The following is a 576716-nucleotide window of genomic DNA, read 5'->3' on the forward strand; positions in this document are numbered from 1 at the left end:
CTTTGTGAGTACAACAAATGCTTAGCACTACCCTCTGATAATCCTAACTTCTCGCCCACACTACCACAAATAGAGCATAAGTCCTATCTTCTTTTGCCTCTGCCATACCAATTAGGGGTCCCCTGCAACTCTTGCCACAGAGTACTTCATTTTAGTGCACTATATAGAGAGCCAGCTTCCTACAACTACCCACCACTAAACTCTAAAAACACCTTCACCAGCCTATTTTCTCACCCACCACTAAACTGTAAAAACACCCTGACTAATCAATACCTCTACAAACCCCTAAGTCCCAAAAAAACCTTACCACACTACCCCCCAACCACCATAAACCCTAAAAACACCCTTACCACCTTATATCCTTACCCATCATTAAACCCTAAAATGCCCTTAACACCCTAAGGCCTTCATTAAGACCCTGGCAGCGGTGTATACCGTCACATTATGAGTGTGGTGGGTTGGCCGCTGCCAACCTGCCACATCTCCACCTATACTACCATGGCGGTATGAACCGAAGGGCCAGAGATGTACATCATCCGACCCAGCAGTCCACAGCAGGCCTCTGACAGCAATATGAGCCGGACTACCACCATGGGAGGTAGCACCGCCACGAAAACCATGGTAGTAGGGCTACCGGTGACAGGGAATTCCTTTCCTGTCACTGGTAGACTGCTCCCCCACCACCCTAGCAAGCACCTGACCCCACCACACACATAGCACCCCCTCACTCCCCCTACACACAGCACCCCCAAACCCCCTACACACATAGCGCCCCACCCCCTTCCCCCATATACACACATCCACACGCACCACACATACACCCATTCACCTCCACTTTCAGACATGCATCCATTCACACTCATCCATAAAGGCATTCACTCACACTCATCCATACATGCATTCACTCACACTCATCCATACACACATTCACTCCCACGCATTCAAGCACGTATCCACACAAACATACTCCCACGCATACTCACACACACTGACAAGCAGACATGCATTCAGTGCAACATTCATACGCGCATTCATTCACACGTATACAACCATGCATGCACGACAACACACACAGACGCATTCACACATACCCACACACATTTCATAAACACAGGCAGACACCGTACACAACACCCCCCACCCTGCCATCCCCCTCCCCTGTCAACTTACCGTGTCTGGCGAGGAGGTCGTCCGGCAGGGAATGGGAAGGGGCACTGCTACCGCCGGCAGCGCCCCACCAGCAGGACACCACCAGGCCGTATTAATGGTCCTAATACGGCTGACGGAGTCCTTCTGGCAGGGCGGTGCAGGTGGTAGCACAGCCCAGGTGCCTCGGACCGCCAGCATGGATACTGATGAATTTCCACCCACAGTGTGGCAGAAATCCGGCAGTACCCATAATATGGCGGGCGAAAGACCACCAGCATTGGCGGTCTTCTGGTGCCCGTGGCTTCGGCAGTCGTAAGAAAAAACTGCTGAAGTCATAATGAGGGCCTATATCTCTTCCCACCCATAAATCCTAAAAAATGCTTTTGCTACCCAATAACCCGACAAACCCAAAACCCTAAAACCACCCTGTGAGTCAGATCCCCATGAACAATGAGTATCCAACGAGTGCGCTGGACAGGAAGAAAAGACAGGGGATAAATCTACCTAACGATCACCACTGGGGACTGGGGGAAAACCCTGTTTCCATCAGGCACTTGAATGTGACACTTCCGTGTTTTGGTGGTAGCTTACCTACCATATTGTAGAACATCATACTTACTGCCCTTTCTTTCCCTGGGGTCAGGGGCAACATCATCCCCTTTGGAAGGACCTGTAAAGAAAGAAAGCACCATCAGTAACAACATTTGCTGTGAAGTTCTATGTGAACATTCATCCCTAGCTATTAATTTCACTTCTGTGTTGAACAATAAATCAGCAAGATTAATATGTTTATTCAGCCTCCGCATCCATATATCCACCCATCCCTCCTACTTTTCATGCAGTCATCTGGTTCCAACCGTGGGGACGATGCTGGACCACCAATCCCAACTGCAGCTGAGCAGTGTAACAAGTTACGACTGTCTGGTTCTAAGGAAAGCCCCCAGTGGGGAAAAGAGGATGGGCTAAAACAGGAAAAATAAGAACCCACGTCACTGAAGGAACTGCTCGGCCGCACTGCACACTGCCTAGAAGGTTGGGGGTCCCCTGGACCTTGATAGCTCCAAGGCAGATGTGATACAGTGCAACCACAAAAAGCAATGTTACCTACAATTCCATACTGAAAACCCAAGCAATTATTCACAATTACAAGCAATGTCATGAACATTACATGAGAGATAGAACAGCAACCAATTCAGGAATAAATATAGAATTTCCAAAACTCCAGATCATACACGAAATGTGAATCTGAACAAATGCAACAATAGTCATTTAGAGACGATTCCAAGGTGCCAGATACAACTTGTCCAGAACACAACAACCATTCTGTTTGGATATGAAGAAATCAGAGCGCTACGAGAGTTCAATTGCTGTGCATCTTGTGGAGGGCTCAATACTCCAACAATATTCAGAGTTCAAAAAACAGGATCTCATCTCAGGAAGAAAGTCTTGAATATCACTAGTCAATCGTTTAGTACACTCTAACTGAGAGTTTTGTACTTAGCCTTAACAACAATGGAACTGGAAGTCAAAATGACAGGAAACTTGGTACCATGATGAGGATGAGGAGGACCAATGCAACCAAGAAAAGGAGGATTTGGAACCGAGGAAGGACTAATGCCAGAAGGCATAAAAGTACCTGCAGCATAAGGAAGACTGGCAGCAGAAGGAGAACAGCTATGCGATTCTATACTACATGTGTAATGATATCCCTTTTGTTAAAATGGTTATTATTGAAGCTTCTATGTGGTAAACCTCCAGAAACTCCCAAACGTTTATGGCTGGTAATATCTGTTGACAAATCAGAGCATGCAAAGTGAATAAAAAGCCAGGACTGTCACACTCTAATCTCTGAGTGAGGGCAGACATTTTCTCATGCGGACACAGTAGTCTAAAGTTTGATCTGAGGGCAGAGGGACTGAAACTTGGAAGAGGGATCTAAAGGTGGATGGGGAAAAAGGAGTGTGCAATATGTTGGAAAGTTCTTTTAATATGTAAAAGAAATGTATAATTGTTTCTGAATTGCAAATAGGAGAGGTCAAGAATGGGGTTTTCCACAACCCTTTCAATTCAGAAAGGAATTCATAGATAGATTCTGACTGCAGTTGCTTTTAAAAACCATTGCTCATCTAACGACCACTGAGTTGGGGTGGTAAATAGTTTGCAAAGGGAAAGAGGTCCCGTTAGAAGCAAGTTGGCACTTGTCTAACGAATTTTAATTCAGCAGCATGTTGTGCAATTCATTGTGATTCTGTGTTTTTTTAACCGACCTAAAATTACACAGGTTGGTTTGTAAAATACTTTTCCATTTTCAAGAAGTATAAATAAAATACTCATATATCAGGACCCTAACATTCATAAGGAGATGGATGCCAATTATGTTCACACCCTGTTTGCAGCTCTACCTGATGGTGGGTCACCTGTGGAAATCTGCATAAGGCACGATAAAACAAGGATTCAACTGTTTAGAGAGCAGTCTGATTTTCTGAAGTTCCTCTGCTATTTGAACAGCTACAGGCCACGTTGTGCAAATGTTCTGCTATTTAGCAAGCCACCAGGTGATTAATTTAGCTTATTTTCTCTTTTCAGGTCCACCATACAAACAGTGCATCATTTCTGCTATTTAGCCAGGCAGGTAAATATTTCAATTGTTTCACTTTTTGGAAACCAAGGGCCAGATTTATGGAACTTTCACACAACACAGCAAGACATCTTGCTGCACTGCATCAAAGAGGGAGGACAGAAACGCGCTATATATATCAAGATATGGCTCATTCCTGTCCTATGCCTGCTCTGGCGTACAATTGCATGGGAATACCCGCACTCCACCCATGCAACACCTCCGTAGGGTAATGCAAGGCAATGATTTGAGATGTCTTGTGTTACTCTAAATTTAATTTAGCCACACAGGGCCACACATGGATGCTCACTGGTGCAAGGGTGACACAAAACCTTAATACATCTGGCCCCTAGTGACTTACAGACTTATGTAAAAATGTACAAATTGGCAGAGCTGTGCATCCACCAAAAAGTGTACTGTCCATTATATTTAGAGTGCTGTTGAATGCACTCTCAAGATACCACTTGTTGAACATGGCTGGTATCTTTCCAACATTTAATAGGGCCCTTAGTCGCTCAAAATTGATGAAAGTCCCTAGAATGTGTAGCTTGAAATTTCCTGATTATCTTGAGATAAGATTAGGATTGTCATCTTCCACTAACCTGAAGAAATATCACTGTTGCTGTGCTCTGAGTTGAATCAGGGAAGAGAGAGATGTGGAAAAGTTAACCTGCTTCCAATCATCTGGGCACAAGAAATCCAAGCATCAGAAAGCAGCTTTCTGGGAATTACGTGAGAGCAATACTGTTTTGGCAAAGTGATGTAGGTAGTAAGTTGAAGTGTGGGGCTATGTGAGAATGTTTAGTAAGACAAAACCCTGACATTATCCTACTGACAGAAACATAGCTGGAAGGTAACAACTGCAGGGCTTTGAATTATGGAAGATGCCGTATGCTCGTATATACTCTCCTGGATCAGGGGAGTGAGAGTATTGGTCCACAAATTCCAGATACTTGATACTCACCCCTTGGTACTTTCCACCAAGGTTACAGACAGTGGGGTTGGACACAATGGGCAAATGGATAGCAGAGGCGCCAAAAGCCCTACTCCTTAAGGGGGGAGATCTTAATTTAACCCTACAGAGTCTTAGATGGGATGACAGCATCCTAGGATATATCTAAAACTTACTAGAACTGCCTGGCTTCCTTCCTCGATTTAATGGGATTGGTGGAGCTGTGGCAGGAAGAACACCCAGGAACATGACAATACACATACAACTTCAACGAAATGCACTTTATGTCTAGGCTCAACTATTTTCTGATGCCAAGTCATCAACTCGGTACATTTGGCTACATTACCATCCTTCCATGGGGTATCTCTGATCACTCCCTGATAACACTCAAGAAGGGAATGGAAAGTTTAGACCCCTGGGACATAATAACTGGACTACCAGAAAACTGATCGCCAAGTTCAAAGACCTCACTTTAAAGAAAACACATGCATAGTGGACTCTGAAACTCACCTCTGGGAGACACATGAGACCATAATGTGGGGACAACTTATTGTACATGTCTCTGGTAAATGGAAGGAGACAGACAGAGGGGTCAGGGAACTTGAAACAAAACTAGCACATCGGAAGGCTGACTATGTGAAAACCTTCATCCCTAGCCCAGCTCTCCTGATAGAAGGGATGAGAGAAGGCTTGAGAACACCAAGAGGCAAGGCTGTGGTATAGAGCAAAACAGGTCAAGCTATATGAGATGGGCAGCAAAGCAAGTAAACTGCTAGCATGGCTAGCCAAGAAGGAGGAAGACCAAAGATGGATTTCCGCCATTGCCACGGAATCAGGTGAGCTCACACTCACCACAGAAGCTCTAATGCACTTGGCTGACCTTTACCAGTCAAGGGGTGCATACACATGTGTAGTCTTGAGGACTTTATTAAATATATACTGGCGCCCAAATTCCAGTAGGAGGCAAGGCGATCTTTGGATGCAGAACTGTTGGAGTAGGAGATTTCTGACACATTGGACCATATGAAAAGTGTGAAATCCCCAGGTCCAAATAACTTCCCACATGACCTCTTCAAATGTTAATATCCTGAATAGTGGGCCTGCTCCAAGCAATGTTTAATAGGGTAAGTAAAGAGGGCACCCTGCCATGGGACCTCAGATGGGTGGTGTTAGTTATGATCCAAAAGCAAGGGAAGCCAAAGGAGGAGTGTGCCTCATACTTCCCACTATCTCTACTAAACCTAGAAACCAAGATCTTTTCAAAAGTACTGCCCAATTGCCTGCTACAACTTGTGTACACATTGATGGCCACCAATCAATCTGGCTTCATGCTATATGATGAAAAGGCACAACCTTCACCGATTACTGGCATGGTGTGACCGGATTGTTAAGCTAGGCATTTTCCTAGCCGTAGATGCCGAAAAGGAGTCTGTCTCTGTGTAACGGGCCAACCTAATGGCGATACCTGGGGGCGCAGCTAAGCCACCGACCACAATGGGTTCATGGGTTTGAATCTCTGTCACACAAAATCCCATTTATTATATTATGGCGGGATTATGTTGCCATCCAGCAACATCTAACCCCTGCAAGTCCCCCTGCACTGACAAATGGAACCACAACTGCAAAAAGAGGAACACTCACACTCCTGACTGAGACCTGGGCCCACAAAGACAATGGCTACTGGTGGCTGGGCTGCGGTGAAGCCTGAGATCACGGTAGCCTGGCCTACATGAGGCCGCTATGTCTAAACAAAAAAGGCCCGAAACCAAGCCTTAAACCTCCCGCTCCAAAAAATACCACAGTTTGGCATTGACATTGACCTGACTTGCAGCAGGAGATGGAAGGGTGGAGGAGTCTACCGACGACAGAGCGGGGGGCGTGAGAGTGGAGGAGTCGACCGACGACAGACATGGGGTCATCATAGCTATTGGTCCCTTACCCAGCTGGCAAGGAGTTTGGAGTTCCAGCAGTGTTGAGGTGTTGCTGCAGCATAAATCAACTGCCAAGAGGTAAGGCTAGCCTGAGATCTCCCTGCAGGTCCCATGGCGATAGGGGCCATGGCTGAGCCCTGAGAGCCAGCTGCTGAGCCCGGTCAGGCTGGCCTAGACGCTCCCTCGCTATGACATTCAGATGGCCCGCGGCAGCCCTCCCCAGCCTGCGTTGATCCTTACCACAAAAGTGACCTATCTGCCCAATCGAGGTGCCCCCAATCCGGGAAAGACTGGACGCTGCAGCACTGTGATGGGGAATAGATGATCGTGTTCATTGCAGCTAATCCTCAATCCACATTCCATGCAGACTTCTTAAAACTCTTGTGCCTTTTCGTACCCCTAGAGTTATTATGCCTGTTGCTGGACCACCTGAGACTGTCTGGATCCCACCGGGTCCTGTCTGAACAGCTTAGACCACCAATGCCTATACTCCACCTCTTTATGCATGTCGTCTGATTCTGGTGTTTGTACACTACTGAGCACAGATTCCACTGATCTGATTCAGGTCCCTGGGCTTTAAGGCACAGAGATTCCCTGAACCTGGATTACTGTTGGCTGGGCCAACTACACTAGGTGCACAGATTCCTCCCGCAGTTGTTGTCTAATAAGATGCTATATTGGCCTCTAGGCTGTCACCTATAATTTACACATGGCATGACATGTATTTTCAGACTCTAGAATACCCATACATGTCCATCTATCATACTCTTAAGATCATCACAGCACTGTGATAACCCCAGGTGGTGCCTCTCCCTGCCTCACTACCCATTTGGTGTAATCAGCCCACACTTTGCTAATTTCTGAGCAGGCCATGGTATATGGGGACCTCAAACAGGGATGCCTCAACTTTAAGAAAAAAAACTACAAATAGCACACAGCCTCCCCCAATGGCAGATGAACAAGGGGCCCGCAATACAGACCCTAATTCACGACCTGGCACTGATGCCATCATGACAGAGCTCTGGTCGGGATTTAGGGCCTTTGATGCCCTGGCACAATTGCTGGACAATATGGGGCATGCATTGACCGCCATGACAACAGACTGGACGCCACTGAAGGGAGGATCTCCAATCTAGAGGATGCAGCCTCATGGACCATGAAGTGACTGGAACAGATGGAGAAATTATTAAAAATCATGGCTATGAAAAATGAGGACTCGAAGGCAAGGAGCATGCGGGAGCTACCGGAATCTACAAATCCAGGCCAACTAGGTCTCTTTATGGAAAAACTCCTGACTGACCTGTTTGGTGCACAACATTTTACCCCAACCTTCGTGGTGGAGCAGGCACACCACTTGTTGGCCCCGTGCCCGAAGCCAGGTTGCCCTCCAAGATTCCTAATTGCTTGTCTACTGAACGTCCGGGACCAAGACACTGCCATACGACTAGCCAGAGAAACTGGCCCTTTGCAGTGGCAGGGCTCTAGTCCAGGAAGCATGTCGCAAGTTTACTCATGTCAAGTCCACCCTCAGGAAGCTGGGCTGGGATTTTGTAACAGAATGCTCTATCCAGCACGCCTCCGAAGAGTTCTGTAAGAGATATTACAAAGTGTTTTTTCATTTCTTGCCACACCACACCAGACAGATCACCGCCAGACATAGATTCAAATGCAAGTAAAGATATGTTACTTACTGGCTGATGTATGTGACCTCCTTAATATCCTGCAAAACCTTGGCATATGCGGCAATAGCCATTAGCCTTATATCTGTTTTGAGGTTCCGTCTCAGCAGCTCATTTTGTATCACAGACTATTGGATCCCACCTGCCACTCCATCCTTTAACTTCTCTCAAATTGGGTGTCCGCTGTGGTGTTGCCACCCCTAAGTGGTATACACATATATGTTGATTGTTTAGTGTTTTTCTGTTCCAAGGGAGGCTCTTCATGGGATGGTACTAGGCTTTTTCATGTCTGCATTGGGTGGTGCTATGTAACTAAAAGACAGGACATGTACTTATGTGTTTCACATTTCCTGGTGTTGAAAAACTCACACATTTGTTTTCTACTACTGCAAGGCCTGCTTCTCTAATAGACTAGCATTAGAACTGTCCTCATACACTTTTAAGTGGTAGATTCTGATCTGAAAGGAGTAGCCTCGTCATGTTTAGTGTGGCCAGAATGGTAATAGAAAATCCTGCTTACTAGTAAAGTTGGAATTAATGTTACTATTTTAGAAATGCCACTTTTAGAAAGTAGGCATTTCTCTGCACTTACTGCTATCTGTACCTTACAATCCACGTCTGGTCTGTGCTGGTTGACAGCTCCCCATGGCAGCCATAAACACAAGACACATCTGCATTCATCTGCATACTGAATGGGTCACCCGGGGAGGAAGGGTGGAAGGGCTCTCTCTTATACTTGAAAGGCTTTTCAGAGGGACGGCCTGGCTGCCCAAGGAATCATCTGGACTGCTTTGCTGAGAAGGACTGCGGCCCTGCTTGTTGCCTTGCTGCCTGCTGGGTCCTGACTCTGCTGGAAGGACTATGCTTTCCCCACAAGTGCGCTGCAGGAGCTTGGATTGAGCTTGCTTCCTGTTCTGAAGTCTCAGGGCCACAAAGACATCACCCCAGAGAAGAATGTCCCTGTGCATTGGAAAATCAACACAACGCCTGCAGAAATCAACGCAGAACCTGCCTGGCAGCTAAAAAATGTGCTGCATTGCCTATCTGGATTGAGGCAGTGCCATCTCCATCTCCTTCTTAACTAGCACATCAAGGATTTTCAATGCATCGTCCTGGGGTGTCAAAATATCCCCACATCGCAGTGAGGAACTAAGGCTGCACTCCTGGAAATCGATGCATCACCTTGCAGCGTGGAAAGTGACGACGCACCGTCTGTGCCGCGCCACAAAATCCAACGCAGTGCCATATTTTTTGATGCATCTCCTCCTCTGCATCCCCTGTGCGTTGGTATTTTTGATGCATCCCAGGTACTGTGTGTTACTAGGATATATACACTGATTCTTAAGTATTGAAACTCTTTTAAACCTTTAAAATGTGATAACTCAACTTTTGCATATTGGATTTTTGTCATTCTTATCTTATTTTATTCAGATAAATATTATCTATTTTTCTAATCCTCTGTGGTTTATTTTTGTGGTGTTTTCACTGTGTTACTGTATGAGTTATTGCACAAATACTTTACACATTGCCTTCTAAGTTAAGCCTGTCTGCTCTGTGCCAAGCTAGTAGAGGGTGAGCACAGGATCATTTGGATTGTGTTGCTACTTACACTGACTAGGACTGCGGTCCCTACTTGGACAAGAGTGTATACCTCTGCCAAATAGAGACCCAATTTCGAACAGTTGGCCTCTACACACCCTCTCTCCCGTACCTTATCCGATTATTCTCGTATTATTATTGGCCTTAACCTTCCCTATGGGGTGGCCAGGAGAGACAATGAAGGTTCTCTTTACTAGTCCTACAGGACGACTTGTTCTGCTCCGAATTGTGCACAGCAACTTTAGAATATTACCGACTTATTGATGGTACGGTAGAAATAGACACCATCCTTTGGTAGGTATTCAAAGCCTATATCAGGGGTATTTGCATCACAAAGCACCCTGGGGTACTCTTAGATATCGGGGGAGTCTCAGAGGCCTTGAAGAGCAAGTGGCTGACTGGTCATGGTTACTTCCTGAACTGTCAACCCAGCAGACACTCGGACTCAGGACGTATTGACTGAATATCGAGACTTAGCCGAGAAAGAAATACTTTACGTGGGAAAATATGCTAGAGTACAACAATATGGTGAAGGCGAATGCCTGAACAAACTTTGGCCCAACCCGAGAGGCAGCTCCTACATCACAGAATTGTTCATTGATGGTGACAAGTGTGTCACCTCTAATCCAGAGGTGCTGATCACCCTACCTTATTATTACACTTTGCCATATTCCTTCTGCTTGGCAAATGATATGACGGCCGACTCAGAATATTTATAAGAAGTAGCAATGATATTGCTCTCTAACTCACAACAACTATTTCTAGATACACCTATCACATGTGAAAAGATCGTTCAGGCCATAGACTCCCTAAATTGATCTAAAGCCCTCGGTCTTGATGGATATACAGGGGAATTCTATAAATGCTTTAAATACATATTGGCACCAAAACGGATTGCGGTTTATGAGGAATCACTCCAAAAAGAAATTCTAGCCCCATCCATGCGCAAGGTGGTAATAACCTAGCAAGGATCCCTTGAATTAAAGTTTTTATAGACTCTTATCACTATTAGATCTAGATAATAACATTTTAGTTAAGGTCCTCTCTTTCCTTGCTAATGGACCACATTATATCTTCGCCACACTCAGGATTAGTCCCCCACCGCTCAACGTCACTAAACCTGCAGGCAGTCTTCTCAGTATAGAATAGGATCTGCTCAGATATATCCGCAGCTATTGTGCTGCTCGATGAAGAAAAGGCATTTGACTACTTGGAGTGGCCTTTCCTCCATGCTGTTATTCGCAAAGTAGGAGTGCCTCTTAGTTTTACTTATCTGCTAAACCTCTTATATACACAACCCACAGCACACATTAAAGGCCAACAAATCTATTACTGACCATTTTCCATAGCATGAGGCGCACCCCCAGGTGTGCTTCTTGTCACCACTTCTTTTCATCATCACATTAGATCGACTGTTCCGGCATCTTACTTTGCGTCACCTGCATCACCCTGGCCCATTACTTATTCCTCTATATGCAGGCAACATCCTACTAATCATCCAAAAACCAGAGGAAAATTTTACCCTTGTACTCCATGAGTTAGCACGTATTGGGACACTGTCTGGACTTAAATGGTCCAAATCTGAGCTCTTTCCTATGAACCCTGTTACTAGGCAAGTGCCAAGTAATTACCCACTGACCTAGTGCGAAGACTCAGTGAAGTATCTGGATATCATACTTCATACAGACAAAAAATTAATCCTACAGCTTAACTACGGTCCTGGTGTAGACACATTATCAACACAAATAGATAGGTGGATCAGACTGCCACTTTCAATGGGTGGCAGGATTGCAATTATTAAAATGGTGGCACTTCCCCGCTTTCTTCACCTATTTCTTAACATCCCTATATACTTCACTAACTCTTTCTTCTGTACTCTCCATGGTTTGCTACTTAAACTTACGTGGGCAGGCCAGAAACCACAAATATGTTGGGAAACATTAGTACTTCCCTACAAAAAAGGCAGATTCGGGGTCCACAATCTTGAACTTTACTATTTAGCCCACAATGCCAATACGTTGATCATTGGTATCATACGGATGCTAGGCTTCTACATGCCAAAGCCAAGATTGACCTCGCTGCCCCTACTCCCCTAGCCTCTCTCCTACCAATAGGGATTCATCTTGACCCCAAAGTAGCATTCAAACGTTTTCTACCAATTGCTTGGCATGGAGGAAACTCCAACGTCTACTGGGCAGTACTTTCCTATGCTCACCGGCCTTGAAGCTAGCTGACAACCCATGGCTTCCTATTACCTGCGAGAACTTACCAAATGTTCTGCACACGTTCAATTGTCTTTTTGCAGATGGCCATGCACTCTATCACTCCACAGACACAGGTTTCAGTGATGCCACACACATGGATTACTTCATTATGCATCGCATCCATGCCAAATTAATGTCCATCGTACCCGCATACCCGATTGCTCCAGACAAATTTCTCCCATTGGCATAGGTCATCACAAAATCAGAGGATATATGGCTGGTGTCCAAAATATACCACTCCTGTATAGCGCTAATACCAACCTGTGATGAAAGACTAAGATCTTATTGGAAACATCACCGAGGGAGGCCTATCACAGATGGGATGTGGGCAGTATGGTGTACCCAGCCCAGATTTATTGTCTCCTAATCATCGACATGAGCTTCTGCTATTCAATTTACTATGACGTCCCTACATTTCTCCCGCTGACCAACATAAATATGATCAAACGTGCATCTCAAACCACCCTAAATGCAATACTCCTGATGCAGATTTTATATATATGGCTTGGTCCTGTGGGGTTCTTTGGCACTATTGGGGTCTTGTCTTCCTAAAATTATACCAAATACTCGAAATAGAGATTGACGTAGACCCACTGCCTACCCTGATGGGCCATACCCTCAACCTCCCTAAAAGCACCAGATGATTCGCCGCCTTTAGGCTTCTGCCATCTAAGAGAGAAGTTGTGATCCATTGCAGAAGACACTTCCCCCCTTCCATGACTAAATGACTCACTAGTATGCATACTGTGACCCAACTAGAGAACTATACGCATCCCTACAGCCCCTGCAGTCCAGGGCCAGAGACACCTGGCACCCGCTATGCTCCTATCTACTGGCCACGGATCCCCAGTCTCAGGGGTCTTACATTGACACAGCGAAATCCCCACCACCTACCTGAGGCACTTCACATTGCCTTTACTAGAAGGAGGCAGCAGTAGGGCAGGCAGCGGTTCATGAGGCTTCAGTGAGAAGCTGGCTTTCGAGTTGTGGTGCTGCGAGTGAGTATACAAATCCTACAATTATGCCTTGACAGACAGACAGAGCGAGAGAGAGTTGACTTCCGGGACCAGGCCGAGTGCTTCCAGGAGAATCAAGGACACGAGGAGGAGGAGGGCGTGGGGGCATGAAGGGGCCCGGAAGAGCACGGAAGAGCAAGAAAGAGCCAAGGATTTTCCCCTGTCTCTGCCGGGTGCTGAGCCATGGATTTGGTGGACGGCTTCTGTCACCTCTTGCGGCCACGGCCCCTCACACCTGGCCTCCACTGCTTTTCCCGGTGGGCCGCAAACCGGGCAGCAAACTAGGCAGAAGACCTACTGGGCCTCGTGCCTGGTGCTTGGTGCTGGTCAACTGTTGGGCCTTGTTGGACAATGGCCTCTGAGCCCTTGGCCCTGGCTGATTTGCTGTTTTGTCGGTGGGCCACAGATTGGGTGGCAGACTTGTTGGACTTGGCTCTGGACAACTCCCCACTGACCAACGGACCCTGAGCCCTTCTTAAGCAAACACTTTCTTCCTGACGGTGAGCCCTGGTTGGGCGATAGTGTGACGACACCTCTGTCTCTGGGAGCTCGGCTAGCGAGGGACTGTGTTGCATACCTGGCAACCTTGGCCACCCTTTGGCTTTTGGTCTACCACCACCACATTGGCCCCTGCCATCACTGCCCTCCATGACTAGTGCCTCCAGAACAGGGGGAGCAGTGCTTTACAGCAGCTGCATGCGGTTGAGCCCCGTGCTTGTGGAAGCAGACCAGCTAGGTCCGGGTGTGCCTTGCGGAGTGAGTGTGCTCCCCCTCCCTGCCACATGCCTTGAAAGAAACATTCAAGGAATATCTGGCATTTGCACTTACCAGTCTGGGTTCTGCATTTTGTTCAATACCAGCACTAGTCAAGAAGGAACGAATGACAAAGTGCGAAACTTGGAAAAGTCCAATTCTCCAATCACCACAACCAGGTGGTGGAGCTTCAGCCTAATTACCCCCTGCCCCATTATTAGCCACGTTCTGCCTTAATAGCTACTAAAGTGTCATCTCTAACCAGCACTGGACCAAATTTACCAGCTGTTTTCTGCAAAATGACTGTGAAAAAATTCAGACCGGTTCGCCTGCTTCAGGGAAGAGCTTGTGCAAAAAACGAAACCTAATCCTCTTCGGAAAAAGGACTCCTCAACCTTGCAGTTGAAAGGAAAAATCGGATCTTCACTCTGTGGGAAAAGGAGTAACTCCAGCAGGAGAGTCCGACTTCTAATTTGAGCCCCAATGCTGGGTTTGTGGAAGTTATGCAAGGGGAAAGTACGGTGAGGTCTGTGGGGACTAGGGTATTGTTAAACTCCAAGTTTGGGGTGTCCGCCTCACAGAAGGATGTCTCAGAGTCTTGGGACATTGTCTTGAGTGGACTTGCGTCTGGCCTCTCCCCCCACCTGTTACCTTTTATTCTAACTTTATAAGTGCCGGTAGTGGAGGTGATGACTCCTTCCCAACCAACTCACATCACAGCAAAAAGTCCCACAGGTGAGAGATGATGATTTTACCCTAACAGACCTAGATTTAGAATCAGGTATGGGATATGGTACCTGGTAGGGGAGTTCTCGCAGTCAGCAGGGATTCCACCCCCCCTCAGGTTTAAAACTTTTCAGTAGTACTCCATCAAATCATCTCTCATTGATTTCAAACTTATCATCAGTTACTCTGAGCTGGTAGTAAGTGGAATACATTTTTGTCAACCTGCCAATCAAGAAATAAAAATGTCAATTATCTTACAGTGTCTGGAAAGACTTTTAACTTCAATTTTACAGTTATTAGAAAAATGTATTGGGGGATCTGACTATATCTTCGATACGGTGATGGCAATATTAAAAGAACTGACTAACCATAAGAAGGACCCAAGGAAACCTGTTGGTTTGGAAAGATCACCACTGATGGGTAGAAAGATCCATCATGCATGTTGTCAAAAAGATTCCAGCTCCAGGGCAGCAAAACCTCACAACAAGAAATGCTCCAAAGAAGCCCCTGTATAGATAGTCCAGTCGACTTTATTCGATTTATCTTCAATAACTCTTCTACTGAAAAGAATCAGAGTGAAAACCCTCAAGCAACCAAGCAGGGTGTTGAACAGTACTTGTTTCCAATTTTTAAACCTCGCCCCAAACAGGTACAATACATTGGTGATTCAAAGCAAGTAAAATCTGGAAAGAGGGAAATATCACATAAAGGAAAGAAAAAATGTTGTCGTAGACTCTCGAAGAAAGGTCGAAGGAAGTTACATTTTGGAGAAATCATGGATAGTTTATCAAACACTGAGGGCCCAGAGCAAATTCCCTCTTTAGCACAGGCAGCAGTTGATCCTAAAAAACTCCAGTAAAGTCATTTGTTGAGAGAACCCCTGAAGTGAAGGAAGATGCTTATAGGATGCAAGCATCTTCTGCGCCTTCTTCCCTAAACCCTATGACTGCTGCTTTTCTAGATTCTGGTACTAGGAAATGTCAACTGGTGCCAAAAGGGACAAAGGCGACAGAGTGTTATATTGACTCCTGCAGGTTGGACTCATTCCACTTTTTGATGGAGATTTAATTTTAAATAGATCTTCTCTACTCAAATGTTTTTCTGAAATCATGAATTTAAGATTCATTGAAAGTAATTATATCAAACTGGTGTCCTTATTGCCCATAGGACCGGGTTTTATATATAGGGTAACCTTTCAATCTAAATTCACAGCAAATATGATGTTAAATAATTCAGAATGTTTGCTATGTAGGGGAATTGAAGATATCCCACTTATGGAAAATGAGGGGAGGCAGATCTTTGTTTCAGCATCCTATGGTTTTAATGCAATGGGCAAAGGGCAGTCCCTCCCCGAGGTCCCCACTCGCAGTAAAGGACCCCCATTAGATTATAAGGGGCTGAAAGTCCAGCTAGGTAATCATGGTAGACAGGTATCCCTTAAGGATGCCTCTAGTTCCTCTTTTCCAGTAATATGTGAAGATGAATTGTCTAGATAGGTTTGGTTACCAGGTACCTTATCCAGTGCCTGCCAGAGTGGGTTCTTGCAAGGCTCTTATAACTAGTAATGAGTTACAAATCTTCCCTGGGAATATAGCCGGTGTACAGAACAGCCAGGAGAAGCTCCAACTTTTGGCATCTTCAAATGCAGATGTAATATGTCTCCAGAAGACATGGAGCGTAGAGGGTCTAGTCTTTCATGATTTCTTTACCTTGGAGTGTGAAGCAAAGCATTCAAGAAGGCAGCATGCAAAGTTAGGGGTGGCGTGTTTGTTGTCTAACAAGCTTAAATGGAGGTATGAGTGCTGTAAAGATCCTAGTAATCTGTTTCTGGCAGCAACTTTGTTTCATTCTGGAAACAAAGAAGGGACTTTACCACTATTGCTGATAAATGCATACATTCCCCCTGAGAGCATCTATGATGAGCTCCTGGGTAAGGTTTTTTCTAATATCAAAAAAGTTGCTGGAAAAGATGAACCTCCACATTCTACTCTGGTAGGAGAATTAAACTGTAAGACATCTAATTCTGCCATATATCAATCTCGGAACGCTGAAAAAGAGGAAGCGTGGCGGATTCCTCCCACTATCTTCCCCTTAAATAAGAGAGGGAGAGCTCTGCTGACTCAGCTAGAAAAATCATCTGACAGTATTATTGTTAATGTTGTTAATGCTGATTCTCCAGCAGCTTTCACTCACAGAGCGCCTGGGGGGAGGTCCATCTTGGATTACATGACAGTAAGTTGTTCCTCGTTTTATCTTTCGGGTGAGCTAAAGGTGGCAGATTCCCTGCTTAGTGATCATAGCCTGCTAGCTTTCTCCGTGAATACCAACTCATACCTACGAATCCTTGGAAAGTGGATAGATCTGCTTTAAGCCTTAACAAGAAGACAGGGCGGACTCATTGACATTTTAGGTCAAGAAAGGGGTTGAAGGTCAAATTAGAAGCCGAGCTTGGCATTTTAGGTAAATGGGTTGGGAATGAAATTGAAAATGTTGATAAGTTTATGAAGCAGATAGTAAATGATGCTAAACAGAAAATCTCATTGAATCACCCTAAGGTGACCCCTGGGAACAATATTTGGCTTTTGATATTGATAGGAAAGTGAAGGTGCAGGTATTAAAGAGGAGAGGGGTGCAAGTGAAAACCCGTTTAAAGAGAGAAGCATGGAATAAACTATGGATTAAATTGAGGGAGGCTGCAGTCAAAGGGAAGACCCAGACTTTTTGGAAGTTAGTTAGAGTTGGCTGTGGTACGAGAGCTAGGTCTTTCCCTTTAATCCATAGAGGAATTGAAATGGGTCTCCTTTATTAAGAGTCTTTATGTGGTGAATAGGGGGAAACTAAACAATTTGTGACAAAGAAGGACCTGCCCCTTTATGACTCCCGACCAAAGTAGAGATCATGACTGCAATTCAAGGAATGCATGCCTCGGCTACAATGGGAGATCCTCATCTCTGTTCTAAAAAAAAAACACTACTCTGGAGTAAAATTCTCTATCTGATTTCTTAAAAATGTTACAAATCCATCAAGATTTCCCCATCCTGGACAGGAAGTTTCTTAGTCCCTCTCTTCAAGAGGGTTGACCGTAATTCAACAGAAAACTATCATCAGATCGCCCTTCTGGATGCAATGGGTAAAGTTTTTCCCAAATGTGTATTGGCCCACATCAATGAATGGGTGGTAGAAAATATAATTCTCCCTATGGAACAAACTGCGTTCAGGAGTAGACATGGAACCCTTGATAATATAACTTCCCTTCAGGCTTTAACAGAAAAATATATGGTAATAAGGGGTGGGGTCCTCTATGCAGCTTTTATTGATTTTTCCACAGGCTTCAACAAAGTAGATTGTCCTCTGCTGTGGAAGAAGCTGCTAAAATTGGATATGCTGGACCCCCTCCTAAATTTAGTGATTGCTCTGCATTCGGATACCTGCTGTTGGCTGCTTATGGGTGGGTATAGGGGCATGTCACAAGTTATCCCCACTCTTAGTGGCCTAAAACAAAGCTGTCTATTTGCCCTGATCCTCTTTTCTCTTTACATCCATGACCTTCCGGACTACCTAACTTAAAGTAAAGGTATTGCCCCTTTACTCAGAGGAAAGGCTATTTATTGTTAGTCTACTTTATGCAGACGACATAAAAAAATTTGATCTAACCCCTAAAGGGTTGAATTGTCACCAGCAGGCCTTACAACAATTTGCAGACACACATTTCATGAAGATAAATGTAGGTAAAAGTAAAAATAAATTGATTCCATGGAAGATAGAAGCCACTTCATAGAAATTATGCATGGTTGTTGGGTCCCCAGAAATTAGAAAATGCTAATTCATATGTTTTCCTGGGAAAGACAGTATGTGGTAACCTAAGTGAGAAGGCCCATATAGGAAAAAATATATCCAAAGCTCTTTTTCAGGCCAACGGTTCAGATACAATCTATAAAGCCACAGGGAGAAGGCACTTTTCACTCTAGAGGTCTATTGTGCTAAACTTCCTAGCTCCCTCTTGTACGGTACAAAACTAATTGATGTTTTGTCTTGAGAAGTGCCTTCGTTCAGGGCCTCGCAAGGGTAGTGCATTGGGATGCATATCTTGTAAACTGTGATGACAACTGTTAGAAATACGGTCTTTGGTTGGCAGTCAGGTTACTCCTGTCCAAGCAAGGACTCTCACTCCAGTCAGGGTAAAGGAGAATCACCCTCAGTTAACCCCCACTCACCCCCTTGGTAGCTTGGCAGAAGCAGGCAGGCTTAACTTCAGAAGGAATGTGTAAAGTATTTGTACCAACACACACAGTAATACAGTGAAAACACTACAAAATGAACACCAGTTTAGAAAAATAGGTAATATTTATCTCTTAAGACAAAAGGAACAAAAATCCAACATACACAAGTCAAGTGATGAATTTTCAAAAGAATAAGAGTCTTAATTCTTAGAAAACAGTGAGAATGCTGTTGTTACACAAAGTACCTGGTTTGCGTAAAAAATAAGGCCGCACGGGCGAGCGGGCACCGGAAAAGGCAGCAATGCGTCAATTCCTTCCTCGCAAGAGAGGCCGTGCGTCATTTTCTTCTCCAGTTGGGCTAGGATGTGTTGTTTCTTCTCCCTCGCAAAAGAGAGATGCGTCAATTTTTGGACCTCGGATCCAAAACAGAATCGGGTTGACTTTGACACTCAGGGCATGGAAAATCCTGTTGCACGGTGTTAGAAATCCGTGCTGCGTGGGATTTACGTTGTTATCAGCAGCCGCAAGCGGGTGTTACACGTCGTTTCTCCAGTCATGATGCGTCGATCTCCCAGCTGCGATGCAGGTGGAGTGTTGATTTTAGCCACAAGGAAGGCAGAACATTGTTCATCAGCTGCGTTGCAGATGGTGCGTCGTTAATTTCCCTGCATTGCTTGGATTTTCAGCTCCTGTCTGCCAACTTCAACTTTCAAGGGGCCAGGGACTGGATAGGGCACCACTTGGCAGAGCAGGAGCCTCAGCAGGGAGTCCAGATGTTAGCAGAGTGTAGGAAAGTACCCTCTTTCATGGCATGCTTACCCCCATTGTCTGCCTGTTGTCAGGGTGCTTGACTGTGTTCACTGGGATCCTGCTAACCAGGACCCCAGTGATTATGCTCTCTCTCCCCTAAATGTGGTTGTTAATTACTGTTAACATAGTATTTCATCCACAATTGGCATACTGGTGCCCCCTTATTAGTCCCTAGTATATGGTACCTAGGTACCCAGGGCATTTGGGTTCCAGGGGATCCCTATGGGCTGTAGCATATATTTTGCCACCCGTAGGGAGCCCATGCAAAGGCTTCTGCAGGACTGCCCTTGCAGCCTGCGTTAAAGGTGCAGGCACCCTTTCACTGCCATTCACACTGCAACAGGTCACCTTTAAGTCACCCTTATAGCAAGCCCTCCAGCCCTGAGGGCAGGGTGCAAAGTACTTGTGTGTGAGGGCACCCCTATACTAGCAGAGGTGCCCCCACGAACTCCAAGACCATTCTCCTGGACTTCGTGAGTGCCGGAGACCATTTTACGCGTGTACTGGACATTGGTCGTTACCATACATAATGGTAACTCCGAATACAGGCTTGTTTGGTATCAAACATGTTAGAATCATACTCCAATGCTTTTGCAAGCATGATTCCATGCACTCTGGGAGCTCCTTAGAGGACCCCCAGTATTGCCATTACAGCCTTCTGAGGTTTTCCAGGCTGGCCAAACTGCTGCCACTTCCCAGACAGGTTTCTGCCCTCCTGTTGTTTGAGAAGCTCAAGCCCAGGAAGGCAGAACAAAGGATTTCCTTTGGGAAAGGGTTGTTGCACCCTCTCCCTTTGGAAGTAGGTGTTACAGGCTGGGGAGGGGTAGGCTCCCCAAGCCACTGGCATTGCTTTGACGGGCACATGTGGTGCCTCCCTTGCCTAAAACCAGTCTACACCGATTCAGGGACTCCCAGTCCCTACTCTGGTGTGAAACTTGGCACGAAAAGGGAAGTGACCACTCCCCTGTCCATCACCACCCCAGGGGTGGTGCTCAGAGGTCCTCCAGAGGGTGCAGTACAGTACCCCCATGCATCATGTCCTTTGCAGTTGCCAAGGCTTGTTGGCATCCTCTCCAAGAGATCTTCAGGCATCTTGAAGCTCCAGCCCCCAGCACTCGATCCTGTGATACTCAACTTCCTGAGTGGTTCCCATGCAGTGTGGGACCCTTTGTCGTAGTGCTGCATGGGCTCCTTCTTTGACTTCTGTGTCCCCATCCTGTGGGACTCCTGTGGGTGCTGCCTGTGCTTCTGTGGGCTCTCTGTGCCACTGAGGGTTCCCTCTGACTCCCCCTCCTGGGTAGAGTCCATCTGGTCCTTCCTGGTCCCCGGCAGCACCACTTTCCTCCAACCGCGAGTTTTGCATGTGCCAAGGCTTGCTGGTGGACTCTGAAGATGCAAACCCAACTGCAATCCTTCTTCCGGCGTGGGCATCACCTGCATTCTCCTGGAACTCAACTCTGTCTTCTTTGGTGAGGGTGCAGATGCTCCTTCATCACTGTAAACTCATCTCTTGCACGTTAAGTCTGGTGGCTAAGGGCTCATGCCCTTCCTGGACTCTGCTGTGCTTTTTGGGCTTGGTCCCCTTCTTCCACAGGTCCTGTGTCCAGGAATCCACTGTTGGTGTCTTGCAGTCTCTTTTGAGCTTTGCGTTCTTCTTCTTCTTTCCTAAGTGGGTGTTCTTGGGAATGTACTGTGATTTACTCCTGCTTTCCTTGTCGCTGGGGGGGGTGGTGTGGTACTTACCGTTGGGCTTTCTTAGTACTCCCAGCTCCCCTCTACACACTCCACTTACCTAGGTGGGGGACCTTCTCTCACATTCCTATTTTTTAGTATCTGGTGTGTGCTCCCCCAGGACCATTTCTCTCTATTGAAATTTTCACTAATTTCACAGGTTTCTCACTGTTTTTATGCCTATTTATGCATATTAGTTGATCAGTATAGGGAAAGGTGCGGAAGACATTGTGACGCAAAGGGTTAATTAGCTTGAGCAGTGTAGATGAGCATGATGCCTGCTGAAACCCGAACAACGTGGAAAAGTTCATAATGTTATTTTCAAGCTTGTTTGTGTAGGAGACTCCGTCTCAACCTTGAGAACGAGAGTACAGGGAGAAGATGGAATGAAAACAATGGCTGGGGAAGGGCAGAGCAGCCAAGAGACAAGTGCTGATAACATAGCTAGAAAATGCCAGAAAGGGATAGAATCCAAGCTTTGAGTTATTTAAGCACTGAAGTGCGGGTGAGGGATTTGAAGCTTGCAGATGGGGTTGTGAAAGCTGCCATCTCCAGGCCCAGCGCTGCCTCCATGTTTGCTGTTCAGAGACCGTGACGCTTGAGGGGGAGAGAGGTCCAAGCGGGCGGTAGAGGGCTTCCCAGCATTTCGTGGACTAAGTTAAGTTCCACACAGGGATGAAAGGCCTTTGTTTCTCTGCTCTATTATTATGATTGATTATTATGCTTGCACTGTGTTCATAATCTGAAGTATTCAGCTCGTTTATATTTTGCTTTCTGAACATCGTGTGTGAGCTTGCTGCAGTAATTGAAACATGCATTTTGGTATGCAGTTACTCAAAGCTTATCTGAAATATTCAGCTACTTTATATTTTGCTTCCTGAACATCGTAGTGTGAGGCATTTTGGTATACAGTTAATCAAAGCTTATATCTGTCAATGAATTCTTTGCTTACATATATATATAGATGCTCTTTGTAGTGTACTCATATATAAATAGATGTTCTTCATTGCTATTTTTATTCTACCATTGTTGATGTGCTAAATGCATACATTTACCTGAAATTCTACTGAAGTTAAATTGTTAAGTTGTATTCATAATTGGCGTGTGGGCCTTCATTGAGCGTCCTTATTGACTTATACCGAACAGGTGTCAACCAGTCACCTGGATAAGACACTAGTGTATATAATTTGTGTATTATGTACCTCCTAAGGGAGTATAGCCTCTATGGTATTTTCTTTCATGTGTGTAAGTACTGAGTGTGACTACAGTGGTATTGCATAAGCTTTGCATTTCTCCTAAATAAGCCTTGGCTGCTCATTCACAGCTACCTCTAGAGAACTGGCTTCTAGACACTAACTACACTACACTTATAAGGTATACCTGGACCTGGTATAAGGTGTAAGTACCTTGGGTACCCACCACACACCAGGCCAGCTTCCTACAGTCACGAAAATGGGACCTGTTGGGAATCTCTAAGGTGGGTGATAACAGACCAGGAAATTAGATATTAATGTTCACTGAACTGAAGTAGAAATATGTGTTGTCCAATGGTCAATACCTTCGAAACTGCAACTGAGTTTTCTTCTGAAAAGACATATAGAGGCCCTACAGGAACCTCCAGATGAGATACCCCTGGAGTACAGGTTTTTAGTCACTCCTGTGACTAGCTACGCAGTGTGCCAACTGTATTCCTCTCTCCTACACAATATCCTCCACCCCAGAAAGCCTTAGGGAAAATTGGGAGATGGACCATTGGCAGACTGGAATATGACGTTTGTGGGGAGGCATCCCAATATGCCTGAGAAGTAGCCACAAGAGCTGGATTCAAACTAATCCAATTGAAAATACTCCACAGAGCCTACTTCACGAGGACAAGATTGATCCACATGGCAAGGACCAGACATCTGCTTAAGAGTTTGCAGACAGAAATGCATTTTGGTACATACAGTCTGGGACTGGCCCAGGATTTAGGAATACTGAGGTAAAATAGGCCAAAGGTTGTCTGCACTGCTTGAATACACACTGAACCTCCCTATGCAGTTGTTGACCCTAGGCATATGCGTACGGGGGGAACAAACCCTGGACTGCTACAAGCTCCTCTTTTGTAATATCACCTTGATGGTATTGAGAAGCAAAATAATTAGACCATGAAGACAGGACAAAATCCCAGAACTGCATGTCTGTTAGTCTAGTCTGGTGATTACGATGTGAAAAGCTAGTATACCAGGCATGGGGATGCCCATGAAGGTTTGAGGAAATATGAGCCCCCTGGAAGAAAGCTGAAGTCACTGATCCCTAGTTGAATTCATGGGTGGGAAGCCTGGGATGGGAGAGGAAACAGCAAACTATAAAACTGACACGGGAAACATCACTGCATATTTAAAGATGTTTGACCTTATACCTACTGGGGGTGTGAGACTGTGGCTCTTCTAGCAATGATAATGGCAATTGTCTGGTATGCCTCAAATTTTGTTTGCGGTTTGGTTTCACTGGCCACCACCTTGAATTAAAAATCAATAAATACATTTTTTTTTTTAAATACAATAATGTGATGTGGCATACACTTAACATTCTTCTGCTAGTCCCAAGTGAGACCCTACTCCATATGCCCTTGAACTTGGATGTCTTTAAGAGTGGAACAGTTTGAAGGGGTGTTCAGAGTGCAGGTGTCATCTAGACAGAATCCTGCCTTCTCAGAAGGATGCATTTTACTAAACACCCAAAAACAGGCAGGAAGGGCTGCATGTCCCATGGAACCACAGACCTCTTTCCAATGATGTCAACTAGCTTGGATGCCTAGAGCACAAGTTTCTTTTTGTTCATAATATCCTTGATAGGCATTAATATATATATATGTCTGCTGCAGCTTAGTGACTTCTGGTGCAATAGAAGGGTAAATCTGCAGAATATTCTAACCTGAGAACACAACAAAAGATATGATTGATTCAGAGAAGTAGAAGTATTCAGGCATTACACTTGTATAGAATATACAGAATTACACTTCTATTGCACCAGAAGCCATGTATTAGGGTTACATGTTCTATTTGTGTTTTCACTGGGAGTCCTCTGTTACGACCACAAACTCCATTTACACAACATATAGGCGGTCAAGCGGGAACCACCAATTGGCCGCTCCGCGGTCAAAAGACCACGGGGGCCATTCTGACTTTCCCGCTGGGCTGGCGGGCGCCCGCCAAGGGAGCGCCCGCCGGCCCAGCGGGAAAGGGCCTGCAACACAGAAGCCGGCTCCGAATGGAGCCGGCGGTGTTGCATGTGTGCGACGGGTGCAGTTGCACCCGTCGCGATTTTCACTGTCTGCTATGCAGACAGTGAAAATCATGCTGGGGCCCTGTTAGGGGGCCCCTGCACTGCCCATGCCAGTGGCATGGGCAGTGCAGGGGCCCCCAGGGGCCCCACGACACCCGTTCCCGCCATCCTGTTCCTGGCGGTAAAAACCGCAAGAAACAGGCTGGTGGGAAGGGGGTCGGAATCCCCATGGCGGCGCTGCTTGCAGCGCCGCCATGGAGGTTTAGCCCAGCCAGGGGAAATCCAGCGGGAAACCGCCGGATCCCCTTTTCTGACCGCGGCTTTAATGCCGCGGTCAGAATGGGCTATGAAGCACTGCCAGCCTGTTGGCGGTGCTTCAGTCGTTCGTGGCCGTCAGAATGACCCTTATAGTTTGTTGATTACAATTAATATATCCACTTTAATTGATGTGCAGCTCATTTTATAATAGAGAGTTGGAAATACAGATTGTCACCCGGTATATCACATAAAAAACATCAGTATTACTAAGGTTTTATGTCAGGTTGCATCACAGCCCCAAAGCAAAATCCTTTTTTGGTATTTGTACAAAGCCACCTTGCATGACTTTGGGTGGTTTAGTAAATACACAGTAACACAAGGCAGTGCAAAGAACTGACTTACTGTTCCCTTGCATCAGGGAGGCATTACATGGGTGGAGCATGGGCAGTCACATGCAACCACCCATGGGTTCTGGTGCATTATCATATTTACAGAGACTTGTGAAGCTGGGAATGTGTTAAAAAGCTATGCCATCCTGAAGCATGCATAACAAGGAGAAATATTTGTATTTCTCCTTTTTACGTACTTGTTAGAAATGGGGTTTCTGGTTGGTTAGGGTATACACCTAAGCCAGGCAGAACCCGTCCACTCTAGTCAGGGCAAGGGAGTAACACCTCCAAGATAACCCCTGCTCACCCCCTTGGTAGCTTGGCACTAGCAGTCAGGCCTAACCCAGAGGCAATGTGTAAAGCGTTTGCACAACACACACAACATGCGTGACATAAAATGTACACCACAAAGTAAACACAACACAGAGCTATGTAAAAATAAACTGTACTGTACAAAACATAATTAGACCAAACATTACACATCAGTAATACCCTGCTAACTTAGCAGTTGTCAGAACATTACAGAAGTTACTAATACTCTGCAAGCCTAAGCAGTTGTCACATTAGAACACGTAAATACTCAGGATTCTGCAACATAAGCAGTAGTCAGGAATTACAATAAAGAAATCCATGTACTTTTTATGAATACCTCGTAAATGTCCATAAAAGGAACATTAGAGAACATATCACAAGTCATAAAATACTTATCAGCATGTCATGCCCGTAAAAGGAACATCAGCAAACATATGTAGCGTCATAAAAGTAGGTAGGTAAAATATAAACCCCCCAAGGTCAATACTAATCCCACAGAGCAAATACATCCCCAAAATAACCTGATTTTATGAAGAAGGGCACTTCCAGTGCCAGGAAGATCCAAATGGGGCCCCCTGCACTCCGTGTGCTCCCTAGGGGGCCATTTAGTTGACTTTATGATGGGCCCCTCCAGAGGCCCATGATCTCTGGGTTCCCCCTGGGCCTCTACTAGCCCTTCCCCAAAGGGGGGCCCACAACAATGCTCGAAAACCAACAAGGGCCCCGGCTGCGCGGGGAGCCCCTGATGAGGCTTCCACCCCGCCCGCCCTTTGAGGAACTGATATCGGCCCCTGCTAGGGCCAAAAGAAAAGAGTCCTAAGGGCAGGGGGGGAGCCTTCGATGAGGCTTCCGATCCCCCCAGCCTGTTTAGCAGCCCATCGAGGGGCCTGGAGGGGGGAGCCTCTGACGAGGTTTCCTTTCCCCACCCGACTTCCAGATAGGCCCGCCCGGGCCACAGTGGTGTGCAGGCACCAAGGTAGGTGCCTGCTTGTGTCCCGGGGGCTCCTCTTCGAGTGCGCTTCACCCCAGGGCCATGATAGGAGCGTGCTCGCTCCTTAACTTGAATTAAAGATGCCCTGGGGGTCCTGGGAGAAGAGTGACTCCGGCGCGCTGAAGGCAGGCAGTCTTCCGGGTCACAGCGGTGATTTTTATCGGCACAGGAGCGCTTTCCAAAGCGCAAAGGCACTTTGATTCAGCCCGGGCCACGGTGGTGATTTTTGGCAATCAAGGGGTGCTTTTCAAAGCACTAGGACCACACTATTAGCCGGGGTTGCGGTGGTGATTTCCTCACAGCATCGGCGTTTTTACACGGCACAGAGGGGCACAGCCAGCAATCTCCAGGTGCTCAGTCATGGGAGCAGCACTCCTCGTGCTGGAGTAGTTTCACAGGGGCCAGGGGACTCAACACCCTGCCCCTGGAGACAAAGATTGAAGAAGGAGCACAGGGCTGGCGAACCCAGCTACATGCCAGCACAAAAGTGGATGCAAGCAGTGGCAGTTCCTCCTAGTGACCAGGCAGGTCACAGGTTAGCACAGCAGCAGCAGTCCAAGGTGGTCCTGGTGAGTCCTCTCAACAGCATCCTGTCCAGTTCCAGGTAAGTTTTCTGGAGTCCCAAGAATGTATAATTTGTGGGGGAAATACTAAGTTTACAGTGTGTTGTACGATGAAGAGGAGAGGGGGTTCCAACCAGTTACAAGTGGTTCTGGGAGTGCCCCTTCTCTCCTCCAGCACAGGCTCCAAACATCAATGGGGGGTAAACGACCCTATTGTGCGAGGCCAGGGTACAGCCTTTACAAATGCAGGTGTGCCCTGCCTCTTCCTTCTCGCAGCCCAGGAAGACTATACAATATTTAGATGCACCTCCGTGACACCTCCACCTCCACCCTCCCTGTGAAAAGTATGCACAAAGCCCCAACTGTCAGTCTGCCCAGACGTGGATTGGAGACAAGCTGCAAAAACACCAGAGTCATAAGCACAGAGAAATGCGCACTTTCTAGAAGTGGCATTTCTGTAATAGTAATAAAAAATACACCTACACCTGTAAGCAGCATTTCTTATCACTATCACAACCATACCAAACATGCCTACACTACCCCTCATAAATCAGACAATATCCTTTACACATAAAGTAGGACATTTCTAATACAATCCTAGGAGAAGGCAGCACTCACAGCAGTGATACACCAAGGTAGGCTGTTTGTCACTACCAGGACAGGCCACGCAACCGGACACATGTCCTGCCTTCTGCATACATGGCACCCTGCCCTTAGGGCTAGTTAGGGCGTACCTTAGGGTGACTTACATGTAGTAAAAGGGGAGTTCTGGGCCTGGCAAGTAAATTTAAATGCCAGTTCCCTGTGGCAGAAAACTGTGCACACAGCCCTGCACTAGGAGGCCTCAGATAGGTTTGAAAGACTACTTCAGTGGGTGGCGCAAGCAGCGCTGCAGACCCACTAGTAGCATTTAAGTTACAGGCCCTGGGTATAGGGATACCACTTTACAAGGGACTTATAGGTACATTAAATATGACAATTAGGTATAAGCCAATCAGACCAATTTTACAAGGGACAGCACATGCACTTTAGCACTGGTTAGCAGTGAAAAAGTGCTCAGACTCATAAAGATAGCCAACAAAGGTCAGAGAAATAAGGAGGGCCAGGTCCAACAGTCCTCTATTGAGGCGTGCTGCATTCTGCAAAGACGTAGACATTCTGCAGCAGGCATAGAAAGAGGAAATGTATTTAAGGATTGTGGTTGTGCAGGAAGGTGTCCCTTCTAGTTTATACATAAATCAGCGTACTTCCTTCCTTTGTTTACTGAATGAGATATAACACCTAGTAACACCAATTAATTAGAAACTGCTGTTCATGCCTTAATCATCTCCAGAATTGTCAGTGAAAATGCCATTGTAACTGTTCTCCTGACATATTCACTGGTTTCTTTCAACAGCAAAATAAAAATCCATTTACATCGTGGCTAGCCTTTGAGAATTTCATTGACTGCCTTTGGAAGCAAGAATGGCATTCAAAATAGGCTGTCTGCCAGATAAAACAATTTACTTACACAAAACTAGCTACCTCGTTAATCTACTTACTGTATCTGGGACTGTGTGATTTTCAAAGAGTAAAGCCAAACTACCTATAAATAACTCCATTTCAGGTAGCTAGTAATCTTAATCTAATCATTTTCTGGTGCATGTCCAGTTGTTTGGACCTCACCCTCAAGTGAACTGGAGACTCTTGTTAAAACTGCACCTGATTACATTCTCATGTTCCACACTCTTCATACCAATCCACACTAATGATCACATCCCTCTCCTTGATATGATCTCTTCTTAGCCTATGTCTCCTTTGAACATCTCTTACCAGGACTCATTGTGCATCCTAAAATGATTTATTCATCCTTCTCGCAGGTCTCCCAATTTCAATTGCACCTGACAAGTATGGATCTTCTATCTCAATAGGAGGGGAGAAGTCTGACACTTCATCTATATGCAATCAATGGAAGCTTCACATATGATATGGCTGCAGTGTTTGGGCACTCAGTCATTTGGTGTCTAGTTACATCTCCTATTCCAAAACACTTCTGAAAAGTAAACACGTGGGGGAGCCCTTGAAGGTGTACCTTGCATAGATCTATGGAAGTGATTTTACCCATATTCCACTGTAAATGTCAAAGTACAGGAAAAATAAAAATAAAATTCTACACATTAATGTGACAAAAAACTCAAGAACATATGCAGGGCTTATTTACAACTCAATGATAAAGGTACCCCCCTGTGTGGACGGACCTATTGCCTGAGACAAGAATAGACCAAACCAGTGTAAATGCAAAGACCCATTGATAGAACATTTACTTCATAGTGTCATAGTTTTCAAAACAGACTAGCGAATACAGGAAATGTGGTGGTAGATGGGCTGATATCAACGATTGACCACTGCGGAGCTGGTGAGAACCCAGGGCTAGTTAGTCATTAGTTAATGCACCTAAATATGGTGTGGGAGGATTACGTTTGGTAGAACATGAACTTACCAAGCAATAAATGACCATATGAGTCTTGATAAGTCCACTATGGGCAAGAAACTCCATTTCCATTAACATACGAAAAACAAATGTAAAAAAGGAGAACCCTCAAAAGGAAACCTGCAACAAGATGTAAGACTATCAGACATGGATCCAGCAGGGCTGGTTCCATGTTACATGTTAAGAATGACCACTGGCTGTGAAATGAGCATGATTTGGACTGGTTGTATCCACACATATCCGTAACGCCTTTTGGGCTGCTAGATTACGAGCCCTCTCTTGCCGTCTGTCACCCTAAGAGAGGTGTTATAAATCAATGTATATGTCATTTCAAGTGCGTAGCTTTTGGCAAAGATCATAGTTTCAGAAGAGAACATTTCTTGGACAAGATCAACTTTAAAGCGTTCTTGACATCCTGGTTTCTTAGGCTGTAGATCAATGGATTTATCATGGATATCACCACTGTGTAGAATACAGACACCACCATATCCTTCTTCAAGGAGTGGCTGTCTGGGGGCTGTAGAAACATAAACAAGCTTGTTCCATAGAAAAGCATCACAACAGTGAAGTGGGAAGAGCAGGTGGATAATGCCCGGAGTGTCACATCTGCTGAACGCATCCTCAAGATGCTTTTAAATATGAAAGCATAAGAGATGAGGATAATTAGGGTGGAGAACATTCCTATCAGGAGTGGTGAGACCTTGATCACGACTCTGTTCATCTGTGTTTCAGTGCAGGATATCTGGAGCAGAGGAGTATAGTCACAAAAGAAATGCTGGATTACAAGAGACCCACAAAAAGAAAGGCCCAACATGAAGCCTACATCCAATGATGCATTCAGGAAACCCCACACATAGCAGGTGGATGCCAACAAAATGCAATATTTCTTAGTCATGATAGAAGTGTATTGCAAGGGAAGACATATGGCAACATAGCGGTCATATCCCATTGCTGCAAGAATGAATGGATCAGTACCTCCAAAGGCTGTATAGAAATAAAGCTGGGCCATACAGCCTCTGTAGGAGATATCATTTTTTTTCACAATAAAACTGGCCACCATCTTTGGGGTGATGGTGGTAGAGTAGCAGAGGTCTACGAAGGACAGATGACTGATAAAGTAATACATGGGTGTCCAAAGTCGAGGGTCATTATGGATCAGGGCAATCATGCCACCGTTGCACACTAGAGTCACTCCATACATGACCACGAAGAGCAGGAAAAGTGGGATTTTAAGACCTGGGCGATCTGTGAGGCACAAGAGAGTAAACTCTGTGGTTTGATTCTGTAGCTTCATTGGCTTGTGATCGATAACCTACACAGGAATGGAAACGAAAGATATGAGCACAGCATTCACTTATAACATTGGAATTTTCAAACAAAAGCTGAGCATAGACACAATATGGTGATTTATGCTTTGAAACAAGATATAATACAATTGAGACAGTTTTTTAAATTGAGGTTCAAATAGAAAAAGAATAACATTAGAAGAGAATTCCATCACCATTACTATTCTTCAGGTTTTTTTCAATAAAAAGCCGGTGGGACTTAAAAAATCTTGAGTGTAATTGAACTAAAGCAAGGAGAACGCCAAGCAAGATTGAACTTTTGAGGGGGAATTAAGCTACTCAAGCAGTTGTCAGAACGTTACACAATAGTTACTCTGCAAAAATCAGCAGCAGTCACACATAACACACAGGTTATTTATTATTCTGCAACATTAGCAGTAGTACTAAAGAAATGCGCTTGTCATAAGAATATCATAAATGCTCATACCAGGAACATTAGAAAACACATGACAAGTCATAAGAATATATCAGCATGTAATGCCTTAAAAGGAACATCAGCACATATATGGCACATCATCAAAGAACCAGGCTTACATTATCGTCCACAATGCCCATACCAGGAACTTCTCAAACCATATGTCCATTAATACAAAGTACCTGTTTATCTGTTGAAGACGGCACCTCTAGTGCCACGAAGCACAACAAGGGGGTCCCCAGCACTCCTTGCACCCAGCGGGTGCCTCGTGGTGATGTTAGGGGGAGAGGGCGGCACACACCCCCCTCCGGTTTCTATAATGGGACCTCCCTGGGGGGAGGGAGCCGACAACAAGAAGGGGGCCCAGCGAGTAGACCTTGTGGTGCGGGGGGCCTTCGGTAAAGCTTCCACCCTGCCTGCACTCTCCACGAACACAGTCAGGGGCTCCGGTGGGGCGGGGAGCCTCTGATGAGGCTTCCTTCCCCGCCTATCTCTGCTGGGCAAACAAGAGGTTCCGGTGGGGCGGGGAGCCTCCGCCTGTCTCTCAAAGTGAAGTGAGAAGAGCCCACCCAGGCCCCAGCGGTGAAACATCCAAAGGAGGTGCCTGTCGGTGCCCCGGGGGCACTTGCTTCAGCTCTCGTCGCCCCATGGGCACTATCAGAAGCATGCTCGCTCATAGCTTCACCTTTGCCAGCTCCCGGGTTTCTCAGATAAGCTGCCCGGGTCATAGTGGTGATTCCTTTAGCATCGGCAAAGCGCTTTTGAGCGCAAATCCTCCAGAGAGCACTCTCGAGGTGCTCCAGATACTTGCAGCAAAGCGCTCTCCAGGCGCTATGGATTTAGGATGGCACACTCTTCATGTGCCTCAGCCCAGAAAGAGCAATTATGAGGCGCTAGGCGTATTGTTGCAGGGAACACCGGGTGGTAGGGCCCAGCAGCAGGCCAGCACGAAGGATTGCAGTCAGCTGGTAGGTCCTCCTAGTGACCCAGCAGGTCACAGGTCAGCACAGCAGCAGCAGTCCAAGGCGGTTCCTGGGGAGTCTCTGCAGCAACATTCTGTGTCCAGGTACAAGTCTGTTTCAGTTCCAAAATGTCTCCCAATTGTGGGGAAAAATCCCCGGTACTTGTATACAGTTTTGCAGTGTTGTAACAAAGAAAGGGAAAGCAGGTTCCAACCAGTTATAACTGGTTCTGGGAGTGCCCTATTGCTCCCCCAGCACAGGCTCCAAACATCAGTTGGGGGTAAATGACCCTTTTGTGTGAGGCCAGGGCACAGCCTCTACAGATGCATGTGTGTCCCGGCCCCCCCTCCTGTCTCTCAACCCAGGAAGACTATTCAAAATGCAGATGCATCTCTGTGACACCTCCACCCTCCCTGTGTACAGGCTGTCTGAAAAGTATGCACAAAGCCCAACTGTCACTCTGCCCAGACGTGGATTGGAGTCAAACTGCAAAACACCAGAGTCATAAGCATGGAGAAATGCTCACTTTCTAGAAGTGGCATTTCTGTGATAGTAATAAAAAATCCACTTACACCAGTAAGCTGCATTTCTCACTACCATTACAACCATACCAAAAATCCCTTCGCTACCCCTCACAAATCGGACAATACCCCCTACACATAAGGTAGGGCTTTCCAATGCAGTCCTATGAGAAGGCAGCACTCACAGTTGTGAGAAACCAAATAGGCTGTTTGTCACTACCAGGATAGACCACAGAACCAGGCACACGTCCTGTCTTCTACATACATAGCACCCTGCCCATAGGGCCAGCTAGGGCCTACCTTAGGTGTGGCTTACATGTAGTAAAAGGGGAGTTCAAGGCCTGGCAAGTAAATTTAGATGCCAGGTCCCTGTGGCAGAAAACCGGGCACACAGGCCTTGGTCTAGCAGGCCTGAGACAGGTTTGAAAGGCTACTTCAGTGGGTGGTGCAAGCAGTGCTGCAAGCCCACTAGTAGCATTTAATTTATGGGCCCTGGGTATAGAGCTACCACTGTACAAGAGACTTACAGGTAAATTAAATATGCCAATTATGTATATGCCAATCATACCAACTTTAGAAGTGAGAGCACCGGCACTTTAGCACTGATCAGCAGTGATAAAGTGCTCAAAGTCTTACCGCCAATAGCAAGAGGTCAGAAAAAATAGGAGGAAGAAAGCAAAAAGTCAGGAGATGTACCTGTAAAAAGGGCCAGGTCCAACAAGTGGCATCATTGGAAATGGGAGCGTCTCTCTTTTACAGTTGTGCCCCTCTGCAAAGGTTTCCTGCTTGGGGATTCTATTTGGGTCCACAATCCCCAAGCAGGAATTCTCCCATAGGCTCTAGGGACCAATTTGATGTAGGGGAACGCCCACCCATCCCCGAGGATAGGGGCAGCCCCACCTTGATGCATATATAATTTCCTATCATTTTCCCCTCTCTGTGTACTTTCTAAGGCTCTGATTATTGTTACTCTGAGGAATTGAGTGCCTAATGCATACCCTCCTTTGGACATATATAATTATCTTTCACTCTTCCACGTTTACTTTCTAAGGGTCTGATTTTTGTTAGTCCACAGAATTGGGACCCAAAATCTGCAAAAGTACTGGATGAAAACCAATTTTTGTTTGTGCATCCAAGAATAAGAAATCACATGCAATTTGTACCTAAAGCAACCTATTGCTGCATGTGCTAAATGGGATGTTGCACACTTTGCTCCCATATTGGTGGCTGGACTTTTCTTCTGCAAATCATGTTCACAAGATCATCCATCTGGTGAAATTTCCTGCAGGAAACACACAGGTTTTTTTTTTTTTTTTTTGCTGATCACAGTCATTATATGTACAAATAGTCTTTTACTTCTTTTTTTAATCTTGTTATTGTAATTGCATTTCAGTTTTCCTTATTCATGTTTGCAAAATGAACCATGTTTTTTTCAAATAAAGGTTGATCTGTAACACTGGGACAACAATTTTCCTGGCTGATTTTGCTTTTGATTTGAATTTATTGGCTATTAGATGTGTATTTTAGCCTGCTTTTGCCAATCACTATATTTGTAATACTTTTGTACCCCACTTGTGCTGCATTGCATTCCCATTGTCTGCTCAAATCACACACTTGAAATCTATCTTAGTACATAGACAGAGCTCTCTGATTCCTACCTTGAACACAATATTTGTGGAAAAAGAGCTCTAGACAGGAAACAGAAACAGCATCTCGTTGGAAAACTGATTCGTAGGAGGCTGGACTGGTGTGTGGTGGGTACCTATGGTACTTACACCTTATACCAGGTATCTCTTATTAGTGTAGTGTAGTCAGTGTCTAGAAGCCAGGCTCTCTAGTGATACCTGTGGATGAGCAGCCAAGGCTTATCTAGGAGACATGCAAAGCTCATGCAATACCACTGTAGTCACACTTGGGCCCATATTTATACTTTTTTTGTGCCACATTTGTGCCGCTTTTTGACACAAAAACCGCACAAACTTACAAAATACAATTGTATTTTGTATGTTTGCGCCACTTTTGCGTCAAAAAATTATGCAAATGTGCGCTAAAAAGGTATAAATATGGGCCTTAGTACTTACACACATGAAAGAAAACATTCAGGGCCATATTTATACCCCGTTTGCGCCAAATTCGCATAATTTTTTTACGCAAATCCGGCACAAAGCTAACTCCATATTTATATTTTGACGTTAGACCCATCTAACGTCAAAATATTGACATTTGCACAATTTTTTAGATGCGTGAACCCACCTTGCAACAATGAGATGCAAGGTAGGGGTTCCATCTAATAAAAATGGTGCTAACCCCATAGTCCCATATTTATCCCCCCATGATAAAATAAGGCATAGGGGGGAAGAGGGACTAAATAATGGTGCAAAGCTTGCTTTGCGTCATTATTTAACGCCTGGGTCAGACCAGGCATTAGGGGACCTGTGGACCTAGTTCCATGGTTAAACACCATGGAATGGGTCCACAGGTGCCCTCCTCAAGCCCCAGGAACACCACCACCCACATCAGAGGGACACCGGAAGATGGGGGATCCCATCCTAGGTAAGTAGGCTAAGAAGAGGTAAGTTTTTTTTTTTTTTTTAAAGTAAAGTGCCTTCGGGCCCAACTTTGGGCCCCCTGCATGGCACAGTTTCCAATGACCATGATCAGGGGACCCTGATCCCCTGTGCTGGCCATTGGGGTGGTGGCTATGACTACTGTCTTTTCTAAAACAGGAATCATGTGGTATGGATGGTTTTGCATCAGAAAATGACGCTAGGGTGGTTAGAGGCATTTTTTTTTGCCTCTAACCAGCCTAACTTCATTTTTTGGTGCAAAACCCCCTTCTCCGATACCACCACCCCCACCCGGCTAACGTCATTTTTTCTAATGCTAGTTCACCCTTTGCACCGGCTTGCACCCTTCCATAAATGTGGTGCCCGGCTGGCACTCAGGAATGGCCCAAGCTGGTGCCAAACGTTTTGATGCAAAACTGCGTTAGTGCAGTTTTGCATCAAAAATTATAAATATGCCCCTCAGTGTTACAAAAATAAAGGTACTTTATTTTGGTAACACAAATACCAAAAATAACATAGAGGCTATACTCCTTTAGGAGGTCAGTGATACACAAGTTAAATACATTAGTATGCAGAAATAGACATAAAAACAGTTAGAAAACAGTGCAATTAGTGAAAATCACACTAGAAAGAAATAGCCCTCGGGGAGCAGAAAGCATATACTAAAAAAGTGGAATGCGAGGTAAGTGGAGTGTGTAGAGGGGAGCTAAAAGTACTAGGAAAGCCCAAAGGTAAGTACCACAACCCACCACAGCGACGAGGAAAGCAGGAGTAAATCAATGTCTATTCCCCAGAGCATCCACTTAGAAGAATAGAAAAATTATGCAAAGCCCAGAAGAGACTGCAAGACACCAACAGTGGAGTCCTGGACCAGAGGACCTTTGGAAGAAGGGGACAAAGTCCAACAAGCACAGCAGAGTCCAGGAAGGGCAGGAGTCCCTACCCACCAGACTGAAGGTGCAAGAAGTGAGTTGAGGATGAAGAAGGAGAGTCAGCACTGCACCCAAGAAGAAGAAGCCAAGTTCCTGGATGATGCAGGTGATGTCCCACGCCTAAAGAAGGATTGCAGTTGGGTTTGTGTCTTGAATATTCCACCAACATGCCTTGGCACACGCAAAACTCGTGGTTGGAGGAAAGTGGAGCTGCAGAGGACCAGGAAGGACTAAGTGGACTCTACCAAGGAGGGTAAGTCGGGTGGGGGGTCTCTCAGCAAAACAGAGAGCCCACAGAAGCACCAACAGCACCCATAGGAGTCCCATAGGACGGGGACACAAAAGTCGAAGAAGAGGCCCATGCAGCACTACGAAAAAGGCTCCCACGCTGCTGGAGAACCACTCAGGGAGCTGTGCATCGCAGAATGGAGTGCTGAGGGCTGGAGCTTCAGGATGCCTGAGGATCTCTTGGAAAATATGCCAACAAGCCTTGGCAGCAGCAAAGGATGCAGTGCATTGGGGTACTTTCCTGCAGGGGCAGGCAAGTGCTTACCTCCACCCACTTTGGACAGCTGGAAGAGAGGACCACTGGGACCACTTCAGTTTATCACCCATGATGCAGGAACCACGCAGCTCAGCTGGAGAGGGCAGCCAGTCGTTGTTTCAGTTGGTGCCTGCAGAAGCAGGGGAGTGACTTTTTCACTCCAAGGTAGATTCCTTCTTCCTTCTGATGCATCCTGAAGATGGGCTGTCCTCAGAGGATTCATGACCGGGGAAATGTTGCAGTTCCTGGAAGGAGCCGTGGATACAATGTTGCAGGACGTCATGCTTCTTTGTTGCAGCTTGTCAGGTCCTGGAGTGTCCAGATGCAGTTTCATCGGTCAGAAGTCAAAGTAGAGGGTGCAGAGGAATCCTGCTGGAGTCTTGCAATCCGAATCTGAGCAACCACCCAAGAGAGAGACTCTAAATAGCCCTGAAAGGGGGATTGGTCACCTAGCTGGTTGACCACCTATCAGGAGGGGGTTCTGACGCCCTCTGCTGGCTCTGGCCACTCAGATGCTCCCAGATTTCCCTCTCAACCTTGAATCCAAGATGGCAAAACCCAGGGACCCTCTGGAGGAGCTCTGACCACCACCGCTGGGGTGATGATGGACAGGGGAATGGTCACTCTCCTTTCCTTTGTCCAGTTTCGCACCAGAGCAGGTGTAGACTGGTGTATGCAAGGAGGGCACCAACTGTGCCCTTCAAAGCATTACCAGTGGCTTGTGGGGGCTACCCCTTCCAAGCCTGTAACACCTACTTCCAAAGGGAGAGGGTGTAACACCCCTCTCCCAAAGGAAATCCTTTGTTCTACCTTCCTGGGCTTGAGCTTCTCAAGCAACAGGAGGGCAGAAACCTGTCTGGTAGGTGGCAGCAGCTTGGACTGCCTGGAAACCCTCAGAAGGCTATAATGGCAATACTGGGGGTCCTCTAAGGAGCCCCCAGAGTGCAAGGGATCATACAACCAATGCTTGAAAAAGCATTGGGGTATGATCCCAACATGTTTGATACCAAACATGCCTATGTTCGGAATAACCATTATGCAGCTGGACATAGGTATTGACCTCCGTCCTATACAAGCATACAATGGTGTCCCCACACTCACGAAGTCCAGGAAAATAGGCCTGGAGTTTGTTGGGGCACCTCTGCTAGTGCAGGGGGTGCCCTCACACAGGTACTTTGCACCATGCCCTCTGGGCTAGGAGGCCTGCCATAGGGGTGATCTATAAGTGACCCAGTGCAGTGAAAAGTGGCAGTGAAAGGGTGCTAGCACCTTTTCACGCAGGCTGCAATGGCAGTCCTGCAGAACCCTTTGCTTGGGCACCCTATGGGTGGCAAAATATATGCTGCAGCCCATAGGGATCCCCTGGAGCCCCAATACCCTGAGTACCTAGGTATCATATACTAGAGACTTATAATGAGGTACCAGTGTGCCAATTGTGGGATGAAATACAGAGTTTTGGGAGAGAAAGCATAATCACTGGGGTCCTGGTTAGCAGGATCCCAGTGAACACAGTCAAACACACTGACATCAGGCAGAAAAATGGGGTAACCATACCAAGAAAGAGGGTACTTTCCCACACAGTTGGTCACCTAGCTGGGTGCCCACCTATCAGGAGGGGGCTCTGACGTCCTCTGCTGGCACTGGCCACTCAGCTGCTCCCAGAGTTCCCTGCCAACCTTGAATCCAAGATGGCAAAACCCAGGGACCCTCTGGAGGAGCTCTGAAGTTCCATCAGCTGATAATTTTCATAAGAGTTACTAGTTACAAAGTATGTGAGTCCTTCACAAGTAATGCATCTGAAACTTACACTTTAGAACCAAGGGGCTTATTTACAAAAATCTGACGCATCGTCATCGACGCATCAGATTTCATGCGCTGCCCTGTGCCTTTAAGGAAAACGGGCTGCATTTAAAAAAAAAAGATTGCTTTATTTAAAAGCAATCACAGACATGGTGGTCTGCTGAGCCCAGCAGGTCACCACCCCTGTGATTGTAGCCATTCCCAATGGCTCGCAAATTGCGACCTACCTCATAAATATTAATGAGGTAGGTCGATATGTGAGCCCCTGCGAATCACGGTATGAAACTCATGGAGTTTCATACATTCCAATAGCGATTACTTAATTGCGATTCGCAAAAAATCACAATTAGGTAATCGCTATCGTGAAAATTGATGCAACTGGCCATAAATGATCCCCGTAGGTTGGAATACAATTTGAAGAGATGGTTTGGCGCCTGGCAGCTCTGCTGGCTGTGAGGAGACCTAGTGCACTATGGAATACACACATTCCATATGGGAGAAAGACATTAAACACACCGGGCGTGATTCAAAAAAGGTAACTTACACCTTTGAGCCATTTACACTTTTGAGTAAGTTTACTACTTTTTGGTTATTCACTGTATGTAAGTTTACATTAAAAGTGTAACCTGTATGTCTTCACCAAATTAAGGGGCCTGGGAGCTAGACACATAGGGGGTCATTCTGACCTCGGCGGTAAAAGGCGCTTACCGCCGGTCAGAAGACCGCCATAACACCGCCGCGGCCGCAGAAAGCCGCCACGGTCATTCTGACCCACAACGGCCAAACCTCCAAAAATCCGACCTCCACTGCAGCCCGCCACATCAGCGGGCAGCGATAAACTGGAGATGACCAAACCTCCACCGTCACGCCAACAGAAATACGCCCATGCCATTACGACCCACGAATCCACGCGGCGGTCTTTCAAACGCGGTATTCCATTGGCGCTACACACCGCCGCGGTCAAAATACACACACAGCACCAAAACACAGCCACATTGGACAAATCGAAATACACACACCTGATACACATACACACACCACTCCCACACAATCAATCAACTATAAAACACACACCCACATCACCCACAAACCCCTGCGACCACAATTACTGAGAGAAGGAGAGAGAGACACAGCAGACAATCCATAGCAAGACACACTGAGGCACACTACACCATCACACACACCACATAGTAGCACAAAGCACCACACACCAACATACTCATCATCAGATACACCACCCCACACCTCACCCACACCACCCCATGGCACCCCAAAGGCACCCACGCTTTTCGGACCAAGAACTCCGGGTCATGGTGGAGGAAATCCTAAGAGTGGAACCCCAGCTCTTCGGCTCGCAGGTGCAGCACACCAGTATAGCTAGGAAGGCGGAGCTATGGCAGCGTATCGTGGACAGGGTCAACGCGGTGGGACAGCATCCCAGGAATAGGGAGGACATCCGCAAAAGATGGAATGACCTACGGGGGAAGGTCCGATCGATGGTCTCCAGGCACAACATCGCGGTCCAGAAGACTGGCGGCGGACCCCCACCCACCCCTCCCGAATTTACATAGTGGGAGCAAGAGGTCTTGAACATCCTGCATCCTCAGGGCCTCGCTGGAGTAGCCGGAGGAATGGACTCTGGTAAGTCCAATCTCAACTACTATATCCCCCCACCCCACCAGCATGCCAACCCACACCCCCACCCTCACCCCCAACCCCCCAGCACACATCCTCCCTGACAATGTCTCACCAGCACAACCCACCCAACCCAACACCAAAACCTGAATGCCAACACAAATCATGGACACCCATCACCTAAGCATGACCACTGCACTAACCCCCCCCCCCACTAACTACCCTCACAACACCTCCCTCAAGGGAATGCCTGCACTGGGGGACAAGGGCACCCATAACACGCACGCTATTGCACACACAGAAACAATAACCAAACTCTCTTACCCCATGCAGGACCCGAACGCCAACACACCAGCCAGGAGGGTCCAGAAATGTCCATCCCACCCCCGGAACAGGCCCACAGTGAGGATAGCAGCTCTGTCGACAGTGAACCTGATGACCAGCCCGGACCATCGGGGACCTCTGGGCAGTCGGTTCCCCTCAGGCAGCCACAGGCCACACCAGACCCGACCCCCTCTGCCAACACCAGCACAGCTCCCACCCAGCGGGCCCATGCCTCTGTCTCTAGGACAGCTCAATCAGCGGTGTGTCTGCCACTACAGGGCACCCAGGCTAACCCAACACCCCAACAACAACAGGGACCTGGGGGCAGTGGTAGCGGGCACACCGTCCAGGGGACAGAGGCCGGGGGAAACCTCGGAGGGCTGCTGTGCGACAGGGGGGGGAGGAGAGGCCCAGGGAACCCACTCTCCAAGAGGCCCTCACCACCCTCATGGGCGCCTACCACCACTCCCAAGAAACGATGGCGACGGTACTGGCCAGGTTCACTGAGATCCAGGCACAGCAGGAGGAACGCTACATGGGGTTCAGGGAGGAGCTGAGAATCATCGGAACCGCAATGGGGACCATCGTCCTGGCCCTCAACAAGATAGAAGACGCGTTGCGGGACCATGTGGCACCACACAGGGCCCCTGTCACTAGCCCAGACCAGGAACAGCCTACCACCTCCGCCGGCGCTAGTGGACAGGAGGCCCCAACACCACGACAGCCCACCAGAACCCCACCTCCTGCTGAAGAACAACCACCCCGTAAGAGGAGCCTGAGATCCAAAAAAACGACAGTAGGATGTCAAGACCCCCGCCAGCAGGACATACCCCCTCAAGTCTTCCCACTGTCCCACATTGCCACCCTGTCCAACCATGAACTGCCTCTGCTCCATCCTTCCACAGGCAAAAGGACAATGCACCTGTGAGACTGAGAACTGGACTCTGCCATGGATATTCCTCCACCCCCACCCATCACCCTTAGAATCACATGTACCGATATCTAGCACTGTAAATAAATCACATATTGCACACAAATCAGTTTGGAGTCATGCTGTATTATTAACAAATGTATTACATATTACTGTTCAATATCTGTTCTGTCAATTAGTCATGACAACATACCAATGTCAATACGGTGTAGTTCATGGGCAAACCAAGCAGAAGTCAGGCACTGAGTCATACAGCACTGAGAAGGGAAGGGAAAGGCAAAAATTAATGAAAAAGATCTGGGGGGAACTACAGAAAGTACAGATGCAGGAGGCTATAAGCAATTGTGAAATGGCGTGGGTGATTCTTACCTGTGTGTTACTGGAAATACTGTTGTATCACTCTGTCCCTATTGTCTGTGTCGTCCTCTTCGTCTTCCTCCTCTTCACTCTCCACAGGCTCCACGGCTTCTACAACACCACCATCTGGACCATCCTCCTGCAGGAAAGGCACCTGGCGTCGCAAAGCCAGGTTGTGAAGCATGCAGCACGCCACGATGATATGGCACACCTTCTTTGGTGAGTACATGGAGGGATCCACCAGTCATATGCAGGCACCTAAATCTGGCCTTCAGGAGCCCAAAGGTTCGCTCAATCACCCTCCTAGTACGCCCATGGGCCTCATTGTACCGTTCCTCTGCCCTTGTCCTGGGATTCCTCACTGGGGTCAGTAGCCACGGCAGGTTGGGGTAACCAGAGTCACCAATTAGCCACACACGCTGTCTCTGTAGCTGTTCCATCACATAGGGAATGCTGCTATTTCGCATAACATACGCATCATGCACTGATCCAGGGAACTTGGCATTTACATGGGAGATGTACTGGTCAGCCAAACAGACCACCTGGATATTCATAGAATGGTAATTCTTCCTGTTCCTGTACACCTGTTCATCGTCATTTGGGGGGACTAAAGCCACATGGGTTCCATCAATTGCACCAATGATGTTGGGGATGTGTCCAAGGGCATAGAAATCAGCTTTCACTGTAGGCAAATCATCCTCCTCTGGGAAAATGATGTAGCTCCGCATGAGTTTCATCAGGGCAGACAACACTCTGGACAAAATCTTAGAAAACATAGGCTGAGACATCCCAGATGACATGGCCACTGTTGTCTGGAATGAGCCAGTTGCAAAAAAATGGAGGACAGACAGAACCTGCACTAGAGGGGGAATTCCTGTGGGTTGGCGGATGGGGGACATCAGGGCTGGCTCCAGCTGGGCACACAGTTCATGGATGGTGGCTCGGTCAAGTCGGTATCGTAGTATTATATGGCGTTCTTCCATTGTCGACAGGTCCACCAGCGGCCGGTACACGCGAGGATTCCTCCTTCTCATCGCAAGTCCCAGCGGACGGTGCCTAGGAAGGAGAATATGGAGTACAGAGTCAATCCACTCACAGGTACGTACAACACATCTTGCACAGTACAGGTAAATGTATGGTTTGATATGTTTGTATGTGTGCCATAGCAAGGCCTAGGCCTGTGTGACGCATTAGAAATTAAGCCATGTGGGCCCTTGAAATGGCCGATGCCTGACCTGTGAAGTGGGACAATGGGATGTGAGGTCACTGCGCTGGCGGGGCACACCGTGGCGGTAGGCGGTCGAAGACCGCTGTGCGAAGACGCATTGGTTAACATTGAAGCCTATGGGTTTCATGAGCCAATGACGATGTGCGCCGGCGGTCGCGGTACGCACCGCCGCGGTACGCACCGCCGCGGGCGTGACCGCCATTTCCTATCTGCTTAATCACTCGAGACCTGATCATCCACAGGAGAGGACCTATACTGCAAGTGCTGCTGTGAACTCGGTCTGGAAGTGACAATGGCTGCTGCTACTGGTGAAAGGGCCCCCGCCTTCAGTTCAGAAGAGTTGGAGAAGCTCGTGGACGGGGTCCTCCCCCAGTATGCGCTACTCTACGGTCCTCCAGACCAACAGGTGAGTACACTGAGTGCACATTGAATGGGTTATGCCTGTGTGGTGTGGGGGGGATGTAGGTTGGTGGGGTGGGGAGGGAATGAGGAGTGCAACGCACGACAGATGAGAGAATGGGACCCATGGCAAGGTTGGGGAGGGGGGGGCATGTACTCCAAACATGCAGATATGTGACATTTTCTCTTTCCCACCCTGTACATGTCAAACAGGTGAGCGCCCATCAGAAAATCGATATTTGGCGTGCCATCGCCAAGGAAGTCCGGAACTTGGGGGTCCACAACAGACGGGGCACCCACTGCCGCAAGAGGTGGGAGGACATCCGCCGCGGAACGAGGAAGACCGCAGAAACACTGCTGGGGATGGCCTCCCGACGTAGGAGGGGTGCCAGTCGCACCATGACCCCCCTGATGTCCCGGATCCTGGCGGTGGCCTACCCTGATTTGGATGGGCGCTTGAGGACAGCACAGCAGACACAAGGGGGTGAGTATCTGCACATTCTCCTATCTGTATGCGCAGTGGAGGCGTCTGGGTGGGGGAGGAGGGCTGTGGGTGACATTAGGCCAGGGCGCTCTCTGTAGTGTAGTCCTCTCCCTTAGGCATGGCCCTGTGCCCCCGCCCCCCACCTCTGTAGGGTGCCAAGTGCAGCTACCCATGCTCCAGCATCACCCATGTGCGCGTCTGTTGTCCCTAGACCTGTTGGCCTAGTCAGAAGTACTGAGTAGTGTACCCCAAGTTCGCGACTTAGTGCATGAGGCACCTGTGTCTGTCCTCTCCGCAAAGGGTATTGATAAGGCATGCACTCTACTTTGTTTAATTTCTCCCCCCACCCTAAATCTTTGTTTTCTTGTGCTTTAGCATCATCAGGCGGAGGAGATTTGGCGTCGGAGCAGGAGGGAGCTGCAGGTCACCAGGCCCCGGTGGGCACTGACACAGACACCGAGGGCACCAGTGATCCGGAGGGCGAGGGGAGCACCACAACGGGGGCCGGTGGAGACACCAGCGACACGGACACGTCCTCGTTTGGGAGCTCCCTAGCGGTGGCGGCAACATCTGTGCCCCCCGCAACAACAGGTACAGCCGCCACCCAGCGCACCAGCACCGCCCTCCCAGCAGACCCTCAGTCTTCGCTCCGTGGCCGCTCGGCCAGGAAGGCACGCGTCTCCTTCGCCCCAGGCACCTCAGCCCCTGCCTCTGTTACCCCTGCTGCCCTCAGTGCGGAGCTCATTGACCTGGTGAGGACGGTTATTGTTGGGCAGACTACCCTTCTGAATGCCATCCAGGGGGTGGAAAGGGAGGTGCATCGGAGCAATGCCTACCTGGAGGGCATTCATTCGGGTCAGGCTGCCCATCAACGAGCGTTCACTTCTCTGGCCTCAGCACTGACGGCAGCCATTGTCCCTGTCTCCAGTCTCCCTCTTCTATCTGCCTCCACCCTTTCTCTGTCTCCTGTACCTCAACCTATCCCATCCACACCATCAGACCAGCCTGCACACACCTCAACACCCAAGGCCAGCTCATCCAAACATAAGCACCACAGAAAACACAAGCATTCATCCAAGCAACACCCAGATGCAGACATATCAACAGTCACTACCACCTCTGTGTCCCCGTCCTCCTCGTCTCCCTCCTCCCTCCCTGTGACGTCTACACTCACACCTGCATGCACACCAACATCAGCCAGTTCTTCCACCACCAGCACAACCTCCACTACAGTCCGCACACCTGCAGTCACCACCCCCACTGGCATTTACACGTCCCCTGTGTCCTCTCCCACTGTGTCTGTCACCCCCTCTTCCAAGACACATAAACGCAGGCAGACACCCAAACAACAGCCAACCACCTCACGACAGCCTACGTCCCAGTCACCTGCACCCAAGGACAGCACACCTGACTCTCATACAACCACATCCTCTTCCTCCACTTCTCTCACCACTACTCCTACCCCTTACCTTGGTCCCAAGAAATATTACCTCTCCAATCTTGACCTCTTTCCCTCCCCTGACCCACCCCCTCCAACTGGGAAAAGTACCAAGGGCACCTCAGCCACCACCAGCCCAGCTTCTAAAGTGCAAGTGGTGCATGGCATGTGGAGTCCACCCTTTGGCGGCAGTGACACTTCGGTGAGCAGCAAGGGGACAGCCAGCCCCCCCCCAGGCAAGAGGACCCGGAAATTGAAGGGCCGCCGTGAGCTGACAGAGACGGCTGCCCCCAAGGAGCTAACTCCGGCCACTTCAACTGCCACAACAGCCAGGGGAGGCAAGGGCCCGAGAGCCCCATCTAAGGAGCGGAAGGACAGCAGGGCGGAGAGGACAACCACCAGGAGCGCGGAGCAGGAGGGCCCCACAAGCCCCATCCCGGCTGCAAGGGACGACACCAAAGGGCCCAGGACTCTGTCCCCGAAGGGGCCTGACACTGCACGGTCGGAGGGCGAGTGAGCAGGGTGTCCAGGCCAGGTCTGACTCCCTTGACATACTGCAAGAGCACCGCTGAACAGGGCCCCGCCGTGAAGACAGGTACCGCTGAACAGGGCCCCGCCGTGCAGAAGAGCACCGCTGAAGAGGGCCCCGCCGTGCAGAAGAGCACCGCTGAAGAGGGCCCCGCCGTGCAGAAGAGCACCGCTGAACAGGGCCCCGCCGTGAAGACAGGTACCGCTGAACAGGGCACCGCCGTGCAGAAGAGCACCGCTGAAGAGGGCCCCGCCGTGAAGACAGGTACCACTGAACAGGGCACCGCCGTGCAGAAGAGCACCGCTGAACAGGGCCCCGCCGTGAAGACAGGTACCGCTGAACAGGGCACCGCCGTGCAGAAGAGCACCGCTGAAGAGGGCCCCGCCGTGCAGAAGAGCACCGCTGAACAGGGCCCCGCCGTGAAGACAGGCACCGCTGAACAGGGCCCCGCCGTGAAGACAGGCACCGCTGAACAGGGCCCCGCCGTGAAGACAGGCACCGCTGAACAGGGCCCCGCCGTGAAGACAGGCACCGCTCCGCTGGGCCCTTCCTGCAAGCACCGCTCCGCTGGGCCCTTCCTGTCAAGCACCGCTCCGCTGGGCCCTTCATCTCAAGCACCGCTCCGCTGGGCCCTTCCTGCAAGCACCGCTCCGCTGGGCCCTTCATCTCAAGCACCGCTCCGCTGGGCCCTTCCTGCAAGCACTGCTCCGCTGGGCCCTTCCTGCAAGCACCGCTCCGCTGGGCCCTTCATCTCAAGCACCGCTCCGCTGGGCCCTTCCTGCAAGCACCGCTCCGCTGGGCCCTTCATCTCAAGCACCACTCCGCTGGGCCCTTCCTGCAAGCACCGCTCCGCTGGGCCCTTCCTGTCAAGCACCGCTCCGCTGGGCCCTTCATCTCAAGCACCGCTCCGCTGGGCATCGCCATGTCATGCACCGCTCCGCTGGGAACCGCCGTCTCAGGCACTGTTTATGGTTCACTGTGCCCACCATGCCTCCTCCTTGACCAGTGGAGACTGTCATCCACCGGATGGACTGTGGCTTTGCACTCCCCAGGATGGTACAGTGGGCAAGCCAGCCACTGTAGAGACATTGAGAGACTGTGGCTTTGCACTCCCCAGGATGGTACAGTGGGCAGCCCACCCACTGTAGAGACATTGAGAGACTGTGGCTTTGCACTCCCCAGGATGGTACAGTGGGCAGCCCACCCACTGTAGAGACATTGAGAGACTGTGGCTTTGCACTCCCCAGGATGGTGCAGTGGGCATGGTGGCTCCTCGTGGATCTGGCGTCGTGGACTCATGTGGCTGTGGTGGCCCCCCCTTCCCTTCCCCCTGAGGTGCCTGTAGTTTTAACATCAGATGCCCCTGCAGTGTTCTCTCCAAAGGACTCAGGTCTCGTGTGTGGGCTTTGCCCTTGTTTCGCTAAACATTGGCCCACGGACATGTTAGATTCGTAGGATGTGCAGGACTTGTTACTTCAGTGATACACTGATGTGTATATATTTTTTATTTTTGTAAATATTTATCACGGTTGGTCAATATTTTCCAGGAGCTTTTTTGGTACATAAATATTTATTCTAAATTTGGTTGTGTCATTGTATTTTTTACGGGTGTTTGGGTGGTGTCACTGTGACTTGTTGCTCTGCATTGGTGTGTACATATTGGGGGGGTCGCATATGTGTGTGCCCGTAACCTTTCGTCCTCCCCCCTCCCCTGTGTCGTAGGTGCAGTACTCACCGTTGACGTCTGCGCCGGAGTTCGTACTCGTGGTAGATGAGCAGGTAGACGAGAGCAGGTATGATGTTCAATTCGGGTTCCATGCTGTCCGGATTCCGCGTAGAGTGTCTCGAGGTGAGCGTTTTCCATTGAAAATGTCTGTTTCCGCCGTGTTTTTATCGGCGGGGCTCCCGCCCCGGAAAAGGTGGCGGATTGGTGGGTCGTTATAGGGTGGGCGGTACATTGTCTGCCGCCTGTCTGTTGGCGGTGATCGCCGCGCTGTTTGTTTGTTCCGCCGTGGCGGTCGGAGTGTTAAAGCGGCGGCCTGTGTTGGCGGTTCCCGCCAGGGTCAGAATTCCATTTTTTGGACCGCCGGCCTGTTGGCGGATTGGCCGCCGCTTTATCACCGAGGGTTAGAATCACCCCCATAGTCTATTCTCGCAGACATACAGAAGGTAATTGACACTTTTGCGTAACTTACAGGTGTAATACACTCTTACAATTTTGAGTAAAATTACTCAAAAACATTTTACACAATGATGGATCCAATGTTAAAGGTTTAGGCATTTTTATGGTAGTTCAAAAGCTAGTCCCCCGTATTTAAACCATTGAAAGATGATTCCACTTTATGGCTTATCTGATTTAAATGGATCCTCCATTCCAGTGAGGAATGAAAAGTCAACCCATAAATCTATATGATTCCACCTATTGAATCTTACTGGAGACAACAGACCAAGGATAGGAACAGTGTTTTGCACGAAAGACTAATATTTTCATCTTATCAATATTTATTGTGAATTGAGGTTTATTACAGCATGAAATTAGTGCTGACAATCTCCTCTGCAATCTTATACAGGTAAACTCTAAAATAAACAAGTCATCTGCATATAACAACCAAGGAATATGCTCTCCTTCAGTTTTCTGAGAAAAATATATAAAAGATTCTAAAATCAAACAGTGATCCGGGGAACAGAGTGCAAAAAGAGTGGGTGCTAACACAGATCCCTGACGTAAGTCATTATTACCTTTGATTTTTTTTGTGTCAAACAACTACAGGGATCAGTTTCTACTTGGGCCCATGTATTTGAGTACAGAGAGCATATTTCCCTTAGCAGACCTATAGATTAATTGGTTTCAACTTCTGACAATATATTACCCTATTGACTAGGTCTAACACCACTCGGAAGTTGACAAAACAACCATATATATATTTTGATTCATCTGTTGACTTAAGAGCCATCATGGACCACAGGGCAAAGCAATGATTTATTGCTGACTGACCCTCCCTAAAATGTACTTACTCCTTCTGCATTAGATTGTCATTTAATACCTGCTGTTTTAGATGGCTTACAATTACCTTTGAATATACTTTAGCCCTGATAAATGTTATGATAATCTATAAATGTTCGCATGAAAGCAATCACCTTTTTTACACTTTTTTAAAGTTGGCAATTATTACTATTTCACAAGTCTAGAATATGCCATAAAATAAAATCCAACAAAGAATATAGAGGTTTGTGGAATCCACTAGACTTGATACACTTTTATTATAATAGAGAGTATATTGGCACCTGCCTCTCTGTTTAGAGTTAATTTGAAGACTGTTCTACAGAGTGATGGGGAAGTAATAAGTCTCATTAATACCTGATCTGGTAAAAATGCATCACAATTTGATAAATGACCTTCTGTGCCATAAAGTTGTTCCAAACCAGTGTGCTTCTGATATTACAGCAGCAAATGAGGGACTGGATCACTAATCTAATACCTCATTGTTGGACACTTTTGGTGTGGTATGCCCCCAGACATTTTTCCTTCCCTACCCTGTTTTTGCTGAACCATTTGTATTCATTAGGACTCTATCCAGAGGTAAAGCACTTGTGATGTCTCCCTTAAACACATTAAAATTGGTCTTCCCACAAATGGCATATTTAATTTACTTATAGGCCCCTAGCATATGGCACTAGGTGTACCCAAGGCTTGCATATTGCATGTTACCAGTGGGCTGGAGGTTTTTCTCTCCTTAGCAGGATGATCTTTAGGTTGTAATCAGCCTTTCCTAAGCTTCAATGGGTTGCTTGAGGGCTGTGCCCACCCTTCCTGACTTCTGAAGCTGCTTGCCTGTCACCAGCAAATGCAGTCCACACTTGGCCTGCCTGCTCTGTTACCCTAGACCGTGGGCACTCGCAAACATTTTCCCAGGGGCCAAAATTTTGGTCTGTGATGGGACCGAGGGCCACATTGATTTGAGCAGGGTGACGGCCAGGGAGAATGATTTCGGTGGTGAGCATTGGTGGTAAGGTTGGTGTAGGGGAAGCAAAGAATATAAATCTAGTTGCTGAATTGGACAATGTGAAACCAGAAACCCCATGATTAATCCCAGTTTCCCATATTACCAAATTGTGTGACCCTAGGCATTTGTTTATTTTCCTTTCCTTTCTATTTCTTCACTATCACATATTAGAGGACCTCATAAAATACATAAATTCAGGATGTGCACTGTCCCGGTCCTATTTTTGGTTTACGGTATATGCTATAATGGTGTTCACTTATAATAGGAACACAGGACACCCAAAGAGCATTTAGCAACTAACTTGCCTCTTAGTTCACTATTGGCACTGTTGTCAGGGTGGTGAGGGGAAGAATGGATGTTTCTACATTTATGTTTCAGAACTATCACTTAACAAAAATACTTCTCAATGAATTGATTTAATCTGGTGTACTAAGGTAAAAAGGTTCTGCATGTTAATGAAATCCACTTTTTGAATTTTGAAGAGACTTTATCAAGTTTTTTATACACTTTTTCTACAGGATTTCTTAAAAAATTATGGTATTTCTAAAATTAGGCAGTGCAGGCCAATCTAGGGGACAATTTAAGAGCCCCTAGTGCCTCCTTTCTACAGATTAACATCATTTTTTTTATACTAATGTGGCCCAATGAGGCCAAAACCGACGCACCAAATTTACAAAGTGGAGCAATGCATGCATTGTGCACTTTGTAACCCTTTGCACTGCATTATTCCTGTGCCAGGCATACAGTATGCAAAGGGGGCGTCCTCCCATTAGAGGGGAACGAAAATGTGGTGCAAAGAAATCTTAGAGATTTCTTTGCATCATTGTTTTCGGCACTTTGAACGCCTGCTCAGAGCAGGCATTAAAAGGAGGAACACCATTGTTTATAGTGGGCTTCAATAGGCTTTGCAGGATAAGCATCAAAATTTTTGACACTAATCCCACAAAGCTTCGAACTAGCATCAAAATGTTTTACGCTAGTTCCCTAACTACCTGGTAAGAAAGTACCTTCTTTTTGGCATGTTACCCCCAATTTCTGCCTAATGTCAGTGTGTTTCACTGTGTCAATAGAGTCCTGATGACCAGTACCCCAGTGGTAATGCTCTCTCTCCTCTCAAATGTGTCACTACATACTGGTAACCCAGTATTTCACTCCAAATTGACATGCTGGTGCACCCGTAAAAGTCCCTAGTATATGGTACTTAGGTACCAAGGGAAGTTGGGTTCCAGGGGATCCCTATGGGCTGCAGCATTACTTTTGCCACGCATAGGGAGCCCATGCAAAGGCTTCTACAGGACTGCCATTGCAGGCTGTGTGAAATGGTGCATGCACCATTTCACAGCCACATGCCCTGCACCAGGTCACTTTTAAGTCACCTATATGTCAGGCCGTCCAACCCTGAAGGCTGGGTGCAAAGTACCTGTGAATGAGGGCATCCCTGCACTAGCAGAGATGCCCCCACATTGTCCAGGAGCATTTTCCCAGACCTCGTGACTGCGGGGACGCCATTTTACGTGTGCACTGGACATAGGTCAATACCTATGTCAAGCTTCACAACAGTAACTCAAAATATGGCTGTGTAAGGTGTGTTACATCTGGGAATTGTACCCCAACATTGATTCTAGTACGGGTTTTACAATTCCATGCACTCTGGGGGCTCCACCCCCAGTACTGCCACACCAGCATTCTGAGGGTTTTTCAGGCAGCCCCAGCTGCTGCCACCTCACAGACAGGTTTGTGCCCTCCTGTTGCTTCAGCAGCTCAAACCCAGGAAGGCAGAACAAAGGGTTTCCTTTGGGAGAGGGGTGTTACACCCTCTCCCTTTGGAAATAGGTGCCACAGGCATAGGAGGGATAGCCTCCCAGAGCCTCTGGAAATAATACAGTTTACACCGGTTCAGGGACCCCCAGTCCCTGCTCTGCCCAGAGCTCCCTTAGAGTGTCCCTGGGTTTCGCCATCTTGGATGTCAAGGTGGTGGAGCACCGTGGGAGCATCTGAGTGGCCAGTGCCAGCAGGTGATGTCAGAGCCCTCCCCTGATAGGTGCTTACCTGTGTAGCTGATCAATCCCACTTTCAGGGCTATTTAGGGTCTCTCTCTTGTGTGGTTCTTCAGATTTGGATTGCAAGACTCCAGCAGGAATCCTCTGCATCCTTTATGTCATCTTCTACTGATGGAACCGCAGCAGAACCCTCCAGGAACTCTACAAACTGCAACAAAGAAGCAAAGATGACTTCTGCAACGTTGCATCTCCAGCTGCTGCCAGCAACTGCAACTTTGTCCAGGTCGTGCATTCTCTGAGGACTGCTTGTCTTCAGCCTGCACCAGAAGAACCGAAGGAATCTCCTGTGGAGTGACGGAGTCACTTCCCTGCTTCAGCAGGCACCTCTCTGTTGCAACAACCGGTGGCGTGGGTCCCCTCTCCTGACAACGAGCATGTACCCAGCAACACGGGTTGTGGACTAAAGTGACCCAGACAGTCCCAAGGTCCAGCTGTCCAACTTTGGTGGGGGTAAGAGCTTGCCTCCCCAGACAAGACAGTATGCCCATGCACCACGTGACTTGCAGTTGCCAAGGCTGGTGTGCAACCTTCTAAGAAGTTCTTCTTATCAGCACAGCTTAGGCCCCCAACACTCCATCCTGTGATGCACAGCTTCCTGAGTGGTTCTCCAGCGGTGTGGGATCCCTTTGTGTCACATGTTCTTCTACTGAAAAACCCCCAAAAGCTATTTTCATTGGCAGGGCTGTAATTGGATCCTAGACATTGGTAAAATATAGATTGATGTTTGACAGGAACTGGCTAAATAGTCATTCCAAGTCTTGTTTTTAATATTTATTAAAAGTTCAATTCATTGGTGAAGTCAGATTTTTAATAACTATTTAGGAAATGTAATTGTAAGAAAGTTCCCTTTTCCCCTGTCTGAACATCATGATGGCTAACTTGCATTACCTCTCTAGCACCATTCCAGCCAGAGCTTGGCATTAATGATATATGAAACCAGCTTCCAGAGCAGGAACAATGGCCTGGGTGTGGGGAGGTGTTTGTTTCCCTTTACAGATGGACCATTAGTGTGGACCCTAGAACTTCATTAACTTGTAAAGGCCTGCCCTTTCACAAGTAAATGTAGGGTGGGACTTGGAGAAAACAGACCTTTGTCCCACTTGTCAGGTTGGCACCAAATCATGTGAGAAGGAATCTACTCCCAGAGCCAGTTTTAAGTGACCATAAACAAGGGAATTGCTCATTTCCCTGACCACCTTTCTGGACAGGCACACAATCTCTACACAAAGGAGAAACGGATTTTCTATTTTGGATTTTTAGAGAGAGGGCCAATGTGGGATTGCTTATAGTAGGACACTGGTACTGCTGAAAACGGAGGTAGGGTTGCCCATTGGTTGTGAAGGATTCAGTAGTCACCCCCATGCACTAGCTAGTGCCAATCATAAATGAAGCACCCTCCTCAGAACACAAAGATCCGAAGTGGGCTGGTCCTGCTGTCTGTGAACTGAGAGGACTAAAAAGTGGACTTCAAGGGCCAGTTGCTGGACTCATGTGTGGCTACAGGGGCACAATAACCTGCAAGAGGTCTTTTTCTTAAAGCTGGCAGAAGTTGGCAATGTCCAATTGGACCTAGAATGGGCTTTTCTGGTGGGCTCAGCTGGTGTGAGTTCCATCTCCCATGTGCTTTCAATGAGGTACTGGGGGCCTTAAAAGTGGTCTAGAGGACCTGTTTCAGAAACCCTAAAAAGTGAACCTTTAAACATTTGTGGACTTCCAAAACCTATGAAGTCTTCAGAGGAGGCTTGAAGCAGATTTATAAGATTTCAATATAGCTTCCTCGGATATGGGTGTCTGGCCAATAACCTGGAGAATGTGTTCATAGAGACGATATTGGAGCCTACTCTCTCCCAACACAACGCCTGATCAAGGAATGTCTTAGGAGGGAAGGGGGTCGGGACAAAATAATAAAAGAGACAAAGACTTGCACCCTCTGAGTGGTGTCTAGCTCGCTATCCTGTTTGGGGACACCCTGAGTGTTTTCTTTCAGGGTGTGCAGGAGAGTCAACTAAAGGGAAGAAACACACACATTATATTAGCATTGGCATGTGTTAACATAGTTACTTCAAATAACATTGGAGCGACGAAAGAACATACACTCAGGGATGCTTATAACAACACAGAAAATATGTACTCCTTTAGTTCTTGGGGGATAGAAATTTCCACTCCTTTCATGAGCTTTGGATAATAGTTCACAGTTTTTTCCCTGGCAGCATATTACCTCACATGCTCTTGTTATGTGACTGTTCTTTAGTTTGAATTCTCTTTTTCTCTTTAGAATTGTCTCTTGCACTTCCAGCAGATAAAGTGGGAGTCTTATGCATGGATTATTCACAAGTCTTGAAGTCTTTTTATTTTTGTAGAATTGTTGTGGACGAGAAACAAAGAAGAGTGCACTAGCCTTGTTTTCTCTTCTTTTGCTTTGTCCTTCCTTTCATTGCAGGTTACGCCCTCTGTTAGAAATGGGGTTTCTGGTTGGCTAGGGTATGCACCTCAGCCAGGCAGAACTTACCCACTCTAGTCAGGGCAAGGGAGTTACACGTCCAAGATAACCCCTGCTCACCCCCTTGGTAGCTTGGCACGAGCAGTCAGGCTTAACCCGGGGCAATGTGTAAAGCGTTTGCACAACACACACACACGTGACGCAATATCCCCACCACAAAGGAAACACAACACCAGTTTATATGAAAATATACTGTATTGTACACAACGTAATTATCAGACCAACATCACATAACAGTACTATCCTGCTACCTTAGCAGTTGTCAGAACGTTACACATTAGTTACTCTGCAAACTAGCAGTAGTCACACATAACCCACAGGTTACTCAGTATTCTGCAACATAAGCAGTAGTCAGGAAACACGTTATCACATTAGAACACTTGTCATAAGAATATCATAAAACGCCCATAGTAGGAACATTAGAAAATCTATGGCAAGTTTAAGCAAACATATTAGCAAGTCATGCCCATAAAAGGAACATTTGCACATATATGTAAAAGCATCATAGAACAGGTAGGCAATATATTATAATTAGTAAAGTCTGTAGAAAGAACTTCAATTATAACTCTATTGGTCCATTTAAAAGTACCTGGTTGATGAGGAGGCACCTCCAGTGCCTAAAATGAATAATGGGCCCCCCGGCGCTCTTCTGCGCAAAACGGGGGCCTCCCTAAACATGGCAGATAGAGAAGGGCGCCACGCACCCTCTCTGACTCCTTGACGGGCCCCTTCTGGGACCCGTGATCACAGGGGGCCCCCCCGGGCCTCCACTGGCCCTCCTGTGGGGGGCCAAGGTCACCCAAGACTTGAGGGAAGGAGGGGGGCGCCACGCACCCCCTCCGATTCCAGTGCGGGCCCCTCCTGGGACCTGCAACCTTTATGGGCCCCCCCCCCGGGCCTTGTCAGGCTCTCCTCGATAGGGGGGGAGCCCAGAGAAATCAGTGTTGGTCCACACATGGGCCAAACTAGAGACCGGCGGTGCGGGCGAGCCTCCGGCGAGGTCTCTGTTCGCCCGTGGCTCACAGGGAGCCCCTCTGGGCTCAGCCGGGCAGGGAGAGGCTTCCTCCTCTCACGGCCGTCCTCGGACTTCGTTCCGGCCCCAGGCAGGGCCTTCCGGCGCCCCGGGGGGACTCACAAGAGCAGTCCTCGCCCCGGGGGCACCCACAGGAGCACGCTTGCTCCTTAAGATCCAAAAGGAGTTTTCCTTCGTGCCCTGGGGGCACAGTGCTGAGCGCAAACCTTGCGCTCAGATGAATGCTCGGCCCGGGTTGCGGCGGTGATTTCTTTTTAGTAGAGACGCGCTCCAGGAAGCGCAAGGGCACAATTTAGAACCCGGGCTGCGGCTGTGATTTCCTTTCAGCAGAGACGCGCTCCAGGAAGCGCGAGGGCACAATTTAAAGCCCGGGCTGCGGCGGTGATTTCCTTCAGTCCAAGAAAAGCGCTTTCAAAGCGCGCTAGCACCTCAGCAGCTTCAACCATTAAAAGAATGCCTTTTTCTCTTCAAGCATCCTGGGCAAAGATGTAAAAGATCGTTGCAGGGGTCAGGGGCCACAGCACCCTGCCCCTGGGAACAACTACACAAGAAGGAGCACAGGGCTGGTGGGCCCAACTACAGGCCAGCACAAGGGGTGCAGATGGGGGCAGTTCCTCCTAGTGACCAGGCAGGTCACAGGTCAGCACAGCAGCAGCAGTCCATGGCGGTTTCCTTGTGAGTCCATTCATCAGCGTTCTGTGTCCAGTTTCAAGTTCCAAGAATGTTCAAATTGTGGGGAAAATTCCCCTGTACTTATAGTCCTGTTTTTACAGTGTTTTACAATGATAGGGAGAGGAGGTTCCAGCCAGTTACAACTGGTTCTGGGAGTGCCCCCTCTCTCCTTTCAGCACAGGCTCCAAACATCAGTGGGGGGTTAACGACCCTATTGTGTGAGGCCAGGGCACAGCCTTTACAAATGTAGGTGTGCCCCGCCTCTCCCTTCTCTCAGCCCAGGAAGACTATTCAGTATGCAGATGCACCTCGGTGACACCTCCACCCTCCCTGTGTACAGGCTGTCTGAAAAGTATGCACAAAGCCCCAACTGTCACTCTGCCCAGACGTGGATTGGAGTCAAGCTGCAAAACACCAGAGTCATAAGCACAGATAAATGCGCACTTTCTAGAAGTGGCATTTCTGTGATAGTAATAACAAATACACCCACACCAGTAAGCAGTATTTATTATCACCATCACAACCATACCAAACACGCCTACGCTACCCCTCATAAATCAGACAATACCCCTTTACACATAAGGCAGGGCATTTCTAATGCAATCCTATGAGAAGGCAGCACTCACAGCAGTGAGACACCAAGTTAGGCTGTTTGTCACTACCAGGACAGGCCATGCAATATGGCACATGTCCTGCCTTTCTACATACATGGCACCCTGCCCAGAGGGCTAGCTAGGGCGTACTTTAGGGGTGACTTAAATGTAGTAAAAGGGGAGTTCTGGGCCTGGCAAGTAAGCTTAGATGCCAGGTCCCTGTGGCAGAAAACTGCGCACACAGGCCCTGCGCTAGCAGGCCTGAGACAGGTTTGAAAGTCTACTTCAGTGGGTGGCGCAAGCAGCGCTGCAGGCCCACTAGTAGCATTTAATTTACAGGCCCTGGGTATAGGGATACCACTGTACAAGGGACTTATAGGTAAATTAAATATGCCAATTATGTATAAGCCAATCATACCAACTTTAGATGGGAGAGCACCTGCACTTTAGCACTGGTCAGCAGTGAAAAAGTGCTCAGAGTCCTAGAGCCAACAGCGAGAGGTCAGAAAAACCAGGAGGAAGGAGGCAAAAAGACTAGGGATGACCATGCGTATGGCCAAAAGTCCAACACCCTCACATATCAGAATGACCAATGGGTTGGTTCCTGAATGGCTGCAGCTACGAAGAGGTTTCCCTGCCATCACTCACGGTAGACCTTTTCTGGAATGTGGGGATTGGAGAAGTCTGGTGAGCTACTAAGAAATATCTGCAGGGGCGCAAATGTCACTGGGTCAGGCTAGGAAGCTTGGATCCAGGATAGTGGGAGAGATAGTAAGGGTTCTTTATCGGGAAATGAAGCCAAGCGCCAGACTGGGGAGTACCTTCTAGAAGGGCACATGAATCACTTTGCAAAGTCCATGACTGGAAAGTCCCTGCATTGGTGGTACATGAATCACTCTGGAAAGCAGCTGACTGTAAAGTCCCTTTCTGCAGTTACTCTGGAATGTCCCTGACTGGAAAGTTCCTGTCTGCAGGCACATGGATAATTATTAATCACTCTGGAAAGTACCTGACTGGAAAGTCGCTGTCTGCAGTCACAAGGATAATTATTAAGCATGTGAATAATTACAATAACAGAAAAAGGTGGTAATTGAAGCGAGCCTTGTACAAACATGTGGAACTAAAACATGAGGTCTTTTAGTCAAACCTGGGGATGATTACAAGCACGTGGAACATTGCAAACACACAGACAAGTTAAAGGTTTGGTATGGGCAACAGTGACACCACACTTAGGGCAAATACTTAATTTAAGTTGTGTGAGATTGAGGAGCAGCTACATGATTTATTAAGGAATCGGTTGCAGAACATAAGGTTCATGCTTGGGTACCTACATGGGAATTAGTGATTGTAACAACAGGCTTGCCTCACTGGAGGATTTTGAGCTCTATAAAAAAGATTAAGGACCTGACTTAGAGTTTGGCAGAGGGGCTATTCTTTCACAACTTGACGGACATCCTGTCGCAATATTTCAAGTTCCATAGGCTACAATGCAATTATAGTATGGCGGATAGGATATCCATCATGTTTGTGATGGAGAAACCCCCACAATCAAACTCTAAATCAGGCCCTAAGTCAAAAGGTAAACTATGACTAGTATGAATCTGCTTGGTGTATCTAACCGGCGCACAAACACAGCCGACCTGAACCCACGCTTACGTAGTGGACTTCCATAGTCACAGCTTTTCATTGATGCTTAGTGCTTTTTTGGCACTATTTGTACTTAAAACCATGAAAAATTAACTCTATAGTTAACCTTTTTGGATTTGTCATTTTGTTCATTACAATTTACACTATTTTTATAATTTGGTTTGGGATTTTTATTTTTTGGTGTATTGACCTTATTACTGTTTTGGTAGTGCATAAATACTTTCCACATTGCCCTAAGTTAAGTCTGTCTGCTCTGTGCCATAGCTACCAGATAGGCTGAGCTTAGGTTAATTTAGTGAATTTAGGCTTTGCTCTGACATGTTACTGTTATTATTACTTACAATGGACGACTACCCACTCCAAATAATAATCCACATTCTTACAGAGTACATGTTGTATTCCAACATTTTCCTCTCCCTGAGTTTGATGAGGGTTTATGTTATTCAGTGGAAAGAAGGAGATCTATTTTTTTTCACAACTCATCTGCCAGACTTGCAAGACCCTATCACCACTGAAGCATCACTTTTAGTGACGCTATGGTAGCGCTATGCACTGTGCCGTATTTACAAGGTGGCGTTAAGCCATTTTTTGTGACTTACCGCTACCTTGTAAATACGGCCCCTTCACATGCAGCAATTTGCGTGGAAGGGGCGTACAATGGTGTTGCTGTGGGTGTGCCACAGCAACACCAATTGCATTTTTACACTGCACCAGATTTGCAAGTTTTCATAGACCTGAGGCAGCGCCAAAATGTAATGCCACCCCAGGAGTAGCATTAGCATTGCACAACAAGGAGAAATGCTTTCATTTCTCCAAATATTTTGCACTCTTTATGTGTGCTGCATTCTGCAGCACACATACACACATAGAGAGAGCAAAAGGCCATTAAAGATTGCTTTTGTGCAGGAAGGTGTCCCATCCTACACAAAAACAATCTCCCCCGCAATGCAGCCACCTTTGCACCTTGTGCAAGGGTGGCTGCATTGGCACTCATCAGCAAATTTAACACCAGTGCAGGGGGAAAAACAGGGGTGTTCTTTATTGTTGTTAATACAACTCATCCCTGCATTTTGAAAATGATGGAGCAGGCACTGCCAAATTTGGCGCAGTGTTGCACTCCGTCATTTTCGTGGAAATCTGGGCCTATGTTTCAAAGAAACAGAAATGGGGTCTATAATTGCTACCATCAATTTTTAAAACAATGAAATCTTTAAAAACATTACAATGCCAAGCTGATACAAAAATATAGAGAGCACAGTACTTGTTTGAGTCCCGGTGGTACGAGACAGGCAATTATGTTCCACTCTTGTCTACAACAACACAGCGTCTAAATTGGACTGCTAAGTGTTCACTTCATAATTTTTCACACAACCACCCTACCCCCGTAGAGACATATACCAGATGGAAACTTACAGTATTCCTATTCCAGTACACCAGCCTAGGCAGTGTTGCACAGTTTGAGATAGGAAGGAACCTATGAGATTACATATGCCTTGGAGCATTTATCTGTACATAATCACTCTATGAACTGGGTGTTTGGATAAAATATTGAGTTCAAAATATCAGGAAACAGAAATATCAGAAAAGCAATACCGTGATAACAAAAATATTCTGATGCAAAAATATTGTTGTCAAGAGCATCATTTCTTTAGGAAAGTAATATTGCTTTTAAGACTATTGTTGTTTCTAATATCATTTTCAGTGATATAGTTGTAAAAAATATAGCTTTTTTAATTATTTTGTTGTGCTTTAGTTCATAAATAAAGTGTGTGTATTACTGTTGTTTTTATAATTATTATATTTTTAAAATATAGTTTATAACTTTAAGTGATTTAGAAATTTGTATTTACTAGTTAATAGTGATTTATACTGTTATACTGTTGTAGGGGCTGTTGGGTTTTTAGGGGATATTGTAATAAATCTGACTTAATTATGTGATTGATATTAATTATGTAAAGTATATAATACTGATTTGTTTTAGTTATTGTAAATGTGTGTTGCTAGGTTTGTATGGGTGGAAAGATAATTAGGTAATATTTAATTTACAATTAATTATCAATTGATAAGTCATTATTTATTTGATTATAAATTTACTAGATTATGTAATACCTATATACTTTAGTATATTTAGATGATGGCTACTGGGTTTGTAGGGGCATAGGGTGGCAAGTAAATTATGCAATAATTAATTGCTAGTAATATTTAATTGTTAAGTAATTATTTAATTGATTATAAGTTATGTAAATTGGGCAATAACTATCTATTTTAGTTATATTTTAGGTGTGGGTTGTAAGATTTTATGAGGTTAATCGTGGGAAATTAAGTCATATATAAATAACAATTATGTACTAATTGATAATTATATAATTGGTTAATAATTATGTAAATTCATTGTTTTTTTAATGTGTAATACATTTTTCATGTTAATAATGCGTATATTAAGAGTTTATATTTTTTCTTCATTAATAAGGTTAGTCATATAAGTAATGTGTTTGAAATGAAGTACTTTCCTTCCTGATGCGCAGTTTGGAGTGAGAATAATAAATGTAACCCTTTTGAAGTCCAACGCTTTACCTACTGTTGCACACACTGGAGTGGGAATAGTAAATCTTACTCTCTAAAGTTCAATGTTTTCCCTATTTTTGAACAGAGTTAAGTGGGAATAGTAAATGTTACCCATCTAAAGTCCAACGTTTTCCCTACTGTTACACATACTAGAGTGGGAATAGAAAATCTCACCCCTTTAAAGTCCAACACTTTCCCTGTTGTTGCGCTGTTTTGAGTGGAAAGTTTCAATTTAACCCCGCCAAAATCCAACACTTTCCCTACTGTTGCACTGTTTGGCGGGGGAATAGTAAATTTAATCCCTCCAAAGTCCAACACTTTCTCTACCTTTGCACTGACTCTAGTAGCAATAGAATATGTAACTGTTAGACCTGACATACTGAAGTGGTGTTTCCCTAAACATTTTTTGCTTTTTTTGGTAGGTTTTGCTGATTTCCCCTAGTGAGTGGCCTTAGGACCCTGGGAACTTTCCCAATGTAAGTACAGTGTGAAAGTGCACACATGCCTTCCCATTTATGTTGGGAAGTGGATCTGGCCCAGGTGTGTGCACTTGCACCTTTGGTGTTTTTAAACATTTGTCCAGCCTGCCAATGCAGGCTTGTATGTGCTCAATGGCATGTACACACAGGAAGTGAAGAATACCCATGTGTGTTTTCACAGCATAGAAGAGCTGCTCTGCCCATAACTTAACAAGGAAGAAGTGTTACAATTACTCCAAGCTGCAACAGTGGATTGCAGCAGAGCAGCCTCATGCTGTTTACTATCATTGGATTTGTCTTGACAAACCCCTTTCTATCGTAAAGGTGGTTTTGTCAATCATCATGGATAAATGAATTTGTGTTTGTTTACTTCTAGGAAGTGGGCATTTCTCTGCCCTTAAACACTTTGTTAGCTTTTTAGTTTGACTCGAGCCCCACTGGGGGATGCAGGAGCACATCTGTGCATTCCTCAGGGACAGCTATAAAACTTGGGCACACAACTGGAATGAGGAACTCTGCCATTTGTGGGCCTGTCTGGATAGTTTGGAGGGAGAGGTTCTAACACTTGGCTGCTTGGGCCGATAATGGCCCCTCAAAAGATTGAGATCTGCATTCCACAGCCCCATGGCAGACAGGCTTGACATTTAGGGGAGACATTTGTGGTACAAAGGAGAACCCTCTGAACACCACTCCCCCCAACTTCAAAGACACAACAAAATATAACTATTGGTGCCCCACTGCAGCAAAGTAGAGATACTCTTGCAGGAACATGGTGCACACTGTCAGAAGAACCTGTTGTGCGCTCTTATTGCATTGTGGCTGACCTGGGCAAACTGGTTGATGTTGTGTGGCACTCTGAAGTCTGCTCTCCAATGGTTTGTTGGCTTGCCTCCTGTTCTTGGTGGCAGTCTCAGGCACATCAAAGACCTCGCGTGAGAGACCTACACTTTCTACCTGTGTAATCTGGAAAGCTGTGCCCTCTTATGTGCCTATATCAACTGCTGGATGTTACCTGATAGTAGTGGTGCAGGCATGGAACCAAGTATTGCCGGATTTGCCTGGTGCGGAGCCTTCAATGTACTGCCCGCATTCAAGAAGTGTAGCCCTTCATCGTGGGCCCATGGTTAGTAGTGAGTCGATTCACCAGTTGCGGGACCCCGCATCACCCATTTTTGTCAAGTGTTCTATTTCTCTTTTGCAAAACCCACCTGCATGCGGTGCGCAAGTCACTGGCTGTGACCCTCAGATATAGGGGCATACTCAGAGCAGTGTCTCTCAGCTTTGCAAATTTCACAGCTAGAAGTTGATAACTACGCTAGACTACTATCAAGTATTTTACAAACAATCTATTTAGGGTAAACTTCACAGTTAGAGCAGATTGTGCCATTAGCAACAGTGTCCACTTTGAACAATTCCCTGAACAACTGTATGCCAATGTAGAAGTTATCTATTTATAAATGGTGACCTTTGTTAAAAAGTCCTTTACTAAGTTCCCACACAATTTTCTCACTAACTCCTAAAGTGGACAGACAACTATGGGGGTCAATATTGGAATCCCTACAAGTGTACATCCTGAAATTCTAGGCATATACAGTAAAACTCTCAGACAGCATATACATCTTAATTCCATAACGTGTTCTACTGCTAGGAATGTACTGCCTATAAACCAAATGGCCCTTGATCAGGACCAAAGAGACTCATCCACAGTTATTTATTTTTTCTGGAACATAGATCCCTGAAACTCAATCTACAAAGTGATTATAGACAGGCCGAATCGTAAAAAGAGGATCACAATCAGGGTGATGTCGTGACAACGCTGAAGCATTATCGACAAAATGCAGCCTCCAAAGCAGCAGGAAATACTGATCATGACTCATGGTTGCAGGAAATATTCAAAGAAAAAAGAGGGAGATAAGAGGAAGAAACTCATCCTCCTACAGATATGCACCAAAAACAAAAGAGCCTGTCTGTTTTTATGTAGACTAACCCTCCACATGACAAAGAAAATGGTTGGTTTTCTTATGTAACCCTCACCCACTAGGGTTGCCCCTCGGTGGCATGCTTCATCATTGGGTCCATCCCATTCTGCTGTGGAACGGGTGTGCTGTGACCTATGAATTACGTAGGAGCACTTATAGAAGTGTTCTAAATGATGATATAGCACCTACTTAGTGTTACTACTTCATAACATAAATAATGCATGTTAGACCTGACAGCCTTAGTGTGGTCACCCCTAACTTTTTGCCTGCCTCCCTCCCCTTTTTAGATACTGTTTTTGCTGGTTTTAAGAATCTGCACACTATACCACGGCTAACCAGTGCTAAAGTGCATATGCTCTCTCCCTTTAAACATGGTAACATTGGATCATACCCAACTGGATTATTTAATTTACTTATAAATCCCTAGTAAAATAAAGTACACTATATGTGCCCAGGGCCTGTAGATTAAATGCTACTAGTGGGCCTGCAGCACTGATTGTGCCACCCACTTAAGTAGCTCCTTAACCTTGTCTCAGGCCTGCCATTTCGACTTGGCATTTAAAAGTACTTGCCAAGCCTAAAACTCCACTTTTTCTACATATAAGACAGGTAGGTAACCCATAGGGAAGGGGGCTGTGTAGGCAAAAGGCAGGACATGTACCTCTGTAGTTTACATGCCCCGGTAATGTAAAACCCCTAAATTCATTTTTACACTGCTGTGAGGCCTGCTCCCTTCATATGCTAACATTGGGGCTACCCTCATATACTGTTTGAGTGGTAGCTGCTGATCTGAAAGGAGTAGGAAGGTCATATTTAGTATGGCCAGAATGGGGATACAGAATCTTGCTGACTGGTGAAGTTGGATTTAATATTACTATTTTAGAAATGCCACTTTTATAAAGTGAGCATTTCTCTGCACTTAAATCTTTCTGTGCCTAACAACCACGCCTGGCTAGGTTCAGTTGACAGCTTTCTTGTGTATTCACTCAGACACACCCCAAACACGGAATACTCAGCCTCACTTGCATACATCTGCATTTTGAATGGGTCTTCCTGGGCTGGGAGGGTGGAGGGCCTGACACTTACATGTCAAAGGACATTAGCCTGCCCTCACACAAAGGACTGCCACACCCCCTACTGGGACCCTGGCAGACAGGATTGAACTGAAAGGGGACTTTGTGCACTTCTAAGCCACTCTTCGAAGTCTCCCCCACTTCAAAGGCACATTTGGGTATTTAAACAGGGCCTCTGCCCCTAACAACTGAGACACTTCCTGGAGAAGAGAACCTGAACCAGAACCTGCATCCTGCCAAGAAGACCTCCCTGGCTGCTCAAAGGACTCACCTGACTGCTTTCTGTGAAGGACTGCTGCCTTGCTGTTGCCCTGCTGCCTTGCTGCTCTCTGGCTGTGGTGAAAAGTGCTTTCCAAGGGCTTGGATAGAGCTTTCCTCCTGTGCCCTGAAGTCTCAGGACCAAAAATCTACAAAAATGACTCCTTGTGCGGTGAAAATCGACACACAGCCTGACAGAAATGATGCACAGCCTGCACTGCGGTGAAGAACTTCACTGCACGCTGACCCAGAACAACGCAGCCCGACTTTGCAACGAGAAGATCGACACAGCCTCAGCGTAGCAATCGGAATTTCGACACACGCCCACTGGATTGATGCACAGCCGAGCCGGAACAATGCAGCCCGACTTCCAGAGAGGAATCGACACAACGCCTCCCGTGCGGTAGGAATTTCCACGCAACGCCCACCAGAACGACGCAGCCCCTGTGACTTTGTCCTATCAGCGCTGGAAATCCACACGTCGTCCCCAGGATGTCCAAAAACCCCGCAACCCGAAGAGGATCCACAACCCAGCGCCGGAAATCGATGCACAGCCATCCTTGCGTAAAAACTAAATGACGCATCGCCATGTGCGGCCCGAGAAATCGACGCACACCCCCTTGTTTTCCATGCATCTCCTCCTCTGGTGATCTCTGCAGAGATTTTGAACACGAACCAGATACTTTGTACTTGAAAGAGACATTTATTGCTTTTAAAAGACTAAAGACACTTTATATCACTTTTACAGTGATATCTAAACATATACTTATTGCATCTTAATCGTTTTGACCTGCATTTTTATCAGATAAATATTATATATTTTTCTAAACACTGTGTGGTATATTTTTGTTGTGCTATACTGTGTTATTGCATGATTTATTGCACAAATACACATTGCCTTCTAAGTTAAGCCTAACTGCTCAGTGCCAAGCTATCAGAGGGTGGGCACAAGATAATTTGGATTGTGTGTGATTTACCCTGAGTAGAGTGAGGGTCCTTGCTTGGACAGGGGGTAACCTGACTGCCAACCAAAGACCCCATTTCTAACAATGCACAACTCTTGGATCATGGGCCCTCTGGTGGAAAGGGATGCTTGTAGTCACACTTACTTCAAAGCATCACCTCTGTACAATGACATATGTGTGCTTACCCCGGGTCCCGAATCTTGCATTTTTTTGTTATCAAGGAGTAACACCAAAAAGCTGCTGTTCATATTTCTGTACTATTAGCATGCAGAGTATCTGCAGCTACACATTACCCATGCCCCATTCAGCAGTGGAACAGGATGGACTCAATGATGAAGCATGCCACCAAAAGGCAACCCTGGTGGATGAGGGTTATGGAAGAAAACCAAGGGGCAAATTTAAGAAAGGGGCAATTTGCGAAAAGTGGCGCTGCACACAGTGCAGCGCCACTTTTCTTGCACCCTTTACCACCCCCCTACAGCCACCATGTGTGTGCTGTATTTAAAATACGGTGCACCATGGCGCAGGGTAAGGGGCAATAGCGTAAGTTTTGGATGTACTCTTTAGGAGTAGCGCCAAGATTTTGGTGCTACTCCTACAGAGTACATGGGGGCTCACTGTAAACAATGATGTGCCCCCTTTTAAAGCCTGCTCTGAGCAGGCGTTAAAAGTGGCAAACAAAATGATGCAAGGAAATCTGTTCGATTTCCTTGCGCCATTTTTTTGGCCTCTCTAATGGGGGAACGCCCCCTTCGCATACATTATGCCTGGCACAGGCATAATTTAGGGCAAAGGGTTACAAAGTTGTGCAATGCAAACATTGCACCTCTTTTTAAATATAGAGCAGGGATTTTGACCTCGTTGGGCCACATTAGCATAAATAAAATGATGCTAATGTGGTGCAAGGAGGTGCTAGGGGCTCTTAAATATGCCCCCAAGTGCTTTCTTTATTGTTTGGAGGGTTAATCTACCTAAAATCAGATGTGTTATTTTGTTTTTTAGTGCAGGAAATATAGCCATTGCCATTAAGTGACTAGTAGACCAAAATGAAGACAGCAAGCCCATCAACAAAGTTAAACCCAAGGACTTTTTCAACTCATCCAGATTTGTAGGAGTCCACCGCATAGCTCTAGAGCTGGGCCTAAGTCTGGTACTGTTTGCCCTCAAACACTGTTCAGCATACAAACTATTCTGGTCCACAATCTAACCCAAAAATACATAGGCCCTCATTATGACATTGGAGTGAGTGATAAAGTGCCGGTAATACAGCCAACAGGCTGGCGGTAATTACCTCCAAATTATGACCATGGTGGTGAGAACTCCCATTGACAGCCAATCTACCACACCAACCACCAGGTCATTAACACCACTAACCATGGAAGTAGCAGTCAACAGCCAGGCAGAAGACAAAGCACCACCCAACATATCATGACCCAGAAAACCGCCACAATTTTCGGGGCGGTACCAACGCCATCAAAAGCCTGGCGGAAACAGAACACAGAAGACCAAAACTCACCATCCGAGACACAGGGAAGAACAACGCTGCCATGGACCCAGAACTGCAAGTCTTCCCAATGCTCATCTACGCCATGCTCCACCTGGAACACCAACGTGGACGAAGATGACAACGGTGAGTACAGCCGCCTAGCACACAAGGGAGGGAGGGAGGAAAAGGAGAGTGACATACACACGCATGACACACACCCGACACACACACACCATACACACAACCAGCTGCAAATGAAAAACAATGGCACACAACACATGGCAGAATAATGCAAGGACAACAAGAATGCAGTAATGAGAATGTATTGATTGTGAACAGCTACCAAATGAACCAACTGTACGAAAAACAGATATGTACAAATGTACACAAAGGGCCAATGCCCAGTCCAATGTACTAAGGGCCCACATGGCCACAAGGCACAGTCCAAGGCCCAACTCAAATCCTGACTTCATCCGGATAGAACTCTGCAGGGGCATCAGTTTGCAAGTGGACAGGCACCTCTGGGGTTGGGGGATGGGGAATGGGGGGCACCTCAGCCGAATACGGGAACAAGCCCACTGGTTTTGGAGAGGGCTCCATGCCCATTTCTCTGTGCTGGGGAGTACAAGACCACAGTCTCTGGAGTGGATGACTTTCCCACAGGTTCTGGAGGAGGCTCTATGCCCATTTATCTGTGTTGGGGAGTGCAAGGTGTAGGAGGCTGGACTGGCTTGTAGTGAGTACCAAGGGGTACTTGCACCTTGCACCAGGCCCAGTTATCCCTTATTAGTGTATAGGGTGTCTAGCAGCATAGGCTGATAGATAATGGTAGCTTAGCAGAGCAGCTTAGGCTGAACTAGGAGACGAGTGAAGCTCCTACAGTACCACTAGTGTCACTTGCACAATATCATAAGAAAACACAATACACAGATATACTAAAAACAAAGGTACTTTATTTTTATGACAATATGCCAAAGTATCTCAGTGAGTACCCTCAGTATGAGGATAGCAATTATACACAAGTTATATGTACACAATACCAAAAATATGCAGTATAGTCTTAGAAAACAGTGCAAACAATGTATAGTTACAATAGGATGCAATGGGGACACATAGGGATAGGGGCAACACAAACCATATACTCCAAAAGTGGAATGCGAACCACGAATGGACCCCAAACCTATGTGACCTTGTAGAGGGTTGCTGGGACTATTAGAAAATAGTAAGGGTTAGAAAAATAGCCCTCCCCAAGACCCTGAAAAGTGAGTGCAAAGTGCACTAAAGTTCCCCAAAGGACAAAGAAGTTGTGATAGGGGAATTCTGCAGGAAAGACACAAACCAGCAATGCAACAACGATGGATTTCCAAACGAGGGTACCTGTGGAACAAGGGGACCAAGTCCAAAAGTCACAAGCAAGTCGGAGATGGGCAGATGCCCAAGAAATGCCAACGGTGGATGCAAAGAAGCTGCTACTGGACAGTAGAAACTTAGGATTCTGCAGGAACGACAAAGGCTAGAAACTTCCCCTTTGGAGGATCGATTGCCCAAGTTGTGGAAAGTTGTGCAGAAGTGTTTTCCTGTGGAAATACAGCCAACAAGCCTTGCTAGCTGCAAATCGTGTGAAAAGGGTTTTTGGACACTGCTGTGGCCCAGGAGGGACCAGGATGTCGCCAATTGCGTCTGGGGACAGAGGGGACGTCGAGCAAGACAAGGAGCCCTCTCAGCAGCAGGTAGCACCCACAGAAGTGCCAGAAACAGGCACTACAAGGATGTGTGAAACGGTGCTCACCCGAAGTTGCACAAAGGAGTCCCACGTCGCCGGAGACCAACTTAGAAAGTCGTGCAATGCAGGTTAGAGTGCCGTGGACCCAGGCTTGGCTGTGCACAAAGTATTTCCGCCGGAAGTGCACAGAAGCCGGAGTAGCTGCAAAAGTCACGGTTCCCAGCAATGCAGTCTGGCGTGGGGAGGCAAGGACTTACCTCCACCAAACTTGGACTGAAGAGTCACTGGACTGTGGGAGTCACTTGGACAGAGTTGCTGGAATCAAGGGACCTCGCTCGTCGTGCTGAGAGGAGACCCAGAGTACCGGTAATGCAGTTCTTTGGTGCCTGCGGTTGCAGGGGGAAGATTCCGTCGACCCACGGGAGATTTCTTCTGAGCTTCTAGTGCAGAGAGGAGGCAGACTACCCCCACAGCATGCACCACCAGGGAAACAGTCGAGAAGGCGGCAGGATCAGCGTTACAGAGTTGCAATAGTCGTCTTTGCTACTTTGTTGCAGTTTTGCAGGCTTCCAGCGCGGTCAGCAGTCGATTCCTTGGCAGAAGGTGAAGAGAGAGATGCAGAGGAACTCTGATGAGCTCTTGCATTCGTTATCTAAGGAATCCCAAGAGACAGAGACCCTAAATAGCCAGAAAATAGGGTTTGGCTACCTAGGAGAGAGGATAGGCTAGCAACACCTGAAGGAGCCTATCAGAAGGAGTCTCTGACGTCACCTGGTGGCACTGGCCACTCAGAGCAGTCCAGTGTGCCAGCAGCACCTCTGTTTCCAAGATGGCAGAGGTCTAGAGCACACTGGAGGAGCTCTGGACACCTCCCAGGGGAGGTGCAGGTCAGGGGAGTGGTCACTCCCCTTTCCTTTGTCCAGTTTCGCGCCAGAGCAGGGCTAAGGGGTCCCTGAACCGGTGTAGACTGGCTTATGCAGAAATGGGCACAAATGTGCCCATGAAAGCATTTCCAGAGGCTGGGGGAGGCTCCTCCTCCCCTGCCTTCACACCATTTTCCAAAGGGAGAGGGTGTAACACCCTCTCTCAGAGGAAGTCCTTTGTTCTGCCATCCTGGGACAAGCCTGGCTTGACCCCAGGAGGGCAGAAACCTGTCTGAGGGGTTGGCAGCAGCAGCAGCTGCAGTGAAACCCCTGAAAAGGCTGTTTGGCAGTACCTGGGTCTGAGCTACAGACCAGTGGGATCATGGGATTGTACCAACAATGCCAGGATGGCATAGAGGGAGCAATTCCATGATCTTAGACATGTTACATGGCCATATTCGGAGTTACCATTGTGAAGCTACACATAGGTAGTGACCTATGTGTAGTGCACTCATGTAATGGTGTCCCCGCACTCACAAAGTCCGGGGAATTGGCCCTGAACAATGTGGGGGCACCTTAGCTAGTGCCAGGTTGACCTCACACTAAGTAACTTTGCACCTAACCTTTACCAGGTAAAGGTTAGACATATAGGTGACTTATAAGTTACTTAAGTGCAGTGGTAAATGGCTGTGAAATAACGTGGACGTTATTTCACTCAGGCTGCAGTGGCAGGCCTGTGTAAGAATTGTCAGAGCTCCCTATGGGTGGCAAAAGAAATGCTGCAGCCCATAGGGATCTCCTGGAACCCCAATACCCTAGGTACCTCAGTACCATATACTAGGGAATTATAAGGGTGTTCCAGTAAGCCAATGTAAATTGGTCAAATTGGCCACTAGCCTGTTAGTGACAATTTGAAAGAAATGAGAGAGCATAACCACTGAGGTTCTGGATAGCAGAGCCTCAGTGAGACAGTTAGTCACTACACAGGTAACACAGTCAGGCACACTTATGAGCACTGGGGCCCTGGCTGGCAGGGTCCCAGTGACACATACAACTAAAACAACATATATACAGTGAAAAATGGGGGTAACATGCCAGGCAAGATGGTACTTTCCTACACAAGGCCACAGTCTCTGGAGTGGGTGACTTGCCCACTGGTTCTGGAGGGGGCTCCATGCCCATTTCTCTGTGCTGGGGAGAGCAAGGTCACAGTTTCTCAGGTGGGTGACTTTCCCACTGGTTCTGGAGGGGGCTCCATGCCCATTTCATTGTGCTGGGAAGTGCAAGGCCACAGTCTTTCAGGTGGGTAACTTTCCCACTGGTTCTGGAGGGGGCTCCATGCCCATTTCTCTATGCTGGGGAGTGCAAGGCCACAGTCTCTCAGGTGGGTGACTTTCCAACTGGTTCTGGAGGGGGCACCATGCCCACTTCTCTGTGCTGGGGAGTGCAAGGCCACAGTCTCTGGAGTGGGTGACTTTCCCACTAGCTCTCGAGGGGGCTCCAAACCCATTACTCTGTGCTGGAAAGAGCAAGCTCACAGTTTCTCAGGTGGGGAACATGACCACTGCTTCTGGAGGGGACCCTTGTACAGCAGTCCCTGGAGGGTGGCCTGCATGGCTTCCGCTGGTGGTGAGGGCTGCACTGTGTCATCAGGAGGTGAGGGCTATACTGTGTCAGCAGGTGAAGGTGCCTCCAGGGCAGCCTCTGCTGGAGGTGAGGGTTGCACCGTCTCAGCAGGTGAAGGTGCCTCCTGGGCAGCCTCTGCAGGTGGAGAAGGCTGCACTTCCTCAGCTGGCGGTAAGGGCTTAGTGAGCACTGGTGGTGGTGTCACCCTGACAGCCTCTGCTGGAGGTGAGGGCTGCACTGTGTCAGAAGGTAAATGTGCCTCCTGGAAGCCTCTCCTGGAGGTGAGGGCTGCACTGTCTCAGAAGGTGAAGGTGCCTCCTGGGCAGCCTCTGCAGGAGGAGTAGGCTGCACTTCCTCAGCTGGTGGTGAGGGCTCTGTGACTACTGATAGTGGTGTCGTCCTGACAGCCTCTGCTGGGGTCGAGATCTTCTTCCCCTTCATAGCAGGATGTGCAGGCTCCTTAGCCTTCCTGGCAGGAGTCGAGGGTTTCTTTCACTTCATGGGAGGAGGTGTGGACTCCTTCCCCTTCATGGCAGGAGGTGTGGGATACTTAACCTTCCTGGCTGGTGGAGTGGGATCCTTTACGGACTTGCCACCACAATTATGCGGTGCCACCACTGTCCGCGTAGACTGTGTGGCTGAGGTGCTGGGCTGGCTTGCTGGGACCCTACTCTTACGGGCAGGACGGGGGGAGAGGGAGGGAAGAGAAGTTTGGCAAGGAAAAGCTTCTTAGCGATGGTGGGGTGGGATAAGGGAGGAGGGATGGGAGTGGAGGTTGAGGGAGTGGTTGTTGGAGGTGTATGTCTGCTGGAATTGGGTACAGGTGCATGGGCAGTGTGCTGATGTGAGGTGGATGGCTGTTGGGTATGTGAGTGCTTGCGTTTGTGTCCTTTACTCGGGGGGACAGACAGGGTGGGAGATGACACAGGGGACGCGTGCATGCATGTTTTAGAGGTGTCTGCTAGTGAGGTGTGTGTGCTGCTTGGTGTGGTGATGCTGGGGGTGGTTATTGATGCAGTGCATGCAGGTGCGAGTGTGGACGTGAGTGTAAGGGAGGTGGAGGAGGAGGAGGAGGGGAGACAGTGGAGGCAGTGGATGTGGTTGTGTCTGCAACTGTCTGGTGTTTGTGTGAGTGCTTGTGGGCTGAAGTGTTGTGCCTGTGTTTGCCTGTGCCACTCTTGGCTGTTGTCTTGTGTGCATGCTCATCTGTATGTGTGCATGGGATGGGTTGGGGTTGAGGAGACAGTGACTGGGAAGTGGTAGTTGGAGGGGTGACGGTAGGAACAAGGACAATGGCTGCCATCAGAGAGGAGGCCAGAGCCTGAATCGATCTCTGTTGGGCCGCCAATCCACTGTAGCTGCCCTCCAGGAATGCACTGCATTGCTGCATCTGGGATGCCAGCCCCTAGATGGCATTCACAATCGTCGACTGCCCCACAGAGATGGATCTCAGGAGGTCAATAGCCTCCTCACTCAGGGCAGCAGGGCTCACTGGGACAGGGCCTGAGACGCCTGAGGCCAAGGAGATGCCCACCATCCTGGGTGAGCGGGAAGGGGCAACTCGCTGAGGGGCTACTGAGAGGGCTGTGCTGGTATGGGAGGTGGCGGCTGTACCTGCAGCTGGGGTGGTCACAGAGGTGTCCGCCACCACCAGGGAGTTTCCATCAGAGGAGGTATCTGAGTCTGTGTTGTTGCCTCCTGTCTCTGCCGTGGTGCTCCCCTTGCTCTCCATCCCACTGGTTCCCTCAGAGTCGGTGGACTCTGCCTCCAGGGTCCTGTGGGATGCAGCTCACTATGTGGCCTGTGCCCCTGCTCCTCAGTCAGCTGATGCTAATGCACACATGGACAGGACGACAGAAGACAAAAGGGGGGTAGAGAGAGAAAGGAAACCCTGGGTCAATTACTGCACCAACACCACAGTTGGCATAAACTGCACAGTCACTCACAGGGATCAGGATTGAGCACTATGCATTGCACTGCCAGTGATTTGGCTAGATGCCACGGCAAGATGAGGGCCACAAACCACCAACTGCACCCCTCCTGGTACCCACAAAGTCCTGACTGACATGGAATGCTAACAAGCTAGGTTACCTGCATTTTTCATATACCCATTACCCTTGAGCTGGTTCATGCTGCAATGTCTGACCTGGCATTAAGGGGCACCTACTAACTCACACCCACCACCCGGATCCCATGCCACTGACCAATTATTTTAGTAATGCCCACTGTACTCTCCCCCTTGTGGCTGCTGTGATTCCCTCAAATGCCCATCCAGCTCTGGCTAGGCCACCACCAGTATTCTGGCCACCAGGGGGGTCAGGTTCCGACGGGCACCCCTTCCTCGTTGGGAGGACATCTCCAGCTAAGCCTCTGTGGTCTTCCATGCCCAACGTCTCAGGTCCTTCCACCGTTTCCGACAGTGGGTGCTCCGCCTGCCATAGACCCCAAAGGTCTGCACGTCCCTGGCGATGGCATGCCATAATCCCTTCTTTTGATTGGCGCTGACCTTCAGAGGTAATACAGACAGGAGGACACCATTACACATACAATCCAGCCTGTCACACATATGGCCCAAAAGTCCCGTTTCTAAATCCATTGGCACACACATCGCCCAGCGCACACCATGTACACCACCACAAGACATCCCCCCCAATGACACAATGCTTGCACACACATCTCCATGTATCGTTCCCACATGCATTGTGCCCAAAGTGTGCTCACCTGTTGGTCAGGAGGCCCATACAGCGGTCCGTACTGGGGTAGGACCCCATCCACCAATCACTCCAACTCCTCCGCAGTGAAGGCAGGGGCCCTTTCCCTGGTCACAAGGGCCATGGTAGGTTCCAGACACAGGTCACAGCAGCACACGCAGTGTAGGTGTTCTCCGGTTGAAGGTCAGGAAACAAGTGAGGAATCAGATAGAAAATGGCGGTCACGTCCACGGCGGTGTCACCACCGGCGCTAGTCCCCTTTGGCCACTGTGCTCCATAGAGCCCCATATTATCCAATGAGGAATTGCGCGGCGGTGCAAGACCGCCTTCCGCCACAACGCCCAACGTTAGCGGAGTTACCTCACTTCCACCTGTCCCTACATACAGGACAGGCAGTCGCCATTTCATGGTGGCGGACAATGATCATATCAACCTTAACTACATCACAGCCTAGATTAGCACATACCTCGCTATTCCCACTATCCCATTACATAAATGCACTATGTACACTGAGGTTGTGGTTCCATTGTTCAAATTGTGACAGTCTACGCGCTCTTGTGTCCCTTAGATACCTACCGCTGTGGAGGAATAGGAGGAGTAGACAACCCCTGTGTACAGACCTCTTGGGGACTTGGCTACACTGGAGGAAAGGCACATTATACTCACCTATAGACTGGACAGGACCACAATCACAGAGCTGTGTGCCCAATTGGAGCCTGATCTGATATCTGATATCTGTCATCCCACTGGGATCCCCCCTCTTGTGCAAGTGCTATTAGTGCTCCATTTCCTGGCAACTTGTTCTTTCCAAGTGACAGTGAGCTTGGCAGCAGGAATGTCACAGCCAATGTTCTCAATCGTGCTGGCAAGAGTTTTGTCTGCCCTGGTGAAACACATGTGCAGCTACATAGCTTTCCCCCAGGTGGAAGATCTGACCACTGGAAAGGCTGGATTTTATGCCATGGGATATATCCCCAATATTGTTGGGGCGATTGACGGGACACATATAGCGTTAGTCCCCCCCCGCCAGAATGAACAGTTGTTCAGGAATCAGAAGTGTTTCCACCCACTGAATGTGCAAATGGTGTGACTGGTGGACCAATATATCTCCCACATCACTGCTAAGTATCCTGGGTCTGTGCATGATGCCTTTGTCCTGAGGAATAGCAGCATCGTAAATTTGATGGTCCAACTACAGAGGCACAGGGTGTGGCAGATAGGTGAGCAATGGTCCCCACCCACTGTATGTTAGTGTATGCCTTCAGGTGTCATCCCCATAGCACTGTGTTCGGCTAAATGTTATCCCTCAATACTTGCAGGTGACTCTGGCTACCCAAACCTATTGTGGCTGCTGACCCCTGTGAGGAATGAGGGTAGGGCGTTATAATGAGGCACATGGGCGAACCAAAAGGATCATCGAGGTGACCCTCGGCCTCCTGAAGGCCAGATTCAGGTGCCTCCATCTGACAGGTGGATCCCTGTGCTATTCAACCGGAAAGGTCTGCCAGATAGTAGTGGCATGCTGCATGTTACACAACCTGGCCCTCAGACGGCATGTACCTTTCTGCAGGAGGAGGAGACTGGAGATGCCCCCGTGGCAGCAGTGGACCCTGAGGACAGAAAGGATGAGGAGGCAGAGGATGATGACAACCGAACATCAGTTAAACATCAATGCTTCCAATAACACACAGGTAGGTGAGACAGTGCAACTGACCATTCCTCTGACTATTGATGTTTTCAGGTTGGCTGTAGCATGATGGCATTAACTTCCATTGCATCTCAACTTACTGTCACTAATGGCTTGTCACTTTATAGATGTTGGTGAGATAACAACTGTGTACTGATTTAATGTCTACAGACAGCTACAGGTCATTATGTCTATGCTCTCACAGTGTTCCGATCATTTGCACTAGATGTGACTGTTTCCATAAATGCACATTTTCAACATATAAAATACTGGTAGTAAAGTTGTGTTCAAGGGTGTTTATTGTAGTGCTATGAAATTGAGGAAAAAGTGCAATGGAATGGGGTGATGGTGGAGGAAAGTCCAGGGCATTGTTCCAGTCTGTTTGTAGCACAGGTCCAGTGTCCAAGTGGCCATAGGAAGGGGAGCAAAGGCAGTTGAAAGTGGACTAGGTGACAGGAAGGGACACAAGGGAGACAATCAGGAGAGTCTCATTTCCTCGCGGTGGTCTTGGCAAGTGTCTCTGGCTTCTGTTTGGGTCGCAGGGCACGTTTGCGGGGTGGTTCACCTTCTGAAGGGGGAGGGGTGCTGGTGGCCTGTGGGTCCTGTGGAGGGGCCTCCTATATTAATTAGACCAATCTGCCCCCGGGGGGGGGGGGGCAGAAGCCATTAGGCACCAGGGATGTTTTTTTTTTTTTCTATATTGATAAGGGGAGCGACCCCTTAGGCAAGAGCCGCTCCCAGGGGGGTAATTTTTTTATTAGGCCTTTCCTGCCCCCCCCGGGGGGGAGATCAGGCTATATTAATTAGGCTGATCTGCCCCCAGGGGGGGGGGCAGAAGCCACTAGACACCAGGGATTCTTTTTCATTTATATTGAAAAGGGGGGTGACCCCCTTAGGCAAGGGTTGCTCCCCCGGGGGGGATTATTTTATTAGGCCTTTTCTGCCCCCCCATGGGGCAGATCAGGCTATATTAATTAGGCTGATCTGCCCCCAGGTAGGGCAGAAGCCATTAGGCACCAGGGATGTTTTTTTGTGTTTTATTTATATTGATAAGGGGAGTGACCCCTTAGGCAAGGGTAGCTCCCCGGGTGCCAATTTTTTTATTAGGCTTTTTCTGCCACCCCAGGGGACAGAAACCACTTAGGCACCAGGGATTGGTGTATGTGTATGTGTGTGTTTTGTTTGGGGGGGGAGCCCCTTGGGCAAGGGTTGCTCCCCATGGGGACACATTACTGTTGGCTATATATGCCCCCCTTGGGGGCAGATCGGCCTATTTTTGGAAGTCTCATCTGCTCCCAAGGGGGGCAGAAAGCCCACCAGAGACCATGGATGATTTTTTTTTCAAAATAAGAGGGTGGGGATATGGACATACCCCTACCCCAAATAAATGGGGCCAAAGTTGTTCTGTCCACCAGTGGGCAGATGGGGCAATTACCCCCGATCCACACCCGGGGGGCAGAGAGTCTACTAGATGCCAGGGAATTAAAAAAAAAATAGTGTAGTGGTGGCTACCAACCAGTATGCCCTCACCCCAACAGACCGGGGTAACAGTCTTTCAGCTCTCCCCTGCACATAAAGCCCTATCACCTCATCTGCACCATCACAATGAATGCATAAGCCATTGATTCACACAGGACATGTAGTCAAAAAAGCTCAGTCACACAACATCCAGGGCAGAGGGCTCACTAGTTTCTTATGACAAAGGTTTTCCCTGTCATACACATTCAAGGCACAAACAAAACAATAATAGGAAAGTTAACCATACTTCACTTCAACTAAAAATTCCAGTGCCCAGGCACAATTACAAACTCCGTCATCACAGCTACACTCATGCACAATATCACATTACTAAATTGCACAGTACATAAGACTCTCACATTTTTCACATCATCCACAAGCATCACACACATCCCCGCAAGGGCAGCACACAGCACCGTCACTCACACACAAAAGAGCAGCCTAGAAGTTCAACATGCCTCACACCCAGTCATACTAACTGGCCAAATCAACATGACCATTTGCCAATTCAAAGAAAGCCCTTAATCTGCACTCAGTACCAGGTCCCCTGAAAACTTCATCAGAAAGCCAGGACATCTTTCAGGCACAATGCTGAAAGCCTCTAGGTGAACAAACTGAAAGTTATTGACACAACACAAAAAACACTAGCACAGTCCAGCAATCTTAACCATTGACTCCAGACCACATCAACGGGTACATAAGTACGTACAAACAACAAACAGTAGCTACATCAATCACTACCATTCAAACACAACACTGACCAACTCCATTACACACAAACCAAATAAAAATGTTGACTAGCACCCACTATAGCTCAGGGTAGTACACTACTTTCCCACATTCTCGCTCTGTGGGTTACTTCACTTTGCCACCTCTCGCACAATGGTACTATTTTTATCCCATCTTCCACCCCATGGAGTACTCTGCCATGCAATTTCCCACAAGAGGGTACTACCCTTCCCCAACTAAGGCCACAGGATTCTCCCCAATGCAAATTCACATCACATGGTACCACACTTCCCCAACTTTGCATACTATAGGGTACTCCCTTTGTACAGCCTCTAGCGACAGGGCACTGCTCCTTTCCCCAGTTTGCACCAACACACATCCTAGTGTACTAAACTCGTACCTCTTGTGATGGGCTAATACCCTTCCCCATATCCAGAACACTAGGACATGCACAAACATATCTTATCTACACAACAACATGCAGATGAGTACTATATCCTCTTTGCCAAAGTGCTATACAGAATCCAGATACAATAACATATGGAGCCAACAATAAATGCTCCCAAAACAACCTACAGGTGCTTATATAAATGTTCAAACCTGTTGTGCAATACAAGAAAATCAGCAAACACAAAGAACAAAAAAACTTAAATTCCGAAAACAACAGAACTCTAACTCACAGAGAAACTTACTAAACCTGACACATGCATTAAAATCATTATGTGTATGAGACATGCAAAAGTGTAAGATTTGCAAACGAACATGTTTCACCATCCAATGAACATCACAGTTGTTGGGAGACAAGCCCTGTTTCTTTCTTTTTTTTAACTATTTGTATTGAGTTTCTACCAACAACAACACAGGTGTGTAACCACACACCATCCAACCCATTCACCCCGGAGTGGAAATGCAGTCGTAATCGGTTTGTAGAGGAATTAAACATCTTCAGATTAACCACAATGAATACAAAGTATTTACGTTTTATGGGGAGACAACCAGAACAAGTAATACATTATTCGGGCAAGGTTGAAGGGGGTGGGGTTCATCTCCATTTGTCAAATCTATACTGTAATAGCTCATCCAAGGACCACATATTTTATGGAACTTCTTCTGGCATCCTTTAACTTTATAGACAGTCTTTTTTGCCGCCATGTAAAGAACAAGGCCCATTTCTTGACAGAAGCACATAGAATAATGCAAACTCATGAATACCAAATAATCCCAGTGATTATTTAACTGAATGTCATATTTTAGCATTGCAATTGGACAAATGTTAAGGAGGCAGTTTTCCTACTTCCTATGAATGCATGACACAGTATACTCTCAAACAGCTCCACCGTCACTGTAAATGTTCCTACTTCCCTTTTTTTAAATTAGCCAGGAGTCCTTGGGTAGTCAATGTGTCCAGACCTGTCTCAATCAAAGACCAGCTTACTACGTTCATTCATAAAATCAAAGTCTACGTATCCAGTGGTTCCACTCTAACATCCACGTCTGAAATCCAAGACATTGCTGAGGCTCCCTCATCAGCAAGTTGAGTTGCTATGCCCCCAAACCACAACACGCTATTTTCCAGTGCTGACTTACTTCCAACAGAGAGGGATGTCCCTATTTAGCTGGTGCTGTAAATTGTCACAAGAACTTTATGTAACACCTTAACCACAGCACGAGGAGGAGCCGCGCCATCTCCTCTGGTCATTCTGCTCTGAACTCCATAAAATATATGTCATGCACAGGCCCCTCCAAAGACATGGATTACCTTATGTCACTGGCAAATTAATTAAGAAATCATACTGCGCACTCAACAACTTTGATCCTTATGTCACCATCATTGTTATTACTGTTTGAGGCTCCATGTGTCATTTCAGAGATATTCTTACTGTAAAGGAGATTTCCTGCCTTCACAGTGTTACCTTCACAGCACTATATCCACATCACTGTCATTGTAACCCTCTCTCCTTTCAATGCCCTTAAGCTCAGCACTATATAATCGGATTGTTGTAGGGATGAACAACCCCACAACAAAAGACACTGAAAGATTCCTGATGTTTTATTCATCAGAGGAAATTCTGTGCCTGACAAGCCAGAAACCAAACCAACAGCTTCTCAACTCTCCGCTCAACAGTCTCAGAACCTTGCTATGTCATAAGACATTACATAGCTACATTCCATTTCTACCATGTGGCCACCACTAATAAATAACATGGCAATGTACATAAAAATTGTGAAACTGAAGTACAATAAAATAGCACATTATATCAGTGACACATTGCCTCAGTTAAAAACTCACCTCAGCTGGCTTCTAGTCCATCTCATAACTTACCAATCTTCCTCACTGAGCTCCTCCTGCCCAACAGCTCAAGTGGACACCATTTGCCTGTGGATTCGAGGGTGGGCAACCTGTAACTAGTACTAGTCTTCTATGGTCACAGAACCATATTCCTTATCACAGCAGGCTTCCTCCTCTTCCAGAGGTGGCTCCTAAAGGCCACCTGAGTCCTGCTGAATCTTCACACAATTTCTTTTAACACCTTGTTGACAAAATGTTGAGGTTGGAGGGCATGGTCTTCATGCAAGTGTCTGGAGACACTCAGCTAAGAGGTAAGTTCTCTATTTCATGTGAGGCCCTTAGGTTAAAGCAACAGTGGATAGGCCTTGTTGGGGCTGCATCCTCCCTTCAACTGCCCTGATTTTCTCATTTGCACTCCATACCACACACCGCAATTCTATTACATCACTCACACTCCCCATTCTGGAGATCTTCTCAAACATACAAGGAATGGGGACACACAGGATACTACACAACTGTATGGTGGATGGATCAGCAAGTCAAGGGTTTCGAACAGCAAGAACAGCTGAGTCACCACCATCAGAAAACCAGTGGTACCTCCACCTCTAAATGAGCAATGAAAGCTTCAAATTTTGGCAGGGCTGGAACTGGTCCATCAAATTCTAAATAAGGCCTTAAGTGTCGGTCCCCATGGTATTTACTGAATTCTCAGCATGCAATGGACTTATGAAAGGTGCTGTAAGACAAGGTTCACAAAGTGGCATATAAAGTGTAAACAATGTTGTTGCTAAGTGGGAGTCAGAAGAGTATGATGCACCTTGGTCATTTTAATAAAGATACGGACGATAAAGGGCTCACAGGAAAGAGGAGACAGTGGGCAAGGTTCTTTGAATTCAAGACCAAATAAAATTACCTTCAGGAGTGTTTTAGATTAACATTTATTTTTACCGCAAGTCTTGCTGGATCATGTTTTTTGTAACTGATGGCTTTCAGTTGTAAATATAACCACTTAAAATTACTAAACATATTTCCAATGAATCAGTGCACCAGTTGTGCATACACCTCATGTCATATTACTCACCAGTGAAGTAGTCCTTAGGTCTGGCTCCAACGAAAACCAACAGAAACCTTACATTAAGAGAAAGTGGGGCTTGAGCCAAAAGCTTCAGATATTGGCTTATTTGGGTCAGCGCTCCTCAGTCACTGATTGTCTGAAGCATTCATAACATTTGGGATCGGTCCACAGCATTTTGGTGATGCTTATATTTTATGTGTTTTCATTTGGCATAGTGATTGGCAACCATGAAACCCCTTTCCATGCTGCACTCACTGAATTCTGCCAGCACTTAGGCCCATATTTATACTTTTTTAGTGCCGCATATGCGTCATTTTGTTACACAAAAGTGGCCCAAACTTACAAAATACAATTATATTTTGTAAGTTTGTGCCGCTTTTTCATAAAAAAATGACGCAGATGCGGCACTAAATAAGTATAAATATGGGCCTTAGTTTGTACAGCAGCTTCAACTGAGGCAAGATCATGGGATTGATTGGGCGCTTGATGCAGTCTAACCTTTAGTAGAGTCCCTCGTGTCACACAGGTCATCAGAATGTGACAGTTTAAGTTTGTGGTAATCGTAGTTTTAATGATTAACTGTAGACAGCTCCCCTGACACTCATTATAAAATGTGCACTTGCTTGTAGTTCAGACTTTGACTTAGGTGGCATTTAAATTAAATTACATGCTACGGGATAAAACTTACGTTATATTGTAAGTTTGACTTTAGACTAACAGTGCACATAGAAACGATTATGAATTTTAATTATTAGCAATTGATTAATGAGTTTAAAGAAATATGTAAAAGTGAGAGAAACGCAATTCTCTGTTGTATCTAATAATATGCAGAAACAAAACTTTCCTGTTTGAAATACGATTAATGCTGAATTTATAAGTTTGCCTATTACATGTTTTACCAAAACGTGTTAATTAAATGCATTTTATATTTTCTCTTGTGTGAGCATGAGTGAAACCTGTGGAAGTTTGTAATTTGTGACCGTGCTAGTAATACTGATTCATTTTCTAATATGAACTTTATTTTAGGCTATGTTCTCATGAGAAGCTTAGTTAGTTGGTAATAGACTCTATTGTTTAAGTATAGAGAGAATATAGTGAGATGTCTTTGATGGAAGAACAGAGTGGCACATGGACTGGTAGCGTATGCAATTGTTTCAAATGTGTGTGGAGTCACACAGATGGAAGATGTTCCCATGACAGACCTGGGAAGGAATTGGAGTGTTTCAATTTGGAGTCAAATTTTAATTTCTATTGGATGATTCCCATTCAACATGACATGAACTGGTACCCTTGACGAATCAGAATGCTTTGGTGCTTTGGGAATTCTAAAATATGGATGGACATTTGAACTTTGAGCAGTCCCGAGCCCTCCCAATCAGTCCTATGCAGTCACTGACAGATCTTTGCAGTCCCCAAATGCTGTCCTGATGCTTGCTGATCCTGATGGTTTACTTATGAAGATTCCCTGACTGCTGTATCCCTTAGAGAGGTATTTCCCTTTCAACCATGGCCCCTTTTAAAATGTCCTTTAGATTCATAAATCTTTTTATCTCCCTTTCCGAAAACTCTTGGCTGAGCTTCTGAGATGCTGACACAAGCACGTCATTTTACAGGCACGTCCATGCTTGGTACAGGTGCCTACCAAATGACTTGACTGGCTGCAAAATAGGCTTTTTAAAACATTTTCACCATGCTGCACCGTATGGCTTAAACCACTCGAAAAGCCAATAGACCCCAAAGGCGAGACCTATGGCTTTGCCAATGTTTTTTTTATGATCTGTGATTAGGCTACCTCAACCCGTGCCTACCAAGTAGGACTGGGCAGTGGGTTGTTGTGGCAGCCATCTTGCAGTGTAGGTGAATTGGTGATGCTCACCAGTGCTGTGCTCTGAAATGAGGCTGGTATTTACGCTTTTATTCCACAACACTTCTGAATGAGCTGCATGCAGAGATTTCCAGGTGAATACCACAGTACTTATATGTGCTTTCATGTGACTATGTTTTCAGTGAAAACCCGATTATCATCATACTATCCAGGGTTCTCTAGTCATTAGCAAATATATGAGCTGTTCAAAGTCCAGTACCTCCGGAATGCATTAGAGACAATTTCCCTTCGGATAATCAGGAGGAAGTGGCAGCGCCTGACTGGAAAGACTGACTGTCCAATCACCATTAAGGGATTCTTAGAAAGCAGCAGGAACCGAATGTCTGTGCTTGCTTGCGGACCAAAACAAAGACTTCACCCACGGAATCGCACTTTTGAAGGCAAATTATATTCAACATTTTAATATTCAGGGCCAGAAATATGAAAAAGTGGCGCGTGCAGGGCAGTAAGTCACTTTGCTGCGCTGCCATACATCACTTGGAAAAGTCAAGAATGCACCATATTTAAGGAATACAGCACATTCCTGTCCTTTCCTCCTGTGCTGGCACACATTGGGCTGCTAAGCGTCAACACAGGCACCCTTGCAAGATGGTGCAAGGGTGTCTGTGTTAAATGCAGGGTTATTTTGGTACAGAAAGGGGTACCTACCTGAACAAAAACAATCCAGAGAGGCTCTTTCCCCTTTCTATGTGTGCTGCAAAGTGCAGCACACATAGAAAGAGGAAACAACAAGGAGAAATAATAATATTTCTCCTTGTTGTGCCTCACCTTGGGAGGTGTAAGGTTTTGGCTTATCCTCAGATTTCCCAGGGTTGGTAAATCTGGGAATGCGTCAAAATCCATGTGTGTTGCGTTGGATCACCCACCGCAATGACCATGGAAGTCTTCTCTTGTGCAGTGTAAGGCAATGCAGCGATTTGCGCTGCCTTGCCTTACTTCATATCTATGAGGCCATTGAAATCCATGCAAAGTGGCACTGCATTGCTTCATAGATATGGTTGCAAGAAATGCACTGATGTTCTATCACAAAACTGACTCAAAAGCAGCACGGGGAGTCATAAATATGTCTCTCAGTTTACAAATGTAGTAAGTTCTTTTGTTGTTTGTTTGTCGGTTTCATGGTCTGGTTAGCCAGATTTTACTATTGATTTCTCTGACATTACCAGAAGCAATGCCTGCAGCAAGGGCAAATGCATTCACTCTCCTATACCTTGCAAAGCTTGTCTCTCAAGCTGAAAACTGTCCTAATTTGCAAATGTGGACCACTTTTTCATCTATCTGATTCACGAAAGGGGACCATTTTAATATGGTGTCCAGGACTATTTTCTGTCCCAGTCCAACCCTGAACCTGCCAATGAATGAAGTGGCACTTTTAATTACTAAGCACGCGCTGGTGGAGCCAATACATCGGGGGCCTCATTTACAAAGTTTTGGCACAGGGAAGCGTACCAAGCCTTTTTCCTATGCTGCCCTGCATCAAAACAAAAGGGCAGGAATGTATTGTATCTAAAAGATGCAGTGCATTCCTGTCCTTGTAACCTGCACTGGTGCACAAATTGCTGCTATGCACCAATGCAGGCACCCTTGCACCATGGTGCAAGGATGCCTGTGTTGCGGGGATGATTGTTTTTGTGCAAGAAGGTACACCTTTCTGCACAAAAACAATCACAAGAGTCATTTGCCTCCTTCTATGTGTGCTGCAGAATGAGCACAAATAGAAAAACAGAGAGAAATAAAGTTACTTCTCACCGTTGCACGACCTTTACGCCACCCCTGGGGTAGTGTAGGAAACTGACACATTCCCAGGTTTACAAAACACCCACAGCAACACCCATGGAATGCCCCTTTCACGCAGAGTAATGCATGAAAGGGGGCTGTATTTACAAGGCCATGAAAAGTCACACAAGGCGGATTTGTGTGGCATTCTAAATATGGCTCTGCAGCCTGCGCTGCCGGTGTTTAAAAAAAGTGACGCACCAGAGGCGCAGGCCCCTTGTGAATGAGGCCCCCAGTTTGTAACATGGTTCTCTTGGGTTCCCCATTCCTCCACCCATTCAGATCTTGGACATCCATTAAGTGAATTTGGCATCTTCATCTTCTCGGTCTTCTGCCCCCACTTTAACATGTATAACCTTTTATGTAGCAATATAGTACAATGTGGCACCGGTTCCTGGGATTTTACTTGCTGTAGAACCAGACAGTGAGTGCACACAAAATACCACCACATATGGGGGAGTATATAGGAGTGCCTCCTTCTCCATCAATACCTCCCTTACACTGCCTGGTCGCTTTACTTGAGCATTGTCACCCATTCTCAATAAATAACAAATGTCCTCTTTCCTACCGTCAGATTCTTCTTCTAACACTACATCCATTGCACAGTGGGGTATAAGGCTCCCATTTGGAGTGATTTTCCAGGACTGTATGAGACATTTATACATTTTAAGCAACTACTTTTCCCTAGGTGATGAGTAATGGCTTTGTTGCATCTTATTTTCGAATATGTTTATACTGCTTGACATATTGCTATTTATGTACCATTTGCTATTATGAATTGCTATTTGTAATTCATTACCTTTGCAGTATGAAACCTTCACTTTCACACAGTGCAAGAGCAATGCTTAGTTTGCAGTCTTGTAGAACCCAATTTCTGTTTCCTGTATTTGTAAATTACTTCTGCTGCAGGATCTGCTAGGGCTGTATCAAGAGGGCTCTGTGGATGTGCAGTGCAGAGCTAAGTGACTTTTATTAGCCTACAATGCATAAAGTGAATTCACTAAACCCATATTTCTCTGTTAGTGATTCAATTACAGACAACACAGCTAAGAAACAAACTGAAAAGATTATCATACTATTGCAATAAAACAAGTGCTTGTCCCTGTCATGTGCCAGCAAAGCCCTTCTAGATATGGTTCATGGGCCATCATTACGAGTGGGCCAATAAATTCTTATATGCGCAGGAACTGCTGTTACCACACATATCAGAATTATACGATTTTTGATAAATATCAGTAAGCCATCTCTGTTGATATCAGGAGGAAATGCCCAGTATGTACCAGAGGTTCCAGATTTTGGTGGAAAAAGCATCGCCTTCTGCATGTTATTCCCCCAAACGTTGTGATAGACAATGATTATCACACCAGGTAAAAACTGAGGCCCATATTTATACTTTTTTGCGCCTCAGTTGCATCATTTTCTGACGCAAAAATGGCACAAACTTAAAAAATACAATCATATTTTGTAAGTTTGCGCCACTTTTGCGTAAAAAAATTAGGCAAATGCAGCGCAAAAAAAGTATAAATATGGGCCTGAATACCAGGATGTTACACCTGAAAATGGCTAACTTGTAATGAGTGCCTAAACAGAATTGTTTGATTCCAGTTCATGAACTTGTAGACCAAATCCCACCATGTTTACAATCATGAGCACAACCCATGATTCGCCTGATTCGCAAAGGTAACCTTACACTTCCAGAGTAGCACTTTGTGCTTGACTATTTTTTTATTTGCGAAGTCTCTGCCATGACTTTGCAGTCGTAAAGAAACTGGCTGTAATATTCCTTTGCGGATTACAAAAAATCATAAACTTACCCAAAAGTGTCCGTTTACCTTTGTGAATCAGGACCTTCAAGGCGCGGTAATTGAGTTCAAAGCCATCCACATGAGTTCTTTTTCTTTGCCCAAGATAATTTACACTTTATCCAAAGAAGAGACTGACGACAATGGTCTACACAATGGAGTGGCTCTGCACAACTATATGTGTATAGTTACAAAACTGCAAGCCAATCAATTCCTGATTTTTATACAGAAGGTGCATAAATCTGATCCATACATCATCGCCCAAGGTGTTTATTTCATCACCAAAAATTGACCCTTCCTTCTAAGGCAGCAGCTTCTCATCAGCCAAGGTGCCCTCCAGGAACTGAGGTCCAGACAGCGTGTTACCGGGATACTTTCAGGCTTCAACAAGGTGGTACTTCGTATAGTCTGACCCAAGTATCCATCCGACGTGCGTTCCACCTTAAACAAAATGCAGGCTTTATTAAGGCTCAATTTTCTAAAATTGTTACACATGAAGGAAAACGCTATTTGGGGAGAATTTCTTTACTAGTAATCATTCTTAAGTAATCAGTCACTGACAGTATGTGGTGGGTGTTTAGCAGAACAACTAGCTGAAGATATACCATTAGCGAGAGGAACATTGAGTTATTGTTTACCACTGTTCAGAACCTAAAATATTTGCTTTAGAGGTGAGCAAAACGTCCACCTTTAAAGTTCAGCAATGTTGGCAAACTTAAAAAAAGTTGGCAAGTTTTTCAACTTCAGGTAATTTTCCTTATTACGAAATGTCATAGAAAACAAATTCAGTGTGTGGGCTTTTTCCCATCCAAAACCTTCCTTTTGTGGGATTTTACAGACTCTATTTTATTTAACACTCGGATACATTTTTTGAATTGACAGCGGTTTGAAACCAACCTCTCAAACTCCAAAACCCCTAAATTAGAAATGATGTACACCTCTTCCATTTGAGGACCCCAAATGTATCCGTTTCAGGCCCCCAAAATTTCAGGAGATCCTTTACATTCACATATGGTACCACATCACACAAGATACCCATCTATACCTTTCCAGATTATACTCCCTAGATCTCTTACTGGGCTCTACACACAATGCCAGCCCTTCCTGAGCAGTGAATCTACTCACCTCAGCATAAAAACGCAGCGTCCACAGTCTACAAATCTCCCCTGCAGTCTCTGGGTTTTATTGAGTTCAGGATGGTACACACCTGATTCCTTGGGGTGGTAGAGGAGCCTCTCTACAGACCTCCAGGGACATACGTTTGGCACTTATCCTGACTGAATAATTAATAAATCAGTGCCATAACTATAGTGAAATAGAAATCAGATGGTATCGTGGTAGAAATGAAAATCAAGGAAAAAATAATAATGTGGGTCTTAATTTAGTGCATCTTTTGTGAAGTGGCTAATTTTCTCACCCACAGAATCTGTAAGTGGGCAAAGAATGTGCTGGAAGTTTTCTCTTCCATTTTCTTAGGCCACCACTTGTTTATGGGGGAAGATTAGTGTAATCTGTTTCATTAAATATTACTGGTGTTTCTGCAAAAAATATGAGGATTACTGATTCACCTGTATCGTGTTTACGTGTGGTAGGCATCAGCACTCATTTCTTGGGACAAGGAGATCTAGGCCCATATTTATACTTTTTGACGCAAAACTGCGCTAACGCAGTTTTGCGTCAAAAAAATTAGCGCCGTCTAACGCCATTTTGAAGCACCATGCGGGCGTCAAATTTATACTTTGACGTACGGCGGCGCAACCAACAGGTGGGAGTCATTATTTCGTGACGCACACAGCGTTGGTCTGTCGTAAAGGAAACCAACGTAAATGCGACGCACATCACTGTGGGTCGATTTACGACAGCGCAATTGTGAAAACGCTGGTTTTTTTCACGCTATTGCGTTAAATTTTTGCGCGAAAACTGCTCTTTCAGCAGAGGAGAGCCAAAATGGATCCCAGATGCCTCAACAGACCCCAGGAGGATGAGAGCAGACCAGGAACCAGCCAGGAGGATCCATACAGGAACCAGGACATTTTTTTTAAAAAAAGAAAGTGTCGCTTCAGTGAAGAGGAGCAGGAAATCCTGGTGAAAGAGGTGACGGAACACCAGCACCAACTTTTCATCTCCTCAAAATTGCCACTCAGTAGGAGAGAGGCCATCTGGAAACAAATAGTGGACAAGATCAACAGTGTGGCTGAAGAACGCCGCACAGTCACTGAGTGTAAGAAACGCTGGCATGACTGCAAACGTAGGACAAAAGAGAAAATGGCCAGGAACAGGAAGGCAGCAATGCAGACTGGAGGGGGGAGTCCAGCACAACAGGAGGCCCTGGACCACATGGAGGAGATGGTCGCAGCTGTCATCCCGGAGGAGATCGTCACAGGGATTCAAGGACTGGACAGCGCAGACTACCACGACACAACGCACATGCAGGGTAAGTCGCATGGGGAATTCAAATGCAATAATGGGGACTGTAAGCAGGGGGGGGATACCTCCTACACAATGCATGTAAGTTAGCACATATATGAAGTGGCATGGGTAAAGGGGCACGGCAGGGGGGCATGTCCAGCACTGACCAAAGCTGGGGCACGACAAAATACAGCAACAACAACAGTCCCATGGGGACATCCTGTAATGACAACAATAGAGCCAAGGGAAAGCAGTGACAGGTGGGAAGGCCACTACCTCAAATCCATATCCAGGCACTTGTATTGCAAAATCTATTCTACATCAACTAGGTCCCTATCTGTAATGCAGTAGCAAAAACAACAACTGCAATGTAACTGCCACAACAGTTGACAATAACACCTCTCATCTCTGTGCAGCTATAGTACCAAATGGCAGGAACACCCCCTGGAACATACATACCTAAATTAGGGGGTGAGGATGACATCCGCAACTACTCCTAGAAATAAGACAAAGGCACCAGTACACTCAAATGCCGAATGTCCATACCTGACACATACATAAGCCTAAGTAACCAGCAATAGGAGCCACACAGCACTAATGACACACACATGCTGCATACGTCAGGGTCCGTCACGTGCCTGGCTAACAAGGCTACATCACTAATGTCATACTGCTCAGACAACAACATTGAGGAGGGGACACAGGCAATTGGTCACTGAAACACACCTGCAAAGTCTGACAAACAAATAGGACATTCATACGATAAACAGGCCAATCCAGTAAGACACACATGACCCAACATCATCTTCAAACATCAGCAATGTTTACATCCATACCACATCCTAACATTGACATGCATAGGTAATGCCACGTAACATGTACAGTTCATGCAATGTGAATAAAAAGTGTATGGGGCAGGGCCTGAGAGGCAAGTGTGCTGGCAGGGCAGTCACAACACCCACAGTCAGTCAAAGTGTATTGTGGCAAGTGAAACGTATACTTTGCGCATTAGCCTCAGGCTGGAGGCCTTTGTGCATCTTACCCTGAATGTACTTATACTCATTTGCTCACATCTAAGAGCCTCAGAGCACTTTGCACTAAATGATTCTCATTGCCCTTCCTATCAGTTAATGTAGCAAATAGCCAGTCCTAAGGTGTTGTCAATTAGTCAAATCACACTGTTTTGCCTACTTCTGCACTGGAGTTTGCCAGAACATATTCACTCTGTGCCCCAGTCAAGGATACAGTCTGGTACGTTGCTGATAGATGTGGTAGGGGTTAAGGTTTGGCATTCCTGCGTAGGGAAACTTTGTCATCACCATGACATATGACTTTTAAAATCACTTCCTTGTCCCAAGACACGCAAGAGGGAGTTTCCAAACAGAGAATCACAACTAGATGCTGCCTGCCTTGCTGCTGATGCACAACCAGATCACAGCCCATTCCTCTGATATGAGGGATGAAGTCTCCCCTGTGATTCAGACAGGCAAGCTCCAAACTTAACATGCTGTGCTATACATAGAACAAGCAGAGGGAGAGTAGAAACTGTTAGGCACCATGATAGCTGTGTACTAATGTATTACTCTCCTGCGGACTATTTCAATTCTAACAGTGTGTATTGTTTGGGTTATTGGGGCTCACACCTAAATTTCTACAAGTCAGTTGTACAATGAAACTTCATATTAAACAAATACTGTCTTTGTCATTTGTGTATGGGAACATACCGGAAAAGACATAATTGTGTAGGATCTGAGTGACCACGACTTCCCTGAGAAGTTCCAAAGATGTCATGCGCTCGGATGTCTAAACATTCCTTTGATGTGGGAGACCAGAGGCACTGCTAGTTAGTCTGAGCAAAATGAAATATCAGGGTGACAGAGTTATTTACAAGTGGGTCAGACTTAGTCCCCCACACCATTAGCTATCCTGCTGCCTAGAAAGCCAAGAATCACATGTAGGATAATGAGAGCCCACCCAACAAAATGTCCCTCCATAACAATAGTTAAACACCGAGGGAGGAGTAGGACAAAAAAACGCCTATTCCTAAACAATTACAAGGCAACACCTAGAGGCGACCTGGCAGACATGTCTGATAGCTCCATATCATACATGTGACACACAGGTGGGCCATAGGCCTACAACAATGCCCTATGACGGACAGCAGATACCAAGACAAACACAGAGTACAAAGTTAAGGCATCCAAAGGCTTGTATCTTAGTGCAAAATTGTCACAACACAGACACACTAATTGTACCCTGTTTCATTGCAGAGGAACACGGATCTCCTGCCGATATGCCTGTCCATGAGTTCCCTGATGACATGGATGACGAGACCATCAACCTCCCACAAGAGACCATTCAAATGGTCCTTGAAAGCCTCCAAACCCCACCTTCAGTCACAAGGAGAAGCACAGAAGAAGCAGCCACCACAGGAGAACCACCCGCCACCCCAATTGTAAGACCTGCCAGCTCCAACACAGCTGAGGACACTGACGACACTGGCACCAGCTTTGAAAGAACAGTCATTGGGGTCCAGCGGGAGCTGGCCAAGGAGGTGCGGTGGGGATGCAAACTATGCCAGGCAGCCTTGAGGGGGTGCTTCGTGCATGTTGTCAACTGCTGATCAGGCAGCTGCAATGCAAGCCCGAACATCGCTCTTGGATGAACTTTTAAAAACACAGAAGGAAATCTGCACAGCTGTCATCCAGTTGACACAACAACTCCAACTGCAAGCCAGTCAACTTGTGCACGAATGCAACATAGAACCCCTCAGGGCCGACCTGGCTGCCTACCATCGTGATGTGGCTGCCATTCTGAAAAACCAGCAGGCCCTCCTTGCTGCAGTACTGCCCTTCATTACTCGACAGGGAGCAGCCCCCGGGATGTCTGCCTCCATGTCTTCTAACACTGAGGTGTGTGTTGCCCCTTCACAACCAACAACAACAAGGACACACCAGGCAACACACACATCAGAAGAAGAAGACATGGAACATATAACATTCACACGCAAGAGTACCCGGAAGCCCTAGTCCCTGCACCATGGCCTACTCTGACCAAGGTCCTACGTTTTGACAAATGCCAGTCTCACTACAACTACACTCAATGACTGTTCGGCAATCCACTGTATGACTTGTCCCCATTGCCAGTGAATGTCTCTCTCCTACTATTTGGCAATTCCTGTTCCTCTGCACTGTCTGTGACATCACCCCAGCATGTCAGGAGCATCATCCACACCCCGTCTGTAGGATCACCATGTAAGAATGCACCAGAACGGACTCAGCTAACATTGTGAATGGACATTTTGCACTACACCACCTAAAAATAAATATCACTTGCACACCTATTGTGTCTCTGTGTTATTTCACACTTCAACTGTGCAGTACATAACTCCAAAGTGGCTGTGTGGCAACCATGTAGATTCTCTATACTACTGTCCTGATTTCATGTATACAGAAACATCTGTGCAGTGGCCAGGATTGCATCATAGCCTTACTATACTGAGGAAAATAACTGATGAAGGGACTAAGCACACACAATCATGCTGTGTTGGACAGAATGATGCACCATCTATAGCTATTCTAGACAACTAATGGTGGCTGAGAAATGTAGGCACCATGCAATACTAAAATTAGAAATAATGCTGTAAAATGTAAGGAATCATAAACAAATTACACTGCATCAATCACCCTTACGGAGTATACTTCCATGAAGGAAAGTCATGCTGAATCAGTACACACATGATGTAGGTCAGCAATGACAGCAACAAGACAAGAGTGTGAACAAATCCTCATCTACAAAGATCTCCCTGAACTTCACACTGCTGTCCGACCTATCTATTTACCTACAATAACAAGTCTGGAAGCACTCTTTGTGAAGTAGGATACAAGCCAACCCAAAACCTTGATGATCAATGCACACTACCAATGGTGGGTCTCCCACAGGGTGGATACTTACCAAGTTAGCACACGGGTAGCTGGCATGTTAAACCTCAATAGCCTGGGGATAGCGAGCATAGGACACAAATGTCATACTAAAACATTCTGCTACACTGATGTCAAGGCCATGATAATGTAGCACCTAACGCATCATGTAAAGGGTTAACTAAATTTTTATTTCAAAGAAGTAATAAAAGAGGCAACTAAGGGAAAGGTAAACCTACACTAATCTAACCTGACTACTACTAACCCACAACTGTCCCTAACTAACCTAAGCTAAACTTACTCTACACATGTAACGAAACGATCTAAACATCAACCCCCCACCCACCATTATGAGACATGACACATGCAGGACAACACTTACTAACCTACACACATACTATACTATCCTAAACAAACATATATTTTTTTGGTGTTTTTTTAAATAATTTTTTTATTTTTTTTTTATTTTTTATTTTTTTAAACAGGAATCCCAACATTGCCCCCCACCCACCCACCCACACAAAAATATAAGATAGAAAGAATAAGGACCCCCCACCCTCTTACCTAACACTAACTAAGCTAATTACCTATACTTATCCTATAACTAACCCCCCAAACCCAACTAACAGTATAAAATAGGAAAGAGGTGAGAGGGGAGGGGTAAAAGTTCAGGAGGGCAAAAGTACTACAGATTTGCCCTCCGTAGTGTGCGCCTGATGGAGCGCACCTTCTTTTTGACATCATTCATGTCCTCCGTCAGGTTGTCCACCTTTCTAATCAACTTGTCCAATTTTCGGGACAATGCCTGGAAGGCCGCTGGGTTGACAGGAGGGTCAGTGCTGGTTTGCGTGCCGGTGGAGGTGGATGTTGTGGCAGGAGTTGTGTGGCCACGGGACAGTCCTGCTACCACCACACGGCTGGGTCCAGGTCTGGAGGAAGATGCTTGGTCCGTTGCTGGGTCCACTTGGGCAGACCTGGTGGATGTAGTGTCGGTGGTTGTTGGTGGCACGGTTGGGGGAGCCTGTGGTGTGGCCCACCACGCCCCGGAGGCCCGATCTGAATGGTACTTGCGGGCCATCCTCCGATACCCACACTGCACCTGCAGGATGTGCCTGTATATCATTGCACGGCGCTCAAAATGGTTGCGATCTGCGGCACTCAGGTTTGCAGCTGTGAAGAGAAAAGGCAAATATTTAGCTTTGGATTTGCAGTGGGTGGAATACCACAATGGGTCATTTGTCCATTACTAGAAATGTATTGGTTGCAGCAATTGTTACAACATAGTTCACGGAAAGGCTCAGAGGAAGTACATGTGAAGCATGCATACATAAGGGCATATCACACCTAGCATATCCATGTCTCTACATGATGGATGACATCACCCTAAACTACTCATCCAAATCATACCTAAGGCATTTGACATTATGGCACCACCTCTTCCGCATACTGACTTCACTACATATGTCATTCTATGTGATAACAATCACACTCCTCACTCAATGGCATTTGGAATTAGTTGTGTGCTAAGATTGAACCCCTGGCCCAGAATCATATGTCCACACTAGGGGCCAGATGTAGGAATTTGGAAAACGCAACTAGCAATTTGCAATGCAGAACGGTGTCTCTGACACCGTCTGCGAGTCGCTATGGGGTCCCTAAGACCCACCTCATGAACATCAATGATGTGGGTTCCAAGTTGCACCACCTTAGCGACTATGGGCACTCACGGGGATGGAGGCCTGCTGGGAACAGCAGACCTCCATGGACGTGACTGCTTTTAAATAAAGCAGGTTATTTTTCACCAAGTGTAGGCCGTTTACCTGAAAGGAAAATGAGCTGCAATTAGTAAAAAATCACAACAAATTCAATCTTGGATTATTTCACGGTAATTAGTGGTCCCTTAGACCACTGGCTGTTTTGTGCAGGATTATTTCGGTCCACTCACAAAGGTGAAGGGTTACAATGGGGACCCCTTCCAGTTAGCAAGTGGGTTACCATCCACTTCAAGTGGATGATAACAGCGACTCACTTTGCAACCACGTACTCGGTTGCAAATGGGATTGCCTACCACTGTGAGTTGCAAGTAGGTCTGGTAAACCCCTTAATATTTTGCAATTTGAAAAGCATTTTGCTAATATGTTCATGACCACCAAATACATTTTGGAATAGGAAACAGACGTTTGCAACTCACAAACAGAAATTTATGCCATTTGCAACGTGTAGACATTTTGCTACATCTGGCCCTAGGTACTCACTCAAGTCACAAAAGGTGTCAAGTACGTGTAACATACTGGTTGCTACAGACCTAGGTACCCTGTTTCACAGTAACATCCCAGTCTTTGTGGGTGGTGTGGGAAGAACAACCAACAATCCCATGTTCAATGCACACCCAGGAGTGTATGAAAAGTTCCACAAGTATGTGCCTTCACACACAACACCTATGAAGGGCTAGCAACACGTTGTAGTCAGCCAAACATTGTCACATCCCAGGTCCACACATGTCAAAATGATATGACTTAGGCCAACATGACATACTATCAGTGAGGCATGTTTTACAACACACACAGAGGAGGTCGAACACCCATTCTCATGATTCAACAGAACACCTAGGCCATTGCACTCAAGTCACACAAACTTCTAGTTCACCTTGTGGAAGTACATGCCCCCGGAAGATCCGACCTACAGTGTACACAGTCCATCCTCAACTAGGAAGAAGCACTTGTCATCAAAGCCATGTGCCTAAGCTATCTGGGAGACTGTCAGTCTGATATGCAGACTCAGTTCATGGCAAGTCCCTGACCAAGTCTAACATTGACCAGTGTATTCCAAATGAGTCATACCATTCCCCATTGCCGCCCAACTGGAATGACCTACAGCCCCTCAAACTGAGAGATGGCTAGGTATTGCTTTACAGAAACAGAAGTCCTATTTGATATCACACTAAAACAACAATGCCAAAGAACGGCCAGCGCATCAAATCATGAATTCTCTTGAACACACAGTAATCCATCATGCTTCATTACCAAACAATGAAAATAGCACTCAGGCGACACTCACTGTAGGTATCGGGGTCGTCAAAATGTGCCACCTCTCCCACGGTGTACGGGGCTGGTCCACCTGTAAAGCATGAAAGGAAGAATATACTCAGACTGGGTGAACTGACAAATAATTTCAGTTACAATTACACTGTGTGAATATGACATGGTAATGATAGACTTTCAGACATGCTCATACTGCATGGATGACATTGTATTCAACATTATCATTGGATGAGTCTCCTGCTACAGTGACACACCCTACTACACACATGCAGTGGCCAGGACAGTCATGTGTCGGCCAAGTTAATCCTCCATTAGTATGCCCCACCAATAATGTTATCCATACATCTCAGCATGTGCATCCCAGAGAGACATTCCAAAACTGGTTCCATGAGGACTGCATGACCACTCACAATCAAACAGGCTAGGTGGACATGTTCAACACACAGCAACCACACACACATGTGACATATGTGTGGACAACATAACTAACTTCATGTGACGTGAAGCCAACACACATGTATAGCATCATCATGTGTTTCTAATTTTCTGTCTAGCTATGGCGTCTACATATGTAGGTATGTTGTTTCTACATGACTTACTCACTGGCCATTATGACCAGTAGAGTACAAATAGAGCCGTTCACGTGTTGCTTTTCTGACACAAATGCAACACTACATTACATACAGCTACAGGCATCTGGTATGTGTTGCAAAAATGAGCCATCGGACTGGTAGCATTGGTCTTCATACACATTCTGCAACAAATACACATTAGGGCACATATGTATACCTTTGTAGCGCATCATTTGCATCATTTTGTTACGCAGAGAGGGGGCTACTTAGCAAAATACAGATAGATGTTGCAATTTTCTGCTGTGATTGCGTGAAAATGTTTTGCAAAAATGGGGATATATGTGTATAACCATGGGCCTAGGTTTCCCTAGCATTACACACAGTCTGCTACTTATTTAGCAGATTGGGTAACAATCATCACATGTTCCCACACAGATTTCTATTATTCCCATGTAATTGATTTGTACTCACCAACATGGCCACCAATCCGGAGTCCCAGGTGGTCCAGCAGGTCCTGTTCCCTGGTGATCAGATCTGCCCAGCGGTGCTTGAGTTGATGGACATTTTGCATGCTCCCGTAGACCCGGACCAGGTGATGGCGCACCTTCTCCCACCGGATTTTCCTAGCCTCCCTGTGATACCCCTGTATCACACGGGCTCCAGCATCAGTGGGAGGAAATGGCTAACTAGCCATATGAATCCCCCCAATTCATCTTCACCCATCCTGGACAGGCAAGGCCTACCTGACATATTGACAGCTCTAAAAATGGACAAATGAAATATGAAAGTAAAAGTGGGAAATGGGGAAAGGTAGAGGTGTGAAAGAAAAAGAAAAAGTAGAAAAATAGCCCAACTAACCCCCCAAACTATGCTACCCACAACAGACTCCCACAGACAATACAAACTATCACAGGAATAGACAAAACAAGACTAAACAGACTGAGACAATGTTATACAACAAGAATAGATTGACAAAAAGACAAAATACAAGGCACACAGGACACTAAAGCAGTAAAACACAGGACAACACCTTTCACACAACCACACAGTCTAGATAAATCTGAGACTGCAAAGTGAAAGTGAAAGTTAACTCCCAGTACAGATTTGGTAAACAGGATATCCTATTACATCACTTCCTGCATAAAATGGCCGCCGTTTTTATTTTCCCGTTATGCGTCATATTTTCACGCATACACAATTGTGCGTAATTTTTTTTGACGCATTACATTGCACATGATGCTGAGTCAAAAAATATGATATGAATATTAATATTTTTTAATGTACATGAGATGACCAACATATTGTCCATATAGCGTCAATTTTACCACGCATACATCATGGGCGTCATTTTTTTTCCACGTACAGTCGTGCACATGATGCTGAGTCAAAAAATATTATATGAATATTAATATTTTTTGATGTACATGAGATGACCAACATATTGTCCATATAGCGTCAATTTTACCACGCATACATCATGGGCGTCATTTTTTTTCCACGTACAGTAGTGCACATGATGCTGAGTCAAAAAATATGATATGAATATTAATATTTTTTAATGTACATGAGATGACCAACATATTGTCCATATAGCGTCAATTTTACCACGCATACATCATGGGCGTCATTTTTTTTCCACGTACAGTAGTGCACATGATGCTGAGTCAAAAAAATTGATGATGTAAATTATACTTTGATGGCTAAATATGTGACACTTTTGGATACATTTCTATTTGACTCTGCATTCTGTGCACTCATGTACGTGAACAAATTATGACGCCCATGCTGTATGCGTAGAATTTGGAGAAAATGTTTCCTTATGTCTTCATGTTTTTACCTTTGGAAAGGTGATTTGTCATGGTCAAACGGTGCGATGTGATACACATTTGTGTTTGGATATGACACATGTCCGTTGTTTTATGTATAGAAGGCATTCACACTGTAATGTTTTGGATACGTTAACTAATGTATTGACCATATTTGTCAACATATTTGGGTTAATTGCTGATGGCCATTTTGAAATGATGGATGGGATACCATGATGTATTCCTTCTCCAAAATGTGTCCACAATTATGATGGTGATGCTTTTATCTGTAGTCCTAACAGGGAGTGGAAGAGTCACTTACAGTTTTTATGGGGCTAACCATGTCCCATTATGATTTTGTGTTTCAGATTTGTGTTGGACTTATGACATGTAGGCCACACATGTGCCTTATGCATGTGTTTAGTTCACAAGTACAAGATTCTTGTATGTTTTGGGGGCGGTAGAGGTGGACTTAGGCCCCCAGCACCCTAGGATTTGACCATCCAGAATAGCTACTGTATCCATGGAGTATATTTATTATATCATGGCAAACCTGCAGCAGCAGGCTAATGTAAGGCCATATGGTATGAATGACTGTTGACCATTCATTCATCTCATTAGCCCATTTGACGTTTGCAGTAATGATGAATTGGAGCAAACTTGCATACCATTTTCCAATGACTCTCAGCGTTCCCGATGTGATAATGAGAATAATTTTGTTGTTGTCTGTGTCCCTTTCTGCATAAACTGGTTTAGTGGCATGTTACAATCTTCCTGCTAGGTTCAAACTGGGACACAACTGTGATGGTATACTTTCAAATATTAGGTTGATTGTATGACATATGTGTACATGTGTGTTGGAATGTGGATCCACTATCACCTGTCTGGGTGTATGTTGTCAATGTGACTTCAAGGTCTCCTCCTGAGTTAGTGGCAGCTGATGTTGTACCAATTGTGTATTGCTCATATCACACACTTGAGAGAAGCCATTGAAGACATGGTCACGTACACATGGATGGTCCCACCCTGTCTCTGAACACGTGTGATGTGACTTTCAAATGATCTCCAATTTTGGGCTGGATGAGAGACTGTTTCAGTTGTTTGGATCCGGCATGTGTAATTGCCACATTTGTACTCCTGTTGGGCTCTGTGTGTGGTAATGTATCATGTCACATCCTACCCTCTGTGCATACATTTGTGATGTTTTTTTTTGGTGTGATGAATGTTATAGCATTCTTGCTCAATGAGACGACATTCTTCTTCAGCAATTTCAAACTAAAGGTGGTCAGAAATGAATAGGCCAAAGCATGATGTGGTGTCTCTTATCTGTGTTTATTTACAAGTGTGGAATACAAGTGATTATAATAAATTAAGAAAAAAAATTATTGACAAGCTGTTGGCGCCTACGCACTCCTGCTGCCGTGTTAGGTTGTTCCCCCTCCTGTTGCAGGCCAGCATCCTCCTCTTCGTCATCCTCAGGCATGTCTGGGTCCAGGTCAAGAAGGGGAATATTCCTTTTTACACAAATATTGTGTAATATGGCACAAGTGAGTATGATCTTACAGACCATCTCTGGGGAATAGAGTAGGCTACCGCCAGTGATGTCAAGGCAGCGGAACCTTGACTTTAGGATCCCAAAGGTCCGCTCCACAATGCTGCGTGTCCTCTTGTGGGCGTCATTGTATGCCCGCTCAGCAGCAGTATTTGGGTTCCCATATGGTGTCATTATCCAAGGCTGGATGCCATACCCCTGATCAGCTGAAAGAGAAACACAGAATGGTATCAATTAGATGTAGGAGGCACTGTTGTACGTATCTTTGATGGCAGTAGTTGTGTTGTGTTGTCTGTGACTATTTTGTGTACTAATGTGACAACCTATGGTTGTTGGTGAAAACTTTGGCATTGTTTTTTTTCCTTGGCTGAGCAAGTGTTTGTTGGCTAACTGTTTGTCAGCAGGATGTATTGGTTTCTCAAATACAGTGTGCCCTCCCTTGCATTGTGACTTGTGATACAGGTGTCCGTGTGTCCTCACTGGGGGTGTGATGATAGTTCCATGCAGAGTTGAAACATGAAAGTGTATTAGAAACGTTCATATGAACATACCCAGGCCATCCCATCCCTTTAAACTTATGCATTGCATTAGTGTACAGGTTATTGTGAGCCTTCAAATTTGCAAGGTGACATTTAGGCAACCACAGTCATTAATGTCTTCACACTAAGCTGTAGAGTAAATTCCAATGTGTGAGAGGTTCAATGGTGACTTGTGAAACGTGGCTAGTGATGTGAGTACCTCAGTGTGTTCCTGTCTAGGTGTTGCTATTGTGGTGTATGTGTTGTTTATCCTAGAGGGTTTCTGAGCAGTGTGTATATGAGTTTGTTTTTTGTCCTTACCAACAAGTAGTCCGTTGCCATACCGTCCATCCTGGAAGTGTTGGTTGATGGTGCAGTGACGGAAGATGAATGCATCATGTACAATCCCAGGATATTTAGCCACAATGTTGCTGATCAGTCCTTGGTGATCGACTATGGCCTGCACATTGATTGAATGTGTGTGCTTCCTGTTGCGGTAGAGGTGTTCAGTTGCAGCAGGTGGCACAAGGCGTACGTGTGTGCAGTCGATTGCACCAAGGACGTGCGGAAAGCCACTGATGGCGTAGAACCCCTGTTTAGTTTCCTGCTGCTTCTGCAGTGTGTTAGGGAAGCAGATGTGGCGGGGTGTCAGGCGAATGATGGCATCCAGTACTTTGGGTAAAAAGGCGGAGAATGATGGTTGTGATATTCCACCAACCAGGGCACCAGTTGTCTGAAACGAGCCACTTGCCAGCATGTGAAGTACGGCAAGCAGCTTTGTTTCTGTTGGGATAGTGCGTGGAGTCACTAAAGTGGAGGCCAATTGCTGTTCAATATTTGTCAGCAGCTGCTGAATGGCCTGCCAGTTCAACCGGTACCTCTGGATGATGTCTCGTTCCCTGAGGCCATGCAGGGTTGTTCTTGGGCGGAATATCCTCTCCTGCCTTCTGCGCTGTCTTTGGGGTCCCTGCTGTTGTTGTTGTAGCTGCTGTTGTTGCTGCAGGGCTCTGCGTCTACGTGCACGCTGAAGAAAAAGCACCTCCATGTCTCCCTGTTGCTGCTCTGCTGCTCTGCTGCTCTGTTGTTTGTTCTGTGTGTTCTGATTAAGTACAGGTGTGTTTGCCCCATTTTAACACCTGCCCTGACCCAGGCGTTAAAATTTCACGATATTCGTGCTTTGCGTAATTTTTTTGCGCCGCCTGCCGCGCGGGAGTGATTTTTGCCCTGAAGCATAAAGACGACGCAACGCTGTGTGCGTCGGTTTTTGGACGGGAACGCCTACCCTGCATGTCATTAACGCAGGGCGGGGTGCCGCTTCCAAAAACTGGCGCACATAGCGCCATTTTCCTTGTGCGCCGGCTCGGACGTCAGGGTTTAAATATGGAGTACGAAGTATAAATATGCCCCCTATTTTTTACCAACACATTTTGACTCTGTTAGAGAAATGCAGAAAAGGGAGCAGAAGAATGAAAACAATAGGAAAAGAGTAACAAGGGAGTTGCAGGGATGAAGCAGACCCTGCATGAATGAGAAAGAGACGGGATGCATAAGTCAGTGAAAGAAAGAAGAACAAGGTGGAATCCAGACTGTGCAGCCTTGATATTCAGCGACCCTGGCTTTCAGTAGCACAAGGGATGGGGTCCACAGAAAACTTTGGTCCCCTGCTCTGATTAGTTTACAAATTAAAAACAGATGAGGATAGAGAGGGTGCAGAGTTATGTGAAGCACTATGGGGCTCATTTACAAGCCTTTTGTGCCACCGTGCAGACATTTTTATTCAAGCTACTGCAGCGCAAAGCAGTCCCCCACCCCGCACCGTATTTACAAACTGGTGTAGTGTCACCATTGCTCCAGTTTGTAAACTCTTGCGCAACATTATACCTGCGTCAGGTGTAATGTATGTAAGGGAGGTGACCCGCTGCAGGGAGGCCCAAAAAAATTGTGCAGTCAAATCTGTAAGATTTTACTGCTCCATTCTAGCATCATCGTTTAGCGCCTGCCCTCGGACACAAGGCTCTTTCCAATGGGCCTCCCTGAGCTTTGCTGGACTACTGTCAACATTTGTTATGCTAGTACAGTAAAGCGCCACAACTGCATCAAAAATGTTGACATTGCTAACAAGCGCCATGATATAATAAATACAGCGCTACCATGGTGCCGTTAGGAGGGCCCAGGGTGATGCAGGGAAACTGGCACAGCGGAGCCGATGCACCAGTTCCTTGTAAATGAGGCCCAATGTTTCAATAAAGAACCATTACTGAAAAGTAATTCAACAGAAGCTTTGAGCATGCTGTTCCGAAGTAGTTTGCAGGTGTGCATTAACGCTCCACTACCTGATCCTTTTTTAGCACATAAATCATCAGACACGTGATGTCAATAATGTAAACCAAAACCAGAACAGCACAAAGGAACCCATAAATAAAAAGAATGCTCACATTCATTAATAGATAGACTATGGGTGGCATATTTCAATAAACAGTTATTCTTATGTTGTTGAAACGTTTGGTGTAGGACATCCACACGGAGCATGAGGACGGTGGTGGAATTTCCAGGAGTCTGAAAACATAATCTTAGAATGCAGCGCTTAATTTGTGAAAAGCATAAGTGTCAGGAGACCACTGCAGCTGGCATCACCCATTGCCTCTGTCCGCTCTACTAAGGATAATTCAGACTTTTTATACATAAAAAATGACCAATAGTAGCCATCTAAAGCTAATCTAATAGCTGTGGGTGGCAGGTATTAGTAGTTTTAATGTATACAGAAGTATTAAACAATTGTTGTTGTGTTCATCACAAAATTGGACAAGCAGCACAACCATGTGGCTGGCTGTCATAAGTGTCAGTGTTGATGATTAAGTTCCAGTGCCCAGCACTGGAAACCACCATCTCAAATTAAGCACTGATATGATCCTCTTGCTTTAACGTTGATGCTTCCCTGTGCTCATGTATCTATTAGGTAACTATATCTGAATGTCATTTTTACAACAATGTCAAATGTTCATTGTCCCTTGGAGTCACAGTTTCATGACTTTAGTAGGCCCAGAAGTCACTTTATTCAGTATTGTAAATTTGAACGTTTTCTTTTCTTATTTGTAGTAAAGGTTAACCTCACTTTGAAAACTGGCAACTAGAAGCTTGATTTTAGAAAATTATGAAAGTCAGTTGGGTGTTCATGCACCTTATATAGGTTCCAAGGAAGTAGTAAGTTATACTTTATTTAGACAATTAAGTCCGTCAAAGTGTGAACCTTATAACACAAATATAATCAAAATTAATACAAGTAAAAACATAAATAAGCCCAATAAATGTACAGATTTACAGACTCCAAAGTACCTAAACATTTTAGAGCTGTGTTTTTACCTGCTATAAGAGCTGGGTCACATTTTAAAGAGATACATGCTATATCTGACCTGGGCCGGTGTTTGTTGGCAATAAAAAGAAGTGGTCTTAGTCTACTGCCAGCTATGACTAGCACAAAAATAAAACATAGGAAAAAAAGATCAAGGTTTAGATTAGAGGCAGCTATAGTCAAGGAGAGAACCATGCATTAAAGTTAAAAACCAGTGGGGCATATTTAAGAAAAGTGACCTCTTGATCTGAGACCTCAGAGACACAAAGGCCCATATTTATACTTTTTAGCACCGCATTTGCGGCGCTTTTTGACGCAAAAACAGTGCAAATACAATTGTATTTTGCAAGTTTCCGCCACTTTTGCATTAAAAAATGACGCAAATGCGGTGCAAAAAAAGTATACATATGTGCCAAAAGGCTTCCAACAACATTGCACCTGCACCTAGACTCTGCCATCTGTCATTTGTTAATCACCCCTGCCAAGGACTTGCCCCTTAGAAGTGGGCCTAAGGTGCGCTGCCAACCTCTATGGATCAACGCATCACAGCTGTTGCACAGCACAAAGCAAAGCAGAAGAAATGCATCACTGCTGTTGTGTGGATCCAAACCATGCACAAACACTTGCATCACATAGCATCCCGTCACTACATCAGACCCACCACCGGACAGTGCATCCTGGTGCAGGCCCTCGCATCAACAGCAGGCTAGATGACAGCACTGGACTCCGCAACTGAGGATTTAAGGTACTTTGTTTAGGCTGCCTAACTGGGTTACCGTATCCAATTCACATTTCATTGCGGTTAGCCTGAGTTTGTGACTTTGTCCCGGTCCTTCACAACCAGATATCCACGGTTTGTGCTTTTTGGTGCTATTTTTACTAGAATCTTTAAAACTGCATATGTCCGTTTCTACTAATTGGATTTTTGTCACGTTGGTCTTGTTTTATTTATTAAAAATTACTCTCTTTTTCTAACTTGGTGTAAAATCCTTTTTGTGTGGTGTTTTCACTTATTTCAAGTTTAAAGTGAGTTGAGCACAGGTTAATTTAGGGCTGGCTTGTGCCTTACCCTCACACTCCCAGTCAACCAACAACTCCCTTTCTTACAGTGTCTTTCCCCCCACTGTCTCCTCCATGAGATACGTTAGAAGAAATATATCAGAGGGAACCCTAACTCATCGTTTGTTCCCTTCTATACCACAGTCAATGGGATGAACTGCAGGCACAAGGCATGCAGACCCCTTTTCTTGTTAGCCCTGTGTAAATGAATAATAAGGAGCTGTGATTGGGCCAGAAAGTCTGAACACAGTGAGCTCCCACTGAAAGGCACTCCTCCCATACTATATACTGAGTACAGTTAAGGCATGTGCAAATAATGACAAGAGAGGGTGGAATTCAGTAACAAAAATGGAAAGCAGTCTTTATCAGAACATGGTACATTTGACATAGAAGGATTAGGAAACTTATAGAAGATGCTGAAGGATCCTAAGAATAATATTGATGCAAAGCAATAGCCACTCTTCTGGCAATGCCACGACTCAGGTATAATAAATACCGAAGAAACTCTACAATACCTGTTAGACCTGACAGCCTTAGGGTAGTCATTCCCCAAATGTTTGCCTGCCTCCCTCCACTTTTCCGATACTGTTTTTGCTGGTCTTAGGACTCTTTGCTCTTTACCACTGCTAACCAGTGCTAAAGTGCATATGCTCTCTCCCTTAAACATGGTAACATTGGTTCATCCCCAATTAGCATATTTGATTTACTTATAAGTCCCTAGTAAAGTGAACTACATGTGCATAGGGCCTGTAAATTAAATGCTACTAGTGGGCCTGCAGCACTGATTGTGCCACCCACATAAGTAGCCCCTTAACCATGTCTCAGGCCTACCATTGCAAGGCTTATATGTGCAGTTCCACTGTGTGAGAAAAGTAGCCTCTTTCCAGCATGGTTACCCCCACTTTTGGCCAGTTTGTGAGTTTGTGTCAGTGTGTTTTTACTGTGTCACTGGGATCCTGCTAGCCAGGACACCAGTACTCATAGATACAAACCTATATGTCAGTGTGTTTTGCCTGCCTCACTGGGATCCTGCTAGCCAGGACCCCAGTACTCATAGTTTGTGGCCTAATGTGTATGTTGTCAGTAGTGCTTAACTGTGACACTGAGGCTCTGCTAACCAGAACCTCAGTGCTTATGCTCTCTCTGCTTTTAAATTTGTCAATATAGGCTAGTGACCTCAATTACCAATTTCAATTGGCACACTGGACCCCCCCTATTAGTCCCTAGAATATGGTACTAGGTACCCAGGGAATTGGGGTTCCAGGAGATCCCAATGGGCTGCAGCATTTATTTTGCCAACCATAAGGAGCTCAGACAAACCCTTCCACAGGCCTGCCACACTATTTCATAGCCATTTTCACTGCTCTTAAGTAACTTATAAGTCACCTATATGTCTAACCTTCATTTGCTGAAGGTTAGGTGCAAAGTTACTAAGTGTGAGGGCATCCTTGCACTAGCAAAGCTGCCCCCACATAGTTCTGGGCCATTTCACGGGACTTTGTGAGTGCGGGGACGCCACTACACGCGTGCACTACATATAGTTCAATACCTATATGTAGCTTCACAGTGGTATCTCCAAATATGGCCATGTAAGGTGTCTAAGATCATGGAACTGTCCCCCCATTCCAAATCTGGTATTGGGGAGCCAATTCCATGCATTCTGGGGGCTCCACCATGGACCGCCAGTACTGCCAAACCAGCTCTCTGAGGTTTGCACTGCAGCTACAGCTGCTGCCACCTCACAGACAGGGTTCTGCCCTCCTGGGGTCTAAGCAGCTCAGTCCCAGGAAGGCAGAACAAAGCATTTCCTCTGAGAGCAGGGTGTTACACCCTCTCCCTTTGGAAATAGGTGTTACAGGCTGGAGAGGGGTAGCCTCCCCCAGCCTCTGGAAATGCTTTGAAGGGCATAGATGGTGCCCTCCTTGCATAAGCATACACCGGTTCAGGGACTCCTTGTCCCCTGCTCTAGCGTGAAACTGGACAGAGGAAAGGGGAGTGACCACTTCCCTGTCCATCAGAGCTCCTCCAGTGTGTCCCAGACTTTAGCCATCTTGCTTTGCAAGGTGTGAGGGCACTCTTGAGGGCTCTGAGTGGCCAGTGCCTGCAGGTGACGTCAGAGACCCCTCCTGATAGGTCCTTACCTGCTAAGGTAGCCTATCCCCCTCTCAGGGCTATTTAGGGTCTCTCCTGTGGGTTCTCCTCAGATTCTACTTGCAAGTTTCCAGCTGGAATCCTCTGCAACTACTACTTCATCTTCTGACCTCGGATCAACCGCAGCCTGCTCCAGGAACCGCTGTAACAGCAACAAAGTGTCCACAAGGGATACTTTTCTTCTGCAACTTCAGCTCCAGCCAGCAACTGCAACAGTTTCCACAGTGTGCACGCTCTGAGGACTCCCTGTCTTCACCCTGTACCAGAAGGACCGAAGAAATCTCCCGTTGGGGTGACCACTCCCCTGCTCATGTAGGCACCTTCTAAGTCGATGACTGGTTCTCTTGGACTCCTCTCACAGTGATGAGCGTGCTCCTTGGAACACAGAGGGTAGACCCCATTGATACAGACTGTCCTGCGGTCCTGCTGACGCAATTTGGAGGAGGTAAGACCTTGCCTTCCCTGAGAGCAACAGTACCCCTGTGCACCACGTCTTCTTCACCTCCTGAGGCCTCTGTGCATTATTTGCAAAATGTCTTCATGCACAGACTGGCGCAGGTCCCCAGCACTCTATCCTGCAATGTTCAACTCGCTGAGTTGACCTCCGGCAGCGTGGGGCCCTTCTTTGCAGTGCTGCTCCAACCGCATTTTGCACCTCCTTTGTCCCTGTGTCCTGGGACTCCCGTGGGTTCTGTCTGGTGCCCTGAGGGCTCTCTAAAGTGCTGAAAGCCCCTCTTCCTCCTCACACAGATTTGAGGTCGCCAGGTCCCTCCTGGGTCCAGCCAGTGCCATTTTGACGCAAAACGCAATTTTGTCGTAACCAAGGCATGTTGGAGACTTCCAACACGAAATCATGTCTGCATGCATCTTCAGCTCGTGGGACACCCATTGCATCATGCAGGAACCCGCAGGCATCTTCCTAGGGTGCATTTCTGTAGTCTTCATCCAATTCTTCAGGTCCAGGAATCCAGCAGTTGTTGTTTGCAGACTTGGTTGGTTACTGCAATAATTTCAATAACGAGGTGTAGTGTGTCCTAAGGAAACTTGCAGTACTTTACTCCTCCTTTTATGGGCTCTGGGGTGGGGTAATTTACCTACCTGTACTGTATTCTTACTCTCCCAGTGATTCTGCATGCACTACACTTGTCTTGGGGGAATTTGTGATTCACATTCCACTTTCATAGTATATGGTTTGTGTTGCCCCTAGACCTATTTTCTCCCATTGCATTCTATAGCATTTCCTATTGTTTGCACTGTCCTATGACTAATTACTTGCCTTATTTTGGTGTCTAGTGTATATATTGTATATAATACTTACCTCCAGAAGGAGTATTGTCTCTAAGACAGTGGTTCCCAACCTGTGGGCCGGGGACCCCTGGGGGTCCGCAAAGCCTCCTCAGGGGGTCCGCGGCTGCTTAAAAAAAGTAATAATATTAGGTCCCAGCTATCAGTAATGACTCCTTAGGGGTCCCCGTGTTCCAATAATGATTCAGTGGGGGTCCCTGGGCTCCAGTATTGATAAAATGGGGGTCCACAGAAGTCAAAAAGGTTGGGAACCACTGCTCTAAGATATTTTTGATACTGTGTCACCCAAATAAATACCTTTATTTTTGTTAACACTGAGTGCTGTCTTTACTTGTGTATAAGTTCTGTGTAACTATAAGTGGTATTGCATGAGCTTTGCATGTCTCCTAGTTCAGCCTAAGCTGTTCTGCTATAGCTACCTCTATCAGCCTAAGCTGCTAGAACACTACTACATTTCACTAATAAGGGATAACTTGACCTGGTATAAGATGTAAGTACCTAAGGTACCCACTACAAACCAGGCCAGCCTCCTACACACTGCCACTTTGACTTCACCTTTAAAAATACTTGCCAACCCTTAAACTCCCCTTTTTCTACTTATAAGTCACCCCTAAGGAAGGCCCTAGGTAAGCCATAGGGCAGGGTGCTATGTAGGTAAAAGGCAGGCCATGCACATATGTGTTTTATATGTCCTGGTAGTGAAAAACTCCTAAATTCGTTTTCCACTACTGTGAGGCCTCCTCCTTCCATAGACAAGCATTAGGACTGCCCTCATAGACTTTTTGAGTGATAGATTCGGATCTGAAAGGGGTAACAAGGTCATATTTAGTGTGGCCAGAATGGTAATAGAAAATACTGCTTATTGGTGAGGTTGGATGTAATATTACTATTTTAGAAATGCCACTTTTAGAAAGTGAGCATTTATCTGCACTTAAAACCATCTGTCCCTTACAGCCTGTCTCCAATCAATGTCTGCTCTGTGCCGATTGATGGCTTCCTTGTGCATTTAACCGAGGCAACCACGAACACAGGACACTCAGCCACATCTGCATTCATCTGCATACTGAATGGGTCCTCCTAGGTTGGAATGGTGGAGGTCCTGACCCTTACATTTCAAAGGCCAGTGGCCTTCCCTCACAGAATGGACTGATAAACCCCCCAATGGGATCCTTGAAGACAGGACTGGGCTGAAAGGGGAACTTGTGCACTTCAAGCCCACTCTTTGAAGTCTCCCCCACTTCAAAGGCATTTTTGGGTGTATAAACTGGGTCTCTGACTCCACCAACTCAGACACTTCTGCACCTGAACCTGCATCCTGTCAGAGGAACTGCCTGGCTGCCCAAAGGACTTATCTGGACTTCTTTGCTGGGAAGGACTGCTGCACTGCTGTTCCCCTGCTGCCCTGTTGGCCTCTGACTTTGCTGAGAAGGACTCTGCCTTCCCCAAAAGTGCTCTCCAAGGGCTTGGATTGAACTTGCCTCCTGTTTTCTGAAGTCTCAGGGCCAAGAAAGACTTCACCTCATCAAGAAATTCCTTGTGCTTTGAAAATTGACGCAACGCTTGCAGAAATTGACATGAGGGCAGCATTGTGGCCAAGAAATCGCTGCACATCCAACCGGAACAACGCAGCCCGACTTCCTGACTGAAAATGTGACGCATCGCCTACCGGCTCAACACAGCACCTGTTCCTTCTTCCAGTGAGTCAAGGATTTTCAAAGCATTGTCCCTGGGCATCAAGTTATCCCCGCATCGGAGTGAGGGACCAAGACTGTGAGCCAAAAAATGACACAAACCCCTTGCAACATGGAAAGAAACAACACATCGTCTGTGCTGTGTCAGAAAATTCCACGCATCTCCTCCTCTGCGGTGTCCGTGCCTCATTATTTTTGATGCATGCCAGGTACTGTGTGTAACAAGGATACAACTGTTTATTCCTAAGGATTAAAAAGTAGTATTTCAACTTGTGCTTTTGGATCTTTGTCGTTTTGACCTTATTTTATTCAGATAAAAAATATCTATTTTTCCAAACCTGTGTGGTGTATTCTTGTTGTGTTTTCACTGTGTTACTGTATGATTTATTGCACAAATACTTTACACGTTGCCTTCTAAGTTAAGCCTCACTGCTCAGAGCCAAGCTACCAGAGGGTGGGCACAGGATAATTTGGAATGTGTGTGACTTACTCTGACTAGGATTGTGGTCCTTACTTGGACAAGGGTGCATACCTCTGCCAACTAGAGACCCCATTTCTAACATTGGTGATCAGCGGTGAGTATAGGACTTTTGTTTGTGCAGTGCCATACAATAGCTATGTGTACACTACCTACCCACAGTTAAAGGTCAATTTGATTTGATTTGTTTTCTTTTTGCTACAATTTCCCTGCTTGACATACTCTAATCTAATCCTATACATCATGGGCCATATTTATACTTTTTGACGCAAAACTGCGCTAACGCAGTTTTGCGTCAAAAAAATTAGCGCCGTCTAACGCCATTTGGATGCGCCATTCGGGCGTCAAATTTATACTTTGACGTACGGCGGCGCAACCAACAGGTGGGAGTCATTATTTCGTGACGCACACAGCGTCGGTCTGTCGTAAGGGAAACCAACGTAAAAGCGACGCAAATCACTGTGGGTCGATTTACAACAGCGCAATCGTGAAAACGCCGTTTTTTTTCACGCTATTGCGTGACATTTTTGCGCGAAAACTGCACTTTCAGGAGAGGAGACCCTAAATGGATCCTAGATGCCCCAACAGACCCCAGGAGGATGAGAGCAGACCAGGAACCAGCCAGGAGGAAGCATACAGGAACCAGGACATTTTAAAGAAAAAAAGAAAGTGTCGCTTCAGTGCAGAGGAGCAGGAAATCCTGGTGAAAGAGGTGAGGGAACACCAGCACCAACTTTTCATATCCTCAAAATTGCCACTCAGTAGGAGAGAGGCCATCTGGAAAGAAATTGTGGACAAGATAAACAGTGTGGCTGAAGAACGCCGGACAGTCACCGAGTGTAAGAAACGCTGGCATGACTGTAAATGTAGGACCAAAGAGAAAACGGCCAGGAACAGGAAGGCAGCAATGCAGACTGGAGGGGGGAGTCCAGCACAACAGGAGGCCCTGGACCACATGGAGGAGATGGTCGCAGCCGTCATCCCGGAGGAGATCGTCACAGGGATTCAAGGACTGGACAGCGCAGACTACCACGACACTACGCACATGCAGGGTAAGTCGCATGGGGAATTACAATGCAATAATGGGGACTGTAAGCAGGGGGGGGATACCTACTACACAATGCATGTAACTTAGCACATATATGAAGTGGCATGGGGAAAGGGGCACGGCAGGGGGGAATGCCCAGTACTGACCATAGCTGGGGCACGACAAAATACTGCAACAACAACAGTCCCACTGGGACATCCTGTAATTACAACAAGAGAGCCAAGGGAAACCAGTGACAGGTGGGAAGGACACTACCCCGAATCCACATCCAGGCACTTGTTTTGCACAAACTATTCCCCATCAACTAGGTCCCTACCTGTAATGCAGTAGCAAATACAACAACTGCAACTTAACTGCCACCACAGTTGACAATAACACCTCTCATCTCTGTGCAGCTATAGTACCAAATGGCAGGAACCCCACCCTGGAACATACATACCTAAATTAGGGGGTGAGGATGACATCTGCAACTACTACTAGAAATAAGACAAAGGTACCAGTACACTCAAATGCCGAATGTCCATAACTGACACATACATAAGCCTAAGTAAACAGCAATAGGAGCCACACAGCACTAATGACACACACATGCTGCATACGTCAGGGTCCCTCACGTGCCTGCCTAACAAGGCTACATCACAAATGTCATACTGCTCAGACAACAACATTGACGAAGGGACACAGGCAACTGGTCAATGAAACACATCTGCACAGTCTAACCAAAAAATAGGACATTCATACGATAAACAGGCCAATCCAGTAAGACACACATGATACCCCATCAGATACAAACATCAACAATGTTTACATCCATACCACATCCTAACATCGACATACATAGGTAATGCCACCTAACATGTACAGATCATGCAATGTGAATAAAAAGTGTATGGGGCAGGGCCTGAGAGGCAAGTGTGCGGGCAGGGCAGTCACAACACCCACAGTCAGTCAAAGTGTAGCGTGGCAAGTGAAACGTATACTTTGCGCAATAGCCTCAGGCTGGAGGCCTTTGTGCATCTTACCCTGAATGTACTTATACTCATTTGCTCACATCTAAGTGCCTCAGAGCACTTTGCACTAAATGATTCTCATTGCCCTTCCTATCAGTTAATGTAGCAAATAGTCAGTCCTAAGGTGTTGGCAATTAGTCAAATCACCCTGTTTAGCCTACTTCTGCACTGGAGTTTGCCAGAACATATTCACTCTGTGCCCCAGTCAAGGATACCGTCTGGTACGTTGATGATAGATGTGGTAGGGGTTAAGGTTTGCCATTCCTGCGTAGGGAAACTTTGTCATCACAATGACATATGTCTTTTAAATTCACTTCCTCGTCCCAAGACACGCATGGGGGAGTTTACAAACAGAAAATCACAACTAGATGCTGCCTGCCTTGCTGCTGATGCACAACCAGATCCCAGCCCATTCCTCTGAAATGAGGGATGATGTCTCCCCTGTGATTCAGACAGCCAAGCTCCAAACTTAACATGCTGTACTATACATAGAACAAGCAGAGGGAGAGTAGAAACGGTTAGGCACCATGATAGCTGTGTACTAATGTATTACTCTCCTGCGGACTATTTCAGTTCTAACTGTGTGTATTGTTTGGGTTATTGGGGCTCACACCTAAATTCCTACAAGTCAGTTGTACAATGAAACTTCATATCAAACAAATACTGTCTGTGTCATTTGTGTATGGGAACATACCGGAAAAGATAGAAATGTGTAGGACCTGAGTGACCACCACTTCCCTGAGAAGTTCCAAAGATGTCATGGGCTCGGATTTCTAAACATTCCTTTGTTGTGGGAGACCAGAGGCACTGCTAGTCTGTCTGAGCTAAATGGAATATCTGGGTGACAGAGTTATTTACAAGTGGGTCAAACTTAGTCCCCCACACCATTAGCTATCCTGCTGCCTAGAAAGCCAAGAATCACATGTAGGATAATGAGAGCCCACCCAAACAAATGTCCCTCCATACCAATAGTGAAACACCGAGGGAGGAGTAGGACAAAAAAATGCATATTCCTAAATAATTACAAAGCAACACCTAGAGATGACCTGGCAGACATGTATGATAGCTCCATATCATACATGTGACACACAGGTGGGCCATAGGCCTACAACAATGCCCTATGACGGACAGCAGATGCCAAGACAAAAACAGAGTACAAAGTTAAGGCATCCAAAGGCTTGTATCTTAGTGCAAAATGATCTCAACACAGACACACTAATTGTACCCTGTTTCTTTGCAGAGGAACACGGATCTCCTGCCGATATGCCTGTCCATGAGTTCCCTGATGACATGGATGACGAGACCATCAACCTCACACAAGAGACCATTGACATGGTCCTTGAAAGCCTCCAAACCCCACCTTCAGTAACAAGGAGGAGCCAAGAAGAAGCAGCCACCACAGTAGAACCACCCGCCACCCCAATTGTAAGACCTGCCAGCTCCAACACAGCTGAGGACTCTGACGACACTGGCACCAGCTTCGAAAGAACAGTCGTTGGGGTCCAGCGGGAGCTGGCCAAGGAGGTGCGGGTGGGGATGCAAACTATGGCAGCCAGCCTTGAGGGGGTGCGTTCGTGCATGTTGTCAACTGCTGATCAGGCAGCTGCAATGCAAGCCAGAACATCGCTGTTGGAGGAACTTTTAATAACACAGAAGGCAATCTGCACAGCTGTCATCCAGTTGACCAAACAACTCCAACAGCAAGCCAGTCAGCGTGTGCACGAATGCAACATAGAACCCCTCAGGGCCGACCTGGCTGCCTACCATCGGGATGTGGCTGCCATTCTGAAAAACCAGCAGGCCCTCCTTGCTGCAGTACTGCCCTTCATAACTCGACAGGGATCAGCCCCCGGGATGTCTGCCTCCATGTCTTCTAACACTGAGGTGTGTGTTGCCCCTTCACAACCAACAACAACAAGGACACACCAGGCAACACACACATCAGAAGAAGAAGACATGGAACAGATAACATTCACTCGCAAGAGTACCCGGAAGCCCTAGTCCCTGCACCATGGCCTACTCTGACCAAGGTCCTACGTTTTGACACATGCCAGCCTCACTCCAACTACCCTCAATGACTGTTCGGCAATCTACTGTATAACTTGTCCACATTGGCTGTGAATGTTTCTCTCCTACCATTTCGCAATTCCTGTTCCTCTGCACCGTCTGTGACATCACCCCAGCATGTCAGGAGCATCATCCACACCCTGTAAATAGGATCACCATTTAAGAATGCACCAGAACGGACTCACCTAACATTGTTAATGGACATTTTGCACTACTCCACCTAAAAATAAATATCACTTGCACACCTATTGTGTCTCTGTGTCATTTCACACTTCAACTGTGCAGTACATAACTCCAAAGTGGCTGTGTGGCAACCATGTCGATTCTTTATACTACTGTCCTGATTTCATGTATACTGAAACATCTGTGCAGTGGCCAGGATTGCATCATAGCTTTACTAGACTGAGGAAAATAACTGATGAAGGGACTAAGCACACACAATCATGCTGTGTTGGACAGAATGATGCACCATCTATAGCTATTCTAGAGAACTAATGGTGGCTGAGAAATGTGGGCACCTTGCAATACTAAAATCAGAAATTATGCTGTAAAATGAAAGGAATGATAACCAAATTACACTGCATCAATCACCCTTACAGCGTATACTACCATGTTGGAAAGTCATGCTCAAGCAGTACACACATGATGTAGGTCAGCAATGACAGCAACAAGACAAGAGTGTGAACAAATACTCATCTACAAAGCTCTCCCTGAACTTCACAATGCTGTCCGACCTATCTATTTACCTACAAAATCAACTCTGGAAGCACTCTTTGTGAAGTAGGATACATACCAACCCCAAATCTTGATGATCAATGCACACTACCAACGGTGGCTCTCCCACATGGTGGATACTTACCAAGTTAGCACACGGGTAGCTGGCATGTTAAACCTCAATAGCCTGGGGATAGCGAGCATAGGACACAAATGTCATACTAAAACGTTCTGCTACACTGATGTCAAGGCCATGAAAAGGTAGCACCAAACGCATCAGGTAAAGGGTTAACAATTTTTTTATTTCCAAGTAGTAATAAAAGAGGCAACTAAGGGAAAGATAAACCTACACTAATCTAACCTGACTACTACTAACCCACAACTGTCCCTAACTAACCTAAGCTAAACTTACTCTACACATGTAACGAAACGATCTAAACATCAACCCCCCACCCACCATTATGAGACAAGACACATGCAGGACAACACTTACTAACCTACACACATACTACACTATCCTAAACAAACATATATTTTTTTGAATTTTTTTAAATATATTTTATATATATATTTTTATTTTTATTTTAAACAGGAATCCCAACATTGCCCCCCACCCACCCACCCACACAAAAATATAAGATAGAAAGAAGAAGGACCCCCCACCCTCTTACCTAACACTAACTAAGCTAATTTCCTACACTTATCCTATAACTAACCCCCCAAACCCAACTAACAGTATGAAATAGGAAAGAGGTGAGAGGGGAGGGGTAAAAGTTCTGGAGGGCAAAATGTCTACAGATTTGCCCTCCGTAGTGTTCGCCGGATGGAGCTCACCTTCTTCTTCACCTCAGCCATGTCCTCCGTCAGGGTGTCAACTTTGCCAATCAACCTGTCCAATTTCCTTGACAATGCGTGGAAGTCCGCTGGGTTGATAGGAGGGTCAGTGCAAGTCTGCGTGCCGGTGGAGGTGGATTGTGTTGGTGGAGTGGTGTGGGCACGGGACAGCCCTGCTCCCACCACACGGCTGGGTCCAGGTCTGGATGAAGATGCCTGGTCCGTTGCTGGGTCCACTTGGCCAGACCTGGTGGATGAAGTGGCGGGGGTTGTTGGTGGCACCGTTGGGGGAGCCTGTGGTGTGGCATACCACGCCCCGGAGGCCCGTTCCGAATTATATCTGCGGGCCATCCTCCGATACCCACACTGCACCTGCAGGATGTGGCTGTACCTCATTGCCCGGCGCTCAAACTAGTTTCGAGCTGCGGCACTCAGGTTTGCAGCTGTGAAGAGAAAAGGGAAATATTGAGCATAGAATTTACAGTGGGTTGAATACCACAATGGGTAATTTGTCCATTACTAGCAATGTATTGGTTGCAGCAATTGTTACAACATAGTTCACGGGAAGGCTCAGAGGAAGTACATGTGAATCATGCATACTGAAGGGCATATCACACATAGCATATCCATGTCTCTACATGATGGATGACATCACCCTAAACTACTCATACAAATCATACCTAAGACATTAGACATTATGGCACCAGCTCGTCCGCATACTGACTTCACTACATATGTCATTCTATGTGATAACAATCACACTCCTCACTCAATGGCATTTCGAAATAGTTGTGTGCTAAGATTGAACCCCTGGCCCTGAATCATATGTCGACACTATGGGCCAGATGTATGAATTGTGGGAAATCAACTAGCAAATTGCAAAGCTGAACGGTGTCTCTGACACTGTCTGCGAGTCACTATGGGGTCCCTAAATCCCACATCATGAACATCAATGATGTGGGTTCCAAGTTATCCCACCTTAGCAACTATGGGCACTCACGGGGATGGAGGCCTGCTGGGAACAGCAGAACTCCATAGACGTGACTGCTTTTAAATGAAGCAAGTTATTTTTCACCAAGTGTAGGCCCTTTATCTGAAAGGAAAATGAGCTGCTATTTGTTTAAATTCACAACAATTGATTTTTTGAAATTTTTGCAATAATTATTGCTCCCTTAGACCACTGGCTGTTTTGCGCAGGATTATTTTGGTCCACTCACAAAGGTGAAGGTTCACAATGAGGACCCCTTCCAGTCAGCAAGTTGGTTAGCATCCACTTCAAGTGGATGATAACAGCTACTCACTTTGCAACCACGTACTCGTTAGCAAATGGGATTGCCTACCACTGTGATTTGCAAGTAGGGCTGGTAAACTCCTTTATTTTTTTCATTTAGAAAAGCATTTTGCTAATATGTACATGACCACCAAAAACATTTAGGATTAGGAAACAGACGTTTGCAACTCACTAACATCAAATTATGCTATTTGCAATGTGTAGACATTTTGCTACATCTGGACCTAGGTACAAACTCAAGTCACAAAAGGTGTTAAGTACGTGTAACATACTGGTTGCTACAGTCCTAGGTACCCTGTTTCACAGTAACATCCCAGTCTTTGTGGGTGGTGTGGGAAGAACAACCAACAATCCCATGATCAATGCACAACCAGGAGTGTACAGAAAGTTCAACAAGCATGTGCCTTCACACACAACACCAATGAAGGGCTAGCAACACGTTGGAGTCAGCCCAACCTTGTCACATCCCAGGTCCACACATGTCAAAATGATATGACTTAGCCCAACATAACATACTATTAGTGAGGCATGTTTTACAACACACACAGAGGAGGTAGAAGACCCATTCACATGATTGAACAGAACACCTAGGCCATTGCACTCAAGTCACACACACTTCGAGGTCACCTTGTGGAAGTACATGCCCCCGGAAGATCCGACCTACAGTGTACACAGTCCATCCTCAACTAGGAAGAAGCACTTGTCATCAAAGCCATGGGCCTAAGCTATCTGGGAGACTGTCAGTCTGATATGCAGACTCAGTTAATGGCAAGTCCCTTACCAAGTCTAACATTGACCAGTGTATTCAAAATGAGTCATGCCATTCCCAATTGTCGCCCTAATTGAATGACCTACTGCCCCTCAATCTGAGAGATGACTAGGTATTGCTTTACAGAAACATTATTCCAATTTGATATCACACCAAAACAACAAAGCCAATGAACGGCCAGCACATCAAATCATGAATTCTCCTGAACACACAGTAATCCATCATGCTTCATTTCCAAACAATGAAAATAGCACTTAGGCGACACTCACTGTAGGTATCGGTGTCGTCAAAATGGGCCACCTCACCAACGGTGTACGGGGCTGGTCCACCTGTAAAGCATGAAAGGAAGAATATACTCAGACTGGGTGAACGGACAAATAATTTCGGTTACAATGACACTGTGTGAATATGACATGGTAATGATACACTTTCACACATGCTCATCCTGCCTGGCTGACTTTGTATTCAACATTATCATTGGATGAGTCTCCTGCTCCAGTGACACACCCTACTACACTCATGCAGTGGCCAGGACAGTCATGTGTCGTCCAAGTTAATCCTCCATTAGTATGCCCCAACAATAATGTGATCCATACATCTCAGCATGTGCATCCCAGAGAGACATTCCACAACTGGTTCCATGAGGACTGCATGACCACTCACAATCAAACAGGCTATGTGGACAGGTTCAACACACAGCAACCACACACACATGTGACATATGTGTGGACAACATGACTAACTTCATGTGACGTGAAGGCAACACACATGTATAGCATCATCATGTGTTTGCAATTTTCGGTCTAGCTATGGTGTCTACATATGTAGGTATGTTGTTTCTACATGACGTACTCACTGGCCATTATGACCAGTAGAGTACAAATAGAGCAGTTCACGTGTTGCTTTTCAGACACAAATGCAACACTACATTACATGCAGCTACAGCCATCTGGTATGTGTAGCAAAAATGAGGCATCGGCCTGGTAGCATAGGTCTTCATACACATCCTGCAACAAATACACATTCGGACACATATGTATACCTTTGTAGCGCAGCATTTGCATCATTTTGTGACGCAGAGAGGGGGCTACTTAGCAAAATACAAATAGATGTTGGATTTTACTGCTGTTATTGCGTGTACATGTGTAGCAAAAATGGGGATTTATGTGTATAACCATGGGCCTAGGTTTCCCTAGCATAACACGCAGTCAGCTACTTATTTTGCAGATTGGCTAACAATCATCACATGTTCACACACACATTCCTATTATTCCCATGTAATTGATTAGTACTCACCAACATAGCCACCAATCCGGAGTCCCAGGTGGTCCAGCAGGTCCTGTTCCCTGCTGATCAGATCTGCCCAGCGGTGCTTGAGTTGATGTATATTTCTCAGACTCCCGTAGACCCGGACCAGGTGATGGCGCACCTTCTCCCACCGGATTTTCCTCGCCTCCGTGTGATACCCCTGTATCACACGGCCCCCAGCCTCCAGCATCAGTGGGAGGAAATGGCTTACGAGCCATATGAACCCCCTCAATTCGTCTTCACCCATCCTGGACAGGCGAGGCCTACCTGACATGATGAGAGGTGTAAAAATGTACTAATAAAAAATGAAAGAAAAAGTGGGAAATGGGGAAAGGTAGAGGTGTGAAAGAAAAAGAAGAAGGAGAAAAATAGCCCAACTAACCCCCCAAACTATGCTACCCACAACAGACTCCCACAGACAATACAAACTATCACAGGTATAGACAAAATAACACTAAACAGACTGAGACAATGTTAGACAACAATATAAGATTGACACTAAGACAAAATACAAGGCACACAGGACACTAAAGCAGTAAAACACAGGACAACACCTTTCACACAACCACACAGTCTAGATAACTCTGAGACTGCAAAGTGAAAGTGAAAGTCAACTCCCAGTACAGATTTGGTAAACAGGATATCCTATTACATCACTTCCTGCATAAAATGGCCGCCGTTTTTATTTTCGCGTAATGCGTCATATTTTCACGCATACACAGATGTGCGTCATTTTTTTTGACGCATTACAGTGCACATGATGCGGAGTGTAAAAATATGATATGAATATTAATATTTTAAATTGTACATGAGATGACCAACATATTGTCCATGTAGCGTCATTTTTACCACGCATACATCATGGGCGTCATTTTTTTTACACGTACAGTAGTGCACATGATGAGGAGTGAAAAAATATGATATGAATATGAATAATTTTTTATGTACATGAGATGACCAACATATTGTCCATGTAGCGTCATTTTTACCACGCATACATCATGGGCGTCATTTTTTTTACACGTACAGTAGTGCACATGATGAGGAGTGAAAAAATATGATATGAATATTAATAATTTTAAATGTACATGAGATGACCAACATATTGTGCATTTAGCGTCATTTTTACCACGCATACATCATGGGTGTCATTTTTTTTACACGTACAGTAGTGCACATGATGAGGAGTGAAAAAATATGATATGAATATTAATAATTTTAAATGTACATGAGATGACCAACATATTGTCCATGTAGCGTCATTTTGACCACGCATACATCATGGGCGTCATTTTTTTTACACGTACAGTACTGCACCTGATGAGGAGTGAAAAAATATGATATGAATATTAATAATTTTAAATGTACATGAGATGACCAACATATTGTCCATGTAGCGTCATTTTGACCACGCATACATCATGGGCGTCATTTTATTGACACGTACAGTAGTGCACATGATGCGGACTCAAAAATATTGTGGATGTAAATTATACTTTGAAGGCAAAATATTAAGACAGTTTTGGATACATTTGTATTTGACTCTGCATTGTGTGCACTCATGTACGTGTACAAATTATGACGCCCATGCTGTATGCGTAGAATTTGGCGCACATTTATCCTTATGTCTTCATGTTTTTACCTTTGGAAAGGTGACTTGTCATGGTCAAACGGTGCGATGTGATACACATTTGTGTTTGGATATGACACATGTCCGTTGTTTTATGTATGGAAGGCATTCACACTGTAATGTTTGGGATACGTTAACTAATGTATTGACCATATTTGACTACATATTTGGTGTATTTGCTGATGGCTATTTTGAAATGATGGATGGGATACCATGATGTATTCCTTCTCCAAATTGTGTCCACATTTATGATGGTGATGCTTTTATCTGTAGTCCTAACAGGGAGTGGAAGAGTCACTTACAGTTTTGATGGGGCTAACCATGTCCCATCATGATTTTGTGTTTCAGATTTGGGTTGGACTTATGACATGGAGGCCACACATGTGCCTTATGCATGTGTTTAGTTCACAAGTACATGATTCTTGTATGTTTTGGGGGCGGTAGAGGTGGACTTAGGCCCCCAGCACCCTAGGATTTGACCATCCAGAATAGCTACTGTATCCATGGAGTATATTTATTATATCATGGCAAACCTGCAGCAGCAGGCTAATGTAAGGCCATATGGTATGAATGACTGTTGACCATTCATTCATCTCATTAGCCCATTTGACATTTGCAGTAATGATGAATTTGAGCTAACTTGCATACCATTTTCCTATGACTATGTTTGCAAGACTCTCAGCGTTCCCAATGTGATAATGAGAATAATTTTTTTGTTGTCTGTGTCCCTTTCTGCATAAACTGGTTTAGTGTCATGTTTCAATCTTCCTGCTAGGTTCATACTGGGACACAACTGTGATGGTCTACTTTCAAATATTAGGTTGATTGTATGACATATGTGTACATGTGTGTGGGAATGTGGATCCACTATCACCTGTCTGGGTGTATGTTGTCACTGTAACTTCAAGGTCTCCTCCTGAGTTACTGGCAGCTGATGTTGTACCAATTGTGTATTGGTCATATCACACACTTGAGAGAAGCCATTGATGACATGGTCACGTACACATGGATGGTTCGACCCTGTCTCTGAACACGTGTGATGTGACTTTCCAAAGATCTCCAATTTTGGTCTGGACGAGAGACTGTTTCAGTTGTTTGTATCCGGCATCTGTACTTGTCACATGTGTACTCTTGTCGGGCTCTGTGTATTGTAATGTATCATGTCACATCCTGCCCTCTGTGCATACATTTTTGATGTTTATTTTTGTTGTGATGAATGTTATAGCATTCTTGCTCAATGAGACGACATTCATCTTCAGCAATTTCAAAGTAAAGATGGTCAGAAATGAATAGGCCAAAGCATGATGTGGTGTTTGTTATCTGTGTTTATTTACAAATGTGGAATACAAGTGAATATAATAACTTAGGTAAAAAAATTGTTGACAAGCTGTTGGCGCCTACGCACTCCTGCTGCCGTGTTAAGTTGTTCCCCCTCCTGTTGCAGGCCAGCATCCTCCTCATCATCATCCTCAGGCATGTCTGGGTCCGGTTCAAGGAGGGGAATGTTCCTTTTCACACAAATATTGTGTAATATGGCACAAGTGAGTATGATCTTGCAGACCATCTCTGGGGAATAGAGTAGGCTACCGCCAGTGATGTCAAGGCAGCGGAACCTTGACTTTAGGATCCCAAAGGTCCGCTCCACAATGCTGCGTGTCCTCTTGTGTGCGTCATTGTATGCCCGCTCAGCAGCAGTATTTGGTTTCCCATATGGTGTCATTATCCAAGGCTGGATGCCATACCCCTGATCAGCTGAAAGAGAAACACAGAATGGTATCAATTAGATGTAGGAAGAACTGTTGTACGTATCTTGGATGGCAGTAGTTGTGTTGTGTTGTCTGTGACTCTTTTGTGTACTAATGTGACAACCTATGGTTGTTGGTGAAAACTTTGGAATTTTTTTTTTTTCCTTGGCTGAGCAAGTGTTTGTTGGCTAACTGTTTGTCAGCAGGATGTATTGGTTTCTCAAGTACAGTGTGCCCTCCCTTGCATTGTGACTTGTGACACAGGTGTCCGTGTGTCCTCACTGGGGGTGTGATGATAGTTCCATGCAGAGTTGAAACATGTAAGTGTATTAGAAACGTTCATATGTACATACCCAGGCCATCCCATCCCTTAAAAAGTATGCATTTTATTAGTGTACAGGTTATTGTGAGCCTTCAAAATTGCAAGGAGACTTTTAGGCAAGCACAGTCATTAATGTCTTCACACTAAGCTGTAGAGTACATTCCAATGTGTGAGAGGTTCAATGGTGACTTGTGAGACATGGCTAGTGATGTGAGTACCTCAGTGTGTTCCTGTCTAGTTGTTGCTATTGTGGTGTATGGGTTGTTTGTCCTAGAGGGTTGCTGTGCAGTGAGTATATAAGTAGAATTTTGTCCTTACCAACAAGTAATCCATTGCCATACCGTCCATCCTGGAAGTGTTGGTTGATGGTGCTGTGACGGAAGATGAATGCGTCATGTACACTTCCAGGATATTTAGCCACAATGTTGCTGATCAATCCTTGGTGATCGACTATGGCCTGCACGTTCATGGAATGTGTGTGCTTCCTGTTGCGGTAGAGGTGTTCCGTCGCAGCAGGTGGCACAAGGCGTACGTGTGTGCAGTCGATTGCACCAAGGACATGCGGGAAGCCACTGATGGCGTAGAACCCCTGTTTGGTTTCCTGCTGCTTCTGCGGTGTGTTAGGGAAGCAGATGTGGCGGGGTGTCAGTCCAATGATGGCATCCAGTACTTTCGGCAGGAATGCGGAAAAAGATGGTTGTGATATTCCCCCAACCAGGGCACCAGTTGTCTGAAAGGAGCCACTTGCCAGCATGTGAAGTACGGCAAGCAGCTTTGTTTCTGTTGGGATAGTACGTGGAGTCACATAAGTGGGGGCCAATTGCTGTTCAATATTTCTGAGCAGCTGCTGAATGGCCTGCCAGTTCAACCGGTACCTCTGGATGAAGTCCCGTTCCCTGAGGCCATGCAGGGTTGTTCTTGTGCGGAATATCCTCTCCTGCCTTCTGCGCTGTCTTTGGGGTCCCTGCTGTTGTTGTTGTAGCTGCTGTTGTTGCTGCAGGGCTCTGCGTCTACGTGCACCCTGAAGAAAAATCACCTCCATGTCTCCCTGTTGCTGCTCTGCTTTTGCCCGGAAGCATAAATCCCACGCACCGCTGTGTGCGTCAGTTTTTGGACGGGAACGCCTACCCTGCATGTCATTAACGCAGGGCGGGGTGCCGCTTCCAAAAACTGGCGCACATAGCGCCATTTTCCTTGTGCGCCGGATCGGGCGTCAAGGTTTAAATATGGGGCAACGTTTGCGCTGAAAGTGCGTCAAATTTTTTGACGCAATTTCGGCGCAAACGAAGTATAAATATGCCCCCATGTTTCTGGCTGGGTCCACAAGGGGAGCTGGGGAGTTTGACCTGGTTAAGCTGGATGGATACACAGTTAACCAGCTGAAGGGCTTTTGCAAGGGGATGAAGGTACCCACCCTTGGAGCCTCCAAGAAGGAGGAGTACCAAAAGGTGATGAGGGCCTGGTCAGAAGCCCACTCACAAGAGCATGATGAGTTAAGGGAGCAAGTGGATGGCTCTCCCGAGGTGCTACCAACAGCAGTGTCTCAAGTCACGGCCTGACCGCAGAGGAAAGGAGGGAGGAGAGAGAATTCCAGCTGCAGTTGGCAAGATAAAAAATAGAGGAGGAGGAGAGGTGAGCAGAGAGAGAGAGGCTAAGAGAGAAGCCAAACAAGCTGAGGCTGAAAGGGCCTTGGCTGAAAAGAAACTCATCCTGGCTCATGAACTGAGTCTGAGAAAGCTGGAGCTCAAGTCTAGCCAGTCTGAGAGAAAAAGGTTCATATACCCAAGGATGAGGTGCCAAGTTATGTGGTGGGAGATGACACTGAAAACTAGTTTGCTGCATATGAAGTTGCACTAAGGGCTCATGGGGTTCCTGAAGAGCAATGAGGGGTGGACTTGTGGAAACACGTGCCAATACTTGGGAGGGACACACTTCTGACATTAGAGGTTGGGGACCAGAACAAGTACATTCTCTTGAAAGCCATTTCGATTGCGAAATTTGGACTGACCCCTGAAAAGTATCGCCAAAGATTGAGTTTACCAAACCTTGGTAACCTTTATTGATTTTTCCAGTAAGGCACTGAATGGCTGGGTGCAGGGCTGTAAAGTCAGTAATTATGTTGGGTTGTACAATTTAATGCTGAGAGAGCATATGCTCAGTATTTGCTTTACAGAGTTGTGCCAGCACCTAGTTCACAGTAAGCTGACTGATCCCAGGAAGCTTGCTGAGGAGGAGGACCTCTGGGCTAAGACCTGAGTGTCCAAAAAGGTATCTGGGGGGGCACCCACAAAGGTGGTCAGGGTCTTCAACAGAAGAAAGAGGGGGTAGAACAACTTAAAAATAAGGAGTTCTCAAAAGACCCCCAAAATAATTCTCAAGGGAAAAGTGGTAACCAGTCCCAGTCTGATTCTAAAAAGAATGGGTTCTTTGAAAATAAGACAGGGAGGTTTGTACACCGATGCATAGAGTGCTCTAAGTATGGTCACTCTAAGGGTGACTCCAGATGTCCAAAACGGGCACATCCCCCCACTGGAGACCAGACACCTGGGTTGGCTAGTGTAGCGCTCGGGGAGGAAGTAATCCCAGTTAGTTTTGGGGAACAGACAGAGGTAACCCTAGTATCCCTGGAGGATGCAGAAATGGTGTCAAAAGCCCACATGCCTGCCAATACCTCCAAGTATAAGCAGTGCTCCAACATTAATGGGCAACTGGTGGAGCCAGCATGACTACTGTCAAGGGTCATCTGGTGTCAGCAGAGCAGGTCCTAACAGTACATTCCACCTAGTCATGGTAGTCGACAATCGTAAGAGCCACCTACTGGTAGCTCTGGCTCCCTTGAGGGGGGAGAGGTCTCTGGTACTCCTAACGTAGCTGTGAGCCCTGCCATGCCTGTAGATTGTCTGTTAGGCAATGATCTAGAGCACACTACCTGGAGGGAAGTAGAGCTAAGGTCTCAATTGGAGATGTTGGGATTGCCTGAGTAGGTCTGCATGACTACAAGGTCCATTGCTGCTCAGGAGGGGAGTCAAGGACTTCTGGAGCCTGGAAGAATGGTTCAGACAGCTGTCAAGGTGGGTGGCAAGGGAACCTGGTGCCAGAAGTTCCCGTGGTGGTTGACGGGGTCCCTGAGGAGGCGGTCCATGAGCCAACCAGGGAGGACATTGCTGCCCTGGGTGACCCACCTGAGCCTGCTGGCTGGCAAGTTGAGGGTGGGCCAACCAGGGAAGAATTCTGCAAGGCACAGAAAGACTGTCCCACTCTTGAGGGGTTGAGGCAAAAGGCCTCAGCCCAAGCATCAGTTGAAGCTTCTGGGGATCACCTTATCTATTGGGAGAATGATCCCCTTTACAGTGAGCCTAAGGTACAGGAGGCTGGGGCAGCAAGCACGTGTGATGGTGGTCCTCCTATGTTACCAGGCCTTTCTACTGGACCTGGCTCACGACATTCCCCTGGCAGGACATTTAGCGCAAGACAAGACCTTTGCCAGGCTTGTCACTCACTTCTATTGGCCTAGAATGTGGTTGGCCTCAAATGCATTCTGTAGGTCCTGTCCTGCCTGCCAGGCAAGTGGGAAGACAGGAAAAAGGCTTAAGGCCCCCCAATCCAACTCCCCGTCGTTGGCACCCCCTTTGAAAGGGTGGGCATCAACATCATTGGTCCACTGGACCCAAAAACTGCCCTAGGCAACATGTTTATCCTAGTTTTGGTGGACCATGCCACCCGCTACCCAGAGGCAATCCCTCTGAGGACGGTGATAGCAGAGGTGGTGACTAGAACTCTGATGGGGATCTTTACCCAAGTGGGATTCCCAAAGGAGATTGTGACTGACAGAGGCACAATCTTCATGCCTGCATACATGAAGTCCCTGTGAGATGCGTGTGGGGTGACCTCCAAGTTCACCACACACTATCATCCTCAATCCAATGGTCTTGTGGAAAGATTCGACAAGACCTTGAAGGGCATGATCACAGACCTCCCTGAGGCCATGAGGCGTAAGTGGGACGTCCTCTTGTCATGCCTTATAGAGAGGTACCCCAGAAGGGGGTAGTGTTCAGTCTCTTTGAGCTTCTCTATGGGTACCCTCTCAGGGACCCCTAAGCATTGTAAAAGAGGGGTGGAAGAAAGCTCCCAAGGCACCCCCTAAGAATGTGGTCAGCTACATGCTGGCCCCCCGCCACCAGATGCACCACTTCAGGAAAAAGGACAAGAGCAACATCAAGGCCAGTCAAGAGGTTATGAAATGCTGGTACGACCAGATGGCTACCCTGATGGAGTTTCAGCCTGGAGACAAAGTATGGGTGATTGTGCCAGTAGAGCCTAGAGCTCTCCAGGACAGCTGGACTGGCCCATGTGAGATAAAGGTGCATAAAGGGGAGGCCACTTACTTAGTGGACCTCTAGTACCCTAGAAACCCCTAAGGGTGCTCCATGTGAATAGTCTGAAGCCTCATTTTGAGAGGACTGAAGTCAAAATGCTTCTGGTGACAGATAAGGATGTGGAGGAGGAGAATATGTATGTATGTATGTATGTATATGTATATATATATAAATAGGTATTTCTAAAGCGCGTTCTGGCCTTGGCATCGAAGCGCTAGAGGGCCTGAAAGGGAGAAGTGCAGCAGACTAACCAGATAGTTAGCGTGGAAACAACCAAGTCTTCACCCGCTTCCTGAACGTCAGGAAGTTTTGTTCCTTCCTGACATCCAAAGGAAGAGAGTTCCAATACCTAGCAGCTGCCACGGTGAAGGCTTTGTCTCCCCATTTAGCTCTGCGTGTTCGACAAACATGGATCAAATGAACATTTTTAGATCTGAGTTCGCGCCCTGGACAATACCACCAAAGTCTAGCTGCAAGGAAGTCTGCTCCCCCTCCATGTACAGCCTTAAAAGTTAAACAAAGAGTTTTAAAGAAAATCCGCTTCCCGACCAGAAGCCAGTGAAAATGTTTAAGACTGTGGCTGGCCGAAGCCAAGCGAGGGCGATCCAGTATCAGACGGGCCGCATTATTTTGGATCAACTGAAGTTTACTCAAGGACATTATGTCTAGATCCATCAACAAGGAGTTGCAGTAGTCCAACCTGGACATGACCAAAGCCAGAATGACCATAACTCTCTCCTCCTGCTTCAAGTATGGCAACATTTTCCTCAAGGTCTTTAAAATCCAATAGCTGGATTTAACTATGGCATTAAGTTGCGGCCTAAAACTCAAAGAGTTGTCAAAGATCACTCCCAAGTTCCTGGTGGCAACACTGGGGGAGGGGAGCTTCCCACACTCTGAAGGCCACCATCGAGGGTTCCACACCTCATTACTGAAACCAAACAGAACAATCTCTGTCTTGTCAGTGTTAAGCTTTAGCCAGTTCTGGCCCATCCAGTGGATGATCTTGTACATACAGTTGCTGAACCTCTCGGCCACTTCTTCCCAGTTGTTCCTGGACACCGGGATGATAAATTGAGTGTCATCCGCATAGGAGGTAGGAGTAAAACCATATGAACGAATCACTTTAGCCAGCGGGGCAACATAAAGATTGAACAAGGTAGGGCTGAGAGCTGAGCCCTGCAGAACCCCACAAGGCAAACAGAAGGCCGGTGCCTTCAAGTCAGCCCAGCTCACCGTAATGGGTCTGTTGCCTAAAAAGGACTCTAAGATCTTAAGATCGGAGTCTCTTATCCCAGCTTGGTGAAGACGCAACACCAGAATTTGCGGGGAGATGGTATCAAATGCTGTGGAGAGATCCAATAGGACCAAGACAGCACCCTGACCCTCATCCAATATTCTCCGGATGGAGTCGGAAGTCGTAAGAAGCGCTGATTCGGTGCTATGGGCCATCCGGAAACCATGTTGCGACTGATCAAGACAACCAGCACGATGAAAGAAGGTGGAAAGTTCATGATTAATATGTTTTTCAATTTTTTTTGCCAATGTGGGAAGTAATGAGATAGGGTGCAGATTGCTCAACTCAAAAGCGGCTTGGTCCGGCTTCTTTTTCAGGGGAATGACGGTAGCCTCCCTCCAAGAGGGGGGGGAACTCCAGAAAATAATACTTACTGAAAAATTGTCACCAATACCGGTACAACAAGTTCAGGAACCATCTGAAGGATATAAGGCAGGCAGGGGTCAGATGGCGAGCCCAACTTTATCTCCATTAACAATTCTTTAATCCTATCTGGCAGTAAAGGAGGGAAGTTTGTAAGCAAAGGAATGTCAAGATGAGAGATGGGGTCTTGGACAGAAGGGGAAGCAGGCATCACAACAGATTGAGGGAAATCCGAATGAATTTGTAAAATTTTTGTTTCAAAGAAAGAAGCAATTTGATTGCAGATTTCCTGAGCATTAACTGTGTCAGAGGAGGGAGGGGGAGTAGTCAAAGATCGGACCGCCTTGAATAATTATCTCGGGGAGTTCAACGCATCTTTGAGTCTTGACGACAAATAAACAGATTTAGGCTCAAAACACGCAGCTTTATACGTTTTTAGAACAGTTCTCAGCTTATCCATTTCCGCTGCAATAGGGGATAGTTTCCATCGTCTTTCTTGTTGACAAAAGTTCCTTTGTAACAGATTCAGATCACTATTAAACCAGGGCCAGCTAGCTTTTTCATTCTCCACCGGAGACCTCTTCACAACTGGGGCAAGTTGGTCCAAAGCCAAATTAAGACCCGAATTAAAGGCATCTAAGGCAGACGTATGAGAGCTCGCCGCCACTTCCCACCCCGCAATTAACGCTGGGCACAACTGATCCTTAGTAATCTTATTCCAATGCCGCAAAGCTTTGCGGCACATCCTCATCTGATGGTCAGGGAGCCAATTTCCACTTTTAAACAGTAAAAGGTGGTGATCAGACCACTCCAGAGGGATGTTGGACAATGTCACTTGATCCTCTGGGCGAGCGAAGATCCCATCTAAACTATGAACGGCCAAATGAGTGGTCATGGTAACTATAATATTCCAATCGAAAGTAGCCATGAAATTGACCAGCTCTTTGATATGAGTGAGTTGACTGTCATCAAAATGGAGATTAAAGTCCCCCAGAATGATGCAATTAGTTGCCGTAGCCAATGATTCGATTAGATTAGGCCTGTCTAATATAAAAGAGGCAACCGGACCACGCGGTCTGTAAATAAGGACCCCCTCAAAGAGCGTACAATAATTCTGCCGGATCTTGAAAAACAGGCCCTTACAGGACTTACGTGAAGGGTTAGCTGGTTGCCACTGACAGGATAAAAGAGACCTACAAATAATCGCAAGCCCCCCCTCTACCCAAGGGCCTATCCAATCTAAAGAAGGAATATCCTACAGGGATGCTTCAATAAAATCAGGGTTGGAATCTGCCTTAGCCCAAGATTCGGTAATAAATAGACAGTGTAATTGATATGAATGAATCAAATCAGCAATTTCTGTCTTATGTTTGGAGGGAATGTGCATTTATCAAAGCACATACCACAGGTTTCTCAACCATAGTCCGCGCTGAGTGGGCCCCCCTTATTTACTCCTAATAAAGGAACACAAAGGGAGGTTTGAGGTGACCATCCACAGCGTTCACATACCCTCTCTCTAGTCCTCCGAGTGTCTGGAAGAAATGGATGTTTACATGATGGAGCTCCCGCCAAGGAGTGAAGAGTATTGGAAGAATAGCAAATGCGCCTTGAGATCTCCTTAAGTGGCGCAGAGTCGCCGGCCCCCGTCCCCGCACGTGCGCGGACGGGCGCAGACAGGCGCAGACGGGCTTGCCTTAGGCGCGCCTTCGGCGCACCAGCGGTGCGCCCACTGCGCGCAGCCGCTGCGGCCACATCCGCCCGATTAATATGTTAACCCCAGCCGACGAATGCCCCCACGTGACAGGCAGCCACTAGACAGCTAACCTGCCACAGACCCTTGAGTCAACACGGAGCGTTAATGGAGGGAGGGTGGTCTCTGACAGACCCGACCCTTCCTCATGCACGCTTCCTCCACCAACACGGCATGCGGCCGGAAAAGTGAAATGCCCTCACAGGTAAGGGATAGTTACCTTACATTAAATACACAGCCCATGAATCAAATTTAGAAAAGCCTAAAAAATGCCTATCAAATGCAGTATCTGACATTTAAAAACACACAGTCTAAAATGCGGAGTAGTTGCATGCAGAGGACTCACTTTAATTCCTCGCTGTGCGGCCGCATCCACTCGATTAATATGTGAACCCCAGCCAACGAATGCCCCCACGTGACAGGCAGCCGCTAGACAGATAACCTGCCACAGACCCTTGAGTCAACACGGAGCGTTAATGGAGGGAGGGCGGGCTCTAACCGACCCTTTCTCAAGCACGCTTCCTCCACCATCACGGCGTGCGGCCGGAAAAGTGAAATGCCCTCACAGGTAAGGGATAGTTACCCTACATTAAATACACAGCCCATGAATCAAATTTAGAAAAGCCTAAAAAAATGCCTATAAAATGTGGTATCTGACATTTAAAAACACACAGTCTAAAATGCGGAGTAGTTGCATGCAGAGGGCTCACTTTCATTCCCCGCTGCGCGGCCGCATCCGCCCGATTAATATGTGAACCCCAGCCAACGAATGCCCCCACGTGACAGGCAGCCGCTAGACCGCTAACCTGCCACAGACCCTTGAGTCAACACTGAGCGTTAATGGAGGGAGGGTGGGCTCTAACAGACGCGACCATTCCTCATGCATGCTTCATCCACCAACACAGTGTGCGGCCGAAAAGTGAAATGCCCTCACAGGTAAGGGATAGTTACCTTACATTAAATACACAGCCCATGAATCAAATCTATCAAAGCCTAAAAAATGCCTATCAAATGCAGTATCTGACATTTAAAAACACACAGTCTAAAATGCGGAGTAGTTGCATGCAGAGGACTCGCTTTCATTCCTCGCTGCGCAGTCGCATCCGCCCGATCAATATGTGAACCCCAGCCGACGAATGCCCCCACGTGACAAGCAGCCGCCAGACAGCTAACCTGCCACAGACCCTTGAGTCAACGGAGCGTTAATGGAGGGAGGGCGGGCTCTAACAGACCCGACCCTTCCTCAAGCACGCTTCCTCCACAACACGGCGTGCGGCCGTAAAAGTGAAATGCCCTCACAGGTAAGGGATAGTTAACTTACATTAAATACACAGCCCATGAATCAAATTTAGAAAAGCCTAAAAAATGCCTGTCAAATGCAGTATCTGACATTTAAAAACACACAGTCTAAAATGCGGAGTAGTTGCATGCAGAGGACTCACTTTCATTCCTCGCTGCGTGTCCGCATCCGCCCGATTAATATGTGAACCCCAGCCAACGAATGCCCCCCATGTGACAGGCAGCCGCTAGACGGTTAACCTGCCACAGACCGTTGAGTCAGCACGGAGCATTAATGGAGGGAGGGCGGGCTCTAACAGACCCGACCCTTCCTCAAACATGCTTCCTCCACCAACACGGCATGAGGCCGGAAAAGTGAAATGCCCTCACAGGTAAGCAATAGATACCTTACATTAAATACACAGCCCAAGAAGGTGATTGGCCAGTGGAGGTTGTCAATCTCTCTCACTCCCTGACCTGGACCAGCGAGGGGACTGCTACCAGCTCTTGGAGCAGTACTCCTCCCTATTTTCCCTCACCCCTGGACTTACACACTTGTGTGTCCATGATATTGACACAGGAGACAGTCCCCCTGTAAAAAATAAAATGTACTGTGTTAGACAGGGTGAAGGCCAGTATCAAGAATGAAGTTGCCAAGATGCTAACTCTAGGGGTAATTGAGAAATCCAGCAGTCCCTGGTCCAGCCCTATGGTGCTGGTTTCAAAGGTTGCCCCACCCGGTGCCAAGCCATAACTCAATCTGTTGTGTTTTTGACCTCTGCGGAATCTTTCCATTTAGTACATCAACAACATCAGGAATATATCAAAGAAAAGAAAATGCGTAAACTAAGTCGGGACGCCAATGACTACGCTGCGGGCAGGTTCTTTACCTTTGCTCACAAATATGACAACATTACCTATGACAATAGGGCAGAAAAGACATCAGTATCGGCAGCGCAAACCACTTCTAGCATTACAACTAGCGATACCGATCTGTCGAGTTGCTCTAGTTTTGCGAGCGATGAGGCTACCGGGTCTATGCAAGAACAGAGAAACATGACTCACAGTAAATCCACTTTTTTATTAGAAATGGAAAGATTCCGCAGAGGTCAAAAACACAACAGATTGACACAGGCAACACATGTAAGAGAACCAGAAGGGGGCAGAGAAAAAGGGGCAGAATCGACAAACAACAAGATCGGCATGACCACAAGATCAGCCATGCGCAACCTGAAAAATTAGTAGTACATACGGCCCACAGTGATGATTTATGTGTCATGAATTTATCGGATAAAGTGCTAGATGATCAACAATTGAGTGTTCTCAAGAAGGGTTTAGGATTTGTACCTATGTCATTTCCTGACTTTACAGAGGTGCATATTGATCTCTTTAAATTTGTACGGAAATGTAAACTGTTAAAATGTTTCCATCACAAACAGCAACCCAACCCTAACAATAGTGATAACACGGACACATGTGATTTCTCTATTGGTGACATAAGGGATATACAGACTCTACTATCCATAGCAGGTGATGTCGATAGCATAGACAGAATCACTTCTGATTACATTTTAGCGGACTTAGGAATCACCAGCTCTGCTACATGTACTGGTGGACTAAAACATCGATCTAGATTCACACCTATTCTCACATCAGACAATCCAATTGATGTTTTTTACAAATTGGTCACCAAAGATCTCCACAATTTGGAGAACCAATACACACTTGGGCGCAAAACGTGGGCACGAAATCTGAGCCCACAAGAACAGAAGGCTCTACGCTCCTTTGATGACATTAAAGAGGTGGTAATCAAAGAAGCAGACAAAGGTGGAAACTTTGTCATAATGACCGTAAGGATTATGTTGGAGAAATTGATAGACAACTCCAGGATCAGACAGCCTATTGCAAGCTTTACCACAACCCTATAGGCAGAATTACCAGAGACATAGAGACCAAATTGAATTTTTGGAGAGATAGAGGTCTCCTAACTGATTCTGAACACAAGCATCTTTTTAATTCTATGCCAATGTTTCCATGCATTTGCACCCTCCCCAAAGTTCACAAAACAGCACTTTTTCCTCCTGGTAGACCCATAATATCCGGTATCAATTCACCGAAGGAAAAACTTTCTGAGTTTATTGATCTTTTTTTTACAACCATTTGTATGTAATCTACCGTCATACATTAAAGACACCACACATCTCCTCAGTCTCATTGCAGATTCCGAACGGACGGAATGTCACATTCTAGCCACATTGGATGTCACTTCACTATACACATACCAAAAAAGGCAGGCATGGCGCTATCCAACATTTTTTGGACAAAAGAGAAGCAACATTTTTGGCACATTCTGATATGCTGATGGACTTGATTAATTTAGTCATGGATAACAATGTCTTCCTGCACGAGGGTACTTGGTATAGACAGAAACAGGGGGTGGCAATGGGGGCCAAATTTTCACCCTCTTTTGCCAACCTATATATGGGTTACTACGAACATCATCACTTGTGGACCAATAGCCCACCAGAGCTCACACAACACATCCTGTATTGGGGCAGGTACATCGATGATGTAATCCTTTTTTGGTCAAGTGATCTAACCACATTAGAGTTGTTCATCAAATACCTTAATGTCAACTAATACAACATACATTTCACTAGCTGTGCTAGCTCAGTGAGCGTCGACTTCTTAGACCTGACATTGTACACTGAAGGCAATCACATTTGCTCTAAGTTATTCAGGAAAGCAACAGCCTCAAACTCTATCTTACATGCTAGCTCTGCACATCCACGTTCCCAAATTCAAGCTATCCCCTACGGGGAAGCTGTGCGAATTAGACGGAATTGCCAAGATGATTTGGAATTCAACAAACAGCTGGATGCACTTGAACACCGTTTCCTTAATAGAGGTTACTCTAAGAAACTGTTGAGTAACACACGTGAAAGGATCCTTAAGATCAACAGAACATCTCTTTTTCACAAGAAACCACGAAAGCAGAGTGATAAAAAGAGGGCTCCAGCATTTATTACTACTTACACTTGTGCCAGTGCTGATATTTTAAAGATTCTTAACAGTAACGGGCACATCCTACTATCTGACGAAACCCTGCAGAAAGATCTTAAAAAAAGACCAGACATGATCCATCGTAGAGGTCGTACGCTGAAGGATAAATTGTGCCACAGTTATCTACCAATGGTTACCAGTGATAGTTGGTTACCCGCGCCACCATTGGGTGTCTACAAATGCGGTCATTGTAATGTGTGTGAATATGCCCTGGATAAGACATAGAGACAGAGACATAGAGACCAAATTAAATTTTTGGAGAGATAGAGGTCTCCTAACTGATTCTGAACACAAGTATCTTTTTAATTCTATGCCAATGTTTCCATGCATTTGCACCCTCCCCAAAGTTCACAAAACAGCACTTTTTCCTCCTGGTAGACCCATAATATCCGGTATCAATTCACCCACGGAAAAACTTTCTGAGTTTATTGATCTTTTTTTACAACCATTTGTATGTAATCTACCGTCATACATTAAAGACACCACACATCTCCTCAGTCTCATTGCAGATTCCGAATGGACGGAAGGTCACATTCTAGCCACAATGGATGTCACTTCACTATACACTTGCATACCAAAAAAGGCAGGCATGGCGCTTATTCACACACATTACAATGACCGCATTTGTAGACACCCAATGGTGGCGCGGGTAACCAACTATCATTGGTAACCATTGGTAGACAAAGGAATTTTGTTATAACACCAAAACAACACATATGATCAAGCAATTCATGAATTGTAATACTAAGTTTACTGTTTATTGTATCATTTGCATCTGCAAAAAAATCTATGTTGGCAGCACAATTAGGCAGTTCAAAGAAAGACTGCAAGAACATATCCGTGCGATTAAAAACAACAACAGTGACTGCCGTTTGCAGTTCATTATAACCTTGCACACCCTCTACACAAGAAATTAGATATACAGACACATGGTATTGCCACCCTGGGAAAGTGTCCTAGAGGAGGTAACAGAACTCTGTTTTTGAGACAACTCGAGAGCAGATGGATTGTCAAATTACGTGCAGTGGAAGCAGGCCTTAATTCTGACAAAGACCTTCATGTATTCCTATAAAGAAATTAACTTGTTAAAGTATACATGTTTTAGAACTTCTCACTGTATATTGTCTTTTCACTGGTACCATTGTGATTTTTTTATCCACTTGCTGATCTATACATTTGGTGCTATCATACTAGGGAGTTTGTTTTGTTTTTTCTCAATGTTGCCTTACTCTGATGTTACCCTATTGTAATCTTTGTATGCCTTAAAATGACCTTTCTTGTTCTCCAATAAGACTCAGTGAATTAGATGTCTTTACATATTCAGATTTATTTTTCTTTTCCGCGGTGGTTTTTGTTCAGTTTTATCATTGTTTTTTTCTATGTCTCCTGATTACACATTTGCATGCCGCGGACTTCTCACTTGGCTCTATCCACTTCGTTTACATTTATGGTTTGGGTTTTCCTTTCTTTTCTCTGTTCGAAATTTCCTTTCCAAGATGGCAGTTTCTGTGTCCTCGGGTCACGTAGTCCGTTTTTTATCTTTATTTTTCAATTTCCAGCTTTCAACCTAGATTTAAGCTCAAACCACGGTCGAGCGTACACCTTTGATGCGACGCCATTCATTAACACGCTAGCCGGGAGGCCGGTAATAGGTAACTGTGCTTCTTGCCCATTGTCTAGTCAAAATATTCTTTATGGTAACATGCTGGTTTTTGGAACAGCGGTTTGCGGCAGCTTGATTTTGCTCTTTTCTTCCATGGCAATGGCCTTAGCGTTGGTGTAGGAATTGTTTTTCCCTTATTTCTTAAATCTATGGTAGACGCGATAGTCGCGCTGATTTCTCCCCGTGCTTTTGGCATTTCATCGTGTCAAAACAGACTGCCACTATAAATTATCACTTTGTGATTTTACTAACAGAATGACTCATTAGTTTCCATTTGTGCAGTGGTAGGCTCATAAATACATAGAGTTGCATTGTCCTTGATTGGTTAGCCCGAATTTGTATCTTGCTAGGGACAATATTGCACACAGAATTTTTATAGAATAATGATAGCAATGGACATGATTTTCACCCTATGATTTTATCCCAATTAAGCACTCTCTCTGTTTTTTCTTTTAACTTATTAAGGAGCTGCTTTTTTTCACGTTACCATGTTTGTGTTTTTTGGCTTTTTAACAATGGGCTCTTTGTTTTTTCCTATTTCTGCAGACTTACTATGGTCTCTGGTTTTCCGTATGACCCATGCCTTACACCTTTTTTTATTGGTTATACATCTTCGAAAATATTTGGAGTTTTTCAATACAAACTTTACTTCTAGATTGTTTGAGGTATGTTCAACCTTTTCTTCCCCTTAATGTTGCTTTTTTCGTCTTTCTGCATGCTGTTCAGATATATACGGAGGGCTTTCTTCACACAATGTGACTCTCATTCACTTTCTGGTTCTCACATGGTGTTCCATCTCTTGGATCTCCTTGGTCGCACTTCACATGGATATTCTTCGTTCCTTTTGGTGATACTTAAGATTTGTTGTGTATTTGTCTCTTATACACATACGGTTTATGGAAGGAGGCTTTCTCCTTTTATGTCAGTTCTTCAATTATACCATGTATTTATGACACATGGCCTCTCGTTTAATTTTCACTAATACGTTTCGGCATGACTTACTAGCCATCTATCAGTGATTTGTGAGATTTACACATCCCATTTGTATATGTTTACAGCCTTGAAAAAGTCAAGGGTGACGAAACACGTGTCGGCTGTTTTCTCTCAACTATGGAATTTGTATTGGCTTTCAAATCAGTTGCTGAGTGTATTCTATTAGATCAGGGCACTTACTTCCCTGACACAGAACTAAGGAATAAAGGACTTTCTACAGGTCCTGAGCTCGCCCCCCACGACCGCAGCACCAACCTGCTGCCTCCTGCCTCTGTCCCCCGTCCACGCCGCTGTTTGCGTGTTCGAGGCCCTCCTCCACCCGCAGGCATCCTCCTGCGCCTCATCCCTGGTGTCTAGTGGGCTCTGTCCAGCTCCACTTGACCCGTGTGCCGCTTCCGCCGTCCTGTAAGTAGTTTTCTCAGTTTTCTCAGCTGTTTTTCTCATTTTTCTGCGCCTCGCCGCCGGCGCTTCTGCCCCCGTTGTGCCCCCCTGATTTCTGTCTCCCCGATCGTGTACTGTGCCATTACTGTATTTCATACTGTGTGTTTCTAATTTGTGACTGCCTTTAATTTTGCTCGTTTTTGTGCTTTTTGCCCCTTGTGCGCTCCCCCAAGCTCTCCGATCCCTGCCGCAGCCTCCTTGCGGCCCCGCCCCCCTCGCGCCCCCATTCGCCGCTCCCTCCCGCCTCCCAGCTGCTCCTCCCTCCCCCCTCCCTTCTTAATGGCTGGCGCTGTGCGTCGCGAGTGAGCGACCTCTGACCTGTTTCAGGTCCTGAGCTCGCCCCCCACGACCGCAGCACCAACCTGCTGCCTCCTGCCTCTGTCCCCCGTCCACGCCGCTGTTTGCGTGTTCGAGGCCCTCCTCCACCCGCAGGCATCCTCCTGCGCCTCATCCCTGGTGTCTAGTGGGCTCTGTCCAGCTCCACTTGACCCGTGTGCCGCTTCCGCCGTCCTGTAAGTAGTTTTCTCAGTTTTCTCAGCTGTTTTTCTCATTTTTCTGCGCCTCGCCACCGGCGCTTCTACCCCCGTTGTGCCCCCCTGATTGCTGTCTCCCCGATCGTGTACTGTGCCATTACTGTATTTCATACTGTGTGTTTCTAATTTGTGACTGCCTTTAATTTTGCTCGTTTTTGTGCTTTTTGCCCCTTGTGCGCTCCCCCAAGCTCTCCGATCCCTGCCGCTGCCTCCCTGCGGCCCGCCCCCCTTGCACCCCCATTCGCCGCTCCCTCCCGCCTCCCAGCTGCTCCTCCCTCCCCCCTCCCTTCCTAATGGCTGGCGCTGCGCGTCGCGAGTGAGCGACCTCTGACCTGTTTCAGGTCCTGAGCTCGCCCCCCACGACCGCAGCACCAACCTGCTGCCTCCTGCCTCTGTCCCCCGTCCACGCCGCTGTTTGCGTGTTCGAGGCCCTCCTCCACCCGCAGGCATCCTCCTGCGCCTCATCCCTGGTGTCTAGTGGGCTCTGTCCAGCTCCACTTGACCCGTGTGCCGCTTCCGCCGTCCTGTAAGTAGTTTTCTCAGTTTTCTCAGCTGTTTTTCTCATTTTTCTGCGCCTCGCCGCCGGCGCTTCTGCCCCCGTTGTACCCCCCTGATTGCTGTCTCCCCGATCGTGTACTGTGTCATTACTGTATTTCATACTGTTTGTTTCTAATTTGTGACTGCCTTTAATTTTGCTCGTTTTTGTGCTTTTTGCCCCTTGTGCGCTCCCCCAAGCTCTCCGATCCCTGCCGCTGCCTCCCTGCGGCCCCGCCCCCCTCGTGCCCCCATTCGCCACTCCCTCCCGCCTCCCAGCTGCTCCTCCCTCCCCCCTCCCTTCTTAATGGCTGGCGCTGCGCGTCTGCGCTGCTGGCGTGCCGGAGGCGCGCCAGGGGCAAGCCCGTCTGCGCCCGTCCGCGCCTGGACCGCGCCCAGCGCCACCCCCCCTGGTCCGCGCGCCCCGCGCATCCCCGGCATCCGCTACTCAGCCAACGCTCTCCGCACACTCAACCCCGGCCCCTCCGCTGAGTGCTTCCTGGCGTCCCCGAAGCACACTAAAGGACCTTTTTCCTGCCGCACCTGCAACTTCTCCTGCGACAGAACGTCAAAACCTACAACTAAAATCTCCAACACTAACCACCTGAACTGCATCCTCATCAACACACGCTCCGCACGAAAACACGCCATCGAGCTCTGGGACCTGCTCGACACCACGGCCCCTGACGTGGCCTTCCTGACCGAAACCTGGTGGAACGACTCTTCGGCCCCGGACATCGCCATCGCCATACCGGACGGATACAAAATCACTAGAAGAGATCGAACCAACGGAATCGGCGGCGGAATAGCCATCGCTCACAAAGCTACCCTCAAAACCGACACGGACGACACCCTCAAGACAGCCGAACACCTCTACTTCCAGATCCACATGGACCCCAACACGACCCTCAGAGGAACCCTCATATACCGACCTCCAGGACCAAGAGCCACCTTCAGAGACACCGTCGCCGACCTCGCAAGCACCCACGCCCTCGCTTCCCCATACTACATCCTCCTGGGAGATCTAAACTACCACCTGGAAAATAACAACGACGCCAACACTGCATCACTGACCTCCAACCTCCTCAACCTCGGACTCCGCCAGCTAGTCAACACTCCCACCCACATCGCCGGACACACTCTTGACCCCCTCTTCACCTCAAGCAACCACATCTCTTTCAGCCACACCTCCGAACTCCACTGGACTGACCATCACTGCGTCCATTTCTCCTATAAGAAAATCACCGAACAACACCGCATCCCTCTACCTCTGCACCGCCGCTGGGGAAAAGTCACCCAAGACCAACTAACCAGCACCCTCGTCAAAAACCCACCACCCGTCGCTACCGACCCGAGCACTGCCGCCATCAACCTCCACCAATGGATCCTCGCAGCGCCAACACCTTAGCCCCACTCAAGAAACCCACCGCCAACCAAGGAAAGAAAAAACCAGCCTGGTTCACAGACGAACTGACCGCCTCCAAAAGCCTCTGCCAGAAGCTCAAGAAGAAATGGATATTAGAGCGCACACCCGACAACCTCGCCTCCCTCAACCGTGAACACCACCAACGGATCCGCATCGCCAAGCGCGCCCACTTCACCGAACGCATCAACAACAACGCCCACGACTGCAAAGAACTCTTCGGCATCGTGAAGGAACTCTCAAATCCCAACGCCAACGCCAACTCCAACGACATCCCACCCTCCCAGAAACTCTGCGACGACCTCTCCACCTTCTTCCACCAGAAAATCAAAACCATCCACGACAGCTTCAACACCGCCCCACCGCCAGGCCCCACCCCTGACATCTCCGCCCACGCCTGCCGCCTCACCGCCTGGACCCACGTGGACGACGCCGAAACCATAACAACCATGAACCCCATCCACTCAGGCTCCCCCACGGACCCATGCCCACATCATGTGTTCAACAAAGCCAACGACACCATCGCCCCCAAACTCCGCGAGATCATCAACCTCTCCTTCAACTCCGCCACCTTCCCGGACAGCTGGAAACACGCAGAAATCCAACCCCTCCTCAAAAAACCCAAGGCTGACCCCAACGATCTCAAAAACTTCCGCCCGATCTCTCTTCTCCCTTTTCCAGCAAAGGTCATCGAAAAAATCGTCAACACACAACTCGCCAACTTCCTCGAAGACAACTCCATCCTGGACCCCTCGCAATCCGGATTCAGACGAAACCACAGCACCGAGACTGCACTCCTCGCCGCCACAGATGACATCAGACATCAAATGGACAACATGAAACCTCGGCCCTCATCCTCCTCGACTTATCAGCCGCTTTTGATACAGTCTGCCACCGCACCCTACTGACCCGCCTCCAGGAAGCCGGCATCCAAGATAAAGCCCTCAACTGGATCTCATCCTTCCTCTCCGACAGAACTCAGAGAGTCCGTCTCTCCCCTTTTCGCTCCAAAGCCACCGACCTCATCTGCGGCGTCCCCCAAGGCTCCTCCCTCAGCCCCACGTTGTTCAACGTCTACATGGCCCCCCTCGCTAAACTGGCCCGCCAACACCACCTCAGCATCATCTCCTACGCCGACGACACCCAGCTCGTCCTCTCCCTGACCAAAGACCCAATCACCGCCAAAATCAACCTCCACGAGGGACTAAAATCCATCGCCGAGTGGATGAACAACAGCCGCCTGAAACTCAACTCCGACAAGACGAAAGTCCTCATCCTCGGGCGCACCCCCTCGGCCTGGAACGACTCCTGGTGGCCCACTGACCTCGGACCCCACCCACCCCAGCCAGCCACGCAAGAAACCTCGGCTTCATCTTGGACTCCGCGCTCACCATGTCCAAACAGGTCAGCGCCGTCTCCTCTTCCTGTTTCAACACCCTTCGAATGCTCCGCAGAATTTTCAAGTGGATCCCAACAGAATCCAGAAAGACGGTGACACAAGCCCTAGTCAGCAGCAGACTTGACTACGGCAACGCACTCTACACAGGCATCCCAACTAAAGACATCAAACAACTCCAGCGTATCCAAAATGCCTCCGCCCGCCTGATCCTCGACATACCCCGCCGATGTCACATCTCCCCTCACCTGAAGGACCTCCACTGGCTCCCCGTGGACAAGAGGATCACCTTTAAACTCCTCACCCACGCTCACAAAGCTCTTCACAACAACGGACCTACCTACCTCAACTCCAGACTCAACTTTTACACTCCCGCACGCCAACTCCGCTCTGCCAATCTCGCCCTCGCCATCATCCCCAGAATCCAGCGCAAGACCTCCGGCGGCAGATCTTTCTCCTTCCTCGCCGCCAAGACCTGGAACTCCCTCCCCACATCACTACGTCAGACCCAGGACCACCTCACCTTCAGGAAACTCCTCAAGACCTGGCTCTTCGACCGCTAAACAGCTCACCCTCCCCCCCCCCTCCTAGCGCCTCGAAACCCTGACGGGTACATAGCGCGCTTTACAAATTCTTTGATTGACTGATTGATTGATTGATAAACCTGAGATGTGCCGTGGTTTTCTTCTTCCTGTATATGGACTGTGACCTAGGAACAGGGGTGGAGTGCTATCGAGAGAGTAGCATTTGCTGTGGTCTGGGCACTGACGAAGCTGAGACCATACCTGTTTGGTTCAGACAGACAACAGGCCCCTCAAATGGATCATGCAGATGAGGGGTGAAAATCCTAAACTCTTGAGGTGGTCCATCTCCCTACAGGGAATGGACTTTACGGTGGAGCATCGCCCGCGGACTGACCACACCAATGCTGATGGTCTCTCCAGATTCTTCTGCCTTAGTGATGAGACCTTCCAAGGGGTTGGGTAGCTCTCCCCACTTTCAGCTAATGGGGACACATGTTAGACCTGACAGCCTTAGGGTGGTCATCCCCCAACTTTTTGCCTGCCTCCCTCACTTTTCTGACACTGCTTTTGCTGGTCTTAGGACTCCGTGCACTTTACCACTGCTAACAAGTGCTAAAGTGCATATGCTCTCTCCCTTAAACATGGTAACATTGGTTCATCCCCAATTGGCATATTTGATTTACTTATAAGTCCCAAATAAAGTGCACTACATGTGCCTAGGTTCTGTAAATTAATTACTACTAGTGGGCCTGCGGCACTGATTATGCCACCGACATAAGTAGCCCCTTAACCATGTCTCAGGCCTGCCATTGCAAGGCCTCTGAGTGCAGTTTTACTGCCACTTCAACTTGGCATTTAAAACTACAAGGGGTTTGTGTAGTTTGAGCTGTTATCAAAATAAGGGTGAATAGACATCTGATCATTTAGAGAGGTTTAGGTATGTGCTTGAGAGGTACTCACATATAGGCCCAAATTATGACCCTGGAGGTGTTGCACCGCCAGGGCCAACGGGGGCGGGAGCACCGCCGACAGGCCAGCGGTGCTCCCTTGGGCATTCTGACCGCGGCGCTTTGGCCGCGGTCAGAAATGGAAAACCGGCGGTCTCCCGCCGGTTTTCCGTTGCCCATTTGAATCCCCCATGGCGGCGCAGCTCGCTGCGCCGCCATGGGGGATTCTGACACCCCCTACCGCCATCCTGTTCCTGGCGGTTCGCCCGCCAGGAACAGGATGGCGGTAGGGGGTGTCGCGGGGCCCCTGGGGGCCCCTGCAGTGCCCATGCCAAAGGCATGGGCACTGCAGGGGCCCCCGTAAGAGGGCCCCGCTAGTATTTCACTGTCTGCATAGCAGACAGTGAAATACGCGACGGGTGCAGTAGCACCCGTCGCACCTTCCCACTCCGCCGGCTCGATTACGAGCCGGCTTCATGGTGGGAAGGTCGTTTTCCCCTGGGCTGGCGGCGGCCGCCCGTCAGCCCAGGGGAAAAGTGAAAATACCCGCCGCGGTCTTGCGACCGCGGTACAGTATTTTGACGGCGGGACTTTGGCGGGCGGCCTCTGCCGCCCGCCAAGGTCCGAATGAGGGCCATAGTCTTCCTGATAAAGATGGCCAGGACTCTGTAGATGCTGGTTGTATAGAAGGGTTTACTGAACCTTAAAGAGACAGTTTGTGACTATTTCATTGGATGGCAGACACAGAAACAAAATGAGTTAGTGACAGTACACAATCATTGTGTAGCCTCATTAGAATGAAAGAAAGAGAATGCTGAATGTTAAATTTCAGAACATGCAAAGGACTATGAAATGAGCCGGAAAGTCACGCAGATAGGGTAAAGAAGGGAGCATGGAAGAGGAGGACAGGGAGGTGGAAGAATAAGGGGAAGTAATAGAAGGGGCAGAGGGAAACCCCAGAAACAAGAAATACATGTTTTGCTTGTGGTCAGTAGGGAACTGGAAACAAAATTGTTCCAACACTGTACCAAATGTGTGGGGCTTTCCCAGTCAGTCTGGGTTTCATCAGATGCTTATTTTGAATTTTAGAACAGCCTTGAACGGTTCTGATTGTGCCATATTTGCCCTAATCACAGTATATCAGAAGGGACCCTGCACAGGTTGTGTCCCGTATGGCAAGCAGAATACCTGTCTCATAGATACTGTTATAAACTCTCTCTAGTTTCCCTGCAGGGCCCTTTCACTTCAATATAAAATGCAAGTTAGTCAAATAATCAAATAAATCAAGAAATTAACAACTATTATTTCATCAAATGCACATTTTTAGTATGTTGTTTTTGTTCTTCAAATTTTTCATACAATATGATAATCAAGCTTATGGAAATTCATTCATGTTGTATTTCAGTATTATAGTCTTACAGCCTACTGCCAGATGCTATACCAGTTGTTTACGGACTCTGAACCTGAGTTACAGGCCCCGAGGCAGAAGGGCTATAAGGCTATTAGAACATTTCACCCAATGAGGGTAGAATGTTCTAAATTAAAAAGGGAGAAACATTGGAATGTTATAACAGAAAGCGTATACCAGCCATTATAAACTCAGAGTTGCTCCATTGTCTTCAATGGAGCTCTCAACATTCCAATGTTCTAATATCCATTGTAAACAAACAGACCTTCTAAAAGTGTAGTGGTTGCAGGTTAAAAAACAATTTATCTGAAAGAACCTTGTGTAATAATTTGAAATAACTGAAAGGGCATTGCATTTTTTTAAATTTGATTGTTTACTCTAACAGTCAATAACATGCCTCTGATTAAGTAATATAAAAGTGAATGTATACATCTAGAAATCATGAGAAGATCATGAGAAGATCTTCGTGCCATCGCTTTTAAGACAGGTCACAATTTCAGCACCCACTTTTATTGAATGTTTCTATAAGGCGAGTCACCTCCACTTGCTGCCCAAGTGCTCAGCTGCCTTGTGACAGAAATAGCAATTGTGCTATTTAGACAGAACACTAGTCCTGTTCTGAATCAGGCACACCTCCTCTGAAACACAAGTAAGTCTTGTAATTTATTAATCTGCTAGAACTAGCACAGGGCCTAGATGTAGTAAATGAGAGTGTTACTGATAGAAATATTAACAATGTTTTAATATTTCTTTCTGTTTACAGTATTCATGTTTTTTCTGCTTTATTGTTTATGTTAGAAATGGGGTCTCTGGTTTGCAGTCAGTTTACACTGTGTCGAAGCAGGGACCCTCACTCTAGTCAGGGCAATCGAGATACACACTTAGACAACCCCTGCTCACCCACTTGGTAGTTTGACACAAGCAGTCAGGCTTATCTCAAAGGCAATGTGTAAAGTATTTGTACCAACACACACAATAAAACAGTGAAAACACTACCAAATATACACCTCACCAGTTTAGACAAATAGGCAATATTTATCTGAATCAAACAAGACCAAAACAACAAAAATCCAACATACAGAAGTCAAGATATGAATTTTCAAAGTAAAAAGAGTCTGACTTCACAGAAAGCAATGGAAACATTGCTTTCACACAAAAAGTACCTCCTTTGCATAAAAAATAAAGCCGCATGGGCAAGCGTGCGTCAGAAAAGTCAGCAATGTGTCAATTCCTTGCTCGCAAGTGATGCCATGTGTCATTTCTTCTCAGGTCGGGTAGGCGATGAGTCATTTTTCTTCACCTTTCAAGGGCCCAGGGACTGGATAGGGCACCAGTCGGCAGGGCAGAAGTCTCAGCAAAGAGTCCAGGTGCTGGCAGAGGAAGCCTTCGATGGCCCTGCGACTTCAAAACAGAAGTCAAGCTCAGTCCAAGCCCTTGGGGATTCTTCACAAGCAAGAATATACCACAAAGTCCAGACTTCATCCTCTTTCCAGCAGAAGCAGCAACTGCAGGCCAACCCACCAAAGCACAGTCACAAGCATCTCTTCAGCTCTTCTCTTTGGCAGAGGTTCCTCTTGGTTCCAGAAGTAATCTGAAAATCTGGGGTTTTAGGTCCACTATTTATACCCATTTCTGCCTTTGGAGTAGGCAAACTTCAAAGGAAAGTCTCTGTTGTTCACAAGATCCTGCTTTGCCCAGGCCTGGCCCCAGACACACACCAGAGGGTTGGAGACTGCATTGTGTGAGGGCAGGCACAGCCCTTTCAGGTGTAAGTGACCACTCCTCCCTCCATTCTAGTCCAGATGGCCCATCAGGATAGGCAGGCTACACCCCATCTCCCTTTGTGTCACGGTCTAGTGAAGATTCACAAACAGCCCAACTGTCAGTCTGACCCAGACAGGGAATACACAAACAGGCAGAGTCACACAATGGTTTAAGCAAGGAAATGGCCACTTTCCTAAAGTGGCATTTTCAAACTGACAACCTAAAAAATAACCTTAACAAAATATGTATTTTTAAATTGTGAGTTCAGAGTCCCCAAACTCCTCATCTCTATCTGCTCCCAAAGGGAAACTGCACTTAAAAGATATTTAAAGGCAGTCCCCATGTTAACCTATGAGCGAGATAGGCTTTGCAACAGTGAAAACTGAATTTGGCAGCATTTCACTGTTAGGACATGTAAAACACATCAGTACATGTCCACCCCGATAACATAAACTGCACCCTGCCCATGGAGCTACCTAGGGCCTACCTTAGGGGTGCCTTACATGTATAAAAAGGGAAGGTTTGAGCCTGGCAAGTGAGTACACTTGCCAGGTCGAACTTGCAGTGCAAGACTGCACACACAGACACTGCAGTGGCAGGTCTGAGCCACGTTTCCAGGGCTACTCGTATGGATGGCACAACCAGTGCTGCAGGCCCACTAGTAGCATTTGATTTAGTAAATCAAATATGCCAATCATGGATGAACTAATTACCAATACAATGTATACAGAGAGCATATACACTTTAGCACTGGTTAGCAGTGGTAAAGTGCTCAGACTCCTAAAGCCAACACAAACTGTCCAGAAAGAATAGGAAGAAGGAGGCAAAAAGTTTGGGGATGACCTTGCAAAAAGGGCCAGGTCCAGCACAACCCCCCATCAGACTAAAGCCAGGGGAGACCAATCAATACCTTGATGGACTTCCCTGATTGGGGCGATAGAACATGGACCCTGGCCTGCAACAGCAGGGGCATGTTCCAGTTCTACACCTTCCTGAATCCAGTTGGATCCCTCTGTCCATACTATCAGGGCCCACTAAGCTAGCCCATGGGGGACCCCTCACCTGCAGATATCATCTGTGCAGCACCTAACCTTACTTTGCCCACAGATGTATCCCAAGGGGCAGACAGTACCACCATGGCCAACACAGTAGTGTGGCCCTCTCCACCCCCGGGGTGTGACTCCTGTCCCCCACACTCCCAGGGCAACTCTTTCCACCAGGAAAGCAAGCCACAGTGGCCACAGACAGCTGTCAGGGATGAGAGCCAGGCCCCAGGCCTTCCAGGACTCTCCAACCACAGTGACTTTGGAGAGTGGGGCAGTAGCCCCAGGTGTTTGGCACCCTTTGTCCACTCTCCCTTCCACCGGGTCAGGGATGGCAGCCTGACACTGGTCCTCCCCTCTGGGGCTCTGTACCCTCCACCTAGGAGCGGCACCCCCAGAGTCCAGAATTGTCAGGGCACTTGTAGGAGCAGTCCTGGACAATCCTCCCACCAGTGCAGGGATGTTAACCTGCAAATGGTCTTCCACCCTGGAGTCTGTACCCTCAGGTTGGACCGGGGTCAGGGGTGAGGCTTCCTTCTCCATACCCCTCCTTCTGTGGTCCCCCACCGCCCCTCCCTCCCCCCACCAGGAGTGCCCTCCACTCCCCCCGAATCCAGAATTGCCAGGGTGCTTGAGAAAGCAGTCCTGCACAATTCTCCCAGCAGTGCAGGGATGGCTCCCTGGCACTGGTCCCCCTGGCCAGGGTCTGCATCCTTAGGCTGGGTAGGAGTCAGGGGCGTGGCAGCCCTCCCCTGCCCCTCTTTCAGGGCTCTGCACCCTCCCACACAGAGTCGAACCCCCAGAAGACAACATGGTAGGGGCACTGTTAGCAGTTGCCCCTCCCTCCAGGTCTGGGGGACACCCTGAACCTGGCCCTTCAACTCAGGGTCTGTACCCTTGGATTGAACCAGGGTCAGAGGCGAGTCTCTCCCTCCCCTACTCCCAATCCCAGGCTTCTGCACCCACCCCCATGTAGGAGGCTGGACTGGCTTGTAGTGAGTACCAAGGGGTACTTACACCTTGCACCAGGCCCAGGTATCCCTTATTAGTGTATAGGGTGTCTAGCAGCTTAGGCTGATAGATAATGGTAGCTTAGCAGAGCAGCTTAGGCTGAACTAGGAGACGAGTGAAGCTCCTACAGTACCACTAGTGTCACTTGCACAATATCATAAGAAAACACAATACACAGATATACTAAAAAAAAAGGTACTTTATTTTTATGACAATATGCCAAAGTATCTCAGAGTGTACCCTCAGTATGAGGATAGCAAATATACACAAGATATATGTACACAATACCAAAAATATGCAGTATAGTCTTAGAAAACAGTGCAAACAATGTATAGTTACAATAGGATGCAATGGGGACACATAGGGATAGGGGCAACACAAACCATATACTCCAAAAGTGGAATGCGAACCACGAATGGACCCCAAACCTATGTGACCTTGTAGAGGGTCGCTGGGACTATTAGAAAATAGTAAGGGTTAGAAAAATAGCCCACCCCAAGACCCTGAAAAGTGAGTGCAAAGTGCACTAAAGTTCCCCAAAGAGCACAGAAGTCGTGATAGGGGAATTCTGCAGGAAAGACACAAACCAGCAATGCAACAATGATGGATTTCCAAACGAGGGTACCTGTGGAACAAGGGGACCAAGTCCAAAAGTCACAAGCAAGTCGGAGATGGGCAGATGCCCAAGAAATGCCAACGGTGGGTGCAAAGAAGTTGCTACTGGACAGTAGAAACTTAGGATTCTGCAGGAACGACAAGGGCTAGAAACTTCCCCTTTGGAGGATGGATCCCTCACACCGTGGAGAGTTGTGCAGAAGTGTTTCCCCGTGGAAATACAGCCAACAAGCCTTGCTAGCTGCAAATCGTGTGGAAAGGGTTTTTGTGTGCTGCTGTGGCCAAGGAAGGACCAGGATGTCACCAATTGCGTCTGGGGACAGAGGGGGTGTCGAGCAAGACAAGGAGCCCTCTCAGAAGCAGAGAGCACACGCAGAAGTGCCAGAACAGGCACTTCGAAGAAGAGTGAAACGGTGCTCACCCGAAGTTGCACAAAGGAGTCCCACGCCGCCGGAGGACAACTTAGAAAGTCGTGCAATGCAGGTTAGAGTGCCGTGGACCCAGGCTTGGCTGTGCACAAAGAATTTCCGCCGGAAGTGCACAGAAGCCGGAGTAGCTGCAAAAGACGCGGTTCCCAGCAATGCAGTCTGGCGTGGGGAGGCAAGGACTTACCTCCACCAAACTTGGACTGAAGAGTCACTGGACTGTGGGAGTCACTTGGACAGAGTTGCTGGAATCAAGGGACCTCGCTTGTTGTGCTGAGAGGAGACCCAGAGTACCGGTAATGCAGTTCTTTGGTGCCTGCGGTTGCAGGGGGAAGATTCCGTCGACCCACGGGAGATTTCTTCAGAGCTTCTAGTGCAGAGAGGAGGCAGACTACCCCCACAGCATGCACCACCAGGAAAACAGTCGAGAAGGCGGCAGGATCAGCGTTACAGAGTTGCAGTAGTCGTCTTTGCTACTTTGTTGCAGTTTTGCAGGCTTCCAGCGCGGTCAGCAGTCGATTCCTTGGCAGAAGGTGAAGAGAGAGATGCAGAGGAACTCTGATGAGCTCTTGCATTCATTATCTAAGGAATTCCCCAAAGCAGAGACCCTAAATAGCCAGAAAAGAGGGTTTGGCTACTTAGGAGAGAGGATAGGCTAGCAACACCTGAAGGAGCCTATCAGAAGGAGTCTCTGACGTCACCTGCTGGCACTGGCCACTCAGAGCAGTCCAGTGTGCCAGCAGCACCTCTGTTTCCAAGATGGCAGAGGTCTGGAGCACACTGGAGGAGCTCTGGACACCTCCCAGGGGAGGTGCAGGTCAGGGGAGTGGTCACTCCCCTTTCCTTTGTCCAGTTTCGCGCCAGAGCAGGGCTAAGGGGTCCCTGAACCGGTGTAGACTGGCTTATGCAGAAATGGGCACCATATGTGCCCATGAAAGCATTTCCAGAGGCTGGGGGAGGCTACTCCTCCCCTGCCTTCACACCTTATTCAAAAGGGAGAGGGTTGTAACACCCTCTCTCTGAGGAAGTCCTTTGTTCTGCCTTCCTGGGCCAAGCCTGGCTGGACCCCAGGAGGGCAGAAACCTGTCTGAGGGGTTGGCAGCAGCAGCAGCTGCAGTGAAACCCCTGAAAAGGCAGTTTGGCAGTACCCGGGTCTGAGCTACAGACCCGTGGGATCATGGGATTGTACCAACAATGCCAGGATGGCATAGAGGGGGCAATTCCATGATCTTAGACATGTTACATGGCCATATTCGGAGTTACCATTGTGAAGCTACACATAGGTAGTGACCTATATGTAGTGCACGCGTGTAATGGTGTCCCCGCACTCACAAAGTCCGGGGAATTTGTCCTGAACGATGTGGGAGCCCTCTGGCTAGTGCCAGGGTGCCCACACACTAAGTAACTTAGCACCCAACCTTTACTAAGTAAAGGTTAGACATATAGGTGACTTATAAGTTACATAAGTGCAGTGAAAATGGCTGTGAAATAAGGTGGACGTTATTTCACTCAGGCTGCAGTGGCAGGCCTGTGTAAGAATTGTCAGAGCTCCCTATGGGTGGCAAAAGAAATGCTGCAGCCCATAGGGATCTCCTGGAAACCCAATACCCTGGGTACCTCAGTACCATATACTAGGGAATTATAAGGGTGTTCCAGTATGCCAATGTGAATTGGTAAAATTGGTCACTAGCCTGTTAGTGACAATTTGGAAAGAAATGAGAGAGCATAACCACTGAGGTTCTGGATAGCAGAGCCTCAGTGAGACAGTTAGTCATATACACAGGTAACACAGTCAGGCACACTTATGAGCACTGGGGCCCTGGCTGGCAGGGTCCCAGTGACACATACAACTAAAACAACATATATACAGTGAAAAATGGGGGTAACATGCCAGGCAAGATGGTACTTTCCTACACCCCCCACCATGGAGAATATACCTAGAAGTCACACGGGGGTGATTGGGCAAACTGCCCCCCCCCATCAGGTCAGTTTACCCCCTACACCTGACCCTCCAGCCTAGGGTCTGTACCCTCAGACTGGGCCACTGCCTGGTATCCAGGACTTCCCGGGGACCACACCTATCCCCAACAAGGGAAACCCCTTCCCTAAGGGCAACTCTAGAGTTTGGCTGGCACTGGTCTCCTGACCTCTGCCAAACTGGCATAGCCTGGATCCCCTCCAGCCCAGAAATGGTATCACCAAGATCATTCCTGGGGGCTCTGACCTTAGAATTGCCCCCTGACCCTCCAGGTTCTCCACTGGGGCCCACAACCCCCTCTCAGCCCCTTGTCTGGACTTCTGTACCCCCTCACTAGGACTGGTACTGCCAGACACCAGTAGTGGTGGGAGGCTGGCGACAGCCGCCGCCCCAAGTTCTCCTGACACTCTAGGGTCCCCCTCAGTGAATAATCCTATAGTACAGGCTAGGCTCCCCTCCTGGCATTCCCTCATGGAACCCTCCAGGCTCAGGGACTGGATCTCGGGCATCCTAGGACTCAGCCCACCCCAGTCCTTCTCCTCTGAGACTGGACATGGGATCCCTCACCCATCACACTACACAGGGACCTACCTGGGACACTGCAAGCCTTCCCCACCTTGCCTGGTTGGGAAATACCTAAGCCACTCCCTTCAGGGGCACCCCCAAATGCCTCTTCAGACCATCTGGTACTCACCCAGAGGTCTGCCTCCAGTGCAAGTTCCCTGGGGTCAGAGAACTCACACTCCACCTGGTGTTGGCGTAGCTGTAGAAAACAAGGAGTGGACATATGCTATTCAGCAATCTCACCACACAGCCCCTCACATGGGTTAACTAAACTACCCTTCACCCAACCATTCAGTGCCTCAACCTTGAAAAAGAAACCCACATCACCCTCCTGAGACTGGTGAGACAGTATCCAACTGTCCCTAACACTCAACCCACACTCTTCTGGGGTGTCTCCACACTCCCTAACCAGGACCTCTACCTGGGGGGAACCCCTCTCCCTGTCACTCTCACCTAGAGCCAGTAGAGTGTCCCTCCCACAGCAAGGAATATGACTCCCCATGCCAGTTCCCCTATCCACCTCAGGGATCCTGGAGCTACCTCATACCCCTAACCTTCCGGAGTATGTAAACCCCCTCCTTGAAGGTGGGCACCAAGTCTCTGGGCCTGTGCACTTCTTTGCTGCCACCATTTGAACTGGACTTAGACCTCATGGCTTCCACTCTTCTCAACCTTAGCTCATGAGCGAAGAGCATCTTTTTCTCATTTAAGGCCAGCCTTCTCTCCTCCATCTTCATCACCATCTTAAGCTTCTCAAGCTCAAATTGATGCACCCTCTCTGCGTGTCTGTCCTGCAACTTCTCCGGAGTCAGACCCTTCGATGATACACTGCTACCTGCCCTGGAGACCCTCCCCACAGGGAGAACAGGTACAACCACTACATTATGAACACTCTGCACCTCCTCACCCTCATCCTCCTCCTCCTCTGTGTGCCTCCCAGCCTCCTTGGCTGCCACCCAGGCCCTCAGAGCCTTTTTCAGCTCCTCTTTCCTAGCGTAACTCTTGATTGGGCAGGGAAGATCCTTACAAAACTGCTTCAGTTGAGCCACTGAGTACTCCTCAAGTTTCTCCAACTCAAAAACAGCTTTTTTAGCCACAGGTGTTGCATCTCCAGATTGAGACATGTTAGTAAGGTTCACTCAAAAATGCAAAGTTCAGAAAAGAACAGAGACTTCCCAAGAGAAGTTCAAAATCACAAAAAATATGGAAGCAGGAAAAGTCTAAACAGAGAAAAAAGCAAAAACAAGTAGTATGTGGTCACGTAATGGTCTGCATTGAAAACAGTAGTGTACACTTAATCACTGTATGCCAAGTACAAATACAAGTTCTATCCTCACCGCTGATCACGAATGTTAGAAATGGGATCTCTGGTTGGCAGTCAGTTTGCACTCTGTCCAAGCAGAGACCCTCACTCTTGTCAGGGCAATCGAGATACACACTTAGATAACCCATGCTCACCCCCTTGGTAGCTTGGCACAAGCAGTCAGGCTTATCTCAAAGGCAATGTGTAAAGTATTTGTACCAACACACACAGTAATACAGTGAAAGCTATCCAAAATGAACACCACACCAGTTTAGAAAAATAGGCAATATTTATCTAAATCAAGCAAGACCAAAACAACAAAAATCCAACATACACAAGCCACAATGTGAATTTTCAAAGTAAAAAGAGCCTTACTCTATAGAAAACAATGGAAACGTTGTTTTTACACAAAGTACCTGGTTTGCATAAAAAATAAAGCCGCACAGGCAAGCGTGTGTCGGAAAAGTCAGCGATGCGTTGATTCCTTTCTCGCAAGTGAGGAAGCACGTAGTTTCTTCTCCAGTTGGGTAGGCAATGCATTTTTTAAATCTCCCACAAGACAGTGATGCATCGATGTCCAGACGAGGCACTTCGGATCCATGCAGATTCATGATAATTTTGATGCACAGCGATGATGAATGTGAAATCCGGCCGCACATTGATGTAAAACCGCGCTGCTTGGGGGTTGCATCGTTTCTCCAGCCGAGATGCAGGTGAGGAGTCGGTTTCCTAGCTGTGATGCAAGTGGAGCGTTGATTTAAGCCGCAAGGTGGTTGCCGCATCATTTGTACAGCCACGTTGCAGGTGGTGCTTGAACCTTTCCCTGTATGGCTTCCTGTGCATGGATTTCAGTACTTGTTCTACCAGCTTCACCTTTCAAGGGCCCAGGGACTGGATAGGGCACCACTTGGTAGGGCAGGAGTCTCAGCAGAGAGTCTAGGTGCTGGCAGAGGAAGCCTTTGATGGCCCGGAGACTTCAAAACAGAAGGCAAGCTCAGTCCAAGCTCTTGGAGATTATTCACAAGCAGGAATATACCACAAAGTCCAGTCTTTGTCCTCCTTCAGGCAGAAGCAGCAACTGCAGGCAAACCCAGCAAAGCACAGTCACAGGCAAAGGGGCAGTACTCGTCTTCAAGCTCTTTAGCTCTTCTCCTTGGCAGAGGGTTCTCTTGGTTCCAGAAGTAATCTGAAAATCTGGGAGTTTGGGTCCACTACTTATACCCCTTTCTGCCTCAGAAGTAGGCAAACTTCAAAGGAAAGTGTCTGTTGTTCACAAGATCCTGCCTTGCCCATGCCTGGCCCGACACAAACCAGGGGCTTGGAGACTGCATTGTGTGAGGGCAGGCACAGCCTTATCAGGTGAAAGTGACCACTACTGTCTCCACTCTAGTCCATATGGTACACCTGGATAGGCAGGCAAGACCCCAGCTCCCTTTATGTCACTGTCTAGTGGAGATTCACAAACAGCCCGACTGTCAGTCTGACCCAGACAGGGAATACACACGCAGGCAGAGTCACAGAATGGTTTAAGCAAGAAAATGACAACTTTCTAAAAGTGGCATTGTCAAACTGACAATCTAAAAACCAACTTTACCAAAAGATGTATTTTTAAATTGTGAGTTCAGAGACCTCAAACTCCTTATCTCTATCTACTGCCAAAGGGAAACTGCACTTAAAAGATATTTAAAGTCAGTCACCATGTTAACCTATGAGAGAGCTAGGCCTTGCAACAATGAAAACCGAATTTGGCAGTATTTCGCTATGGATATGTAAAACACATCAGTACATGTCCTACCTTTAGCATACACTGCACCCTGCCCATGGGGCTACCTAGGGCCTACCTTAGGGGTGCCTTACTTGTATAAAAAGCGAAGGTTTGAACCTGGCAAGTAGGTACACTTGCCAGGTCGAAATGGCACTAGGCAGGTTTGAGACACATGTCTAGGGCAACTCATGTGGGTGGCACAACCTGTGCTGCAGGCCCACTAATAGCATTTGATTTACAGGCCCTGGGCAGCTCTAGTACACTTTACTAGGGACTTACTAGTAAATCAAATATGCCAATCATGGATAAACCAATCAACAATACAATTTATACAGAGAGCATATGGACCTGGCCTAAACGAGAGGTGAGCCTGCTGATCCTCTCAGAGATCATTTTAGACCATTTTAGACTTGTATATTTTTTAAACTGTGTAATTGGTTTTATTTTTACTGTGAGGGGGACTGCTATTTGTGACCCATGTTTAGAGGTCCAGTAGCCCTCACTCCACTCCTTTAATTCCCATTTTGGGGCTGTTCCTTTACTCACAGCAGCCATTTTTCCTTTGCTGCATTGTGCCTTTTGTGGCAGCCATCTTGGAAGGGTTAGCGGTCCACTTTTTCTTTTCTGGATCACTAATTGCCGGTTCCAGGACTATTTTAGGCACGATGTGGCGAGCGTGCTGTGGACCTGGGCTAAACGAGGGGTGAGCCTGCTGATCCTCTCAGAGATCATTTTAGACGATTTTAGACTTGTATATTTGTTAAACTGTGAAATTGTTTTTATTTTTACTGTGAGGGGGACTGCTACTTGGGAACCATGTTTAGAGGTCCAGTAGCCCTCACTCCACTCCTTTAATTCCCATTTTGGAGCTGTTCCTTTACTCGCAGCCACCATTTTTCCTTTGCTGCATTGTGCCCTTTGTGGCAGCCATCTTGGAAGGGTTAGCGGTCCACTTTTTCTTTTCTGGATCACTAATTGCCGGTTCCAGGACTATTTTAGGCACGATGCGGCGAGCGCGCTGTGGACCTGGGCTAAACGAGGGGTGAGTCTGCTGATCCTCTCAGATATAATTTTAGATGATTTTAGACTTGTATATTTTTTAAACTGTGAAATTGGTTTTATTTTTACTGTTGGGGGGACTGCTATTTGGGTCCCATGTTTAGAGGTCCAGTAGCCCTCACTAATTGCCAGTTCCAGGACTATTTTAGGCACGATGCGGCGAGTGCATAGTGGGCGTGCGCATTGGGCGCACCACTGGCATGCCAAAGGCAAGCCCGTCTGCGCCCGTCCGCGCCAGGTCGGGCCCGGGGGTCTGTCCCCTTGATCTTTCTTCGGGGGTTAAAGAGGCCCTACCTATTTACTGTTACTCCTCTAAGGATCTGCATGACTTGAGACCCCTCGGGAATAAGGATTGTATCACATGTAGAGAGTTTACCAGAGATATGTGGCATTGCCCTGCCTGCCACTAGACCTCGGATCCCAAGGGGGTTGAGCTGGATATGGGGCTTAAACCTCCTACCTCCCTTCTCTACACAAACTGCCGCTCATTGGCCACCCACAAACTCGACATTAATCTACTATTAACTTAGGTTTCTCCCACGGCATTGTTTCTAACCGAAACTTGGCTGAATTATGCCTCTGGCCCCTATATTATCCTGGAATTATCTATAGGATATCGAATTGCACATTAGATAGAGGGATGGCAAGAGGAGGGGGAATCGCAGTCACCTACAGGGACCTCCTGAACCTTACCTTTCAGCCTCTTCAATTAATGGAGGGGGAAGGTATGTTTTTCTCCTTAGCTCTTAACCCTCGCTATACCTTTTCAGGGATTCTATTATATAGCCCCCAGGTTCCTCGGAGAAGTTTTTAGATTCCCTGTTAGACTGTACGTCAGATTTTATATGTTCCAGACCTAGTCTTACCATTTTAGGAGATTTTAATATTTATGGTGAGATTTCTGAACAACCTGATTCATAGCCTCTACTTGGCAGTTTGGAAGCAATGGGCTTTACCCAACTTGTTTAAGGCCCCACCATGAAAGGGGACATACTATTGACTTAGTGTTTAGCAATGCTCCCGCCTTGACATGCATGTCCCCTACTCCACTAGCGTGGTCCGATCACTTCTTAATTTCTATTGAATTAGCCACGGGCACAGTGGAAAGGGGTGGTAAGTCTGTTGTTCAGGTTGAGAGATCGTGGAGTAAATTGAACAGGGATCATTTTTTAGCCACTCTGGATTTTCGTAAGTCCAGCTTTATGATCAAGGGGGAATTTGAAGTTGAGGCCCTCAGTGACTGGATCACTGATAGTCTGGATATAGTTCTTCCCTGGAGGAAAAAGTCTGGCCCGTGTAAAACGACCAGCGCCCCATGGTTTACCCCCCAACTACTTCTTCGAAAAAAAGAATGTAAAAAATTAGAAAGAACTTGGAGAAAGTCGTATGATCCAATAGATAGGGAAGCATACAAGGGAGCTATCAGAAGGTATCACTCCGAGATTAAGGTGGCTCAGAGTGATTTCTACCAACAGAAAATTAAGGAAGCTGCAGGTTCTCCCAAAGTAGTTTTCCAGATTCTAAAGGATATTCTTCAAGTTCCGGTGGAAGACAACCCTAAAGAGGCCTCCTTAGAATACAGCAAGAAGCTAGCCGAATCTTTTCATCAAAAAATTTTGGACATCTATGCCACCTTTGAGGATAAAAGTCCCTCACTTGAGAAGGAGGAGTTTTCTACCAGTGACAGAGTGGCTTGCTTATCTCATCTTACTCCTCTTTCGCAAGTTCAAGTACTAACTTCCTTCAGTGCCCTCAAATCAGGATCCCTCCTGGACCCTGCTCCTCCTCATATATTTGTCCAAGGGGCGGAAGCTATAGTTCCTGTGCTGACACAACTACTCAATGATTCTCTAGCTAAAGGATTAGTACACAGCTCATGGAAGCATGCTATAGTGAAACCGCTATCAAAAAAACCTACTCTTGACCCTACAGTGTTGAAGAATTTTAGACCCATTTCCCTTCTGCCCACCCCGCCAACATTTTGGATAAATACATCAATTTACAACTCTCCACCTTTTTATAAGAGAATATGTTGCTCCATCCCACTCAGATGGGCTTTAGAGCGGGTCACAGCACGAAAACTGCATTAATTGCGGTTACGGAAGAGGACAGGAAGAGGGTTGACCAGGGTCGTACCACAGTGATCATTATGCTGGACTTGAGTGCAGCATTTGACACTGTAGACCACCAGGTACTGATTCAGAGAATGAGGGAGATTGGAATCAAGGAACAAGCACTTGCCTGGCTTATTTCCTTCTTACAGGATAGATCCTTTCAAGTCCTAGACCATTCGTTCCTATCATACAAACTACAATGTAGGTGCAGTGTACCTCAGGGCTCGGCCCTTAGTCCGACACTGTTTAACATTTATATGGCTCCCCTGGCCTCCTTGGTGGAATCATTTGGGTTAGCATTGGTGTCTTATGCTGATGACTCCCAACTGGTGGTCTCCTTTTCTGCCAATGAGACTTCAGAAGGAGCCGCTCTTCACACATGCATGCAAGCGGTCTCAAGCTGGATGACCCAGAGTAAATTGCAACTAAATGAGGGGTAAACGGAAGTGATAATATTGGGTCCAGAACCAAGGCCTGGAATCCTTCGCACTTGTCCTTTGGCACTTAGTGAGTTCCCGCCTCCCAAAAAGCAAGTTAAAAGCTTGGGAATCAGTCTGGATCCCCTTTTGATATTAGACCTGTATGCTAGGAATATATCTAAAACTTGCTTCACCTTACTGAGACTTCTCAGGAAAGTTTTTGTCATCCTTCCGGCATTGGCTAGAAGACTTATTGTACAGGCCATCATTCTTTCAAGGCTAGACTATGGGAATGGTCTCTTCCTAGGCTCCCCAGTCTATGTGAAAAAGAAATTACAAAGAGTTCAAAACGCTGCCGCTCGTTTACTACTGAACATCCCTAGAAGATTATCTGTGCAAGCTGGGCTAGTGTCCTTGCACTGGTTGCCGGTTGAGCAACGGATCAAATTTAAGGCCCTATGTCACATCCACAGGTCCTTGCATGACAGAGGACCACCGTTCCTTAAGAACTTGGCTATTTTTTATAAGTCGAACAGAGATTTGAGATCCGCTACAATAGCTTTAGCAACCGTACCGAAAATACAGAAAGTTAGATGGATGGGTCCTCGCTGACGTTTTTAGGAGCCAACCTGTGGAACTCGCTGCCCCTTAAACTTCGGTTGATGGATCAAGAACTGGAGTTTCGAAAGGCCTTGAAAACATGGTTATTTTAGGTCTGCTTTTATTTTGTCTTCTTCATCCTTTCTGTGGTTAGGGTCCATTAGCGCTGGGAAACCCGAGGGTATCTATGCGCTCTATAAACTGTGTAACATAACATAACATAACTTTTGCACTGGTTAGCAGTGGTAAAGTGCCCAGAGTTCTAAAACCAACATAAACTGGTCAGAAAAAATAGGAGGAAAGAGTCAAAAAGTTTGGGGATGACCCTGTAAAAAAAGCCAGGTCCAACAGTTTATATGCTGTGTGCTTATAATTCATATCCGGACTAAGGTTTTGTGTCGCACTTAAGCCAAGCAAGGGGACGCAAGGTGATGCAAAACCTACAAGGAAATGTACCAAGCCACGCAAGGCCACCTTGCATGGCCCAACGTGGTTTGGTATAACTGCAATAACGCAAGGCAGCTTAAGTTGCTGCTTTGCGCTACTCTGTCCTGGGAGGAGTTCTATGGGTGAAGCATGGGTGTTCCCAAACAGCCACTCAAGTGCTCTGAGGCATTCCCACATTTACCAACACTGGTAGACCTGGGAATGCCTCAGAACTGAACTCCTTCCCCACATAAGTTCAACAATGAGAAATATCTTTGTATCTTTTTGTTGTTCCCTCTTTCTAATTTCTCAGTGTACTGCACTGTAATGCAGGCACCCTTGCTCCATGGTACCAGGATACCTGCGTTGATGCTAGGCTGCTAATTGTGCAGCAGCAATCCCAATATGCTGGCACCCAACAACACTGAATAAATTATAGTCCTGTCAGTCATTTTTTTTTACAAAGGAAATGTACATTTATTACACCTACATTCCTAAATAGTACAAATTGCTGAAAATCGCAGTTTACTCTGCCCAAGGGAGGTGTTCCATGCGTGGAGCTTGGGTGTTCCCGTGCATCCACCCATGATGTTTGGCACATTCCAGGACTTACCAACACTGGTAAACCTGGGAATGCGTCAAAATGCTATGCCTTCCCAGGGAAGGTGCAACAAGAGGAAATATCTTTATTTCTCTTCATTGTTTCCTCTTTCTAATGCAACACACTTAGAAAGAGGAAAATGCCTCTGAAGATTGTATTTGGGCAGGAAAGTACCTCTTCCTGCAATAACCCTGCCTGCAACTCCAGCATCCTTGCAACCTTGGTGCAAGGGTGCTTGTGTTAGCACGAGGCAGCACATAGTGCACCAGCAGAAGGAAACAACAGGAATGAGCTGTATCATGTTAAATACTGTGCATTCCTGTCCTTTCCCTCTCACACATCAGAGCACAGCAAGGCAGCTTGCTGCGCTGTGTAAAATAATGAAAAATCTCTCCCTTGGTTTGTTCTGCACCTGGTGGATCTCTCTCTCTTGTTCCCCTCTCTCTCCCACACACTCTCTCTCTCTCCCCCTTCTGCCTCCTCCCGCCTCCTCCTCTCCCTCCCCAGTTGGGTGTTCCTTACTATTCGCATGCAGAATGACTCTGATCTCCTCCTAAACCCTGTACCTATTTATCTTTAATCCACATAATATAACTTAAGCTGAATATTTAGTAAATGCTTTGACAGTGCACACATGAACGTCTGGTTCCATCTCAGCAAACGAGTTAAATTTAAGCTGGGTTAGTTATGCAGACAGTTAAAGAGGAGACTGTGGTCTGTTTAGTTGTGGCTGAGTGTATAAGGGAGTTTGTTGCTTAATTACAAGCCCTGTGCACCACCGGTGATTCACTTTTTGTGACAACCCTGCAGCACATAGTTCAGGCCCATATCTACACGGCCACGCAAAGCCACTTTGCATGGCTTTTCATGGCCTTGTAGATGTGGTGTAAGGCATCACATCACAAGTCACTACGTTGCCTTACACTGCATCAGAGAAGCATTCCATGGGCATTGCAATGGGTTTTCCCACACAACATCAATGGATTTTGGTGAATTTCCAGATTTTACAAGGCATTGTAAACCTGGGAATCTGTCAAAATGTAATGCCTCCCCAGGGGAGGTGCAACGAGAAGAAATTACTCCTCATTTTTTCCACTTTCTATGTGTGATGAATTCTGCAGCACACATAGAAAGAGGAAAAAGCCCCCACAAATTATTTTTGTCCCTTCCTGCACAGAAACAATCCTGCCTGCGAAGCAGGCATCCCTGCACCAGGCAGCCCATTGTGCGCCAGTGCAGGGGGACAGGACAGAAGTGTGCTGTATCTGGTAGATACAGCACATTTCTGCCCTTTCTCTGTGGGGCAGGGCAGCGCAGCAAGGTCATTGTTGTGCTGCCCTGCGCCACAGGAGACTTGCTGCACACCACACGGCTTCTAAATAAGTCCCTTAGGGCCGAATTTAAGAAAAGTGGCGCTTCATTCAAGCAGCACCACTTTTCTTGCACCCCTTTGTGCCCCAAATGCCACCATGTGTGTGCCATATTTAACATACAGTGCACCATGGGGGTAGCTAGGGAACTAGCGTCAAACCTTTTTACACTAGTTTGGCGCTTTGCAGGATTAGCTCCAAAAATGTTGACTCTAATCCTGCAAAGCACATTGAGGCCCATTAAAAACAATGGTGTGCCTTCTTTTAACGCCTGCTCTGTACAGGCATTAAAAATGCCACAGACAATCGTGCAAATAAATATTTTAGATTTAATTGTGCCATTTTTTCAGCCCCCTTAATGGGGGAACGCCCCCTTTGCATACATTATGCCTGGCACAGGCATAATGTGGTGCATGTGATTTTGTAAATATGGCACAGCATTTTTGGCATAATATCGCCACATTAGCGTCAAAACAATTGAGCTAAAGTGGCGATATATGGCATTAGGTCCTCTTAAATCTGGGCCTTTGTTTCTAACCTGTCCAAATCAAATCAAGATAGCCTACACATACAGTGATTGTTCCTTTTCCCACCCACCAACATATATACTTTAACAAATGTTGTTCAGGGGTGCTGGGTCCCGCTTCCTTTGTGTTTTCATAACTCAAGGGCTGGATGCAGTAATCACTTTTTCCTACCTTGTTTTGATTGCCTAGGGGCAAGGGTGACCTTTTTCAGTATCCTTGTGCCACCTTGCACAGTACTGACATGTGAGAGGCAACCAGTTTCACCTAGAATCAGTCCTACAAAGGAAAATACCAAAGGGCTGATTTAAGAGCCCCTAGCGCCTCCTTGCGGCACATTAGCGTTATTTTCTTTTATGCTAATGTTGCCCAATGAGGCCAAAAATGCAGCACTAGATTTACAAAATGGTGCAATGTATGCATTGCGCCACTTTGTAACCCTTTGCCCTACATTATACCTATGTTAGGCATAATGTATGCAAAGGGGGTGTTCCCCCGTTGGTTGGGGGGGGTGAAAAAATGGCACAAAGAAATCTAAGAGAATTCTTTGCGTAATTTGTTTCTGCACTTTTAAAGCCTGCTCAGAGTAGGTGATAAAAGGAGGCACACCATTGTTTTTAATGGGCTTTGCAGGATTAGTATCAACATTTTTGACGCTAGTTTCCCTAACTACGCAATGGTGAGTCGTATGTTAGATATGGCGCACACATGTTGGCGTTAGGGGGGCACTGAGGGGGGCAAGGAAAATGGCGCTGCACTGGGTGCAGCACCACTTTCCTTAAATCAGGCCCCAAATGTCAGAAAGTACTATGTAAGAGGATGGCTTGAAGATTCTTGAAGGAGAAGAAGAAGTAGAGGCGATAAAAAGGCTAGTCGCTGGCCTACACAAAGTGTCAAAGAATAGAACTAAGCACATAGAACTCAGATGGCAGGTCAGTAAAGAGGCTGAAAAGAAGGAAAATATAAAATAGTAGTTGAAGGGGCGATGATTGCAAAAAATAATAATAATAATAACTTTGAATGTTGTGTAACACATCCATTCCTGGTCCTGACTTCCCTATTTATGGAATCCATCCTAATTGCTAGACCCAATAAACTTATGTAAAGGTCGTTGCCATCTTTGATTGGGTAATGTAGAGGGCTGGCCGTGCCTGCATATGCTAGACAATCACAACATAGAGGACTATGGGTGGGAAGATTCCTACTCATTCTTTCCTTGCATTGAGCGTTCTCTGCCACCTAGTAAATATGCTGGAAATTCATCAAAAACCCAATGCACAGAATGAGGCACAATGGGGCATATTATTAAGCCCTTAGTGCCACCTTGCGCCACATTAGCGTTGTTTTTTTACGGTAATGTGGCCCAACGAGGCCAAAACCCTCATGCCATATTTACAAAGTGGAGCAATGCATGTATTGCACCACTTTGTAAGCCTTTGCGTTACATTATGCCTGCGCCAAGCATAATGTATGCAAAGGGGGCGTTTCCCCTTTAGGGGGGCTGAAAAAATGGCACAAGGAAATTTAACAGATTTCCTTGCGTCATTTTTTATGACACTTTGAACGCCTGTTCAGAGCAGACGTTAAAAGGGGGCTTCCATTATTTATAATGGGCCCCAATGTACTCTGCAGGAGTAGTGCCAATATTTTAGCGCTACTCCTGCAGAGTACATCAATAGCGTAAATATAAATTATGCTATTGCCCGCTACCCTGCGCCATCATGCACCGTATCTTAGATACGGCACGGCACACACATGGTGGCGGTAGGAGGGCGCTAAGGGACGTAAAGAATGTGGCGCTGCACTTTCCTTAAATATGCCCCAATGTGTTTACCCAGCCGCTTCAGATAGGAATATGGCAGGTTGTATCAGTGAAGGAATATAGCATAGGTCCTTGGTTTGTAGATGGTAGAGTCCTGTTCCTGTCTGTGTCGAATTGAGTGCCTTTTTGCGATTTTTGTGATTACAACCTGAAGGCTGTTGGGGAGCATTCTGCCTCCTATGTGAAGGTCATATCAGCTCCATGCTTCACTCAATCAGCTACCTCAACTGTCGTTTCTGTGTCTATTGCAGGAGTAACCACCACATCTTCTATTTCCACTACAATCTATATTGGTTGCACCATCTAACGTTGCAGTGGTGTCCAGGATCAGACAGGAAAAATTCATATGGATGTACAATCCTTAGTATTACCCAGGAGGCCCTAAAGGCGCCATGTGCTTCTTGTATTAATTTAAAACCTTCTAAATACCTGAAGATCCCTTACCTGGGCAAGTATCACTCCCTCTTGCGGTTGGTTGCCGCTCCAGAATCCTTGCTCTATTGCATTCTGCTGATCTAACCATGCACCTCCTGCTGTAATGCTTACCCTTAGAAGTTATGTGGCGAGGGTGAAACTGTAGTGCATTAATCAGACCTGCAACATATCCCTTAAAATTTGCAGCTTGGCTTGGATTGTCTCCTGCATGCTAACTGATGCAGGAATAGGATTCTTAGTTAGTAGCCTTCTTGAAGGTGCATCTTGTCTGGATGTGTGCTCTCTTGTAAATTCTTTGTTCCTTTCTTTCTGAGATGTAGTAGGGCGACATTGGATTGCCTGTTGGGTCTATCCAATGCCACCTGCGAGTGAAAGTATTTTGTACAATGTACATTGTGTGTGAGATGGGAGAACAGTGTGTCTTTAAATTCTTGCAGATATTCTTCTAGCATCCATGATGACAGAATCATACCAGGAACCCAATACGTCTTTACAGTATATGGAAAAGTATACATTAGCATCACATTCCATTTGGATCCTGGGGCTAAAGCATCATGTGTAGTTGTAGTAGATGGAAATATGCCTGTGTGACCTCTTAATTAATATCTGTGCACCAATGATGATCCTAATGGAATGGTGAAGTACACATGTCATAAAAGTTTACATGTGCCTGTGTGCCTGCTGTGCTGTCTGTGAACTGATACAAGGGGCCTGGGTGAAATGTTGAATTGGCCATACAACCTAGAAGTGTGTTAGATTTCAAGTGTGTCTCAGGTGACTCTCTGTGGGAGCCAAGTGAGATAACAGCATTCTGGACCAAATAGCTTGATTTTTTTCTTGGATGTGAGGTGGGGTGGAACTAGATGTCAGATTGATTAATGCTTTCCTGCTTCGGAAGACACATCGAAGACAGCTGTCCTCTGATAGATGGGCTTCTGCAATGACTGACCACTGGCTAAACCTTAAAAACCATAAAAAGGCTCCATCAGCAGTCAATCAGTAGTTCCTCCAAATCAGAATGGTAAAGTGAGAGACACAACTGATCACCAGTTCCACCAAACTCTAAAATATCCTCTTCTTCAGAACAAAGGCTTTTAAGTAGGCAAAAGGCAATCACTGCACACTGATGGGTTTGACTCACAACACAGTACAACTAAAATGCACATGCCCTCGTTTTTGGTTCGCCACTCAACTGCTAAAGGCATAGGACCTTAGCACCAGCCCCACCATACGTTAGCTTTTTTGTTTCATATACATTGGAATTCATTTGTATGTATAGACTGTTGAGAGTGTCAGGGAAGGTGTTGTATCAAAAACAGCAAGTAGGAATTTGCTCTCAAGTGAAGGAAACATGTGAAATACTTTCAATTTAATGAAGAAGTAGGGTTAAAGTCAAGTCCAGTGAGTGATCATTGAATATGATTGGCACAGGATACTAATAATTTAGGAAGTGAATGAAGGAGGATTCTTCAAGCCTCTTTGGGTGGGGTTCATATCTATGCTTAGGATTTTGGTAGGATCTTAATAATAGTGAACAACTTAAAGTAGAGCAGTGTCCTAAGAGAAACAGCGCTGTAACAAATAGAGAACCTGGTCCCTTGTGGGTGAGTACGTGAGGCTGACTTTTTGGTCAAACATGTATATTAGGTGCTCAAGGAAAATGGTCTGCACACATTAGGAGAATTATCCTAGATAGATTAGAAAACAAGCGGCAAGTCCACGTGGGAAACTGTCAGGCTACCAGCTGGGTGACTCTAGGAGGTGTGAGGTTGCGAATGAGGATTGAAGTTGCTGAAGGTGACAAATTGAGATTTTTTCCTAGAGTTTGATGTTAATAGTGGCAGAGCAAGTGGTGATATCTTTTCCAGTCGTCTAGATTTTAGAGGTATAAAGTGTTGATAGAGTCTTGCAGACTAATCGCTGAGGTAGCTGTTGAGCTAATGATAGTGGAAAATGTTGTCCTGCTGACAAAATGATCACTAGATTGTGGGATGAATGGGGAGGGAAAAAGGGTTGTAAGGAGATAGGACAAGAACCATTTCTGGGTTCTGTGCACAAGGACAATACAATGATCTCACCCTTAGCAAGGGTAAGCATCAACTTTAGATGGCAGAAAGGCATTTGATTACACAAGTTTGAAGTACATTAATGAAGGACAAGATGATTTAGGTGCCATCATTGAAGAGTTGCTAGGACAAGGAAGCAATGTCGTAAAGAGACTCTGGCCCATATTTATACTTTTTTTACGCAAGCCAGCGCTGGTGCTGGTTTGCGTCAAAAAATCTACCGCCGGCTAACGCCATTCCTACGCACCATGCAGGTGCCGTATTTAAGGACTGACGTTAGCCGGCGCTGCGGGCTGGTCAGAGTAAAAAAAAAAAGACTTAAACCAGGCAGCGTTGGCGCAGGGGAAAATGGGGGTTGTGTGTCAAAAAATGGTGCAAGTCAGGTTTGAGTCAAAAATCATGGCTCACACCGGACTTGCACCATTTTTTGATGCACAACCCCCATTGAAATGACTCCTGTCTTAGCAAAGACAGGAGTCATGCCCCCTTGCCCAATGTCCATGCCCAGGGGACTTCTGTCCCCTGGGCATGACCATTGGGCACAGTGGCATGTAGGGGGGCCCAAATTAGGCCCCCCTATGCCACTTTAAAAAAAAAAAATTATACTTACCTCAACTTACTTGTACTTACCTGGGATGGGTCCCCCCATCCATGGGTGTTCTCCATGGGTGGGCGAGGGTGGCAGGGGGTGTCCCTGGGGGCAGGGAAGGGCACCTCTGGACTGCTTCCATGGTCAGAGGCCATGGAAGTGAGCCCACAGGTCCCTTAACGCCTGCCCTCACCCAAGCGTTAAAAAACAGCGCACATCAGGATGAGCGCCGTTTTTTAAGGCCCGCCCACAATAAGGTGCACAGGCCTTAAAGTCATTTTTTGGGCGGGAACGCCTACCTTGCATGTCATTAACGCAAGGCAGTTTCCCGCATCTAAAAAATGACGCACACAGAGGAATTTTGACATCTGCAGGCTCGGGCGTCAAAGTTTAAATATGGTGCACGGTTTGCGCCGAATGGGAGTCAAAAATGTTGACGCCCATTCGGCGCAAGCAGAGTACAAATATGCCCCTTTGAGTACAAAGAGAAGAAGAAAGGGTCAAAGGGCATCACCTACTGGAATTTCCAGTGGGAGTGCAGTGAGCAAGGAACTTCAATATACCTGAAAGAGTACCTGATATTTTTCTCTGGATCTGAATGATAAATATCATGTCTCTCAAAGAACTGGTGTGATGTGGACGCACACTGCTAGATCAGCAATAACTAATTGCCTTAGTATGAACCATATCTACATTGTTTACTGGCAATGAATTTCAGGATAGGAAATAGTGTCACTCCTACTACCTATGCAAGTGGCCATTATAAGGAGGTCTTTAACGTCAGGAAACTATTGCATATTGAACAGTGACCAAGCACTGCAGAAGGACATTGAGACATTGCACAGTGACCAACACTGCAGAAGGACATTGAGGCATTGCACCTGTGGCGTAACATTAGCCCCCTACTGCCCCCGTGGTGCAGGGGGGCCATGAGCTCCACAGGCCCACCCAGCCAAGTACCCCGGCCTGAGAGCTCCTGATGCAATCTAGGAGGGGGGCCCTCCATGTACTCTGCAGGGGGGCCTCTCAAGTTTCGTTACGCCATAGCACTGCACAGTGACCAAACATTCAGATCTACATCCATTTTACAAATGTCTTGCTTCAACAGAGGTGGCAGCAGGACATGTTATGTAAGACTTGAAAGATTTCCCATCATGATAACGTTGTGCCTCTACATCTTGGAATTAGGTCTTCAAATAGAGCTGTACTCCAAATGTATTATTAGTTTATTTGTGCTTTTTCATAAAGGGGACATTCCCTTCTATACAGAGTCTCTTGGCACTTAATGGATGACACAATGGAAGTAAGTTTACCAGTGAAAACATTTTTGCACAAAAGTGGTGTAGGAGTCTTCTTATCTCTATACAAAGAGCTTGCTAAAACAAGGTTGGCAGTAGGGTTTCTCATTCTGTTCCCGGAAGGTGCCCTGGCTGAGCTGCTTCATGCAGAAGGAGCACACAAAGTGCTCTGGGTGGAAGCGGACACCCATGGCGTTGATGCAGCGCCCTGTGATCGGCATCTGGCAGCCCTTGCAGATAGATCCCTGCCGCCGGTGGTAGTCCAGCTCACAAAATGGACGGCCATTCACCTCATAGAAACTGCCATCGGTGAAGCTGCAGAAGCAATCCTGGGAAGAGAGGAAAAAGATAAGATCAGTGGCAGCTAGCTCCTGGACCACAATTAGTACAAAGAGGAACGTACAGCCAGATGCACTACAAAGACTGAAATTTGTGAAAAGCAGTTGCATATTGAACACTGAATTTTTGAGAATCAAATGTAATTTTGTGAACCTGCCTATACACTAGTAGGTCAATTTGCAAAATATGGAATCCGAAGGGGTCTCTTAAAAATCTGCCTAATGGATGTTCATTGGATAGGTTGCAAATTGAGACTCCCTCTAGTTATGGTTCTTTAAAGTAGCTTGAGTTTTTTAAGGAAAGGGGTTGGTTAAAAAAAGAAAGTGTTTTTATTGTAAAAAACGTAATTGAGTGCATGTAGTCATCTCTTGGACCACTGCTTACTCCTCAGAAGCTGGTAAAGGGCAAGTTCCTTCCCTTTTGTGAAACAGTTACCACCCTAAACTTGGAGTCTGATTTACGACTGGAAGTTGCATTGCAAACTATTAATATGTAGCTTACCAATTTACAATTTGAAGGGACACCCAAAACACACCCATTACAATTTTCGAATGAGTGATCAATTCTAAACCCACTTAGAAATTCAGAATATCTTTTCTGAATGTCCACATGGGTTTAGTACATTGGTAAAAATGTACAATCCGTCACAAACTCGCTGATTTTGCAAGTCAGAGGGTTTGTGACCAGTGAAAACATTTGTACGGCTGGTCCTTAGAGAGACCCAAAATACTGCATTTGATACATAACAGAGCAAAATCTGGTCACAAAGAAACCTTGAGACATAATAACAACCCAACAACAGAGACTGATGGCATGACATGCAGAACATGCAAGGTAGAGAGGTAGTGAGAGTCATGGAGAGACAGGTAGAAGAGACAAGCATAGAGACATAAAGAGAGGGACACAGAAAAAAGAGAGAGTGAGCGTGCATAAAAGAAATGGAGTGGGCATACGTGGGTGTCAAATGCTACAAACTACTGAACAGGAACTACCCCTTCATGGAATATTTACACATTGTGAAGAATCACAAACACACCCAAACAATGACTAAATACAGGGTCCACATAGATAAATTAGAGGTGCAATGTCGTGGACTCAGAAATGTGAGTGTCCAGGGGTTAGAGAGAACAGTGAGGCAAACTGCCCCAGCAACTGGTAGCAGTCACCCCCCTGCTGTGGAGTCAGGGAGTCAGAGAGGTTGACACCCTCCACTGACCCATCACTTTCCTATGTAGAGACGAGGTCAGGGAGAGGTTCACTCTCCTCCTCCACACCCTCATCAGTCACAAGGAGCATGCTCACTTTGGACCTCTCAAAGTGAGGCTTGAGTCTGTTTACATGGAGCACCCTTAGGGAGTTTTTAGGGATCTGGAGGTCCACTAAGTAAGTGGCCTCCCCTTACGCTTCTTTATTTTGGATGGGCCAGTCCAGCAGTACTGCAGAGCTCTGGGCTCTACTGGCTCCATGACCCATACTTTGTTGCCAGGTTGAGCCTCCACCAGAATGGCCTTCTGCTCATACAAGCATTTCATTACATCTTGACTGGCCTCAAGTTTGCTTTTGGGTTTTTTCCAGAAGTGGTGCATCTGGATGCGGAGGGCCACCATGCAGCTGACCACATCCTGAGGGGTTTCCTGGGAGCTTTCTCCCACCCTTACTTGACAATGCATATAGGTCCCCCAACAGGGTGGCAATAGATGAGGTTGATAGGGGGTAGTGAACTTGTAAGTTACACCACACGCATAGCACATGGACTTCAAGTATGCAGACATGAAGTTAGTGCCATGAAGTTAGTGCCTCTGTCGGACACTATCTCTTTGGGGAATCCCAGATGGGTAAAGATCTCCATCAAAGTCCTGGTCACCACAAGTGCAGGCACTGTCCACAGAGGTATTGCCTCTGGGTAGCGTGTGTCATGGTCCACCCAGACCAGGATGAATTGACCAATAACGTCAATGCCCACCCTTTCACAGGGGGTACCAATGATGGTAAGTGGGATCAGGGGAGCTTTTTCCCTGTTTTCCCACTGGCCAGGCAGGTGGGAAAATGTAGCTGAGGACAGCCTTCATTTGGGGCCAATAGAAGTGGGCAAAAATCCTGGCAAAGGTCTTGTCTTGTCCTAAATGTCCTGCCATGGGTATATCATGAGCCAAACCGAGTAGGAAGGCCAAATAACACTGGGGGACTACCAGCACACATGCTGCCCCAGTACCCAGAGCCTTAGGCTCACTATATAGGTGAGCATTCTCCCAGTAAATTAGGCGATCCCCAGAAACTTTACCTGCTGCATGGGCTGAGGCCTGTCATCTCATGCCCTCATGAGTGGGACACTCTTTCTGCGCTTTGCAGAATTCCTCTCTGGTGGACCCACTCTCAAATTGCCAGCCTGCAAGCTCAGGTAGGTCACTAAGGGTGGCAATGTCCTCTCCGGTTGGCTCAGGGGCTTCCTCCTCATGGACCCTGTCAACCTCCACCACGGGAACTTCTGTGACCGGTTTCCCACCCCTCCGTGCCCCTCTCTTTGGCAGTTGTCTGGGCTATTCTTCCAGGCTCCAGATGCCCTTGACTCCCTTCCCGGGCAGCCATGGACCATGTGGCCATGCAGACCCACTCAGGCAATCCCATCATCTCCAAGTGAGACCTGAGCTCTAACTCCCTACAGGTAGTGTGCTCTAGGTCATTGCCTAACAGACAATCTAAAGGTATGGCAGGACTCACAGCTAATTTCAGCGTACCAGAGACCTTCCCCACTCAAAGGGAACTACAGCCACAGGTAGAAGGCTCTCACGAGTATCAACGACTACGATTTGGTGTAATGTGTTCAGTAGGACCTGCTCTGCTGACACCAGCTGACATTTGACAGTTGTCATGCTGGCTCCTGTGTCACACAGAGCCTCCACCCATTGCCCATTAATGGTGACCCACTGCCTATACTTGGAAGTATTGGAAGGCATGTGGGCTTTTGGCACCATATCTGTATCCCCCAGGGACACTAGGGTTACCTATGTCTGTTCCCCAAAAATATTTGGGACTACCTCCTCCCCAAGGGCTACACTAGCCAACTCAGGTGTCTGCCCACCAGCGGGGGCTGTGCACTCTTTGGACATTTGAAGTTGCCCTTAGAGTGGCCATACTTGGAGCACTCTGCACATTGGGGAACCCACCTCCCTGTCTTGTGATCAAAGAACCCTTTCTTCTTAGGATCAGACTGAGACTGGTTACTACTACTCCCTTGGGAATTATTTTGGGGGCCTTTAGAGAACTCCTTATTATTATCTTCCCCCTCTTTCGTCTGTTGGGATCCCTGACCACCTTTGTGGGAGTCCTCCCCATATACCTTTTTGGACACTCTTGTGCTCGCCTCCTCAGCAAGCTTCCTGGGATCAGTCCGCTTACTGTTAACTAGATGTAAAACTCTATAAAACAAATACTGAGCATGTGCTCTCTGGAGTAAACTGTACAACCCAACATAATCACTGACTTTGCTGCCCCACATCCAGCCATTCCGTGCCTTACTGGAGTAATCAATAAAGTCTACCCAGGATTGGTTGGGGAGCTTGTTACTATCCCTGGATCTTTGGCGATTCTTCTCAGGGGTCAGTCCAAATTTGGCAATCAAAATGGCTTTCATGGGAGTGTACTTGTTCTGGTCCCCAATCTCTAATGTTAGAAGTGTGTCCCTCCCAAGTGTTGGCATGTGTTTCCACAGGCCCTCCCCCCAGTGCTCTTCAGGAGCCCCATGTGCCCTCAGTACAAACTTTATAAGCAGAAAACCACTTGTCAATGTCATCTCCCACCACATAACTGGGCACCTCATCCTTGGGTATGAAAACCTTCTTGTCTCCATCAGGTACTGTAAGTATGCTGCCACCATCAGTGCTGGATTCAGACTGCCTAGCCTTGAGCTCCAGCTCTTTCAGACTCAGTTCATGAGCCAAAAGACGTTTCTTCTCAGCTAAGGCTCTTTCAGCCTCAGTCTACCTTTCAGCTCTTCTCTCCTCTGCCTCCATTTTTAATCTTCCGTCCATCATCTGTTCTTTTTGCATTTGTCGCCCCAGGTGGGAAGGGTATGCCCAGACGTGTCTCCTGTGCTCACTGCGCCACTGGATTCAAGCTAGCCTAGCTGAAGAAGGGTGATACCCTGAAACCGGTCCTAGGATGCTTGTTTCCGGTCAAGGGAGGACCTGGCTTGGCAGTTCGGGCTGGACCATTCCCATGAGGAACAGGGTCAAGACTGATTTGCATATGGCTGGGTCCACCCTGGAGTGGCGTGGTGACCCAAAAAATTGATGGATTAAACCCAGATCTTTGTGACTGGGGGTGAATGTTTGATTTGCTCTGCATTCCATCCATCATCTGTTCTTTTTGCATTTGTCGCCCCAAATGGGAAGGGTATGCCCAGACCTGGGTCCCGTGCTCACTGCGCCACTGGACTCAAGCTAGCCTAGCTGAAGAAGGGTGATACCCTGAAACCGGTCCTAGGATGCTTGTTTCCGGTCCAGGGAGGACCTAGCTTGGCAGTTCAGGCTAGACTGTTACCATGAGGAACAGGGTCAAGACTGATTTGCATATGGCTGGGTCCAACCTGGGGTGGCGTGGTGAGCAAAAAAATGATGGATTAAACCCAGATCTTTGTGACTGGGTGTGAATGTTTGATTTGCTCTGCATTCCGTCCATCATCTGTTCTTTTTGCATTTTTTGCCCCAAGTGGGAAGGGTATGCCCAGACGTGGGTCCCGTGCTCACTGCGCCAATGGATTCAAGCTAGCCTAGCTGAAGAAGGGTGATACCCTGAAACCGGTCCTAGGATGCTTGTTTCCGGTCCAGGGAGGATCTGGCTTAGCAGTTTGGGCTGGACTGTTCCCATGAGGAACAGGGTCAAGACTGATTTGCATATGGCTGGGTCCAACCTGGGGTGGTGTGGTGAGCAAAAAAATGATGGATTAAACCCAGATCTTTGTGACTGGGGGCGAATGTTTGATTTGCTCTGCATTCCTTCCATCATGTGTTCTTTTTCCATTTTTAATCTTGCCAACTGCAGCCGGAATGTTCTCTTCTCTCTCCTTTTCTCTGCAGTCAGGCCATGACTGGAGAATTTGCTTCCTGGTTTCACAGGAGGCACAAATCCAGGGTTGTCATCCCCTACTGCTGTTGCAGCTTCTCAGAAGAGCCCTTCTCATGCTCCCTAATTCATCATTCTCTTTGGTGCAGGAGTCTGGCCAGGCCCTCAGTTCCTTTTGAAACCCTCCCTTCTTGGAAGCTCAACAGGCAGGTACCCGCATATACTTGCAAAGGCCCTTCAGATGGGAAACTGCGTAATCATCCAGCTTAGCCAGGTCAAACTCCTCAGCTCCAGTTGTGGACCCAGCCAGAGACATGATGTATAGAAACTATACAAAATGTCAAGCAGGGAAAACTTTCAGAAAGAAAAATTGAAATGGACTTTAAATGTGGGTAGGTAGGGTACACGTAGATATTGTATGGCACTTCACAAACACAAGTCCTATCCTCACCACTGATCACCAATGTTAGAAAATGGGTCTCTAGTTGGCAGAGGTATGCACCCTTGTCCAAGTAGGGACCACAGTCCTAGTCAGGGTAAGACACAACACAATCCAAATTATCCTGTGCTTGGCACAGAGCAGGCAGACTTAACTTAGAAGGCAATGTGTAAAGTATTTGTGCAATAACTCATACATTAACACAGTGAAAACACCATAAAAAGTACTCTACACCAGTTTAGGAAAATAAATAATATTTATTTGAAAAAAATAAGATCCAAACAACAAAAATCTAACATGCAAAAGTTGAGATATCACTTTTGAATGGTTTAAATGAGTCTCAATCGTTAAGAACACACAGTACCTGGGATGCATCAAAAATAACAAGGGAACTGGGGTAGCAGAGAAGGAGATGTGTTGAAAAATAAGGTGCTGTGTTGGATTTTCTGGCGCAGCACAGACAATGTGTTGTTTTTTTCCACGCTGCAAGGTGATGCGTCAATTTCCAGGAGTGCAGGCTTGGTTCCTCACTGTGATGCAGGGATATTGTGATGACTAGGGATGATGCGCTGGAAATCCTTGACGCGCTGGTAAGAAGGAGCAGGTGCTGCATTGATCCGGTAGGCGATGCAGTGAATTTTCAGCCATGAGGCAGGCGCTGTTTTAATTTCTGCAGGCGTTGCATCAATTTTCCGATGCACGGGGATTTTCTCCTCGTTGGTGAAGTCTTTGTGGCCCTGAGACTTCAGAACAGGAGGCAAGCTCAATCCAAGCCCTTGGAGAGCACTTGTGAGGAAGGCAGAGTCCTTCCAGCAGAGTCATGGGCTAGCAGGCAGCAGGACAACAAGCAGGGCAGCAGCCCTTCTCAGCAGAGCAGTCCAGATGAGTTCTTTGGTTAGCCAGGCAGTCCCTCTGACAGAGTCTGGGTGTAGATCCAGAAGCATCTGATTTGGTGGGATAAGAGACCCAGTATACATACCCAAAACATGCCTTTTAAGTGAGGGAAACTTCAAAATGTGGTTTAAAAGTACACAAGTTCCCCTTTCAGCCCAGTTCTGCCAGGATCCCGGTGGGGGGATATCAGACCATTGAGTGAGGGCAGGCCACTGGCCTTTAAAGTGTAAGAGAGAGCCCCTCCCCCTTCCTTCCCAGGGAGACCCATTCAGTATGCAGATGAATGTAGATGTGACTGAGGGTCCTGTATTTTTTGGCTGTCTGGGTAGAATGCACAAGAGGAGCTGTCAACCAGCACATCCCAGACATGAATTGGAGACAGACTGTAAGTCACAGATGGCAGTATGTGCATAGAAATGTCCACTTCCTAAAAGTGGCATTTCTAAAATAGTAATATTCAATCCAACTTCACCAGTAAGCAGGATTTTCTATTACCATTCTGGCCATACTAAACATGACAGGGCTACTCCTTTCAGATCAGAATCTGCCACATAAAAGTATATAGGGGCAGCTCTAAGGCTGGCCTATGACAGTAGCAGGACTCACAGTAGTGAGAAACGAATTTGTGAGTTTGTCATTACCAGGACATGTAAAACACAAGCGTACATGTCCTCCCTTTTACTTACATAGCACCCTGCCCTGTGGGGGTACCTAGGGCCTACCTAAGGAGTGACTTATACGTAACAAAAGGGTCGTTTAAGGCTTGACACGTAGTTGTAAATGCAAGTCAAAGTGGCAGTGAAACTGCACAGATAGGCCTTGCAATGGCAGGCCTCAGACATGGGTTACTTATGTGGGTGGCGCAATCAGTGCTGCAGGCCCACTATTAGCACTTAATTTACAGACTCTGGGCACCTCTAGTGCACTTTACTAGGGACTTACAAGTAAATTAAATATGTCAATTGGGTAGGAGCCAATGTTACCATGTTTAGAGGCGAGAGCACATGCACTTTAGCACTGGTTAGCAGTGGTAAAGTTTGCTGAGTCCTAAAACCACCAAAAACGAGGTCAGAAAAATGGAGGGAGGCAGGCAAAAAGTTGGGGGATGACCACCCCAAGGCTGTCAGGTTTAACAGATACCATATGAGTAATACCACTGACCTGGTCAGTGAACTGCTCTGCCTCCAGTAGCTCCACCTGTTAAGTAGAGCTCTCGTTCCTCTGAACTCCTGACCCCTGTCAGGAGTTTGAGGCCCTCCTCCACCGCAGGCTTCTGCCTGTGCCTCATCCCTGGTGTCTATTGAGAGAGCTCTGCTTTCCTACTAGGCTGCCTTTATCCTCCTTTACTCTCCTTCGCTCTCTGTGTGCTCTCTCTTCAGTGTCTGCCACCTTGTGCCTCTTTTTGCCGTTCGCTCTCCTCTGTGCTCTTTTTGACTGTTGCTTTACTTCTGCACTTTTCCCTCCACTCTCTCTCTCTCACTCTCGCTCTCCCCCATCTCTCTCTCCCCGCTGCTGCTGGCCCCGTGGCCTGCCCCCTTTTTTTGTGCCGTTTTCACCCCCGCTCCCAGCTGTCCTCTCCTCCCCCTCTCTACTTAATGGCGGCCGCGGTGTGGCTGTGCCGCTGGCGTGCCGAAGGTGCACCAAAGGCAAGTCCGTCTGCGCCTGGACCGCGCCCAGCGCCAGAACCCCTGGCTCTCGCCCTCCCCACTACAACCGTCTTTGTTATGATGCCATTACCCTCCATGCCCTCAACACCGGTCGCTCACCCGCCTGCCATCAAGCCACCCCGCAGCTCACCCGCAGACCCTTCTCAGCAGCATTTAAAACATGTTTAAAATAAGTCATTATTGTGAATAAACCATTTCAATGTTAATCAAAAATCACTATCAACAACACATAGCCTACTGAGATTTTAAAATCAACATAACATATGTCTGTGTTTTTTGTTAACATGGTTAAGCCACATAAAATGCAAATATGGACAGAAGGACTAAACATATCGCACTTCAAGCTGTGGAACACAAATTCCAGCCTTAGGAATGCTTTAATAATAATGAAAAAGTCACCCCAGTTCATGCTTCATTTAACCTGAGAGACACTAGGGTTAATTTTAGAATCCGTCTTTCGAAGGGAGGCTAATGCACTGCCTGCAGCCCCCACAGTACTTGAAATTTATGTTGGTGGCACCCCTGCCCTCCTAGGGCCATCATAAGCAAAGAAAAGCACATGCAAAAGCATATGCACAGTAAGCCCTGCAGGGCTTCATGTGGTGCTCCCTTGCTGGAGCAGTGAATGTTTAATAAGCAGCTCTCCCGTCTTCAGGTGAGCCACCGGTCTTATTTTGCTTCTCTTTTTTTTAAGAGGCTGTCTGATCCCACTCGAGACATCCCAAGGTAGGTTTTGCATTACCACAGGGGGAGCCCCAAGGCCCTGTGAACCTGGCCGGCTCCTCACACACAGCTCCTCACACACAGCTCTGTGCTGCTCCCCCCCACACAGGAGCACTTCCCTTGTGTTTACACAGCACAGAGCAGCTTCCTTTTTCTGGGTTTTGGGGTGGTGTTCCAGGACCCAGTATTTGAGGATGGCACCTGAGCCATCTTTAAGTGGATTTTTGCTGGGCTATGGGTCCCTGGCCGAGAAAGGGTCTGGGGTGCCCCACACATACCCCGTGTCTAGGAGAAGATTAATTTGTGTGCTGAACCCTGGCCCACCATGCACTCAATTTCTTGCAAGAGTCAAAGGTCAATCCTGTTTAAAGCACCATAACTAAGAACCTGATGGACCAATTTCAATCATCTTCTGCTAATTTTACTGCTGGTGACGATCTCTAGCCTCCAAGAGCAGTTTCAGCAGGCCATCTGGCCTCAAAAAAGGGTACACTCTGAGGGGAGCTGGTTTCACTTGCTCTCTGCACCTGCTTTCTCCTCTGATGTGCCCTTCAAAGACCCCATGATCTCCAGGTCATCTTGCAGGGCATCTGGGGGGCAGAGGAGTCCAGGTCTTCCTTCAACTGGTACTGAGGGTATGCAAGGGGCCTAACATCACTGGCCCTTTTAAAGACCCACTAGTCCATGGGACAGCTGTAGATAGAGCCCTCCATTAGGGCATCAAGGGGCATGTCCTTCTAGCTGCCTGTGGTGTTGCCGCTGTTTAGTCCAGCTCGAACTTCATGTTCTGGGGTGTCACTTTTACGCCCAGGTCAGCTTGTGGGTAGGGGATTCCCCCTTTTTCTAACTGTCCCCCTTTTTTTAATTTGACTCCAGCTCAGCCAGTGATACAAAATGCTGGAGTCAGGTCTCTTTATGTGTGCTACTTAAAGACCCTTTGAAGTGTAATCGGTACAGTGATGAACGCCTCTTCAGCCATCCTGTCAGGAAGACCCACTTATTTTATGCCCAGGCCTCTTTGTACACTGTCTGTTTCCAATACGCAATTTCCAATAGGAAAGTCATCAAGAGCCCAGGCAGCTGGAAACTCCCAGAAGCATAAGGCAGAAAAATGGCAACTTTCTAAAAGTGGCATTTCTAAAGTATTAATTTAAAATCCAACCTCACCATTACAAAGGTCTTTAAATCACAATGTAAAAGAGCGTAGGAAGAATTTTTGTAGGTACTAGCAATCCGAATTTAACACTTAGTAAATGTACCAATGTAGCCCAATGATTCCCTATTTCAGCAGCCAGCCTTGCTACAATGAACATATTTTTGGGGGATATTTTCTTGTAAGAACATGTTCAACATTAATTAATACATGCCCTACTTTTGTACATCTTCACTCTGCATTTATGGACAATAATGCTTACAGATGGGTGACTTCTTAATATTTAAAAGGAAGATTTAGGCCTGTCAAAGCGGGTATTTTGACAGGTCAAATGTGCAGTTTAAAACTGCCACCAGCAGATTATCTGTGCACATCTACTAGGCTGTGCACAACTGTAGTCACTCACGTGCAGCATGTACCCGTGCACACATGGTCCCATGAAACACGCTTAGTGCCCCTTACTGTAGCTGTGTGACAACAGCTTTATATTAAAAGGCAGAAACTGGTGATTAACGCATGCAGTCTGATTTACTATGAAATTACTGTGAGTGAGACACAGCTAACGAAACTCATCAATAATGAAGTTCCAAAACTTGGTGATCTAAAGGTAAAAAATATGGGCGCACTAAATAGGGGAAACCTATTTGCAACATCAACTAATTGCCCCTGCTCCATTCTTATGCCCAAAAGAGCCCCTGGGTAATGTGCACGTTAATTCAACACCAGTGTGCAGGACCCTATGAACCCTCACCGACCCCCTCCCGGAAGCACTTATCAAACCTTTCAACTCCTAACCCCACCTCAGGTCTCCTACACCCAGTAGGCCTCGCACCCCTAGTGTGAATGGACAGCGATTTACCAGCCTGCTTCCCCACGTACTCTCTTACACATGCCACAGATCTCCCCTTGGGGTTCAATTATTTTAGTGAGGTCAGCTCTCTTACTGGGTCATTCAATACAACAACAGCAAGGAGGAAGCCCTTAAATACTTTATGTTTTCCTCTTGATGATGTCCAGTGCAGGAATGTTCACCCTCAGTAGGACCAGGTCATCAGGCACAAGACTGTTTTCTCTGTCTCCTTCTCAGTGTCAGACACAACATGAAGGACTGAAGCAGGTAGAGAAAAATCCCCACTTTTACCAGAACCTGGGCAGCACCATCAGCTGCAATGCAAGAATCACAGCATTTATCAGATGGATACTATTCAAACTCCAATTTTGTTTCAGGCATTCTTTCATCGGTGTCCTCCAAACTCTCCTGGTTACAAGGGGATGCAAGGATGAAGATGAAAATCTGCACAAGGCCTGCAAGGGTATAGACCCAGGATATCTACGCCCCACTGAGAAACAAGTATGAACCATTGATCACTGACTGCACAAAGTGATTGACTCCATACTTGATCAGTCATTGGACCTAGGAGCACCTGAAACATGAAGACAGATCCTTGGGAGTCCTAGAGCCAAAGTTGAGGAATGCACAGAGACCTGGACTGAAAGCAAATCCGGACTACACACGATTTAGGAAACTCTTGTTTAACTTGCCTTCAATTACACTCTCCACTGAACAAGAGGCATGAATAGAGAATGTTGATTAAGAGCTTAGGCCCATATTTATGAAAACTTTAACGCGAGCTAACACCATTTTCCAAAGCCATCCGTGCACCATATTTAAGAAATGACGAACGATGGTGCTAAACAATGGCTAGCATCTCAAAAAAAGATACTAGCCGGTGATGGATGATGTAGGGGAAATGGAGCTAGTGGGTCAAAAATGATGGTAGGCGGATTAGCGTTAAATTATCTGCCGCTAGTCAGCCTAGCGTCATTCTGTGACGCACAAGCAGTCAAAAAATGACTCCTTTCTAGGTATAGACAGGAGTCATTACCACAACCCCAATGCCCACCACAGGGGACCAGTGTCCCCAGGACAAACCCAACATACCCAGTGCCAGCCAGTGGCACACAAAACGTATGTACATACACTTACCTCCAACTTACCTGGGATAGGCTCCCTCCTCCTGTAGTGCCCCTGTGGTGTGGGTGGTGGTGATGCTGGGGGTTGGAATGGGCATCTTCGTGCCCATTCCATGGTGTTTCCCCTTAGAAATGGGCCTACCTGCGCAACAACGCCTGGTCTGACCAGGCATTAAATAATGCTGCTAATTGGGCTTAGCGCCATTATTTAGGTCCGCCTGCTAGTTGCGCATCGTTTCAGCATCAGGAGTTAAATATGGCGTTGGGGGGGCTAGTGTCATTTTTAGGAAGGGAACGCCTACCTTGCATCTCATTGACGCAAGGTGGGTTAGCTCTTCCTAAAAATTGTGCTAACTCCAATATTTCGATGCTAGATGGGTCTAGCGTCAAAATATAAATATGGAGTTAAGTTAGCGCCTCTCGCCGCTTCAGCATCAAAATAAATGACGCTAAGGCGATGCTAACTTTGCATAAATACAGGCCTTAGAGTCAGAGGTACAAAGCAGTTTTTTGGTCGCAAACACCCTGATTAGGAGTTTGCGACCAAATAACTGCTTTTAGCCATGTACTATACCTGTTTCAGGAGTTGGTGACTTTTTACCAACACCTACAATGGGTTTAGAAATGGATAAGGAACCCCTATTTGAAAGGAGCATGTTATAAGCCTTTATCAGCTCCCAAGTGGAGGTGGTAACCAATTCACAACAGGGAAGGGATTCCCTTGGAACCTCCTCCCTTTTGTGAATGTTATTAAAAGTAGGAAGGTATCCATGGAACCACTAAAAACTCTTAAACAAACTAAAAAAAGGTAACAATGTATTTTTAGATGTAGCCCAATTTCCTTTTAGGAAACAGCCTGCATTTAATTAAAAATAATTCATTTAAAAAAAAGTTTATTGAAATGTACTCACCCAGGAGGCCACCATCCCTGTGATGGCATTCAATCGAAGCTAATCGTAATTTGTGACCTAATTCAATAATATTCATGAGGTAAGTGGGTTTTCGACCCACGACGATTTGGATTTTTAACTATTTACCTATTATTGGTTCTTAGAAACCTTTATTGGTCGTAAAAATACTGGTGTGAGTTTGCGACCAGTATTTTACGATGGGATAGTGATACAGCTATCACATCTACGGCTCAGATTATAGATGGGCGGGGGTAGAAATTCCAATCCCTGTCCAAACTGGTGCATTCAGTAGATCGGTATTACCCAAAACGGGGGTAATTACTGCCCCGATACCATTTTTCTCTGGTGAAAGTCTGCAGATCGAACCTGCTGAAAAACACGCAATAAATTCAGATATATGGTAAATGCGATGTATAGATAACACTTTCCTCGTGTAATTAATTCATATGTTCCAAGAGAAAACTCGATGTAGGATGTATAGAATAAGTTGCTCGTTGTATCCTATGTCACGGCATATAGACAAATACTGCAATTTGTTCCTGTTTACAGATTTTAGAAGGGCCAAGACCAGATACGGAAATATAAGTCCGATGGCAACCCTAGTCACAGGCATTCCATTCCTATACCTTAGTTTTTAGATCACTGTGTGGCAGAAGCGATACTCCAATTGGTTGAGTGGAACTGAAACGAGACTACAAGTTCCAGAGTGCACTGCTGCGGTAACGGCAGGGCTGTAAGTGGACGGGTTCTGCCGTGCTCGGCACCGGCAGTTCTAAAAAGCAGGTGCTGAGACGGGTCCCTATCGGATTCTCAATTTTTACCCTCGGGGAGAAAAAAACAACTATGCAGCAACACCACCCCGCATTGCCGTTGAGGTGGCTTCAAAGAGACTCGTTATAGATCTTACACAGTCTTATCATTATAGAACTGACGCATTTCCTCTCCTATATAATGAAGCCATTGTTGTTGGTTATTTATCTTATGCCGCTAACAACCATAGACAAAGCCCATGGTTGTTAGTGGCACAAGATAAATAAGCAACAACAAGGCACGCCGGGACTAGTGACAAAGCCAATAGTCCTGGGTAATTGAAAGGGGGAGATTAGAAAGAGCTGAGACATAGGGTCATATTCTAAACCTGCTTTGCCGGAACCCGTCGCCTTATCCGCCACCGATTAACTTTCTCCCGCTTTTGAGGCTGCTTGCATGGCAACTACTTAGTTTGTGCAGTTGTCCTGCCATCTAGTGGCTAACCGAGCAAACAGCGTTCTACTCACATTACAGTCATAGCCTGCCCTACCCAGCATCTCATTGCGGCGCGTAGTTATGTCCGGTTGCATATATTAATTAGCTGAGCATCTCGAGACCAGAGAACGTCTTTGGTGGGATTGCAGATTTGCTCAGAGGTGGATGATTACGGTCAAACAGTATCTGGGATAGAAGGTGATGTGTATTAAAAAATTACTTCCTCCCGCAGGGTTTAGGATGAGAAGACCCACCGTCCCTCATCCTGGATTTTTCCCTGACGCGCCTAAAGAGGATCTCACAGTGCAAACATACGCTGTGGCCTTAAATAATTGACTCTTAGGTTTTACAGATTTTACAGACACTAGCTTTTGTGCTGCGGAGATATATTTTATTCGCACTAGTTTGCAGACTCAAAAATAACACAGCAGAGCTATCCTGCATGTCTCAAAGATGATTCAAGCGCACTCATATTTATACTTTTTTAGCGCCGCATTTGCGCCGCTTTTTAACGCAAAGCAGCTCAAACTTGCAAAATACAATTATATTTTGTAAGTTTGTGTCGCTTTTGCGTCAAACAATGACGCAAATGTGCCGTAGGAAAAAGTATAAATATGGGCCTAACATTGCCTGCTGAGGCGCCGCACAATGTTGAATCCATCCCTCCAAGGCCACAGAAGGTACAAACATTGGCCTTAGACAGCAGAGCCATCTCACAGGCATCCTAGACATAATAACATCTCCAGAACTAACCCACAGGTTACATATAATTGATTGAATTTGGCTATAGACTATGGGCCAGATTTGCGAAGATGGAATTCAGTGCAGCGCAGTAAGACAATAAATGCCCTGTGCTGCATCACATGCAGAGGGATGGAATGGACTATATCTACTAACAGACAGCGCATTCCTGCACTCCTCCTGTGCTGGCACACTGTGCAGCCCAATGTTAATGCAGGCACCCTTGCACCACAGTAGACACCTCCCTACACAGAAACAATCCTTAGAGGGGTTTTCTTCTTTCTATGCATGCTGCAGAATACAGCACAGGTAAAAAGATGAAAAAACAAGGAGAATTAAAGTTATTTCTTCTAGTTGTGCATCCCCTGGGATGGCATAGCTTTTTGAAGCATTCCCAGGTTTACTTTTGGCAGTAACTCTGGGAATCACTGCACGCCTCCTGAAAAGACTACAGACAATACAAAAATCAGCAGCAGGACTAATCCTTGACCTCAAGATGCTCCACTGGCTCCCGATCCAGAAGAGGTGCCAGTTCAAGATGCTGAGCCACGCATACAAAGTCCTGCACAATGAAGGACCAGCATACATTAACAAACAACCTTCCACCAACCGACCAGACACCTGCGAACTGCCTCCCTTTTCCACGCAGACTCACCCTGAATTGGGTGATCCAACAGTGCAGGGCGCTCCTTCTCTCACCTGGCAGTCAAAGGCTGGCACGACCTTCCCCTGCACCTCAAGAATGCTGCAACACTCTGGGAGTTCAGAAAAGGACTCAACACGTGGCTGTTCGAATGAACAGAGCACCGCAAAGCAGCTAGCAATGCATGCGCCTTGGGACCCTAATGGATGAATTGCTGCGCTTTATAAATCCTGATTGAATGCGCCAGAATCCCTGGGTGGATGCATGGGAACACACACGCTCCACCCATGCCTTCCCAGGGCAGAGTAACGCCAGAGTAACGCAAGGCATCATTGAATTACTACACATTTAATATGCCATGTAGAGCCACACAAGGTGATTCTTCGTGGCACAGTAGATTTTACTTAAGGCTTGCGTTGCCCTTGCGCCAAATCCTTTCTAAAATCTGGTCTTATATTGGTGCTCCTCGTGATATATGGATCCGATAGGCTTAGATATAGGGCAGCAGAAATACCCTACAGGTTACACAGAATTTAGAGGCTTTGCTTTTAGTGAGCAGAATTGTAGCTCAGATTAAATAACGTTTACAGGTGCAGATAACAAGTAGCATCTTTCAGATTCATGGATGACGGCATCGGACATGAGACATGAGTGTCATAAAAGGATACACTGCCAGTAGTAGTTTTAACGTCCACGTTTAATGTTGTGGAAAAATGCCCCACACTCCAGGAAGAGGGTCCACCAGTATCGGTCCCCTCCCTCAAAAGATGCTTGGCTAACATTCTACATGAGAAGTCCAAGTTCCACCATAACATCCTCCTTACAGAAATAAAACAAGTCCTTAAAAGAAAGCAGGTCAAGTTTAAAACACTAACAATCGAACAAAATATGGAAATGTGAGTAGAGAATTATTTACAGCTACAAAAAGTTATGCATTATAATGATTCACTTTTTATCCCTTAGGGTTGTGCGAAGGAAAACTGACATTCCTCAGCATTTGGGATACTGCCGCTTGCAACTGGTCCTACATTTATCAATATTTCCATTATATTCTCTATCCATAGCCTATATGCATATGTATTTATGCATATAGAATTTCTATAGCATGAACCGGAGCAAAAGGCAGTAGACCGCTTTCTGCTGTTCAATCTCTCTTCTCTTACCTACAGCACTTCTGGAATTTATATTTACCTCATTGTTGAGATCCCAAATGCATTTATTTTCTATTTTGACCTCATTGTCCAAAAGTTTAGATGGTCTTGATAGGCTCTTAGAATCTTGATGCTGATGTCCCACCACTGGTGTCTTTATTTGCACCCAAATCCCACACCTTAATGACTTTTACTGCTTGTCTCTTATTATCATACTTTTTTTCTTGCTTTCACCAGCTCCATTTCCCTTTCCCTCCATGATCCAGAGGATTGGTGTCCTCCACTGTTTTCCCAAGATTAATCCAACCAGAACTGACCATCGTTTTGGGTTTTCTGCTGCTGAACAGCTCAAAAGGAGTTTTTCCAGTATTCTTGTGATGTGTAAGTTGGTACATGTGAAATTTGTGTTCTAACCTCATTCCAATTTTTTACCCACACCATTTTGCTAATTGCTTGGCTTTTTTCATTGGCCCTGTTAAACTGATCAATCATTCCATTCATTTAGGGGACTATATAATGCACACCTTTTGTGTGTGATCCCTCTGTCTGAGTGCTTGTAAAACCTGCCCTATGAAATACTTCATTACAAAACTCAGATAATCCATACTTTGGACAGGTGTATAGTCACCAAAAGGGATGCAAACCGGCACATATTGCTGATTTGTAATTTCCTTTCCAGAGCACTAATTTGCACCACTTTGCACCAAAGAGGCATCCCATGGGCGGTACATGGGTGTTCCCATGCTACCACCCATGGGTTTTGATACAAAGCACTAGATATTAACTATGATAAAATGATAGGTGTTACCATTGTCGGATCGTATGGCTTCCGGGATCCCCCACTGGGGAATCACTTCATGAAGTAGAAACGTGGCTGCTAATTTGGCATCACAATGGACCTATGGTCCTGCCTCAGTTCATCTGGAGAATAGGCAGATCACCACTATGAGTTATTGAACCGGTCATGCATATCCACAATGTCCAAATGAAGAGCCTTAAAGGGACCTTGTGGTCTTTGAATGGTGGATCTTACCACTTTTAGAGTAGAATTAGGGGAATACTGCTGACAAACATTGCAGCTACGTAGATATCTGGTTATTGTGTCATGCAAATTGGGGACAAACCAGTCTTGCAGTATTTGGTTTGCCAAATGGTCCCTGGAAGTGTGAGCTGGTAAATGAATCTGATCTATGGCAATTGCAAGCAAAGCTTATGGCATAACTGCCTTTCCAGTAAATAGCTATACACAAAGTCACTCCTGGACTGGATGCATCCTCTATTTTCCCACCACTGCTTTTAGTGTGGTGACGCAGCTTCCTCTATTTACCTCAGGTGTAACCTTGCTGACTCAGTGTAGCGGCGTGTGTCCTTATTTATGGAAGTCTTTGCTTCGGCCTCCACTGGTGGGACAGTCTGAACCACCAGGACAGGGGCAGGTTGTTGGTCTGATGGTACGTTTGGGGCTGTACGCCTTGCTACATCCTTAGCTGCCCGATCCACCAGTACATTTCCCTGGTACACGAAGTATGGTCTTTATGTGTGCTCCACATTTCACAACTGCCACTGCCTGTGTTAGTAAAGTGCTGCTATTAGGGCTTCTAAGAGTTTTCTATGCATCACAGGACTACCAAGTGATTTAAGGAACCCTCCCCTGCTATAGCTCATGATACTGGAGTGTGCAGTGGTTGTTACATATATGGAGTCTGAGTATATTGTAACTATTTCTCCCACTCCAAACTTAAGGGCTGTTATTAATGTGTCCCTTTTCTGAAGCAACTGTGACGCTGCTGATGAAATATGTGATTGGTCATCACTATCCCCTGAACTCTGCTCTCTGCTTTTCTCCTCTTGGGAAAAGGTAAGGTACCAACTGTGCCTCTAATTGCCCTGAAAATTGTGGATTCCTATCCTGGTTTGTTGTCTACAAGTGCTTGACCTCTTTGGATTTGTGATTCATGGGATCACTTTGGGGGTTGCCTCAGGGGGGTCTTAAGGGGTTTAAATTTCAGGGTTTTCAGTTCCTACTGCAACATCTTGCAGCTGCACTAATGGGTAGATCCTGGGCTCTGTGGGTGTAGTGCTGGTAGGATCTTATAGGGTTGGGGGAACAGAAGGGGTGCTCAAGGTCTCTTCCTGTGAGGAATCTTTTGAGTTTTTACAAAATAATTTCCATAACGCTAAGGTGGCTTCTCTTTTCTTGAATTTGGCTTCTGCATATTTACTTTGAAGATGTATGGCAACATGCTCAATTGCTCTATCACTGAATGCTCCTTCTTTTGTCCAAGGATATGTATGCTTTTGGGTGGCTCTAAGCCACTCCTGGTTAGACTTTTGTAATTTCTGTCTGTCACCCGGGAATAACTTATGCATATGTTGTAAGGGGTTCTTCATCTTCAGGCGTACTTAATCTTTTACCTTTTACCTTTTACCTTTTTCCTCTACTAGGTTTCCGTAAGTTTAGATTGGACACACACAACCTTTCTGGTGGGAAACAATGTTGTCTACTTTTTCTACTGTACCTTTGTTTCCAATAGGTTTTCAATTTGTTTTGTTCTGCCTACCCACTGTTATGGGGCACATTACAGTTCAATTTTCCATTTCATGCAATGTACATTCATAATAACAATTTGCATATTTATCCCACAACAACATCACACTGTGGCCACACTTCATTCTACTGCACGTGGTCGATTTATTTTGGTCAACAAAACAAAACTTCAATAAAAACAGTTTGCAAGCGTTAACTTGCTGATTCACAAGGACATATTTCTGTTGACTGTGCAACACATGCATGCAATCCTTCATCAATAAAAAACACACATCACACACAAATGGCATGTTACCCTTACAGCCTTACTGATTCACAAAGATATATTCCTGTTGACTGTTCAACACATGTACGCAATCCTTTCACAAAAATCACAAATTTCATGCAAGTCGCATGCATTACCCTTATGACTTACTGATTCGCAAAGAAAAAACACAAATTGCATGCAAGTTGCTTGCATTACCCTTATGGCCTTTCTGATTCACAAAGAAAAAAACACAAATCGCATTCAAGTCATATGCGTTACCCTTAAAGCCCATACTGATTCACAAACAAAAAACACAAATTGGGCGCAAATCGAACGTGTCACCATCGGGGCCTTACCGATTCACAAAAAACTCACAAACCGCACACAAGTTGCATGTGTTACCCATATGCCCTTACTGATTTACAAAGAAAAAAAAACCACAAATTGTACACAAGTCGCATGCATTTATCTGTATGTAGGCATGGAGAAGTTACCCGGGACTCGTGCTAATGTTGTAAATACCTGCAGATTGGTCAGGCCTTTAACAGATGACACCTTCATGTTTCTTACTCTATTACATCCTTGAATAAACCTTTCACGTTGCTCGTGTCAGTCTGAGGGTTTGGCCTAAACTGCTTTTTGATTGTGAACAGCGGTGTAGTCTATTGATGCTTTATGTTGCGTGATGTTTTCACATTTCGTATTCCCGGTATTGCATTTGTTTTTTACATTTCCTACAACAACGTCATCCCAACCAGATACAGGGGCTGCACAAACTGATGTTTTTATTGACCCACAGACCAATCAGAAACAAGTTACAAGTGAAGAATTTCAGTCCTGGCCGCAAGGTGGGTGTGTGCAAAAAGAAGAGGGGGCATAGGTAGGCCCTAATGGAAAAATATGTCTGCTTATGCATCCTGTACCGTCAATGGCACAGCTATTCCATGAAACAGTTGAGCTCAGACAATGGCCTGGCCTTTATCTCCCAGGTGAGAGATGTTCTATAGAAAGTATTGGGCATAATGCTAAAATGGCCCAGCCTTTGACTCTCAGATGACAGAGGTTATATGCAAAGTGTTTGGGATAGTGCTGAACTTCCACTGGGCTTACCACCAAACGGCAGCAGGTGCAGTGGAACAGGATATGGGATGCCGAAAAACAAAATGAGAAAAATATGCGCATCTACTGGATTGTCCTGGGTTGACGCACTACCATTGGCACTGATGGTGATAAGAAGCATCCCTGACCGTCAGACTAAATTAAGCGCTTATGGCATTTTTTGAGGACCGCCTATGAATATACCTGTCCATGTGTCTTCTGCCCCTCTGTCAATAACTGATGGCTTCGTACTACAGTACTGCAAATGACTAAAGGAGACACTGTGTTTTCTTTCAGGTGTTGCAAGCGCTTTCAGACCCATTGATAACAGATGGACATTCTCTTCAGCCAGGCGACTTAGTCTATGTAAAGGCCCACACTTGATGTCACTGTCTTCCTTGTTGAAAGGGGCCTTACCTAGTTTTTTGTCAAACAGTGTATGAGTTTTACCTCTTGGATTAACAGCTTTCACACCAATAAAGCAGTACTGCCAGTAACATCATCGCAACAGATCAACAGCACTAAACAAGGGGCACCTGCCCCTTTAACCTCTATAAGGTACTATTTAAGGTCAGGAAGCCTTCTTGTATGCAACCACTGGTTCAGTAAGACTGCAGCAATGGAGCACATAATGGCTGAGACAACCAGAAAAAATACCAGTAAGTGCCCTTGGTTGCTGGCTGTGTCCTGTACATTGAAGCCAGCAATAATAGTAACTGAGTTGCTCATCATCTTCAAGGAACAGGTAAGGAATCCAGATACTGAAGAAAAATAAGGAACTTCCAATGATTCGACTGTAAAGACCATAGCATAAGCTACTGTTGATCTAGCTGAGGATTTGTCTAAATGAAAGCCAATAATATAAAGGAAATTTCTATGTCAATTTGATGACAAGATATGTCTCAGAACTGAACGTTTCAGAGTTTTATGTTTGCACACACCTAATAACTAGTACTCAGGATGACATGGCCTATGGTGGATTACTGACTAAAGCTGTTGAGTGTGCCTTTCTACATGAAATGTTGGGTAACACTGGATTCTATCCATCGTTTATCATGGCATTAGTCCCTGATTAGAAATCAGATAAAGGATAACCAGGTATTTGTACTATTCAGAACATCAAAACAGAAGAACAACTCATTGTCTACTATGACAGAAATATCAGGGTTGACTTTAGGGATTGCACCTTAAACACCTTAAACATGAAGGACAGGAAAGCAATACTGCCTTACTTCAAAATAGAACAGCAAGTAAAAGGCCCTCTTAGTGTTCAAAATGTCCCGATCATTAGACAATAATCACAGCTTAAATCATCTGTTTCTGTACAACAGCACCTGCCATGGATAAACTGATGTGCCACCTCCTAGTACTGAGTATAGATGAACGGTAATGGGCTCTCCAACTATGACAGGTTATAAGGGAATATTCCTCATTTGTGGATGGTGGGCCTATTTCTTTGTACCCTTTCCTTGGTATGGCAGTTGTTATCTGCCCTTTGTGCTGCACCAAATGTTCCATGTGAAACAACTAAAAGAGAAGAAAATAACATTAAAATAGGTGACTACTTGATGACCGTATTTGATGTAATGGCATCACATTTGGGAATTGTGCCACATAACTGTCAGATAAATAAACTTTGAAAAAGAGGACCTGTCAGAAAAGAAAACTACAGATTTGGAAACATTATAGATGAGATGGTGGCCATAAGAAGTGTTGTCATACAAAACAGGATGGCAATAGAAGTCATCCTGGCCAAAATGGGTGGGAAGAAGTCGCGACTGCGAGTCGCAATTAGGAAGGGGTGTTCACTGGTGGTAACCCATTCACAAAAGGGAACCCCTTCCCCTTTGTGAATGGCATGAAAAACATTTTCCCTGTGAGTACCGCCACTCGCAAGGGGGTCGCAAATTGCGACCCACCTCATTAATATTAATGAGGTGGGCCTTTGCGACCTCCTTGCGAGTCACAGAGGGTGTCAGGGACACCATCCTACATTCTGGAGTGCGACTCGCAAATTGTGAGTCGGTCTGACTCGCAATTTGCGAGTCGCAATCCAGATTTTTCCTACATCTGGCCCGTAGTGTTTATTTGTGTCATGGTAACAATGGTTCCCCAATGTTTTCATGCTATTGTTGGCTATCTTTGCCACCTAAAGCAACTTATGTCGACCAGTTCCCACAGATGGGAGTGCATGGGCCAGTAGTAATGCAATAGTAAATGAAGAAGAAAAGGGAAAATGGCTATGGAAGCAGAGTAAATGGCACTGTTAAGTGACCCAGGAGGGAAATGCTGAATTCATTTTGAGTCAGGTTCCATTTTGTAACAGTCAAAAGGGAAGGGTGCAGAATATGTCAAGACCATTGATCTGTTACTGAAGTTCTGTATTTTTGCTATAACCACAAGCACTTGAGAAATGTCCAAGGGCCTGATTTATATATCAGCGGAGAGAGGACACATTGCAATGGTGAAGGAGTTCCCTGCCTGCCAATATAGTGGTCCGCCCACCACATTTACATGCGGACGGACCTTAGGGTTAATCACAGCAGAGACTAATCTGTCTCCACCATTATCAGCCTAACTGGTGAAAAAGAAGACCAAATGTGACATGTTTTGTCCAGTGCAGAACTCTGCAGTCCTATTGCTGCCCTTCCTGTTTGACAATCCACATTAATCGCGCACCACCCCTCTGGGTGTCTGTGACCACAGAAGTAGCAGTGCATTCCAGACTGCAAAGACACCCAGCCACACACCAAACATGTTGCCTGACCGTGTGGTATGTTAACTGATACTCCCAAGATCTGTGTTACTTTTGCCATAAATAAAACTGTCACCCACAGGAGCAACTGGATACTCTAACTGGTGACTAGCATAAAAATACAGATAACATCTAAAAAGACGATAAGAGGAGTGACTTTGTTTGGGCAGAAGCTCTTTATGACTACCAGGTGATCTTTGCTTACATCACCTGTTGCAAAAACAGTTCTCTCCGGCAATTTGCAAATCTGTATATCACCTAAGTGTTCTCTTATGAAGTGTGTCATTGCGTAGCCTCATATTACGTGTTGTTAGGTATAGTTAAGCAGAACAAAATGGAACTTCATGTTCTGCCACTGACACTCTTTCCACAGTAGACCCCCTTCCATATTTAGAAAAGTGATGAAATTAACTCACCCCACATACAAAGCACTCGGGGTGCCAGATGGTGTTAATGGCAGTTAAGTAGTTGTCCAGCACAGGTTCAGCACAGCCACCACACTTTGGGGCAAACAAGGCAAGAAAGTCTTTGCGGCAGTAGGGTTTGCCATTCTTCTCGTGATAACCTGTGTGTTGCAGGAGAAAGACAAGAAGACACATTAGACCTAGAAAGACCTATTTTTTTTAATCTAATAGACATAATAAGAGCCTAACCTGAAAGGAAGTCCATCTGTAAAAAGACAGTGTCAAAACCAGTTACTTTATATAGGACCATCAGATGAAAGGCAGCGTTAAAGATAAACCTGGCATTAGGTCCACCAAAGAAAGGCAGGATTAAATCTAGACCTGAAGGATGTCCACTTGCAGAAAAATAGCATCAAACCCATACACAAGTGGTGTACCATCAGAAATACAACAATAAACCCAAATCTACCAGTCCAACCAGGAGAAGGCAGCTCTAAAAACCAAGACCTTGCATAAAGTCCACCAGGAGAAAAACAGCAAAACATCCAGAGTGTGATGCTACCTCATATTTTCATCCTTCCTAGGTCCATGAAATGAGTACTGGGTTAACAATAATTGCAGTAAAAAGCCTAATGGTATAATTTATTATAGAATTATGTTTGTTAGAAATGGGGTCTTTGGTTGGCAGTCAGACTACCCTTGTCCAAGCAAGAACCCTCACTCTAGTCAGGGTAAAGGAGAATCATCCTCAGTTAACCCCCGCTCACCCCTTTGGTAGCTTGGTACGAGGAGGCAGCCTTAACTTCAGAAGCAATGTGTAAAATATTTGTACCAACACAGGCCTAGAAAAATAGGTTATATTTATCTAAACAAAACAAGACCAAAACAACAAAAATCCAACATACACAAGTCAAGTTGTGAATTTTCAAAAGAATAAGAGTCTTAGGGCCAGATGTACAAAACGTTTTGCACGTCGCAAACAGTGAATTTTGCTGTTTGCGACGTGCGCAAAGCACATTGCGATGCCCAATCCCCATTTTACGAATCGGTAACCTGGTTACCGATTCACAAAACGGGACTGCGAGTCGCAATTAGGAAGGGGTGTTCCCCTTCCAAATTGGGAGTCGCAGCGCAATGTTGTATTGTTTTGTGGCCGCAAAACAATCGCAGTTAGCACCCATTTCAAATGGGTGCTAGCCATTCGCAAAAGGGAAGGGGTCCCCATAGGGCCCCTTCCCCTTTGTGAATGGCATGGAAAACATTTTTTCAGAGCAGGCAGTGGTCCTGTGGACCACTGCCTGCTCTGAAAAAATTAAACGAAAACATTTCATTTTTTAGTTTTGTAATGCATCTCGTTTTCCTTTAAGGAAAACGGACTGCATTACAAAAAATAAAACTGCTTTATTTAAAAGCAGTCACAGACATGGTGGTCTGCTGTCTCCATCCATTAATATTAATGAGGTGGGCCTTTGCGACCCCCTTGCGAGTCGCAGATGGTGTCAGGGACACCATCCTACATTCTGAATTGCGACTCGCAAATTGCGAGTCTCTCTGACTCGCAATTTGCGAGTTGCACTTCAGACTCTACTTACATCTGGCCCTTAATCCTTAGAAAACAGTTAGAACACTTTTATCGCTCAAAGGTACCTGGGTAGATGTCAAAATAAAGCTGCACAGGCGAGTGTGCATCGAAAGAGAGCGAGCCCCAAGAGAGTGATGTGTCGATCCGGACAGGCACCTCGGGTCTGGACAGGCTTTGCGTTGATTTTCCACACCCAGGAAATTGCACTGCGTGGGGTTTGTGCCGTTATCAGCCTCCGTAAGCAGGTGTTGCACGTAGTTTCTCCAGCCGCATTGCGTCGATCTTCTAGCCGTGATGCAGGTGGAGTGTTGATTTCATCTGCAAAGCCGGCAGCGCATTGTTTATCTGCTGCGTCATGGTAGATGCGTAGAAAATTTCCCTGCACGGTCCTTTGTGCGTGGATTCTCAGTTCTTGTCTGCCAACTTCACCTTTCAAGGGCCCCTGAATAGGGCAGGCAAGGGCAGGGCAGGAGTCTCAGCAGAGAGTCCAGGTGCTGACAGGGGGAGTCTTTGATGGCCCTGAGACTTGAACAAAAGGAGGCAAGCTCAGTTCATGCCCTTGGAGATTCTTCTAAAGCTGGAATTCACAACAAAGTCCAGTCTTTGTCCCCTTTTACAGGCAGAAGCAGCAACTGCATGACAACCCAACAATGCACAGTCACAGGCAGAGGCAGCACTTCTCCTCAGCTCTTCAGCTCTTCTCCTTGGCAGAGGTTCCTCTTGATTCTAGAAGTGAACTAATTTTCAGGGGGTTTGGGTCCTCTTCTTAAACTTCTTTCTGCCTTTGAAGTGGGCAAACTTCAAAGGAAAGTCTCTGTTGTTGTCAAAATCCTGCCTTGCCCAGGCCAGGCCCCAGACACACACCAGGGGGTTGGAGACTGCATTGTGTGAGGGCAGGCACAGCACTTTCAGGTGTGAGTGACCACTCCTCCCCTCCCTCCCAGCACAGGCAGAGTCCTAGAATGGTATAAGCAAGACAATCCCTACTTTCTAAAAGTGGCATTTTCAAACACACAATCTCAAAACCATCTTCACTAAAAGATGTATTTTTAAATTGTGAGCTTAGAGACCCTAAACTCCATATTTCTGTCTGCTCCCAAAGGGAATCTGTACTTTATTAATATTTAAAGGCAGCCCACATGTTAGCCTATGAGAAAGATAGGCCTTGCAACAGTAAAAACCAAATTTAGCAGTATTTCATTGTTAGGGCATGTAAAACATATAAGTGCATGTCCCACCTTTTACATACACTGCACCCTGCCCATGCGGCTACCTTGGGCCTACCTTAGGAGAGCCTTACATGTAAAAAGAGGGAAGGTTTAGGCCTGGCAAGTGGGTACACCTGCCAAGTCGAACTGGCAGTGCAAGACTGCACACACAGCCACTGCAGTGGCAGGTCTGAGTCGTGTTTACAGGGCTACTAATGTGGGTGGCACAACCAGTGCCGCAGGCCCACTAGTAGCATTTAATTTACAGGCCCTGGTCACCTATAGTACACTGTACGTGGGACTTACTAGTAAATCAAATATGCCAATCATGGAAAGCCAATTACATATATATTGTACATAAGAGCACTTGCACTTTAGCACTGGATACCAGTGGTAAAGTGCCCAGAGTAACAAAAAAAGCAAAAACAGAGTCCAGCATACATCAACAACCTGGGAAACAGAGACAAAAGGGTAGGGAAGACCACGCCAAGGATGCCAAGTCTATCAAAGTTTCATTCCACATTTTGTTGGAGTTGCTGGTTCAACAGTCATGCATTGCCTTGCCTTTTCAAGCACCCAGATCTATCCCTGAATATCACTGCAGCTCATCCTTTGGTTGGAACATGACTGGAGTATGCAAATCATGTACACTTGGGCATGGTAGTCTCAGAGGGGCAAGGTGGTGGCACTCTCCCCCCCCACTAGATCATCTGAAGCTGAAATGCAACACATCCTTTAATAAGGTCAAAATGTATTGTCTCATGGTTAAAACTTAAAAACATTTCAATGTTCAGGTTCACCCCATTGGCACCAGCATCTTATCTACTGCACATTAATTTCCTCAGCACCCTAAGTCTACTATAAAACGTCTGCTAATGTAACATAACATATATAGAAAATGTTTTTATTATAGTTAATGTTGGAAATGGCCTTTCTGCAGGGTCTCCCACAAACCTTTTGCCTTCCTCCTTCTTTTTTTCTGACCTCATTTATGCTGGTTTTAGGACTCTGTGTACTTTACCACTGCTAACCAGTGCTAAAGTGCATATGCACTCTCCCTTCAAACATAGGGAGGTCATTATGACCCTGGCGGAAGGCGGAGAACCGGCGGTAAGACCGCCAACAGGCTGGCGGTCTTACTTTGTGGAATTATGACCATGGTGTTTACCGCCATGGTCATCCGCTGGTTCTCCGTTCCGCCCACCAGGGCGGAGACGACCACTGGGCTGGAGACCTGGGTCTCCAGCCCGGCGGCCATCACTAGACCGCCGGCTGTATTTTGACCCGGCTTACCGCCGTGGATTTCCAGCGGTTTGAACCACCATGAAATCCATGGCGGTAAGCACTATCAGTGCCAGGGAATTCCTTCCCTGGCACTGATAGGGGTCTCCCCCACCCCAACTCCCTCCCCTACCCCTCCACCACCCCTGCCTCCCCCCAAAGGTGGCAGGTCCCCCCTCCCCACCCCGACCCCCAACATCACAGCACTCACTCACACACGACACGCACGCAGGCACCACCTACACACTTACACACACAAACGCAGACATACATGCCTACATCCACACACACAGTCAGACACGCACACCCACATTCAAACATACATGCACACATCCATACAGACATACCCACAGACATACACGCACTCATTCCCATACACACAACACCCCTGCAAGCACACACGCACTCACACACCCCCTCTACATACACACATGCACACCCCCATGCATGCACACAACACACAACACACCCCCACTCCCCTCCCCTCACGGACGATCGACTTACCTGGTCCGACGATCCTCCGCGAGGGGACGGGAGCCATGGAGGTAGCTCCGCCGACACCACACCGCCAACAGAACACCGCCACGGCGAATCACAGGACGTGATTCGCTGGGCGGTGTTCTGTTGGCGTGGCGGTGGAGCAACCTCCACTTCCCCGCCTCCCGCCAGTATGGCTGTTGGCGGCTCTCCGTCCGTAAAGGGACGGAGAGCTGGCAACAGTCATAATAGGCCAAGCGGCAAACCCCCACCACTGGCGGTCTTCCGCACGGCGGTCCCTCAGCGGTCTTTAAAAAAGCCCGCTAAGGTCAAAATGACCCCCATAGTGACATTGGCTCATACCCAATTGGCTTATTCAGTGGACTTATACGTCCTTAGTAAAGTGCACTACATGTGCCCAGGGCCTGTAGATCAAATGCAACTAATGAGCCTGAAGTACTGATTATGCCCCCCACATAAGTAGCCCTTTAACCATGTCTCAGGCCTGCCTTTGCAAGGCCTGTGTGTGCAGTTTCACTGCCAATTCGACTTGGCATTTAAAAGTACTTGCCAAGCCTTAAAACTCCAATTTTTCTACATATAAGTCATCCCTAAGGTAGGTCCTAGGGCAGGGTGCTATGTAAGTAAAAGACAGGATATGAACATATGTGTTCTATATGTCCTGGTAGTGTAAAACTCCAAAATTCGTTTTAGACTGCGGTGAGGCCTGCTCCTTTCATAGGGTAACATTAAGGCTACCCTCATAAACTGTTTAAGTGGTAGATTCTAATCTGAAAGGAGTAACAATGTCATATTTAGCATGGCCAGAAGGATAACACAAAATCCTGCTGACTGGTGAAGTTGGATTTAATATTACTATTTTAGAAATGCCACTTTCAGAAAGTGATAATTTCTCTGCACTTAAATCCTTCTGTGCCTTACAATCCAGGTCTGGCTAGGTTAGTTGGCAGCTCCCTTGTGCATTTTACTTAGACAACCGCAAACACAGGATGCTCAGTCACACCTGCACACATCTGCATACTGAATGGGTCTTCCTGGGCTGGGAGAGAGGAGGGCCGGAAACATACATGTCAAAGGACAGTGGCCTGCCCTCACACAATGGACTGCCAAACCCCCTACTGGGTCCCTGGTAGACAGAATGGAACTGAAAGGGGACCTTGTGCACTTCTAAGCCACTCTTTAAAGTCTCCCCCACGTCAAAGGCACATTTGGGTATATAAACTGGGTCCCTGACCGTACCAACTCAGACACTTTTTGACAAGATACCTACTGGGAAAGGAACTCTGAACCAGAACCTGCAACCTGCTAAGAGAAGTTGCCTGGCTGTCCAAAGGACTCACTTGACTGCTCTGCTGTAAAGGACTGCTGTCTTGCTGTTGCCCTGCTGCCTTTCTGCCCTCTGCTGAGAAGTGCTCTAAAACGGGCTTGGATTGAGCTTGCCTCCTGTTTCCTGAAGTCCCTGGGCCAAAAAGACTTTATCTCTGCAAAGACCTCCTTGTGTGGTGAAAATCGACGCACAGCCTCCTGGAATCGACGCATAGCCTGCCCTGCAGTGAGAAAATCGCAGCATCACCGAAATAGAACGACGAAGCCTGGCTCCCCGAGTGGAGGTCGACGCAACGCTAGCGTTGCAACAGGAACTTCAACGCACGGCCCACCGGACTGATGCATCGCCCAGCCGGAACGACGCAGCCCGACTTCCTACGAGAGGAATCGACACAGCTCCTGCCATGTGGCAGAAATTTCCCTTCATCGCCCACTAGATCGACGCAGCTCCTGTGAAGTCATCCTGCACACCCAGGATTTCTCCGCATCATCCCTGGAGCGTCCAAATACCCCGCAACCTGAAGAGGATCCAAGTCTGTGTGCCGGAAATCAATGCAAAGCCCTTGCTGCATGGAAAAGCATTGACACATCGTCTGTGTGCGCCCGGAGAAACCCATGCAGACCTCCTCGTTTTCCACGCATCGCCTCCTCTGTGGTCCTATGCGGATAATTTAGACGCAAACCAGGTACTTTGCACTCGCAGAAGACCATTGTTGTTTTAAGAACTAAAAGACTCTATCATCACAAAAATGATATTTCAACTTGTATTTATCAAATCCTGATAGTTTTGACCTTAAGCTACTCAGATAAATATTCCATATTTATCTTAACCTGTGTGGGGTATTTTTGTGGTATTTGCACTGTGTTACTGCATGACTTATTGCACAAATACTTTACACATTTTCTTCTATGTTAAGCCTGACTGCTCAGTGCCAAGTTACCAGAGGGTGGGCACAGGATAATTGGGATTGTGTGTGACTTAACCTGACCAGAGTGAGGGTCCTTGCTATGACAGGGGGTAAACTAACTGCAAACCAAAGACCCCATTTCTAACACGTATGCAATTTTGAATGAACTGTTTTCTCTGTGATGATTGGTTCCAGTGGCATAACAGTAGCCCCCACAACCTCTGCGGTGAGGGATGCCCCAAGCTACAGGGGACCCACTTCTGCTCTGTGCACTGCCGACAAGCCCCTCATCTAAGAGCGCCTGACTGGGTCCGATGTGTGGGGGAGTCCCTCAATGTGTTTTGCGGGGTGCCCCCTCAAGTTTCCTTACGGCTTGCTAGTATCTCTTTAAGAAGTGTCAGAGCACACAAACATCTCCCTCCACTCATTGGAGACATTCTCGCCTCTTGGAGGTCTGAATCCATTGATCACAGAGTAAACTGAGGTAGATCACTCAGAAAGCACGAGTTCTCGAGATGCTTCAGTCCTGTCTGCATCTAATGGGGTTTAGAAAGCACCTGAGGAGGCCATGTTGAAAGCATGTACACTAGCATGCAAGGATTTAGTTTTATTATCTGTCACACAATGAAGAAAAGCGTGGAAAACACACTGAATCGAAGAAAAAAAACAATAGATAAGTGTGCGCTGCCAGATTTACTCACCGGTGACATCATTACTGGTACTTTCAGTAAAAATTGCTGCTTTGCATTATCCATTGTGCTATGATGTCCACGCAAGTTAGCGTTTTCTCGTAACATAGAATTTGAACTCAAACTACACCCACCAGTACAAACTCCTTCAAGAAACAAATATTCAGCAGTGCACCACATAAGATGTGTGCTTTCGCATAGGTATATCAGGCGATGGACCCGTAGCTCTTCACTGGTGTTAAGGTTTGGGCCAGTGGCGTAAAGAAACTCGGGGGGGCCCTGCAAAGTACATGGAGGGGCCCCACTCTGGACTCACTCAGAAGCTTCCAGGGCAGGACACTGTGCTGAGGGGGCTCCCTGGAGATCTGCCCCCCACACTACGGGGGCTCAGAGGGCTTTTGTTACACCACTGATTTGGGCCCAGATAGACTAGGATTTTGCACTGGGGTTACATCACTTTTATAGCACAGCTCCAACTCAAAATCTATCTTGGGAGTCTCACACACACCAAGCCTAATTTGCCTAGCTTGGAAAAAAAAGAAATGCAATGCAGTCCTTATTTACAAAGACTTCTAACCGTGTTTTCTTCAAATTGGTGCATCTGTCTAAGGCCAGTGACTTTTTAAGGCATTAGCGAAGTGGGCTCTGACCCAGGGTCCGAGCCTTTCATGAGGCCCATAATAGAGCCTGCTCTGTTTATTCTGAGAATCGTGCCCTGATGACATTGAATAATTCTTAAACAGATTTATTTAAATACTGTTTTTCTTTCATTTATTTTTAATTTGGGACCCCATTGCGAGTATGGGCACTCACGGGGATGGTGGCCTGCTGGACACAGCAGACCACCATGTCCGTGACTGCTTTTTAATAAAGCAGTTTTTTTTTTCCATCTGCAGCCCGTTTTCCTTAAAGGAAAACGAGCTGCACTTGGAAACAAATACCGAAACCTTTAGTTTCGGTTTTTTTCAGAGCAGGCAGTGGTCCATTGGACCACTGCCTGCTCTGAAAAAATATTTGTATTTCCATTCACAAAGGGGAAGGGGTCCCATGGGGACCCCTTCCCATTTGCGAATGGGTTACCATCCACTTCAAGTGGATGGTAACTGCGATTTCATTTGCGACCGCGAAATTGCATAGCGTTGCGAGTCGCAAATAGGAAGGGAACACCCCTTCCTATTTGCGAGTCGGAAATTCATTTTGCGAGTCGGATCCAACTCGCAAAATGCATTTCTGCATCGCGGAGAGGCTTTTGCTCCTCGCAAACTGCGTTTTTTGCCGTTTGCGAGGTGCAAATCCTTTCCTACATCTGGCCCTAGGTCTGTAATTGTCTTTTTACAGGGAACCAAGTATCCAAATGCAGCAAGGCCTACTCAAGGGGGGGGGGGTGGGCTACTAATCCCAATTCACTGGCAAGCAACAACACGCAATAAATCATTGTCCTATCAGTGCTTTTCCCTTTAAAAAGGAAAATTACTTTTATTGCACAAACACTATTAATGTTATGCATTAAATGACAAATATGTACATCAGGTAGGTGAAAATACATTTAATAAAACTCTCATATCACATTACACCCCGTGGGTCCCCAACCCCATAATCACAATACTCCGTCACCCATACCAGCTGCAACATCACAATAGAAGGGGGCATCATTTTAAATAAGGCAGACCTACCTGACTTTTTCAGGGGGCACCACATCAATAACAATAACCACATTAGGCGTTGTCAATGTACACATTATAAGAGGTCTCAATACATATAAGGCAAACCCAGTGGCTTGGTTAGGGTGTTGCCACATTAATAAAATCAGCCAAATATCCTGTTCCAATATAACACCACTAATAAAATCAATGAATAAAGGATTAATAATCAATAGTACTAATTGGTGTCATAGTCTTTCTTCACTTTTTATAGGCCACATAATGTAGCCAGAGGACCAATCAGCAGGGGTACATGCACTACAGAGTAGAAGAAGAAAAGCTCCAGCTCCAGTTGAGATCTTGAAATGAAAGCAAACCTCTCCCAATGTGCCCTGGGAGACTTATTATAGTAAAAAAATATAAAACACCTTCTATGGGTTAGTGTATATACAAAAAAAACTTTCAGGAGGATAACTGCAACTACTGCAGCCCCCCCATATTACTTATATTCCTTATAGCTTGCTCTAGCCACCAGGAACATTTTCATCAGTCCCCTGGCCTCCAAAGTGGTGCATTTTGTGGGTAGCTGGAATTTCTAGCTCCCTGCATCAGCTTTCTCCTCTGCTGGGCTCCTGATGACATTCTCCTGCTGGTGGGGGGATCTTGAGCAGACCCTCTACCACCAGCCAGCAAAACACTGTACTTTGCCACACTCCTTTAGCCCCTAAAACCCCTGGCATCTTGAAGGGCATGCAAGAGGGAGGTAATGGAGTCAGAGTCCCCTAACTGGTCCTCAAGGGGCATAACGGGGCCAGCGTCACAAGCCCTGAAGAGACTTATCCTAGTCAAAGGATGAGCTGCAGACAAAGTCCTTAGACCATCTTTGCAGGACATCAGACAGCTTCTCTTTCGAGATGTTCATTCCTCTGTTGTTGTTGTCTCGTAGGTCCAATGTCTTCTCAACTGTGTCTCCCTTAAGCAGGGTTTTTTAAGTTGGGGTGTAAACGTTCAGGGGCTAAACACCACTGGCCAATTCTATGATGCCACATCATCGCTCCAGCCCTGTCCTAAACCTCCACAAATTCAAACATGTTGGGCATGTTTACCCCAGTTTGATACCTCGCTAGACTTTGTAGGAATAAGTAGCACTTTCAGGATATTTTGCCCATATGTATAATACAGTGAAAACACCACAAATCTCAGTAAGCACTCTGGGGCAGATTTATGGAAAGTGGCGCTGCACCAAGTGCTGCGCCATTTTCCCTGCACCACTTAGCACCCCCCTACCACCACCATTTGTGTGCCGTATTTAAAATATGGTGCACCATGGCGCAGGGTAGGGAGCAATAGCGTAATTTCTCATGACGCTATTGATCTACTCTGCAGGAGTAGCGAAAAAATATTGGCACTACTCCTGCAGAGTACATAGGGCCCCATTTTAAAGAATGGAAGCCCCTTTTTAACACCTGCTCTTGAGCAGGCGTTAAAAATGCCATAATAAATGGCACAAGGAAATCTCATAGATTTCCTTACGCCATTTTTCTGGCTCCACTTATGGGGGAACACCCACTTTGCATACATTATGCCTGGCACAGGCATATTGTAGCGCAAAGGGTTACAGAGTGGCGGAATGCATGCAATGCGTCACTCTGTAAATAAGGCGCAGGGATTTCAGCTTCGTTGGGCCACACTAACGTAAACAATAATGACGTTAATATGGCAGAAGGTGGGGCTAGGGCATTATAAATTTGCCACTTACAGACCTACACTATGAATGCCCATTCATATTATAAGGCCAACCCCAGGTCACTACCGAACCTTGATGAGTTCCTTCAGAGACAATTTACGTGTGTCTACCAGGCAGCCTGCATATGTGCACAAATGCGCATGCTCAAGTGTTCATGTGTAACAAGCCCCGTGCCTCTTACCCTAGCTGTGGAGCAGCAGCCTTATCCTAAAAGTTAGACACTGGTGACTAACATGCTTACTCCAATTACCGTGAATTTACAATGACTGAGACTAAGGTAGTGAGGCTCACTTACAGTAAGAATCATAAAATAGGGTAGTCAATTGCAAAAACCCAGGTGGACTACATGGGTGGAACCCATTTACTACAATGTGTGAATACCATCTTGCATTAGCTGTATTCACAGTTATTCTTTAACCCTTCCAATATCAATTCCCCAGTGGTCCGTTCACATTGCACCTCAGAATATCTCCTTTCCCTTGTTCTTTAAAACTTAAACTCCAATGGCATGACTACAGTAAAGAAAGTCTTACCATATATTAGGCAATTACAGTGTAACCCAAAGAGCCCTTATGGGATGTATAGTGTGCAGGTCTGAACTACATGTATGCATCTTTTAGGTAGTGTCTGGGCATACACCAGTGATACAACATGGTTCAGTTTGAAGAGGTCATTTTAATGGACTGAGTGTGGCAGAAAGGACAGACTACTTACTGTTACTTCTTTACGCTGATCCCTTTTCTTCCTGTAACACACCTTACAGCCTCTGTCAAAGTTATTCCACCCCTGGGTCAGCTTGCATCTAGAGGAAGTAGTACTGTGAGTAATGAGGACTGGTTCATTACACGGGTGCTTGACTTAGCCACAAATCCTTCTAACTTGACCCAGTTTGTACCGGTGAGGAGTAACAATGGTGCATGGCAGCTTTAGATTATATGAGAGGAATACTAAATACTTCTTAAATACTGCTTAATACTGTAGAGCCTTGTGTAAACGTTTCTGTAGCTTACACCAATGTGCTCGAACGACTTGCAAGAACTCACCAGAGTTCCTCTGCACCTCTCTCTTCGACTTCTGCCAAGGATTGACCACTGACTGCTCCAGGATGCCTGCAAAACTGCAACAAAGTAGCAAGAAGACTACCAGCGACATTGTAGCACCTAATCCTGCCGGCTTTCTCGACTGTCTCCTGGTGGTGCATGCTTTGGGGGCTGTCTGCCTTCATCCTGCACTGGAAGCCACGAAGAAATCTCCCGTGGGTTGACGGAATCTTCCCCCTGCTCCAGCAGGCACCAAACTTCAGCGTCACCAGTACTCTGGAACCCCTATCATCCTGATGAGCGTGACCCCTGGAACACAGGTGGTGGACCCAAGTGACCCAGACTGTCCAGTGGTTCAACTGTCCAAATTTGGAGGAGGTAAGTCCTTGCCTCCCATCTCCAGACAGTAATCCTGTGCACAGCGTGAACTGCAGCTGCTAGGGCTTCTGTGCACTTTTTCAATGAATCTATCATGCACAGCCAAACCCAGGTACCCAGCACTCTGTCCTGCATTGCTCAACTCCCTGAGTTGACCTCTGGCTTTGTGGGACCCTCTATGTAGCATTGAGACAACCGCTGTGCTCAGTGTTCTTGAACCCATGTTCAATTACTTCTGCGGGTGCTGCTTTCTTGTACATGTGCTCTCTGTGTTGCTGAGGGCCCCCTCTGTCTCCTCTCCCAAGTGGTGATATCCTGGTCCTTCCTGGGCCCGGGCAGCACTCTTTTTCTTCAACCGCAACCTTTGCAGCTAGCAAGGCTTGTTTGTGGTCTTTTTCCAAGGAAACACCTCTGCATCCTCCAGCACTCCGTGGGACATCTTCTGCATAAAGGAGAAGTTCCTAGAACCTTTCGTTGTTGCAGAATCTTCAGTTTCTTCTGCCCAGAGGCAGCCATTTTGCACCTTCATCCGGGTTTAGTGGGCTCCTGCCCCTCCTGGACACTTTTATGACTCTTGGACTTGGTCCCCTTTCTTTGCAGGTCCTCAGGTCCAGGAATCCGTCTCCAGTGCTTTGCAGTCTGTTGTGGTCTTTGCAAAATCCTCAACCACGAGTTTAATGGTGGAGAAGCGTGGCACAATGGTTAGAACAGCAGACCCTGATGCAGAGATCTGGCCCAGGACCAGGGTTCAATTCCCACCTCGGCGGGTCTTGGGCTCAATTCCCTTGGACCAGATAATTCTCACCTTGGTGCCTAATCTAATTGATGGGTCCCACTCTGTAACTCTGGGCAATAGCTTGCTTAATCTCCACAACGGCCCTGACAGCGCTTGGATGCCTGGCTTCACCCTGGGGGTTGTCCAGGAGTGGGTGCCTCACAGGGAAAAGCCAGGAGGGGTTCCACAGCGGTATGCGTACAGCGCCTTGAGACCCTAACAGGTGAGTAGTGCGCTATACAAGTGTGAAATTTACAATTTACATTTAGTGTGTTTCTGCGGAAACAGTAGTACTTTACTCCTACTTTTCAGGGTCTTGGGGTGGGGTATCTTGGACACCCTTAGTGTTTTCTTACACTCCCAGCAACCCTCTACATACTACAATAGCCTAGGGGTCCATTCGTGGTTCGCATCCCACTTTCTTAGTATATGGTTTGTGTTGCCCCTAGGCCTATTACATCCTATTGTATTCTACAGTGTTTGCACTACTTTCTGACTGTTTTACTTACCTGATTGTGGTTTGTGTGTATATTTTGTGTATTTTACTCACCTTCTAAGGGAGTATATCCTCTGAGATATGTTTGGCACATTGTCACTAAAATAAAGTACCTTTATGTTTAGTAACTCTGAGTATTGTGTTTCTTATGATGTAGTACTTTATGATATAAGTGGTATAGTAGGAGCTTTGCATGTCTCCTAGTTCATCCTAAGCTGCTCTGCTATAGCTACCTCTATCAGCCTAAGCTGCTAGAACTACTAATCTACTAATAAGGGATAACTGGACCTGGCACAAGGTGTAAGTACCATCAGGTACCCACTATAAGCCAGGCCAGCATCCTCCACCCTTTTGCTCTAATTTAGCACTGGCACACTGTGTACTGTCTAGGTCAAATGCATGCACCCTCACGCCAGGATGCACGGGTGCTTGTGTTAAAGGCAGGATTGTTTTTGTGCAGGAAGGGATATTCTTCATATTTGTGACAGAGTAAGCTATCCACAAACTCCAAATCAGGCCCTAAATTGGAAGATAAAATCCTTGACTGTATACGACCTCGGGGTCCATAGGAGCCAGCCCCAGAGAGCGTCTAGGTCCTGGTCTACTGCGACTATTAGTAATTAATGTTTATTAGTACTATGTTAAATTAAAACTTTTAAAAATCATGTCTCTGATTCCCTTATTGAATTGTTGCCATTTTGGTGACATTTAGTTTATTAAAATGTACTTTATTTTTTCAAATTTGGTTTGAGATGTTTATTGTTTGGTGTTTTTACTTTATCTCTGTTTTGTTCAATACTTCACACATAGCCCTTATATAAGTCTGTTTGGCAAGACTGGACTGGGACTACCAGGCACCAGGTGTTTACCTGGAGGGCTGAAAGGGCGAGGGCCGGTCAACATCACAGTACAGAATCTGCTCTTATTGCTGTTTCAGATGTGATACATAAAAGAGCAGATCAGGGGGAGGCAGCTATTCGGATGCTTCTGGACTTGCCGCCTGCGTTCAACACCATCTCACAGCAGTTGATGGTACAGCGCCTATATCATGTGGTGCTGAGAGATAGAACTCCGAGGCTACTAGAGTCTTTTCTGAAGTCTCATTCTTCCGGACGTCGCCTTCATCACGGAGACCTGGATGAACGCCTCCTCTGCTCCAGACATCGCAACCGCCATCCCCGAAGGCTATAAGATCTCCAGGAAAGACCGCACCAACCAAGTAGGAGGAGGTATCGCCATCGTCTTCAAAGACTCCATCAGCGTCACCACCTCCACCGAAGACACCCCTCTCGCCGCTGAACACCTGCATTTTCAGATTCGCACCGACCCGAGGACCACCCTCAGAGGATCCCTCGTCTACCGTCCTCCCGGACCTCGCGCCCCTTTCAGCGACGCCATCGCCGACTTCATCTCCCCGCACGCCCTCGCCTCACCGGACTACATCCTCCTAGGCGACCTCAACTTCCATCTGGAACAAAACAACGACCCCAACACCACCACCCTGCTCGACAACCTCGCCAACCTCGGCCTCAAACAACTGGTGAACACTGCCACCCACATCGCCGGACACACACTCAACCCTATCTTCTCCGCCAGCAAACACGTCTTCTTCAGCCACGCCTCCGCCCTTCATTGGACCGACCACAGCTGCGTCCACTTCACGTTCCGACGCGAGACCCGCCACCTCCGCACTCAACTCATCCCTCGCTGACAGTGGAACAAGATCCCTGAAGAGCAACTCTTCTCCGCACTCGCCGCCAACCAACCCACCCTCACCACCGACCCCAACGACGCAGCCCTCAACCTCACAAACTGGATCTCCAACTGCGCAGACAACCTTGCTCCCCTCAAACGCACGCATCGACAGAACAACACCAAGAAACCTCTCTGGTTCTCTGACACCCTCAAAGAATCAAAGAAAACTTGTCGCGCACTTGAGAAAGCCTGGCCCAAGGACCACACCGCTGACAACATGACCGCCCTCAAGAACGCTACCCGCGAACACCACCACCTGATCCGCGCTGCCAAAAGGAATTTTTTCACCGACAGACTGGACAAAAACAGCCACAACAGCAGAGAACTCTTCAGCATCGTCAAGGAGTTCTCCAACCCCAGCGCCAACGCCAACACCGTGACGCCCTCACATGATCTATGCGAATCCCTCGCCACTTTCTTCCATCGCAAGATCAGCGACCTCCACGACAGCTTCGGACACCAGACCCAACCAAACACCACCGAACCCACATCCCCGACCATCACCCTCAACAACTGGACCCACATCAGCACGGAAGAAACCAAATCCATCATGAACTCTATCCACTCCGGCGCCCCTTCGGACCCCTGCCCGCACTTCATCTTTAACAAAGCCGACGACATCATCGCCCCGCACCTCCAGACCGTCATCAACTCTTCTTTTTCGTCTGCTACCTTCCCCGAATGCTGGAAACACGCCGAAGTCAACGCCCTACTAAAGAAACCTACGGCTGACCCGAGCGACCTGAAAAACTTCCGCCCCATCTCCCTTCTGCCTTTCCCAGCCAAAGTAATAGAGAAGACCGTCAACAAACAGCTGACCACCTTCCTGGAAGACAACAACCTGCTCGACCCTACACACACAGGATTCCGAACCAACCACAGCACTGAAACCGCCCTCATCTCAGTCACAGACGACATCAGAACCCTGATGGACAACGGTGAAACAGTCGCCCTCATTCTTCTCGACCTCTCGGCTGCCTTTGACACCATCTGTCACCGCACCCTAATCACTCGCCTCCGCTCCACCGGGATCCAAGGCCAGGCCCTGGACTGGATCGCCTCCTTCCTCGCAAACCGCTCCCAAAGAGTTTACCTCCCTCCGTTTCGCTCAGAACCCACTGAGATCATCTGCGGCGTACCTCAAGGCTCATCTCTCAGCCCGACACTCTTCAATGTCTACATGAGCCCCATCGCCAACATTGTACGCAAGCATGACATCATCATCACCTCCTATGCCGACGACACCCAACTCATACTCTCCCTCACCAAGGACCCCGCCAGCGCCAAGACCAACCTACAAGAGGGCATGAAGGACGTCGCAGATTGGATGAGGCTCAGCAGCCTAAAGCTGAACTCTGAAAAAACGGAAGTCCTCATCCTCGGCAATACCCCGTCCGCCTGGGACGACTCCTGGTGGCCCACGGCCCTCGGCACCGCACCGACCCCCACAGACCACGCCCGCAACCTCGGCTTCATATTGGACCCTCATCTCACCATGACGAAACAAGTCAACGCTGTGTCCTCCGCCTGCTTCCTCACCCTCCGCATGCTTCGCAAGATCTTCCGCTGGATCCCCGCCGACACCAGAAAAACCGTGACCCACGCGCTCGTCACGAGCCGCCTGGACTACGGCAACACCCTCTACGCCGGGACCACAGCCAAACTCCAAAATCGCCTGCAACGCATTCTAAACGCCTCGGCCCGCCTCATCCTCGACGTACCCCGCAGCAGCCACATCTCCGCACACCTGAGACACCTGCATTGGCTCCCCGTCAGCAAAAGGATCACCTTCCGACTTCTCACCCACGCACACAAAGCCCTCCACGACAAGGGACCGGAATACCTCAACAGACGCCTCAACTTCTACGTCCCCACCCGCCCCCTCCGCTCATCTGGCCTCGCACTCGCTGCCGTCCCTCGCATCCGACGCTCCACGGCGGGTGGGAGATCTTTCTCCTTCCTGGCGGCCAAGACCTGGAACTCCCTCCCCACCAGCCTCAGGACCACCCAGGACCACTCCGCTTTCCGGAGACTCCTAAAGACCTGGCTGTTCGAGCAGCGATAACCCCCCCCTTTTTCCCTAGCACCTTGAGACCCGCACGGGTGAGTAGCGCGCTTTATAAATGCTAATGATTTGATTTGATTTGATTTGATTTGATTTGAAGGAGCGATCTATTACAGTCACTTGAATCTATAGATCGGAGTCTTTCCAGTTGCCCTGTGGTTTACCCCCGGGTTCCTACGTTAGTCCCAAACTTTTTAACTTGTACGTCTCTCCTTTGGCAAAGCTGGTCTGCTCATGGGTTTCCAGGGCTCCTCATATGCAGATGATACTAAGCGTACTGTGTCCTTCTGCAAGGACTGGGCAAAGGTTGCTGACAGGTTCCAGAACTGTATGACGGAAGTAAGTTGTTGGATGAGCCAGAATTGGCTGAAAATGAATGGGGAAAAGACTGAAAATTTGTTTTTTGAGCAAAGGGGTCAATCTTGAATAACAGCTGGTGGCCTGAAACTTGTGGTACTTTACAATCTCCGCCTCTGCAGTTAGGAATTTATGCATCATGTTTAATGATTCCCTGACTTTTGACCTTCAGGTCAATCCTACTGTGAGCATGTGTTTTTGAATGGTGAAAACTTTGAGGAAAGTTCTGCCATTCCTTAAAATATGTCTTATAATTCCTGTAGTCTTTGTGCTGGTTGCCTCCAGATTAGATTATTGTAATGCTTTGTACCTCAGTATTAACCGGTTCTCTTTGAATAAACTCCAACTTACACAAAATGCTGTTGTTCGGCTTGCGCTAGGTCTTCCTGGTCGGCTTCCGTCAGAGAGGCTCTGAAACAGCTCCACTGGCTGCCTATGAGATAACAGATCTCTTTTAAAGCCCTGGGCCTCCTCATAAGGCCCTTCATTTCCAGGGATCTGGATTTTTCAAACTGTTATCAAATGGTATACTCCAGGCCACCATCTTCGATCAGCCAGACTCCGGAAGGTGCTAGTCCCCCGTAGTAAGAAAGCTAGGTGGGGAGATCTTACCTTCACCGTAGCGGCTTCCAAGCTTTGGAACGGAATGCCAGAATACATGAGGAAGATTGCTGCATATGTACCTTTGTGTAAACAACTAAAAACCTGGTTCTTTTCTCAACAGTGCCTTCCCTTTTCCTCTGGCTATTGGTTTCTGCTCCAGCTGCTTTTGCCTCCACCCGTTGTTTAGTGATTTGATGCCTTTGGCCGGAATACACTTTAAAAATCCCTGAAGTACAAATACAAAGTTCGGCCAGACACACTTCAGCCTGTAATGCTTCTAAATAAAAAATGCAAAAACAAATGGTCTTAAAGCATGCTTCCTACCCTTTACCTTGGACCTAAAAAACTTTTCCTGTCTAATCTTAACCTCTTTCCCTCCGATGACCTACCCCCTCCATCTGCAAAGAGTCCCAAGAGCACCACAGCCACCACCAGCCCAGCTTCGAGTGTCACTGTTGTGCATGGGTACTGGAGTCCACCCTTTGCCAGCAGTGACACTTCGATCAGCAGCAAGGACACATCCAGCCCCCCCCCCCGGCAAGAGGACCCGCAAACACAAGGGCCGCCGTGCGAGGACTGACACGGCTGCCCCCAAGGAGCAATGTGCGCCCACTTCACCAGCCACAACATCTAGGGGAGGCAAGGGCCCGAGAGCCCCATCTAAGGAGCGGAAGGGCAGCAGGAGCGCGGAGCAGGTGGGCCCCACATGTCACATCCCAGCAGCGAAGGAGGACACTAAAGAGCCCAGGACTCCGTCCCCGAAGGGTCCAGAAACGTCACGGTCCGAGGGCGACTGAGCAGGGAGTCCAGCCCAGGTCTGGCTCCCTTGACCTACTGGATGGGTACCGCTGAACAGGGCCCCACCGTGAAGACAGGTACCGCTGAACAGGGCCCGCCGTGCAGAAGAGCACCGCTGAACAGGGCCCGCCGTGCAGAAGAGCACCGCTGAACAGGGCCCGCCGTGCAGAAGAGCACCGCTGAACAGGGCCCCGCCGTGAAGACAGGTACCGCTGAACAGGGCCCCGCCGTGAAGACAGGTACCGCTGAACAGGGCCCGCCGTGTAGAAGAGCACCGCTGAACAGGGCCCGCCGTGAAGACAGGTACCGCTGAACAGGGCCCTGCCGTGCAGAAGAGCACCGCTGAACAGGGCCCGCCGTGAAGACAGGTACCGCTGAACAGGGCCCGCCGTGCAGAAGAGCACCGCTGAACAGGGCCCGCCGTGAAGACAGGTACCGCTGAACAGGGCCCCGCCGTGCAGAAGAGCACCGCTGAACAGGGCCCCGCCGTGAAGACAGGTACCGCTGAACAGGGCCCCGCCGTGAAGACAGGTACCGCTGAACAGGGCCCCGCCGTGCAGAAGAGCACCGCTGAACAGGGCCCGCCGTGCAGAAGAGCACCGCTGAACAGGGCCCGCCGTGAAGACAGGTACCGCTGAACAGGGCCCGCCGTGCAGAAGAGCACCGCTGAACAGGGCCCGCCGTGAAGACAGGTACCGCTGAACAGGGCCCCGCCGTGCAGAAGAGCACCGCTGAACAGGGCCCCGCCGTGAAGACAGGTACCGCTGAACAGGGCCCCGCCGTGAAGACAGGTACCGCTGAACAGGGCCCGCCATGAAGACAGGTACCGCTGAACAGGGCCCCGCCGTGCAGAAGAGCACCGCTGAACAGGGCCCCGCCGTGAAGACAGGTACCGCTGAACAGGGCCCCGCCGTGAAGACAGGTACCGCTGAACAGGGCCCGCCGTGCAGAAGAGCACCGCTGAACAGGGCCCGCCGTGAAGACAGGTACCGCTGAACAGGGCCCGCCGTGCAGAAGAGCACCGCTGAACAGGGCCCGCCGTGAAGACAGGTACCGCTGAACAGGGCCCGCCGTGCAGAAGAGCACCGCTGAACAGGGCCCCGCCGTGAAGACAGGTACCGCTGAACAGGGCCCGCCATGCAGAAGAGCACCGCTCCGCTGGGCCCTTCCTGTCAAGCACCGCTCCGCTGGGCCCTTCATCTCTAGCACCGCTCCGCTGGGCCCTTCATCTCTAGCACCGCTCCGCTGGGCCCTTCATCTCAAGCACCGCTCCGCTGGGCCCTTCCTGTCAAGCACCGCTCCGCTGGGCCCTTCATCTCTAGCACCGCTCCGCTGGGCCCTTCCTGTCAAGCACCGCTCCGCTGGGCCCTTCATCTCTAGCACCGCTCCGCTGGGCCCTTCCTGTCAAGCACCGCTCCGCTGGGCCCTTCCTGTCAAGCACCGCTCCGCTGGGCCCTTCATCTCTAGCACCGCTCTGCTGGGCCCTTCCTGTCAAGCACCGCTCCGCTGGGCCCTTCATCTCTAGCACCGCTCCGCTGGGCCCTTCCTGTCAAGCACCGCTCCGCTGGGCACCGCCGTCTCAAGCACCGCTCCGCTGGGCCCTTCATCTCAAGCACCGCTCCGCTGGGCCCTTCATCTCAAGCACCGCTCCGCTGGGCACCGCCGTCTCAAGCACCGCTCCGCTGGGCCCTTCCTGTCAAGCACCGCTCCGCTGGGCCCTTCATCTCTAGCACCGCTCCGCTGGGCCCTTCCTGTCAAGCACCGCTCCGCTGGGCCCTTCATCTCAAGCACCGCTCCGCTGGGCACCGCCGTCTCAAGCACCGCTCCGCTGGGCCCTTCCTGTCAAGCACCGCTCCGCTCGGCCCTTCATCTCTAGCACCGCTCCGCTGGGCCCTTCATCTCTAGCACCGCTCCGCTGGGCCCTTCATCTCAAGCACCGCTCCGCTGGGCCCTTCCTGTCAAGCACCGCTCCACTGGGCCCTTCATCTCTAGCACCGCTCCGCTGGGCCCTTCCTGTCAAGCACCGCTCCGCTGGGCCCTTCATCTCTAGCACCGCTCCGCTGGGCCCTTCCTGTCAAGCACCGCTCCGCTGGGCCCTTCATCTCTAGCACCACTCCGCTGGGCCCTTCCTGTCAAGCACCGCTCCGCTGGGCACCGCCGTCTCAAGCACTGTTTATGGTTCACTGTGCCCACCATGCCTCCTCCTTGACCAGTGGAGACTGTCATCCACCTGATGGACTGTGGCTTTGCACTCCCCAGGATGGTCCATTGGGCAGCCCACCCACTGTAGAGACATTGAGAGACTGTGGCTTTGCACTCCCCAGGATGGTCCAGTGGGCAGCCCACCCACTGTAGAGACATTGAGAGACTGTGGCTTTGCACTCCCCAGGATGGTACAGTGGGCAGCCCACCCAATGTAGAGACATTGAGAGACTGTGGCTTTGCACTCCCCAGGATGGTACAGTGGGCAGCCCACCCACTGTAGAGACATTGAGAGACTGTGGCTTTGCACTCCCCAGGATGGTCCAATGGGCAGCCTACCCACTGTAGAGACATTGAGAGACTGTGGCTTTGCACTCCCCAGGATGGTCCAGTGGGCAGCCCACCCACTGTAGAGACATTGAGAGACTGTGGCTTTGCACTCCCCAGGATGGTACAGTGGGCAGCCCACCCACTGTAGAGACTTGAGAGACTGTGGCTTTGCACTCCCCAGGATGGTGCAGTGGGCATGGTGGCTCCTCGTGGATCTGGCGTCGTGGACTCATGTGGCTGTGGTGCTCCCCCCTTCCCTTCCCCCTGAGGTGCCTGTAGTTTTTACATCAGATGCCCCTGCAGTGTTCTCTCCAAAGGACTCAGGTCTCCTGTGTGGGCTTTGCCCTTGTTTCGCAAAACTTTGGCCCACGGACATGTTAAATTCGTAGGATGTGCAGGACTTGTTACTTCAGTTATACACTGATGTGTATATATTTATTTTTATTGTAAATATTTTTCACGGTTGGACAATAATTTTCAGTAGCTTTTTTTGTACATAAATATTTATTCCAAATTTGGTTATGTCATTGTATTTTTTACGGGTGTTTGGGTGGTGTCACTGTGACTTGTTGCTCTGCATTGGTGTGTACATATTGGGGGGTGGGGGGGGTCGCATATGTGTGTGCCCGTAACCTTTCGTCCTCCCCCCTCCCGTGTGTCGTAGGTGCAGTACTCACCGTTGACGTCTGCGCCGGAGTTCGTACTCGTGGTAGATGAGCAGGTAGACGAGAGCAGGTATGATGTTCAATTCGGGTTCCATGCTGTCCTCCTTCCTCGTGGAGTGCGTAGAGGTGAGCGTTTTCCCGTTCGTAGTCTGTTTCCGCCGTGTTTTTATCGGCGGTGCTCCCGCCCCGGAAAAGGTGGCGGATTGGTGGGTCGTGATAGTGTGGGCGGTACATTGTCTGCCGCCTGGCTGTTGGCGGTGAACGCCGCGCTGTTTGTTTGTTCCGCCGTGGCGGTCGGAGTGTTAAAGCGGCAGCCTGTGTTGGCGGTTCCCGCCAGGGTCAGAATTGCATTTTTTTGACCGCCGGCCTGTTTGCGGGTTGGCCGCCGCTTTATCACCGACCGCCAGGGTTAGAATGACCCCCATAGACTTTACAGAATGGTCTTTGGCATGAGATGGCCACATTACTTTAGAAAGGTGGTGGCCAGCCAGGTCCTACTAATGAGTTTAATGAATTATCCTGATTCCTTAGTACCATTAAAACTCAAAATATGCCTCCCTATCTCAGTTTGTTATCTAACAGTCTGACGATTGCTTCTTAGCATTGAAGTTTTTTTGGTACTGACAGATTCATCCCTGGCCTTTGCAATGGTTGAAATTTGAAAGAAACTGCGACGGCTTAAACAAAAATGTGTGCGCGGCCATTTTAATGGACCCGCAGTGGAGCAACCATTCTGGAAAAAAAATTAAAGATGGGGATGGGTAGATAGAAAAATCTTTATTTTTCAGAAAAGTGATAGTTTGAGTAGGAAAGACATGCTGTGAGATGACATAGAACAGCCAAGGACTTCCTGTAGAACAACACACTATATCGATGAAGACAATAAGGGGCAGATTGATAAAAAGTGGCAGTGCACCTAGTGCAGCGTCACTTTTCTTGCACCATCCTAACGCCACCATGTGTGCGGCGTATTTAAAATGTGTTGCACCATGGCGGTAGTCAGGGGGACTAGTGTAATAATTGTTTCCGTACATTTTTTTATCGCTAATCCTGCAAAGCACCCACAGGGCCACTGAAAAAAATGGGAGCCTCCCTTTAACGCCTGCTCTAAGCAGGCATTTAAAATGCTGATAAAAATGACGCAAAGAAATCTCTTTGATTTCTTTGAACCATTTTTTCAGCCCTTCCTAGTGCCGGAACGCTCCCCTTGCATGTATTTTGCCTGGCGCAGACATAATGTGGCACAAGGGGTTACAAAGTGGCACAATGCAAGCACTGTGCCACTTTTTAAACATGGCGCAGCGTTTTTGGTCTTCCAACGCCACTTTAGCGTAAGAAAAAATAATGCTAATGTGGCGCTGGAACGGCGCTAGGCCCTCATAAATCTGGGCCTTAGTAACCTCTGCAGCAAACCAGGTGCACTGCCCAAAATGACCATGCTGAGAGGAATGTGAAAGTTTGCACAAAACCCTGCGAGACCACAAAAGTAACAGCATTGGAAATAGATAGTTCAAGCAAGCATCAGAAGATTCCTACATTACATCAAGCAAAATCCCCACAATCTGAAATTGAAACTGAATTAGAGTCACCATTACCATTACTTGTTACTAATTATTCGTCTGGAAGCGTCCAAAGGGAACTATTAATCAAATCAATTTCAGAGCTCTCTATTTCTTTCAAAAGAACCATAACATTCTCATGTACTTTGGGCCCAAGCGTGGTATATTTCCTGGTGCATTCTAAAAAATGCTTTAGGACATCTAAGCACACAATTTATGCTTATCCCATTTATGCACTCTCACTAAAATGCCTAAATTAGTAATTAAGCGCCAGATGTACTAAGATCCCATTTGCAAAACACAGTTGCAAATTGTGCACCATCTTTTTGCAAATCTTATTTTGCGAACTAGCCTTAGGAAGGTTAGCAAAATACCCACTCGCACGGGCTCTCAGAATGACCTGCCTGAGTAATAATCATTAGGCATGCAACAATCTACGATCTCCTATTACTGGCTGGGAACATCACAGTGGCCACCATCAATTTGTTTGCATTCCCAGACAGGATGTTAAAAAAACACATTGCGACTTCCTTAAATAAACTTCCGCTGTTTTTAAAAAAATAAGCGTTCCCCTACACCTCTGCCTACTCCTACTGAGGTTTTCAAGGCTATTCCCTTTGCGAATCACTTACCACCAATTTTGGAAAGTTGATAACTGGACACTTGAGGCTGCAAACCACTGACACATAGGTTATTCACTTGCAATTAGGAAGGAATGCTACTTTGACGCCATTCCAAATTGCCACTCATTATGGGTCACAAAACACATTTTATGCGTCAGAAAACATTTCTATCTCGTAAAATGGGTTTTGTGCCTCACAAAGAGGGATTTTGTAGCTGCAAACCTAGTCACACATCTGGCCTAAGTCCACGATTTGACCAAAATGCTGGACTGTTCGCCAATGCCTCTGAATCGTCCGTCAGTTATCCAGATAACCAACGTGCCGAACAGCTCGTGGACATTTTATGTAAAAGGGGGTCTCCCAATCAGGGCCAGCTTTAGGGTGGTGCAACCAGTGCTGCCACACATGGCGCAGACCTTGGTGGGCCCTTTTTTTCGAAACAATTTATGGGTTTAAAAGCACCTGCTGCAGAGATCCTTGTGTGTCCAGCAGTTTGACAGCAACAATAAAAATATCAAGATAACTCGGGTGAATAATGTTCCTTCTGGACAAAGATGGAGTTGTGTCTAGTGGCAGTTTTCACGCATCATGAAGTAGCGCAGAGTGTTAATGTGCCTGCTGCACATAACTTTCACCAGGCAGATCACAGAACTGAGTGTGAGTAAACTATGAGTAGAGCTATACAAAAAAATGAAATGTATGGGAAACAGGGGATCCGTGGAGGAGGAAGTCGGGTGGGGGCGCCAAAAAAAGTCTTAGCAAGCGCCATTTGCGATAAAGTGGGGCCTGCCCTCCAACTCTGCACCAATGCGGCGCTATGCCCCTGGATGGTATGCCATTTTACATAATACAGCTCTTAGAAATTAATTGCAAAAATGCCAAACGAGGCTTGTGTCAAAATATATAACTTTAAATGGCTCACTGTAATTTTGAGCGGATGTTAACAAACAGATATGATGGTCTAATGTCCCAAGACCGCTTGACTAGGAAGACTTACATGCATTTAAAGTGTGCCGTCGAACCAAATGAATCAGAAAGTGAGATCTGATATCTGGATCTACGTAGTTCAATACAGCTGTGTAGGGAAAGTGCAGACGGAACTGACGCCCTTCTCGGCCTGTCCATGCTCCTAACCTGGGCACTCAGATCGGCCAATCCGCACTCACTACACGGCTGAGCGGCCTCCACTTTGTGAGTCTCCTCTTTAATGATGCATGGAGGACCACACTGGTGATAACCAAACTGTGACACATTATAAGATCCCTTTTGTAAACGTGCACCATGCATGTGTGACCAGCTTGGAACAGCACAGAATTCCATGCGCAGTATAATGTGCTCCTCTAGGGGTAGTGCGCCCATAAATTCACCCACCCCCCCCGCATTAAATACCATATTTTGCCAGGAATGTAGAGACACATATATATCTATACATACATTTATATGTGTGTCATAATTTAGAACGAGTTTAAACTTAACACTTATTTACATACTCATACATATTATGCAACAATGCTCAGTGAGGATACATATGTATACGTGTGTATGTATGTTCAGTGCTTTGTCTATGTTTAGTGCTGGGTGTAGTGTAGTGAATTAAAACATAGAAGTCTATACAATGTATGAGACCCCTGGCATCACATGTCGCTGATGTCCAGGACCCAGGGCACATGCATGCATGCCCTGTCCTAAATGGCACAATTTTTCCTATAATAAAAATCTTTCCCATTGCTTGTTTACCTATACAATGAATTGGTTCAAAGTTTTCAAACAACAGTAATTGGCAATCAACTAATTAAAACAAGATAGACTGCCACAGCTTATTAGAAAGAAGGAAAAAGGAAAGATTTCCTCTAAGGAACCCTTTGCGTTTTCATCTAGGCTCCTGAGGTGATCTGAGCTAAGAGTCATCAAAGGCCCCAATCGGGGAGTTGGGAAAAGTAATTGAAGTAAAAAGTCTCCTGTCTCCTGTGGCTCTGCTCCTCTGAGCAACAACAGTAGCAACTCATACACCGGAGGGTAAGCGCGGCACCGAGGTGCATCAGGAGAAAAACATCAGACGTGGCGCCACTCCCCGCGGGGCACCTTGTTAGATGTAGCCTCCTATTAGCGCCGCAGACTAATGGCTTAATTGGCAATTATTAGAGTAGACATTGTTAGGGGGCTAACAAGAAATGAGAGCATGTCCTTACCTCCCCTCGAGATGTCTATGTCAAACTAAGTTTGCAGAACTCCTCACCAGAGAGCTGACACAGATAATGATTAGGGGACATCATGAAAAAATGGATGCAGAGATTTCACCCTGTAAGCCTCAGGTGTAGGAGGAAACATTACTGGACACACTTGGCATTCACGCAACTTAATGCATATACACGTTTAAGTAAGCAATTACAAACCCAAAAACCATGCATGTCTAGGTATACAAAATGTGCATACTATACATAAACACACAGAATAGCGTGCAACCAACTGCGGCAGCAAGACAGCAATGGGCAAACGTGATGGCTCTAGCTGACCCTACCAGTCTGCACTTTAGGAACTATACACAAATATAAGTTTACTGTTACATTTTAACTCAAAAGTGTGGACTTACATGTACTCATCCCTGAATATAGGGGTCGTGATCTAATTTACAGGTGTAAAGTTGTTACTGGTAACTTTTCACACAGGGTCTCTACCAGTGGAGCAGAGATTTCCCCATGGTAAAGCATACTGAAAAGTTTACAAAAAATGTAAACGTAAAAAATCATAACAATATTGCTATGTTAAATATTAATGTAAGTTAATTTAAAATATTTATTTTAAACTTAGAACAAAATACACAAAAGTTACAAATTAATTTTCATTATTTCATCATTTTAGTATATTAACTTAAATTTCTTAAGATTTCATTAAAAAAAATTGACATTCAGATTTATCAAGTATGTACTCAAATTATTTACAGTTATGCCAGTTAGGTATAGAATTCATTTGAATTTACTGTTAATGATTTTTAAAAGTTTAAAGTTACATTGATATTTACGTTCAACAAAGGTTATTTACATATTGTACAATAAATATTTTTTTGTTTAAAATATTAAAATACACATATACATATATGTGTATATATATATATATTTTTTTAGTAACCTTCATGGATCCGATTCACAAAGGGAAACGTAGACTTTTGGTCTAAGTTTAGACCATAAGTCTAAGGGGCATATTTAAGAAAAGTGGCGCTACACACAGTGCAGCACCACTTTTCTTGCACCCCCTCTAACACCACCATGTGTGCGCTGTAGTTAAAATACGGCACGCCATGGCGGTAGTAAGAAGACTAGCGTCAGAATTTTTTACGCTAGTCCAGCACTTTGCAGGATTAGCGTCACAAATTCTGACGCTAATCCTGCTAAACACCCAGAAGCCTACTGTAACCAATGAAAGCCTTCTTTTAACGCCTGCTCTGATCAGGCATTAAAAGTGAAAAAATAAAAAAACACATTAGGAAAATCCCAATTTATTTATTTTTTAAATAACATTTGACAAACTATGGCCCTCATTATAACCGCCAGGCCTATAGTGGCGTTTGTACCGCCAACAGGCTGGCGGTACTGGACACCATATTTTGACCGCGGCGCGGGACCTGCGGTATAGCGCCATGGTGGTCCTGGCAAGCAGCGCTGTCCTGGGGATTTCGACTCCCCTTACCGCCAGCCTGTCTACCGCCATGGAAAGGCTGGCAGGACGGGGACTTGGGGTGCCCCTGGGGGCCCCTGCGTGGCCCATGCACTTGGCATGGACAGTGCAGGAGCCCCCAGGCATGGCCCCATCGGGCATTTCACTGCCTGAACTTCGGGCAGTGAAATGCGCGATGGGTACTACTGCACCTGCTGCACATCAGCATTGCTGCCGGCTCTATTACAAGCCGGCAGCAATGTTGATGTGACTTTTCCGCTGGGCCAGCGGACGGTAACACTGTTACCGTCAGCTTGCCCAGCAGAACAGTCGCACTAGGGAGCCAGACATACCACCAGCAATGGCGGTATTCTGGCGCCCGCAGCCTCAGGTTGTAATGAGGGCCTATATGTCACCAAAATGGCAAAATTCCAATCAGTAGAACCGGAGTTATGAATTTTTTAAGTGTTTAGTGATAACTAGCACCTAAAAGATTAAAGTGTCAGCAGAGGCACGAGACCAGGTCAAAGTAAAAAAATATGGCCAACCGTCATGGTGTATGGTTCAGATACAGAAAGTGGATTGTGCCCAGTCAGCGCTTGTTGGACTTTTGCTTATGCAGGGTCATCCCGAATCTTTTTGCCTCCTGGCTCCTATTTTTTTCTGACCTGTCGCTGATGGCTTTTGAACTCTGAGCACTTTCCCACTGCTAACCATTGCTAAAGTGCATATGCTCTCCGTGTAAATTGTATGTAATTGGTTTATCCATGATTGGCCTATTTGATTTACTAGTAAGTCCCTAGTAAGGTGCACTAGAGGTGCCAGGGCCTGTAAATCAAATGCTACTAGTGGGCCTGCAGCACTGGTTGTGCCACCCACATAAGTAGCTCTGTGATCATGTCTCAGACCTGCCACTGCAGTGTCTGTGTGTGTATTTTTACACTGTAAATTCGACTTGGCAAGTGTACCCACTTGCCAGGCCTAAACCTTCCCTTTTCTTACATGTAAGGCACCCCTAAGGTAGGCCCTAGGTAGCCCCAAGGGCAGGGTGCAGTGTATGGATAAGGTAGGACATATAGGGGGTCATTCTGACCCTGGCGGTAAATACCGCCAGGGCCGGGGTCGGCGGTAGCACCGCCAACAGGCTGGCGGTGCTCCGCCGGGCATTCTGACCGCGGCAGTACAGCCGCGGCCAGAAGCGGAAAGCCGGCGGTGTACCGCCGACTTTCCGCTGCCCATGGGAATCCGCCATGGCGGCGCAGCTTGCTGCGCCGCCATGGGGATTCTGGCACCCCATACCGCCATCCAGTTCCTGGCGGTTCACCCGCCAGGAACAGGATGGCGGTATGGGGTGTCGTGGGGCCCCTGGGGGCCCCTGAAGTGCCCATGCCAATGGCATGGGCACTGCAGGGGCCCCCGTAAGAGGGCCCCACAAAGAATTTCAGTGTCTGCTTTGCAGACACTGAAATTCGCGATGGGTGCAACTGCACCGGACGCACCTTCCCACTCCGCCGGCTCCATCCTGAGGCGGCTTCCTCGTGGGAAGGGTGTTTCCCGCTGGGCTGGCGGGCGGCCTTTTGGCGGTCGCCCGCCAGCCCAGTGGGAAACCCAGAATGACCGTCGCGGCCTTTTGACCGCGGTACGGTCTTCTGGCGGTTCCCGCTTGGCGGGCGGCTCCCGCCGCCCGCCAAGCTTAGAATCAGGGCCATAGGCCCTCATTCTAACCGCGGCGGGCGGGGGCCCTGTTAGGGGGCCCCTGCACTGCCCATGCCATTCTCATGGGCAGTGCAGGGGCCCCCAGGGGCCCCAGGACACCCGTTCCCGCCATTCTGTTCCTGGCGGTAAAAACCGCCAGAAACAGGGTGGCGGGAAGGGGGTCAGAATCCCCATGGCGGCGCTGCTCGCAGCGCCGCCATGGCGGATTTGGGCAACCGGGGGAAATCTGGCGGGAAACCGCCGGACCCGGTTTTCTGACCGCGGCTTTACCGCCGCGGTCAGAATGGCCCAGGAAGCACCGCCAGCCTGTTGGCGGTGCTTCAGTCACCCGCAGCCCTGGCGGTCTATGACCGCCAGGGTCAGAATGAGGGCCATAGTAATGTGATTTATATGTCCTGACAGTGAAATACTGCCAACTTCATTTTTCACTGTTGCAAGGCCTGTCTCTCTCATAGGATAATATGGGGGCTACCTTTAAATATGATTAAAGTGGAGATTCCCCTAGAGAGTAGATGGACATGTGGAGTTTGGGGTCCCTGAACTCACAATTTAAAAATACATAAAGTTGATTTTAAGATTGTGCGTTTGAAAATGCCACTTTTAGAAAGTGAGCATTTTCTTGCTTAAACCATTCTGTGACTCTGCCGTGTTTGTGGATTCCCTGTCTGGGTCAGTTTGACAGTTGGGTTGTTTTTCACCTCGTACTAGACAGTGACACAAAGGGGGCTGGGGTGTAACCTGCATTCCCTAATTAGCCATCTCTGCTAGGAGGGAGGGGTGGAGTCGTCACTCTCATCTGAAAGGACTGTGCCTGCCTCTGACAATGCCGGCTCCAACCCCCTGGTGTGTGTCTGAGGCCTTGCCTGGGCAAGGCAGGATTTCACAAGTAGGTGTGAGTCCCCTTTGAAGAAAGGTCACTTCAAAGACTAAAATGGGTATAAGAAGGGCACCCAAATCTACAGACTTGAGAAACACTTCTGGAACAAAGAGGAACCTCTGCCTGGAGAAGAGCTGATAGCTGAGGAAGAAGTGCTGCCCTTCCTGTGACTGCGCTTTGTGGAGCTTTCCTGCAGTGCTGCTTCTGCCAGAGTAATAGGGCAAAGACTGAACTTTGTGTGCCTTCCATCTTGTGAAGAAATCTCCAAGGGCTTGAGTTAGAGCTTGTCTCCTGTTGTTTGAAGTCTCAGGGACAGCAAAGACTTCTCTCTGTCAGCACCTGGAGTCTCTGGAGAGACTCTTGCCCTGACAAGTGGTGCACTATCCAGTCCCTGGGCCCTTGAAAGGAAAGCTGGTGGAATCCAAGGAAATCGACTTCGGACGACTTCGGACCGATGCCGCTGCTGAATCCGGTAACGCCGCCTGCACCTGACGCCGTGACCTTCGCTGGAACACGACGCTCTTTGCAGGCCCGACGCCGCAGCAGCCCCGCTGAAGTCCACGACTCCGTGGAAGTCGCCGCACCACGTCGTGACTGACGCCGCTCGAAGTGCACGAATTCAACGTTTCGCCCAGACGCCGCGATCCCAGACTTCGCGCATCGGCTTGTTTTCACTCTTCACCAAAGGTACTGTACTTGGGGGTCTACACGACTCCGTGTCCGGCGCCGCTGGTGTCGGCTTGTTGGGAACGACTCCGTCACGACGCCGTGTTAACATCTCATCGAAGCATTTTTGTTTCTAAGCGCTATTTTTGAGTTTAATCTTTAAAAATTCATAACTTGACTTGTGTATGTGGGATTTTTGTCGTTTTGGTCTTGTTTTGATTAGATAAATATTTCCTATTTTTCTAAACTGGTTTTGTGTCCTTTTGTAGTGTTTTCATTAAGTTACTGTGTGTGTTGGTACAAATACTTTACACCTAGCACTCTGAAGTTAAGCCTACTGCTCTGCCAAGCTACCAAGGGGGTAAGCAGGGGTTAGCTGAGGGTGATTCTCTTTTACCCTGACTAGAGTGAGGGTCCTTGCTTGAACAGGGGGTAACCTGACTGTCAACCAAAGACCCCATTTCTAACAGCGCTTATCTTTGGACTTAGCAGAAATCCTCAGAAAATTGTCTGAGAAGGTAACGTTCAGTGGGGCAAGGCTGCACTGAGGCATATTTAATAAAGAGTTGCACCTCGCTTGCCCCATGCAAGAGAGTGCAACAGCGATGCAACTCTTAAGTTAGATTTATCAAGCCACGCAAGGCCACCTAACTCCTGGGGCAGTTCCCACCTTCCAACAGGGGGTCAGATTCTTCTCTTGGTGGCAGCTGGTGTAGTCAGTCATGGCACAGGAGAGGCTTGGGCAGCCAAATGGGCAACCTCTAAGGTGCATGTCACATTAAATCTGATTGGGGAACAAATCAGTTTTAATGAGCAAGATATATTATATCAAACATGACATATTCCAGTGGGACCATAATAGTGAGGTGCCAAGGTGCAAGCCCCTGTAATCCAATCGCCCCCTGTCCACTTTTATCAGCCCCTAATGGCAGGCTGCTATAGGGATATACAAGCTTGCTCTTATATGTCCACACCTTTAATATAATGTACCCTGGCTCCTAAGCTCAGGAGGCCTACCTTAGGGGTGACTGACATATATTAAAACTAAGGCTTTAGCCTTGCCACTCATGGTGAGGGCACAGTCAAGTTTGAACAGTTTGCACCATTCATTCAGTCTGTAATGGGAGGGCTGATGACATCTGTTTACCTGGGTTACCCAGGGTGGCACAACCAGTGTGTTATGCTCTGGTGCCTGTTAGACTTGGCATCATTGGCATGGTCTCCCCTAACATTTTGACTCTACTTCCCAGGTTGTTTCGGTGTGCTGGATTCTGTTTTTGCTGTTTTGTTTGCTCTGGACACTTTACCACTGCTGACCAGTGCTAAAGTGTAAGTGTTCCCTATATAAATTGAATGTGTACATTGGCTATCCATGATTGGCATATTTGATTTACTAATAAGTCCCTAGTAAAGTGTACTAGAGGTGCCCAGGGCCTGTAAATCAAATACGACTAGTGGGCCTGTAGCACTGATCGTGCTACCCACAGAAGTAGCTCTGTACACATGGCTCAGACCTGCCACTGCAGTGTCTGTGAGTGTGGTTTTAAACTGCCAATTCGACTTGGCAAGTGTACCCATTTGCCAGGCCTAAACCTTCCCTTTGTTATACATGTAAGGCACCCCTAATGTAGGCCCTAAGTAGCCCCACAGGCAGAGTGCAGTGTATGTTAAAGGTGGGACATGTACTTTTGTGTTTTACATGTCCTGACAGTGAAATACTGTCAAATTCGTTTTCCACTGTTGCAAGGCCTATCTCTCTCATAGGTTAACATGAGGTCTGCCTTTAAATATGATTAAAGCTCAGATTCCCTTTGGGAGCAGATAGACATTTGGAGTTTGGGGTCTCTGAACTCACAATTTAAAAATACATCTTTTAGTTAAGCTAGTTTTTAGATTCTGTGGGGCATATTTATACTCTGTTTGCGCCGGAATTGCGTCGTTTTTTTTGACGCAATTCCGACGCAAAACTAACTCCATATTTATACTTTGGCGTTAGACGCCTCTAGCGCCAAAGTCCATGGAGTTTGCGTCATTTTTTAGCGTGGACACCTACTTTGCGTTAATGAGATGCAAGGTAGGCGTTCCCGTCTAAAAAATTGACTCCGAGGCATGTGCGCCGTATTTACACTCCCGGGCAAAATTCATGCCCGGGAGTGGGCGGGTCACAAAAAATGACGGACAGCCGCTTTTGCGCCGTTTTTTAGCGCCTGGACAAGGCAGGCGTTAAGGGACCTGTGGGCTCGGAAGGAGCCCAGAGGTGCCCTCCCATGCCCCCAAGGACACCCCCTGTCACCCTTGCCCACCCCAGGAGGACACCCAAGGCTGGAGGGACCCATCTCAGGGACATTAAGGTAAGTTCCGGTAAGTACTTTAAAAAAAAAAATGGTGGCACAGGGGGGCCTGATTTGTGCCCCCTACATGCCACTATGCCCAATGACCATGCCCAGGGGACAGAACTCCCCTGGGCATGGCCATTGGGCAAGGGGGCATGACTCCTCTCTTTGCTAAGACAGGAGTCATTTCTATGGGGGTTGGGAGTCGAAAAAAATGGCACAAATCGGGTTGAGGCGAAAAATTTGCCTCAGCCTGACTTGCCCCATTTTTTGGCGCCCAAGCTCCATATCTCCCTACGCCGGCGCTGCCTGGTGTACAACGTTTTTTTTCACGCACACCAGGCAGCGCCGGCGGCTAACACCGGCTAACGTCATTGATTAAATACGGCGCCCGCATGGCGCTTCAGAATGGCGTTAGCCGGCGCTAATTTGTTTGCCGCAAAACTGCGTTAGCGCAGTTTTGCGTCAAAAAGTATAAATATGAACCTGTGTTTGAAAATGCCACTTTTAGAAAGTAGGCATTTTCTTGCTTAAACCATTCTGTGGCTCTGCTTGTTTGTGGATTCCCTGTCTGGGTTAGTTTGACAGTTGGGCTGTTTGCACCTCTCCTCTAGACAGTGACACAAAGGGAGCTGGGGTATAGCCTGCATATCCTGATGAGCCATCTGTGCTAGGAGGGAGGGGAGGAGTGGTCACTTACATCTGAAAGGGCTGTGTCTGCCCTCTCACAATGCAGTCTCCAACCCCCTGGTGCGCGTCTGGGGCCTGGCCTGGGCAAGGCAGGATCTTGAAAACAACAGAAACTTTCCTTTGAAGTAGGCCTATTTCAAAGGCAGAAAGGGGTATAAGAAGAGCACCCAAACCCCCTGAAAATCAGATTACGTCTGGAACCAAGAGGAACCTCTGCCAAGAAGAAGAACTGGAGAAGCTGGAGGAGGAGTACTGCCCCTTTGCCCGTGACTGTGCTCTGCTGTATTGGGCTGCAGTAGCTGCTTCTGCCTGAGAGAGGACAAAGACTGACTTTTGTGTGAATTCCCACTGGTGAAGAATCTCTAAGGGCTTGAACTGAGCTTGCCTCCTGTTGTTGAATTCTCAGGGACAACAAAGACTTCTCTCTGCCAGCACTTGGGCTTTCTACTGAGAGTCTTGCCTGCCAAGTGGTGCCCAAACCTGTCTCTGGGCCCTTAGAAAGTGCAGCTGGCGGAAAAGGATAGAAATCCACACAAAGACTGCCGTGCAGGGAACCTTTCGATGCACCACCTGCTTTGCGGCTGAAAAACGACGTGCCGCCGGCCTCCCAACTAAAATCAACGCTCCACCTGCATAGCGGCTGGGGGTTCGACGCAACGTGGCTGGAGAAGTGATGCACATCTGGAGCAGCTGCTGTTAATTACGCAAGCCCCCACGCAGCACGGTTTCTTGGCACTGTGCGACCGGATTTCAATGCAACATCGCTGGGCGTGGAAAATCAACGCAAAGCCTGCCCAGACCCGAGGGGCCCGTCCGGATTGACGCACCGCTCTCTTGCGGGAGAGAAGAAACGACGCACACCGACCCGACTGGAGGGGGAACGACGCACGCTCTCACATGCAAGTGAAAAATGTACGCATCGCTGGGCTTTTTCGATGCACGCTCGCCTGTGCAGCTTTATTTTGATGCTGCCCAGGTACTTTTGTACGCTAACCACGTTCTCACTGTTTTCTAAAGGATTTAAAACTCTTTTGCTTTTCAAATTCATAACTTGACTTGTGTATTTTGGATTTTTGTCATTTTGGTCTTGTTTTGTTTAGATAAATAATATCTATTTTTCTAAACTTGAGGCAAAAGTGTCGAGGTGACCACACAAGAAGGGCACTTTCCTACAATGGGTGAAGAAACCAATCAACAAACTCTGACAATGGTTCTACGATAGAGCCAATCCCTGAGAAAATTGGCCTCCCCAGGGCTAGGATATGTTGTTTGTGTATCTTAGATAGTATGTAGAAATATGAGGTTTTAGGGTTTGGGACCAACAGAAATTCACTCCACCCATTTTCCTTAATTGTTTCAACTAGATTTTTAATCTCTTTTTGTAAAATGGGTGTGGGGTCAGAGCTCAGAACTTTGTAATTATGATCATCTCTTAGACAGACAGACTTTGTGATATTCATTCTTTGTTTGGATCACTAATGTCCCACCTTTATCTGCCTGTTTCATAATGCAATTTGTTCTTGCTTTTAGGCATGTGAGACCTGTCATTTCCTCTTTAGAGAGGTTATAGTAATTGATTTTTCTCAGGTCTAGGGATTCAATATCTTTGATGAACACTTCCTCAAATGTGAGTATCTCTGAAGGTATGGTAGTATTTGGTGGTTGAAAAAAGACTTATGTTTCACCCCATATATCCTGGTTCTATATCCCCAGGTGGGCTATTTTGGAAAAAAGCTTTTAGTCTAAGTTTGTGAAAAAATTCTGCCATCTCAGAGTGTAATCCAAACTCCACTGTGTAAATTGTGGGAATTAAGTCAAGGCCTCTATTCAGAAATTTGATCTCTTCTGCTGTCAATGTTACTGTTGTGAGATTTACCACTAGACTGGCGTTGTGCTCATTCCTGGATGTGGTTCCTTTGTTTTTCTCCTAGTGCTCATTCCCTCTGTTTCTGGTTCTTCCTATTGAACCTCTCGAACTCCTCACTCTACATTCGCTTCTTCCTAAACAAGGTCAGTTGCCCAGAAAGAAAAGCAGAGGTTGTGGGCCCATTGGTGGTGGAGAACCGTATGGATGAGGAGAGAAGTACATATTCTGGACAGGTACTATACTTCCTCCCTCTACAATGTTTGTCTTTACCTCACACTACTTTTAGAGACATCACTGGACCATCCATCTGATTCTGAAATTGATTGCCGAGAATCATCTTCTTGCACATTTGTTTTCCTTGAAGATGGTTGATTTTTGTCAACGTAATCATCCCTAAGGTAGGGGGAAATTTTCTTATGGGAACATTTTTTAACACCTTTTGTAGTGCTTTGAGTCAAAAAGTCCCTATATTCATTGATCTCCTTGTTTGCTTCTTCCAATTTCCTGCTAAATGTCCCGATCTAGTTCTGTGTGTTTAACTTGTCCTCATTTAATTTCATCTGCATAAAAATTGTCAGAAAATCATTCGCCAGTGTTAATGATCAATGTCAGCCAATTGTGTTTGCATCCCCAAGCGAACAATATTTTCTAAATTTTTTAGCTTCCAGGAAAAAGCATGACTCGTTTTTGACGATGAGTCCCATCTGGGCTGCATGAGCTCGAAGGTACGCAGTCATCACTGTCCCATGTAAAATGGTCTTAACTTGCCTCTTTTATGAATTCAAGTCAAGCTATCCCAACCATCTGCTTGTATGAGGGCTCAGGTAAGGTTTGTCTCATTAATTAGAGGTGGAGCCAATTTGATCTCTAATGCCATCTCAACTGAAGGCTTATCCAATTTCTTGAGCCATGGCGTCGTACAATTTTCCACTACAACTATTATTCATTCAAACAAGGGGGTCTGAGGAGTATTACCTCAACTCAGATCCCTGGTGAAGGCAATGTTTGCCTTAGAAAACTACACACAGCTGTGAGTTGCACAACAACAACGCAATGTGATGTCCTGATTATGGCTACAACTTCACTTCACATATGATAGGGATCCTTCATGAGGCTCAGTCAGCACGTGTAGGATACTTTTGGTGGTTTCAACCTTTCAATGACACAGCACCCTGCCCTAAGGGCTACATAGGGCACACATTAGGGGGCGACTTATAAGTAATCAAAGGGGAGTTTAAGGTTTCGCAAGGAGATTTAAATGCCAAGTCGACATTGCAGTTTAAAACTACACTTGGCCTGCAGTGGTAGGCCTAGGACATGTTTTAATGTGCTACTTCAGTGGATGGCAGAAGAAGTGCAACAGGCCCACTAGTAGCCCTTTAATTTACAGACCCTGGGTATTTGGTATACCACTCTACAAGGGACCAACAAGTAAATTTAGTATCCCAATCAGGTGTAAGCCAATCAAAATATCTTTAGAGGAGTGAGCACAAGCAGTTTAGCACTGGGTACCATTGGTAAGGTGCACAGAGCCCTAAGGCCAACAAAACAAATTCAGCAAAAACAGGAGAAGTGAAGGCAAAACATTTGGGGGTGACCTTGCAGAGAGGGCTAGGTCCAACAGATGTAGGTCCAACAGATGGTTAGCTCCATATGCATCATAACTCATGGAATGTGGAAACTGTAGCACTACAGCCTAAAACATTCCATGACTGGACAATTAACTGAGGAAAAAGCATGTTTTTTGGGACTATAGAACAGCCCTTAGTTGAGGTGCATGGTTGCATAGCATGACCCAACACTCACCTTCTACCTGCAGCGAACTAGGATCTGCAAAAGGCCATGCTATATTGGTTTTATTTAATTCATTCTATTTTACAGTTCAGTAGCATGCACAGTTACCACAACTAGGGTGCCCTAGCACTGAGACATTCAGCTAGAAAAAGAGAGGGGTGGTAAGAATCAACTGGTGCTGGAATAGCCAGTGTTGGGCTTAGCCCTTTCTACAGGATAATTCCTAAATCTTTTGCCTCACCCTCCTGTTTTCTGAATGTGTTTTGTTGGCTTTTAAGACTCTGCACAATTTACCGCTGCTAATCAGCAGTTCTTGTGCTCTGTCCTTTTTTTGTGGGGAGGCAGCCTTTGTTCCTACTGCTGGAGAAAATGTAATTACTGGACACAGCAGGGTGACAACAGACCTGGGCTCTGAGCCAGCAAAACATGTAAACTCTGAATGACCCACAAGTTGTACAGATATCTTTTTGGAGGTTACAAATTGTATTTTCTCACACAGGTTACAATCTGATTCAAAATGTCAATAGTCTCTGTAGGCCAAGGAGAAAGGAAACAACACTCTAAGGCATTTCACTCACTCTGTGTATAATGGAGTGTCACTATGGTTAAAACTGACTTTCCCTAATACTGTATACTACCCTCATGATGCCTAGCCCAAGTGAATACCTATCTCTGCAGAGTCCCCATTCCGCCAAGCTACCTGTGTGCTGTTACCGGGCTGCACATGACAGTAGTCTCCCACGTGCAGCCCCTATATGTGTGCACACTAATGTTCACACATGTTCATGGGTAACGCAGCGGCCTTATCTTAAAAGGCGGACACTAGCAGTAAATATGCGCAGTCTGCTTACCATGCAATTACTGTGGGCGAGACACTAGTAATGAAGCTCACACACAGTAAAAAGTCCAAGAAACAGGTGATCAAAAACACAAACAAATCTGGACATACTGCTGGGGCAGAACCCAGTGCTGCAGGTACCATATTACATTTAATAAGCAGTAACTTTCAGTTGGGAGCAAGTAGGAATGTCAAGTCTGTTGTCTAAAGAATTGTAATTTAAAACTCTCTTTAAGTCATATTTTAAGTCACAATTCTGACAATGCCACTTTAGAAGTTGTCATTTTCGTGCCCCAACCACTTGGTCCCTACAGCCTATATCCTGGGTCACATGACTAGGATCAGCTGGCAGTTGGTCTTTGTATATTATTCCCAGACAGTGAGACAAAGGGGGAATAGGTGTTGGCAGGATAGGCCATCTCTGACTTGATGGGGAGGCAAAGCTGTCACCTATCACTCTAGCATATCACAAAGGCTCTGCCTCAGCACACGCACAAAGGGTTTCACACCAGTCTTTTGTGACCCAGACAAGCTGGAGCCAGGGCAGGGAGGCAGGATATTGCAAGCACTTCTGGGAATGCAAACCTCTAGAAACATCTTCTACTTCAAAGCTGGCATCAGGTACAAATATTAGACACTCAGACCCATCTCTTCAGTGCACATCTGGACCTGTGAAAGATTGAAGACAGACGGGAAGTCTCTGCTGCAAGAAGGATTGCTACTCTGCTGCCCTGCTACTCCATTGCCTGAGTGAAAAGGAATGGTCTTGCATCTTGAACCCATGGCCACCAGAGTGACTCGAAGGCCTAGTAACCTGGCATCCTAATCAGAGCCTCAGAGACAAAAAATGTTCCAACTCTCTTAAACCCTACACCTGGACTCTGGTGTGATCTTCACCAAATCAGCATGAAACAACACAAAGCCCCACAAAGCCTCCCTGTACAGCTACAAGCTTCATTGGAACCGATGCTGAGCAATGTGGAGACGAACAGAGCTTCGCTGAGCGACACAAGTCCTCGCCAATCCTTGCTGGCCAGCTTTATCGGAGAAGACGCAACAAAAAGCCTTGTAAATCCTCTCTGCACAGTTTCATCCGAACCAACGAAGCACAATGTAACCTAATGCAGGACCTCGCATTGTAGTCCTCACAACCCCTCATGACTACTGCCAGAGGACGCCAAGTTTTGCAAAGCAATGTCATGCACCAGGATTTTGGTAATTTGTTCAGCAGGCCTAACTTGGTCCCTGTATCTGGCCCACACTCCTTCGTGCAAGGCCTAAACTTTTGGCTTTGTCCCAGCACGACCAGATAACCACAAATGGTGCATTGTGATTCTAAGCATTGTTTTCAATTAAATCTTTATAATTGCATGTCTCCGTTCTACTACCTACATTTCTGTTGTTTTGGTCTTAAAAAATGTATTACATTTTACTCTATTTTTTATAATTGGTGTGGGAGTTATCTTGTGTTGCGTTTTCACTTTATTATTGTTTGACGCTCTACATAAGTACTTCACACATTGCCTCTAAGTCAAGCCTGACTGATTTTGTGCTGAGCTACCAGAGGGTTACACACATGTTAATATGGGATTTACTTATGTTTCACCCTGACAGGGTAGCAAGTATTGTGGTTGCTACTTGACTAGGGTTTGACCCCTTTAAACTAGTAAACCAATTTCCCACAGCCAAGTTTTCAATTGCTTCCTGAAAGTAGAGTAAGAGGATCTGATGTGTGTGTCTAGGGGTAGACTCTACCAGATAGCTAAAGGATCGACCACCCTGTCTAAATAGTTTAATGCAAGGAAAACATTGAAGATGGTAGGCTGTAGAACAGAGTTTTTGAGTAGGACTACATATCATAAATGCATAGGGCTTCTATGAGCAAAATCCTTGTAAATAAAGCACAAAGATTTAAAGATAGTATGCTTGGCAACAGGAAGCCAAAGAAGAGCCTAAAGTATGATGGAGACATGTTGATGGTGGGGAATGGCAGGAAGAGCAGTATTTTAATCACCTGCAATTGTTGTGTAATTGTTGTGCAATTGTTGTGAAAGAGATTTGGAGAGGGCAAGAGAGAGAGTTTCCATAGTGTAGGAGTGATATAATTTGTGGCTGGAATATGGATTTATGAGTGAGCAGTGGTAGTAAAGGAAAGATCTTCTTACAAGTTTGCAGAGAGCCAAAGCATATGGCTGATACCTTTGTGATGTTGCAGGAAGGACAGATGTTTGGAATTTAACTATATTATAAAGGTTTTTATTGCTGCTGCATGCACTGGTGGTTGTCCAAGTTCAGTGAGTCACCATTTAGGAGACCAAATATCCTTCTGGATACCAATAAGCAAGACCTCGATTTCTGTCTCCATTAAGTTTTAACAGTTGGAACACATACATTTGGTGACTGTAGACATGCCACCCTGGAACTATCCAGAGACAGAATTCGATCAGAAACAGATACAATGATGTGTGTGTCATCAGCATATGAGAACATGGTAAAATCAAAAGACAGAATAAGAGCAGCAAGTGGCAAGAAATATACATTAAATAAAGGCGGCTTTGGAAAGATCCATGAGGAAGGCCACAAGCCAGAGCATAAGGTGTAGAGTGAAAATATTTCAGCACAGCTGTTTCCAATATGTATGAGATTAAAGAGACTAGGCACTTAAGGCTTATGTACATGTTGATATGCATAAAAACAATGTCAATTTAAGTCATGATATCTGTTAGCATCCCACCGAACTTGCTTTGCTATTGTTGATTCCACCCAACATGACCTCCCCGTCAACCCCAAGCCTGAAGTACATGGTCAAGTAGGCCCTGTGGCCAAGGCCTGAAGCAACTGACTGACAGATCACAGGTGGGGTGGCACGTAGCCCATAGACAACAACAGCAAACAGGAAAGACCCACATCGATAACCAAGATCTGCACACTTTATCAGATTTATGGTCTTGTGACTAGGCCTGGATTCCTTTTTTCAAAGAATGTACTATTGCACCTTAAGACAAGATATAAAATGACACTCAAAACTCTGTAACCTTGAGAGGCAGTCATCAGACACCGACTCTCTACTGTGCTATCCCGGTCATTACATTTAATTAGACAGACTGTTCCTGTTCTGCCAGATGCCTCTTGTCTTTCATTTATTTAAGGTAAATCCACATTCGAGCAACATACGGAACCTGAGACCGTGAAGGCGATTGAGCAGACTGCATGAGATATAGCATCAAACACTGCTGAGATGTATAAAAGTCTCAAGCCAGCTGTGCCTCCTTGATCATGGGTGGCACATAGATGTTCAGTTACTGCCAAACTGTGTTGTATTGTGGTGGTAAACCAGATTGGGAGGGTTCTAAGAGATGTTATTGCTTCTTTGACATCACAGTAATCATCTATATGTGACTATCTTTGCATTTTGTTATTTGGAATGCTAATAGATTAACTATGAATTGGTGCATTGAAAGCCTATGTTAATGTGCATTCACTGAAGAATAGAGATTTTGAGTAATGTCGTACAGCCCTAAAAATTCATCTATAACCAATGAATTAAATTCCATGTGATTCTTTAGCATAGTAATAGTCTGTACTAAAACAACAATGCTTTTCTATAAAGAAATTATTTAAATGTTACATGGGAATGACAAAAATGCAGTTCTGCATTTTCGTCAATGAAATGTAACAGTTATTTTGTTTTAAATGTACTGCAACATGAACACTGGCAAAGCTTATTAGTGATTAATTCATAATTTTGAATGTTATATGTGCTCTAATGCGCTGTTTTATTTCACTTTAGTTAGCCTAAGTGAGGCCTTCCAGGACCTATTGCCTGACTGTGTAGAAAAAGGTTTAGTCATTGTTGCTAAAGTGTCATTATTTTCAGACTTCGTTCCTATGAAATGTTAGCTTGGAAATAGGTGGCATAGTGAGCCTGAGAAAGTAACCTTAAACCCAATACATTGTGTAACTGTGGAAATGGACTATATACATTTGCTTCAACCTGTAAAGACGAGCTAATATGGATGCATACCTCATGTTGGTACTAAGGATCTTCCCCTATGTTGAAGTTCTATGTCATGCGATGAACTTTGATTGAACAGGGAAATCATCTGATTGATGTCTTACAACTGATAGATGAATGATCAGTGACTTTGGACTTTAATATACTGTTCCCCTGTTGGATTAGCAGCATTCTTCTTGCCCTTCCCTTCATGAGCAGAACCCTTGGACTCTGAGAGGTACAGAACTCTCTACCCTTACCCTTGCACTTTTTCAATGCTTTGCTGAGACTTAGAATTTTTCCTCTGACCCGAGAAGACTCTTGACAGAGCTTCTGAAATGCTGACTACTTCCCTTTTTCGCTAACTTTGGTGAGTCACCTTTTGCCCAAGATGTCATTTTTCCAAATTCCTTTTGTCCTTTTTACTTTTTGTCCTCATGTGTTTTAGCCCAATACATGTTAAACTGTGAGTTGATAATCTGTAGGGATTTCCTTTGCCCTAGCTAGCAAACTTAGGTGATTTTAAATTGCCTTTATGCTTAAAAGAACTGAACTTCACTTGTTTTCTACCTATCAGATTATCCTTTTGATTTTTTGTATTGCCATTGTTATATGTTTAGTCCTTTCGATGTTAGTTCGCTTGCATCTTTTCCATCACCTTGGTCGACCCATGGTAATTCTGTCTTCTTACAAACTTGTTTAGAGAACTATTTACAGAAATAATTTGAGCTTAAATCTATAATAAAACCCTTAATTTTATTTCAGATTGGAGTTTTCATTGTGTGGCTAAATTGGTCTTACTGCCAATTTTAATTGTTGCTGTTTGACATTTTGGTGCCTTATTTCTCCACCCCTTCATACATTTAATTTACATGTACGCCCCTTGTAGAGTGGTATACCATATATCCAGGGTCTATAAATTAAATGCTACTAGTGTGCCTGCAGCACGTATTGCACCACCCACTTAAGTGGCACCTTAAAACTTGTTCCAGGCCTGCCATTGCAGTCTGAAAGTAGTGTCCCACTGCCATGTCAACTTGACATTTAAAACCCCTAACCAAGACTTAAACTCCCCTTTTATTACATATGTAACCCCTAGGATAGGCTCTAAGAAACAAATAGGGAAGGGTGATATGTAATTAAAAGGTAGTGCATGTACAGTACATTTTAGTTTTACATGTCCTAATAGTTGAAAACTCCCAAATATGTTTTTCTCACTACTGAGAGGCCTATCCCTCCTATAGGGTAACATTGGGGATTCCTTATTAAAATTAATACTTTGTCATTTCTAAACCAGAGGTGGTAGGTATGTCATGTTTAATACCTATGAACTTGTAATGATAAACCCTTTTAGTGGTAAAGTTGAGTTATCACAAGCTTGAAAATGCCACTTTTAAAAAGTTGGCATTTTCCTGCCCCTAGCCCTTGTATCTGTAACCTGCCTTAGGTCTTGTGATTGGTTGTAACTGACAGTTGGGACTTTGTAAATTCACCCCAGACAGTCATACAATAGGGGGATTAGCAGAGCCCGAATGGGCCATTAACTGACTTGATGGGGGCGGAGCTAAGCACAGCCCCATTTTCCACTGAATAGGCTGGGTTCTGCAGCCACACAATAGGCTTAACCACCCTGCATTGTCAGTGCATCCAGCTAGTGGCCAGGGCAGGGGAGGCAGGAGATTCCTGGAACTTCAGAGAACACTTCTGGAAACTTCTCCCATCTTCTAGGAGCAGGACACCAAGGTATAAAAAGAGCGCTCTCAGACCTGCTCCTCAGTTCACTACTGGACCTGTGGCAGGACTCTGAGAGGACTGCCTGCTGCTGTGATCTGCTGTGCACTCTGCCAGACTGCTGCTGTACCTGGAAGGATTGCTTTGCTACCTGGAGCCTGCTTGGGACCTTCAGAGACCAACCTGCTGCAGAGCCCTGCATCACCACCTACACCTAGGACTCCAGAAGTGACTCAAAGGGCTTGTTCAGCTTGTCTCCTGTTTTGAGCCACAAGGACATAACAGGCTTCCACCATCTAAAACCTGCACATGGACCCAGCCTGAGTGAGTCTTACAATCCCAAGGGATCACCCTTATGAGTACTGAAGGATTGCCGCCACAATTTGGGCAGAAATCCGTCAGCAGTCGTGCTGGCAGTTAGCGGCGCAGATGCGGTTCCACAGCCATCACCGCCACGCCAAAAGGACTCCGCCCGCCATATTACAAGCAGCAATACGGCGTGACAGTGTCCTGATGGTGGGGACTGCCGGCGGTGTAAGTGCCGGGCTCCGTTCCCTGGTGGACGACCTCCTCGCCGGACAAGGTAAGTCGATCATCCAACAGGGGAAGGGATAGGAGGGTGGGGGTATTGTGTGTGCGTGTGTAAGTGGGTGTAGGTCTCCGTGTGTGAATGTAAGTGTGTATGTGTATGAGTGTGTGTATGCATGTGTGAATGTAAGTGTGTATGCGTGTCTGAATGTAAGTGTGTATGTGTGTGAATGTAAGTGTGAATGTGTGTGTATACATGTGTGAATGTAAGTGTGCATGTGTGTGTGATTGTTGAAGGGAGTGCGTGTTGGTATGTTTGTGTGAATGCATGACTGTTGGTGTGACTGAATGAGTGCATGTATGCATGTTGGTGAATGAGTGTATGTAAGTGTTGGTGAATTAGTGTATGTATGCATGTTGGTTAATGCGTGTATGTAAGTGTTGGTGAATGCGTGTATGCGGGGAGCGTGTGGGTGGGTGTGTATGCATGTATGCAGAGAGGGTGGTGCTGTCATGGAAGGTGGGTGTGGAGGTCATGGAATTGAAGGAGGGGGTTGGGGGAGTCATCTGCCGGTGACAGGAAAGGAATTTCTTGTCACCAGCAGCCTTTCCGCCAGAGTTTTCATAGAAGTGGTATCGCCGCGGAAACCCTGGAGGAAAGGCAACTCGTGGTCTTCAGTGGACAGAGGCCCAGCTGTCCTACTGCCCTGGTGGTAGCAGTGGAGATGTGGCAGTTTGGGAGAGGCCATACCCCCACACTCGTAATGTGGGCCTGTCGGTCGTAATGAGGGTCTTGGTTGTGGTGCTAAAGGTGCCCTCAGGACTTGCTATTTTGAACCTTAAAATTTTAAAAATCATGTTTTGGCATCAAATAATTTATTAAAATTTTCTCTGTTTTTTTCAAATTGGTTTACTATATTTATTGTGTAGTGTTTTCACTGTGTTGATGTTTGAGTACTTTATAAATACTTAACACATTGCCTCTAAGTTTAACCTGACTGCTTTTTGTGCCTAGCTAACCAGGGTTAAGCACAGGTTAATTTAGTGACTTTTTGTGGTTTAACCTGCAGGGAACTGTGGCTGTTGTTTGACCAGCGTTTACACCCCAGTCAACCAACAACCTAATTTCTCACACAAGTGCTAAGAAATATACATTAAATAGAGTGGGCTTTGGGGGGGATCCATGAGGAACCCCACACGTCAGAGCATAAGGTGTAGAGTGAAAAGAGTTCCGCACAGCTGTTTGCAATCTGTGTGAAATTAAAGAGGATAGCCACTTAATGCTTATTTGCAAAACCTGAGATTGTAGAGGTAATTGAGCAGAATGTATGAGATATGGTATCAAACGTGCCAAAGTGTCTAAAAGTGTAATTGTATCTGAGCCTCCTTCATCACGGGTGGTACACAGATGTTCAGTTACTGTCAAACTGTGTTGTATTGTGGTGGTAAACCAGACAATGAGGGATCTAAGAGATGATTATCTTCTAGATACTGTGAAAGCTGAGAGTTCACTTGCTTTTCCATGATTTCAGTAGAGATCAGTAGACACGTGATGGGCCTGTAGTGGACTAAAGAAGTTGGATCTGGGAGGATATGTTGAGACAAGGAACAGGTGTGGAATGTTTCCAGGTTGATGGGACCATAGCAGAAGGTAAGGCAAGATTGGACAGATCCGTTAGTACTGGGGTAAACATAGGGATTCCAAATGGCAAAATTTGGAAGCAAAGAGACCTACATCCAGAACCTTCTGGGCAGGGTCAAACCTTATTCCCCCTGCCAAACCTTATTCCCAGTTGGTTCTGTAGAAAAGGGAGGTTTCATAGTCAGGCGGCCATACAAAGTAAAAGAGTCCTACAAGTTGGTTACAAATGATTTCCTTTATGATGCTATTTGTTGTATCATCTGTGATATCATGCATCCGTTCATGTGTATTGTATAGGAGAAATTATGGTTGTATAGTTCAGCATAACTTTTTCTTTAAGACTTTTTTAGTTTTAGACTGTAGCTATAATGTTCCTTTTAACTACTTAGATTTTTTAACTGAAGTTTAGTGCTTTTAGTGATCTTATTGCTTACTTATAATGTCTATTAACCCCTTGGGTGCCCTGGACATAACGGTTACGTCCTGGGCAGCACCGCTCGGCTGCCCAGGACGTAACCGCTACGTCCAGACAGGGGACTACAGGGGAAGCGCTAGCGCTCCCCCCGGGGACCTGGCACCCCCCTCCCCTGGGCAGGGATGGTAGGGGAATCACTTCCGATTCCACCCGCCTGATCACCCCGTGGCGTCTGATGATATCAGCGGGTGATCGCGCTCTGACCTCATCAAAGGCTGCCCAAAGCATTTCTCCTCTGATCACGTGGAGGGGGCAAATGAGGCATGAAAGGAGAGGAAAGGCCTCTAGACACCAGGGATTTTTTGTTGTTTATATCATAAGGGGAGCGGACCCTGGGCAAGGGCCACTCCCCAGGGGGACAATTTATTTTTAGGCTATTTTTGCCCCCCCCAGGGGGCAGATCGGCCTATTATAATTAGGCCGATCTGCCCCCAGGGGTGGCAGAAACCGCTAGACACCAGGGATAATTTTTTGTTTTTTTGGTGTTATGTATGTGGGGAGTGACCCCTTAGGCAAGGGTCCCTCCCCAGGGGGGCAAATTTAATTTTAGGTCATTTCTGCCCCCTTTGGGGGCATATCAGCCTATTTTCATTAGGCCAATCTGCCCCCAAGGGGGGCAGAAACCACTAGACACTTGGATTTTTCTATTTTTTTGTTATTGACATGAGGGGATCGGCCCCTTGGGCAAGGGCTGCTCCCCAGGGGGCTAAATTATGTTTAGGCCATTTCTGCCCCCCTGGGGGCACATCAGCCTATTTTTATACCACTAGACACCAGGGATTTTTTTAAATATTATTGATTGAGCTGTGCGGCCCCATGGGCAAGGGCTGCTCCGAGAGGGGTGGAGGGGGGAATATTATAATTAGGCCGGTGGGCTCCCCGGGGGGGGGGGCAGAAACCCCTAGACATCAGGGATATATTTTCTTTATGTTTACTTTTGTTTTTTTGTACATGGAGAGTGACCCCTGAGGCAAGGGTCACTCCCCTGGGGGGCAAATTCTATTTAGGCCATTTCTGCTCTCCTTGGGGGCAGATCTGCCTATTTTTGTTAGACCAATCTGCCCACAAGGGGGGCAGAAACCCCTAGACACCAGGGATTTTTATTTGTTTGGATCAATTTCACGCAAGGGGAGCAACTCCTCAAGCAAGGGTCATTCCCCTGGGAGGGCAAATTTATTTTAGGCCACTTCTGCTCCCCTTGGGGGCAGATCAGCCTATTTCTATTAGGCCGATCTTCCCCCCACTTAGGCACCAGGGATTGGTGCGTGTTTATGTGTGTGTTTTGTTTGGGGAGGGGCAGCCCCTTGGGCAAGGGTCGCTCCACAAGGGGGCACATTACTGTTGGCCATATATGCCTCCCTTGGGGGCAGGTCGGCCTATTTTTGGAAGGCCCATATGCCCCCAATGGGGACAGAAAGTCCACCAGAGACCAGGGAAGATTTTTTTCCAAAATAAGAGGGTGGGGGTATGTCCATACCCCCACCCCAAAATAAATGGGGCCAGAGTTGTTCTGCCCAGCAGATGGGACAATTATCCCCGATCCACACCCCGAGGGGGGGGGGGGCAGAAAGTCTACTAGATGCCAGGGAGTTAAAAAAAATAAAACAATAGTGGGGTGGTGGCTCCCAACCAGTATGGGCGTGGTTATACCCCCACCCCAACTGAAGGGGGTAACAGTCTTTCAGCTCTCCCCCTGCACACTAAAACATCTTATCCCACGGAAAGAAAGAGAGCATTTGATTACTTTGGGTTTTGGTTTTACAGATGGGCCATGAGAGCTTGGCTAACTCTCAAAATCGTCCGACTTGGAATGGTGAAGGCTGCACTTTTTGGACTTTGGGATGCTGCCATGTAGAAAAATTCATGAGACCTAGACACATCTGAAAACTAAACATCTGGGTGATTCCAAGGTGGTGTGCTTCATTTTCTTACCCACAATGCTTTGCACACCTCAAACTTTGTTGGAAATAACCCATTTTTCCCACATTTTTGTGATGGAACCTCCCGGAATCTGCAGGAATCTACAAAATTCCTACCACCCAGCATTGTCTCATCTATAACGATAAAAATTCTGCTGCATTTGTCAGCCTAATAATGGTTTTTTTTCAAAACTGCCCTTTTGGACCCACTTTGGTTCCCCATCAATTTTTACATGTTTTTGGCTCTTACCGGTCACGGACACTTGGCCCACCTACACAAGAGACTGAGGGGAACGTTGGGTGGTAGGAAATGTGTCCCGGTGCAGTGATCCCACACAGATATGTGGGAAAATTTTGATTTTTTTGTGCTAAATTTGAGGTTTGCTGAGAATTCTGGGTAAGAAAACATTGGGGGATCCACGCAAGTCACACCTCCCTTGACTCCCTCAGGTGTCTAGTTTTCAGAAATGTCTAGGTTTGGCAGGTTTCCCTAGATGGCTGCTGAGCCCAGGACCAAAAAACACAGGTTACCCCCGCAAAAACAGGTAGTTTTGTGTTTGATAATTTTGATGTGTCCAGATAGTGTTTTTGGGCCTTTCCATTTGCGGGCACTGGGTTTACCCACACAAGTGAGGTACAATTTTTATCAGGAGACTTGGGGGAGCGCTGGGTGGAAGAAAATTAGTGGCTCCTCTCAGATTCCAGAACTTTCTGTCACTGAAATGTGAGGAAAAAGTGTTATTTTGGCCACATTTTGAGGTTTGCAAATGATTCTGGGTAACAGAACCTGGTGAGAGCCCCACAAGTCACCCCATCTTGGTCTCCCCTACGTGTCTAGTTTTCAGAAATGCACAGGTTTAGTAGGTTTCCCTAGGTGCCGGCTGAGATGAGGCCAAAATGCACAGCTAGGCACTTTGCAAAAAAAAAGGTCAGTTTTCTTTGGGGAAATGTGATGTGTCCACTTTGTGTTTTGGGGCATTTCCTGTCTTGGGTGCTAGGCCTACCCACACAAGTGAGGTACCATTTTTTATCGGGAGACTTGGGGTAACGCTGGGTGGAAGGAAATTTGTGGCTCCTCTCAGATTCCAGAACTTTCTGTCACCGAAATGTGAGGAAAAGTGTTTTTTGGCCAAATTTTGAGGTTTGCAAAGGATTCGGGGTAACAGAACCTGGTGAGAGCCCCACAAGTCACCCCATCTTGCATTCCCCTAGGTCTAGTTTTCAAAAATGCACAGGTTTGGTAGGTTTCCCTAGGTGCCGGCTAAGCTACAGGCCAAAATCCACAGCTAGGCACTTTGCAAAAAACAGGTCTGTTTTCTCTGGGAAAATGTGATGTGTCCATGTTGTGTTTTGGGGCATTTCCTGTCGCGGGCGCTAGGCCTACCCACACAAGTGAGGTACCATTTTTATCTGGAGACTAGGGGGAACGGTGGGTGGAAGGAAATTTGTGGCTCCTCTCAGATTCCAGAACTTTCTGTCACCGAAATGTGAGGAAAAATAGTTTTTTTGGCCACATTTTGAGGTTTGCAAAGGATTCTGGGTAACTGAACCTGGTGAGAGTCCCACAATTCACCCCATCGTGGATTCCCCTAGGTGTCTAGTTTTAAAAAACGCACAAGTTTGGTAGGTTTCCCTAGTTGCCGGCTGAGTTAGAGGCCAAAATCTACAGCTAGGCACTTTGCAAAAAACATGTCAGATTTCAGTGTAAAAATGTGATTGTCCATGTAGCGTTTCCTGTCGAGAACATTAGGCCTACCCACGCAAGTGAGGTACCATTTGTATTGGGAGACATGGGGAACACAGAATAGCAAAACAAGTGTTATTGCCCCTTGTCTTTCTCTATATTTTTTCCTTCCAAATGTAAGACAGTGTGTAAAAAAGACGTCTATTTGAGAAATGCCCTGTAATTCACATGCTAGTATGGGCACCCCGGAATTCAGCGATGTGCAAATAACCACTGCTTCTCAATACCTTATCTTGTGCCCATTTTGGAAATACAAAGGTTTTCTTGATACCTATTTTTCACTCTTCATATTTCAGCAAATGAATTGCTGTATACCTGATACAGAATGAAAACCCATTGCAAGATGCAGCTCATTTATTGGCTCTGGGTACCTATGGTCCTTGATGAACCTACAAGCCTTATATATCCACGCAACCAGAAGAGTACAGCAGGCGTAACGGTATATTGCTTTCAAAATTCTGACATCGCAGGAAAAAGTTACAGAGTAAAACTTGGAGACAAATTGCTGTTTTTCACCTCAATTTCAATATTTTTTATTTCAGCTGTTATTTTCTGTAGGAAACCCTTGTAGGACCTACACAAATTACCCCTTTCTGAATTCAGAATTCTGTCTACTTTTCAGGAATGTCTAGCTTTCTGGGATCCAGAATTGGTTTCACACCCATTTCTGTCACTAACTGGAAGTAGGCTGAAAGCACAAAAAATTGTAAAAATTGGGTATGTCCCAGTAAAATGCCAAACTTGTGTTGAAAAATGTGGCTTTCTGATTCAAGTCTGCCTGTTCCTGAAAGCTGGGAAGGTGGTGATTGTAGCACCACAAACCCTTTGTTGATGCCATTTTCAGGGAAAATACCACAAGCCTTCTTCTGCAGCCCTTTTTTCTCATTTTTTTGAAAAAAAATTAATTTCCACTGTATTTTGGCTAATTTCTAGGTCTTCTTCAGGGGAACCCTCAAAATCTGGGTACCTCTAGAATCCCTAGGATGTTGGAAAAAAAGGATGCAAATTTAGCGTGGGTGGCTTATGTGACTAAAATGTTATGAGGGCCAAAGTACGAACTGCCTCAAATAGTCAAAAAAAGGCCTGGCACCTGAGGGAAAAAGGCCTGGCAGCGAAGGGGTTAATGTATGGATTTTACAGCCAAATGGAAACATTTTGGCCCTCATTACAACTTCGGCGGTCTTCACAGAAGACCGCCGAAGCTGCGGGCACCCGAATACCGCCATTGCTGGCAGTATTTCTGGCTTCCGATTTGGACTTTTCCGCTGGGCCAGCGAACGGTAACAGTGTTACCGTCCGCTGGCCCAGCGGAAAAGTCACATCAACATTGCCGCCGGCTCATAATAGAGCTGGCAGCAATGCTGATGTGCAGCTGGTGCAGTAGCACCCGTAGCGCATTTCACTACCCAAAATTCAGGCAGTGAAATGCGCGATGGGGCTGTTCCTGGGGGCCCTTGTATTGCCCATGCCAAGTGCATGGGCAGTGCAGGTACCCCCAGAGGCACCCCAAATCCCCCTTATTGCCAGCCTTTCCATGACGGTGTTTACCTCCGTGTCCAGGCTGGTGGTCGGGGACTCATAATCCCCAGGGCAGTGGTGCAGGCGGTATGTTGGAGAGGCTGGCAGTACGGCCGTGGCTATAGCTCCATGGTCATAATAGCTGGTGGAATACCGCCAGCCTACTGGCGGTGTTACCGCCAGCTTACCGCCGGCCGCCAGGGTCGTAATGAGGCCCTTTGTGTCTAGTTATTAAATACATGTGTATTGAAAGTTATGGGTTCATTTGCTCAATCAAGCAAAACGTTATGTTTAAAATATTTTCAGAAATCGTTTGAAAAAACAACAGTTATTGAGAGTTATGGTCGCAAAACTAATCTTAAACGAATGTGGACTGTGATATGCAGCTACACAAACCATAACTTATGTCCTCCATGCACCTCTTTACAATACACAAGACATAACTGACACCATTTCAAGTGACATCATCAAGGACACCACTGATGACATGATAATGACAACATTGGTGACTGATGCGATCCTGCACCTTTTGTACTTTTCACACAATAGCAAATGTGAGAGGCTTGCAGTCTAGGCATTAATGTGGCATACTTTTCAATGCAGGGTGAAGTGCTTGATTTCCTGTGACCAAGTGCTTGCACCACGAACACTGGGAGTTTTCCTTTGTTTTTGCTAGCCTCTTCATGGACAATGTAATTCTTCACTGTCAAATGCAGAGGGAGAGTTTTTGTCCCCAAAGACTATTCTTCCATATATTAATGACACATTTATTGCTCACAAAACTTGCAGAATTCTTTCAAGTATTGATTTGTCCTCTTAGAGAACATGAGTGAAATACTCCCAAAACAATGACTTCTTCCTTCCTTTTAAATCTTCTTTGAAGCCAGAGATTTGCAATGCACCTGCAATAGCCTCCTACTGAGTAACCAGAATCTCTTCTAAAGAAATGGAAGCCATTCTGGTGTTGATTTGTGGCAGAGGTATGGCAGTGTCACCTCAGGGAAGCAGAACAATAGGAATACAAAAAGGTCAGGGCCTTTTCCTTCCTCGAATAGATAGATTTCTCTTATAGTGGAAGAGCATTAATGAGTTATTGTCATGCATTCAGTACTGTACACAGGAAGATGTAATGGAAAGGGTTTATTCAAGTGTACAGGAAGGATGACATAACATCATGTCTTGTAACTATCTCCATTAGTCTTTCATCTCTTCCATAACAAAGGCATTAAAATGTTCTTGTATGCATGATTTAATCTTGGTCCACATAAGAGTTGTAAATTTGCCTCTGAGGAAAACATACAAATTGCTCTTTAGTAACAAAATGTTATCCTCCTTTGCACCCTAGTTTTCCGTAGCCTTGAGTATTTGGTTTGCCTGCCCTTAACCAACCCTCTCACCCTGTATCCGGATACTGTGAAAGAAGCGGAAGCACTATCCTTTCTAAGGACTACTCCATGGCTCCCTCAAAAGGATGGATAATGCTGAGGCTGCCTCCTCCCCAATCCCTCCCATGACTGTTTGTTCCTGTAGCTAGGTGATCAGTGGAGGTGTGCCAGGATTCCATGGTCTCCCATGTAAGGATTGGAGTATCCTGCTCTCAAAATATGTGTGTGGAGGTTCGGCTTGATAGCCCTCCATACCCATCTTCTGTCCACCCGAGGTGACGAAGTGAAATGCAAAGTTCCTACTAACTTTGGGAAGTATTTGGCGGTTTTAGGAATGTGGGCAGTGACGGATAATTCTGCTATTTTGCCATTAACTGAAGTTACTCCCTGCAGTGGGGCTTGAGTCTAGAGATGGGATGGAGGATTGACTGCTTAACCCTCCTTGATGTGCCACTCTCCAATCTGAAGGAGCTGACAAACATGGAGACATTCTTTGGGAAAAGAACACCCGGTGTGGCTGAAGGTCAGGAGGTCCACAGAAGGAATTTGTTTACTTACAAGCATGAGATGGTGGTTGTTGCCTCCCTTATGTCCCATGACTGGGATTCTGTGGAAGTCTGGCCCTAAGAAGATTTAGGGGTGTTCTCCCTGACAGTTATATGCAGGTTGTCTATAATTATTCATGCTTGTCACTCCAGAACCAGTAATCCATGGGCCTACACAATGACATATTCAGAACAGACATCCTGCTTCAGCTCACGAGTTTCAGGTTCTGCGGCCAGCAAACTCAGCACATTAGAAACAAATCTGAGTTTACCAAACATATACACTATGATCTCATTCCAAAAATCACTGAGGTATCTCCCCATCATTTCCCTTAGTTTCTTCCCCCACATTCTGTTCATATTTTCTAGAACGTGCATGTGAGAAAGTAGCCTCTTTCTAGCCTTGTTACCCCCACTTTTGGCCTGTTTGTGAGTGTATGTCAGGGTGTTTTCACTGTCTCACTGGGATCCTGCTAGCCAGGGCCCAGTGCTCATAGTGAAAACCCTATGTTTTCAGTATGTTTGTTATGTGTCACTGGGACCCTGCTAGTCAGGACCCCAGTGCTCATAAGTTTGTGGCCTATATGTATGTGTTCCCTGTGTGGTGCCTAACTGTCTCACTGAGGCTCTGCTAACCAGAACCTCAGTGGTTATGCTCTCTCATTTCTTTCCAAATTGTCACTAACAGGCTAGTGACCAATTTTACCAATTTACATTGGCATACTGGAACACCCTTATAATTCCCTTGTATATGGTACTGAGGTACCCAGGGTATTGGGGTTCCAGGAGATCCCTATGGGCTGCAGCATTTCTTTTGCCACCCATAGGGAGCTCTGACAATTCTTACACAGGCCTGCCACTGCAGCCTGAGTGAAATAACGTCCACGTTATTTCACAGCCATTTACCACTGCACTTAAGTAACTTATAAGTCACCTATATGTCTAACCTTTACCTGGTAAAGGTTAGGTGCAAAGTTACTTAGTGTGTGGGCACCCTGGCACTAGCCAAGGTGCCCCCACATTGTTCCGGGCATTGTTCAGGGCAATTTGTGAGTGCGGGACACCATTACACGCGTGCACTACACATAGGTCACTACCTATGTGTATCTTCACAATGGTAACTCCGAATATGGCCATGTAACATGTCTAAGATCATGGAATTGCCCCCTCTATGCCATCCTGGCATTGTTGGCACAATCCCATGATCCCACGGGTCTGTAGCACAAACCCTGGTACTGCCAAACTGCCTTTTCAGGGGTTTCACTGCAGCTGCTGCCAACCCCTCAGACAGGTTTCTGCCGTCCTGGGGTCCAGCCAGGCTTGGCCCAGGATGGCAGAACAAAGGACTTCCTCAGAGAGAGGGTGTTACACCCTCTCCCTTTGGAAAAAGGTGTTCAGGCAGGGGAGGAGTAGCCTCCCCCAGCCTCTGGAAATGCTTTCATGGGCACAGATGGTGCCCATTTCTGCATAAGCCAGTCTACACCGGTTCAGGGACCCCTCAGCCCTGCTCTGGCGTGAAACTGGACAAAGGAAATGGGAGTGACCACTCCCCTGACCTGCACCTCCCCTGGGAGGTGCCCAGAGCTCCTCCAGTGTGCTCCAGACCTCTGCCATCTTGGAAACAGAGGTGCTGCTGGCACACTGGACTGCTCTGAGTGGCCAGGGCCAGCAGGTGACGTCAGAGACTCCTTCTGATAGGCTCCTTCAGGTGTTGCTAGCCTATCCTCTCTCCTAAGTAGCCAAACCCTCTTTTCTGGCTATTTAGGGTCTCTGCTTTGGGGAATTCCTTAGATAACGAATGCAAGAGCTCATCAGAGTTCCTCTGCATCTCTCTCTTCACCTTCTGCCAAGGAATCGACTGCTGACCGCGCTGGAAGCCTGCAAAACTGCAACATAGTAGCAAAGACGACTACTGCAACTCTGTAACGCTGATCCTGCCGCCTTCTCGACTGTTTTCCTGATGGTGCATGCTGTGGGGGTAGTCTGCCTCCCCTCTGCACTAGAAGCTCCGAAGAAATCTCCCGTGGGTCGACGGAATCGTCCCCCTGCAACCGCAGGCACCAAAGAACTGCATCACCGGTCCCCTGGGTCTCCTCTCAGCACGACGAGCGAGGTCCCTTGAATCCAGCAACTCTGTCCAAGTGACTCCCACAGTCCAGTGACTCTTCAGTCCAAGTTTGGTGGAGGTAAGTCCTTGCCTTCCCACGCCAGACTGCATTGCTGGGAACCGCGACTTTTGCAGCTACTCCGGCCTCCGTGCACTTCCGGCGGAAATCCTTTGTGCACAGTCCAGCCTGGGTCCACGGCACTCTAACCTGCATTGCACGACCTCCCAAGTTGTTCTCCGGCGACCTGGGACTCCTTTGTGCGACTTCGGGTGAGCACCGTTTCATGCATCCTCGTAGTGCCTGTTTCGGGCACTTCTGCGGGTGCTGCCTGCTGCTGAGAGGGCTCCTTGTCTTGCTCGACGTCCCCTCTGTCCCCTGACGCAATTGGCGACATCCTGGTCCCTCCTGGGCCACAGCAGCATCCAAAAACCCTTACCGCACGATTTGCAGCTAGCAAGGCTTGTTGGCGGTCTTTCGGCGGGAAAACACTTCTGAACGACTCTCCACGGCGTGAGGGATCCGTCCTCCAAAGGGGAAGTCTCTAGCCCTTGTCGTTCCTGCAGAAACCTAAGCTTCTACTGTCCAGTAGCAGCTTCTTTGCACCCACAGCTGGCATTTCCTGGGCATCTGCCCATCTCCGACTTGCTTGTGACTTTTGGACTTGGTCCCCTTGTTCCACAGGTACCCACGACTGGAAATCCATCGTTGTTGCATTGTTGGTTTGTGTCTTTCCTGCAGAATTCCCCTATCACGACTTCTATGTCCTTTGGGGAACTTTAGTGCACTTTGCACTCACTTTTCAGGGTCTTGGGGTGGGCTATTTTTCTAACCCTTACTATTTTCTAATAGTCCCAGCGACCCTCTACAAGGTCACATAGGTTTGGGGTCCATTCGTGGTTCGCATTCCACTTTTGGAGTATATCGTTTGTGTTGTCCCTATCCCTATGTGTCCCCATTGCATCCTATTGTAACTATACATTGTTTGCACTGTTTTCTAATACTATTACTGCATATTTTGGTATTGTGTACATATATCTTGTGTATATTTGCTATCCTCATACTGAGGGTACACTCTGAGATACTTTGGCATATTGTCATAAAAATAAAGTACCTTTATTTTGAGTATATCTGTGTAATGTGTTTTCTTATGATATTGTGCATATGACACTAAGTGGTACTGTAGGAGCTTCACTCCTCTCTTAGTTCAGCCTAAGCTGCTCTGCTAAGCTACCATTATCTACCAGCCTATGCTGCTAGACACCCTATACACTAATAAGGGATAACTGGGCCTGGTGCAAGGTGCAAGTACCCCTTGGTACTCACTACAAGCCAGTCCAGCCTCCTACATTGGTTGTGCAGCGGTGGGATAAGTGCTTTGAGACTACTTACCACTCTTGTCATTGTACTTTTCATAAGAGAAAAATATACAAAACAAGTTCAGTGTATGTACACCTAACCAAAAAGTTTTGCATTTCTTTTCTCACTCTGTTTCTAAAGTGCTGAAAAGTACTTCTAAACTTTCAAAAAGTTCTTAAAAAGTTTTAAAAGTTTTTTTTCTGTCTTTCTAAAAGTTCTGAAAACTTTTTTCTCTTTTTCTATCACTTTTAACTCTCTCTAAAAATGTCTGGCACAGGCCAAAATGTTGATCTGTCCAAACTTGCATATGATCACCTTAGCTGGAAAGGAGCAAGGAGTCTCTGCATAGAAAGAGGTTTGAGTGTAGGGAAGAATCCTTCTTTGGAATTGTTGCTTAACATGCTTAGAGAACAAGATAAGGCCAAAGGGGCCACATCTGTTGAAAAAGTAGCTAATGGTTCCCAATCTGATCCAGGTACTCCCCCAGGAAAAGATTCAGGAAAGAAACTTCCAAGCCTGACCATTACTAGACAGTCTAGCATAGTTGGTACTGATGTGGAGGTACACCATACAGATAGTATTATCTCACATCATAGCAAGAGCATTGCTTCTCACCACAGTAGAATTGATGTGTCTGTTAGCCAAGCTGTTAGGGTGCCCTCTGTAAGGGACAGGTCTCCTTCTGTCCATTCTCATCATACTTCTGTTTCAAGACATGTCCCTCCCACCCACCCTGATGACAGATTGTTAGAAAGGGAGCTCAATAGATTGAGAGTGGAACAAACCAGACTGAAGCTCAAGAAGCAACAGCTGGATTTGGAGAGACAGACTTTAGAAGTAGAGAAGGAGAGACAGAAACTGGGTTTAGAAACCCATGGTGGCAGCAGCAGTATTCCCCATAGTCATCCTGCAAAAGAGCATGATTCCAGGAATCTGCACAAGATAGTTCCCCCTTATAAGGAGGGGGATGACATTAACAAGTGGTTTGCTGCACTTGAGAGGGCCTGTGCTGTACAGGATGTCCCTCAAAGGCAGTGGGCTGCTATCCTATGGCTATCATTTAGTGGAAAAGGTAGGGATAGGCTCCTTACTGTGAAAGAAAATGAAGCCAATGATTACAAAGTTCTTAAGAATTCACTCCTGGATGGTTATGGCTTAACCACTGAACAATACAGGATAAAGTTCAGAGAGACCAAAAAGGAGTCTTCACAAGACTGGGTTGATTTCATTGACCATTCAGTGAAGGCCTTGGAGGGGTGGTTACATGGCAGTAAAGTTACTGATTATGACAGCCTGTATAACTTGATCCTGAGAGAGCATATTCTTAATAATTGTGTGTCTGATTTGTTGCACCAGTACTTGGTGGACTCTGATCTGACCTCTCCCCAAGAATTGGGAAAGAAGGCAGATAAATGGGTCAGAACAAAGGTGAACAGAAAAGTTCATACAGGTGGTGACAAAGAGAACAATAAGAAGAAAGATGGTAAAAAATCTCAAGATAAGCATGGGGATAAGGGTAAAACCAAAGATCCCACTTCAAATCTTAAACACTCTTCAGGGGGTGGGGATAAAACAAATTCTTCCTCTTCTTCTCAACCTACACAATTTAAAAAGCCTTGGTGCTTTGTGTGTAAAAACAGAGGCCATAGGCCAGGGGATAAGTCCTGTCCAGGTAAACCCCCTGAGCCTACCACCACTAATACATCAAGCTCTAGTGCCCCTAGCAGTAGTGGTACTAGTGGTGGGACTGCTGGCAACAGTCAAGTTAAGGGTGTAGTTGGGTTCACTTATGGGTCCATAGTAGAAACTGGGGTAGTCACTCCCAAGAGAGTTTCTGTCACACCTAGTGGCATTGGCCTTGCCAAACTGGCTGCTTATCCCCTTACAATGGATAAGTACAGGCAGACAGTTTCAATAAATGGTGTTGAGGCCTTGGCCTACAGGGACACAGGTGCCAGTATCACTTTGGTGACTGAAAACCTAGTGCACCCTGATCAACACATCATCGGACAACAGTATAAGATTATTGATGTCCATAACTCCACTAAGTTTCTTCCCTTAGCTATAATTCAGTTTAGTTGGGGTGGAGTTACTGGCCCTAAGCAGGTGGTGGTATCACCTAGCTTACCTGTAGACTGTCTCTTAGGTAATGACCTAGCTCCTCAGGTTGGGCTGATGTAGAGTTTTATGCCCATGTAGCCATGCTGGGCATCCCTGAGGAATTGTTCCCTCTCATTTCTACTGAAATGAAAAAGCAAAGGAGAGAAGGCCTGAAAACTCAGGATCCCTCTCCATCAACAGGTAAAAAGGGTATCACAGTATCCCCTAACCACCCTACCATTCAGGATACCATTCCTGTGGTGGGAGAAACCTCTCCTGGGATGGCACCTGTTCCAAGGGAATCATCAGTTGGCAAAACTGTACTCCCTGAGGTAGAAGTACCTCTCTGTGGGATAACTAACATTGGTGAGAAAAAGAGCACCATTTTAGTTAACATGGAGCATCCCTCCAACCCTCCCAGAGAAACTTTAGTGCAGAAAACCTGCACTGCCTCACAACACTTAGGACAGCATCCCTGCCCTAGTGTGGAGCTCATAGGACAGCATCCCTGCCCTGCTCCAACTCAAAAGAACCAGCATCCCTGTTCTCTCTTCCAGCCATATGGACAAAGTTTTTGCCCAGCTATGGCTTTATTGAGACAGCATCCCTGTCTGGCATTTCCATCATTACAAATAGGTTCAGTGGATAATTCCACTGCTCTAAACTAAAACTTACTGATAAAAACTCTGAAAATACATCTTCACATTGTTGCTTAGCTAAAAAACTTCAAACAGGGTGGTTTACATCCCCACAGGGAAGTAACCACATAGTGGATGATAAAGGGAGTAACCAGTCTTTTGCAGAGCTACTCTCTACTTATCACCACTTAGACAATAAAGTCTCAACTGGCCAAGGTTAGCCTTATTGTCCTTCGTTTGGGGGGTGGGGGGGTTGTGTGAGAAAGTAGCCTCTTTCTAGCCTTGTTACCCCCACTTTTGGCCTGTTTGTGAGTGTATGTCAGGGTGTTTTCACTGTCTCACTGGGATCCTGCTAGCCAGGGCCCAGTGCTCATAGTGAAAACCCTATGTTTTCAGTATGTTTGTTATGTGTCACTGGGACCCTGCTAGTCAGGACCCCAGTGCTCATAAGTTTGTGGCCTATATGTATGTGTTCCCTGTGTGGTGCCTACCTGTCTCACTGAGGCTCTGCTAACCAGAACCTCAGTGGTTATGCTCTCTCATTTCTTTCCAAATTGTCACTAACAGGCTAGTGACCAATTTTACCAATTTACATTGGCTTACTGGAACACCCTTATAATTCCCTAGTATATGGTACTGAGGTACCCAGGGTATTGGGGTTCCAGGAGATCCCTATGGGCTGCAGCATTTCTTTTGCCACCCATAGGGAGCTCTGACAATTCTTACACAGGCCTGCCACTGCAGCCTGAGTAAAATAACGTCCACGTTATTTCACAGCCATTTTACACTGCACTTAAGTAACTTATAAGTCACCTATATGTCTAACCTTTACCTGGTAAAGGTTAGGTGCAAAGTTACTTAGTGTGAGGGCACCCTGGCACTAGCCAAGGTGCCCCCACATTGTTCAGGGCCAATTCCCCGGACTTTGTGAGTGCGGGGACACCATTACACGCGTGCACTACATATAGGTCACTACCTATATGTAGCTTCACAATTGTAACTCCAAATATGGCCATGTAACATGTCTATGATCATGGAATTGCCCCCTCTATGCCATCCTGGCATAGTTGGCACAATCCCATGATCCCAGTGGTCTGTAGCACAGACCCTGGTACTGCCAAACTGCCTTTCCTGGGGTTTCTCTGCAGCTGCTGCCAACCCCTCAGACAGGTTTCTGCCCTCCTGGGGTCAAGCCAGGCTTGTCCCAGGATGGCAGAACAAAGGACTTCCTCTGAGAGAGGGTGTTACACCCTCTCCCTTTGGAAAATGGTGTGAAGGCAGGGGAGGAGTAGCCTCCCCCAGCCTCTGGAAATGCTTTCATGGGCACATTTGGTGCCCATTTCTGCATAAGCCAGTCTACACCGGTTCAGGGACCCCTTAGCCCTGCTCTGGCACGAAACTGGACAAAGGAAAGGGGAGTGACCACTCCCCTGACCTGCACCTCCCCTGGGAGGTTTCCAGAGCTCCTCCAGTGTGCTCCAGACCTCTGCCATCTTGGAAACAGAGGTGCTGCTGGCACACTGGACTGCACTGAGTGGCCAGTGCCACCAGGTGACGTCAGAGACTCCTTCTGATAGGCTCCTTCAGGTGTTGCTAGCCTATCCTCTCTCCTAGGTAGCCAAACCCTCTTTTCTGGCTATTTAGGGTCTCTGTCTCTGGGGAAACTACAGATAACGAATGCAAGAGCTCATCCGAGTTCCTCTGCATCTCTCTCTTCACCTTCTGCCAAGGAATCGACTGCTGACCGAGCTGGAAGCCTGCAAAACTGCAACATAGTAGCAAAGACGACTACTGCAACTCTGTAACGCTGATCCTGCCGCCTTCTCGACTGTTTTCCTGGTGGTGCATGCTGTGGGGGTAGTCTGCCTCCTCTCTGCACTAGAAGCTCCGAACAAATCTCCCGTGGGTCGACGGAATCGTCCCCCTGCAACCGCAGGCACCAAAGAACTGCATCACCGGTCCCCTGGGTCTCCTCTCAGCACGACGAGCGAGGTCCCTTGAATCCATCAACTCTGTCCAAGTGACTCCCACAGTCCAGTGACTCTTCAGTCCAAGTTTGGTGGAGGTAAGTCCTTGCCTCCCCACGCCAGACTGCATTGCTGGGAACCGCGACTTTTGCAGCTACTCCGGCCTCCGTGCACTTCCGGCGGAAATCCTTTGTGCACAATCCAGCCTGGGTCCACGGCACTCTAACCTGCATTGCACGACCTCCCAAGTTGTTCTCCGGCGACGTGGGACTCCTTTGTGCGACTTCGGGTGAGCACTGTTTCACGCATCCTCGTAGTGCCTGTTTTGGGCACTTCTGCGGATGCTGCCTGCTGCTGAGAGGGCTCCTTGTCTTGCTCGACGTCCCCTCTGTCCCCTGACGCAATTGGCGACATCCTGGTCCCTCCTGGGCCACAGCAGCATCCAAAAACCCTTACCGCACGATTTGCAGCTAGCAAGGCTTGTTGGCGGTCTTTCGGCGGGAAAACACTTTTGAACAACTCTCCACGGCGTGAGGGATCCGTCCTCCAAAGGGGAAGTCTCTAGCCCTTGTCGTTCCTGCAGAAACCTAAGCTTCTACTGTCCAGTAGCAGCTTCTTTGCACCCACAGCTGGCATTTCCTGGGCATCTGCCCATCTCCGACTTGCTTGTGACTTTTGGACTTGGTCCCCTTGTTCCACAGGTACCCACGACTGGAAATCCATCGTTGTTGCATTGTTGGTTTGTGTCTTTCCTGCAGAATTCCCCTATCACGACTTCTATGTCCTTTGGGGAACTTTAGTGCACTTTGCACTCACTTTTCAGGGTCTTGGGGTGGGCTATTTTTCTAACCCTTACTATTTTCTAATAGTACCAGCGACCCTCTACAAGGTCACATAGGTTTGGGGTCCATTCGTGGTTCGCATTCCACTTTTGGAGTATATGGTTTGTGTTGCCCCTATCCCTATGTGTCCCCATTGCATCCTATTGTAACTATACATTGTTTGCACTGTTTTCTAATACTATTACTGCATATTTTGGTATTGTGTACATATATCTTGTGTATATTTGCTATCTTCATACTGAGGGTACACTCTGAGATACTTTGGCATATTGTCATAAAAATAAAGTACCTTTATTTTTAGTATATCTGTGTATTGTGTTTTCTTATGATATTGTGCATATGACACTAAGTGGTACTGTAGGAGCTTCACTCGTCTCCTAGTTCAGCCTAAGCTGCTCTGCTAAGCTACCATTATCTATCAGCCTATGCTGCTAGACACCCTATACACTAATAAGGGATAACTGGGCCTGGTGCAAGGTGCAGGTACCCCTTGGTACTCACTACAAGCCAGTCCAGCCTCCTACAGTGCAGAACTAGAATGTGGGTTAAAATATTGTCTAATTATTCAAGACTTCACAATCACCTAAGTATTAGGTGTAGTTAGTAAGGCATACATTTTCACAGTTTTATGTTTTTTACCATATTAGCCCAGAAAACATAAGTAAGAGAATTCAAATCAGAGTGTCTCGCCTACATCAAGACTGAATTTACGGTAAATGCATAATGTAATAAACAACTTGCCTCTAGCCATCGCTTGAACAGGCCCAGTGAGTCTAAGGACCAAATTTAGAGTTCCTCGCCCTTTAGTCCAGCTTCAATGCAGCAGCTACCTTGAAAGCACTGAAAAATGTTGAATATTTCATGTGTGTTTCATCTGCTGCAAAAAGTTATTTTTTGTTTTTAAGAAATAAATTCCCAAACAAGAGTTTGTTTCTTGTAAACAAACAAGCAATGATCCTGGCATGCAGAGAGCTGTTTCCTGACGTACCAAATTAATACCTGATGTGTAAGGGACCACAGTAGTTCTATGAACTGGCACCCAAGTTTTGAATGGATCACCAGGTCAGAGATTTACAAAAGTGGAACGTGCTCAACCAGTCTATACCTGAAACTTGCCCACCTCCAAATGGGGACGTGGACAAGGAATTTGGCACCAGGCAGAACTGTGCACCCTTTTTTGGGATACATGGATCAGTTAGGTCCCCTGAACAACAGTACCTTAAATCCTAATTTGCAAAACGTTGTGAGAATCTGCGTCGAGGATATGTTGCACAGCGGCAGTTCTGAGGAACTGTGATGCAGAGTCCTGTGTCTTCATCAAGGATGCCATAGACGAGGGGCTTGCAATGTGAAGTCCTGTGTTGAAGATGCGTTGTACCCCAGTAGTTCTGAAGAAGAGGTGAGGCTGCAATGCAGAGTTCTGTGTCATTGTCGAGGATGCTGTCAACAAGGGGCTTGCAATGCCAAGGCCTGCGTCAAGACTCTGGGCTGCGATGTAAAGTTCAGTGTCAGGGATGTATCGCACTGCAGCAGTTCCAAAGTGGGCTGTGAGGAGTTGCATCACACTCTGTTGGTTCCGGCCTCAGCTGTGTTGGCAGAACCTCTTCTGGTCAAGGGTCCACAACTGGATTGGCACCACTTTGGGAGGTAAGACTCACAGCAGCAGACGGAGCCTTTTCTATCCTTGAGACTCTGATCAAGAAGCCAGCTAACTAGTGTTAGAAATGGGGTCTTTGGTTGACAGTCAGGTTACCCCCTGTTCAAGCAAGGACCCTCACTCTAGTCAGGGTAAAAGAGAATCACCCTCAGCAAACCCCTGCTTACCCCCTTGGTAGCTTGGCAGAGCAGTAGGCTTAACTTCAGAGTGCTAGGTGTAAAGTATTTGTACCAACACACACAGTAACTCAATGAAAACACTATAAAATGACACAACACCAGTTTAGAAAAATAGGAGATATTTATCTAAACAAAACAAGACCAAAACGACAAAAATCCAACATACACAAGTCAAGTTATGAATTTTTAAAGATTAAACTCAAAAATATCGCTTAGAAACAAAAATGCTTCGATGAGATGTTAACACGGCATCGTGACTGAGACGTTCCCAACAAGCCGACACCAGCGGCGCCGGGCATGGAGTCGTGTGGAACCCCAAGTACAGTACCTTTGGTGAAGAGTGAAAACAAGCCGATGCGCGAAGTCGGGGATCGCAGCGTCTGTGCGAAACGTTGAATCTGTGCACTTCGAGCGGCGTCGTTCATGACGTGGTGCGGCGACTTCCACGGAGTCGCGGACTTCAGCGGGGCTGCTGCGACATCGGGCCTGCGAAGAGCGTCGCGTTCCAGCGAAGGTCACGGCGTCTGGTGCAGGCGGCGTTACCGGATTCAGCAGCGGCGTCGGTCCGGAGTCGTCCGAAGTCGATTTCCTTGGATTTCCACCAGCTTTCCTTTCAAGGGCCCAGGGACTGGATAGGGCACCACTTGTCAGAGCAGGAGTCTCTCCAGAGACTCCAGGTGCTGGCAGAGAGAAGTCTTTGCTGTCCCTGAGTCTTCAAACAACAGGAGGCAAGCTCTAACTCAAGCCCTTGGAGATTTCTTCACAAGATGGAAGGCACACAAAGTCCAGTCTTTGCCCTCTTACTCTGGCAGAAGCAGCACTGCAGGAAAGCTCCACAAAGCACAGTCACAGGCAGGGCAGCACTTCTTCCCCAGCTATCAGCTCTTCTCCAGGCATAGGTTCCTCTTGGTTCCAGAAGTGTTTCTAAAGTCTGTAGATTTGGGTGCCCTTCTTATACCCATTTTAGTCTTTGAAGTCACCTTTCTTCAAAGGGGACTCACACCTACTTGTGAAATCCTGCCTTGCGCAGGCAAGGCCTCAGACACACACCAGGGGGTTGGAGCCGGCATTGTCAGAGGCAGGCACAGTCCTTTCAGATGAGAGTGACCACTCCACCCCTCCCTCCTAGCAGAGATGGCTAATCAGGAAATGCAGGTTACACCCCAGCTCCCTTTGTGTCACTGTCTAGTGTGAGGTGGAAAACAACCCAACTGTCAAACTGACCCAGACAGGGAATCCACAAACAAGGCAGAGTCACAGAATGGTTTAAGCAAGAAAATGCTCACTTTCTAAAAGTGGCATTTTCAAACGCACAATCTTAAAATCAACTTTACTAACAGATGTTTTTTTTTTATTGTGAGTGCAGGGACCCCAAACTCCACATGTCCATCTACTCTCTAGGGGAATCTACACTTTAATCATATTTAAAGGTAGCCCCCATATTATCCTATGAGAGAGACAGGCCTTGCAACAGTGAAAAACGAAATTGGCAGTATTTCACTGTCAGGACATATAAACCACATTACTATATGTCCTACCTTATCCATACACTGCACCCTGCCTTTGGGGCTACCTAGAGCCTACCTTAGGGGTGCCTTACATGTAAGAAAAGGGAAGGTTTAGGCCTGGCAAGTGGGTACACTTGCCAAGTCGAATTTACAGTGTAAAAATACACTTACAGACACTGCAGTGGCAGGTCTGAGACATGATTACAGGGTTACTTGTGTGGGTGGCACAACCAGTGCTGCAGGCCCACTAGTAACATTTGATGTACAGGCCCTGGGCACCTCTAGTGCACTTTACTAGGGACTTAACAGTAAAACAAATATGTCAATCATGGAGAACCAATTACGTACACATTTTAAACAGGAGCACTTGCACTTTAGCACTGGTTAGCAGTGGTAAAGTGCCCAGAGTAATAAAACAGTAAAATCAGAGTCCAGCACACATCAACAACCTGGGGAACAGAGGCAAAAAGTTAAGGGAGACCACACCAAGGATGAAAAGTCTAACACGTGTCCCTCCCAGCTAAAAGTGGGGAGCAACTACCCAACCTCATGGGAGTTCTCATCACTAAGGCGGAAGAACCTGGACAGACCATCAGCATTGGCGTGTTCTGTACCCGGACGATGTTCCACCCTAAAGTCCATCCCCTGTAGGGAAATGGACCACCTCAACAGTTTTAGATTCTCACCCCTCATCTGCATTAACCATCTGAGGGGCCTGTGGTCGGTCTGAACTTGGAAGTGAGTCCCAAACAAGTAGGCTCTTAGCTTCTTCAGTGCCCAGACCACAGCAAACGCTTCACGTTCTATGGCACTCCACCTACGTTCCCTGGGTAGTAACCTCCTGCTAATGAAGGCTACGGGTTGATCTAGGCCCTCTTCATTAAGCTGTGAGAGTACTGCTCCAATACCATGCTCTGAGGCGACTGTTTGCACAACAAACTCCTTGGAGTAGTCAGGTGCCTGCAGCACAGGTGCTGTGCACATGGCAGCCTTCAGGGCATCAAAAGCGTTCTGGCAAGCCTCTGTCCAGATCACTTTCTTGGGTTGCTTCTTAGAAGTCAACTCAGTTAAGGGGGTAACAATGGTACCATATACCTTAACGAACCTCCGGTAATATCCTGTGAGACCTAAAAAGGCTCTCACTTCAGTCTGGGTCTTGGGAGGCTCCTAAGCCAGAATCGTGTCAATCTTAGGCTGTAGGGGTGCCACCTGGCCACTCCCCACCTGGTGTCCTAAGTACACCACAGAACCCTGCCCTTGGCACTTGCTCGCCTTAATAGTGAGGCCTGCCTTCTGCAGGGCCTCTAACACTCTCCAGAGGTGTTGCAGGTGTTCCTCCCATGTGGAACTAAACACAGCAATGTCATCCAGGTAGGCGGCACTGAACTCATCCAGTCCTGCCAACACCTGGTTGACCAACCTCTGAAAGGTGGCAGGGGCGTTCTTCATCCCAAAGGGCATCACATTGAAGTGGAAGTGCCCATCTGGGGTAGAGAATGCTGACCTCTCCTTTGCCCCCTCAGTTAAGGCAATCTGCCAGTACCCAGATGTTAAATCAAACGTACTGAGGTACTTGGCAGCTCCTAACCGATCAATGAGCTCATCAGCTCGGGGGATGGGGTGTGCGTCAGTCTTGCTGACCGCATTGGGACCCCGGTAGTCCACAAAGAACCTAAGTTCTGGAGTGGCACCAGGAGCTGCAGCCTTTGGGACCAAGACCACTGGGCTGGCCCAAGGACTGCTGGAGTGCTCAATAACCCCTAGGGTTAACATTTTGGAGACTTCCTCCTTAATGCAAGCCCTTACCCTGTCAGTCACCCTGTAAACCTTATGTTTAACAGGTGTACTGTCCCCAGTGTCCACATCATGTGTGCACAGGTGTGTGACTCCTCGGATCAGGGAAAACAGCGAGGCGAACTGTCCCAACACGTGGCGACAGTCCCTATGCTGTTCCTCAGTCAGGGAGGGGGAGAGGATCACTCCCTCCACAGACCCATCTTTCTCTCCTGCAGACAGGAGGTCATGAAGAGGCTCACTCTCTTCCTCCACCCCGCCATCTGTCGCTAGGAGCATGGAAAGCTCAGTTCGCTCAAAGTGTGGTTTGAGGCAGTTGACATGTAGGACCCTCAAAGGGTTCCTGGGGATTGCAAGTCTACCAGATAGGTGACCTTGCTCTTTCTTTCCACCACCTCAAAAGGCCCAGTCCACTTATCTTGGAGAGCCCTAGGCTCCACTGGTGCCATGACCCACACTTTTTGTCCAGGCTGAAACTCAACCAGAGTGGCATTCTGGTCGTACCACCGTTTCATATCCTCCTGGCTTGCTTCCAGGTTCTCCTGAGCGAGACTCCTGAAGCGGCCAGTCTGGTTTCTTAGTGCCAGCATGTAGCTAAATACATCCTGGGGTGGTTTACTAGAAGCTTTCTCCAAAGCCTCCTTCACCAGACTGAGCGGTCTCCTCACAGGGTGGCCATAGATGAGCTCAAAGGGGCTAAAGCCAAGTCCCTTTTGAGGCACCTCCCTGTAAGCGAACAGAAGGCATGGCAAGAGGACGTCCCACTTATGCCTCAAGGGCTCTGACAGGCCCTGAATCATGCCTTTCAAGGTGCGGTTGAATCTCTCAACCAGACCATTACTTTGGGGGTGGTAAGGGGTGGTGAACTTGTAGGTTACCACACACACCTTCCACAGAGACTTCATATAAGTGGATATGAAGTTTGTACCTCTATCAGATACCACTTCCTTGGGGAACCCCATGCGGGTAAAAACTCCCATCAAGGCACGTCCCACCACGTGGGCAGTGACCGTCCTTAGAGGAATGGCTTCTGGGTACCAGGTGGCATGGTCCACCAAGACCAGGATGAACCTGTTGCCCATGGCTGTCTTGGGGTCCAGAGGCCCCACAATGTCAATTCCTACCCGTTCAAAGGGAGTACTGACTACAGGTAAAGGTTAAAGGGGAGCTTTGCATTTCTCCCCACTCTTGCCACTTGCCTGACAAGTCTGACAAGACCTACAATAAGCAGCGGACTGCTTGTGCATCAAGGGCCAGTAAAAGTGGGAGACAAGCCTCTTATAGGTCTTGTCCTGCCCTAGATATCCTGCCAAAGGCACATCATGAGCCAAACCCAGTAGGAAGGCCCTGAAGCACTGGGGTACCACCAGCATACGAGCTGACCCAGGCTCAGGAACCCTAGGCTCACTATACAGGAGGCCATCCTCCCAATATATCAGGTGAGTACCTGGCGCCTCGCCAGCCGCCTGGGCTGCAGCCTGCTGCCGCAGTCCCTCAAGAGTAGGGCACTCCTTCTGCGCTGTGCAGAATGCTTCCCTGGTGCGTCCCCCTTCCTGCTGCCACTGTGACAGCTCAGGGACCTCCCCCAGTTCAGCCACCTGCTCCCCTGTAGGTTCCGGGGCGTCACCCTCAGGGTCCGCCTCCTCCCGGAGCGTGTGAACTTCGGGGGCCAGTTTCCCGCGCCCCCTGCCCTTCCTCTTCTTGGCGGTCCCCTGGGCCACTGTTTCAGGCTCCAGGGGCTCTTGACTACCCTGATTGGCTGCCATAGACCGGGTGGATACGCATACCCACCCAGGCAGACCCAACATCTCCAAGTGAGACCTGTGTTCCACCTCCTTCCAAGGGGAATCCTCCAGGTCGTTACCTAGCAAACAATCAACAGGCATGGTTGGACTCACAGCTACTTTCCAGGAACCTGAGACGCCCCCCCCGATTCAAAGGGAACTTGCGCCACTCTGCAGAGGCGCTCAGAGTTGTCTACCGCAACTACTTGGTGAAGTACCCGGGGATCAATCTGCTCTTCAGACACCAGGTGACTCCTCACTGTAGTCACACTGGCACCTCTGTCTCTCAGAGCCTCCACCCTCTGTCCATTGATGGTCACCCATTGCCTGTACTTCTTAGTGCTATCATGCACTAGGTTTCTCTGGACCATCTCACTGTCCCCTAGTGAGACAAGGGTCATTTCTGCTGGTTCCCACCCACCTGAAACCAACTCCTCCCCAAGCGCTATACTGGCCAAACCCTGGGACAGTGCACCAGTGGGTGCCGGTGTACTTTTGGGGCATTTGGGGTCCCCCCTCACATGACCCACCTGGTCACATGCATAGCACTTACGTGTGGGAGCACCTGCCACTGGCTTCCCTTTGGACAACCATGGCTTCTTTTCACTGGGGGGTTGGGAACCCTTACCCTGGGAATCAGTTTGGGGCCCTTTAGAGAACTCCCCCTGTTTGCCCTTACCCCCCCTTTCTTCTGAGAGGGACCCTGCCCACCCTTGGTGTGGTCTCCCCCATACCTCCTTTGAACCCTGGTGCTCTGCCAGCGGTCCGCTTCCTGTGCAAGCTTCCTGGGGTCAGTCAGCTTGCTGTCAATGAGGTGCTGGCGCAGCTCTGGAAAACATAATCTGTACAAGTGCTCCCAAGCAATTAAATTGTAAAGCCCCTCATACGTGTTTACCTTACTACCCTTCACCCAACCATCCAGTGACCTGCAAAAAGAATCAACACATTCCAACCATGTTTGGGATTCCTTTCTCTTGTAGGATCTAAACTTCTCCTTGTACTGCTCAGGAGTGAGACCATACCTGGTGAGTAAGGCCTCCTTCATGACAGGGTAGGTGAGACTCTGAGCATCCCCTAAGGCCGTCAGTGTGTCCCTCCCCTCTGCCTCAAAATGCTTACACAGGGCTGCCCCCCAATGAGCTTCAGGGACCAGGTTCATGTGGAGCGCTGACTCATAACCCTTGAACCCTAAGTAGATATCATCCTCCCTCTTATAATCCCTCACAAGGTCTTTTGGGATGTGTACCCTTCTCTCCGGCTGCACTGTAGGATTGCTGCTACCATCCCTACTGGACTGGCTCCTCTGATCTAACTCCTTTAAGTTAAGCTCGTGAGCCAGCTGCATCTTCCTTTCCTCAAAAACTGCTCTTCTCTCATCTCTTTCTTTCTCCAGATTGAGCTTCTGCAGCTCCAATTGGTATGCCCTCTCTGCCTGTCTATCCTGCAACTCCTCAGGTTTCAGACCCTTGGATGAGACACTGCTACCTGCCCTGGAGACCTTCTCCCTGGACATAACAGGCCCGCCCACAATACCATTGTGTACTGAACACTCTTCCTCATCCTCCTCATCTCCCTCATCTCTGTGTGCCCTTCAGTGCTCTTGGCTGTCACCCAGGCCCTCAGCGCCTTTTGCAGCTCCTCCTTCCTGGATGAGCTCTTAATGGGACAGTCAAAACTTTTACAGAGCTTTGGTGTAACTCTCCAATTTCTCAAGGTCAAAGTCAGCTCCAACTGATGCATCTCCAAGTAGAGACATGATGAAAGGTAAAAAGAGTGCAAAGTTCCAAATGCAGAAACAAGTTCCCAAATGAAGTTCAAAGTCAATCAAGGATCAGCGGAAAAAAAACAAAGTGGACGTAGGGAAAAATCCACAAACAGAGAAAAAGCAAAAATCTCAAGACAAGCAGTATGTGGCCACATAGTGGTCTGAACTCAAACAGTAGTATACACTTAATTACTGTATGTCAAGTACAAATACAAGTCCAAATCCCAACCGCTGATCACCAATGTTAGAAATGGGGTCTTTGGTTGACAGTCAGGTTACCCCCAGTTCAAGCAAGGACCCTCACTCTAGTCAGGGTAAAAGAGAATCACCCTCAGCTAACCTCTGCTTACCCCCTTGGTAGCTTGGCAGAGCAGTAGGCTTAACTTCAGAGTGCTAGGTGTAAAGTATTTGTACCAACACACACAGTAACTCAATGAAGACACTATAAAATGATAAAACACCAGTTTAGAAAAATAGGAAATATTTATCTAAACAAAACAAGACCAAAACGACAAACATCCAACATACACAAGTCAAGTTATGAATTTTTAAAGATTAAACTAAAAAATAGCGCTTAGAAACAAAAATGCTTCGATGAGATGTTAACACGGCGTCGTGACTGAGACGTTCCCAACAAGCCGACACCAGCGGCGCCGGACACGGAGTCGTGTGGACCCCCAAGTACAGTACCTTTGGTGAAGAGTGAAAACAAGCCGATGCGCAAAGTCGGGGATCGCAGCGTCTGTGCGAAACGTTGAATCTGTGCACTTCGAGCGGCGTCGGTCACGACGTGGTGCGTCGACTTCCACGGAGTCGCAGACTTCAGCGGGGCTGCTGCTGCGTCGGGCCTGCGAAGAGAGTCGCGTTCCAGCGAAGGTCACGGCGTCTGGTGCAGGCGGCGTTACCAGATTCAGCAGCTGCGTTGGTCCGGAGTCGTCCGAAGTCGATTTCCTTGGATTTCCACCAGCTTTCCTTTCAAGGGCCCAGGGACTGGATAGGGCACCACTTGTCAGAGCAGGAGTCTCCCCAGAGACTCCAGGTGCTGGCAGAGAGAAGTCTTTGCTGTCCCTGAGACTTCAAACAACAGGAGACAAGCTCTAACTCAAGCCTTTGGAGATTTCTTCACAAGATGGAAGGCACACAAAGTCCAGTCTTTGCCCTCTTACTCTGGCAGAAGCAGCACTGCAGGAAAGCTCCACAAAGCACAGTCACAGGCAGGGCAGCACTTCTTCCTCAGCTATCAGCTCTTCCCCAGGCAGAGGTTCATCTTGGTTCCAGAAGTGTTTCTCAAGTCTGTAGATTTGGGTGCCCTTCTTATACCCATTTTAGTCTTTGAAGTCACCTTTCTTCAAAGGGGACTCACACCTACTTGTGAAATCCTGCCTTGCGCAGGCAAGGCCTCAGACACACACCAGGGGGTTGGAGCCGGCATTGTCAGAGGCAGGCACAGTCCTTTCAGATGAGAGTGACCACTCCACCCCTCCCTCCTAGCAGAGATGGCTAATCAGGAAATGCAGGTTACACCCCAGCTCCCTTTGTGTCACTGTCTAGTGTGAGGTGGAAAACAACCCAACTGTCAAACTGACCCAGACAGGGAATCCACAAACAAGGCAGAGTCACAGAAAAGTTTAAGCAAGAAAATGCTCACTTTCTAAAAGTGGCATTTTCAAACGCACAATCTTAAAATAAACTTTACTAAAAGATGTATTTTTTAATTGTGAGTTCAGGGACCCCAAACTCCACATGTCCATCTACTCTCTAGGGGAATCTACACTTTAATCATATTTAAAGGTAGCCCCCATATTATCCTATGAGAGAGACAGGCCTTGCAACAGTGAAAAACGAAATTGGCAGTATTTCACTGTCAGGACATATAAACCACATTTCTATATGTCCTACCTTATCCATACACTGCACCCTGCCCTTGGGGCTACCTAGGTCCTACCTTAGGGGTGCTTTACATGTAAGAAAAGGGAAGGTTTAGGCCTGGCAAGTGGGTACACTTGCCAAGTCGAATTTACAGTGTAAAAATACACTTACAGACACTGCAGTGGCAGGTCTGAGACATGATTACAGGGTTACTTGTGTGGGTGGCACAACCAGTGCTGCAGGCCCACTAGTAACATTTGATGTACAGGCCCTGGGCACCTCTAGTGCACTTTACTAGGGACTTAACAGTAAAACAAATATGTCAATCATGGAGAACCAATTACGTACACATTTTAAACAGGAGCACTTGCACTTTAGCACTGGTTAGCAGTGGTAAAGTGCCCAGAGTAATAAAACAGTAAAATCAGAGTCCAGCACACATCAACAACCTGGGGAACAGAGGCAAAAAGTTAAGGGAGACCACGCCAAGGATGAAAAGTCTAACAACTAGCCCTTGGAGTCTCTCTGATGGTCCAGGATAATAGATGTAGGTCCAGTCATTATACCCAGGCAGCAGGGCAACAACTAGCAGTCCCTCTTGCAGCAAAGCGGAATATCAGTCTTTCTGAGCCTTCCACAGGTTCAGAGGTGGGTCTGGGAGTCCAATATTTATGCCTGGTGCCCACTTTGAAGTAGGAGAAGGTACTGCAGGTTTCCACCCCCTGCGGTGCTTGGAATTTCCTGCCTTCCGGCCCTGGCCCAGATTGCCTGGAGTCACAACAAACTAATGTCTTACAATATGTGAGTGTGCTCAGGCAGGGCCTATGTGAGGTGCAAGTGTTAAAGGCTACAGCTCCTCCCCCTTATGAAGTCAGAGATGGCCAATCCTGCTAATAATTATGCTCCTTTGTCTCACTGTCTGGGAGCAATACACAACGATCAACTGCCAGCTACACCTAGTCATGTGACCCAGGAAGCAGGCTGAAGGCCCCAAATGGTTAAAACCAGAAAAAACCTAACTTTCTAAATGTGCTATATTGAGAGTAGTGACATAAATCCAACTTTACCAATAACCCAATGTTATCCTATGGGAGAGGTAGGTTTTGCATGAGTGAAAAATGAATATAAGTTGGGTTTTTTACTACCAGGAGGTTAAAAGTACAGGTCCAACCTTTTAAATACTCTGCACTCTGCCCTCTGGGCTGTTAAGGTCCTCTCCTAGCAGGGACTTATATTTGTTAAAAAGGAAGGTTTAGGCCTGGCAAAGGTTTATTCTGTCAGGTCTAACCGGCAGTTTAACCTGCACATACAGGCTGCTATGGCAGGCAGAAGCATGTTTAAAAGACTTCTTAAGTGGGTGGCACAATCAGTGATGCAGGCCCACAAGTAGCACTTCATTTACAGGCCCTGGGTACATGTAGTACCACTTTACACAGGATTTACAAGTAGATTAAATATGCCAGTTGGGTGTAAGCCAATTTTACCATGCTTAAGGTAGAGAGCAGAACTACTTTACACCTGGTCTGCAACGCTAAAGTGTGCAGAGTCCTTAAAAGCCAACCAGTGGCAGCTGGTGACATCTGAAAGTGGTGGGTCATAAAGGTTTGCAATTAATGCCCTGTGGCAAGCGAGAGTTGCAACGGAGCCCGACTGCCATCAGGGGGTCCCGCAGTTTCTCCCCCGGGGAAATATTTGAAAAAAGAGTTGGCAAATTCTTCATTTTTATGCAAATTTGAGAAAGCAAGAAGGCTAATAAAGCAATTGTGAAAGTGTAGTTATGACATCAATAAAGAGAATTCACATAACAATGACGTAGGTAGCTGCTTATTCATTATAATTAGAGAGCTTCACAACAGATAATGAATAAACATTAAATGGCAGAAGGGGACCCTACAAGGCACTTTACTTCTCATTCAGGTCACTTGCCACCTGGTGCTGCAATTGGTACCAGGCGGTTAAGGGTGATTTATGTCACTTGACTCATGCAGCATCACAGTGTGTGCACAGGTTCTGACAAGTTTTATGCTTTTTTTTTTTTTTTTATTAGTATGGTGGCAGCATGCTAATAAAACACAAAAGTGTAAAACATGTCAGAATCTTTACACACATACACACTATGGGGCATATAGATTTTTTGCACCACATTTGCGTAATTTTTTTACGTTAAAGCGGCGCAAACATACAAAATATCATTGTATTTTGTAAGTTTGCGCCACTTTGCATAAAAAAATTACAAAAATTTTGCGCAAAAAAAAGGGTAAATACGGGCCTATATTTATTTCCTTCCTTGACCAGCAGTATGGTGATAGCGGGCTGAAGACACAGTGAGGCGCACTTGTAGTAGGCACCTGCGTGTGGCCTGGGTCAGTCACGCAACGCTAATTGTTTGATTAAACTTGTATTTCAACTACACGCACATTAGCATGAATAATTGATAAGGAGTTGACTGTACAGAAGAGACAGCACCGGCGCTGGAGGGGTGGGCAATTAAAAGAGGCTGGAACCCCCACCGAACGCCCCTCCCTTTCTCTCGCACAGAACCCACAGTGGAGTGTCAGCTCGAATGGTCAAACTGACTCAACATGTCCAGCTCAAACAAACAAAACATATTGTAAGAGTGGAGCCTAGCTGCCCATTAATGTTTGTTGGTCTCTTTCACGTGCAAACAGATTGCGATGAGAACAAATGAGGCAAGATAGCCAGCGAACTTTAAAGTAAACTAATTCAACATTATCTCTTTAAAAAATGTCATTTCCTCAGCCCTCCGACTCCTAATCATCCGTCACTCTTATGTTAATGCTATGTTATACTATATTGTATTTTTTTGCCTTTTACAACAGCAGTGCCGAACTAAACATCCAGTGACTGCAGAAAAGTAAAAGTATATGTTGCTGGGTCGAAGGGAGGGGGACGTGGGTTGCAGAGGAAAACTTAGTCAATAGCCATATGTAAAAAAAAAAAAATCACGCCGCATGGGGCATTAAGAACCCAAGGAGAAGGGAAACAAACTGTATGCCCACTTTGTGGACATAAAGGCCCATATTTATACTTTTTGACGCAAAACTGCGCTAACGCAGTTTTGCGTCAAAAAAATTAGCGCCGGCTAACGCCATTCTGAAGCGCCATGCGGGCGCCGTATTTATCGAATGACGTTAGCCGGCGTTAGCCGCCGGCGCCGTCTGGTGTGCGTTAAAAAAAACAACGTACACCAGGCAGCGCCAGCGTAGGGGCATATGGGGCTTGGGCGTCAAGAAATGGGGCAAGTCAGGTTGAGGCAATTTTTTCGCCTCAACCCGATTTGCGCCATTTTTGTTCACTCCTAACCCCCATAGAAATGACTCCTGTCTTAGCAAAGACAGGAGTCATGCCCCCTTGCCCAATGGCCATGCCCAGGGGACTTCTGTCCCCTGGGCATGGTCATTGGGCATAGTGGCATGTAGGGGGGCACAAATCAGGCCCCCCTATGCCACAAAAAAGAATAAAAAAAACACTTACCTGAACTTACCTTAATGTCCCTGGGATGGGTCCCTCCAGCCTTGGGTGTCCTCCTGGGGTGGGCAAGGGTGACAGGGGGTGTCCCTGAGGGCATGGGAGGGCACCTCTGGGCTCCTTCAGAGCCCACAGGTCCCTTAACGCCTGCCTTTTGCAGGCGCAAAAAAACGGCGCAAAAGCGGCAGTACGTAATTTTTTTGACCCGCCCACTCCCGGGCGTGAATTTTGCCCGGGAGTATAAATCCAACGCACATGCCTCAGAGTCGATTTTTTAGACGGGAACGCCTACCTTGCATATAATTAACGCAAAGTAGGTGTCCACGCAAAAAAATGACGCTAACTCCATGGACTTTGGCGCTAGACGCGTCTAACGCCAAAGTATAAATATGGAGTTAGTTTTGCGTCGGAATTGCGTTAAAAAAAACGACGCAATTCCGGCGCAAACGGAGTATAAATATGCCCCAAAATTTTGTAGTTTGCAAATACACTACTTATGTACTTATGCACAAATTATCGGTCACTCCTAATTCCTAATTCTGTGAAAAATTGGGCAATATACCAGTACACCACCACCGCTTAATTTGTCTCTCTCTTAATTAATTAGCGTCACTTACTCAGTGCAATTTATGTACTTAGACTATTCGAAGAGAATGTCCACACACAGACCAGTCACTGAAGAGCTTATTTACAAGCCTCCCTGCAACACCGGAGCGTTACTTTTTTGATGCTCCTTCGGCACACAGTGCCGACCCATATCTACAAGGAAATGCAAGGCCACCCTGCGTGAATTTACATGGCCTTGTAGTTATAGGGTGAGGCAATGCAGCACAAGTTCCTGCGTTGCCTCATACTGCGTCGGGGAGGTGTCCATGGGCCTTGCTGTGGGTGTTCCCACTCAACACCCACAGGTTTTGACACTGCCCCAGATTTACAACATAATGTAAATCTGGGGCAGCGTCAAAAACGTACACATCCCCAGAGCAGGCGTAACAAAGAGAAACATTTACATTTCTCGTCATTTTTGTACTATTTCCACGTGTGCTGCATTCTGCAACAGACATAGAATGAGGAAAATGCCTCTTGTGATTGTGTGTGGGAAAGTGCCCCTTCTTGCACAAAAACAATCATGCCGCCAACACAGACACCCTTGCACCATGGTGCATGGGTGCCTGCCTTGGCGCTCAGCTGCAATTTGTGTGCTGGCTGAAAGTACAGGAATACACTGTTTCTGGTAGATATGGTGCATTCCTGTCCTTTCGGAATGGCATAGGGCAGTGCAGCAAAATCACTTTCATCACTGTCCTACACCAATTCTTTAAAGATAAGGCCCTGAGTATGGAAAACACCAAGGTGCCATTCAAGGAGAACAGTATCCAGAGAATGGAAGCACCAGAATAAACAACCCACGGCAACAGTAGTAACGGACTGCCCTGGCACAGTACTAGTGTGGAAAAGTCATTCTTTTTTGCCCTGATCACTCCCCCAACCTTCTGCACTGATACTGGTGGTTACTGCCCTGGGCACTGCTAACCAGTCCCAGGGCAGTGCTCTGTGTAAAATGGTATGTGCAAATGAGGTCTAATTATAGTTGGCTCTGACAACCTACCTGTAAGTCCCTAGTATACGGTAGGGCATGTACGTTTAGGGACCCCCGTATAGATAGTGTACCCATAGGTGCACTGCTGTGGTGTCCAGTGTCACTGTAAAGGCAGGCCTGCCTTGCTGGCTGCTTTTAAGTTAAAAATAACCCCAAATTCGACTTTGGAATTAAAAGTACTTCCAAAGTCTCAAACTACCTCATTTTTGCATGTAAGTCGCCCCTAAGTTGTGCCCTAACATGTGCCATGTAACTATAAGCAGGGACCTTATAAAAACTGTTTTTACAAGCCCTTGTAAGATAATAGCCAAATTTGTTTTCCCCTCACTGTAGTGAATGGCTTCCATAGGATAGCATGGGAAGACCTTATTTTAATTAACAAAGTCCTCTTAAGTGACAGATACCCTGAGTTTGGTATCAAAATAATTGTTATAATAAATACCACAACTTGGTAATTGTTGGATTTAATATAAATAGTCCAGGGAAAGAGTTTTAAAACTCTACATGAAAGTTGCCAAATTCAGCTCTGTAGTGTCCTTCTCTGATTGGCCAGCCTGCCTTGATGAGGTGTGAAGTGGCCTGGGCTGAACATAAAGGAAGTGCCGGGGGGGGGTTCTGCCTCAGCAGATGGTGAAACAGGATGGGAGGAAGACAGCCAAACTGCTCTATAAAGGAGGGAAAGACATTTGGAGCAGTTCAGGACTTCCCCCATTTTCTGCAACCCCAGACAATTAGGTGCCCTCGTGATTAGATTAGGAGAGGGCAAGCAAGAGGTGTTTTAAGGATTTTTAGCCACACCAGTGGGTGGGGTGGGCTCAGCCAGACCTAACCTCCAAAATTCAGTTTCAGCCATGATGGATTATTAAAGAATGCTGGTCCCTGGGATTTACTTTTGCCACACTTCCCAGAAAGTGTTCATCCAAGGGGGTAGTGGCCTGCCCCTAGGATAAATAGGCCACCCCAGGAGCAAGGATAAATATGGCAGAGCTGCACCCACACTTCTGATCTCTGCTGGGTGAAGATACTGGAGAAGAAGGACTGCCCTGCTGGGCCCCTGGCCTGCACCTGGACACTGCACTCACAAAGACTGCACCAACTTCACTGATTATATTCTTTTTACCCCTAATGAAATTTTTCCAAATTATTTTTGTTCTATATTTGCTTTTTACCCTTATTTCCTTTATTGTTTGGGACATATGCATACTTTTTGTTCTGTTAGAAGATTCCTACTTGTGCGTAGCTAGTTTAGTTAGATTACTTTAAATTGCACTAATGTGTAATAGTTTGCACCAGCTTTTATTCTCAGAGCATTACATGCTTTTGTTAATGTTTTGCATGGCAGTCTCAGAGTTCCTTGTTTGCCTTATGTTGATTCACTTACATTTGTTTCATTGTTTTGATTATCCTATCGCTTTTCTCCACCTTTACGGTATGTTTTTTGCAATTTGTTGATGTTAACCTTAGTGTTAACTTGTAATAAAATCCTTTAAGTTGATTTTCAACTTGGGTTTTCATTGTGTAGTCAAATCAGTTACACTGCCTAAAATATGATGCTGAATGGTTTTATCCCCTATTTCTAGTTAGTGCATGTGCATGGACCCAAAGGTAGCCAACCTCGTTTAGAGCATAACAGGTAAATATTCCATCAAAGCGTATGTACCTATTATTTTGTATTTGTTGGTACAGGACAGTATGTGTGTTGGCATATGATAATGGATGTGTTGGCGTATGATGGTGGGTTTGTGGGCTAATGAGTTTTGTTACATGGACGTATTGTGATGGGTGTGTGGACAGTATGATTGTGGTTGTATTCACATCTGACAGTGGGTGAGTAGACATATGGTAATGCTTTTGCTCATGTTTGATGGTAAAAAATGTCGGTGGATGATGTTGGTTGTGTGAACGTGTGATTGTGGGTGTGTTGTAATATAATGATGTCTGTGAGGACATACATCTAGAGTTCTTCTGTGATGCATTATGTCCTTCCAGTCCCTCTTTGTGCACTACTATCTCTCCACAAAGCCTCTGTGGGTCACCCTGCCAAGTCTCTTCTTCCCCATGCCTCGTCCTGTACCCTTGAGCCCTCAAAACTCTGAGGGCCATATTTATGAGCACAGTTGTGTCGCACTTGCACTACGCAACATGGTGGTTGCATAACACAACTCAAAACAGAGATTTATGAGGCCACACAAGGCCAGGATGTGTGGCCCTGAGTGGCTTCATAAATCTGGAATAAAGCAATGCAGTGCAAGCCACTGCATTGCATTACTCTGCCCAGGGAGTCATTCCATGGGTGTTGCTTGGGAGTTCCAATGCAACATCCATGGATTTTGACACATTCCCAGATTTACCAAATGTGGTACACGTGGGAATGTGTGACAATTCTATTCCTTCCCAGGTTAGGCGTAACGAGGAGAAATATCTTCTCCTCTTTACTTCCTCTTTCTACACGTGCTACATTTTGCAGCACACATAGAAAGAGGAACATGCCTCAGGGGACTATTTACAACACAGACACCCTTGCACCATGATGTAAGAGTGCCTGCATTGGCACTAGGCTCCAAAAACTGATTCATTGCAGGGACAAAAGTAGGCATGGGCCATATTCTTTTAAATATGGTGCATTCCTGGCCTTTTCCTGTGACACAGCAAGGTGACTTGCTGCATTGCACCCCAATCCCATAAATATGGCCCATAGTGTAAAGCGTATGGCTATGTACAGTGGACTATGGACTGTAAGAGCAGCTTGTGACCTTCTGCCATATCATGTGCACTATCCTGTAGCCCAAAGATCCCATATTTCTGTTTTAGATGGCCCCCATATTACCTTGACAAACCCACCCCTCATGGATCCAGCATCTGCCCTGACTTAGTGGTAATGTTATTCGTGCTAACACAAATATAAATAAAAATAACTATTCAAGGTTCACCCTACAGATTTTGTAAAATTTATCTCAAAAACAACTGAATTGATTTACACTTCACTAAAAAAATATGAATTCTTTCCAAGTTTGGTGCAATTCTGTTGAGCAGATTTTGCTTTGCAGAAATCAAAAAATCCTAAAAATCTTTCTGCCTTTGCCAAATCTGCACAGAATTAGAGCTAAATGAACAAGGGACTGTCCAACTTTGTCAATTTGTTAGAGACTTAAAGAAAAAAATCCTAATGCCTTTATAGTTCTCTCTTTCTCTCTCTCTCTACTTAGTGTCACCACATACTCCCTTCTTTATTTTCAGCTCAAAATAAATCCTCTAGGCCTGTCCCTACTCCTAAATCATTTCTTCTACTTCTCTTGCTCACCAGTGGTCCTATCACAAATGTGTCTGCTATGAGCTATGCACCTGTTTTCAAGACACATAACTCGGAAGGTCTCTAAGTAAGAGTGTGAGCTGCAGGCCACACAGCTCAGTTGACATATTGGTTTTTGCCAGTGCATTGGCAATATGACGGCTCAAATAGACAGCTACACTTGGATGCAGATGAGACTTAAAAACAGGTGCACAGCTCCGATCTGCACCAGCGCACACATTCGTGATATGGTACCAGAATACTTTACTGTTCTTAAACCCCCTGTCTTCCTTCCTTTTGGTATTTTCACTCTTCTGTTCCCAATTGCTTGCCGCTTATGTTATTTGTCTTTGCACTTCAAGTCAGTGACCAAAATAAGTTTAAAAATTCAGAAGCCTTACCACCCCCTTCAAACACAGCTCCACAGTGTGAGCAGAAGAAATGTTCCGGGTGCCAGGTCTGGTTCAGAGCAGTCAGGACATTCTATGGGACAGGAAGAGAAGACATATAACACCTGAATTAGTTATTTCTTTCTCTCTAGTGATTCCGGCTATGTTTTAATGGTAGCATTTAATTTTCTGCTATTCACTATAGGCTGAGTGCACCTACTTGATTGTAAAATATGTACAAAGCCCCTGAATCTTAAAGATTCTAGAGAAACACTTGTTACATCTTAGTTCTCATTTACAATAATGCAAAACATTGAGTTATTCGTTGAAGGGGGTGAGAGCCTCACTCAAGTAATAACCACTATCCTTCTCAGGGTGAACCACAAAACTCACTAAATAAACCTGTGCTTAACCCTCTGTTAGCTTGGCTCAAAAGCAATCAGGCATAACGTAGAGGCAAAGTGTAAACTAATTATGCAGCATTCAAACAGTAATAAAATAAAAACAAAACAAAAGAAAAATCCCAAATCAATTTAGGAAAATAAAGTTAATTCGAATTGATAAAATTACACTTAAATGACCAAAATCTAATAGTAGAACCGATATGAATTTTTAAAGATTTAGATGAAAGTAGCACCAAAAAGCACAAAGTGTCACTCGTGGTTATGTGGTCAGGCTCGACCGGGGTAAAGTCACAAGTTAAGACAAACCACAATGGATCACGAGTCAGATACAGGGACAAGGTCTGCCCCTCTGAAGAGTTTACTTTGTTGAGACCAGGTCCACCTGAGGAGCTGCAGGTGGAGCTTTTTGTTGGTGAGGGGCTGAGAGGAGGTTGTTGGCAGCACGATGAGCAGGTCGGTAAACGAGGATTGTCGCTGCTGGCGGAGACTGTTATGGCTGACACAAGGAGCAGTCCTCTCTGGGGATTCCAATTAGTGGGTGCCATAAAAATCGTTGTTTGGCACAAAGAGTTAGATTTGCAGGCGCAAGGAGCACAAAACGTCTGGATTTTCACCCGGCTTTCAGAAAGAGTACACTTTGATGTCATCTACGGCTCTAGAAAGCATGGGGTCACCTCTTGGGGATCATAACTCACTCCAATAGAGGCCTCTGGAAACTTGTTGTGTCCTTGTAGCTTAAACAGGAGGTCAGATAACTGAACTTTGGACTCACTTTCTGGGAAGCCTCGGGTCAAGACAAGCTGGTCCAATCTTTCTTCTTCGGACAGCAGGGCATTCCTTCTTCTGAATCTTCTTCTGAAAGGTCCAGGAGTGTTCTGATGAGAGGTTCTGAATTTGCCACTTTTATACCTGCTGCCAGGCTTTTTACAGGGGAGTTTCCTGACTTACTCCCTAAGTTGGTTCTGGTCCATTCTTCCCCTTTCTAGGGGTTGGCTCAAAAGTGTCTAGTGCTACAAAGGCAAGGGTAGGCCTGATGTCAGGCTTCTTTATGTGCTGTAGGCAGGGCCATTTCAAATGCAATTAGGGCAGGGCAGAACCCCTCCACAACCACACTGCCAGGAAGAACCCCTACACTCACATTGAAGCCTTCTTTGTTCCTATGTTTGGAAGCAACATTCAAAAACAGCTCAGGAGAGCCAGTCACAGTCCTGTGACCCAGGACAGTGGCAGGAAGGCACAGGTGGTTTGAGCAGAAATTTGCCAACACTGTATAAGTGGCATTTTTAAAATTGTAACTTAAAATCCAATTCTATTGTCAAGGAGGAATTACAATTCATTTGCGTACAAATATAATTCCTCTATCTGTTCCTAAACTTATAAAGTGTAAAAAGGCCACCCAGTGTTAGTCTATAGAAGAGATACCCTTGATACCCTTACAGCAGTGTAAAAGCATGTTTTAGGCCTGGCAGTGCGTCTTGGGACAGGTGCCCTCCTCGCACACCAGCTAGTGTATGAAAAGATTGATTTTGCCAGGTGAAACTGGCACTTTAAATCTGCCCTGCAGGCTGCAGTGCAGGCCTGAGAGAAGCTTGAAAAGGTTATTCTAATGTGTGTCACAATGGCTGCAGCCCACTTGTAGCATATAATTTAAAGACCTTGGGTACAAGTAGTACGAGATATAAGTGACTTACAAGTACATTAAATGTAGGAATCTCTTGTAGACCAATTTTAACATGTTTTAAGGACGGAGCACAAGCACTTTACCACTGATTAGAAGGGAAAATATGCACTGAGTCTGTTGGACCTGGGCCTTTTTGCAGGGTCATCCCTAAGCTTGTTGCCTCCTTTTTCCTATTTGTTCTGACCAGTTTTTGTTGGCTTTATGACTCTGGGCACTTTACCACTGCTAACCAGTGCTAGAGTGCATATGCTTTCTATGTAAATTGTACTGGTGATTGGTTTATCCATGATTGGCATATTTGATTTACTGGTAAGTCCATAGTAAAGTGCACTACAGGTGCCCAGGGCCTGTAAATCAAATGCTACTAGTGGGCCTGCAGCACTGGTTGTGCCACCCACATGAGTAACCCTGTACACATGGCTCAGACCTGCCACTGCAGAGTCTGTGTGCAGTTTTTTACCTGCCAATTCGACCTGACAAGTGTACCCACTTGTTAGGCCCAAACCTTCCCTTTTTATATATGTAAGGCACCCCTAAGGTAGGCCCTAGGTAGGCCCATGAGCAGGGTATAGTGTATGTTAAAGGTGGGACATGTACTGATGTGTTTTACATGTCCTAACAGTAAAATACTGCCCAATTCGGTTTTCACTGTTGCAAGGCATATCTCGCTCATAGGTTAACATTGGGGCTTCCTTTAAATATTCTTAAAGTGCAGTTTCCCTTTGAGAGCACATAGAAATATGGAACATGGGGCCTCAGAACTCACAATTTAAAAATACATCCTTTAGTGAAGGTGGGTTTTAGATTGTTAAATTGAAAATGCCACTTTTAGGATGTGGGCATTTTCTTACTTAAACCATTCTCGGACTCCTCCTGCTTGTGTATTCCATGTCTGGGCTCAGACTGACAGCTGGGCTGTTTGCGAATCTCCACTAGACAGTTACACAAAGGGAGTTGGGGTATAGCCTGCATATCCTGATGGACCACCTGGCCTAGAGTTGAGGGAGGAGTGATCACTTACACCTGAATGGGCTGTGCCTGCCCTCACACAATGCAGTCTCCAACCCCCTGGTGTGTGTCTGGTGCCTGGCCTGGGCAAGGCAGGATCTTGTGAACAACAGAGACTTTTGCCTACTTCAAAGACAGAAAGGGGTATAAGTAGTGGACTCAAAACTCCAGACTTTAGATTTCTTCAAGATCACTTCTGGAACCCAGAGGAACCTCTGCAAGGGAGAAGAGCTGAAGAGCTGAGGAGAAGTGCTGCCCCTGTCTGTGACTGTGCTTTGTTGGGCTATCCTGCAGTTGCTGCTTCTGCCTGTAAAAGGAGACAAAGACTGGACTTTGTTGTGCATTCCTGCTTGAAGAAGAATCTCCAAGGGCCTGAACTGAACTTGCCTCCTGTTTTGAAGTCTCAGGGCCATCAAAGACTTCCTCTGCCAGCACCTGGACTCTCTGTTGACACTCCTGCCCTGCCAAGTGGTGCCCTATCCAGTCCCTGGACCGTTGAAAGGTGAAATTGGCAGAACAAGACCTGAAATACACACACAGAACGCTGTTCGGGGAATTGTTTGATGCACCATCTGCAACGCGGCTAATAACAGACGCACCACACGCTTTGAGGCAAGAATCAATGCTTCACCTGCATCACGTCTGGGAGATCGATGCATCGCAGCTAGAGAAATGATGCAACACCTGCTTGCGGGTGCTGATAACGACGCAAACCCCCCGCAGTGCAGTTTTCTAACACCGTGCAACCGGATTTCTCAGGTACCGCCCCTGGGCGACATAGTCATCGTGAATTAGCGAGGATCTGAGCTGCCCTGTCTGGAAATCGACGCATTGCTCTCTTGCAAGGGAGACAAATGACACATCGCCTACCAGACAGGAGAAGAAACGACGCACAGCCTCGATGCAAGGAATCAATGCATTGCTGACTTTTCTGACACACGCTCACTTTCACGCAAAGCAGGTACTTTGTGTAAAATCAACACTTCCATTGTTTTCTATGGAGTAAGACTCTTATTCTTTTGAAAATTCATTTCTTGATTTTTGTCATTTAGGTCTTGTTTGATGTAGATAAATATTGCCTATTTTTTTAAACTGGAGTGGGGTCCATTTTGTAGTGTTTTCGCTGTATTACTGTGTGTGTTGTTACAAAGACTTTACACATTGCTTCTGAGATAAGCCTGACTGCTTGTGCCAAGCTACCAAGGTGGTAAGCAGGGGTTATATAAGTGTGTTTCTCCATTAACCTAGAGTGAAGGTCCCTGCTTGGACAGAGTGCAAACTGACTGCCAATCAGAGACCCCATTTCTAACCGAATCCTAAAAGGCAACAAAGCCTGGGGTGACTCTGTAGAAAGAACCAGGTCCCACAGGCAAGATTCTTGTTATTTTGCTTTTTTGTTCTCATTATTAATCCTGGCTCTGCTGGCTTCCTCGGTTTCTGCTACCGGAATTATACAACCAATACTTGCAGCAGTATTGGGGTATGACTCCAACATATTTGATGCCAAACATGCCCAGGTTTGGAGTTACCATTATGTAGCTGGACATAGGTGGTGACCTATGTCCAGTACACAGGTAAAATGGCTTCTCCGCACTTACGAAGTCCAGGAAAATGGAGTTGGAGTTTGTAGGGGCACCTTGCCCTCACACACCGGTACTTGCACCCTGCCCTCTGGGCTTGGAGGGTCTGCCATAGGGGTAACTTACAGTGACCTGGTGCAGTGACCTGTGGTGAAAAGGTGCATGCACCTTTTCACGCAGGCTGCAATGGCAGGCCTGCAGACACATTTGCATGGGCTCCCATGATTGGCACAATACATGCTGCAGCCCATGAGTTACCACAGGTGCCCCAATGCCCCGGGTACCTAAATACCATAGACTAGGGACATACATGGGGTCACCAGTATGCCAATTGTGGGGTGTACTAAGTCAGGAACAACCAAATTTAGAGGGAGAGAGCACAGTCACTGGGGTCCTGGTTAGCAGGATCCTAGTGAACACAGTCAAAACACACTAACAGAAGGCAAAAAGTGTGGGTATCCATGCAGAAAACAGGGTACCTTCCTTCATGCGTAAGATACCATCTTGACGCCAAAAGAACCAATGATTTCTGCTAAAGGGTGGACATAAATGTTAAACAGCGTAGGGCTCAGGGACAAGCCCTGTGGGTCTCTACACTTCAGCTGATAGCAGAACGAGAGGAATCGTCCTTCACTATCCCGGAAGCTATGGTTTTTCAGGAATGAGGCAATCCATCTACACATCTTCCCTTAGATGCTTACCTCTTCCAGTCTCTCCAGAAGAAGAGAATAAGAGACTGTGTCGAAGGCAGCGCTTAGATCTAGGAGGATCAGTGCTACTGATCCACCCTGGCCCACAGTCATACTAAGATCTTCAGTAGCTCTTAAAAGAGCAGTTTCTGTTCTGCATCTCGTACAGAAACTGGGCAGGATTAGGAATATTATTATTTTCCAGATAATCAGTAATATGCCTGTTAATTATTTTCTCTATGATCTTACTAACTGCAGGCAGAACAGAGATGGGTCTATGATTCCCTATCAGCTCGGGATCTAGGTTGGATTTGCTTAGTAACGGGAGGATGATGGTGTGTTTCCATTCCTGTGGGACACTACACTCTTCCAGAGAAAGATTACACAAATCCATCATAATGCAAAGCATCACACTGCCCCCCCACGCTCTTCGTAAAATATCAATTAGGGTAGGGTCCAGCGGACAGCCAGACTTCCCTGAGGTTGCCACAACCCTCACTTCCTCTTTGGTCAGAGGTGGAAAGCTGGAGAGCGTTACATTACTGTTCCTAACTCTTATAGCTTAAGAAATAAACCATAGAAACATATTTACACTATACTTTGGTTTTCTGAACCCTTTGTGAAGACTAAGCCATCTTCCTTTCATCTCACTCATCCCGCGAACATTCCTTTCACTTTTCCAGTTAGAACAGAGGAATTCTACAGTACAAAGATTGCCTTACATTGACAATGGGTGCCTTGCAGTATGCACAGCGTGGCAAGAACAGCTCCTCATGATCTTTCTGGCAGTATGGCACACCATCACGCTCAAAAAATGGTTGAGGTCCAATCTCCTGGTGACAATGGGTACAGGTGAAGTGTTCAGGGTGCCAGGTCTTTCCCAGTGCAGTGATTATCTACAGAAAAGAAAGGGTGAAGGGAATAAGGCAGATATGAAATAAATCATAAAGACTTGAAGAAAAGAGCACTCTCTAAGGTTTAGTCCAATAATAATTGCCAATCCCTGAAAGTAGCACATGAATGAGGCCCAGATCTGAATCAGTTTATTCCCCACAAAACAGAAAACAGTAGAGGAGGATACATTGAAAGGGGTGCATTATAGAGTGAAAGGACAGAGAAAGTGAGCTATGTAAAGAAGACAGATATTGTGAGACAAAAAGACATAATGGCATTAGATCAGAGCTGAAAGAGACTTCTCGGTGGGAGAACAGTGGCTCAGCTGCACTTGGTGGATCAGAGACATGTTGGGATGAAAGCATCTAGCATTCTAATGCATGTCTGACAATCAATGGACAAATCCAAAGCACCAATCAGTTTGTAGCTCCAAAGACATATTCCCAAAGAAATATCTCAGATATTGTGACTTTTAAAACACTATCAATACCATCAAACTCAAAATCCCTAAAAACCTGACCACATCGAATTCTGGAATGGGTAGCAGGGGCTATGAAGATAGTCAGCGAGAGAAATGTAGACACATTCAATAAGAAAACAATGAAAAAGCTGGTGGTAAGACTTGTTCACCTCGATTCTATAAAGGGTGAAATTGGGATGCAATCTACTAGAAAAAAGCAGGAGAGGTGTTGTGGAAAGGTGAGAGTCAAGGGTGAGAATAATATAGAAGCAAGCTACACACAAATACAGAGATAATAAAGCTGGAGTAGGTGGATGTCTACGTATCAAAGGCTTTCACCAAAACCATGGAAAATGGAGATATAAATGGAAAGTGCAGATTGGCGTTCTGCAAACACAAATGGCAGTTTATGAGAACGTGGGACAAGTCATCCTCTCAGAAGAAATAGTGTTAAAAGAAGAAAATGGAAATAATAGTGGAAGAACCAGCCTCACACCACAAGTAATAGCGGCCATATTTGAGCTTCGGATTATGGAGGTACAGTGGCAAGTGAATGAGCTAGCAAGAATCTCAGACGCTCCAACGAATAAGGAAAATGTCAGGCTTACCAGACTGCATTCTGCACACAAAATAAAAAAAATATCAATAGGGCCCCAAACCTTAGCATATCACCCAATACACTTTAATTTTGAGTCAGCATGCTAACTGATCAGTTCATCATAATAAACCTGAGCCCCACGCCTCTGAAAACATTAAGGGCAGATTTAAGTTTAAGAGAAAATGGCAGTGTGCGTCGCTGCGGCAAATTTGGCAGCATCGTCATTTTTACAACGCAGGGATGCGCCGTATTTAATAGAATACGGCACACCCCTGTGTATTCCCCTGTGCCGGCGCCACATTTGCTGCTGTGTGTCAACGCAGCAACCCTTGCACGATAGTGCAAGAATGGCTGCATTGAAGGGGAGATTGTTTTTGTGCAGGAAGGAATCTTAAATGGCAGATTGCAGCACACCTAAAAAGAGCAAAATACGAGGAGAAATTAAAGCATTTCTCTTCGTTGTACCATGCTAACGACACCCCTGGCATAAATCTGGGGCATCGTTAAAATGTAATGGGTGTTGCTGTGGAATGCCCACAGAAACATCCATTGCACACCCCTTCCACGCAAGGTGCTGTGTGTGAAGGGGCGGTATTTACAAGGTGGCGTTAAGCCACAAAATAGGGCTTGACGCAACCTTGTAAACATGGTGCAGTGCATAGCGCCATCGGAGCATCACTAATAGTGACGCTCCGGTGGTGCTAGGGGCTCTTAAATATGCCCTTATAGTCCCCACCGTCTAAGAAAAAAAGCACCAGTAGAAAATCAATCACTGATCATCCTCTAAGAAAAAGCACCACTGGATTTCTTGACAAAGACCGGATGATAAGAAATCAGGGAGGTCCTTCTATATGGTGCTGAGCTGCGGCAGGGGCGTCGATTGGTCAGTAAGACGGGGAGAGGGGGGGAGCTTTTACGTTTCCAACAATCAAATGGGGTATCTTATTAGAATACATTATACAACAAGCAGGGCGCATGAGAGTGGCAGTGAAAAGTGAGAGGAATGGAGATTGGTAGGAGTACTAAGTAAAAGAAAACAAAATATTGTGTAAAATAGCCAACATTTTTAGGGGCTTTAAAAAAAAAGAGTGAATGAGAATGTGTGTGCGTTTTTGTCTGTGTGTGCATGCAAAAATCTGCAGTCACCTTATCGTACCCAACTGAAAGCACCTGTGCCCAAGTATTCATCAGAAACTACATTTATCAGGGGGTTGTAACACCCCCAAACACCCCCACAAGCTACACACATCAGTTTCAGGTTACTGAAGCAGCCAGTTGGACAGAATTAAAGTTCTGACAGGAGTATCAGAAGAAAATACTCAGAATTGCAAAAGGGGACACCAAGGCCCATATTCATGAAATATTTGTGCTGCCGTAGCGTATTTTTTTTTTATGCTAAAGCGGCACTAACTTGTATCCATATTTATATTTTGACGCTAGACCCAACTAGCCTCAAAATATTGGAGTTAGCACCGTTTTTAAGGAGTGCCAACCCACCTTGCGTCAATGAGATGGAAGGTTAGCGTTACTTTCCTAAAAATGACCCTAGACCCCCAGTGCTATATTTAACTCCAGACGCAGAAAGGACGTGCAACTGGGATGCAGGCCTAAATAATGGGGCTAAGCACGTTTAGCACCATTAATTAACCATTGGTCAGACCGGGCATTAGAGTGCAGGTAGGCCCATTTCCATGGGGAAACACCATGGAACAGGCACATAGATGCCCACCACAAACCCCAACAACACCACCACCCACACCACAGGGACACTACAGGAGGAGGGAGCCCTTCCCAGGTAAGTTGCAGGTAAACGTTTGTGTATGTGTGTCTGCCTGGCACTGGGTATGTAGGATTTGCCAAGGGGACACTGGTCCCCTTTGGTGGGCACTGGGCTGGGGGTAATGACTCCTGTCTATACTTAGACAGGAATCATTTTTTGGCTGCTTGTGCGTTAAAAAATTATGCTAGGCTGACTAATGGCAGATATTTTGCGGCTAACCAGCCTAAAGTCATTTCTGACCCCCTAGCGCCAGTTCCCCTAACGTCATCCCTCACCGGCTAGCGTCTTTTTTTTTAGACTCAAGCCATTCCTTAGCGCCACTGTGCATCATTTTATAAATATGTCGCACGGATAGCGTTAGGGAATTACGTTAGCCGGCGGGAAAAAAATGGCACGCAACTGCGTTAGCGAAGTTGTGCGCTATTTTTCATAAATTTTGAACCAAATGCCATGCCTGAAGTTGACTTAGCAGACATGCTGCTTGAGGAAAGAGTGCACAGCAGCTCCAATAACATTGTTACAAGAAGATGCCAGTTTCCCGAACAAGAATACGTGGTTGATGGATTCATATGTGCCAGAGAGGTCCAAAGAGGTCACTCCTACCTACATATCCCTCATCTTAAATATTTCTGAGCGCATCCTTAACGAGGGCCACCTCTGTTCTCTCGCTTGCAAAACATAAATATGGTTGGTGGCGGTGGGCTGAACGAGTGGAGCTCAGTACACCAAAGAGAAATGAATCAGCCTCTAGCAGTCACCATACCATGTAAACATGTCCTGTGGACAAAAATGAAAGATAATTGGAAGGTCAACAGAGAACAGGGACAGAGCATTGAATGGCTCAAAATCAATTAATCCCATAGCAGGCAATTCACTGAACTGATGAGGGAGCACACCCCTATTTACTAATTATAACCTCCCCAGAAGGCTGGACTCCACATCTGCCCAATACCCTTCATTCAACAGGCAACCAGAGAAGACTGAAAACCCAAATTGCCCATTTGCAATGCAATCCAAAAAGATTATCCGTCATCTCATGAGACCAATATTAACAGAAGGCTTAACGAATGCCAGAATAAGCAAAGAAAGTGTGGATATTGATAGCTAGGAACCAAGGTGCAGAAACAAATGAAACAGAAGGAAGGATACAACTAAAAGTCATGGAATATTGTAGAACTGACAGTCTCTTTGGTTCTTTCTAACCACAAATGGATCGATTAGTGGATGTGGTTTGGATACAATTATTTCTTTAGGGCATATACACCAAAAAATGGCCTCATAGCACTAATAATTGAGCAGAGGAGGGGGTAAGAGAAGCTGTGGCTAACGTAGGAAGGAAAAAAAGAATGGGACCAAAGCAAAATACATTTTTGGCCCAAGAAACCCAGAGTTCCAATATTTGTCACTGCATTGGTTTGTTCGCACTGAAAATATGGTCACACGTATGCAGATGTGTAAACGCCTTGATTCCTGTACTGTCTGCAGTTTTGCCAGAAGCATAGACCAATAAACTGGAGTAGAGAATAGTACAATAGTCAAACATGGAGAAGGCACAGATGATTGCTATGTAAACATGTAAATCTCTAGGAAGAAAGAAAGAAGAGACAGCAAATACAAACAGAATTTCACAACCAAGCCAATCTGTGCATTCAGTGATGAACCCTGATTTATAAACGATTCCAGTCTATTTAATCTTCGGCCCTGGATGGCACCAGTCACTCCAGCTGGATGGCCATAGGATGCTGTCTCACCTTGCCCTGGGATTACATCTGTCTTGAAGGCATTCAACTGGAAGAAAATACGGCTCATCCATTGCATATCCAGTTGATAGTTTGTCACATATGGGATAAACTGGGGCCCGTTTTACCCAGACATATTGCTTTCTGTGTGCCATTTACTTAAAATAACACAAAACACCTATACAACCTTCTCAGCCTACAGAGCGCCCTCACATACATATTTAAGAAGAAGGAAACAGAGACAAACCCTTTGGAACCCCAAACCTATTTGTAGGAAAGTACCCTCTTTCTTGGCATGGTTACTCCAATTGTCTGCCTGATGTCAGTGTGCTTGACTGTGTCTACTGGGATCCTGCTAATCAGGCCCCCAGTAGTTATGCTCTCACCTTCTAAAATTGGTTGTTGGTTACTGTTAACACAGTATTTCACCCACAATTGGCATACTGGTACCCCTTATAAGTCCCTAGTATATGGCACCTAGGTTCCCAGGGCTCTTGGGTTCCAGGGGATCCCTATGGGCTGCAGCATATATTTTGCCACCCATAGGGAGCCCATTCAAAGGCCTCTGCTGGATTGCAATTGCAGCCTGGGTGAAAAGGTGCAAGCACCCTTTCACTGCCATTTACACTGCACCAGGTCACTTATAAGTCACCCCTATAGCAGGCCCTCCAGCCCTGAGGGCAGGGTGCAAATTACCTGTGTGTGAGGGCAACCCTGCACTAGCAGAGGTGCCCCCATGACCTCAGGACCATTTCCCCGGACTTCATGAGTGCGGTAACACCATTTTACACGTGTACTGGACATAGGTCACTACCTATGTCCAGCTACACAATGGTAACTCCGAACATAGGCATGTTTGGTATCAAACATATTGGAATTATACCCCAAGGCTTTTGCAAGCATTGGTTGTATGATTCCATCCACTCTGGGGGCTCCTCAGAGGACCCCTACTATTGCCATTTTAGCCTTCTGAGGTTTTCCAGTCAGTCCCAGCTGCTGCCACCTCACAGAGAGGTTTCTGCTCTCCTGTTGCTTGAGAAGCTCAAGCCCAGGAAGCCAGAACAAAGCATTTCCTTTGGGAGAGGGGTGTTACACCCTCTCCCTTTGGAAATAGGTGTTACAGGCTGGGGAGGGGTAGCATGATTCATTGCAGACAGAGAAACAACGTGCAACACCCGCTTGCAGCTGCTGATAATTACGCAAACCCCACACAGTGCCGTTTTCTAACACTGTGACCAGATTTTCCATGCATCATCCCTGGGTGTCAAAGTCATCCCAACTCTGCGTGGATCCGAGGTGCCCCTTTCTGCCTCTGTAGTTGGTAAACTTCAAAGGGGAGTCTCTCTTGTTTGCAGGATCCTGCCTTATCAGACACACACCAGGGGGTTGGAGACTGCACCATTCAGGTGTAAGTGACCACTCCTCCCTCCACTCTAGCACAGAAGGCTCATCAGGATATGCAGGCTACACCCCAGCTCTCTTTGTCTCACTGTCTAGAGGGGATTCACAAACAGCCCAACTGTCAAACTAACCCAGACAGGGAATCCACAAACAGGCAGAGTCACAAAAATGGTTTAAGCAAGAAAATGCCAACTTTCTAAAAGTGGCATTTTCAAACACACAATCTCAAAATCAACTTTACTAAAAGATGTATTTTTAAATTGTGAGTTCAGAGGTCCCAAACTCCACATGTCTATCTGCTCCCAAAGGGAATCTACGCTTTAATCATGCTTAAAGGCAGCCCCCAGGTTAACCTATGAGATAGATAGGCCTTGCAACAGTGAAAAACGAATTTGGCAGTATTTCACTGTCAGGACATATAAAACACATTAGTATATGTCCTACCTTAACCATACACTGCACCCTACCAATGGGGCTACCTAGGGCCTACCCTAGGGGCATCTCACATGTAGGAAAAGGGCAGGGTTAGGCCTGGCAAGTGAGTACACTTGCCAAGTCGAATTTGCAGTTTTAAACTGCACACAGACACTCCAGTGGCAGGTCTGAGACATTATTACAGGGCTACATATGTGGTTGGCAAAACCAGTGCTGCAGGCCCACTAGTAGCATTTGATTTACAGGCCCTGGGCACTTCTAGTGCCCTTTACTAGGGACTTACCAGCAAATTATAAATGCCAATCATGGATAAACCAATCAGCAGTACAATTTACACAGAGAGCATATGCATTTTAGCACTGGTTAGCAGTGGTAAAGTGCTCAGAGTTCTAAAGCCTTAGGAGAGAATTTATACCTTTACTTGCTTTCCGGAACAACTCAGGGCTGCTGTATGTTTTGTCGATTGGGAATACGCACTATAATCTGCCATTCAGCTGATGGCAGGTGCCCAGGCCCCATTCTGCTGCTGGTCTCCCAGGGCGGGGTTGGCTTGCCACACCCCTGGGTAAGGGCAGTCTGACAAGGGGGCACGGTGGCCCTGACCAGGACATAAAAGCCAACACCCAGGTCCCCCGTCCAAATCCGACTGGGATGAGTTCCAATCACCAGATCAAATGGGACCACAGTTCCTTCATGGTGCGCAACCTCAATTACAGAACTTCCAAAACCAGGCCTCCAGCTAACGGAGGCCTCCTTTAAGTTTCAAAACAATGTGTTGGAAGCCAGTGTTGGAAGCCAGGTTTCCCGTGCATTTGGGATGATAATGTCCCCATAAAATTCTGTAGTCTACACACAAGTTCCGTAGTACACTCACAAAGTCTGCAGGTAAATTCAATCAGAGTCCCAGCTCCTTACCCTTATCGGACAAATGTTGACGATTCCTGGTCAAGGCATCTGATTACCATCGTAGCAAATGCTCAGCCTGATCCTCTCCCCAAAAAGGCTTCCAAACGTTCAAAAGTCTGGTGGTCAGATCATGTCCCTCCAAACCAGCAAGAGTAGTGTGTTCCTGGTCACAGCCAGGGGGCGGCAGGCCTAAAACATTGTGGATCCGAGGGGAGGGCGTTATGGGAAGGGTAGTAACTCTGTAAGTGACTATCACAGCCCCATGTGAGGCATACTGATATGCTCACTGTCACGTCCGGCCTGTCAGTGAGATCACACAAGGCCTCCAACACACACACCCTCTGGGGAAGCAATAGGCCTGATCCCAGTTCTCACAGCAGCAAAATCATGTGGGGGTCACAGAGCGCCTCTCTAACCCCCTCTGGCATTCCAATAAAACACCACTTAATGAAGACCTAGGGAAACGCCCAGCGGCCCGCAAAAGAAGCTAAAAAAAGTAGATGAAAACAAAGTTTCCAGAAAAGGGGCATACACAAAAACACTTAACTCTGTTGGAGAGAACCTCATTGCATGCCACATGCAGGGACTAGAGGGGCGTACACGTGTCTTCAGAGCATGTTGCAAATAGCTGCATCCCTTAAATTGCAAAACCCCTCTTCCTGTCACATAATTTCACGCTATATGTAGGTCAACAAGTCCCACCTACATCAATAAAGCACACAAGTTAGGGAAGATAGCTAAGGAATAACCCCACAAAGATCTCCCCATAGAAGCACTGTCCCCTGCCATGGTTAGAGGAGAGGACCAGATGACTCACAAAATAAAACTCAGGTGACCCATGACTAAAAACACTCACCACTCCCTAAAAATAGTTGCCCACACAGGAGCCACCTCTGAGACAAATACACAGGACATAAGTAAAGAATAAAGGTGCAGGAATCTTCCACGATTAAACAATGCATATTTTTCTGAGCTAAACTACAAACCACAGCTCTTGTCCAACAGTGCTGCGACAAAACCATAAATGCACCACCTTTTCAGCGGCCCACCACCTCCTCAGCAACAACTTCCAGAATTCTGACAAGATCTAAGAACGCAAATACAGAGACTACAGACTGTTTTTAGTCTATTTTTTTATGGACATTCTAATACGAACTCTCTTACCCAAGCATGACACCCCCGGTACCGCAGTGATCGACCAGAAGAAAGACATCCCAGATCACACGTACACCGCAGATGTTTCCCCAGAAAACCATCCAAAGACCAGCAAAATTCTAAAAGTTATGTAATATTATACCCTAGTACATCCTTTGTTTGTTGTGGGCGTGGCTGGATCCATCTGTAGCCAAATATCTGCCTAGACACACAGAGCCTATCTCGACATTCTTACAACAATTGCATTGGGGCCTTTTCCACATCACCTACAATTACACTGAACCTAATGTTAGTATTCCACATGCACTATACAGTGCACCCATAGAGAACACATGGTATCAGCACATGACTGCTGTGGGCACCCAAACATCTGCCAGACCATGCTACATCTGTTCACTGATACCACATGCCATAGGTGCAGCTAGGCCTTATCTAACCAATGAGGTAACCCCTGAGAAAGCAAAATGTTTCATCCACCTGTACCTTTTGTAGAATCAGGGCCAAAATACAGCTCATTAAGGTAGAACCCCACAGAGTAGTAGTAAACATCACTCAATAAGAGACTACCACACCGCACTGCATCTTTATACCGAGCCTAGCGACATTCAAACCGAGCTGATGTGCAGCTGGGGTACTGTAGGGAAGGACACTGTTTGGCTCAGGACTTCCCAGAAAAGAGGCTCTTAGAAGTAGCAAAACCACTGCACCAATGCACAAACACGTCCGCTCCCACCACTGCCTGTGGTCTCAGAGTGGCCCTTAGAGTTTCTGGGGCAGTCTTCTTTAGTAACAATTTCACCCCAGACATGAAGTTCCTGTGTAAGGCTATCTACCTCAATGATTCAAGTGGAAATGAGTCTCATAGGGGAGGGTTAAATGCCAGCATAGATACCCCATGCCAACAAATCTGGGATACTGAAATAGGTACAAGTGGTTGGAAGGGAAGGGGCAACCCGTAATTATAGGGACACTTACATTCATTATGTTTCAGTGGCAAAGGGACAATCCCTCTCAGAACAAATGAAAATTGTGGCACAATACTGCATTTACAAGACATGCACTGGAGCACTGGCAGTGTGAAGAATTCGCTTACGCTCAGTTGGTCCCCAGATGGTGGGGCCTCTGCCCTCTCATGACTGTGCACAGCCCAACCCTAGTCATCTCTGGAGAAGACCTGTCTGCGCTGTTTACCATCTGCTCTGTTTTATCAGACTCGAAAGAAAAGAAATTCGAATTATTTTGGTTGGGCTTGGTACAAGGATATTGCAAAAGAACTCAGAATGTTCACTGAACCTCAAGTAAACACAGAAGGGTCATACCCTGCTTCATACTTGAGACAAAAGAAAATGCCCGCTGATTGCAGATAAGCAGGTGGCAAATGCTAAAGATGATCAACAGTACTGAGCTCAGCCTAAACACTATCAAGGAAGAACTAATAGCATCCGTCTCATGGTGATGCAAAATTGGTATTTGTTGGACTTGATGAACGCAATGGAGGGTGGGGTGTGCACCAAAAGTTGCTGCTGATTCTCATTTCTGTGCTGTTTTTGAATTGTTTCCTGCAAATGGGGGTTTCCTGTTGTAAAAATGCAGTTCTCAAATTAGGTAGAGTTAAAGTAAGTAGGGAAATGGTAGTAAACACAACAGAAACATGTCAGAATAATCTGACTGTCCTGAAATACTGGGTGGATAAAGTAGTTGATAATTGAACTAAAAGGGGGAATGTTGATATGCATAAAAACAATGTCAATGTATGTCATGATATGTGCCAGCAGAACAACGAACTCGCTTTGCTATTGACGATTCCACTCAACATGACCGCTACATTAACACCAAGCTAGAAGTACTTTATCAAGCAGGCCCTGCGACCTAGACCTAAACAACTGATTAAGAGATCACAGGTGGGGTGACACGCAGGCCATAGACAAATGCGCCAAACAAGAAAGACCCAAATCGATTCCCCAGATAGACAGCAAAACCACAAAGGTCCTAGGAAATTGGCACCCAGTAAAACACATTTGGTCGGAGGGGTACGTGTTCCCAAAACACCATAAAGTTAGATACCACATGAGGTTAGGGACAAATAGCCAATCAGAACACAACTCACACACTACACGCAGTAATCACACCCTCCCCATGCCGGACATTTGGGCATGTTACCTTCCGGCCCACACTATGTCCACGCAGGATTAAGACCCACCTGCACATTTTATCAGATGGTCAGATTTATGGCCTTGTGGCTAGACCAGGATTCCTTTTTTTTAAAGAATGTATTCAATCGTTTTACTGCACCTCACGACAATGTATAAAAAGATGCTCAAAACTCTGTAACTTTGATAGATGGTCAGCAGACCCGACTCTTTACTGTGCTCTCCTGGCCATTGTGTTTAATAAATTAGACTGTTCCTGCTTTGCCTGATGCTTATTGTCGTTCATTTATTTAAGGTAAATTCGAGCAACAAAACCACAAAAATGAAAAGTACAATTAAATCTTTGCAAAGAGAGAAAGAGTTCTTTGAATCTTCATATAAATGATAGAATGCACATCAAAATGAGATGTGTTTATTATTGGAATATAACACAGACCACAGAGAAAGCAGTAAAGCAATAAATAAACAATGACATATAATAACTCAAGAAAACTGACTTGTGCAGTACCATGACAACAGGAGCATTACAGTCTTCTAATGATTAAGAACTTAAAACATATTCCAATAGATGGCGAGAGAGCCTGTGAGAAATCCTAAAGTTTGACTGTCCATTTAACATGAAAAGGCCCGTAAAGAGTGAGCTTTGTGATAAGGTAAGTAGTGTTCAAGGTAAACCGTTAGAAAAGGAATTAAGGACCAGATGTAGAAAATTTTTGCGAGTCGCAAATGGCCCGAATTGCAATTTGCGACCCCACAAAATCGGAAATGGGATGCAAAAACCCCATTTCCAAATCGCAAATTGCGACCCGAGCCATTACCAACTCGCAAAAATTGCGACCCCATTTTGCGACCCGCAAATAGGAAGTCGCAATTTGCGAGTCACAAACCATATGAAATAGCCACTCGCAAATTGCGACTAGTCGCAAAAAGCCCATTTTGCACTTCCAATTTACCACTAACTCAGAGCAGGTGGTAACCATAACCAAAGTATAAAAGGGGACCCAGAAGGCACCTGGGTCACTCAAGATGGCGGAGATATATGTGATAGGAAGGAGGAGGAGAGCCCACGCTGCACAGCAGATGAGGAGGAGGAGCCAGAGGCAGGAGAAGATATACAGAACCAGGCAGACACTTTTCCAACAAACAGAGGAGGAGATATATGATAAATACAGACTCAGCAGTGCAGCAATATTAGAATTAATAGATCTACTCAATCCGCAGCTTCAACCCCAGACTGTGCGCGGCAGCGCCATCCCCACACATGTGCAAGTGCTATGCTCTCTGCACCTCTTGGCCTTGGGTAGCTATCAGGGGGTCATTGCTGTGGCAGGTGGGGTATCTCAAAGTGCACTCTCACGGTTCTTCAGAGCATTCCTAGATGCCATACTCACACACATGTCCAGATACATATACCTACCCAGGAATGAGTCAGAAATAAACAGCACCAAGTTGGAATTCTACAGGATTGCCAACTTCCCACATGTAATAGGGTGTGTAGACGGGACACATATACAAATATGCCCTCCTGCAAATCTGGAATATCTGTTCCGCAACCGGAAGTGTACCCACTCACTGAACATCCAGGTGTTTGGTGACGCCAATTATGTTATAACTGACATGGTTGCCAAATTTCCAGGGAGTACACATGACTCCTACATTTTCAGGCACAGTGGGATACACCAACGCCTAGAACGTGGGGAGTTTGGAGACAGATACCTCCTAGGTATAGCTGAATACACCTTGCAGACATACACACAGGTCAATGTGGAACCCATCTATGCCCAGCTAACATTGTTCATTTTGTGCCAAACAGGTGACAGTGCATATGCACTACGACCATGGATACTTACCCCGTACTTAACACCCAGCAATGAGACAGAGAGGCGATACAACAGTGCACATAGGAGGACCCGAAATATTATAGAGAGGACCTTTGGACTGTTGAAGGCAAGATTCAGATGCCTCCACAGAAGTGGAGGTGCCCTCCAGTATGCCCCAATAACAGCATTCAAGATCGTTGGCGCATGCGCTATACTGCACAACATTGCTACCAGACGTGGGCTACATCTCACCCCTGCAGACCCAGATTCGGAGCAAGAGCAAGAGCAACCACATCGCCATCATGGGGATAGAAGCATTGCAAATCAAGGAAGACAGAGACGGGACCACATTGCAAACCAATACTTTGGAAGGTACGTGGTAACTGTCACCACACACACGAATGTCACACACAAAGAGCCCAGGTGTGAAGTGGAACAAACAAGAACTTTAATGATGTGAACCAATAAACTATTGAAATGAACTATTGATCAGGGGCTGTAAAAGTCCACCTGCTATGAGGACACATTAACCTCATGTGCCTCCATTGTTTGTCAGTGCGTAGCTCACATCCTACGCCTGGGACGCCCAGCATGGCTGGTGCCTGGAGCGTTTGCAGTTCCCTGCCGTGCACTTCCACTACGCAACACCCTGGTGTCTGTAGCAGATGCACTACTTATAGTAGAGCCCTCCTCACTGTCTTGCGGCGTGTCTGCCGCACCCCTAGCCACCTGTCGTGCCTCCATCACGTCCACTGCATGGCTTATGCATCCCAGCCCACGAGCCACATCACTGGCAAAGTGGCCCATGTCCACCGTTAGGCTGACTGTGCGGCGTGACAGCCCTGTTGTATTTACAGCCAGGCGGACGATGGAGGCAGCCATGCGGTCTAGGCGGTGGATTAGTTGCCGGTCACGGCACCTTGCACCCTCTCTCTCTGTGACAAGTTCAGCCCCTAGTTTTCTGATGGAGAGCACAAGGTCACCTACATTAATGTTCAGGTGTTGTAGCTCTGTGTGTACCTGTTGCACCCCTGTTGTTTGATTCCTTTCCATTCGCCGCACGGCCCCTGAAATCAGTCTCATTTGCCTTGTATGCAGGCACTGACCTTCAATGAGTGCAGCCTCGGCGGCAGACATGGAGGCGTCCCCTACTTCTCCCTGTGACACTGTAGGGACAAGGACACGTCGCCTGCGACACGGTGGTGGATCTGTGTCCTGTTCGCTGGCACTGTGGCTGGGACCGGGTGCTGCCTCTATCTCCACTATAGCCACTGGTGCATCTGGAGGGGACTGTGGTTGGGTGGTGCAGGTCCCTGTGGTGGCTGCTCCTGGGTCCTGTGCTGCCTGGTGGCTGACCTCTGGCCCCTGGACAGTGTGGCTGGAGGTGGTGTCTTGTGGGAGACCTGTGGGACATAGGGAACACACTGTCAGTATCTGCCATCTGTTGTATGCTTACTAATAAACTGTTGCCTATCAGCTGCCTACTTGACTACAGTGCCCATAATGCACCATTCTGGTGGTTGCTACTCTGAAATGGAGCTATTTTGGTTGTGCATGCTGCTGTGTACTAGGTGGGTGGGGGTATGGGCGTACATGCATGTTTCATGGTACTCACTGGTTGATGGTCCTGGCGCTGACGTGTCCAGCTCTCCTATTCCAGACACTGCCTCTGGCTCCAGGGTCTCTTCCACTCTTTCCTCCAAGGGTGTGGGTGGTGGTATGGTAGATGGTCCTCCTCCAGTGCCCCTCATCTCCCGGAGGCGCTCTGCCACCCTCTCCTTGGTCCGGGAGCGCAGGTCATACCACCTTTTTTTAAGTTCATCAATGCTCCTGTGGCTCACCCCCATTGAATTCACTTTGTCTTGGATTTCAGTCCAAATCCTCCAGCTCTGGCACACTGAGGGCTGCTCTTCCAAAGAGTTGATCATGGTGCTGGCAGCATTCATCTGTCAGCACCTCCAGTTCTTTTTCCGAAAATGTGATCTTCCTCTTTCTGGCTGATTCCTCCATTTTTGCTGCTGTTCCTCCAGTTGGCTGTTCAGCAGTTGGAAATGGGTGTGGTCCTCCCTCCTCCCAGGTGTATTAGTAAACTTCCTGGCTGTGATGTCATCATCAAGAGCCAGGAAGTGTTTTCCAGAGTGTTCCGTTGCACCTGCATGCAATTTGCGGCACAGTCGCAATTTGCGACACCCACAAACAATTTGCGTGTTCGTTTTTAGCGAGGTCGCAAAAAGCGACCTCGCAAACAGCAGACTCGCAATCTGCGGTGCGACTTCATTTGCGAGTCACAAAATGAAGTCGCTTTTTCTTGTTGGATACCATTGTGTGAGTCGGAAATTGCGAGTCGCAACGACTTGCAATTTCCGACTCACAAATTTTTAGCTACCTACATCTGGCCCTAAATCACACACCTGGAAGCACTCTCGGGTGATTAGAGCGCTATACAAATCAACGTAACATAACATAACAACTTGAAAGACTGATGATTAACTAATTAATTTGAAAAGTTGAAGGTTTGTTAAATAGAGGTTTATGAGTCAATAATGAGTAACAGCTTTGTAAAGAATGCATTTACATGAGCCTTGAAAGGTCATTCGTCGTCCTGTGTTTGCACTATGCTGTGAGACCCTCAGGAGGGCTATGCCACAGCCCAAAACAGCTGGTGATTAGAAAGTTTTGAGAATTTGCCTTGCTGAATTTTTTTGCAATATTCTGTTTTCACCAATTCACCAAAATGTCAGTGGTAGTGGAAGTGACGTCACATGCCATTTAACCGTTACTTTCACTCACACATGCTTAAGCACACAATCACACATATACACACTAATAGTTAATAATAAAATGTTATTTAATATTAGTGTAATAAAAAATTGACAGAATACAAGAAAAATGGTGCCCCAACCAATGTCCATATGGACAGCTGCCTTTGTGTTCCAGGCACTGAATTTGCCATCCCTGAGGCCAGGGGTCGCAATGGCAGCGCCAGGGTTCGCAAATGGCAAATCAGAGGTCACAGACCTTTTTTTCCCCACTGGTTTGGAAGCATCCAGAAATCACTTCCCAAACCCCTAGATAGTTAAAACTATAAGGGGTATATTTACAAGAAAGTGGTGCCATGGTGCACGGTAGGGCAACAGCATCAAAAATGTTGACACTACTGTGGCGCTTTGGTGGATTTGTGCCAAACATTATGATGCTAATCCACCAAAGTCAAGGAAGGTGCATTAAATATAATGGGAGTGTGTAGGAAGCTGGCTCTGTATATACCATATCAAATTGAGATATGGGCCCAGATTTATACTTTTTCACGCAAAACTGCATTAGCACAGTTTTGCGTGAAAAAGTATAGTGCCGGCTAGCGCCATTCCAAGATGCCGGCTGGGTGCCATATTTATGGAATGGCGCTAAGGCCCGGTTAGCGTCAAAATACATGACGCTAACCGGGTAGGGGAGGCGTAGGGAAAACTGTAGGTTGTGCGTGAAAGAATGGGGCTAGTCAGGTTAGAGTAAAAAAATTACTGTAACTTGAATAGCGTCATTCTTTTTACGCACAACCCCCATGAACATGACTCCTGTCTTAATAAAGACAGGAGTCATGCCCCCCAGCCCAATGGCCATGCACAGAGGACTTATGTCCCCTGGGAATGGCCATTGGGCACAGTGCCCCCCATGGCACTTTGAAAAAAAATGTAAAATACCTACCTGGACTTACCTGGGATGGGTCCCCCATCCCTAGGTGTCCTTCAGGTGTGGGTGCAGGTGGGTGGGGGTGTCCCTGGAGGCAGGGAAGGGTACCTGTGGGCTCACAGGTCCCCTAACACCTTCCCATATCCAGGTGTTAAATATTGGCACTAAGCATGCTTAGCGCCTTTATTTAAGGCCCTCCTCCTCCCGTGCGTGATTTGTGCACGGGAGGATAAACAAGGCGCTAGCGCTTTTGACTCATTTTTTGCCCGGGAACTCCTACCTTGCATCACAGTGACGCAAGGTAGTTTTCTGCAGACTTTACATTACTTTAACTCAAATATTTTGGTGCTAGTCATGTCTAGTGCCAAAATATAAATATGGAGTTAAGTTTGCACCAGATTTGCTTAAAGAAAAATTACGCAAATCCGGCGCAAACAGAGTATAAATATCACCCATAGTGTACACAGAGTCCAGGGGTTCCCCAAGAGGCTTGACAGAGGCAATAATAGATAATACTATTGCTCTATTTGTGGTAGTGTGGTTGAGCACTTAGGCTTATCAAAGGGTAGTGTTAAGCATTTGTTGTACACACACAAGCAATAGAAGAAACACAAACTCAGTGACTTAACTCCAGACCAATAGGATTGTATATAGAAAAGTATATTTTTGTTAGTTTATTACTAGAACCACAAGACTCAGTTCAGTTGTATATACTGTTGCAGGTAAGTACTTAGCATAGACATCAATGTAACTTTGTTTCACTTGAATCATGTAAACAGTTTTTAAGAAAACAGAGAATATCTATTTTAAAAGCGGACACTGCATTTTCAGCACAGTTCCTGGGGGAAGAAAATAAAGAACAGTTTTAGAGGTAAGTACACAACTTACAGTTCCAGTCTCCGGGTTATAGGTAGTCCATCATTGGTGGTTCAAGTCAACCCCAAACACCCACCACCGGCAACACGGGGCCAGCCAGGTGCAGGGGTCAAAAATGTGCAATTTTAACGTGGTCTCCTATGGAGACAGGGGGTACTCGGACTTCGGTCTGCCAGCAGGTAAGTACCCATGGCTCGGAGGACAGACCAGGTGGGATTAGAGGAGCACTGAAGGGCCCCACGCAGGCACCAATCCTACACCCTCAGCAGCACTAGGGCGGCCGGGTGCAGGGTGCAAACAGGGTGTTGGGTTTCCAATGAAACTCTATGAGGGACCCCGAGAGTCAGTCAGGAGCCTCAGGCGAGGTCTGGGGGGTGTCTCAGGCACACCACCGGTCGGACAGGAAAGAGGGCCTCCTGTTGATCATCACTGCACCGGGTGTAGATTTCTCCAAGGCTTGGGGGATGCGGGTACAGTGAGCCCTTTGGCGTCGGTTATCTTCATCCAGGGCAGTCGTGGTCAGGGGGGTCCTCGGCATTCCCTTTGCAGGCATCGTCGTGGAGGGGTGGAGAGGTCTACCCAGGGTGGGCACTTGGTCGCCGTTGCCTGGGGGTCCCCTCTGGTCGGTTGGGCCACCTGGACTTGGGCCGTGGGCGTCTGGTGCAGAGTGGTAAGGACTCACGCTTCTGTGGTGAGGTGGGAGTCCTTCAGAATAGGTTTCTTCTTCTGTTCTTCTTTGGACAGGGCCGATGTCCATGGGAGTTCTTGATCCTCTGTGATGCAGGCAGTCCTCTGGAGGTTTTTCAGAGGTCGCTGGACCTGCAGGGTGCGTCGTTTTTTTTTTGCAGGTTCTTTGAGGCAGGAGACAGGCCAGTAGGGCTGGGGCCAAGTCAGTTATTGTCACCTTTCCTTCTCTGCTGGGGTTTCTGCTAACCAGCCCTTCTTCTCCTTGTGAGTTCATCAGGAATCTAACTCTCTGGGTTCAGGGAGCCCTTAAATGCAAGAGTTAGGGGCATTTCTAGGGTTAGAGATCAGTAGCCAATGGCTACTGTCCCTGAGGGTGGCTACACTCTCCTTGTGCTCACTCCCTTTGGGGAGGGGGCACTTGTTATCCCTATTGGCCCTGATTCTCCAAGCCAAGATGGAGGATTCTGCAAGGAGGGGGTCACTTCAGCTCTGGACACCTTAGGGGTGGTCCTGGCTGAGGTGGTGACTCCTCCTTGTTTTTTCTAATTATCCCTCTGGACATACGGCCAAAAGTGGGGCTTTGTCCGGGGGCTGGGAATCTCCAAATAGCTGGAGTGCCCTGGGGCATTGTAACATGAAGCCCGAGCCTTTGTGGCTCACCGCTAGGTGTTACAGTTCCTGCAGAGGGGAGGTGTGAAGAATGGACTTTGACACTGTAGGGGCATATTGCTCATGCAGCTATGTCCTCACCTGTGGTATAGTGCATCCTGCCTTAGGGCTTTAACTCCTGCTAGAGGGGTGACGTACCTATGCCACAGGCAGTGTTTTGTGTGCATGGCACCATGAGGGGGATGCCTTGTCGACTTTACCTTTTTCTCCCCACCAACACACACAATCTGCAATGGCAGTGTGCATTTGTTAGGGAAGGGGTCCCTTAGGGTGGCACAGCACATGATGCAGCCCTTAGGGACCTTCCCTGGTCACAGGACCCTAGGTACCACTGGTATCCAAAAGAACCCTTCTTAGAAAACCTTATAGATCTGCAGAAGATGACTGGACATGATGTCTGTAAGGCTGAGAGGAGTCCTGAAGGCCTGCAATGCCCACCCCAAATAATAATCAGCTTTCTTACACCCAGCATTTGCCCCAGAGCAACAAGGTGCCCACGCTTCTGGTTCCGAGTTTAGCACAACATAAACAAAGTGCAGCTTCTGAAAGCAAAGTTATCAAGCAGGATGCCTCATCATAATGATCAAGACCCAGGCTCTCTTCCTGTTTTTGCTTTCTTGAGAACACTTTATGGTAAAGAGGTTGTAAGTGATGCCCACTCTACCCTTCATCAGAAATGCTAAGGAAAGTATGAACTTGAGATTGTATGAAATCATATGCTCCTAGTCAAAACCAACTCCCCAGACTTTCCACCACCTACAAGCCAGGGGTTGGGTGTCCAGATGACAAAGGATTTTTAAAGTAACTTACCCATGCTATATGGTAGGCAATGCCCCTAAGAGGCGGATTCAGATATGGAGAAGAGAAAGACAATGGCTTTCTGGGATGAACAAGTTAAACCAGAACCCACTTTCCTGTTCCAGATCTACCCATTGGATGCTCATAAAGTCCTGTTCCATTTTCTCCATTGGCCTGGTCTGTGTTTTGCAAACGTTCAAAGCAACCATTTCAGAAAAGTCTAGATATAAAGCTACTCATACTCCTCCTCCAGGTTTATGTGTTTCTCCAAAAAGGCAGACTAAGAAGAAGATGGTTGATATCACTTATATCTTCACAATCTGCTTACTGCCGTCTGCGACTAGCTCTCCGCAAGGCCAGTAGAACTTCCCCACTAAGAAGCTGTGACCACAAAGAACTGATGCTTGGCAGGTAGAATGAGTGGAAACCACACACCAAATGTTGGGCATGAGAATAACATGCCCTCTTAGTGAGTCCTGTTCTCAAATGCAACATACCAATGCAGTATCAGATTAAAATGTTGGGATTTGACCTGTCTTAGATGTGCTTTATATATCTGTCAAGTGGTCCCATGTCAAGAATAAGACCTTCATCAAGTTCAAAAGCACTATGATGGGGTTTCAGGGTGGAGCTGATAAGCTTTCATCACCTAGGTTGTCACATATATTCTTTGCCACTGCAGATTATCAGAGTTACAAGAACTGTAATCATCTTTCAACAGAAGAGGTGGTCAGTTTTGTGGGTGATAAAAAGGGGGGAACTACAAAGAAACAAGCAAATGGGGGGATGCTACTATACCATCTTATTCCCACTTAGAATGACTACCCCCTAGTCCGTGGAAACAACCTCACCTAGGGTTGTCCACCATACATTCAGGGGACCATAAGATGACAATGGATCTATCTTAGTCTTGTCTCTTTGTGACTTTGAGGCTCTTATAATATCTTCTTAGCTATCAATGCAGCAGATGAGCTGAGTGCCAGGCTACTCCTCATAAAAGACGAACATGCCTATATCAGCCACAATTGCTATAAACACGCTAAGGAGAACCTGGGCTGAGGACTACGAAAATGCCTATGTTTTGATTCAGAGTCGTACAAATGGCATTAGCAGCTCTTTTGTCCTTTTTCTCTCATAACTGAACAATGTAGGCAGGAGGATTCTGCCTGAAACGTCACAGATCTCTTGCAAATGTATCTGACTCTCAAAACTTTTGACTATGGAACTATTTAGACTTCCAAAATTTGGAACGACCTAGAATTCTTGCAATTTTCTCTTCCCACAATGTATCTGGTGATGCAGTAGGAATAGTGGATTTAGAAAACAAAAATGGTACAGTTTGTTAAGATAAAAAAAAAAAAAAAGGGGGAAGGGAGGGAAATGTAGATACATTACAAAAAAAGTGACCAGAAATGGGGAGAACAGGAAAAAGAGAAAATATGGGAAATGATAGCAGTACAGAGGAAAAAAATTAGAAAATCATACACAGAAGAAATTGTACAAATGAGGAACAATGGAAGAGAGAAAAGAGGTGCTCAAAAAGAGAGTGAGAGTAGAATAAGATCATATGGAAGGGAAACCTTGCCGGCGATAGGCTTGGCGCAGTAGGCACAGCTGCCCTTGGGGATGATTGCAGCCCCCAGGTTCTTGAGATCTTCCTCAAGGATGCCCAGCATGTTCTCCAGGGTGGTAGTCGGGCTGACCAACAGAGGCTCTGACACCTTGGGTGCTTCATCATCCCCTTGGATCTGCATAACCAAAAACACAGAAGAGGTTGAGTCCAGAGAAGATGTGTCCTCATGTTTAACATCTAGTATTACATCTAACCTTATGAAAGCCCTACAATTCTAGAGCAGGTGGAAGAACAACCAGAATTTTAAAGCAGGTACAGCATGGTCGAATCCATTACTGATTTTCAGGATAACCACTTACAATATAAATTAGTTCATTTGGATTAATTCAAGTAAATGTACTATGTGTGGATATCCTGACCACCTGAAATGGATCTGAGCCTTGTGGACCTACGTTGGACACCTCTGCGATAGATAGACACAGCCCTACCCATGAGCTCGGTTCTTACATAGCAGACATGAAACACATGGGTCACAAATGTAAGAAGTGCGGGGTTTACAACACCTGGCAATTGCTGTGTGTGATAATGTTTGCACTCTTGCAGTTTTCCACTGTCACAGTTTGGCAGGTCATACCTTCAGAAAGTTAACCAGAGGAAATAAAACAGTAGATACCAGGATATCTGGATTTGTTGCACAAAGCATCAAAATCATCAGGTTATTGCCCATCTGAATGAGGAATCTTGTAATTGGGGTTAATTTATCAACAGCTGGGAAATTTCTATCCCAAATATATCGGATTTTACATGGTTTACATGATTTTACATGGTTTACATTTTAATTGTCACATAACCCTCTCACACACTCCTAATTAGGGTCTTAAAGCTGTGCACGGCATTAGTGTTGTGCAGACATTCAGGATGTACAACTGCATCCCCCTTCCCCTAGGTTTATTATATGTGTTCATAGCAAGTAAAAAGATTCCTTGTGCCTTCTTCAAACTGCATGTGATTACACCACTGTTTGTGCGAGTTGTGAAACAGAGAAGAAGAAAAAACAGACTTTCCCAACAGTCTAATGGTTCATTGTAAGCCAGGGAAGCCCCCCAAGTAATCAGGTTCCTTACCTATGAAGTATCAGAGAAAAAGCAGGCAACATCTAAATGAAGTTGCTAAACAGAGGGTGGTACTGATTATAATCACAGGCAAGTTACACGGTTCAACTATTGTAACTCCCTGTAAAGAGCTTATGAAGAAGCTGCAGGTTTTCCAGAGAGCACTTACTTCAGGGCACAAAGTGCAAACACTCGCTACCTTCCATCCCATCCTCTGTTTTCCTCTGGCATCCCTGTGTGGAGAAGGAATGGAAGACATGTCTAGAGGCTGAAGAGATCTCAGTGACAAAGGTGGAGTGCCTGCAGGTGACAAAGGTGTCTCCTGCAGAAAGAATTTGGCCAGTTTTGGGTGACGCTGCCACTTTTGCACACTGACCCAGTGTTTTCAACACAATACACGTTCAATTTTGGTTGAGTATGTACAGATGCGTCCTTGCTTTCCCCTTAGCCACAACCTGCACCTCACTGATATGGTGAGCCCAAAAGAGATCTTGGCGTACTTGGGGCTAGATTTACAATAAAATGGCGCAGCGCTGCGCTGTGCCAAAATTGGCAGTGACGTGTCACTTTAGAAATGCGGGGATGTAGCGAAAAAACAAGAATACGGCTCTTGTGTTTCCCCCTGTGCCGGTGCTAAATTTGCTGCTGAGCCCCAACGCAGCCACCCTTGCCGCCATGGTGCAAGGATGGCTGTGTTGCGGGGGAGGTTGTTTTTGTGCAGGAAGGCATACCTTTAATAATCTTTAATGGGGATTTGCTCTTTCTATGCATGATGCAGAATACAGCACACACAGAAAGAGCAATAAACGAGTAGAAATAAAAGCATTTCTCCTCGTTGCGCCATGCTAAGCACTGCCACAGATTTACAGATTCTTGTGAATTTGGGGCAGAGTCAAAATGCAATGGGTGTTGCTGTGGAACGCCCACAGTAACACCCATTGCACGCCCCTTCCATGCAAAGTGCTGCATGTGAAGGGTCTGTACTTACAAGGTGGCGTTAAGCAACAAAAAGAAGCTTAACGCCGCCTTGTAAATATGGTGGAGTGCACAGCGCCACCAGAGCATCACGAAAAGTGATGCTCCGGTGGCGCTAGGGGCTTGTAAATATGCCCCATGATGCCTCACACAGATGAAATATGGTCACTGGTTGAGGCAAGCCATTGCTTTTTGGGGCAGAACTGTAATGATAAGTATGTAAACTGGTCCCACTAGGGCTATGATTAAAACTAAGAGGCTGCTTGTATCTCTAGTGCAAATGTTCGTGCGCCCCAGACGTGATTCCACGTTCTGCAGTATATGCCTATGCGCTAACTGCTTATGTGCTATTTGGCCAATGTGCAAATTGCAGACTTTCTGCTTTTTACCCACAAGTCTTTGGCAAATAAAATCTGGTTTGAATTATGCTTGGTAAATAGTTCAAAATTCTGATGTGCACACCCTGGAATGTGCTATAGGACGGACACAAAACAAAATTGTTCACTAGAAACACACAAGAACAGCAAGCAACTAATTCTCTTGCCATCTTTAGATCAGAAATATTTAGGGTCAGAGTCGTACTGTACATCTTACCCACAATGTCTCCGGAACTAGAGGGCAGAACTAAAGTCGGTAGGAGACCCAGAGTGAAAGAGGAAACACTTTGTATCCCTTGTGCTTGCAAAACAGGGTGCTAGAGGCTCCCACAAAATAAGGGGTGTTGAAGGCAGTGCTGGCTAACCCCCAGTCACAGTCCTACGGTGGATCAACCGCATCCTTGGTCCACTGAGGCAGCAGAGATCTTGGGTTCAGTCAGGACCAGCTGTATGCAGCCACTCATGCTCCAGGGTAGGTTCAGTTCCTTGACAGTCTCCACACAGACCCAGATATCTTGTCCCGCCTCATGCTCACAGGGCCAGAAAGACCGACCCCTTTTCAAGGCAGCACTTCTGAGCTCCAGAAGGACCTCTCTATTGGCCTAGTTGGGACACAAATCTTGAGGTGGGGAGAGGAACAGGAACACAAAAAGCCCTGGTTTTAGTCAGATATCTCTCGAACCTAGAGGTGCAGAGCTTCTTCCAAAGTTGAGAGCAGTTTAAGGAACCATAAAAACAACTGTGGGAAACCAGGTCCAACTACAGAGTGTGCTTTTTTAAAAAGCCACACCTCTGGTATACTCGGACAGAGTACACCTTTCAAGGCTTTCCCCAGGAAGAAGTGAGGGGAGGCACTAATGGTCTCAAAAATGTGTAATGCTGTAAATAACTTGTATACTTCTGATTGTGGTTGCAGTGTTTTTCAGTACAAACTTCTAATAAAAATTTAGGCAGGAGGCCAGAGATGGCCACAATGTGCCTTAGAACAGCAGGAGGCCACAGATGGCCACAGTGTGTCTTAGAACAGCAGGAGGCCACAGATGGCCACAGTGTGTCTTAGAACAGCTGTGTGCCAGACATCGCATGCACGGTAGCTTATTGCAAATCCAGAGTCAGAGCGACCCCAGTAGGTCACCTGGTATTCCACATAATTTGAGACTGGAAAGGACCAAATGTTAATTCCCAACTCCTTCAAGATAGGCCAAAGGAACCTTAAAACCTTTGCCTTTACAGTGATGCAGGACACATGCTATACATTTCCAATGAGCAAATATCAGAATGCCTTAGGCTGTGAGTTAGCTGAGCCAAGGTGTAAGCTAATGTTACATGAGGTACAAAAATGCTAAAACCCTCGGGGTACATTTAAAGTTGGTGGCATAGCCTTGAGAAAAATACAGAAATTTACCTTTGGAGTACATTATGCCCAAGCAGGGTCACCTGCTGCTCACATCAGTAAGGAGATGGAAACCATAGTTCTGGATGCTACTCCACAAAAACACATTTTTATTCCTTTCTTTTCAACATTTGAAAAAGGAGGACAATAATGTAGCAGATAAGCAATAAAATAATCATCGAAGTGCCAGACAGACAAAGGACCTTAGTGTAACCTCTGTAATATTGATGAAACATGCGGATTTTTTTTTTTATCTGTTTCACCGCTCCATATGCCATACAATCCTGCTTATACTGAAAAGCAATCATGGAGTGGAGTTGAGAAAAGCTTTAAATCCTGCAATAATAGTACCCACTGCCAGACTACAAGGACCTCAGTTTGTAATAATTGGATAGTTATACAAAGACTACACAGCCAGCCAGTCAGACTGTGCGTGAACCTTCGCTCTCACCTGAAATCACTCTACTAGCTACCTTTGATGGTAGGATCCAAATCTGGTTCCTCTGAGGTATCCACCAAGGACACTGGGGCAAAGGACGAGAATACTTCCATAAATTAACACCTCACCTACTAGGAACCTCGTCTCAGCCTCCAAACAAGTAATTAACCAATTATTGCTCAAGAGGAAGAATGTTCGTGGCCAGTCACTTAAGTTAAACCTGGCATACTTGGTGTGGTTTCCCCTTAACCTTTTGCTTTCAGACCTCTTGTTTTTGCTGACTTTGTTTTTGCTGGCCTAAGGACTCTTCACACTTTACCACTGCTAACCAGGGCTAAAGTGTGTGCACTTTTTCCCTAACACATGGTAACATTGTCTTATGCCCAATTGCCATATGATATTTGTTGGACCTGGCTTTTTGACAGGGACATCCCCAAACTTTTTTGCCTCCTTCCTCCTATTTTTTTCTGACCTGTTGTTGTTGGCTTTTGACCTCTGGGCACTTTACCACTGCTAACCAGTGCTGAAGTGCATATGCTCTCTGTGTAAATTGTACTACTGATTGGTTTATCCATGATTGACTATTTAATTTACTTGTAAGTCCCTGGTAGAGTGCACTACATGTGCCTAGGGCAGGTAGATTAAATGCTACTAGTGGGCCTGCAGCACTGGTTGTGCCACCCACCTCAGTAGCCCCTTAACCTTGTCTCAGGCCTGCCATTAAAAGGCCTGTGTGTGCAGTTTCACTGCCACTTCGACTTGGCATTTAAAGGTATTTGCCAAGCCTAGAACACCCCTTTTTCTATACATAAGTCACCCCTAATGTGTGCCCTAGGTAACCCCTAGAGCAGGGTGCTGTGTGGGTAAAAGGCAGGACATGTACTTGTGTGGTTATATGTCCTGGTAGTGTAAAACTCCTAAATTCGTTTTTACACTACTGTGAGGCCTGCTCCCTTCATAGGCTAACATTGGGGCTGCTCTCATACATTATTGAAGTGGCAGCTGCTGATCTGAAAGGAGCAGGAAGGTCATATTTAGTATGGCCAGAATGGTAATATAAAATCCTGCTGACTGGTGAAGTCGGATTTAATATTACTATTCTAGAAATGCCACTTTTAGAAAGTGAGCATTTCTTTGCACTAAAATCTTGTTGTGCCCTTCAATCCACGTCTGGCTAGGTTTAGTTGTCAGCTCCTTGTGCATTCACTCAGACACACCCCAAACACAGGGTACTCAGCCTCACTTGCATACATCTGCATTTTGAATGGGTCTTCCTGGGCTGGGAGGGTGGAGGGCCTGCCCTCACACAAAGGACTGCCACACCCCCTACTGGGACTCTGGCAGACAGGATTGAGCTGAAAGGGGGCTTGGTGCATTTCTTAGAGACTCTTTGAAGTCACCCCCACTTCAAAGGCACAACTTAGTATAAAACAGGGCCTCTGCCCTACCTCATCAGACACTTGCTGGAGAAGAAACCTGAACCAGAAACTACATCCTGCCAAGAAGAACTGCCTGGCTGCTCAAAGGACTCACCTGTCTGCTTTTCTACAAAGGACTGCTGCCTTGCTGTTGGCCTGCTGCCTTGCTGAACTCTTGTCTGGCTGTAAAAGTGCTCTCCAAGGGCTTGGATAGAGCTTGCCTCCTGTTCTCTGAAGTCTCAGGACCAAAAAGACTTCTCTCTTCCTCTTGGACGCTCCGTGCGCCGAACTTTTCGACGCACAGCATGTTCCGCGGCAAGAAAAACGCCGCACACCGATGCTGATCAAAGCGACGTCTTCGGGACGACCGAAACTTTGACGCACGGCCTCGCAAGGACAACTCCGCCCGACTTCCCGGGAGAAATCGACGCAACGCCTGCCGTGAGATCAAAACTTTGATGCACGGCCTCGCAAGGACAACGCCGCCCGACTCCGCAGGAGAAATCGACGCGACGCCTGCCGTGAGATCGAAACTTTGACGCACGGCCTCGCAAGGACAACGCCGCCCGACTTTCCAGGAGAAATCGACGCAACGCCTGCCATGAGATCAAAACTTTGACGCACGGCCTCGCAAGGACAACGCCGCCCGACTCCGCCGGAGAAATCGACGCGACGCCTGTCGTGAGATCGAAACTTCGACGCGCAGCCCCGCAGAACGACGCGCAGCCGGAAAACAAGCAGGAAAATCCACGCACAGACCCGGGACATCTGGTACTCCCCGCAAACCACAGTAAGAGACTGTCCGCGCGCCGGAAGATGACGCCCGACTCCCCGCGTGGAAAATAACGACGCACGTCCGTGTGCGCTGAGGAGAAATCGATGCACACACATCAGTTTTCCACGCACCTCTTCTCCTGTGGCCCTCTGAGGAGCTTTTCCACCAGAAACCAGGTACTTTGTGTTTGAAAGAGACTTTGTTTACTTTCTAAAGACTTACACACTCTCTATCACTTTTCAGTGATATCTTTACAAATTCGTATTGCAACTTTGATCGTTTTGACCTGAAGAGACCCAGATAAATATTATATATTTTTCTAAACACTGTGTGGTGTATTTTTGTGGTGTTATGCTATGGTGTTGTATGATTTATTGCACAAATGCTTTACACATTGCCTTCTAAGTTAAGCCTGACTGCTCGTGCCAAGCTACCGGAGGGTGAGCACAGGCTGATTTTGGATTGTGTGTGACTTACCCTGACTAGAGTGAGGGTTCTTGCTTGGACAGAGGGCAACCTGACTGCCAACCAAAAACCCCATTTCTAACAATATTTACTTATAAGTCCCTAGTAAAGTACATTACATTTGCTACTTGTGGGCCTGCAGCACTTCTTGTGCCACCCACTAAAGTGGGCCCTGCCATTGAAGAGCTTGTGTGTGTGCAGTATTAAAATGCAATTTGGACCTGGCAAAATAAACCTTTTGCCAGGCCCAATCCCTCCTTTTAAATGTATATAAGTCTCCCCAGGGAAGGCCCTGCACAGCCCAGAGGATAGGGTGCTTTGTACTAAAAAGTAGGGCATGTACTTTTATGTTTTACATGTTTTTGTAGTGAAAAACTCTTAAATTCATTTTTCAGCAGTGCAAGGCCTATCTCTCACACAGGATAGCACTAGAGTTGTCTTATTATACTGTAAAGGTGTAATTTCCAAATGGTAAGATATAGCCAGTTCATGTTTGTTGTCTCTGGAATCTTAGTTTAAAATCCGTACTTATGGAGAAGTCAGGTTTTAAATTACAGTTCTAAACTAAAAAATTCCACCTTTAGAAAGTTGGCATGATCTTTCCTTAGCCATTTGGTGCCTGCAGCCTGTGTCTGAGTCACATGGCTGGGTGTGGGTGACAGTTGGTCCTTGTGTATTCCTCCTAGAAAACCACACACAATAGCCTAGGTGGGACTGGATGGGCCATTACTGGCAGGATGGGAGGGAGGAGCTGGGCACAGTCCCACTTATACTTGAATGGGCTGTGCATTGTCTCCTCAGAAAAGGCTGCTTACCTCCTGTAGTTAGTCTGGTACCAGGGAAAGCAGGGCATCTGTCCACTTCAAAGGCATGCCTCTTGAAGTTTCTCCCCACTTCAAAGGCACATCTGTGTATAAAGGAAGGACCTCAGACACCACCACTTCAGTACACTTCTGGACCTGTAGATACTCTGGCAGGAAGAAGGACTGTTGTGCTGCTACAAGAACTGCCACTCTGCTAGACTGCTGCTCTAAAGAAACTGCTGCCCTGTTGTGCTGACCTGCTACCTGCTGCCCTCTTTCCCAGGGAAGAAGAACTGGACATTTAACTTCATCTTGCACCCAGGACCCCAGAGTGACTCAAAGGGCTAGTCTGTTGGCTCTTGATCTGAGCCTCAGGGACATAAAAGGCTCCTCAACAGCTCCTGGACAGTCTTTAGCGAGTTCCTCACTCCCAAGTGATATCTCTGAGGCCTGGGCCCTTGGTGTGGCTCACAGGCTCTTCGCAACCGTGAATGGTCTTGTTCGCACCAGAACTGGGCCGTTCACACCAAAGTTCAGTACGAGCCACTGGCAATCCATCTCCTCACACAGCAGCATTCACAGCCCTTGGAGGAATGCCAACGCGAATCTCCAACCTGTCCATCTGTGATGCCTGCCCTGCTCTTCGCACCACACCCACGGTGCTCTCTTTGCTCATTGTGACCCTCTCACGTATGGGTCTCTTGACACCAAACTTGAGGAGACAAACCTTCAGCGGGACTAATCTGGGACTGTATCTGGCCCGCACTCCATCGCAGTCAGCCTGAACTTTTGTCTTTGACCAGGTGCACCGCAACCAGATAGCAGCAGTGGCAGTTGACGCTTTATGTTTTTAGGCACTATATGGCAGTTTATGCTTTAAAAAATCGTAACTCCATGTGGTTTCATTTATTAAATGAAGCTCAATTTTCTAACCTGGTGTGGGATATTTTTTGTGTGTTTTTACAGTTTTACTATTTGATTTGTTGCACAAATACTTTACACATTGCCTCTAAGTAAAGATTGACTGCTCTGTGCTAAACTACCTGGGGGTTGAGCACAGGCTAATTTAGGGTTTTCTTGTGCCTTATCTTGACTAAGATGGTGGTTGCTGCTTGACCAGGGCTCACTCCCCAGAAACCAACAACCCAATTTCTAACAACTTAGCATTCAAGGTCCTGGACTATAAAACTTTCTTAATTCTAATCTGAAATCTGAACCCAATGTCCAACGGTTGAGGAAACTTCTGAAAAAGGAACTATTTAGAGTTGCTTTCAAATGAATTCTTCACAGGCTCAGTGGGATGATGGGTGTTACGAAGAACATCATACTAGGTAAATAACCTTTCAGGTTTGACCCTCACTTTGTAAGTATCTTCTGTGTCATCCTCAGTGCACTGAAGTAATGAAATGTTTACACCTAGTGGTTTTCTAAAGCCATAAATAAATAAACAAATAAAGAAATAAATGACTGAATGAATGTTTACTGAACTGTGTGATATGCCTGGCATGCTGCTGCTCATGACTTTTCCAAATGTTCACTGTTATTATTACTATCGAGCTCTAAAGCTCCATCATGTACGAACGTAACTGTATTGCAACAAGTAGGGGACCAGGAGATTTTGGGTTGGTCACATATCCTCCCTTAATGAAGTAAAAAATATATATCAAAATATGTCACATTCCAATGTACCCTCCAGCTGCTGCATGGGTTTCTCTGCAGTTAGTGTCCTTATTGGTGTGACAGGTGCTGTTCAGGGCATCCCTTCTTCAGGAGTACCAGCCCTCACCCACCTAGGTGGCATGCTTCATCATCAAGTTCAGATCCACGCTACATGGATGGTGTAATGTTTAGCGCGCCGCTCACCACAACACAAGGGGGGCATTTTGGATGGGACATCTTTTAACTGTCCATATTTGGTGTTTGTGCGCCAGTGATTTTTGTGGGTGTTTCAATGTGATGAGTGAAGAATTTGTGAGTATTGAAATTGACTATGAATTCCAAATGCAGCTGCTTTATTGCATGCAGAATCATGCAAAGGTTAAAATGAAGGCCAATTGAACATTAGTTGTTCAGTGTTTATTCAGTTGCCCCTCTGCTTAAAAAAAAGATCAGTCTGGTTAAGTGGAAGACATAGCAAGCCATTCGAATATAATGTCTAACTTTGTTCATGAATTTTGACTTAAGATGCTTTGATAGTACTTCATGAGAATTATTGATGTGATCTTTTCAGCTGAGATAATTGAAGGCAGAAGTGAGATACTATAACATCACAGTTGTAAAATTGAGAGTCCTTACATCAGACGTAAGAGCTCATGTATTTTTATAAATATTAGAAATGGGGTCTCTTTTTGGCAGAGGTATATACCCTTGTCCAAGTAGGGCCCACAATCCTAGTCAGGGTAAGTCACACACAATCCAAATTATCCTGTGCCCACCCTCTGGTAGCTTGGCACTAAGCAGTTAGACTTAACTTAGAAGGCAATGTGTAAAGTGTTTGTGCAATAAATCATGCAATAACACAGTGACAGTGAAAACCCCACAGAAATACACCACACAGGTTTTAGAAAAATATAAAATATTTATCTGAATGATTTAAGGTCAAAAGGATCAAGATTTGATAATCACAAGTGCAAATATCACCCCCCGTGCACCCCCCTCCCCCCCCAAACCGGGGATGGAAGGGGAAGCCCTTCACCTTCCACCGCCACCCCCCCACCTCCCCTGTGACGTCAGCGCGCGCGCTCGCGCTGATTAGTCACAGGGGGCCTCCCCCATCGCGCTGGAAGCAGAGCTTCCAGTGCGATTGAAAGAGAAATGCTAAGCATTTCTCTTTCAATCACGTGGGGGAGGCCCGGAGGGGCTTCAAAGGGAAGGAAATGTATTTCCTTCCCTTTGAAGTCTCTCCGAGGGTTTCAAAAGCTGGATTGCTTGCAATCCGGCTTTTGAAACCCCACTAGACACTAGGGATTTTTTTTTTTTTTACTGTTACTGACAAAAGGGAGCGACCCCTTGGGCAAGGGTCGCTCCCAGGGGGGGCATATTTTCGGGAAGGCCTTTTCTGCCCCCCTGGGGCCAGATCGGCCTATTATTAGGCCGATCTGCCCCCAGGGGGGGCAGAAACCTCTAGGCACCCGGGATAAATTATTATTTTTTATTTGTTTACGTTTTTTTTTTTTTTTTTTTTTTAGGTGGGGAGCGACCCCTTAGGCAAGGGTCGCTCCCCTTGGGGGAAAATTATATTTAGGCCATTTCTGCCCCCCTTGGGGACAGATAGGCCTATTTTGATGAGGCCAATCTGCCCCCAAGGGGGGTAGAAACCACTAGACACCAGGGAGTTTTTTCTTTCCGCGAATTTCACGCAAGGGGAGCGACCCCTTAGGCAAGGGTCGCTCCCTGGGGGGGGCAATTTATTTTAGGCCATTTCTGCCCCCAGGGGGGCAGAAACCGCTAGGCGCCAGGGAAAATGTTTTTTGTGTGTTTTTTTTTTGTTGTTTGTTTTTTTTTTTAGAGATGGGGAGCGACCTATCAGGCAAGGGTCGCTCCCCTGGGGGGCAAATTGTATTTAGGCCATTTCTGCCTCCCTTGGGGGCAAATTGGCCGATTTTAGGTCAATCTGCCCCCAAGGGGGCAGAAACCACTAGGCACCTGGGATTTGTTTTTTGGCGCTAATGTCACGCAGGGGGAGCGACCCCGTAGGCAAGGGTCGTTCCCAGGCAGGGGGGGCCTGGGGCCGGCTGAGCTAGAGGCCAAACTCCACAGGTAGGCACTTTGCAAAAAACACCTCTGTTTTCTGTGAAAAAATATGTTGTGTTTTGGGCCATTTCCTTTCGTGGGCGCTAGGCCTACCCACAGAAGTGAGGTACCATTTTTATCGAGAGACTTAGGGAAACGCTGGGTGGAAGGAAATTTGTGGATCCTCTCAGATTCCAGAACTTTCTGCCACAGAAATGTGAGGAACATGTGTTTTTTTTGCCAAATTTTGAGGTTTGCAAAGGATTCTGGGTAACAGAACCAGGTCCGAGCCCCGCAAGTCACCCCTCCTTGGATTCCCCTAGGTCTCTAGTTTTCAGAAATGCACAGGTTTGGTAGGTTTCCCTAGGTGCCGGCTGAGCTAGAGGCCAAAATCTACAGGTAGGCACTTCGCAAAAAACACCTCTGTTTTCTTCCAAAAATTTGGATGTGTCCACGTTGCGCTTTGGGGCGTTTCCTGTCGCGGGCGCTAGGCCTACCACACAAGTGAGGTATCATTTTTATCGGGAGACTTGGGGGAACGCTGGGTGGAAGGAAATTTGTGGCTCCTCTCAGATTCCAGAACTTTCTGCCACAGAAATGTGAGGAACATGTGTTTTTTTAGCCAAATTTTGAGGTTTGCAAAGGATTCTGGGTAACAGAACCTGGTCCGAGCCCCGCAAGTCACCCCATCTTGGATTCCCCTAGGTCTCTAGTTTTCAGAAATGCACAGGTTTGGTAGGTTTCTCTAGGTGCCGGCTGAGCTAGAGGCCAAAATCTACAGGTAGGCACTTCGCAAAAAACACCTCTGTTTTCTTCCAAAAATGTGGATGTGTCCACGTTGCGCTTAGGGGCGTTTCCTGTCGCGGGCGCTAGGCCTACCCACATAAGTGAGGTATCATTTTTATCGGGAGACTTGGGGGAACGCTGGGTGGAAGGAAATTTGTGGGTCCTCTCAGATTCCAGAACTTTCTGCCAAAGAAATGTGAGGAACATGTGTTTTTTTAGCCAAATATTGAGGTTTGCAAAGGATTCTGGGTAACAGAAACTGGTCCGAGCCCCGCAAGTCACCCCTCCTTGGATTCCCCTAGGTCTCTAGTTTTCAGAAATGCACAGGTTTGGTAGGTTTCCCTAGGTGCCAGCTGAGCTAGAGGCCAAAATCTACAGGTAGGCACTTCGCAAAAAACACCTCTGTTTTCTTCCAAAAATTTGGATGTGTCCACGTTGCGCTTTGGGGCGTTTCCTGTCGCGGGCGCTAGGCCTACCCACACAAGTGAGGTATCATTTTTATCGGGAGACGTGGGGGAACGCTGGGTGGAAGGAAATTTGTGGCTCCTCTCAGATTCCAGAACTTTCTGCCACAGAAATGTGAGGAGCATGTGTTTTTTTAGCCAAATTTTGAGGTTTGCAAAGGATTCTGGGTAACAGAACCTGGTCCGAGCCCCGCAAGTCACCCCTCCTTGGATTCCTCTAGGTCTCTAGTTTTCCGAAATGCACAGGTTTGGTAGGTTTCCCTCGGTGCTGGCTGAGCTAGAGGCCAAAATCTACAGGTAGGCACTTCGCAAAAAACACCTCTGTTTTCTTCCAAAAATTTGGATGTTTCCACGTTGCGCTTTGGGGCGTTTCCTGTCGCGGGCGCTAGGCCTACCCACACAAGTGAGGTATCATTTTTATCGGGAGACTTGGGGGAAGGCTGGGTGGAAGGAAATTTGTGGCTCCTCTCAGATTCCAGAACTTTCTGCCACAGAAATGTGAGGCACATGTGTTTTTTTAGCCACATTTTGAGGTTTGCAAAGGATTCTGGGTAACAGAACCTGGTCCGAGCCCCGCAAGTCACCCCATCTTGGATTCCCCTAGGTCTCTAGTTTTCAGAAATGCACAGGTTTGGTAGGTTTCCCTAGGTGCCGGCTGAGCTAGAGGCCAAAATCTACAGGTAGGCACTTCGCAAAAAACACCTCTGTTTTCTTCCCAAAATTTGGATGTGTCCACGTTGCGCTTTGAGGCGTTTCCTGTCGCGGGCGCTAGGCCTACCCACACAAGTGAGGTATCATTTTTATCGGGAGACTTGGGGGAACGCTGGGTGGAAGGAAATTTGTGGCTCCTCTCAGATTCCAGAACTTTCTGCCACAGAAATGTGAGGAACATGTGTTTTTTTAGCCAAATTTTGAGGTTTGCAAAGGATTCTGGGTAACAGAACCTGGTCCGAGCCCCGCAAGTCACCCCATCTTGGATTCCCCTAGGTCTCTAGTTTTCAGAAATACACAGGTTTGGTAGGTTTCCCTAGGTGCCGGCTGAGCTAGAGGCCAAAATCTACAGGTAGGCACTTCGCAAAAAACACCTCTGTTTTCATCCAAAAATTTGGATGTGTCCACCTTGCGCTTTGGGGCGTTTCCTGTCGCGGGCGCTAGGCCTACCCACACAAGTGAGGTATCATTTTTATCGGGAGACTTGGGGGAACGCTGGGTGGAAGGAAATTTGTGGCTCCTCCCAGATTCCCGAACTTTCTGCCACAGAAATGTGAGGAACATGTGTTTTTTTAGCCAAATTTTGAGGTTTGCAAAGGATTCTGGGTAACAGAAACTGGTCCGAGCCCCGCAAGTCACCCCTCCTTCGATTCCCCTAGGTCTCTAGTTTTCAGAAATGCACAGGTTTGGTAGGTTTCCCTAGGTGCCGGCTGAGCTAGAGGCCAAAACCTACAGGTAGGCACTTCGCAAAAAACACCTCTGTTTTCTTTCAAAAAATTGGATGTGTCCACGTTGCGCTTTGGGGCGTTTCCTGTCGCGGGCGCTAGGCCTACCCACACAAGTGAGGTATAATTTTTATCGGGAGACTTGGGGGAACATAGATTAGCAAAACAAGTGCTATTGCCCCTTGTCTTTCTCTACATTTTTTCCTTCCAAATATAGGAGAGTGTGTAAAACAGACATCTATTTGAGAAATGCCCTGTAATTCACATGCTAGTATGGTCACCCCGGAATTCAGAGATGTGCAAATAACCACTGCTCCTCAACACCTTATCTTGTGCCCTTTTTGGAAATACAAAGGTTTTCTTGGTAGCAATTTTTTACTCTTTATATTTCAGCAAATGAATTGCTGTATACCCGGTATAGAATGAAAACGAACTGCAGGGTGCTTGATGAACCTACAAGCCCTATATATCCCCGCAACCAGAGGAGTCCAGCAGACGTAACGGTATATTGCTTTCGATAATCTGACATTGCAGGGAAAAGTTACAGAGTAAAACGTAGAGAAACATTCATGTTTTTTTCACCTCAATTTCAATATTTTTCTTTTTCAGTTGTTATTTTCTGTAGGAAACCCTTGTAGGATCTACACAAGTGACCCCTTGCTGAATTCAGACTTTTGTCTACTTTTTAGAAATGTTTAGGTTTCTGGGATCCAGCATTGGTTTCATGCCCATTTCCGTCACTGACTGGAAGGAGGCCGAAAGCACAAAAAATTGCAAAAATGGGGTATGTCCCAGTAAAATGCAATAATTGTGTTGAAAAATTGGGTTTTCTGATTCAAGTCTGCCTGTTCCTGAAAGATGGGAAGCTGCTGAGTTTAGCACCGCAAACCCTTTGTTGATGCCATTTTCAGGGGAAAAACCACAAGCCTTCTTCTGAAGCCACTTTTTCCAATTGTTTTGAAAAAAAACAAAATTTTCCCTGTATTTTGGCCAATTTCTTGGCCTCCTTCAGGGGAACCCACAAAGTCTGGGTACCTTTAGAATCCCTAGGATGTTGGAAAAAAAGGACGCAAATTTGGCTTGGTTAGCTTATGTGGACAAAAAGTTATGAGGGCCTAAGCGCGAACTGCCCCAAATAGGCAAAAAAAGGCCTGGCACAGGAGGGGGAAAAGGCCTGGCAGCGAAGGGGTTAAGAAGAGTTCTTAGAAGCCACAATTGTCTCTTGCAAGTACAAAGTATACCTTCTATGCGTCAAAATTACACGCACTGGGACCGCAGAGGAGGGGATGCATGGAAAACAAAGGGTGTGTGTCAGATTTCCGGGTGCACACAGACAATGCGTGAATTCTTTTCCACGGGGCAAGGTCTTTGCTTTGAATTCCGGCACGCAGGCTTGAATCCTCTTTGCGATGCGGGGTCTTTTGATGCCCAGGGACGATGCGTGGAAATCCTGGGTGTGCAGGATGAAGTCACAGGTGCTGCGTCGATCCGGTGGGCGATGCGTCAGAGTTTCTGTCCCACAGCAGGCGCTGCATCAAATCCTCCTGCAGGAAGTCAGGCTGCATCGTTCTGGCTCAGCAATGCCTCAATCCAGTGGGCTATGCATCGAAGTTCTGGTTGCAATGCTGATGCTGCATCGATTTCCACTCAGGGAGCCAGGCTGCGTTGTTCCGGTTAGGCAATGCGGCGATTCTTTCCCCGCTAGGCAGGCTGTGCATCGATTTTCACTGCACAAGGAGTGTCTTTGCAGAGATGAAGTCTTTGTGGCCCTGAGACTTCAGAAAACATGAGGCAAGCGCAATCAAAACCTTTGGAAAGCACTTCTCAGCAGAGGCCAGCAGGGCAGCAGTCCTTTTCAGCAAAGCAGTCCAGGTGACTCCCTTGGGCAGCCAGGCAACTCCTCTTGGTAGGTTGCAGGATCTGGTTCAGAGTGTCTGTCCCAGGAAGTGTCTAAGTTGGTAGGGTCAGGGACCCAGTTTATATACCCAAAAGTGCCTTTGAAGTGGGGAAGACTTCTAAGAGTGGTTTTGAAGTGCATAAGGTCCCCTTTCAGTACAGCTCTGTCTGCCAGGGTCCCAGTAGGGGGGTTGGCAGTCCATTGTGTGAGGGTAGGCCACAGTCATTTGAAATGTAAGTGTCAGGCCCTCCGCCCTTCCAGCCCAGGAAGACTCATTCTTTATGGAGATGTGTGCAGGTGTGACTGAGCATCCTGTGTTTGTTGTTGTTCCTGGGTGAAGTGCACAAGGGAGCTATCAACCAGCCCAGCCCAGACATGGATTGGAGACAGGCTGTAAGGCACAGAAGGATTTTAAGTGCAATGAAATGCTCACTTTCTAAAAGTGGAATTTCTAAAATAGGTATATAAAATCCAACCTCACCTGCCAGCGGGACTTTGTATTACCATTCTGGCCATACTAAATATGACCTGTCTACCCCTTTCTGATCAGAACCTACCACTTAAACAATATATGAGGGTAGCCCTAATGTTAGTCTATGAAAGGAGCAGGCCTCACAGCAGAGGAAAACGAATTTAGGAGTTTTCCACTACTAGGACATATAAAACACACAGGTATATGTCCTGCCTATTACCTACATAGCACCCTGCCCGGTCGCTTTTCCAGGGCCTACTTTAGGGGTGACCTATGTGTAGAAAAAGGGGAGTTTCAGGCTTGGTAAGTATTTTTAAATGCCAAGTCAAAGTGGCAGTGAAACTGCACACACAGGCCTTGCAATGGCAGGCCTGAGACATGGTTAAGGGGGCTACTTATGTGGGTGGCACAATCAGTGCTGCAGGCCCACTGGTAGCATTTAATTTACAGGCCCTGGGCACATGCAGTGCACTTTACTATGGACTTAAAAGTAAATTAAATATGCCAATTGGGTATGAGCCAATGTCGCCATGTTTTAAGGGAAAGAGCATATTCACTATAGCACTGGTAGGCAGTGGTAAAGTGCCCAGAGTCCTAAAACCAGCAAAAACAGTGTCAAAAAGTGAAGGGAGGCAGGCAAAAAGCTGGGGGTGACTTCCCAAAGGCTGTCAGGTCTAACAATATAGCAGGCCTTTTCTTTGTAAGTAACTTTATTTGTATATTTTTCATTGATTTAGGGCATCATTTAAATATGGTGGATGGGACACTGCTTCACAAACATGACGGATTTCCTGTCAATGCTAATACAAATGCCAGAGGATATAATGCACTTGTACTACAGAGGACGGATATTTGTCAAATTTGTGATGGAGTATCCTATCAGCCAAACTCTAAATCATTAATTTTAATGGTCACACATATATTTATATTGTTAACGTTACAAGCCTGATTTAATGTTTGGCGGATGGTACCCCATCTGTCAGCGTGAGGGAGGACATTATCTCCACAATCCAGACACACTACCATCAACCAACTTTAGAAATGCTCCCCCAGCCCAGTCATCATCTCTGTACATTGAGAGGAACCATCATCATGAAAAAGATAGGACTGAGATCCAAGGACAGAAACGAAAAGGAGGAGCAAACTGGGGAATCGAAGGCCATTGCAAAAAGTGGCAGCATTTGGAAAGAGGGCAAGAAGGACATATGGAGAAAGAGAGAAACAGAAACCAGATTGTTTGGAGGGTGGGAGGGATAGGTTCCATGGCTTTATTTGAAGTATGTAAGAGGAGGAGTTACCTTTGATTGGATGTTCGATAGACTTAGCATCAGCTCGTCCAGCTTTTGGGCAGCTGTTGAGGTTGGCACAGGTGACACTGGTGATAAGGGTTCTGGCACTTCACTGCAGGGAGGCAAAAGGAAAAATGAGGCTGAAAATCCATGTTCTAGGTGCCACTGTTTAGGTGATGGGTTATTTTGTATGTTTCACTCATCACCCTACCTCCTGATTTGCGCTTCCAAGCCCTGTAAAAGTTTTACCATACCTTCTGCACCATGTTTCTATCCTAAATTAATTTAAATATAAACTCCTACAAGAAGCCTGTCGCTCACAAGACATCACATGCTTTTCACAAAGTGAGGAGCTTTTATGACAACCATTATCATTTCCAACAAAAGCCAATCACAAGACAGCACAACTTCTCCACAATGTGAGGAGCTTTTCATGACAACCCTTATTGTGTCCAACAAGAGCCAATCTCTGATAGAGTTACAACGTAGCAACCTGTACTATTTATTTGCCCCCCGCCGAGCTCAATGTAATAGTCAAATCAAAATGTTTTTATTGTTCTACTTAATAAAAATCATCAATCATATTATACATAATCAAATCTGAAATGACTAGAAAATACCAATAAACTGAGCAACATAAGAATACCCTGAATAAAGCTGTTTTGACACCAGCATTACTCTAGCATCATAACAGCATTACAATTCCTGCAATAAGAATTCTTCAACAGAACACCCCCCACTATCCATGGCATTGTTTCTTTGAAAGGTTTCTTACTATCACTCATAAAAGGATTCCTTTGTTAGAATATCTCTTATCATTCCCACAGAGCTATGCCTTTCACCTTTTTTAGGACATCCCCAAAATTCAGATTATTAGAATTTCTTTATTGCAATATCCACCCCCCCATCACTGATACATTGATTCTTCTTATGGACATCTTCTGCAACTGCTAACACAAAATGTTCTTAATGACATCCCATCAGACTCCAGGTGGATAGGGACTCTTTCATCTTCTATAGAGATAATCATACATCATGGCATCTCCCACCAATTCAAAGGTCATTTATTAGGACATCTATCACCTTCACTGACAGGAATTCTTCTTCGAGACGTGTCCTGACATCCATAAAACAATGATTTGTGAATCAGCTCACTCCCCATTATCTCTCATACAGGGATTCCTTTAACAAGATATTCCCTATCATGTGTCGTATTAATGTTTACATTAGCACAAACAAGATGGCTCAGTGAATTAAAGGCTCATCATTGACATAATTCACATACATGATAACTAGCAAACCATAGTCAACCTTACAAGGTTGATAAATTGAGTTCCAGTTTTTGCAGCAGTAAGAGATGACAGACCGGTCATATGAAGTGCAAAGCTAAAAATAAGTTATTATAAGTTATGTTTTTATGAAAGCAAATATTTTTCTGTAATTTATGATTTAAATGATTCTGCATCATTCAGTATTTCTTTTTACATATTTCAAAGGCTGTACTGGGTTGCAGAGGTAATTGAACAGATGATTAGGGGATGATGTCATTAATGATGTCATCAATTATTTCAATTGAGAAATCATCAATGCTGTCATGAATGATGTAATTAAATATGTCATGAGTGCTGTAATGCGTGAGGCTATAAATTGCGTATGGCAGTGGTATAAATTATAGCTAGCTCAGTAATCTATAACTGGTGAATTTCAGTGTTTCTTTGAGTTTGAAATGGTAGTTTTAACTAGCATTTTTATCTAAATATAATATCACTTTAACCTTTCTTTTTAGAGAAATTTCTAAGCATTTTCAGTGTAAAGTAAGATATTATTACCAGAACTAACACAGTGATCGGACTCTAGTGGGAGCAGGAAGACAGTACGTAAGAGGAGAGATTAGGACTCATAGAGAGGAAGGGAAGTAGAGGATTCAAGAAAGGAAGTTAACGAAAGTAAGGAATGAGTGTGAGAGGGAATAAATGAGCGATGGCAGGGATAGATGATGAAAAATAGAGGAAGGATGGAAGGAAGGAGGAATCAAGGGTAGACAGGGAAAATTGGAAATAGGGAAACAACAACAGATGTTGAAGAAACGATGGGGAAGTAAATATGGTGGAAGTAAGCGAAGAGAGAAAGGGAGAGATGGAGGGGAAGAGAAAGCTTGAGGAAAGAATGAGAAAGAGAAAATATGAGAGACTGGAAGATGGTCAGAGAGAGCATTCGAAGGCTGATGGGTGGGACAAAGTGAGGTAGAGAGAGAGAGGAATTGTATTGTACAGAGAGGTGTGAATAAGGGGGCAGGTGAGTAAAGATGGAAGGAAAGAGACAATACCTGTGATTTTCAACTCTTAGTTCAAATGACATTGCCATCCTACATCCATGACAATGAGGCAATACTTGATGCTATCAGGGGCAATGGGCTACCCACCAGCTGCTCGGACCCTGGTAAGTGTGTAGAATTGCCTTGGCGTAGCACGGGCATCAGAGAGAGTAAACAGTGAAGACAAGGGTAAGATGGGAGGATTTACGGAAAGGGTAGAGGTTGGAACAAAGAAACTCAAGAGGCAGGAAGGGAGAAGAAAGAATAAACAATATAGAGGGAGGACTTGAGCTAGAGAAGGAGATAGAAAGGAAATGAAGAGTGGACTGGTGAAAGGAAAAATGTACTGAAGGAGTAAAAATGAATGTATTGTAAATTAAAAGACCCAATAAATATTTGCATGTCATGATGACTTGTACCTTCTCTAAAAACAAGGGTTGATAATTTTTAAATAAAACAACTGACCCTTCTCTTGAAAAGCCAGTCTATTGATATTACTCTCTAATATCTCATGTGTTAAAGATTGGGGTGACTTCAGTACCTCCAATAAACAGTTTTTCTTCAAGAGTAGGTTATGTATACACTTTGCAGGTGAAGAATTTACCACACCTGTGCTGCAGACATCTTGTGTTAGGATTACCATCATTGTTAGAAATGGGGTCTTTGGTTGGCAGTCAGGTTACCCCTTGCCCAAGCAAAGACCCTCACTCTAGTCAATGGCAAAGGAGAAACACTCCTGGTTAACCCCCACTCACCCCCTTGGTAGCTTGGCATGAGCAGGCAGGCTTAACTCGAAAGCAATGTGTAAAGTATGTGTACCAACACACAATGTAATACAGTGAAACACTACAAAATTGACACCACACCAGTTTAGAAAAATAGGCAATATTTATTGAAATCAAACAAGATCAAAATGACAAAAATCAAACATACACAAGTTAAAATATGAGTCTTACTCCAGAGAAAACAATAGAAAAATTGATTTTGAACAAAGTATCTGGTTTGCGTAAAAAATAAAGCCGCATGAGCGAGCATGCATCAGAAAAATCAGCAATGGGTTGAATCCTTCCTCGCAAGGGAGGCCGTGCATCGTTTCTTCTTGGGTAGGGTTGGCGATGTGTCCTTTTTCTCCCTCGCAAGTCAGCGATGTGTCGATTTCCAGACAGGGCAACTTGGATTCGTGCCGAGCTGGTATGACTTTGACGCCCATGGGCGATGCATGGAAAATCTGGTCGCAGAGTGTTCGAAAACCACTCTGCATGGGGTATGCGTCATTATTAGCAGCCGCAAGTGGGTGTTGCTCGTCGTTCTCCAGCCGCGATGTGTCGATCTACCAGAGACGATGCAGGTTGAGCGTCGATTTCAGCCGCAAAGCCAGCGGCATATTGTTTATCAGCTGCATTACAGATATGCATCGAAAGTTTACCCACACGGCGTTCTGTGCATGGATTTTTAGCTCATGTTCTGCCAACTTCACCTTTCAAGGGCCCAGGGATGAATAGAGCACCACGTGGCAGGGCAGGAGTCTCAGCAAAGAGTCTAGGTGCTGGCAGAGGAAGTCTTTGATGGCCCTGAGACTTCAATACAGGAGGCAAGCTCAGTTCAAGCCCTTGGAGATTCTTCTCAAGCAGGAATGCACAACAAAGTACAGTCCTTGTCCCCTTTCACAGACAGGTGGAGCAATTGCATGATAGCCCAACAAAGCACAGTCACAGGGAACGAACGGGCTGCACTGCTCTTCAGCTCTTTAGCTCTTCTCCTTGGCAGAGGTTCCTCTTGAATCCAGAAGTGATCTAATTTTCCAGGGTTTTTGGGTTGGTAAACTTCAAAGGAAAGTCTCTCTTATTTGCAAGATCCTGCCTTGCCCAGGCCAGGCCCCAGAAATACACCAGGGGGTTGAAGACTGCATTGTGAGAGGGCAGGCACAGCCAATTCAGATATAAGTGACCACTACTCCATCCACTCTAGCACAGAAGGCTCACCAGCTCCCTTTGTCTCACCGTCTAGAGGGGATTCACAAACAACAGCCCAACTGTCAAACTGACCCAGACAGGGAATCCACAAACAGGCAGGGTCACAAAATGGTTTAAGAAAGAAAATGCGAACTTTACAAAAGTGGCATTTTCAAACTAACAATCTAACAATCAACCTCACTAAAAGGTGTATTTTTTAATTGTGAGTTCAGAGACCCCAAACTACAGTTTTCCATCTGCTCTCAAAGGGAATCTGCACTTTAATGATATCTAACGGCAGCTCCCAGGTGAGCCTTTGAGAAGGATAGGCCTGGCAACAGGGAAAACTGAATTTAGCAGTATTGCACTGTTAGGACATGTAACACACATCAGTACATGTCCCACCTTTAACATACACTGCACCCTGCCCAGGGGGCTACCTAGAGGCCAACCTTAGGGGTGCCTTGCATTTATAAAAAGGTAAGGTTTAGGCATGGCAAGTGGGTACACTTGCCAAGTCGAATTGGCAGTTTAAAACTGCACACACAGACACTGCAGTGGCAGGTCTGAGCCATGTTCACAGGGCTACTAATGTGGGTGGCACAACCAGTGCTGAAGGACCACAAGTACCATTTGATTTACAGGCCCTGGGCACCTCTAGAACTATGGACTTACTAGTAAATCAAATATGCTAATCATGGAATGCCAATTACACATACATTGTACACATGGGCACCTGCACTTTAGCACTGGTTAGAACTGGTAACCTGCCCAGAGTATCAAAAACAACAAAAACAGAGTCCAGCACACTTATACAACCTGGGAAGCAGAGGCAAAACGTTAGAGGAGACCACTCCAAGGATGCCAAGTCTAACAATCATCACGTCTATACAAACAGTGCTTCTCTGGAGTTTGTAGCATTATACTCAATGCCAGATGTCCATTTTGTAAACCAAATCCCATCGTCCCACATACATCAATCATGAGACTGTTAACCTGAACTAAAGAAATAACCATTTCCCTGCTGTTGTCTGCCCTAGTCCCGGTGTTTTTACTCAGAGGCATCTAGATGTCATTCTCAGCACCAATGCTCTTATTCACCAACAAACAACCACCAATAACCACTCAAGACACTTACGTGTAAACATGATCGTCCCTGTCTTTGGGCAGTTGAGTGATGTACACAGGCTGCACCTGCAGAGACAGAGATGGAACAGAAATTAGCTGTGCAGTGTTTTTATCTTGCCTGGTTAAATCTTTCTTCATAACCTATGTAAATGCTCATTACCAGGATCTACATAGTTCACTGAAAGTTCAGAAGACTAGCGTAGGTATCAGGATTGGTTATTAGAACCAAGTTGGTTGAACACTAATAACCCACAACAGTTATTCTGTGGAATATTTGTCTATGCTTCACCCACCAAATGTCTGCTAATACTTTAATAAGCTACAGTTCTCTGTTGAAGAGATTTAAGGATGACAGATTTTCAAACTAGTATCCTACCTCCAGTCTTCTCTCTACAGTGAGAACCTGAGGGAAGGCCACTGTACATTGGCATAGCAGGATGTTTGAAGAAATGTAGTTAAATGATACAGCACAATGCTGTGAAAGAGGTTCAAAATCAAGAAGCAATTTGGGAAAGCTCAAAGTAAATTCACATTTTCGGAGTTCAGAACACAACATATTTAGGGATCAGAGGATTTCCCATGGAAGAAAGACCTTGATATTATTCTGTCCCACAAGTCCAAATAGTTTGAACAGGCAGTACAATTAGCACAGGGAATGCCATTGTCACAGAATCAGAAATACACAGTACAGATGACATTGGTGATTCCTCACCTAGTGAAGTATGTGCATTTCTGAGGCTCACACCAAAGAAGATAGATTAGAGACAATCTTGAAAAGAACAACCAAGATTGTAGGATTGTACATAGAAATCATTCAATCTTTTGCACAGTGTTTGAGCAACTTGCATCGATGTTTTGGCTAGTTGCATAAAAGCATATAATCTCACACATCAAAAGTTTGTAGTCAGTTCTAGCTCAATCACTCTTGTAGGAACCCCAGATTTTTGAGATTTTTCTGGACATTATTTTTGGTGACTTTAGAACTCTGTGCACTTTACCCCTACTAACCATGGATAAAGTGCATGCGCTTTCCCCTTAAGCATTGTGAAATTGACGTATTCCTAGTTGGCACATTTTGCTTTCCTGTAAGTTCTGAATATGCTGTGTAGAAATTGTATCCAGGGTTTGAAAGTTAATGCCACTTGTGACCTTCCGCATCTATTGTGCCACTAACTACATTGGCAGTGCAAACATGGCCATGGACCTACACAGTGTATGTACAAACTACAACTTGACCTGTCAAAATAACTAGGGGTGTGCTAAATTCACATAACTTGCCTTCGAGTAATCACATAAATTTACAGAAGAATTATCTGAAATAACATGTAAGCACATGAAATGCATCGATTTGGTGATGTATTTTAGTACAAAATGAATCCTTCCTACAATTTTTGGTGAGATGATGCGTTTAAACAAGAACACCATGAACCCTGCTAACATTCTGCTGTTTCTGGGTGCTACCACAGATTGCACTATTCATGGTAATTTTATACAGTGAGCAGCGCATAATTAAGCAAAGTGGCATAATGGTGTCATGTCAGTGATTTCACGAAAGAAGCGTGATGTGAAATTCCCAAAATTAAGTGAATTACAGCGTAATTTAAATTCAACACAGGCCTAAAAATAATAATTTTTGACAAGTAACAGGTAAAAGTCTCCCTTTTTAATATTAGCCCTTTTCGCCCTTTTAGCCCACAAGGCAGGGTGCACAGCATTTAAAAGTGGGGCAAGAAGAACATTATTATTACCATGCACCTACAGTGACAAGGCCCAAAGAAGCAATTTCCATTGTGGAGGCCTAGCAGTCCTATGTAGAAAACCAAAGTACAAATTAAAATACTAATGCCGCTAACTTGAGAATGAGACCAGCTAGAAAAAAACTAAACTAATATTAAAAATCCAATTCAATAGTGATGTCAGATTTTTAATATATATTAAGAAACAGTAAGTTTTAGAAAGTTACCATTTACCTGGCGGAGCATTCAGAAGACTAATTAGCATTAATTTCTGCCAACTCCCAGCCTGTCCTCCGCCCTGAACTAGGTGTGAAATTCTTCCCAGGAGCTACACAATAGGTTGACCTAAATGGACAGGGATGACTCCTGAGAATATTCAGGGCGGGAGTGGTGGGCATCCTGTTGATACCACAGTGTCAAATCCTGACTGCAGGTTAGTTTGGCCCACATGGCACACCAGAAAGGAAGAAAACAGGATGGCAGGACAATTATTGTGTGTCCCCTGTCTGGGTGCTGACCCTGAATTTGCCCTATCAGACTTCTGTCTACTAGTTTGTTGTTGTGAGAAAAAGTTCTGCTTCAAACTGGACTTTAGTGTCAGACATGTGAGGACACTAGTGATTACTATAGGACACTCTCCTAGAACCCCAAAATTCTCAGAGCCCAAGTTTAGTGTGGTCAAAACCTTTTCCCATCTTGAAAATGGCATGGTGCATGGCATTTTGGGCCTGTCTGCAATAAGACAAACAGGAAATACTGAGCAAATGGATAGGGTGGCCTCTGGGAATTTTTACCCCATTTGTTAGGGAGTGCCCAGCGGTCACTTCCACCCACTAACCAGTGCTAGACATAAATGTAGCATCTCATCAGAACATTTTCTGGACCTACAGAACAACAGAAGAGGACTGGACCTGATGTTTGTGAGCTGACATGCACCCTGAAGGACTGGACCTTCTTCCAGGACAAAGAAGTTGCTTCCAGGGGTCAGTTGGCTAACCTCCTGTGTGGCTTAGGGAAACAACAAGCTTCAATAGCCATTTTTCCTAAAGTGTCCAACTAACTAGTGGCACCTGGACGTGGACTGGGCTTTGCCAGCCTCTAAATGTCCTTTCTTGAGTCCTGTTGACTAAGAAGTATGTTCCTGTTGGTACTAGAGGAAAGGGTAGAAACTTTGAAAAGCCTCTGCTCCAGAGCCTCAGCAGTACCCGCTATGAAAATTATCCAACCAGCAATTTCACTGCGTCACATTGAATTTCAAGCTTGTCTTGCAGGATGATATTCAAACTGCCGAAAAAAACAAAAATACCAAATAAATCTCTTTCTGCTTTAGGGTGTAGAATATTTTTGTTAAAGCTCCAGAGGGTTAGTGGGAGTAATCTGCCTCTGGTACCCAACCTGGGGAACCATGGCAGTGGCTATACATTCAGTTCTGACCCACGCTGAGAGAACTTCCAACTCAAAAAAGAGATATAGTCCATGTTTGAATTAGGACGTGGACTACCATACTTTTCCGCTGGACCAATCCACTTATTGTATCCGAACAGGGCTCCATCAGGGTTTTCTTCAATTTGCACCTAGGTCCCAGTGTACAGCGACCTTTGACTATCATTAGAGCTTTGCAATTTTTGGTGCTATTTCTTCATAAAACTTTAAGTATTTGTACCTCTGATTCCCTTTGTTGGATTATTGTGTTTTTTGTCCTTTTGGTGTAAGTTTGTTCATTAAATGTTACCATCTGTTTCTAATTTGATTTGGAATGTTTACTTTTGGTGTTTTTACTTTTTTATTGTGTTGCTACTACATGAGCTAAATTATGCCTGTCTGCTCGGTTTCATAGCTACCAGGGTTAAATTATTTACCTGAAGGGTTCACCCTGAGAAGGGTTGTGATTATTCTTTCAGGTGGGAAGTCACCCACCCCAAATAATAATCAAATTTCTTACAACACTTTTTCTTAAAACAAGATTATGGTTGCTTCAACTTTGTACTTCAAGTGCCCCCTTAAACTTAAAAGAAGATAACCTCATATAAATGAAGTATAAGTGACTGAGATCTTCTTATGCACTTCATCTATAATACATGAATGTTCCTATTATCTGCTATGATTATGTTGCACTTTCCATATCCACAGATAATTTTAAACGTGCACACTCACCAACCATAATTAACATGCATACCTTTAGGAATTCATCTTTTCTGCATGGGCACCCATATTTTTCACCTTTTGTTTGATCCTATATTTTTGCTGGTTTTAGACCTCTGAGCACTTTCACACTGATAACAAGTGGTAATGTGTCTGTGCTACCCCTTTAAACATGGTTAATTTGGCATTTTACTATTTGGCATATTTATTTTGCCTATGCGTCCCTATTAAGGTACAAAGTATGCCCGGGGCTTGAAAGTTAAATGCCACTAGTGGACTGTAGCAACTACTGGGCCCTCCAAAACAATGGTAGTGCAACCATGGCTTCAGGCCTACCCTAGGTAGCTTGACTGTAGTAGTGTAAAAACTGTAATTTGACCAGGCAGACTAAACCCATTTGAAAGACAAAACTCCCCTTTGAAATATTAATATGTTATCGCTATGTAGGCCTTGTAACCCACGAGAGTGCATGCTATTTAAAAGTAGAACATGTAGAATTTTAATGTTAACTTCTCTTTACAGTGTCTCGCACTGAAAACTAGTTTTCACTGGGGCAGGCCTAGCTCTCCTATGTACAAAACCAGAGTACAGATTAAAAGCCTAATAGTATAGCTGAGGAATGGGGCAGGCTAGAAAAATAATTAAATAACTATTTTTAATAATTATGTAAAATCCAATTCAATGGCGAGGTCGGATTTTTCACAACTAATAAGGAAAAGTAACTGTTAGAGTTATCTGAAAGCCAAATTCTTACTTGCTTTCCCACTTGTGCCAGCCAGTAGGGGGGAAAAGGATTTGAAGTGCCTTACTAATCCTGCTTGGGAGTACAATCCTGCTTGACAAGTTTGCTGAGTTTAGGGGGATCATTTGAAACAAAGGGAAACAGGATACCAACACCATTTGTGAGTATTCACTGTTGAGTTGCTGGAAAAACCTGCTTTGTTCACCAGAATTCAGGGCCATATTTATACTTTTTGACGCTAAACTGCGCTAACGCAGTTTAGCGTCAAAAGATTTTGCGCCGTCTAACGCCATTCTGAAGCGCCATGCGGGCGCCGTATTTATGGAATGGCGTTAGCCGGCGCAAGCGGACCGGCGCTGCCTGGTGTGCGTGGAAAAAAACCACGTAGACCAGGCAGCGCCGGCGTAGGGGGAAAATGGCGTATGGGCGTCTTAAAATGGGGCAAGTCAGGTTACGTCGAAAAAATCGTCGTAACCCGACTTGCGCCATTTTTTTCCGACGCCCATCCCCCATCAACATGACTCCTATCATTGTAAAGATAGGAGTCATGCCCCCTTGCCCAATGGCCATGCCCAGGGGACTTCTGTCCCCTGGGCATGGTCATTGGGCATAGTGGCATGTAGGGGGGCACAAATCAGGCCCCCCTATGCCACAAAAAAAAAAAAAAATAATACTTACCTGAACTTACCTTAATGTCCATGGGATGGGTCCCTCCGTCCTTGGGTGTCCTCCTGGGGTGGGCAAGGGTGGCAGGGGGGGTCCCTGGGGGCAGGGGAGGGCACTCTGGGCTCATTTTGAGCCCACTTGTCCCTTAACGCCATGCCTGACCCAGGCGTTAAAAAGCGGCGCAAAAGCGCCGTTTTTGGTCACGCCCACTCCCGGGCGTCATTTTTGCCCGGGAGTATAAATACCACGTAAAGGCCTGGGAGTCATTTTTTAAGACGGGAACGCCTCCCTTGCATATCATTAACGCAAGGAAGGGGTTCACGCTAAAAAATGACGCACTCTCCGGGCACTTTGGCGCCCGAAGCGTCTAACGCCATAGTATAAATATGGCGTTAGTTGGCGTTAGTTTAGCGTCGAATTTGCGTCGAAAAAAACGACGCTAATTCGGCGCAAACGGAGTATAAATATGGCCCTCAGTGTCTGTGTTCATTGGAGGTAGTGTGCCTGCTTCAAGCTGAATTTCGGTGTTAGATGTGGGAGGACACTAGGCTTGCCATAGTATACTCCCTACATACACCTCTGCCCTCGAAGCCCAGGTTGAGTGTGGCCCAATAATTTTGTCATATTAGAAATGTCCAATGTAGGTTGGGTTGACCAATGGTTTGGAAGTGCCCAGGAATCATTCCCATTCACTAATTCATGCCAGACATAAATTCGGCATCTCCAGGCAACCACCTCAGAAGATACCTGGACCTGAGGAATACCGGAAGAGGACTGAATCTGTTGTCTGTGATCTGAGAGGAATCCAGAAGAACTGGGCATGCTCTCTTGTACCCAGGACAAAGAGGTGGACTCCAAGGAACAGGCTACAAGAGGCTTTTCCTGCAACTAACCAGCTAATCAGTGGCAACTGAACCTGTATTGGACCCTTCTGCTGGCCTTTCCCTGACAGGCTGTAGGTTTCTAATTGCCTCCCCTGAGCTCTTGGGGGCATTAGAAGTATACTCCCATGATGGAAAGTAAAAATTTTGACAGGATGAACCTGGTGGGTGTATTTGACCCGCACTCCATTGCGGTCAGCATGAAATTGCCTCTTGGTCTCTGTCTACTGTGACCACTGACTATCATTGGGACTTTGTTCTTCTTGGATCTGTTCCTATGCTTCCTGGCTCTATTCATACTTAACACTTTCAAATCCATTTCTCTAATTCCTGTTATTGGACATTTGTCATTTTGTTTGTCATTTAGTAAATTAAATAATATGCTATTTTTCTAAGTACGGTTTGGGATTTTTACTTTTTGTATTTTGGCTTTCTTACTATTTTGGTACTGAACAAATACTTTAGACTTTGCCCTAAGTTAAGCCTGTCTGCTTTTATCCCATTGGTTAGTGGGTACCGAGGGTTCACCCCCAATAACCAGACAGTGCCACACATAAATATTGTACCCCAATGCATCCCCCAAGAATACTTTCTGGACCTGTGGAACAACAGAATAGGACTGGACTTGTCGTTTGTGACCTGAGAGGAGCCCTGAAGGACTGGACCTGCTACCCTTGTACCCAGGGCAAAGAATTGGACTCTAAAGGTCAGTTGGCTGACCTCATGACACAATAGAAGTGTACTAATGTGGTTGTTGCAGCACTGGAAAAAAGGTTTGGAAACTGGACTTCCGGACCTTTCACTGCGCCCAATACATTTGATGTATTCTACCCAAGCTACATCGCTGTCAGCCTCAACTAATACCTAGCTCCTTGATTATCATTCTTATAGACTATCACTGGAGCTTTTCAACTATTTCAACTTTAAACTTTTAAAAAATCACAACTCTGTTTCCCCTTTTTTATTTTTTTAGATTTTATTTGTTTTGGAGTTATTTTGTTTCTTAAATTTTAATATATATTTTTCTAATTCCAATTGAGCATTTTTGTTTACTGGTGTTTTAACTTTATTGCTGGTTTGGTACTGCAGAAATATTTTAAACATTACCCTAAATTAGGGCTGGCTGCTCTGTGCCATGGCAATCAGAAGGTTGACTTCAGGTTAATGTAGTGATTTTGAGAGCTAACTCTGATATGGGTTGTAGTTATTGCTTGAGGTGGGTGGTCACTCCTACCCAAGTAATGATCCAATTTTCTACAATACCAGTATCCACCAGAGCTGGTTATCTATGCTGATGCTGGAAAAAATTATTTCTCTTTTACATATTTCTTGACTTACTTGCTGTTTCTGTGGCTGTTTCTTTTTGTGTCCTGCTTTTGGGAATGTATTGTTTCCTTGGCAAGTGTAAGTGGTGGGTCCCCCTTGTTTTCCCCCACCTCCGCTAATAGGCCAGTCATCACCTTTTTAGTCTTTTAGATTGTTGTATTAGCGAATGTAAGCTTTTCCCATGTGCCACTCAGCGGTCATCTATATATTGATACAAACAGAGTTTCTGTGCATCTGGCATGTGAAACTAGCACAAAAGCAATGCACCAAAGACAAGCCCATCTATGTCTATCCATGCGGGGGCCACATTGCCCAAGACTTTGGAACTTTCGATAGTCATTACTAGCATGAGGATCTTTTCATTTACGATCTTGATCTATCCTTGGCAAGCACCTACATCCTTAACCATGTTCTCTCTTCTGATATTATTACCACTAGGCATTCAACTATGTCCACTGCCAAAGTGGCTATCACCTCAAGTTTTCCTTTTCAGTGTTTTGGGTAATGTCTGCTCACTTCCCTGTCATAAATACTAAGTTCATGAGTTGATCCTGGAGTTTAAGGTGGGTATTATCTTCCTTGCAGAGACATGGCTTAATGAAGGCTCTGAGACAGGCATTGACCTTGCAGTGCACACAGCTCTAAAGCGCTTCAAGTGGACTGCCCTCATAAAACACGAGGCAGAGTAACTATTACCTTTAAATAAACACCTACTCATTAAACTGCTTTCCCCAGTTACAATGTGTACAGTTGAAGTCCTTCTTTTGTCACATATGTCATTCCCATGGCTTCAGATTTTGGCCTTCCGACCTATCTCTTCAACTATGACTCCATTCAAAATATTGAATATTGGTGGATCTTTTATCTCAAGAGCATCCAACTTCATGTTACTTGGTCAAGTTAGCCTCTTGCTGGATATTCGTACTCCACATTGTTTACTTGGACACTGCCAGGCTTTTGGCATGACACAATATGTTAAATCTGTCACTCCTTCAAGGAATACTCTTATTGATCCTATCTTTGCAACCCTCTGTAAGATATCTACTTCTGATCCAGTTCACTTTGCCTAGACTGATCTGATCACTGCCCTTAGTACTTATGACGATGATATGCAAATTGTCTTATATATATATATATGCGTGTGTGTGTATATATATGTGTGTGTGTGTGTGTATATATATATATATGTATATATATATATATATACATATGTATATATATATATATATATATATATATATATATATATATATATATATATACACATTTCGCTGAAAAAGCAAAGGGTAAAGTAATGTGTTAATTGGTGACAATTTCAGTGGCAAAGTAACATCGTAAACATACAAAAACAATGGAGTTCACCAGTTATAGGTATCTCATGCCCTAAGTTAACTATAACTCGTGCCCCCGCAATGCACATTTTTTTCATCAATGCTTTTATTGCAAATGTTGCAGTTACATTATCAATGGTGTAACAGAAGAGGTTGTGAGTGATATAATATGTGGGGTAACTAGAGGTGCATGGCGAGGGTACAAGTCATTTTATATCTCAGCTCAAGAGGATGGTTTTTTGGAGCCTCACAGAGGCTCGGGACAGTGGCCTCATGCTCCCCTCACACAATATTCAGAGTTACTAAAAATAAAGGTACTTTATTTTAGTGACAATATGCCAAAAGTATCTCAGAGGATATACTCCCTTAGGAGGTAAGTAATATACACAAAATATACACACAAACCAAAATTAGGTAAGTAACCAGTTAGAAAAGTAGTGCAAACACTGTAGAACACAATAGAATGCAATAGGAGACAATAGGCCTAGGGGCAACACAAACCATATACTCCAAAAGTGGAATGCAAACCACGAATGGACCCCAGGCCTAGTGTAGTGTGTAGAGGGTCACTGGGAGTGTAAGAAAACATTAAGGGTGTCCAAGATACCCCACCCCAAAACCCTGAAAAGTAGGAGTAAAGTTACCCTACTACCCCAGAAAGACAGATAGGGGATTCTGCAAAGGCAACTACTGACTGCAAAGCAATTAAGATGGATTCCTGGACCTGAGGACCTGTAAAGGAAGGGGACCAAGTCCAAGAGTCATGCAAGTGTCCAGGGGGGGCAGGAGCCCACTAAACCCCGGATGAAGGTGCAAAAGAGCTGCCTCTGGGTGGAAGAAGCTGAAGGTTCTGCAACAATGGAAAGTGCCAGGAACTTCTCCTTTGGTCAGAAGATGTCCCATGGCGTGCTGGAGGATGCAGAGCTGTCTCCATACAGAAAGACCACAAACAAGCCTTGCTAGCTGCAAGAGTCACGGTTGAAGGTTTTGGGTGCTGCTAGGGCCCAGAAAGGACCAGGAGGTTGTCCCTTGGAGGAGGAGGCAGAGGGGTTGCTCAGCAACACGGAGAGCCCACAAAGAAGCAGGCAGCACCTGCAGAAGTACCTGAACAGGCATTCAGAAAATCTGAGCATGACAGTCGACTCAGCACAACAAAATGGAGTCCCACGAAGTCGGAGTCCAACTCAGCGAGTTGGGCAATGCAAGACGGAGTGCTGGGGACCTGGGCTAGGCTGTGCACGAAGGAAGTCTTGCAAAAGTGTACAGAAGCCCTAGCAGCTGCAGTTCACACAGTACACAGGATTACTGTCTGGTGTGGGGAGGCAAGGACTTACCTCCACCAAATTTGGACAGAAGGGCCACTGGACTGTCGGGGACACTTGGATCCAGCTCCTGTGTTTCAGGGACCATGCTCGTCAAGATGAGAAGGAACCCAGAGGACCTGTGATGCAGAAGTTTGGTGCCTTTGTTGGCAGGGGGAAGATTCCGTCGACCCACGGGAGATTTCTATTTGGCTTCCAGTGCAGGGTGAAGGCAGACAGCCCTCGGAGCATGCACCACCAGGAAACAGTTGAGAAAGCCAGCAGAATGAGGCACTACAATGTTGCTGGTAGTCTTCTTGCTAATTTGCTGTGGTTTCGCAGGAGTCCTGGAGCAGTCAGCGATCGATCCTTGGCAGAAGTCGAAGAGGGAAGGTCAGAGGAACTCGTTATTTGGTGAGATACCCACAGGAGAGGATTGGCTACAGAGAAAGGTAAGCACCTATCAGGAGGGGTCTCTGACGTCACCTGCTGGCACTGGCCATTCAGAGGTGTCCATTGTGCCCTCACACCTCTGCATCCAAGATGGCAAAGGTCTGGCACACACTGGAGGAGCTCTGGGCACTCCCCTTTCCTTTGTCCAGTTTCATGCCAGAGCAGGACTGGGGGGATCCCTGAACCGGTGTAGACTGGCTTATGCAAGGAGGGCACCATCTGTGCCCTTCAAAGCATTTCCAGAGGCCAGGAGAGGCTACTCCTCCCAGGCCCTTCACACCTGTTTCCAAAGGGAGAGGGTGTAACACCCTCTCTCAGAGGAAATCCTTTGTTCTGCCTTCCTGGGACTGGGCTGCCCAGGCCCCAGGGGACAGAAACCTGTCCTGAGGGGTTGGCAGCAGCGGTAGCTGCAGAGAAAACCCTGGAAAGTTAGTTTGGCAGTACCCGGGCTCTATGCTGGAGACCCGGGTATGCATGGAATTGTCCCCCCAATACCAGAATGGTACTGGGGTAACAATTCCATGATCATAGACATGTTACATGGCCATGTTCAGAGTTACCATGGTGATGCTACATATAGGTATTGACCTATATGTAGTGCACGCGTGTAATGGTGTCCCCCCACTCACAAAGTCCGTGGAAATTGCCCTGAACGATGTGGGGGCACCTTGGCTAGTGCCAGGGTGCCCTCGCACTAAGTAACTTTGCACCTAACTTTCACTAAGTGAGGGTTAGACGTATAGGTGACTTATAGGTTACTTAAGTGCAGTGTAAAATGGTTGTGAAATAACGTGGACGCTATTTCACTCAGGCTGCAGTGGCAGTCCTGTGCAAGAATTGTCTGAGCTCCCTATGGGTTGCAAAAGAAATGCTGCAGTCCATAGGGATCTCCTGGAACCCCAATACCCTGGGTACCTAGGTGCCATATACTAGGGAATTATAAGGGTGTTCCAGTGTGCCAATCAGAATTGGTAAAATTAGTCACTAGCCTGCAATGACAATTGTAAAAGCAGAGAGAGCATAAACACTGAGGTTCTGGTTAGCAGAGCCTCAGTGATACAGTTAGGCACCACACAGGGAACACATACAGGGCACACTTTATGAGCACTGGGGTCCTAGCTATCAGGATCCCAGTGACACAGGCAAAAACAAACATATATACAGTAAAAATGGGGGTAACATGCCAGGCAAGATGGTACTTTCCTACAGTTATCTTTCTTCTTCCAGGTTATGAAGCTTGTTCCAGCTGCCTCTTCTATCTAAAAATTAACCCAAAAGAGTATCCATCTTCTTCCTGGCCACTGCTGTAAGACACTTGTTCAAGTTGTTGTTTTACCCCCCACGGCTAGATTATGCTAACTCTTTGCAAATTAGTATACTCAAAACCTTGTTTACCAATTGCAGCTTTTGCAGAATACTGCAGCTCCGCTTACTGCTTAATTTGTAAATAAAAACGTGCCTGTGCCCAAAGCCTTCCTCTTAAACACGCAGCTGCTGCGATTAAATGTACGAGCACGGAATACTGAGGCAATGTAACCTTGAAGCCATTTAGGGCCTCTTCAATCCATTTATACCCACTCCCTGCCGCTTCAGCTCACTCTTACAGCTTTCTGCTTTCTCTCATTGTGATGCTTTTTCGTTTTTCTCTTCCTCCGTCTTTCTCCGTCTTTCTCATATGTGCACCGGAAACAACAAGCCAAAATTAAGCACTGGCTCCCCTACTTCTTAATTAGCAGCTTCATTCAAAATATTTCATGTGGTCTAGTGGAGCAGAACTGGCTTCCAATTGAGTTGCTTTTCCAAGGCTTTCTTCTTCTGCCATTGGGCAGTAAATATTCTTGATCTCACACATCTTCACACCAAGGGGCATATTTTTTGTGATGCTCCGGAGGAGCTATGCCCTGCGCCATATTTACAAGGTGTCATTAAGCCACTTTTTAACGCCGCCTTGTAAATACAGCCCCTTCACACGCAGCACTTTGCGTGGAAGGGGCATGCAATGGGTGTTGCTGTGGTTGTGCCACAGCAACGCCCATTGCATTTTGATGCTCCCTCAGACGTATGAACTTTCGTAAACCTGAGGCAGTGCCAAAATCTAATGCCACCCCATGGGGGGCGTTAGCATGGCACAACGAGGAGGAATGTTTTAATTTCCCTTGTTTTATTATCTTTCTATGTGTGCTGCATTATGCAGCACACATAGAAAGGGCAATTCACAATTTAAGTTTGTTTTTGTGCAGGAAGGAGTTCCTTCCTGCACAAAAACAGTCTCATCCTTAACGCAGCCATCCTTTCACTATGGTGCAAGAGTGGCTGCATTGGCGCACTGCAGCAAATTTATCACTGGAACATGGGGAAACACAGGGGTGCACCGTATTTTTGTAAATATAGCGCATCCCTACATTTTGAAAATGATGGTCTGCGACACTGCCAAATTTGGCGCAGCACTGAGCTCAGTCATTTTCTACTAAATTTGGCCCTAAATATGTTGTACACCAGCAGTCTCAGTCACTAGGGGGCAGATTTAAGAAAAGTGGTGCTGCACCTCTGAGCAGTACATAGGGATCCACTGTAAACAATGGTATGCCCCCTTTTAACGCCTGCTCTGAGCAGGCGTCAAAAGTGCCGAAAAAAATGACAAAAAGAAATCTCTTAGATTTCGTTGTACCTTTTTTTTGCCCCCTCCCCCATGGGGGTACACCCCCTTTGCATACATTAATCATGTTGCATGCATAATGTAGAGCAAAGGTTTACAAAGTGGCACAATGCATGCGTTGCGCCACTTTGTAAATTTGGCGCAAGAAAAAAGCCACCTTAGCATGAAAAAAATGACACTAAGGTGGCACTAAAGTGGCACTAGGCCCTTTAGGCCAGAGTTTGCAGTTAGAGAGAAAGACACTTGGGCCAGATTTGCAACCCTTTCACACCACACAGCGCATTACCTGAAGTTGCTGAGTTATGGGGTGAGACAGGGAGAGAGCAGGATAGCCCCATATCTACAGCGATATGGCCCCTTCCTACTCTCTTTCTAGTGCCGGCACAGAATCAGTCTGCTGAGCGCCATGCACATACCTTAGCACCATAGTGCAAGGGTGTCTGCATGAGTCTAGCTGAAAAACCTTTCCTACTCTGTAGTGCGCAGTGCAGCACACATGCAAAGTCAGAAAAAAAGGAGAAATAAAAGTATTTCTTTTTTGAACGACTGCTTCAAAGTGGTATCATTTTTTGGCGCAAAACCCTGTCTACTATTTTTAGTAGATAGGGTTTTTGTTCAGAAAGTATAGTTAGTAGCATGGAAACGACCATGTACCACCCATATAAGGCCTCTCTGATGCAGAGGCATCGAGTAGTTAAACCGCCAATCAGGATACGGTTTATCCTTACCACAGCACGTGACTGGAAATCGTATGATGCTGGGCAAGTTCATTCATCTCACTGTGCCCTAAGGTGTAAATTTAAAAGTGTTTCATAAATATGTAAACTGATATTGTGTAATATGGAGCTGAAAATCCGCACTTGAAGCACCAACCAAACCCCTATCAACGTACAACACATCATTGTTCCCGTGCTTTCTTCGCGTTACTTAAATATATGCGTGTATATGCGTACATGTGGTTAATAAGACGTGAGTTTATGGTCACTTTTGGTTTGGTTCTTTATACAGCGGATAAACAAATGCCAAAATGTTTAATCAAAGCCGAGGTCGCTATGTCAGCTGTTTTTCAACTCACCCGGTTGTTGCGCATTTTCAAGAGAATTAAAAAACATGCAAACAGAGGGACCATTGTTTCAGAAACCGATAGAAAAACTGTTGTAATTCTCATAATGTCCGCATGGGGAGGCTCAGGCTCCGTCAAAGTACAAAAGAGTCTCTACACGCGCTGACAGATCGCTGTGTATGCATATCGTATCGTATGCCGTTTACAGAAGACAAGGGATTAGGTACATATTTAGCAGCCGGTTCTGTTATTTGGTTAACAGAACTTTCCATTCTCGTACTTGTAGCTTTGCTGTCCTTGCCATAAGTTCCTGCATCAAATGGGCCAGATGGCCAATATAACATTTATATTTACGCACTGGTATCTGACTTTAGAAAAAGTGTCCATAAAGACGACATTCTGCTTACTTAGGCCCGTATCTATACTTTTTGACGCTAAACTGCGCTAACGCAGTTTAGCGTCCAAAAAATTTGCGCCGTCTAACGCCATTCTGAAGCGCCATGCGGGCGCCGTATTTATAGAATGGCGTTAGCCGGCGTTAGCCGACCGGCGCTGCCTGGTGTGCGTGAAAAAAAAACACGTACACCAGGCAGCGCCGGCGTAGGGGAAAATGGCGTATGGGCGTCTCAAAATGGGGCAAGTCAGGTTGAGTCAAAAAAATCGCCTTAACCCGATTTGCGCCATTTTTTTTACGACGCCCATCCCCCATTAACATGACTCCTGTCTTAGGAAAGACAGGAGTCATGCCCCCTTGCCCAATGGCCATGCCCAGGGGACTTCTGTCCCCTGGGCATGGTCATTGGGCATAGTGGCATGTAGGGGGGCACAAATCAGGCCCCCCTATGCTACAAATTTTTTTTTTTAAAAATACTTACCACAACTTACCTTTTCTTCCCTGGGATGGGTCCCTCCATCCTTGGGTGTCCTCCTGGGGTGGGCAAGGGTGGCAGGGGGTGTCCCTGGGGGCAGGGGAGGGCACCTCTGGGCTCATTATGAGCCCACAGGTCCCTTAACGCCTGCCCTGACCCAGGCGTTAAATTCAGGCGCAAATGCGGGGTTTTTTGCCCCGCCCACTCACGGGCGTGATTTTTGCCCGGGAGTATAAATACCACGCACATGCCTGGGAGTCATTTTTTAAGACGGGAACGCCTACCTTGCATCTCATTAACGCAAGGAAGGTGTTCATGCCAAAAAATGACGCTAACTCCATGAACTTTGGCGCTAGACGCGTCTAACGCCAAAGTATAAATATGGAGTTAGTTTTGCGTTGAATTTGCGTCGAAAAAAACGACGCAAATTCGGCGCAAACGGAGTATAAATATGCCCCTTAGGCCCGTATTTATACTTTTTTTAGCGCCGCATTTGCGCCGCTTTTTGATGCAAAACGGCGCAAACCTACAAAATACAATGGCATTTTGCAAGTTTGCGCCGTTTTTGCGTCAAAAAACGATGCAAATGCGGCGCAAAAAAAGTATAAATACGGGCCTTAATGTGATTGGTCTGTCCGGCTCTGGTAGAGAGCCACGAGCAAGAATACCTGGTTCAAATCAGGAAGCTCGCTACTATGACGTTGTAACAGTTGTCGCTACGTCATAAAGGAATTCCAGGCTGCTTTAGGTGGGCTTGACAGCCTGTCAGGGCAGCTCTGGACATTTTTTTTCTTTTTTGTACATTTTGGACATGAAAACGGAGACCATATTACCCATCTATATCTCTATTGGGCTTATTTACAAGCCCCTTGCGCCACTGTTGTGTCATTTTTTCTGGCACAGCTGTGGCGTTAAGCAGTCCCCTGTATTGCGCCACATTTACAAACTGGCCCAATAGGACCATTGCGCCAGTTTGTAAAGTTGTGCGCCACATTACACCTCTGGCAGGTATAGTGTATGTTAGATCGGTGTTCCCAGGCAAAAAGCCACGTTCAGTGATATTTACTACATTTCACTACATCGTTCTGCGACTTCACTGCGTCATAACGCCTGCTCAGAGCAGGCATTAAACTGACGCAGGGCTTTTTCCTATGGGAGCCTTTCTTGCAATGCTGGAGCAGCGTCATTTTTTGATGGTAGTCCAGCAATGTGTCCGTTTACCGCCACAGATGCGTCAGAATTTCTGACACATCTGTGAAAATGTGCACTATGGAGTTCTGTAGTGTAAATACAGCGCCTCCATGGTGTCCTTAGGGGCGCTAAAGAGCTGCGAAAGAAATGTGACGCACCAGAGCCAATGCGTAGATTTTTGTCAATGAGGCCCAATATATCTAACCTTTTGGGACAACCGATCTGTTTAAACATATAATCCAAAGACTTTACACAAGAGCCTTTCTGTGTAAATAGATACTGTACTCGTTAAAACCCCATGAATAATAAACAATTAGACAATACTGCAGGCAGCTCGGTGCTCAGCAATAGTGAGTTACACATTCAAATACACACAACAGCTAGGTGCTAGGTCCCATTTTAACCCCACATGCTCCACACGTTCCACCGCTAAACCCTGGGCTGTCACAGCTGTGGCGCAAGTGAAAGCGGGTCAACAAGGGAGAAGAAGGAAAGACAAAAAGAGAAAAGCGAAGAGCCAGGAGAAAACGAGGAGGAGAAGAAACATATCCAGGGGAGCCCAGATAAATCCCTCATCCCCCCTGAGCCACATCCAGTCCCACATACAGTATAATATAATGTAATATCAAAACAGCTTTATGGGGCAATCGAAGGGGCCCAGGGCGCTCAGTCTAGGTCAGTGGTTCCCAACCTTTTGACTTCTGGGGAGCCCCACTTAATTAGCACTGGAACCCGAGGAGCCCCGCAGAATCATTATTGGAAACCAGAGACCCCCCCCTAATGAAACCGGGGACCTATTCTGTTAATATTATTACATTTTCTAAGCAGTCACGGACCCCCTGAGGAGGTTCCGTGGACCCTAAGGGGGCCCCGGACCACAGGTTGGGAACTACTGGTCTAGGTGCGTTCTTAATATTCTGTTTCTCTGGCCATGTAGTCATGCACTGGGAGTGTCTACCATGGTGACAACTTCTCATGGCTTCAAAGAAACCATGGCCCCTGGAATGGAGGCTTTATCCTCTGCCGGTGACTGGTTATAACCAGTAGGGATGAGAGGGGAGGAGTTATGTGAGTTTTAAGCTGGCCCTCTGCATCTTCCTCGGTTGAGGAGGCAGTAAGGCCAACACCTGCATGAATGTTATTTTTTTACTTTATCTAACACCACTTGTCCCGTCTATAGCAGGACGTGTCTACCCAGCATCCTCTCCCACCTTTGCATATGTGTCCATTTCATTTCTTGCCTAGGAGTAGTGACATTTTATACACAGTCGATGCCAAGTTCCTATTACCTTGTAAATGTAGTTAGGCATAAAGTGACCACTGCCAGTGCAAACTTTAGACATGGTGGCCTAGATTCTGAAGGTTGTCACAAAGCGCAGCAGCCAAAATTGCTGTGCTGCGTTGTGTGACAAGGAGAGAGCAGGAAAGCACCAAATTCACATAGATGGTCCTCTTCCTAGAGCTGGCGCTGATTTCAGCTGCTGTGCACCACGCACACACCTCAGCACCATAGTGCTACGGTGTATCGTGAGTCTAGCATAGTTTTTGTACAGGAAGGTATCCTTGCTGTACAAAATACAGTGAAAAACCATTTACTGCGTTGTATGTGTGCTGTACAGTGCAGCACGAAAACAAAGTCAGAAAAGCTCAGAGAAATTAAAATATTTCTCAGTTTAACAGATGCTTTTCAGCTGCTTTAATTTTTTGGTGCTAAATCCTGTCTTCTAATGTTAGTAAATAGGGTTTAGCATCTAAAAGCATGGGTGGTTGCATGGGAACACCCATGTACCACGCATGTGATGACACCTTGACGCAAAGTAATGCAAAGCAGTGTTTCGCACTGCTTTGCATTACTTTTAGGTACTTTCCAGCTAAAAACAAGTTCTGCACTGGAAAGCGAATCAGGAAAAAACATTTTGTACTGGTTAGCGTCACTTTTGGGACACTAACCCAGTGCAAAATGTTTGAGAGTCTCCCCCGACCACTTCCACAGTTTTGGGCTAGTTGGCACCTTAAATAAATAAGTTTTGGGCTAGTTGGTACCTTAAATAAATAAAGAGCTGGAGCAGTGCTATTTTACCATTTTAGAAAGTGGTAAATGGTTTCTTGTCCAATGAATTTTAAAAGCATCTGTTGCTTTTGGCTGGAAATGTGACTGTATTTGTTAACAATGTATACTAAATGGCAGAACATAATGGATATAATAATGCACTAATGTACACCAAGCAACACACAACACAACTGAACCTTAACAGGACACAATACAGCAAAACAGTCAAAGTGAAAAATAATGTAATACAGCAATAATGACAGTAAACAACAAAATCACCATGGTGCTGCAATGCAGCACAAAAACACAGCAGCACAAAAAAAACTATAGAACGCATCACTACTACACCAAAATGCTACACTACAAATATGTACAAACATTGTTGCCATACATTACCACCTTCAGATTCCTGCTTTGAAAACACGGTGATAAAAGGTGTTTTGAGCAAGCAATGCCTTAAACTACCTTCAAGGACATGATGAAATAGCGCCAGTCAAAAATGTCTTGTGATCCGGCCCAGTGTCTTTTCGATAGTAGCTGTGTGGCAAATTATTGGGTGCATCATGCTGTGTCTCAGTTATTGGTAGCCTAATCTCTCTTCTCCCATAGCCTCAATAGTCATTTCTATAGTGCTTAATTTGTGCCGGTGTTCGCAGGGCTCTGGCACCTCTACCTATTTCACAATACTTACACTTATAATGTACATAACAATTACAATAATACTACCTCACTCAGGCCATTCTTACAACTTTGGATGACATGGATTCATTCAAATTGTGACAATTGTTGGAGTGTGATGGTTAGCAGGTAACAGTGGCAAGGGTGGGGGGGGGTGCAAGCTGCAGTGGCCCCCTATGAATTCCCTTGGACCCTGGCACTTAATTTGTTTTACGAATTAAGCACTGCTTTTCCAATTCTGAAGTCATCGTTCTACATACTGAGTCAGTGACTTTTCTGCAACAACACTGAAATCAGACCCACCATTTAGGTAAACTTAGACCTCACTGGCAGGGAAACCAACCACAACTCAACGTCCTCTCACTGATTTTAACCTTGTGCTTGACCATGTAAATTGCTCTGCTGTTTTTTGGCTAGGTTCACGCTACAGAAATACTATAACATATATATACGTGCATTTCCCTGTACTAACGCACGACTAATCACTGGTGTTCCACAGTAGCGTGTTACCCACCAAAAAGCACTTCAATGCCTCGTGAGGGGTAGTAAGCACTATATAAATAGAATTATAATTACAATTACGTCCAGGCATACAATTGTATGCTATAATGAATCAGACACAGACGTGCAAGCCAAGCTGTTTTCATCAATACTCCCACACTCTGCAAGTAATCTGCAGGTAAATCCACAGTCCTGAAATGACAGGGATACTTTTCCCCTGGGGTGTTGATCTTGCTAGCTATTTTGACAAAAGACAATTCAAACATTTTAGCCGCACAAACACTAGCCAACAAACTCTTCTAATTTCAATTGTATTCATATAGCGCTTGCTACCCCTGTTGAAACGCTGAAGTGCTTTTTGGCACGTCACATTATAATGAGTCTTTATTTTGCAAATTGACAATGTTGTCACAATGAATTGATAAACAGGAAAATATGCTTCATGTCAGAGCCATTGTTGCTGGATGAACATCATTATTGTTGTATCTTTGGTTCTCATGTAAGTAAGCATAAAAGAAAAATGTTTATGGTGATTGTTGATGCACTTTTTCAGCGTAGTACATACACCTCAGCAACAAATGCTCAACCCCAGTGAGCTTTCTTAGCACACAGCCCATTCCCCCTTCTTGTATTAAAATGCAGGAGCTTGGTGCTGCATTCTAGCACTATATGGGAAGAAAGTAAAGTGTTCCATGACTCCAACAACTTCTCCTCAGACTTGTCTAATTAATGACAATTCGGAGCAGCACTGTGAGTTGGGTCAGTGTGGCTGGACGTTTCTTTGTAAAATTATTAGACTCTGAGTGAAAAAGGCCAGCAGGGCTGGGTAATAGTATCAGACGCAACCGGTCCCTTTGGGTTGAGGGACCAACCCCTCACATTTTTCCCTTCAAGAAGAGTGTGTGTCAGGCTTAACAAAGTTCAGCCTGAGAGACACTCCTCACTTTCAGGTCAGACAACCTGGAGCTAGACATTTGCTAAATGTGGAGGCTCCTGGCTGCCTGAGCTGAACTTTGCTGGGCTAAGGATGTCACAGCTCTTGGGGGTGTGGCCCTCTGAGCTCAGCAAAGGTCATCGAGGCCCTCCCCCTCGGTGATAAAGGTAGCTTCAATCATTGCCTTGGACCTGGGTGCTTCAGTTTTAAGCCCTGAAGCGCCCAGGGCCGTGTCAATCAGTGATACTTCATCACAGAGTGGATGGGGTCAGCAGTCTCACTGACCCCATCCAACTCTGAGGCGAGGTTGGGACTGCTGCCTTCCCTCACTGGCTGTTCTAATGTCAGCCAATAAGGGAAGGAAGCAGTCCCAACCCTCCTGGGACCTCCAAGACAGAGCTGCAGGTAGGTGTGTTCTTTTTTGTAATTAATGTTTGGTGCATGCATGTGTATGTTTGAATATTTGGTAATGAGTGTTGTGAATGAATGCATGTGTGCCTGCCTGTATGTGAGTTAGTGGTTGTGAGTGTGTATGTGTGCATGTGAGTCCCTTCAGCCCCCCTCCTTCCTAAAATTACCAGCCGCCACTGATGACTGCTGAGGTTAGTCAAGGTTGGTCAAGTGAAGGAAAAAGAGACCGGAGGAGAGAGGGCAACATGGAAAAAGAGAGAAAGAGAGCCTATTTTGAACACTGATTAAGAGACAGGAGTGAAAAAGAGACATGGAGACAGATTGAGAAAGAAAGTGAAAGAGACAAAGAGAGTGGCATAAAAGAGGGAGCAAGCAAGTAAGGAAAAACATTAGGAGGAACAAGCGAGTGTGAGAAAGACAGAGATAGAATTGAGTGTAAGAATCAGAGAGGGAGACGGAAACTGACAGTGGGAAAGAGACACAAGAGAGAAAGATAGAATGGAAAGAGAGAAATAGAGGCAGAAGGATAACAGAAGGATAACATACAGTAGACAGACAGTTGCAGTGAGAAAGACACTTGGGCCAGATTTACGGCCCTGTCACACAACGGAGCGCAGCATCGGGAGTTGCTGCATTATGCAGTGTGGGTGTGACCCGGAGAGAGCAGGATAGCCCCATATCTACAGAGATATGGCCCCTTCCTCCTCTCTTTCTAGTGCTGGCAGGGAATCAGGCTGCTGAGCATCATGCATATACCTTAGCACCGTAGTGCAAGGGAGTCTGCATGAGAGGAGCTGAGGTTTGGTACTGGAAGGGTACCCTTCTAGTAGAAATACTATGCCAAGACAAACTGAAAAACTTTTCCTACTTTGTAGTGTGCGGTGCAGCTCACATGCAAAGTCAGAAAAGAAAGGAGAAATTTAAGTATTTCTCATTTTAACGACTGCTGCAAAGTGGTATTATTTTTTGGCCAAAACCCTCTCTACTATTTTTAGTAGATAGGGTTTTTGATCAAAACGTATTGTTGGTAGCACAGAAATGACCATTTACCACCCATATAGGAGCAGATTTATGCAAAGTGGCACTGTACCGAGTGCAGCGCCACTTTCCCTGCACCCCTTAGCACCCCACTACCGCCACCATGCAGCAGGGTAAGGGGCAATAGCGCAATTTCTCATGACGCTATTGATGTACTCTGCAGGAGTAGCATCAAAATGTTGGCGCTACTCCTGCAGAGTACAGAGGGCCCCATTCTAAAGAATGAAAGCCCCATTTTAACTCCTGCTCTTGAGCAGGCGTTAAAAGTACCATAAAAAATGACGCAAGGAAATCACATAGATTCCCTTATGCTATTTTTCCGTCTCTTCCAATGGGGGAACGCCCCCTCTGCATACATTATGCCAGGTGCAGGCATAATGTAGCGCAAAGGGTTACGGAGTGGCGCAATGCATGCCTCGCGCCACTCTGTAAATACGGCGCAGGGATTTCAGCCTCTTGGGCCACATTAATATCGTCAAAAATAACTATGTTAATCTGGCGCAAGGTGGGGCTAGGGCATTATAAATATGCCCCATAATGCCTCTCTGATGCAGAGTTTTCGAGTAGTTAAACCGCCAATCAGGACACGGTTTATCCTTACCACAGCACGTGACTAAAAATCGTGTGGTGCTGGGCAAGTTAATTTATCTCACCGTGCCCGAATGTGTAAATTTAAATGTGTTTCATAAATATGTGAACTAATTTGGAGCTGAAAATCTCCACTTGAAGCACACATGTCGTATCCCCGAACAAAACCCTATTCACGCACAACACAGGGTTGTTCACATGCTTGCTTCACGCTACTTAAATATATGCGTACATGTGGTTAATAAGACGTGAGTTTATGGTTACTTTTCGTTTGGTTCTTTACACAGCAGATAAACAAATGCCAAAATGTTTATTCAAAGCGAGGTCGCTATATCGGGGGCCATATTTATACTTTTTGACGCAAAACTGCGCTAACGCAGTTTTGCGCCAAAAAAATTAGCGCTGGCTAACGCCATTCTGAAGCGCCATGCGGGCGCCGTATTTATTGAATGGCGTTAGCCGGCGTTAGCCGGCGTTAGCCGACCGGCGCAGCCTGGTGTGCGTGAAAAAAAACCACGTACACCAGGCAGCGCCGGCATAGGGAAAAATGGCGTTTGGGCGTCTAAGAATGGGGCAAGTCAGGTAGAGGCAATAAAAACGTCTTAACCCGATTTGCGCCATTTTTTAACGACGCCCATCCCCCATTGAAATGACTCCTGTCTTAGCAAAGACAGGAGTCATGCCCCCTTGCGCAATGGCCATGCCCAGGGGACTTCTGTCCCCTGGGCATGGTCATTGGGCATAGTGGCATGTAGGGGGGCACAAATCAGGCCCCCCTATGCCACAAAATAAAATAAAAAAAATACTTACCTGGACTTACCTTAATGTCCCTGGGGTGGGTCCCTCCATCCTTGGGTGTCCTCCTGGGGTGGGCAAGGGTGGCAGGGGGTGTCCCTGGGGGCAGGGGAGGGCACCTCTGGGCTCATTCTGAGCCCACAGGTCCCTTAACGCCTGCCCTGACCCAGGCGCTAAAATCCAGCGCAAATGCGGGTTTTTTAGACCCGCCCACTCCCGGGCATCATTTTTGCCCGGGAGTATAAATACGACGCATATGCATCGCAGTCATTTTTTAAGACGGGAACGCCTACCTTGCATATCATTAACGCAAGGAAGGTGTTCACGCAAAAAAATGACGCTAATTCCAGGAACTTTGGCGCTAGACGCGTCTAACGCCAAAGTATAAATATGGAGTTAGTTTTGCGTCAAATTTGCGTCGAAAAAAACGACGCAAATTCGGCGCAAACGGAGTATAAATATGCCCCCAGGTCTTTTCAGTTCACCCGGTTCTTGTGCATTTTCAAGAGAATAAAAAAATGCAAGCGGGGGACCATTGTTTCAGAAACCGATAGAAAAATTATTGTAATTCTCATAATATCCGCATGGGGAGGCTCAGGCTCCATGAAAGTACAAAAGAGTCTCTACACACTCGGACAGGTCGCTGTGTATGCATTTCGTATTTCGTTTCCAGAAGACAAGGGATTAGGTACATATTTAGCAGCCAGTTCTGTTTGTTTGGTTAACAGAACTTTCCATTCTCGTACTTGTAGCTTTGCTGTCCTTAGCAGTAAGTTCCTGCATCAAATGGGCCAGATGGCCAATATTACATTTATATTTACGCACTGGTATCTGACTTTAGAAAAAGTGGCCATAAAGACGATATTCTGCTTACTTAATGTGTATGTTATGTAGGGCTCTGGTAGAGAGCCACGAGCAAGAATACCTGGTTCAAATCAGGAAGCTCGCTGCTATGACGTGGTAACAGTTGTTGTTACGTCATAAAGGAATTCCAGGCTGCTTTAGCTGGGCTTGACAGCCTGTCAGAGCAGCTCTGGACATTTTTTTTTGTACATTTAGGACATGAAAAGGGAGGCAGTATTACCCATCTGTATCTCTGTTAGGCTTGTTTAAATGCCCCTTGCGCCACTGTTGCGTCATTTTTCGGGCACAGCTGTCCTCTACACTGCGCCACATTTACAAACTGGCTCAATAGGACCATTGCGCCAGTTTGTAAAGTTGTGCACCACATTACACCTGTGGCAGGTATAATGTATGTAACATAGGTGTTCCCAGGCAAAAAAGCCACGCAGAACTCGTTCAGTGATATTTACTACATTTCACTGCATCGTTCTGCGACTTCACTGCGTCAAGAATTTTACGCCTGCTCAGAGCAGGCATTAAACTGTCGCAGGGCTTTTTCCTATGGAAGCCTTTCTTGCAATGCTGGAGCAGTGTTTATTTTTATGCCAGTCCAGCAATGTGTCCGTTTAGAGCCACACATGCGTCAGAATTTCTGACACATCTGTGAAAATGTGCACTATGGAGTTCTGTACTGTAAATACAGCGCCTCCATGGTGTCCTTAGGGGCGCTAAAGAGCTGCAAAAGAAATGTGATGCACCAGAGCCAATGTGTCAGACTTTTGTCAATGTGGCCCAATATATATATAACCTTTTGGGACAACCGATCTATTTAAATATATAATCCAAAGACTTTACACAAGAGTATTTCTGTGTAAAAAGATGTACTTGTTTAAACCCCATGAATAATAAACAATTAGACAATACTGCAGGCAGCTCGGTGCTCAGCAATAGTGAGTTATACATTCAGATACACATATATATTCAAGGTTGCCACAATATATAGCAAAGTCCAATCAGTTTTTTAGACTGCCATTTAACATCGAACTTTGCATTGTGCCTCACCTGTTTAATATCACTGGACAAGGTTACTCAGTCACAAGGTGACAAATATCCCATCCACATTATTACAAGTGCATTTTATCCTTTGGCACTCGTAATGAGGCAGATGGGAGACCTGTCACTAAGAGAAAGAGTAAGCCATGGGTCAAACTTGAAATTAGGCCCTAAACCCTCCACATGCCCTGTATCCTTCAGTAGATCTATCATCAAAGGTTGTTTGAGGTTAGATAATGCAACACCCTCTCATCTTCTCAAATGAAGACTTGTCAGCAACATCTCAAGGCATGGTGTGATAAACCCACACCAATTCCTTAATCTCTTCACTCCAGTCTCTGACATTGCTTATAGTCAACTGCACACTGTCAGTCAGTGCTCAAATCCATCTCTCAACTATAACATTAATTGGCAGAATATACACTTGGATGTGGATGTGTTCACTCCCATGACCAGACAGGATGACTATCTCTCACAAAATAAGTGAGATGCTGTTAATGGTCATTATTATTTTAGGAAGACCTTCATGCTCAAACACCTTCAGTAAAAACGTGATCACCTCTTCAGCCCCCAGATGCATGACCTCCTTAATCTGTGGCCATTGGAAATGCTGATCAAATATCTAGTGACACCCTTTACTAAATCTTTCTCCGGCCTAGACCTGGCTTTTCTGGGTTGCTGCACCACCCAAGGTGTTTTTTCACTCACCATGCATTCAATGCATAATCTCACTTTACCTTTCACACACCTGTCCACTCTGGACCAACACAATTCACTATGAATCCTCCTTTTCATGCTAGTTATACCACTGTGTTCTTAATCAGCTACTTCCAAGCGTTTATAACGCAAGCTGCTGGAAGTCACCAACTGTTCCACCATCATTAATTTCCTACTCTAAGTGGAAAACTCTGTGGCAAAATTAAGAAATGGCACATCATCTTTATCTAAGTTCCTTATACTGAGCCAACTGCACCAAATAAACTTCTTCACTTGCTGGAAGGCCCTGACTTCCTTCAGTCTTCCTTAGAAGCATGACCCTTGGATAGTTCATGAATCAATACCACAACATCTTCATTCTGAACCTCATCCTCACTTTCATCCTCCCCACAAGCTGACCTGGGAGAACGACAGTCTACCAGTACGTTTCCTGCTCCTGTTTCATAGCCCACCCGAAAATGAAACTTTTGCAACCTTTAGTGCTAACACACCACCATTGTGGTCTCCCGCCTGCATTCACTTGTTCTTAACAATTCAACTATGTGATGATGATCCATCCAATTAATTCAGACCCGTACACATAGTTCTTGGAATGCCGCACCAACAGGCCAATATTTCCGGTCCCAGCCCTGGATAATTGCCTTCTGTCTCTCTCAAAGATCTAGATGCATACTTTCCTATCATACTCCTGAAGCAGTACTGCTTCAATACCCACATTAGTGCAAACTGTCCTGATAATGACTTCCATGAGGTATCAAAGGCCTCAGTGTGGAAACGTCCACAGTAGCATTCTATGTCGTACATAATTCATTTCAAAACCTGTAGCTGAATCCTAGAAAATTTCTAAGTACAGATTATAAACTTTAATCAGTAACTTTCGACAGGAGCTGGTTACATATGTGATTCAAAGACTAATTTGAATGTTTATTAAAAGCCCAATTCAATGGCGAACTCAGATTTGTAATAAATATTTGGGGAATTAACTTTGAAAGTTATCTTCCAGCAGCTTCCTAGCATGTACTTGGCCTTTAGAGATATGTGAAATTCTTTCAGGGAGCCACACAATGGAACACGTTTATTGACTGGTCGATCTGAATGTTCAGCAATGACTCCTTTTAAGCTATCTGAACATTCAGGGTGGGGGGTGAGAACCCTCCTTTTGGCACAACAGTGTCAAATGCAGCGTAAAAGGCCTCTCTGAGGCACATGTAAACCCTTTGTGCCACTGAAAGGAATCAAACAGTATCCGATCACAACTATTGTGTATCGCCTGTCTAGTTACTATAGGACCCTGCTTTGTCTTATTTTTGTTGTGGGTTCAGGGCCTTCTTAAATCTGGATTTTAGTGTTATATTTAGGAGGACACTAGTAAATTTTGCATTACATTCCCCTATACACCACTCAGAGCTCAGGTTTAATGTGGCTGTAAGCTGGTCATCTTGGAATTTCCCTGACATTACATTTGTGGCCTGCTTGCAGTAAGGCAAACAGGAACTGCTGAAAAGTAATTAGGCCAGATTTAGACCAGACATCTTCGTTGTGGTATTCCCCCCACACATTTTGCTTTCACTGCCCTGCATTGGTGAATTTGTTTGTGTTGGCCTTATGACTACTAACATGATTGTTCTCTTTCCTTCAAACATGGTAAAAGGCCTAAACCTAACTGAGACATTAAATTTACTTGTATGTCCCTAGTAAATGGCATTACATGTACTTCGTGCCTGTAAACTAAATTATAATAATGGATCTGCAGCTCATTTTGCCACCCACTACAGTAGCACTGTAAAACATATCTCAGGACCGCCATTGCAGCCTGCAGTGCAGTTTTAAACTGCTGTTTTGACCAGGCCTAAACCTTCCTTTAAAAAATGTTTATGTCACCCCTAAATTAGGCCCTAAAGGATCAAAGGGCAGGGTGCTTGTGCTTACAATATAGGACAAGTGTACTTAAGTTGTACATGTCCAGGTAGTGGAAAACTCCTAAAGTCATTTTTCTGCTGTTGTAAGATCTAGCTTTTCCACTGACTAGCACTGAGTTACCTTATTGCATTTTATGAGTGCTAACTCTAGATTGGGAACATTTAGAGATATGCTGTTTACACTCAAATGAATTGTAATATAAGATCCCCTTTAATGCTAAAGACAGATTTTAAGTCACAATTCTGAAAATGACACTTTTAGAAATGTGACATCTTTTTGTCACAACCATCTGTGACTTCTATTAGTGTTCTTCGTCCTATGTCTGTGAATAGCCCTACTGTTAGGGTTTGTGTATTCCTTCCAGTTAGTGAAACAAAAGGGGCTTAGGTGTAGACAGGATGGGTCATCCTGTTAGGATGATTGGGGAGGGGCTTTACCCGGCCCAATTTACACTTTTCCCTGAATACACAATTGAATGTGACATCAGGCCTGCCCTGCCTTTTGTCATCCCGAGACAGTTTGGAGTCTTGACAGGGCAGGAGAAAGAACTTCCCAAAATTAGATATAGACAAAGGACAGAGAGACCCCACGCCCCCACACAAAACCTGGTACCATATACAAATATTGAACATCCAGAACCACTCATCAGAACATTTCTCAGACCTGCAGAAGTTGAAGAAGAAGGACTTCTCTGCTGCCAGAGGACTGAGAAGGAAGACAGGACCTGCTTGACTTAACCCCAGAGTGGTTTCCAGTCAACATAACATACACCCTTGGTGGTTGGGTGTAATCTACCGTTGAGGCACCTGTGGAACATTTCTCAATGCATAAGGACTGTCTCATCCCGTGAAACCATATGGACACATCGGATGTGCAAACTGGACAGCATAACCACCTCTCTGTAGTTTGCACATGACTCCAAGATACAGTTGGCTGACCTCCTGTGTGAGCTACAGGGACCCAGCAAGCTTCAGATGCCTCCCTCCAACTGGCCAGCTGACCTGCTGCAAGTAGACATGCCTGGATGTGCAAATAGACCTGTCTGAGCCCTGCTGGTCTCTGCAAGAGTGAGTTCCTGATCCCCAAAAGATGCCTTACCAGATCCTTGTCCCTTGGCTGGCATCAGAGTGTACACTTCCCAAAGAAGTGGTGAAAGTCCTAAAGTTTGGGCTCCTTGCAACCACAACAAGACCAGTTCACACATAAAACTCTGCTGCCTGCAACAACTGTGTACATAAAGCCCCAATGAAACCTGCTGTTTTTTGCCGACAACAGTGGTGACAGGCAATGCAAGACCTGCACTTCCTGCTACAGCAACAACAGTCCATGGCGACTGTGAGAATGAAGCTACAGTAACAACAGTCTGTGACTTTTTGACCGACTCTTTGCGCTACAGTAATGATTGACCTTGAGTCCCACCCTGCTCGTCATGCTACAGCGAAGACCATCCATGACGCTTATCTTTTTCCCCATGACCTCCTCCTATACGCACAGAATGCTGTGTGCCAGACTTAGAAGGTAACCTTTCAGTGGGACTAACCAGGTCCCTAGGTCCAACCTATGCTCCATTGAGGTCAGCATGAACATGTGACTTTCCACCACTCTAGTGTGACTAGATGACTGCAAATTGTCATCCTGAAAACATTTATTAAAACATACTCTGTTTTATTAAGTTGGTTTGGAACTTTTCTTGAGTTTTGTTTTCACATCATCACTGCTTGTGTGCTGCATAAATACTTTACACATTGCCTTGCGTTAGCCTGACTGTTTTGTGCTAAACTACCAAAGAGTTAAGCACAGGTTAATTGATTGATTTTTGTGGTTCACCCTGACTAGAATTGTAGTTGCTGCCTGAATGGCACTTCCACCCTTCCAAACCTATAGCCCAATTTCTTATAGTCAGTTACCCCCACCCACTCAATAGTGCCAACTATAAATGTGACACCCAATGCACCCTCCTCAGAATACTCTCTGGACCAGTGGAAGATCAGAAAAAGATTGGACTTGCTATCTGACTTGAGAGGAGACTTGAAGGGCTGAACTTGCTTTCTCTTGTAGTTAGGACCAAGGGTTAGTTGGCTGATCTCTTTTGTGGCTAGAGGGACACAACAAGATGTAAGAAGCCTTTGCCCTGAAGTGCCCAGCTGACCAGTGGCAAATGGAATTCAACTGGACTTTGCTGCTGGCCTCTGCCTGACACCCTAAGAGTCTCTAACTGAAATCCCTTGAGGTTGAGTGGGCTTTAGATGTGTACTCCTGTGGTTCTTTGGGAACCAGAAGCAAGTTTGGAAAATTTTGAAAATGTTTTCTCCAGAGCTTCATTGAATCCTGCTGGCACAGACTCAGATCGAATTTCATTTTCATCCTGTGCAGAGATCTCCGAAAAAGTGAGAAAGTCCCATTCAGCAAGAAATCAGTGAGAAATCTTCAAAGCTCCAATGCGCCTGCCAACAGTTGCATACTGACAGCTACAATTTAAGGGCCGTCCCCTGGAGGAAGGATTTTTATTCTGCCTGGGGACTTATAGGAAACTTCAAATGTTCTCTTCAACAAAGTGACAAAGTCCCTTTCTGAAGTGGGACTTAGAAACATTTTTAAACTATTTGATCACCAGATTTTCACAGGAACCAGGGCTCCATCATTGTTGGCCTCAAATTGATGTAGGTCCTTGCCCTTGTCTACCACTTCCATAGCCTATCATTGGTGCTTTGTGCTTTTTGGAGCTAATTCTACTTAATGATGTAAAAATTCATAGCTCCCGTTTCCCTTGTTTGATTTTTCTTGTTTTGGTGTCATTTTGTTTATTAAATTTTACTCTATTTTTCTAATTCAGTTTAGCATTTGTATTGCATAGTGTTTTGACTGTTTCGGTACTACATAAATACTTTACACATTGCCCTAAGTTAAGCCTGTCTGCTCTGTGCCATTGCTACCAGGGGTCGAGCGCAGGTTAATTTAGTGACTTTGACGGTTTACTCTTGTGAGAAGTGTTATCATTCCTTGTGGTAGGTAGTCACTCAAATAATAATCCACTTTCCGATAAACCCCACTTTCCTATAACTGTCCCCACATGAATTTCTCATTCTTTTTCATTAACACTGTCATGTGTACTGTTTTGTCAAAAAAAGAGAGCAATTGATAAGCAAGCCTTGTGAATGAGCTGACCTTCTTTAAATGGGACATCCAGAGCTACTCATCAGAACACTCCCAGATCTGCAGAAGTTAAAGATAGACTGCTCTGCTGACTGAGGACTACCTTCTGTCGAAGGACTGCCTTGCTAACTAAGAAGAACGTCTTGACCTGTTTGACTTAACCCCAGCCTACCAGAGTGACTCCAAGGGACAGTTGTCTGACATCCTTTGTGAGCTACAGGGATCCTTCAAGTTTCAGATGCCTCCCTCCAACTGCCCAGCTGACCTGCTTCAAGTGGACGTGCAAATAGACCTGCCTGAGCCCTGCTGGTCTTTGCAACAGTGAGTCCCTAATCCCCAAAATGTGCCTTCCCAGGTCCTGGACCCTTGGCTGGCATCAGAGTGTACACCTCCCAAAGAAACGGTGAAAATGCTGACGTTTGGGCTCCTTGCACCTGCAACAAGGCCCGTTCACACTGAAAACTCTGCTACCTGCAACAACCACCCATGAATATCTCCATTGAAACCTGCTGTTTGTGCCAACAACAGTTCGTGGTGGCTGACAACACGAGACCTGCACTTCGTGTTACAGCAAGAACAACCCCCGCTGTCTGCGAGCATGAAGTTACAGCAACAGTCCATGACATTTTGACTAGCTCTTCGCGCTGCAGTGATGATTGTCCTTGATGCCCAAACTGCTCTCTTTACCAAATCCTGCATCACTTACAATCACCAACAAAAGGCATTTCAGAACGTAGCTTTGGCTGATCATGTATGCTTGGGATTCGATATGATTGTGACATCTTTCACCGGAAACAACAAGCACAAATGAAGCATTGGCTTCGCTAGTTCTTAATTAGCAGCACCCTTCAAAATATTTCATGTGGTCTAGTGGAACATAACTGGCTTCCAATTGAGTTGTTTTTTCAAGGCTTTCTGCTTCTGCCATTGAGCAGTATATGGTCTTGATCTCACACATCTTCACACCAAGGGGCATATTTTTTGTGATGCTCCAGTGGAACTATGCCCTGTGCCATATTTACAAGGTGTCGTTAAGCCACTTTTTAACACCACCTTGTAAATACAGCCCCTTCACAAGCAGCACTTTGCGTGGAAGGGGTGTGCAATAGGTGTTGCTGTGGTCATGCCACAGCAACACCCATTGCATTTTGACGCTCCCTCAGACCTACGAGCTTTCTTAAACCCGAGGCAGTGCATGGCACAATGAGGAGAAATGCTTTCATCTCCCTTGTTTTATGCTCTTTGCATTTTTCAGCACACATAGAAAGAGCAAATCAACATTTAAGATTGTTTTTGTGCAGGAAGGTCTTCCTTCCTGCACAAAAACAGTCTCATCCTCAACGCAGCCATCCTTGCACTATGGTGCAAGAGTGGCTGCATTGGTGGACTGCAGCAAATTTAGTGCTGGCACATGGGTAAACACAGGGGTGCACTTTATTTTAGTAAATATGGCGCATCCCTGCATTTTGAAAATGACGTGCGCGATGCTGCCAAATTTAGCGCAGCAACGCACACCGTCATTTTCTATTAAATCTGGCCCTAAATATGTTGTACACCGGCAGTCTCAAACACTAGGGGGCAGAGTTAAGAAAAGTGGTGCTGCACCCAGTGCAAAGGATTGGCACTAACTCTGAGCAGTACATAGGGGCCCACTGTAAACAATGGTGTGCCCCTTTTAACACCTCCTCTGAGCAGGCGTCAAAAGTGGTGGAAAAATGACGCAAAGAAATGCCTTAGATTTCTTTGCACCTTTTTTTCTGCCTCCTAATGGGGGAACGCCCCCTTTGCATACATTAAGCATGTTGCATGCATAATGTAGAGCAAAGGGTTAAAAAGTGGCAAAATGCATGCATTGCACCACTTTGTAAATTTGGCGCGGGGAAAAGGCCACCTTAGCGTCAAAAAAATTATGTTAAGGTGGAACTAAAGCGGTGCTAGGACCTCTTAAATCTGAGCCACAGTTTGCAGACAAAGCGTTAGAGAGAAAGACATTTGGGCCAGATTTGCGACCCTTTCACACCACGCAGCAATCACCTGAAGTTGCTGGGTTATGGGGTGGGACAGGGAGAGGGCAGGATAGCCCCATATATACAGTGATATGGCCCCTTCCTACCCTCTTTCTTGTGCCGGCACAGAAGCAGGCTGCTGAGCACCATGCACACACCTTAGCACCATAGTGTAAGGGTGTCTGCATGACACTAGCTGAGGTTCTGTACTGGAAGGGTACCCTTCTAGTAGAAATACTGGCCCATATTTATACTTTTTGATGCAAAACTGCACTAACGCAGTTTTGCGCCAAAAAAATTAGCGCCGGCTAACGCCATTCTGAAGCGCCATGCGGGCGCCGTATTTATTGAATGGCGTTAGCCGGCGTTAGCCGACCGGCGCTGCCTGGTGTGCGTGAAAAAAAAACACGTACACCAGGCAGCGCCGGCGTAGGGAAAAATGGCGTTTGGGCGTCCAAAAATGGGGCAAGTCAGGCTGAGGCAAAAAAATCATCTTAACTCAATTTGCGCCATTTTTTTGGGGCGCCCAGACGCCATTAACATGACTCCTGTCTTAGCAAAGACAGGAGTCATGCCCCCTTGCCCAATGGCCATGCCCAGGGGACTTCTGTCCCCTGGGCATGGTCATTGGGCATAGTGGCATGTAGGGGGGCACAAATCAGGCCCCCCTATGCCAAAAAAAAATAAAAAAAAATACTTACCACAACTTACCTTTTCTTCCCTGGGATGGGTCCCTCCATCCTTGGGTGTCCTCCTGGGGTGGGCAAGGGTGGCAGGGGGTGTCCCTGGGGGCTTGGGAGGGCACCTCTGGGCTCATTCTGAGCCCACAGGTCCCTTAACGCCTGCCCTGACCCAGGCGCTAAAATCCGGCGCAAATGCGGGTCTTTTAGTCCCGCCCACTCCCGGGCGTCATTTTTGCCCGGGAGTATAAATACGACGCATATGCATCGCAGTCATTTTTTAAGACGGGAACGCCTACCTTGCATATCATTAACGCAAGGAAGGTGTTCACGCAAAAAAATGACGCTAACTCCATGAACTTTGCCGCTAGACGCGTCTAACGCCAAAGTATAAATATGGAGTTAGTTTTGCGTCGAATTTGCGTCGAAAAAAACGACGCAAATTCGGCGCAAATGGAGTATAAATATGCCCCACTATGCCTAGACAAACTGAAAAACTTTTCCTACTTTGTAGTGCGCAGTGCAGCACACATGCAAAGTCAGAAAAAATTGAGAAATAAAAGTATTTATTTTTTGAATGCCTGCTTCAAAGTGGTATCATTTTTTGTGCAAACCCCTGTCTACTATTTTTAGTAGATAGGGTTTTTGATCAGAAAGTATGATTGGTAGCATGGAAACGACCATGTACCAGCCATATAATGCTTCTCTGATGAGTTATCGCGTAGTTAAACTGCCAATCAGGACACGGTTAATTCTCACCACAGCACGTGACTGGAAATCGTGTGATGCTGGGAAAGTTAATTCATCTCACTGTGCCCAAAGGTGTAAATGTAAACGTGTTTCAAAAATATGTAAACTGATATTGCGTAATGTGGAAGTGAAAATCCCACCTTGAAGCACCAACCAAGCACTTATCAACGTACAACAAAGCGTTGTCCCCGTGCTTGCTTCACGCTACTTGTGCGTACAAATGCATATACTATGGACCATATTTATACTTTTTGACGCAAAACTGCGCTAACGCAGTTTTGCGTCAAAAAAATTAGCGCCGGCTAACGCCATTCTGAAGCGCCATGCGGGCGCCGTATTTATTCAATGACGTTAGCCGGCGTTAGCCGCCGGCGCTGCCTGGTGTGCGTGAAAAAAAACGACGTACACCAGGCAGCGCCGGCGTAGGGGGATACGGAGCTTGGGCGCCAAAAAATGGGGCAAGTCAGGCTGAGGCAAATTTTTCGCCTCAATCCGATTTGCGCCATTTTTTTCAACTCCCAACCCCCATAGAAATGACTCCTGTCTTAGCAAAGACAGGAATCATGCCCCCTTGCCCAATGGCCATGCCCAGGGGACTTCTGTCCCCTGGGCATGGTCATTGGGCATAGTGGCATGTAGGGGGGCACAAATCAGGCCCCCCTATGCCACAAAACAATTTTTTTAAAAATACTTACCGGAACTTACCTTAATGTCCCTCGGATGGGTCCCTCCAGCCTTGGGTGTCCTCCTGGGGTGGGCAAGGGTGACAGGGGGTGTCCCTGGGGGCATGGGAGGGCACCTCTGGGCTCCTTCCGAGCCCACAGGTCCCTTAACGCCTGCCTTGTCCAGGCGCTAAAAAACGGCGCAAAAACGGACGTACGTCATTTTTTTGGACCCGCCCACTCCCGGGCGTGAATTTTGCCCGGGAGTGTAAATAAGGCGCACATGCCTCGGAGTCAATTTTTTAGACGGGAACGCCTACCTTGCATATCATTAACGCAAAGTAGGTGTCCACGCTAAAAAATGACGCAAACTCCATGGACTTTGGCGCTAGACGCGTCTAACGCCAAAGTATAAATATGGAGTTAGTTTTGCGTCGGAATTGCGTAAAAAAAAACGACGCAATTCCGGCGCAAACAGAGTATAAATATGCCCCTATATTCGTACATGTGGTTAATAAGACGTGAGTCTATGGTTATTTTTGGTTCGGTTCTTTATTACAGCGGACAAACAAATGCCAAAATCTTTACTCAAAGCCGAGGTCGCTCTACCAGCTGTTTTAAGTTCACCCGGTTCTTGCGCATTTTCAAGAGAACAAAAAAAATGGAAGCGGAGGGACCATTGTTTCACAAACCGATAGAAAATTTGTTGTAATTCTCATAATGTCCGCATGGGGAGGCTCAGGCTCCATCAAAGTGCAAAAGAGTCTCTACACACGCAGCCAGATCGCTGTGTATGATTATCGTATTGTATGTCGTTTACAGAAGACAAGGTGCACTAGGTACTTATTTAGCATCCGGTTCTGTTTGTTTGGTTAACAGAACTTTGCATTCTCGTACTTGTAGCTTTGCTGTCCTTGCCGTAAGTCCCTGCATCAAATGGGACAGTTGACAAATATTATATTTATATTTACACACCGCTTTCTGACTTTAGAAAAAGTGGCCATAAAGACGATATACTGCTTACTTAATGTGTATGTTATGTAGGGCTCTGGTAGAGAGCCACGAGCAAGAATACCTGGTTCAAATCAGGAAGCTCGCTGCTATGACGTAGCAACAGTTGTTGTTACGTCATAAAGGAATTCAAGGCTGCTTTAGCTGGGCTTCACAGCTTGCCAGAGCAGCTCTGGCCATTTTCTTTTTTTTTTTACATTTTGGACATGAAAAGGGAGGCAAAATAAACCATCTATATATCTATTGGGCTTATTTACAAGCCCCTTGCGCCACTGTTGTGTAATTTTTTCTGGAACTGCTGTGGCGTTAAGCGGTCCCCTACAATGTGCCACATTTACAAACTGGCCCAAAAGGACCATTGCGCCAGTTTGTAAAGTTGTGCGCCACATTATACCTGTGGCAGGTATAAAGTATGCAGGATAGGGGTTCCCGGGCAAAAAGCCACGCAGAACTCGTTCAGTGATATTTACTACATTTCACTGCATCATTCTGCAACTTCACTGCGTCAAGAATTTAACGCCTGCTCAGAGCAGGCATTAAACTGACGCAGGGCGTTTTCCTATGGGAGCCTCTCCTGCAATGCTGGAGCAGTGTAATTTTTTTATGGTAGTCCAGCAATGTATCAGTTTAGCGCCACAGATGCGTCAACATTTCGGACACTTCTGTGAAAATGTGCACTATGGAGTTGTGTACTGTAAATACAGCACCTCCATAGCGTCCTTAGGGGGTTAAAGAGTTGCACAAGAAATGTGACGCACCAGAGCCAATGCGTAGATTTTTGTCAATGAGTCCCAATATATCTAACCTTTTCGGACAACCGATCTATTAAAACATGTAATCCAAAGACTTTACACAAGAGCCTTTCTGTGCAAAAAGATATTGTACTTTTTTTAAACCCCATGAATAATAACCAATTAGACAATACTGCAGGCAGCTCGGTGCTCAGCAGTAGTGAGTTATACATTCAGATACACAAATATATTCAAGGTTGCCACAATATATAGCAAAGTCCAATCAGATATTTAGACTCCCATTAAACATTGAACTTTGCATTGTGCCTCACCTGTTTAATATCACTGGACAAGGTTACTCAGTCACAAGGTGACAAATATCCCATCCACATTATTACAAGTGCATTATATCCTTTGGCACTCATAATGAGGCAGATGGGAGACCTGTCACGAAGAGAAAGAGTAAGCCATGGGTCAAACTTGAAATTAGGCCCTAAACCCTCCACATGCTCTGTATCCTTCAGTAGATCTATCATCAAAGGTTGTTTGAGGTTAGATAATGCAACACCCTCTCATCTCAAATGAAGACTTGTCAGCAACATCTCGAGGCATGGTGTGATAAACCCACACCAATTCCTTAATCTCTTCCCTCCAGTCTTTGACATTGCTTATAGCCAACTGCACACTGTCAGTCAGTGCTCAAATCCATCTCTCAACTATAACATTAATTGGCAGAATATACACTTGGATGTGGATGTGTTCACTGCCATGACCAGACAGGATGACTATCTCTCACAAAATAAGTGAGATGCTGTTAATGGTTATTATCATTTTAGGAAGACCTTCATGCTCAAACACCTTCAGTAAAAACATGATCACCTCTTCAGCCCCCACATGCATGGCCTCCTTAATCTGTGGCCATTGGAAATGCTGATCAAATATCTAGTGACACCCTTTACTAAATCTTTCTCCGGCCTAGACCTGGCTCTTCTGGGTTGCTGCATCACCCAAGGTGTTTTATCACTCACCATGCATTCAATGCATAACCTCACTTTACCTTTCACACACCTGTCCACTCTGGACCAGCAAAATTCACTATGAATCCTCCTTTTCATGCTGGTTATACCACAGTGTTCTTAATCTGCTACTTCCAAATGTTTATAACGCAAGCTGCTGGAAGTCACCAACTGTTCCACCATCATTAATTTCCTACCCTAAGTGGAAAACTCTGTGGCAAAATTAAGAAATGGCACATCATCTTTATCTAAGCTCCTTATATTGAGCCAACTGCACCGAATAAACTTCTTCACTTGCTGGAAGGCCCTGACTTCCTTCAGTCTTCCTTAGAAGCATGACCCTTGGATAGTTCATGAATCAATACCACAACATCTTCATTCTGAACCTCATCCTCACTTTCATCCTCCCCACAAGCTGACCTAGGAGAACGACAGTCTACCAGTACGTTTCCTGCTCCTGTTATATAGCCCACCCGAAAATGAAACTTTTTCAACCTATAGTGCTAACACACCACCATTGTGGTCTCTCGCCTACATCCACTTGTTCTTAACAATTCAACTATGTGATGATGATCCATCCAATTAATTCAGACCCATACACGTAGTTCTTGGAATGCTGCACCAACAGGCCAACATTTCCTGTCCCAGCCCTGGATAATTGCCTTCTGTCTCTCTCAAAGATCTAGATGCATACCTTCCTATCATACTCCTGAAGCAGTACTGCTTCAATACCCACATTAGTGCAAACTGTCCTGATAATGACTTCCATGAGGTATCAAAGGCCTCAGTGTGGAAACGTCCGCAGTAGCTTTCTATGTCGTACATAATTCATTTCAAAACCTGTAGCTGAATCCTAAAAAATGTCAAAGTACAGATTATAAACTTTAATCAGTACCTTTCGACAGGAGCTGGTTACAAATGTAATTCAAAGACTAATTTTAATGTTTATTAAAAGCCCAATTCAATGGCGAACTCAGATTTGTAATAAATATTTGGGGAATTCACTTTTAAAGTTATCTTCCAGCAGCTTCCTAGCATGCACTTGGCCTTTAGTGATATGTGAAATTCTTTCAGGGAGCCACACAATGGACCACGTTTATTGACTGGTCGATCTGAATGTTCAGCAATGACTCCTTTTAAGCTATCTGAACATTCAGGGTGGGGGGTGAGAACCCTCCTTTTGGCACAACAGTGTCAAATGCAGCGTAAAAGGCCTCTCTGAGGCACATGTAAACCCTTTGTGCCCCTGAAAGGAATCACACAGTATCGGATCACAACTATTGTGTATCGCCTGTCTAGTTACTATAGAACCCTGCTTTGTCTTATTTTTGTTGTGGGTTCAGGGCCTTCTTAAATTTGGATTATATTTAGGAGGACACTAGTAAATTTTGCATTACATTCCCCTACACACCACTCAGAGCTCAGGTTTAATGTGGCTGTAGGCTGGTAATCTTGGAATTTCCCTGACATTACATTTGTGGCCTGCTTGCAGTAAGGCAAAGAGGAACTGCTGAAAAGTAATTAGGCCAGATTTAGACCAGACATCTTCGTTGTGGTATGCCCCCCACACATTTTGCTTTCACTGCCCTACATTGGTGAATTTGTTTGTGTTGGCCTTATGACTGCTAACATGATTGTTCTCTTTCCTTCAAACATGGTAAAAGGCCTACACTTAACTGAGACATTTAATTTACTTGTATGTCCCTAGTAAATGGCATTACATGTACTTTGTGCCTGTAAACTAAATGATAATAATGGATCTGCAGCTCATTGTGCCACCCACTACAGTAGCACTGTAAAACATGTCTCAGGCCCGCCATTGCAGCCTGTAGTGCAGTTTTAAACTGCTGTTTTGACCAGGCCTAAACCTTCCTTTAAAAAATGTTTATGTCACCCCTAAATTAGGCCCTAAAGGATCAAAGGGCAGGGTGCTTGTGCTTACAATGTAGCACAAGTGTACTTAAGTTGTACATGTCCAGGTAGTGGAAAACTCCTAAAGTCATTTTTTGCTGTTGTAAGATCTAGCTCTTCCACTGACTAGCACTGAGTTACCTTATTGCATTTTATGAGTGCTAACTCTAGATTGGGAACATTTAGAGATATGCTGTTTCCACTCAAATGAATTGTCATATAAGATCCCCTTTAATGCTAAAGACGGATTTTAAGTCACAATTCTGAAAATGACACTTTTAGAAATATGACATATTTTTGTCACAGCCATCTGTGACTTCTGTTAGTGTTCTTCGTCTTATGTCTGTGAATAGCCCTACTGTTAAGGTTTGTGTATTCCTTCCAGTTAGTGAAACAAAAGGGGCTTAAGTGTAGACAGGATGGGTCATCCTGTTAGGATGATTGGGGAGGGGCTTTACTCAGCCCAATTTACACTTTTCCCTGCATACACAATTGAATGTGACATCAGGCCTGACCTGCCTTTTGTCATCCAGAGACAGTTTGGAGTCTTGACAGGGCAGGAGAAAGAACTTCCCAAAATGAGATATAGACAAAGGACAGAGAGACCCCCCCCACGTAAAACCTGGTACCATATACAAATATTGAACATCCAGAACCACTCATCAGAACATTTCTCAGACCTGCAGAAGTTGAAGACGAAGGACTTCTCTGCTGCCAGAGGACTGAGAAGGAAGACAGGAACTGCTTGACTTAACCCCAGAGTGACTCCAAGAGACAAGTAGATTTATTCTTTCCATATTGTGACATATCCAAAGAAAACAGCTGACATGTGTTTTGTCATCTATACTTTTTCAAGGCTTGTACTATTGACAATGAAGTCCAATTTAATTGAGAATATGTTGTAATAAAATTTGACCCTTTCGCGGACTGAATGTCTTATATTGGATGAGTTCAGATTTTCAGAGGAAAATGGCCATGATAAGCCTTCTGTGCTGGTGCTGAGTTGTGTGGTAATAGTACACAATTTGGAAAGAATAAATCTACTACAATCTTAAGACGTGATCAAGACTTTTATTACTATACCGCATGTTTTGGTTTTGGTTTGGCTTGAAGGACTTCCCTGGTGTTACCGTGGTTGATTGGTTTCCAGTCAACATAACATACACCCTTGGTGGTTGGGTGTAATCTACCATTGAGGCACCTGTGGAACATTTCTCAATGCATAAGGACTTTCTCATCCCGTGAAACCATATGGACACATCGGATGTGCAAACTGGACAGCATAACCACCTCTCTGTATTATGCACATGACTCCAAGATACAGTTGGCTGACCTCCTGTGTGAGCTACAGAGACCCAGCAAGGTTCAGATGCCTCCCTCCAACTGGCCAGCTGACCTGCTGCAAGTAGACATGCCTGGATGTGCAAATAGACCTGTCTGAGCCCTGCTGGTCTCTGCAAGAGTGAGTCCCTGATCCCCAAAAGATGCCTTACCAGATCCTTGTCCCTTGGCTGGCATCGGAGTGTACACTTCCCAAAGAAGAGGTGAAAGTCCTAAAGTTTGGGCTCCTTGCAACCACAACAAGACCAGTTCACACATAAAACTCTGCCGCCTGCAACAACTGTGTACATAAAGCCCCAATGAAACCTGCTGTTTTTTGCCGACAACAGTGGTGACAGGCAATGCAAGACCTGCACTTCCTGCTACAGCAACAACAGTCCATGGCGACTTTGAGAATGAAGCTACAGCAACAACAGTCTGACTTTTTGACCGACTCTTTGCGCTATAGTAATGATTGACCTTGAGTCCCACCCTGCTCGTCATGCTACAGCGAAGACCGTCCATGACGCTTATCTTTTTCCCCATGACCTCCTCCTATACGCACAGAATGCTGTGGGCCAGACTTAGAAGGTAACCTTTCAGTGGGACTAACCAGGTCCCTAGATCCAACCTATGCTCCATTGAGATCAGCACGAACATGTGACTTTCTCCCACTCTAGTGTGACCAGATGACTGCAAATTGTCATCCTGAAAACATTTATTAAAACGTACTCTGTTTTATTAAGTTGGTTTGGAACTTTTCTTGAGTTTTGTTTTCACATCATCACTGCTTGTGTGCTGCATAAATACTTTACACATTGTCTTGCGTTAGCCTGACTGTTTTGTGCTAAACTACCAAAGAGTTAAGCACAGGTTAATTGATTGATTTTTGTGGTTCACCCTGACTAGAATTGTAGTTGCTGCCTGAATGGCACTTCCACCCTTCTAAACCAATAACCCAATTTCTTATAGTCAGTTAACCCCACCCACTCAATAGTGCCAACTATAAATGTGACACCCAATGCACCCTCCTCAGAATACTCTCTGGACCAGTGGAAGATCAGAAAAAGATTGGACTTGCTATCTGACTTGAGAGGAGACTTAAAGGACTGAACTTATTCTCTCTTGTAGTTAGGACCAAGGGTCAGTTGGCTGATCTCTTTTCTGGCTAGAGGGACACAACAAGATGTAAGAAGCCTTTGCCCTGAAGTGCCCAGCTGACCAGTGGCAAATGGAATTCAACTGGACTTTGCTGCTGGCCTCTGGCTGACGCCCTGAGAGTCTCTAACTGAAATCCCTTGAGGTTGAGTGGGCTTTAGATGTGTACTCCTGTGGTTCTTTGGGAACCAGAAGCAAGTTTGGAAAATTTTGAAAATGTTTTCTCCAGAGCTTCATTGAATCTTGCTGGCACAGACTCAGGTCGAATTTCATTTTCATCCTGTGCAGAGATCTCCGAAAAAGTGAGAAAGTCCCATTCAGCAAGAAATCAGTGAGAAATCTCCAAAGCTCCAATGTGCCTGCCGACAGTTGCATACTGGCAGCTACAATTTCAGGGTCGTCCCCTGGAGGAAGGATTTTTATTCTGCCTTGGGACTTATAGGAAACTTCAAATGTTCTCTTCAACAAAGTGACAAAGTCCCAAAGTGTTTATTAAATTTTACTCTATTTTTCCAATTCAGTTTAGCATTTGTATTGCATAGTGTTTTGACTGTTTCGGTACTACATAAATACTTTACACATTGCCCTAAGTTAAGCCCGTCTGCTCTGTGCCATTGCTACCAGGGGTCGAGCGCAGGTTAATTTAGTGACTTTGACGGTTTACTCTTGTGAGAAGTGTTATTATTCCTTGTGGTAGGTAGTCACTCAAATAATAATCCACTTTCCGATAAACCCCACTTTCCTATAACTGTCCCCACATGAATTTCTCATTCTTTTTCATTAACACTGTCATGTGTACTGTTTTGTCAAGAAAAGAGAGCAATTGATAAGCAAGCCTTGTGAATGAGCTGACCTTCTTTAAATGGAACATCCAGAGCTACTCATCAGAACACTCCCAGATCTGCAGAAGTTAAAGACAGACTGCTCTGCTGACTGAGGACTACCCTTCTGTCGAAGGACTGCCTTGCTAACTAAGAAGGACGTCTTGACCTGTTTGACCCAGTCTTATCAGAGTGACTCCAAGGGACAGGTGGCTGACATCTTTTGTGAGCTACAGGGATCCTTCAAGTTTCAGTTGCCTCCCTCCAACTGCAGACCTGACCTGCTTCAAGTGGACGTGCAAATAGACCTGCCTGAGCCCTGCTGGTCTTTGCAACAGTGAGTCCCTAATCCCCCAAAAGTGCCTTCCCAGGTCCTGGGCCCTTGGCTGGCATCAGAGTGTACACCTCCCAAAGAAACAGTGAAAATGCTGACGTTTGGGCTCCTTGCACCCGCAAAAAGGCCCGTCCACACTGAAAACTCTGCTACCTGCAACAACCACCCATGAATATCTCCATTGAAACCTGCTGTTTGTGCCAACAACAGTTCGTGGTGACTGACAACACGAGACCTGCACTTCGTGCTACAGCAAGAACAACCCCCGCTGTCTGCGAGCATGAAGTTACAGCAACAGTCCATGACATTTTGACCAGCTCTTCGCGCTGCAGTGATGATTTTCCTTGATGCCCACACTGCTCTCTTTACCAAATCCTGCATCACTTACAATCACCAACAAAAGGCATTTCAGAACGTAGCTTTGGCTGATCATGTATGCTTGGGATTCGATATGATTGTGACATCTTTCACCAGATGGTTCCTTAAAAACAGTTTTGTCTCTCCAGATGGTTTGATACTGCACTGTCGTTTGTAGTGTTTAGGCATGCAATGGTAAAGAAGGTGTGGAACATGAGAGGCAATATGGGTGCAGGAGAAGGAAACACACATTGACAATGTCAGTAGTTCTGGCTTATAACTGAAAGTGCCTCTATTTCACTGAAGAGTTTAGGCACTCGGTATGACAATATATACACACTCTGTAACTCATCCTTGCATTCGTGCATCTATGAATCCCTCCACTTACTCATACATGCATTGCTGTATTGTCCCATTCACATTAAAATTATATTCTTAGTTTTTAGTCTTCAGCAGCGCCCTCAGGGCAGCACTATTTGCAATGCAAGACTACTTTTCAACTTTTTTTTCAATACTAGGGGAATGTTTAAATCTCCCCAATATATTCGAGGGATTAGAATAATAAATAAGCCTCCAGGTCTATTTTGCATGTTTCATAAATATTCTAGGCCCAGAGATCACAAAGCCTGGTTTTACTCTGAGGTCACATTTCAAGACAAGAAACACAAGCATGCACTTCTAAACATGGAGGTTGTTAGAAATTGGGTTACTGGTTGACTGGGTTGTGAGCTCTGGTCAGGCAGCGACCACCATCTTAGTCAGGGTAAGATACACGCAAACCCCAAATGAATCTGTGCTCAACACCCTAGTAGCTTGGAGCAGAGCAATCAGGATTAATTTAGATGCAAATGTGCAAAGTATTTGTGCAACACTTCAAAAAGTAAAATGTATTCAAGAAGAACAAAACAAAAATAAATTCAATCAGTAGAACCGGAGATCAAAGTCACAAGTTAAGGCTGACTGGAAAGGAGTGCGGGCCAGCTACAGGGAACCAGTCAGGCCCGCTGAACAGAGTACCTTAAGTTCTAGGGTGCAGAGCGTTGTATGGATCTGGTTCAAAGATGTATTTCGCAGTAGAGGCGATGCATCGCTTCAGAGATGGAGAGAAGCTGTGGTGTGAGGTCCTGTTGCACTGATGTCGAGGATCCAGTCCACGAGCCTTGTAATGCAAAGTCCAGAGGCGGGGATGTGGCACACAGTCAGGGCGATGTGGTGGTTTCAAAGAGCTGCAAAGTTGAGATGTAGAGTCCAGCATCCTCGTTGAGACTGCCATCAAGAGGTGTGAGGGCCTGCATCAGGGATGCATCATGCAGGGACGGCTCCTTTGTGGCATTGGGATGTTATGCAATGCGGGACTTCTGCAGCGGATCCATGCATTGAGTCTATATGACGGTTCTGCTCGGATTTGTGCCACAGAGCAGAACGTATGCGTCAGTTCTGCTGGATCCACAGAGGCTGGCGGAGCACCTTAGGTCCACTTCCAAGGTTCCAGGACACTGGTGGTACCAATTGGCAGGGAAACCTCACAGATGGCAGAGTCCAGAAGCAGATACAAGGTTGTTGGAAGTCTGTTGCGTCCCTGAGGCTTCAGATCAGGAGGCCAGCCAGCTACCCCTTGGAGTCACTCTGGGTTCTGGTTTCAATTGTTGCAGCTCTGGTCCTTCTCACCCAGGCAGCAGGGCAGCAGGATGGACGTTTGCACAGCAGGGCAGCTGTTCCTCCAGAGCTGTGGTCCAGCAGAGCGGCATGCCTTTCAGCAGCATAGGAGTCCTTCTTCCTGGCAGAGTATCCACAGGTCCAGAAGTGTACTGAAGTGGTGGTGTCTGAGATCCTTCTTTTATACACAGTTGTGCCTTTGAAGTGGGGAGAAACGTCTAGAGGCATGCCTTTGAAGAAGTGAACAGATGCCCTGCTTTCCTGGCTAAAGACTAACTACAGGAGTTAGACAGCCCTTTGTGTGGAGACTGGACACAGCTTATTCAGGTGTAAATAAGGTTGGGTCCAGCTTCTCCCTCCCATCTTGCCAGCGATGTCCGATCAGTCACACCTAAACTAACATTGTGTGCCGCTGTCTAAGAGGAATACACAAAGCCCAACTGACAACTACACCCAGTCATGTGACCAGAGACAGGATACTGGCATCAGATGCCTAAGATAAGAAATTGCCAACCTTCTAAAAGCGGCATTTTCAGAATTGTAATTTAAAGCCCCAAATTTATTCCAGGAAATAGAATCTCAAAGACACCAAACAGGAACCAGTTATTTCTTCCCATTTGGAAATTAACCTTATAAAATGTAATACGGCAACTCTAATGTTATCCTTTGGGAGAGGTAGGTCTTCAAGTAATTAGAAATGAATTTAAGACAACCAGGATATGTAATACTTAAAAGTGCATGTCCAACTTATTAAATACACTGCATCCTGTCCTCTGGGCTGTCCAAGGCCTAGCCTAAGGGTGACTGATATGTATTAATAAGGAAGGTTTGAGCCCCTGGCAGAAAGGTGTTTTGGGCCAAGTTGAAATAGCAGTTTAAAATTGCAGGCCCACTAGTATCATTTAATTTACAGGCCCTGGATACATGTACCACCACTTTACTAAAGACTTACAAGTAAATTAAATATGCCAATTGGGAATGAGCCAATATAACCATGTTTTACGAGTGAGCACGTGCACTTTAGCACTGGTTGGCATTGCTAAAGTGCACAGAGTCCTAAGACCAGCAAAAACAAGATCAGCAAAATGGAGGAGGATGGCAAAAGGTTAGGGTAAGACCACCCAAATGCTGACAGGTCTAACTGAGGTTTACTCCTGTGGAGGGCTAGAGTACATATATACAACACAACAAATAGAGTGGGAACACCTCAAAATGGTGGTGGGAAGAGTTTCTTCAAACCCAAGAACAGAAAAGAGAAAACAAATAAGCAAGTGCAAATGCACACTTCCTAGATATTTACACATGCAGAAGTATACACCATCTATATGTATGCATTTGTAAATGATAATGAATGTGACTGCATTTTGAAAGCTGTGACTGGTGCCTAGTGCCTAGGAAGCTGAGTTCTGGGGAAATCCGAAAAAATATTTTTACTATTAAACTTGTGAATCTAGCTGTTAGTTTCCTGTTACAGATTACCAAATATTACATGAAACTATCTACCGCTTGCACAAAACTGCTTTTAAGTGAGGGGAAGTATTTGTAAAACGTCTAACTCCTGAGTTTTAATCCATGCATTCTGATGATGTCATTTTGCACTGCATTTGTCATTTTATGGGGAGGCATTTGGCCACAATCTGTGGCCAGAGTGCAAGCCCCAGGAATTTGCTGCAAATGCCCTATGGGCACACCCATCATCATGTAGTCTTTCCTCTCAAAATGGCCTATGCCTACTCACTGTGCCCACCATGCCCTTTCATGGTTTTAGATGTAGATGGTAGTCGTCCCTCACTGGCTCGGAATTCCCTCCACACACTCACTGTACCCACTGCACCCTTCTTTGATTTAGCTACATTGGGGGAGCCCACTCTGCCCCCCAGAATGCCTCTTGCAAACTCACCATGCCTTCCACATCCTTCTCTGGTGAATCTGCAGAAGGTAGATGTAGCGACAGCTGAGGACTTGCTTCGCTTCCATCTCTGTTTTCAGGCAACAGCTTTTTTTCCGCTACTTTGTGGTTCAGTGGAAGAATGTTGTAATCTACTTTTGTTACCACAGGTATAGCATGGTCTTCGGGGCTGTCCTCAAAGTCAAGCGTGGTTCTTTCCAATTCCTCCAGCAGGGCATCTGCAAGAGGGAGAAGTGGTCACTTTAAAGTTGAAAAGAATAGAATAGGACAACACAAAGAAAGATTTTCTCTTGGGGCTGGCACTAGGACTCAATAAAACTAATCCAGAGAGGGTAAGAATAATATTAATCAACCAACTGAACAAGATAGAGAAATGTGGACAATAGAAAAGAGGGGGGAAGGAGTAGACTGGAGAGAAGAAAGCCTAAGAGTGATTGTGAAGATTGCACTGAGTTCAAGGAATAATAATCATTGACAAAAACACAAGATACTGGTATTGACAGTGTGATTCAATGCATAAGCAGTTGTACTTATTTTTCCAGCTGCAGTACAAGTAATGTCCTTGAATGTAACTTTGTTGATTGTGTGCACTACAGATCATTATAAAAATATTTGAACTGATGACAATCATCACGCCCATAGAAGTAAGAATCAAGCTATGGCAACTAAGCCTATATTAAAAACTGGCCATGTGACAGAAACTCAAGGTAGGTGTTCTATAGAGTGGCCTATCTTTCTAAAGGATACATTTGATGGGTGTAGTTGCTGCCAGATAGTCATGAACCAAGATGGCTGCACCGATGTGTGCAATGATATTCCAACAAAATCCTGAATTTCCATAACAAAGTGAATGACACAAATTCCAGTAGTGAGAAGGGGAGCATGTGAACACCAGAAATGAGAGGACAATAGCCAGAGGAAGAGGCTACCGACTGAATTCCACAAGTGTGGCCTACCTAGAAATATAGAAAGACCTTTTATGCCAGACGGGCATGGTGGCTGGTAAAGCTTTGCCAGGGCAATGTCGCTGCCTGAGGCACAGAAGATCCAGCGAGGCTGGCCCTGCATGGGCCCTTGTGATACTGTTCTGGACTGCATGTCAGGGGAGGAGCAGAGAAAGATACCTCAGCATCACTGCCTACAGTACAAAACCATCTGGAGGAGAGAACTCATCGCAGTCTGTAGAGCTTGCACAGTGTACTACCAGGCAGCATGGTCACAGAGGCTAGGATGCAGTTACCTCAGCACCTGAACTGGAAGTGAGAGGGAGAGGGTGAGGGAGCAAATGAAGTGGTATAAGCAGTGTCCCTCGCCCCACTGACTGACACTGAGATCTAGTGAGAGCTGGGGTGGTGGATAGGGAAGGCAAGGAAGAGACTAGAGATTTTATCAGCCCAAACATGGTTGCGGGAGGAAGAAGAGGTCTGTTGGAGCCCATGTTCATCCCCAAGTGGCCTAAATGTGCCCATTAGTATAAAACCCCACATAAGCAGGAAAAGGTGTCACTGTGCACACCCCAAGACTAACAATAATGGGAAATTTTGGATACCATGTGCAATTTAAGGTTCAAATTACCCCAATAAGAAGCCATATACCCAACATGTAATATTGGTCCAAAGACTGCTATAGAGCAAGATGACTTGGATATGGAAACAATAAGTCATTCGATCAGTTAAAAAGACCACTGCTGAGGCCTCTACCCCCTACGACCGCTATCTCACACTCATCTTACAACGCTGTTGAGAGAGCAACACCAAATAGAAAAATCGTCGACTCGCAAACTGGAAACAAATTGGGCCAGAATGTGAATAACTGATCATGAACAGTCCTTGCTGACCTTTGGCTAAAAAAAAACATCCAAATCAATCATTCCATGTGTGATGAGAAAGAAAAAGGCTTGCTAGATCCAGAAGCTGAAGTTAACATTATTATGTAACATGCAAAATAGTCTAATGTCAAATAATAGCAAAATCAACTCACTAATAATAAGGTTTAGCCAAATGATTCAAAGACTAGATAAACAGACAGCCCGACTGGATTTAGAGCTTCTCAGGCACCAAAGTGGAAAGGTGCTCAAACTCATAAAAAACAAGAATGATGATGTGGAAACAAGCTCCATGAGAAATAACTTCAGAACTGAGGGAATCCCAAAATCAACACCCACGAGAAAAATGGAGGAATTTGTACAGACAATACTTAACAACTTCCTTATTTTTAACACCTCTGTGGTTGAACAAGCTCACTTGTACAGAAGCTACAACCCAGTACCCCTATGCGGTCTATAATTGCTCCTATACTAAACTACAGGGAAGGGGACACAGCCAGGATACAGGTTGGCAAGAGAAAAATAGGGCTCCATGTTCCTGGACTTAACAATTGTTGTGCAGGAAGCCATACATATCTTTGCCTAAAACAAAATCCCCTACAGGCCAGTGTAGCATTTGCTATGAGATATCCTGTACTCTTAAAAACCACGACACTGGGAACTCCCAGCTATTCACTGATGCACAATGTGGTGCAGCTTTTCTCAAAAAGAAGAAACAAGAAGCCTCACCCACCTCTCCCAAATCGGGCGCACATAGTTCATCTCCACATGTCAACCGTGAGCATTAGGAACCTATGGCCCGATGTATGATACCTTTTTGCAGTCTCAAACCGTGAAAATCGCTGGTTGCGACTGCAAAATGGGCAGGTACGATGCACCATCCCTATTTTGTGAGCCGGTACGCAATTACCGGCTCGCAAAATAGGGAATGTGACTCGCAATTAGGAAGGGGCATCCCTTCCTAATTGGGGCTCTCAGGGGTATGTATGAGGTCGCAAAACAATCGCAGTTAGCACCAATTTCAAACTGGTGTTAACCCATTCGCATTTGGGAAGGGGTCCCCACTAGACCCCTTTCCCTTTGTGAATGGAAGCGAAAATATTTTTTCTGAGCAGGCAGCGGTCCCACGAAAACCTTTCATTTTTATTTGTTTGAAATGCTTCTGGTTTTCCTTTAAGGAAAACGAGCTGCATTTTAAACAAATTGCTTTATTTTAAAAGCAGTCACAGACATGGTGGTCTGCTGTCTGCAGCAGACCACCATCCCTGTGAGTGCAGTCATTCCCCACGGGGTCGCAAATTGCGACCTACCTCATGAATACTGATGAGGTAGGTAATTTGCGACCCCATTGGGAATTGCAAACAATGTCATTGACACTGTTGTACATTAGGTTTTGTGACCCGCAATTTGCGACTCGCAAATGATTCACAAATTGTGAGTCACCAAAAATACGGTCATACATCTGGCCCCTAATGTAAATGAACACTAAAGGTTGAAAACAGTTAGTTGATGTTTTTTACATGTTCACTGATATGATGTTGCAAAATTTCTCTTTCTTTGCTGAGTTAATATTAGTGGTAGGAAACTCCACAAATATTGAAGGGGGATCAGATAAAAATGCGCTGATACATAACAGTCACATGAGGGAATATAACCAAGCTAAAGATGTGTATTGATCTTGTACAGTCCATGGGCTTTGACTGACTGGCCATCCACACATAGAGCTTCATAATCACAAACATTCCCGGGGGGGAACATTACCCTACTCTAGAGTACAATGGAAGACATTCACTGGTCAATTGAGGGTCAGTCTGGAACAGATAAAGGTACATGCTGTTAATATGGAGTCAGGGATGAAAGTAGCAAGGCCAGAAGTAGATGCTACACTGACAGAAAGCAATCTGTGTCAAAGACAGCACATTTTAGGAACCAGAAAGAGACCAAGAGGAACAGAATCCCATAGGAAACTAATCAGCAACTCATGCTATCAACTTGGAAAATTTGGGGTCTTAAAAAACCCTGCAATGCCAGACAGCTCTAGATGTACATAGATCGACGTAGCATTTAAATACCCATGTTACAAGAAATACACCTTAACAAACAATCCAAAAGTGTATTCCCCAAAAAAGGCAGGACTCACAGCTTATTTTCTTCACATTTCACATACTCTAGAGATGCAGCCATTTTTTTAAAAAAAAGGTAGAGTCTTTGAAACCAGGAGAAATCCGAAGAGATAGAAAAGGCCGTAACCTAGTAGTGCCGGGCTGTTTGATGGCTAGGTCAATTCACTAATTAATGTCCATGGCCCTAATGCTGATACCCAAGTGCCAAATTAACTATCAATAATGGGCCCAAGCTCGAAACTCTCAGAAGGTGACCTATGCCTTTCATTGGATACAATTACATATAGGCACACTGCAGTACAACAAAATCTCACAACAGTTTTGAAATCCTTACATCAGAAAATGCACTGACATGCATCTCTGACACACCCATAACCCATATATCAGGCATAAGCTCACCCTCTTCAGAACACCACTGGACCTGTGGAAGACAGAATAAGGACTGCACCTGCTGTTGAGACCTGTGAGGAGACCTGAAAGGCTAGACCTGCTCTCACTTGTACCGATGACAAAGATGTGGACCTCAAAGGTCAGTTGGCCTACCTCCTGTTAAGGTATAGATACACAATAAACTGCTATAAGCCCTTTTTCTGAAGAGTCCTGCTGACCAGTTCCAACTGCACTTACACTTGATTCAGCTGGTGGCATCTGCTGAAATGAGTCTTGACGTCCAAGTGCTGTTCCTGAGGTCCTGGGACCCTTAGCTGTGTCAACTAACACCCTCCAAAACCTAGGACTTAGAAACTTTTTGGCTCCAAAGACCTCTGGGGGGCCAGGACAAACCAGTCAATCCACTGAACGTGCTTTGCCGCTGAGTAAATGATTCAGATTGCTACCACTCGGAGCTTCTCCATAGCAGCAAATGCTTTTCAGAAGAACGTCGCAGTGAGAGTATCTGGCATCCCAGAGCCCTTGTGTGACTCCAGCTTGCAGCCTTGCCCTGCTGGAGGAATCCAAGCTCCAAAAAACGTATTAAGTCCACACACAGAAATCTTTACAGGGTGACAATGCCAAAGAATCCAGCTACTGAAGGATCTTCCTTCGATGTGAAATTTGAATTTTATCTACTCAGAGCATTCACACTAAAAGTTAACGGCTTCTCCAGGACCTCGCTGACGGTGATCCAGCTTTGTGTCATGCCCTGCTGCCTTGCCCCACTGAGAATTTTTGGTTTCTATTTCAGAGACTAAGGGCCTGATTTATGAAAAGTTAGCACTGCCTTTACGCCATTTTTTGACGCAAAGGCATTGCAAACTTACAAAATATAATCATATTTTGTAAGTTTGCGCTGCTTTTGCATCAAAAAATGATGTAAAGGTGCTGTTAACGTTTCATAAACCAGGCCCTAAGTTCTTGATGTAGAGTTTGGCGAAGAGGGTTACTCCCTGTCCTGTCCACCTTATTACAATTTCATTATAGCATATGGAACTTGTAATACGGCGGACGGATATCCATCACGTTTGTGACGAAATAGCCCCTCCACCAAACTCTAACTCAGGCCCTAAGTCAGAATGAAAACTTCTGACCCAGTTGAACCTGGTTTCTGTACCAGCACTGCATAACGGTTGGCCTTAAAACTGTGCCTAGGTACCAGTCAAGAGAAACCACATGTCGGAGGTTGGCACTTAATGATTTTTGGTGCTTTTTTCATTTAAATCTTTAAAAATTCATATCTCCAGTTCCCCTCCTTGGATTTTTGTTATTTTGGTGTAATTGTGCTCATTAAATTATTTACTAAATTGGAGTGGGATTTTTATTGTGTTGTGTTTTGAACTTTTTAACGTTTTAGTACTTCTAAATGCTTTACACGTTTTCTTATGTTAGGCCTGCCTGCTCCTTGCCTTTGCTAAAGGTTGAGCACAAGTTTAAATTATTGAATCCTTACTGTGCCTTAAAAGAATAGTGACATTATTAGTTGCAGTAGACTACCATCCATCACAACTAATAATCCGCTTTCTCACACTCGAGATTTCACAATTACCCCTTCAGTACAGGGCACTTCCTCTCAGACGAGCAGCTTAGTAGAGTCTAAGGATGTGACTTACTTTGCTCTAGAGCATGGGTACTCACAAACATTTTCCCAGGGGCCGCACTGTTTGGTCTGTGAGGTGACCGAGGGCCGCATTGATGTCAGAACTAAAGTTGAGTTCCAGGACACCATAGTTACTCTCTTTTCAAATAGCCACCAATTAAATACTTGCCCGTTTATTAAACATTTTTTAGTGCTGATGCCAAGTCGAATAAACAGCAGCACCGTGCTGCTGTTGACCTGGGGGCCGCAAGTCAATGTCAGGAGGGCTGCATGCGGCTCCCGGGCCGTACTTTGAGTATCATTGCTCTAGAGGTAGTGCATCTTCCCTGCAAACCATCACATCACTTACCAGTTAAATTCACTCTAAGGGGCATATTTATACTCCGTTTGCGCCGGAATTGCGTAGTTTTTTTTTACACAATTTCGACGCAAAACTAACTCCATATTTATACTTTGGCATTAGACGCGTCTAGCACCAAAGTCCATGGAGTTTGCGTAATTTATTAGCGTGGACACCTACTTTGCGTTAATGAGATGCAAGGTAGGCGTTCACGTCTAAAAAATCGACTCCGAGGCATGTGCGTCGGATTTATACTCCCGGGCAAAATTCACGCCCGGGAGTGGGCGGGTCAAAAAAAATGACGTACGGCCGCTTTTGCGCTGTTTTTTAGCGCCTGCAAAAGGCAGGCGTTAAGGGACCTGTGGGTTCTGAAGGAGCCCAGAGGTGCCCTCCCATGCCCCCAGGGACACCCCCTGTCACCCTTGCCCACCCCAGGAGGACACCCAAGGCTGGAGGGACCCATCCCAGGGACATTAAGGTAAGTTCAGGTAAGTGTTTTTTTTTTTTCAAATTGTGGCATAGGGGGGCCTGATTTGTGCCCCCCTACATGCCACTATGCCCAATGACCATGCCCAGGGGACAGAAGTCCCCTGGGCATGGCCATTGGGCAAGGGGGCATGACTCCTGTCTTTGCTAAGACAGGAGTCATTTCTATGGGGGTTGGGAGTGAAACAAAATGGCGCAAATCGGGTTGAGGCGAAAAAATTGCCTCAACCTGACTTGCCCCATTTTTTTACGCCCAAGCTCCATTTTCCCCTACGCCGGCGCTGCCTGGTGTACGTCGTTTTTTTTAACGCACACCAGACGGCGACGGCGGCTAACGCCGGCTGGTGTGCGTTATTCAATAAATACGGCGCCCGCATGGCGCTTCAGAATGGCGTTAGCTGGCGCTAATTTTTTTGACGCAAAACTGCGTTAGCGCAGTTTTGCGTCAAAAAGTATAAATATGGGCCTAAATATTCCAGACTCCTGAATGCACTACATACTGTGGTGCCACCACACTGGGGCACTTTTGGACACTGTAGTTTGAGAGGAGATATCAATGCCTCTAAAGAATACTTCAAACTGAATGCAGACATTGTTCCTGGTTCTGGGGTGATGTGGGAAACCTTTAAACATGAAGTAGTAGTTGAGTGCATAGCGAAACACCTGATGAGTCTCAAATCTATCCAAGCATGCTTGGTGAGCACAGAAAAAGAAAGTCTCTGCATAAGCTAGAAATTAAGAAAAGAGATCATTAGATGGCCATGGGCATCAGCTGACATTGCAGAAATCCACACACCAAGGGAGAAAACAGGCTTGGTGCAGAGGGTGTCAAGCAACAGTTCTCATGATTCTTTATTGAATGATATGCTTCTGGAAGGTGTTTGCTTATTAATTAAATACACAAGTACCTTGAAGACACAGTAATAGCATAGTGTACAGATGCAAACAAAGAAAATCTGATGAGACCCATCTTGATTCTTTGAAGTTTTTGAACCATGATATGCAGGATAGCAAAACTCCAGAGAGTGATGGCCTCCCTGCAAAATTCTATAAATATTACAGGGAACTGCAGTAGAAGGCAAAAGAGACCTCGCACAAGTTTCCCCTGATAACAACATTATCATCTACATTAGCAACATACGCTGCACCATATGTAAATAGAATATTTACTTTGAGGTTGCGTTACCAATTGAAGTTCTTTGCAATACCACTAGTCCACACAATTTGTGGATTAGTACAGCTACTAGGCGGCTCAGACCCCTACATGCCTGACAATAGACCCGATTCAGACAGGATACTCTCAATTTTTCAAGCTACAAATGGCTTTATTTTAGATGTATCCCGCCTGAAACTACATCTTCTTCAATTGAAGTTGACGGGGAAATGACATTCTCCTGATTTTTGTTTCAAAGTCTTCACTTCTCTGTCTTAAAATGTTGGCATATATGTCGCTGGTTGAGAATCGGCAGAAGGGATAACTTCATTCGATATAAGGTTGGCAGAAGAGGAGAGTCTTCTGATAGGAAAGGCAAGAGAAGAAGTGCAAAAAGCAAAGAAACAAGGCAACAAGCCTCCTCCATTGATGCACCCAGAAGCTAGAATGACATCACCTCATTCAACAGGGCAACACATTTTTAAAGAACACTATGGGCCAGATGTACCAAAATCCCAATTTGCATTTCCTGAATAGTGAATTTTAAGAAATCGCTATTTAGGGAATGCAAAATGGAATGTAGCGATCCCTACAGATTCGCAATCGCTATTTGGGATTGCGACTCCATTCGTTCCTATGGGCCTGAAGGCCCATGGGTGTGAATGGTTTTGTACTACCTAAATTGCAATTTTCCATTAGGAAATCGCAAAATTAGGAAATGCAAAACCAAGGGTGCAAAGGGTCTAAGGCTGCCTTTTATGCACCCTGAAAACTATTTGTGCACATTTAAATTTCACACATGCCCTAGGGGCATGTGTGCGCTACATGACACTTTAAAAAATACATTTTTAATAAAAAAAATTAAATTGCACACGGTTACCACCAACTTGGAGTTGGTGGTAATACCATTTCCTAAATGCCCATTTTTCATTTAGAAAATGCTTGTTACATGGGCTTAGGGGATCGCTAATTGTGATTCCTTATTTGTGGTCGCAATTTTAGAGAATCACAAAAAATTGTGATTCCTTAAAATGGGACTCTCGATACGTTTGGAAAGGCACTTTTGCATTTGCAAACAGTGGAATTTAGAGCTTCACACCGTTTGCGAATTCAAAAAGGTTTGATACATGTGGCCCTATATTATAACAAAGTATAGCTGACTCCCACTCTCAGTCACAGCTGCTCCTCTTATCCCTCGATGACTGCATATTTACCTTTGACCCTGTACAGCCCTCTACTGCCTTTCGGCTAGGTTTGATCTACACACACCCCACATACATGCAAACATACGCATACAATAAGCTCGGATCCATTTTATGGACTCCAGCCATAGGTAACTGTGTTGTAATGCCCCTCTATTTTGTTCTGTACAGTACTATGATATTCCATCATCAGACATCTGACGAACACTGAAAATGTGCATCTTAAATTAACTACATCAGGCTCCCACAATGCATCTCTACTTGACATAACATGGCACATCACAACAAAACAGTCAGAAAGCAACACAAAAACTGCAGTACAGCAAAATCACGTCGTAAAAATACAGCACGAAAAACAACAGAACGTATCACCAGCACAACAAAATGCCACCCAGAAAATGTGCACAGATATTCTTGTCACACAATATGACCACCAGAATCCTGTTTTAATAACAGCACCAGTCAAGAACGTTGTGTGAGCCAGCCCATAGTGTGAGCAATCAGGAACTTAAAGTAAGAAGACAGTGCCACACACTTGGGAGACAGAGTAAGAAGGATCTGTGAAGAACACACATGCATACATACACACACATACACCACACATGCATGCACACCTAAACACACACACTCATGCACACGCAGGCACAGCCACACATACACACACACCCACACACACTCATGCACGCATGCACACACACACACACACACACACACCACACATACCTCACACACACACACACACACTGCACAAACACACACATACCCTTGGACCAGACTAGGCTGGACTGGATTGAATTGGACGGACTGTGAAGTGGAGTGCATGGTACTGGACTGGACGAGAGAAGAACAGAAGATGAAGCAAGAAAGAGAGTGTGAGAAATGAGGAAGACAGCATGAGATGAGGTAAAGAACATGTGAGGAATGTAATAGAGAGAGAGTGAGAAGAACGTGAGAGAGGGAGTCGCGTGAGTGAGAGCCAGGAACATAATGGGGAAGAATAAAGAGGCAGAGAAGGATAATGGTGAGATAGGGCAAGGAGGATAGAGATGCTGGGGAGAGGTGAAAGAGGTACAGAGAGGGGAGTAAGAGGAAAAGAGGAAGGGAGAGAAAGGGAAAGGAAGGAGATAGAGAAAAGAATGTGAAGAAGGACCTGAAATGTGTGTGTGAGAGAGAAAAAGGAGAGAGAAGGGGAAACAGAGAGAAGTAGGGAGGAGGGCGGAAGAGAGCTGTGGCTGACTCATCTGATATCATAAGTAGGTTGCAGCTTCTGCTTAACCTGCACAGCTGCACTGTGCACTACTAATACAGTTAATACCACATCCTGCAGTGGGCTTGAACTCTCCGCTTGCACCAGTCTGGTTTTTAACATCTGCTGCCTCTCTTCTCTGAATGAGCTACCGATGTTCCACTGCACGGCCTACTACTCTTAGCTAAGGCTATTTCTAGTCTTCTGCTTCCATGTACATTTTTTTGTCACAGATATTTGTGACAGCAGCTCAGGAACTCAGAGAGAGGACATGTTGTGATTCATGGAGCCCTCAGCAAGAAGGCCCTGATGCTTGAATAGGGACCAGCACTTGTGAAAGGAATGACCTCAAAAGGGAGGTTGGTGGGTGAAGAGCTGTGGTTTCATCAGAGGAAGTTCATAATCCAGATATGATGATCATTCCACTTCTTACCCTTCCCCTACCACCAGCTCATAGCTTCAGATGAGGAAGCAAAATGTCCTTTCACTCAAGGAGGAACTTCAAGAACATCTCTTTCTGTCACCCGAGATCCCCTCTCGATGCAGTTTCCCAGAGTCTCTTCTGTATTAGAAGTCAAGGAGTAGCGAGTTAGGTGGACAGCAGCCTGGTGTGGACATATCAAAACAGGAAAGCGTATTACTGAAACTCCAGTCTGACATTCGCAGTGATGCAATGTGCATGTGCTCTGCTCATTACAAAAGTTAACATCACATGTCACATTGCTTAACCAAGGATCACAATGTGGCTTGCACAAAGCTGGCAGTAGCTACAACAGAACACATGTTTGTGCTGCGTGTGCCAACTATACACAGTCTGCACATTTTAACCATTTACAGCAGGCCCGTTTACATGATTTCTCATGTAATCAAACAGAGTAGGGCTTAGGATAAGATCACATCCTCCAAGCCATTATCTGCAGTCAAAAAGGAATACTAATAAGTGAAATAATTATACAAGTGTGATTCATGACCACCACGTTTCAGTCTGAGTCACACTTAGCTGGAAAGATGGCTTAGTGGTGTAAATGCTTGTAGCTGATGCCCACTCTGATCTGCGTCTCACCAAACGCCAACACAAAATATTATCCTTTAAAGATCAGTAAAATTGAATACTGCTAAATTGCTCTGAACGCCAGATGTGCAGCACATACCAGTCCTAGCGGAATCACCCCTAAAGAGTACTGACTTACATCCTTCATTGCGTCTCAATTCCTTCTGCCTTGTCTGCCTCTCGCCTTGCTACCTAGATCCTCCTTATAGGCCTTTCCTACTCAGTAGCATTCCCCTCTCCACCATAAGTGCTCCCTTTATGCTATATCACACTCCCGCGTTATGCAATTACCCCCTACAGTTGCTCCTCTGCTTTGTAGTTACCTCTGTGCTGTGTAACGACTCATCACTTCTGCAGACTGCGCAGATGTATCTCTTCTGGACTGTTGGTCATTACATATTCCAATTCCACCTGCTCCTGAAGACTTCTATTAGGCGGCCATCAAAACCTCTCAAGAACGAAAGGGTAGATTTAGGAGCCCCTAGCGCCTCCTTGCACCACATTAGCGTAATTTCTCTTTACTCTATTGTGGCACGGGCCAAAATGGCTGCACCAAATTTACAAAGTGGTGCAATGCATGAATTGCACCACTTTGTAACCCTTGGAGCTACATTATGCCTGGCATAATGTATGCAAAGGGGGAGTTCCCCCGTTGGTGGGGGGGGGGGGAAAAAAGGTGACACAAAGAAATCTGAGAGATTTCTTTGCATAATTTTTCTCTGCACTTTTAACGCCTGCTTAGAGCAGGCGTTAAAAGGAGGAACACCACTGTTTACAATGGGCCTCAATGGGCTTTGCAGGATTAGCATCAACATTTTTTACACTAATCCTGCAAAACTCCGAACTAGTGTCAAAAAGTTTGACGCTAGTTCCCTAACTACCGCCATGGTGCGCCGTATCCTAGATTCAGCGCACACATGAAGGCATTAGGGGGCGCTAAGGGGTGCAAGGGAAGTGGGGCTGCACTGGGTGCAGCACCACGTTCTTTAAATCAAGCCCTAACAGCCATGTGTACCGATCTTCTCATTGCAAAAAGGAGCTGGAATTTGTGACCACAACAGTATTTTGCGAACTGACCTATATACTACTAAATCGGATCCCAAAATAAGGAATCAGAATGGGTCACAGTCTGACCTACTTAGTTAATATTAATTTATACTGGTAGCTAATTGTCAGAATCACATGAATGGTGGCCTGCAAAGGTCAACAGACCACCATGTGTGTGACTGAATTTCAATAAAGTATACTTTAAAAAAAAAAGGCAGCCTAATTTATTTAATGGAAGCTGCGCTACTGGGGAAAAAAAGTTTTGTTTTTTTAAATGTTTGAGTGACAGTTAGCAATAGTCCCTTGGACCACTGCCTACTCCTGTGAAATGTTTACACTATTTCACAAAGAGGACTCCTTCCATATTACAAATAGGTTAACAACTCAACTTGGTAGTCAGTAATTTTTTCAATGGCTTGGAATTTGACTTTCAGTAGCAAACACTTGATACATAGGGTACCGCTTGAATATAAGGAGATGGCAAAACGCGCCCCTTCTAAATACCGAATCAGTATCTAGTTGGAATTTCATCCTCTAGTCTTAAATCAATGAAACATTTAAGAAATACAATATATGGTGGCACAGCTGGTGGATGATAGGTACTGTAGTCAGCAGCAAGGTCTGTATAGGCACCTGTTCAATAAATGATAATGTACTTCAGTTCACATGGGCACTAGGCCCATCAGCATTAACCATTTGTTTGTCTTTAGATCATCACATACCCAACTCTTTCCTTCTCGACCCCGCCCAATACTCCAAAGGTTGGTGTGGCCCTCTCTCTCTCTTGCTTTCTGTTTTTTTTCCTCCTAGCTCTATCCCCTTTCTCACAACTTCCTGTCACCTTCTCCAATGCAGTAGCCTTCTGCTTCCTTCCTTCCGGGTCATAGTTGAAAGTCCTTTTTTAACTTTATTTCAATTTTTTTTAATTATATTTTTACAATTTCTAACTTTTCCACTAACATTAGTATACTTTCGTTGAAAAGGTATTTCATCATTATTACTTATCCCAAAATGGAGCTCCATCAGCCTGATTTGTCAGGCTGGGACTCCTTCACTTTGGATCTTCGTCATAATGATGAAATATCACTTAATACACTGCAATCAGGATATTCCATTTTGGCCATACATAAACAACACACATTCAACCCTGTACACAAGAACCCAATCAGAATCAAAATGCTTCACTATCTTGCAAGTGATATAAAGTAATGTATACATTATGCAACCGGTCAACTCAAAAAAGAGTGTTAGGCCTCACAAGGGGTATACAAAGTGCAAGACAACACTCATGCAATAGGATAGATTTGTTAGTGTTTTTCTGTGTGATAAAGGTCAGGTCCCAGGCCTAGGACTCACTCTCGCTGTCAGGCCTGAGCAGCCGTAATACTTGCCCGTCTTGTGACTCGTTTTTCCTTCTGCTATATTTTGCTTTTTTGTGCCTTTTTTCCTTTTGACCCTCTTCTTCCTTTTGCCTTTTTGTGCATTTTTCTTTGTATACCCTTTTCCTTCCTCACTGCCTGTACCTCATTTTTTTACATGCACAGAACTCTGCTACCAGACTCATCCTCGACCTCCCCGGATGGACCGACATCACCCCCACCTCAGAAAACTCTTCCCACTCCCTAGACAGAAGAGAAGCCATTTCCAGCTGATGATCCATGCCTACAAAGCACTGCGAAACCAAGGAGCAGCCTGTATCAAGCACCACCTGAACTTCCACCAACCTACCAGACAACTACGTTCCAGCTCCCTCTCACTCACCCACACCGCTGCATCCACAGAAGCAGCAGCAACAACCTCCCTCTACAGCTGTGGACGTCCACCTCTCTACTGGAATTCAGAAGAGCACCCAAGACCTGGCTGTTCAACTGAGTCATCTGAACCCTCATGACCCTCATGCACCTGGATGCCCTCTGATTGATTGGTTGATCATTTTGTAAACCTTAAATCTCTATCGGATGGTCTGGGATCAGTGTTACTTCTCTTAGGATTATGGTGCCCCACACCTGGGTGTCGTCAACAAATCATTGCATTCAATATTCATTGAGGGACATTGGGCTCCACAAGAAGGGAACAAAATGTGTAGGATCAAACCATGAATATTTATTACATTTCTATGATTTACAGAAAGCAAACACCTAATTGGTTGCAAATAATAATCAGAATGCATATGTATCAAATAATATGCAATTCAAATTAAATGACCTATCATTGGTTTGCTTGAAATGAATATTATCTCTTCTTCTTTAATAGCATCTAATTCTAAGTCCATTTAAGTCTTCTTCATTCTGCATCTGCCTCCAGTCTTCTCCTCTCAGTCTGCTCCGTTCACTAAAAGAACTCTAACATTTAACATAACTTCAAACTACATACTCCATAGGTTCTTGAGCTTTCTCACAATACAAGCTTCTCTGCATTCTGCAGATTTCTTTTGAATGCGCTATTCATTAAAACAACATGCTACGATAATCACAAAGAAGAGCAATATTTCTTCATACGGGAAAGAAGAAAAGGAGCATAAAAAGTTAGATAATTCTCGCCTAGCAATAAAATGTTCACATTTCACAAAGCAAAGATGGCAAACAACTCTACCGCATTTAGAACTTCAGGCCTTCGCTAGAAATAACAAAACTAAATGTGAATAAACATAATTTTTCTTTACATTAACGTTGCTATGCTTTACTGTCATTTTAATGCAAATCATTTATTACATATAAAACTTTCTCGCAGTATTCAGCTGCAAAAGTTTTCTTTGAGTGTCCAGATCTGTCTAGTTAAACTAAGTATTTTTGATGGAAACATACCTTATATTTGCACTATATTCGTTTATGAAGATGTATATAACAGATAGTTACATCTCTAGCTATCTCTAGGAGTTGGTCTGATTGGTCATTAGCTACAGAAGTTCATACAGATACAGTTGCATCTGTGCTTGCAGGCTGAAAAATCATTTCTTCCCAAAAGCAGGCAAAGGAAGGTGGTTCTAATGTGATGTCAAGATCAGCTTTGCCACGTTTCCCAGGTCCATGCGTGAGCTGCTGCTCCTGTCCAGGATTTTTCTTTGAATTCTGAGATGTATTTATTTCATTATAAACCCGGACTAGAAGAATGCAAAGGAAAACATGGACTGGAGCAGCACATCATGCATGGACCTGTGAAACTTGGCAGCTATGCAAGATTGCGCCCCTCTTGCAGGCGAAGGTCGACTAACAGTAACAGTAGGACAAGCCATGAAGATGGCGGGGTACTGTCTGCTGACGCAAGCATGCATAGAGACAAACCCATATTTTTACTCTCCCTTCATGTCAAAAGTAAAGGTCTCATGGAAATATGCTTCCTCCTCAAATACTCAAGCACTAAAGTAAAAATTACGCTGTCCTCGAATATGTTGCACACATGCACAGCTCTAGCACCTGCTGGCTTCAGATCTAATACAATTCATTCTTGACTCCTGTAGTGAGCCACCCGGGACCTCCCTTGTGGTAGCACACTGCCCCGGATGCTCACCTTGTACATCCTCGTGGCCAGAGGCTACAAAACAAAGTGGCCCTAGACCACATGTGGGGCCAGATGTAGCAAGCAGTTTTGCCCATTCTGTGTCTATGGGAAAATGTGTTTGTACATATGGCCCGTGGTCTTTTACCCGTGCCAGCAGGATGCTGTACCCTTGCTACCTTCTGCAACCACGTCCCAACTACACCTGCAGGTCCATGCTGCAACCAAGAACAGCCACACCAGTGGCCTTGTCCCTGCTCCTATGTGACCATTGCATTCCGGGGTTCGCCTTGGGCCTCGGCAAGGAGACCGCTGCCCGCCAACACTAAGGAGCCCGAGCGAATCACCTCATGAGGCTGCAAACCGAGCTCTCACCTTCACTGCCAGCACCACTCCCGGATCGTCGCCAGTGTGCTGTCCTGCAAACAGCCTCGCGCCGCGCCCAGCTCACGGCATGCCTTCAGGCCCCATTGCAGCATGTGAGATGAGCCACGCTCATCCCTGTAAGCCTCCTGCCGAGGTGAGATTTCACACACTCAATACACTCAAGCAAGGGCTGCACCAAAAACAGTTTCTCCCTCATGAAAGCGCGTAAATAATGGTGTGACACATTGACTTTATACACAAACAAGAAAAGAAAAAGCACTACCCAAAGGACATTTTTGAACTAATATAGGGTACAATCACAAAATTAAATAGTTATAAGAAAAAGGAAAAATGGGGAAGGAAAAGAGGACAGAAACCAGACACACCACTACAAGAAGGCGAAAACAACACAAGAGCCACCTCACAAACAAAAGAGCAGGCGTGTTGCACCCCATGAGAAAGTGCACCACCAGCTTTAAACTCAGGAGGTCTCCACACCCCAGTAAAGCAAGTGGGTACCTCACGTAATGCCCAGTCATGGCTAATGATCCAAATGCAGCACCCCCACAAGTGCAATCATAGGGACAGTTTCCCTGCAACACATGCTAGTAGTGTGCTACAACCATTCAGTGAGCTAGCCGACCCAGTGATAGCATTGCCCTGTTGGAAGTCAAAGGTAGGGAGGCTGGACAAGTACTTCATAGCCACCTAAGAAAATGAAAGAGCCATAAAATGCTCTCTCTTACTCCATTACGCAGGAGATAAAATCTATAAACTTTGAGCACCTGTCCAATACCTGTGCGGCAAACGACTATGACTCTGCAGTGAGAGCCCTTAATGCATATCTCAATCCAAAACTAAACCCGGACTTCAAGCATTTCAAACTCTGCCAAGCCCGCCAACTAAAAGAAGAGTGCATAGACACTTTTTACGCATAACTTCATGCACTAGTCACCACATGCACCGCAGATGACCAACCAAAGGAAACAAGAGCACAGATCATCCATGGGAGCTGCAACAAAACAGCCTGAGGCCTCATCCTGAGGCAACCAAATATCAGTCTAGATGACATTCTCATCATGGTGAGATCCCACAATTTATCGACTGGGAGAGCCACCGAAATGGACATGGTCATTATCCAGAAACTGGAGAAGCCACCTACTGTGAAAGTGGAATGGGCTGATGCAATACACATGAGAGGGAAGACAAACAGAGCCACGGCGCCTGCTCCTCCACAAACAGGGTCTTGTTGTAAGTGTGGCGGCTGCGAAGAACATGCCCTAAATGACTGCCCGGCGTAAGGCAGCTCATGATTGGACTGCGGCTCAGAGGGAGATGTGCCAGAGGGAGCAGAATCCCCATAAGAGCAGTAAGACAACCATCCCTGGATGAATTAGAACCACAAGGGGCTGCCAAATACCCACAATGACACAGACACCGCCTAGAGGACTCGTCACTGGAAGTTGAAGAGGAAGTCTTCCTCATCTCATTCACACATGACTTGAAACAACACAGAAGGCCGCAGCCCACATGCGTGATGGAAATTGCCAGATCAGACTTTAAAGCCCTTGCAGACACTGATATGTTGGTGAATGTGATAGGCATCCAGCAATATCAATGTCTCAAACCCCAAACCAACACTGACTCCTTCTAATACTAAAATATTCACATACGTGAGTCAGTCTCCCCTACCACTAAGAGGCCATTATCGTGAGCGTACGCTCAAACAACCAAGAGATCCTAACAATGTTTCATGTACTCAAGAAAGAAGCCAACATGCTGCTTGGAAGCCACTCTGCAGAGGACTTAGGACTGGTATCATTTTCAAGGAACGTGAAAGCATAGTAGACCTACAAGATGCTGAACCAATTCCCCGAACTATTCAATGGCCTGTGGTGCCTGAAAGCCCCACCAGTCAAACTATACATTGACAGGTCAGTCAAACCTCTCACCCTACGCCACCGACATGTGCCATTCCATCTAAGGCCTCTAGTCGAACAAGAACTCAACAAGCTCGAAAGCCAAGGGGTCATAGAAAAGTTATTCAGACCAACACCCTAGATGTTGCCCATGGTAATCGCCGAAAAACCAAGGCAGCCAAGAAAGGTGGGCTTCTGCATCAACACGTGCCTCCCAAATTAGGCCATAAAACAGGAGAGGCACATCACACCCATAATGGACGAAATCATTGCTGATCTAACAGGGTTGTGATGGTTCTCGAAACTCGACCTGAATGCCGGATACCACCAGCTGCTCCTCTTGGAAGAAAGCAGGTATATAGCCACCTTCTCCAGGCACCTTGGGTTATGCAGGTACAAAAGGTTAAACTTTGGAATCTCTTCAGTGGCGGAAGTATTCCAAGAGACCATACGTAAAACAGTGTCAGGGCTCCGAGGCATTATTAATGTGAGGGATGATATCTGGATTTATTCGGCAACCCTTGAAGACCACCACACACACCTATCGAGCCACCTCAAATGCCTCTGGGAACATGGCGTCACCTTACACCAGTGGTTTTCAAACTCTTTATTGCTGCACCCACCACCCAGGGGAAAACAAATAATCATTGGGCCCCCCTCGGACATTTTCACAATTATTCTGTTAAGTTGCAATGTTTAAATATGGCTACACTTATTTACATTGCATTTAAGCTATGTTACCTTTTTTTAAATTCAATAAATGTATTTCTGCTTAAAACAAAGCACTGTTATCTGCATATTGCTTCTTTTGGCCAGAGCCTGGCATCCCCCCTCCCCTCGGGATCACTTTAGGCCCCGCTACTGGGGCCCGCCCCTGAGTTTGAAGATCCCTGCCCCACACAAAGAAAAATGTACATTTTTCCAGATATCCATAGAGTTTTTCGGGTAGGTCTTCAATCAGGAAAGGGTGCAAGTCGACCGCCACAAGTCGGAACCCATCAAAGAAGCCCAGGCACTGAGCATCGCATCAGAAATAGGCAGCTTCCTAACCATGGCCACATACCGTGGCAGATTTATCCCCAAACTAGCAACACTCCCTGAATTCGCGCATCGAACACTGGGCCATCCAACTGCAACACTACCATATGGATGCACTCTATTGGCATTGAACCAAAAACCCAACAGACATCCTCTCCCACTTATCACCCGAGTAACAGAAGGAAATACTAACAGCACTTTTGTGAAAGAGGAAGACGTCCACATGATGTCACAAGGAGCTTGTTCACAAGTACTCAGCCTGAACGAAATTGCAGTTGCTAGGACCACTGATGCAGTACTGATGAAAGTGAAAGGAGACATGCAGAAAGGCTCATGGCAGGACTTCCTGGGCCAGAAAAAGGAAGACTCACAAAACTCTGGAGTATACATGACACAAGATGGACTCATACTGCGGGTCAATTGCTGGTGATCCCAGAAAGTCTTCAACACTGAGTGACAACGCTGGCCCATGCAGGGCATTCAGTCAATGCTAAAATGAAGTCATGCATGTGGGAAAAGTTATGGTTCCCCCACCTTGAAGCCACTGTGGATAACCTGGTGTGACAATGCCCCGTATGCCAACGCACCAACTCCCAGGAAGCCCCGCCACCCATCATGACAGAAGAAACATGCACTGCTCCCCTGGTCCAAGGTAAACGTAGACTTTAGGAGTTTCCCAGACAGACAGTAGCTGTCTACTAGGACACCTTTGTCCTAGTAGGCAGCTACTTGAAGTACCCAATTGAAGTGGTTGACTTGAAAGCATTTACCAATGTTGCACCAGTGTTAGAAAAAGTCTATGCACTATTCGGCATTCCAAAAGAAATCAAAACAGATAAAGGGCCACATTTCCAGGGATCAGAGTTTAAGGAATGGCTTCAAAACCTGGATTACACCTAAGTGGCCACTAGCGACTAGTGAGGCAGAACACTTCATGAGCAACCTGAATAAGGCCCTTCGAATCACCACAGTCAACCCTGTACTCAGCATCCAGAGATGGCAGAACCATCCAGGCCTTTTTAACGCATGCTTTAACAATGGGGTTTAAACAGCGAATGCGTCTTTACCACACATTCTTGAACCACACAGATCTTTACAATGACTTGCTTAAGGTGGGGCTGGACTTTAGAATAGAACAATTTACTATTCCAACTCCATTCTGCCCTACAGTAGGGAAGGTGTTGGACTTAAAATCCAACACCAGCCCAAAAACACGTTCCCTAATTGGAGTTGTTGTAAACACCTGTGTGGTTCAGGAATGCATGGTAAAGACGCAGTCGCTGTTGAGACTGCATTGGTAAGGAACTGCGTGGTTCCCATTGTGTAGTAAAGGCTGTTTCCCTCCAGAAATTCCTACTAGAATATCGAGGGAAACCACATTACACCACACAATGCCCTTCCTGGTTGCTGATACTCAATGGGCCCTGGAGAGACACGATCCTGGTCCATCCGGGATGGCGCTCACTACCATAAGATCCCATGAGTGCCCAAACCTGGCATCTGCAGTACAATGTGCATGTGAGCCTGAGACAACGGGCGACAACACGCAGATGGTGCCACGGGACAAGGTAAGCTTCAATAAATAATGGCATGGGTGGAAGTTTAGAACACCTTTTGAACCAGGAGTATGAACAGTGCTTACTATAGTTGGTATCCTGGTCACCATCCGCAAAGGAAATGAAAAATTAGCCAGAAACATATCATGATTCTTGAAAGCTGATCTGCGGGCCAACAAGAATCCAAAGTAAAAAAGGAAAGCGCATTTGTGGACATCTCAGTTGACGATGAAAGACCCTTCAGTGCTACTCCAAGCAACCACGCACCTCAGTGAACCAGCGGGAGAGAAGTGACATAGTCCAGGAGACAAGAGAGAGATTAGCTCACCTATGTCATCAGCAGTACAACCTCAGACCAAATCCTCCACCGAGCTAACGGCTCAGGGACTTGTGTGCCAAATTCCACAGTAAATTTTAATACCAAGTTGGGAAAGGATGTAGTGAGCCACCTGGGACTTCTCCCAGAGTAACACACTGCACCGGAAGTACTCCCTGTACATTCCCTGGCCAGGCGTGGCCAAAGGCTATAAAATAAAGGGCTTCCTAGACTGCACATGGTCTTTCACCCGTACCAGCAGCCTATTGTGCGTGAGTGTTTCATATGGTATCGACGGGACCTATTAAGAGACAGGGCTAGCTGGAGTCACTCTGCCACAACTCAAACGCTTTGTCTAGTCAGATGTGATGGCTCAGGGGACTAAAGCATTTAGTGGGGGGTATGTTTAACATCATGGTCATTGGTTTTAATGCGATTAGATTCATTAATCCTTTCATGGTTGCTAAAATGAATACCCATAAGCTGGCTGCACAAGTTCTCGTTCTGCATATCTTTCTGAGTCACTCCTGTGCCCATCACGAGGGACTAGAATTTACTTCCTCTAAACAACTGTCTCCAGTTTACACTTTAATACACACCCAGCATATTCTTCTCTCGTGATCCCTGGACATCCACTCATCAGAATGGCAGGGGTATCAGAAGTGACATTAGGGAAACTTTGACCACTGAATGATATCACAGCGATTATCTACTGCCCCACCCTGCAGCTTCTTATTTACAGCAAAGTGCCCAAGTAGGGCATGAAGGGGAAACTCCAACAAACAAAGACTTATTTGCTTTCTGTTGCTGCCTAGTTGACTTCTGAGACCAGGGATAGCAGGAGCAGTGCCGGGGTAGCAAATGGAGAGGCAAGGGAAGCTACTTCTAAAATGAGCTACCTCAATGGATGCCCCTGTTGTGTCCCAGGGGTATAAAGATATTTCTCCTTGTTATGCCTCCTCTGGGGAGGTGTATGGTTTTGATTCATTCCCAAGTTTACACGTCCTTGTAAATCTGGGAATGCATCAAAACCTATGGCTGCTGCGTGGGAACACCCACCGCAACACCCATGGAATGCCCTGTGATGTAGAGTAAGGCAACCCAGTAACTTGCCCTGCCTTGCCTTACTCCATCTCTATGAGGCCATGTGACACTCCAGGCTTGTAAATATGCCCTCCAGTGTTTTCCTCAATAAAGCTGTGTCCTGTGGCAGAGATATCCAAAGAAGGTGAAGATCAGATTTGCAGGAACAAGAACGTGTGGTGTCTCGCATAGTGAAGGATGGAATGATACTTATCTAGATAATTATAGGCCACTCTTATACAAAATGGTAGGATTTCGTATGGTGCTGTTTTTCTGGAAGGATCATCCTAGTGGGCCATTAACTGGACATGATATGTCATCTGGTGTATTTTTTTAAATTGCCCTTATTTCTACGATTTTATTTTTTAGTTATGTGCTTATCTCCACATTTAATAATATCAGTAGTAATATTTTTATATTGCAAGTTGTGTCACACTGGTAGCATTTATAAGCTGTAAACAACAGTTGTTACTATTAACTAATTTAGTAGTACTCACTGCACAGACTTTAGAAGGTTTATCATCACACACAATACTTCACATCATCAGATTAGAAATATTTTACGCAAGCACTGGCACATGTTACAGAGTGATCCTTTCATAGGTAAAACGTTATCTAACACTCCATTAATAACGTATAAAAGGAGTAGGTCGATGCGTGACATTTTAGTCAAAAGTGATATCAGGACTGATCATATGCAACAAGGTTGGTTGAAACAACAAGATGGATTTTTCAAATGTTCAAAATGCAAAGCGTGCAAAAATGGGGACAATATGAAATTCTTAAAGCAAGGAAAGAAAGTTCTTCATACCATCAAGGGACACTATACATGCAAAAGTGAATATGTTATTTACATTTTAAGGTTTAGTTGCCCAAGAATCTATGTGGGCAGTACTAAGTTGCAGGCGTATAAACAGATTTTACAGCACCTTAGAGCTATACACAATAATGATGAAACATATCCAGTCGCACGACACGTGCACTTATGTCACACAGATAATATTAACAATATTAAATTTAGTATTATAGATGCCTTCCTAATGACATTAGAGGAGCAAATAGAGAATTAAAATTGTGAATGTTGGAATCCAAATATATAATTAAGTTAGATGCTAAGGAACCGAATGGGTTGAATATACATCAAGAACTGCCAATACACAAATAGTAGGATATTAGTAATTAGGTGTGAAGCTGTGTTGCTTTTAGAATTCATTCTGTATTTATTCGTGAATGAAGTTAGATGATACGTAATTTAATGGATTGATTAGATATGAGGAGTTATTAATGCATATATAGTAGAGTAGTAGGCTATTGTAACAGATGTAATCATGTGTGAAGCTATGTAGCTATTGGAATGAATTCTGTACCTATTTGTGATTTATTGTTTCATTTCATTTTATTTTATTTACCATATTTCAGTTGATTTTAAGCCACATAATTCCTAATTGCGTTATGATTCAATGGAAATCTTTTTATCTAATTTTTTCATCTTATTTAATTTGTAACCGTTGAGCATCGTTATGTATTGGGTGTTTTTGCGGCACTGTTTATTTATTTGCTAGTGGTATAATACTAAATGGAAAGCATTTTTGGAATTTTCCATCACTGTTTGTTGGTTAGTAAAGATATTGAGAAGATTGGTAGATTGGTTATGTTTTTTAGTGCAGACGGTAATTTTGAAATCATGTGATCGTATTCGAGATATAATTATGAGATTCAATATGGTGACCGCGAGGTTGACAAAGGCGGTGTAATGCCGAAACGCGTCCTGCTGTGCGCCATCAACTTAAATAAAAAAGATTTTACAGTACTCTTGGAGTGCCTTTCACCTTCTTTGATGTTTGAAGGCAAGTGAGGATATATATATATATATATATATATATATATATATACATATATATATATATATTTTTTTTCGACAAAGAAGTTGCACCGCACTCCGTAAATGTAACAATTCCTTTATTATACTGAATTTGGCAAACAACCAACGCGTTTCGACCAGAGCGGTCTTTGTAACGGATATATATCTATATATATATCTCTCTCTCTATATATATATATATATATATATATATATATAGATAGATAGATATATATATAAATATATATATTTCTTTTTTTTATTATTATTTTTACCACATAGGAGGTCAGGATTGCATCCTCACCCCAGCTGCCAGGTGGTCAGTAAATTATGAAACAAAACTCAGGGTGAATGCTAGTTGAGCACAGAAACCCATCCATATCAGCCTTCAAAAACATCTTGTTGTGAAACTGGGGGCTCTACGCATAGGATAAGGACTCCTCAGCCACCATTCATGAATAGGAAACAGCCAATTAATTCACATTTAATTTATTCTCGTACCTGAAGAAAGCATTTAGGCACTGGAAAACAATTAAAAACGAACTAGAGTAAAACAGAATGATGTCACTGGTCATTGAGAGGGTATCAACATAAGCCTGACAAAATGGCAATATTTTTAACTTAATTGAAAATGAAGGTCATTAATAAGTGTCCTTTCAAGATACAATTATTAGCGGGATCTTTAATAACAATTGTGTACCATCTAGTACCAGGGAGGCCAGGAAAAGAGGAAGACAAACCCTATCACATGAAAGTGCATCTTCTTGAATGGTCCTGTCATTTCTTTGGTTGGGTTTTGATGGTATTTTTGACTTTGATACCCAAACATAGAGAAACATTATCTAAACCATATTAGCTTGTCAGTAAAACCTCAGTAGCCAGGTGCAAGAAATACACTAGTGGTATCAAATGTTAAATGTTTAATGTTGCATTGTCTACTTACACAATCCACAACAGTCACTATAAAAGTATGGCTTCAGACATACTGCCCCATGCAGTGATTTTTGTTGGAGGACACAGGCTTCAGCGAGACCTTGCAATTGCGTTATCCAGCTTTGTGGAGCCCTACCTGGCTAAAGCTGGAAGTGTGTCCTACTGTCATGTCGGTTTGTGTGCGAGGAAGCAGTACCCATAGATTGTCTAGGGTGAAGGGCTTTCAGGAAAAGTAAGTTTGCAGTCAGTACAAAGGGGCATATTTATGAGGGGTTTGCGCCATGCTGTACCATGCAACATGCTACATGCATGACGCAAACCACTAAGTCACATTTTTGAAGCCACCTTGCATAGCTTTCAATGGCTTCAAATATATGGAGTAAGGCAACACAGTGCAAATTGTTGCGTTGCCGTGCTCTGCCCTAGGGAAGCATTCCATGTTCCCACTCAACTCCCATCATTTTGATGCATTGCCAGATTTACCAACCCGGGAATGTGCCAGAATCCTACGCATCCCCAAGAGAGGCATGACAAGAAGAAATATTATTATTTCTCCTCACTCTTTTCTCTTTTCATGTGTCCTTAATTCTGCAGCACATAGAAAGAGGAAAAAGCCTCTCAAGATTGTTTGCCCCCTCCTGCACAATCCTGTATGCAATGCAGGCAGCCGTGCACCACAGTGTAGGGGTGCCTGTGTTGGCGCTAGGCAGCCAAAAGGGCACCGCTGCAAGGGGAAAGTACAGGAATGCACCATATTGGGTAAATATGACACATTCCTGCCCTTGCCCTGTGACACCGAGCAGCGCAGCAAGGTGACTTGCTGCGCTGCCCTGCGCCACAAAGCCCATAAGTCTGAGCCAAAGTGTGGGCACCGACTAGATTCCAGCTGCACGCAGGTTAGTAATGTGCTGCCCAGAGCAGTACAATATGCTTCCCAGGAAGATGCGGACACACGTCTAGAGAGACAGCAACCCTCTGTTGCCTTCTGGTATAATTTCCCTCATGATGCATGGGGTGCTTGCTAGGCAATCTCTGCTACGTTGCTATAGTCATACATTTCTAAATGGATGTGTTTTCAAGCGCCAATGCATCTAGGGCTCTACGAATTGGCTTGTGGACATTTGAGCTCTCAGAAAGGTATCCTGAATCTAGTGTTGTTAGAAAACAAACTTTAGACTATATTTGCCCATTTCTTAGAGCCCTAGGATTGGGGCTTATATGTTCTGCTGAAGTTCCCGTGATGGAACATGCAGGACATTTTCATACAAATACAATTGTTATGTACATGTATATAAGGTATTAAAATTCCAGTGTGCACGTACATTTCTAAGTGTAGAGTCAAAGAAATACAATCGTTATGCGCATGTGATAAGACAGTGTTTCCCAACCTGTGGTCCGGGGATCCCCTGAGCTTCTACAAAGCCTCCTCAGATGGTCTGTGACTGCTAAGAAAATTAACTACTATTAACAGGTTATTAAAGTGTATATAAATAAAGTGGCTGAATGTACAATTGAAAATGTTAAAACGCACTGTGAATGTCAAGAAATTTGAAATAGGAGGCTAAAAAGTATATTAGTATCTTCAGCATTCGTGGGAGCAGTGCAGGTGCAACATACAGAATATATTATAGACAATGTGTCACTTCAATTGAATTTAGAAAAGCTCCAACCTTCCTATTAAAATAAAAAAAAATGTTTTTTTATTATATCTGCAAATTAAATAAAATGTGTTTTCATTTGTATATTTGTTTGATGGAATGGTTGTTTCCGTTTTTCGTGTATTGTTTTGCTGTTCAAATCATCCACAAAGTTTAGGCCTGGGTCCCCGGTTTCCAGTAATGACTCAGTGGGGGGTTCCCAGATTCCAATAAAGATTCAGTGGGTTCCCCGAGATCCAGTAATAATAAAGTGGGGGTCCACAGAAGTCAAAAGGCTGGGAACCACTGGTATAAGGTATTAGAATTTGAGTATGTGCATACATTGCTGAGTGTGTAATCACAGGATGTTAGTGGTTTTCTATATTTTCAGTTTGCAGCAATTAAGAAGAAAAAATATATAACTCTTCTATGAGAGTGTACAGTGGTACAGATTAATCTAATTATTCTACTTTCTATCAGTTTCACTAAAATGTCAACGTGTTTTAGCGAATCGTCACAAAACGTTCCAAAATAATTGTTCATTGACCTCAGTTCCTTCCTGGAGAGTTTCAGGTTGATCCATCTAGCAGGGCCAAGAAAAATGGAGGTCCCAAAACAATAATTTCCCATATTGTCTCCCATTGGAAACTTCTGTTGCAGCTACAGAAAAAAATGCCTCTCTGAAGGGTCACCCCAAATGTTTTGCCTTCCTCCTCTTCTTTTTGTGACCTCATTTTTGCTGGCTTTATGACTCTGGACACTTTACCACTACTAACCAGTGCTAAAGTGCATGTGCTCTCTCCCTAAAAACATGGTAGCATTGGCTCCTCCCCAATTGGCATATGTGATTTACTTGTAAGTCCCCTATAAAGTGCACTACATGCGCACAGGGCCTGTAAATTACATGTTACTAGTCGGCCTGCAGCACTGATTGTGCCAACCACATTCGTAGCCCCTTAACCATGCCTCAGGCCTGCCATTGCAAGGCCTGTGTGTGCAGTTTTACTGCCACTTCAAGTTGGCATTTAAAAGTACTTGCCAGGCCTTAAACCCTTTTTCTACATATAAGTCATCCCTATGACAGGCCCTAGGTAACCCATAGGGCAGGGTGCTATGTAGGTAAAAGGTAGGACATGTACGTGTTTTATATGTCCTGGTAGTGAAAAACTCGTAAATTCCTTTTCCGCTACTGTGCCTGTAGGCCTGCTCCTTTCATAGGCTAGCATTAGGACTGCCCTCATATACTTTTTGAGTGGTAGATTCTGATCTGAAAGGGGTTACCAGGTCATATTTAGTGTGGCCAGAATGATAATAGATAATCCTGCTCATTGGTGAGGTTGGATGTAATATTACTATTTTATAAATGCCACTTTTAGAAAGTGAACATTTCACTGCACATAAAAACCATCTGTGCCTTACAGCCTGTCTCCAATCAATGTCTGGTCTGTGCTGGTTGGCAGCTCTGTTGTGCATTTCACCCAGACAATCACAAACACAGAACACTCAGTTCCATCTGCATACTGAATGGGTCTTCCTGGGCTGCAAGGGTAGAGGGCCTGACACATTTCAAAGGCCAGTGGCCTGCCCTCGCACAATGGACTGATAACCCCCCACTGGGACCCTGGAAGACAGGACTCGGCTGAAAGGGGACTTGTGCACTTCAAAAAACACTCATTAAAGTCTCCCCCCCTCAAAGGTACTTTTGGGTATAGAAACTGGGTTTCTGACCCCATCAACTCAGACACTTCTGGACCTACACCTGTACCCTGTCAGAGGAGCTGCCTGGCTGTCGAAAGGACTCATCTGGAAAAGGCTGCTGCCCTGCTGTTGCCCTTCTGCCCTGCTGGCCTCTGACTTTGCTGGAAGGACTCTGCCTTCTCCAAAAGTGCTCTCCAAGGGCTTGGATTGATCTTGCCTCCTGTTTCTGAAGTCTCAGGGCCAACAAAGACTTCACCTTTTCAAGAAATTCCTTGTGCATCGAAAAATAATCGCAACACCTGCCGAATCGACACAAAGCCTGCATTGCGGCTGAGAAATCACCACCCAGTCGACTGGAATGACGCAGCCCCGTCTTCCTGAGTGGAAATTCGATGCATCGCCTACTTTGTGACAGAAAATTTGACGCCTGTGCCTTCTTCCAGCGCATCAAGGATTTTTCAACGCATCGTCCCTGGGCATCAAAATATCCCCGCATTGCAGTGAGGAACCAAGACTGCATGCAAAAAATGATGCAAACCCCTTGGAGCGTGGAAAGAAAAAACGTATTGTCTGTGCCGCGTCGGAAAATCTGTCACAGCATCTCCACGCATCTCCTCCTCTGCGATCTCCGTGCATTGTTATTATTTGACACATACCATGTACTGTGTGTTACAAAGAGACAACTGTTTATTTCTAAGGACTGGGACTCTTTTAAACCTTTTAAAAGTGATATTTCAACTTGTGCTTATTGGATCTTTGTTGTTTTGATCTTATTTTATTCAGGTGAATATTATCTATTTTTCTAAACCAGTGTGGTGTATTTTTGTGATATTTCACTGTGTTACTGTATGATTTATTGCACAAAAATTCTTTACACATTGCCTTCTAAGTTAAGCCTAACTGCTCAGTGTCAAGCTACCAGAGGGTGGGCACAGGATAATTTGGATTGTGTTGTTACCCTGACTAAGACTGTGGTCCGTACTTGGACAAAGATGTATACTTCTGGCCACTAGAGACTCCATTTCTAATAGTGTGTTTTCCCATTATTCAATGTAAAACCATTTGCCATTTTCTAGATTTTTGCCTTTAAGAGGTGCTCAGGATGCTCATAAAAGGGTACCTTAATGGTTGGTTCTGCCACTAATTACATGAATTATGAGAATAAGAATTACATTCTCAATTTTGTTAGGTCATCTTGCAGGACTTTGATTATATTTACATGTGTATTGATAGTAGGGTAACTATCATTTAGAGAGCACTTAGCACTGTACATAACCTCTTTACCCCGTTTTCCTTGATATATTGCTTATAATCTAAATAACGCTAAGAGAATAGATTATGTTGGTTGAAAGATGCAGTTATCTAACATAAGGAGCAGTTGCAGTATATGGGACCTAAGTTAGATGAGGTAATTGCTACAGATTGGTTCAGTTTAGCAAAGCTTCCACAACATGCTTGACGGAAAGGACCAGAGATGCAAGGTGAGGCCGTTAGCTTAGTTGCTCATTGTTAAATGCACACCACACAGATACGGATAATGGTGTATAAACCTCCAGCTCTCCTTCCAAGGTCATTTGAGGAAGGGTTTACCCCACTTTGAGAAATAAGCATCTGAGTACTAGGGGCCTCATTTACAAAGATTTGGCGTGGGGAAGCGCCGCAAGTCTTTGTGCTGCACTGCCGTATGCCAAATCGAAAGGGCAGGAATGCACTGTATTTACAAGATCCGGTGCATTCCTGTCCTTCAACCAGCCCTGGCCTCCATGGGAGGATCTGTGCTGTTGGCAGGATTGTTTTTGTTCAGAAGGGACAACTTCCTAAACAAAACCAATCCATGGAGGTGTTTTCCTCATTCTATATGTGCTGCAGAATGCAGCACTAATGAAAGAGGAAAAAAACAAGGAGAAATTAAAACATTTCTCCTCATTACGCCTGCTCTGGGGAGGTGTAAAGTTTTGGCACAGTCCCAAGTCTATATGATTTTGTAAATCTGGGGCAGCAGCAAAATCCATGGGTGTTCCATGGGAAGAACACCCACCGCAAGGTTCATCGAATTTTGCCCTGTCTTGCCTAACTCCATATCAATGAGGCCATGCAAAGACACGCAGGGTGGCTTTTGCGTCAACTCGTTGTTATGATTGAGAGGCCTGCACCACAGAAGCGTCTAAAAAAGTGACAATCCAGATTCACAGGCATCTTGTAAATACGCCCCTTGGTGTAAAGAGAGATGTCTCAGGTAGTCCTCTTCTCCTCTTATTAAATAGATGAACCTGGCAGACAACAGCAGCTGTCCTATGACAGTAAGAATCAGTGATGTGGCAAGAAGCGGCCAGCAGTGGTTCTCAGCTGTATGTGAGTGAAAGACAAATGCAAAAAGAACACATGATAGACGAAATGTTCAACAATGTCAAACATTCACCCCCAGTCACGGATCTGGGCTTAAATCCATTGTTTGTTTGTCTACCATGCCACTACAGTTTGGACCCAGTCATATGCAAATCAGTCTTGACCCTGCTCCCCATGGGAACAGTCCAGCCCAGACTACCAGGCCAGTTCCTCCCTCGACTGGAAGCAACCATCCTGGGTTGGGTATCGGGGTATCACCACTCATCAGCCAGGCTAGCTTGATTCCACTGGCACAGTGAGCCTAGCACCTATGTCTAGGCATACCGGGCGCACTTAGGGCAATAAATGCAAAAAGAACAGATGATGGACAGAATCAGGGGCGGCTAGTCCATGTGAGCATTGGGGCTCCGTCCCCTTCATTTTTTGCCACAGAATTGTTTTTAATTTTCCAAATTATTTAAAAAAAAATGTTAATAAAGTTAAGAGGGCTGCACTTACAGCACTCACCCTCAATCACCTTCAGATGCTGCACATGAGCAGCTACCAGCCGGCAGGTTACAGCAATCACAGTTTGCTGGGCTGATGAATTCACAGCCCTGGGGCCTGTGAGGTCATCAACCCAGCAAAGGCATTGCCTATGTCCTAAACTTCAACCCCCTGACGACGTGGGAGCAAAGTTTGCACTCGGGTGTTTCAGGCTGAAGCCCTGCAGCGCCTGTGCTCCATGTCAGTCAGAGAATGGAGTCACCTCACCACGCCCTTTCACAACACGTCACAGCGTGGGTTGGAGTCAGAAAGCTAATCTGACGCCTCTCCCTGTGAGGATTAACGGAAGGGTGGGGTTAGAGGCTGCACACGGAAAAATTAGCATTGGAGGCAGCGCAGTCTGTTCATAAAAAATTTGGTTGAAACAGTGCAGGTTTCAGAGCTCAGCTTTCCGTACTATCTTTAGTGTGTGACAGTTCGTTAGAGGGGACTGCACTGAGAAGCATTGTCCTTCCTACAGTGGGAGTCCACCGAAAGCACGAGCCCAGAGCAGGGAAATCTGAAGTGCAGCAGGTGTTGCAACTGCTGAAAAACTCGGAGCAGTGTACCGTGCACTTTGAAAAGCATCCCTTTCAACAAAGCACCTGTTTTCAGTGCTGCGTGAGCCTTTCCTGAGTATGTGGTACAGTAGAGGATAGTGAGTAATAATAATGTCTTGAGGAATAGAATGTCGTTTTGTACAGAAACTCTACAGGTAAAAATTCCTTACAGAGGTGATGTACTGGCCACGTTACATCAACAAACTTTTAAAAATGGAACAAAACCACAGATTTCTTGGGAGTCATTTTTCAGTTTTGCAATTTACAAAAATATATTTGGTTAATTTAATATCACACTGTATTTGATTAAGTTGTGGCTGTCTAATCACTGTCCTTCTTTCTCTTCTCATCCCTTAGGCTTTGTTCTAATTTTGGGGCAAACAACTATGTTTTCATTTCTGAGGGCTTAAAAATACCCATGTAACTGCAGAGATTAACGTTTATAAGATTGAATACATAGCTAAAAAGCAGCCTAATGTGTTACAGTATGAGGTGGGTGTGGTTTTTAAGGTAACATGTTAGGAATCTTGAGGCCTATGCTTCAAATGGTGGTAGCCAAGATACCAGAATGCAACTTTCCGTTGATTTAAAAGCCAGGCCTGTTTGAAGGTGTCATGTTGGAATCTGTTGTGTATACAGCTGTGCACGCAACACCTTGTCTGATTAGTGCCTTATTATGAGTGGCCTGTTGTTGGAAATGACCATCTTTTATGTGGTGTACACTGTGTTTTGTTCCAGATGTAGAACTCTGTGCACTCTTCCCCTGCTAACCAATGGTAAAGGACCTCTGATCCCCCTTTCAACATGATGGCATTGGCACACACCATGACTGGCTTAGGTAACTTACCTATACGTCCCAAGTATATGTTAGAGTCTTGGCAACCAGCGCATGTGTGTGTTTCTTTTGTGTCATGTTTAGTGAGTCTTTTGCTACATCTCCCTGCAGAGGCAACATGATAAAACATAGCACATAATGATGTTCCTTTTAGCATGATTTTAAAATGGCTGCTTTAAATAATACTTGTTTGTTATCCTATTCTTTTCCAAAGAGGGTTTTGGTGACAGACTCAAAAACACATAAAAAGGGCATTTGACCACCAGGCTTCTTCTCTTGTTTATTAAAACTAAAGATTTTAATATGAGCCATTATTATCAGTCCACACCTATCCACTCAAAAACAGCATGTTTCTCTGTGAGGGCTGAGCCTTTCTGCTCATAAAGACTGCAGTCTGCACATACGTTTTGCTTTTGCCCTCTCTGAAAAGCAGTGTATGTGGCCTCATTAATGGAATACTGGTGGTTTTACTTCACGCCCCACCATTTTCAAACTTCACCAGCCGCTGGACAATGTCAAACACTCAATCCCAGTCACAGATCTGGGCCTAAATCCATCATTGTTTTGCCACCCGAGTTTGGACCCAGCCATATGCAAATCAGTCTTGACCCTGATCCCCATGGGGACAGTCGAGCCCGAACTGGCAGGTCAGGTCCTCCCTGGCCTGGAAACAAGCATCTTGGGACTAGTTTCGGGGTATCACCCCTCATCAGCCAGGCTAGCTTGAATCTACCTGAGCGAAAGTCATAGCCATCGGTCAAGCCCCATGAGGGACGAAGCACCAAGAAGCACCCACTGTATGACTGTGAAACAGTAAGTGGAATCAGGACACGTCTTATATTTGGGTGGTGATTACTTTATTTTCTTTAAGCTTGTAATTCGTCCTTGTAGGTTCTTCACGTTTTCTGGATCACAGTTCTCCGATGTGCCCCATAGATAGAAGAATATGGTTCAGGCAAGTGTTTGAAGGTATTTACAGCATCTTCTCTGTCTTCATTTCTTCACCACGTGCAGAGTGTCAATTGTGCCACCACCACCAATTAGAGAAGTGCTTAATGTCAGTTAGGAATAGGGTTTTTAATATGAAACCTTGTTCTCTTTTAGGTCCTTAAGACCAAATAGATATTAATCTCAGAGAGAATGCACGCCCTATTTCTTAGTAGCCACATAACAGGCATAAAGGGTTAGTTGCTTCTGAGTGCTCGGTTTGGTGTTGGACTCAAAACAACAAACAAAACAAACAACAAATATTACAGAAACAACATGTCTTGGGAAGTACATACATCTAGACAACCCTTTTTTAAGATAACAAATCTTCTACATGCTTGTCTTTATTCTCGTGGTAATACTCCTTCCCCCGTACACATCTTCCCCTTGTCCCACTGTCCTCCCTTAACCCAGGACCTCACATGCACCTGGTTAAGACATGCTCCTCCTGGAACGTGGCGTGGCAACATGCTCGACAGTGTCCTCCCAGTCTATAGTAATTGTCTGGGGTTCCTTCAGGCTCCATTGGATTTCTGCGTCGGGTCGGAGACGCTGCTTCCCTTCCAGCGCATCCTTGGGCGAGGGTGAAAAACTCTCCTTTGCAGTCTGCTTCACTTCTGTCTGCGTCTCCTACCTTGACTCCGCGCTGGTGCATTGTGCAGCACACACAGAAGTGCCAAAGTGTCATTAGTGATTGTTTATGTGAAGGAAGGGACACCTTCCCGCACAAAAGCAATCACACCCCTCAATGCAGACATCCTTGCACGATGGTGCAAAGATGCCTGCGTTGGTGCTGGCAGCTAAATTTAGCGCCTGCACAGGGGACAACACAGGGCTGTGCCGTATTTACTTAAATACGGTGCATCCCTGCTTTTCGAAAGTGATAGAGTTGCCAATTTTGTCGCAGCACTGCGCTGCACCACTTTTTCATAAATCTGGCCCTTGGTATTTTCGGTGTCCTAAACATTTGCTGCCTTCAGCCTCACATCATTAGGTGTAGCTGGCAGTTGTTCTCAGTGTATTGCTCGCAGACAGTGAGACGAAGGAAACCTAGCTGTTGGCAGGATGGGCCACTCTGAGGTAATGAGGGGAGGGAACTGTCACCTACCACACTTGCACTTCACAAAGACCCTGCCTGAGCACTCTCACTAAGGAGTTTGACATTAGTCTATTGTGACCCCAGACTCTGGGACCAGAACAGTGAGGCAAGAATTTCCAGGCACCTCTGGGGTGGAAACCTTTAAATGTGTCTCCTACTTCAAAGTGGCCACCAGGAATAAATATTGGATCTCAGACCCCAATTCTTCAGTGTCAGACGTGGCATTCTTACGATGGTCTTACCCCAGACTGTTTGCCTTTACCTCCTGTTTTGTTGCTATATCTTTTTGTTGGTCTTAGGACTCTGAGCACTTTACTACTGCTAATTAGTGCTACAGTGCATGTGCTTCTCCCTTAAAACATGGCAACATTGGTGTGTCCACAATTGGCCTACTTCATTTACCTGTAAGCCCTTGTTGAGTTGTATACCACATACCCAGGGCCTGTAAATTAAATGCTACTAGTGGGCCTGCAGCACTGATTGTGCCTCTCACTTAAGAAGCCCTGTAAACAAGTCTTAGGCGGGCCACTACAGAGCCGGCATGTGCAGTCTCACTACCACCCAAGCCTGACATCTAAAACCTCTAGTCAAGCCCAGAATTTCCCTTTTTCTTACATATGCCATCCCTAAGGTAGGCCCTAGATAGCCCATAGGGCAGGCTGCCGTGTAAGCAGAAGGTAGGACATGTACCTTTAAGTTTTTCATGTCCTAGTTGGGAATTCCTTATAAAATCTTTAAACTGTAATTCCTGATGTGCAAGGAGTATGTGCATCATGTTTAGTACTATTGGAATGGTAATATTAAATCCTCTTTACTGGTAAAGTCAGATCTATTATTATTTTAGTTATGCCACTTGTTGGAAATTAAGTCTCTAATTGGGAGTGGTTTGCACCCTGTCCAAGTAGGGACCCTCACTCTAGTCAGAGTAAGGGAGTCACACACCTAAGATAAACCCTGCTCACCCCCTCGATAGCTTTGCACAAGCAATCAGGCTTATCTCAGAGGCAATGTGTAAAGCATTTATACAGACACACGGTAACACAGTGAAATCACCACAAGGCACTCAACAACAGTTTAGAAAAACAGCCATTATTTATTACAGTAAAACAAGACCAAAAAAACGAAAAACCAAAATACACAAGCAAAGATACAAATTTTTAAAGATCAAACTTCACTGTAACGCTTAGAAACACAATAATTCCAACAGGGGCTATCACAACATCTTTGACGGAGTCGTTCCCAACAGTCAGATGCCACTCGCAAGGAGGGCGGTGCCGATCATGGAGTCGCACAGACCCCCGGGTACAGTACCTTTGATGAAAAGGAAACAAGCTGGTGCAGGGAGGCGGGGAGGTGAGACGTTGCTGGATCTGGTGCGGTGTTAGTTCCTTACTGCCATCGGGAAGGAGAGGCATTGGTTTGTTACTGCAGAGGAGGGAAGGTGAGGCGTCAGTTCCTTACGGTTGCAGGGAAGGTGATGCGGCATTGGGCGAGGTATCAGTTCCTTACGATCCGGCAGGGTCAATGAATCAGCGGGTCAAGACACGATGGGGTGACCTCTCAGGGTCACAGTCATACCACGGGGCTACAGGCACTCGGGACGGGTGCATAGATGTCGGTGACACGGCACTCGGACTCACAATGTCATGGGACTTCAGCACAGCTGCGGTGGCACGGTTGGCACACTTCACAGCTTTAGTTGTAGGCAGCGGCACGGAATCAAGCAGCAGCACTGGTTCTGGAGTTGTCCGGAGTCGGTGTGCCTGGTTCTTCATGTTTTTAGGCCAGCTTTCACTCCCAAGGGCCCAGGAATTGGAATGGGCACCACCTGGTGAGTCAGGGTCCACAGCAACGAACCCAGAGGCTGATAGCTGAAGTCTTTGATGTCCCTGAGACTTCTTAAAAGGAGGCAAGCTCAGTCCATGCCCTTAGAGAAACTTCACAAGCAGGATACACAGCAAAGTCCAGTCGTTGTCCTCTCCAAAGCAGAAGCAGCACCTGCCGGCCACCCAGCAAAGCACACACAGCAAAGGGGCAGTACTTCTCCTCACAGTTCTTCAGCTCTTCTCCTTGGCAGAGTCTCCTCTTGATCCAGAAGTGTTCTAAAATTGTAGAGTCAGCAGTCCAATACTTATAGTCATCTCTGCCGTTAAAGTAGGCAAACTTCAAAGGAAAGTCTTTCTAGTGCACAAGACCCTGCATCTCCCTGTCCTGGCCCCAGCAACACTCCAGGGGGATTAGGGGCTGTTTTGTGTAGGGACAAGCACAGCCCTATTCATGTAAAAGTATCAGCTCTTCCCTCCACTCTAGCGCAGGAACACTCATCAGGATATGCAGGACACACCTCATTTGTGTGACTGTCTAGAGTGAATTCACAAACAGCCCAACCGTCAGTCTGACCCAGAAGTGTATTCAGCAGCCAGGTAGAGGCACAGAATTGTTAAGCAAGAAAATGCCTACTTTCTAAAAGAGGCATTTTCAAACTTACAATCTAAAAACCAACTTCACCAAAAGATGTATTTTTAAATTGTGAGTTCAGAGACCCCCAACTAACATCTCTATCTGCTCCCAATGAGAAACTACCCTTGAAAGATACTTCAAGGGGAGGGACAGGCCTTGCAATAGTGAAAAACAAATTTAGCCGTATTTCACTATCAGGATATGTAAAACACACCAGTGCATGTCCTTACTTTTAAATACACTGCACCCTGCCAATGGGACTGCCTTGGGTCTACCTTAGGGATTACTTATATGCAGTAAAAGGGAAGGTTTGGGCCTTGCAGGTGTGTGTACTTGCCAGGTTTAAATGACAGTTTAAAACTGTACACAGAGACACTGCAGTGGCAGGTCTGAGACATGTTTCAGGGCTACTCGTGTGGGTGGCAGAGTCAGTGCTGTAGGCCCACTAGTAGCATTTGATTTACAGGCCCTGGGTACACTGAATGGACTATACTAGGGACTTGCTAGTAAACCAAATATTCCAATCATGGATAAACCAATCACCAGTCTAATTAAGACAGAGAACACTTGCACTTTGGATCTGGTCAGCAGTGGGAAAGACCCAGAGTCCTAAAGCTAACAAATACAGGTCCTAAAAAATAGTAGGAAGGAGGCTAAAAGTTTGGGGAAGACCCTGCAAAAAGGGCCAGGTCTAACACCACTTTAAAAGGTGGGCATTTCTCTGCACTCTCTGCCTCGTGTGCCTACAGCCTATCTCCAATACACGTCTGGCTTGAGATAAGTGACAGCTACACTTGCACATTCCCTTCAGACACCCACAACACAGGATACTCAGCCATGTCTACATTCATCTGCATACTGATGGGTCATCCTGGGGAGGAGGTTAGGAAGGGCTCACACTTACACCTCAAAGGGTAAGGACTAGAGTTCACACAAAGGGGCAGATTACCTCCCATTGGCTTTCTGAAGACGAAACTGACCTGAAAGGGAGACGTGCACATCACAAGCATTCTTTTGTGGTCATCCCCCACATCAAAGGCACTTTCTTGTGTAAGTACTGGGTCTCTTGACCCACTCAGTAGTTCACACCTGGATCAAGAAGAAACTGTTGGAGTAATGGCTGCTGCATCAGAAGGATTGCCACTTTGCTTTGCCCGACTGTCCCCTGGAACTGCTGCACTGCTTCATGAGCCCTGCTGCCTTCTGACATCTGCCCAGCCCAAGGAACCCTCAAGACAAGTCCAAGGTGACTCCAGGGGCTTGCCAGCTAGCCACTGCCTGTGCCAGAGGTCTTGAGAGCAACACTGCACTTGTGACCACAAACTCTTCCCCCATCTGGTCCGCAGTAATTCTCCTCACTTCATCAGCTATCCTGTGCCCAATATTGCTCTCCAGGAAGGGCTGGTTTAATGCACCGAATAAGCAGCACCACCCCTGCCTCACTTTGTGCCTCACCTTACGCGGTCCACGCTCCCCTCCACAAGTTACTGGGCGCAGCTGCAGTACTCACCCGACTGATGCCAGGCCAAGATTCCATTGTGACTCCAGCAGGCATGGCAGTACCTTAGGAGCGGGCAGCCTGCCCACCGACTCTGCAGCCAGGAACTTCCACTGTTGCGGCTGTACATACCTGAGGAGATGCGCACTCAGCATCGACTCAGGCAGGGGCAAGGAAACGCTCCGTGCCCGCACCGTAACTTTGCTGCCAGGAGCGCCACGTACTTCGCCTGCTAACATTGTGGTACCATATTCATCCTAAGAGAGGCACCCAAGGATTTGCCTCTCACCAGTTCCCTTTTCTTTCATACACTTCGTTCTACCAGGACAGCGCGAGGTCCACAAGGGCATGTTATCCCAGGCCCCTCCAGCTTTTCAGGTTCACAAAGCTACTGAAACTATTGGGGAACACTCAGCTTACTAAAGCACTGCTTTGATTAAACGTTTTGAATGATTGAAAGTAATAACTCCAAAATATATTGATTGGATCTTTTTATTGTCTTGGTCTTGATTTAAATAGATAAATGTTGACTATTTTCTCTAAACCGGTGTGAAGCCTTTTTGGAGTGTTCCACTGGATGTGTGTTTGTGTGCCACAAATACTTCACACATTGCCTCTGAACTTAAGCCTAATTGCTCTGTGCCAAGCTACCAGAGGATGAGCACAGGTTGATTTAGGGTATGTATCTGACTTACCTTGACTAGAGAGAAGGGTTCTGCCTGTCTTCCCCCAGCCAACCAGAAACCCCATTTCTAACATTCAGTATATATATCTGGGCCCATGGACTACCCAAAACAACTACTGTGCAGCTCTTCAAAAAGGACTACCACTCTGCTGCCTTGCTGTCTCAGTGTTGGCCTGGACCTGCTGCTTGAACCCAGGATGACCAGAGGGACTCCAAGGGATAGTTGGATGAACTCCTGATCAGAAGCCCCAAGGACAGAGCAGGCTTCCTTCATCTTCAACGCAGAAGCTGGATTTTGCCAGCTGTGAGTCCTTTACTCTCAAGTGGTGCCACCCCAGTCGTGGACCCTTGGAAGCAGAACCAATACATCAGAGCCACTGTACATCTCATTGTAGGAGGTTGACTCTTTACATAGTGTACAAAAACGGTGTACACTGTACAGAGAGTCTGAGCAACCAGTACCTTTGTACCCAGAGGCAAAAGCAGATCACCTAATGCTCTATTTCGGTGGTAGCTTGGTCGAGCAGTTAGGCTAATCGAGGAGATGTGCTAAGCATTTGTTATACTCACAGTCTCAATAAATGTGGACACACACTCAGAAGAATAACTCTAGACCAATTTACAAAAATACTTCAGATTTTTATAAAATTTTTAAGACCAAGATCATCAAAATCGGGTAAGTACTTTTTAAGATATTATTTTTCAAAGTTTAGAAAATGTTTTGTGTCTGTGTGTAATTACGCACCATAGGAATCAAGAGGAGAAAACTTTAACATTGCATATAAAATCAGGGAATGTTCTCACAAGCGTCACCTATTGTTTCTAGGTCAAGGTCATTGAGATGTCCCGTGGGCCAGCCGGAGAAGTTTGGGCGTCTCCCGGTTCCCCATACAAAGGCTTTTACAGGATTGCCATTGCAGCCTTTGTGAAATAGTGCAGGCACTATTTCACAGCGATTTTCACTGCACCAGGTCACTTATAAGTCACCTATATATCATGTCTTCCAACCCTGAAGGCTGGGTGCAAAGTACCTATGTGTGAGGGCACCCCTGCACTAGCAGAGGTGCCCTCACATCATCCAGGCCCATTTTTCCAGACTTCATGAGTGCTGGGACAGCATTTTAAGTGTGCACTGGACATAGGTCAATACCTATGTACAGCTTCACAATGGTAACTCTGAATATGGCCACGTAAAGTGTTTAACAACTGGGAATTGTACCCCAATACTGATTCCAGTATTGGTGGCACAATCCCATGCACTCTGGGGGCTCCACAGGCGGCCCACAATACTGCCATACCAGCCTTCTGAGGTTTTCCAGGCAGCCCCAGCTGCTGCCGCCTCACAGACAGGCTTCTGCCCTACTGGGGCTTGAGCAGCTCAATCCCATGAAGGCAGAACAAAGCATTTCCTTTGGAAGAGGGGTGTTACACCCTCTCCCTTTGGAAATAGGTGTTACAGGCATGGGAGGGGTATCACCCCAGAGCCTCTGGAAATGCTCTAAAGGGCACATATGGTGCCCTCCTTGCATAATCAGGTCTACACCAGTTCAGGGACCCCCCCCCAATCCCTGCTCTGGCCCGAAACTGGACAAAGGAAAGGGGAGTGACCACTCCCCTGTCCATCACCACCCCAGGGGTGGTGCCCAGAGCAGCTCCAGAGTGTCCCTGGGTTTTGCCATCTTGGATTCCAAGGTGGTGGGGCACTCTGGGAGTATCTGAGTGGTCAGTGCCAGCAGGTGACATCAGAGACCCCTCCTGCTTACCTGATTAGGTGACCAATCCCCCTCTCAGGGCACTCCTCTAGGTGTTTCTTCAGATTCAGATTCCAAGACTCCAGCAGGAATCCTCTGCATCCTTTACTTCCTCTTCTACCGATGGAACAACTGCGGACCGCTCCAGGAACTCTAGAAAACTGCAACAAAGAAGCTAAGACGGCTTCTGCAACCTTGCAACTTCAGCTCCTGCCAGCAACTGCAACAGTTTCCAGGTAGTGCATCCTCTGAGGATTGCATGTCTTCAGCCTGCACCAGAAGAACAGAAGGAATCTCCAGTGGAGTGACAGAGTCACTTCCCTGCTTCAGCAGGCACCTCTCTGCAGCGACGACCAGTGGCTTGGGTACCCTCTCCAGATGAATTGCATGCATCCAGCAACACAGGTGGGGGACTAAAGTGACTTTGGCATTCCCACCATCCGGCAGTCCAACTTTGGTGGAGGTAAGAGCTTGTTCCCCCGCAGGACAGTACCCCTGTGCACCATGTGGCTTGCAGTTGCTAAGGCATGTGTGCGACCTTCCAAGAAGTTCTTTGTGTATTGCACAGTTTAGGCCCCCAGCACTCCATCCTGCGATGCACTGCTTCCTGAGTGGTTCTCCGGCAGCGTGGGAATCCTTTGTGTTGCGCTGCGGGGCCTCCATTTGCATCTCTTTGCCCCCGTGCTGTGGGACTCCTGTGCACACTGCCTAGTCTTCTGAGGGCTCTCGGAGTTGCTGAGAGCCCCCTCTGTCTCCCGCTCCGGGATAGAGGCCATTTTCCTCTAACCGCGACCTTTGCTGGTGCCAAGGCTTGTTGGCGGAATCCAGCAATGCAAACCAGACTGCATTCATCCATCTGACGTGGGACATCTTCTGCACCAACCAGGAACCCGCATCCATCTTCTTTTGTGCAATACTGAAATTGTCTTCTCACCAGTGATTCTTCTTTTGCACCTTCATCCAGGTTAGCAGGGCTCCTGTTCTCCCTGGACTCTTCAGTGCTTCTTGGACTTGGTCCCCTTCTTCCACAGACCCTCAGGTCCAGGAATCCATTGTTGGTGTCTTCTAGTTCTTGCATTATTTTCTATCACGACTTCTAGTGTGTTTTAGGAAACTTGCTGTGTTTTACTCCTGCTTTCCTGGGCTCTGGGGTGGGGTATATTACTTACCTTTGCTGTTTCCTTACACTCCCAGAGCCCCTCTACACTTGCCTAGGTGGGAAACCGACGTTCGCATTCCACTATTTTAGTATATGGTTTGTGTTCCCCCTAGGTCTATTGCAACCTATTGTGGTTTTCACTATTTGCACTGTTTCCCTATTGCGTACTTACCTATTTTTGGTTATTAGTGTGTATATATTGTGTCATTTACTTACCTCCTAAGGGAGTATAGTCTCCAAAGTATTTTTGGCATTGTGTCACTAAAATATAGTACCTTTATTTTTGTAACATTGAGTATTGTCTTTCATGAGTGTGAGTTCTGCCTACAGCTACCTCTAGACAGCCTGGCTTCTAGACACTGACTACATTTGACTAATAAAGATAACCCGACCTGGTATAAGGTGTAAGTACCTTTGGTACCCACTACAAACCAGGCCAGCCTCCTGCAGAAGTGGACCACTTGGAAACACACTGCACAGGTGGAACCCTTGGAGGGTCGAGGTTGCAATGGGTTACGGATCCCTAAAGCACAGCTGGATCTCTGATGCAGGGGCCAGGGAGGCCGGATGCAGAGCACATAAGTCAGCCAAGGGTTGTGTGTCAAGGAGCCTTTGGAGCCAGATGCAGGTCACTATGAGGGGGCATTGCCATTGCAGGTCAGCAGGGCCAATCTGGGGGGGTGATTCTTTGATGTCCTGAAGTTCTTCGACTGTGTTTGCTTCTGATCCTCGGAAAGTACAGACTGGACTTTTTTTCTGGTTGTCAGATGTAGGGGGGTCCAGTACCCCGGGCTATGGCACGTCTCTACCACTGTAGGTCACAGCACCACCAAACTTGGCACGCTGGCAGGCTTTGTCCTCTGGGTCAGTTGGGTGGAAGTTGGTTGGGCTGCGGTATCCGGTTCATTGGTCAGCAGCAGCCAGTCAGTGAACTGGATTTCACTGGTTTCTTGCCTGCAGAGTGCAGGGAGTGATGCATTCACCCAGAGGGAGGCTCTTGGTGATTTTTAGAATGAATGAGATTCTCTAGGGTTTCTTAGAGGCTGTCCAATGTCCAGTTGACCTCTCTGTGGCGATTGTCGAGTCTTGGGTGCAGCAGGCAGGGTTTGGCACCTTCTTCTTCTGGTAGCAGGACTTCTGTTCTTGAGTCTTGGGTCTTCTTTGTCACTGGCCTTCTTGTGCCCATTAAATCTGATTTCCAGGTCTAGCGACGCCCACTAAATACTGTATGTACTGGGTGTTAGGGAGAGTTCCTGGTAGTGGTCAATGGGCCATTTACCTCTGGGTGGCTACCCCCATTATGTGACCACTTCCTGTGGGAAGGGGTCACATCCCTAACCCTTGTTGGCTCTTTGCCTGCCATCCAAGCTAGACGAGAATTAAATGGAGTGACCACTTGTCACTCCCTCGATCCTGCTGTTACTCCCACCAAAGGTGGGGTCTGGGATGAGGAGTGGCAATCTGCTGCCAGCAGTAAATGATTGGAGTCGTGCTTTAAAGGTGGCATGGCCTTTGAATCTTCCTCCAGGAGCAGGGCACATTACTGGGGGAGGAGGTTTGACACCTCTGCCCAGGAAAGGCTTTGTGTTCTGGTCCCAGAGAGCAGGAGCCTTCACCCCAAGACCCAGAATCATGGCTGGTGGTGGCAGGCTGGTTTGAACTAGCCAGCAACCATGCCAGGGTGGTGTAGATTGTGCAGGGACACCTCTTATGTGGCCCCTGGGTACATGGTATAATATATCCTGCACTAGTACCAGTGAGGATTTATTATTCTGAGGTGTTTGGCACCAAACAACCCAGAGTTTAAAGTAGCCATCATGTAGCTGGGAAACTCGTAACGACTAGTGTCCAGCTCATGTACTTGCTACGGCTTCCTTGTACACTTACTATGCCTTAAGGTTTCATAAAGGGCACATTAGGGGCATATTTACTCATTCAAACATATGCCCTCGCATGCATTATAGTGCATCCTTCCTTAAGGCTGTAAGGCCTGCCTATAGTGCATGCAGTTTTAGTGGATGGGGCACTCTTGGTGGGTGCCATGTCGAGTGTGTAACTTTTAAATGAACCAGGTCATGCACTTGCATTGGCAGTCTGCATGAGGCTGGTGTGGGGGTCTCTCACAGAGAGGCACAATTGGTGATGCAGCTCTGGGGGACCCTCTTCAGTACCCAGTCCCTAGGTACCAACTGTACCATTTACTAGGGACTTACAAGCATGACTGAAGTGCCAAACATAGTACAGTTTTGGGGAAAGAGATCTGGCCAGTTCGAAAACACATCATTTTCCAGGCAAAAAGTGCAGGGCTAACCATGCAAAAAGAGGCCTCTCTGGCACTCATCACCTCACCAAATTCCGCATCGGGACCACTGCATGAACCATTCCTGCGCAGGACTTTGCTGCACTGTCCGCATCCTTCCAGGAACCACCACTGTACAACGCATACTTGACAACGGCATACACACTGCAAGCTCCTCGTCGATGGCATCCTCGATGAGGATGCAGAACTCTGCAACACAAGACCTGCAGCTTCTTCCAACCCAGCCGGCGCGTACCACATCTCAACGCAGGACTTCACATCCCAAGCCCCTCATCGATAGCATCCTTGACGATGAAGCACGACCTCACTTTACAGTTTCACAGCCCTATAGGAATGGCCGCTGAAAAACACATCCTCGATGCAGGAGTCTGCATCACTCTGCAACCATGATTTAAGATACTTTTGCTCAGTGGACTTAACTAGGTCCCAGTAACCGGCCCATGCTTGGTCAACCTGAACTTGTGACTTTGTCCCTGCCTGGCGCAATCAGACAACCACAGTTGTCGCTTTGTGGTTTTTGGTGCGATTTTCAATTAAATCTTAAAAATTGCATATCTCTTGTTCTACTGATTGCATTGTTGTCATTTTGTTCTTAAGTTATTTATTAAACTATACTTGTTTTTTCTGAAATGGTGTGGGGTTTTCCTTGCGCTGAGTTTTCACTTTATTACTATTTGAATTGCTGCATAAATACTTTACACATTTCCTCTAAGTTAAGCCTGTCTGCTCTGTGCCAAGATACCAGAGGGCTGAGCACTGGTTCACTTGGGGTTTGCTTGTGCCTCACCCTGACAAGGATTGTGATTTTACCCCTCTTCCCCACACCAGTAACCCAATTTCTGACAGGCTGCATTTACTGTTGTAGGGCAAATATTTCACCTGCTCCTTGTAGTGTTGTCAGCAGTTACCTAATATTGTCTTGCTGTGGAGGCAGTCAACTGAAAAGATCACAGAGGGTAGGCATGGCTAGGGAGTCACATGTGACCAGCATGTCAGTCAATTCTGCCACATGGTGACAAGTTTGAGTCAGAAGCAGGTCTGAAAATGGATTGGTAATTGGATTGGTCAAGAAAGTTTTCAAGTTGTTAGGCAAAAACCATTTAGGTTTCGATTACCAGACAACCAAGAACCAATTTTCAAAAACTCACAGTAGGCTTAAAGCCCGCCCATTGGTTGACTCCACTGTCACTACCATTTGCTTGCTTCTTTTTCGCTTGCTTACCACCTCTTCTTGTGTAGACTCTTTACCATCCTTTTGATGGGTTGAGTTGTGTCCTTCCACTTGCTCATTGTGAGAAACTGGGTAATTAGTTGAGGGGAGGTGATAGCCCTACTCATATAATAAATAAATACAATCCCTGTTAGCGTAAACCACAAAAGTAACAACATAATTAAACCTGTGTTTAGCCCTCTGGTAGCTTTGCATAAAGCAGTATGGGTGATCTTGGAGGCAATAATCAAGTGAAAACACAACACAAGAAAAACCCCAAACCAAAAAAATGACACCTAAATGACAAAAATCGAATAAGTAGAACCAGAGTTAGGATTTTTTTTAAACATTTAGGGTGACAATAGTGCCAAAAAGGTCAAAAGGCCAGTTGCAACTATCTGGACACATTGGACTCTGTGAAAGTCACAAGTTAAGGCCAACCGAGATAGAGCACAGGCTGGATAAAAGGACCAGGTTCCTCTCAGAGAAGTGTTTCCCTTCTCAAAGTCCAAGTCCATGCAAGGAGCCTCAGCTAGAACTTCATCGTGGCGGGGAGGCGAGAAGCTCATTGTTAGTGCGACGAGGAGCAGTCTTTCGCTGGAGCTTCGCACTGGCGGGAAACATGGGCGGTCACTGTCGACATGAAGAGCAGGTGTAACATCGCTGGCGGTCGTCGCTTACGCAAGGAGCATATTGCCGTCACAGCTCGGCACTGGTGAAGATGCTGGCAGCCATTATTGATTCGAAGAGAAAGTCATTGCTGGAGCTTCGCATTTGCAGGTGATGTGGAAGGTTGAGATTTGGCACAAAGAATCGTTTCACAGTTGTGAAGAGCCCAGAACATCTCGATTTTCAACTGGAGCTCGGTTTTGAAGAAGGTAGAGTACATGCTGATGCCAGTCAAGAGTCCAGGGCCTGAGGGGGCACCTTTTGGGGATCAGGATGTACTCCAGCAGGGGCCAACAGCAGGGCTCATGCAGTACCTGTTGACGCTGGTCAGCTAGGCAGTCACAGGGAAGGGCTCTGGAACTTGTTGTGTCCCTGTAGCTCAAACAGGAGGTCAGCCAAATGGCCGTAGGAGTGACTTCTGGGGATACTGTGTTTAAGGTAAGCAGGTTCAGTCTTCTTTCTTCAGACAGCAAAGCAGTCCTTCTTCTCAATCTTCCACAGGCCCAGGAGTGTTTTGATGAGAGGTTCTTACACCCAGTGCCAGCCTGTGAGTGTAGGGTCCCTCCCTTTGACTGCCCAAAAACTGGTTCTGGTCAGTTCTGCCCCTCCCCCAAGGTTTGGCAACAAACTGTTTAGGGTAACAATGGACAGGCAGCACCAGGTATTGACTACATTTGCTGGTGACAGGATAGGCAGCCTCAGAAGCCAGGAAGGGGGTGGCCACGGCCCTCAGGCAGCCTTTTGACGCATAGGAAGGGCTGAGTGCACCCACCCCCCAGCTCATCCGGCTCATAAGAGGAAAACCCTGCCCACACCCAGGCCTCCTTGTCCCCATGTCTGGGAGGAATACACATCACATTACAGGAGAGCTGTTATAGCCATGTGGCCTGGGATACTGGCAGAAAGGCACATTAGGTTTAGGCAGGAATATGCCATCCTTCTAAAAGTGGTATTTTCAGAATAGTAACTTCAAATCTGACTTTACTATTAAGAAGGATTATATATTACAATTCAAGTGAGTGAAGGAAGTATTTATCTACCAGCTCCCAAACTGTAGTTACCCCTTATTAAGTGTAATAAGGTAACCCATGCCTCCTCCAGAGGACTTAAACCCATCAGCGCCAGGCTCACATCCATTCTGAATGCCTTCACCTCTTCCACAACCTTCCCAAATGCTTGGAAATACGCAACTGCCCTCTCATTGCTCAAGAAACCTTCTGCAGACCCTTCCGTGCTCGTCAACTATAGACCGATCTCCATTCTACCATTTCAGGCAAAGGTCTTAGAGAAAATCATTAAGAGGAAGCTCACTGAATACCTCAATGACCATCAACTACTTGACACCACTCAGTCTGGTTTCAGACACAACTACAGCATGTGTACTGCCCTCACTGCTGCTATGGATGACATACCTATGACTCTGGACAGAGGAGGCATGGGGGTTCTTATCCTCCTGAGCCTCTCCACAGCACTTGACACAGTGCCTCACCCCATCCTCATCCAATGCCTAGACAACATCGGAATCCAAGGAGAAGCACTCCAATAAATCTGTTCCTTTCTCACTGGTAGGTCCCAGTCTGTCAGCCTGGTACACCACGGACACCCATGACTTCATCTGCAGAGATCTGCAAAGATCCTCCCTCAGCCTGACTCTCCTCAACATATACATGAGCCCTCTATCCAGCATCATCTGCTCTCATGATACCAACGTCCTCTCCTATGTCAATGACAGGGAATTCATTCTCTCCCTCACAACAAAACATCCAGTACACAGATCAAGTTCAATGCCTGCATTACTGAAATAGCCCACTGGGAAGAGTACATCCCCTGTTGGACTCCAGTGTTGGCCTCCCCTGTTGGCATGGGTGGTGGGGATAGGATTGACAACTACCCACACCACCCATGCCAAGAACCTCTGGATCATCATTAACAATGATGCCATCACCACCTCATGCTTTCATACCATGAAGATATTTGAGAAAGATTTTCAAATGGCTTCCAAACAACACCTGGAAAACGTTGGTCACATGCACGCTGAACTATGGGAACACCCTCTATCTATGCTGGGATCAGCAAAACACTCACCAGAAGCATGCAGACTATTCAGAACATGGCAGTGAGAACCACTCTCAACCTCCCACGCCTCACTCACATCACACCACACTTGTAGGTGCTCTACTGCCACCCCTTTTAACAAATGAGCACTATTCAAACTCCTCACCCGCACTTTCAAGGCACTACAACACACTGACCCACTATACCTCAACAATCACATCAGCTTTTACAAACCAACCAGACACCGCCCCTTGTCCGGACTCCTACTTACACAAATCCTAAGAATACGGAAAATCAGATCTGTTGATTGAGCCTTCTCCTATATCACTCCTTAAGAACCTAAACCTGCCTCTGCACATAAGAGCCTGCTCCTCACTTCTTGAAATGCACAAGAAGCTGAAGACCTGGCTTTTCAAGTTCTTCCACTAGACCCTAGATATGTCTACATTCACACCTGCTCACCTCCAGGATACCCTCCCTCTACAAATCTCCTCTGGTTAACAACATAGCAACCCTGTGTTAGCGTATGGGAGAGATAGCCTTACAACAGTGAAAAATGATCTTGGGCACTTTTCACTACCAGGACATGTCAAATTTAAGTACACATGTCTACATTTTTGAACACCATGCACCCTGGTCTGTGAGCCTTTAGGGCGTATCTTACAGGTGACAAAAATATGAACAAGCATTTGCAGTGCAATAGCTCCCGCATTTTCTTGAGTTAAAGCTATTGGCAATGTACATTTATACCTGGACTTTTCTTGCCACATAAATTGGTCAATCCTGCCTCATAATTTCGTCTTTTCCTGACATATAATTCCAGTGGCCCAGCATTTAACTAAAGCACTTCCATTTATCTTCTTCCTCTATCTTAAAATATATACAATTATCATGAAAACCTTTAGCTGAAATAAACTTTTGGCATTAGAGAGTAATGCTCAAAACACCATAACAAAAATATCATTTGGGATGCATTGGAGGGTGAAAGTAAAGAGGGAGTTGAGAGTAAAGGTGGAGAGGACAAGTGGCCCAGTAATGGTGTCATGGCCCTAAAGTAAGCACGGAAACTGGATGATTGGAATTTTGGTAGGAAGACAGAGCAGTAGCGTTGAGTGAGGTCTGTGAGTCTCTGGGCCCCAGTGCCACTTCCCCTGTTGCTCCAATGATAACTAGGCCTCAGGAGAGAAAGCAGATATGGCAGAAAAAGAGAAGCAAAAGGAATACAACAGACAAAAGAAAGAAAGAGAAGGGGTCGCAAAGAAATAAAAGAAAGAAGGGAAAGAAAGAACGAGAAAATGACAGCACAGCTATGAGAAGAAATAGAGTAAACATGTGAGACAAAAAAAGGGAAGGAAGCTGGCGAAGAAAAGATAAAGAAAAAATAATGAAAGACATGTGAAAAGAAAGAGAAAAATGAGCATTAGAGAAAAAAGTTAGATGGTGAGAGAAACAAGCAGCGAAATAACCAGAGCATGTATGTACTGACACATTTCCCAGAGACACAGAATGGGAAAACCACTTTGACACTTCGGGCCCCGACAAGTAACCTGTAGCTTCCACATACAGATGAGAAAGAGAGGGATTTATAATAAAACATGAATTGACAAATAAAGATAAGTTAAACACCAGAGAAAGGAAGGAAGATCTAAAAAAAGGTGAAAGGATGAATACAGAATCAAAGGAAAGAGCAAATAAAAACGACAAAGAAAGAATGAAGGAGAGAGAATAAAATAGTGAAAGAATGAACACCTTATGAAGAAAAGACAGGAATGAAACAAGGAAAGAAATAGCCAAGTTTTTGCGAGTTTGAAAGAGGAGGTATCAAGAGGAAGAGGGAAATAAAAAAGGGAGAGCAGTAGAAATAAACAGGTGAATGAAAGAGTGAAACTGTTAACGTGTGGATTTTAAGAGCTGGAAAGAGAAAAGTGGGGGAGAAAAAAACATTGAGTGTAAACAGAGTAAAGGAAAGAATGGAGTGAGAAATGCGAAAACAGACCCTCCCAAATAAAGATGGCAGCTAAGAATAGATTTAATTGGCTCCCCCACGTCCTCAGACGTCAGAGTGTGGAACAGCAGGGGGCACTGCAGAACAAAAGGAGGTGCATTAGCAGAGTTGAATGTGAACCCCAATACAGCAGTAATGGGGCGCTTTAGATCAGGATTCGGGGTATAGACAGAGCTGTGTCCCGGCCCAGTGCTGGAATAACAGAAACGCAGTGGGTGAGTAATCAGAAACAGAGCGCCGTGTAATTCCTGGTATTGGAATAATGGGCGCTGCAGGTTAGGGTTGAGGTGCACTGACACGAGTTGTATGTGAGCTGCAGTTCTGGAATAGTAACGGGCACACCAGGTCAGAAGTGAGATATGTTAATGGAGCTATGTGTAGAACCTAGTATTGGCATGTCAGTGTTGCCGAGTGTTAGCCTGGAGGTGCCCTGGTGAAGCTGCGAGTGGGGCCCAGCATGGAAATGGCATTGCCTCTGAACACAGAAGCGAGGAGTCCTGAAGGGCGTGTGTGTGAGCCTTAGTACTGAGAAGAAATGTGCACTGAATGTTAGAATTGATGAATTCTGACAGAGCTGTGGGAGTTCCCATCAACAGTCGTGTTGGATGTTAGACTTGAGATGCACTTGCTGAGCTGTGTTTTGTTCTTTTGGGTCCAGTATTGGCTTGGCAGTGGGACTGAATATTAGAATTGAGATGCTGCAATGGAACTGTATGTGAGCGAGGTCCCAGTATAGGAAATGAGTGACCTTGCCAGGGTAGAACTGAGGCCCCAGTACTGGAACAGCACAGTGTACTGATTGTAAGAACTGCTCTGGCAGACAGGGTGTGTGGAGTTCTGGCAAGGGCACGGCTGAGGTCTTGGAGTGTGTGAACTGAGGTGCACTGATGGAGCTGCGCCTAAGGTCCCAGTACTGGAACAGCAGAATGTACTGACTGCAAGAACTGAGGTGCCCTGGCAGACAGCGTGTGTGGGGTTCCAGGCACTGGCACGGCCGAGGTCTTGGAGTGTGTGAGCTGAGGTGCACTGATGGAGCTGCGCCTGAGGCCCCAGTACTGGAGCACCAGAGAGTACTGACTGCAAGAACTCAGGTGCTCTGGCAGACAGCGTGTGTGGGGTTCCAGGCACTGGCACAGCCAAGGGCTTGGGGTGTGTGAACTGATGGAGCTGCGCCAGAGGTCCCAGTACTGGAGCAGCAGAGAGTACTGACTGCAAGAACTGAGGTTCTCTGGCAGACAGCATGTGTGGGGTTCCAGGCACTGGCACGGCCAAGGGCTTGGGGTGTGTGAACTGATGGAGCTGCGCCAGAGGTCCCAGTACTGGAGCAGCAGAGAGTACTGACTGCAAGAACTGAGGTTCTCTGGCAGACAGCGTGGTGGGGTTCCTGGCACTGGCACGGCCGAGGGCTTGGAATGTGTGGACTGAAGTTCACTGATGGAGCTGCGCCCGAGGTCCCAGTACTGAAGCAGCAGAGAGTACTGACTGCAAGAACTGAGGTGCCCTGGCAGACAGCGTATGTGGGGTTCCAGGCACTGGCACGACCAAGGGCTTGGAGTGTGTGAACTGAGGTGCACTGATGGAGCTGCGCCTGAGGCCCCAGTACTGGAGCACCAGAGAGTACTGACTGCAAGAACGGAGGTGCTCTGACAGACAGCGTGTGTGGGGTTCCAGGCACTGGCACGGCCGAGGGGTTGGAGTGTTTGAACTGAAGTGCACTGATGGAGCTGCACCCGAGGTCCCAGTACTGAAGCAGCAGAGTACTGACTGCAAGAACTGAGGTGCTCTGGCAGACAGAGTGTGTGGGGTTCCTGGCACTGGCACGTCCGAGGGATTGGAGTGTGTGACCTGAGGTGTACAGATGGAGCTGCGCCTGAGGTCCCAGTACTGGAGCAGTAGATTGCACTGACTGCAAGAACTGAGGTGCTCTGGCAGACAGCGTGTGTGGGGTTCCTGGCGCTGGCACAGCTGAGGGCTTGGAGTGTGTGAACTGAGGTGGACTGATGGAGCTGCAAGTGGGATCCCAGTATGGAGCATAAGTGGGAACTGTCTCTAAGGATTGTGGAGCTCTGGTAGACTTGGTAAAGAAAATCCAAGCCAGGTAAGTGTAGGAGCCAGGCAGCTGAGAGAGGGTGTAGAGAGCCCACAAAGCCCAATGTGACCAAGATAACAGCCTGATTTATAGCCTTGTTTACAGCTAAGCTCAGAGCAAGAATGCTCTGCAAATGAAAAGGGTAGATTCCCTGGGCCGGAGCAGGAAACATACTAAAAAAACTTTCCCTATAGATGAGATAAACAGGACAAAGCGTAATTATACAGTAGTTGGTCCTTGCTCCCACACAGAAGAAAGAGGGACAAAGAGTCATGACTGACCACTAGCAAGCAATGATTTTTAAATGACACTAAAACTAACAAATGAAATAGCTGGAAGCCCACAGAAATACACCTAAAAGTGTACAAGAGGTTGTATGATTACGCTCGACCTAAAAAGAAAGGTTTAAGCCTGGCAAAAGGTTTTTTCACCAAGTCAAAATGCCAGTTCAAAAACCGCAACACAGGCTGCATTGGCAGGCCCGAGATGTTTTACAGTGCTACTTCAGTGGGTGGCACAAGGAGTGCAGGAGCACACTTGTAGCATTTAATCTACAGGCCCTGGATACATAAAGTACCATATACTAGGGACGTATAAGTAGATTAAAGGTGCCAATTGGGTGTCCACAAATATTACCATGTTTAAAGTATCATTTTTATTAAAAACAAAGGTCCTAACTAGTGTCAGACCTAAGTGGGCCATCACCAAAATGGAAGTGAGGACAAAAAAAAAAAAAAATGCAGGAGGCAGACTTTTTGAACTATACTGCTAGAGCCTAAAGCAAATAATATCCCTCTGAGCTGAGTTAACAATACAACTCTTCAGGTAGCATCTTCTGGTTCACTGGTCAGATGTTTTCCAGCTCCTGCAGCCGCCATCTAAGTAGGAGGGAACCAATCTACTTTCCTCCTTAACATTCTTGAATCACCCCCCCTTAAACCTGTTTGCAGCTTCCCTCTGTCCAGGACTGGCTTTAGGGCTGGTGGTGCCCGGGGTGACCATCTTTTTTGGCATCCCCCATGACCTCCTACTCGGATTCCCTCAACACCACCTGGCAAAGGTGCCCCTCATCTCTCCATAGCCCTTCTCTCCCATACATTAATGTGTTTTAAAGCGGCAGTAAGGGCTGACTTTACTAATAGGAATATATGTCTACCGAACTATTTTTATTAAAATTAGGAACTGATAATAAAAGACTGGGGAAAAAATCATAACGTCTTAACCTATTTTATGCAGTTTGAATGCAGCTTTTTGATGACAGTTCGTAACAGTCACTGTTCTGTATTGGGTTATATTTTATGAACTGTGACAACAAAATAATCCTTGTGAAAAAAAGCAGTAATCCACTCAGCTATTCACATAAAATAAGATCTGTGACATGCACGGCACACGTTCTTTGCGGCAGGCACATTAACCCTCTGCGCTACTTCATGGCGAGTCAAAACTGCCATAGGCAAAACTCGGATCTCTCTCTCTAGCAGAAACATTAATCACAAGAGTTATCTTGACGTTTTTATTGCTGCCTGAAAACTGGATACGCAAGGAACTCTACAGCAGGCGCTTTCCTACCTCATTATTAAACACAGCGCCCACCTCCCCACGTCGGCGCCCAGTGCGGGCGCACCTGTCGAACTGCCCTAAAGCCGGCCCTGCTCCCTAGCGAGACTTGCACTGTCCGTTCATTTCTAGACATCTGTGAACACTAAACTGGACACTGATTGCTGTAACAAGGGATATCGGTGAACCAGTCAAAAACACTCACCCAAGTCTTCCATCCTGCTGCCTGTATCTAGCGCCTGGAAGGTCAATGGATGCACAGCGCCCCAGAAGGAAACCACGGTGACTGACAGGCTGAAATTGTTCGCTTTCTGTCTCCTTCTCGTCAGCCCAGGCGTTACTCGCTTCCTCTCTCTTGTGTGAGTCACTCCGTGGTCTCTCCGATCGCCACCCACGAGTCTCCACCACAATTTCACTTCTCCGTCTTCTCCTCTGACTAGCACCCGCTCTCGTTTTTTCCACTCCTCCGGGTCCTTCCACCCGCGGTCTTCTTCACTCTTTCCCCTGCCCCTCTCCTCTCCCCACCGGCCCGTGACGCTTGTCTGAGTGCCCAGCCCCTGAGCACCTACGAAGGGCTCGCTTCCGAAGCTCACCGCAGAGGAAACACATCTCTGGGTGGCACAAGCGGCCTATTTACACATGCGTCTGAGCACGCTGTGCACCGAGATTATATTTTATTCAAAATGCTGGCCCTTTAGGCTGAGGTTTTGAAATGTGAATGATCTATTGCAATCAGTGGCGTAAATTCAGGGGAGTGTGGTTAGGGGTGTTACACCCCCACCCAATAAATATAATTTATGATAAATAGTTTGGCACAGATGCATTCATTCGGGTATGGTGAGGAGCCTCTTGGATCTCCCCAGGAAATTTTACATACACACGGAAATAAACGCGCACACACTGCCTCTGTGTTTTAAAAGTTCTCGAAAATGTTGGTTATTTTGCAACATATTGTGTTTTCTCTCCTAGTAATCCTACCAGTCTGCATTCCTCTCCCTTTATTGCCCCTTTTAGGCCCCTTTCACGCGCCCCGCTGGGCTATAATGTATTTTACCATTAAATGCCAGCCTGATTGTTAGATAATCTGAAGCCCAGGAGCAATTTTTATTTACATGCGGCCGCCGTGCACAACTTTATCCATTTGCAAAACATGTGACCTAAAAATGTGGTCCATGTCGTCCACTTAAGTTGAGCAAGGACTACAGCTCCCAGGAATTATTAGGATGTAAAATAAAAGCACAGGAAATGAACATTACTAGGTCGCTGTTCACAATGAGTCTTCTCTCGCCAACTTTACTAGGCCTTTTAACGTGTATCCATTTTTTGCCAGATGGTGTATAATTCGTTAAAGCCCTTCTGGTTCTGTAGTTTTTCCAGTTGACCTTTAGACCGCGTTGCCATCTGCTCTGGTAGCTACCAGTCACTCACTTCATGTGGGACAAATGAAACCTGTCTGTGTGTCCATCAGTACTTTCTGTGACCATGTTTACAATGTACATAGCACAGCTGCAGGTGCCAGGATACAACACGTACCTTTGGCTGAGCAGTCAGGACCGACTGAAGGCGCTATGTATGACCTTGGGGCTTGTAACAAGGGGCGGCTCCGCCCTTAGACTGGAGGAGCACCCCCCCAACCCCTACGCCGGCAGCAGAATCTTCAAAACCTTCACAACGAGGGGATAATAAACTATTATCCCCTCGTTGTGAAAGGGGCGGGGCATCTGGGGTGAAGAACTGTGAGGGGGAGTGCTCAACACTCCTCCTCACTGCGCATGTATGTTTGGCCGGCCGAGTTGGAGAGAGCCTGCACAAGCTCCCAGTCTGCCAGGGTGCTCCCAGCCAATCCTGACGCTGCTTTCAGGATTGGCTGCAGGGCAGGCTGGGAGCCTCTGCCTGTGTGCAGCCAGCAGGGAGGAGGAGTACGGCGTGGGACCGCGCCGAAAAGGTAAGTGGGTATTTGTTTTTAAATTTAATTAAATTTTAGGTTTCCCCCCACCCCCCAGCACGCCGCACCCGCCCCGCTCCTTTCGAGCAAAGAGGGCCTCGAATGCTTGTAACAACTGTTCTCTTGGGCTGTCTCTGGCCTGCTGAGTTTTGCCAATGCCTCTGTGCTTGAACATTACAAGAGGGGGAGGACATGGGCGAAAGACTAAGATAACACGTTCCTCACAGCAACAAAGTTTAGTGTCCTAAGCACGGGTGCGCAAGGCTGCCCACTTCCTGTTCTCCTTCGTCAACACACAGCAACGAGTCCCCAGCATGCGTGTGTCTCTGCCTGTGCCACAACCACACAGCACGTGCTTCTCTCCACGTCTCACACTCTCCTGGGGCGCAACTCTACATTCCTCTCCAAGTTCACACAAAACAACAAAAAAATGGTTCACCATACAAACCAGCTGTCCACAGAGAAAGTCAACAGAGGGTTGTCGTGGCATAGGTGGGTGAGCCTGGCTTCTTTCAGGCCACATAGTTCTTCAACTTGGTGGATGGTGTGGGTTTTTGTCATAGGGCATAATTGATGCGGGTGGCGCGGCCTGCCTTGGGCTCAGATGGCATGAGCAGTGATTCTCTCAGAGTCGTCCTATGCGACACTAGGACCTCCTCCTGATTTAGTGCTAAAGTCTGACTTATGGGCGCCCAGACATCCACTGCGGGATATGCCGGTCTATCAGGGGATGGCTCAGTTCTTGGTGATGGACTTGATGGGGATATCGCAGTGTAGTAGCGCTTGAATGTGGATATATTTCTGGCGATTTCATCTGTTCCACGGCAGGCAACAACAAGGATGCCTTGACATAGTACGATGGGCCAGGGACGGTGTTCGAAAGGCAACCTGAACTTGCTCCCTGGGGTCCAATCTTTCATGAGCGCCGAGTCACCTACTTGGAAGGCATATGCCTTTGCTCTCCATCTATGGATAGCCTTGTCATTGGATGACTTGCACTTCTCGTAGGTCCTTTTGTCGTTGATTGGATGGGATGTGGAATGGAGTCTCTGATCACTGGCCCCATTGAAAGGTGTCCCAGTGCACGCCCTTTGGTGGCGTGAGGGGTTAGGCGGTAGCTTCGAAAAAACAAGTAGATGGCTGACTCAGGGGTTTGTTGGCAGGCTGTAGCAAACCGGATTATCTTGTTGAGAGTTCTCATGAACCTCTCGCCTTCTCCGTTGGCCTGTGGCCAGCATGGAGTTATTTTCTTGTGGATGAATCCCATTGAGGTGAGCTACAAGGCTATCTCTTGGCCCTGAAATGGGGATCTGTTATCCGTTTTTATTTCTTTCTTCAGGCCGTGGGTGGCTATGATTTTTTTCAAGCTTGTGGATCACTTCACTGGCTGTCAGAGATTGTATAATTTCCACTTCTGGATATGTCAAGTAGTTGTCAATGAGTACTAGAGTGTGTTGACCATCAGGAAGATTTCCGAAGTCTAGGTTGGTTGATTCCCACGGTTGTCTTGGTCCACGATTGCGACAGGGGCCAGAGGGCTGGGACTTCCGGCAGCCTGACGGCATTCACATGATCTAACGAGAGCCTCTAACTTTTCATCCATCAGGGGGGACCACACTTTGGTCTTCAATCTGCTCTTTGTCTTCATCATGCCTTGGTGTCTGGCATGGGCCAATTGGACAGCTTGGTCTGCGAGGCTAGAAAGGATGACCAAGCGATGACTTCTGAGGAGGCATCCATCGGGGTCGGCAGTCAGCTCTCCGCAGATGTGGTATAGGCTTTCCATGATGGGCCTCGTGATAGAGTTGATTTGTGGCCATTGTTTCTTGAGTACATGCCACTGATTGGTCCCGATTGCACCTAATGCCTTGTGGAGGCAGTCGTCACTTATAGTGGCTTGTCGAAGAGCGTCAGTAGAGATGGGAAGGGGTCAGGACCTCTCCGCGATGTATTTCACATATTCCTCTGTTTCTTGGGCTTCTTCTTCTTTTGTAGCCGCCAGTGGGTGTCGAGAGAGGTACTCTGCTGGGTTGTTAGACCCCAGGCGGTATTCTACTTGGCAGTTGTACTCCTGTAGTTGGAGCTTCCATTTTTCAATCCGCGGGGGTGGTTTTGATGCAGTCCTCTAAAGTGGGGAATCAGAGGCTTGTGGTCTGTCATGACTGTGAATGATGCCCATATATGTACAGGTAGAAATGCTTGCATCCCCAATGTATTGCGATCACCTCTTTCTCGATCTGCATATTTCATTGTGGTGAGAGACCTGCTTGCGTAGGCGACTGGGGCCCATTCTTCTCCTTCCTTCTGCTGTAGTAGCACCGCCCCTAAACCTTTTGGGCCTCCGTCAACTGCTATGGTGGTTTCTTTGAGTGGTCAAATTGTTTGAGGATTGTGTCTTCAGATATTGCGTCCTTTGTGGCTTGGAAGGCAGTTTCCTGCTCTGGCCCTAAAATCCATGGCACTGCTGTCTTGGTGAGGTCTCTCAGTGGTTGTGTCAGCAGCGTGAGGTCCCTAATGAACCGGCCACAGTAACTGACCATCCCCAGGAAGTTGCAGACTTCGGTCACCGTCATTGGGGGAGGTGCTTCCTTGATGTCTTGGACTTTGGCGGGATTGGGGGCAACTCCTTCTACAGAGAAGAGATATCTAAGAAGTGCAGCTTCTTCCTTAAGAACTCACCCAGGCCTGACTCCTGAATTAGTTGGAGAACTTTCCTCAACCAAGCATGGTGTTCCGGCACGGTGCGGGCATGGACTAGAATATCATTATTGACGTTCAGAATGCCAGGGAGATCTGCAAGGAGCTTGTGGATTGCATTTTGAAACACCTCTGCGGCGCTGGATCTTCCGAAGTTCAGCCTGCGATACCATCTGAGTCCCACGTGTGCTGAGAACATGGCGATATATCGTGATTCTTCAGCGAGCAATAGCTGGTGATATCCACATCTGAGATCTAACTTTGAGAACCAGCAGGCTCCACTTAGCTCACCAATCAGGTCATAGGTAGTGGGGGTGAGGTGTGTTTCCCTTCTGATGGCAGCGTTGGGCAGCCTCATGTCAACGCAGATTCTCACCTTCACAGCCTGTTTTGGTGTCCTGGCGACCACGGTCGGGGATACCCACGGTGTGGGTCCCGTCACCTTCTCGATGATGTCAGCTGCTTCAAGTTTGTCGATCTCTCTCTCTATTTGTGGTCTTAGATGGAACGCGATGCGACGATGGCAGAAGGCTACAGGTTGAATGGTCTTGTTGATGGGGCAACATTATCTCTGTCTTTCAGGCAACTAATGCCATTGAAAACATCAGGGAAGTCTCTCAGATTCTCTGTTATGGATTCTTTGTAGACTCCGAACGCAAAGGTCACTATGCCAAGGGCTTCTGCGCCTCTGCACCCTAACAACATGCCATGGCCATCTTCAGCAACATATACTTGGTGCTTAATGGAGTGGGGCCCATGGGTAATGGTTGTCCTGAATTTACCTTGCATGGCTAATGGAGTAGATTGTCTGTATGTGAACAGCTTAATAGTTGTAGGGGTCAAATCTGAACGTGGCTTAATTCTTCCATACGTATCTGAAGACATTATGTTTATTGAGGCTCCTGTGTCCACTACTACTGGGGTCGAGTGATCTCCCACTTGCATAATGCACTTGGGTAGCGGACGTGCTGTGTGGGACACTGTGTCAATTGCAAAGATGGAGTGTATGAAGTGTTCTCCATCATCATCCATGTCACTGTTTTTGGCCTTCACCTCAAAGGCTGTGTTCACTTGGGGTACATCCTTCTCTTGCTCGGCATGCCTTCAGGAAGTGATTCATCTCCTGTGCATCTCTTCCCTCTTGCTGCGCATTCTGCAGGGTGATGGGTTGGTTCTCCACAATAGCCTCATGTCCTCTTCTGGGTCCAGGGGTGCTGGGTGTCAGCATGACTGCATTTTTCTGGTTCTACTTTCACTGGTCCATGTAGTGCGTCTTCTATATGTGATGCTCTGGCCTTGGACAGTTCTTTTGTTCTCTCCGTTGCCAGTATGTCTGCTAGTGACCTTCTTGACTCCCTCAGGATTCTTTCTCACAATTTTGCAGAGGCACACCCTTGTATTATTTGTCCTCTGATTTCCTCATTTTTGTCAGTGAATCAGGACATGCTGGCTAGCTCTTTCAGCCTCATGTAGAAAGTGTCTTTTGACTCCTCAGCTTGCTGCCGCGCTTGGCGAAAGACAAATCTGCCATAGTCAGTGTTAGTCATGGGCTCGAAATGAGCACTGAGGGCTGAGATCAGAGTGAGGTGAGTTTTGGGGGTGGCTTCGTTGATTGTCTTGGAGATCCCATGTATGTCCTTTCCTCCCAGGTGTAGGATCATTGCTCATTTCTGCACATTCTCTACCTTTGTAGCTTCAAAAAATAGCAGTACTCTCTCCACCCAATCCTTCCACCTGGAGGCTTGAGCTGAGGGTGCACGCCCAATGATGACAAGCTCTACAGCTGATATAATGGTCATCGGGCTTGGTTTTAGCTAGCTTGGCATTTGGGTGGCAGTTGGAGCGTGGTCGTGCTGTCCGACGGCACGCATTGTGGGCGTGAGTGGTGGGCTGTTTGATCCACTGGTACACTATGAGGTTAGGCCACAAGGTTAGGGCTTTGTGGAGCTCGCCTCATGTAGCATCGTTGTCTCTTAACAGTGACAGAGTCTACTATTACACTTCTCTGTAAGTGAAAAGGGTGTGCAGTTCAAGTCATTGATTGCCTTCTTCCTGTCTTTTTTTGTTTTTACTCACAGTAGAGTCTTGCTCTGAGGGGTGGCAGCATCCTAGGGGGACACACTCGCTTGGGGTTCGAGGACCAGCAGCATGATGTGTGGCTCACCTGCACTGAGAGCTGGTGCACGGCGAGAATTCCTGCTTGGGTGGGCCCCTTATCAGTCACCGTAGACTAGAGGTGGTGCTCTCACCAGTGTGACATGAGTGCATGGAAACTTGAAGGCTGGGGAATCCCAGCGAGTTTCCCTGGGTAGGCGGGCATGCCACGCTTTCCTCTGCTGCCTCTGAAGGAAGCGCTAGTTGTGAGCGGGCGGGGCTGCCTCGAGGGAGCCATGCCATCGGCTTGAGGATTGAGGATCGTGGCTCCCCAGGACAGGAGCACGGCTGTTGGGGCACTGTGGGAGTCCCTCACCACCAGTGTTATGTTGCTGGCCAACGCGGTCTGGTGGGTATGTACGCAGCCTATTCTGCACTACTATAAAACACTTGACACAATATTATTGGTTCATGCGTGCTGCGCAGACAGGTCCCTCCAATACACTCCTGACCACGCCCAGCAGGCACACACTATTTATTACATTAATCACGTGACCCCGGAGGGCTCTACCAACAGTGCGGAGCACAGGCAAGAGTCCCAGGAATCCCCTCTGGCACAAAGCCTGGATAGCAGCTTCTGCACCTCATCACAGGGCACAACTCTACATACAGAACACCCCCCACCAAAGTCAGTGCCAGGTGCATCGGCACCAGTCCCACTGCTCTAAAGACTGCCTTGCTTATTTCTTCTTGAGAAAGAATTTCCAACATACCAATTTCTTCTTTTAGACAGTGCATAGCTTGCTTCAAAGCCCATCCGTTATACATGCAATGCTCTCAGCTGTACAACCGCACTGCATTAACAGTCCTCAAACCAGCTACCTCTCCTGTCACTCATTGACTTAATGCTAGTTGATGACCCTAAACAATGCTCTGCTGCACTTTGGCTAGGTTTGTGTTCACTGTATTGCAATTGTGTTGTGCTTCAACATTTACATATAGCGCTTACTACCCCTATGCATACATGCCAACATTATAGAAGAGGAAGAAGAAAATAATTGGGAGAATGAAATTTCCCCATTGACTTGTATTGAAAGAGATGCAATTTCAGCCAAGGGACAGCTAAAATAAAGCCATTTTGACTTACAAATCGAGAGTCTCCCATATGAATCTGGTCTATTGCCATATATGCCTATGTGGGGTGCTGAAGCACTAACCTTCATGGTAGAACACTACACCAGGTAGGATTTGAGGTTGGGAGTGTGTTGTCTCTGTTTTGATCCTGTGTGGGAAGTATTTCCATGTTGTGCGTGATAACCATTGAGGTGCGGTTATCGTGTTGTGGGACACAGTGCTTAGCAGTGTGATGGATGAAGAAGTGTGAGAGACAAGACTAGCGAATGGTTTTCCGTAAGCTGGCAGCTTTGAACAGTTCTGCAGGGCCCTTTATGGTATTTCTTATGTTCATAGTCCATTTAGCTAGTAACTAAACTGGGAAGTCTATTCTGTAATATTTTGTTTAAAGTTTATGATAATAAGCAGGCATAGGTTTATGAGAAAATTAAAGAAGAGATCTGCTGGTATGAACTTTGTAAATGTTATGCCATATCTGATCGTCATTGTGAGATGTGAAGACGTGATGTAGTATGTAACTTTGTGGGACCTGCAGTGGTGGAATAAATTAAAATCCTCCATTGACCAGCAACATGTTGTAGATCTCTTTAGTTATTCCATTCATTTTCAGTTGGTGATTGGTGGATTATTTTTTCTGAACTTCTACAGTGCTGTGTGATGGACATGTCCCTTAGCAGTTTTGTCTTATGTGAGTGTAAATGTCAAGCAGTAAAAGGGAATTTTGCAGCCATATGAGCTACAATTCACTGCCCAATAGTGGATCAGTGAGAAAGTTGTCACAACACAGATGGCTGATCTGCCATTTCATAGTTGTCAAGATGGTGGATGCCCCATGGGTGGGGCCTTCTCTGGGTCCACCATCAAATCAACCAGAATATTATAACAGTTGCACCAGATAAAGTGGCACACCAGCCATCAAGTTTAGGGTGACTTTTAAGCCACCATGTTGATGCACTAAGGGCCAGATGTAGGTACAAAAAAATTAGCGACTCGCAATTTGCGAGCATGTGCAACTCGCAATTTGCGTGTCGCTAACTGGAATGCAGGTACAATTTGCGGGGACAAATTGCGACTCGCACCCGGAGTCGCACCGCAGATAGCGAGTCCGCTGTCTGCGAGGTCGCTTTTTGCGACTGCGCACAAAACGGACTCGCAATTTGCGAGTGGGTGTCGGAAATTGCAATTTTCATGAAAATTGATTGCAGGTGCTGCAGAACACTCCAGAAACCACTCCAGAACACTCTGGAAACACTTCCTGGCACATGATGATGACATCACAGCCAGGAAGTTTACAAATACTCCTGGGAGGAGGGAGGACCACACCCTTTTTAACTGCTGCACAGCTAACAGAGCAACAGCAACCATGGCTGACACTCCCAGAAAGAGGAAACTGAAATTTGCTGAGAAGGAGCTGGAGGTGCTCACAGAGGAATGCTGGCAGCACCATGATGAGCTATTTGGGAAGGCAGCCCTCAATGTGCCAGACTCTACCAAAAAAAGAATTTGGCAGTAAATTCAGGAGAAGGTGAACTCCCTGGGGGTCAGCCACAGGAGTGTCGATGAGATAAAGAAGAGGTGGTATGACCTCCGCTCCCGGACCAAGGAGAGGGTGGCAGAAAGGCTCCGGGAGATGAGAGGCACAGGAGGGGGACCATCATCCATACCACCACCCACACCCCTGGAGGAAAGGGTGGAGGAGACCCTGGAGCAGGAGGCTGTAACAGGATTCAGAGATCTGGACACCTCTGAGCCCAGAACATCTACCGGTGAGTACCATGTGATATGCCTGTACCCCCATCAATGCCATACCCCCACCCACCATGTACACAGGGGCATGCACAACCAAGATAGCTCCAATTCAGAGTAGCATATACCAGCATGATGCATTATGGGCAATGTAGTCAAGTAGGCAGTTAATAGGCAAATGTTTATTAGGAAGTGTGCAACAGATAGTAGACACTGACAGTCTTTTCCCCATGTCCCACAGGTCTCCCACAAGACCCCACCACCAGCCACAGCAGCCAGGTGCCACTGGTCAGCCAGCCCCATGAGGAAACAACAGGAGCAGCCACCACTCCCACCTGCACCACCAACACCATCCCCTCTATGACAACACCCGCTGCAACAGTGGTTTCGGAAGCTGCACCAGCAACAGCCAGGAGTGCCACAGCACATCTCACAGGGCATCCACCGCTGCGCAGGCGACGCAGGTTGAGGAGAGCAGGGCTGCAGGCAGAGTCAGGGCGTCCGTCCACCACACTGACAGAGGCACAACTGCTACGTGGTCAGCGCCTGCAGAATCAAATGTTAGGGCGGATTAGTGGGGTTCTGCACCGCTTCGTAAGGAGCAATGAAAACAGCATGCAGCAGCTTCATGCACAACTGGACGTAATAGGCAACAACACTGGTGACCTAGCCCTGTCCATGTGTGAACTGGTGGCTGGACTGCTTACACAGAGCAAGGGTGCGCGGCGCAGGGACGCCAGCTGCTCCAAAGGCTGGACAGGATGGCCTCCTCAATTTGCAGACTGGCAGTGAACACTTCTGGGCTGTCAAGAAGAACAGTCGGCCTCCAGGTGGAAATGGGCCACTTTGCAGGTGATGTGGCAAGGGGCCTGGGCCGGATCACCCATGTGATCGACCTCATGGAGGCACGGCAGGTGTCCAGGGGTACAGGGGACACCCCACAAGACAGCGAGGAGGGCTCCACTGTCAGCAGTGTCTCTGCTGGTGACACCAGGGTGCTCCGGAGTGGGAGTACGAGGCAGAGCACTGCTGAGCAACCTGGTACCAGACAAGCTGGCAGAGGCTGCCGTAGGCAATAAACTAAACACTGTCCCTGATGTTGGGGCACATGATGGCAATATGCCCCATGCCAGGTTGGCTTTTTGAAGTCCCTGAACAGTTTTTCATTGTAAATAGTTTGGTTTTTGCACATATTAAATAACTTTTTTGTTCCACTTAACAAATGGAGTGTTTGTTCAATTGGTGAGTATGGTAGAAGTTGGCACGTACCTTCCAAAGTATTGTGTTGCGATGTGTTCCCGTCTCAGTCTGCCTTGATTTGCGATGCTCCTATCCCTATGATGGCGATGTGGTTGCTCTTGCTCTTCATCCTCAGAATCCGGGTCTGCAGGGGTGAGAGGTAGCCCACGTCGGGTGGCAATGTTGTGCAGGATAGCGCATGCGACAACTATTTTGAATGCCGTTATGGGGGTATACTGGAGGGCACCTCCACTTCAGTGGAGGCATCTGAACCGTGCTTTCAGCAATCCAAAGGTTTGTTCAATCAGGTTCCTGGTCCTCTTATGTGCACTGTTGTATCGCCTCTCACATTCATTGCTGGGTGTTAAGTACGGAGTCATTATCCATGGCCGTAGTGCATATGCACTGTCACCTGTTGGGCACAAACAATACACTGTTAGAAAGTCCTGGTTGGTGTGCACATTGATCTGTGTGCATGTCTACAAGGTGTATGCAGCTCTACCTAGGAGGTATCCGTCTCCAAACTCCCCACGTTCCAGGCGTTGGTGTATCCCACTGTGCCTAAAAATGTAGGAGTCATGAGTACTGCCTGGAAATTTCGCTACAATGTCAGTGATGACATAATGGGCGTCACAAACAACTTGAATATTGAGTGAGTGGGTACACTTTCTGTTGCGGAACAGATATTCCAGGTTTGCAGGAGGGCATATTTGAATATGTGTCCCATCTACACACCCTATGACATGGGGAAAGTTGGCAATTGTCAGGATGCCTCAATTCGATTTCCTCAGAAGCAGAAGATAACTCCTCAGTCCCGACCCGAGCTACTCACAACGAATATTAATCCTTCGTGCTGAGTACCCCGGAGGGGGAAAGGGGAATGGGATGGTAGAGAGACTGCCACAGAGAGGATGAACGCCAGTACTCAGTCTGCCTCTTCACATCTAAGATTGGATACAGCACCTGCAAGAGTCACAGTCGCAATTACTAGGGACATACAACATCAGTTTTTCACTTTCTACTCACAACACTTAATTCTCTTTAATTCTATTATTTCTTCACTCACCCTGAGTTCTCTGTAGCCTTGCTTCTCTCTATAAATGATAGCTCTTCTTAAAAAAAAATGCTTATTACTGATTCTGGAAGAACTTCTCAACCTTTGTTAGAGATTGGTTTTATGTTGCTATACATATATATATAGTTGGCGATAATGCGTTCTTCAAATCAGCTGATGTTATTTAATTTCTCCTGTCTTAATGTGACTTCTGTCAATACTTGTATTTGTAAATGCTTGTTTATTAAAGTTCGTTTCTCCTTTCTTACTTCGACATTTGTTGATAACTTGTATTCGTAAATGCTTGTTTATTACAGTTAGTTTCTCCTTCCTTACTTCGACATCTGTCGATAACTTGTAGTTGTAAATGCTTGTTTATTTAAGTTTGTTTCTCTTTTAAACTCTATTTTGGTTTATTACCATTGAATTTGTAAATGCTTATTTGTTAACAGTTTGTTTCTCCTTTAAACTTGGCCTTCGTTTATAACCTTGACATTTGTAGATACTTGCTCTTTTAAAGTTCGTTTTTTCTTTGACTTTAATATCTTAAACAAGAACCTTGTAAACATAAGGTTAATTCATACATTAACTCTGTAGCCTTGCCGTCTTCCACGGAAACGGTCTACTATCAAACTCTTCGAATAAACCTTGACAATATTTATCCGTTTTCTGTAATATAATCTTCAAATGTAATTTTACCTCACAGGAGTTTCTGTTCTGAAGCGCGCTCTCTCTCCACACAGCTGATTCCTGTCAGACCTCAGTTGAAGTGCAAGGCTTCCAGCTGGAGAGCTCGTAACCTAGCAACCAACCGATTGCAAGACTAGAACTGTAACTAACCTTCAGGACTCACAGCGGCCATCTTGGATCTTCTCTTCTTGATTCTTCCTTTGAAATAAGTGCAAGATTACTCTGCAAACCTGCTTCCAGTTTGGGCTTTGCTGTCTCCACTGAGGATATCTCTTTGCTTTTCTCATGCACTTCTTTGATTTGACTTGGCAAGTTTGTGTGGTCATGACAGCAATCCGGTAAAAGTACAGCTTGGTACTGTTAATTTCTGCCTCATTCCTGGGTAGGTATATGTATTGGGACATGTGTGTGAGTAAGGCATCTAGGAATGCCCTGAGGAACCTTGACAGTGCACTTTGGGATACCCCACCTGCCACAGCAATGACCCCCTGATAGCTACCCAAGGCCAAGAGGTGCAGTGAGCATAGCACTTGCACATGCGTAGGGATGGCGCAGCCGCGCAGCGTCTGGCGTTCTAGCTGTGGTTTGAGTTATTCAATTAAATCTAGTATAGCTGCGCTGCTAAGTCTGTATTTATCATAGATTTCTTCCTCAGTTTGCTGGAAAAGAGTCTGCCTTGTTCTGTAAATCTTCTCCTGTCTCTGGCTCCTCCTCCTCCTCTGCTGGGCTGCGTGGGCTCTCCTCCTCACTGCTATCAGGTATATCTCCGCCATCTTGAGTAACCCAGATGCCTTCTGGGTCTACTTTTATACTTTGGTAATGATTACCACCTGCTCTGAGTTAGTGGTAAATGGGACATGCAAACTGGGCTTTTTGCGACTAGTCGCAATTTGCGAGTTGCTATTGCATATGGTTTGCGAATCGCAAATTGTGACTTCCTATTTGCAGGTCGCAAAATGGGGTCTCAATTTGTGCGAGTCGGTAACGGCTCGCATCGCTTTTTGCGAGTCGGAAATGGGATTTTTGCATCCCATTTCCGATTTTGCGGAGTCGCAAATAGCGATTCGGGCCATTTGCGACTCGCAAACGTTTGCTACATCTGGCCCTAAGCTCCATATCTGGGCTATGGCAGGTTATCCACAAGGGTTTTCCATGAGTGGCACCTCCCATGGCAGAGGTAGCCTCTCTGGTAGACAAGCTTCTGCGACCATGGTGGGGTACTCATAATGAAGATTTCCATAGACACTGTGCAGGAGCATGTGCTCCAGGTTGGCGGATGGAACGCCACTTAAAAATGATAGACTTGCAAATACTTTCTCTGCTGTGGTTCATGCCATACCAGTGCTACTCCCTCCATTTTGCCATTAACTAGAACACGTGTGTTCAAGCCATTTGGTCACTTCTGCAAGGGTCGAGCAGCAAAGATTGTGTGTAGTAAAGCTCTATTCTAAACTGGAAATAATAATAACTAAAGATTAATTAAATAGACCATAAAACACACAAACGTCTTCCTGGGCTCTTAAGCAATGGGTTTTATAACCAAATTCATTCACAGTAAATCTGTCAGCCTCAAATGGATGGATGGTTGAATTCCTGCTCATCCCCAGGCAGCTTCACAAGCAGTTGACTTACTTTCCCAATCATAGTGCTTGGAAAAGCTGTTACTGTGTTGCACAGTCATTTGACTGTTAGAAACCAGGAACTCAATTTACAATGAGTTTGTCTGTAAATAACTTTGACTTACTCTTGTATCATCCATGGCTTAATCCTAGACACCAGTTGTGATTCAGGAGTACTCATGAGTAAGTCACAGCAATAGCCTTTTGATTGGAGCACCATATCTCTAGGTCCAGTCATGTGGGCAAGATATCATATACTCAGGGTGGGCTTTGAGCCACTCCTGTGCTCCTGATTAGATGGTTTGTTAAGTATTTCACTTGTCTGCTCCTAACTCAATAGCTTAACTACTTGTATTTGGTCGCTGTGTGGAATTTGTGTCCCACAGTGTTCTGATTGTATGAGTAGTATCCTTCCGCTACATATTTTAGGGGAGGTTTTAATTTTACCTAATGCACTTCATGACAGTGCAGGTGTTTCTAAGATCTTCTTTCATCCACCCCACACCCTCTGCTTCCCAATGACAAGCCCTGCTTCCCATCGCTTTTCCTATTCACTCACCATGTTAAAATTATGAAAAAAAATTATTACTATCCTAGCAGCTGCAAAGTGATGCAAGGATGCTCATTCCATTTTTTTTAGCTCTGTGTGCACATTGTTTCCTCTTTTTTTTATTATGGGAATTTACCAATCGAATATTGTTGTCCACCTTGTTAGATCAGTAAACTAATAATGGCCATCTGTGTCTCGACACCCTGGCTGGTACGCCATCACAATGCATTAATGTGCATCAGCAGCCATCTTCGTTAAAAGCTCCTTTCCAAGATTGCCAGTATTGCCAAAGCCAATAGCTCAGCCTTTTTGAGCTGAGATTTATTGGCTTTGCAAATGAGAGTTGAATCTTTTCGTTCGTCTGTGATGACCACATTGAAGTAATACAAAAGGAACTGCAGCAGCAATAGCATTCCTTCCCTTTCCCTTATCACAGTCTTCAACCGATATGGGGTTGCCTATTATTGGAAATGGGTGTGGCAACTAAGTTGTTCAATCATCTAAAATGTTTTTAAACACCTCCCTTTCCTGTTCCCATTTTAAGAGATGTCATCCTGTTTTAGTTACCTGTCTCTAAGTCAGGAAGCAATTCATACCTGTTGTCAGGATTTCTAATCAAGGAAGTTGTGGAAACAGATCTACCTTTACGTTATTACTCTGCATGCCAAAGGTGGGACACAAGAAAGATACAAAAACATTTATTGAAACAATGGCATGTGCTGCTATCAGGGAGATGAAGCAAAGCATAGAAACCACCAATATAAGAATGGTAAAAAAGAGAAACAATTCAACAATGGTAATGCTACTATATTGTTAAACTCCTATCTGTAACTACCTACATTATCAAGAGCATAGTGGGGTTACCCGCTTCCAGATCCATTGGGATAGTCTAACCACCCCCCCATACCTGGTGTGATGTGCCAGGAAGTCAGTTTGGTGTAGTTCAGGCTATAGTCCTTTTCAGGATGGAGGTCAGAGTCAGCAGGGCTGCATCTCAGTCACAGTGCACCGCATACCAGGATAATCCCAGCAGATGGGCTCCTCTGCCAAATGAAGCACCAAGACCATTTATATAATGAAAACACTGATGATATCACACTGTGTCAGAGGTGCAAATTTGGTGCGATGAAATGTCTATATCTTCAGAGCTGTCTCAGAGGTCAATCATGATACCAGGACATTGCGTTCTGCGTACCCAGCCTTTGACAAACTGTACAGACTACTCGGCAACAGCGTTTACTAGAAATAAGCTGCACATACAGTGTCTTCACAGCACATTGTAGTGTAAGTGTAAAACATGTAGAAGGTCACCATCATAAAAGATGCCAAGCTAAAATGTGTAATATAAAATGGAAACTCTGAGCAGGCCCTGACGTGCTTTACTACAGCAGGACCCATTGTGGACATTGACAGTCTACACTTCTACTCAGTGCTGGTAATTAGGATCATCACACCAGATCCTGGTTTCAGCAGTTATCTCTGGGCCAGATCTGGAATCCAGACGACCCATGGAAACATGCTGAATTTGTCCTGGTGTCATTTTCAGCAGTGCCCACACATTGTCTGCATTCTGTTGAGAGCAGCAACCTGCGAGGGAGGACTTTCTAATTTTCACTTCCAGCTGGGCCAAAACTGATTTAAAATGTCATCAGTCGTCCTTTTGTTCAAGTATAATCCTGGGTGGGAGCCATCTGAAGACTAACACTAAGGGGGTCATTACAACATTGGTGGTAAAAGCTGCTTACCGCCGTGCAGAAGACCACCAATACACCGCCGCGGCCGCAGAAATCCGCCACAGCTATTATGACCCACATCTCGGAATCCGCCGAAATTCAGACACCCACAAAAGTCCGCCACACCAAAGGTCAGTGATAAGCTGGCAAAAACAAAACCTCTACCGTCACGCCAACAGAAGCACGCCCATGCTATTACGACCCACGAATCCATGCGGCGGTCTTTCAACTGCGGTATTCCATTGGCGGTACACACTGCTGCGCTAAAAATACACACACATCTCCAAAACACCACCACATTGGACAATTCAAAATACCCACACCTGATACACATACACACACCACTCCCACACACCCAATACAATATAAAACACACACCCACATTACCCACAAACCCTTACTACCCAAAAATCCGAAGAAGGCCAGAGAGACAGCAAAGCAAAGACAACACCAGCATACACAGGAACACAACACCATCACACATCCACCCACAAAACACTACACACCCCTAAACATCACCCCACACATCACAAAAAACACCACCTCACACATCACCCACACCACCCCATGGCACCGCAAAAACACCCCAGTTTTTCTCAGGAGGAGCTCAGGGTCATGGTGGAGGAAATCATCCGGGTAGAGCTGCAGCTATTCGGATCACAGGTGCAGCACAGCACCAAAGCTAGGAAGATGGAGCTATGGCGCAGAATCGTAGACAGGGTCAACGCAGTGGGACAGCACCCAAGAACACGGGATGACATCAGGAAGAGGTGGAACGACCTACGGGGGAAGGTGCGTTCCGTGGTCTCAAGACACCACATTGTGGTTCAGAGGACTGGCGGCGGACCCCCACCTCCTCCCCCACAACTAACAACATGGGAGGAGCAGGTCTTGGCTATACTGCATCCTGAGGGCCTCGCAGGAGTAGCTGGAGGAATGGACTCTGGTAAGTCAAAGTTTTAACTACTACATCCCCCACCCTACCTGCATGCTATCACATACCCCCACCCTCGCCCTCACCCCCATCACTCCAACTCCTCACATATGTCCCACTAGCACAAACCACACATCCCAACACCAAGCCCTGCATGCAACAAAAAAGCATGGACACCCATCACCAATGCATGTCCACTACACATACCCACACAGACCCCTAAACAATTATCACACAGGCTCCTACACAGCAATGGAAGCACTGGGGTACAGGATCACCCACCCATTGCACACTATGGCACACAGAGATACTAAAATTATGCCTTTACACCCCTGCAGGACCCCTACCCAACGTCAACGTCACCGAACAGGAGGTTCCAGACATGTCCACTCCCCCCACAGAAGAGGCCCACAGTGATGACAGCAGCTCTGTCCAACTGGATCTAGATGACCAGCCCGTCCCATCTGGGACCTCGGGACAGTCGGTTCCCCTGACACAGTCACAGGCCACAACAGAGCCTCCCCCCTCTGGAAACACCAGCACAGCACCCACCCAGCGGGCCCATACCTCTTTCCTCAGGAAACATCAAGCAGCAGTGTGTCCACCACTACAGGGAACCCAGGCTAACCCACCGCCCCAAGAACAGCAGGGACCTGGGGGCAGTGGTAGAGGGCACACGGTTCAAGGGACAGAGGCCCAGGAACACAGGGGAACTGGGAGGGCTGCTGTGCGACAGGGGGAGGACAGGCCCAGGGAACCCACTCTCCATGAGGCCCTCTCCAACATCATGGGAGCCTACCATCATTCCCAGGAGACAATGGCAACGGTACTGGCCAAGTTTCAGGAGACCCAGCGGCTGCAGGAGGAACAGTATTTGGCGTTCAGGGAGGAACTCAAATCCATCAATACCACCCTGGGCACCATTTTAGGGGTGCTGAAGGACCTCGTCAACACCAGGAGGGACACTGTGGAACAACAAGGGGCCCCTGACACTAGCCTGGATGATGAACTGCCCTCTACCTCCGCCGGCGATAGTGGACAGGAGGCACCACCACAGGACCACGACACCAGCACCCCACCCACTGCAGATGGAGAACCACCCCGCAAACGGTCCCTGAGATCCAGGACAAAGACAGAGAACAATGCCAAGACCCCCGCTAAGAAATGAGACCACCCTGATTGTCATCCTTCTGTCCCACTTTGTCACCCTGTCCATTCTTAAACTGCCCTAGCTCCACTTCCTAAGCCCCTTTGGACAATGTACCTGTGAAACAAATAAACTGGACTCTGCCATGGACATTCCTCCACCATCACCCCTGACCATTTTACAACCAACTCCACTTTTTTGCACTGAAATAAACACCCTTGAATCACAAAACAAGCTGGAGTCAGCCTGTGCTTTCACAAATGTGTATTAGCAATAACTAAGGAAAATAGCAATGTCCATTCTATTGTCAACATACCTATGTCACACAGCTATAGTCCATGAGGTTACGTAGCAGAGGTCACATAGTGAGACCCACATCTGTGAAATCAAAAGGGAAAGTGACAAATCAGGGTCCATACACTGGGTGAACGTGACAGACAGATGAGAGGTAGAACAATTTTTATCAGATGTAGGAGGCAGTGATGTCTTCTTACCTGTGTCTCACTGGAAGTATTGATGGATCACTGTGTGTCTGTTGTCTATGTCCTCTTCTTCTGGCTCCTCTTCTTCACTGTCCACAGGCTCCACAGCTGCCACAAGATCTCCATCTGGACCATCCTCCTGCAGAAGAGGCACCTGTCATCGCAAAGCCAAGTTGTGCAGCATACAGCATGCCACAATGATCTGGCACACCTTCTTCGGTGAGTAGTAGAGGTAACCACCTGTCATATGGAGGCACCGGAACCTGGCCTTCAGGAGGCCGAAGGTCCTCTCTATAACCCTTCTAGTTTGCCCATATGCCTCATTGTAGCATTCCTCTGCCCTTGTCCGGGGATTCCTCACTGGGGTCAGTAGCCATGACAGGTTGGGGTGCCCAGAGTCACCTGCAAATGGCGAGGGACAACTGTTAGACACACACTAACCCTTAGGGACAATCCCAGACCCAGACAACTATTCACACTGTACAGGGTCCATGTCCTCACCTAATAGCCACACACGGTGCCTCTGGAGTTGCCCCATCACATAAGGGATGCTGCTATTCCTTAGAATGTAAGCGTCATGCACTGAGCCAGGAAACTTGGTGTTCACATGGGAGATGTACTGGTCTGCCAAACACACCATCTGCACATTCATTGAATGGTAATACTTCCGGTTTCTGTGCACCTGTTCACTCCTGCGGGGGGACCAAGACCACATGTGTCCCATCAATGGCACCTATGATGTTGGGGATATGTCCCAGAGCATAGAAGTCACCTTTCACTGTAGGCAAATCCTCCACCTGAGGGAACACGATGTAGCTGCGCATGTGTTTCAGCAGGGCAGACAACACTCTGGACAACACGTTTGAGAACATAGGCTGGGACATCCCTGATGCTATGGCAACTGTAGTTTGAAAAGACCCACTTGCCAGGAAATGGAGTACTGACAGCACCTGCACTAAAGGGGGGATTCCTGTGGGATGGCTCCAACTGGGCACACAGTTCATGGATTGTGTCACGATCAAGTCTGTAGGTCACAATGACATGTCGCTCTTCCATTGTCGACGGGTCCACCAGCGGTCTGTACACCGGAGGGTGCCGCCATCTCCTCACCTGCCCCAGCGGACGTGCTCTATGAATGAGAACAGCGATCAGAGGGTCAGCCAACACTGAGGTACAAAAAAAACTACTTTCTTGCACACATTTTTAATTCCGCTATGTGCCTGTCTTAGTGTGTGTGCAAGGCCTAGATATGTGTGACGCATTTATTTTTAATGCCATGTGGCCCCCTGAAATGGCGGCTGCCTGACCTGTAAGGTGGGACAATGGGATAGGAGGTAACTGCGCTGGCGTTGTACACCGTCGCGGTAGGCGGTCGAAAATCGCGGCGCAATCCTGCATTGGTTAACATTGGACCCTATGGGGCCCAGGAGCCAATGACGATGTACGCCGGCGGTGATGGTACGCCATTTTCTGTCTGTTCAATCACTTGATACCTGATCTTCGACAGGAGAGGACCTACACTGCAAGTGCTACTGTGACCTCAGTCTGGAAGCGACAATGGCTCAAGTGTCTGGGGAAAGGGCCCCTGCCTTCACATCGGAGGAGTGTCCTCCTTCAGTACACGCTACTCTACGGTCCTCCAGACAAACAGGTGATTACACTGTGAGCATGCTGTATGGGCAATGCCGGTTTGGAGTGGTGTGGATGGAAGATAGGGGGGGATGAGGCGTGCATGAAAAGACGATGAGTGCATGTGCGTCAGGGCAAGGGTGGGAACGTGGGCCAATGACTGTGATGATCCGGACGGTTATAGTTTCTCCTTTTCCCCTGTACTATTCCTGTAGGTCAGCGCCCACCAGAAGAAGGATATTTGGCGTGCCATCGTCAAGGAAGTCCGGACCCTGGGGGTCCACCACAGACGGAGCACCCACTGCCGTAAAAGATGGGAGGACATTTACCGCTGGAGCAAGAAGACGGCGGAGGCCCAGCTGGGGATGGCCTCCCAACGTGGGAGGGGTGCCGTCGCACCATGACCCCCCTGATGTTCTGGATTGTGGCGGTGGGGTATCCACAGTTGGATGGGTGCTTGAGGGCATCACAGCAGCCACAAGGGGGTGAGTACAGTCACATTCATCTGATTCTGTGCGCATTATGAGGTGTCTGGGTGGGGGAGGTGGGCAGTGGGTTCCCCTAGGCCAGGGCGAGTTTTGCAGGCAAGGTCCCTTCGTGAAGCAGACTATGTGGCACCCCACCCCACCTGTGTTAAGAGCCATTTACCCCTAGTCAGGCTCCTGTGACTTCCATGTGTGCAGCAGTCGGGGAAACGGCCTTAACGCCGACTCTGAACAACGAAGTCCTGGTTAACGAAAGCAGAACTCCGCTTTCCTTAACCACGACTTTGTTGTTTTGTGCCTTAACCATGCATGTGCTGAACAACACACATGCGTGGTTAAGGTACAAACAAGGAAGTCAGCTGACGAGGACAACGCGATGAGGCGATGACTCAGGTAAGTGGGGCGTCGGGTATTTTCTGTTTTAGGGACGGGGGTGGGGGGTCGGGCTTTAGGTTTAGGGCCGGGGGTGGGGGGTCGGGTTTTTTTCTGTTTTAGGGACGGGGGCGGGGTGGGGGGGTCGGGTCTTTAGTTTTAGGGGCGGGGTGTGGGGTCGGGGTATTTTCAGTTTTAGGGGTGGGGGGTCAGGGCTTTAATTTTAGGGGCGGGGTGGGGGATCAGGGTATTTTCTGTTTTAGGGGCGGGGTGGGGGGGCGGGGTTTTAGTTTTAGGGTTGGGGTGGGGGGTTGGGGTAATTTCTGTTTTAGGGGTGGGTTGGAGGTTTAGGTTTAGGAGCAGGGTGGAGGGATTGGAGTAGTTTTGGAGGTGGGGGTTGGGGTACTATAGGTTTCAGGGATGGGGTGGGGGTTGAGGTTGTTTTAGGTTTTGGAGGTAGGGTGGGGGTTAGTTTTAGGTGTGGGGGGGTTGGGGTTTTAGGTTTTAGGGGTGGGTTGGGGGGTCGGGTAATTTTATGGGCGGGCTGGGGGTCTAGGGGCATGGTGGGGGGCTCGGAGTAGTTTTAGGGGTGGGGGTTGGGATACTTTAGGTTTCAGGGATGGGGTGGGGGTTGGGGTTGTTTTAGGTTTTGGGGTAGGGTGGGGCTCAGCTTTAGGGGCGGGGTGGAGGGTTGGGGTTTTAGGTTTTAGGGGTGGGATGGGGGGTCGGGTAATTTTAGGGGCGGGGTGGGGGTGGGGGATTGGGGTTTTAGGTTTTAGGGGTGGGTTGGGGGGTTGGGTAATTTTATGGGCGGGTGGGGGGTTTAGGTTTAGGGGCAGAGTGGGGGGCTCGGAGTAGTTTTAGGGGTGGGGGTTGGGGTACTTTAGGTTTCAGGGATGGGGTGGGGGTCGGGGTTGTTTTAGGTTTTGGGTGTGGGTGGGGGTCAGTTTTAGGGGCAGGGTGGGGGGTTGGGGTTTTAGGTTTTAGGGGTGGGTTGGGAGTCAGGTAATTTTAGGGGCGGGGTGGAGGGGTGGCGGTAAAATTTAGGGGTGGGGTGGGGAGCCAGGGGGGACGCATGCAGGAACAATGGATGCCTATCACTAATGCCTTTACCAGGAATGCCTTTACAATGAAAAATTGTTGTTAAGGCATTCGTGGTAAAGGCATTAGTGGTAACAACGAGGTCGTTGTTCCGACCTTGTTGTTCAGGCATTCGTTGTTCCGGCAGGCGTCGTTCCGACATACATTCCAGCAGTCAGGCATAGGCCTTGTACCCCATGGGCATGTGATTAATTAGGGAACTCTAAGTGCATGGCGTAGTGCAGAGGGCTGCTGTGTCTGTAGTGTCCGCCAACGGTAGCGGTATTGCATGCACTGAACATGTCTTTCTACTTTCTTCCCCCCCTTTTTGTGGTCTCCCTGTTCTTGTGTGCATTAGCATCATCACGCGGAGGAGCAGTGCCACTGGAGCAGGAGGGAGCTGCATCCCACATGGCCCTGGAGGGCGAGACTACTGTCTCCGAATTCACTAGTGGGACGGAGGGCGAGGGGAGCTCCACGGCAGGGACAGGAGCTGAGACCATTGACACGGACTCCCCCTCTGATGGGAGCTCCCTTGCAGTGGCGGGACCCTCTTTGCCCACCGCATCTACAGGTACAGCTGCCACCCCCCCCACCAGCTCTGCCCTCCCAGCAGCCCCTCAGCGTGTGTCCCGTGGCCGCTCACCCAGGAGGGTGAGCATCTTCTTCGCCCCAGGTACCTCAGGCCCTGCCCCTGACAGACCTGCTGCCTCAGTGAAGAGGCCATTGACCTCCTCAGATCCCTCACTGTTGGGCAGTCTACCATTCTGAATGCCATCCAGGGTGTAGAGAGGCAGTTGCAAAAGACAAATGCATACCTGGAGGGCATTCATTCTGGTCAGGCAGCCCAACAGAGAGCTTTTCAGACTCTGGCCTCAGCACTGATGGCAGCCATTGTTCCTGTGTCCTGCTTCCCCCCTCCAACTTCCTCCACCCAGACCCAATCCCCAGTACCTCAGCCTATTCCAAGCACACCATCAGACCAGCATGCACACACCTCAACACACAAGGGTAGCTCTGGCAAACATAAGCACCACACATCCCACAGGCACTCACATAAGTATCATACCCATGCAGACACACCGACAGCCACTGCCTCCACTGTGTCCCCCTCCTCCACGTCTCCCTCCTCCCTCCCTGTCACATCTCCACTCACACCTAAATCAAATCAAATCATTAACATTTATAAAGCGCGCTACTCACCCGTGCGGGTCTCAAGGCGCTAGGGGGAAGGGGTTACTGCTGCTCGAAGAGCCAGGTCTTGAGGAGTCTCCGGAATACGGAGTGGTCCTGGGTGGTCCTGAGGATGGTGGGGAGGGTGTTCCAAGTCTTGGCCGCCAGGTAGGAGAAGGACCTCCCACCCGCCGTGGAGCGGCGGATGCGAGGGACCTGTATGCACTACATCCTCAGCCACTACCTCCATCACCAGCACGCCCATCACCACACACCGCTCACATGCACTCACCACCCCCACTACCATTCACACATCCCCTGGGTCCTCTACCAGTGTGTCTGTGTGTCCACCTCCCAAACTACACAAACGCAGTCACACACCCACCCAACAGCCATCCACCTCACAACAGCTTCCAGCCCATGCACCTTCACCCAAAGTCAGCAAACGTACACCTCCTACAACCACTACCTCTTCCTCCACTCCCAAACCCCCTCCATCTACCCGTCCCAGTGTGTCTAAAAAACTTTTCCTGGCTAATATTGACCTCTTCCCTACACCTCCCCCACCCCTTCGGTCCCCTAGAGCCAGCCTTTCCAGGTCCCAACCCAGCACTTCAGCCACCACCTCACCGTGAACAGTGGTGCGAGCAGACCCCGGCATCTGGAGTGTGCCAAGCAGCAGAGCAGCCAGTGTGCCAAGGAGCCAGGCCAAGGACAGTCCCCCACCTCATAAACAAAATAAGTTGGCCACAGCCCGGATGGAGAAGGGCAAGACACCTGCCACCTAGGGCTCTCCCAGGACTACAGTTGGGGGTGGCAAAACAACTGCGCCACCATTCAAGGTGGGGAAGGGCCAGAGACAGAAAGGGAAGTTGCCGCCAACCTGCACGGCGAACAAGACCGCCACCGTCACTGCCACAGGTACCGCTGCCACGGGCACCGCCGCCAGCAGCACGCCTACTGAGCCACCCACCATCACAGCTGCCCAGGACACTGCTGCCAGCAGCACGTCCACTGAGCCACCCACCAGCACCGCTGCCCAGGACACCGCCGCCAGTAGCACGCCCACTGAGCCACCCAACAGCACCCCCACTGAGCCACCCACCAGCACCACTGCCCAGGACACCGCCACCAGCAGCAGCCTACTGAGCCACCCACCAGCACCACTGCCCAATGAGCGCCACAAGCACTGCCGCTACTAAGGCCGCCACCAGCACCGCCAGCGGCCACGCCACATCCTGTGCCAGTGGCACCACTGCAGACATGCCTGCCATCCCCAGTGGTCAGTCGTACGAGGTTGGTGGTCTGTTCCAGGGGCCTGGACAGCTTCCATGTTGGCCCACCGTCAGTGGAGTATCACATCCACTACCTCAGTCCTTGGCAGGATGAAGCACTCTGGGCACCAGTCCCCCTCCAGAACCAGTGGAGAGATACATCCACTACCTCAGTCCTTGGCAGGATGAAGCACTCTAGGCACCAGTCCCCCTCCAGAACCATTGGAGAGATACATCCATCACCTCAGTCCTTAGCAGGATGAAGCACTCTGGGCACCAGTTCCCCTCCAGAACCAGTGGAGTATCACATCCACTACCTCAGTCCTTGGCAGGATGAAGCACTCTGGGCACCAGTCCCCCTCCAGAACCAGTGGAGAGATACATCCACTACCTCAGTCCTTGGCAGGATGAAGCACTCTTGGCACCAGTCCCCCTCCAGAACCAGTGGAGTATCACATCCACTACCTCAGTCCTTGGCAGGAGGAAGCACTCTGGGCACCAGTCCCCCTCCAGAACCAGTGGAGTATCACATCCACTCCCTCAGTCCTTGGCAGGATGAAGCACTCTGGACACCAGTCCCCCTCCAGAACCAGTGGAGACTGTTATCCACTTGTGAGACTGTGGCTTTGCACTCCCCAGGATGCAGCAGTGGGCAAACCACCCACTGGAAAGACTTGAGAGACTGTGGCTTTGCACTCCCCAGGATAAAGCAGTGGGCATGGAGCCCCCTCGTGGAGCTTGTGTCGTACACTCATCCGGCTGAGGGGCTCCCTTCCCTTCCCCCTGAGGTGCCTGTTTTATTTCGAACTGATGCCCCTGCTGTGTTCTCTCCATTTGGATTGGGTATTGAGTGTGGGCCTCGCTCATGCATTTTGGGCCCAGTGGTCCACGCACTATGTATGTGCAGTACATGGACTTGAAATCTTGGTGTACATATTTGTTAATAGTGTATATATATTTTTTAATACTGGATTTTTCCTGATTATAATCATTCAAATCATTTCCTTTTGTCCTTGCGTTCTTCCAGGGGGGTTTGGGGGGTGTAAATGTAATGTTTCAACATGTATTGGTGTATGTGTTGTTGTGTGTGAGGGTGGGGGTGTTGCGTGTGTGTGTCACTCTCTTTTCCCTCCCCTCTCCCCTGTGTCGTAGGTGCAGTACTCACCGTGGTCGTCGCCGACGTCGGTCGTGCTCCTGGTAGAGGAGCAGGAAGACAAGGGCAGGTAGAATTTGGAGTTCCGGCTCCATGGCGTCCTGGTTCCTCGTGGGGTGTGTAGAGGTGAGCGTTTTCTCTTCCAAGTCCTGTTTCCGCCGTGTTTTTGTTCGCGTTGAATCCGCCCCGGAAAAGGTGGCGGATTGGTGTGTCATAATGGTGTGGGCGGTACATTGTCTGTCTGTTGGCGGTTACCGCCATGCTGTTTGTTTGTACCACCGTGGCGGTCGGAGTGTTAAAGTGGCCGTCTATGTTGGCAGTTTCCGCCATGGTCGTGATTCCACTTTTTTTCTTGCAGGCCTGTTGGCGTTCTTACCGCTGCTTTACCACTGACCGCCAGGGTTGTAATGAGGGCCTAAATGTTTGGAGAGGTTATGATTTTGGGGCCCGCTAACCTAGTGTGGGTACTTAGAAGATGACCCAGACAGAAAGAGCACGTTATGCTTAATGTTTTGGTGGTGGTATAATTGTCCTAGGACTGATTATGAGCAAAAATGTGTTGTAAAAGGAAAGCATTATAGGGTGAGTTTCCTGAGTGCAGTGAATATTGTAATATCAGCTCTCCCGTTGTACCAGCAAGAGCCAAGTTGAGGACTTCCCTTGTGTTTTTTTCTATTTGAGAAGCACCAGTTTGTATATTTTCGAACTGCTAAACTAATGTAGTACAAGCATCACACACAGAGTGCAGCATAAGGGAGAATCTGACGTTTGGGGTCCACTCCTCATACCCCTTTCTGCCTTTGAAGTAGGCAAACTTCAAAAGAATGTCTCTGTTGTTTACAGGATCCTGCTTTGCCCAGTACAGGCCCTAGACACACCCCAGGGGGTTGGGGACTACATTGTGTGAGGGCAGGCACAGCTCATTCAGGTGTAAGTGACCACTCCTCCCTCCACTCCAGCCTGGATAGCTCATCAGGATATGCAGGTTACACCCCAGCTCCATTTGTGTCACTGTCTAGATTCACAAACAGCCCAACTGTCAGTCTGACCCAGACAGGGAATCCACAAACAGGTAGAGTCATAGAATGGTTAAAGCAAGAAAATACCCACTTTCTAAAAGTGGCATTTTCAAACTAACAGTCCAAAAAACAACTTCACTAACAGATGCATTTTTAAATTGTGAGTTCAGAGACCCCAAACTCTGGATTGCTATCTGATCTCAAAGGGAAACTGCACCATGTTAACCTAGGAGAGAATTAGTCCATGCAACATTGAAAACCAAATTTGGCAGTATTTGACTGTTTGGACATGTAAAACACAACAGTACAAATTCCATTTTTAACATACACTGCAACCTGCCCATGGGGCTTCCTAGGGCCTACCTTAGGGGTGCCTTACTTACATAAAAAGGGAAGGTTTAGGCCTGGCAAGTGGGTCCACTTGCCAAGTCGAACTGGCAGTTTAAAACTGCACACACAGACACTGCAGTGGCAGGTCTAAGGCATGTTTACAGGGCCACTTATGTGGGTTGCACAATCTGTGCTGCAGGCCAGCTAGTGGCATTTGATTTACATGTCCCAGGCACCTCTACTGCACTTTACTAGGGTCTTACTAGTAAATCAAATATGCCAATTATGGAAAAGCCAATTACACATACAATTTCACATAGGGAGCATTTGCACTTTAGCACTGGTCAGCAGTGGTAAAGTGCCCAGGCTAACAGAAACAGCAAAACCAGAGCCCAGCACACAGCAATAACCTGGGAAGTAGAGGCAAAATGTTAGGGGAGTCCACGCCAAGGATGCCAGGTCTAACAGGTGAATACCCCAGAGTAGCATGTTCCAAATTATTGTAGATGAATTCTGCCAACCACAAATGTGAACACCAGACATCAGCCTGCTGTATTCTCAAAACTTACAAGCATTGTTCTGATGTTTGGTTTAGGTATTCTATCTCTCCATCGGTTTCTGAATGATAACTTGATGACATTCTCATATCTATTTTCAAGGTTTTATGGGGGTCATTCCGACCCCGGCGGGCGGCGGGCGCCGCCCGCCGGGCGGAAACCGCCCAAACACCGCCCGCGGTCAAATGACCACGGGGAGCATTCTAACTTTCCCGCTGGGCCGGCGGGCGATCTTCAAAAGATCGCCCGCCGGCCCAGCGGGGAAGCCCCAGCAAAGATGAAGCCGGCTCCGAATGGAGCCGGCGGATTTGCTGGGGTGCGACGGGTGCAGTTGCACCTGTCGCGATTTTCAGTGTCTGCCAAGCAGACACTGAAAATCTTAATAGGGCCCTGTTAGGGGGCCCCTGCACTGCCCATGCCCGTGGCATGGGCAGTGCAGGGGCCCCCAGGGGCCCCACGACACCCGTTCCCGCCAGCCTCTTCCTGGCGGTGTAAACCGCCAGGAACACGCTGGCGGGAAGGGGGTCGGAATCCCCATGGCGGCGCTGCTTGCAGCGCCGCCATGGAGGATTCCTTTGGCCAGGGGAAAACCGGCGGTAAACCGCCGGTTTCCCTTTTCTGACCGCGGCTTTACCGCCGCAGTCAGAATTGGCCAGGAAGCACCGCCAGCCTGTTGGCGGTGCTTCCGTGGTCGTTGGCCCTGGCGGTCAATGACCGCCAGGGTCTGAATGATCCCCTATATAACTCCGACTACAAATGTGAGGCAAAATGCATTTCCTGATCTGTATTCACAACACTCGGAATTCCATGTAATTTGACTATGTGTTGGGAAAAGATGTGTGCTAACTCAGAACCCATGGGTAATTTGGGAATTACTAAAAAGTGACCATCTATGTAAAATGATCTACCACTACCAAAATTACTGCGTATCCTGGACTAGTAGGCATTTCCACTATAAAGTACATTGAGATAATGGGGGTCATTACAACATTGGTGGTAAAAGCCGCTTACTGCCGTGCAGAAGACCGCCAAAACACCACCGCAGCAGTGGAATTCCACCACAGCAATTACGACCCACAGCTCGGAATCCGACAAAATGTAGACACCCACACAAGTCCGCCACACCAAAGGTCAGTGATAAACTGGCGAAAACAAAACCTCCAACGTCACGCCAACAGGAATACGCCCACACTATCACGACCCACGAATCCACGCGGCGGTCTTTCAACCGTGGTATTCCATTGGCGGTACACACCTGTGCGCTCAAAATACACACACATTTACAAAACACTACCACATTGGACAAATCGAAATACACACACCTGATACACATACACACACCACTCCCACACACCCAACACAATATAAAAAACACACCCACATCACCCACAAACCCCTACGACGTACAATTGCGACTGAAGGCCAGAGAGAGACACCACAATCTACAAACAAGCATCCACAGGCACACAACACCATCACCCACATAACATCCACGCACCTCACACAACACACCACTAAATATCACCCCACACATCACAACACACACCACCCCACACATCACCCACACCACCCCATGGCACGGCAAAGACACCCCTGGTTCTCTGAGGAGGAGCTCAGGGTCATGGCGGAGGAAATCATCCGGGTAGAGCCACAGCTATTCAGATCACAGGTGCAGCACACCTCCATAGCTAGGAAGATGGAGCTATGGTGAAGAATAGTGGACAGAGTCAACGCAGTGGGACAGCACCTAAGAAATAGGGGTGGACATCAGGAAGAGGTGGAATGACCTATGGTGAAAGGTGCGTTGCGTGGTCTTAAGACACCACCTTGTGGTTCAGAGGACTGCGGCGGATCCCCACCTCCTCCCCCACAACTAACAACATGGGAGGAGCAAGTCTTGGCTATTCTGCATCCTGAGGGCCTCGCAGGAGTAGCTGCAGGAATGGACTCTGGTAAGTCAAAACTTTACTACTATATCCCCCACCCTACCTGCATGCCATCACATACCACCACCCTCGCCCTCACCCCCATCACTCCAACTCCTCACAAATGTCCCAATATCACAAACCACACATCCTAACACCAAGCCCTGCATGCAACAACAAAGCATGGACAACCATCACCAAAGCATGGCCACTGCACATACCCATACACCCCACTAAACCATCATCACACAAGGTCCCACACAGGAATACAAGCACTGGGGTACACGGTCACCCACCCATTGCACACCATGGCACACACAGATGCAATAATCATGCTTTTACACCCCTGCAGGACCCCTACCCAATGTCACTGCACAGGAGGGTCCAGACATTTCCACACCACCAACAGAAGAGGCCCACAGTGATGACAGCAGCTCTGTCCAACTGGATCTAGACGACCAGCCCGGCCCATCTGGGACCTCGGGACAGTCAGTTCCCCTCACACAGTCACAGGCCACCACAGAGCTTCCCCCCTCTGGAAATACCAGCACAGCACCCACCCAGCGGGCCCATTACTCTGTCCCCAGGACACGTCAATCAGCAGTGTGTCCACCACTACAGGGAACCCAGGCTAACCCACCACCTCAACAACAACAGGGACCTGGGGGCAGTGGCAGTGGGCACACAGTTCATGGGACAGAGGACAAGGGAAACAGGGGAACTGGGAGGGCTGCTGTGCGACAGGGTGAGGACAGGCCCAGGGAACCCACTCTCCACGAGGCCCTCTCCAACATCATGGGAGCCTACCACCATTCCCAGGAGACGATGGCAACGGTACTGGCCAAGTTTCAGGAGACCCAGCGGCTGCAGGAGGAACAGTATTTGGGCTTCAGGGAGGAACTCAGATCCATCAATTCCACCCTGGGCACCATCGTAGGGGTGCTGAAGGAAGTCCTCAACACCAGGAGGGACACTGTGGCACATCAAGGGGCCCCTCACACTAGCCTGGACGATGAACTGCCCACCACCTCCGCCGGCGCTAGTGGACAGGAGGCACCGCCACAGGACCACCACACCAGCACCCCTCCCCCTGCAGAGGGAGAGCCACCCCTCACACGGCCCCTGAGATCCATGACAAAGACACAGAACGATGCCAAGACCCCCGCCAAGAAATGAGACCACCCTGAATGTCATCCTTTGTCCCACCTTGTCACCCTGTCCATCCTCAAACTGCCCCAGCTCCACTTCCTATGCCCCTTTGAACAATGCACCTGTGAGACTAACAGACTGGACTCTGCCATGGACATTCCTCCACCATCACCCTTCACCATTTTACAGCCCCTCCAATATTGAGCACTTAAATAAACACCCTTAAAGCACAAAACAATCAGGAGTCTGTCTGTGATTTCGAATTAGGGTATTAGCAATTACAGTGACAAAATGCTCTTTCAATTGTAATGTCAACATACCTATGTCACACAGCTCTAGTCCATGAGGAAACAAAGCAGATGTCACACAGTGGGACCCACATCTGTGAAATCGTAAGGGAAAGTGACAACTCAGTGACCATACACTGGATGAAAAGGACAGACAGTAGAGAGGTAGTAGTGTTAAAATACATGTAGTAGGCAGGTTTGTCTTCTTACCTGTCTCTCACTGGAAGTATTGATGGATCACAGATTTCCTGTTGTCGATGTCCTCTTCTTCTGCTTCCTCGTCTTCACCGTCCACAGGCTCCACAGGTGCCACAACACATCCATCTGGACCATCCTCCTGCAGAAAAGGCACCTGTTGTCGCAAAGCCAAGTTGTGAAGCATACAGCAGGCTACAATGATCTGGCACACCTTCTTTGGTGAGTAGAATAGGGAACGACCTGTCGTATGGAGGCACCGGAACCTGGCCTTCAGGAGGCCAAAGGTCTGCTCTATAATCCTCCTAGTTCGCCCATGGGCCTCATTGTAGCGATCCTCTGCCCTTGTCCTGGGATTCCTCACTGGGGTCAGTAGCCATGACAGGTTGGGGTAACCAGAGTCACCTGCAAATGGCTAGGGACAACTGTTAGACACACACTAACTCTTAGGGATATACCCAGACAACTATTCCCACTGATTTGGTTCCAGGTACTCACCTAGTAGCCACACACGTTGCCTCTGGAGTTGCCCCATCACATAAGGGATACTGCTATTCCGCAGGATGGAAGCGTCATGCACTGAGCCAGGGAATTTGGCATTAACATGGGAGATGTATTGGTCTGCCAAACACACCATCTGCACATTCATTGAATGGTAACTCTCCGGGTTCTGTACACTTGTTCACTCCTGCGGGGGAGACCAAGGCCACATGTGTCCCATCAATGGCACCTATGATGTTGGGGATATGTCCCAGGGCATAGAAGTCACCTTTCACTGTTGGCAAATCCTCCACCTGACGGAAAACGATGTAGCTCTGCATGTGTTTCAGCAGGGCAGACAACACTCTGGACAACACGTTGGAAAACATAGGCTGGGACATCCCTGATGCTATGGCCACTGTAGTTTGAAAAGACCCACTTGCAAGAAAATGGAGTACTGACAGCACCTGCACTTGAGGGGGGATTCCTGTGGGATGGCGGATAGCTGACATCAGGTCTGGCTCCAACTGGGCACACAGTTCCAGGATTGTGGCACGATCAAGTCTGTAGGTGATGATTACATGTCTTTCCTCCATTTTTGACAGGTCCAGCAGCGGTCTGTACACCGGAGGATGCCGCCATCTCCTCACATGTCCCAGCGGACTGTGCCTATGGAGGACAACAGCGAGCACAGAGTCAACCAACTCAGAGGTACGTAAACACAACTTACTCAGAAAAATATTCATAACCCGAAATTTCCCTGTATGAGTGTTGAGCCAAGGCCTAGGTATGTGTAACGCAGTTAAAAATAAAGACATGTGGGCCCCTGAAATGTCGGCTGCCTGACCTGTAAAGTGGGACAATTGGATGTGAGGTAACTGCGCTGGTGTTGTACACCGTTGCGGTAGGGGGTCGAAGACCGCAGCGCAATTCTGCATTGGTTAACATTGGACCCTATGGGTCCCAGGAGCCAATGCCGTGACCGCCATTTTCTATCTGTTCAATCACTCGATACCTGATCTTCGACAGGAGAGGACCTACACTGCAAGTGCTGCTGTGACCTCAGTCTGGAAGAGACAATGGCTTGTGCGTCTGGGGAAAGGGCCCCTGCCTTCACCACGGAGGAGTTGGAGAAACTCGTGGATGGGGTCCTCCCCCAGTACACGCTACTCTACGGTCCTCCAGACAAACAGGTAAGTACACTGGAAGCATGCTGTATGGGCAATACCTGTGTGGAGTGGTGTGGATGAAAGATAGGTGGGGGGGGAGAATGATGCGTGCATGAAACGACGGTGAGTGCATGTGCCACATGGCAAGGGTTGGGTTGCGGGCCAATGACTGTGACGGTGCGGTTGGTAATAACTTCTCTTTTTCCCCTGTACGATTCCTGTAGGTCAGCGCCCACCAGAAGAAGGATATTTGGCGTGCCATCGCCAAGGACTTCCGGACCCTGGGGGTCTACCACAGACAGAGCACCCACTGCCGTAAAAGATGGGAGGACATTCGCCGCTGGAGCAAGAAGACGGCGGAGGCCCAGCTGGGGATGGCCTCCCAACGTGGGAGGGGTGCCCGTCGCACCATGACCCCCCTGATGTTCAGGATCCTGGCGGTGGCGTATCCGGAGTTGGATGGGTGCTTGAGGGCATCACAGCAGCAACAAGGGGGTGAGTACACCCTCATTCTGCTGATTCAGAGCGCAGTGGAGGTGTCTGGGTGTGGGAGGTGGGCTGTGGGTTTCCCTAGGCCAGGGCAAGTTTGCTAGTTAAGTCCCCTTTTCAGGCAGACACCTGGGTACAGTGCCAACTACACATAGTCAAGCTCCTGTGACATACATGTGTGCAGATATCGGCCATAGCCTTGTAGGCCGTGTCCCAGGGATTGAATGGTGGACCCCAAGTACGCGGCGTAGTGCAGGGGGCTTCTGTGTCTGTCGTATCCGCCAACCATAGCGGTAATGCATGCACTCAACATGTCTTTCTTCTGTCTCCCCCCCCTTTTTGTGGTCTCCCTATACTTGTGTGCATTAGCATCATCAGGCAGAGGAGCAGTGGCACCGGAGCAGGAGGGAGCTGCATCCCACATGGCCCTGGAGGGCGACACTACGGAGTCTGATTTCAGCAGTGGGACGGAGGGCAAGGGGAGCTCCACAGCGGGGACAGGAGCTGACACCAGTGATACGGACTCGTCCTCTGATGGGAGCTCCCTTGTGGTGGCGGGCCCATCTGTGCCACCGCATCTACAGGTACAGCCGCCACCCCCCTCCAGCACCGCCCTCCCAACAGCCCCTCGGCCTTTGCCCCATGCCCGTTCACCCAGGAGGGTGGGCATCTCCTTCGCCCCAGGCACCTCAGGCCCTGCCCCAGTCACCCCTACTGCCCTCAGTGAGGAGGCCATTGACTTCCTCAGGTCCCTCACTGTTGGGCAGTCTACCATTTTGGATGCCATCCAGGGTGTAGAGAGGCAGTTGCAACAAACCAATGCATTCCTGGAGGGCATTCATTCTGGTCAGGCAGCCTTTCAGCAAGCTTTTCAGACTCTGGCCTCAGCACTGATGGCAGCCATTGTCCCTGTCTCTAGCCTCCCCCCTCCAACTTCCTCCACCGAGACCCACACCCATTGTACCTCAGCCTATCCCAAGCACACCATAAGAACAGCATGCACACACCTCAACACACAAAGGAAGCTCAGGCAAACATAAGCACCACACATCCCACAGGCACTCACGCAAGCATCACACACATGCAGACATACCAACATCCACTGCCTCCACTGTGTCCCCCTCCTCCTCGTCTCCCTCCTCCCTCCCAGTCTCGTCTCCACTCACACCTGCATGCACTACATCTTCAGCCACTACGTCCATCGCCAGCACACCCACCACCACACCCCGCTCACGTGCAGTCAACACCCCCACTACCATTCACACACCCCCTGTGTCCTCTCCCAGTGTGTCTGTGAGCCCATCTCCCAAGGTACACAAACGCAGCCACACACCCACCCAACAGCCATCCACCTCACGACAGCCTCCAGCGCATGCACCTTCACCCAAACTCAGCAAACGGACACCTCCTACAACCACAACCTCCTACTCCACTCCCAAACCCCTTCCATCTACCCGTCCCAGTGTTCCTAAGAAACTTTTCCTGGCCAGCCTTGACCTCTTACCCTCACCTCCCCCACCCGGTCAGTCTCCTAGGGCCCGACTCTCCAGGTCCCAACCTAGCACCTCAGCCACAACATCGGCGGGACCAGTGGTGCCAGTAGTCACCGGATTCTGGAGTGCACCAGGCAGCAGGGCAGCCAGTGTGGCAAGGAGCCACACCACGGACAGTCCTCCGCCTGTCAAGCATCAAAAGTTGGCCAGTGCCCGGCGGGAGAGGGGGAAGACACCACCCACCAAAGCCGCTCCCAGGGGTACAGGTGGGAGTGTGGAATCAGCTGCAACACCTTCCAAGGTGGGGAAGGGGCACAAGAAAACCGGCAAGCCTGGGAAGATCAGCACAGCGGAGAAGACTGCCATCAGCCCCGCTGCCCCAGACAGGACCGCCATCAGCAGCCCCCCTGCCCAGGAGGCAACTGCCATCAGCCCCGCTGCCCCAGACAGGACCGCCAGAAGCAGCCCCGCTGCCCAGGAGGCGACTGCCAGCAGCACCGCTGCCCCAGACAGGACCGCCAGCAGCAGCCCTGCTGCCCAGCAGGTGACCGCCAGCAGCCCTGCTGCCCCAGACAGGACCGCCAGCAGAAGCCCCGCTGCCCAGGAGGCGACCGCCATCAGCTGAACCGCTGCCCAAGACAGGAACATCAGCAGCCACACTGCCACAGACAGGACCGCCAGCAGCTGAACCGCTGACAAAGATACCGCCGCCACAAGCACCGCTGCCAAAAACACCGCCGCCACAAGCACAGCTGCCCAAAACACCGCCGCCACAAGCACCGCTGCCAAGGACACCGCCGCAACAAGCACCGCAGGCCCATGAGCGCCAAAAGCTTTGACGCTACTGAGGCCGCCACGGGCAGAATCAAGCACTCTGGGCACAAGGCCCCCTCCAGAACCAGTGGAGAAAGACATCCACTACCTCAGTCCTTGGCAGGATGAAGCCCTCTGGGCACAAGGCCCCCTCCAGAACCGGTGGAGAAAGACATCCACTACCTCTGTCCTTGGCAGGATGAAGCACTCTGGGCACAAGGCCCCCTCCAGAACCGGTGGAGAAAGACATCCACTACCTCAGTCCTTGGCAGGATGAAGCACTCTGGGCACCAGGCCCCCTCCAGAACCGGAGGAGAAAGACATCCACTACCTCTGTCCTTGGCAGGATGAAGCACTCTGGGCACCAGGCCCCCTCCAGAACCGGTGGAGAGATACATCCACTACCTCAGTCCTTGGCAGGATGAAGCACTCTGGGCACAAAGCCCCCTTCAGAACCAGTGGAGAAAGACATCCACTACCTCCGTCCTTGGCAGGATGAAGCACTCTGGGCACAAGGCCCCCTCCAGAACAAGTGGAGAAAGACATCCACTACCTCTGTCCTTGGCAGGATGAAGCACTCTGGGCACAAAGCCCCGTCCAGAACCAGTGGAGAAAGACATCCACTACCTCTGTCCTTGGCAGGATGAGGCACTCTGGGCACAAAGCCCCCTCCAGAACCAGTGGAGAAAGACATCCACTACCTCTGTCCTTGGCAGGATGAAGCAGTCTGGGCAAAAGACCCCCTCCAGAACCAGTGGAGAATGTTATCCACTTGAGAGACTGTGGCTTTGCACTCCCCAGGATTGAACAGTGGGCAACCCACCCACTGTAGAAACTTGAGAGACCTTGGCTTTGCACTCCCCAGGATTGAACAGTGGGCAACCCACCCACTGTAGAAACTTGAGAGACCTTGGCTTTGCACTCCCCAGGATTGAACAGTGGGCAACCCACCCACTGGAGAGATTTGAGAGACTGTGGCTTTGCACTCCCCAGGATAAATCAGTGGGCAAACCACCCACTGTAGAGACTTGAGAGACTGTGGCTTTGCACTCTCCAGGATTGAACATGGGCAACCCACCCACTGTAGAGACTTGAGAGACTGTGGCTTTGCACTCCCCAGGATGCAGCAGTGGGCAACCCACCCACTGTAGAGACTTGAGAGACTGTGTCTTTGCACTCCCCAGGATAAAGCAGTGGGCAAACCACCCACTGTAGTGACTTGAGAGACTGTGGCTTTGCACTCTGCAGGATTGAACATGGGCAACCCACCCACTGTAGAGACTTGAGAGACTGTGGCTTTGCACTCCCCAGGATGCAGCAGTGGGCAACCTACCCACTGTAGAGACTTGAGAGACTGTGTCTTTGCACTCCCCAGGATAAAGCAGTGGGCAAACCACCCACTAAAAAGACTTGAGAGACTGTGGCTTTGCACTCCCCAGGATTGACCAGTGGGCAAACCACCCACTGTAGAGACTTTAGAGACTGTGGCTTTGTACTCCCCAGGATTGACCAGTGGGCAACCCACCCACTGTAGAGACTTGAGAGACTGTGGCTTTGCACTCCCCAGGATTGACCAGTGGGCAAACCACCCACTGTAGAGACTTGAGAGACTGTGGCTTTGCACTCCCCAGGATTGACCAGTGGGCAACTCACCCACTGTAGAGACTTGAGAGACTGTGGCTTTGCACTCCCCAGGATTGAAGAGTGGGCATGGGGCCCCCTCGTGGATTTGGCATTGTGCACTCAACCGGCTGAGGTGCCCCCCCTTTCCCTTCCCCCTGAGGTGCCTTTTTTATTTCTATCTGATGACCCTGCAGTGTTCTCTCCGTCTTGTTCGGGTATCTTGTGTGGGCCTCGCCCATGCATTTTGGACCCAGTGGTCCATGGACTGAGATGGTGTAATACCTTGGACTTATATTATTGGTGTATATATTTGTTAATAGTGTATGTATATTTTTTGAATACTGAATTTTAATATATTGCAATCGTTCACCTCATTTCCTTTTGTCTTTACATTCTTCCGGGGCGGTTGGGGGGTGTAACTGTAATGTATCATGCTGTATTAGTGTGTGTGTTGTTGTGGGTGAGGGTGGGGCTGGGGGTGTTGCGTATTGCGTGTGTGTGTCACTGTTTTTTCCCTCCCCACTCCCCTGTGTCGTAGGTGCAGTACTCACTGTGGTCTTCGCTGACGGCGTTCGTGCTCCTGGTAGAGGAGCAGGAAGATAAAGGCTGGTAAAATGTGGAGTTCCGGTTCCATGGCGTCCTGGTTCCTCGTGTGGTGTGTAGAGGTGAGCGCTTTCCCTTCGAAGTCCTGTTTCCACCGTGTTTTTGTTTGCGGTGAATCCGCCCCGGAAAAGGTGGCGGATTGGTAGGTTGTAATCCTATGGGCGGTACATTGGCCTCCGCCTGTCTGTTGGCAGTGACCGCCACTGTGTTTGTTTGTACCACCGTGGCGGTCGGAGTGTTAAAGTGGCTTTCTATGTTGCCGGATTCTGCCACGGTCGTAATTCCATTTTTTTTACCGCCGGACAGTTGGCGGTCTTACCGCCGCTTTAACACCGTCCGCCAGGGTTGTTATGACCACCAATGTGTCTTGGTGCTGGTGGTATTGGAATTCAGTGTAGTAATCCGGTGAGCTTTTTATGATTAGCCTTTGCTTGGGTGCAAATAGTGCACATGGTTATATATCTCTTGACTTCTTGATGCTCGGTTGGCCACCAAAATTACTACTGGATGCTAGCTTGAGTCTTCTGTAATCCAGCATGACTCCCTAAATCTCATGCATGCAGTTAGTTTAACACTTTCCTGTAACAGAGCTCCTGTAATGTATAGGTATTATGTTGATAGAGTAAGCCTCCCTTTCCCTGTCTGTCCAGTTCTGCTTTCAGCCAGGCCTCTTTGTCTACAGAAAGTATTTGTTGCCTTAAGATAACAATTCTTCTTGTTTGTTTATTATCATTAACCTGTCTTTTTCAATAGAATTCAGGAGAAATAATGGTAGTTCACTAACTGGTTCTTTCTTCTCGTTCTATGGAACAATGAAAGATCTGGAAAGTGAATCTGTCTTCTCATTCTAGGGACCTGGGCAATGTTAGATTACAGACTCATAATCTGACAAAAACAATGACCAACGAAGATGCCTTGGAGTGAGCTCACAGCTGACTTTAAAAATTGCACGTTACAATGATCACTCAATATCTCTATCATGTGTCTTGCGCCCATTAAGTAATGGTGCCATTCCTCAATTGCTATTTTAATAGCTAATAGCTCTTTGAATGTTATACTGTAATTCAATTCACAGTTCCTGAATGTTTGGAGTAAAAGGCAACAGGATGCATCTGTCCTGTCACTGGATGTCTCTGGGAGAGAATCCATCCCATAGCATAGGAGGAGCAGTGCGCTTCCATTTGAAATAACTAGTTAACATCTAGTTGTCTCAATATAGGAGCTTGAGTGAATGCCTTTTATAAAGCTTGAAAAGCTGATTCTGCTTCTTCAGTCTATACAAAAATGGTCCTTTTCCTAAGCAGGCAAGTAGTGGGCTGTACTACTGCTGAAAGATCTTTCATGAACCACCGATAAAAACTGGCAAATCCCAAACAACTCTGCAGGGAGTTTACATTAGTAGGAGACTGCTATATAGTGATTGCTGAGTTTACCTTCATGCATTCAACGTCCTTTCATTCACATTTCCCAAATATTCTATCTCAGTGATATCAAACTGTCATTTTTCTAGATTAGTAAATAGATAATGATTTACTAAGCACTCAGGACAGTCTTAACAGGTTCAGTGTATTTCTCCAAACTATCTATGTAAACTAATATGTCATCTATGTAGACAATGTAAAACACATTAGATATACTCAGAGGACATCGTCCATGAAATACAGAAATGCTGCTGGGACATTACAAAGACCGAAGAGCATGGCTTGGTACTCAAATAGACAAAATTTGGTCATGAATGCCTCTTTCCGTCTGTCTCTCTTCTGAGCCTTACAAAAGGATATGAGCTACAGGGGTCCAATTTTGTGTAAAGCTTAGCTCCCTTCAGTTGGTCTAATAAAACTGGTAATAATGGCAGTGGATATTTGTTCTTGACAGTGAACCTGTTGTTTGCCCTATAGTCTATGAGCATATGCATATCTCCCCACTTCTTCAGCACAAAGAAGAGGGGAGAAGATGCTGGTAACTGTGATGGCCTTATAAAAGCTGAAGCTAAATTCTCATACAAGTGTTGGGTTTCAGGCTCCGGGAATGCGTGTATACTACTACATGGTAATGGTCGACTCTCACTGACCTTTTGGTAAGCATCTGTGTTGCGTGCGCTGAGCCTGCCCAGCTCTGTGTTCGAGGACCTCTTCCACCCGCAGGCTCCTTCCTGCGCCTCATCCTTGGTGGCCTAGTGGTTGCCCATTCTGTCTTCCTCTCTTCTGCTTTTATACCTGTCCTTTTTGTCTGCCTGTATCTTTTTTCTACTTTTCTTTCCTTTGTCACTGCTTTTCACTCGCTTTTCCCTCCTTGCCTCCTTCTGCCACTTCCCCTCGCTCCACTGCCGCTGCTGTCCCCTGTGACCCTGCCCCCCTCGCAGCGCCGCGTTTCCCACCTCCCGCCTCCCAGCTGGCCGACCCCTTCCATCTCCCTCCCCTTCCTAATGGCAGCCGCTGTGCGGATACGTAGCAGGCACACCAAATGCAAGCCCATCTGCACTTGGACCTCGCCCAGCAACATGAATCCTGGTTTCCGCACCTTCCTACGATACGATGCCAGCACCCTGCGCGCCCTCAATACTGGAGGATCCACCACATGCCACCATGCTTTGCCTAAGGACACCCAAGACTCATTCTCCTGCTGCAACTGCACTTTTACCTGCCCCCGCACACCAACCCTCCCCCCCTTGGCTAGACCGTCTGGACACCTCAGATGCATACTACTCAAAACTCGCTCCCTCATCAAACATGCAATAGAAGTATGGGATCAACTCAACTCCATCACCCCTGACGTTGTATTCTTCATGGAGACCTGGATAACCAACACCTTAGCCCCGGACATCGCCACTGCCATCCCTGATGGATACAAGATAATCCATAAAAAACACATCAACCGACGAGGAGGAGGCATCGCCATCGTCCACAAAGACACACTCTGCCTCACGACCAACATCGATGTCTAAACCCCCATCGCCTAATACCTACACTTTCAGATTCAGACCGATCCAAGCACCAACCTCCATGGTACCCTCATCTACAGACCCCCCAGTCCCTGCCCCCCTTTCAGCGAAGCCCTGGCCGGCCTCATCGCTCCCTTTGCCCTCACCTCAACAGACTACATCATCCTCGGCGACCTCAACTTGCACCTCGACAACTGCAGCTACCTGAACACCTCATCCCTCATGGAGAGCTTCACCACCCTCGGGTTCAAACAACTGGTCAACCTCCCCACACACTCAGCAGGACACACCCTCGGCCCTGTCTTCTCCACCAGAAACATATCCTTCTCACACATCCCTGAACTCCACTGGACCAAACTCTACTGCGTCCGTTTTTCCTTCACCAAGACCACCATACGTCACCACGACCACCGCCCCTCCTGCAGACACTGGAGCAAGGTCACCGAAGCCCAGCTCACCAACACACACCATCGCTTCCCACTACCGGACACCATGGACGCCAATGCATCAGCCCACAACCTCCACCAATGGGTCGCTGTTAGACCTGATAGCCTTAGGGTGGTCACCCCTAACTTTTTGTCTGCCTCCCTCCACTTTTTGGACACTGTTTTTGCTGGTTTTTAGACTCTGCGCACTTTACCACTGCTAACTAGTGCTAAAGTGCATATGCTCTCTCCCTTTAAACATGGTAACATTGGATCATACTCAATTGGACTATTTAATTTACTTATAAGTCCCTAGTACTGTGCACTATATGTGCCCAGGGCCTGTAGATTAAATGCTACTAGTGGGCCTGCAGCACTGAATGTGCCACCCACTTAAGTAGCCCCTTAACCTTGTCTCAGGCCTGCCATTGCAAGGCCTGTGTGTGCAGTCTCACTGCCAATTCGACTTGGTATTTAAAAGTACTTGCCAAGCTTAAAACTCCCCTTTTTCTACACATAAGACACCCCTAAGGTATGCCCTATGTAACACATAGAGCAGGGTGCTATGTAGGCAAAAGGCAGGACATGTACCTATGTAGTTTACATGTCCTGGTAGTGTAAAACGCCCATATTCGTTTTTACACTGCTGTGAGGCCTGCTCCCTTCATAGGCTAACATTGGGGCTGTCCTGATATATTGTTTGAGTGGTAGCTGCTGATCTGAAACGAGTAGGAAGGTCATATTTAGTATGGCCAGAATGGTGATATAAAATCCTGCTGACTGGTGAAGTTGGATTTAATATTACTATTTTAGAAATGTCACTTTTAGAAAGTGAGCATTTCTCTGCACTTAAATCTTTCTGTGCCTTACAACCCACGTCTGGCTGGGTTTAGTTGACAACTCCTTGTGCATTCACTCAGACACACCCCAAACACAGGATACTCAGCCTCACAAGCATACATCTGCATTTTGAATGGGTCTTCCTGGGCTGGGAGGGTGGAGGGCCTGCTCTCACACAAAGGACTGCCACACCCCCTACTGGGACCCTGGCAGACAGGATTGAACTGAAATGGGACCTGGTGCACTTCTAATCCACTATTTGAAGTCTCCCCCACTTCAAAGGCACATTTGGGTATATAAACAGGGCCTCTGCCCCTTCCAACTCAGACACTTCCTGGAGAAGAAACTTGTAACCAGAACCTGCATCCGGCCAAGAAGAACTGCCTGGCTGCCCAAAGGACTCACCTGACTGCTGTCTGTGAAGGACTGCTGCCTTGCTGTTGCCCTGCTGCCTTGCTGCTCCCTGGCTGTGGTGAAGAAGTGCTCTCGAAGGGCTTGGATAGAGCTTGCCTCCTGTTCCCTGAAGTATCAGGACCAAAAAGACTTCTCTCTTGCAACTGGACTCCTTGTGCAGTGAAAATTTGACGCACAGCTTGCTAAAACCGACGCACAGCCTGCCACGTGGTGAGAAATTCCCTGCACGCTGAACCGGAACGACACAGCCTGACTTCACAAGGAGGAGATCGACGCGGCACCTGCGTTGTGATCGGAACTTCGATGCACGGCCCACTGGATCGACGCACACCCGACCTGGGATGACGTGGCCCGACTTCCAGAGAGGAAATCGACGCAACACCTGTCGTGCGGAAGAAACTTCCACGCAACTCCCACCTGAACGACGCAGTGCTTGTGACTTCACTCCACAAGCCAGGATTCCACGCACAGACCCTGGGGCGTCAGAAAACCCCGCAACCCGAAGAGGATCCACAACCAAGTGCCACAAAATCAACACATAGCCGTCCCTGCGTGGAAACTAAATGACGCATCACCGTGTGCGGCCCGAGAAATCGACACACACACCCTTTGTTTCCACGCTTCTCCTCCTCTGCGGCCCAGTGCGGAGATTGTTCACGCAAACCAGGTACTTTGTGCTTAAAAGAGACTTTGTTTGCTTTAAAAAGACTTAAGACACTTTATATAACTTTTCAGTGATATTTCTACATTTACTTATTGCATCTTTGATCGTTTTTGACCTGCAAATATCCAGATAAATATAATGTATTTTTCTAAACACTGTGTGGTGTATTTTTGTGGTGCTATATTGTGTTATTGTATGATTTATTGCACAAATACTTTACACATTGCCTTCTAAGTTAAGCCTGACTGCTCAGTGCCAAGCTACCAGAGGGTGGGCACAGGATCATTTGGATTGTGTGTGACTTACCCTGACTAGAGTGAGGGTCCTTGCTTGGACAGGGGGTAACCTGACTGCCAACCAAAGACCCCATTTCTATCAATCGCCGACTGTGCCAACACTCTAGCCCCACTAAGGAAACCCACAAGCAATCAATACCACAGGAAACCCAGCTGGTTCTCCTCTGACCTCAAAGAATCAAAGCGCACCTGCAGATGACTCAAGAGAAAGTGGAGAGGCAGCAAGAACATGACAGATCACAAAGCCTTCAAAGATGCCGTCACATCGCATTACCGGCTCATCAGATCAGCTAGAAAATCCGTCATTCAGGAGCACATCAACGCCAACACACACAACACCAAGGAACTCTTCACCATAGTCAAAAGCATTTGCAAAACCCGATATGGACACCACAGACCCGATATCCCCCCTCCCAAGACCTCTGTGACAACCTCGCCACCTTCTTTCACCGAAAAATCCAGGACATCTACAAAGCATTCGCAAGTCAAGACCGACCCCCTCCCCCACCAGCACCACCGCGGTCTCCAGCCCTCCACTGACCATGAACCATGAACCACTGGATCCTCCTCACCCTGGAAAACACACTAAAGCTCATGAGTTCTATCCACTATGGGGCACCTTTGGACCCATACCCCCACCACATCGTCAACCATTGCCCACGAACTATGCTGTACCATTGAGACTGCCACCTTCCCAGATGACTGAAAACATGCAGAGATAAACCCCCTACTGAAGAAGCCCTCCACAGAGCCAACACAGCTGAAAAACCACAGACCAATCCTACTGCTCCCTTTCCCAGCCAAGGATGTCAAAAAAGTGATCAACACAAAGCTCACCATGTTCATTGAGACAAACCATAGCCTAGATCCCTCCCAATCCGGATTCAGGAGCAACCACAGCACTGAAACCACACTCCTAGCAGCCACAGATGACATCCACACCCTATTGGACCATGCAAAATAGCTGCCCCCATCCTCCTCGACCTCTTTTGACACCGTCTCCCACATCACCTTGTGCACCAGACTACACAACGCCGGCATCCGCAGCAAAGCCTTGGAGTGGATCCGCTCCTTCCTCACCGGCCAAACCCAGAGAGACAGGCTCCCACCTTTCACCTCGAAACTGACAGAAACCAGCTGCAGAGTCCCCCAGGGCTCTCTCCTGACCCTACTCTCTTCAATGTCTACATGACTCTGCTCGCCCTGATCGTAAGACACCACTGGCTCAACATCGTCTCATACACTGATTGCACAAGGCAAATTATTTCTCTCACCGACAAACCATCAACAGCCAAAAGCAACTTCCACAACAGAATGAAGGCAGTTACAACTGGATGAAAGACAGCTGTCTCAAGCTCAACTCAGATAAGACAGAGCTCCTCATCCTGGTCCCCACCACTACTGCCTGGGATGACTCTTGGTGGCCCACTACCAACCACGTACACAACCTCGGGATCATTCTCGACTCCCCACTATCTATGACCTGCCAAATCAATGGCGTTTCATCCTTGTGCTTCCACACACTCCGCCTGCTCTGGAAGATTTTCAAGTGGATCCCCATCAACGTGAGAAGAACAGTCACCCATGCACTGGTCAGCAGCAAACTCGCCTATGGCAACACACTCTATGCCGGCATTAACAATAAACTCCTATCAAGACTCCAGAGAATACAGAATGCCGCAGCCAGACATCTCCACGCACAGCCACATTTGTGCCCATCTCAGAGACCTACACTGGCTCCCTGTCAACAAACGCATCACTTTCAAATTCCTGACATACGCTTACAATGCCCTACACAACATCAGATCTGCCTACCTCAACCACGCTTCTCCTTTTACACCCCCCCAGGCAACCCCACTCTACTTAAATGGCCCTCGCCAACACCTCTAGGATCCGGAAGAACATGGCTGGAGGAAGATCCTTCTCCTACCTCGTCGTGCAGACCTGGAACATGCTGCTGCTGCACCTCAGGCAGTCCCCATTGTTGGCTCAGTTTAGGAAGGACCTCAAGACCTGGCTCTTCGACTGATCTGTGTCCCCCCACCAGAGTCTTGAGACACCATGGGTGAAAAACCATGCAATACAAATATCTGATTGATTGATTGGTATAGCCGCACCAGGAATTAAATCTATGTGACAATCGTAATCCCTGTGAGGAGGTAGCTGGCTAGCCTTTCTTTTTATCAAACACTTCCTGAAAATGTTATAGCAGTTTGGTAAGGTTGTGATAAAGCAAACCTATGTAAGAACGTGGCCACAAGCCAGATGTTTCACTAGACCTTTCTGAGTAGAGGCTAAGGGCCAGATGTAGCAAAGGTTTTTCCCCATTCTGTGTCTATGGGAAAAAGTGTTCGTACATATGGCCGTAAGTGTCCTGACTCCTCCCTACAAATGATTGGCAATATTTTGATTCTAGCACTACAGTTCTCTCAGCCCAGCCTCAATCAGGGCATAGCAAGGATCAGTAAAAATTGTGGTACATCATTCAGATCAAGTTGTATGCTCTCAACATGCTTACAGCCTGCTTGCATTATAATGGGACAAGTGTGGACATGAACTGGACCCGAAGTCAAAGCTGCACCATCAACAGCTTTTACTGGTTCTGGGTTATCCTTCTTAACACATGTAACCTGTAAGTCCATTGCAAATTTTAGATCTATGAAGTTTCCTATAGCTCCTTAATCTAAAAGAGCAGGTACTTTAATATTTTCTCTGTTAGTTGACTGTTTATCACATTTTAATTTAAATGAGCCACTGTTCATAGTCCTCTTGACCAGTCACAATCACAACTTGCCCCTTGTTTAAAGCTTTACATTTGTGGTCTGTGTTTTTGTCTCAGGATCTACAGTTCTTAATAAAATGACCTGGTTTACCACAGTACATACATCATTTTTGTCTACATCTCTTTCCACATTTTTCAGGGGCTAAGCGCCCTCTTACATGATTTATTTGCATTGGTTCAACTTCATTTAGATTTGATTTTGCTCCCTCTTCCATAGACAATGTTAGAAATGGTTTGTCTAGTTGTCAGAGGTATACACCCTTGTCCAAGTAGGGACCACAATCCTAGTCAGGATACGTCACAACACAATCCAAACTATCCTGTGCCCACCCTCTGGTAGTTTGGCACTGAGCAGTCAGGCTTAACTTAGAAGGCAATGTGTGAATTATTTGTGCTGTAAATCATTCAGTAACACAGTGAAAACACCACAAAAATAGGCCACACAGGTTTAGAAAAATAGAAAATATTTATCTGAATAAAATAAGGTCAAAATGACAAAGATCCAATAAGCACAAGTTGAAATATCACTTTTAAAAGGTTTAAAAGAGTCTCAATCATTAGAAATAAACAGATGTCTCTTTGTTACACACAGTACCTGGTATGTGTCAAAAATAATGACGCACAGAGACCGCAGAAGAGGAGGTGTGTGGAAAAATAAGGTGTTGCGTCTAATTTTCTGATGCGGAACAGATGACGTGTCATTTAATTCTGCGCTGAAAGGGGTTTGCATTGTTTTTCAGCATACAGTCTGGTTCCTGACTGCGATGCGGGGTTATTTTGGTGCCCAGGGACGATGCGTTGAAAATCCTTGACGCGCTGTAAAAAAGGCACTCCTTCGATCCGGTAGGCCCTGCGTCAAATTTCCAGTCAGGAAGTAGGTCCTGTGTTGTTCTGGTCAGCTGTGCAGTGATTTCTGAGCTGCAATGCAGGCTCCGCATCAATTTCGGCTGGCGTTGCGCCAATTTTCAATATACAAGGAAGTTCTTGAAGAGGTGAAGTCTTTGTTGGCCCTGAGACTTCAGAAACAGGAGGCAAGCTCAAGCCACAACCTTGGAGAGAGCTTTTGGGAAAGGCAGAGTCCTTCCAGCAAAGACAGAGGCCAACAGGGCAGCAGGGCAACAGAAGGGCAGCAGTCCTTCTGAGCAAACCAGTCCAGATGAGTCCTTTGGGCAGCCAGGCAGCTCCTCTGACAGGGTGCAGTGTAGATCCAGAAGTGTCTGAGTTGGTGGGGTCAGAGACCCAGTTTATATACCCAAAAAATTATTTGAAGTGGGGGAGACTTCAAAGAGTGGTTTTGAAGTGCACAAGCCCCCCCTTTCAGCCCAGTTCTGTCTGCCAGGGTCCAAGTGCGGGGTTATCAGTTCTTTTGTGTGAGGGCAGGCCACTGGACTTTGAAATGTAAGTGTCAGGCCCTCCACCCTTCTAGCCCAGGAAGATCCATTCAGCATGCAGATGAATGCAGATGTGACTGAGTGTCCTGTGTTTGTGGTTGTCTGGGTGAAATGCACAAGGGAACTGTCAACCAGCACAGACCAGACGTTGATGGGAGACAGACTGCAAGGCACAGATGGTTTTAAGTACAGAGAAATGCTCACTTTCTAAAAGTAGAATTTCTAAAATAGTAATATACAATCTAACCTCCCCAACAAGCAGGATTTTCTATTACCATTCTGGCCATACTAAATATGACCTGGTTACCCCTTTCATATCAGAATCTACTACACAAAATGTAAGTGAGGGCAGTCCTAATGCTAGTCTATGAAAGGAGCAGGCCTCACAGTAGTGCAATAACGAATTTAGGAGTTTTTCACTACCAGGACACATAAAACACATAGGTACATGTCCTGCCTTTTACCTACATAGCACCCTGCCCTAGGAGTTACCTAGGGCCTACCTTAGGGGTGATTTATATGTAGAAAAAGGGGCATTTAAGGCTTGCCAAGTACTTTTAAATGCCAAGTCGAAGTGGCGGTGAAAATGCACACACAGGCCTTGCAATGGGAGGCCTGAGACATGGTTAAGGGGCTACTTGTGTGGGTGTACACAAATAAGAGGCCCACGTCGTATACACGCAATGTGTGTTCAATAAGATTGGCACTGTATTGATAAGTGAATTTAACATTCATGTCATTTTGGTTGAGGAAATCAAAAAATGTTATCAATTGGTTTATGCTTCCAGTCCAAATCATAATGCAGTCATCAATGTAATGACCCCAGTATAATATATCCGACTACCATTGGGCGGCATCAGGGCCCCAGACCCACCTCTCCTCAAACAAACCCATAAAAAGGTTTGCATAAGAAGGGGAAAATCTCGAGACCATCGCCACCCTCTGCTTTTGTCTATACCAGTCCTTTTTGAAGAGGAAGAAGTTTTTGTTCAGTATTATGTCAATCATTTCAAGTAACATCCTAGTATGTTCCCAAAAAGTAGCAGATTTCCTATTAAGAAACAATTCTACCGATTTTAGTCCCAAATCATGTTTGATGCATGTGTAAAGTGAAACCACATCCAGGGTGACCAATAGCATGTTAATGTCCCATTCAATATCACTCAATATACTCAAGATGTGTGTCGTGTCCTTGATGTACGAAGGAAGATTAGTAACCATAGGTTGAAGGAACACATCTACATATTCCGACATTCTTTCCGTAGGACCTGCAATGCCCAAGATAATGGGTCTACCTGCTGGAAAGGGTAATTCCTTGAGTATTTTAGGCAGTGTATATATGCAAGGAAACCTAGGATAATCAACCAAAAGATATTGATGTTCATCTTTGTTTATTAGCTTGGTGCTGATACCAATGGTCCAGTTTCTTCTGAATCATATTCGACAGCCTAGAAATTGGATTATAAGCCAATTTCTCATAACATTGTACATCACTTAACTGAGTAAAGATTTCGTTATCATAATCTGACTTGTTCATGATTACAACATTGCCCCCTTTGTCTGCTTGCCTAATCATGATGTGATCATTCTGTTGAAGCTCCCTGAGAGCCCGTCGTTCTGTATAACTTAGGTTGGAGGTAATGTTGTATGGTTTAGCTTTGGAAGTATGGTTATCCAGGTCCCTGCACACTAGATCAAAAAAAGGTGTCCAAGTTATTATTGCCTATGAACCTGGGAACCCACCGGGACTTCTTTTTAAGACCACTACTAATATCAGTATTGTGCATTATATTGAGATCTTCAAGTACCCGAGAAAAAATAATTGGGATCTCCTCATGTTCGGAAATGGATAATAATGTAGCAGTGTCATGTATATCTTTATTGATAGAGCGTTTAGATCTAAACCTTGCACAGGATTGTCAATTCCCTGTGTGTCCGTTGGGTTCAACAAAAAGTACTTTTTCAGTTTTAACCTTCATACAAACTTAAATAAATCTATCTTAGACCTACATGGATCACCTTGGCTCGTAGGGCAAAAGTTCAAGCCCTTCTCTAAAAGTGATGTAATTTCACTTGAAAGATTCATTTCTGATAAGTTAACGACATTTATTGATTGCAGCTCATTCCCATTCAGGCACGTTTGTTCCATGATCTCGTCTTCATGCCCGCGTTCTCTGTTATGTTTTCTCCCTCTCCTTCCCCTTCCAGTCTTCCTTTATTTAGTCTCTTTTTGTTTTGGTCCCGATTGTTCTGCTTGATTCTCATTAGCTCTTGTAAACCCCCCACCCCCCGGTAGTTGATGCGCATTGAGACGCCATATTCGCACCACCTTCAGTGTCATTATCACTTGATACCAAAGCACTTGTGGAGCTGGAACCAGAGGCAATGGAAGACTGCGATCCCTGTTTGGTCAAGTTTGACTGTACTAAATGGTCGTATTTTCTAGCAAAGGTAAATACCCTACCTGACTGGAAATCTCTTTCATCCCTTTTTAGTTTTTTTCCTTTCCTTTGTGTAAATTCCTCCTGATACTTTAGTACAATATCATTAAAAATGTTATAATTTTTTTCAGTGGCTTCTGGGAGATTTAACCTCTTGATGCTGGCTTCAAGAGTTGCAATTTCTGACTGCAATTTAGAGACCTTCCTCTCTGAGTTAGTGATGAGAATTTCCATAAGTCTCAATTACCTAGATGTTAGTTCCTTGTCCCAGAGAATTAATAGATCTGTGTCCAGATCATCCTAGGTCGGGAAAATCTGAGATCTTAATCCTCGGGGATACGATTTAGTTTAACATATTGTAGCTCCATCCCACCATTTTGATAGTTCATGCTTTTTAAGTCTCTCTAATCTGATAAACTTGCTTTTCAGACCTTCATTATGAGTACGGTTCACACTGGTTAATGTTTCTCGAACGGTGCTGTCTCGTGCCCAATTCTTGAATAGTTCCTCAGCTAACTTAACTCTATCCATTGTTTAAGGCTTAAGAACCCCGCCCAAATCACCCTTCCCAGTGAAGAAAAAGGATACCTGAAAGGAAGGGGTGTTGATTTAGGGAAAGACTGGCACTCAAGGCTTAAGTGATATCTGTGGGTTACAACCTAAAGTATCACACGGTGCACTCTTAGAGAACCTCACCCCTGATCCCCCACTGCATGGCTAACCAAAACAGTTAACAAATATACACAAATAAGAGGCACAAGTCGTATACACATACATATATCAGAATGTACATGAGATGTCCATTGTGGTCACTATGATTATCCTTGGAAAAATCAAAAGTACATTGAACTGTGAGTCCTTAGAGCAGTGTAAAATATTATAATAAACATATAACGAGGCGAAGCAGTGTCCATTTATTAATGATAATATCCCATTCCAATTCAGTCCTCAAATCAGTATTGCACAGAGCAATTGATCAAATTTTGTGATTTCCTCAACCAAAATGACATGAATGTTAAATTCACTTATCAATACAGTGCCAATTTTATTGAATTTTTGGATGTACAATTGTTTACAGAGAACAATAGGATACACAGCAGATTATACAGAAAGTCTACAGCATGCAATTAAATTTTACATGCTGAAAGTGCCCACCCACGACATCAAATAACCTCCATCCTATGAGGAAATGGTCAAAGCAAGACGTAACGGTAGCAAAGATGATGAATTCTAGGCGTGTATTGCAGAAATGAGTAGAAGATTTGAACGTCGAGGATACCGTAAGCATATCATAGATAAAGCACAACACAGAATAAGACATGTCCATAGGGATGATACATTGAAATCCAGGGAGCACCCAAAACAAAAGGAAGTTTTGGATAAGGTGAGACTAGTTACAGATTACACTGAAGCTTCAAAACTGTTGCGAAATATGTACATAAACATTGGCACATTTTACAACAGGATGATATCCTTAGGGAGATTATCACTAACAAACCAGAATTTGCATATCGTAGAGGGAGATCCCTTAGGAGTCTTCTCAGCCCCAGTTTTCCGACAGTACACAGAAGGAATGATTTGCTGATTGCCCAGAGAATAGGCTTTTACAGCTGTGGGCATTGCGGATTATGTAAATGGGCCTGCCAGGGTAAGAAAGAATTTTCCAATAACACAGACCAAATCTTTAAGATCAGATCATACATCAACTGTAGTACCACATTTGTGGTTTACATTCTCTCCTGCAAATGCAATCGCATTTATGTGGGTAGTACAATCAGTCCACTCAGAGTGAGGATAGGGGAGCATGCAAGGGCACTATCACATGAAGATGTAAGATATCCGTTAGTAGCCCATATTTTGTCATGTGAATCCCAGGGTTCTCACAAAACTTTTGTATTTTTTGGTATTGACCATATAAAACCAGACCCCAGAGGGGGCAACAGAGAATTAGCCCTGCGTAGGAAGGAGGCATTGTGGATATTGCGCCTCAGAGCAGTTGAGACAGGTCTCAATACGGACCGAGAACTAGAATATTCTCTGGGGGATTAGGGAGTATCATATGAGATAATCACTACAACTTCATTAAAAATAAATGCACTGTTCAAGTGAATGTAAAGTTATCGTATTTCACATGTACAGATACACTATATTTTTCATGTATAAATGTCTAAAAATGTCAAATAATTTATTTATGGCTTATAATTGTTGTATGGTAAATAATGGGGTGGTCATTTTCTGTCATTACAGTCGTTCCTTGGTGAACTTATGATAATAATAATTTACATCATCATATACTGTACTTAATTTCACCAGGACAATAGTTTAATTATGTTAGTAGATAGTCAATTAAAGTTATTGAGATGAAACCACAGTTCTTTTTTTATACACACGTGTATGAACATCATTAACATGTCACACATAATGTTCAAGATCTATAATTGCCTCATGGTACAACAATTGGGCGGTTATTCCTTGATGATTTTGTGGATTTCTTTTCGTTTGACTCACAACGCCAATAATTTACATCATCAAATACTAATTGTATTCATTAGGTTAGCGGCTCTACTTAATTTTCATCACAATGCTATTTCCCTCTTACCACCTACTCTGTTTATGCATGCAATAACACTATCACTGTCAATAGCATACACTATGGTTGCTTTTTCTTGAGATATTAATTTATGGTTATAAATCAGACTGCAGTCGATTTGATTTATAAGAAATTTTTATTCCGTATATTTTTTGTGCTATGCCATGGATTGATTTTGTAATTCAACCAAGAACAACTTTGTGAGTCCGCTCTCTAGTCCTATAACCAAAAACTATGGACATATATACTTCCAACATGGCTGAACCACGTTCAGTCCTTTTTCCATTTTTATGCCCATTGGCAATGCCGTACACAGGCATTGCGTTTTAATACGGAGGAGCACGCACAGTCCTCTTTCTATTTCCCCAGATGTTTAAGCAGCGTCTGCACACAAGTTTATTGCGTACTCACTGTTTGAATGAAGGCAGTCAGAACAACAGACGCTTTAACAACATTCCGACAGGTGGGCTATTCAAAAAAGTTAAATTTTGTTAATTTGGATTATTAGGCCACTAAACTGGCCATGGTTCTAATATCATTATATACTCATGGCTTTATCTTGGACAGAGTCATTAAATTTCTAACATATTTGACACCCAACAGATTGTAAGGAGGGCACGGACTGGAAGTAAGATGAGGATTGAACTAGCGGAGTAATGGGCAAATGTCGCTATTTTTACTTTTAAGACTACAGTGTGTAGGCAGATTTGCCTCATGGGTAAATTTTCTTTTTTTCTCTTTCTTTTCCTTTCCCGCACTGGGATTGCCAGATAACAGTGCCAGTATGCCCCAATGGTGGCATGTTTACCTTCTTTTTGCGTTATTCATTTAATATTTTTGTCTACTATTTGTCAGCAAGCCACTTTAGTCACTTTATGGGTACAATTTAGGTTTTTTCTTTCTATCTGGGACACATTTTGACTTATCATAACGACCAGGCAGTGACACTACATAACTACTATCCACAATGCATGATAGTCACAGGGGGGCACGCAATGTTCTATAAGAACAACATTGGTTTTTCTTCATAGCACTTGCTCTTCCTATAGGTTTACATTTATCCATCCCACGTCTCGGTGTAGTGACGGGCTCATGAAATCCCTTTTGGGATCTGACAATAGTCCAAATTTGATTATGTCGATTTTTTGGTACAGCTTTCAGCCCTGATGAAGTCGATGGACGAAACACGTGTTGGCTGTGGGGTTTGAATGGAATAACATCAGATATCAAGGTTGTGACTTAGCAACACTGATTTCAGGACTGAATTGGAATGGGATATTATCGTTAAGCCGAAAAGGAAATAAATGGACACTGCTTCGCCCCGTTATATGTTTATTATAATATTTTACACTGCTCTAAGGACTCACAGTTCGATGTGCTTTTGATTTTTCCAAGGATAATGATAGTGACCACAATGGACATCTCATGTACATTCTGATAGATGTATGTGTATACGACTTGTGCCTCTTATTTGTGTATATTTGTTAACTGTTTTGGTTAGCAATGCAGTGGGGGATCAGGGGTGTGGTCCTCTAAGAGTGCACCGTGTGATACTTTAGGTTATAACCCACAGATATCACTTAAGCCTTGAGCGTCAGTCTTCCCTAAATCAACACCCCTTCCTTTCAGGTATCCTACTTGTGTGGGTGGCACAATCAGTGCTGCAGGCCCACTAGTAGCATTTAATTTAGAGGCCCTGGTCACAAGTAGTGCACTTTACTAGGGACTTACAAGTACATAAAATATGACAATTGGGAATGATCCAATGTTACCATGTTTAAGGGAGAGAGCATATGCACTTTAGCACTGGTTAGCAGTGGTAGAGTGCACAGAGTCCTAAAACCAGCAAAAACAGTATCAGAAAAGAAGAGGAAGGCAGGCAGGCAAAAAGTTGGGGATTGACCATCCTAAGGCTGTCAGGTCTAACAGACAACTTGCTGTATTGAACTACTATGAGTTTATAATCAGTCTGAGACTTGACATCTTTCCTTTCCTGTAGTCTGTGATCTAGTTGCATTGCTAGCTTGACAACGTTTTCACTATTATCTAGTGAGTTTACTACTTGTGCTAATATAACCTTTAATTCACTTTGCAGACCTATATAAAACATGGTAGCTTGTTTTGCCACTGGCCATTCTGTGTCTACCCCTAGCTGGTTGAATGTGGTAATGTATGAAAGTAGGGCTTGTGATCCTTGCTTAAGCATAACCAGCTCCCTGCCCAACGACAAATCATGAGCCTTTCTGTCAAACAATTGTCCCAACTTCGCACAGAATGCATTAAATTTATAGAAGATTGGGTCAATTTGTTCATTGAGTGGCATTGACCAATTAGCTATATGGCCACCTAGGAACGATAATACAAAAGCTGTTTTGGTTTGTTCTTCTGGGAAGCCATAGGTTTGCATAAAAAATGTAACTTACCTTGATTTAAAAATACACTAAATTTTTGGGATCACCCAAAAATTATTCTGTAGGCCCCAATGGTATGCGGGGTGTCTGTACCACTTCAATAGGGTTCACTGTGGCTGACACCAAGGAAGGGCTGTGTTGTGAAAGTAGTAGGAGTACCTGCTGCTTCAGCGTGAAGCATATGGCGGAGAAGCCATAGTGTGATTAGAGACTGACCCTGAGGTGGAGGAACAGACCAAGGCTTGCGATTGAAACTTATTTTTACTGTTCCTGCATCTGTTTTGTTCTTCCGAAACAACCCCGTAACCTCCAACTTTTTTAGTAGATCCTTCATTTCTACTCTAGGAGCCTGAACATCCTCCTGCAAACTGGTTACTGTTTCGAAGAAGGTGGCAAGTGCAAGATCAGAGTCATTTGCACAGGCCAGCAAGTTTAACGTGGGCTATACTATCTGTCATAACCAGAACCCAAGATAAACTTATCAGACAGTTTTTGGGCACTAACCTGAGTTAACCGGCCTGGCAGGAGCGATGCTAAGGCAGATTGAACACACCTATTGGCTTTCCACTGAGAGAATGGACAAAGGCAACCCACTCAGTGTGGACACAGGTGGGAATGGGGGATGAGACAAAATGATAATTTGTACAATCCCTCCTGATTTCTTAAGAAGCTCTGGGCGTCTCCTCAGAACTATTTCCTCTGGATTGTGCCCAGGGGATCAGCTGGTGTCTGTGACAGTCGCAGCTCGCTGCGCTCTGAAGAGGAGGGGTGCCAGTCAAGGGGTGGGGGCGGGGTTGGTTGGTTAATAAAAACATCTAATAAAAATAAATTTTTAGAGCAGTGTAAGGATTGGCAGGGAGCACCCAGCCAAGGCACTGCCAGGCCGACTGGGAGCCTGGGTCTTTTCTCTTCAGTCCGGCAACACAGTCCGGGCTGGAGAGCGCACAGTGCGCATGTGTGTTTGGCCGGCCGGAGACGGATGGCCAAACACACATGCGCACTGAGGGGAGTGTGAGAGGAGTGCACAGTGCACTCCCCTCGTCATCCCCCATTACCCCGCCCTTTAACAACGAAGCAATAATAAACACAGTTTTGTGGGAGGTGACGCTCCTACGCCATAGCGAAACAGCCGCCGCTGGTCTGTGAGACATAAACACACTAGCGTAAGCGTAAAGAAAACATCGATTCTTCACAAAATAACTTGTGATACAACAGTTGTTCTTCTCTGTTACAAGGTTAATACCTGTGAAACATTATCTTGACATTCGTTAGTCATCGCTGCATTAAAAAATCTTACAGCAATGATATCTTTCGAGTGTTTTTTCCTGAAAACCTTATGGATCAAGTTGGCACAGCTGCGCAATCACTATAACCAGGTTCAGGTTCCCAGTTTGTCGAAATACTGTTGTTAGCTTGTTGCCCAAGTCTTTTATCTTGCCTGATTGTCTTTCAAATCGTTCACAGCTACATTGAATTTTCCTTAATGACAGCGCCAATTGTTTAGTGCTTGTTATATTGTTTATGCACCAGCGTTTTCAAAAAAGTATTTGTACCTATTTCACGCCTTTTTTTTTTTTTTTTTTTTGCAGGTTCCTGTGTGTTCCAAGTGCGCCCTCGTGTGGCCAAAGAGCAACGCGGCGAAGCAACCGGACGTCTGGATGGCAGAAGACAGGTAAGTGAAATGACTTGTTTTCAAGTAAACGCAAATTATTTGTTGTTTACAGGTTACTGCTGCTGGATGCGAGGATGCTCGTCTGCTACATGTGAGGTTGTGTGGATGCTGGTTTGCTCAAAAGGTTGCTACGATTCTGCTTGGCTGAGGGCTGGACTGGGCCGAGGACGGGAGGATGCTGCTCCCTTGAGTGTTGGATTTCCTAGCAGGGTGTGGTTGAGTGAGGCTGCCTTTTATGGAGCTGAGATTCTGGAAAGTTCCTCATTGGTTCCTCATTGGTTACTATGGCCCATGTTAGTCTATGGAGATGGGATTCTTGAATGTTACTCATAATAGTCTATGGGCTCCTTGTTATCCAATACAGTAGCAGACGTTTCTACATTGTAGTCTAAGGCACTTGTTTCAAGTAATCACTCATTTCACATTGCAACATGTTATAACAAATGCCAGTCCCCCCAAGAGGCTATGTTCCATTCCCTTCAGTATTTCGGGGGACCAAATGAACAAATGCGTTGTCTTTTTGTGGGTGACCATGTCAGTTAGTCCTGCTGAAAGAGTAACCTCCAAAATCCAGCGCGAATAGTTTTGTTCACTGTGAAAGGGGCGGTGAGAAGCAGGGAAAGCATCAGGCTGGTCGTTGACAGTCACGGCTAGCGGAGCACTGAAGGGGTGAAGCAGCACACGGAGGGGGGGAATAAACATTAAGGCCCTCATTATGACATTGGCGGTAAATCCCACTTACCGCCATGCTGACTGCCGCCAACATACCGCAACGCGGCGGATACCTGTTCACCATATTATGACACACACACACCAAACCGTCACTATTCAGCCACATACACAATTCCGCCAGTCCACAGATCAGTGATAAAATGGCAGTATCAAAACCCACACCGTTACGCCAACAGAACAACGCCCATCACATTATGACCTACGAATCACTACGGCGGACATTCAATGGTGGTAAACCATTGGCGGTACATACCGCCGTGCTCAAAATACACACCCACATACAAAACAACACCACATTGGACAATTCAAACTACGCACACCTGACACCCATACACATACCACACACACCCACTCACACCACTATAAAACACACACCCACATTACCCACAACCCTTTACCATTACAAACAATTGCCACCAGAGAGAGACAGCAAGACCACTGACACAACCAGAGCCGCACGCTACTCACACCTATACACCACTCAAGTACCCCACATCACACACCCAAACAAATTACCCAACACACACTCACCTACACACCTCATACAACACCCATGGCACCACAAAGACACCCCCGATTCTCAGAGGAGGAGCTAAGGGTCATGGTGGAGGAAATCGGGGTAGAGCCACAGCTATTTGGAGCACAGGTGCAGCAGATATCAATAGCTAGGAAGATGGAGCTATGGGGGGGATCGTGGACAGGGTCAACGCTAGTGGACAGCACCAAGAACCAGGAATGACATGAGGAAAGGTGGAACGACCTTCGGGGGAAGGTATGTTCCATTGCAGCAAGACACCAACTTGCTGTACAGAGGACTGGCGGTGGACCCCCACCTCCTCCCCCACAACTAACAACATAGGAGGAGCAAGTCTTGGCAATCATGCATCCTGAGGGCCTGGCCGGATTAGGAGGAGGACTGGACTCAAGTAAGTCAACTCTCTACTACTACTAGCCCCCTACCTACATGCCATCACATACCCCCACCCTCACCCTCACTCCCATCACTCCACCACCTCCCACACACCCCACCATCACATCCCACTCATTCCGATGCCAAGCCCTGCATACACTACCAATGCATGGATACCACTCACAGCCCTGCATGGACACCTATCACCAAAGCATGCACACTAGAGAGAATCAGCTAGCCCACCACATACCAACTTACACAAGTTAATGCTGCCAGGGCAAACATAATCAAAGAGGGCAACCCACTGATGCACAATATGTCACACACAGAAACAATAACACATCATTTACATCCCCACAGGTATACCAGCCAATGTCAGTAGAGAGGAGGTGTCAGCAATATCCAGTCCCCCAACTGAAGAGGCCCACAGTGATGACAGCAACTCTGTTCGCCTGGATCTGGATGACCAACCTGGCCGATCAGGGACCTCTGGACAGTCGGTTACCCAAGCCCAGTCACACACCACCACAGAGCCTCCCCCATCTGGAAACACCACCACAGCTCCCACCCAGCGTACCCATACCTCTGTCCCCAGGACACGTCAATCAGCAGTGTGTCCACCCCTACAGGGACCCCAGTCCACACCTCATACCCAAGACAATCAGGAACCTGGGGTCAGTGGCAGTGGGCACACGGTTCAGGGGGCAGAGGCACAGGACAACAGGGAAACTTGGAGGAGTGCTGTGTCCCAGGGGGAGGAAAGGCCCAGGGAACTGACTCTCCAGGAGGAACTCACCGAGATCCTAGGAGCCTACCAAGATTCTCAGGACATGATGGGCCAGATCCTGGACAATGTGCAGGAGAACAGGTGGCTGCAGGAGGGACAGTACCAGGGGATCAGGGAGGACTTGCAGGCCATCAACGCTACCCTGGTCTCCATAGCAGGGGTGCTGGCAGACATGGCCAACATTATGAGGGAGGCAGTCTCACAACAGCGGGCCCCTGCCACTAGCCAGACATCTGAACTGCCTTCCACCTCCGCTGCCAATAGTGGCCAGGAGGCCCCACCACAGGACTCACAGGCCACCAGCACCCTCCTCCTGCAGAAGGTGACCCACCCCGCAAACATTCCCTGCGATCCAGGCGGAAGCCAGAGACTATTGCCAAGACCTCTTCCAGGAAATGAGACTCTCCTGATTGTCACCCTTGTGTCCCAGTCAGTCACCGTGTCCACCTTGAACTGCCATTGCTCCCCTTCCTGTGTCCCCTTGGACAGTGTATCTGTGCTACAAATAGACTGGAACAATACCCTGGACTTTCCTCTATCATCACCCCATCTCATTGCCCTTGCCCCTCTTTTTCTTAGCACTTCAATAAACACCCTTGGAAAAATACAAGTATGGATTATGTCAAATTTTTCAAGTATGTAAACGTTTAACCATGTACAAACATTGCTATTCAACTGTACAGTAAATGAGCACATAGGAAAGACCTGTAGTTGGCTGCAGTGATCACACCAGGAGCTATAGAGGGGCACCAACGTCTATAAGATAAATTGCCAAAGGGTACAGTAAGTGGGCATAGAAGTGGAAAATAACAGTATGCCAGTGCCAAATATTTTCAAAATAATGGCAATGAAATGTGAAGTAACACTGTCTTACTTGTGTGTCATTGAAAGCATTGTCGTATCACTGCTGTTCTGTTATCCTAATCCTCATCCTCTGCCTCCTTATCCTCACTGTCCACAGGGTCCACTGATGCCACACTGCCATCTCCAGCTTCCTCATCTTGGCGTCTCAGGGCAAGGTTGTGCAACATGCAGCATGCCACTATTATTTGGCAGACCTTCTTGGGTGAGTAGCACAAGGATGTTAAAAGGCGCCTAAACCTGGCCTTCAGGAGGCCAAAGGTTCGTTCTAATATTCTTCTGGTTCGCCCATGTGCCTCATTGTAACGTTCTTCTGCCCTTGTCCTGGCATTCCTCACAGGGGTCAGCAGCCAAGATAGGTTGGGATAACCAGAGTCACCTGCAATATTGAGGGACAACATTTAGCCACACACTATCCCATATGGCCCACACCATACAATACACCAACATATACTGGGTGGGGACCAGGGCTTACCTATTAGCCACACACTGTGCCTCTGTAGTTGGCTCATCACATTTGGGACGCTGCTTTTCCTCAGGATAAAGGCATCATGCACCAACCCTGGATACTTAGCATTGACATGTGAGATGTACTGGTCTGCCAAGCACACCATCTGTACATTCATGGAATGGAAACTCTTACGATTTCGGAACACCTGTTCATTTTGACGGGGGCAAATGCAATGTGTTCCATCAATCACCCCTATTATGTTGGGGTTATGTCCCATTGCATAGAAGTCAGCCTTCAATGTGGCCAAATCCTCCACCTGGGGATAAACCGTTGTTGCTGAACATGTGTTTAATCAGGGCAGACAACACTCTGGTCAGCACTATTGAGAACATTGGCTGTGACATTCCTGCTGCCAAGCCCACTGTCTCTTGGAAAGAACCAGTTGCCAAGAAATGGAGCACTGATAGGACTTGCACAAGAGGGGTAATCCCAGTGGGGTGACGGATAGCAGATATCAGGTCAGGCTCCAATTGGGCACATAGCTCTGTGATTGTGGCCCTGTCAAGTCTGTTGGTGTGGATGATGTGCCTGTCCTCCATTGTTGCCAAGTCCATCAGGGGTATGTAAACGGGGATATGTCTCCATCTCCTATTCATCTGCAGCGGTAGCAATGTAAGGGACAAAAGAGTGAGGATCCGGTCACACACTGAACAATAGGGCTACAACAGTAGAATGCATGCTGTCAACTTGTAGTGGATCAATGAGAATTGTCCTGTATGTCCAAATGTTAACAGTGACACAGTTATTAAACAGGGCCTGCCCCCCCCACCTGAAATGGCGTGCGCCTGTCCTGTGTAGAGGGACAGGTGAAAGGGAGGTAATTCCGCTGATGTTGTGTGCCGTTACGGGAGACGATCGGGAACCTCTGTGCAACAGTGGCCAATGGTGATGTACGCCAGCTGTGACAGTATTCACCGCTGCAGACGTGACTGCCATTTTCTATCTGATCACTCACTTGCTACCTGACCTTCAACAGGAGAGGACCTACACTGCATGTGCTGCTGTGGCCTGTGTCTGGAACCTACCATGGCCCGTGTGACTGGGGAAAGGGCCCCAGCCTTCACCTCGGCAGGGTTGGAGTGACTCGTGGATGGGGTCCTACCCCAGTACAGACTGCTGTATGGGCCTTCAGACCAACAGGTGAGTGCACTGTGGGCACGATGCATGTGGCATGAATGCATGGAGTGGTTTATGTGAAGGCCTGGTGTAGGGGGGTGGGTGGATGTCCTCTGGGCGCCATATTGGTTGTGTGCTGGGCCATGAGTGTGTTAATGGTGATGTGAAGGAGTATGGTGGGCCAAAAGTGTAACAGGCAGGACTGTCTGACTAATACTATTTTCCTGTGTGTATTTCCTCTGCAGGTCAGCGCCCATTAAAAGAAGGGTATATGGCGTGCCACCGCCAAGGACGTGCGGACCCTGGGGGTCTACGGCAGGCGGAGCACCCACTGTCAGAAATGGTGGGAGGACCTGAGATGCTGGGCACGGAAGACTGCGGAGGCCTAGCTGGGGATGGCCTCCTAACGAGGAAGAGGTGCCCACCAAACCCTGACCCCCGATGGCCCGCATACTGGAGGTGGACTATCCTGAGCTGGATGGGCGCATGAGGGCCTCACAGCAGCCACAAGGGGTGAGTACAGTTCCCATCATTACAACTTACGCATGGTAGGGTGGAATCCAGGTGGGGGATGTGTGTCAGTGGGTGCCCCTAGGCCAGGCCTGACATTGCAGAGTAGGTCCCCTGGTGGCAAAGGTCCTGAAGAGATAATTCTGCTACCTAGCTCATAGGCATCCACAACTGGTCAGGGCTGCATGGGTCCCAGGTGTGCTGGATTTGCCGTTGTGTGCCCCTCCCCATGCCTTGGTGGCTAGCAATATAACTGATAGTGCAATGCATAGTGCGTAGAGCTGTTCCCTGTGTGTGAGTGTGCTGTGTACGCCAACTGTGGTGTTGGTGCAGCCAATGACCAAGTATATCCTTTGTCTCTTCCCCCACCCTTTTTGTTTTGTCACCCTGTCCTTATGTGCATTAGCATCATCTGGCGGAGGAGCAGAGGCACCAGTGACGGAGGGAGCTGCATCTCACAGTACCCAGGAGGCAGAGTCCACCGACGGTGAGGGCACTAGTGGGACAGAGGGCGAGGGGAGCACCACGGCAGAGAATGGAGGGGACAGTTCAGACACAGATACCTCCTCGGATGGAAGCTCCCTGGTGGTGGCGGACAGGAGGGTGGGCATCTCCTTTGCCCCAGGCACCTCAAGCCCTGCCCCATTGAGCCCTGCTGCCCTCAGTGAGGAGGCTATTGACCTCCTGAGATCCATCTCTGTAGGGCAGTCAACCATTGTGAATGCCATCCAGGGTCTGGCAGCCCAGATGCAACAGACTCATGCATTTCTGGAGGGCATTCACACTGGCTTGGCGGCCCAATAGAGATCGATCCTGGCTCTAGCCTCCTCTCAGATGGCAGACATTGTCCCTGTTTCCACCCTCCCCCGCCACCTTCCTCTTCCCAATCCCATTCACCTCAACCGCAACCTATCCCAAGCACCCAGGCAGACGAGCATGCACACAAGACACCACACAAGAGTGGCACAGGCAAACACAAGCACCACACTTTGTCCCACAGGCACTCACACAAACACCATCCATATGCAGACATACCAACATCCACTATTTCCACTGTGTCCCCCTCCGCCTCCTCCTCCTCCACCTCCCTCCCAGTTCCGTCTACACTCACACCTGCATGCACTACATCCTCATCCACTACCAGCATCACCACCACACCTAGCAGAACACACACCTCCCTTGCAAACACCTCTACAACAGCCATTCACACGTCCCTTGTGTCCTCTCCCACTGTGTCTGTTCCCCCTCCTAAAGTACACAAACGCAAGCATTCAGACACCCAACAGCCATCCCCCTCACAACAGCATCCAGCCCATGCACCTGCACCCAAACTCAGCAGACACCTCCCACAACCACTCCCTCTTCCTCCACTCCCAAACCTTCTCCCTCTTCCCGCCCCAATGTCCCTAAAAAACTTTTCCTGTCCACCATTGTCCTCTTCCCTATCCCTCCCCCACATCCTGCACGTCTGACCAGGGTGGCCAAAACCCAGCCAAACACCTCAGCCACCCAGTCCATGGGCCCAGTCGTCACCACACCCTCTCGTGGTGGGAAAGGATCCAAGGCACATGTCCTGAGGGTGAAGGAGCCTGCACCAGGCAGCCTCAAGGGTAAGGAGGCTGCCCCAGCTGCTGCCCAGAAGAGCAAGGAGCCTGCCCCAGCTGCTGCCCAGAAGAGTAAGGAGCCTGCCCCAGCTGCTGCCAGGAAGGGCAAGGAGCCTGCCCCAGCTGCTGCCAGGAAGGGCAAGGAGCCAGCCCCAGCTGCTGCCAGGAAGGGCAGGTAGCCAACCCCAGCTGCTGCCAGGAAGGGCAAGGAGCCTGCCCCAGCTGCTGGGAGGAAGAGCAAGGAGCAGCACCAGCAGGCAGGAAGGACAAGGGTCCTGGGGCAGGGACTCTGACAGAGTGCCCACCACCAACCAGGGTTGTGCAGCAGTCCGAGGCTGCAGGGGATGGGCTGGGACTTCCTCCCACCAGCAGCAGTAACACCACAACCACCATTGGGCAGCAGTCCAAGGCTGCAGGTGATGGGCTGGAGCCTCCCCCCACCAGCAGCAGCAGCACCACCACCACCACCACTGAGCAGCCGTCACCGCCGGCGGACGATATGTAGTCCTGCGTCCATGGGCTGCTGTGCGGCCTGCCCCCTGCAAATCCAGTGGGTATGACACCCACCTGAGAGACTGTGACCTTGCACTCCCCAGGATCAAGAGCACAGGGCACAATGCCCCCTCCAAAACTAGTGGGTAGGTCACCCACCAAACCCAGCCTCCCCAGGAGCAAGAGCACATGGCACGATGCCCCCTCCAGAACCAGTGGGCAAGGCACCCACTTGAGGGACTGTGGCCTTGCACTCCCCAGGACCAAACACAGGGCATGTTGCCCCCTCCAGAACCAGTGGGTAAGACATCCACTTGAGAGACTGTGGCCTTGCACTCCCCAGGACCAAGCACAGGACATGTTGCCCCCTCCAGAGCATGTGGGCAAGTCACCCACTTGAGAGACCTCCCGGCTGAGGTGTCCCCCATCCCTATGAGGTGCCTGCCTATTTTCCAACTGATGCCCCTGCAGTGTTCTCTCCGTGTTGATGCAGGTGACAAGTTGGGTCTTGGACTTTGGCCTGTGGCCCTGTGGCCCACGCACACTGAGGACTGGGCAGTGTCCCTTGAACTTTACAATTGTATATATCTGTTACATTGCATATTTCTTATTTATACTGTGTTGATCTTATTACACTCACTTTAGTAAATTCCTGTTGTCCTTGCATTATTCATCCAAGGTACGGGGTAAATATGTTTTATTACTGCAGCTGATTGTGTTTATGGTGTTGGGGTGGGAGTGTGTGTGGTGCGTGTGTGTGTCACTCTCTTTTTCCTCCCCCTCTCCCCTGTGTGCTAGGCGGCTGTACTCAGCGTCGTCGTCTTCGCCATCGTTGGTGTTCGTGGTGGAGCAGGACGCAGAAGAGCATGGGGAAGACATGCAGCTCGGGCTCCATGGCGGCGTGGTTGTTCCCTGTGTCTCCAATGGTGAGTCCTTTCCCTTCTGTGCAGTGTTTCTGCCAGGCTTTTGATGTCATTGGTACTGCCCCGGAAAAGGTGGTGGATTGTGTGGATGTAATATGGTGGGTGGGACATTGACTTCCGCCTGGCTGTAGGCGGCTACCGCCGTGGTGGCTGTTGTTTCCGCCCTGGTGGTTGATGTGGTAAATTGGCTGTCTATCTGACTATGGTCATAATTTGGTGGTAATTACCGCCAGCCTGTTGACGATATTACCGCCAATTTTACACCAACCTCCAGGGTTATAATGAGGGCCTAAATTATTATTTTTTTAAACCCACTTACCCACGCGCCGCTCTGCTCCTCCATGTCCTCTGCTTCGTTTTTGCAGGCACAGGCTCAAGGACAAACCTTAGAGCAGCATCAGGATTGACTGGCAGCACCCAGCCAGGGTGCTCATAGGCGGACTGGGAGCCTGTGCATGCTCTCTCCAGCCCGGCAACTGAGTTGTTGGGCTGGAGAGAGCCTACTGCGCATGAGAGAGCCTACTGCGCATGAGTGTTTGGCCTGCCGGAGACAGCTGGCCAAACACACATCCGCTCTGAGGGGGAGTGCTGTGACAAGAAAACAATAATAAACGCAGTATTACTATACTTTAGGATTTCTCCTATTCTTTGGAAAAGAGCTCAACTGATGCCATGCCAAGGGTTGTGGACCTGAGAGGCACCTCTTGGGGGATAAGGGACTCACCTCCAGAAGAGGCTAGCAGGGCTCAGCCAGGTCCAGTTTCAATACCAGGCAGCAGGTCAGCTGGGCAGTTGCAGGGAGCCTCTGGGGCTTGTTATGTCCTTGTAGCTCAGAACAAGAGGTCAGTCAGTTGACCCTTGGAGTCACGTCAGCTAGAGATGAAGGGTGAATGTCCAGTCTTCCTTCTCAGCGAGCAGGGCAGCAGGCAGCAGGGTAGGGCAGCAGGCAGCAGGGTAGCAGAGTAACAGGCCAGCAGATTGGCAGTCCTTCTTGCAGCAAAGCAGTACAGAAGGCCTTCTTCTGCGATATCCATAGGTATAGAAGTGTACTGAAGAGGTGGGTCTGAGGGCCCATTATTTATACCTTGTGCCCACTTTGAAGTAGGAAAGGTTTCTAGAAAATTTCCCTTGAAGTCCTTGAGGATTCTTGTTTTCCCTGCCCTAGCTCTGCAGTGGTAACAGGTCTTTGTGTGAAGGCAGGGCACAGCCTATTCAACTGCAAGTGGGGATGTGCTCAGTTCCACTCTCCCATCCTGCCAGTTGATGGCCTACCCAGGCACATCTAACCCCCCTATTGTGTGGCTGTCTAGAAGGAATAAACAAAGTCCAACTGCCAACTACACCCAGTCATGTGACCCAGGAACAGGCTGTAGGCACCAAATAGTTAGGACATGAACATGCCAACTTTCTAAACGTGGCATTTTCCGAATTATAACCTAAAGTCTGACATTAGTAGAGTATTTTAATTACAGTTTCTCAGGCACGAAACACGAAATGATGACCTGTTTCCAATCAACAGTTAGCACTTATTAGTCCATGTGGGGTGGGAGGGGTGGGCATTCCCACAGGAGCAAAACTAACCGCAGGAGAGACCACAGAGACACCTGAGGGCTGATGCAGTCCCTTAGTGCACTTACCTGAAAGCGGCCAGGCCACTGGTATGTTCTGGGAACCAGTCTTTCTTCTGAGAGCATTGTAGGAGACAACTTTGTTGACTCCATAGTGAGTCTTCTTCCCAGAATCTTCTAGTGAGGATTTCTGGGATAGCTTATTGTTAGAAATGGGGTCTTTGGTTGGCAGTCAGGTTCCCCTGTCTAAGCAAGGACCATCACTGTAGTCAGGGTAAAGGAGAATCACCCTTGGTTAACCCCCGCTCACCCACTTGGTAGCCTGGCATGAGCAGGCAGGCTTAACTTCAGAAGCAATGTACAAAGTATTTGTAGCAACACACACAGTAACTCACTGAAAACACTACAAAATGACACAACACAGGCTAGGAAAAATAGGCAATATTTATCTAAACAAAACAAGACCAAAACGACAAAAATCCAACATACACAAGTCAAGAAATGAATTTTCTAAAGAATAAGAGTCTTAATCCTTAGAAAACAGTGTGAGCGCTGTTATTTCACAAAAGTAACTGGGTAGCGCCAAAATAAAGTCACACCGCCAAGTGTGCCTCAAAAAAGGCCAGCAATGCATTGATTTCTCACCCGCAAGCGAGAACGTGCGTCGTTCCTCTTTCAGTTGGGTCGGGATGTGTAATTTCTTCTCTCCCGCAAGAGAGCGAAGCGTCGATGCGGACGGGCACCTTGGGTTTGGGCAGGCTTTGCGTTGATTTTCCGTGCCCAGGGATGTTGCGTTGAAAATCCGTTCGCACAGTATCACAAAACCTCGCTGCATTGGGTTTGGTCGTTATCAGCATCCGTTAGCGGGAGTTGCGCATTGTTTCTCCAGCCGTGTTGCGTCGATCTTCCAGCCGCGATGAAGGTGGAACATTGATTTCAGCCATATCACAGAGGGTGCGTCAAAAGTTTCCCCGACTGTGCATGGATTTTCAGTTCTTGTCTGCCAACTTCACCTTTCAAGGGCCTAGGAACTGCATAGGTCACCACTTGGCAGGGGAGGAGTCTCAGCAGAGAGTCCAGGTGCTGGCAGGGGAAGCCTTTGATGGCCCTGAGACTTCAACAATGGGAGGCAAACTCAGTTCAAGCCCTTGGAGATTTCTTCGCAAGCAGGAATGTACAACAAAGTCCAGTCTTTCTCCCCTTTCACAGGCAGAAGCAGCAACTGCAGGATAGCCCAACAAAGCACGGTCACAGGCAGGGGCAGCACTTCTCCTCATCTTTTTAGCTCTTCTCCTTGGCAGAGGTTCCTCTTGATTTCCAGAAGTGATCTAATTTTTAGGGGTTTTGGGTGCTCTTCTTATACCCCTTTCTGCCTCTGAAGTAGGCCTACTTCAAATAGAAGTCTCTGTTGTTTTCAAGATCTTGCCTTGCCCAGGCCAGGCCCCAGACACAACCCACAGGGTTGGAGACTGCATTGTGTGAGGGCAGGCACATCCCTTTCAGGTGTGAATGACCACTCCTCCTCTCCCTTCCAGCACAGATGGCTCATCATGATATGCAGGCTATACCCCAGCTCCCTTTGGGTCACTGTCTAGAAAGAGGTGCAAACAGCCCAACTGTAAACTGACCCAGAAAAGGAATCCGCAGACAGACATAGTCACAGAAAGGTTTAAGCAAGAAAATGCCTACTTTCTAAAAGTGCCATTTTCAAACACACAATCTAAAAACAAACTTTACTAAAGGATGTGTTTTTAAAATTGTGAGTTCAGAGACCCTAAACTCCATATTTCTATCTGTCCCCAAAGGGAATCTTCACTTTAATAATATTTAAAAGCAGCCCCATGTTAAACTATGAGAGGGATAGGCCTTGCAATAGTGAAACCCGAATTTGGCAGTATTTCACTGTTAGGACATGTAAAACACATACGCACATGTCCCACCTTTTACATACACTACTCCCTGCCTATGGGGCTACCTAGGGCCTACCTTAGGGGTGCCTTACATGCATAAAAAGGGAAGGTTTAGGCCTGGCAAGTAGTACACTTGCCAAGTCGAATTGGCTGTTTAAAACTGTACACACAGACACTCCAGTGGCAGGTCTGAACCATGTTTACATGGCTACTAATGTGGGTGGCACAACCAGTGCTGCAGGCCCACTAGTAGCATTTGATTTACAGACCCTAGGCAACTCTAGTGCACTTTACTACGAACTTACTAGTAAATCAAATATGCCAATCATGGAAAGCCAATCAACAATACAATATACACAGAGATCATATGCACTTTAGCACTGTTTAGCAGTGTTAAAGTGCCCAGAGTCCTAAAGCGAAGAAAAACAGGTCAGAAAAAATAGAAGGAAGTAGGCAAAAAGATTAGGGATGACCCTACAAAAAGGGCTAAGTCCAACAGTTATACTGCCGAATCCAAGATGGCAGTTACCATACTGATTCTTATAAACCCTCTCCAATCCAACATGGCAGCCTAATTTTCTATGTGTTATTTCCTATTTCCTACAGTGGTGTTCTGCTCTATCCTTGCTTCACAACGCTTCCAGGATATCTGTGGTGTGTTCCACCTCTCCAGTCCTTTCTTAGGGTTTCCCTGTTGTTTCCTGTTGTTTCCTGTTGGTCTGGATCCTTGTCCAGCCCTCATTGCTGGCCTGAATCTTGGGTTGACGTTCATCTGGTGACTTGAAGTCATCTTGGAGGTTTTTTGCCACAAATTGTTCACTGTTTCCCTGTTGTTTCCTGTTGGTCTGTATCCTTTCTGCCCTGGATCTTGGGTTGACGTTCATCCAGTGACTTGAAGTCATCTTGGAGGTTTGTTGCCCTCTGGCTTTTTCCTCATTGTTCAATTCTTGAAGGCACTTTTCTGCCTAGGTGCTGAGGTGTTGGCAGCAACTTGGGTACTGGAGGGGTCGCCTGTATCTTTGGCAGTCAAAAACCATGAACACTTGACGTCAGGTCCCACCTGCGGCCAAAGACTGTTCACCATACATCAGCTTCATGACAGCTGATGGGAGAAGCCAGGCTTGCAAAAGTGAACAATGAATTGAAGAGTTTTTTGCTACCCTAAAAGTACAAGTCCAAATTTTTAATTACACTGCGCCCTGCCCTATGGGCTGTTTAGGGCCTATCATAAGGGTAATTTATATGTATTCAAAAGGAAGGTTTATGGCTGGCAAAAGGTTTATTTTGTCATGACGAAATGGCAGTTTAAAACTGTACACTAGGCTGTAATGGCAAACCTGAGACATGTTTAAGGAGGCTACGTAAGCGAGTGGCACAATAACTGCTGCTGGCCCACTAGTAGCATTTAATTTACAGGCCTGGGTACATGTGTACCACTTTACTAGGGACTTACAAATAAATTAAATAGGCCAATTGTATGTAAGCCAATTTTTCTAAGGAAAGAGCACAAGCACTTTAGCACTGGCTAACAGTGGTTAAGGGTGCAGAATCCTAAGGCCATCAGAAACTATTTTAACAGAAATCGGAGGGGTGAAAGCAAAACGTTTGGGCATGACCTTGCAGAGACAGCCAAGATCAACAAGATGGATAGCTGTGTGGGCCCTGTGACAGTCTGATAAGCCACCTTCTACACCCATGGCTGCAGGAACTGATGCCAACTGGACTCTTAGTTATGCATGAAAAGCTTCTTGAGTATATTTGAGTATAGCCCCAAAAAATATTTTTCCTTTTGCATTAACATGGGCTTGCATGCATAAGTGAACCGAACTAAACATATCCACTGTGGTCTAACATCCTCATTGCACTCTGGCACTCAAGCTCAACCAGTATATATGTTCTTAAGATAGATGGATAGCTTAAGAACATAGATACTGGTTGCGAGGGAAGACCCAAGAAGCACATACCCACCTTACTGGGAAAGGGGCCCTAAATTTGGAAGAAACAACATAGGCACTGTACCTGGGTGTATGAACCTGCTATTTGAAGCCTTGTTTTTGTGTTTACTGGATTAGGAGACTTGCCAACTCACAAGGCGCCACTGTGTGTCTCACAATATCGACTCCCTTCAACGGTCACCCAATGAGGACCCGATATCTCAAGGTCTGCAAATTTTTAGCTGGAAACCCCTGCAGAGAGCAGGTTTCCTGCTAATGGTTTTGAGATTCTGTACAGCTGATGTTCATTACGAGGTGTGAAACCTCCCAGCCTCAACAGCTCAGTTTTTAGGGTTGAGCCCGCAATAGCAAGTGCGTCTTGCTTGCAAGACACTCTTGTAAACAAAAAAGGGCTTGCTTACCATTTGCTGCCTTGTATGGCACTTTTCTTTACAGCCTCGTAATTGGTCACTGCAGGTATATCATCATTAATGTTTCTGTCCATGGAGCAGGGACCAAGCACTGATTGAGTGACCTTAATCAGTGCCCGTCTGCTGCTCCCTACGTGATTGAGGTTTTATTTTGTTCTTGTTAACTTCTAGTGCCCTGCAAACAGAAGGCGTGTGACTAGCAAAAACAACAAACACAATTGCAGAGTTTTATTTTTTATAGTTTTGTTTGCCAAATCTTCTTTTCTCTCTTTGTACTCATGTTTTCTTTTGTATTTGGTTGTGGGCGCTGTTCTCAAAAGATGATGATTATCTTGTTCTAAATATTGCAAGGTGACACTGTTTCTTTCTCATGTGTAATATTGGAAAATATGCACATAATCGTGCAGTACACCCCAGTACACCCCCCTCCAGTGAATCCCACCCCACTTCAATCCACTCCAATCTAATCCACCCCATCTCACCCCACACCACTCAATCCAATCCAAATCCACTCAATCCAATACACCACGGACCAATCAAATCCACCCCACACCAATTCAATCGACTCACCCAGTCCAATCACCACATTCAAATCCTCCTAACCCACTCCAATCCAAAACAATCTGCCCCACTCCAATCCACAACAATCTTCTCCACTCCGATCCACAACAATCTGCCCACTCCAATCTGACCCAATCCATTCTGTTCCACTCTATTCTGCCCCACTCCAAGCCGAATCAAATTGCCCCACTCCAAACCAAATCAATCTGCCCCGCTCCAATCCAAAACAATCTGCCCAACACCAATCCAAAACAGTCTGCCCCACTTCAATCCAAAACAGTCTGCCCCACTTCAATCTGCCCACTCCAATCAAAAACAATCTGCCCCATTCCAAGCAATCTGCCCCACTCCAATCTGCTCCACTCCAACCTGTCCCACTCCAATCCACCCCAATCTGCCCCACCCCAATCTGTCCCACTCCAATCCGCCCACTCAATCTAAAACAATCTGCCCCAATCCAACCCCAACCAATCTTGCTCCACTTCAATCCAAACCAATCTGCCACACTTCAATCCAAAACTGCCCCAATCCAATCTGCCCCAGTTAAATCAAAAACAATCTGCCCCATTCCCATTCCAAAAAATCTGTCCAAATCCGATCTACCCCACTGCAGCCAGTCTCACTCCTATCCACCTGAGTCTGCCCCACTCCAATCTGCCCCCCTCCAACTTGCCCCACTCCAATCTGTCTACTCTAATCCAAAACAATCTGTCCAACTCCTATCCAAAACAATCTGCCTGCTCCAATCCAAAACAGTCTTCCCCACTCCAGTCTGCCCCACTCCAATAAAAAACAATCTGCCCCACTCAAGTCTGTTCCACTCCAACCTGTCCCATTCCAGTCCACTCCAATCTGTCCCACTCCAATCTGCCCCACTCCAGTCTGTCCAACTACAATCTGTCCCACTTTAGTCCAAAAGAACTTGCCTCACTCCAATCCAAAACAATCAGTCCCACTCCAATACAAAACAATCTGCCACACTCCAATCTGCCCCTCTGCAGTCCAAAACAATTTCCCCCACTCAATTCCAAACCTTTCTGTCTCACTCCAATCCAAAACAGTCTACCCCACTCCAGTCCACCCTACTCCAATCCAATCCACTTTACCCCAATCTAATCGACCCCACTGCATCCCAATCACCCCACTCCAATCCACCACAATCCACCCCACTCCAATCCAATCAAAGGAGGATTGTAGTGGGGCGGGTTGGAGTGGGATGGAGTGGGGTGGAGCAGGTTGGTTGGACTGGACTCGGGGTAGATTTGAGTGGGGCAGACTGGAGTGGGGTAGACTGCTTAGGACTGGAGTGGGGCAGATTATTTTGTTTGGAATAGGGCTGATTGGTGTTGGGCGCGATTGTCTTGGATTGGAATGTGGTGGGGTGCATTGGGAGGATTGTGGTGGATTGGAGTGGGGTGATTGGGATGCAATCCAATCAAATCGACCTCACCTCAATCCAATCCACCTCTCTTAATCTAATCCACCCCACTCTCCCAATGCACCCCACCACATTCCAATCCAAGACAATCGCGCCCCACACCAATCAGCCCTATTCCAATCAAAATAATCTGCCTCACTCCAGTCCTAAACAGTCTACCCCACTCCAGTCTGCCTCCACTCCAAACCAATCCACCTCACTTTTTCCCAGTTCACCCCACTCTAATACACCACAATCAACCCTGCTCCAATCCAGTCCACCCACACCAATCTAATCCAACCCATACCAATCCCTTTCAACCCAAATCCAGCCCAATCCAATTTGTCCCACTCCCATCCACCTCACTCGATCCATCCACCTCACTTCACCCTAAAGCCACCCCACTTCAATCCAAAACAAACTGCGGCACTCCAATTTGCCCCACTCCAATCCAAAAGACTCTGCCCTACTCCAATCTGCCCGACTCCACTCCAAAACAATCTGCCTCACTCTAATCTGCTCCACTCCAGTCTTCCCCACTCAAACTACCCCAAATCCAGTCCAACCAACCTGCTCCACCCCACTCCGTCACCCTCCAACCCGTCCCACTATAATCCTCCCAACTCCAATCCAATCCACCATAATCCACTCCACTCCAATCCAGTCCACCCCACACCAATCCAATCCACCCCAATCCAATGTACTGTACTCCAATCCAATCCACCTCACCCCAGACCACTCCACTTCAGTCCATCACAATCTATCCCACTCCAATCCAACCCACCCCACACCAATCCAACCCAGTCCAGTCCAATCCAACCCAACCCATTCCAATCAAACCCAACCCATTCCAATCAAACCCAACCCACTCCAATCCAATCCAACCCATTGCTATCCAACCCAGCCCACTCCAATCCAGTCCACCCCAATACAACCCACCTATCCCACTCCAATCCACCCCAGGCCAATCCAGTCCACCTTAATCCACCCCATTCCAGTCCAATCCACCCCACCTTAACCCACCCGCTCCAATCCAATCCACCCCACTTCAAAATACCTTAATCTACCCCACTCCAATTCAATCCACCACACTCCAATTCAATCCACTGTACTCCAACCCAATCTACTGCACTCCAATCCAATTCACCCACTCCAATCCAATCCACCCAACTCCAATCCAATCCACTCCAATTCAATCCACCCCACACCAATCCAATTAGCCCACTCCAATCCAGTCCACCCCACTCAATCCAATCAACCCCACACAAGTCCAATTTACACCAATTCACACATTCCAATCCACTTCACTCCACTCCAGTCCAATCCACCACAATCCACCCCACTCAAATCCAATCCACTAAATTCCAGTTCACTTCACTCCATTCCACTCCACCCCACTTCAAAAATCCACCCCACTCAGGAAAACCACCTCAATCCAATCCACCTCATCTTAATCCAGTCCACTTTATTCCAATCCTTCCCACGTAATCCAATCCAATTGATCCACCCTACCCAATCCAATCCACCCCACCCCACCCCATCCATCCCACCCCAATCAATCTACCCCACTCAGACTAATCCACCTCATTTCAATCTAATCCACCCCACTTCAGTCCAATCCACTCTACCTCATCCACCTAACCCCATCCCGCTCCATATCCACTTAACCCCATTACACCCCACTCCAGTTAACCTCACCTTCCTCCAATCCACCTTACTCCAGTCCAACCCACTCCAGTCCAATCCACCCCATCTAATTCACCCCACTCAATCCAATTCACCTCACTCCAGTCCACCCCACGTCAAAGCAACCTACCCAACTCCAATCTACCACATTCCAATCCACCCCACTCAAATCCGCATGGGTACTGCGATTATCAAAAAATATATTTTGTGATAAATATCTATTCAGGACTCCATTTAAAATCTATTCTATGGGAATATATTTGGGAAATGAGCAAAAAAGATAATGTTTGAAGATTTTGTGTTAAAACCCATGGAGAGATACATCAAAGTTCTCTATAAAGGTCTGGGGTGGAAGAATTGTTCTTCTTCTTATAAAAACGAACAAAATTTGTCTCGTATTATGGATGATGTGAGCCCCCTAATGGTCAAATATAATAAATAACCCATCCTATTTGCTTGTAGCTAACCAAGGTGTAAGTGCTATTTTCTTTAGATCTCATGGAATAGAAACGTTTCTAGCTCTTGTGACAATAATTCTAGATTCTATTAAGGACACTGGAGGCAAAGATTATGCTTTCTCTATCTTTACTACTCCAAATACAGCAACCAATCAAAAAACAGGAAAAACATGTAAAGAAACCACATATCCCATGAGGCTTCGAACCACGCCTCCCTCACAGTCCACCAATGGTATATGGACATAACCTACAAAACAGAGAAGCACCATCTTGACTTCCTCTTTCTTTGCTTTAACAACAGTCCATAACACGAAAAGAATCACTAGACCAGGAATCCCTTCAACGCCGGGAGATAGATTAAAGAGGGCGGTGGTACTTCAATAGTTAAAGAGGCATGCCCCAGATATCGTTCTCCTCCAAGAGACACATTTATGCTGAAAAACACATCGAGCCTTAGATTGTTGGGGGTTTAAAATATTGGTCCATGCAGGATAAACCTCAGAATCCCAAGGAACTGGTATACTCATACGGTACACACCTGGGTGGATAGGTACGGGAGGTATGCAGCACTCTCTGGGAAGTGGGAGGATACCACACCAACATAGTCTCAGTATATATCTCTCCTGACTCCATTCCGACGCCTTCACTGAGCTTAGTGCTCTTCTAATAAAGCTCCCAAAAGGGGAACTATTATTAGGCGGAGACTTTAATGTGACACACTATGGCCCGTATTTATACTTTTTGACGCTAAACTGCGCCAACGCAGTTTAGCGTCAAAAAAATTAGCCCCGGCTAACGCCATTCTGAAGCACCATGCGGGCGCCGTATTTATTGAATGACGTTAGCCGGCGTTAGCCGACCGGCGCTGCCTGGTGTGCGTGGAAAAAAACACGTACACGGGGCAGCGCCGGCGTTGGGGAAAATGGCGTATGGGCGTCTTAAAATGGGGCAAGTCAGGTTGAGTCACAAAAATCGACTTAACCTGATTTGCGCCATTTTTTTACGACGCCCATCCCCCATTAACATGACTCCTGTCTTAGTAAAGACAGGAGTCATGCCCCCTTGCCCAATGGCCATGCCCAGGGGACTTCTGTCCCCTGGTCATGGTCACTGGGCATTGTGGCATGTAGGGGGGCACAAATCAGGCCCCCCTATGCCAAAAAAAAATAATAAAAAAAATATATATATACTTACCTGAACTTACCTGAATGTCCCTGGGATGGGTCCCTCCATCCTTGGGTGTCCTCCTGGGGTGGGCAAGGGTGGCAGGGGGGGTCCCTGGGGGCATGGGGGGGCACCTCTGGGCCCACAGGTCCCTTAACGCCTGCCCTGACCCAGGCGTTAAAATCCGGCGCTAAAGCGGGTTTTTTAGACTTGCCCACTCCCGGGCGTGATTTTTGCCCGGGAGTATAAATCCCACGCACCTGCCTCGGAGTCGATTTTTTAGACGGGAACGCCTCCCTTGCATCTCATTAACGCAAGGAAGGTGTTCACGCCAAAAAATGCCGCTACCTCCATGAACTTTGGCGCTAGATGCATCTAACGCCAAAGTATAAATATGGAGTTAGTTTTGCGTCAAAATTGCGTCGAAAAAAACGACGCAATTTCGGCGCAAACGGAGTATAAATATGCCCCTATGTACTTAAGGCTGATTGCCATCTAGACAAACAGCCCAACCCTGCCACTCATTCGCAGACTTCCTGGCAGCACTGCGGCTTGTCGATACGTGGAGTGACTATTGCCCAATAGAGCAACAATATACATTTCATATCATACAATACACATTTGACTACTATTAACCACTGGTGGTTTCTTCCCTGTTATAGAACCAGCCTGTCGAATGGACTGTAATGCCATGCAGCCCGAAGGAGTCCTACCTGCACCCTATGGGGGACAAAGACCCCAGACCTTCCCCAATCCAACAAATGTAACTCTGACACTGTGGCACGAAACACTACAATCACTGGGTTGGAGAACCATCATCACACAAGCCACCCCCTATGGGACACAGCACTTTTGGGGACACTAGCTAAACAACCGGAATTCCATAAATGGGATCTCATCAGACTCACAAAGGTCGGTGACATGTGGACACAAGGTACCATCCTTTTACAGATCTCCAGACAGAATTCCAGGTTGCTCCTACTGAGGGCTACTGATCTCTTCAAATCCGACATGCACTACACAAAATACTGCAAAAAGGAAAAGACCTCCTGAATCCTCCCCTTTCGAAGACCGATTGTTGTCCGAATACATGCCTAGGAAGGCAACATCCCTCACATATTGTAAAATTAGTAACAACTCACCAGATGTGTTTGGGAGCTTGAGGGAGCACTGGGTACATGACCTGGGGGACTTAGAAGATGATGAGTATCGGGAAGCCTTGGCATCCCCATGAGAAGTAGCTATCCGCGCAAGGTTCCATTTAGTACAACTGAAAACCATCCATAGAAACTATTATGCCTGTACCGCACTGGCAAAAATGGGCAGAATAGCCTCACTCCTCTGTCCTCAAAACTGTGGTCACGCAGGGACATTTTACCATATGCTGTGAAGCTGCCTGATCATACAGGGATACTGGGAATCAGTGTTGTTTTGTTTAAATAATGTGTGTGGTAACACTGCCAAACCCTTTCCCAAGTGGTGCTTGCTGAATATTTGGGGCAAAACTGACCTCACCCATATGGACCAAATATGGATAACTTTAGGACTGATGGTGTCAAAACGTAACATTGTCTGCACCTGGAAAGCAAATCGGCCGCCAGCACTGATGGACTGTAAGTCTGACCTAGACTGGTGCATGTTGGCGGAGAGAATGACTTACAAGAGCAGGGGATGTCTGAGAAAATTGACTAAAATCATGGAGAAATGGAATGATCACAGAGGTGGCTGTGTGCTTCGCTTGAACTTGAATGACAGAAAATGGAAATGGGACATGAGCTGAAGACTCAGAGACTATTTAGTCCTTGGGTGGTGGGAGTTAGGAAGAGGGGGACCAGGGACTCGGTTAAGAGAAAGGGTGTCAACTAATTGTGAACTGATAAATGTTTATTCTGCTGCTGCAACATTTTACTTGTTGTTTTTAATGTTTTCTTTCAATAAAAAGAGTTTAAAAAAAAACAGGAATCCCTTCAACGTAGATTCTTAGAGATCCTGAAGAGAACTGACGCCCAAAAGAAACTGGAATTCCAAGACTCTTCGGCCTTGCTTATGATCAGAGTCTAAAAGTTAAAAAAAAGAAACAAACAGTGGTGGCTCCTCCGCTATGGTGGACAAGCGTAGCCCCCCTAATCCCCCACCAGCAGCAGCAGCTGCAAACCTTTTAGTATAAAACGATAATAAGTTATGTTTATTATTGTTTTGTAGTAGAAGAGGTGGGGTATTGTTCAACACTCCCTCTCATTGCACATGTATGTTTGGACAACCATCTCTCTCTCTCGAGAGAGAGAGAGCAGGCCCAGGCTCCCAGTCTGCCTGGCCCTGGCTGGGCGCTCCCAGACAATCCTAATGCTGCTCTGAGCAGTGTCAGGATTGATGCAGGGCAGTCTGGGAGCCTGTGCCTCTTGTGAGGAAGAAGGAGTGGCCGCGCGGAGCAGAGGTACTTTTTTTATTTATCTATTTATTTAATTAATATTCCCCAATCCTCCTCCCCCCCTACTGCCCCGGTGCTCCGCCGCACCCCCTGCAACCTCGGATGCCACGACTGGGTATGAACCCAGAAACCACAGCCCTGAAAAAATCACAAGGATGGGTAAAAGATAACAGTCACAATCATGACCTCCATAGTAGATATCAAATCAATGTCATCACAACATCTTATCTGTTCTAATGGGTGGGATAATGTTCATCTCCTTGTCCTTAGCAGAATCTAAAATTCTTGCCGCAACTGCTAGAAAATGTTCGATTCTATGACAGGACCTGGGGATCAGACCTACAATTCAAAGTGCATTCTTCATATACTTTCAAACATTTGACTAAACATAATTTTGCATTAGGAGGGAAAGCTGGGTAATCAATAGTCCGAGACATAGGCCCTCATTACAACCCTGGCGGTCGGTGATAAGGTGGTGGTAATACCGCCAACAGGCCGGCGAAAATAAAATAGAATTATGACCACGGCGGAAGCTGCCGAAGCAGACAACCACTTTAACACTCCGACTGCCACGGCAGTAGCAACAAACACCGTGGCGGTATCCGCCAAAAGCCAGATAGAAGACAATGTTCTGCCCACAGAATTACAACAGGCCTATCTGCCAGCTTTTCCGGGGCGGTACCAACGCCATCAAAAGCACGGCGGAAACAGTACTCTGAAGGGAAACGACACACCTCTCAACGCCATGGAGCCCGAACTGCACATTTGTCCAATGCTGGTATACCTTCTCATACACCAGGAACACAAATGCCGGCGAAGACGACCACGGTGAGTACTGGACCTAGCACACAAGGGTGGGGGGAAAGAGAGTGACACACACATGCAACACCCTCACTCCCACCCTCACCCACAACACCATACACACAAACAGATGCAACAACATTACATATACACCCCGTAACCCTCAGGAATAACGCAAGGACAAAAGGAAATGATTGAAATTAGTGTAATAGTAAATTTGTAGATAAATACGTACTTAAATCAATAAACCGTATGTGCAATATATACAAAAGGAGGGACAATGCCCACTCCAAAATGTCCGTGGCCCATGGGGCCATAACACATAGGCCAAGGCCACACTTGACTCCTATCTCAAGACGGAGGGATCACTGCAGGGGCATCAGGTTGAAAAAACACAGGCACCTCAGGGGGACGAGGAATGGGGGGCACCTCAGCCGGAAGATGGTACAATGCCACTGGCCTGTAGGGGGCTCCATGCCCACTGCTTGGTCCTGGGGAGTGCAAGGCCACAGTCTCCCAAGTGTGTGGTTTGCCCACTGCTTGGTCCTGGGGAGTGCAAAGCCACAGTCTCTCAAGTGGGTGGTTTGCCCACTGCTTAGCCCTGGGGAGTGCAAAACCACAGTCTCTCAAGAGGGTGGTTTGCCCACTGCTTGGTCCTGGGGAGTGCAAAGCCGCAGTCTCTCAAGTGGATGGTTTGCCCACTGCTTGGACCTCGGGAGTGCAAAGCCACAGTCTCTCAAGTAGGTAGTTTTCCCACTGCTTGGTCCTGAGGAGTGCAAGGCCACAGTCTCTCAAGTCGGTGGTTTGCCCACTGCTTGGTCATGGGGATTGCAAGGCTGCAGTCTCTCAAGTGAGTGGTTTGCCCACTGCTTGGTCCTGGGGAGTGCAGGGCCACAGTCTCTGGAGTGGATAGCTTCTCCACTGGTTCTGGAGGGGGCTGTGTGCCCAGTGTGCTTCATACTGTCAAGGAGGGGGTGAGTGGATGCCTTCTTCCACTGGTTCTGGAGGTGGCTTTGTGCCCAGTGTACTTCATCCTGCCAAGGAGGGGGTGAGTGGATGCCTTCTTCTACTGGTTCTGGAGGGGGCTTTGTGCCCAGTGTGCTTCATCCTGCCAAGAAGGGGGTGAGTGGATTCCTTCTTCGACTGGTTCTGGAGGGGCCTTTGTGCCCAGTGGGCTTCATCCTGGATGGTGCAAGGTCACAGTCTCTCACCTGGGTATCACACCTACAGGTGTTACAGGGGCCAGGATGCACTGCAGCCCATGTAGTCACAACTACACACAGCACACTGGCGGTGACGGCTGCTCAGTGGATGTCAGTCGCGGTGCAGGTGGCGGTACTGTCAGTGGTGGGGGGAGGCTCCAGCCCTTCCCCTGCAGCCTCGGACAGCTGCCCATTGGGGCTGCTGCTGGCAGTGGTACTGCTGGTGGCAGGGCAGGTGGCGGTGCTGGCCGTGGTTCAAGTGGCAGTGCTGGCTGTGTTGCAGGTGACGGTTCTGGCCGTGGTGCTGGTGGCGGTGCTGACAGTGGTGAGGGGAGGCTCCAGCCCTTCCCCTGCAGCCTCAGATAGCTACCCACTGGGACTGCTGCTGCTGGCAGTGGTGCTGCTGGCGGCGGGGCAGGTGGCGTTGCTGGCCGTGGTGCAGGTGGCAGTGCTGGCTATGGTGTAGGTAGCGGTGCTGGCAGTGGTGGGGGGAGGCTCCAACCCTTCCCCTGCATCCTCGTACGGCTGCAGTGCCATGGCTGGTGTTGTGTGCCCCTTCCTGCCCTTAGCAGATGGTGGTGCCTCCTTGCTTCTGCCAGCTGTGTTCCTTTCCTGCCCTGGCTGGCTGTTGGTGCCTCCTTCCCCTTGCTCGCTAGTTTCCCCTTCTTGGCCCTGCTAGGTGGCAGACTCTTCTTGGCCTTGGCAGGTGGTGCTGGCACACTGGCTGGGCTGACGTGTGCCTCCTTGGAGCATCTCACACCTGCAGTAGCTGCAGAAGCCACAGTGGCCGTGGACTGGGTGAATGAGGTGCTGGGCTGGGTTCTGGCCACCCTGGCCTGAAGTGAAGGACAGGGGGGAGGGGTAGAGAATAGGTCAAGGGTGGAGAGGAAAAGCTTCTTAGAGACACTGGGGCGGAAAGAGGGTGAAGGTTTGGGAGTAGAGGAAGAGGGAGTGGTTGTTGGAGGTGTCAGTCTGCTGTGTTTGGGTGCAGGTGCATGGGCTGGATGCTATTGTGAGATGGATGGCTGTTGGGTGTCTGTGTGCTTGCGTTTGTGTACTTTGGGAGGAGGGGTCACAGACACAGTGGGATAGGACACAGGGAATGTGTGCATGGATGTGGGGGTGGTGTCTGCCAGTGAGGGGCATGTAGTGATAGGTGTGCTGGTGACGGAGGTAGTGGATGAGGATGTAGTGCATGCAGGTGTGAGTGGAGATGCTACTGGAATGGAGGTGGACGACGACGACGAGGGGGATACAGTGGTGGCAGTGGATGTTGTATCTGGATGGTGCTTGTGTGAGTGCCTTTGAGATGAAGTGTGGTGCTTGTGTTTGCCTGAGCCACTTCTGTGTGTTGATTTGGGTGAATGCTGGTCTGAAGGTGTGCTTGGGATAAGCTGGGGTTGAGGGGATTTGGACTGGGTAGAGGAAGTTGGAGGGGGAGGCTGGAGACAGGGACAATGGCTGCCATCCGTGAGTTGGCCAAAGCCTGGAATGCTCTCTGTTGGGCCGCCACGCCAGAGTGAATACCCTCCAGGTATGCATTGGTTTGTTGCAAATGCCCTGCTAGACCCTGGATGGCATTCAGTATGGTTGACTGCCCAACAGAGAGGGATCTCAGGAGGTCAATAGTCTCCTCACTGAGGGCAGCAGGGCTGACTGGGGCAGGGCCTGATATGCCTGGGGCGAAGGAGATGCCCACCCTCCTGGGTGAGCGGGCACGGGAAAGTCGCTGAGGGGCTGCTGGGAGGGCGGTGCTGGTACGGGGAGTGACGGCTGTACCTGTAGTTGGGGTGGGCACTGAGGTGTCCGCCAGTGAGCTTCCATCAGAGGAGGTGTCGCTGTTGGTACTGTCCCCTCCTGTCTCCGTCGTGGTGCTCCCCTCGCCATCCGTCCCACTGGTGCCCTCACCATCGGTGGATTTGGCCTCCAGGCTCATGGGGGATGCAGCTTCCTCCGTCGCCGGTGCCTCTGCCGTCACAGGGTGACAAAACAAAAAGGGGGGGGAGAGACAGAGGATACACTTGGTCAATGCCAGCAACAACACTACCGTTGGCGTACACAACTCACAGGGAACAGCCCTATGCACTAGGCCATGCACTACCAGTTACAATGCTAGTCACTAGGCCTTGGGGTACAATGCCTAACGCCATTAGCTGCACACCTGAAACTCACAGGACCCTGCACAGTAGTAGATGCCCACTAACATTATTGGGGTTGGAGTGCATCTGAGCTTCTCCATCATTGAACCTACCCTGCCATGCTCACCCTGGCCTAGGGGCACCCACAGCCCACATCCCCCACCCAGGGAATACCTTAACGTGTGCAAAGTCATGGTTCTGATTCTGTACTCACCCCCTTGTGGCTGCTGTGATGCCTTCAAGCGCCCGTCCAACTCCGGATAGGCCACCGCCAGGATGCAGAACATCAGGGGGGTCAGGGTACGATGGGCACCCCTTCCTCGTTGGGAGGCCAGCCCCAGCTGGGCCTCCGCTGTCTTCCTTGCCCAGCTGCGCAGATCCTCCCACTGTTTGCGGCAGTGGGTGCTCCACCTGTCAAAGACACCCAGGGTCCGTACCTCCTTGGCGATGGCACGCCAAATACCCTTTTTCTGATGGGCGCTGGCTTGCAGAAAAAATACAGCAGAAAAGGTATTAGTCATACCGTCTGGACTGTTATACTCATGGCCCACCATAAATACCCACCCCCTTACGGACATACATTGACCACCATACATGCAGCACTCTGGGCAGGACCCCTCAGACCCCCCCTACACGAGGCTTACACACACAGCACTCACAGTGTACTCACCTGTTTGTCTGGATGACCATAGAGTAAAGGGTGGACCCCATCCACCAGTCTCTCCAACTCCTCCGAAGTGAAGGCAGGGGCCCTTTCCCCAGACACTCGAGCCATTGTCGCTTCTAGACACAGGTCACAGCAGTACTTGCAGTGTAGGTCCTCTCCTGTTGAAGGTCAGGTAGCAAGGGAGTGAACAGATAGAAAATGGCAGTCACATCCGCGGCGGTGCGTACAGTCACTGCCGGCGTACATCGCCTTTGGCTCCTGGAACCCATAGACCCCAATGATAACTAATGCAGTGTTGCATGGCGGTCATCGACTGCTGACCGCAACGGTGCACAACGCCAGCGGAATTACCTCATTTCCCCTTGTCCCTCCTCACAGGTCAGGCAGCCGCCATTTCAGGGGGCACAGGCCATGGCACCTAACTGAGTCACAGCAGATATTGGCACATCAGCTGACTTACGAGTTCACATACTGTTTCTGTAAAGCAGAAATTGCATATTAACCTGAGAATATGTTTGAATATGACCTTCTGCTCACCGTTTTTCACCCTAGAGTTCAACCACTGAGGATGAATAGGAGATGGAGACATCCCCCGTGTAGAGACCCCTGGTGGACCTGGCGACAATGGAGGACAGGCACATTATCCTAACCTACAGACTTGATAGGGCCACAATCCAAGAACTGTGTGCCAAATTGGAGCCAGACCTGATTTCAGCTATCCGCCACCCCACAGGTATCCCCCCTCTAGTGCAGGTCCTGTCAGTGCTCCATTTCCTGGCGGGTGGTTCCTTCCAAGCGGCAGTGGCCATAGCATCAGGGATGTAACAGCCTATGTTCTCAAACGTGCTGACCAGAGTGTTGTCTGCCCGGATGAAACACATGCACATCTACATCGTTTTCCCCCAGGTGGAGGATTTGGCCACAGTGAAGGCTGACTTCTATGCACTTGGACATAGCCACAAAATCATTGGTGCCATTGATGGTACACATATTGAATTTGTCCCCTCCCCACCACCGGAGAAATGAACAGGTGTTCAGAAATAGAAAAAGCTTTCACTCTCTGAATTTGCAGATGGTGTGTTTGGCCAGTACATCTCCCATGTCAGTGCAAAGTATCCTGGCTCTGTGCATGATGCCTTTATCTTGAGGAATAGCAGCATCCCATATGTGATGTCTCAACTCCAGAGGCACCAGGTGTGTCTAATAGGTGAGCCCATGGTCCCCACCCAGTTGATGTAGGTATATGGGTGTGGGTTTGGCCCTAAGGGTGAGGGTGTGGCTAACACGTATCCCTCGATATTTACAGGTGGCTCTGGTTACCCCAACCTCTCATGGCTACTGACCCCATTGAGGAATGCCAGGACAAGGGTAGAGGAATGGTACAATGAGGCACATGGGCAAACAAGAAGGATCATTGAGCGCACCTTTGGCCTCCTGAAGGCCAAATTCCGGTGCCTCCATCTGACAGGTGGATCCCTGTACTACTCACCCAAGAAGGTGTGCCAGATCATCGTTGCATGTTGCATGTTGCACAACCTGGCCTTGAGATGCCAGGTGCCTTTTCTGCAGGAGGATGAGCCTGGGGATGAGCCTGGGGATGGTCGTGTGGCAGCGGTGGAGCCTGTGGACAGTGACGAAGAGGAGGAAGAGGATGTGGACAACAGAACTACACTAATTCAACAGTACTTTCAGTGACACACAGGTAAGACACTGTAACTTCACCTTCCATTGCAGTTTTGCTTTGGATATTGAACATGGCAGCCTGATTTCCCTATTTCTATGGCCACTTACTGTACCTTTTGGCATCTCTATTTTCAGATATCTGTGCCCCACTCTGGCTCCTGGTGTGTTTACTGCTGCCGACTACAGGTTATCTATGTAAATATTACAGTACATTTGAATTGCAATGTTTACAGCTTGTTAAACTAATACATATTTGAAACAATTGACAGACTCCATACTTGTAATAGTTCCAAGGGTGTTTATTTCAGTGCTGAAAATTAAATGGGGATGTGCAGTGGGCTGTGTTGATGATGGAGGAAAGTCCAGGATAGAGTTCAGTCCATTTGGATCACAGGTGCATTGTCCAAGGGGGCATAGGAAGTGGAGCAATGTCAGTTCAAGGTGGACAGTGTGACAGAGTGGGACACAAGGGTGACATTCAGGGGAGTCTTATTTCGTGGTGGGGGTCTTGGCAATGTTCTCTGGCTTCTGCCTGGATCGCAGGGACCGTTTGCGGGCTGGTTCTCCTTCTGCAGGTGGTGGGGTGCTGGTGGCCTGTTGTTCCTGTGGCGGGGTCTCCTGTCCACTAGCGTCGGCAGAGGTGGAAGGCTGTTCATCAGTGTGGCTAGTGTCAGGGGCCCATTGGTGTGCTACTGCCTCCCTCATGGTGTTGCCCATGTTTGCCAGCACCCCTGCAATGGTTACCAGGGTGGTGTGGATGTCCCTCAGGTCCTCCCTGATCCCCAGGTACTGTCCCTCCTGCAGCCGCTGGGTCTCCAGCAGCTTGGCCAGGATCTGGCACATGGTCTCCTGGGAATGGTGGTATGCTCCCAGGATGTTGGTGAGAGCCTCGTAGAGAGTCGGTTCTCTGGGCCTGTCCTCCCCCTGTCGCACAGCAGTCCTCCCAGCTTCCCTGTTGTCCTGTACCTCTGTCCCCTGAACCGTGTGCCCACTGCCACTGACCCCAGGTCCCTGATCGTCCTGTGTTTGTGGTGTTGCCTGGGGTCCCTGTAGTGGTGGACACACTGCTGATTGACGTGTCCTGGGGACAGAGGTATAGGCCAGCTGGGTGGGTGCTGTGCTGGTGTTTCCTGAGGGGAGAGGCTCTGTTGTGGGTTGGGAATGTGCCTGGGTAACCGACTGTCCAGCTTTGGGTTGTGTGAGTTGTGATTTGGTTAATTAATTAAGTGATTGTCACTAGTGTGCATGTTGTGGTGATGGGTGTCCATGCAGGTCTGTGACGGGGGTTCATGCATTGGTGTTGCATGCAGGGCTTGGTATTGGGATGGGTGGGTTGTGATGGTGGGGTATATGTGAGGTGGTTGGGTGATGGGGGTGAGGGTAGGGGTAGGTGTTTGTGATGGCATGTAGGTAGGGTGGGGGATATAGTAGTAAAGATTTGACTTACCAGAGTCCAGTCCTCCTGTTACACCTGCCAGGCCCTCAGGATGCATGATCGCCAAGACTTGCTCCTCCCATGTGTTAGTTGTGCAGGAGGAGGGGGGTCCACCGCCAGTCCTCTGTACTTCTATCTGGTGTCTTGCAACCACGGAGGGCACCTTCCCCCGTAGGTCGTTCCACCTTTTCCTGATGTCATCCCTTGTTCTGGGGTGCTGTCCCAGGGCGTTGACCCTGTCCACGACTCTCCGCCATAGCTCCATCTTCCTAGCAATGGACGTCTGCTGCACCTGTGATCCAAAGAGCTGTAGCTCTACCCGGATGATTTCCTCCACCATGACCCTTAGCTCCTCCTCCGAGAATCTGGGGTGTCTTTGTGGTGCCATGGGTGTGGTGTGAGTGGTGTGTGTGAGGGTGTGTGGGGTGATGTGTTGGGGTGTGTGCTGTGAGGTGTGTGGATGGTTTATGGGTGATGGTGTTTTGTGGCTCAGTTTCAGTGGGTGCTCCTGGCTTGTCTCTCTCATATTTGTCAAAATCTTTGGGTCATAAAGGGTTGTGGGTAGTGTGTGTGTGTTTTATAGTGGTGTCTGGTGTGTGTGTATGTGTGTCTGGTGTTTGTATTTTGAATTGTCCAATGTGGTGTTGTTTTGTTTGTGTGTGTGTATTTTGAGCGCGGCGGTCTGTACCGCCAATGGTTTACCGCGGTTTAATGACCGCCGCGGTGATTCGTGGGTCATGATGCTGTGGGCGTATTTCTGTTGGCGTAATGGTGTGGGTTTTGGTACCACCAGTTTATCACTGCCATTTGGGCTGGCGGACTTGTGTGTGTGTGTCTGTATAGAGACGGATTTTTATGTGTGGGTCATAATACCCGTAGCGGTACCGCCGCGGTCGCAGTATATTGGCGGCAGTCAGCATGGCGGTAAGCTGCAGTTACCGCCAATGTCATAATGAGGGCCATAGTCTTCATCTTTTTTTAAATAATGAAAGAAATGCCATCAGGTGAAAACAACCTACCTACTAAATCAAGGGTTCGGACATCCAAAACCCTATGAGAAAACCTTTGACAAGAAACCAAACATAGAAGCATAGTCAATTTAGCCAAAATCTGTTTTATGGACAAATCAGAATTATCTGGCCAAGAATCAAACAGAGAGGGAACACAATTAACATCCTACAATTGAGAGTCTCTAGGCTTCTGAGAGGTTACCACTCAGATACCTTTAAGCAATTTATACACCAAAGGGTGCATACCCACCTGTTTACCATCAATGAGGCTGTGTCCTGAAGATAAAGCTGATCTGAACTTATTTACTGACCTGTAACATAACCCAAATTCAGCACACTCAGATAGAAAATTAAGAACATCTTTCAACTCAGATCCCACGGGATCCACATCCTGTTGAAGGCATCAACCGACCCATCTCTTCCATGCAGAAAAATATAATTTGTGGGTGGAAGGAGCCCAGCTTGTTGTGTAAAACTGGCAGCTGCTGTTGAAATGCTCTTGACTTGTCCATGTCTCCTGATATTTTCCAACCAATGAGAACTAACTGGCCTTGGAGGAGAAGAGGATGGGGAGAGCCCACTGGATCTAAGAGAAGATGCAGGAATGCAGGAAGAAGAATGGGAAGAGACACTGCCATGTCCAGAAGAACCAGAAACCAAGGTTGTGTCTTCCAGACCGGAGTTATCAGGACTAAAGATGACGACTGCGGGCAGGCTTGAGCTGCGACCCTCGGTCTCATGGCAAAAGGCTGGAACACATAGATTATCTGGTCGTACCAGTTCTGAAGAAAAGCATCCATGGTGAAGGCCATCGGGTCTAGTCTCCAACTATAAAAGTCTTTCAGTTGAGCATTCAGTCGAGATGAGAATAGATCCACTTGGCACGGACACAGGGAACGCATAACCTTCTGGAAAATTTGAGGAAGGAGCTTCCAGTTGCTGTAATTCACCAGAAACGTGGAGTTTTAATCCGCTACCTTGTTGTCCTTGCTGGGAAAGTATTCCGCTATCACAGTAGTCTTCTGACTGTGACAAAAATGCCAAAACTCCCTGGCGATGTTTGGTAGAGGGCGAGACCTGGTGCCCCCCAATTGACTGATATATCGAACCGCTGACACATTGTTCATCCACAGGGGAATACAGCAGTTGCCCGTCTTGGGGGAGAGGGACTTTATGGCAAAGGACCAAGCCAACAGTTCTAGGCAAATTATATGAATTCCTAACTCTTCTAACGACCAGTGACCACCTGTGGAAAAATCTCTGTACCTTGCAACGGCTAGAGTCAGACTTGATGATGACATCCGGGACGGCCCCAGAAATGGCTTTGCCATTCCATGCTTCGAGGTGAAGAAGCCACCACTGGATTTCTTCATAAGCTTTTGGAGACAAGGGAACCTGGGAATCGTATGTGAGACCTTTTTGGAGGTAATGGATCTTCAACTGTTAAAGAGGTCTATAGTGTAACATCCAGGGATGATAGCTTGAATAGAAGAAGTAAACAGACCCACAATCTGAGCCAGAGATCTGAAAGACACCATCTGAATGGACAGAGTATTCCTGTTTGATAGATTTTACTTTCAGAGAAGGAAGAAGAAGTTGGGTTTTGACTGAGTCCACCTGAATCCCCAAAAACTCTTCTGCTGATAAAGAATCATCATGTATTTTTTTTCGTACTGATTACGGACCCCAAATCTTGGGACAGGGACACTGCCCAAGAAAGGAGCAACAGGAGTTGAGCTTTGCATTGTCCCATCAGAATCATGTCATCAAGCTAGACAATCATGCAAACCCCCATCTCCCTCAAATGTTCCACCACTAGTTTCATGAGTTTTGTGAATGCCCAAAGAGCTGAAGATAGCCCAAAGGGAAGGGAGTGATACACATACCACTGATTTCACCACTGGAATTGAAGATAACTCCCGTGTGGAGGAAAAATAGGAATGTAGAGGTATGCGTCTTTGCGATGTAGAGGCACAATCCAGTGCCTTTCCTGAAGCAGATCTCATCAACGGTGGATACCGTCCATTTTGAAATGTCAAAAAATGACCCAGGGATTGAACTTTCTGAAGTTGAGGACAAGCCTCTAACCTCACGCCTTTTTCTGAACCAGAAACCTACTGCTGCAGAAACACTTTGGGTGAGGGAAAGCTGGCATACTACGATACTGTTTAAGACAGGCAGTTCACTGGCCTTGACCAGGTCTTGTTAGCTGTTCCACATAAAGTTTTTTCTTGTACCCTGCAAGGTCTGTAATTAAACATAAAGTCGAGGTAGTGGAATTTCTAGACACCCATCAGATGAATATTTCATTTGTTATGAAAACTTGGGCAGACTTCTGGTTGTGACTTGGTCCAGGCGATTCCAGCATGATACACTAATTCCAGATTAGACAGGGTTGGCAAACGTAGTGGAGCATTGGCCACTGTATTTCGTGACCATCTTTTGGTATCCTGTTACTAGGTTTCTACTAGCCCGGACTGTGTATCTGTTTTATTTAAAATTGAACTTACCAAAAACTAAACTTTTAAAGGGCTTTTGGTACATCACCCAATAGACCTTAGATCATCTTTTGTGGAAAACATAAGCCCATTTTTTTAATCCATTATCATTCATTCATTAGCTTTATTTCGGTAAGTAAAAATACCATAAAAGCACATAACATTTAAAACAAGCAACAAGCTACATAAATAACAATTTTAGTTGTAGAAGGTAGAGAAAAGAATGGAAGGGGGAAAAGGGATGTTAGAACATATACATTTCCCTACTATAAAAACACACCTTATTATAGATTTACGTAAAAGCGCGTAGTGCGTGTTAAAAGAGAATCCGATGCAGACCTGGCAAAACATATCAGATAAAAAAAGCAATTCTATTTAAAAGTATAGAAAATGTCTAAACAAAACAAGGTAAAAACAGCGGAGGGGAAATACGTGTAGACCAATTAAAATAGTAAGTGCATGCAAAGATAGGTTCATCAGTGGCTGCTCCCCACATTTATTATTGGTTTTCCCTCTATTTTTTTGAGCATGTTCAGTCTGATATGCCAGATTGTATCTAAGTATTTTGCCAAACAGCAGACCACTAAAGCAGATGGGTCAGATTTAAAAATTCTCAGAGCTAACGAGCAATTTGTAAAACCCAATATCCTGCATAGAGGAATGATCCAGCGGGCTCTTTGATTGTGGTATGCGGGGCATTGAAAGAGAATATGAGTTATAGATTCTTCTCTGGCACAGCCCATCGGACACATCTTAGAAGAGCAGCTAGAATTAGACCATTTATATGTAAGGGTGCGCAAAGGAAGAGAGCCCACCCTAAATCTAGTATATAATGCACGAGCGAACGGAGAAGAGACCATGTCCATATATTGTGCAAATTCGTAATGGCATTTAAAATGTAGAAAATTGCCCGTCATGGATAATGGCGAGACAGCAGACAGTTGTGAAAGTTGGACATGGAGCCAAAATGCATCCTTTAATATCTGTGTTGCATTTTTTGGGATAGATAACGGGTCCTTCTAATAAGACCCCAAGCCAAGTAATGAAAAAGTCTGTTCTACGTATGCACACCACTTAATTTTTGAGCTGGTGTTAATGGCCATCAAATTAGCTAGCCCACATCTATAGTTGGCGAGAGAATCTATTGACCATAAGCGAATCCAGTGTAACAGGGGCCTAAGTGCGACGATCTGGCTGATGGAGGGTAGGTTTAAGTCCATTCGTATTGGGAGCAGAGGAGTGCTGGGAGGAACTCTTAGCAGCGACCTTAAGAAGGAGTTTTCTACTTTTGTCAAATCGTCTAAGCTACAGTGGCCCCACAATTCGGCTCCATAAATTGCTCCCCCTCTTGCTTGTGATTTATAGATTTCAACGGCGGGCGTCATGGCAAAGCTACGGGATCTTGCTGCGAATCTTATAATGCCACTTGCACGCTGTTTCAATCGTAGGGTGGCCTTCTGGATGTGACACTGCCACTTGTGCGAGTCTTCTAGTTTCAAGCCAAGGTAATCAAAGTTGCTAACTCTTTCTAGCACAGCACCCTCTAAATGAATAGGTCGTCGCATTCTGCCTTTTCTATCTCCAAACACCATGCACTTGGTTTTTGATCGATTGATTTCGAGGCCATGATCATTACAAAAATCCATGAATCTCGAAAGCAGGGTTGTAAGGCCTATGGCTGTTTGAGATATCAGCAGGGTGTCATCAGCAAATAAAAGGCACGGAATCTTCTGCCCTCCTAGTTTAGGGGAGTCATTGGAACACTCCATGAGATAAGGGATACATGCATTTATGAAAAGGAGAAATAAGGTAGGGGCAAGCACGCAGCCTTGTCTTACACCACGAGCAGTAAGGAATTTTTCAGCTAATTCACCTTGGGGGCCCCATCTGATTCTTCCATAGTTGCCAGTATAGAGATCTCTAATAATGTTTAAGATAGGGCGAGGGACTCCTGTTTTAGACAAGACTTCCCACAATTTGTGGCGGGGTACTAAGTCAAAGGCCGATTTTAGGTCAACAAATGCTACATACAGATGGCCTAGGTCTACGTCGACGACTTTCCATTTGATAGAAATAAAACGAAATATCTGATCTATTGTGCTGATTTTTTCTCTGAAGCCCTCTTGAAGGTGATTTAAGATTTGGTTTTCTACTAACCACTTGTTCAGTCTGCTCAACAACTGGTGGCAAAAAAATTTTTGGGAGGTTGTCGAGGAGGCTGAATGGTCTGTAATTTCCCGGGATGTTCTTCTCTCCTTTCTTGTGTATGGGCACAATGATTGCCTCTTTCCATGTGTCAGGATAAGTTCTGGTAGTCAAAATGGCATTAGAAAGCCTATTGATATATGGACCCCAAGTGCTCTGATCCACTTTAAACATGTCGGAGGGGATCCCATCCGACCCAGGGGCTTTCGCTGCTTTCTGAGCAGCGATGGCCAGCACAGTTTCGTTCAATGAGAAGGGAGGCAGGAAGGGCGTAGGCTCGCCCAAAGTTATTGGCTCCCCCAAGGTTATATCAGGAATGTAGCTGGCCAAAAGAGGGCCGTACAATTCCTTAAAATAGGAGAGCCAGGTATCAGGAGAGATATAAGCCTCCAGATAAGGTGCTCGGTTCTGATCACCGCAGGACACTAGAAGCCAGAACCGTTTAGAGTCATGGGCAGTAGCTGCCTCAAGTAGATTGCTCCAAAGCCCCTCTTCATACTCAAGCTTACTTTTGTTACAAGTAGAGGCATAATGACGTCTAGCATTAATAATACCTGGTCTATCCTTGGTTCTTAACGCATTGACCAAAGTATTTTTAGCCTCCCTACACCTCTTATTGTACCATTTAGCGTGAGGTTGAGTACCAGATATAGTCGATGGCCTAGGGCGTTTAGTAAACAGCTCTTTCAAAGTTGCAAAAAGGTCCAGGTGGAGAGACAATATTTCGGCTGGAGCAAGAGTAAGATTAACATCAAATAACTGATGGGAAGAGGTTAGGGCACACAAGTGTCCTCGAAGCTTATTTGATTGCACAAGAGAGTCCCACCTGACTGTGCGCCTGTTACTAGACAACTCCATTATCAATACCTCTGACTTCTCTGTGCTGGGTGATTTTAATTTCCATCTCAAGATGATGGAGGACAAAGATACTGCTTTTTGATTGACTCTATGGCAAGCTTAAGACTACATCAAATCGCAAATCTTCCAAACCATGGTACACGCCATACATTAGATGGCATCTTCACCAGCAATCTGTTCCTCCAGGTCATTGATGCCCTGCCATTGGTTTGGTCAGACCATACCATAGGGTAGTTATATTCAAGATTATAATTCCCTCCCTGCAACTCATAGGAGACTCTACCTCCTGGGGCCTGCACAATATTGATGCCGGAGAATTTCATTTATTGCTGTCTGACAATAAACCTATTGGAAAGATGCATCTCAAGACAGAGATTCAGAACTACCAGCCGGAGAAAAAAAACATCTAAAACATGGTTTACAGAAAGACTCAGAGCTCAGAAACAGCTCTGTAGAAGGCAAGAGCATAAGTGGAGATCAAAATATGACCCACAGGATAGGCAGGTCTATATTAAATGGATTTCAGATTATAAAAGGTTAATGCTTGAGGAGAAAACTAAGTACTTTTCCAATAACATCCTACAATCGAAGAACTCTGCTAAAGGGTTATTTAGGACAGTAAAAAGCCTTGCCAATAAGCCCAACACTTCCAATAACAACAGTAGTAAAGCTTTTTGTGATACACTGGCAAGTGTTTTTCAAACAAAGGTGGAGGATATTTTGACTACCCTTGCTATCAGTAAGCAGAGTGGGCCATAATAGCAGTTGGTTAGATAAACACCACCTAGTTTGTAGATTTTAAATACCTTCTCCCCACTTAAGAAAGAATGGGTCCTTAGCTTACTCAAGTCTTCTAAGTCTGGCTCTTTTCTGGACCCGTGTCCACCAAAAATTGTACACCCTGCCCCAGAAATTGTTAGTGCCCACTTAACTGAAATTTTTAACAAAATAATGAATAGAGGTTACTTTCTGCCTGAATGGAAGATAGCTAATACTTACACTTTTAATGAAACCTAATTTGAATCCTCAGGAGATTAGCAGCTATAGGCCCATATCCCGACTTCCCATTCCATCCAAAATCCTGGAAAAAGCTTTCAACTCAGAATTAGCATCATTTGTTGATGCAAATAAGCTTTTGCACCCACCACATTTTGGTTTTAAAGGGGCATACAACACCGAGTCAGCTCTAATCTTGACATTGGAAAAACTTAGGTCCATATTGGATCGAGGAGACAAGGCTGCCTTGATCCTTTTGGACCTCTCCGCAGCATTCAACACGGTCAATCACAACATCTTGATTGACTGGCTATTTTATCTCGACATAAGAGGCTCTGCTCCCTGTCTGCTGAAATCCTTCCTATCAGAAAGGGAACAACATGTAATAATGGGGGAATTCAAGTCTGGTACCTTCCGTTTGCCTTCTGGGGTGCCGCAGGGCTCTTCTTTGAACCCTACCCTATTCAATCTGTACGTCACCCCACTGACAAAGCTCATTAAGTCTTTTGGCTTCTCTGTTGTCTCTTACACTGATGACACGCAAATAGTGGTCTTGGTATCTGTCCGGAGCAAACAATACCACCTTCTGGTCACAAAATTGGTGGCCTCAGGAACTGGGCTTACTGTCCACGCCCGTGAGCAAACTGAGGAACTTTGGGATGGTTTTTGACAATAAATTGGCATTTGAACATCAAATTACCGCCCTAGCTTCATCTGTTTTTTTTTCACTTAGAAAGTTATTAGGAAGCTATGCCCTTTTATCCCAGTGGAACGTCAGAAAAGTTTATTAAGGGCATTAGCCTTATCAAAATTGGATTATGGCAATGCTCTATTTCTGAATATACAAAAGAGACTGGTCCGTAAACTACAGATGCTACAAATTGCAGTAGCACGGCTTCTTCTTGATATCCGCAAATATCAATCTGCCTCACAGGCTTAGGCCAAATTGCTCTGGCTGCCTAAATAGGAAATAATTAAATTTAAGGTACTGTGCACAGCCCTTAAGGCTTTGAATAACATCTGAAGAAGAAACTTGCAGGATAGGTTTTTGTGGTATTTCCCATCAAGAATTCTTAGATCTCCCACCCTCTAACTTTTGGTGATCCCTAAGAATAAACAGGCTTCTTGGGGAGTTTCATTCAAGGAACTCCTAAGTTATGGAATATGTTACCAATGAATTTGAAGAACAGTCCTAATCTTCTATCTTTTAGGAAATCTCTTAAAACCTGGCTATTCAGCAACTAGATGAGCATTTTTCTCAGTACGACAGAGATAGCACCTAAATGCCTCAGGAAATTCAAGCGCTCTATAAACCAATAAAATCTAATCAAATCATTATTCTGTTTTGTCAAAAGATCTTGAATCTCAGTCTATGAAACTCATGCCTAGATGGGAAAAAATGAGGGGAGGACGTGGGAAGATTTGAACAGGAATCTGAGAATGTTCTATATGGTAGCCTTGAACCGTGTCTAACATCCAACGATCTGTTGATATTTTGGCCTAGTTGTGTACTAAGGGTTGTAAACTGTCCCCCACGTGGAAGATTCAAAAGAAAAGAAGAAATTGTTACCTGCGGAGTGACTGCTGGAGGCTTGCTAACTCTGTTGAAGCCTCTGTTATAATGCCCTTGGAATCCCCTGGACCTGGAGGGGAAGACATCTCGCTTGGGAGGGGTCTTGCTGCATTGGAAAACAAAACCACATTGAGGCCTTTGTTGGTTGAAGCGTTTGGACAGGCGTTCTCTGCCATGGCTGACCCGGCAAAAAAGGTGGCTGAACACTCTCTTGAGAGAAGACTGGGCTTTGTCAAGTGAAGCAAAGGTATTTAGGAATTTGACAATATCCTTGACAAATCGGTCCCCAAAAAGTTGTCCTTCAGCTAAAGGACCGGGTTCAGCAGTGGCCAATTCCACCAACTGGGGGTCAATCATAAGAAGCACTGGCTTGCACCTTTCAGAGGTCAGGGCACAGTTGGCGTTGCCCAGCAGGCAGATCACTCGCTGTGTCCACTCTGCCAACACATCAGTATAAATTGGGGGTGCCAGTATCTTGAGCATGTAGGGACAATTCTAAAGGTTTTGCCAGGGGGCCTGAAACATCAAGAGGTTTGGCCTGACAAGCTTTGAGGGCTCTGTCTATTACCTTCTTGGGATCTTTGGAGAATTTCCTAAGAAAGGTGAGCATATTGGAGTCAATGTCAGGAGTTTGAGTTGTCTTATGCGGAAGGTCGGACCTTGGGGATTCTGCTCTGAGTCTGGCACGGACTTCCTTTTCAAGCCTTTGCAGATATGATGTTACATGTAGTCAGCAACTGCAGGTGCTGGGAGACCTGGGATGGATGATGTCAAAAGGCTCAAAATTAGAGGAGTTGGAAGGGTGGGAGCTGGGATATGTTGGAAAATGGGTTATTGGTAAGGGCAGGTAAGTACCTACACTTAGCAATAGGCCACTAACCTCCACTTAGGTCCAGTTAGGTCTCAGCAAATTAAACCCAGCTCAACCCTTGGTAGCTTGGCAACGAGCAACAAGGCTTAACTTAGGAGACAGAGGGGGTCATTCTGACCCTGGCGGCCGGTGACCGCCAGGGTCACCGACCACGGGAGCACTGCCAACAGGCTGGCGGTGCTCCCAAGGGCATTCTGACCGCGGCGGTTCAGCCACGGTCAGAAAGGGTAAACCGGCGGTCTCCCGCCGGTTTACCGCTGCCCCATTGAATCCTCCATGGCGGCGGAGCGCGCTCCGCCGCCATGGGGATTCAGACACCCCCTACCGCCATCCTGTTCATGGCGGGAAACCCGCCATGAACAGGATGGCGGTAGGGGGTGCCGCGGGGCCCCTGGGGGCCCCTGCAGTGCCCATGCCAATGGCATGGGCACTGCAGGGGCCCCCGTAAGAGGGCCCCACAAAGTATTTCAGTGTCTGCTTTGCAGACACTGAAATACGCGACGGGTGCAACTGCACCCGTCGCACCCCTGCAACTACGCCGGCTCAATTCTGAGCCGGCGTCCACGTTGCAGGGGCATTTCCGCTGGGCTGGCGGGCGCTCTTTTGGAGGGGCCCCCGTAAGAGGGCCCCACAAAGTATTTCAGTGTCTGCTTTGCAGACACTGAAATACGCGACGGGTGCAACTGCACCCGTCGCACCCCTGCAACTACGCCGGCTCAATTCTGAGCCGGCGTCCACGTTGCAGGGGCATTTCCGCTGGGCTGGCGGGCGCTCTTTTGGAGAGCGCCCGCCGGCCCAGCGGAAATGTTTGAATGGCCGGTGCGGTCATTTGTCGGTGGTACCTTGGCGGACGGCCTCCGCCGTCCGCCAAGCTCTGAATGACCCCCAGAGTGTAAAGCATTCAAATATCACAAAACATTAATTAAATAAAACACAGGAAACAGTTTAACAATCCAAAATCAATTTATAAAAGTAGATTATATTTTTATCTTTACAATGACACCAAAACAAATAAAATTGGATAAGGGGAACCGGAGATATGAATTTTTAAAGAAAAATTGTTTTCTAGCACCTAGAAACAAAAAGCGCCAATCCGGTCATCTGATCGCACCTCGACCGGGGCAAAGTCAAAGTTTAAGGCTGACCACGATGGAGCCCGGCTCGGCTACAGCCCGCGGGAGGCCCCGGTCAAAAGTTTACCTTAGGATTTAGTCGTTTTTCTGAAGATTTTCTTCAGCGGGACGAACCTGCCAGTCCAATCCGACCTCCTGGAACTCTTCCTCGGATACGCGTCGCGGGAGCCCTCTGTGGAGATTTTTACCTTCGGACTTAGTCGTTTTTTCAAGGTGAAAATCCTTCAACCGGGGCAAACCTGGATCTTGATCCGACGTCCTTGGAGCCCTCCTCGGATACCTTGGCTGGGAGGTCCCGGTCAACTTCCTACGTTCGGACGTAGTCTTTTTTTGGGAGATTTTCTTCACCGGGACGAACCTGCAAGTCAGGCCGGGTCGCGGTTGATGCAAGCCGGCTAGAGTTGCTGCGGCGGGTCGGTCCCTCTATTGAGCTTTTTTACAAAAGTTCTCCAAATTTCTCCAAACTTCTGGATCTTCTTCCAGATGTTCTTTTGGGGTCCACAGCTTACCTCAAGGTTCCAGAAGCTCTGAGATGCTCCTTGGGGGGTGTGGACTACAACTCCCAGAATGCACCTGGCGCAAATTCCTTTTTGGCCCCTGGGCAGTGGTCAGTTGGTTGGTTTCTTCAGGAGTTGGTGCAGGGGACTCTGGTTAGCAATTTTTCACCTGTAGCAAACAGGGAGTCCCTCCTTGAACCAGTTGAAGCCAGGCAAAGCCCTTCTTGTGGTGAAGCCCAAGTGTGCAGCTGGTGCAGTCCTTCAGAGTACAGGGTCCAGGTGCAGGCCAGGGGTCCAGCAGGGCAGTCCCTCTTCTTCTGTAGTTCTTCCCGGTAGGGATCTGGTAGGGAACTGAGGTGTGGGTGCAGGTCTGCCAGTTTTATCCTTGCTCCTGGGTGAAAAACAGGGGGGTCCTGGTTCTCCAATCAGGTGCAGGGTCCTTCCCCCTGTGAAGACCACTTCCTGGGAAGTGTGGCAAAAATCAATCCCAGTAGGCAACATTCCTCAAAAATCCATCATGGCTGAAAGTGATTTTTGAAGGTTACATCTGGCTGAGCCCACCCACTGGTGTGGGTAAAAATCCTAAACACACCCCTCTCCTGCCTTCTCCGAATCTAATCAAGGGGGCACCTAATTGTCTAGGTTTGCAGGATGTGGGGTGTTGCTGGGTTGCTCCAAATGTAATTCTCTGCCTTTGAAGACCAGTTTGGCAGCCCTCCCCCTTCCTGCCTCACCATTTGCTCAGGGGAGATCTCCTCCCACAGGCACATCTCTTTGTGTAAAGCCAGGCCACTTCACACCTCATCAAGGCAGCCTGGCTGCCAGAGGCTGGCCAATCAGAGCACAGCAGCAAAAACACTGTAGGGCTGAAGTTGGCAACTTTTTATTTAAAGTTTAAAACTCTTTACCTGAACAAGTTATACTAAATCCAACAACTGGAAGTTGTGGGATTTATTATAACAGTTAATTTGATACCAAACTTCTGGTATCTGTTACTTAAGGGGACTTTAAAAATTAAAATACAGTCTCCCCATTCTAGCCTATGGAGGCCATTCACTACAATGAGGGAAAAACAAATGTGGCTGTTTTACCTCACCAGGGCTTATAAAACTATTTTTATAAGGTCCCTGCTTATAGTTATATGGCACCCAGCCCTAGGGGCACATAGGGCACACCTTAGGGGCGACTTATATGTAAAAAATAAGGTAGTTTAAGACTTTGGAACTACTTTTAATTCCAAAGTCGAATTTGCATATAACTTTAGTTTAAAAGCAGCCAGCAAGGCAGGCCTGCCTTTAAGATGACACCAGGCACCTCAGCAGTGCACCTATGGGTGCACTACCCATGCTGGGGTCCCTAAACCTACATGCCCTATCATATACTTGGGACTTATAGGTAGTTTGACTTAGCCAATTATAATTAGCCTAATTTGCATACTGATTTTACACAGAGCTCAGGCCCTGGACTGGTTAGCAGTACCCAGGGCACCATCAGAGTCAGGAAAACAACAGCAAAAAGAGAAAAATGGGGGCAAAAGGTTAGGGGGCCTCTGCAATCAGCCCTGTTCTCTCACAGGACGGAAAAAGGAAGAACGTTTGCGTTTCTTAGAATAACTAGAGGATTTGGACTGGTGAGAGGAAAAAGAAGTAGCAGAATCAGTATCTCTGCCAGGGGATGTCAGAGGAGTGGGAGATTTTGAGCATTTCTTGGCACTGTGTGTGTGTTCACCTAAAACTCCTAACTTATTATAGGCATCTGAATGAAGCCAGGAGGGATCCATTGGAGGCTCGGAGGGTTGAGAGAGACTTGTTGGAGGGGTAGAAGAGGTAGCCGCCGAACGTACAGAGAGTTCTTCTAGTCATTTCAAAATGCGTTGAAGGGCTGAAGAAAGGGCTTCATCAAGAGAGTTTTGGACAGATTGGTCAATGACTTCAACAAAGCCATCATCATAATAGTAATCTTCATCTTCGCTAGGCCCATAAGCCTCAAAGCCTTGATCAGATAGCTCGTAACCAGACATGGTCACAAGAGGATGAAGCCTCTCACTTTTTAGACCCCAGAGGGAAGCAAGGGTCAATAAAGTATAAATGAGAGAATAAACAAACCCTGTGGTAATTGTTGCAGCCCTGGAGTACTCTCCTGTACGGGGCGTTAATAGGAACAGTCAGCTGGAAGCAGGCCACGAGATGAAAGAAATAATGTTTCCAAAAATTATATATATTATTATAGGGAGGAGAATAAACTTCTCAAATCAAAAGAATCCTCAGATTTATGCATAGCTCAACAGGGGTAGCACGCATCCTTGCTCCCAGGAGGGTGTGCCGCTCAATCTGCAGCTGCGTGGAAGCACAACGTAGTGAAAAAGAATTGCAGAGTGCTCGTATTAGCTGTGGAATAATATAGAGGTAGCAGTGACACAGCACACAGAGTGCAACTATACAAAGGCCTATTGCATTTTACAACAGTATATATACCATATAAGATACAACAGAGAGGGGCACTTATCTTGACTGCAGAGCGGCAAAGAAAGAGGTATTCAAGATGGTGCTTCACTGTTTTGTAGGTTATGTCCATATACTATTGGAGGACTGTGAGAAACGCGTGGTTTGTTTATGTGTTTTTACTGTTTTTTGATTGGCTGCTGAATTTTGAGTAGTAAAGATAAAGAAAGCATAATCGCAGCCTCCGGTCCTGCAATAGAATTAGGCTTTTCTTATTTCAGAATTTTTTTGACTAATAAGTGCCTGTTCGTATTCTGGTTAAATAGTCAATGATTGCTTCTCTTATTCTTGCACAATTCTAGAGCTAGGCACAAGACTGAAAGCTCGAGTCTGCAGTCCATGGACATCGATTTTATATCAGGACTGGAGGTTTCAATTATGCTTCCCTTTCTTTACTACTCAACAAAATAGCAGCCAATGAAAAAACAATTAACATGAGACTACTTATCCCAAGATGCTCTGACCTTGAACCCACCAATCATGGGCCACTAAACTATACAAATATAGTTAACACCATCTTTAAAGCCTCTTTCTTTGCTGCTCAGCAGTCAAGATAAGTGCTTTTGTGTCTTTTATGACTAAGTGCATATACATATTTATTGTTACTGTTAAATTCGCACATATTTGGCTCTGTGTCGGCTTCACAGGTAGGTAGCCAATTTTCCCTTCCTTTTTAGCCACTCAACCCTTGTGGGTCACACGGCGTGTTGGCTGAGGGTTCGAGTATTGGCAAGGAGCAGCTACCTGTAGGCTCCTCACATGAGCTTTATGAGAATCAAGAGGCTCTTCAAGCCTTCTTTTCTCTCTCAGAGGCTGATAGCCAATCAGAGCCTGATGAGGAGAGTGTGAAGCAAATGGCTGGAATTCGAGGCACACAGAGCGAGGGGCCTCCTCTGCCCGATATTGTCACTACTTGACTTGAAACAGTGCTCCAGAGAGACATGGTTGGACAGACTGCTGGGCCCAGTGTCTGCAGTGCTTCTGCCACACTCTTGACTGGACAGGTGGAGGGGTTGTTGTTGCAGGTTTTTGAAGCTGGCATATTAGACCCTGCCTGGCTTGGGGAAGAGGAAGAGCTGCTATGGGACCCTGAAGGAGTAGCGCTTACCACCAACAAGCAAATAAGCGGAAGCCCCCAGAAAGAGTGCTAAAAACAGCAAAAGTAGGGATGAAGGGGGCTGACAGCAAGGAAGTTGAGGCAAGGCCTGGCTTACAGGGAAAATTGACTGGGATGAGTCAATATGAACCATCTCTGTTCAAGATTTATGAGCTTTTGCAGACCCTCCCCGTTGAGAGCTGCAAGGATAATCTCTCCTGAAAAAACAGCTCACTTGAAGACTCAGGTAATGCTTCATAAATTGTCCAAAAATATGAATATCATGCAGATCAGGTTTGCAGCAGTTGAAGAGAAACAAAGCAGTTTGATGGAGCAAACCCAGAATAAACAATCTCAGATGGAACTTCAAGGCTCTAAACGTGTTCAGCTGGCGTCTCGAGTTGAGGACAGAGAAAATCACCTCCGCAGAAAAAATTTACGGATTCCACAGGTACCAAAAGGCAAGGAAGGAGAAGACACTCAGAGGGTCATTATGACTCTGGCAGACGGCGTTAATATGGAGGAAAGTACTGCCAAAAGGCTGGCTGTACTTTTCTCCATATTAAGACATTGGCGGTTTGTCTAAAGCCAAACTGCCAATGTACCACACCGAATGCTACAACGGTAACAACGGCTGGGCTGGAGACTTCAGTCTCCAGCCCAGCGGCCGTCACTTGCCTGCCTGCGGGATTATGACCCGCCTACCTCCATGGTTTTTGTGGCAACCATACCGCCACGAAAACCATGGCTGTAGGCACTATCAGTGACAGGGAAACCCTTCCCTGTCACTGATAGGGGTATTCCCCTCCCTCCTCCCCTCCCCAGATTCACCCCACCCCCTTCCTCTCCAGAACCCCCCACTACATACACGCACCTTCATTCACACACAAACACACGCATACAAACACTCATTCACACACGAAAACACGCATACACACACTCATTCCCACATTCATCCACGCATGCATACATCCATTCACACACACATCCACACACACTGACATACATACAAGCACACACACATTCACACAACACAACATACACACACTCACATATCCATACATGCACACACATACAACATGCAACACACACCCGCATACACACACACACACACACACACACACACACCAAAAAAACCTCTCCCCTGTCAGAGCACCCGACTTACCTGTTGTCACGGGGTCCTCCAGCAGGACGCGGGATGGGGCGCTGCTGCCAGCAGCAGCGTCCGCCAGCAGAACACCGCCAGGCTGTTTCATGGGTCATGATATGGTCTGCGGTGGTCTACTGGCGTGGCACTGCTGCTGGCAGCAGCGCCACCTTACTGCTGGCATGGCCACAGCCGGATTTGCGCCATCCTTCTGGTGGAAATCCAGCTGTGGTCATAATAGGGCGGACGGCTGGTAGCCGCGGCGACTGTCTTTTGGCGGCGGCACTGCGGCAGTAGGCAGTTTTTACCGCCGGGGTCGTAATGTGCCCCTAAATTCTTTGTCATCTCATTGTTTCAGGATGCATTCCAGCAGTTTGCTGACTGGGATCTGTATAGTGCTATACCAACTTATCCATCAAGCTGCGCATCCTAGAGCACCGGCAGGTGGCTGCTATGCTTAATTCTTGATTTACAGAGGTTGGGGGCAACTGTGTTTTTGCTTGAACATGCTACACTGAATATCAGCTACCAAGGCAGGAGCCATTTCAGCACTGATCCAGGCAGCTCAGGCTAAGTGCTTGATGGATCAATGGTCAAAGACTACCCCATTTGGAATGGATGGCATGATTACTAAAGATTCAGTATATGGACAACAGGCCTTCTTGATTGTTCTAGTGTCTGGCTAGGCGCTATAATAGAAGGGCCCCATCACATCTTCAGCATATGCTATTGAGTGAAGGGGGGTAGGCTGAAAGATCAGTCAAAGCTTTCCTATTTTCTAGGGAGTGAAAAATGGTTGCTTTGAAATTCCTGCTTTCTCTTGGGAACGGAGGACATGTAAGGGACTGGGTGGGTGGGAGAACTGGCTGGGGGAAAAGGGAGGTGTTTGGGGTTGTTTTGTTCAGCAGAAGTTGGTGACAGGATTGCTGTGGTTTTTTTTGTGTTGGGTTGGGTTGGAGCAAAAAGAAAATATTAGAAGTATCAAATTGGAGTGATGTGTGCAGTATCATGCTGAATATAGTGTCTAATGCGTGACAATGGCGTATTGTAGAGAGACTGTGGTACTCAGCTTTGCATGTATTTAGCTGGAATATCAACGGTCTTAGAACGGCCAATAGGTGCCAGCATGTGGAGGAGAAACTCCACCTTTTTAAACATCGCCTGCCCCCCCTCCTCCAAGAGACCCATCTATCTACTCTAGAGTTTAAAAGAATTGAATATCTGGGGGTATAATATGTTGACGGTTTCAGGCAGGGAAGGTTCTAAGTGGAGGGTGGCTTTATTAGCCAGAGATCAAGGCTGGAAGGTTTATAGGTCTAAAATTGATCAATTTAGCAGATGTGCTATTGCCAATATATCAAAGGATAATGTCTGATTGACTTTGTGCGGGTTATATGCGCACAATAAGAACGATCCCTCGTTTTCTGTTTTTCTGTTAGTTGAATTGTGCCAATGACACCCCCTTTTGTCATTTGCGGTGACTTTAATTTGTCATTGGTCCCACAAATTGATACCACCTCGGGTTCACTGGCTACAGGACGCATGAAAAAATCCAGAACTTTAAGAGAGGTGATTAAGGGTGACATGTAGCAAACGTTTGCGAGTCGCAAATGGCCCGATTTGCAATTTACGACCCCGCAAAATCGGAAATGGGATGCAAAAATCCCATTTCCGACTCGCAAAATGCGACGCAAACCATTACCGACTCGCAAAATTTGGGACCCCATTTTGCGACCCGCAACTAGGAAGTCGCAATTTGAGAGTCGCAAACCATATGCAATAGCAACTCGCAAATTGCGACTAGTCGCAAAATGCCCATTTTGCATGTCCCATTTACCACTAACTCAGAGCAGGTGGTAAACATTACCAAAGTATAAAAGGAGACCCAGAAGGCATCTGGGTTACTCAAGATGGCGGAGATATACCTGATAGCAGGGAGGAGGAGAGCCCACGCCGCACAGCAGAGGAGGAGGAGGAGCCAGAGACAGGAGAAGATATACAGAACAAGGCAGACACTTTTCCAACAAACAGAGGAGGAGATTTATGATAAATATAGACTCAGCAGCGCAGCTATACTAGATTTAATAGAATTACTCAAACCACAGCTACAACGCCAGACTGTGCGTGGCTGCGCCATCCCTACACATGTGCAAGTGCTATGCTCACTGCACCTCTTGGCCTCGGGTAGCTATCAGGGGGTCATTGCTGTGGCAGGTGGGGTATCCCAAAGTGCACTCTCACGGTTCTTTAGGGCATTCCTAGACGCCTTACTCACACATATGTCCAGATACATATACCTACCCAGGAATGAGGCAGAAATCAACATCAGCAAGTTGGAATTCTATCGGATTGCCAACTTCCCCATGTCATAGGGTGTGTAAACGGGACACATATACAAATATGCCCTCCTGCAAACCTGGAATATCTGTTCCGCAATCGGAAGTGTACCCACTCACTCAATATTCAGGTGGTATGTGACGCCCATTATGTCATCACTGACATGGTAGCTAAATTTCCAGGCAGTACTCATGACTCCTACATTTTTAGGCACAGTGGGATACACCAACGCCTAGAACGTGGGGAGTTTGGAGACGGATACCTCCTAGGTAGAGCTGAAAACACCTTGCAGACATACACACAGGTCAATGTGGAAACCACCCATGCCCAGCTAACATTGTACTTTTTGTGCCAAACAGGTGACAGTGCATATGCACTACGACCATGGATCCTTACCCTGTACTTAACACCCAGCAATGAGTCAGAGAGGCGATACAACAGTGCACATAAGAGGACCAGGAACATCATCGAACGTACCTTTGGACTGCTGAAAGCAAGGTTCAGATGCCTCCACAGAAGTGGAGGTGCCCTCCAGTATACCCCAATAACAGCTTTCAAAATCGTTGTCGCATGCGCTATACTGCACAACATTGCCACCAGACGTGGGCTACCTCTCACACCTGAAGATCCTGACTCTGAGGATGAAGAGCAAGAGCTACCACATCACTATCATGGGGATAGGAGCATCGCAAATCAAGGCAGACTGTGACGGAAACACATCGCAAACCAGTACTTTGGAAGGTACGTGCTAACTTTTACCATACTCACCAATGTCACACACAAAGAGTCCAGGTGTTAAGTGGAAAGAACAAGTGGTTTAATAAGTGCAAACAAAAAAACTATATATAATTGGAACAGTTCAGGGGCTTTAATAGTCCACCCGGCCTGGGACACATTGACGTCATGTGCCCCAACCCCAGGACTGTGTGGAGCTCAAACCCTACGCCGGCCTCGGCCAGCATGGCTGGTACTAGGGGTGTCAGCAGTGCCCCGCCTTGTGCTTCCACTGCGAAGCACCCTGGTGTCACCGGCAGAGACACTGCTGACAGTGGAGCCCACCTCACTATCCTGTGGCGTGTCGCCTGTGCCCCTGGCCACCTGCTGTGCCTCCGTTATGTCTACTGCATGGCTGAGATGGCCCAGTCCACGTGCCACGTCACTGGCAAAGTGGCCCATGTCCACTTGGAGGCTGACAGTGCGCCTAGAAAGACCTGTTGTGTTCACGGCCAGCCTTACAATTGAGGATGACATCCTGTCTAGGCGGTTCAGCAGCTGCCGGTCCCGACGCCGTGCACTCTCTGTCTGCGTTAGCAGTCCTGCCACTAGTTGACGCATGGAGAGTGCAAGGTCGCCCATGTGGGAACTGATCAGTTGCAGCTCTGAATGTACTTGCTGCATGCTATTACCATGATTGCGCTCCATGCGCCGCAATGCCCCAGTAATCCTCCTGATTTCCTGTGTCTGCAGGCGCTGACCCTGTAGGAGTGCGGCCTCAGTTTGTGACATGGAGGCATCCCCTGACTCTGCCTGCCGCTGTGAGGATGGAGTTCCCCGTCGCCTGTGACGCGGTGGAGGCCCTTGGACGTCTCCTGGGGCACTTTGGCTGGTACCTGGTGCTGGCTCACACACCACTACTGCAACAGGTGTTTCGTGAGGGGACATAGTGTCGGTGGTACAAGTCGCAGTGGTGGCTGGTCCTGTTCCCTCCTGTGTCTGCTGGCTGACCAGTGGCCCCTGGCTGCTTGGGCTGGTGGGGGTGTCTTGTGGGAGACCTGTGGGACATAGGGAACACACTGTCAGTATGTACTATCTGTTATCTACTTCCTAATAAACTGTTGCCTATGAACTGCCTACTTGACTACATTGCCCATAATGCACCATTCTGGTGTTTGCTACTCTGAAATTGAACTATTTTGGTTGTGCATGCTCCTGTGTACAAGGTGGGTGGGGGTATGGCATTAATGAGGGTACATGCATGTCACATGGTACTCACCGGTTGATGGTCCCGGCTCAGATGTGTCCAGATCTCCCATCCCACATACAGCCTCAGGCTCAAGGGTCTCCTCTACCCTTTCCTCCAGGGGTGTGGGTGGTGGTACTGTTGATGGTCCCCCTCCTGTGCCTCTCATCTCCCGGAGCCGCTCTGCCACCCTATCCTTGGTTCGGGAGCGCAGGTCGTACCACCTTTTTTTGAGTTCCTCAATACTCCGGTGGCTGACTCCCAGGGAATTGACTTTCTCCTGGATCTCCATCCACAGTCTCCTTTTTTCTGTCTCTGGCACGGTGAGGGCTGGCCTGCCAAATAACTGGTCATGGTGCTGACAACACTCCTCAGTCAACACCTCCAACTCTTTTTCAGCAAACTTCAGTTTCCTCTTTCTTGGGGTCTCTGCCATGGTTGCTGGAGCTCTGTGTCTTTGCAGTGCTGCAGTTGAAATGGGTGTGTTCCTCCCTCCTCCCAGGTGTATTTGTAAACTTCCTGGCTGTGATGTCATCATCATGTGCCAGGAAGTGTTTTCCAGAGTGTTCTGCAGCACCTGCATTCAATTTTCAGCACAGTCGCAATTAGCGACACCCACTCGCAAATTGCGTGTTCGTTTTTTTGCGCGGTCGCAAAAAGTGACCTCGCAAACAGCAGACTCGCTATCTGCGGTGCGACTCCATTTGCGATTTGCTAATTGTCCTCGCGTTTTCTTCCTGCATTGCAGTTAGCGAGTCGGAAATTGCGAGTCGCAAAGAGTCGCATTTTGCGAGTCGCTAATTTTTCCCTACCTGCATCTGGCCCTAAGTCTCCTCATGCCCTTATTGATGTGTGGTGCGCCTGCCATGGGTTGTCACAGTGTTTTAAATTTTACTCTGTGACACATAAGACTCTTTCTAGGATCAATATGATCTTTCCAAGCTGCACCGTTGTCCAGTTGCTTTCTATCAAGCTGAATACACACATTATTTCTGATCACAATTCTCTTTCTTTATATATGTCATTAAGCTTCAGTGATGCTACTGCTTCTCCGTCAAGGTGGTCGGTCTACAGTAAATTGTTTTTTGACAAGCAATACTTGAAGCATATGTTGACCTTCTTGGATAATTACTTTTTGTACAACCAAAATTTGTCTTCTCTGACAATTGAGTGGGACACAATAAAAGCAGTTATTCTGACTCTAAGTTATACCATCCAGCAAGATAAAAGGAATAGATATAAGGTAGAGCAAACCCATGTGGATCTATTAACTCTGGAACTTGAATATTTTAAAAAAGTGGTCAAAGGTTCCTCTCAGGAAGTTGAAAGATTATTGAAACAACTATCTCTGGGATACGGCTTATCAGAGATGGCACACAAAACAGGGTCTCTGTTTTGAAAACAATGGAGAGATGGGACAGGTTCTTTCTTTTCAGATTAGGGCTACACAATCAAAGAATGTAATTGCTGGCATTTGTGATTTGTCAGGTCAGGTGCATTGTGGCTCTGTCACTTTAACACAAAGAGAGTCCCTCTCATTAGCAGCTATAAGGGGTTTCTCAAAGGGATATGCCTACCATGCATAGGGCCTGATTACAAGTGGGGGGGTCCGAGGACCACCACACTCGCAGTGGCTGTTGGACCGCCGCGGTTGTGGCGGTCCAACCACCACATTACGAGATTGACGGGCAACTCCACCAACCTATCACCGTCTCCTCCGGGATCATTGATCCTGAAGGGCTGACAGTGGTAGAGGTCAGAATCAGCCTGGGCGGCGCTGAATTCAGCGTGCCCTGCTAATTACGACCTGTTCTCCGTCAGCCTTTTCATGGCGTTTTTTTGTTTCATGCTAATAAATGGCCTGGACACAGACTAGAACATTATTATTGTGTTATTTTATAGCCTCTCGTTTGTCATGGCTGCCTTCTACCATCATGTAGTCATGTCTTCTGAAGATTTATTTGCCAAAGAAAATTTCTATTGACAAAGATGTAATGCGCTATCCAGTTCATTCAAAGGAAACAACACACAAATCATTATGTATTTGAAACATACAAATGTTGGCAACAAGATGTTGAAGAAAATAAATCTGTGCTTCAATAATCAGGCCTAACATCAGTTGTCTGTGCCATTCAGGGTTATACGCTTCAAGACCCTGATACCATGGAGAAAAGGGAATATTTGAGGGGATCGAATTAAATAGGCAAACGATCACTGATCTCAGTTGAAGCGATACATCTTGCTCTCACAATAGGAATCCTAGATCAATAACACCAATTGTCTACATCATGTCACTAACAACATTTGAGGCACATGACAAGTACAGGACACTGTGGCAGTATCTGATGCAATGACACATTCACCATTCATAGGTGTGCTAACAAAAAGTCAACTATGAGGAGACACATCAACAGCTACTTCCACGCTCCACAAATTGAAGATTTAGCCAGCCTGAAGGAAGAATAGTATGCTAGGGCTAGACACACATATATGGCTTGAGCATGTGAAGTGGCACATTTTGCCTTGATGGCACCATCACACAGAAAACAGTTCTGCTACAATCTTCTGAACTTCCATACTATCAAAGTACAAGTTGTCTCTCCACAAGAATTGTCCGTCCCAAATGGGGGTCTGTCCCAGGATCAACACACATTCACCTTGAACATTCCAACAGCAACATATCACTACAAATGTCGCTACTTTGAAATGTCCAAATGAAGGTGACTTGATGAAGGACTCTGAAACAGAATAACAAGGTGAAATTAATGATTTCATATTCAGCCTGACTCTAATGACAAGTTATGAGGACACACATTCTTAGCACAAGCACAGTTAATCTCTGTCAATTACCACAGTACTTAATGTTGGGAAACTCTGATCCACTAACATCTTTGCCTTGGACTTTTCTACACTGAGCATGCCTAACACATTACCCTAGCAGACTGATATGTTCCCTTTTTCACAAGTTGTTTTGGCATTGGAGGTTACAATTTGTAAACTTATACTGAGCTGAAGAAGTGGTCAATCACATAATGGCGTATGTCAGCTCCTTCTTCTTCACCATTGTCATCTTCATTGGGCATTTCAACAGGCTCACTTGGGGGCTCATTGCGGTCTCCCTCCTTTGCAATTACAGGGATGTTCCTCCACAGGGCGATATTATGGAGAATGCAGCAGGCAACTGTGATTTGGCACACCTTATCAGGTGAATAAAGGAAGGCTCCACCGGTCTTGTACAGGTACCTAAACCTGTCTTTGAGGAGCTGAAAGCCTGCTCCACTGGCCTCCATGTTCTTCCATGGGCCTCATTGAAGTGGACTTCCCCTGGAATTGCTGGATTCCTCAGTGGTGCCAATAACCACGGTCAGTTAGGATTGTAGGAAGGTAGCCTCTTTCTAGCCTTGTTACCCCCACTTTTGGCCTGTTTGTGAGTATATGTCAGAGTGTTTTTACTGTCTCACTGCGATCCTGCTAGCCAGGACCCCAGTTCTCATAGTGCAAACCCTATTTGTCAGTGTGTTTTATGTCTCAATGGGACCCTGCTAGCCAGGGCCCCAGTGCTCATAGTTTGTGGCCTGAATGTGTTCCCTGTGTGGTGCCTAACTGTGTCACTGAGGCTCTGCTAACCAGAACCTCAGTGCTTATGCTCTCTCTGCTTTTAAAATTGTCACTGCAGGCTAGTGACCATTTTCACCAATTCTAATTGGCACACTGGAACACCCTTATAATTCCCTAGTATATGGTACCTAGGTACCCAGGGTATTGGGGTTCCAGGAGATCCCTATGGGCTGCAGCATTTCTTTTGCCACCCATGGGGAGCTCAGACAATTCTTACACAGGACTGCCACTGCAGCCTGAGTGAAATAACGTCCATGTTATTTCACAGCCATTTTACACTGCACTTAAGTAACTTATAAGTCAACTATATGTCTAACCCTCACCTAGTGAAGGTTAGGTGTAATGTTACTACGTGTGAGGGCACCCTGGCACTAGCCAAGGTGCCCCCACATTGTTCAGGGCAATTTCCCCAGACTTTGTGAGTGCGGGGACACCATTACACGCGTGCACTACATATAGGTCAATACCTATATGTAGCTTCACAACGGTAACCCCGAATATGGCCATGTAACATGTCTAAGATCATGGAATTGTCCCCCCATGCCAAATGTTGTATTGGGGTGCCAACCCCATGCATCCCCGGGGCTCCAGCATGGACCCCGGGTACTGACAAACTAGCTCTCTAGGGTTATCACTGCAGCTACCGCTGCTGCCAACCCTCAGACAGGTTTCTGCCCTCCTGGGGTCTGGGCAGCCCAGTCCCAGGAAGGCAGAACAAAGGATTTCCTCTGAGAGAGGGTGTTACACCCTCTCCCTTTGGAAATAGGTGTTAAGGGTCTGAGAGGAGTGGCCTCTCCTGGCCTCTGGGAATGCTTTGAAGGGCACAGATGGTGCCCTCCTTGCATAAACCAGTCTACACCGGTTCAGGGATCCTCCAGCCCCTGCTCTGGAATGAAACTGGACAAAGGAAAGGAGAGTGACCACTCCCCTGTCCATCACCACCCCAGGGGTGGTGCCCAGAGCTCCTCCAGTGTGTCCCAGACCTCTGCCATCTTGAATGCAGAGGTGTGAGGGCACAACGGAGGCCTCTGAGTGGCCAGTGCCATCAGGTGACGTCAGAGACCCCTCCTGATAGGTGCTTACCTGGTTAGGTGGCCAATCCTCCTCTGAGGGTCTCTCCTGTGGGTTTCTCGTCAGATAACGAATGCAAGAGCTCACCAGAGTTTCTCTGCATCTCCGTCTTCGACTTCTGCCAAGGATCGACCGCTGACTGCTCCAGGACGCTTGAAAAGTGCATGGTGGGTGTTTCATACTTTTACTTAGTTTTGCCACTGGCACTTGGTAAGCGCTTTATATTGTCCCTTCATTGTTGCTTTTTTTATAGCCAGCCCATGGTGAGTGCTTCCCCTTCTCACCTCCTTATTCGTATGGTGAGTGTGTGATATCGTCACTTTGACTGGTGCCATTTAGTACGTGAGAAGCGATTCATCTCCCACTATTATTACGCTTAGTACAGGAATGAAAGATGTTGTTTTGCCACCATGTGCCGTGCGGGGCACCCCTTTTGCTGACTAGGGTCATCGTGTGAGAATCCTGACTCAGGGAAGCCCCAAGTCGCCTTGCAATGCTGAGACCTCCACCGAGCTGAGGGGGTTTCCTTTGGCAGAGACATCGCTCCGTGTTATGGCCAATCTTTTAAAGGAGGAGGGAGATCACTCCATGCTGTAACTTTGGCCTGCCTCTATGGCCATCCTGACTCCAGGAAGAACACACAAGGTAGGGAGCAAGTGGCTCCCTTTCAAAGTTAATTCTCCCCTGGTGAAGCCTCACCATTCCACGAAGTACCTGTGGCAATCGCAGCTACCCCATATTCCCAGGAGAGGTCACTACCCTGCGCTCGTTCACTGGTGACCTGGCTCGTTAAAAGAGAGCCGTGTGACTGGAGCGGTACCGTGTACTCCGGGGCCGTGTACAAGTAATCCTGTACGCGGGGGAGCCAGGGGAGGTCTTTCCACTATACTTCTACAGTTTAGGTACCCCCTTCCGCTTCCCTCTTTCGTGGCAAAGTGGCAGTCCTTACAGCACAGCAGTCTTTATTCCAGCAGAGTTCTTCCCAAATCCAGATTTTGTAGGGTTAGAGCCCCAGTATTTATACCCAAATGGGCCTTTGAAATGGAGGTGACTTCAAAGCAGCTGTTTGAAGAGCACAAATATCCTTTCTTCCTAGACCAGGATCCAGACTACCAGTAGGGGGATAATCAGTCCTGTGTATGGGGATAGACACTTCCCTATTGAAGTGTAAGTGTTAGCTCCCCTCCACCTTTCCAGCCCAGGAAGGCAGATCAGAATGCAGATGGATGCAGATGAGTCCATTGTCACACCCACCCTTCCTGTGTTTGTGGCTGCCTAGAAGGAATGCACAAAGGGTAGCTATCACCGAGCCCAGATGTGTATTAGAGACAAGCTGCAAGACACACAGAGCAGTAAGAGGAGAGAAATACCCATTTTCTAAAATTAGGATTTCTAAAATAGTTATGTTAAATCAGACTTTACCAGTAAAAAAGATGTATCATTACAACTCCAATGATATGAAACATGATGTAACTACTCCGTTCTTATAAAGAATTACAACCTAAAAGAATATTAAGGAATTCCTAATGCTAGCCTGTGATAGGAGTAGGCATCACAGGAGTGAAAAACGACTTTGGGAGTTTTTCTGTACCAATACATGTAAAACTTAAAAGTACTTGTCCTGCCTTTTTACTTACATAGCACCCTGCCCTACGGGTCACCTAGGGCCTACCTTAGGGGTGACTTATGTATAATAACAGGGAAATCTAAGGCTTGGCAAGAGGTTTTAAATGCCAAGTCGAAGTGGCAGTGAACCAGCACATACAGGCCCTGAAATGGCAGACCAAAGACAGGTTTGAAAGGTGACTTGTGTGCGTGGCACAATCAGTGCAGCAGGCCCACTAGTAGCATTTACAGACCTTGGGTAAATGGTATCCCACTTTACAAGGGACTTACAAGTAAATTAAATATGCCAATTGTGGATATACCAATATTACCATGTTTAGGGGAGACGTACATGCACTTTAGCACTGGTCAGCAGTGGTAAAGTGCTCAGAGTCCTAAGGCCAACAAAAAGATACAGCAAAACAGCGAGAAAAACAGCAAAAAGTCTAGGGATGACCAACCCTAAGGCTGTCAGGTCTAACACGAATCATTTTTAGAAATCTTTTTGTCAAGTGGTCCCATGTACTAAGCCTGATTTGCAAAAAAGAGGTGGGTGCACCACCAAATAAATAAGGCAAGCCAAGCAAGAGACAAGCAGATTATATCATGGCATATGTATTAAAAGTGTTTTTAAACATCAATTTAGAAACATTAGTGACTCGCCCCCTTCCAACAATGCCATTAGTGAATTAAGAGGCAAGGTCATGTAAAGCCTAAATGTGGCCTAGATTCTTATTCTATATTAAGCAACATTATAGTCTACTAAATCAAATACAAGTAAACAGTGTACATTCTGAACTCAAGATTTTAAAAGTGCTCTCATATGTACTACTAAAATACGAGGCTCTGTCAAATAAAATGTTTACCTATGACCACGCAACTTGGACAACCAGGGAAGCTTCCAAGTTATCTGGCTTCATATTTTGAAATTCAGCCATCAAGTGTATATGTTTTTCTCTCCTCCCCCCCCCATCACCCTCCTACTTTACATCAAAGGTCACCGTTTTGTCTTTTATTCATGGTGCAGGATGGATAATACACATATAGCAGATCCAACGCAGTGTCCCTAGACCCCACTCCCAGGCCAGAATAACTAACTGGAGTTTGAGTGTCTCTGTGCCTGGGTGTAGGAACGTACCCTTTTTGGATGGTCGTCCCCACACTTTTTGCTGTAGATGCTGTTGATTATGACTCTGAAAGTGCACTGGAAACTGCTAATCAGGCCCCTGAGCCAGTGCTCTTTCCCTAAATTGTCAACTGTGAATTGGTATCCTCAATTGGCAAGTACTACCCCTTTATATGTCTCCATTGTAAAGTACCAGTGGTACCCAGGGCATGGCTGTTAAGGCGGGTCTCCAGCGCCTAAAGCACTGTTTGTGCCACCCTGAATAACATAAGTAAACTACTAACTACTAACTCCTTGAACTTGACTGTGCCCCAGCACTGTCTTTGATAAATGTCAGTCACCCCTAAGTTAGGCCACCTGAGCCCAGAAGGTAGGGTGCATTATATTAAAGGTGTGGATATATAAGTCCAAGCTTATATGTCCATATAGTGGCCTTTCTACTAAAGGCTACTATACTGAACAGTGGTCCATAGGATAACATGGCCTGGCACTGAGGCAAACCCAAGGTGGCCAACTCCATTATAGTACTGCGGAAATGGGTCATGTCAGGTATCAAACAACATGCCTTCTCACACCTGACACAAATCTCATGTCGAGGGCGATGTGACATGGACCCAGAAAGCAATCTTAGAGGTTGCCCACCAAGTTGCCCATTTTTTCTGTGCTCTGGCTGCCACCCTGCAGCTGCTGCCACCAAGACAGGATTCTGACCCCCTGGGCAGAGGTGCAAACACTCCTAGGATTCAAGACAATGGCCTGGGTGGGAAAGAGGTCACCCTCCCTCCCGCCTTCCCAGGAAGGCTAATGAAGTGGCACATCAAGGTGGTGAGCTTCAAAGGGCCCAATGTATCTGATATGCAAGAAGGCTGTCTCCCAGTGGAGGACAAAGCCATCCACCTTCCACCAGGCACATTTGCACCTACCAGCCGCCTTTGACACCGTCTGTCACACACCCTAAAGTCCCGCCTCCACGCAGCAGGAATCCAGGACCAGGCCCTCGAATGGACCGCATCCTTCCTCGCCGGCAGAACCCAAAGAGTCCGCTTCCCCCCATATCAATCCAAAACCCGCAACATCATCTGCGGCGTACCGCAGGGCTCATCCCTCAGCCCGACGCTGTTCAACATCTACATGGCCCCCCTCGCACAAGTGGCCCGTCAGCACAACCTCAACATCATCTCCTACGCCGATGACACCCAACTCATCCTCTCCCTCACCAAGGACCCGCACACCGCCAAAACCAACCTCCACGAGGGACTAAAAGCCATCGCCGACTGGATGAGAGACAGCAGGCTAAAACTGAACTCGGACAAAACAGAGGTCCACATCCTTGGGCGCACCCCCTCTGCCTGGGACAACTCATGGTGGCCGACCACGCTGGGTCCCCCACAACACCCACTGACAGCGCACAAAACCTCGGCTTCACCCTCGACTCCTCACTCTCCATGTCAAAACAGATCAGCGCCATCTCCTCCTCCTGCAATAACACCCTCCGCATTCTTCGCAGAGTTTACAAATGGATCCCAACAGAAACAAGAAAAACAGTAACCCAGGCCCTCGTCAGCAGCAGACTAGACTACGGCAACGCCCTCTACACCGGTATCCCATCCAAACTCCTACAACGCCTCCAACGCATCCAAAACGCCTCCGCCCGACTCATCCTCAACATCCCTCGCCACTGCCACATCACCCCCCACCTAAGAGACCTTCACTGGCTCCCCGTCAACAAGAGGATCACCTTCAAGCTCCTCACACAAGGCACTCCACAACACCGGACCAACATACCTGAACAACAGACTCAGCTTCTACACCCCCACCCGGCATCTCCGCTCCGCAAACCTCGCCCTCGCCTCCATCCCCCGCATCCGTCGCAAATCTTCCGGTGGCAGATCATTCTTGTACCTCGCCGCCAAGACCTGGAACACCCTCCCACCGGATCTACGACAGACCCAGGACCTTCTTACCTTCAGAAAACTCCTCAAGACATGGCTCTTCGAGCAGTAGCGGCACCCTCCCCCCCTCAGCGCCTTGAAACCCTCACAGGTATGTAGCGCGCTCTACAAATTGACTGATTGATTGCACCTGGGCAGATGGGAACATTCTGGGGTGGGCAGCCTGGTCTCTACAGCTGAAAAGTGACAAAATAGAGGGTTCTGGGTAGAAAAGGTGCCACAACCCAACAGATGTGATCATTTCAGGGGCAGATTAGCCACTGGTCTAGTATCCCATTGGCTACAGGCACCTCTAAATCTAGGATCTGCAACAACTTGCGACAAGAGGACACGAGAACACCCGCATCAACAACAACAGGAACCTGCACCAACAAAAGGCATAGTACTTTGAACCAGTTGCAACTTCCTGGAACAGCTCGACTGTGCCTCGTCCTGGACCAAAGACTGCTTCCCCTAGCAAGAGGGAACCCTTTGTGAGCTAAAGACAAGACCAAACTCTCTAGGAGTAGTGGCACTGGTCCCCTGCCCACCGCAGGTAAAAAGTACTCATCCGATCCAAAGTAGCGATGCCCATTGGGCCCTCCAAGGGTCTCCCAAAGACAGGAGGCCCAGAGCATTGTGGGAACTGTAGTTCAGCTCCCTGACAAGTTACAGCCTGATACCATTTTCCTGTGGACCTCCTGAAAGGGAGATAGCTTCTCATTCACCTTACCGTTGCCAAAGCTTGCTGGTGGCTACTCTGGTCATCACTAATGTTACTCGATGCAACTCGAGGACACACTGCAACATCTTTTATCCAACATCACCTGTGGCTCCATTGTTGAGTGTTTGTATCTGCTTCTTCGCCCGCACGGTCACTTTGGCAAAACCACCAACCGCAGCTCCTGTTCAGCACCAAGGATAGCCATGCACACCTCTGCACCGAGATGCCCAAGCTAGGTGGACTTGTTCTGCCTGGTGAATCCTTGCCTAGAGGCCCACACAAGGTTAACCCCCAGTGGGCTTCCATAAACTCGTCCTACAAGTGACCGAGTGTCACAAGTACCATTTTTCAGTACTGCGGCTCCCACATTAAGCTCTAAGGACAGCCAAGACACTTCTGCACCCAGGGTCCACAATCCACATAAGATTGGTCTGACTACCTCAGCTTGGTCCTGGTAACCGGACACAACCTTAACCACGAGTGTGTTCCTCTGAACTCACCCCGCAAGTGGCCAAATGTCACTGGTGATTTTCCCCATTGACCAAAATGGTAAAGTTTGACAGCTTGTAAATATACAGATTTTATTTTCACTCAAAAATTCATAACAATGGTTATACATATCTGATTTACTGTGTTTTGGTGTCTAAAATTATATAAAAATCGGCTTTCTATTTATAAATTGGTGTTGGATTTCTTTTGAGTCGGGTCAATTACTTATCATTCATGTTGGTACTCTAAAATGCTTAATACGTGTTCCTCTAGTAAAGACTGACTGCTCCTTGCCCCACTACCCGGACTGAACTAAGGATTTATTATTGTGATTGAGTATTACATAGTTCAGACTAACCTTCATCACTGCATACTGCTCCACTTTCCTACACTGTGTCAGGGGTCCCCAAACTTTTCTAAGGTGAGAGCTACTTCTGAAGAGTGAAAATCACTGTTAGCAAAGGCTAAGCACACCTCCACGCCCAGCTTAACTGACCTTAAGCCTAATGTCAATAAAGCCGGATACTATGGTTTGAACTAAATACTTCGACTAGGGGCACTATGACAGGGCTGTCATGTGTCACAGTGAGAGCATGGTCTTTGGGGTTATATGAACATGCGTGCATATGAATGCTATACACGTGAATGTGAGTCTGTGTCATATGTACTTGTGGCAGAGGACATACCTTTCACCATATGTGGCACCATTACATGTATAAAGGAGCTATGATTACATATCCATCTGAGGGAATCAAAATTAAGTTGCACACTATAGCAACGTGTGACTCTAGGAATATCATTTATCTATTGAAATGCCCATGCATATCGGCCTAATCATGTAGGTAAGACCGAACACAAGATCAAAACCTGAATAACTGAGCACAAAGCACTGTTCATAAAATAAAAAAAGAAGTCTGTGGTGGCTTCACATTGTCATAACCATGGCCAAGTAGGTTTTACAGTATTGAAAACTGTTCTAACAAGAGAGAACACTGACAATAGTAAGAATTTACTCCAGAGGGAGATATTCTGGATTTAAATACTTGATACCCTATTACCAAAAGGCTTGAACAACGGCATGGAATTTAGTTGTTTTGTCTAGTACAATTTGTATTTGTTTTGCGAGTACATCTCACATGCACTATTAATGTTTATCAAATGCCTGGCTTAACATAATACATTGTGGAACCCTGTGTCCCCTGAAACCCTGCTTTCCCTGAACATATATACTCATTTAAACATTTCTCTACACTTGAGGCACCCTTAAAAGCTGAGACTATGTAACCCTGTATCCTCTAAATATCCACACCCACTTAATCATTGTTCTATATTTGAGGCATGTTTTATTTTTCATTCATAACATTCTTTAATTTTGCTAATATTTGCCATTCAAATGAATCACATGGTACTTCCTTAGGCTGTTAGTTACACATTATGTCGGTTAACATCACGCATACTGTGGGACCTGTTCACTATTTGCTCATTTTAAGGCACTCCAATATGGTGCTTACGATTGCTTAAAACAGCATGAGGGCTGAAGTTATTGCAGCCTTATTTACATGTTACTGAAATTGGGCATAAAAAGCAAAAATATGGTGCCTAATACTCAACACCACCAGAGACGTGCTTCATACGAAGCAAAAGACCCGATAGTTTCAGTGAGCTAAAAGGGTTGGGTGTTTGATTCTTGTGTAGCGGGTCACAGTTCAATTACTTAGCTTTAGATGTACTTCCTTTAAATTATTAAAAACCATCAAGCATTTTGAGTTTCAACTTAGTGAAATACCTACATGTGTGTCACTGAGACGCTTCAACTCGTACTTGTGCTTAGATGATTCCGATCATGTGCTTGTTGTACAATGCTCTTGACTTTGCTTTTATGGTTAGCTTCTTAGACTAATATCCCCTGAAGAAAGACTCTGTCGAAATGCACTCGTATGGATAAATGTAATGCATTCATTGTTGGAACCAAAAGGGATAACTAAATGCATTTAGTGATGGATATTAAAGCATCAACGAATCAATCAAACATTTATCGAGTGCAGCAAATCACCAATGAGGGTCTCGAGGTGCTGGAGCTATATGCTGCTACGTGGCAGTATGATCATTCAAACATCCAGGTCTTTAGTCCTCTTCTGAATCACTGGAGTGATGGTGCCGCCCTGAGGTGCAGTGGGAGGTTATTCCAAGCCTTGGCGGCCAGGAGCGAGAAGGCGCGTCCTCAGCTGTTGGCTTGACCGATCCGTGGTTTGTCTGTGAGGGAGAGAGAAGCTGATCGGAGGTGTCTGGTCGGTTAATGGAAGGTCAGGCATTTGTTGATGTATGCTGGTCCTTCACTGTGCAGGACCTTGTAGGCGTGGGTCAGCATCTTGAGCTGGCATCTCTTCTAAATCAGGAGCCAGTGTAGTTTATTGAGATGGGGGTGTGATGTGGGTCCTTCTGGAGAGGTTTAGTACGAGTCTTGCTGCTGAGTTCTGTAATGTCTGGAGTCCCTTTAGTAGGCATGCTGTGATTCCTATATAAGGCGTGTTTCCGTAGTCCAGTCTGCTGGTGATGAGGGCCTGCATGACAGTCTTTCTGGTGTTTGCTGGGAGCCACCTGAAGATCTTGCAGAGCGTGCAAAGGGTGTGGAAGCAGGTGGATGAGACTGCGTCAACTTGTTTCCTCATGGATAGCTTGCTATCCTTGCTGAGGTTGTGGGCGTGGTCTGTAGGGGCGGGGGTGGGGGAGTGCTAAGCTCTGCGGGCCACCATGTGTCAGTCCATGGCGAGGTGTTGTCCCAAAGATAAGGACTTCAGTTTTTTCAGTGTTAAGTTTGAGACAGTTGTGCTTCATCCATTCCGCTACATTCATCATGCATCTGTGGAAGGTAGCTTTTGTGGTGGAGGAATCTTCGGACAGTGAGTGATGAGCTGTGTGTCTTTGGCGTAGGAGATAATGTTGAGTCCGTGTGATCTGATGGTGACGGCCGTGGGGGGGGGGGGTCATGTGGGTGTTGAAGAGGGTCGGGCTGAGGGACAATACTTGGCGGACTCCATAGATGACCTTCTAGGGCTCTGAGGTGAAAGGTGGGAGACAGATCCTTTTGATTCTGCTGGTGAGTATGAGGGGATCCATTTGAGGGTGCTTCCTTGAATCTCGATGTGGTTGATCAGGATGTGGTGGGAGACGGTGTCAGACGCAGAGGACAGGTCAACGAGGATGAAGGCTGCTGTTTCCCCATGATCCAGGAGGGCTCTGATGTCATCTGTGGCTGTAATCAGGGCTGTCTTAGTGCTGTGGTTAGCTTGAAATCCGGATTGGAAAGGGTCCAGGAAGTTGTGGTCTTCTAGGTGTTAGTTGAGTTGCTGGTTGATCACTTTCTCGAGGACTTTTGCTGTATAGGGGAGCAGAGAGATGGGCCAGTAGTTCTTCACTTCGTCAATTGTTTTGCTTCCAAGGTTGAAGACCTGGTGGAGGCAAGGGTCTGTGGGTGCTCCTGAGCGTATGGAGTTCATGATGGAGATAGTCTCTTGCTTGGTGAGGAGTTCCCAGTGCGGGAGAAGGTGTTCAGGGTTCGTGTTTGTGCACGTGAGCTACTTGATGCTGTCTGTGGTGGAGGGATGGCATTCAAAGTTTTCATAGATGGGCGAGATCTTGTCATTGAAAAAGTCTGCAAGGTTGTCGCACAGTTCCTGGGAGGGAGTGATATCGTTCTCTGTGGCTGCGGGTTTGGTGAACCCCTTCACTAGCTTTGATTCAGTCTGCTGGTGCATTCTTCTTGGATTCTTTCAGGAGGCAGTGATATTGATTGAGAGCGGTCCTGAAGGTGTTGCAGTCTGTTTTTTTGCTGATGCGTCACTTCCTTTCAAGTTGTCGGCAGTTGCATTTGGTGGAGTACAGTTCCTCGGTGAACCAGCTTGCTCTTTTTTTATGTTCTTTGACCTTGGCTGTCTCAGTGAGGGCGATGGCGTTGACACATTCTGTGATCTACTGGGAGAAGCTCTTTGCTGCTTGTTCATGCATCATCATGAGAAAATAAAATCTATAAGAATTTCATCATAGGGTAAGAGTGTTCATTGACAAATTCAATTAACTGAATGAACTATACATAACCTGAATTTCAAATCCTTGTTCTGGGACAAATAGTGGTGCACGAAAAGGACGCCATTCCCAGGCTGGGAGGGTGCTACATTTTTTAAGAATGTTAAGTAAACACAGCCTTACCTTAACTTTAAAAGAAAAATGTGACCTTTTGCTTATTCAAAAATAAACTTAAGGCTGGAAGCTACTCTGAGGTTTTTGGGAGCTACTGGTTGCTTTCCATTGACCGGTTGGAGACACCTGGTCTGGGCTTACCTACCAATACTCTATGCAGAGTTTTGTGCTGACTTTACACCTGGGTTTGTATAGTAGCGTCTTTCTGAAGACAAACTACAAACTGCATTTTTTGTGCTTTTAGTGCCTCATTGCAATTGTATACATCAAAGCTGTTGTCTTTGACAAAAGTGTTCAGTCATGTTATGAAAGTAACCATTGACTCCCAAGTCGACTGACCTAAAGAATGAAACACTCTAGAAGAATTTCCTTAAGGATTACACACATTTTGGCATCTTTTTTAAAAACTGTGTATACAGCAGAGGATTGCAGACTGTGGGGGACACACCTGATTTGGGAGTGAGCAAGGGAGAGAGAGATTGAGAAAAATTGAAAAAGAAACTGTGTTTGTGCAAATAATTTTAACTTAAAATTAAACTAATAATGTTGACTTATACAACACACACTACAAGCCTATTTTTATTTGACACCCAAAAAATATTATTATTCCATGCAATAATACTTGTTTCATCAATGTGTAAGAATAACATTTTTAAATAGCCTTGCTATAATTCAAACATATTTACAAGCAGTAGCTTAACTCACTGAATTAATTTGTAAGATCTGAATTTTTGACCTGCATAATCTTTGAACAACCACATGAATCACCCGAGCTATATTAGTAGAGATTAAATCAGTGGTTTGCAGGTACACACAGTGCTGCCCAAAGGCATATTAACACTGCTATTACGTTGCACAACTCAGTTAACAACACACATAAAAACAAGAGCAAATGTGAAAATGTCGGTGAACATATATGTGTAGGTACTGTGTGTGGAAAAGATTGCTGCAAAGGGACAGCTGATTTTCTCTTGGTAAGGCTTAAAGTCCAGATTTTGCCTGACAGACGATGAGGTACCCAGTAGGTGCAAGCTAATGAATTGCCTGGTTGCACAGTCAATGCAGGAGCCCTGGGACTCCATAGACTGGAGAGTAGAGGAAGGACTGGCAGGTGACGGTCTGTGAGGTCTGAGTGAGTTAATGTGAGGGCCAGCCAAATGCTCATGAGAACTGGAATGTGATCTGTGATGGCAAGGTGAGGGCCCTATTAACTGATGGCCCAAACTGAAGAGTGAAGGTTGAGGGACATCCAGGAGCCCGTAGGTGTCTGACGAGAGCAATGGCCTGCAGAAAAGCTAAGGGGAATGTCAGGGAGCACTAGATGGCCATCTTTAGAGGCGGTGCCACCCAGTGTGACAGCCTTTGTTGGTGTTCTCCACAATGACCTCCTTCTTCACAGAGTTCCTGTCTTCTGCCCTCTAACAGTGCCCTCATCTCTCCATAGCCCCTCTCTCAAATACATTTCATTTGTTTTTTAGCCTTACCCACATTAGCATTGAGTGTGAAAATATTTTACATCACGTTATACAGAGACAATAAATCATACCTGTGTGAATCAGTGTACAGGAATAAGACAATGAGTATTACAAGGTGTAGGACTCAGTCATTCATACTGGCGGGCAGTATATTTTAAGAGTGTTTGCTCTGGAGAAGCACAAGCTCGGGATTTAAAACTTATCACAGTGGTCGGGGTTTGCTTTACTAATAGGAATGCATTTCTAGCCCACATCTTTTTAGTGCTATTAGAATAGTGAAATACTGGGGACAAACATAACACTCTAACCTATCCATGCAGTTTGCATGCATCTCTTTCATGACGGTTCATATGTCACTGTGCTATGGTAGGACTGTAACTTATGATCTGCAAGTAATAAAATGGTCTCTGTGACAAAAGTAAACAAGCACTTGCAATGCAATGGGTCTCGCATTTGCTCGAATTACAGTTATTAGCGCTGTAAACTCCTAACCGGACTTTTCTTGCCACATGAATTGAAAATGAAAAGAAAAACAGTTTCACATAAGCGCACTGATTCACAACGTCACGGCCGCCATGAGCATCAGAGTGAAGAGACACACAGGAAACAGAAGTTCGCTCGCAGACAAATTTATCGGCAAAAGTGAAATTAGCCATGTAACAGTGGCGAAGGCCAAGGCAGCAACAAAACCCCCGCAAGGAGGGACAAACCTAAGCCATTTACCAATGTCGTCAAAGGATTTTTGAAGGGCAAGCCAACGAACGAATCGTAGTGATGGGCGTGAGGTGGGCATTGTTAAAAGCCCAGATACATACCAACACGTCGTAAAAGCAGCGCGTTGGCGCTGCTATAGTCGACCTAAAAAAGACAAAGGCGAAAACTATTGGCTTTGCCAATGCTTATTTAATTTTCCAGTCCCTCTCCATCACCCCTGTCCTCCTCCCGCACTCCATTCTCGTTCACCACTTCCCACCCCATGCCTGCTTTCTGTTGTACACGTTAGTATTACCAAAAAGTAATGGTACTCAATTGTATCCACTTAGGAAAAACGGAGCACTGGGTTGTTCTTCCAGATAGTAACGCTTCTGGGAGGCACGAGCAAAGAACTACAGCTCTTTGCGACGGATCGAGTGGGTTCTTGGTTTCCCTTACACTAAATGAAAACCTTTAACGCGATGTTGTCTCTGAATAGTGCAGAAGGCCCCGAGCTGACGTTGCATGCACTTGACATGCTTAACTGCTTCTCCTATTGGCTGGGTGGCTTTCCCGCATTGTATCATTTTTGTAACGCAAAATTGAAATCTGTTTTACTGCTTGACCCAAACAGCCATAAAACGAATGCTTCAGATTTCAACGGTGGCCTTTCAAGCGCTGTGAGGGCATCCTGTTGTCAAAGCACGTAGGATTGACTAACTGTGGTGACAGAGGACAATTCTTTCCTGCACCTGCCTGAGGATGGCACTATAGTTCCATATGCATATACTCTGCTAAAGCTCAGAACATACCTGCGAGACACTGAGCCAGTGCTTAATTTGTGCTTGTTGTTTCCGGTGCTGAGCACCGGCACTTATTCTTGAGGGCCGGGGCTTGCTCTTCTCCCTCAAGCATTTGCTGCAAGCAAAAGACACATATGGGAAAGACGGATGAAGGGAAAAACGGAAAAGCGTCACAAAGGGAGAAAGTAGAAAGCTGCAAGATTGAGCTGGAGGGGCAGGGAGTTGCTTTAAATGGATTTAAGAGGCCCGAGGTGGCTTAAGGATCACGCTGCCTCAGTTTTCCGTTCACACATTTAACTGCAGCAGCCGCGTTTTTAAGAGGGCGGCTTTGGGCACCGGCACCTGTTTATTTACAAATTAAGCACTGCACTGAGCCATCCTCTTGTTTACATGGACGTATGGTACAGTGGTTACTCTGTGACCTGTTTGTGAGTGCAGCCCCCTTTGACTGAACGGATTAGTTCAACCGCTGTGAAACTCCCCTCTTGGTATTGTGTAAATGTCTGCAATTGGTCAATATAATAAAACCACGGTTAACGTCCTGTTTGCAACTGCCTGGTATGACCCATAGAGGACTAAAAATGACGTGTATAAAAAAGTATATTCTGCCACGGCCGTCCGGCTTTACAGTGTGGCGACTCACAGCTACTATTGAACAACAATTTAGCGGCACATGTTTTACTGAATTTGGAAAGATGAGAGTCTGATTTGTCCCGCTCTGGATTCAAAAGTGCGGTTTGCACAAGGTTCTCAGCAGCAGATAGTGCAATTCAGGATAACAGGAGGGGCCCAAATCTGCCTGTAATTTACGTGATAAACAACCTTTTCAGCCCTGGGAGGCCGAAAGAGAGATTTGCAGGCCTTCCAAGCACTGGGATAGCCCTATATTTCCATATAAGTTTATTTTTATTACTAAAACATGGATTCCGCTTGGTACTTTCATATTTACGCACACCGAGGCTGCTGCAAAATGTCCCATGTAGAATCCTGTAAAATTCACCAGTCTACCCAGCCGCATCCATCCGCCATCCATGTATGCATTCATCTAGCCAAGCTTTAAAGAAAGCTCAGTTGGGCTGGGTGCCTACTGATAACCTCGGTCTTTGGCTTTCAAGTTACACTTCTGAATTGCGAGGTTTCTGGCTCGTATGTTCAACCGTTTTCGGGAGAAGGGGCATTTATTTCTGCTGTGCCCGTCTTATCTCCGTCTCGGGCTGCTATCTCTTGCTCCCACCCTCCCTCGCTGCCTGCCTCTCAAGGCGGGCCGGGGAACTTATTACAGCTGTAATTGAAAAGGACGGTCCCCAGACAATGGGATCGAGAGATGATAGGGGTGAAAGGCTGCATGAACTTTTGAACCGCCCCAGATCTCGGCTACGATTGGGGAACCCAGGAAATATTCTGCATGCTTTGCAGGGCCCTAACCTGCCCGAGGTTTATTAGTTTATACACAAATTAAAAGAAGAAAAAAACGCAGCGCGATCGCTCTATGTAAAATGCAGCGCGATGGCGCTGCGTGGAAAATAAACAGATAAAATAGTCCGGACCCCAGGCTGAAAACATCGAGCCTCGCATAGTTTTAGTAGTTTACCGGTGATGTGTTGGTGGGCTAAACACCGGAAAAGGCATGACATATGCATGCCTTTCACAAATGAAAGCTAGCGGATTTTAAAAGGCAAACCCACCAACCAATGTAAGTGATGTCACATGGGCGTGATTTGAATCCCAAAGAGAGATTACAGATTGGGATGGAGCGTTTTGCACTTGCCCATAAAAACCCCTGAGCCATCCACATAAAATACAGTTCTGTGATCTGCAGGCTACACTTCTTTGCAGCAGGCACATTAACGCTTTGTGCTATGTTATGACGAGTCGTAATCTCTCTCCAGCCGGGACATTAATCACCAGATTTATTTTGACATTTTTATTGTTACCTGAAAACTGCTGGACAGGCAAGGAGCTCTGCAGCAGGTGCTAGTAAACTCATAAGTTATTTCTGAATACAGCACGCCAGGTGCAGGCACTGGTTCCAGCTCCCTAAACCCAGCCCTGACTAGAGGGATGGAAGAGATCCAATAGTTGACCGAACATTCCGAGCAGGCCCCAGCTCCCACTTTTATTCCTACATGCACTGTTGGGGGAATGAGGATGCAAGAGTATGTCCTGGCTCCATCACTCTCTCTGGCACACAATATCAATACAGAAAAGTACAGTAGCAAGCTACTGTCCACCTTCGCCTGCCAAAACACACATTTGAGGCCCTCAAAGCAGGGTCCTCTTGTAATGCTTGGCTTTCTTCCTTCTGTGATATACATGTTCTGTCTGTGAAGAAAGCTTGAACTGCTGCTGTCAGCGCTGTACCTGTTTTGAACAAGAGGGAACCGTGAGGGACTCGTGCACTGCTTTAACTGGAAGCAATTGAAATGGGACGCTTCTGTAACATAATACAGTTATAATTTGGGAATAGGGTGCACGTTAAACCTGGGCTTTGGTACCACATAACCTGCTTACCAATAATAGCAACTGCCTTGCTTGCACTCCTGCTGCCTATGCTCTTTTGTGCATACAAGAAAAGCTTATGGTCCTGTTGCTGCCAAATGCATTATAGACTGTCAGAAATTAGTTCTTTGGTTGGCCCCTTGTCCAAGCAAGGACCCTCCCTCTAGTCAGTGTAAGTCACACACAATCAAAATTATCCTGTGTCTACCCTCTGGTAACTTGGCACTGAGCAGTCAGGCTTAACGTAGAAGACAATGTGCAAAGTATTTGTGCAATAAATAATGCAATGACACAATAGAACACCACAATAATACACCACACATTGTTTAGAAAAATATATAATATTTATCTAACAAGATGCAGGTCAAACGATTAAGATGCAATAAGTATATGTTGAAATATCACTTTAAAAATGATTTAAAGTGTCTTTAGTCTCTTAAAAAGCAACAAGTGTCTCTTGCAAGCACAAAGTACCTGGTTTGCATTCAAATTCTCCACAAGAGGAGGAGATCTGTGGAAAACGGGAAGGTGAGCATCGATTGTTCCGGCGCACACAGAGGCGATGCGTTGAGTTTTCATGCAGGGCAGGCTTTGCGTCGATTTCCGGAGCAGAGACTGGGATCCTCTTTGGGTTGTGGGGTTTTCGGACACCCCGGGGACGCTGAAATCCAGCACTTGCAGGCGAAGTCACAGGGGCTGCGTCGATCCGGTGAGCGTTGCGTGGAAATTTCTACCGCACTGCAGGCGCTGCGTCGATTCCTCTCAGGAAGTCGGGCTGCATTGTTCCGGCTCGGCTTTGCGTCGATCCAGTGGGCGTGCGCCGAATTTCTGGTCGCTACTCTGGCGCTGTGTCGAATTCTCCTTGCGGAGTCGGGCTGCGTATTTCTAGTTCGGTGTGCAGTGATTTTCTTACCACGATGCAGGCTGTGCATCGTTTCTTGCAGGCTGTTCATCAATTTTCGCCGCACAGTGAGTTCTTCTTGCAGGAATTAAGTCTTTTTGGTCCTGAGAATTCAGGGAACAGGAGGCAAGCTCTATCCAAGCCCTTGGAGAGCACTTCTTAGCACAGCCAGAGAGCAGCAAGGCAGCAGGGCAACAGCGAGGCAGCAGTCCTCAGAAAGCAGTCAGGTGAGTCCTTTGGGCAGCTAGGCAGTTCTTCTTGGCAGGTTGCAGGCTCTGGTTCAGGGTTTTTCTCCAGGAAGTGTCTGAGTTGGTAGGGGCAGAGGCCCTCTTTAAATACCCAAATGTGCCTCTGAAGTAGGGGAGACTTCAAAGAGTGGCTGAGAAGTGCACCAGATCCCCTTTCAGTTCTATCCTGTCTGCCAGGGTCCCCGTAGGGGGTGTGGCAGTCCTTTGTGTGATGGCAGGCTACTGTCCTTTGACATATAGTGTCAGTCCCTCCACCCTCCCAGCCCAGGAAGACACATTCAATGCACAGTATTTACACACCCGCCAACTCATCCACACTTGGCTTGTGCCATCCTCCTTTTTTATTTTGTTTTACTTATACTTACTTGTCTGACAAACAAAATGTCTCCATACACTTTAAAGAGTCACAACTTTTCAAACCTATATCATCATCTAAAAAATGCTCATTATCCGTTTGACTTAATGAGATTACTCTCTTACATGCCTGGCTTCATTTGTACTTCTGAGTGCTGTTAGGAGCAGCAGTTAATCATTGTGGTCACTCTTCTGCCAGAGAATTTGTGTCATGCCTTACATCATGACAAAGTAGAGTGAATACAGGTTGCCTGAGGCATCACCAAAGGCAGTCCAGCTCAGACACCAACCCATGTCTGCAGTAATCTGTTGTGCTGGGCGTCCATGCTTCGTTGCTTCCTGAGGTAGGATGATGCCATACCTAGAAGAGGGTGATCTTATTAAAGTGAATGAAGAAAACACAATTTTTTGGAGGGTTATCCAGGGTTGGCAAGGTTCATATATAACAGCCCTGCAAAGTAAGTGTCACGCATCTCGTTTTAGACCAATGCACTTTGATAATCTGCTTGCATCCCCACAAGGAATGGAGACTGTCATAGAGTGTGTTGCAAGTGGCAGGGTTGCACTATTCAGGATGTTGCAGTTACTAGTAAATGAGATCACACATTCTGCCATGCACAGAGGCGCATGGTATGGTTCTCTCTGCTTCAATAACAGTGATGCTCTAGCTGTGGTGACCAGGGGCCAGATGTAGCAACAAACCAAATTGCGAGTTGCAATTTGCGAGTCCATCCGAATCGCAAATTGCAACTCGCAATTTGGTATGCAGTACGGTGTCTCAGACACCGACTGCGACTCGCTATGGGGTCGCAATGACCCACCTCATGAATATTCATGAGGTGGGTCGCAAATTGCGGCCCCATAGCGAGTATAGGCACTCGAAAACATGGAGGCCTGCTGTCGTCAGCAGACCTCCATGTTCGTGACTGCTTTTAAATAAAGCAGTTTTTTTTTTTTTAAGTGTAGCCCGTTTTCCTTACAGGAAAACGAGCTGCACTTAAAAAAAGAACCGAAACCTTTAGTTTCGGTATTTTTTCAGGGCAGGTGAGTGGTCCCTCGGACCACTCCCTGCCCTGAAAAAATATTTTTGGGTCCAGTCACAAACTTGAAGGGGTCCCATGGGGACCCCTTCCAATTTGCAATTGTGTTACCATCCACTTGAAGTGGATGGTAACTGCGATGCCGTTTGCGACCGCGTACGTGGTCGCAAATGGTATTGCATCCCACTGCGAGTCGCAAATAGGAAGGGAACACCCCTTCCTATTTGCGAGTCGGAAATGCATTTTGCGAGTCGGTTCCGACTCGCAAAATGCATTTCTGCATAGGAAACTGCGTTTTGCGACTCGCAAACGGCAAATTTTGCCGTTTGCGAGTCGCAAACAGTTTCCTACATCTGGCCCCAGATTCCGTGATGTTCAGTGTTTTCTGTGAAAGTGAAGTGAACAGGGCAAACAGTATAGGACAATGACCAAGGGCAAAACTTGTCATCCGGCCAAGACAAAGTTATGTTTCCCAGATGGTTGCCGCAACCAGAAGATTCCTGCAACAGTTCACAGGTTGCAACATACCTGTGCTGTACATTACTTTCGAGTCTGGCTCCTTAAGCCTATCAACTCCAATGTGAAATGTTTTCTCAAAATTTAAAATGGGTTGGTACTATTGGAGCCTTGAATCTCAATCAAGGCACATCGCCATTAGCATAAGATCCATGCATTAAGACTACTCTACAACCAATAATGGCTTTGAAGTTTGAAGTAGTGCTAGATCCCCATTGTCAGAGCTGCCAAGTTTCTGGTCCACTTATTGTGACATTTATATGTTTGTAGATGCTAATGTGTGTCTTTTACCTCTCTCAGGTGTAACACTGTATTACAATTATAGTCAGCTCTTCATTACGAGTGTCTTAAGGCCACCGCCAAAGCGCCATGGTCGGACTGCCACTTTTAGGCAGGCTGACGGCCTGGTGGTACCCGGGGTCTTAATCCACCAGATCAGCGCTGCAAGCAACGCTGTCCTGGGGATTGCAACTCCTGTGTCCGCCAGTTTGTGCAAGGCGGTTTCACCACCATGCAAAGGCTGGTGGAGACGGGGTGCCGGGGGCCCCTGAACTGCCCATGCCAAGTGAACTCGGCATGGGCAGTTCAGGGTCCCCATGGACAGCCCGTCACGCTTTTCCCTGCCTGATTTACAGGCAGTGAAAAGTGCGATGGGTGCTGTCACACCCGACGCACCACAACATTGCCGCCGGCTCGATTAAGACCCGGAGTCAATGTTGTGGTGAGTTTCCTGCTGGACCAGCAGGCGGGAAGCTGATAATAGGGCCAGCGGCCGGAAGACTGGAGTGGCAGTCTTCCGACCCATAATGGGGCCCAGGGACCCATGCAGTAAAATTTCATCCACCAGTGGCAGGTTTCTCCCCTCTGCACTGCACCACACCGCCAGCAAAGGACTTGCCTTAATAGCAACAGAAATGATCCTAGTAATGCAAATTGGCTTCAGTGCAGACTGGTCAGGACTCCCTTGATGCTAACATTTCCTTGAAAGCACCTGCTTAGTAAAAACGTGTGTAGTGTCTTTCCTCAAAGTCTTCTAGATTCTATGTCAGGACTGGAGGCTCCAATTATGCTTCTCTTTCTACAATCTTTATTTTTTCAGTAGTGAATAAAACATCTTTTTTCAAACACCACATATCCCATTAATACCCCATAGTCACATGACCAACCATAAAGCCCCAACCCTATATATCCAACATGCTGCAATATTACCTCCTCTTTCTTTTCGGCTACGCAGCCAGTTAAGTACACTCCTATTATATTTACAATTGAGATGTTATTACTGTGAGAATATTGTATTGCACAATTTTCATCCTTTATACGTATGGTTTGTTTGGTACTGTGAGAATATTGTAATGCACAGTTTTCATTATTAATACGTATGGTTTGTTTGGTATTGTATTAGCGGAATTGCATGCCGTTTCATTAATAGTTGTTTTCAGTGATGTAGGAAGTTGGCTCTGTATATACTATTTCAAAGTAAGAAATAGTGTGCACAGAGTCCAAGGGTTCCCCTTAGAGGTAAGATAGTGGCAAAAAGAGATAATTCTAATCCTCTATTTTGTGGTAGTGTGGTCGAGCAGTAGGCTTATCATTAAGCATTTGTTGTACACACAAAGGCAATAAATGAGGCGCACACTTACTCCAGGCCAATAGGTTTTTATATAGAAAAATATATTTTCTTAGTTTATTTTAAGAACCACTGGTTCAAGATTTACAAGTAATACTTCAAATGAAAGGTATTTCACTCAGGTATTCTAGGTATTTTGAATAATCGCAATAGCATGTACAGTTTTGACAAAAATGGCAATAAGCTATTTTAAAAGTGGACACTGCAAAAATCAACAGTTCCTGGGGGAGGTAAGTAAATGTTAAGTTCAGAGGTAAGTAAAACACTTACAGGGTTCAAAGTTGGGTCCAAGGTAGCCCACCGTTGGGTGTTCAAGGCAACCCGAAAGCTACCACACCAGCAGCTCAGGGCCGGTCAGGTGCAGAGGTCAAAGAGGTGCCCAAAACACATAGGCTTCAATGGAAACAGGGGTGCCCCGGTTCCAGTCTGCCAGCAGGTAAGTACCCGCGTCCTCGGAGGGCAGACCAGGAGGGTTTTGTAGGGCACCAGTGGGGACACAAGCAGGCACAGAAAGTACACCCTCAGCGGCACAGGGGCGGCCGGGTGCAGAGTGCAAACAGGCGTCGGGTTTTGTATTGGAATCAAAGGGGAGACCCGGGGGTTTCTTCAACGATGCAGGCAGGCACAGGGGGGGGCGCTCCTCGGTGTAGCCACGACCTGGGCTAGGCAGAGGGGCGCCTGGGGGTCCCTCCTGCACTGAAGTTCGGTTCCTTCAGGTCCTAGGGGCTGCGGGTGCAGTGTTGGTTCCAGGCGTCGGGTCCCTTGTTACAGGCAGTGGTGGTGGGGGCTCAGGGGGGTCGTCAAGGGTTAGTCACGGGCTCGCAGTCGCCGGGGAGTCCTCCCTGAGGTGTTTGTTTTCCACAGGTCGAGCCGGGGGTGTCGGGTGCAGAGTAGAAAGTCTCACGCTTCCGGCGGGAAATGTGGAGTCTTTAAAGTTGCTTCTTTGTTGCAGAAAGTTGCAGTTTGTTGAACAGGGCCGCTGTACTCGGGAGCCTCTTGGTCCTTTGGATGCAGGGCAGTCCTCTGAGGCTTCAGAGGTCGCTGGTCCCTGTTGGATGCGTCGCTGTTGCAGTTTTCGTCGAAGTAAGGAGACAGGCCGGTGGGGCTGGGGCCAAATCAGTTGTCGTCTCCGTCTTCACTGCAAGGCTTCAGGTCTTCTTCTTCTTTAGGTTGCAGGAATCTAGTTTCCTAGGTTCTGGGGGCCCCTAAATACTGAATTTAGGGGTGTGTTTAGGTCTGGGAGGGCAGTAGCCAATGGCTACTGTCCTTGAAGGTGGCTACACCCTCTTTGTGCCTCCTCCCTGTGGGGAGGGGGGCACATCCCTAATCCTATTGGGGGAATCCTCCTTCTACAAGATGGAGGATTTCTAAAAGTAAGAGTCACCTCAGCCCAGGACACCTTAGGGGCTGTCCTGACTGGGGGGTGACACCTCCTTGTTTTTCTCATTATCTCCTCCAGCCTTGCCGCCAAAAGTGGGGGCAGTGGCCGGAGGGGTGGGCATCTCCACTAGCTGGGATGCCCTGTGGCGCTGTAACAAAGGGGGTGAGCCTTTGAGGTTCACCGCCAGGTGTTACAGTTCCTGCAGGGAGAGGTGAGAAGCACCTCCACCCAGTACAGGCTTTGTTCCTGGCCACAGAGTGACAAAGGCACTCTCCCCATGTGGCCAGCAACATGTCTGGTGTGTGGCAGGCTGGCAAAAACTGGTCAGCCCACACTGGAAGTCGGGCATGTTTTCAGGGGGAATCTCTAAGATGCCCTCTGGGTGTATTTCACAATAAATTGCACACTGGCATCAGTGTGCATTTATTGTGCTGAGAGGGTTGATACCAAACTGCCCAGTTTTCAGTGTAGCCATTATGGTGCTGTGGAGTTCGTGTTTGACAGACTCCCAGACCATATACTCTTATGGTTATCCTGCACTTACACTGTCTAAGGTTTAGCTTAGACACTGAAGGGGGATAGTGCTCATGCACTTATGCCCTCACCTGTGGTATAGTGCACCCTGCCTTAGGGCTGTAAGGCCTGCTAGAGGGATGACGTACCTATGCCTCAGGCAGTGTGAGGTTGGCATGGCACTCTGAGGGGAGTGCCATGTCGACTTAGTCATTTTCTCCCAACCAGCACACACAAGCTGTGAAGCAGTGTACATGTGCTGAGTGAGGGGTCCTTAGGGTGGCATAAGACATGCTGCAGCCCTTAGAGACCTTCCCTGGCATCAGGGCCCTTGGTACCAGGGGTACCAGTTACAAGGGGCTTACCTGAGTGCCAGGGTTGTGCCAAATGTGGAGATAAAGGTACAGTTTAGGGAAAGAACACTGGTGCTGGGGCCTGGTTAGCAGGGTCCCAGCACACTTTCAAATCATAACTTAGCATCAGCAAAGGCAAAAAGTCAGGGGGTAACCATGCCAAGGAGGCATTTCATTACACAACCCCCCCCCCCCAAACGAAAGAGGATGAGACTAACCTTTCCCAAGAGAGTCTTCATTTTCTAAGTGGAAGAACCTGGGAAGGCCATCTGCATTGGCCCAGGTCTGTGTTCCACTATAAAGTACATTCCCTGTAGGGATATGGACCACCTCAACAGTTTAGGATTTTCACCTTTCATTTGCATCAGCCATCTGAGAGGTCTGTGGTCAGTCTGAACTACAAAGTGAGTACCAAAGAGGTATGGTCTCAGCTTCTTCAGGGACCAGACCACAGCAAAGGCCTCCCTCTCTATGGCACTCCAATGCTGCTCCCTGGGGAGTAACCTCCTGCTAATGAAAGCAACAGGCTGGTCAAGGCCATCATAATTGATTTGGGACATGACTGCCCCTATCCCATGTTCAGAGGCATCAGTCTGCACAATGAACTGCTTGGAGTAATCTGTAGCTTTTAGAACTGGTGCTGTGCACATAGCTTGATTCAGGGTGTCAAAGGCCTGTTGGCATTCTACAGTCCAGTTTACCTTCTTGGGCATTTTCTTAGAGTTAAGTTCTGTGAAGAGTGTCACTATGGATCCATATCCCTTCACAAACCCCCTATAGTAACCAGTCAAGCCAAGGAATGCCCTGACTTGAGTCTGGGGGTTTGGAGCTACCCAGTCCAGAATAGTCTGGATCTTGGGTTGAAGTGGCTGAACTTGGCCTCCACCTACAAGGTGTCCCAAGTAAACCACAGTACCCTGCCCTATCTGACATTTAGATGCCTTGATAGAGAGGCCTGCTGCTTGCAGGGCCTGCAAAACCTTCTTCAGGTGGACCAGGTGATCCTGCCAGCTGGAGCTAAAGACAGCAATATCATCAAGATAAGCTGCACTAAAGGACTCCAAGCCAGCAAGGACTTGATTCACCAACCTTTGGAAGGTGGCAGGGGCATTCTGGAAGCCAAAGGGCATCACAGTAAACTGATAGTGCCCACCAGGTGTAGAGAATGCTGTTTTTTCTTTTGCTCCTGGTGCCATTTTAATTTGCCAGTACCCTGCTGTTAAGTCAAAGGTACTTAAGTATTTGGCAGCACACAATTTGTCAATTAACTCATCTGCTCTTGGAATGGGATGAGCATCTGTCTTGGTGACAGAATTAAGCCCTCTGTAGTCCACACAGAACCTCATCTCGCTCTTACCATCTTTTGTGTGGACTAAGACCACTGGGCTAGCCCAAGGGCTGTCAGAGTGCTCAGTGACTCCGAACTCCAGCATCTTGTGGACCTCCACTTTGATGCTTTCCTTAACTTGGTCGGACTGTCTAAACATTTAGTTTTTGACAGGCATGCTGTCTCCTGTGTCCACATCATGGGTACACAGGTGTGTCTGACCAGGGGTTAGGGTAAAGAGCTCAGCAAACTGTTGTAGGACTTTCCTACAGTCAGCTTGCTTTTGGTCAGAGAGGGTGTCTGATTAGACCACTCCATCTACTGAGCCATCTTTAGGGTCAGAGGAGAGGAGATCAGGGAGAGGTTCACTCTCAGCTTCCTGGTCCTCATCTGTAACCATTAACATGTTTACATCTGCCCTGTCATGAAAGAGTTTGAGGCGGTTCACATGGATCACCCTTTTGGGGGTCCTGCTAGTGCCTAGGTCTACCAGGTAGGTGACCTGACTCTTTCTCTCTAGCACTGGGTAAGGGCCACTCCATCTGTCCTGAAGTGCCCTGGGAGCCACAGGCTCAAGAACCCAGACTTTCTGCCCTGGCTGAAACTCAACAATAGCAGCCTTTTGGTCATACCACATCTTCTGGAGTTGTTGGCTGGCCTCAAGGTTTTTACTTGCCTTTTCCATGTACTCTGCCATCCTGGAAAGTAGGCCTAGTACATAGTCCACTATATCTTGCTTAGGCTCGTGAAGAGATCTCTCCCAGCCTTCTTTCACAAGAGCTAGTGGTCCCCTAACAGGATGGCCAAACAGAAGTTCAAAGGGGGAAAACCCTACTCCCTTCTGAGGCCCCTCTCTGTAGGCGAAAAGCAGACATGGCAAGAGGACATCCCATCTCCTTTTGAACTTTTCAGGGAGCCCCATGATCATTCCCTTCAATGTCTTGTTAAAACTTTCAACAAGACCATTGGTTTGTGGATGGTATGGTGTGGTGAACTTGTAAATCACCCCAAACTCATTCCACATGTGTTTAAGGTATGCTGACATGAAGTTGGTACCTCTATCAGAAACTACCTCCTGAGGAAATCCCACTCTGGTAAAGATACCAATGAGTGCTTTGGCTACTGCAGAGGCAGTAGTGGACCTAAGGGGAATTGCTTCGTGGGTACCAAGTAGCATGATCCACTAATATTAGGATATACTGATTCCCCGAGGCTGTGGGAGGTTCAAGTGGACCTACTATGTCCACTCCCACTCTTTCAAAGGGGACCCCCACCACCGGAAGTGGAATGAGGGGTGCCTTTAGGTGGCCACCTGTCTTACCACTGGCTTGACAGGTGGCACAGGAGGCACAAAACTCCTTTACATTCTGGGACATGATGTGCCAATAGAAATGGTTGACTAACCTCTCCCATGTCTTGGGTTTGTCCCAGATGCCCAGCAAGTGGAATGCCGTGGGCTAAGGTCAGAATGAACTCCCTAAACTCTGGAGGCACTACCACTCTCCTAATGGCACCAGGTTTGGGATCTCTTGCCTCAGTGTAAAGGAGTCCATCTTCCCAATAAACCCTGTGGGTTCCACTGACTTTTCCTTTAGTTTCCTCAGCAGCTTGCTGCCTAAGACCTTCAAGAGAGGGACAGGTTTCTTGTCCCTTACACAGCTGTTCCCTTGTGGGTCCCCCTGGGCCCAAGAGTTCAACCTGATAAGGTTCCAACTCTATAGGCTCAGTTCCCTCAGGGGATAGAACTTCTTCCTGAGAAGAGAGGTTATTTTTCTTTTGCTGTGTTGAAGCTGGTTCCCCAGTCTTCTTTCCTTTTCTCTTAGAGGGTTGGGCCATTATTCCAGACTCCAACACCTCTTTTTCACCCTGAGCCTTGCACTGTGCCCTTGTCTTGACACACACCAGTTCAGGGATACCCAGCATAGCTGCATGGGTTTTGAGTTCGACCTCAGCCCATGCTGAGGACTCCAGGCCATTTCCAAGCAAACAGTCTACTGGGATAGCAGAGGAGACTACCACCTGTTTCAGGCCAGTGACCCCTCCCCATTCTAAAGTTACCATAGCCATGGGATGTACTTTAGTCTGATTGTCAGCGTTGGTGACTGGATAAGTTTGTCCGGTATTGTCCTGGGGAAAACAGTTTGTCTGTCACCATTGTGACACTGGCACCTGTATCCCTCAGGGCTTCTACACTAGTCCCATTAATAAAGAGTTGCTGCCTGTATTTTCGCATATTAGGGGGCCAGGCAGCTAGTGTGGCTAAGTCCCCCCCACCCTCAGAGACTAATGTAGCTTCAGTGTGGACCCAGATTTGATCTGGGCACACTGTTGATCCCACCTAGAGACTGGCTATTCCAGTGCTAACTGGAGTAGTAGTAGAAGTGGAACCTTTCATGGGACAGGCCTTGCCTCCAGTTTGGTGTCCCTGCTGATTACAGCTACGACACCAGGCCTTTTTGGGATCAAAGTTTTTACCCTTGTACCCAAATGAGGATTGTGAAGAGGCTTTGGACCCTCCCTCCTGAGCAGGTTTTTGGGTCCCTGTAGAAGACTCTTTACTTTTTCCCTTGGATGTCTCAACACTCTTCCCCTGGGGAGTCTTTGTGACCCCTTTCTTTTGGTCACCCCCTGTGGAAGTCTTGGTCACCCTAGTCTTGACCCAATGGTCTGCCTTCTTTCCCACATTGGACCTAGGTCTACCAGATGCTGATGCAGTTTATCATTGAAACAATTACTTAAAAGGTGTTCTTTCATAAACAGATTGTACAGCCCTTCATAATCATTTACACCACGGCCATTAATCCAACCATCCAGTGTTTTGACTGAGAAGTCAACAAAATCAACCCAGGTCTGGCTCGAGGATTTTTGAGCCCCCCTGAACCTAATCCTGTATTCCTCAGTTGAGAATCCAAAGCCCTCAATCAAGGTAGCCTTCATGAGGTCATAGGATTCTGCATCTTTTCCAGAGAGTGTGAGGAGTCTATCCCTTCACTTTCCAGTGAACATTTCCCAAAGGAGAGCTCCCCAGTGAGATCGGTTTACTTTTCTGGTTGCACATGTCCTCTCAAAAGCTGTGAACCATTTGGTGATATCATCACCATCTTCATACTTTGTTACAATACCTTTGGGGATTTTTAGCATGTCAGTATTTTCTCTGACCCTATTTAAGTTGCTGCCTCCATTGATGGGAGCTAAGCCCGTCTCTTGTCTTTCCCTTTCTATGGCTAGGAGCTGTTTCTCCAAAGCCAATCTTTTGGCCATCCTGGCTAACAGGAGGTCATCTTCATTGAGGCTGCCCTCAATGCTTCCAGAGTTGCTGGACTCCCCTGTGGGAGAAGCAGCATCTCTGACTATCACTCGTGGAGTCAGGGTGGGAGCAACCCTGGTCTCCCTAACTAGGACAGGATGGGGGAAATTCTCCTCCAGGTCACTAGCTTCCCCCTCTGTAAGGTTGTCTTCAGAGGGGTTGTCTCTAGCAAACTCTGCCAAAAGCTCCTGGAGCTGTACTTTGGTAGGGTTTGATCCAGTTTTTATCTTTTTGATTTTACAGAGAGTCCTTAACTCTGACATCCTAAGATGCAGGTAAGGGGTTGAGCTCCACCACCATCTCATCTGTACTAGACATTATTTCTCTAAAAGTTGGGATACTTTTTTAAGAATCTAAAACTATCTCTAGAACTTAATCCAAACTTTTACAAAACGTTTAAACTTTAAAAGAAATGCTAACAGGGACTAACACAAGGCCCTTGCAAGACTTAAAAAAATTAGGAAAATAGCTCAAATTTAAAAAATCAGTTTCTAATGACAAATTTTGGAATTTAGTTGTGTGATCAGTTATTGGCTGAGTAGTCCAGCAAATGCAAAGTCTTGTACCCCACCGCTGATCCACCAATGTAGGAAGTTGGCTCTGTATATACTATTTCAAAGAAAGAAATAGTGTGCAGAGTCCAAGGGCTCCCCTTAGAGGTAAGATAGTGGCAAAAAGAGATAATTCTAGTGCTCGATTTTGTGGTAGTGTGGTCGAGCAGTAGGCTTATCAGAGGGTAGTGTTAAGCATTTGTTGTACACACACAGGCAATAAATGAGGAGCAAACCCTCAAAGACTTACTCCAGGCCAATAGGTTTTTATATAGAAGAATATATTTTCTTAGTTTATTTTAAGAACCACAAGTTCAAGATTTACAAGTAATACTTCAAATGAAAGGTATTTCACTCAGGTATTCTAGGAACTTTGAATAATCACAATAGCATGTACAGTTGTGACAAAAATGGCAATAAGCTATTTTAAAAGTGGACACTGCAAAAATCATCAGTTCCAGGGGGAGGTAAGTAAATGTTAAGTTCACAGGTAAGTAAAACACTTACAGGGTTCAAAGCTGGGACCAAGGTAGCCCACCGTTGCGGGTTCAAGGCAACCCCAAAGTTACCACACCAGCAGCTCAGGGCCGGTCAGGTGCAGAGGTCAAAGAGGTGCCCAAAACACATAGGCTTCAATGGAAACAGGGGTGCCCCGGTTCCAGTCTGCCAGCAGGTAAATACCTGCGTCATCGGAGGGCAGACCAGGGGGGTTTTGTAGGGCACCGGTGGGGACACAAGCAGGCACAGAAAGTACACCCTCAGCGGCATAGGGGCGGCCGGGTGCAGAGTGCAAACAGGCGTCTGGTTTTTTATTGGGGAGACCCGGGGGTCTCTTCAACGATGCAGGCAGGCACAGGGGGGGGGCTTCTCGGGGTAGCCACCACCTGGGCTAGGCAGAGGGTCACCTGGGGGTCACTCCTGCACTGGAGTTCGGTTCCTTCAGGTCCTGGGGGCTGCGGGTGTAGTGTTGGTTCCAGGCGTTGGGTCCCTTGTTACAGGCAGTCGCATTCAGGGGGAGCCTCTGGATTTCCTCTGCAGGCGTCGCTGTGGGGCTCAGGGTCGTCTCTGGTTACTCACGGGCTCGCAGTAGCCAGGGAGTCCTCCCTGAGGTGTTTGTTTTCCGCAGGTCGAGCCGGGGGCGTCGGGTGCAGAGTGGAAAGTCTCACGCTTCCGGCTGGAAACGTGCAGTCTTTAAAGTTGCTTCTTTGTTGCATAAAGTTGCAGTTTGTTGAACTGGGCTACTGTTCTCGGGAGCTTCTTGGTCCTTTGGATGCAGGGCAGTCCTCTGAGGCTTCAGAGGTCGCTGGTCTTTGTTGGATGCGTCGCTGTTGCAGTTTTCGTCGAAGTAGGGAGACAGGCCGGTGGGGCTGGGGCCAAATCAGTGGTCATCTCCATCTTCACTGCAGGGCTTCAGGTCAGCAGTCCTTCTTATTCTTTAGGTTGCAGGAATCTAGTTTCCGGGGTTCTAGAGCCCCTAAATACTGAATTTAGGGGTGTGTCTAAGTCGGGGAGGGCAGTAGCCAATGGCTACTGCCCTTGAGGGTGGCTACACCTTCTTTGTGCCTCCTCCCTGTGGGGAGGGGGCACATCCCTAATCCTATTGGGGGAATCCTCCTTCTACCAGATGGAGGATTTCTAAAAGTAAGAGTCAGCTCAGGACACCTTAGGGGCTGTCGTGACTGGGGGGTGACTCCTCCTTGTTTTTCTCATTATCTCCTCCAGCCTTGTCGCCAAAAGTGGGGGCAGTGGCCGGAGGGGCGGGCATCTCCACTAGCTGGGATGCCCTGTGGCACTGTAACAAAGGGGGTGAGCATTTGAGGTTCACCGCCAGGTGTTACAGTTCCTGCAGGGAGAGGTGATAAGCACCTCCACCCAGTACAGGCTTTGTTCCTGGCCACAGAGTCACAAAGGCACTCTCCCCATGTGGCCAGCAACATGTCTGGTGTGTGGCAGGTTGGCAAAAACTAGTCAGCCCACACTGGAAGTCGGGTATGTTTTCAGGGGGCATCTCTAAGATGCCCTCTGGGTGTATTTTACAATAAATTGCACACTGGCATCAGTGTGCATTTTTTGTGCTGAGAAGTTTGATACCAAACTTCTCAGTTTTCAGTGTAACCATTATGGTGCTGTGGAGTTTGTATATGTCAGACTCCCAGACTATATACTCTTATGGCTACCCTGCACTTACAATCTCTAAGTTTTGGCCTAGACACTGTAGGGGAATTGTGCTCATGCACATATGCCCTCACCTGTGGTATAGTGCACCCTGCCTTAGGGCTGTAAGGCCTGCTAGAGGGGTGACTTACCTATGCCACAGGCAGTTTGAGGTTGGCATGGCACTCTGAGGGGAGTGCCATGTTGACTTAGTCATTTTCTCCCCACCTGCACCCACAAGCTGTGAGGCAGTGTGCCTGTGCTGAGTTGTGAGAAAGTAGCCTCTTTCTAGCCTTGTTACCCCCACGTTTGGCCTGTTTGTGAGTGTATGTCAGGGTGTTTTCACTGTCTCACTGGGATCCTGCTAGCCAGGGCCCAGTGCTCATAGTGAAAACCCTATGTTTTCAGTATGTTTGTTGTGTGTCACTGGGACCCTGCTAGTCAGGACCCCAGTGCTCATACGTTTGTGGCCTATATGTATGTGTTCCCTGTGTGGTGCCTAACTGTCTCACTGAGGCTCTGCTAACCAGAACCTCAGTGGTTATGCTCTCTCATTTCTTTCAAATTGTCACTAACAGGCTAGTGACCAATTTTACCAATTTACATTGGCTTACTGGAACACCCTTATAATTCCCTAGTATATGGTACTGAGGTACCCAGGGTATTGGGGTTCCAGGAGATCCCTATGGGCTGCAGCATTTCTTTTGCCACCCATAGGGAGCTCTGACAATTCTTACACAGGCCTGCCACTGCAGCCTGAGTGAAATAACGTCCACGTTATTTCACAGCCATTTTACACTGCACTTAAGTAACTTATAAGTCACCTATATGTCTAACCTTTACCTGGTAAAGGTTAGGTGCAAAGTTACTTAGTGTGAGGGCACCCTGGCACTAGCCAAGGTGCCCCCACATTGTTCAGGGCCAATTCCCTGAACTTTGTGAGTGCGGGGACACCATTACACGCGTGCACTACATATAGGTCACTACCTATATGTAGCTTCACAATGGTAACTCCGAATATGGCCATGTAACATGTCTAAGATCATGGAATTGCCCCCTCTATGCCATCCTGGCGTTGTTGGCACAATCCCATGATCCCAGTGGTCTGTAGCACAGACCCTGGTACTGCCAAACTGCCTTTCCTGGGGTTTCACTGCAGCTGCTGCTGCTGCCAACCCCTCAGACAGGTTTCTGCCCCCCTGGGGTCAAGCCAGGCTTGTCCCAGGATGGCAGAACAAAGGACTTCCTCTGAGAGAGGGTGTTACACCCTCTCCCTTTGGAAAATGGTGTGAAGGCAGGGGAGGAGTAGCCTCCCCCAGCCTCTGGAAATGCTTTCTTGGGCACAGATGTGCCCAATTCTGCATAAGCCAGTCTACACCGGTTCAGGGACCCCTTAGCCCCTGCTCTGGCGGGAAACTGGACAAAGGAAAGGGGAGTGACCACTCCCCTGACCTGCACCTCCCCTGGGAGGTGTCCAGAGCTCCTCCAGTGTGCTCCAGACCTCTGCCATCTTGGAAACAGAGGTGCTGCCAGCACACTGGACTGCTCTGAGTGGCCAGTGCCACCAGGTGACATCAGAGACTCCTTCTGATAGGCTCCTTCAGGTGTTAGTAGCCTATCCACTCTCCTAAGTAGCCAAACCCTCTTTTCTGGCTATTTAGGGTCTCTGTCTCTGGGGAAACTTTAGATAACGAATGCAAGAGCTCATCAGAGTTCCTCTGCATCTCTCTCTTCACCTTCTGCCAAGGAATCCACTGCTGACCGCGCTGGAAGCCTGCAAAACTGCAACATAGTAGCTAAGACGACTACTGCAACTCTGTAACGCTGATCCTGCCGCCTTCTCGATTGTTTTCCTGCTTGTGCATGCTGTGGGGGTAGTCTGCCTCCTCTCTGCAGCAGAAGCTCCGAAGAAATCTCCTGTGGGTCGACGGAATCTTCCCCCTGCAATTGCAGGCACCAACAAGCTGCATTACCGGTCCCTTGGGTCTCCTCTCAGCACGACGAGCGAGGTCCCTCGAATCCAGCAACTCTGTCCAAGTGACCCCCACAGTCCAGTGACTCTTCAGCCCCAGTTTGGTGGAGGTAAGTCCTTGCCTCACCTCGCTAGACTGCATTGCTGGGAACCGCGACTTTTGCAGCTACTCCGGCCCCTGTGCACTTCCGGCGGAAATCCTTTGTGCACAGCCAAGCCTGGGTCCACGGCACTCTAACCTGCATTGCACGACTTTCTAAGTTGGTCTCCGGCGACGTGGGACTCCTTTGTGCAACTTCAGCAAGCACCGTTTCACGCATCCTCGTAGTGCCTGTTTCTGGCACTTCTCCGGGTGCTACCTGCTTCAGAGAGGGCTCCTTGTCTTGCTCGACATCCGCTCTCTCTTCTGGTCCAATTTGCGACCTCCTGGTCCCTCCTGGGCCTCAGCAGAGTCCAAAAACGCTAACCGCACGATTTGCAGCTAGCAAGGCTTGTTGGCATTCTTTCGGCGGGAAAATACTTCTGCACGACTCTCCACGGCGAGAGGGATCCGTCCACCAAAGGGGAAGTCTCTAGCCCTTTTCGTTCTTGCAGAAACTGCAGCTTCTTCTGTCCAGTAGAAGCTTCTTTGCACCCACAGCTGGCATTTCCTGGGCATATGCCCATCTCCGACTTGCTTGTGACTTTTGGACTTGGTCCCCTTGTTCCACAGGTACCCTAGATTGGAAATCCACAGTTGTTGCATTGTTGGTTTGTGTCTTTCCTGCATTATTCCTCTATCACGACTTCTTTGTCTTTTGGGGAACTTTAGTGCACTTTGCACTCACTTTTCAGGGTCTTGGGGAGGGCTATTTTTCTAACTCTCACTATTTTCTAATAGTCCCAGCGACCCTCTACAAGGTCACATAGGTTTGGGGTCCATTCGTGGTTCACATTCCACTTTTGGAGTATATGGTTTGTGTTGCCCCTATCCCTATGTGTCCCCATTGCATCCTATTGTAACTATCCATTGTTTGCACTGTTTTCTAAGACTATACTGCATATTTTTGGTATTGTGTACATATAACTTGTGTATAATTGCTATCCTCATACTGAGGGTACTCACTGAGATACTTTGGCATATTGTCATAAAAATAAAGTACCTTTATTTTTAGTATATCTGTGTATTGTGTTTTCGTATGATATTGTGCAAGTGACACTTGTGGTACTGTAGTAGCTTCACACGTCTCCTAGTTCAGCCTAAGCTGCTCTGCTAAGCTACCATTATCTATCAGCCTAAGCTGCTAGACACCCTATACACTAATAAGGGATAACTGGGCCTGGTGCAAGGTGCAAGTACCCCTTGGTACTCACTACAAGCCAGTCCAGCCTCCTACATTGGTTGTGCAGCGGTGGGATAAGTGCTTTGAGACTACTTACCACTCTTGTCATTGTACTTTTCATAAGAGAAAAATATACAAAACAAGTTCAGTGTGTGTACACATAACTAAAAAGTTTTGCATTTCCTCTTTTCACTCTTTTCTAAGTGCTGAAAAGTACTTCTAAACTTTCTAAAAAGTTCTAAAAAGTTTTAAAAGTTTTTTTCTGTCTTTCTAAAAGTTCTGAAAACTTTTTTCTCTTTTTCTATCACTTTAACTCTCTCTAAAAAATGTCTGGCACAGGCCAAAATGTTGATCTGTCCAAGATTGCATATGATCACCTTAGCTGGAAAGGAGCAAGGAGTCTCTGCATAGAGAGAGGTTTGAGTGTAGGGAAGAATCCTTCCTTGGAACAGTTACTTAACATGCTTAGAGAACAAGATAAGGCTAAACGTGCCCTATCTGTTGAAAAAGTAGCTAATGGTTCCCAATCTGATCCAGGGACTCCCCCAGGTAAAGGTTCAAGAAAGAAACTTCTTAGCCTTCCCATTACAAGACAGTCTAGCATAGTTGGTACTGAGGTGGAGTCACATCATACAGATGATGTGCTCTCACATTACACTGTCAGCCAAGCTGTTAGGGTGCCCTCTGTAAGGGACAGGTCTCCTTCTGTTTATTCCCATCATACCTCTGTATCTAGGAATGTCCCTCCCACCAACCCTGATGACAGATTGTTAGAAAGGGAACTCAATAAGTTGAGGGTGGAACAAACCAAACTGAAGCTTAAAAAGCAACAGCTGGATTTGGATAGACAGTCTTTAGAATTAGAGAAGGAAAGACAGAAGTTGGGTTTAGAAACCCATGGTGGCAGCAGCAGTATTCCCCATAGTCATCCTGCAAAAGAGCATGATTCCAGGAATCTGCATAAGATAGTTCCCCCTTATAAGGAGGGGGATGACATTAACAAGTGGTTTGCTGCACTTGAGAGGGCCTGTGTTGTACAGGATGTCCCTCAAAGGCAGTGGGCTGCTATCCTATGGCTATCATTTAGTGGAAAAGGTAGGGATAGGCTCCTTACTGTGAAAGAAAGTGATGCCAATAATTTTACAGTTCTTAAGAATGCACTCCTGGATGGTTATGGCTTAACCACTGAACAATACAGGATAAAGTTCAGAGAGACCAAAAAGGAGTCTTCACAAGACTGGGTTGATTTTGTTGACCATTCAGTGAAGGCCTTGGAGGGGTGGTTACATGGCAGTAAAGTTACTGATTATGACAGCCTGTATAACTTGATCCTGAGAGAGCATATTCTTAATAATTGTGTGTCTGATTTGTTGCACCAGTACTTGGTGGACTCTGATCTGACCTCTCCCCAAGAATTGGGAAAGAAGGCAGACAAATGGGTCAGAACAAGGGTGAACAGAAAAGTTCATACAGGGGGTGACAAAGATGGCAATAAGAAGAAAGATGGTGAAAAATCTCAAGATAAGCACGGGGATAAGGGTAAAACCAAAGATCCCACTTCAAATCTTAAACACTCTTCAGGGGGTGGGGATAAAACAGATTCTTCTTCTTCTTCTCAACCCACACACATTAAAAAGCCTTGGTGCTTTGTGTGTAAAAACAAAGGCCATAGGCCAGGGGATAAGTCCTGTCCAGGTAAACCCCCTGAGCCTACCACCACTAATACATCAAGCTCTAGTGCCCCTATTAGTAGTGGTACTAGTGGTGGGACTGCTGGCAACAGTCAAGTTAAGGGTGTAGTTGGGTTCACTTATGGGTCCATAGTAGAAACTGGGGTAGTCACTCCCAAGACAGTTTCTGTCACACCTAGTGGCATTGGCCTTGCCACACTGGCTGCTTGTCCCCTTACAATGGATAAGTACAGGCAGACAGTTTCAATAAATGGTGTTGAGGCCTTGGCCTACAGGGACACAGGTGCCAGTATCACTTTGGTGACTGAAAACCTAGTGGCTCCTGAACAACACATCATTGGGCAACAGTATAAAATTATTGATGTCCATAACTCCACTAAGTTTCTTCCCTTCGCTATAATTCAGTTTAGTTGGGGTGGAGTTACTGGCCCTAAGCAGGTGGTGGTATCACCTAGCTTACCTGTAGACTGTCTCTTAGGTAATGACCTAGAGGCCTCAGGTTGGGCTGATGTAGAGTTTTATGCCCATGCAGCCATGCTGGGCATCCCAGAGGAATTGTTCCCTCTCATTTCTACTGAAATGAAAAAGCAAAGGAGAGAAGGCCTGAAAAGTCAGGATCCCTCTCCAACAACAGGTAAAAGGGGTATCACAGTATCCCCTAACCACCCTACCATTCAGGATACCATTCCTGTGGTGGGAGAAACCTCTCCTGGGGTGGCACCTGTTCCAAGGGAATCATCAGCTAGCAAAGCTGGACTCCCTGAGGTGGAAGTACCTCTCTGTGGGATAACTAACATTGGTGACAAAAAGAGCACCATTTTAGTTAACATGGAGCATCCCTCCAACCCTCCCAGAGAAACTTTAGTGCAGAAACCCTGCACTGCCTCACAACACTTAGGACAGCATCCCTGCCCTAGTGTGGAGCTCATAGGACAGCAAGCCTGCCCTGCTCCAACTCAAGAGAAACAGCATCCCTGTTCTCTCTTCCAGCCATATGGACAAAGTTTTTGCCAAGCTATGGCTTTTCTGAGACAGCATCCCTGTCTGGCATTTCCATCACTACAAATAGGTTCAGTGGACAATTCCCACTGCTCTAAACTAAAACTTACTGATAGAAACTCTGAAAATACATCTTCACATTGTTGCTTAGCTAAAATACTTCAAACAGGGTGGTTTACATCCCCACAGGGAAGTAACCATATATTGGATGATAAAGGGAGTAACCAGTCTATTGCAGAGCTACTCTCTACTTATCACCACTTAGACAATAAAGTCTCAACTGGCCAAGGTTAGCCTTATTGTCCTTCGTTTGGGGGGGGGTTGTGTGAGAAAGTAGCCTCTTTCTAGCCTTGT

The 576716-nt window shown here is 46.7% G+C and overlaps 1 protein-coding gene across 1 annotated transcript; it reads right to left on the minus strand.

The window, feature by feature from the left end:
• Positions 1–169386: 169386 nt before the first annotated feature.
• LPXN (leupaxin) lies at positions 169387–428579 on the minus strand. Its single transcript, XM_069227825.1, has 9 exons — positions 428241–428579; positions 373810–374036; positions 326469–326524; positions 321074–321176; positions 303239–303406; positions 282326–282499; positions 276254–276335; positions 193482–193630; positions 169387–169805 (listed from the first exon to the last, which is right to left on the minus strand). The coding sequence occupies exons 1-9, from the start codon at positions 428251–428253 to the stop codon at positions 169539–169541; spliced, it is 1239 nt and encodes a 412-aa protein (XP_069083926.1). The 5' UTR covers positions 428254–428579; the 3' UTR covers positions 169387–169538.
• Positions 428580–576716: the final 148137 nt, after the last annotated feature.

This window comes from Pleurodeles waltl, chromosome 4_1, assembly GCF_031143425.1.
Source record: "Pleurodeles waltl isolate 20211129_DDA chromosome 4_1, aPleWal1.hap1.20221129, whole genome shotgun sequence".
In the NCBI taxonomy this organism is placed as follows: domain Eukaryota; kingdom Metazoa; phylum Chordata; class Amphibia; order Caudata; family Salamandridae; genus Pleurodeles; species Pleurodeles waltl.

What these genes read in the sequence shown, in the direction of transcription:
- LPXN (XM_069227825.1), bottom strand. An exon ending in TATCGAACATCCAATCAAAG is followed by an intron (nt 303,407 to 321,073) that starts GTAACTCCTCCT and finishes TTGGTTATGCAG; the next exon opens with ATCCAAGGGGATGATGAAGC. An exon ending in GCAAGGCACCCATTGTCAAT is followed by an intron (nt 276,336 to 282,325) that starts GTAAGGCAATCT and finishes CCTGTCCCATAG; the next exon opens with AATGTCCTGACTGCTCTGAA.